Here is a 473,595-nt window from a genome sequence, read left to right on the forward strand (position 1 = left end):
GAGCTTTTAATTTTTCTGAACTTTTAGGCAAAAAACAGCGTTCTCACTGTATATGGTCAGGCTTGCTGCACTGAAAGCATTTTTGATTTGTAGAAATGGCAGCGGCTAGCAAGGTAGCTTTGTGCTCCTCAGTCCCTATGTTTTGGCATGCTTTTAAATATTGCCCTATGTTAGTAAAAGTAGATATTACTGGGATTAGCACCTTTTTACAATCATTATTGGGATTTTCATAAGCTAACTGAAGCAATAAGGTCTGAGCTGCCTCCTGGCTTTCTATCTGCCTCTGAATTTCTTGTTGTAATCTATCTATAAAATTCATATACGCTTCCATGGCCCCTTGGCGAATGTTAACAAATGAGCTGGGACTGCAGGCGTTGGATTCTGGGACTCACCTCCATGCCTTGAATGCGATTACCGGGCACTGGGCAAAAACCCAAGGATCTAAAGTGGCTTGTGCATTGGCTGTATTGTATGCACCAGTGCCGGTGAGCATTTCAAATGCAATAGGAATTTGGTGATCTGCGTTTACTGCTGCTTGCTGATGGCAGTGGTCGATATATTCAGTGAGCCAAATTGTGTATTGAGCTGAAGTGAGAATGGTTCTAACTAAGCTTTTCCCGTCACAGGGAGTCATAGTGTACCTTTCTGTTATTGCCTCAATTATTCCAGATGTAAAGGGGGACTGGAGCCCGTTCTCTTGAACACTCTTTCTTAGTTCTTTAAATATTTCAAAAGGCAAGGACTCATAAGTTACTTGTCTTCTCTGGCCTTGTCTCAGGATTACGGGGAAAGCTGAAATAGCTTTCCAATTCCCAGCTTTTGCCGCTTCCCAGAGACAGCTATGCATAGCTGTGGGGGTTTCATTAACTAGTGGCAGCGGGGGGCACTGGCGCTGGTGTGGGCCAGCTTTCAGGTTCTTTGTCCTAGGGCAGGAGAGGCTCCGTGGGCAGAGTGGTCCTACCTTCCACCACTCCAGTGGGTGGTGGATCTAATACTTTTTTGGCAAAGTTTTCATTATAGATACTTAATTTCTCCTTTTCCTTCTCCTGATTATTTGAGATGGTGGCATTATCCTCCAAACTGGAAATTTTCTCCCCGCTTACTTTGCTTTTAGTTTTTACTGAAGGAATATGCAGGGGAGTTAAAGCTGTACAAACTACACCCCAAGTAACTAAATTCTGATGACCTATGGGGATCCCGTTCTCCTGGAGACATTTAAGTTTCTGTCCTACTGTTTCCCAAACCTCTAAATCATATGACCCTTTATCTGGGAACCAGGGGCAGTGTAGTTTCACGGCTTGTAATAGACTGAGTAAATTCTTTTTTTTCACCTGACATCCTGCAGCTTTTAAAAACTGAAAGAGCTGACAGAAATAAACATCCTGTTCTTTAGAAAGACCCATTCCCATGATAGAAAGAAAATAGAAACAGAATTTTTATGAAAGAAAGTTATTTAGCGCTCTCTCTCTCTCTTTTATATACAAATCCTAAGTTGGGAAATGCCACAGGGATGGGGCTGTGATTGTTTTCACAATGTGCCTAGCATTGCACGGACTTTATCTTCCAGCTGGCGGGAAACCTAGTGTTTCTGTCCTGGTCCACGTTCCAGCTTATCCTGTCACGGGAGACTTGTTCATCATTTAGCACCCCTAGTAGGCATATCAACCACTTGTCCCATGCCCACAGTGTTGTGGCGATTTTTTTTGAGAGAAGAGAGAGAGTGAAAATAAATGTGCGTATGTAGACAGGAACAGAACAGCTGAGAAATTTTTAGAAGAGGAGAAATTTTAGAGAAGGAAAGGAAGCTCCCTTCCTTTAACTAAGAACACTGGCGGCCTTACCAAAGAAGTGGTGCCGCTATGTTACCTTAGTTGACATAGAAGAGGCGTAAAGGAGTTACACCTTAACACAGGGCCCACTTCCTAATACAGGGTGTCATTTCTGACTCATGGTTTGGCAGCAAAAGACAAAAGCAGTTGTCATGCTAAACCGAGTTGTGGAGAAAGAATCGGTTAAATGTGCACAGTACTGACTAACAAAAGACGACCAAGAGATGCTGTTTAAAGAAACAGGATTCATTGTGAAGTTCTTGTCAGAAGATGTGAAGTCATATTATACAGTATGTTACAGGTTACTTTTACTTGCTCACCCCAGCAGCCGTGTAGCCCCCTCTTCACTTGCTTACCCCAGCCGCTATCTTAACCCCCAGTAGCCCAAACGCACCGAGTGTTTATCAGCTAAAATCCCTCTAAAAAATAATAAAGAAAAAAATGTGTGTGTGTGTGCAGTTTTTCCCACCTGTCGCTGTTATCTGGCAGCTGCAGGAGCATGAGTACAATTTTTACCTTTGCAATTTTTTGCCTTTGAAAACCCTTTGGTTTGTGAGGTGGGGCGGTTCTCCCATCTTCTGTTTTTTTGTGTGTGGGAAAGAACCGTCCGTGACCAGGTAAATAAACGCCACAAGCTGCTTCTGAATTGCCTCGTTTCCTCTTTGCTCGCCAATGCACCATAACAAGTACATCTACTACAATTAGAAAATCAATAGTGGTGAAACCAGAACAATATCTCACTTTCATTATACTACCTGGCCAGATTTTGGAGTCCCTGAATTACCAGCTTTATTTCTCAATTTCTTATCTAAAGTGAGAGAATCTGGTTCCTTGAATCCTGAACACGGGCCTGCAGTGATCCACTGTAGACCAGGCATTCGGCGGTCCGACACTTTTGCTCTAGTAGATACCTGTCTTGTTCTGATGGAAAAAGGAGATGATATTAACATTAAACGACTGTTACTGAATATGAGAAAATATCAAATGGGACTTATTCAGACACCAGATCAACTCAGATTTTCATATATGACTATAATAGAAGGAACAAAGTTTATAAAGGGAGATTCAAGTATACAGAAACAGTGGAAAGAACTTTCTAAAGAAGACTTATGTCCTGCTTTTGATCATTCACCAACCAGAATAATGACTGAAAAATACAATGGGAACAGGATAGGGCTGTTATAGAACAGGGGTGTCCAAAAATCCCCAGAGCTGGCAGCTGGGGGATGGAGAGAAAGAAAGCAGCTTTCAGGATGCCTGCACATGCCTGAGGCTGGCGGCTAGTGTCTTTGTTATGCGAATGTATTGGATTCTTCCAAGGCCTCAAGAAGATGGGAGGGGTCTTGGACCGGGGAATGGTATGAAAAGAGCACAGAGCCTGCGTGAGGTTCTGTGAATGGTCAGAACTTGGGACCATGCTGACTGCATCACAGGATGTAGTCAGGGATTTAAAAAATAAGCGGTAGACGTTTTTTTAACAGGTTCTGACCATGCGGTTTTGAGGAGGGGACTACCATGCGGATTTAACTGGGGACACACTGACCATGTGGTTTTGGAAAGGAAAGGCTGGGAATTCACGCGGTTCTGGATTAAATGCTAGCGAGCCCCTTAACACAGACAAGACCTACCCCAATCAGAGTCAAATGATTGGCAGCTACCGGTAAAGCTGAACTGTGTCTAGGAAGTAGGGAAACGGTATCTCTAACTTTTCTAAAACTAGCCTGGTTTGGTAGGGAGAGGCAAGGATATGTGTTTGTGGGTGTTTTAAGGAACATAAGACTTAACTGCAGAAATCCGCAAATAATCTAAATCTATATAACTATTAAATAAACAATTCTTTTTCTTTTCACTAAACTCTGGTACTGAGAGTTATCATTCTGGCGGTGGGAAATCGGGCCCCTAACTAAACAGCCTGTGGGTTCTGTTTCAATTGGAGCAGCTCAGGGGTTCTGTAACAGGGCTAGAAGAAGAAAAACTGATAGGTGACAGATACAAAGGACTAGCCTCCAAAATGCAAGATACTGTGGAGGAGAACAGTGAGAGTGTTCTATGGAAATGAATTCGAGAAGACAGAAAAGCTAAGATGGCTCAGAAGGTGCAGCAGATGAAACAGAGGCTAAATGAGGCTGAACGAAAAAGAAAAAGGCCCAAATTGACAAACACCTAAATATTCATGACTTGAGAATATTCTGCAGCTATATATGTTGAACCATTGATGTGCAAAGCAAGACCTGAGGCCCACTCCAGAAACTAATGTGAGGCTTGATAAACCTGTAGATTGCCGCACATTTGTCTGTTTACAAAGTAAATTTTACATCCAGGGAAAGAAGAACACCACCAGCAGGAGACTGCAGAACCCTCTAATTTGATGTATTGTTAAGTTTTTTAATGTGTGTATGAAATGTGGAAAGATGTAAAAGAAATAAATTAGGAGACTGTATTGTACTGCCAAAAAACAAACAAAACAAAACAAAAAAACCCATACCATACCGTTTGGGAGGATTTGGCCAGCTTTTCCCCCTGTCTAGGCGTGCTGTCCACAGTCCTCGGCTCATAGCCAGTGGCACTTATGCGAGTCCTCTGCCCCATGTTGATGCGCCACTTGAGAGAGACTCTGGGTCCCTTGGAGTGGATGAAGAAACTACTCATACACTCACCATCTGAGGAAGGAAGGGAGGGGGTTTTCTCTGAGGAAAATCGCCCTCATTTCTTTATTAGCCAGGGTTTTTACCTACTTTCTACATGGGAAGTGCATAAGAAAAACATGCAGGCCTTCACCAAATGGTTGGGAGTAATAACAAAAGGAAATGCAGATCAATACAGGGTTGAGGTGCCCAGGTATTTTACACAAGTTCAGAACATTTACTCTTGCTCAGTCATTCTGTTTTTTCACATCCTACTAACAAGAATTCGAGGCTGTTTAGAGAAAAACAGAGCAGGTTCCCTTTTCCTTGAAAGTCCTTTTCCTTTGTATTTCTATTCTATCTTTAGATGGGATTCAGAGCAAGCCTGGAAGACAACCTGCTGGTTAAGGGCCCAGCGGAGGCTGCGGGGGTCGGGGGGGGGGCCTCTGCACAGTGGTCAAAGTCTTTTAAACCTAGTCTGTCTGTTTCCCACATATTCCCATTTTGCTGAGAGTTTTTTTTTTTATCATAAATAGGTGCTGGATTTCATCAAATGCTTTCCTGCATCTATTGATATGATTATATGATTTTTATCCTTTTATTTTTGTGGTGTATCACAATAATTGACTTGCAGGTGTTGAGCCAACCTTGCATTCCAGGAATAAATCTCACTTGATCATGGTGTACAATCTTTTTAATGTATTGCTGGATATGGTTTGCAAATATAATATTTTGTTGAGGATTTTAGCATCTATATTCATCAAGGATATTGACCTATAATTTTCATTTTTTGTAAATGTCTTTCCCTTGTTTTGGAATCAGGGTAATGCTGGCCTCATAAAATGTGACTGGGAGCTATCTCTCCTATTGAATTTTTTAAAGTAATTTGAGAGGATAGGAGTTCATTTTTCTTTGAATTTTTGGTAAAATTTATCTGTGAAGCAATCCAGTTCATGACTTCTGTTTCTTGGGAGTTTTTAGATTACTGACTTGATTTTGTTAGTAGTTATTGGTCTCTTCAGGTTTTTTTTTGTTACTTCTTGATTCAGTCTTGGAAAATTATATGTTTCTAGAAAATTGTTTTTTCCAGGTTGTCCAATTTGTTGACATGTACTTGTTTGTACAATTTTCTTATAATTATTTGTATTTATGTGCTTTTAATGTTCACTTCTTCTTTTCCACTTCTGTTTATTGCTTTATCAATTTTGTTTATGTTTTAAAGCTCTTGGTTTCATTGACCTTTTGTATTTTTTAGACTCTATTTCATTTAGTTTTTCTCTGGCCTTTATTATTTTTTCCTTCTACTCACTTTGTTCTTTGGTCTTATTTTTCTAATTCACTTAATAGATTTAAGGTTAGATTGTTTACTTAAAAGCTTTCTTCTTTCTTGATAGGCCTGTATTGCTAGGAATTTCCCTCTTAGAACTGCTTTGGCTGTGTGCCATAGATTTTTTGGGCCATTGTATTTGCAATATCATTTGTCCCAAGGTTTTTTATTGCTTGTTTGGTTTTTTTGGTTTTTTTAAAAAATCTCATTGTCAACCCATTTATTGATTAATAGCATAGTCTTCATGTGTTTATATGTTACTCAGGCTTTTTTGTAGTTGATTTCTAGTTTCATACCATGGTAATCCAAGAAGATGGTGGTAATATGATTTCAATCTTCCATTAAGTGATATTTTAAATTTATAATTATAGAAATTTTTAAGTTTAAAAAGGTAATTTTTAAATTTCTAATTATATTATCCATTTCTCCTACGTTAATCAGTTGGCATTTTATGGTATGAGGGGGGGGAACCTTTACCCTCTTTATAATTTATTTGTTTATATTAGTATGAACCCATGGTTTCTTTTTTATCAAGGGGTTAATCTGTAACTATAATTATTTTGATGTTTAAATTGTTACAGATTTAACCAGGGGAACCCCTACAGGCTGACTTCTGTGACCTCCCCCCCCTTTTTTTACATTTATTCTTCATTCTTTAAGATTTTTCTTGTTCTCTTGCAGAATAAGATGTTCCCAGCTCATTCTGTACTTTCCCTGCCCCATCCCTGGAATCTGCCAAATCTACAAGGATGCCTCGTCCTTTTCAGGGGACAATAATATTTGGAAACCAAAATCTGAGCACTCTGTGGGTTCATTGCTCCTAAAAGTTCCAATGCTTTCAGATCTTCTTCAAGGGTAGAGCTAGAAAATATTAGTATTTGTATATATACATGCACCTATATGTATAATTCCATCTGTGTAAATATATTGGAAACCATGAGTTCATACCAATATCTCCAGTTCCAATCCAACACTACTCAGGTGCTTGATAACGTGAAATAGAACATAACTCATAAGCAAGAATTCAATGGCTTAGGGACTCATTTTTTAAATCTTAACCCAAGGATATATTTATTGATTTTAGAGAGGAAGGAGGAGAGAGAAACATCGATGTCAGAAACATCAGTCAGTTGCTTCCTGTATGTGCCCTGACTGGGAATCAAACCCAGAGACTTTTGGTATACAGGACAATGCTCCAACCAAGTGATAAACCTGACCAGGGAACAGACTCATATTTAGGATAAGAGACATAACACCGTGGAAATAACCCCAGGGGATGGGGCAAACTCACTGCTTAAGGTGGCTCTTAAGAAGCTGGATAAGATGATGGCTAATCCTCAGTGAAGTGGAAAGGCCTGAGTACCCTGGCAGAAAGTAAGAGAAAAGAATGGAAAGGCTGAAGGAAGTGAACATGCTGGATTACATAATGTAAAGCCCAAAAAGCCCCTGTGTTCCACAGGAGGACCCTGAGGACATCACACCCATTAAGGACATTGAGACCACTCTGATGAGAGGGGAGAGCCAGTTGTAGCTCTTCTGCAGGCTGAGGAAACAGTGGTTAGAGGCAGGCACAGAGCTGAGCTCATGAACACCTATTGAAATAATGGAGCTCTGAAGTAAGAAAGGCCAGAAGGCTGCCACAGTGATGGGTAAAATCAGAAGAGTAATCAAGGGAGCTTGATCTGTAGAAGTTGTGGAGATAGTTAATAGAGATGATGTTCTTAGGGGCAAAAGGAATGACAGAACTATGTTAACTCTCCCAAACTCTGTCATGGTATAATCCAAAAAGTTATAGATGACTTCACATTATGCTCACCCAACAAGGGGGGAGGTTTTTTAATTTTTTTTAAAAATTAATAAATTGTTAGAATAGTTTTGGGTTAACAGAGAAATTGAACAAGGGTGATTTTAACTCTGTAATCAACAAAAAGCAAGAATGAGCAGGGTCCTCTGGGTAGTCACCCCTATACAATCCCTTGCTCAGTTCCCAGATCTGGGCCATTTTCAGATCTAAAACTCATTGACCAAAGAGGTATCTGAGTCTAGAAGGAAAGACCCAGCATTCCTTGGCCAGTACATACTATGATAAATCCCCCAGTTCTTCGCCCAAGAGACCTACAGCCACTTATTGAATGATTTTACACTGTGGAAAGGAAAATAACTGAAAATTTTTAGGACTTCTTGACACAGGACTGAGTTGACATTGACTAAATGCACCACCACAGCTCCTTATTAGAGTGGGGGCTATGATGACTAAGTATTTAAGTCCTGGCTAAGATCTGGCTCACAGCATACCCATTGGGTCTGTAGATCCACCCCAAGGTCATTTCCTCAGCCCCCAAGTACATAGTTGAAATCGATATACTTGGGATTTGGAGTATACCGCACATTGGGTACCTAGTATGTTGAATAAGAGCTAGTATAGTGAGGAAAGCCATATGAAAACTGCTGAAACTGCCTGGTTGGCTAAGATAGTTAATAAAAATTATGTATCATGAGGATGGCTGAGATTAGTATCACCATTAAAGACATAAAGAATTCAGCCACGACCAGGTGAGTCGGTTGCTTGGAGCATTGTCCTATGCAGGTTTGATCCCGATTTAGGGCACATACCTAGGTTGCAGGTTCAATCCCCAGTAGGGGTCTGTACAGGCAGCTACTGATCAATGTTTCTCTCACATTGATTTTTCTTTCTCCCTCTCTCCCCCTCTCTCTCCCTCCCCACGCCCGTCAAAACAGTAATATATCCTCAGGTGAGGCTTTGAAAAAAAAGACCTAATGGATTCTGATCCTTTTAGAAATAGGATGGATGCTGAAGAATGACTAGGGATTACTCAGACTTAACCCAATAGTAATTCCTATTCCATCTACTATTCCAGATGTATCATTGCTAGTGCACATTAATAAGACCTTAGGTATGTGGTACACAGCACTTGGTTTGGTAACTACATTCTTTACCATGCCAATTTTAGTCATTTACAGTGTTGTCATAGGCTATGTTAACTCTCTCACCTTTTATCAAAATATATCTGGACCACCTGGACAACATACTGATCCATTACATCCTGATTGGACAGGACAACTAAGAGGTAGCCAGGGTGCTGGTGCTGTTGGTAATATACATATGCTCCAGAGGGGTGGAAATAGTCCCTAAAACTATTCAGGGACCTACCACTTCAGCGAATTTTTTAAGGGTCCTGTTATTAGCGACATGCCAGCATATCACTTCCAAAGCAAAAGACAAATTACTGCATAATGCATTCCCTGCCAAATGAAAGAAGTATAGTGCCTGGTCAACTTCTTTGAGTTATGGAGATAATGCATCCCACACCCAGGAATTTTGTTCCAGCCCATATATTAAGTGACCAGCAAGGCTTAGGTGGGGCCAGAAATAACAAGTCCAGACCACGGTGCAATCAGCCCTGCTTCTTGAATCATACAGTCCTGTAGACCCTATGGTGTTGGAAAAGATATACTATGGAGCTTATGTAAGTTTCAGTGAGAGAATCAAGTGGCAGATCTCTGGGGTTCTACATTCATGCCATCAGTGCAGATAAGTGTGCTCTTTTTGAGAAACAGCTCTTAACATGTTATAAGGACTTGGTAGAAAGATAACAGTTGACCATTAAGTGACTGTGCATCTGGAACCTCTGATTGTGACCCACAAAGTCATAAAGTAAGACCCAACAGCAGTCCATCATAAGGTGGAAATGTACATCCAGGTTCAATTTGAGCAGGTCTAGAGAGCAAAAAGAAGCTGTCTAAGTAAGCAGTTAAGACCCTCATGTCATCTACTACAGTTGCACCAGTGCTCCTATCCCAGTTTTCACCTATAGGCATAACCAGCTGAAAAAGGAGAAAAATCTCAAACTTGATTTATAGATGAGTTAGCTTGTATGTGAAGCCCAACGGGAAAATACTGATTAGTGCATTGCAATCACATTCAGAAGACTGTGCCAAAGGAAGTTTTTCCTAATGGGCAGAACTGTGAGCAGTGCACCTGGTTGTCCCTTTGTGTAGAAGGAGATGTGGACTGAGTTGAGAACATACACAGGTTCTAACACAGCAGCAGCACCTTGGCTGTCTTAATTAAGGCCTAGAAGGCAAAAGACTAGAAGGTAGGAGACAAAGTTATCAGGGGTAGGGCCATTGAATGAACATCTCTGAGCAAGCACCAAGTTTGAAGATTCTGGTATCACATGTTAATACCCACTAGAAAACACCTCCTACAGAACAGGTACTGACAAAATTACTCAGCCAGTTGAAGTTAGAACTGTATGGAAGGCACCTCAGAGGAATAGCCTTGCTCTCAGAGACAGAAGCTCTTTATAGGCTCAATAGCAGGGACTTCCACTTCCCAAAACTGATCCAGTTACTGCTACCTGTGAATGTCCACTTTGTCATCACCAGAAGCCAACATTGAGCCCCTGTCCTTGAAAGAGACCAGCTGACCACTGGGTGGTAAACTGAATATGTGAGGCTTTGTCCACCTTGGAAGGGCTAGTGCTTCATCCTCCAAGGATTGACACCTATTCTAGGTAAGAGTTTGCCTTTCATGCCTTTAGAGCCTCAATCAGCACCACTATCTGGGTCTTATGCTTGATTCACATGCATGGACTTCCATACATATAACATCTGATCAGTGAAAGAAATTGGAGTGAACCTATGACCACAGATCCACTGATCACACTGTATACAAGACTATCCAGAGGCCTTCTAGAATTCTAGGACAGCTTTCTAAATGTGCAACTGAAACGCCAATTTACAAAAAACACTCAAAAGGGATAGGGCTGCTCCTTTAAGACATAACATATTTATTAAATCAGAGAGCTCTGTATGGAGCTGTGTCCCTAATAGGAAGGCTACATGGGAGTGGGAATCAAGGAGTAGAGGCAAATATTGCTCCTCTTGTCATCACTACCAGTGACCCACTGAGGATTTTGTGCTTTCCATCCCTCAGACTCTGCAAGGTTAGCAGTCTGTTCCCATAGTGGACACTTTCTTGCCAAGGGACACAGAAATAGTCCTGTTGAACTATTGGTTACAGCTGCCATCAGGACACTTTGGACACCTCGTGTTCAAGGAGCATCAGGGGGATAAAGGAGCATCATCATGGGAGGGACAAATGATTCAACTCAGCAGGAAGAGCTGGAGATCCTTATTCAAAATGGTAGCAGAATCGCTACTATGGAAAGCAATATGGAATGTCCTCAAAAAACTAAAAATGGAAATGCCTTTTGATCCAGAGATTCTATTGCTACAATTACACCTGAAGAATCCTAAAAAAAAAAAAAAAGTGGTAGCAGAATCAGGTGATTCCCTTGAGCAAGTCTTGATATGCATTCCCCCCCACCCCCCACCCCGTAACCGTGAATAAATCGTTCAGTTTTGGAGGGCAGCAACCCCAGAATGAGCAGGGAAATCACAATCACACATTCAGGCTCTTTGAGTATGAAGGTTTGAGTCATAGCACCACATAAGTCCAGGTGATAGTTGAGGATGAGGAGTTTCAAATGGACAGTGGAGATGGAAGAGAATGAGTACCAGTTATGGCCCTGAGAACAACCACAAATTCAGAGACTACGATTTTTACTACTAACTTCACCTGTGCATTCCTCAGGAAGAAATGTCCATGAGAACCACACAGGAGTTGCTCCCTGAACCTGTGTAAAGTAGATGTGTGTAGTGTGAGGACAACACCTGACAGCGTTTTTAAAGCTCAGACCACCCACCCTACTTTAGGGTCTGAGAGCTCTCCTAGCCTTCCTCAATTGCCTCGCTATTTCCTTTGACACAGCCTTTACCCTTAATAAAATTTTTGCTTGTTTAAGCCCATCTCAGCTTCTGCTTCTAGGACTAGGATTAACACAATTAAATAACGGAGATTCTTTATGATGTTGAGTCTCCCTGACAAAAATTATGGTATGTTCTATTTGTTGAAGTTTTCTGTTGTGTTTTTAGTTCTCTTCATAAAAGTCATGCCCTTTTTTTTCTGGCTATTTTTGCTGTTGTTGTTGTTATTGTAAATGGGTCTTTTCTTCTACTGTGCTTCTCTCTAGTTGTAATTTGTATAAATGAAAGATATTGACTTCTATATAATTATATAACTTGTAACTAATTTACAAATCCTTTATTATTCAGTAGTTTTGTTGTTAATGTTGAGTCTCTTGGGTTTTTGAGTTATGTAGTCACAATACCTGCAAATAGTAGTAGTTTATTTATACCTTCCCAATTGTTATACCTCCAATTTCCTTCTTTTGTCTAACTATATTGAACAGTAAATCAAATATAATATTAAGTGTTTGTGAGAGTGACCATCCCAATCTTGTTTCTAATTCTGGTAAAGATGCTTGCAGTATTTCCCCATTAGTCACAATGCCAGCTTTTGTGCTGAGTTAGATAGATCATCTTAAGAAAGTGTTGTTTTGTCTTAATTTATTGTTTTTATTTCTTAGTCATGATTGTTGGATTTTTCAAATGACGTTTAAGCATCTATGAGATTGAATGTATTATTCTCTCCTACTATTTTCATGTGATTGTTTCTCTAACATATAAACATCCTTGCATTCCTAAAATAAATCTTACTTGGTGATGATGTATTTCTTTCTTTTTTTTATGCTGCTGGATTCTGTATGATAATATTTTATTTAAGATTATATTTTTGTATTTATAGTCATAAGTGAGATTGGTGGTCTGATATCAGGTTTTGGTATCAATGCTACCATTTTGTAACCAAATAACCAATGCTGTTACAGAACAGCCAGTGGGGTTCTACCACTTGCCACCCATAGGTAAAAATTCTGGAGACAGAGTCTGGTGGAAAGGGAAGGGAATCCTTTATTTAAAGTATATACATCTAGAAATAATGGCACGTTTCTGCCTCAAAGCCCATTTCCTTTAAAATGCCTCAATGAAAATCACCCTGCCACCCTCTGCCATCTCAGTTCAAGGTTGCAGCAGAAACTTTTCCTCCCACCCAAAGTATTATCCTTTTTGTCCTCTGGAGTCTCTGGGTCCAGGAATCCTACTCATGGCATGCTGTCCTCTTCCTCCAGCTGCTACCCTCAAGCGGTCTGCTTGAATTTGATGGTGTCACAGATTCTCACCAAGCCAATTTCTCTTCCATAAACATGTTCTCTCCCCTCAGTCAGGAAGTGACCTAGCTGCAGGTACTAAGAGTTTAAATCAAAAATATATACAGGGTATTAAACATATACAAAGGTAACATTTAATTTGAATACCACATCGAAATTAGCACCAAATTCTAGAATCCAGCTTGTATCAGATAAAAGCTTCAAAGACAAATTTCTTCTTAAATGTTTATTCTAGTTTCCTGATTTAACTCATGCAGCATATGGTACTCATCTGCTCACAGTCAATTTAAAAGCATTTGCAGCCCTGGCTGGTGTGGCTCAGTGGATTGAATGCTGACCTGTGAACTTTAAGGTCACTGGTTAGATTCCCTGTCAGGGCGCATGCCTGGATTGTGAGCTGGGTCCCCAGTTGGAGGTGTGCAAGAGGCAACTGATTGATATTTCTGATGTTTCTTTCCTTCTCTTTCTTTTTTCTCCTCTCTCTGAAAATAAATAAGATCTTAAAAAAAAAAAAAGCATTTGCAATGGACAATGAAGGTGCCCAGCTTATCATTTCCTGCTTGCTGATCCACATCTGTTGGAAGGTGGACAACAAAGCTAGGATGAAGCCGCCAATTCACACTTAGTACTTGCATTCAGGAGGAGTGATGATCTTGACCTTCATTATGCTGAAGGTCAGGGTGGTGATCTCCTGCATGGTGTCAAACATGCCAGAGTACATGTTGGTCTCATCAGACAGCACTATGGTGGCATGGAAGTCCTTCCAGATGTCCACATCATGCTTCATGATCGAGTTAAAGATGGTCTTATGGATGTCACAGGACTCCATACCCTGGAACGAAGGCTGGATGAGTGCCTCTGGACACCAGAACCACTGGTTGCTGATGGTGATCACCTAATAGTTGGGCAACTGGTAGCTCTCAAGGAGGAGGAGTTGGTGGTGGCCATCTCCTGCTCCAAGTCCAAAGGAATGTAGCAGAGCTTCTTGTGGCATGCATGATTTTCCATTTGGCTGTGGTGATGCTGTAGGCATGCTCTATGAGACACTTCATGAGGTAGTCCATCGGGTCCTGGCCAGCCAAGTCCAGATACAGGATGTCATGAATCAGGATAGACCTTGTAGATGGCACCATGTGAATGACTCTATCCCTAGGGTCCATTATAGTACCAGTGATGCAGCCAGAGGCAGAAAGACAGCAAGGCCCAGATGGTCACATACATGGCCCAGGTGTTGAAGTTCTCAAACATAATCTGAGTTAATTTTCTCCCTGTTGGCATTGGGGAACCTCAATCAGCAGCACCAGGTGCTCCTCAGGGAGGGGCCATGTGGAGCTCATTATAGAAGGTGTGGTTCCAGATCTTCCCAAGATCATCGAGTTGATGACTATGAGGTACTCCATGAGGTACTTCAGGGTCAGGATGCCACACTTGCTCTGGACTTTTTGCATCCCCTGGCCCACCATGACACTCTGGGCACTCTGACAGCGGATGGGAACACAGCTTGGGGGGTCATCATTTCCAGCAAAGCCAGCTTTACACATACCATTGTCAGTGATGGGCCCAGCAATTTCTTCTTGCATTGTAATCAAGGAGAGTGGGAGCCGAGGAACAAGGAAGCTGAGCTACAGGAGCACATGGAGCACATGGACTCCATGAGTTTTTATATATTGTGTTTTTATTGTCTACAGTTTCAGTTAATGGTTTCTTCTTGTGTTACTGAGCGAAAGGGGTGTTCTTTCACATGGCACCTTGGTGTAAAACCCAACAATTAGTGTTGAGGAAAACAGGTCTTTATTTACAATAGTCCACCCTAGGGAGGGCTGTGAGCACTCCTGCTCAGAGCCCTGTTTTCCCATGGGACCCAGCACTTCCCTTGCTCCCCAAAAGGCTATAAACCAAAACCATGCCCAGAAGTTCCCCATCCCTTATCTGTGAGCTCTGTCTTTCAGGATCTGGGGTACGATGTCATCAGCCTCCGTAGAACAGTCCAGGAAAACATGTGCTGTGTTGTACTGGATCATGGAGAAGTCCAAGTTTTAACAGAGTTCTTTCTGCCTATTCCGAGTTCCAAAAGTCCAAAAATTCAGGCTTTGGAGTCTGCTGAAGCTGGCACAATTAAAGCAGCATCAGGCTGGCTTTCTTACTAGCCCAGGCTGCATGCGTCCCTTTCCTTCTTTCAGACTGCATGGCCCCGCGCCCTTCCAAAACCACATGGTTCTCTCTTTTCCTTTCAAAACCACAGGTTCTCCCCTGACTTTCAAAGCTGCATGGTTCTCCACTGGAAATAGCTGCCGCCGTATTTTTAAATCCCTGACCATGGCCTATGATGCAGTGGACGTGGTAACCGGTTCTGACCACTCACAGAACCTTGTGCAAGCCCTTATGCTCTTTCCTCACCATTCTATGGTCCAAACCCCTCCCATTTCCTTGGGGCCTTGGAAAAAACAAATCCATTTGCATAACTAAGACACTAGCTACCTGCCATAGATATGCAAAGACATCGTGAAAGCTGTCTCCTTTCCTCAATCCCAAACCACAGGCTCTGGGGACTTGGGGGGGCCCTGCTGTGTAACACTTGTTCTAAACTTTGTTTAAAATAGTTTTAAATTTCCACATAGAAAGAATTTTGTCCCCTAATTTTATTAATTTCTATTATATTTCACTACAATCAAAGAATGCAATCTTTACTCTTTACTGTTTGGATGTTGCTAAGGTTTCTCTTTACAGCTTAATAGTTTTTGTGACTGTTCATGTACTTAGGACATAAAATTTGATATATTAGTCAGATCTACCTTATCAATTACATTACTAAGGTCTCCATAACTTACTTATTTTTTACTTACTTGTTCTCTCATAGTCTGAGAAACAGACAAGTTAAGTAATTTTACTAAGTTATCAACAGTACATGGTGCAGTTCTTTAGGTTATGGCAAAACTGAATTCAGGCAGTCTGATTTCAGAACCTCAACTCTTAACTAGTATACATACTGACTTCCATGGGGGTTCATTAGATTTTTCTCTGTGTGGTATCACTTGGGTGTCCAACCATTCAGTAGGGAAAAGAGATCTCACAGGGAAACAACTTGAAGTCAATAAAAAGACTGTGAAGAAACAGGATTTCATATAGCAATTTTGGAAGATATCCAGGCAGTTAGGTGATTCTCTCAGGAACTGAGTACTTGCACAAAATTTAAAAAGACCAGAGAAAAAGGAACTGAAAACTGTGTGGAGAGTTGGTCAGTGAAGTTCCCAAGGGCGTGGTCTACTTAGCAAGGGTGCAGTGTGTTGGGGCAAGGAGGGTATGGTTCCATTTGGGATGATAAACGGCTAATGTCAAGCAACTAAGTAAGTGGAGGTCACGCTTCACCACCAATCTGTAAGATAATTGTGACAGTGGAATGGTTTATCCCTTGCAGACCTTCCAAGCTCTGACTGGGGAGGAAGATACCACTTCTGAAGCAGAAGACTCCATCAGCCAGATAATTGCAAGGGAATGCCCCTGAGTTGTTTTGCCCATGAAGGGAGATGGAGGGTAGGACAGTTGTGATGGAGAGTTGGGGTAATTTTGATGGAGGGTGGGACAATTTGTAGCTCTAACTGGCAGGTCTTTCAACTCCTAAGAAAGGAGAAATATGTCTGTACTAAAGAAGCTAGCCTGTCCACTAGCAGAAATGAGTCCACCTTAGGGAAGTCTTCGTGTATTATGTTTTAAAAACGATACAAGCCAGAGTAGTGTTCTGCATTAAAAAATTATTCCCTGCATATCTTTTGGCCTCACATGTAGAAAGAGTGTCTGTTCTCTACAGCTTAGAGAATAAACCAGTTGCCCTGGCCCTTAGGAGAAGACCCCTAGGTACTTCGCTCACAAGGATGGAGAATCCAAAACTTTACCGATATGCTGGGAGAGAAATGGAATAGTTGTAAAACCTATTACCTGGGTATCTGACAGCTTTGGAGTGGGAAAGCTTTGGAGTGGGAAAGATGAGGTATGTTAGAGAGAAAAGGAATTACAGATTTGCTCTCAAACTCTCATGCTTCACATCCTGGAAGAGGTGAAATAGCTGGTTACTTGAAATTGTCCATTCTCAGGTGAGCAAGGGAAGATGTCAAATTCAATCAGGCCAGAAATAAAACTGGCCATGGAGGTTGGGAAAGGCTGAAGTGGTTGGGACACTCAAGCAGGAAACCTCTGCTAGATAGTGGTGAGCAAGGAGTAGATACTGAAGGCACAGTCTACCAATGGTTGTTGGTGTCCATTCAGTACCAACAGGAATCCCTAATTTGGGGTGTGGTTGTAACAGAACCCTTGGGCTGCTTCGATTGAAACAGAACCCACGGGCTGTTTAGTTAGGGGCCCGATTGCCCGCCGCCAGAATTATAACTCTGAATACCAGAGTTTGGTGACAAGAAAAAGGATTGTTTATTTACACATAGTTCTGCCTCCCCCTCCCAGACCTGGCCAGTCTTAGGAAAGTCAGAAACACCATTTCCCTACTTCCTAGGCACAGTTCAGCTTTACCAGTAGCTGCCAATCACTCAGTTCTGATTGGGGAGGTCCTTTCTGTGCTGTGGTGCCCTCCAGCTCTCAATGCAGGACCGCCTGGATTCTCAGCCTCCTTGTAAACGGCCTTCCTCCTGCAAACCGCATGGATCTCCTCTCCTTCTCAAAGCAGTCTGGCAAGAGCCTCTTCTTAAAGCAGCCTGGAGATCCCTTCTCCAAGCCAGATGGAGGGAGCCCACAAGAGCCAGAGAGTGAGGGCGTGAGGGCCAGAGAGAGCCTGAGAGAGAGAGAGCCTCCTAGAGCCAGAGCCAGCCCAAAATATGTCTGCAGCTGCTTCTCTTCCTCCCTGCCTCCTCTCTCCCCCTGCGTCCTCTCATGCAGTGGGTGTTGCAAACAGTTCTGACCATTCACAGAACCCTCCCTAGGCTCTGTCTGCTTCTTCCATACCAGCCCACAGTCCAAGATCCCTCCCATCTTCCCGAGTCTCAGAAGTAAAGCGGATCTTTGCAACAATGTTTCCAGCCACTAGCTCTAGGCATGCAATGGGCATCCTGAAAGCTGCTTCCCGCTCCCTATCTCCCAGCCGCAAACTCTGGGGTTTGTTTTTGGACTCCCCTGTTTCTGTAACATGGTGAAGATGGAAAATTTATTCAGTGCAAAACAGATCAATTGTGGTACAGCAAGGTTGTGAGAAAAGCGTGGCAATGAGGTAGCCCTGGAGAGAGGCGGCTCTGGGGCCAAGCACCTCTTAGCTAGACACCTCTGCTCTGCTCCTCACTGTCTATTCTACTACATGCCAGTCTGCTTTGCCTTGCACCGGTCTGCTCTGCTCTGCTCTGCTCAATTCTTTGCCAGTCTGCTCTGGCCTGCATTGGTCTGCTCCACTCTGCTCTAGCTAGACATCTTCAGTGCCTAACCAAAGAAAAGGCCACCAAACCATACCTATAGAAAAAAGTTTATGAACTTGTAGTGAGGAATAACTGGTTGTGGGATGTCTCAGAAAGACAAAGCAGGTTTGGGCTCGTGCTGGTTGATACTAAGAATAGATGACCTGTTAGTCATTTTTGCAACTAGTGTCACCTTAATTATGTTTGGTGAGAAACATTGTTCTGTTGCTTGTCTGCATCCTGTTGAAAACATTGTTTATCACAGCCTGACTGCTAGCAGAGCTGCTTTGCACTTTCTCAGGCTGTAATTAGAGTTGAATTGGGGAAAGTAATTTGGCTGACTACAAAGCCACAGTAAGCCTCAGTGGCGCTGTCATTCTAGAGGAACATTGCAGGAAAAATTCACCTAAAGCAGAGGAAAGGGAAGAATATAGCTTGTGTAGAAGTAGGAAACTGCTCAGCAGTCATTGAAATATTTCATCTAAAGCGAATCTTTTCTCGGATACCCAGAATCTGTTCCCTGCACTTCCATGGATTATTCTGTGAGAAGACTGAGGCACATGCGGAGACAAACACTAAACTATACTGAATATAAGATACTATGCACTTCCTCTTCCTTTTGTGGTTGGTTCTGAGCTATACCACCCTGAGGAATTCGGCTTTAAGTTGCAAGCATTTTTTTCTTTTATACTAGCAAAGTTGGACACACAATTTAGTCTAAACTTCTCTTTGTTCTGAAAACGTAACAGAGTTGAAAAGACTTAGTTTTGCAGTGTAAAGCAAAAACGTTCTCCAAAATGGAAAGGATTGAGATACTGTGAATCTAAAAATCTAAAATGTTCATGGGACCTGTAAAGTACCGTGTGTGTGTATACGTGTGTGTGTGTGTACTGTGACTCTGCTCAACTTCTTTCTTCTTTTTTGAGAAGCCTTTTTTTTTAGGTTTAGTTCAGAGGAATAGGAGGAGGGACACACCCAACAGCTGTAGAAGCAGGAAATACCTACTCACAAACTGAAGAACCAAAACATGTACATTGAGACTATTTGTACATATTTGTTCCAGCTACCCTTCTTGGTGAAGTCCACATTTGATAGATGTATAATTGGGAATGTGGATACTTGGTTCACTTTGTGCAATGTATCCAGCATGATTTAGGCAGTTTTATCTCTGCAAACTTACTATTTCCTTTGGAGAGTATTTCTTTGCTAGATCACATTCCAGAAGTATTAGGAACTAAGTCCCATAGGACAGCAAGGGGGCAATTACAGGAGTGATGTTCCTCTCAAGCTGGATTAGGGTCAGTGAAGAAGGACTGGCCTGGGCTTGGAAAAGGTCAACTTAAATTGAACTATTGATTGGAGTAGTTGGAACTAAAAAATACAGACTTAGAGGAAAGTGAAAACTGAAAACTATCTTTGTTTTTCATAATTTATATGGTTATATAAAAGTAAAATTAGCTACTTGCTATAATATCTGTGTATCTCTTGTAGTGATGCTGCATTCTAAATTTATAACAGGCCAACCTCCCTGTAAGGGGAGGATTAGCAGTATCTAGTTTTCAGGGAAGGGCTTAGTTCTCTTTCAAGAAAGTGAAACCTATATAGGAAATTGAAACTTAGCCCATGGAGGAATTTGTGTTTCTCTCTAAGCTTTGTTTGGGGACTATCTCTGAAGTAAGGTAGACATGTTTGCCCAAATACTGATTGTTAGGGGAAGATAATCTCCACCCTTTTGAGGGTGAGAGCTATAAGCTGCAAATGACCCAGCTGTATTTTTGTAAATCAGACTATGTATTCTTTGATATTTCATCACACTTTTTTGTCCCCTTGGTCCAGTATTTCTTAAAATGTAGTTTTCGGACATCCTCTATTAAAATCACCTAGATATTGTTAAAAATAAAATTTCCTTATTCCGAAATTGACTGATTCAAAATATAGGCATGGAACCTAGAGGTCTGTATCTTAAACACTCCCTCAATCTGACCACCCTGGCAGGATCTGAATCGTGCTGCCAGGAATTAAGGAGGGGGCTGCTTTTCATGAAGGCAACAGTCTTAATGAGGGAGGTGGTGATGGCAATAACAGGGGTCCCAAGTGCAAGGCTGTAGCCTCAAGGTCTAGCTATTCTACAGAGCTTGTGTATAAATTCTCCTTCTACACCAATTGCAGAGGCTTTAACCTGTTATTGCAGGAAATGGTGATTTCCTGTAGGCTTTTACTCTCTGGAGAAGCCAAGAAAACCTTATCCATTACTTGCTACATGCTGAAGGCTGAGGCTTCTGAGCTGGGCTGCTGTTAAATCCTTAAGAAGGTGATCTCCTTTGAGCCAGGAAATATCTTTCTGTGAGTAGGGTCCTGCTTGGATGTTCAGTTTCATTTTCTTCAAATACAACAATGACTCCTTACCAATGTTTTATTTGGAGCCTAAGTCAGAGGTTAGAAACTACTGACCTGCCTGCTGTGTGGCTTCACAGGAGGCTTCCGATGCACTTTCATAACCACACAAGACTGACACGAGCTCCAATAATACTGAATACTTCCTTCTTCAGTACTTCCTCTTTGCCTCACATGCCTGCCATGTCCAACCCACCATGTGCTTACATACTGTCAATCCCATCTTTCCTGCCACCTTTCCTTCTGTATGCTTTATTCTGTTACTAATCTCCTATAGAAGCAAAACTGACACTTTGTTCTTCAGTATAATTAAGCACATCACATACTGTAGTTAAGAACAAAATTAATCTACTTTGCACTCTTAGATCCTGCACTTTTTATTGAGATATAATAGACTCATTCGACTGATTCTGCTTCCAGAATAATAAAGCCAGGAAAAGTCCCTGTAAACCCGAACTCTCTAAACAGTGTTATCCCTGATTTTTATTATACTGAGATCTGAAGACATGAGTAATCTTTGTAAATATGATAGTTGTATGAGAAGATAGTTTATTTTCTCAGAATGAACAGATTAGTAATTAACTTGGTATTATTCACAATAGTGCCTTTCCTCTCCTTTAAATATTTGTGTTTTGAATATGATGAGCCAGTCTTTCTGCCTTCTTCAGAAAGAAGTCTAAGACTTCCAGCCAAGATGGAGGCATAGGCAGTCCCACTGCATCTCCCTTCACAACTAAGAAATACAACTACCTCAGAACTGGAGATGACCAGACATTCCAGAAAATCGGGCTGCATGGAAGTCCAACAAACAAAGATATAAAGAAGAAATACTCATCCAGACAGGTAGGAGGAGCAGAGCTGGGATGGAGAGGATGCAGTGTGGTGGCAGTGGCGGCAGCAGCAGCTGTGGCTGGCTTGCAGAAAGTGCAGTCACACATTATAAAAGTAGGGAGGGACACCTGGGGAGCGCTCCCAGCACCAGACCAGACCATGTGGCTCAGGGTTCCAACTCCAGGGAAAATAAAGCCTTATTGCTTCTGACTGTGAAAACCAGTGGTGGTTGGGGCAGAGGAAGAAACTGCTGGTCCCTCAGCAGAGTCCACTTATTGAAAGGGCCCCCACAGTCCTAGAATGTCCATAGACCCACCCACTCAGAACCACAGCCAGAGCAACAGCTAGAGAGGCACCAGCCCCAAACGGGAAGTGGGAGAGGTGCCTGGAAAAGGTTCGAGTGTTCAGCAAGTGGCATTGTTCCTCTCAGACCACTCCCTCACGTACAGTGCCACAATGTGGTGAAACAGGTTGCCCATAATGACGAATACCTAAGGCTCTGCCCCTTGCAACATAACAGGTGTGACAGCTCTACCTAAGACACAGAGGCAAACATAGGAGGCTGTCAAGTTGAGGAGAAATGGAAGTATGGCCCAAAAGAGGAAACACATCAAGGTTCCAGTGGGAGAGCTAAGAAACAAGGAGAAAGCCAACCTAATAGACACAGACTTCAAAACATGAAAGATAAAGATGCTCACCGACTTGACAGATATGCTTCAGTATGGCAAACACAGAAGGCAATAAGTGAAGTCTATGATAAGTGAAATGAAGGAAAATCCACACAAAACCCATGGTGAAGGGAAGGAAACCAGGGTTCAAATCAATGACACTGGGGAACACAATTTACGTTGACTTAGAGCTAACACTTGTTTTTGACTAACTTTTGGCATCTGAATCCAAAAATGACTCCAGTTTTTCTCTATCATGTCAACTTTTTAAGGTACAGGATACCTTCCCTTTGTCCCAAAAATCATACAAAATGTACATACAAAGGAAAATAAAGAAAAAATTACCTGAATATACTATTTAGAGTTATTTTATTCCTATAAATGCTATATATTGTTACTGTAAGTCAAATTGTATACAAGTAGTAAAGTTCTGCTACCAAACATACATATTAAGGTATTTTATCTTTTCCAACAACAGGTCTGGAAATGCCAAAATGAGATACTTGAAACAGTCTCCCTCAGTTGGCAAAGCTTTAACAAATTGCTTCATGAGACTCAGTTTTATGTGCAAAGGTGGGAATATAATGTTCTTTCTGTCAACAAGTGGCTCATGTAGAATGTTTGTATCCCCAGGTTTGAGTTCAGATCTTGGAGGCCAATTTGACTCCACCAATGCTTCTCATGAGCTCTGCTGTCCCATATACACTGAAAACAGGGATACTTGGTGTATCTGCATCACTGACCAAGAAGGAAGCAGACCATTTGAAGGTCAACACAGATGATCCAATTGTGCTTGTGATATTGCAACAGATCAGTGACTTTATGTCTTCATATTCTTCACGAAAACAAACTGAATGGTCAATTGGGACTGCACCAAATAAATAGCCATTGTGGAGGAGGACACACTTCAAGCTCCGCTTGGAGCTATTGATGAACAGTCGCCATTCAATTGCATTATAGATTAGAATTCCCAATTCTTCCATTAAACCATGTATGTTGTAGCAATACACAAAGCCACCATCACTTCAGAAGTAGTGCAGAAATGCACTTTCTCTTGACTAAAACTAGGATACTTTTGCTCCTTTTTCAAGCAAGTTTTTCTTGTGCAGTCTTGATGCTAGGAGTTCTGACGCCTTTTGGGATAGTCCAAAATACATGCCAAATCATTCAACTCATGCTGATCAAATCCCTAACAAACTGAGTCATCTTCAATTTCAAAATCTTCATCATTCCTGTCACTTAGTTCTCCCCATACTCCTGTTTTTCGAAAGAGGGTAGTTCAATGAAAACGGGCACTGGGATTTCATCTGGATGAGGCACTGGGCATATAACTGATGGTAGACTAGGATACTCTATTTTACATTTATTTTTCTTGTTATATCCTGACGTTTTCACTATACAAAAGTAACAGTCACTTGAATGATCTCCAGGCTCTCGTCAAACCATAGGTTTACCAGATGGCAATTTATCATGTGTTCCCTTTGTCCACATCCATAAACTCTCGATGCACTGCTTGCACACCTTGTGAGGGGCCCAAGACTTATCTTGATCACCAAGTTTTACTTTAAAATATGCAAAACAGGCTTGCCAAATAAATGTGCTGATGTTTGTCCTTTGACTGGGAATGGTGAAACTGCCACAGATATAACAAAATGAATCAGGGTTGTTTAGGCACATACGACGAGAAATAGCAGAGGCAGACATGATCTGAAGGAAAGGAAATAAGTACATATGTAAATAAAAAAATAAATTCTGCTAACTAATTGTATACAGACAAGAAGTTGGACTATACTTCGGAATATGATTCAGTATATGGAGTGGCACACAACCTCTCACCATACTGTCTCATGTATAAACTGAATAGCCTAGACAAGTATGAACCTGTCGCTGGTCTCAAAGGTCATCCCCCACCCGTCCCCAGTCAAGGGAGGTTTGCTCTCAGCCAATAGGAGAGCGCTAGTGTTTCCTTTGATCCAGGCTCGATCCAGCCTAGAATGATCGCATTAAGATAAGTTATGCAGAAAAAAAAATGACATGATAGAAGAAAACTAACTGCAGTTTTGAAATCAGCATGCCTATTTAAGTCTAAAACAGCTTAAAAAATCAAACTCAACAGGAATTATGTTAAAAAATTGTTCCCCTGTCTGATTTGGAACATACAGAAGAAAAAAACAGCCAACCAGTACAGAATGAGGAAATAAGAATTGCAAAAAATTAGGAGAGGCTTAGGAACCTCTGGGACAACTTTAAACATACCAACATTCAAGTCATAGGGGTACCAGAAGGAGAAGAGGAAGAGCAAGACATTGAAAATTTATGTGAAAAAAAAAAATGAAGAAAAACTTCCCAGATACAGTGAAGGAAATAGAAATACAAGTCCAGGAAGCACAGGGAGTCCCAAACAAGCTAGACCCAAAGAGGACCACTCCAAGATACCTCATAGTTAAAATGCCAAAGGTTCAAGATAAAGAGAGACTCTTAAAAGCAGCAAGAGAAAAGCAGAGTTACCTACTAAGGGGTTCTTATTAGACTGTCAGCTGATTTCTCAAAAATAACTTTGCAGACTAGAAGGGACCAGCAAGAAGTATTCAACGTGATGAAAACAAGGACCTACAATCAAGATTACTCTATCCAGCAAAGCTATCATTTAGAATGGAAGGGCACATAAAATGCTTCCCAGACAAGGCAAAGCTAAAGGAATTCATCATCACCAATCCCTTATTATGTGAAATGTTAAAGAGACTTGTTTAGAAAAAGAAGGCTGATCAGAGGCCACTGCTCCCAGAAATGCGTGCATCCAATCACTCTCTCCCGAGGAGTTGGTGCCCCCACCCTGTAGGGTTATGACTCGTTGATTAAAAAGAACTTTCCCAAGTACTTTGCACTTTTGACTGCATAGTATGGATACCAATGAAGAGAAGAAGGAATGGAAACAAAGTTATTTTGCTCGTTGGAGGCCTAGACTGACACACTAGATCTCCCTCCACAACTAAGAAGGACTACAACTACCGCAAAACCAAAAATAACCAGAAGTTACAGAAAATAAAGCTACATGGAAGTCCAACATATGAAGTTATACACAAGTGGTGCTTGTCCAAACAGGTAGGAGGTGCGAAGCTGGGGTGGAGCAGTCAAGCTGTGCTGGCAGAGGCAGCTGCAGCAACGGGTGGTGGGACTGTGGTAAGCACAGATGCCCATATTTAAGGGAAGGCGAGAAGCACCTAGGAGCACCCCTAGCTGCAGATAAAAGCCGTCAGCTTATGATTCTAAAGCCAGAGAAAGCAGACCTCCATTTTCTTGGACTGTGAGGCCTAGAGGATGTGGGGATGGAGGAGGAGGCTCCCGGTCTCTCAGCAGAGAGAGAATGGCAGGAATCCATCTTGGACCCCCACCCCAACACAAAGTGCCACAGTGTGGTGAGAAGGGTCGCCTGGTAGTGACGAATGCATGGGGTTCCGCCCCCAATAGCACAGAAGGTGTGACAGCCCTGCCCAGGAAGCAAAAAACTGCCAAGATGGCAGGGATAATGATAGAGATCCCAATCACATAGCTGACCAGAAAGCAAATACATGAATTAACAAACAGAAAGATAACCTTTCTGAGGCTCAGTTCAGAGCTATAGTTATAAGACAGCTTACAGAAATAACAGTGGGACTTAATCAAGACAAGGAAGGAATGAAGACTCGTTCTGCTGAAATGAACGAAAACACATGAAACAAGTGGTGAGGGAAGGAAAACCAGGGATCGAATCAACAAATTGGAACATAGGGAAGGAACAGTCAACCAGTGCAGAAAGAGGAAACAAAGAGTGAGGAAATGAGGAAAATCTCAGAAAGCTCTGGGACAACTATAAGAGAGTGAACATCCGAATCATAGGGTTGCCACAGGTGAAGAAGAAGAACTAGGAATTGAAAAATTATGTGAAAAAATAATGAAGCAGAACTACCCTAACTTGGGGAAGGAAAAACTTACAGGTCTAGGTAGCACAGAGTTCCAAAACAACTGGACCCAGGGAGAAGCACACCAAGACACATTATAATCAAAATGTCAAAAATTAAAGATAAAGACAGAATCTTAAAAGCAGCAAGAGAGAAGAGAATTATGTACAAAGGGGTTCCAAGTAGACAGTCATCTGATTTCTCAAGGGAGACCCTGCAGGCAAGAAGGAACTGGCAAGAAATATTCAAAGTAATGAAAATCAGAAACCTACAGCCGTGAATACTCTATCCAGTGAAGCTTTCATTCAGAATAAAAGGGCAGATAAAGTGTTTCCAGGACAAAGTAAAACTGAAGGAGTTCATTAGATCCAAACAGCTGTTATATGAGATGTTAAAAGCACTTGTTTAGAAGAAGGAGGATCAAAACTATGAACATTAAAATGAAAACTTCATCACAACAACCAACAACAGAAATTAGGGAACCAAAACAAAGGCAAACTAAGTAGGCAACGAGAGTGGAAAAAGAATTATAGGTTTGGGGAACATATAGTGGGGAGATCAGCGGGGAGGGGGGTTGAGGGAGAGGAAGGGAGATGGTACAGGAATTAAGAAGCATAGTAGGAGGAAGTGGAGTAGACAGGAAGATGTTGAGAAGAACTATATGCCCAACCAATGGGCATGGACTAAGGGAGGGGGACAACTGGAGGGAGGGGGTGTCACTGGGTGGAGGGGAGCAGAGGGAAAAGAAATTGCGACAACTGTAACAGTATAATCAATAAAACATATTTAAAAAGAAAAAGAAGACCAAAACTATGAACATTAAAATCACAACAAACTCAGAACTATCAACAACTGAATCTAAAAAATAAAAACAAAATCCAACTAAGCAAACCACAATAGGAACAGAATCATAGGTATGGGGATCATTTGGAGGGTTATCAGCTGGGGAGGGGAAAGGGGAGAAATGCGGAAATAGTGCAGGGATAAAGAAGCATAATCGATTGATACAAAATAGACAGGGGGAAGTTAAGAATAATATAGGAAATGGTTAAGCCAAAGAACTTATATGCATGACCCATGGACATCAGCTAAGGGGGGTGGGATTCCTGGAGAAAGGGGATACTTGGCAGAGGGGAACAAAGGGAAAAGAAATTGGGACAACTGTAAGAGCATATTCAATAAATTATACTCTAAAAAAAAAAAAAGAAGCCTGACACCCTCGCCCTGATGACACATAAAGTTTGCCCATCCCTTCCTAAATGCAACAGTCTTGTGAGCATTTTTTTTTTGTGCTCCCTTTTAGCTCTTTCTATCATGCCTTGCAGAACTCCTTCCACTGCAGTAAGATCATGTATCTTTCCCCACCTCAGTAAAAGCATTATCATTTACCCAGTGGCCTAAACACAAAAAACCTGGGAGTCATCCTTGACTCATACCTCACCTTATTCCCTTCTCTTATCTCCTAAAAATCTTTCATATCAGTCCATAACACAACCATAACCTCTTTTATTCATTCATTCATTTATTTAGGTATGAGAGTTTTTATTTAATCTGTTGCTTTTTTCAAAACATCTTTATTGAGATATAACTCATATACCATAGAATTTACCTATGCAATGTATACCATTCAATGGTTTCATATATATTCACAGTTACGCAGCATCACCACAATCTAATTTTAGATATTTTTATCACCCCAAAAGACAGCACTTTTTCACAGTTAACCATAATCTCTTGATTGGGTTTCTGCAACATCCTCCAACTAGTTATTAGTTCAAGCTTTGTGATTCATTCTTCAGGCTACAGTCAGTCAGAGAGAACTTTCTAAAGTGTAAATAAATTTAAATGTGCCCCATCCTAGCTTAAAAACCTTCAATAGCTCCATATTCCCAATTGTTGGCCTCAGAGTACAAAATCTTTAAGGTGACTCCAGGCCCCATAGGTGCCTGACCTCTTTCTTAATTCAGGGATAAACAGGATTTTAGAATCACCTGGGGATGATAATGGACTTCAGAAAACCGATGAGCCCTATGAATGAGTATGCAAAGTTGAAATGTAGCTGGACATTGCTCCCTGGGAAGAGACGATTCTCAATTGCATTAGATTTTCCAAGGTCTAGAATATCAGAAAAGCAGTTTAATTATATATAGTTTTACCCATTTTATAGTTTTTGTGTTGCTTGTATATTCATTTTAACTGTGGAATGAGGAACACAATCATATTTTCAGAGTTTAAGATTTCTAAATCTCACTCTGGCTCAGGAACTGTGGGTTAGAGAGAAGCAGCCCATGACAGGAAAGTTTTATTTGGGAGAATAAGGTCTAAATTGAGCCCAGTTAGTTAAACTAAGGGTGTAGGGGGGAAACTGGTAAAGAAGAAAAGAAGGACCATGGAAAGAGCAGAGGGAAGTCTATTGGAGGGAGGAGTGCAATGTCAAGGCCACAGCAAGTCTGGTCTTTATTCCCTGGACCACTTGCTCCTTGCAAGGACAGGAGGTGGGTGGAAATTTTTCTTGTTCATATTTGAAAACCCAGCACCTTGCACACAATAGACATCTGACTGGCAACAAATGCTTAATGGATTAATAAATAAATGAATTAGTACTTCTAATAAAGCACCACAGTTACTTATGTTTCTGTGTCTCTTTTATTCATCTCTGCTTAATTCATCTTGTGCTCAGCACCTGTTGAATTGCCCTTAGCTGCATAGTGTAGATAGGGATTAGGTTTGGCACTTGGGAGCACAAGTTCGTACTCCTAGCTCAGTTTTCTTGTCCCTAACACCATGTTGCCTTTGTAATGCTGTACAAGTGCCATAATATGCTCCTGAGTGCTCTGAGTGTTTCTCAGAGACTGAAAACCACAAGTTTTTTTTCTGATTATCAGTTTCTTTTTTTTTTAGCCACACCTCTTTATTGGTAACATGTTTTTTCAAGCAGTGAGTTTAAAATATTCAAACCTATCACCCTTGTATTTCAGGTAACCATAGATGCTTTATCTTATTTGTTTAAAAGAGCACAAAGAGCGTGTATTTTTTAATCTGCTGTGGTACTTAATGTCTTCCATGGTACTATAATGTCTCAATGGTAATAGATTTCATCTGAAGTAGAGCCTAGTATATTTGTCAATACAGCACTTTGCCTCCAACTTCTAATTGATTGGAAGAAGGCCTATTAAAATGGAAACTTTCAGAAAAACAACTGACTTTGCTCAAATTTCAAACAGCACTAATATATATTAATTAGAATTTTCTTTACCCTCACCTGAGGACATTCTTTCATTGCTTATTCAGAGAGAGAGGAAGGGAAAGAGAGAAACATCGATGTGAGAGAAGCATCAATTGGTTGCCTCCCATCTGCACCCAAACTGGGGATCATACATACCTGGACTGGGAATCATACATTCCCTGGACCAGGGGCTGAACCCACAGAGAGGAAGGAAAGGAGGGAAAAAGAGAGGGAGAGAAACATCCATGTGTTGCAGACCTCCGACCAGCAGGGTCCAAGGTTGTGGATGAAATGAATAAATGCACATGGACTGCAAGAATCTTGTGGAGAAGAGGGGACAAAACTGGCCACTTTATAGAGGAGAAAGTCAGTTTGCCCCTGCCTCAACAGGCTTTTATTGATTATTTAGGTGGATAACATCCAAGGTAGTTATGAATCATTGTGCCAATTATTGCCTTATATGATTATTATGTTTATATAACAGAGAAAAGAATGTCACACATGCATGGATGATAAGGATAACTCATCTAGCCACATCCTGTTCTTGAAAATTAGTCCAAAATAAATCCTAAGAAACTGCTTCAAGGTTACACGCTGAACATCTGTTGCTCTCTGCCCAGGATGAGGGGGTCCTTTAGCAGAAAGCAAGCTTTTAAGCTGTTATAGAAACACAGGCCTGGTTCCCCACGGGAAAACTGGTGTGTGGAGTGGGTCCTGTGTGCCACCACGCTCCCAGTGGTTTTCCAAATCTGGGGCTGAGCTACATTTGCCACCAAGTACCCCGGCTTCCATGTGAGAAAAAAGTATGGATTGGTTGCTTTTTTGTGCAGTCCCAAAAGGCCTGACCAGGCCTGGACCAGGAACAAAACCCACAACCCAGGCATGTGCCCCGATGAGGAATCCAACCAGCGACCTTTCAGTTTGCGAGATGAAGCCCAATCAAGGAGCCACACCCACCAAGGATCACTTGGGGATTTTTAGATACAAGGAAAAGAAACTATCTCTAGCTCTTTTGAAAGCAGAAATAGTATATTTCACTAGGACACTGTGTAACTTTTGGATTTCCTGAGAGATTGGCAAACCCCACTTGAATTCTACTTAGCCAGAAGATAGCTAAAATTATAAACTGGTCCATGAGAACATTATTGTCAGCTGCCCCTTGCATAGTGGATACCACTTCACCCTGTACTAAGGGTGCTTCTGTTGCCTCCACTAGCTAGATGCTCTGGACATTGCCCTATTAATGTCTGATCGGTCACATGTGTGCATCTCAGTGGCCTGGGAGATCAGAACAAGAAGTTCCTGGCATTTGCAGCCACACCTTCAGTTGGAGATGTGATCTGTCTGGTGCCCAGATTTATATGACAGGGAATCATCCAAACACAAAAAAGGACTGAGAATCTTGGTAGTCAAAAATATGCAAATACATACTACACTTTCCAGTGAGCCACAAGCTTTGGAGATTAGCTTGACTCCTCTCTTTTTCACATACCCCACATCCAATCCATTAACAAATCTGCCAGCTTCTCCTTCAAAATATATCCAGAATCTGACTACTTCACCTCAGCTCCACCATTACCAGCCTATATCAATCCCTAATTAGGGCTCTTGCCTGGGTTATTAAATCAGCCTCCTGAATGATCTGATAACGTCTACATTAGGCCCCTTATGGGTTCATCTTCAACAAAACAGAGTAGTTCTCTTAAAAATGCCAGACCATATCATACCTCTGCTCAAAGTCTTCCAATACTTCCCATTTCATTCAGACAGAATGCCAAAGTTATCATAGTGACCTATGAGGCTCTTACCATAGTCCTTGTCTTCCTCATTTATCTCTCTGTTCTCATTCAAGAAAGTATAGGACTTGAACTTTTCAGTGTTTTACTGTTACTTATTTACATAGAAAAATATATCCTCATACAACTTTTGTAGAACTCTCAAATAAGTATATATGGCAAAGTTTCTAGAAACGAAGAGCTCCTAGACTTCTATGAATATATACACAGACTTAATTTTCAAACTACTATTTCTAATGTCAAAATTATTTCTATTATGTATCCATTATTGTTATAAAATATAATTCTTTAATAATTATATGTGATTTCAAAAAAAAACCCTGCATTCATCCAGGTTTCTCCAACTCCATATGGCAACTACTATTTCAAAATATGGCAAAATAACTAGTCAACATGCAACCATTATCCTTTGTTTCAAAATAACTGATCTGTATTTTAGCGTTTTCTCTAAAACTATTTCTTGAACTTGGAGAGTCACTAAAAATCTTTAGGGATTTTTTTAAAAATTGTGAATAGTTTGCATTAGACATTCTCTACTATTGCTTCAGAGATTACAAATCAGTTTTAACCTCCTTCAGTTTAGGTTTCTTGTTTGTCCGTTTCACAACTACATTAATTTTAACTCGCAAGACACCAGTGCACATAGCAGATGTACAATAATTATATGTTCAGCTAAATTAATAAATAGCCCCCTATATTTGTCACAGGCCTCACTTCTAATGGTTGATCTATAAATATTTGCTGAGGGAATGAAAATATCTGAAAGGAGCTTAGAAATATGGAATCATCACCTACATTCATTCGCTAACATGAAGATAAAGTGTTATATTCTCATTTGAGTTCACATATGCTAATTAAAATAGTAAATTTCCTGATAATCCAATTTTTTTCTACTGCAACTAGAAAAGACTTAAATAAAATGATCAACTTAACGAATACAAATCTTTGAGGTCTTTTCATTTCTTCCTGGTTTAGTGCACAAAATTGTGGCCTGGAAGACAGAAAGTGTCCATTTGGACATTAAAGAGTTTTAGTGCAAAGAACAGTTTGATATGTACTTAGCCTTTGCCTACAATTACAGCGTGAGTCAAAAGGAGGTTTCCAGTTTTGCATATGAAAAATAATACAATAATTAATAAGGAACAATACAAGAATAAACTCTGTTTTGCTTACTCAAAACTGTAAATCTACTTTTGCCAAACTCTGTATACCCAATTCATTATTAAACTTTAAATTTTGACATTATGGAAATTCAATGGACCACATCTCATGTATCTCTTTTTTTAAAGTATATTTTATTGATTATGTTGTTACGGTAGTTCCAATATTTTTCCCCTTTGCTCCCCTCCGCCCAGTACCCCACTTCCCTCCAGCAATCCCACACCCCCTAATTCGTGTCCATGGGTCGTGCATATAAGTTCTTTGGCTTCACCCTTTCCTATATTACTCGTAACTTTCCCCTGTCTATTTTGTACCGACTGATTATGCTTCTTAATCCCTGCACCATTTCCCCATTTCTCCCCCTCCACGCTCCCACCTGATAACCCTCTAAATGACCCCCATACCTATGATTCTGTTCCTATTGTGGTTTGCTTAGTTAGATTTTGTTTTTATTTTTTAGATTCAGTTGTCGATACTTGTAAGTTTGTTGTCATTTTAGTGTTCATAGTTTTGATCTTCTTTTTCTTAAGTAAGTCCCTTAGACATTTCATAAAACAATGGCTTGGTGCTGATGAACTCCTTTAGCTTCACCTTGTCTGGGAAGCACTTCATCTGCCCTTCCATTCTAAATGATAGCTTTGCTGGACAGAGTAATCCTGGTTGCCAGTTGCCTTTCATCGCATTGAATACTGCTTGCCAGTCCCTTCCTGCCTGCAAAGTGTCCTCTGAGAAATCAGCTGATAGTCCTATAGGCACCCCCCTGTAGGCAACTCTCTGCCTCTCTCTTGCTGCCCCAGGACTCTGTCTTTATCTTTCACCTTTGGCATCTCAGTCATGATGCATCCTGAGACCCTCTGGGTCCAGCTCGCCTGGGACCCTCCGTGTTTCCCAGACCTGTATGTCCATTTTCTTCGCAAAATTTGGGAAGTTTTCCTCATTTTTTTCAATTCTTGCTTCCTCATGCTGCACTGGTTAACTGTTTTTTTCCTCCTTATGTTCCAAATCATTGATTTGTACCCCAGTTTCCTTCCCTTCACCGTTGGTTTTGTGTAGATTTTCCTTCGTTTCACTTAGCATAGCTTTCACTTCTTCCCTTATGCGTCTGCCATACTCAAGCATATCTGTCAAGCCTGTGAGCATCTTTATCACCAGTGTTTTGAATTCTGCACCTGTTAGGTTGTCTATCTCCTCATCTGTGGGGTTGGCTAGCTCCTGGTCGCTTAGTTCTCCTACTGGAACCTTGATCTGTTCCCCCTTTTGGGCCATACTTCTCTGTCTCCTCATTCTGACAGGCTCCTATGTTTGTTTGCCTCTGGGTCCCAGGTAGAGCTGTTGCTCCTGTTATGTTGTAAGGGGCGGAGCCTTAGGGATTCATAAGTATAGAGCGACCCGTTTCACCATGTGGTGGCGCTGTATGTGGGGGACATGTCCGAGAGAGAACAATGCTGCCTGCCCAGCACTTGCCCCTTTTCCAGGCACTTCTCCCACTTCTGTATGGGACTGGCACCTCTCTAGCTGTTGCTCTGGCCGTCATTCCCAGAGTGTGTGGGTCTATGTATATTCTAGGACTATGGGGACCCTTTAAACAAGCGGACTCTGCTGAGAGACTGGCAGTTTCTTCCTCTGCCCCAACCCCCACTGGTCTGCACAGTCAGAAGCAATGAGGCTTGATTTTCCCCGGTGCTGGGACTGTGAGCTGTGAGGTCCGGTGAGGAGCTGGAAACGCTCCCCAGGTGTCCCTCCTGATTTTTAAAAATGTGTGACTGCACTTTCTGCCAGCCTGCCGCTGCCACCACTCTTGTCGCCACCACACCGCATCCTCTCCGCCCCAGCTCTGCCTCTCCTACCTGTCTGGATGAGTATTTTATTTTTATATCTTTGTTTGCTGGACTTCCCTGCAGTTTGATTTTCTGTAACTTCTGGTTGTTTCTAGTTTTGAGGTAGTTGTATTCCTTCTTAGTTGTCGAGGGAGATACAGCATGTCTGTCTACACCTCCATCTTGGCCAGAAGTCCTCATGTATCTCGTAAGGGAGAAAACACTGAGCAGAAAAAGAAGGAAGTCGTTGTTCTTGCAGTGACACTTAACAACCAACTACATTAAAATTTTTTTTAAAAAAACTAACTATGCTACACTCCTGAAGACTAAGGTGAGTTGGTTTGCTTCACAGAATATCAAGACAGAAAATAAAATTAGAATAAGGCAGTGTCATATTAGCAGAGAGAAAAAAATTAACCAATAGAACAGACTATAAAACCCATGAACAGAAGCATGCGTCTAAGAAGACAGCATGTCAAAAAAGTTACAAAAATCTTTTTGCAGGAAAAAAATGGATTGACTATTCAATTAATGTAACTCAGACAATTAATTGTTTATTTAATTTTGAAATTGGATTCCTTTTGAGCATCATACATAAAAATCAACTCCACACATATTGAAGACAAACTTTAAAAATAGAAAAAATAAACTTTAAGAATAAAATTTGAGAAAACATTGATAATAGAGAAATTTTTAAAAAGACAAACCATAATGGAAATGATTTAATAATTCAATTGTATTAATATAAAGTATTTCCTTTTATTAAAAGATCTCAGAAAGACAGGAAAAATACAAGCCACAGACTATGAAGACAATGTTAAGATACATGACTAGCCAATGTTTAGTAGCCATAACATATAGAGAACTCCTATGAATCAAATAAATAGGAAAAGTCAAATAAACCCATCAAAAAAAAAAAAAAAAAAAAGGGCATAGAGCATGAACAGGCATTTCACATAAAAGGGAACACAATTAAGAAATAAACATATAGAAAGATACTTGATCTCATTATAAGAAGCGAAATGCACGTTAAAATTACAATGAGACACTATTTCACATCCATCAGATTGACAAAATATTTTTAAAGGAAACTCCTAAGTGTGCATAAGGAAATGGAACAGGAGTAACTTTTCTATAATGGTCAGAAATAATTTGGCATTATCTGGTAAATACATACACTCTATGTTGCTTGACATATGTCTTGCACAATATATCCACTGCATAAGAACATCAAGACACAACACAAATATTCAGTGTGGTTTTAGGCAGAGGAAAAGGGTGCTGGGGGTCGGTGGAGGTGGGCAAAGGGTGGGGGGAAATGGAGATGGAAAAAGACTTTGCTTGGGGCAGTGGGTACACAATGCAATGTGCAGATGATGTTTTGTTGAGTTGTACACTTGAAACCTGTATGATTTTATGTACTAATGTCACCCCAATAAATTCAATTTAAAAAACAGAAAAAACAAACAAGAAATCCAAATCCTAGAAATAATTATATTGTCCCTTGATAGGAGAATAGAAAAATTGTGGTGTATTTGCATCAATAAATACTATGTATCAATTAAAAATAATGATATAGTTATATGCATCAACATAATTGAATCTCACAAATATTCTGAGCAAAAAAAAAATAATTGCAGAAGAATGCAGAAATGTATATGTGACATTTCAATTTATAATATAAAAAATATATTTGGTCTTCATCTACTCTTCTTGGCACATAGTCCCCTAATTCCTGGAATTTCTTAAGTGGTAAGATGCTCCTTTCAACCACATCTGAGTTTATGTTAATGAGGGAAGCTTCCAAGGATGGGGGCTGGTTGCCAGGATTAGAGTGCCGAAACCTTCATTCTGCTGTAGCCTGACCTTGTTGGAAAGAAGAGTTGCAGGTTGAATCAGGCACCAATAGCTAATGATACCATCATTTGTACCTACCTAATGAAGCCTCCATAAAAACCTGAAAGTTCAGTGTTCAGGGAGCTTCTGGGTTGGTAAATACATGGAGGTTCAGGGAAAGTGGAGAGCTCAGAGAGAGCATGGAAAGCTCCATGCTCCATTCCTGTGCATCTCTTTCATCTAACTGTTCCTGAGTTATATCCTTTTGTTAAAGAAAAACCACAGGCCTAACGTGGTGTCACTCATGCTAAAAGCCCATATTACCAAACCTAGATCTAGCACCTGTTATATTTGCAGTTTCAAACTCTCCCAGGAATACAATCTTAATCAACCAGTCTGGAATTTTTTGATCAACACCAATGAGGTATTCTGCTCTCTCCATCTCATGTCTTCCATCAAAGAAAGATGTCTGGACCGAAAATCATTTCTTGAACAAAATAAATGAACAAACAAAATTGAAGCAGACTTACAGATACAGAGGACAGAGTGAAGGTTGCCAGAGAAGAGGAGATTTGGGGACTGGGTGAAAAAGGTGAAAGGATTAAGAAGTACAAATTGATAGTTACAAAATAGTCATAGGGATGTAAAGGACGGCACAGAGAATATAGTCAATAATATTGTAATAACTACGTGTGGTGCCACGTGAATAATGGAAATATCAAGAGGAACAATTTTTAAAGTAAATGATTGTTTAACCATAATGTTGTACAACTGGAACTAATACATAATAATCTTGAATATAAACTATAATTTTAAAATAAATTTTAAAAATTTTAATAAAAATAAATAAAATAAATAATTATTTCTCTTCTCTTGTTAATAGGTCCCTTGCCCCACCCTTCTTTTGATAAAAGCCTTCCATTTTATTCAACCCTTTGGAACACCCTTCTAGTTGCTACATGGGATACTGTCCCATTCATGAATTACTTAATAAAATTAGAACTTCAATTTTACTTGGTTGAATTTTATTTTTTAACACTTTTGTAATAAACCTATAATCTAGTAAGTAAACTGTTTTCCTACAGAGTGGGTCATGAGAACTCTGATTTATAGCCATTTGGTCAGAAGCACAGGTAAAAACCTGGACTTGCAACTGGGCATCTGCAGTGGGGAAGAGGTACATGACACTTGCTCTAAGTAGAAAGGGTCAGAATTGAGTTAAACTCTAGGATGCCCAGTTGGTGTCACAGAATTGCTTGAGGTGTGAAAAACCCACACATCTGGTGTCAGAAGTGGTGTTGTAGCAGAATATTGAGAATACAGGAGACACACAGTAGAAGTATGTTGGTTTTCCTTTAAAGTATATAAATTCAAAAACTTTTAAAAGCCAAATAATCTATTGTAAACAGAAAGAAAAACATTCTTAAATATTTCAGAATAGAGATTACCTCAGTAATGGAAACATGGTATTTTGGGAGGGGCCTTCAAAGTTTTAGGAATGCTCTTTTTCTTAAGTTGGGTTGTGTCTACATGTGTTTGTCCCTTAACAGATATTTAGATCACATACCTGCTATATTCCTTTGTATGTGTAAAATATTTCATGATATAAATATATGAATATAAAAACAAACTGGCATGAAAATGTAAAGTCTTTGTAGAAGTGATACAGAGATCACTGGGGAGAAGTAGGAGGGGCCATAGGAGGAGTTTGCAGAGGCAATGGAAAGCAGTCTAGCACGGGATTGGCTGAGAAGCTGAATGCCTCCAGAGCCAATGGAAATAAAAAGAGGGCTGGCTCTTTGGCTCACAAGCTTTTCTAGCTCCTGAGCACTCTCTCTCTCTCTCTCTCTCTCTCTCTCTCTCTCTCTCTCTCTCTCTCTCTCTGTTTCTCTCCCTCCCTCCCTCTCTGTCTTTCCCCCTTCTCCCTCCTTCCCTCCCTTTCTCCCTGACCAATCACTCAATTTTAAAAAACCTTCACTTTTCTTGTCCTTTATTTTCTAGGTATTTTTATTTGGGGATAACTTAATCTCATCAGCATGTCCTAATAAAACAGCACTTTTCTCCCCTTCTTTCTGCCAACTATCCTATTTGTAATACTTTTTCAAGCTGGCATCATCACAATACATAGATATCAGCATTATCCTCCAAATCAGCAGGAAATTCTGTAGGGTTTATCTATTGTGGAAGGGGACCACTAAGAGGTTGGCCATGTAACTAGCTTTGACCAATGATATTAGCAAATATGATGCAAACAGGGATTTGATAGGCATTTGCACATTGGGCCTTTATTTTATTTATTTATTTATTTAATCTCTAATGGCCAAGTGTAAAACCAGGTTATCCTATTAGATATGTCTAATAGAAGAGAACTGAGCTTCAGTTCTCAACAGCCTCAGCTAACTGCCAGACACATAAGTGAGACCATTATGAATCAACCAGCCCTAGTCAAGCTGTCAGATGACTGCTGCAATATGTGATCTCAAGTGAGACCAGCAAAACTGCCCAGTTAAGCTCAGGTCAAATTACAGAATCATGAGCAAATAAATTGTCCCTATTTGGAGCTACTAAGTTTTTTTAAAGGTAAAACTATTTATTGACCACTTTTCACCAATTTACAATAAAGTAAGCAACATACAGTTGGATAACATTCTAATCACTACAAAGGTAGTTATTCTTTAAAAAAATATATTTGTTTGCTTATTTTATTTATTTATTTTTAGAGAGGGGAAAGGAGAAAGAGAGGGAGAGAAACATTACTGTGTGGTTGCCTCTCACTTGCCCCTCCAACTGGGGACCTGATGTGCAACTTAGTCATGTGCCCTGACTGAGAATCGAACCAGCGACACTTAAAGGTAGTTATTCTTGATGTCTCTGTTGAAACAGTAACACAAATACTGAAAAGATTGAGCCTACATGTAAGGAATGAGTTGGGTAAAATAAACGAAGCATGCACTTCCAGCCAAGATGCAGGCGTAGACAGACATGCTACATCTCCCTCCACAACTAAGAAGGAATACGACTACCTCAAAACTAGAAACAACCAGAAGTTCCAGAAAATCAAAGTACATGGAAGTCCAGCAAACAAAGATATAAAGAAGAAATACTCCTCCAGACAGGTAGGAGGGGCAAAGCCGGGGCGGAGAGGACGCGGTGTGGTGGTGCCAACAGCAGAGGCAGCGGCAGGCTGGCCAAAAAACGCAGTCACACGTTTTAAAAGTCAGGAGGGACACCTGGGGAGCTTTCCCAGCTCCTCACCAGATCTCGCAGCACCGGGGAAAATCAAGCCCCATTGCTTCTGACTGTGCAAACCAGTGGGAATTGGGCTGGAGGCAGAAACTGCCAGTCACCCTGCAGATTCTGCTTGTTTAAAGGGCCCCCACAATCCTAGAATGTCTGCAGACCCACCCACTCTAGGAACGACGGCCAGAGCAGCAGCTTGGGGATTCCAGTCCAGTGTGGAAGTAGGAAAGGTGCCTGGAAAAGGGGAGAGTGCTGGACAGGCAGCATTGTTCCCCACTCAGACCCTCCCCCACATACAGCACCACAACGTGGTGAAACGGGTCGCCCTGTACTGATGAATCCCTAAGGCTCCGCCCCTTACAACATAATAGGAGCAACAACTCTACCTGGGACCCAGAGGCAAACAAACATAGGAGCCTGTCAGAATGAGGAGACAGAGAAGTATGGCCCAAAAGGGGGAACAGATCAAAGTTTCAGTGGGAGAACTAAGCGACTAGGAGCTAGCCAACCTCACAGATGAGGAGATAGACAACCTAACAGATGCAGAGTTCAAAACACTGGTGATAAAGATGTTCACAGGCTTGACAGATATGCTTGAGTATGGCAAAAGCATAAGGGAAGAAATGAAGGCTATGCTAAGTGACATGAAGGAAAATCCACACAAAACCATTGGTGAAGAGAAGGAAACTGGGGTTCAAATCAATGATTTGGAACATAAGGAGGAAAAAAACAATTAACCAGTGCAGAATGAGAAAGCAAAAATTGAAAAAAATGAGGAAAATTTTCATAATTTTGTGAAGGAAATGGACGTACAGGTCCAGGAAACACGGAGGTTCCTGGGTGTGCTGGACCCAGAGGGTCTCAGGATGTATCATGACTGATATGCCAAAGGTGAAAGATAAAGAGAGAATCCTGGCGACAGCAAGAGAGAGGCAGGGAGTTGCCTACAGGGAGGTACCTATAGGACTATCAGCTGATTTCTCAGAGGACACTTTGCAGGCAGAAAGGGACTGGCAAGCGGTATTCAATGTGATGAAAGGCAACTGGCAACCAGGATTACTCTGTCCAGCAAAATTATCATTTGGAATGGAAGGGCAGATGAAGTGCTTCCCAGACAAGGTGAAGCTAAAGGAGTTCATCATATGAAATGTCAAAGGGACTTACTTAAAAAGAAGATCAAAACTATGAACACTAAAATGACAACAAACTTACAAGTATCGACAACTGAATCTAAAAAATAAAAAGAAAATCCAACTAAGCAAACCAGAATAAAAACAGAATCATAGGTATGGGGATCATTTGCAGGATTATCAGGTGGGAGGGTGGAGGGGGAGAAATGGGGATATGGTTCAGGGATTAAGAAGAATAATCGGTTGGCACAAAATAGACAGGGGGAAGTTAAGAATAATATAGGAAAGGGTGAAGCCAAAAAACTTATATGCACGACCTATGGACATGAACTAACGTGGGTGGGATTGCTGGAGGGAAGGGGGGTACTGGACAGAGGGGAGCAAAAGGGAACAACATTGAAACTACTGTAGCATAATCAATAAAATATACTGAAAAAAAGCATTAAAAATCAATAATTTATATTGGAAAAGTTTGTTCACTAATTCATGCTACTACATGCTAAATGGTAACACATTTAATCACCTGATAAATTTCAAGAACAAAGACATTACATGAAGCAAGGCCTTTCAGTCAATATAGTCGTCGTCGTCGTCGGCAGCCGTCCGTCTCGAGAGACGATGGCGTAGCTTCTTGAGAGTCTATCTGCACCGCCGAGAATGGCTGTGCAGTCCGACTCGGGAGTGACAATCCCTGCCACACTTGTTACAGGTGAAGGCAGATGGCCGTTGTTGCTGCTGTTGACGCTGCTTCCGCCTCGATCTTTTCTGGACCGCCTCCTCGTTGCGCGCAGCCTCTGCACGTGACGTACCTTGCCTGACCGCGAGCCTCCAGGCTAGGCGGTCGTCTGCTTGAACTTCCCATGTGTTGAGATTGATGGAGCATTGTGTCATGTCCTTTTTGCAGATGTCTTTGAACCGCAGTTTTGGGCACCCTGTCATCCTCTGGCCTTCTGCTAGCTCGCCGTAGAGGAGGTCTTTGGGGATACGGCCTGCATCCATTCTTTTGACATGGCCGAGCCACCTGAGGCGTCTCTCGCTAAGAACTGCATGCAAACTGCTCATATTGGCTCGCTTCAGCACCTCGGTGTTGGGGACCTTATCCTGCCAGGCGACATGCAGGACGCGTCGCAGGCACCTCATGTGGAAGCTGTTGAGTTTCCTTTCGTGCCTTGCATAGGTGGTCCACATCTCGCTGCCATAGAGGAGAGTGCTGAGTACGCAGGCTTGGTAGATGCGCAGTCTGGTTTTCTCAGTGAGGCTGGAATTGTTCCACGCTCACCGGTTCAGTCTGGCCATAACTGTGGCTGCCCTGGCGATTCTCCGGTTGACCTCCAAGTCGACTGACAGAGAGCTCGAGATGGTGGACCCAGGGTAAGTGAAGTCGTTGACAACCTCCAGGGTGTACCCGTCGATGGTGATGCATGGGGGAGTCCCCGTGCCTTGAGCCATAACATTCGTCTTCGTCAGGCTGATGGCTAGTCCGAACTCCTTGCATGCGTGGGAAAGGCAAGTGACTAGCTGCTGGAGTCCCTCTTCGGAGTGTGATGTCAAAGCTGCGTCGTCGGCGAAGAGCATCTCACGGATGAGCACCTCTTTGACTTTGTTCTTGGCTCGTAGACGGGCCAGGTTGTAGAGCTTGCCATCGGATCTGGTGTGAATGAAGACACCCTCGCTGCAGTCCTTAAAGGCGTATTGGAGGAGCATGGAGAAGAAGATTCCGAACAGCGTAGGCGCGAGGACGCAGCCCTGCTTTACTCCGCTGCTGACTGGGAAGGCCTCAGAGGTTGCGCCGTTGTAGGACACCGTGCTGTGCATGTTGTCGTGAAAGGACATGACCACAGCAAGCAGATGTGGTGGACAGCCAATCTTCCGTAGCAAGCTGAAGAGACCGCTTCGACTGACCAGATCAAACGCCTTCTTAAGGTCGATAAAGGCGAGGTAGAGTGGTTTATGCTGCTCGTGACACTTCTCCTGCAGCTGGCATAGGGAGAAGATCATGTCCACTGTTGATCGGCCAGCTCTGAAGCCACACTGGGACTCTGGGTAGACGCGGGAAGCAAGGGTCTGCAGGCGGGCAAGAGCGACCCGGGCGAATACTTTGCCGACGACGCTGAGGAGAGAGATGCCCCGGTAGTTGTTGCAGTCGCTGCAGTCTCCTTTGTTCTTGTACATAATGATAATGTTGGCGTCTCTCATATCCTGGGGGATGTAACCCTCCTTCCAGCAGCGACAGAGTAGATGGTGGAGCGGCTGTAGCAGGACTGGTTTCCCGCTCTTTAGGATTTCTGGAGGGATTCCGTCGCTTCCTGGTGCTTTCCCGCAAGCGAGGCGGTCGATGGCTTTGCCGAGCTCTGCCGCAGTAGGTGGGGTGTCTAGCTCCTCCATGACTGGTAGGTCTGGGATGGCGTTAAGAGCAGTGTCTGTTACGGTGTTCTTCGTTGCGTACAGCTCGAGGTAGTGCTCGGTCCACCGCCGCATTTGCTGTTCCCGGTCAGTGATGACCTCACCTGTCTTGGACTTAAGGGGGGCGATCTTGGAGGGGATTGGGCCTGTTGCCTTCTTGATACCCTCATACATTCCTCGTGCGTTGCCTATATCGGCGGCTTCCTGAATGCTTCTGCACAGGTTTAGCCAATAGGTGTTGGCACAGTGGCGGGTGGTCTTCTGGACTTTGTTCCTGGCAGCCCGTAGAGCTTGAAGTGTACTGGGAGTGGGCGTGACCTTGTAAGCCAGTAGGGCCTTCCTCTTAGCCTCGATCACGGGTTCCATTTCTTCCCAGTGAGCCTCGTACCAGTCAGCGTTCTTCCGCTCTTTCTTCCCGTAAGCAATAATGGCGGAGTTGTATATGGCGTCGCGGAGACGTGGCCAATTGGATTCGATAATGTCATCTGCCGCCATTCCCTCGCCGAGTGCATCTTCCATCCTGTTGATGAATTGCTGGGTCTTAACTGGGTTGCTGGCACAACTGGTGTTGATGCGTGGGCGACCCTTCATCTTGGAGTGGTGCAACCTCTTCGGCATTATGCGCACCTTGCTTACCACGAGGGCATGGTCCGTGTCGCAGTCTGCACTGTGGTAGCTGCGGGTGAGGAGGGTGCTGCCAATATCCGTTCTTCTGGTGATGACGAGGTCAAGCTGGTGCCAGTGGCGGGAGCGGGGGTGCCTCCATGACACCTGGTGGATCTCTTTGCACTTGAAGAATGTGTTTGTCACGCACAGGCCGTGGTGACACGAAAGTTCAAGCAGTCACTGACCATTCTCATTGATCTTTCCCCTCCCAAAGTTTCCAAGGCAGGTGGGCCAGGCCATGTGGTCGGCTCCTACTCTTGCGTTGAAGTCTCCAAGGAGATAGAGAGCGTTACTTCTGGGGATCTTGGATAACGCTTCATCCAGTGCATGGTAGAACTGTTCTTTCTCTTCGATGGTGGCGCAGAGGGTTGGGGCGTACATGCTAAGAATGCTGACTGGGCCGAAAGTTGTTGACAATCAGAGGGTAAGTAATCTCTCTGTGCCTCCTGTGGGTGGCTCTATGGAGTTAACAAGCGTGTTCTTCACAGCGAACCCAACACTGTGCTGTCTTGGTTGGTCCGGAGACTTCCCTTGCCAGTAGAAGGTGTAGTTGGTTTCTCTGATAGTTCCGTTGTCGGCCAACCGGGTCTCCTGTAGAGCCGCAATGTCGATGTTTAGTTGTGCCAGTTCCCTATCGATGACAGCGGTTTTCCTGGCACCCTTGATCCACGGAAGGTCTGCAGTAAGTCCGGGGCACATGGTCCTGATGTTCCAGCTAGCGAGGCGAAGAGCCGGAGGCTTCTTTCTTGTTGTTTGCTTGGAATTAACTGGTGTGGGTGTTTTGTGGCCCACTTTTCGAGAGGCGCCTCTCTGATCCCCACGCACCCAGTGGGGCAGGCGAGCCATGGCGAGACGGCACCTAATTGGCTGGGGCTGCCCAGCTTGAGGCGGGCGGTAGCTGTCCAGTGAGGTGCGATCACCTCTCCCACCATCAGAGGAGACCCCTGGCGCTCGTTTCCTTCGCCAATCGGATGAGCTTATAACCGGTATCTGTCTCCTCCCGTGTTGAGTCGACATCTTGCGATGACGCTGGAGTGTCCTCTCCAGTGAAACTGAAGCTACAGAGCCTGGGCAGGGTGATATGGAGGGTCTGCTGTTGCCCATGCAGCAGACCCCCCCTCTCTTCGCAGCTGAAGGGTCCAAGGGAAAGACAAAGTCAATACAGCTTGGCTTCAGGTGCGCCACAGGAGTTGCCGGTGTTGACTACAATGTCAAACCGCCTTAGGGACTCCGGCTCCGGATTTTCTGTCGGGGTTTACTCCCTTAGCCTTTCCCCTGAAGAGGTATGCCGCAAGGCAGCGGAGGTTTTTTGGAGTCAGAGTTTTCCTTCTCTGATTTTAGAGATGTCCTTCCTCTTTAAGAGCAATTTAAATCCCCAGAAAAATAATCAAAAGCTAATTTAATCCATAACATGGATCATTCTGTTTTGAATAATTTTTCAATATGAAAGAAAAGAAAGGGAAAATGCTATTGAAATATGAATATTGTATTCATATAATACTGTAGTTACAAAAATCAAAACGCCTTGTAATAAACTCATTATCATTCAATAGTCATTTAAAATTATCAAATACCTTATGAAAAGGTCCCAGAATTTTTTCCCCAGCATAGGATTTGTACAATATAGTACAAGATTAGAAAACCTACAATGTCAACAGATAGGTGGAAATTACATTTCCTTCCTCCCAGTAACTAAATTATAGAAAAATCAACCTGAATAACCAGTTGAAGTCTAGCTGAACAGGGAGTCTTATAACCAAGGATTTACAGAAGCCACATTAAGACTGGTAGAAAGAGTAGAGACATGAAAGGGTTGGGTCTGCAAACATGTGCAAGAATGAGAATCTCAGCTTCTAAGGTTCCCCTTGAGAAGTGTGGGGTCTCAACCCTATGGCAGGCTCCCCAGCCTACAGCACCAGAGTAGGGAGAGGAGCCCACACAATATCTGGCTGTAAAAATCAGCAGGGATTCTGTCCACCAGGAAGAGACAGGAGACTGGTAGAAACCCTGACATGCTCTTAAAGGGCCAGCACAAAAATCTCATTCATAGCCACTCACCTTGGGCTCTGGCAGAGGGTGGGTTGCTTGGAGCAGACTAGAGTTGTGTGAGGAGAGACTGCATTGTGTGGCTCTGGGGAGATAGCTGAAGGATCAGCCATCAGGATTCCTGTGCTGAGTTCTTCTCCCATTCTGTCCACAGACACCATCATTCTTAGGTCCCCTTCAAAGGGCATCCTGGGGGAATGCAATAGCCCATCTCCTGACTTCCAATTGCCCCACTCTGCCAAGCTCACACCCTCTGCAGGAGTCAGCTGTCTGGACCCATGATGCAGCGGTCAGAGCAGACTTGGGGTATAACAGAGACTGAGTTGTGTTGCTCTGGGGCAGGGACCATTCCCCACTTCCCGTGAGCCTGGGCCAGCACTGCCCCCACCAGAGGAGATCCACCAGCTCCACCTTCCCAACTGCTGCCAGAATTGGGACAGATTGAGAGTTGTGTGGTTCTAGGGCAGGGTTCATTTTTTCCTTGCACATTCTTGTGCATATCCCTCCTTTCACACAAGCAAGTCTTGGGCTGTTTGTGCCCGATGAACTCTGCTGGCCTCACTCTGATGACTCTCTGAGACCCTGCCCCACCACAAATGTTGGGGGGTCCAGAGTGCACCCAAGCAGTGGCGACTGGCCTTGGTGTACCCTTGGATTTTGCTGTGTGTTCTCAGACCAAGTACTGGCACTGATTTTGAATCTGTATCAGTCTGGTGAACACCAGTCACCCCTTACTTGGTGATACACTGAGAACCTACCACATGTAATTTGCATACAGCCAGAGGCTTTTATTTTTATCCTCACCTGAGAACATTTTTTGCTGTTGTTGCTTTTAGAGAAAGAGGAAGGGAGAGAGGGAGGGAGAGACAGAAACATTGACATGAGAGAGAAACTTCAATTGGTTGCCTCCTGTAAGCACCTGGATGAGGGACTATGCATGCCCAGACCAGGGATTGGACCCACACGTAGGTGTGTGCCCTGACTGGGAATTGAAACCACAAGCATTTGGTTACAGGACAGTGCTTCAGTCAACTGAGCCATACCAGCCAGGGCCAGAGGCTCTTTTAGTGACTGAGTCTAACAGGCAGCCAACAGGCAGAGGCAGGTGGAGTCGGATCTCACAGTGCCTTGGATTTTTTGCTGACCTGCCTCCAGGCTTGGTGCTGGAGGAATCCAGCCTTGGTGCACATTTTGGCCCCACCACACACTCTTGGGCCCAGCAGAAGTAGCCACAAACTGTGGCTTTGTAGTTTCAAACAGGTTGCCAGTCACAGGCAGCATCTGACATTGATCTGCAATAGAGTACAAGAGGAGCCCAAAACAACATTTCCAGTGGTGGTCTACAGGTCACATCTGAGAAGGACCCAATTAGCTCCTTAGGCAGCACATCCAAAGGGACAAGTCGGTAGGCACTAGACCCTGCTGGTGCAAATTCTGCATCATGTGGTCAGCACCTGCACAGTAGCTTGTACACTGTGGCTTATGGGTCAGCCAGCCTGAAGGTCAGCCCCACCTCAAAGGGGCCAACAGCAATCAAGGCTCAACTACTAAAGAAGGGCTTACATAACCCACACAAAAGACATTCCTGGAGCACCTTGTTTAGCTGATCAGGGAGACTGCACTACTGAGCCTCATAGAACACCTACCATATAATGCCTACATATCAGACTGGGAGGCATAGGAGATCTAGCTAATACACAAAAACAAATACAGAGAGGTAGCCAAAATAGGGAGACAAAGAAACATGCTCCAAGTAAAAGAACAGGAGAAATCCACAGAAAAAGAACTAAGTGAAACGGAGACAAGCAATCTACCAGATTTAGAGTTCAAAACATTGGTTATAAGGATATTCAAGAACTTATGGGAAGCATGGGTAAACTCAGTGAGATCTTAAACAAAGAGATAGTAAGCATAAAAGAGGATACAGAAACCATAAAAACAACCAGTTAGAAATAAATAATACAATATCTGAAATGAAGACTACACTAGAAGGAATCAACAATAGGTTAGGTGAAGCAGAGGATCATATCAGTGATTTGGGAGACAAGGTAGGAAAAATCACCCAATCAGAGCAGAAAAAAGAAAAAAGAATTTTTTAAAAATGAGGATAGTTTAAGGAATCTCAGGGACAACATGAAGTATAACAACATCCACATAATAGAGGAAACAAGGAGAGAAGAGAGTAATAGGCTGAGAACCTAATTTAAGATATAATGACTGAACACTTCCCTAACCTAGTGAAGGAAAAAGATACACAAACCCAGGAAGTGCAAAGAATCCCTAACAGGATGAACCCAAAGAGGCTCACAACAAGATAAATCATAATTAAAATGGCAAAAGTTAAAGGTAAAAAGAGAATCTTAAAGCAGCAAGAGAATGACAATTACCTACAACTTAAATACCTTAACTCCTCCTGACTGGTTTGGCTCAGTGGATTGAGCGTCGGCCTGCGAGCTAAGTGTCGCTGGTTCGATCTTCCAGTCAGGGCACATCAGAGAAGGAAAACTCTGACTCCAAAAAACCTCCGCTGCCTTGCGGCATACCTCTTCAGGGGAAAGGCTAAGGGAGTAAACCCCGACAGAAAATCCGGAGCCGGAGTCCCTAAGGCGGTTCGACGTTGTAGTCAACACCAGCAACTCCTGCGGCGCACCTGAAGCCAAGCTGTATTGACTCGTCTTTCCCTTGGACCCTTCAGCTGCGAAGAGAGGGGGGGTCTGCTGCATGGGCAACAGCAGACCCTCCATATCACCCTGCCCAGGCTCTGTAGCTTCAGCTTCACTGGAGAGGACATTCCAGCGTCATCGCAAGATGTCGATTCAACACGGGAGGAGACACTGTCACTCCCGAGTCGGACTGCACAGCCATTCTCGGCGGTGCAGATAAGACTCTTAAGAAGCTACACCATCGTCTCTCGAGATGGACGGCTGCCAACGAAATACCTTAACTGTCATCTGATTTCTCAACAGAAACACTTCAGGCCAGAAGGGACTGGCATGAAAGATTAAAGTAATGAAAAGCAAGGATCTACAAACTACTCTACCCAGCAAAGTTATCATTTAAAATTGAAGCAGAAATAAAGAACTTTCCAGACCAAAAGAAAAAAGAAGAACAAACAAAGAAGCAAACAAAAAAACACTAAAGGAGTTTATTACCAGCAAACCATCCCAGCATTACAGGAAATGTTAAAGGGACTTCTTTAAGGAGAAAAAAGGAAAAAAAAAAAAAAAAAAGAAATAGATATACAAACTTAAATTTCAGTAAATATGTACCTATCAATAATCCCTCTAAATGTAAATGGTTTAAGTGCTCCAATCAAAAGTGGCTGAATGCATAAAAAAACAAGACTCATATATTTGCTCTCTACAAGAGACTGGCCTAAGAATGAAAGATACATACACACAGACTGAAAGTAAAGGTATGAAAAATGATATTTCATGCAAATGGAAATTTAAAAAAAAGATGGGGTATCATTCCTTATATCAGACAAAATAAACTTTAAAAAAATACTATAATAAAAGACAAAGAAAGACAGTATGTAATAAAGGAATCAATCCAATATGAAGATATAACCCTTGTAAACATTTATGCACCCAAAATAGAAGCACTAAATATATAAAGCAAATCTTGATAGATATAAAGGAACAGGTTGACAGTAATACAGTCACAATATGGGATTTTAACATCCCATTGACATCAAATGGATAGATCTTCCAGACAGAAAATCAATATGAAAACAGTTGCTTAAATGATACACTAGACCAGATAGATTTATTGATATTTTTGGAGCATTTAATCCCAAAGTAGCAGAATATACATTTTTTTCAAATCGACATGGAACATCTTCTATGATAGGTCACATGTTATGACACAAAAGACTCAATAAATTTAAGAAGATTAAAATCATATCAAGCATATTCTCTGACCACAATGGTATGAAACTAGAAATCAGTTACAAGAAAAAAGCCTGAAAAACACACAAACACATGGCATATAAATAACATGTACTAAATAATGAATAGATTGACAATAAGATCAAGGAAGAAATCAAAAGATACCTTGAGACAAATGAAAATGAGAACACAATAACCCAAAATCTATGAGACACAGTGAAAGCAGTTCTACAAAGGAAATTGAGAGCAGGTATACCTCAAAAAAAAAAAAAAAGAAAAATCTCAAATAGACAGTCTAAACTTACACCTAAAGAAACTAGGAAAAGAACAACAAAAATCCCAAAGTGAGTAGAATGAATGAAATAATAGAGATCAGAGTGGAAATGATAAAATAGAGTATAAAAAAAAAAACAATAGAAAAGATCAATGAAACCAAGAGCTGGTTCTTTGAAAAGATAAACAAGACTGATAAATCTTTAAACAGATTCATGAAGAAAAAAAGAGAGAGGACCCAAATAAATAAAATCAAAAGTGAAAGAGAAATAATAACTGACACCACAGAAAAACAAAGGATTATAAGAGAATACTACAAATAACTCCATGCTAACAAATTGGACAACCTGGAAAAAACAGATAATTTCCTAAAAACATACCGCCTTTTAAAACTGAATCAAAAAGAAACAGAAAATCTGAACAAATTACAATTAATGAAATCAAAACAGTCAAAACAAAACAAAACAAAAAAAACCTCTCAACAAACAAAAGTACTGTACCAGATGGCTTCACAGGTGAATTTTCCCAAATATTCAAAAGATAGCTATCACCCTCCTTCTCAAACTATTTCAAAAAATTCAAGAAGACTCCTGAACTCATTTTACAAAGCCAGCATTATCATAATTTCACAACCAGATAAAGATGCTACAAAGAAAGAAAAGCATACAATATTCCTGATAAACATGCAAAAATCCTCAGCAAAATGTTAGCATACCAAGCCTTGGCCACATGGTTCAGTCGGATGGAACATTATTCCATGCATGAAATGATTGCTTGTTTGATTTCTGGTCAGGGCACTACCTAGGTTGCAGTTTAGATCCCCAGTTGGGGCACATATAGGAGGAAATCCATGAAAACATATCATTGGGTGAGGATAAAAAAAAAAAAAAAGTTAGCATATCAAATTCAGCAATATATTACAAAGGTCTTTCATCATGATCAAGTGAGATTTATTCTTGGGATACCAGGTTGGTATAATATCTGTAAATCAATTAACATGATACACACATGAACAAAATGAAAAATAAAAATCATGATCACATCGATAGATGCAGAAAAGCATTTGACAAAATCCAGCACCCATTTATGATAAAAACTCTCAGCAAAGTGGGAATAGAGGGAACATATCTTTTACCATATATGGTTAAAAGCCATATATGACAAACCCACAGCTAACATCATTACTCAAAGGAGAAAAATTGAATGTGTTTCCCTTAAGATCAGGAACAAGACATAGATGTCCGCTTTTACCATTCTTATTCAGCATAGTACTGGAAGTACTAGCTACAGCAATCAGACAAGAAGAAATAAAAAGCATCCAAATTAGAAAGGAGGAAGTAAAACTGTCATTATTTGCAGATGACATGATACTATATAGAGAGAACCCTTAAGATTTCACCCAAAAATCTACTAGAACTGATAAAGAAATTCGGTAAAGTGGTAGGTTAAAAAATAAATATCCAGAAGTTGGATTAATTTTTATACACCAATAATGAACAATCTGTGTAGCATGGTTGTTGGTTGTGATAAAAAAATTTTCCTTTCAAGGAGTTTTGCAATTAAACTGTTACATTGACTATAGATATAGATAGAAATTCTGATAAAGTTGCTTTAAATTGTCCAATTTAAATTGTTTTATTTAAAATGTCCAATTAATTACAGAGTCATCTATTTCACTTGAATGTTTATGGCTTCAGAAAATTTCCAATTTAACTTGTGGTGATTTATTTGTTGGGCTTCTCAAAATAGCAACCTCAAGACATCATAGATTTAGTCGTGGTTGTGAAATGCCATTTCTTTTTCTTTTTTTTCTGTGAATGTAAGAAATAAAAGAAAACAAAGCAAAACATGTGTACAGGGTATGGCAAAAGTAGGTTTACATTTTTTCAAAGTGAAAAATAATACAATCATTAATAAGTAATACTACAAGAAAAAATGCACTACTTTACAATGTAGTTTTATTGGAAGCCATTTTAAATTGTGGACTTGAGCTATTATTCACTGTCTCCCAGCACCTCTGATGTGGGTCTGTGGTATGCCAGATCTCAAGATGGGAGATAAGGAGCTGTGTAAGAGACTGTTAGGTTTTGGGGTAGGCTGTAATGCAGCAATTGATGACTTGACACTTAAATATTTATATTCTAGTCTATACAATAAGATGGCCAACGAAAATAAAAATTAAGTCAATTGAGCCCTGGCTGGGTTGCTCAGCTGGTTGGAGCATCATCCAGTATACCAAAGGGTTGCAGGTTCGAACCCTGGCCAGGGCACATACCTAGGTTGTGGGTACAATCCCTAGTCAGGTGCATACAGGAGGCAACTGATCGATGTTTCTCCTCCTCTCTCTCTTTCCCACCCTTTCCTCTCTGAAAAAAAACAAAACAAAACAAAACAAAACAAAACAAAAACATATCCTCAGATGAGAATTTAAAAAGTTAAGTCCGTTGAGAACTAATTGTGGGACTGAGTCATTTCAAACTCTTTGTGATGAAAATTAAAGAACTCATCTTTCTTTGCTGACAAATCTATTTGAGGGATTTCTTTCTGGCAACAAAAATGACAAATGATTTCGAACCTGTTTCGGACTGCCATACTGCCATATAAGATACTGATTCAGACTTAACCTCTCAACAAGTAGATGTCAATGTTTCCATCAACAGTTGCCCAATCATTGAACTACACTTCCCTAGTAGCATTTTTTAATCTCTCATCTCCTAACATTATAGTTAAAAGAATTTGTTTGTATTCAAGTATTTGTATAATTTGGTATTACAGAGATATGAGACTTTGCCTTGAGGGTGAAATTCCAGCCCTAGTCCCAATTTGATGAAATAGAAAGGTAGTTCACTTTACCCATTAAGTAAGATTTAGAAAAACAATTTTTATTTTTCTTGGGTCATTTAAATCAAACACCACTACATAATGGAACAGAAAGAAAAGTTCCCATGACTTTTAAAGGTAAAACATGAGATGTCAAGGAAATCCCATGGAAGTATAGGGTTATTTTTATCTCTGCCTCTCCCAACGTCTCCCTTCAGGAACACGAATGGCATTTGATCACAACTTCACTCTCCCAATTTTATCTTCCACCAACTGCAGCTCCATTCTTTCCCACTTCCAGCTCTATTATTTATGTTCCCCAACCTGGCTGGTTTGGCTCAGTGGATTGAGCGTCGGCCTGCGAGCTAAGTGTCGCTGGTTCGATCTTCCAGTCAGGGCACATCAGAGAAGGAAAACTCTGACTCCAAAAAACCTCCGCTGCCTTGCAGCATACCTCTTCAGGGGAAAGGCTAAGGGAGTAAACCCCGACAGAAAATCCGGAGCCGGAGTCCCTAAGGCGGTTCGACGTTGTAGTCAACACCGGCAACTCCTGCGGCGCACCTGAAGCCAAGCTGTATTGACTCGTCTTTCCCTTGGACCCTTCAGCTGCGAAGAGAGGGGGGGTCTGCTGCATGGGCAACAGCAGACCCTCCATATCACCCTGCCCAGGCTCTGTAGCTTCAGCTTCACTGGAGAGGACACTCCAGCGACATCGCAAGATGTCGATTTAACACGGGAGGAGACAGATACCGTGTCACTCCCGAGTCGGACTGCACAGCCATTCTTGGCGGTGCAGATAGACTCTTAAGAAGCTACACCATCGTCTCTCGAGACGGACGGGCATGGGCATTTATGTTCCCCCAAACACATCTCTTCACACTTTTGTTCCATCTGTGTGTTCCACCTGTAATCTTTTGTCTAGCCACACACACACACACACACACACACACACACACCTATGATTCTGGAATATCTCAATATGGACAAGCAAACCTAGGCGTCTAACATACTCTAGCGATATGACTCTACCCATATAATTAACCATGAAGATTTTGGCAAACCTAGTAAAACAGAAAATATACTAGTTATTACCCAAAAGTTTGGTTTGGAGAATTGAAAAATCCCCCATCCTATTTCTTGGGCTTAGTGAATATACATGTTCCTCTCAAGTACGAAATATTCATTAAATATTTTTAAGAATTGCATTGCAAAGAAGCCTACAACTTCAACAATGACAGTATTCTTTGTTTTTGAGTTAGAGCACTACACGCCCACAACACGGATATTTAATGAAACACAAAGGCTTTTCCTGAAAACGTACTATATGTTAAATATTTTGTTAATGTTGTCTAATTTAATCCTAATAACTCTTGGGCAGAGGTGTTCCCATTCATAATTTTCAGCAACACGACAGCTGCGGTGGAGGTGAAGCATGTAGGAGAAAGATTCGGATGCGGAGCTACTTCGGCGACCTGAACGCTGTCCATATTCCAGAACCCTCCGAGGACACCTGAAGAAGGCTTGCGCTAGTCAGAACCTTGGTTCAGACATTCTCAGGAACCACCACCTTTGTCCGGGTGGCCCACACTGGAGCCCACATAAAACCATTACGAAATGAGATGGACAAGGAGGCGCAGCATCTCTTGACACCGTTTTCCCTCCATGGGGATCCACGTGCTGGCTGCTGCGGAAGTTCCACCCAGTGAGGCCTGCGGGCCCGATGCTTCCCGCCGCTGCGTTAACGCGACCCGGCAGCGTAGGGCACAGCTTCGGGAAGCTCGAGGCGCGGCAGGCTCGGTCCGGTTCACAGCGAGGCGGGAAGATACCAGGATCCCCTCCACAGTGAGAAAATAGTCACTCGGAAGCCTCCCCCAGTCCTGTCCCGGGTCAGGCTCTCCAGTCTCAGCTAACAGGTCGCTCTCAACAGCTGAGGAGCCCAAGAACGGCCGGCGCTTCCCTCCAACTTCTCTGGGGCGAAAGGGGCGGGCGTAGGCGCCAAGCCCCGCCCCTGCCCGCAAAACCAGCCGGATTCGTCCCGCCTCCTCTTGGACTCTGGCGGCCCTTCTTCCTTCTGCGCTGCAGGCTTTGGGGAAGGCCCTGGTTTCAGGTCGCGCTGCGACGCTTGCGTGGGTGGCAGGGGGCGCGTGTCCTGGCCCTACGAAGAGTGCGCCGTACGCCCCCAGCGCCCCGCGAGCGGGGGCCGCGGAAGTGACGTGTGTACGGGCAGGAGCTTGTTTGAATCGGTTCCCGGGTGATCCTCACGTTTGCGCCGCTGTTCGGCCGCTGCCGCGGAGGGTGGGGCTGTAGCGCGCCCGGATCGAGGCCTCGCGCCGCCGGGGGTACTGGAGCTGTAGGCGCCGCCGGGAGCCTGTATTTGGGCCCTCTGAGCGCGGCGGCCGTAGGCTCCGGCGCGGCTGTTTTTTCCCCCTCTCCCCCAATATGGCAGCGGCAGGCAGCGGCGGGCCCTCTGTGGGGACTGTAGAGGGCGGCGGAGGCGACGGCGGCAAGAAGGTGTACTTGTTTGACCGGCGCGAGAAGGAGTCGGAGCTCGGCGACCGGATGGTGCAGGTCGCGGAGCGCTCGGACTACGCGGGGTTCCGTGCCTCCGTGTGTCAGGTACGCGAAGGGGCGAAGGAGGGATGCGCAGGAAGAGTTTGGGTTGGGAGAGTGACGAGAAACCCGTTTTCACTACGAGCAATAAAGCTGTCACCCAGCCCAGGTCCTGCGGCTCTGGCTTAGCTCTCCCGGGTGCCCGCCATCTGCGTGTCCGGGCGGCAGGAAGCCTAGGACCGACCCTGCTCTCGGTGAAGAGCCGGCCCCTCCGTGGCTCTCTCTCTGTCCCGGCATTTTACGGGGGATCTCGCTGCCCAGTGTTTGAGACCTCGGGTTTAATTGGCCTATGGCGACCTTAGTACTCCACTTGTGTCTCTTTAATGTGGAACTTTTATTTTTTAAAGAAGAGAGAATTAGTGATACCTGATGGCTCTGTTAGGAGTGTTGCGATGCTTAAAAGCTGTGAAATTCCTGGAGTCGATTTACTTCAGGTTCATTAAATGATGCTGTAATTTCCCGGGTCACCCTGTCAAGAACGTTTGCAGGCCCACGCTGGCAGGATCCTTCCGTAGTGGGAACACTTGTCCAAGTTGGTCTCGCAGGTGGAGCGAGATTTATGGTTTTCTGAATCCTAGTCCTTGGGAGTTGCTGAACTAACTCGGAGGATGTCCGTGGATAGCTGTAGAACATCAGAGAAGGCTGTATATTAGCTGGTTTTGAAAATTAATGACCGTGTGAGGAAACCAGCTTTGATCTGTGAAGCGTTTTGTAGATATGAGGTGTTGGTGTTGTCTGATATTGACATGCCCTGCATTAACCAAATGAGGTTCTTGTAATGCTATAAACAACTCTTAGCTACCGAGGAAAACGAAGTTTCTGTGAAAGTGTTTTTAACTTGAGTGGGCTGATAATTTAGGACTGTTTCAGAGACATAACTCTGTGTAGTGCTGAAATAATCGAAGTCAAGAACCATACAAACGACGTGAGAGCAAGGACTTTGATTTCTTCCCAGCTGTATTCCCAGTGTCTAGAACTGTGCCTGGTTCATAGTAAATGACCAAATTAGAACAAATATTTGACGACAAATGTATGAACTTGGAAGTTCATTCTGTGCCTTGATATAGCAGATTCCCGTGTGTTTGAAGAGTGAATGAAAGAATGCTTGTCTGATGAGTGTCTTGTATTTAAAACCATCCCACAAAAAGGAATAATTTTATTATTTTTATTGTAAAAGTATCAGCACAATAAAGAAAATATGGATTCAGGGAGGAAAAGTAAGTCAGTACTCACTGTAAAATTTTATAACCACTGTTAGCACGGGGTTATTTCTTTGTATCCTTACCTCCCATTTAAAAAAAAGTATTAAATGTATTGGGGTGACATTGAATAACATTATATAAGTTTCAAGTGTGCAATTCTATAATACGTCATCTGTATATTTCATTGTGTGCTCACCATTCAAAGACTAGACCCTCATTTTAAAAATAACTAATGCATGTTTATTTTTCACTTAATATTGTCAGTATTTTTCTATTTTAATGCAAGTCTTCATAATCAAAGTTTGAAATGGTCTGTTTAGTGCTACTGTTTACGTAACCAAATCTCCTTTTTGTCGACATTTACATGACTTTCAGTTTTAAGTAATGCCAAGATAAATATCTTTGAATGCATAATCTTTCATGTCTTTATTTATTTTTTTATTTAGAACAGTGATGTTCATCCATTTTCATAGTCATGGCACAAATAAACTCATTACTAAAATTCTGCAGGATACCAAAAAATATATATATTTTGCCTATCTGACAAAAAAATAGGTATAATTTTGATTCACTTTCACTGGACAGCTATTGTTGTGTTGGCTGTTATCATTTTTTAATTTGACAATCTAAGGGAAAAGAAGTCAGCGCCTCTGGCTAAATAGTCACATACTGCATATTTTAAAAATTCTTGTGGCACGCCAGTTGAAAATTGCTGGTTTAGAATCCTATAAGTGAAATTCCTGGATTAACAGTCAACAATATTTTTAAAGTTCATGATTTATATATATGTATTTAATTTATTGATTTTAGAAAGAGGAAGGTGGAGAGGGGAAGAAATATCGATTTGTTGTTTCACTTATTTATGCATTCATTGGTTGATTATTGTTTGTGCCCTGACCAGGGCATCGAACTGCATCGAACCACGATCGTGGTGTATGGGTTTGATCTCTAACCAACCGAACTACCCCGCCAAGGTTCTTGATTTTTATTTTTAAATTGCTTTTCACATAGGTTTTACAAATTTACCTTTTCTCTAGAAATAAATTCCCCCCTGTGAGAAGTCTCAGTAACTGTTGGATAGGAGAAATAATATTAAACTCTTATTACAGAAATGAAAACTCACTTTTGGAGATGGTGACACACTTAAGTCAAACAGACAGGACAATAAAATTAGGTTTCAAACCTAGAATTCATATTCTTTCTGTTGTATCACTCTGCTGCAAGTAAAGTCCTTTGTTTTAGAGAACAGATATATTTATTTCATTCCTTCAATATTTTAACTTGAAAATCAAGGAAAAGTTTTACTCTTTTGACTCTTTACCTCTTTTTTTCCTGCTTTTTCCTATTACAACAGAAGAAGGTTAAATTTGATTAGCAGTGAGAGGGGAAAGCTAGTAAGAAAAAAAAAAAGCCTATCTTTTATTTTTGAGAATTCACTTTTTAAAATATGACTGGATTATGCTAACTAATCTCATAACATTGTCTCCATTACATTACAAAAAAACTGAATTAAATTACTGCATTAAAGCCCAAGGTTGTTGTACAGTTAATAAACAGTGCAACTGGGATTGGAATCTAGATGTGTTTGATTCTAAAGCTTGTGTGTGTGTGTTTTGTTTTTTTTTAACCTCCACAATGCCCACACTATCTACTGAAGCCTTCATTTTCCATGTGAGGGGAGGAGGCAAAATAGTATACTAAATTAAAGTTTTTATTTAAAACTTAAACCAGTAACTGTAGTGCTAGAAATTATTGTGGATCCTAAACTGTTATTTGGGGAAAACTCACTTTGTAGAAAAAGGGAGCAATCAAGAGGAAGGAAGAGGAAAGGGTAGATCTGGAAGAAGCCCTTAGACCTGTAGTAAGCAGCTAAGCTATTGACTCACCTGAGACCTTGTGACCTTGCAGAATCAAAGATTAAAAAGTGACGCATTTGGCTAGTTCTTAAGTGTTCAGACATTAAATCCTATTTATGCAGACCCTCCTCTCCAACACCAGTTTTGAGGAAATGCCTACTTTTCCCTTTGTATGGTTCCACTGTATCTTGTTACCCTACTATGGCACTTATACCATCATACTTTTTTTTTTTTTAACTTGTATGCTCTTTGAGGGCAGGAGTCTTATGTAACTGCGTATAGCTGTTTAATTAATGACTCAATCTCTTCCAAAAAATTTGTACATAAGGTAAATTATGTTAAAAATTCCACAGATAAAAAGAATAATAGTAAAAGACAATAGATGTAGGAAAGAATAGAATAGTAACCTGAGGAGAGTTAATAAGTGGGTGTTCATTTGATAATATCTTACATCAGTGCTGAACCATAAAATCAGCTTTGAGTTTCTTAGAGGTCAAAACAAAGAAGGAAAGATAAATGATAGAAAATTCACAATATCCATAAAAATAAAAAAAAATTCCCACTACTAGGGTAGCAAAGCTTTGATTTAAGCAAATTTATCCCTACATTCCTCACAAATTCTGCACGATAAAATGGACAATATCCTTACAGATAGGCAAGGCTGCTTCTTATCTTGTCTTTTAATGCAAGATAAGGTGTATGTTATTTAGGGTAGTGCAAGCTGCTTTAACCAGTTACCACCCAAATTTTTGTAGAAATTTCTATGAGTGTTCCTGGTCTGTGGGTGACTCAGGGACAGTCATTGGAAGGGTATGATATCTTGAATAAAAGCATAATGTAAAAATATTTAATTTATGTTTGTCAGATATCAGCTATAAAATATTAAGAACAATGATAAATTTAAGAAATTTTTATACAGAATTATAGACAATATATACAAAAAGATAGCTTATGTGTCTTAATTGAATAATGGAATTATGGAAAGATTGTATGGAATAATTAGATAGAAACACTTTGCAGATGTACAGTGTAGATCTTAAAAATGCATTTTGGCACATAGTTTTTCAGTAACTATAAAAACATTTTGTTCTACAGGATACATAAGAACATAGTTTGACAGTTGGGACATTGTAGAAATAAAGTCCTAATGTAAGTCCTAATATAGTAAAATACAGAGATTACACAAAAACCTAATAAAGATCTGTAAAGACAATTTTTATTTCTGTTAAATAGAATCTTGACCCCATCAGTTTATGTCCATAGCTTCATTTCTCTATGGTGGAATTGCATAGGATATGAGTATCTTTAATTTTATTAAATTATGCCAATTGCTCTTAATATGGTTGTGCTAATTTTCAGTCCTTTCAGCAATATGTATGTATGGTCCAATTTTCCTTTCTGGAGGCCTATACTTTTATTATCAGGACTTAAAATTTTGACAGCTTCATGGGAACGGTGATTGAGTTGTTTTAATTTCTCTGTTAACTGCTGAGAATGAGCATATTTTCATGTTTTCTAGTTTTTTCCTTTATGGCTTGAACTTTTTGTATGTTTTCAGAAATCTTTTTCTTTGTCTTCTAAACATTATTTCCCTCAACAATTTTGGATTATAATATGCAACTACTTAATTCTCTTGGAATTTATTTTTGTGTATGTTGAGATGGGAGGTTTATTTTACCTATTTCTATGAAATTAACTAGTCTTTATTATTTATGGAATAGTTTATTCTTTCCCCACCAATTTCTAATGTCACCTTTCCTATTTGCCAGGCTTCCCATGCGTATATGTGTGGGTCTGTTTCAGAGTCCTCTATTCTCTTCCACTGTTCTATCATAGTATATTTTAGGTAGAAGCTTTAAACATATATAGAAATAATAGTATAATTAACCCAGATATACTCATCACTTAGATTCAGTAGTTACCAAGTAGTTACCATACTAGCATAATTTTTGTCTTTTGTGTCGCATTCCAGGTGTTAATTTCATTTCTATATATTTAAGCATCATATCTGTTATCATACCATCAAAATTAACATTTTAAATACAATCTAACAGCTAAGTTCATATTTCAGTTTCTCTCGGTGTCTCAAAAATGTCTCTATAGTTGGTTTGTTTAATTTGAGATCCCAACAAGGTTCTCACATTGAACTTGTTTTTTTTTTTTTTTTATGTTTCTTAATCTTCTAAAATTTAGAACATTTGAGCAAAACTCTCTTCCCCCAGTCTCTTTTTAGTTTTCCCTGAGATCTGTTGAAGCAGTCAAGTAGGTTTTTCTTTAATATTTCTCGTTCTGGGTTTGTCTGTGTCCTTTTATGGTGTAATTTAGCTTGTTCTATCTTCATATACCTATAAATTAGACGTTATTTTTTAAGGCTGTAATCAAGATTTAGGTTCAACTTCTTTGGGGTGGGGAAGCAAAGAATTCTTCATAGGTAGTTCTGGTACTTCGTATTATATCACATCAGGAGGCATGTAATATATGGATATTTCACTAACTGAAAAACAAATTGAATTAGTGGGAATCAGGTGGTTTTAGCTGAGTCCCTCCATAATAAAGTTTTGATCTGATGGTTCATCTATTGATGGTGATGTTATGATGGCCACTCCTCCTGTATTAGCTGGCATTCTCTAAATGACTTTGCCTCATCAACTAGAGCTCTTTGGTTAACCTGAACTACAATTGGTATAAGAAAGCAGGATAAATGCTTTATTCTTTACCTTTAATATGTCAGTATTCAGAACAAGGAGATTGGTGCCCTAGTTTCAGTAGTGACTAAGGGTTTTTGAAGACATCAGTATCATTAGTCTATATATTTTTAGTAGTTTTCTGTGGTAAGGTTGATCTAGATTGACTACTTCATTATAACCTGAAGCAGAAGTCAGCCTTTCCTCTGTACATTGTTGTGTTGTCTAATTTTATAGACAACACATTTTAAAGATAACGTAAAATTTTAATACAAACATTAACTCATTTTTTAATTCTTTTTTTTTTTGGTTGTGAAATGTTAGTTTTTAATGTGTTCCTTGGTCATTTATTTGTATTTTTCTGTTTTTGATTGTTTATGTTTTTTGTTCTTTGATGATTTTCATCTTGATTTATGAAAACTTTTTTTCTCCCAAGGATGCTAACTCTGTTTCCTCTTCTAATTTGCCTTAAGTTTTTAAACTTACTCGTTTGAAAAGGGTTATAATATAAAGAGTCTTTACTAACTGCATAGCATGGCTATTTTTACCTCAGTCTTATAAAGTATTAAAATCCATTTTATTTTAGTACTTTTGCTTTTACATACTTCAATATTTAATGTATGTGAGCATGTGTAACGTTAATAAATTTATCTATATATTGTCTTGAAATGGTGTCTTTTGTCTGGGAGGAGCCTGCTGATGTTAAAACCTCTTCAGAATGTCCTGCCTATTCACTTGTGGTTCTAGGTGGCATAATAGCAGAAAAAAAAAAAAAGTCTTGTTAAGCAAATAATTTCTAGATAGATTTATGCTTAATTATGAAAAGGCAAATTTAAAAATATTAAGACAGACAAATGTGGTAATTGTTACAAGATTATAATATACTATCAGTATTTTCATATTTTGTAAGCTTGATTCGTGCATTTATTTCCTTTGTTTAATAATTTATTTTATTTCTATTATTTTGGATAGACACTTGGCATTTCACCTGAGGAAAAATTTGTTATTACAACAACAAGTCGGAAAGAAATTACCTGTGATAATTTTGGTAAGCAATGTTAAGTTGAATCTTTTACATTTAGTATGTTCTAATACATTGTAAAGCAATAACTATTTTATTATATAGATAAACATTAAAAACTATTGATAATTTTGGTTACTTTGTTGGGATGGGGGAGGAAACTGTCTATAAGTTCACAGTTTGTGCAGAGGTTCTGTTTTTCAAGCAAGATCATAGAAAAATAGTTGACATCATTATAGCTACAGAAGAGACCTGTTCAACACTTAGCCACAGGCCTTCCATGTGGGCCCTCAAGAAGCTAATTCTCCTAACAAACTTGGATTCTTCCATTATCTTTTTTTTACCCAGCTGGATTTTAAGACCTGCCAGTTTTTCATGCCTGATTTCCTTTTGAACTTAAGCATTGTTGATACCACTCTAATGTAGTTCCTCATCTCATTTCCTGTGATAATGTAACTTACTAAGAATTGAAGGTTTCAGATGCCTGGAAGTATTTGAATCTATTCATCTGATATTCTTAACATATTTGAATTTATAGATCGAGTCATTATTTGGGGGTTTGCTTGTACCATCTCTAAAGCTATTTCATAGATACAATTGTGTATTTAAAATTATAAATTCATGTGTTTCTGATTTTAGCTTTGTATTTAAGATATTACCTTTTGATTACAGATGAAACTGTTAAAGATGGAGTTACTCTATACCTTCTACAGTCCGTCAATCAATTACTACTAACAGCTACAAAAGAACGAATTGAATTCCTGCCTCACTATGACACACTGGTTAAAAGTGGCATGTATGAATATTATGCAAGTGAAGGACAAAATCCTTTGCGTAAGTATCCATTTATACTAATTTTATCAAACTATTACTCTCTTATCCTCTGATCACCTGTCCCATTCCTTTACTCTAAAAAATTTTCTCATTTGCCTAGGCCTGGTGGCTCAGTTGGTTGGAACATCATTCTGTATACCAAAAGGTTGTAGGTTTGAGTCCTGGTCAGGTTACATAACCTAGGTTGCAGGTTGCAGTGTGTACGGAAGGCAACCAATTGATGTTTCTCTGTCACATTGATGTTTCTCTCTCTCTCTCTCTCTCTCTCTCTCTCTCTCTCTCTCTCTCTCTCTCTCTCTCTCTCTCTCTCTCTCTCCCCCTCCCCCCCCATCCCCTCCCCCTCTCTCAAATCAATAAAAACATATCCTTGGGTGAGGATTAAAAATCAATCGATAAATAATTCTGCTTTTTTTGAAGACTGTGCCAAGTCATTTTGAGCTTTCTTACTTTGGTCTATTTGTCACAACGTAATTCTTTTTCTACCTAAGTCATTTTACTTCAAAGTAAAGATGCCGCTCCTTCATTTTCAAAAATACTTTTTAAGGATTTTATTTATTGATTTTTATTTATTTTTTAAAATTTATTTTTATTTTTTTTCTATTACAGTAGTCCTACCTTTTACCCCGTTGCTCCCCCCAACCCAGCCCACCCCTTCTCCCACAGTCAATCCCCACCCCATTGTCCATGTCCATGGGTTATTTATACTAGTTCCTTTACTACCTTCCCCTACTTACCTCCTCCTCTCCCTCCCCTCCCCCCTGATAACTGTTACTCTGTTCCTTGTTTACATGTCGCTGGTTCAGTTTCGTTCATTTGTTTGTGTTGTTTATTAGTCTCCTGTATTAGGTGATACCACATGGTATTTTTCTTTTGTTGCCTGGCTTATTTTGCTAATCATAATTCTCTAGTTCCATCCATGTTATCGCAAATGGCAGGACTTCCTTTTCTTTCTTTCTGCTGCCTAGTATTCCATTGTGTAAATGTACCACAGTTTTTTAATCCTCTCATCTACAGATGGGCACTTAGGCTGCTTCCAGTACTTGGCTATTGTAAATAGTGCTGCTTTGAACAGAGAGGTGCATAGGTTCTTTTGAATTGGGGTTTCAGGATTTTTCAGGTATAATCCTAGCAGTGGAATTGCTGAAAAATTTTTGAAAAATTCCATACCGTTTTCCATAGTGGCTGCACCAGTCTGCATTCCCACCAACACTGCAGTAGGGTTCCCGTTTCTCCACATCCTCACCAGCACTTGTTGTTTGTTGAATGTTGATGATGGCCATTCTGACTGGTGTGAGGTGGTATCTCATTGTGGTTTTTATTTGCATCTCTCCGATGGCTGGTGATGTTGAGCAATCTTTCATGTGTCTATGGACCCTCTGTGTATCCTCCTTGGAGAAGTGTTTGTTCAGGTCCTTTGCCCATTTTTTAATTGGGCTGTCTGTCTTCTTGGTGTTGAAACGTGTAAGTTCTTCATATACTTTGGAGATCAATCCCTTGTCTGAGGTATCATTGGCAAATATGTTTTCCCATATGGTTGGTTGCCTTTTCATGTTGCTGATGTTTTCTTTTGCTGAGCAGAAACTCTAGTTTGATATAGTCCCATTTGTTTATTCTTTCCTTTATTTCCCTTGCCTTAGGAGATGTATTGGTGAAAATATTGCTACATGGGATATCTGAAATTTTCCTGCCTATGTTTTCCTCTAGGACTTTTAGGTGCCATGGCTTACATTTAAGTCTTTAATCCATCTTGAGATTATTCTGGTGTATGGTGTAAGTCGGTGGTCTAGTTTCATTTTTTTCTTTTTCTTTTATTGATTATGCTGTTATAGTTGTTCCAATTTCTTTTCCCCCTGCTCTCCCCCTCCGTCCAGTTATCCCCCCCTTTAGTCCATGCCCATTGGTTGTGCATATAGTTCTTCTCAACATCTTCCTGTCTACTCCACTCCCTCCTACTATGCTTCTTAATTCCTGCATCATCTTCCTCCCTTTTCCCCCTTCCCCCTCTTTGCTGGCCTCCCCCCTGTATGTTCCCCGTACCTATAATTCTTTTCCCCTTCTTGTTGCCTACTTAGTTTGCCTTTGTTTCGATTCCCTAGCTTATGCTGTTGGTTGTTGTGATACAGTTTTCATATTAATCTTAATAGTTTTGATCCTCCTTCTTGTAAACAAGTCCCTTTAACATCTCATATAACAGTGGTTTGGATCTAATGAACTCATTCAGTTTTACTTTGTCCTGGAAACACTTTCTCTGCCCTTCTCTCCTGAATGAAAGCTTCGCTGGATACAGTAATCGTGGTTGTAGGTTTTCGATTTTCATTACTTTGAATATTTCTTGCCAGTCCCTTCTTGCCTGTAAAGTTTCCTTTGAGAAATCCGCTGATAGTCTAATTGGGACCCCTTTGTACATAATTCTCTTCTTCTCTCTTGCTGCTTTTAAGATTCTCTATCTTTAATTTTTGACATTTTGATGATAATGTGTCTTGGTGTGGTCCTCCCTGGGTCCAGCCTATCCAGAACACTCTGTACTTCCTGGACCTGTAAATTCATTTCCTTCTCCAAGTTAGGGAAGTTCTGCTTCATTATTTTTTCACATAATTTTTCAGTTTCTAGTTCTTCTTCACCTTCTGGCAATCTGATAATTCGAATGTTCAATTGCTTATAGCTGTCCCAGAGGTTTCTGAGCCTCTCTTCATATTTCTCACTTCTTGTTTCCTCTTTCTGCACTGCTTGACTGTTCCCTCCCTATGTTTCGATTTGTTGATTTGATCCATGGCTTTCCCTTCCTCACCCCTTGTCTTGTATGTATTTTTGTTCATTTCAGCAGGACTAGCTTTCATTCCTTCTCTGTCTTGATTCATCCCCACTGTTAGGTCTGTAAGCTGTTTTATAACTATAGCTCTGAACTGAGCCTTGGAAAGATTCTTTATTTGTTCATTAGTCAAGGCCTTTATTTGTTTTTTCATTAGCTGTGTTATTGTTATTTCAATCATTGATTCTGCCATTCTGACCATTTTGTTTATGTTTCCTTCTTTAGCGGGGCGCTGTCACACCTCCTACGCTATATTGTGCGGAGCCCCGTGTGCTTGTCACAACCTGGCAACCTTTCTCACCACAATGTGGCGTTTTGCATGAGGGTGGGGGTCCAAGATGGATTCCTGCTGTTACTCTCCGTTGAGGAACCGGGAGCCTCCTCTGTCCTCACAGTCCGAGACAATGAGGTCTGCCTTCCCAGCGTTGGAATCGCAAGCCAACGGGTCTGGTCTTAGCCAGGGCCGGCTTCCAGGCACTTCTCTCCTCCCCCCAAATATGGTGTCTGCTTACCGGGTCCCGCTGTTTGCTGCTGCAGCTGCTGCCTCCAGCACAGTTCGATCTTTCTCAGCTGCGATTTTGCCCTTCCTACCCCTCAGGACGAGCACCACTTGTTTATGATTTCATACATTGGACTTCCATGTAACTTTATTTTCTGGAACTTATTATTTTTGGTTTTGTGGTAGTTGTAGTCCTTCTTAGTTGTGGAGGGAGACAGAACGTGTCAGTCTATGCCTCCATCTTGGCTGGAAGTCCCTTCAACAACTAGTTTCATTTTTTTTTGCATATCCCTGTCCAGTTTTCCCATAACCATTTGTTAAAGAGGCTCTTCTCACTCCATTTTATGTTCCTTCCTCCTTTGTCAAATATTAGTTGACCATATAGACCTGGTTTTATTTCTGGGCGCTCTATTCTGTCCCATTGATTGATATGTCTGTTCTTATGCCAATACCAGGCTGTTTTGATTATAATGACTTTGTAGTATGGTTTGATGTCAGGTATTGTCATTCCTCCTAATGTGTTCTTCTGTCTCGATTGCTGTGGGTCTTTGGGGTCTTTTTTGGTTCCATATAAAGTTTTGAAGTATTTGTTCTAGGTCTGTGAAATATGTCACTGGTATTTTAATAGGGATTACGTTGAATCTGTAAATTGCTTTGGGTAGTACGGACATTTTGATGATGTTGATTCTTCCCATCCATGAGCATGGTATATCTTTCCATTTATTTTTATCTTCCTTAATTTCTTTCTTCAGTGTTATGTAGTTTTCTGAGTACAGGTCTTTTATCTCTTTGTTTAAGTTTATTCCTAGGTACTTTTATTTTTCTTGTTGCTATAGTAAATGGGATTTTTTTTCTAGTTTCTCTCTGAGTTTTTATTGTTATTGTACAAAAATGCTTTCAATTTCTGATTATTAACTTTGTACCCTACTATTTTGCCAAGTTCACTTATTAGGTCAAGTAGTTTTTTCATGGAATATGTAGGGTTTTCTGTGTACACTATCATGTCATCTGCAAATGATGACAGTTTTACTTTCTTTTTTCCAATTTGGATGCTTTTTTTTTCCTTGTCTGATTGCTGTGGCTAGAACTTATAAGACTGTGTTGAATACGAGTGGAGATAGTGGATATCCTTGTCTTGTTTTTGATCTCAGGGTAATGTTTTCAGTTTTTGTCCATTGAGTTTGTTGTTGGCCTCTGGTTTCTCGTGTATGGCTTTATTATGTTGAGCTATTCTCCCTCTATTCCCAGTTTGCTGAATATTTTCATCATAAATGGGTGTTGTACTTTATCGAATGCTTTTTCAGCATCTGTTGATATGATCATGTGATTTTCATCTTTCATTTTGTTTCTGTGGTGTATTACGTTTATTGATTTGCAAATATTAAACCATCCTTGTGTCACTGGGATGAATTCCACTTGATGGTTGTGTATGATTTTTTTAATGTGTTGCTGAATCCAGTTTGCCAATATTTTGTTGAGGATTTTAGCATCTCTGTTCATCAGCGATATTGGCCTCTAGTTTTCTTTCTTTGTTGTGTCTTAGGGTAATATCAGCTTTATAGAAAGAGTTTGGGAGTCTTCCCTCTTTCTGGATTTTTTGGAATAGTTTGAGAAGAGTAGATGTTAGTTCTTCCCTAAATGTTTTGTAAAATTCACCTGTGAAGCCATCTGGTCCAGAGCTTTTGTGTGCCAGGAGTTTTTTGATTCCTGCTTCAATTTCACTCTTTGTTATCAGTCTTTTCAGGCTTTCTGCTTCTTCTTGATTCAGTTTTGGAAGACTAAATGTTTCTAGAAATTTATCTATTTCATCTAGGTTGTCAAGTTTCTTGCCATATAGTTGTTTGTAGTTATTTTTTACAATCCTTTGTATTTCTGCGATACAGTAGTCCCACTCTGTATCGCAGTTCACTTATCATGGCCTCATTGTATTGTGGGATTTTTAAAAATATTATATTTAATTATTTATCTCAGATTTATTCCTATAAGGTTAATAAGGGACTGGGAACAGTGTATAAGTGTGTGGAAAGGGTTTATAAAGCCTTAAAATATATATAAATACTAAAATAAATGTAGGGTTCCTACTCGCGGATTTTCACCTTTCACGGGGGCGGGGGGGTCTAGAATGTAAACCCGCGATAAGTGAGGGAATACTGTAACTGTTACAATTTCTCCTCTTTCATTTCTGATTTTGTTTATTTGGATCCTCTCTTTTTTTCTTGATGAGCCTGGCTAAAGGCTTGTCGATTTTGTTTATCTTTTCAAAGAACCAGCTTCTACTTTTGTTGATCTTCTGAATTGTTTGTTTAGTCTCTATGTCATTTAATTCTGCTCTGATCTTGATGATTTCCTTCCTTCTACTCGCTCTGGGCTTTGTTTGTTGTTGTTTTCCTAGTTCTTGTAGCTGTAGGGTTTGAATTTTTATTAGAGATTCTTCTATCCTTTTTAGGTTGGTCTGTATTGCTATGAACTTTCTTCTTAGAACTGCTTTTGCTCTGTCCAATAGGTTTTGGCCTGTTGTGTGTTCATTATCATTTGTTTCCAGAAACCTCTTGATTTCTTCTTTGATGTCATTGTTAATACATTTATTATTTAATATCATGTTATTTATTCTCCATGAGTTTGAATGTTTTTGAGTTTTTTCCTTGAGGTTGATTTCTAGTTTCAAGGCATTGTGATCTGAGAAGATGCTTGATATAATTCCAATTTTCTTGAATTTGTTGATTCTTTTTTTATGTCCTACCATGTGGTCTGTCTTTGAAAATGTTCCATGTGCACTTGAAAAGAATGTATATTTTGCTTCTTTGTGGTGAAAAGTTCTATATATATATCAACTAAGTCCATTCGATCTAGGGTGTTGTTCAGTGTCTCAATATGGTTGGTGTTTCTTTGCTTTGGAGTTCTGTCCATTATTGACAATGGGATGTTAAAGTCCCCTACTATTAGTGTGTTTCTGTTGATATCCTACTTGTAGTCTTCCAATTATTTTATTTATAGATTTGGGTGCTCCTATGTTGGGTGCATATATGTTTACCAGGGTGTTATCTTATTGATGAATTGGTCTCTTACGTATTATGAAATTTTCTTCTTTGTCTCTTTTTATGGCCTTTGCTGTGAAATCTGTTTTGTCTGAGTGTTGCTACCCCTGCTTTTTTTTGATGTCCATTAACTTGAAATACTTTTCATCCCTACACTTCTAGTCTGTGTAAATCTTTTGTTTTGAGGTGTGTCTCTTGTAGACAGCATGTATGTGGGTGTTTTTTTCGTATTCATTCTGCTACCCTATGTCTTTTGTTTGAAGCATTTAATCCATTTACATTTAAGGTTATTATTGACAGGTATTTATTCATTTCCCTATGTTCCTGTGTTTCTCTCCCTCTCTCTTTTTCTTCCTTTTCTTAAAGCATTCCCTTTAACATCTCTTGCAATGCTGGTTTGGTGGAGATGTATTCTTTTAATCTCCCTTTGGGAAACTCCTTATTTCACCTTCCATTATGAAAGAGAGCCTTGCTGGGTAGAGTAGTCTTGTTTGTAGGCCTTTGTTTTTCATTGTTATAAATACTTTTTGCCGTTCCCTTCTGGCTTTTAGTGTTTCTGTTGAGAAATCAGTTTATGGTCTTATCTGAGCTCCCTTGTATGTTATTTGCTGTTTTTCTCTTGCTGCTCTTAGGATTCTTTCCTTGTCTTTGAATGTTGCCATTTTAATTATGATGTGCTTTGGAGTGGGCCTTGGGTTCATCTTCATTGGGACCCTATGTGCTTCCTGGACTTGCATGACTTTTTCTCTCATAAAGTTAGGAAGATTTTCTGTCATTAAATTTTCAGTCAGGTTTTCTAGCCCATGCTCCTTTTCTTCTCCTTCTTGTATCCCTATGATACGGATATTGTTTCATTTCATGTTGTCCCGCTGTTCTTGTAAACCCTCTTAATTCTTTTTCATTCTTTTTTCATTTTGTTGTATTGTCTGGGAATTTTTTTCTATGTTGTCCTCTAACTCACAGATCCGATCCTCTGCTTCATTTAGCCTGCTTTTGATTGCTTCTGCTGTGTTCTTCAGTTCAGAAATTATATTCTTCATTTCTTCCTGGTTCTTATTGATAGTTTTTATGTCCCTTTTTATGCTGCTGTAGTTCTCAGTAAGTTCCTTGTAGCTTCCCTGGAGTTCTTTGTAGTTTCCCTGAAGTTCTTTGTAGTTCTCCTGGAATTCCTTATAATTTTCTTTGAGTTTGTTGAGTTCATTGAGCTTCCTCATTAGTATTGTTTTCAATTCCATTTCTGTTAAGTTGCTTGCCTCTATTTCCTCTACCCCTCCTTCTGGGAATTCCTCCTTTCCTTTTGGTGGGGTGTTGTTCCTGTTTGGTGGGGTGTTTTTCCACCTCTCTTATTTTGGGTGGTTGGTCTTGATTTTTTCTGTTCTTAGACTGACCTGTTTTTATTTCCTGCCTTTGTGATGTGACCTTCTTATATACAGTCGTTGAGCTGCTGCCTCTAGCTGACACCAGTTGGAGGGGAGTAGTCTGCTTAAGTTATATCTCCTGGAGCACTGGGGATGATTCTGTATACTGGGATCTAGTCCGCTGTTCTCCTAGCTCTTTTCTCAAGAGCCAGCACCCAAAACTTTTTACAAAGTGTCTCTAGTTCACTTCACCCTCCTTTGGCCTAAGTCAGGGGTGAGTGCACTCCCTTGCGCAGGCCAGGTGCGGGTTGACCGGTTGCACACCAGGGTGGGCGGGTCACAGGCACAGGCCCGGCAGTGGGCAGACTGCGCACCACTTCTGGCAGATGGGGGTGTCTCTGTACGCTGGCAGGCGGGTTGGTTGCGCGCCTTTTGGTGTGCATGGGCACGTCGGCAGGAGGGTTTGTTGCACGCTTGTTGGGGCAGGCTGGGGTGCCTGGTCAGGCTGAGCAGGCGGATTTGGTGCGTGCCTGTTGGTGCGGGCCAGGGGTGCCTGGGCGCTCTGGCAGGCGAGTTCGTTGTGCCCCTGGGTGGGCGGCCTGGGGCATTTCCGTGTGCATGCTCGTGTGACATGGGAGGGTTGGAGAATGGGCCAGTGTGTTTCTGCATCTGGGTTCCTGAGAATCTCGCCCCACCCTTAGCCTCTCCTCCCTTGCCTGTAAAAAACAATCAAAAGAGAAAAAGAAAAAAGAAAAACACATTCACACACACAAAAATACCTTGTTCCTTGCCTCCCAGAACCAGATGCCATGTGGCCCAGTCCTGGCTTTGTCAGCGGGCAGAGCCTCGCTCTCTTCCCGACTCCTCTCTGGTGAAACCTAGGGTCACTAGGGGAGCCAAGCCAGCCAGAATTTCCATCTTATCTCTTTCTCCTCCGCTATCCTCACCAGACAGGTCGCTCCCTGACGGCCTTCTCTGATCCAGCAGCGCCAAGCCTCAAGTCCTGCCATTATCCAGATGTTATTTGAGATGCTCTGTCCACAATTAGCCCAAACCACAGATAGGTCTCCAGAGCAAGCAAGCACAGCCTCCCCTCACTCCTCTGCTGTCTTCTGAACCTAAGATATTTATTGATTTTTTTAGAGACGAGAGAAGGGAGAGAGAGAAAAACATCAACATGAGAATGAAATATCTATCAGTGTTTCTCATACACTGCCTGACCAGGGACCCAACTCACAACCCAGGCATGTGCCCTGAACAGGAATCGAACTGGCAACCTTTCAGTTTGTGGGACGATGCCCAGCCAACTGAGCCACAGCAGTCAGGGCAACATATGTCTCCTTTAAAATTAACCAAGTATTAGAACTCATTCCCTTTCAACTTACAAGAGAGATCGTATCTACACATTTTTCTGTCTCATGTATACTCTCCTGATTACTTGTTTCTTGCTTCCTGTAGACCCCTCCGATTAGAAAATAATTACCTGGTAAATTTGTGTAGTTGAATTGCATGAGTCAGTGGTTTGTGTTGTCTCCATTTATTTATTTCCTTTACCACTTGCTAGTTTTTATCCTACCATTGAATTGTTTGCTAATGATCTTTACAAATCAGTTGGTTTAGAGAACTTAGACATTTGTTATTAACTTTCTTACTAAAATATTTTTTATTGTGTGTGCATCACAGTTTGTAGGAAATTAGAAAACATAGATAAGCAAAACTAACATAAAGAATATCCATATCTCAACCACCCATATATAACCACCACTAATGCTTTGGTGTTCATCACTTCCAATCCTTTCATATTGTTTGGTGTTTTTCTATTTTAGTGGTTTTAGATGATGCTTACTACTTTAACTTTTGTTTAAAATAAAATGAACATCTTTAATATATGTCAATATATATTTGTTTTTATGATTAAACAGTATTTAGATAACTATACTGAACAGTGTTCTTAGACATTTAGGTTATTTCAGTTTTTTCTAATTATTGCAAATGACTGAATGTTCTTGTGACGAAATTTTTGTGAATATTCTTATCTTAAGTACTACTAATACTATTACTGCTATCAGCTACAGTGCCAGGCATTGCAGTACTTTATGAACATTTTCTCTTTTAATCCTTGATTCTGTGTGGACGCTATCATTAGGTGATAACCCTATTTTGCAGAAGAACTGAGGCTAAAAGATTTTAGGTAACTTGCCAAAGGCCACTGTACTAGTAAGTGTTGTATTCCTGGGTGTTTCCCTGCTTCTTTCCTTTGCCATTGGTGTTACTTCTCGTTATTCTTGACTATATGCAGAACCAGTGATAAATCGAACATCAAGTTGGTTGTGTAGTAGGAAATCAATAGCAGTTCTGTGTCAGTTAACCAGACATGTCCTGCCATTTGATGAGTTACTGTTAGTCATATGATTTCTATCTCTAAATTAGCTCTTAATAGACACTTTTATAGTTGTTTCATATTTTCCTCCATATCTCTATATGTACTTACTTTTGACTTCCACATGATGTAATTACATACCACAGTACTGCTTGATTTTTATGGTTACTGTCTGTGTTCTTACGTCTGTATGTCTGTCTTTAGATTATACACTCCTTGAGGCCAGGAATTATGGCTGGCTGACTCATGCCATATAATGCTATAGAGGTACTGGTTGATGACTGCTTTTTTATGCTGGTGGTAATTGGTGATGATGCCTTTAATTATGTGTTGCATCATTAGGATCAGGATAATACTTTAATTCTAGTTCTTTGGAAAATAAAAGTGATGGCTTAAGGTACTTAAGAATTTTTCTACTTTGAACATTAATATGAAGTATTTGGAAGGGAAAATTTAATCAATAATATTTTCTCATTCTTTTCCAGCATTTGCTCTTGCAGAATTAATTGATAATTCATTGTCTGCTACTTCTTGTAACACTGAGATTAGAAGAATACAGATCAAATTGGTAAGAAAATAATACTATTAAGCAATTTAACTTTTTCTTTTATAAAAGTAGTTCAAGTTCATTGGAGAAAAATAGAAAATAAAGGTAAATTAAAACTAGAAGTAATTATTTGCTATCTCTTCATCCATTGTTAAAATTTTTTCATGTGCCCTTTTTTCTTTGTATATATTTATACATATGTGTGATCGTAGTGTACCTTTTGTTTTTTTCTGATCTTTTTCTTAACAGTAAGTACATTGCCATATCATTCATATTCTGCAATATAATATAACATTACCGCAGGTTGGTTTATTGACTATAATGTAATGTATTATAATGTAAAATATAATGTAAATCTGCCTACTATTGTTGGACATTTAGGTTTTATTCCCTATATTTTAGCCATTGTAAGCAATGCTGGCATGATGAGCATCCTTATATTTTTGTACACATATCTGGTTAATTCTTCAAGATAAACTGTGAGAAGTGAAATTTCTGGATTAAAGGACATGAAGAATTCTATGACTTTTAATTCATACAGTTTAAGTGCTTTTTAGAAAGTTGTATTAATTTATACTTCCACCAGAAATGTATGAGTGAGCCCATTGAATTACTTTTTCTATATTTAACTTTTCATGTTTTTAATACTCATGTGTGACTTCTCCTGCCTTTTTAAACTAATTTCATTTTATAGCATTTTGATGAAACACAAGGAAAACCTGCAATTTTTCTCTATTTAACTTTTCATGTTTTTAATACTCATGTGACTTCTCCTGTCTTTTTAAACTAATTTCATTTTATAGCATTTTGATGAAACACAAGGAAAACCTGCTGTTGCAGTGATAGATAATGGAAGAGGAATGACCTCTAAACAGCTTAACAACTGGGCCGTGTATAGGTTGTCCAAATTTACAAGACAAGGTGACTTTGAAAGGTTAGAAAACCTTACTCACTTTTTTTTTTATGGGCAATTGGGTATTTTAATAAGGATAAAAACTCATTATTTATACATTGGAGGTTTTGATATCAACATATTTATTTAGATTTTTATGTTACAGAATTATTATGATCAATGCTTAGTTTAGAAGTAGTCAAAAGTACATAAATTATGTTGTGCCCTTCCATTGAACAGTTGTTTTTGCATTTTCTGAGGTATGCAGAAGTTATGTTGATATGTTGAGTATTTGAGGCTTTTCACTCTTATTAAGTTTGATGAAAGCTGCATAGTCTCTAGAAAATAAAATGATTTTTAAAGTAGTCTTTAGAAATCACCAAATGCCACTTTAAAAATGTCTAATGCATATAGTTCTATTGAGCTCTCTATTGCTCTGCTTTTAGGGCTCTGCATTACAAAACATTCACAGCTGTTAGGGAATTGAAGCTATTCAGGAGTTTTCTTTCAGAATATGTTTGTAAAAAATATCCTCAACGAAAATGTCATAGAAGAAACAAAATATATTAGAAACTGTCAGAGATATAAAGATTCAGGTCCTTGAAATATTAACTCAATTCTAGAAAGCAATGATCCATAAATCTTGTGCTGTTTTAAGCTATGGTGTGTACTTTAGGAAACATACTTGGGAAGAGTCTGTTGGCATTCTTATTTAAGTAGTTAATATTTGTTCATGTCCTGTTTTGTTCTTTGCTTTCAAAGAAAGTCATCCAAATTAAGGATTAATCTAAAAAATGTGTTAAAAATGAATGCAGTAATACATTTGCCATCTCATTGCTGAAATTTTAGTACCCTTAGAATTTTCACCAAATTTGTAAAGACTTATAGTATTGTGGTGAAAAGCAATGTAGTAAAGAACAAGGGGTCCTTTAGCCAATTTTGAATTCTAGCTTTACTAGTGTATGATGTTGATCAAGGTACTTCACTTCTCTTTGTCTCAGTTTACCTATCTATAAAATGGAGATAATACCTCATAAGATTTTGTGGAGGACAAGTGAGTGCCTGGCATATGATAAGCAATTAATAAAAGCTATCATTTTAGTTATTTCTTATTCTTGACCTCAGACTTTTCTGCAGCCCTTCTTTTTCACTATTTTCATGAGTACATCTTCAAGGATTTATAAAATAGCTGTAGAGAAGGATAGACGTATTAGGTACGGAGAAAAGAGAACAGATAGTAGATTGGACTAAAAAGTCAGAAAAATGTTGGTTAAATCAAATGGAAGAGAAAGAAGTAGAGTCTATAGCGTATCAAAGTTAGATCTTAACTGGATTAATGGGATATTGACTGATTTTTTCTCTTGATTTTAGCACAGTACCAACTTTTAAACATAATCCAAATGTTGGGGAAATTTTGTTTAATTTTGGTAGAAATCTATTTGTTGTTGGGTTTTGTTCTAACTTTATAGGTTTTGTGTCAGTTGTTATAATTATTATGTACTCATACTGCCCTTGAGTCCAGTAACAGTCCCTTGACCCACCCTAATTTCTGTTAGTATCAGATGTATTCCCTTACTACCCTAGCTTCTACTCCTATGGAAAGGACTGTCGGTTGCTCTGCTACTTCCAATTTAGTTTCCACTGGATACAAAGGATGGATATCAGAGGATACAGACTATGGAAGAAAAGAAAGGACATCCTAAAAATACAGAACAGCTGTCTTGACCCATGGATTCTGTTGTAGTAGAGAGAAAATCAGAAGTAAACACACAAAAAAGTTATAATCATTTCAGTTATTGATTATTGCTGTTAAGAAATATTGAATAATATTTTAGAACCTGATGGCAATCTCCTTTAGGTAAGATAATTAGAGAAGATCGTTCTCTTTGAGGTTATATTTGACTTGAGGCTTGAAAGACAAAAATACTTGAAGGCCGCAGGCATTTCATCCTAGGACCATGGCCCAGTTTGTCTGTAACTTTGAGGAGAAGCCTCCTCCCCAACCCCCGCCCCATGCTAGTTAAGACTGCTGCGACTTACTCAGAGCCTTAATTGGCTACATTTTGGTACTATGCTTAGGTTGAGTGGGCTCTTCCAACTTCTGCTGAGATCTGTACAGGTGTTCAGAGCTTTAAAAAAAAGTCACTAGTGCTCAAACTGGTAGCTTCAAACAGCTCACAGTTAAGGAAGCTCTCTGAATCATTAGGTGGCCACTGAGATGTGGATGTGGTTTTATGTTTGCAAGATTATAGGCCAGTGTGGCATCATTGGCTATAATCTTTGAAGACCAATCTTTAACATCTATTTGCTTGTGGTTTATTATTTGAATGTTGGACCATGAGTGAGCGAAATGGTATTTGAATTAAAAAAAGATGTAAAAAATTAATGTTTTTTACACCAAACACTACATAGAAAGGTCACAATTTCTCTTGGTATTAGGTTAGATTGTCTTTGCTTTAATAACATTAATAGAGCTCTAAATGCATGTCTTCACTTTGCCTGAAAATGGAAAGCATATATGTGAATATACTGACCTCGTGTGTGTGTGTGTGTGTGTAGAATTTTAATTTGAAGGTTGGAAATAGGATATTTTATTTCTAGAAAAGTTGAGGAAAGGCCTTGAGAAAACTAGAACTTGCTACAGTAAAGAATAAAATTTGGGTCGTTTCTCTTTACTAAAACCAGAGAAAGACCTTTTTGACAACACGTCTATAAATGTTGGGATACTTGGTGGTATTCTAAATCTGAATCTTTGTGCCCTGACTGGTGTGGCTTAGTTGGTTGGGTGTTGTCTTGCAAAGTGGAGGGTGGCAGATTTAATTCTCTATCAGGTGACATGCCTGAGTTGTGGCCTAGTCCCTAGTTGGGGTGTGTGTGAGGGGCAACCAATTGATATTTCTCTCACACATTGATGTTTCTCTCCCTCTTTTTTTCCTCTCTTCTTCTCTAAAAATAAATAATAAATAGAATTTTAAAAAGAAAATATTTATGTGTCTTTGTAACATCTTTAATGCCAAGACAGTGAATGAGAGCTGGGACTACATTTTAATCTAATTTTGATATGTATTATTATTAATGTATCTGGTATTCTGATTTTTAGAACTTATCTTTGCTAAAGAGGGAGAAGAAAATATTCAAATGACCTGGGGGAAGAGTATTCCTAATAGAGGGAATATTAACAAACAGAGACTCTGAAATTGCAATCAGTTTGTTTTGTTTGAAAGGCAGAAAGGAGACCAGTGTTGTTAGAACATAGTGCATGAAAGGGAAAGTAGAGGGAGATGAGGTAAGACTTTTAATTTGATAGTATTCTTCATAATTCTCACTGACCTTGGTACTACACGCTTCCCTCTATCTTCTTTATTTTGAAAAATTTCAAGCCAACAAAGAAGTTGAAAGGACATACTAGGTATATCCTTCAAGCAGTTAAAATTTTGCCACATTTGTTATCTTCTTTTTATCTGCACATACACAAACACACACTCACACTGTCTTATACTTTCTCTTCCTAAATCATTTGAAAGTAAGTTGAAGTATCTCCTCCATAAATAACCATAGTTTTCATAAATAACCATAATACCATTATCACACCCAAGAAATTTATCACTGATTTAAAACATCTAATGTAATGTTTATATTTAGATTTTTTCCTTTCTCATGTCACTCTGGTTTCTTTTTATAATAATGCCCTGTATTTTGTCTTTCATAAACTTGTCTTATTTTTCCCTAGAATCCTGTATCTGAGTTTCTTGAACTCTGTTCCTTTCCTCGACACTTTATGAACATTTTAAAGCATATACAGAAGAGTTCAAATTCTACAGTGAATTTCCAGACACTCAGATTTAGTTTTTACCATTGACAGTTGCTTTACCACATATCTGTTTATCCCATTGACCTTCAGTTCATCTTAATTTTTGATTCAGTTCAATTAAATTATAAATATCAATAAATAAACTTTAGTTTAATGCTTTAAGCATTGATATCATTATCTACCATTAACTTTTTTTCTTTTGAAGAAAAATTTACATATAGTGAAATGCTCACATATGTTTTAAGTGTACCTTCCTTGAATTTATTTTTTATGGTCATTTTAATTTATATACCATAAAATTCACTATATTAAAGTATACAATTCTTGGTTTTGAGTATAGTCACAAACCATCATCACTAATTTCAGAACATTTTCATCACTCCAGAATAAATCTTGTACCCATTTGTAGTTATTCCTTGTCCATCTCCCTCTCTCCAGCTCCTGGCAATCGTTAATATACTTTCAATAGTTGTTAATCTATTTTTTAGTTGTTTTTCTAGGGATTACTAATCTAACACTTTATAACAATTTAGTTTGGATTAATGCCAACTTAATGTCAGTGATATTAAAAAACTTTTATGTATAGATTTATTCCTTTCTCCTTTGTATTATTATTTTTTGTAAATTACCTTTATACATTATAACCCTGTCAAAACAGTTTTATATTTACTACTATATGCAGCTATCTTTTAAATCAGAAGTGTTTTAAATATTAGATTTATACTATCTTTTTCTATTTATCAACATATAGTTACTTTTTATTTTTTCTTGTATTCAAGTTACTTTCTAGGGGCCTTTCATTTTAGCCCAAAGGACTCCATATAATAGCTACTGTAGGACATATCTAATAATAGAGTCCCTTGGCTTTTGTTTATCCAGGAATGTCTTAATCTCTTCTTCATTTTTGAAGGTTGTTATATTAGATAAAGACAGTGTAGCCCACTGTTTTCCTGCTCCATGATTTCTTTTTTTTTTTTTTTAATGTGTTTTATTGATTACAGTGTTACATTTGTTCCAATTTCCCTTCCCTCTGCTCCCCTCCACCCGGTGGCCCCCCTCCCTCCCCTTGTCCCCCCCTTTTAGTCCATGTCCATTGGTTGTACATATAGTTCTTCTCAACCTCTCTCTGTCTATTCCATTCCCTCCTACGATGTTTCTTAATTCCTATACCATCTCCCTCCCTCCCCCCCTTCCCCTTCCCTGCTGACCTCCCCCCTAATATGTTCCCCGTATCTATAGTTCTTTTTCCACTCTCATTGCCTATTTAGTTTGTCTTTGCTTCAATTCCCTAGCTTCTGTTGTTGTTTCTTGTGATGCAGTTTTCATTTTAGTGTTCATAGTTTTGATCCTCCTTTTTCTAAACCAGTCTTTTTAACATCTCATATAACAGTGGCTTGGATCTAATGAACTCTTTCAGTTTTATTTTGTCCTGGAAACACTTTCTCTGCCCTTCTATTCTGAATGACAGCTTCGCTGGATAAAGTATTCGTGGTTGTAGGTTTTGGATTTTCATTGCTTTGAATATTTCTTGCCAGTCCCTTCTTGCCTGCAGGGTCTCCCTTGAGAAATCAGCTGATAATCTAATTGAGACCCCTTTGTACATGATTCTTTTCTTCTCTCTTGCTGCTTTTAAGATTCTGTCTTTATCTTTAATTTTTGACAATTTGATTATAATGTGTCTTGGAGTGGTTCTCCCTGGGTCCAGTTGTTTTGGAACTCTGTGCTTCCTGGACCTGTAAGTTTTTCCTTCCCCAAGTTTGGGAAGTTCTGCTTTATTATATTTTCACTTAATTTTTCAATTTCTAGTTCTTCTTCTTCGCCCTCTGGCAATCCTATGATCCGTATATTCGATCTCTTATAGCTGTCCCAGAGGTTTCTGATCCTCTCATCCTTGCTTCCCGTTTCCTCTCTCTGCACTGGTTGACTGTTCCTTCTCTATGTTCTAGTTTGTTGATTTGAACTCTGGATTTTATTTCCTCACCATCTGTCTCGTATGAGGTTTTCTTCCTTTCAGTATGAGTGTTTTTCAATTCTTTCTCATCTTTTTCCAGATCTTTTGTTAATTCTGTAAGCCACCTGATAACAATGGCCCTGAACTGAGCCTCTGACAGGTTTCTTATTTGTTCATCTGTCAGGTTCTTCATCTGTTGCCTGGTGAGCTGCGCCACCGGGATTTCTATAGTTGTCTGCCTCATTTTGACAGATGCGTTTTGCTTTCTTGGGCCGGCTATAGGGGGCAGTGCCTGTGTACTCGTCACAACCCAGTGACCGGCGGTGGTCCAGCAACCTTTCTCGCTGCGCTGTGGCACTTTGTCGTCACTGCCCAGCAGCCAGTGGCTATCCGCAACCTATTTTGCAGCGCTGTGGCGCTTTGTGTGGGGGCGGGGGTCCAAGATGGATTCCCGCAGTTATTCTGCTAGGAGACTGGGATCCGTCCTCCCGCCCTCTGGGCCTCACTGTTCCGGGCGATGTGGTGGTTGCTTTTCCGAGCGTTGGGGTCGCGAGCTGCCGGGGTTAGACTGCAGCTGAGACTGCTCTCCCTGCCGCTGTCCCTGGTGCTACCGCAAACAGCTCCTCCCCCTTTCGCTCTTCTTACCTGCCCAAAGGGCGCTGCTGGTTTATAACTTTGTACGTTGGGCTTCCGTGTAGTTTTATTTTCTGGAATTTCTAGTTATCTTTTGTTTTGAAGTAGTTGTATTCCTCTCTAGTTGTAGAGGGAGACTGAGCGTGTCCGTCTAAGCCTCCATCTTGGCCGGAAGTCTGGCTGCATGATTTCTAATGAAGAATCAGCTGCCAATCTTAATTGAGCATTCCTTAATGTGACCATTCACTTTTCTCTCTCTGCTTTCAAGATTCTTCTTTCTCTGGCTTTTCACAGTTGGATTATGATGTGTTTAGGCCTGGGTCTTTTTCATTTAATCCTGTTTGGTGTTTCTTGAGCTTCTTGGATGTGTAGATTAATGTTTTCCTCGAATTTGGAAAATTTTTCGCCCTAATTTCTTCAAATATTCTCTCCTCTCTTTCTGTGGTTCTAATCCATATATTGATATGCTTGATGGTGTCCCATAAGCCTCTGTTCAGTTTTTATCATTCCTTTTTCTGTTTGATCTTCAAACTGAATAATCCCAGTTGACCTGCCTTTTTAAGTTCACTAATTATTCTGCCAATTCAGTTTGCTCATGAACCACGTAACTGAATTTTTCATTTCAATTATTGTTCTTTTAAATTTCTGAATTTCTACTTTGTTACTTTAAATTTCTCTATTGATAGTCTCTATTTGGTGAAACATTGTTCTTATACTTCATTAGACATGATTTCTGTTAGTTCCTTGAATGTATTTAAAATACCTGTGCTTTCCCTGCGATGGTTTCTACTGACTGCTTTTTTTCCTGTGCTGGGGCCATACTTTAATAATTCTTGGTGTGGCACTCATTTTTTGTTGAGAACCGGACCTTTGAAATAATATATTGTGGCAGCGCTGGAAATCAGACTTATTTCCTTCCGTAGAGCTTGTTACCTCCTTTTTTTAATCGTTGTTGTTTATATAGTGACTTCTCTAAACTAATATGTAAAATCTGAATTCTTTTCTTGCGTTGTCACTGAAGTCTCTGTTAGCTTAGTAGTTAGCTAATGATTTTCTTAAATGTGTGAAACCAGTAAGTCTACCAGCTTTGCCAAGGGGTTCTGTATGCATATCGGGCTATGTTTTCAGTGTTCCAACAGAGAGCTTACAACACCTTCTTAGTGTTTACTTCTTGCTTGCACAGAACTTCAAAGTCAGCCAGAAGTGAGAGTTAGGTCCTTCTCAGTTCTTTCTTGAGCATTCATGTATACAGCCCTGCTCAAGAGTGTGACCTTCTAAATTCTCATAAGTATGTTGGAGCTTTTAAAAACCACTATGAACCTCTATTTCCCAGCTTTTCGTTGTAAGTTTTGGGCTAGATTCTTGTTTGTTTTTTTTTTCCCCTACTGTTTTCATGCTTTGTCAGCTGTGATGATAAACTATTGCCACTGATTGTTTTTGACAAATGACGCAAGTAAAAAGCTCTTCACAGTGAGCAAGATCTTAAAATGTTTATCTTGGTCACAAAGACAAATCCTGAAGTGGATGTTTCTAGGGAACTGTCAGATCCAATGGCAGTTCTTTGAGGAAAGGGCTTTTGGGGAATTCCAAACTTATCCCATGACTCCTAAGCTGCTGGTTTTTACCATGATTGAAGGGTTATTGGTTTTCAAGACTTCTATAAAGCTGGTGAGAGGGAAATGGGATGGGACATGTTAAAACATCACAAAGCTACCTCTTCTTACCTAGATTCAGCCATGTATCTTGAATAAAAACACCTGGGATTGTTGCAAGATGTTGGCTAAATTTTAGAGTTCTGGAAAAGTTGATTTTGACAATTCTTTTGGGTTTACTCATTGCTTTTAGCAATGAATAGATTTTCATAGGCCCTTACTTTGCCATTTTGGAAGTGCTCACCCTAATAACTGAGTTTTGACAAACACACTTATATAATCCGAATCATTATTAAGATTTAGAACATTACATAAATCAAGAAAATTTTCTCATGACTTGGGGACGACCATAATCATTGCTTTGGAAGTTACATTAAATAGCTAGAATGTAGTTGTAATATTATGTGTTTATTTCATTATTTTTTGAAGAGAGAAGGGTGGCATTAGTTAGGTCTTTTGGGTGGCCATAATTCAGGTATGTGTTGGATCAGTGCTACTTCCTGCAGTTTGACCTTGCTCAGCAATTAATAAGCTCTCTATTCAGGGAACCATTTTTGGAAAAATGAAGATAGCATGCCACATGACCCATTTCCCATGCCACTCTTAAGTTGCAGAAATGATCTCCCAAAGGGATTTTCCCCTACCATTCCTAATGCAAAAGCTTCTTTGTTTTCAACATTTTTCTGCATATTAAGATGAGCTTTCATTTATTTTCTGATTTACATATATTTACTTGAATTTAAAGAGTGTGTAACATTCAGGTGTTCTAACTTTAATTTGGTTTTCAGTAGTGAGATATAATTATGCATGTATGTAGTCATTCTACCTTATATCGTGGAAGTCACTTCTGTTTTTAGTTTCCGTTACTGAATTTGATAATCTCTTTTGTACTTTATTACTTTTTTTATGCAGATTTTGCTTCTCTAAGTAAATCAAATACTCTTATTTCACAAAGATATAGTATCTACTTATGTTATATGAAGAATATTAATGAGCCCTGGCCAGTGTGGCTCTGTTAGAGCATCATCCCATAACCGAAAGGTTGCAGGTTCAATTCCCCGTCAGGGCACATATTTATGTTGCAGATTTGATTCCCATTCTGGGCAATGCCACAGGCATATGCAGACTCCTTGTATGGATGCCTATGATCCCTGGTCTGGGTGCATATGGGAGGCCAACCAATCAGTGCTTTTCTCTTGCATGGATGTTTCTCTCCCTTCCTTTCTCCCTTCTCTCAAGAAATATGAAAAAAAAAGAAAAACACCCTCGGGTAAGGATTAAAAGTAAAGAATATGAAGGAGATATTTTCTGAAATTTCTTTTGGACTCTGGTAAAAATTTATTCTTGAGGAAGGTGACTTTCTAAATTCTCCAAAGGACTGCTTCTGTGATGCAAAATGTTTCATAAGTTTTTAGATTATTTTTTTGCTTTTGCTTTATGATGGGATATTTATATAGCCCTTTAGTGTGGACATAGGAATTTTTCTTGATGCACACAATTCTGAAAACTACTGGAAGTTTTTGTTTTCAGCCTTATTTGCTGTGATACATTAATTTTCCTAGATTAGGTTTGCATGGATGGTTTGGGCTGAAAAAAAGAGACTTACTTAGTGGTGGGTGATTCCTAATCAGAGACCAGAATTCCTTAGTTTTAAATCAGATTAAGTATATATGTATTGTTCAGCCTATTCCTAGAAGTATTGCCATAATAACAAAAGTCTTAGAACCCATTTACTCTTTTCCTTTTTCTTTTTAAAAAGATTTTATTTATTTTTAGAGAGAGAGGAAGGGAGGGAAAAAGGGAGAGAGAGAAACATCGATGTGTGAGAGAAACATCAATTTCTTCCAGATTGTCCAGGTATTTCTCCTTTTTCATTTTGGATTTTATATATTCAGGTACTCTCAGTTTTTTCCTTTATGTGTCTAGTTAAAGATTTGTCAGTATTGTTAATCTTTTTAAAGAACTAGCTCCAGGTTTTATGTTTTACACTGTTTTTTTAGACTCTATTATTTATTTCTGCTCTGATCTTTATTATTCCTTCTATTTACTTTCTGCTTTGTTGTCCTTTTTCAAATTCCTTTAGATATAAAGTTAAATTGTTTATTTGAACTTTTTCTTGTTTCCTGAGGTAGGCCTGGAATGCTATGAATTCCCCTCTTAGGGCTGCTTTTGCAGTACCCATAGATTTTGAGTTGTTGTGTCCTCATTTTCATTTATTTCAAGGTTAACTTTTGATTTCTTCCTTGATCTCACCCATTCATTATCTAGTAACATGTTATTTAGCCTTTTGTGACTTTGTGTGTTTTTCAGTTTTTTTTTTCCCCTGTGGTTGATTTCTTGTTTCATACCAGTATGGTCTTCTCTAGATGCTTGATATGATTTCATCTTCTTAAACTTATTGAGACTTGTTTTGTGTCTTCGTATGTGGTCTGTTCTAGAAAACATTCACTTGAAAAGAATATATATTCTGCTTTTGGGTGAAATGATCTGAAGATATCAATTAAATTAATCTTATCCAGTTGTTGTTTGTCGTTATTTCTCCAAATATGTTCTTGACACCTTGCTTTCTTCTGCTTCTGGTACCACTATGATGCAGATGCTGTTATCTTTCATGTTGTTTCTAAGTTCCTTAAACTATACTCTTTAAAAAAAATTTTTTTTTCTTTGCTGCTCTGATTGGATGGATGCTTTTTTCCTGCCTTGTCTTCCAAATTGCTGATTTGATTCTCTGCTTCATTCAGCTGACTTTTTTTTTTTTCCAGTGTACTTTTGATGTTACATATGATATTACTCATTTCCAACTGGTTCTTTTTTCACAGTTTGTGTCCTTTTTAATGCTGTTGTAGTTCTCACTAAGTTCTCTTAGCATCCGTATAACCATTACTTTGAATTCTACATCTGATAGATTGCTTGCCTCCATTTCATTTAGCTCTTTCTGGAGATTTCTCCTGTTCTTTCATTTGGGGCCTGTCTCTTTGTCTCCTTATTTTGACTGTCCCTGTATTTGTTTCTGTGTAGTAGATAGATCTATTGTGACGCTCAGTGTTCTTGAGGTGGCCTTATGTAGTAGGTGTCTTGTGGGACCCAGTGGTGTTGTCTTTTTGATATCCTGAGCTGAGTGTTTTAGGAGTGTCTCTTGTGGGGGTTATGTGGGCCCTCCTGTTGTAATTGAGTCTTGATTGTTGTTCACTCATTTTCGCATGGGATCGACCGTCAGGGTGACTGACTATAAGGCTCAACCCTGACCATGGCATGTGAGCTGTGGCTTCTTCTGCAGATCCTTGCTTATAAGACTCCTCTTCAGCTAGCCTTTAGTTGGTTATTCAGGGTGATTGTTTTCCCAGTTTATAATTTTGGTCCTAGGAGGAGGTAGGTACAAGATGTATCTACTCCTGAAAACTCCATGCATTTTTTAAAACTACTGATGTCACTATATCATAATATTTGAAATGAGTATATTGTAGACAATGTATAGTTGGTTCGTTTTTTAAATTCACTGTGCCTATTTTATTTAATCTATTTGTACCATTACATTTTTTGCAATTATTGATACATTAGGACTTTAGTATGTGATGTGTCAATTTTTCTGTTTTTTATTTCTCTCTTTTCTGACCTTATGGTTTACTTGAACATGTTTTAGTATACTATTATCTTTACAGTGTTTTTGAGTGTGCCTTTTTTGTTTTATTTATTTTCTTTTTATTTTTAAAAGATTTTATTTATTTATTTTTAGAGAGAGTGGAAGGGAGGGAGAAAGGGAGAGAATCATCAATATGTGGTTGCCTCTCATGAGGCCCCCATCTGGGAACCTGATCTGCAGTCCAGGCATGTGCCCTGACTGGGAATTGAACCAGCGACCCTTTGGTTCTCAGGCTGGTGCTCAATCCACTGAGCCACACTAGCTAGGGCAGCCTTTTTTGTTTTAAATGGTTGCTCTAGGGAATACAGTAGACATATATTACTTATTACAGTTTACAAGTTTAGACATTATACCACTTAAAGTTTATTGCGGAAATTTCAGCCAAATTATTTAAATTCTTTAACTCTCCCCCATTTACAACTTAGTATTCTTAAATATTACCTCTACATACATTGAGAACCACATCACACAGTGTTATTTTGGTTATTTTGACTTCAACAGTCTAAAAGAATTTTTAAAAATGGAAGAGGAACAGTGGTATACTTTATTTGCCCATGCATTTGTTTCATTGTTTTTTTCTTTATTTCAGCTTTGTCTGATGTTAATAAAGCTACTCCAGCTCTCTTTTTATTAGTGTAAAAATGATACTTTTTCCAACCTTCTAACCTATTGTCTCTTTATATTTAAACAGTTTACTTTAGGTAGCATATAGTTGAGTATTTAAATTTGACAATCTCTGTCTTTTAATTGGGAATTTTAGACCAATTACATTTAATGTGATTGTTGATATTTTTGGATATGAACATACCATCTTTGTTATTTGTTTTTCTTTTTATCTGTCATTTTTATTCCTGTTTCCTTTTTTCTGCCTTATTTCAAATTGAGTATTTTGTGTGTGTATGTGATTCCATTTTATTTCCTTTGTTGTCTTATTAACTGTTACTCTGTTTTATTCTCTTACTGATAACTTTGGGATTCATAGTATATGATACATGTTTAATTTATAGTCTATGTCAAGTAGTAATATCATACTATTTATACATATAGTAAAAGTGTATCACAACAATGCCATCATTTCATTGTACAAGATGTTGATCTTTGTACTTCTGTTTTTATAGTTTGCATTGATATATATTGTAAATATCAAAGTATATTCTATTTATTTTGCTTTTAGTTAATTAACATCAGTCATCTCACATTTATTATTTTTTAGTGAGAACATTTAAGTTCTCTTTTAGCAGATTTCAGTTACAGTAGTCCCTCTATATCACGGTTCACTTATTGTGGCCTCACTGTATCACAGGATTTTTAAAAATATTATATTTAATTATTTATCGCGAATTTTTTGCTATATTGTGGGATTTGCGGTACCATATACGTATGTTGTTAAAGTCACGTAGGTTTAAGAGTGTAGAATAAATGTAAGGTTCCTACTTCACGGGGGGGGGGGGTCTAGAATGTAATACCCGCGATAAGTGAGGGAATACTGTACACAATATAGTGTCATTCACTGTACTCATTATGTTATATACATTAGATCCTCACACCTTATTGATCTTTAGCGTCTTTCTATTTCCTGCACTCCTCAGCCCCAGTCAACCAACCACTTTTCTACTCTTGTGTGTCTTTTCTATAGTCCTTTAAAAAAAATGTGGTAAAAAATATATAACATAAAATTTGCCTTTGTGACCACTTTAAAGTGTATAATTCATTGGCATTAATTTTATTCACAAAGTTTTATATCTATTAACATTATATATTACCAGAATTTTTTATCGTTGCCAAACTGAATCTCTGTACCCATTAAATAATAACTCTCCCTTCAGGTGGTAACCACTATTCTACTTTCTGTGTCAATGAATTTGCCTATTTAAGTTACCTGACTTACGAAGAATCATACACTTGTCGTTTTGCATCTGGTTTGTTTCACTTAGCACAATGTTTCACTTGTCCATGTTGTAGAATGTATCAGAACTTCATTCTTGTTTATGGCTGTACTACAGCTGTAGTACATTTTGTTTTCCATTTGTAGGTTAAAGAATACTTAGCTTACATCTGACTTTTGTCTATTGTTATTAATGCTGCTATGAACATGCACATACAAGTTTCTGTTTGAGTCCCTGAGTCAATTTATATTCTCCCTCATATTTACCATTTCTGGTGGTCTTCATTCCTTTGTATAAATCTAGTATCATTTTCATTCTTGTAGGTCTTTTAACAGTTTTTATATCTCAAGTTTGTTCTTGATGAATTTTTCAACTTTTGTATGTGTGATAAATTCTGGATCTCTCCCTCCTTCCCATTCTCCTATAAAGATATTTTTGCTGAGTATAGAATTTTAGGTTGAGTTTGTTAAAAATTTCAGTACATTAAAAATATCATCCCATCTTTTATGATGAGCAAGTTGTTTGTTTCTCAGTTTGTGCTGTGTCTTCTTTGTCTGACTGTCTAAAATGTTCTTTTTATTGTTGGTATGTGTACATTGTGTGGTATTAGGGTGTGTTAGGGGCAGTTTAAGTGTGCATGTATGGTGTATGGGGTGGTATGTTTTTATATTTTGTGGAGGTATTTGTATATGCATGCTTTTTTGTGTGGAGGCATTTTATGTGTATTTTGTGAGGACAAGTTTGTGTCTGCTGTGTAGAGATGGGTTTGCATGTGGTGGTGGCTTTGTATGTTCTGAAGGGGCAGTTTTTCTGTGTGCTTTGTTTTGTAGGTCTGGTATTACAATGTCTTACCTGGTCATTGTTGTCTTTATGTTTATTTTGATTATGAATATATGGGGTGTAGACTTTTTTAGTAATTAAAATATATTTTTTAATAATTTACTTATTTATTTATTTTTAGAGGGGAAAGGAGAAAGAGAGGGAGAGAAACATCACTGTATGGTTGCCTCTCACTCGTGCCCCCAACTGGGGACCTGACGTGCAACCTAGTTACGTGCCCTGACTGGGAATCGAACCAGTGACACTTGGTTCACAGGCCAATGCTCAATCCACTGAGCCACACCGGCCAGGGTTTAAAATATTTTTATCTATCCCATTATTTCTGTTTTTTTCTCTGTCTTTAAAAAAAATTTATTGCATCTTTTTGTTGATTCTTTTTAAAATCTTGTTTCACCTTTTTTCTCTTTAATATTTTAGTATATGTATGTTTATTTCTCTGGTTGTGCTCAAAATTTTAAAATGCAGTTTTACTTTAGACTTCAAAAATTAAAATATTTTCCTCCTCCCACATTAAAGAATTTAGAACACTTTAGCTCTGACCACTTCCCTCCCCAAATAGTACTTTTGTTTTCTAATATTTCAAGTCTGACTTTTTAGAAATCTCACAACTTATACACCCCATTTTTTCCTAAACAACACATTTAGAAAAAAACATTTAACACATTTTAAAAATTAACTATATTTACCATGTTATAACCTTCCATGTCAGATTGTGCTTGTAGAAATATTCCTTTAGAGTAAATTCTCACTGGTAAATTCTCTTGGTTTTTACCTGTAAACTATTTAGCTCTAGTTCACAATTCTAGGTTGACAGGTTTTTCTCTATGCACTTTGGAAATAATATTCCACCATACTGTTGCTTTCAAGGCCTGCTATCTTGGAGCTCTTCATTTTTCATGGTATGTGGAATTAAGAATCTGTCTGCTATAATTCCCATTATTCTTTAGACAGTATTTTAATGAGTTTTGAAGGGAGGCTTGTAGAGGTATTCAGTGTAGATATGTAACTAATTTATATGTATAGATATTTATTTAGTTCTGTTTACTGAGAAATGTTATGACTTACTAGGCCTAAGAATTTCACATCTTAGAGTATTCAGGTGATGCTAATGCTGCTGCTCTTGTGAATAAACTTTGAGAACTACTGGACTAGATGATGTCTTGATTTCTAGCTTTGAATCTTTTACCTTTGATAGGGAATTATCTGGCTTGGTGATCATTTTATTAATACTTAATATGATAAAAGTGCTATGACAGTTTTTTTTATTACCTAAGTAGCTGGTTTAAAGTCACTGCATTAATGTAATCTTTTATTTTAGTGATCATTCAGGATATGTTCGACCAGTACCAGTGCCACGCAGTTTAAATAGTGATATTTCCTATTTTGGTGTTGGGGGCAAGCAGGCTGTTTTCTTTGTTGGACAATCAGCCAGAGTGAGTAAAATTTCTTATAAATGAAAGTGGATCAAAATATTTTGAGGCTGATTCTGTCTAAATGTGTTAATCAGTGTAACTTTTAGGAATTTTTAAAGTATTCTCTTTAATATTTAACAGATGATAAGCAAACCTGCAGATTCCCAAGATGTTCATGAACTTGTGCTTTCTAAAGAAGATTTTGAGAAGAAGGAGAAAAATAAAGAATCAATATATAGTGGATATATTAGAAACAGAAAGGTATACTACATTTTAACTCATTAATTGTCAATGTATTTAGATGGATGATAGAAGAAGTTTTTTTTTTCCTAATTCTATCTAAGATATTAATGTTGCTTTAAAAAACGTAAAGGTATGGAATTTTCAGGTTAAATTATTTTATTCTTTTTTCTTTAATCATGTGAATAGCGAAAGTGGTCATCATATATATGGTTTCTCAGGCTGGAAGTCTGCGGACAATAAGTTTTTCATAAAGCTGAGTAAGTTTTTTAGAAATTTTGTTCATAAGATTGTAAACGTTTTTCCTTGCGCTGAGTTAGAGTTTTTAAATCTTTGTGGCATACTAAGCACAGAACTAGAGTAGAAAACAGTGATAGGATAATAGACTTTTAGGAAATCAAAGAAATGAGCTGTTTGTTTCTGTTCTACATTTGCTTTGATTCCCATTTTAATAAACAGAATGTCATTAATTTTGAATCTTGGTCATGTACATGGTATTTATTGGATTCATTAAATATTTCTCCATTTGTAATGCTTTAGAATTTTTAGTTTTAAAGTATTTTAAAGTGATTTTGAGATTTTTAAGAATTCTTTTCTGATTCTAAAACCAGTTGAAGAAATTTCATAGGGAAATATAAAGAAGTAAAAATAGTTTCAAATGCCAGGAAAAGGTACTTAATGTTTAGTTGAATTTTCTTCCAGTCTGTTTTTAATTATATAGTTATAGTTTGAGCCCACATTTTTAAAATTAACATTTTGAGTATTTCTCCGTGTTATAAATTACTTTGGTACACAACACTCTTTAACTGGCTTCATAGTATTTCTTGAGCTGAATGTGCTGTAACTTCACTATTCTGTTGAATATATATAATTATATGTACAGTAGTCCCTCTCTATATCACGGTTCGCTTATCGCGGCCTCACTGTATTGCAGGATTTTTAAAAATATTATATTTAATTATTTGTGGATTTTTCGCTATATCACGGGATTTTGCGGTACTATATACATATGTTGTTAAAGTTACGTAGGTGTAAGAGTGTAGAATATGTTTAAGAACATAAGTAGTGTTTATAAAAGTGTGGAAAAGGTTAATAAGGGAGTGAGGTTAGTTAAGGGACTGGGAACGGTTTTTAAGTGTATGGGAAGGGTTTATAAAGCCCTAAAATACATACAAATACTAAAATAAAAGTAAGGTTCCTACTTCGCAGATTTTCACCTATTGCGGGGACATCTAGAATGTACACAATAAGTGAGGGAATACTGTATATGTAACTTATGTTTAATTTATATAATTATAAAGACACCACTATGAATATCTTTGCATAACACTTTACCTGAATTATAACTTTTTTGGTATAGATTTATCAGAATTTTAATAGCTGTTACATATTGTGAACTTTATAAATGTTCACAGTATATATTACAAAACCACTTTTCTGAAAGGTTGAGCCTAAAGCAAATATACTCCCAACAATAGTACATGGAAGTGCCTATTTGATTATTTTCTTATTTTTAAAAAATTGGGGGAGGCAGCAAAATGTTGACAATTTGGTGGGTAAATATACCTTTTCTTTCATTGCTAGTGAGCTGAATTTTTTTTTGTTTATTAATTATTTTTTTTTCTATAACTTAACATTCTCCTCTGTCCAAGAAATTTCTTCATTTTGTTTATCTCACTTCTTTCTTTTTAAAATTGTTGCATTTATTTAACAATTTACATATCTTAATATATTTGCATAGCAGTATTTCATTTTATCTTTTCCATATTACCTTACCATCACAAAGTGCTTTGAAGTATATTAGTGGAACTATTATTTACCATGTTAAAACTGGTGGAAAATTAGGAATTGAGAATTTAAGTGATTTTTCAAAACTATATACATATAATAATGCTTGGTTTTAACTGAGGTCTCTTGGTTCATCCTTTCTGACAGCTTTTCCTGTATTTTGTGCTTAAGTTCATCCCCGCAAACATATATAGGTACTAATAGGATCTTTATTTCTTCCTGACCTGTCTTTTCCAGCCTACTCTTTTTTTTTTTTGACTCCTCCTATATTCCTGACTTATTGGCACTTACAACAATGTTTATGGGGTTGGCAGCTTGATATAACCAGCAGTCTTGCTTCTTCTCTCTCTGTGTATTTGTATGTACTGCATATATGTGTGTGTGCCACTTAATGTCAACAATTCTCAATCTGTTTCTTGCCAAGTGTTTTTTCTCTTAACATTGAGACACTGGTTTATTTCATTTGTTATAATGCTCTCCAGGTTCATCCAAGCTGTTGCAGAGGGTAAAATTTCTTTCTTCTTAAGGGAAATAAGCCAGTCAGAGAAAGACAAGTACCAGATGGTTTCACTCATATGGAGAATGTAATGAACAAAATGAACTAGCAAGCAAAATAAAGACATAATCATAAAGAGCAGGCTTAAAGCTATGGGAGCTTATGGGGGTGGGATTGAGCAAAAAAGGAAAAAAGAGAAAGAACTCATTTACAAGGACAGCAGTGGGGTGATTGCGGGGGGGCAGGGAGTGGTGGAGGAGTGTATGGGGGCATAAATGGTGATGGACAGAGACTTGACTTGGGATGGTAAACACACAATACAGTGTACAGATGGTGTGCTGTAGGATTACGCACCTGAAACCTGTTTAATTTTGCTAACCAGTATCACCACAATAAATTCAATAAAAAGGAAAAAATAAAAGTACATGAAAAGGAGAGACTACTTTTGAAAGCATTGTCAATAAAATTGTGTATTAAAAAAAAGATTGAGGCACTGAATCAGGCTAGACTCTCTCTAAAGGAAACATTGTTTTAGGTACTTTAAACAGAAGAGGATTTAATAAAGGAAATTAGTTGCTTATATGATTATTGGAAGGGCTGAAGGAATGAACTCTAGACTGAGCCTTTTAGAATGATACCAGAACACCCCAAACTGACCTTCAAGGGATACTGCAGTATATGCTATAATCACATAGGCTGAGGAACCACTCCATAATTTGGAATTCAGAAACACACTGCCTTATCTGTGATCCAGGAGTTGGAAAGGCCTTACTGTCAGTGTTGCATTAGCACTGGAATACAGAATTTCTAGACATAATCGGTGCTGTATTAATGTTGACACTTAAAGTTGGAACCAGGATAACAGTTGTTTCAGTACTTTTCATAACAGAAAACCTTCAAGGAACTTCAGGAAGTGACCACTGTTTCAAATATCCCTTGTAAATCTTTGGCTAGTGCTTTTAATTGCTGAAACATAATTTGTATCCACAACCCAAAATGTAAGGCAGTTGAGAAAATAGGCATTTTTGGCTTTCCATACTCTGGAGCCAGAAGGGGACAGTAAAAACTGGTGTAAATAAGTCGCTGAGTACCAACTGATCTTATCTAGCACACTCATTTCCAGTTTCAACTATTGGGTTGACCAAAAAGTAGGTTTTTTTTTCATAAAATAAAAGACACATTTTTCATTTTCACACACAAGTTTATTGATTTTGGTATTTTCAGTATGTCAGCTATCTCCCGTTATTGGCTTCTAGTGGGTAGATGCCAGGGGTGCTGCTAAACATCTTCTGGTGCATGAGGCAGCAAAGAATTATTTGGCCAGAATTGTCAATAACACCAAGACACTTTGCAAACCACTTAAAAAAAAAGATTTTTACATTTATTTTTTGAGAGAGGGGAAGGAAGGGAGAAAGAGAGAGAAACATCAATGTGTGAGAGAGACATCAATCCGTTGCGTCTTGCATGCCCTCAACTGGGGACTTGGCCTGCACCCTAGCCATGTACCCTGACTAGGAATTGAACCAGCGACCTTTCAGTTTGCAGGCCAGCACTCAATCCACCTACCTACACCAGCCAGGGCTGCAAACCACTTTTGATATGTTCAATCAGTCACAGCACCTTCTCCATACACTATACAAATCTTTTTTTGGATTTCAGTTATGTTTTTACCTTTCTTGAAATAAGAAAGCAAAGTATTAAAGAAGCTGCACAAATTTTTTTTTTTTTTTTTTTAAATGCACGCTGATATGACAGCTGTTACAATACAGTCTAACAGTTGTTTTGGGTCAAGATGGTGGGGTAGGCAGACGTGGCTCTCCTCTTTGCACAATCACATCAAAATTACAGCTAAAATATAGAAAAACCGTCAGCCAGAATTGTCAGAAATCGAGTTGAATGGAGGTCTAACACGGAATTAAAGAAACCACATTCATTGAGACAGAGCCAGCAAGATGGTGCCATATCTGAGACTCCATCAATCTGGCTAACACTGTATGACCCCTATTGGAGATCCCCAAGGACACCATCCCATTGAAATTTTGGGTCCACCCATACGGCTTTTTCATGTGAATGGTTGGTCTTGGCTCATACTTCACAACTTCCTAAATTCTATCAAATAAGCAACAGCTGGCCTTAGTAAGTTCCAGGCTTGGCATTAGCAGCAGCCAGCTTAGATTCACAGCTTGGCTTCACCTGGGAGCCTCCAAGCCCAGCTCAAGAAGCAGCTATCTTAGATTGCTTTAGAGCTCAGATAGGGTGACCCCAGGCAAAATACAGGTAGGGACTGACCTTGGCCTGCACCACCCAGAAAACTTCAGGGCCAGTGCACACAGTGGACAGTTACAGACCACGGCGGAACACCACCACCCTGCCCCTGCACAGCTGATCCTCCATGGAAGCCAGAGGTTGGTGGTCTGTGGTCATAGTCAGTTCTTGCAGCTGATTGGCCTAGGTAAATCCCTCCCATTGACCTGCCAATAACAACCAAGGTTCAACTACAAAAGGAGAGTGTACTCAGCCCACACAAAGAGTGCGCTTTGAGTACCCAGCTTGGGTGAGCAGGGAGGCTGTGCCACTACAGGACACCTATTACATTAGGCCACACTGCCAAGACACAGAGTCAAAGCAGCTCTATCCAGTACACAGAAACACAGGGAGGCTCCCAAATTGAGGAGGCAAAGAAACATGGCCCAAATGAAAGAACAGAACAACACTCCAGAAAAAGAGCTAAGCGAAATATAGATAGCAAACCTATCAGATGTAGAGTTCAAAACACTGGTGATAAGGATACTCAAAGAAATGATTGAGTATGGCCACAAAATGAAGTAGTGAAGGTTACACAAAGTGAAATAAAGAAAAATATACATGGAGCCAACAGTGATGGGAAGAAAGCCAGGATTCAAATCAACGATTTGGAACAAGAAGAAGAGGAAAACATTCACTCAGAACAGAAAGAAGAAACAGGAATTGAGAAAAACTAACTGAGCATTAGGAACCTCTTGGACAAGTTTAAACATGCCAACTTCCAAATCATAGGGGTGCCAAGAGAAGAGGAAGAGCAAGAAATTGAAAATTTATTTGAAAAAATAATGAAAGAAAACTTACCTAATTTGGTGAGGGAAATAAGCATACCAGTCCAGGAATCACAGAGAGTCCCAAATAAGTTGAACCCAAAGAGGACTACATCAGGACACATTATAATTAAAATGCAAAAGGTTCAAGATGAAGAGAGAATCTTAAAAGCAGCAAGACAAAAGAAGAGTTACCTACAAAGGAGTTCCCGTAGGACTGTCAGCTGATTTCTGAAAAGAAGCTTTGCAGGCAAGAAGGGGCTGGCAAGAAGTATTCAAAGTATTCAAAGCAAGGACCTACAACCAAAATTACTCTTTTTCCAGCAAAGCTATCATTGGAATGGAAGGGCAGATAAAGTGCTTCCCAGACAAGGTAAAGCTAAAGGAGTTCATCATCACCAGGCCATTATATGAAATGTTAAAGAGACTTATTTAAGAAAAAGAAGATGAAAACTATGAACATGACAGACACAACTATCAACTACAATCTAAAAAATAAAAACAAGAAAACTAAGCAAAGAACTGGAACAGGAACAGAATCATAGATACGGGGATCATTTGGAGAGTTATCAGCTGGGGGAGGGGAGAAATGGAGATATGTTGCAGGGCTTAAGAAGCATAATTGGTAGGTACAAAGTAGACGGGGCTTTTCAGAATAGTATAGGAAAGGGTGAAGCCAAAGAACTTACCTTCATGATGCTTGGACATGAATTAAGATGGGGAGAGATTGCTTGAGGGAAGGGGGTACTGGATGGAGGGGGGCAAAGGGGAAGAAATTGTGACAACTGTAACAGCATAATGAATAAAATGCACTTTAAAAATTGTTTCCGATGAAGTTAAAGACAACTAAGTGCTACTAGAGCTATCGTAGGGAAAAAATAACAGATTTTTTTGCCAACCCAATAGTTGAGTGTGTATCTTTATAAGTTTTTAGTATGTGGCAACATACCTAGTTTATGTATGCTTGCAATTTTTAACACATATCTAGACTAATAGTAAAAGTTGAGAAGTTTATAATATTTATCCTCCTACATTCCCCCTTCTCTTCTCCCCACTTCCCTTCTGCAAGCTGTAGGTGTATTCTGAAAGTGGGCTGGGGCCTGGGATAATTTTACCCTCTTTCATTAAACACAAATGCCTCTGTGCTAAGCCAGCCGAGTTCAGGCTTCATCCTAGTTTTCTTGAACAAGGAGGGCTGGGCATTGGTCTTGACCAAATTAAGTGGTAGGTATCCCAAGCCAGGATTCTTGCACCCTACGGTAAGTGTCTTTGATTTTTTCCAGCCTTATAAATTTTGTATTTATTTTTCTTTACTTTTTCTTCATGATTCTAAAATTGGGTTAGCATTATGGTAGGATACTCCTTTATGTTTGCCAGTTTAGCAATCTGTGTAAGTTTCTGTCCTCTCTGCATTGTTTGTCACACATTCAGCTGATATGTATTGGGCCATTTTTCTCCAAAAGGTTTTGGAAGCCTGTATTTGAAGCTATCCAAATCAGTCACAAGAGATGTTATTTCTATAATTACAGTTAAGGTGCATGTAATATGTTTTATTTATATTCATTCTTGCAGCCATCTGATTCTGTTCACATTACAAATGATGATGAAAGATTTCTACATTGTCTTATCTCAGAAGAGAAAGAAAAAGATAGCTTTACTGCTGTGGTTATCACAGGGGTACAGTCAGAACACATACAGTACTTGAAAAATTATTTCAATCTTTGGACCAGACAATTAGCGTAAGTAATTATTTTATACTTGATTCATAACATGTTTCTACTTTTTTAAAAACAAAAATATTACAGCTGTATTGAAGCTTTTTGGTTGTCTGCTTTGTTCCTGTCTCGTTTTCTTCCCTTCAGTACAGTAATCAGCACTCTGTCACCAATAAAGTGGTTCTCTAAACTGTAATATTTATTGGTCACCTGTAATGTATTGGTCAATACTTGAGGCACAGGCATTTTGACACCAATGATGAAATTTAAAATAAACCAGAATTTATCAAATTCAGTGCCATCATTTCCATAGCCTCCTTTTGTGCTTCTCTTAAAGGACCTTTTTCATAATCTTCCATGCCATATATTTTACTTTTTGTCTGCCTTCCCCCCAGTGAAATGTCATTTTTTATGTGCTGCTGTATACCCAGTGTGTCCTATTACATAGTAGAGATTCTATAAGTGTTTATCAAATGAATGCAGCAAGTCCGGTAATGTGAAAAAAAGTCTGTGTGCCTTTATGACATTAGTAATACTGAAAAGAAATCTTTGTTAATCTTTCTATTCCAGGAAGTCTTTTAGGGAGTATATATTCCATTATCTTCAATTAGAGGAACATTTATTTAACGCCTCTAACCCAGTAATTTCAACCAATGTGCTGCAAAAAATTTTAAAACATGCAATACGCAAGTAGTTAGGGGCACTGATCTCTTTTCCCTTAGATTGTCACATTTAAAAAAAAGACAGCCAACACAGCAATAGCTGTCTGGTGGGAATGAATCAGAATTTTACATATTTTTTTTTTTTTGTCAGATGAGCAAAAAATATACTTTAACTATAGTTTTTGGTGTGCTGCAGGATTTGAGTAATTAGTTATGTGTGCTGTGAGATGAAAAAGGTTGAAAATTGCTTCTGTAAGTCTCTTCTCTGTAGCTGTATAGTATAGAGCATTTGCTAGATTGTTTCCTTAATTTGTAGTAGTATGAATTACTGAGTCTTGCAAAAACGGGTACATCTGCAAAAACAAAATTCATGTTTTTGGAAAAAGTACCTTTTCACATTTACCCAAAAGGCTATCACACTTAATTTGGGAGTTTCTATTTTATACATAAATATATATTAATAGAGTTAGAATTTTTGGGGGGGGGGGAATTTTCCCTATGAATATTGATGCGTATTGGTCCTGTAACCCAAAAGTTTTAAATAGACAGGAATATATTTTTCTAAGTACATATTTTATAGGCTGTGTTATAATTATTTTTCTTAATGGAAGGAACTTAGAGTACATAACATATAATTAGGACATACTCCTTGTCTTACAATGAATAACATACAGATTTACCATTCTTTGAAAGTCACTAAGCTATTTATAGTACTCTCTTAATGTATAGTTGTAACTTTGATTATAATGTTAACACTTGAGGTGTCTGAATAAAGATTTCAAGATTTTAATGATTTCCTTTTTCAGTATTTTAAACAGTAGCTAGGATAATTAATTATTTTTTAAAATTAAAATTCATAAGGAAGGAATATTGCAAAGTCCTATGTGAGGAGTAACTACAGATCTGAAATGTTTTAGCCCTGAATATAGTGTCACCAAAATATAGTCACTTTTAACCTTTATTTAAAAATAAAGTAGTGGTTTAAAAATGAAATGGTGGTTTTCAGTGGGATAATATTGAATTCATTAGTTTTGTTTGGGCAATTTTAGGATAAGATTTTTTAGTGCTATAGGAGATGAGCAATGAGAGTTACAGAATGATATTCTCAGGTTGTGCAGATAGCTTAAAGATATCTGATTCTATATACTCCCTGATATTTGAGTGCTTGATATTCCTGACAAGTAGAATCATAGCCTCTTGCCTCTAATATTTTTTTGAATTATACTTCTTGGAAGTATAAAGTATGTGAGGTTTGAAGTAGGAAAGGCTTGGATTGAAGCCTCCCTTCTCCCAATTTCTTAAGTTCTGTGACCTTAGGTAAATTATATAATTGTCTTGTCCCCCAATTTCTATATGTATAAAATGTGTAGTAATACCTGCATCTCAGGATTGTTTTTACCTTTAAATAGAATATTATGTTTTAAAATACTGGATATAGTACCTAGTAGGTATTGTCAAATAGTAGTTAAATTTTGTTTGATAGAAGAATATATGATCTGTAATTAAATGGAAATTAAGATTATAAAGTTACTCTTCTATGTTTTAGGCATATTTATCATTACTATATTCATGGCCCCAAAGGAAATGAAAAATCTGCATCAAAAGAAGTCGGACCTTTCAACAACATTGATATAGAAGTAAGATAAAATTCCTTCTTCAAATTTTATGAATTGTTAGGTATATCTTCCAGTTCCAAGTGACTCTGGATAAGAAAATTCAGTCAATAAATAAACAACTTCTCCTTTTTACCAAAGTTCTTTTGTAGTTTGATGTCCAAGTAAAGAGATAATTTCTAGATGTGTTTTTCTGCCATCTTTGTTTACCGTAATTTCTTTTTTCTCTGTCTTTTATGGAGATATGAACTGTTGCTGCGTGTTATGTCTTAAAGCAGAGAGGAAAAGGGACATAAATAGTTTCCCTTTTGTTCTCAGAAGTCTTATGATGGCGAAGTAAGATTTAGAGTCATGAACCTTGGTTCCTGTGGCTTAGTGGATTGAGTGCTGGCCTGAGAAGCTGAAGGTCGCTGGTTCGATTCCTAGTCAGGGCACATACCTGAGTTGTGGGCCAGGTTCCCAGTTGGGTGTGTGTGAGAGGTGACCCATTGATGTGCCTCTCAGACATTGATGTTTCTCTCCCTCTCCTTCTCCATTCCCCTTTCTAAAAGTAAACAAATAAAATCTTTTGAAAAATTGATTTAGAACCACAAAAATTTGAGTGTTGGGTTCTCATCCTTGACCACATGTTAGAAAGAATTTCATGTACATCATTGTCCTACTTTCTACCTCTAGCAAGAAACCTTGAATTAAATGTACTCATGACTTTACTTTGCTCTTGCTTTGCTTACTTTCTTACTGAGATGCTACTTATAACTAACTCATAAAAAAATTTCATTTAGCTAGATGATTACTTGTATAAACAAAAATAGGTTTTGCCTATTCCTTTGTTGGGTCATAGCAGAGAATAAAAGTCACCATAGAATTTAATTATTTTTGTTTTATTTTATTTTAGATTTCTATGTTTGAAAAGGGGAAGGCACCTAAGATTGTCAACCTAAGGGACATACAAGATGACATGCAGACGTTGTATATAAACACAGCAACTGATAGTTTTGAGTTCAAAGCTCACGTTGAAGGAGACGGTGTAGTGGAAGGGATTATCCGATATCACCCTTTCTTGTACGATAGAGAAACGTACCCCGATGATCCATGCTTTCCAAGTATGTTACTTTGTTGTCTTAGCTACAAAATGTGAAGTTGTGATTTAGGGTAGTGATATGTTTCTTTTAATGATTATTATTAATTGGGCTATTACGGTTAGATAAATATTAAAACCTTTTTCCTTATACAGATCTTTTAAAGATATTAGGTATTTGTTACTTTTATAATTCTTGATTTTGTATATATTGCCTTATAGATTAGTAAAGCATCAGCTTTAAAAAATATTACATGTTCTTTTATCTTAGATTTTTTATTGAACTGAACTTTTAGCTATGTACTGCATATTAATCCTTTATATATATCCTATATTATTTTCCCCTTATCTTTGTAGGTGTTTATAAAGAAGTTTCAAATGTTTAAGTAGTCAGTTTTTTCTATGTGCTTCCTGATTTTGCCATAGTGTAGAAAATTGTAAGATTATAAGAGGATCCTGTAGTTTTTAAAAATTATTTTAGATCTTTAATACATCTGTAATCTCCTAATTTGTGTATAGGGTGACATAGGGCTTTAATATTTTCCATGTATTCATTTATTTCCTTAGCACTGAATTATATTGAATGTTATGATTTTTGAAATAGTTTGAAATACTACTTTTATAATAATATTTAGTTTTCATGTTTATGTAGATCTTGTTTCTTTACTATAGATCTAGTTTGTATTTTTATACATGAGTAATGATACTCTCTTATAGCTATATACTCTATATTGATATCTGCAGGCGAAGACACTAAGCATTTTTTTTTTTTTGAGAAAATTCTTATTTCTTAATCTTTTATTCTTCCAGATAAACTTTAGAATCACTTTGTACACTCAGAAAACTCCTGGTGGGATTATTGAGATTTCATAGATTAACAGTATTAAAATTTCTCATTCAGAATACTTCCTTAGTATATCCTTAGTGTTGCAGGTTCTGGAACCAGATTTCCTGATTGAATTACATCTCTGCCACTTTCTATTGTGTGAACTGTGACAGACTACTGCCTATTCCAGTTTTCCTTATCTTGTAAAATGGGATGAAGGGTAATAGTTCATGCCTCATAGTGGTGTCGTGAGGGTTAAATAAGAAACTGCTGTAAGTCATTATGGTCCAATGTTACTTATTCAGTGCTCATACATGTTACTGCTTGGTGGCTCTGCTTCCCATGATGTTTCTGGCCCATTTTTAATTTGCTGTTTCTAATACTTGTATGCTTGTTTAAAAAAAGATAAAGTTCTTCAAATGATTTCTTAAGAGCCAATAAATTGAGTGATTATTAGAGGGGTTCTCTAAGAGCAAAGCAGTTTGGTCTGATTGAAAGGAACTTTTACCTAGGATTCCTTGTGAGGGTTTTTTTGGGTAGAGAGCTTTATATGGGGGGAGGATGACTTAATGCCAGAATAACTGAGGTGTTGCTGTATCAATGATTATAATGTTTGATTCTATTTTATCTGGATATATGAAAAAGTATTGCTAAAATAATAAAAAGCTATGGAGAGTTGTGTTAATTATGCGTTTGATGCTTTGTAACATATTTTATAATTTTAGCTGTAACACCTGAATCTTATCTTCAAAAATTTAATAGTTTCTGTAAGATAAACTTAAATTTAGTATTATTGATTATTTGCCCAAACTAGGCAAACTTGCTGCTACTAGATAGCATAGGTTTCCCAGCTAATTTTTATGTGAGCATACACTGGTTCTGACAAAATTATGAAACCTGTTTTTCAGGTATAGGATTTATACTCCTATATTTTGGGGGAAGAGGGATTCTTCTAGGTCATAATCCCTTTGGATGTATGATTCTTTTGCTTTATAAACAGTTTTTAATGATTGCAAGCTAGTAGCTAGTGTAGCTCCTAACACAGATTGATTAGTATATAAGTAATTATTGACTTTCAAATGAGAAACACCATTGATAATGGGTAACCACTTTGGAAATCTTCCTTTGTGAGGCAAACTAAGAATAAAGCTACCTTTGGGTTTTATATAATACAGTGTTAATGATCATGAGTTTTCGTTATCATTTCTCTGAAGGAACTTTAATATTTTACTTACAGAAATTGATTTCTCAGTGATAAAAATTGCATATACTTTATAGCACTGAACATTTCATTTCACTTCCTCTTCTACTCTAGAATTAAAAGATGAAGATGATGATGATGATTGTTTTATACTTGAGAAAGCTGCAAGAGGGAAAAGGCCTATTTTTGAATGTTTTTGGAATGGACGACTAATACCATATACATCTGTTGAAGGGTAAGTTTTGATTTTTGCTGAGATGATATTGTTTTATAACCTAATCTTTTTACTAATATTTTCTTCTCTTTAAGCTTTGACTGGTGTACTCCTCCTAAGAAGAAAGGGCTTGCACCAATTGAGTGCTACAATAGAATATCTGGTGCATTATTCACTAATGACAGATTCCAGGTCAGCACAAATAAACTGACTTTTATGGATCTTGAGCTAAAATTGAAAGATAAGAACACCCTTTTTACAAGGATTTTAAATGGACAGGTATGATTTTAAATATCAAGTTTTGAATATTTCCAAATGTTCTTTTTTATGTACAAGTCACTATTTCTGTAGATTTACATGACATTTTACATACTTTTGGGTTTTTTTATTGATTGAGAGAGGGAGAGAAGAGAAACATTGCTTTGTTGTTCCACTTATTTATGCATTGATTGGTTTTTTATATGTGCCTTGACCAGGGATCAAACCCACACCTTGGTATATTGGGACAGTGCTCCAACTAACTGAGCTACCTCGCTGGGGCTACTTTTCATTTTATTTAATAAAAAGAATATGTATAAATTTTCCCTTTTGAGCATTTATGTGTTCACATTACGTACTCAAAAATTTCAAACTGGTTAGGCCATTTTGGATAAAATTTACGGTTCCTTATTAGATCTTGATATTAAGACTGTGACATGGTAAATAGAAGCTAAAGAATCATATACATTTGGTGAGGGCATGTAAGAACAATTTTATCTAACACAAGGGTTATGTTTGCATATTAATAACCAAACTGCAATTTAAATCTTAAGGGTGAAATTGAGATAAAACTGAAATACTGAGGGCTAAAAGGTGGTTTGAGACTGGTCAGTATTAAAATACATGCATTGATTGATAGAACAAGAATGATAGGTTTTTGTTTTTTGTTTTTTAGTTGAATGTAACTAGTGCAGTATTGTACCTTTATTCTATCCAAATGCTTCAGAAACTTACTTTTAGTAGTTCAGTGTTGAGTTGCCAAGAAATAGATGCATTTATTGTGAACCTAAAATTGCTGATCAGTAAATATTTAATACAATAGCATATGGTATTTATAGTTAGTTATTCCTATAAGATGTTGAAATTCATTTTGCTGTTAATAAAAGATTCCTAATGATAGATGATTAAGATACTTTTAAGAAATTATACCCTGAGAAAAGTCTTTCCTATTTAGATATAATGTACTTGGTATTAATTATCCAACATTTATTGAAGAATTTGGTTACTCCAAAAGTTATGCACAATAGATTATTTCTGTTTCTTTGTTACATTTTAAGAAATGTATTTTCTAATTTTGGAAAATTTTAAATACACAGAAAAGTTGAAAGAATATTAGAATGAGAACCCACACTCCTCACCTAGATTAACTGTCATTTGCCACACTTGTAACATGTCCTTTGACATATTACTGAATTTCTGGATTTAATTAATGCATCTGGTAATTTGGTTGATAATGAATCTTGAGACTTCTTTACATTTTAGCTTAGAAAAATTTTATCTAATGCATGGGCTCTACATTGAAGTGCAGTATAAAAATGTAGACAGATTGTCTCATTCCTAATTAATAACTGTAATATCCTGTCAAGATGACCAAGTGTCAACAGTGATTTGCTGATTCAGAAAGGAGTTGGTACCTGGGAAAAGGGTTGCGGGAAGTTTTGCCATTTTGAGCCTTTACCAAGTACATGTATTTCTCATTCAAAGCTGAAATCATTTTTAATTTTGCCCTGTTTTCATTTGGAAATAGTATAATATCAAGCAAGGTATGTAGAAAGAAATGAATTTTTGTAATTTTGTGCATTGTCTTCTGTGAAAGCATGTGATGTAGAGATTGTCTTCCCTGCTTATTCTCCTAAAGACAGGCACTAAACAATATATTTCAGCATATGTTTGAGTATAAATCTCTATACTATCTCCCAGAAGGATGAAGAATGATAAGCAATAACATTTTTAAAGTAGTATTAGAAAATACTTAGTTTTTATTTTATGATTTAATTTTTTGAATTGGTACTGTGTGTTCATTACATAATTAAAAGGAAATTTTTGTTTTGCATAGCAGGGTTTCTCGTCCTTTTTTTTCCTTATCATCTTATAAGGAACCTTTTTTCCTAATTGCTTCCAACCATGACATTTTAGTACCATAGATCTACTAGATATATGTTTATGTATTATATGTATATATACGTGTATTTTTGATACATACAAAGCTATTTTTGCTCTGTTGAGAATGTGCATGATTCATAGTGAAAAGGTCTCCACTTATACCCTTTTCTCATAGCCAGGTAGTTCTCCTCCTTTGCCACTACTGTTCATCATTTTTTGGTGTATCCTAGGATTTAAAGCAGGAAAGAAGTTTTATTGCTGGTATTGACTACTGAGACTTTGGTTCCAAGGATGATAATAAAGATTTGCTTTCTTTAGTAATGGTTTTGTTAGGAATCTAAATTTATATGGGAGAAATATCAGCAAAATATTTTAGGTTTTAGGTTTTCTAGGGTGGGTATAGGAAGGAAAAATGAAATGAATGACAAGTGTCAATGGTTGTATTTGTTTATTTCATAGAACATTTAAAAATTTTACAGGAGCAGCGCATGAAAATTGACAGAGAATTTGCTTTATGGCTCAAGGACTGTCATGAGAAGTATGACAAACAAATAAAATTTACACTTTTTAAAGGAATAATTACACGTTCTGATCTTCCTTCTAAAAAGCAGGGCCCCTGGGCCACATACTCAGCAATAGAATGGGATGGAAAAATATACAAAGCAGGACAGCTGGTAGGTTTAACTTATCTGTAGATTCAATTTTTAATAGAATTTGAAACTATATGTATTAGAAGTTTTTAAATATACTGAAATTTGGGTGACATTGGTTGGATGTATTAGAATAAAATAATAAATGTATTGATTGGCTGCTTAGGAGCCAGGGGAAAAAAAAGTTCAAACCGATTTTATTGACAATTTAACATGGTATTAAGAAACAAACAACAAACTTGTTTGTTGCCTAAGGCCTAATTAACAAGGTTTTTATTGTTTCTTGCAATAAACTTTACTTGAATGGACATTTTTTAATGTTATATTAAATTATGATTTTTAGCAAATTTTATTATCTGCCTCTTGTAAGTTATCATGCTTATTGACTGTACTGTGGAGAATGCAGAGATTTATTAGATATCCTTTGTCCTTGGGGATATTACAGCCTAAAAACAGAAATAACCTAAATATAAAAAAGTATAGGTCAGAAGGGGGTAACTGCTGAAAAGAGGATGAATAGTTCATTGTTTAGAAGGAGAGGAGAGAATTGTCTGACTTCGGATGGGTCTGGGCAACAGCAGACCCTCCATATCACCCTGCCCAGGCTCTGTAGCTTCAGCTTCACTGGAGAGGACACTCCAGAGTCATCACAAGATGTCGATTCAACACGGGAGGAGACAGATACCATGTCACTCCCGAGTCGGACTGCACAGCCATTCTCGGCGGTGCAGATAGACTCTTAAGAAGCTACACCATCGTCTCTCGAGACGGACGGCTGCCGACGACAACGACGATGGGTCTGGGAGAAGAAAGTTAGTCATGAAATTCTTTGGGCAGGAAATAGCATTTGTAAAGACCTTGAAAGAGGTAAGAGGCTCAGGTTTACACAAATTATTGCCAAGGTAGAAGGGCATCCATGCTCTTCATTAACATGAGAGTCATTGTCATATATTTAAAACCTTGGAATTGGATGCAGTCACCTAGAAGTACTGTGTGTAGCTACAGTCTTGCTTTTCTAACACTTAGGGATTAGAAAGATGCAACTGACAAAGGAGAATGCAAGGGATAAGCTGGTGAAATAGAAGTGAAGTAGGAGAATATGCTATACCTGAATCAAGTGAAGAATTATAAGGAGGGAATAATCAGCTCTGTCAGATTCTGTGTAGTGGTTGAATAAAACGCTTCCTCAAAGAGTAATCTAAACATAGATAAAGATATTAAATTCAGGGAAACAGCAAGCAGTAGAGTTGGATTCTGTATGTGTGAATAGAAATAGTTTGGAAATGAGGCTGGAAAGGTAGATTGGTGTAAAGTCTTGTAGTCCTTGTCGAGAATTTCTGAGTTGGATTAATGGAAATTATCCTTATATTTTTCAAGCTATAAGAATAAGAAATGTTATAGGCAAGTTTTGAACTAATTTATTTTAAGGAAATGATAACTTGTTGGAGTATGTAATTCACTGTTCACAGTCTGAAGCCAGATTTTATTGGGGAAAGGGTTTGAGATACTTTGGCATTTATAATAATTGGCTTTGGAGACCCTTGAAACATGCATAGCTATGCCATTTTTGTATGAAGAAGCTACTGTGTCTTTAAAAAAATATGTCATAAGTGGAGAACTTCACTGTTACAACTTTATTAGAATGCTTTTTTAGAATACATTTTTCTAATCATAGATACCTAGTTTTTTTTCCTTTGTATAAAGTGTTTCTGTGAAATAATTATATTAAACCTGTTCTTTTAGTAAATATTAAAACTAAATCCTTTTTTAAAAACTAAATATTAGGTCAAGACAGTGAAGACACTTCCTCTCTTCTATGGAAGCATAGAAAAATTTTTTCTTTATGGTGCTCACGATGGAGAAGTGTTTGCTACGGGAGGAGAGGTTCAAATTGCAATGGTAAGACAGTAAATAATACAAAATATTTATTGAAAGTCTGTTGGTACCACTTACTTTTGCTTAAATGTAAAAAGAAAGGTATACAGTATTTTGCTTGCATTTGGTTTTTCCATTGTATAAAATACTGTTAGTATAAATATTTATATTTCCTATATGGTGCTATTAATAATCTATAGAACTTAACATCTCTATGCCGAGTGTTTAACAAACATACATATATTATTGCTACTTACCACAATGATTTTGTAAAGTGCGCATTTCATCCAAGGCCCACAAATTATAAACACTAGAGACAGAATTCTATCTTAAGAGTGAATGATCTCAAACTAGAATGGGTTTTATCCCTGTACCATGCTCTTATTAATATTGGAATGGTATTTGACTAGGCCTAAGAAAGTAACATGAAAAATGGAAAGACATTGAGCTCTAATGTAATAATAATGCTATTATGATTTTTATATTTAATAAGTAAAATACATCTTTTTGGAAGAAATAAGTGAATGTTTTTCACTGAATTTGAATAGTTTTCTTTGAACGGCTGGTATAAATTTATTTAATTCAGGAACCTCGAGCACTGTATGATGAAACAAGAACTGTGCCAATTGCAAAGCTGGATAGGACAGTTGCTGAGAAAGCTGTTAAAAGATACGTAGAAGATGAAATGGCAAGGTAATTCTATTCTTAAAGAGCTTATTTTGTGTCCAAAGGGTAACTTATACTGTAAACAAATAGAAAAATCATAAGAATAGACCAATCCTGGCTCTTAATAGAAGACGTTTTGCCTGACTTTTAGTAACTACAGTGATGGTTATGGAGGTGAAAACTTTTAGATTATTAGTCATATAAAATTTCAGATTTAACCTTTCAAAATATATGATAAATATTAGTTTCTAGGTACTTTCATTTTTCTAATTAAGACCATAATTAACACAGTTTGTGAAACAATATCCTTTTTTTCCACTAGGCTCCCTGATAGCTTGGCAATAACTTGGCCTGAAGGAGATGAATTATCCCCAAATGACATTAGGTCTGCTGGAACCCCCATTGGTATGTGTTTGGTTTTTTCCTCTTTTTTTTTTTTCTCCATTTTTTTTTTCTTAATACTGAAAAGAAGGCTTTTCTTATGTTACATTTCCAATACATAAGACCATGAAAAATTAAAATACTTTTTTCTTAATATTGAGAAAAAGGCTTTTCTTATGTTACATTTGCAATACATAAGACCATGAAAAATTAAAATACAGTGTGAAGACCTAGCAGATTCATCAGATTCTTTGGGTGTAACTAAGACACTCTTACTTTAAATTTTGAACTAATAGGTGCATTAAGGATTGAAATACTGAATAAAAAGGGGGAAGCAATGCAAAAGCTTCCAGGATCAAGTCATGGAGGGTCAAAGAAACTCCTGGTTGAGCTCAAAGTTATATTACATTGTAAGTATACAAACTAATTTGGATCTTTAATATAGTCCTTAAATGTTTAATACAGTTTCTAATATCTTTTTACAATTATGGATGACCTAGCAATCTGATAGGCACATTGGATTTTAAAGTTAGAAAGTTCAAGTGTGTTATGAATAACTTCAGGTTTTTAATCAGTAATATTCTGAGGGTTTTTAAAAAACACTTGATTCTGAATTTTCCCATGTAGGTAACTGGGCTAAAATAAAAATATGGTGTATATATGTATAGAAATTTTTACTGAATAGAAATTTAGATAATCTTTAAGATGCTCCTCTTTAAGTCGAAAATACTGTGGATATGAACCTGTGGGCCAAAAGTACTTGGTTTACATAATAAGCCTGACGCACTCTTCGGTAAATAGAAAAAAACTGGGTATTATGCTCATCTTTTTTGTTTTTTAATATTTATTTTTAGAGAGAGGAGAAGGGAGGGAGAAAGAGAGGGTGAAAAATATCAATGTTTGGTTTCCTCCTGCGCGCCCCCAACTGGGGACCTGGCCTGCAACCCAGGAATGTGCCCTAACTGTGAATCGAACCAGTGACTCTTTGATTTGCCGGCTGGTGCTCAGTCTACTGAGTCATACCAGCAAGGGCTATGCTCATCTTGAATCACCTTATTTGTTAACTTTTTTGGCCATTATTGCCTTTTTTATTTTTGTATGTTTTATTGATTATGCTGTTACAGTTGTCCCAATTTCTTTTCCCTTTGCTCCCCTCCACCCAGCAACCCCTCCTTCCTTCAGCAGTTCCAACCCCCTTAGTTCATATCCAGGGTCATGTATATAAGTTCTTTGACTTTACCCTTTCCTGTACTATTCTTAACATTCCCCTGTCTATTCTGCACCCTTATGCTTCTTACTTCCTGCACCATTTTCCTCCTTCTCAGCCCTTCCGCATAACAGCTGACACCCCTCCAAATGCTCTCCATACCTATGGTTCTGTTCCCACTCTGGTTATCTGCCTAGTTTGTTTTTGTTTTTATTTTTTAGATTCTGTTGTTGATAGTTGTGAGTTTGTTGTCATTTTAATGTTCATAGTTTTGATTTTTTTTCTTAAATAAGTCCCTTTAACATTTCATATAATAATGGCTTGGTGACGATGAACTCACTTAGCTTTACCTTGTTTGAGAAGCACTTTACTGCCCTTCCATTCTAAATGTTAGCTTTGCTGGATAGAGTAATTAATCTTGGTTGTAGGTCTTTGCCTCTCATCACTTCGAATATTTCCAGCCAGTGCCTTCTAGCCTGCAAAGTTTCTTTTGAAATATCAGCTGATAGTCTTATAAGCACCCCGTTGTAGGTAACTTTCTGCTTTTTTCTTGCTACTTTTAAGATTCTCTCTTTATCCTTAACCTTTAGCATTTTAATTATGATGTGTCTTGGTGTGGTCCTCCCTGGGTCCAGTTTCTTTGGGACTCTGTGCTTCCTGGACTTGTATTATCTATTTCCTTTGCCAAATTTGGGAAGTTTTCCTTCATTATTTTTTCACATATTTCTTGCTCTTCTCCTTCTGGCACACCTATGATTCAGATGTTGGCACCTTTAAAGTTGTCCCAGAGGTTTCTAAGCCTCTCCTAATTTTTTTTCAATTCTTGTTTCCTCATGCTGTACTGGTTGACTGTTTTTTTCTTCCTTATGTTCCAAATCCTTGGTTTGAACCCTGGTTTCCTTTCCTTCAGCACTAGTTTCATGTGGATTTTCCTTCATTTCACTTAGTACAGCTTTAATTTCTTCCCTGTCATGCTTAATCTTTTCTCTCATGTCTATGAGCATCTTTATCACCAGTACTTTGAACTGTGCATCTGTTAATTTGGCTATCTCCTCATCACTCAGTTCTCCCACTGGAACCTTGATCTGCCCCCCCTTTTGGGCCATACTTCTCTGTCTCTTCATCTTAACAGGCTCCTGTGTTTCCCTCTGTGTCTTCGGTAGAGCTGTTGCACCTGTTACATTGTAAGGGGTGGAGCCTTAGGTATTTGTCAGTATAGGGTGACCCGTTTTACCATGTGGTGCTGTTTGTAGGGGAGCGGTCTGAGAGGAAACAATGCTGCTTTCTCAGCACTCATTCCTTTTCCAGGCACTTCTCCTACTTCTGTATGGGAGCCTTAGGTATTTGTCAATGCTGGTGACCTGTTTCACCCTGTTGTGGCACTGTATGTGGGGGAGGGGTCTGAGAGGGAACAGTAACATTTGCCCTGCACTCACCCCTTTTCCAGGAACTTCTCCCTGTTCCTGTACTAAACAAGCTGCCTCCATTGAGAGACCGTCAATTCCTTCCTCCACCCCTATCCCCCACTGGTTTTCACAGTCAGAAGCAATGTGGCTCTGTTTTCCCCAGTGGTGGACCCGTAAGCTGCCCGGTCTCATTTGGGGCTGGGGTAGCCTCACAGGTTTAAAATGTATGACTGTGCTTTTTGCTGAGGGTACAGTTCTTGTGCCACTGCCGCCAGCCATCAGCTGCTTAGCCGTGCTCTGGCAGCCACTGCCAACAGCCAACCCTGCAGCAGTGCCGTACCTGATTCTCTCCGTCCCGGCTCCGCGCCTCCTACCTGGCTGAATATTTCTTCTTTATTTCTTTGTTGAACTTTCATGTAATTTGGTTTTCTGCATCTTCTAGGTTATTTTAGTTTTGAAGTGGTTGTAAATTCCTTCTTATTTGTGAGGGAGATGCAAGCGAGTCTGCCTACACCTCCATCTTGGCCAGAAGTCTCCCATTGTTTTTATCTTGACTGCTTAAAACATATTTTCACTTTTATTTTATTTTTTTAATGTTTATTTATTGATTTTTAGAGTGAGGAAGGGAGAGAGAGAGAGACAGGCAGAAACAGACATCATGTGTTGTTCTACTTTTTCATGCATTCTTTGGTTGGTTCTTGTTTGTACCCTGATCAGGAATTGAACCTGTAACCTTGGCATATTGGACTGACACTCTAACCAACTGAGCTGTCCAGCCAAGGCAGATCACTTTATACTTTTAATACTTTTTTTTATCACTATATACTTATGTGTCTAGTTCATGGATCTTGGAGGTACAGTATTTTATTCAATGTGTTTATTTCCAGCTGTTTTTTAATTTTAAAAATATATTTAAAATTAATTTATTCTATTATAGTTGTTCCATTTTTCTCCATTGCTTTCCCCCACCCGCCCACCCCATCCATTTTCCTAAAAAATATATTTTTATGTGGTAAAATATATATAATGCAAATTTACCATCTTAGCCATTTTTAAATGTACAGTTTAGCAGCATTAAATTTATTCACATTGTTGTACAACCATTACCACTATCCATCTTCAGGACTTTATCATCATCCCAGCCTGAAACTCTAGTAAGAACTTCCCATTATTCCTTTCCCCATCAGTGTGTACTTTCTATCTCTGTAAATTTGACTGTTTTAGTTGTCTCACAGAAATAGAATCATGCAATATTTGTTCTTGTGTGTAGCATATTTCACTTAGTATAATCTCTTCAAATTCCATTCATGTTGTCACATGTGTCAGAATTTCCTTTTTAAGGTTAAATAATATTCCATTGTATTGTAAACGTGTTCTGTCCAGAAGGTATTCAGCCATGTAATATGAATAATAGAGACACTTATTGAAGGAGATACAAGAAACATTGTACATAGGAAAATGACGTCTCAGTCCTCTTCAAAGTAGAGACCTTGGGACCTCACACAGTTCTCCCAATCGCCATTAGCTCAAAATGGAGCAAATGTAGAGGTTAAAACTGCAAAACTCACAGAAATAAAGATTCAAGAGAAGCTTTGTGACATTGGGTTTGGCAATGACTTCTTGGACTTGACACCAAAAGTACAGACAGCAAAAGCAAAAATAGACAAATTGGATTATATCAGATTTAAACATTTTTCTGCATCTAAGGACATCATCAATAGGGTAAAACACCACAATTTTTTAGAATATATCTACAAATCATATGATTAATAAGGGATTATTATCCAGAACATAAAAACTGCAACTCAACAACAACAAGAACAAAATCTCATTTAAAAATGGGCAAAGGATTTGAATAGACATTTCTCAAAGAAGATGTAGAGATGGCTGATAAGCATATGAAAAGAAGCTCAAATTCACTGATCATTAGGAAACTGCCAATCAAGGACAGAATAAGATATCATTCAGAACAATTAGGATTACCTTAATCAAAATAAAACAGAAGGACTTCCGGCCCAGATGGAGTCGTAGACAGACATGCTTCATCTTCCTCCACAACTAAGAAGGAATACAACTACCTCAAAACTAGAAACAACCAGAAGTTCCAGAAAAATCAAACTGCATGTAAGTCCAACAAACAAAGATATAAAGAAGAAATACTCATTCTGACAGGTAGGAGGGCAGAGCCATGGCGGAGAAGATGCGGTATGGTGGTGGCAGCAGCAGGCTGGCGAAAGATGCAGTCACATGTTTTTAAAAGTTGGGAGGGACACCTTGGGAGCATTCTCAGCCCAGACCAGGCCACACAGCTCACAATCCCAGCGCCGGAGAAAATAGAGCCTCATTGCTTCTGACTGTGCAGACCAGTGGGGATTGGGGCAGAGGAGACTGCCAGTCTCTCAGCAGAGTCCACCTATTTAAAGGGTCCCCACGGTCCTAGAACATCCGCAGACACACCCACTGTGGGAACGATGGCAAGGGCAATAGCTAGAGAGGCGTCAGTCTTGAAGAGGGGTGAGTGCTGAGCAGGCAGCATTGTTCCCTCTCAGCCCCCTCCCCCACAAGCATTGCCACAGCGTGGTGAAACGGGGAGCCCTGTACTGAGGAGCACCTAAGGCTCTGCCCCTTACAACGTAACAGGAGCGACAGGTTACCTAAGACATAGAGGCATACAAACACAGGAGCCTGTCAAGATAAGAAGACAGAAGTATGACCCAAAAGAGGGAATGGATCAAGGTTCCAGTGGAAGAACTAAGTGATGAGAAGATAGTCAACCTAACAGACATGGAGATAGCCAACCTAACAGATGCAGAGTTTAAAACACTGGTCATAAAGATACTCACAGGCTTGACGGATATGCTTGAGTACCGCAGATGCTTAAGAGAAGTGAAGGCTATGCTAAGTGAAACAAAGGAAAACCCACACAAAACCAATGCTGAAGGGAAGGAAACCAGGGTTCAAATCAATGATTTGAAACATAAGGAAGAAAACAGTCAGCCAGTACAGAATGAGGAAACAAGAATTGAAAAACATGAGAAGCTTAGAAATCTCTGGGAAAACTTTAAATGTGCCAACATCCAAATCTTAGGTGTGCCAGGAGAAGAGGAGGAGCAAGAAACCAAAAGCTTTTGTGAAAAAATAAGGAAAACTTCCCAAACTTGGTGGAGGAAATAGACATACAAGTCCAGGAAGCACAGAGAGTCCCAAAGAAGCTAGACCCAAAGAGGACCACACCAAGACACAGCATAATCAAAATGCCAAAGGTTCAAGATAAAGAGAATCTTAAAAACAGCAAGAGAAAAGCAGAGAGTTACCTACAAAGGGGTGCCTATAAGACTATTAGTTGATTTCTCAAAAGAAATTTGGCAGGCAAGAAACGACTGGCAAGAAGTATTCGATGTGATGAAAAGCTAGGACCTACAACCAAGATTACTCTAGCCAGCAAAGCTATGATTTAGAATGGAAGGGGAAATGAAGTGCTTCCCAGACAAGGTAAAATTAAAAAGAGTTCATCATCACCAATCCATTATTATATGAAATGTTAAAGGGCCTTATTTAAGAAAAAGAAGATCAAAACTATGAACACTAAAATGACAACAAACTCAAAACTGTCAACAACTGAATCTAAAAAATCCAAACAAAATCCAACTAAGCAAACCCGAATAATAACAAAATCAAAGGCATGGGGATCAATTGGAGGGTTATCAGCTGGGAGGGGGAAGAAGGAGAAATGGGGAAATGGTGCAGCGATGAAGAAGCATAATTGGTTTGTACAAAATAGATGGGGGGAAGTTAAGAATAATATAGGAAAGGGTGAAGCCAAAGAACTTATATGCACGACCCATGGACATGAACTAAGGAAGGGTGGGATTGCTGGAAGTAAGGGGGATATTGGGAAGAGGGGAGCAAAAGGAAAAGAAATTGGGACTACTGTAACAACATAATCAATAAAATATACTTAAAAATAAGTAAAAAATAAAATAAAATAATATATTGAGCTTGATGCGGAGATATTGGAATCCTCTGTTGCTGAAGGAATGGTAAAACGATACAGTCACTGTGGAAAACAGTAGGGCAGCTCCTCAAAAGTTTGCACATAGAGTTACCACGTGATCCAGCAATTCTACGTCTGAGTATACATCAAAAATAATTGAAATCAAGGATTCAAATAAATATTTGTGCATCAGTATTCAAAGTAGCATTGTTCACATAGCTAAAACATGGAGGAAACCCAAGTGTCTATCCATGGATGAATGGACAGGCAAAATATGGTATACAAGGTCTTTTCGAAAAAAGTCAAGTTATTGTTAGTATGAGAACGGTTTGCATGACATCGATGTAACCTGGCAGCCAAGAAAGGTGGACTGAAATGTGCATATGTGAATAATGACAACTTCACTGTACTAGTCAGTGGAGGCAGTAGACCCGGCTGAGTGAGCATGTGTACTTTGTGGCTGTAGCATTAAAAGTGACTGAACAAGTAGAGCAGTGAATCTGCATCACATTTTGTGTTAAGCTTGAACATTCCTCTGCAATAACTACTCAGATGATTCAGAAGGCCGCAGCTATGGGCAACTGGTGATTGGCAGCTTCATCGCAACAACACACTTGCTCATGCCTCACATCTTGTGTAGTCTTTTTGATGAAATATCAAATCACCCAGGTGACTCAGCCCTCCTACATCCAGATTTGGCACCCTGTGACTTCTGGCTTTTCCCAAAACTAAAATCACCTTTGAAAGGGAAGAGATTCAGATTGTTGATGACATTCAGGAAAATACGACGGGCAGCTGGTGCTGATTGGGAGAACTGTGTGAGGTCCCAAGGTGCCTACTTTGAAAGGGACTGAGGCATCATTGTCCTGTGTACAATGTTTCTTGTACCTGTATCTTCTTTAATAAATGTCTCTTTTTCATATACATGGCTAGATACCTTCTGGATAGACCTCATATATTGATTAATACAACAGTTTTCTAGTATTTGGTTTCACTTGTTTCATGTGTTCTTTTTTTCTTGTGATTCTTGACCTTAAGTGTGTGCATCGCTAAAGACATTATTTCAAAGTAATTATGCAACATTGTAATTTCTTGGTATTATCTAATACCCAATCCAACTTAAATTTCCCTGATTTTCTAAAATGATAACCTTTTATGGTTTTTCTGGTGATCAGGCCATATGTATTATATTTAGTTATTATAGGTCTTTGTAAGTCTGTTTTTCCAGAGTAGAGCCCTCTTCTTTCCCATGCCAATGATTTGCTGACAGAACCTAGTTGCTTGTGCCGTAGTGTTTCAGGTATTGGTTTCTTGTGATGTCATTTAGCTTGTTCCACTCTTTTGTGAATTTGGAAAATGATAAGTTAGCCCTAAAAGTTTGCTTGGTTTTTGACTCACTGCTTTCTTTTTTTTCCTAAAGCAAGAACCAACACTTTCTAGCTGCCCTGACCTGTGTGGGTCATTGGGTTGGGTATCATCCGGCAAAATGCTGTGTTGCCAGTTTGATTCCTTGTCAGGGCACATGCCCGGGTTGCAGGCCAGGTCTTTGCTGGCACGTAAGAAGCAAGCAATCGCTGTTTTTGTCTCACATCGACGTTTCTTCCTCCTGCCCTTTCCTTTCTAAAAACAAATAAATGAAATCTTTTTAAAAATTAAAAAAAATACTTCATAGCTAATCTGTGTTTCTAATTTATTACATCAAGTGGTACATGTCTAATTGTTACATTTTTAGTGCTGATGGGTCTTTTAATTTGCTCGGCTAATATGATTATAAGGTTCCCCTATTACGCATCATGTAATGGTTTCATCCATTATTGGTTTTTGCTCAAATTAGTTATTTGGTATACGTAAATGTGATATTTTTTCTCTGATTCATTCCTTCCTAATTTATTATCCAGAATTCATCTGTGAAGAAATTTTCCTCTATCAGTTAGGGCCATTGGTTTACTCTGAAATGTAGCTTTTATGGAATAGGCAGCATAAAGGCTTAATTTCTTTTCTTTAATTGCAAATTACCAGTCAGGAATTGTGCTATACAGTAATGCAAGTGAATGATATTTATTTGTTGTTTTGTTTTTATGAGTTTATAGGGTTTTAGATAAGTAATATGCTTTTCATTCATTTTGATGTGCTTTCATGTTGACTACTCTGTCTTCTTAATATATCCCTTTTTTGTCTTTGATGCAACCTTTTTTTTTGTGGTTCAAGCTATCCTAGAATGTTGCACATATTCTACCCTACACCTATTCAGGTCCTTTGTCCGTTACAACATTAACAATTACTTATTGCTTGATCCTACAATATACTTAAATAGTTTCTCAATAATATTAATATAGTTACTTCAAATAAGATTATTGAATTGAATTTGACTTCCTTGCAGCTTTATTGTACTTAAAATAAATCTTTCTCTGTATAAATTGTAAATGAAATTTCTAACATCACTTGAAATAATCTTTTTAATGTGGTCATATCACCTACTTGACATACATTTTGGTTTATGAATTTATTTTAATTGTTTTTTAAAATATTTAAGTCATTAACATAATTCCAAAGTCAAAAATAATAAGGGATATTTCAGAGAAGTGATGTTATTCCTCTACTCTGTTTTTTCCTCCTTCTTTAGGTAGTAACTTTATTACTTTTTGGCATATCTTTCCTATTTTTCCTGTTATAATTCTAAGCAAGAACAAATTATTCATATTTCTTGCCTTTCCTTACAAAAAAGATAGCCTATTCTATTTATATAAATGTTTTTACACCTTGCTTTTTTTTCTCTTAATAGTGGATCTCTATATCTTAGAGATTGCTCAATATAAATAAACAGTGCTTTTTTAATATTGAAAAAACTTTTAAGGAAAATAAATTTTAATATCAAAATATATCTCTAGTCTTTTGAATGCACTGTTTAAGCTTATGTACAGATCATTTTTAAGAATAGAAATAAAGGGATTTAGTGAGCTGAGTAAAATTTTACTATGCTGTTCACTTGCATAGTACAGCTTTAGGTTTTTCAAAGTATCAAAATTATTTTTTAAAGTTACAGCATAAAAAATATTTGATGCTATTGTGACATTTTATATTTATGTTCTATATTCAATTTCACAGGTATAAATTTGTTTTCTTTTTTTTTTAAATTAAGCTTCAAGTGGAAATAAAGAAATCATTTCACATATTAGTCAACATGGAGGAAAATGGCCTTACTGGTTTAAAAAAATGGGTGAGTTATTCTGAATGTTAAAAATTATATCAATATTATGCTGACTTGATTTATAATTTCTTCTTAATTTTTCCAGAAAATATTCAAAAGTTGGGGAATTATACATTGAAATTACAAGTTGTATTGAATGAAAGTAATGCAGACACTTACGCTGGAAGACCGCTACCATCTAAAGCAATTAAATTTTCTGTTAAAGGTAAGCAAAACACTAATACATAACTATATGCTGAGGGTCACATTTTAAATTAAGGAGGAATAGATAATTTAGTAAAAGATGTTTAAGCAATTGTGTAACCATTTTGACCTTAAAATGACTTTGTAATTCTTCTTGACAAATTATATTTCTTCTAAATTTTGAAGACATCATTGTAGTCTAACTTTCATTGTTGCTAATAAAGTCTAAAGCTATTCTGATTTTTTACCTTTGTATGTGATCCCCTCTTTTCCAAGCCCCAGATATTTGGTGAATCTGACTTATTTGTCCCAATTTCTTAAATTCAAATTCTAACAATTTTCCTTGAATTACTTTGATTTCCTACTCTGTCTTTCTACATCTGATACTAAGATGTTACACCTCTTGACTGACGTATTGATATTCATTTTTTCTATTTTCTGTCTTGGTTTTAATTTTCTACTTAGTGGCAGATTCCTTTAACATGATGTTTTACACTTTGTATTGAGGTGTTGTTTTTATTCCTGCTATGATTTTTTTAGATTCCAAGAAATATTTTTTACTCTGTTTTTTAAATTATATTTTATTGATTGCACTATTATAATTGTCCTGATTTTGCCCCATTGCTCCCAGTCTACCTAATACCCTCCATTCCCTCAGGCAATTTCATTGTTCATGTCCATGGGTTATGCATGTAAGTTATTTGGCTACTCAGATTTCCTATACTTTACATCCCCATGGCTGTTCTGTAACTACCTACTTGTACTTAATTCCCTCTCACCTCGTCACTCATTCCTCACACCCCCTTCCCACCTGGCAACCATCAAAATGCTCTCTGTATCCATGATTCTGTTTCTGTTCTTGTTTGCTGTTTGTTTGTTATATTCCATTGTTCATAGATATATTTATTGCCATTTTATTGCTCATAGTTTTGATCTTCTTTTTCTTAAGTTCCTTTAACATTTCATATAATAATGGTTTGGTGATGATGATCTCCTTTAGTTTTTTCTTGTCTGGAAAACTTATCTGCCCTTCAATTCTAAATGATACCTTTGCTGGGTAGAGCAATCTTGACTGTGGGTCTCTGCTTTTCATGACTTGGAGTATTTCTTGCCAATTCCTTCTGGCCTGCAGTTTCTTTTGAGAAATCAGCTGACAGTATTATGGGAACTCCTCTGTAGATAACTTACTTTTCTCTTGCTGCTTTTAAGATTCTCTTAAAAGAAGAGAGAAAGGGGGAGGGAGTTGGGGAAAGAGTGTAAGAGAAACATCAATTTGTTGTTGTACTTATTTATGCATTCATTGGTTGATTCTTGTGTGTGCCCTGACTGGGGATCAAACTCACAATCATGGTGTATCTGAATGATTCTATAACTAACTGTAGTACCCAGCCAGGGCTTCTTGAAACTTTTAAACTTTATTCATCATTTGTTTCTTCCATGTTGATTTTTTTGTGTACATTTGCTCTGGGACTTTCATGTTACATGCCCTCTTATATGACTGGTGATTTGCTCACATTAGAGAATAGAACATTTGATAGCTTTTATATGGGGGGGCAGTTTATGGTATGAAAATTTTTAGGTTTTCCTATCTTTGTTCAGATTCCCCAGAGTAGAGCCTTCCAGTCTCCTGCTAGGAGGGTAAACACCTGGCTGCCAACATTTTGGGAGCCAAGCTGGGGAAGACTGTTGAAGGGTTTCACATTTAGTAAATAATCTTTCACTTGATTTTCCTATTTTCAGTAAACTGAGTGCTATTTCCCTCACTCCCTTAGGCCTACTTTTTCTGATCTCCCCTAGACAATGTCTTCCCCATCTATTGCTGGGGCTGAGGAAGGCAGTTAACTGGCTCTATGTATTGAGGGGTGAGGATCTGTGGAACTGTTTCTTAGACTTCAGCAGGTCTTCCTTTTTTATTTCACTTTCGCTCCAACTTGATACAACCATTCCTGAGACTTTTGAGTGTCCTGTAGAGTGAATTAGATTGATCTCTGCTTACTTTGTTGTGATTGAGGATTTGAGGTTCTTGGGTCTTTCTACAACAATAAGTCGGTAACACTTACCTATATATTCTCCAGCTTTCAAATTTGATAACTGTTGTATTTTTCTTTCTGTTGTTTTGGAGGTTTAAGCCTCTTTAAAGAAGAAATCTCTATAATGTCATTATTATGGGGTTTTTGGAAAGAGAGCTAATCTAAGTGCCTGTGATCACTTTGCCCTTTTTAATGAGATGGGCCACCAGAGATCTTTCCTTTTTGGACATATAAATCTTCCACATATTTTTAACAGCTGTGGAACACATTTCATGGTATGGATGTGCTATAGTGTAAACAGTTTTCTGTTGATAAACATTTTAATGTTTTCCAATTTTTTTGCTATTACAATAGTGGTATATAGGAGAAAAATTATGCTGCTCTTACTAGAATTTCTCTTGGGTAGATACCAAGAAGTAGAATTGCCAAACTGGAGTTTATGTACTTCAACATTTTAAATGCATCTACTGTCAGAATGCCTTCCCAAAAGGTTGTGGTACCCTCAGCAACAGATATGAGAGTTCCAGTTTCCTTATGATCATTCCTGGCCAACCTATATTTTTATTTAACTTAATGACAGCAAATTATTCCTTTAATTATTAGGTTGTGCATCTCTTCTAGCCATTATTGGACATTTTATGTCATCTATGAAAGCCCGTTCATTTGCTGGGGCCATTTCAATAGTTAAAGCTATGATTCTCAAATTGGAGCTCATATCTGAATCACCTGCAGGGCTTATTAGAACAGACTATAGGGCATCACTCCCAGTTTCTGACTTAGTGGGTTTCAGGTAAACCCTAAGATTTGCATTTCTTTCTTCCCCCTTTTAAAAAAATGTTTTATTGTTTATGCTATTACAGTTGTCCCAATTTTTCCCCCTTCGCCGTCCTCTGCCCGGCCTACCCCCCCAGTTCCATAGTCAGTCCCACACCATTGTCCATGTCCATGGGTCCTTCATATATGTTCTTCAACCAATTCCTTCACCTTCTTTCAAACAGTCCCTACCACCCTCCTCCCCTCTTACAGCTGTCAGTCTATTCCAGGGTTCTATGCCCCTGCTTTTATTTTGCTCATTAATTTATTTTGTGCATTAGACTTCTCTAAGTGGAATATACCAGTTGGTGAAAGATAAATACTGTATGATACAACTTATAATAGGATTTGCATATTTAATAATTTCCCGGGGATGGCTGTACTCTTTGAGAATAGCTGGTTTAGAAGAGATTTTAAGTATTCTGGATTTTAATACTGTGTTGCATGTGTTGCAAATACTTTCTCATATAGGACTTTTAACTTTGTTTATTGTGTCTAATGAGATATTTTAAACTTTATCATATAAATCTTTTTATACCTATTATGTGTTTAGTAATGTTTTGCCCTAATTTTTCTTATGATATGGTAATAAGCATATTCATTATTATTATGTCTATATCTAGAATTTTATTTTTATGTATGATATGAGATAGACGTCTAACTTTATTATTTTCTCAATTGGATTACAGGTATGATTTGTGTAATTTTTACACAGATTTAAAATGCCATCTTTATCATTGCTTAATTTCCCATATGTAAATGGATCTGTTTCTCGCCTATAATGAATTTTCTGACCAATCAATTTTATTTTTACCTTTCTTTCTTTCTTTTTCTTAAAAGAGGGTAAGCCAGAGAAATTTTCATGTGGCCTTCTGGATTCTCCTTTTCGTGTGGGAGTTCCATTCAATATCCCTCTGGAGTTTCAGGATGAATTTGGTCATACTACTCAACTAATAAATGATATTCAGCCAGTTCTTGAAGCAAGGTAATTTGAAGAATCAACTTGTATTTGACTTTCCATATTTACTAAGCATTTACTCTCTTTTCTTTTTGTGGCCTAAATATTTTGTATGTATTATGATTAAAATGCTTAGTGGTTTTTATGATATATAGGGGATATATTTAGCCCCAACTTATCATCTGTGACTATAGGGTCGTGTATAAATTGACCTGCTAAACTTTATGTTTTGCTGAATTTACTGTTAAAGTTGTTTAGGTAAGACTGATAGCTCTCTCTTTTTAACTCCCATTTCTTTTGGCAAGTATGATATGATGTCTCTTGGTAATTACTAATTATAACATTTTAATTTTGTTGTTTGCTTATATGTTATGGCCATTTAAACTGAAAGGTACTGCCTACTAGGTTTTAACCTAATGCAATTTATTTTGGTTTGTTTTAAAATCTGTAATAAAATATGTTCTTTCCATGCAAATTTGAGCCCTTCCTTAGAGTTTAACTTTAATAGTCCTTTAGAGTGATATGATTGGCTTATATTAAGAAATAGCTCTTAGAAACATAACAGTGTGTCCAGTGGTGTAATTGAGGAGGTTCATTATTTTCCATTACTTCTTTTTGTGATGCCTAGGAAGAAATTCTTCATCAGTTTAAAGAGCACGAGTGCTAGTATTTCTTTTTTACATTGGCTGCCAAATTTGCCTTTCTAGGCCCATTTTTTATGTATGCTTTTTTTTTTTTAATGTATTTTTTAAAGATTTTATTATTTTTACAGAGGGGAAGGGAGGGAGAAAGAGAAGGAGAGAAACATCATTTGTTGTTTCCTCGCACATGCCCCCAACTGGGGACCAGGCCCAACCCAGGCATGTGCCCTGACTGGGAATCAAACTGGTAATCTTGGGTTTGCAGGCCTGTGTGCTTTCTTTTGTTGTTTGGATCTGTTTTTTCCCATATGCTATAATTGTTTACTCTTTCATTCATTTTAACATGTACTGTATTCCAGGCGTTTGCTAACTGGAGATATAGAGGTGAACAAAGACATTGTATTTGCCTTCTAGAAGTTCAAAGATTAGTGAAATATAGATAGTTTAGTGTCTAGATTTTTACCATGGTTAAGTTCCTCAAAAGCAATACGTAGGCATAAAAAATATTGTAAATGAATTTTCAGTTTTGTGTTCTCTTAATTTGCAAAAGTGATTCTTGCCTTTTTTTTTATTGTTTTTCAATTACAGTTGTCCCATTTTTCCCCATTGCTCCCCCACACCCAGCCCACCCCTTCTCCCACAGTCATATCCCACCTCATTGTCCATGTCCATGAGTCATTTATACATGTTCTTTGACTAAACCCTTCCCTTACTTATTCCTTCTCTCCCCTCCCCTCTCCCGCCTAATAACTGTTTGATTCTTGCCTTTTGACATCTCGCCTTCATTTGAATAATAAATAGTAATGGAGTTGAATGCAATTAACCCTTGAATAGCAGGGATTAGGGTTTCGAACCCCTGCACTATCAAAAATTCACATTTAACTTCTGATTTTCCAGAAACTTAACTGATAGTCACCTGTTAACTGGAAGCCTCACCAATAACATAAACAGTCGATTAACACATATTATATCGTCGGCGGCGGCGGCGGCAGCCGTCCGTCTCGAGAGACAATGGTGTAGCTTCTTAAGAGTCTATCTGCACCGCCGAGAATGGCTCTGCAGTCTAACTCGGGAGTGACACGGTATCTGTCTCCTCCCGTGTTGAATCGACATCTTGTGATGACGCTGGAGTGTCCTCTCCAGTGAAGCTGAAGCTACAGAGCCTGGGCAGGGTGATATGGAGGGTCTGCTGTTGCCCATGCAGCAGACCCCCCCTCTCTTCGCAGCTGAAGGGTCCAAGGGAAAGACGGAGTCAATACAGCTTGGCTTCAGGTGCGCCGCAGGAGTTGCCGGTGTTGACTACAACGTCGAACCGCCTTAGGGACTCCGGCTCCGGATTTTCTGTCGGGGTTTACTCCCTTAGCCTTTCCCCTGAAGAGGTATGCCACAAGGCAGCGGAGGTTTTTTGGAGTCAGAGTTTTCCTTCTCTGATGTGCCCTGACTGGAAGATCGAACCAGCGACACTTAGCTCGCAGGCCGACGCTCAATCCACTGAGCCAAACCAGCCAGGGCCAAACACATATTATATATATCATATGTATTACATATTCTATTCTTTCAATAAAGTAAGCTAGAGAAAAGAAAATGTTAAGATCATAAGGAAGATACAATTAATTTACAATATTTATTTTTTAAAATCTGCACATAAGTGGACCTGTACAGTTGAAGCCCATGTTGTTCAAGAGTTAAGAATACTTAAACATGTTTGTTTAAAAATAAAACATTAAAAATCCCTTCTAGTCACAAATGGAAAATATTAGTGACACCTATAACTGTTAACCTGTTATCAGTTATAACTTCTGTCTTGTCCTTTAAAAAAATTTTTTTTGTTGATTGATTTTAGAAAGAGGAGGAAGAGGGTGGGGAAGATAGATTTATCATTCCACTTATTTATGTATTTACTGGTTGATTCTTCTATGTGCCCTGACCAGGGATTGAACCTGCAACCTTGGCATATCAAGATGACACTATAACCAAATGAGCTACCAAGCCAGGGATTCATCTTATCTTTGAGAAGATATTCTTACATATGAAGTCCTTGCCACCTATGTATTGATATTTAAGATTTTGGCCTTTAAAAGAAATCTTGGTGGCATGGCTCTGTGAACTTATCTTTAACAAAATATGACCGTTGTATGAGTGTTGTTTCTTGTGGGTTTGTGTGTGTGTGTATGTTACTTATATTTTCAAAAATTTTCCATATACATTGCCTAAAGAATCAAATTATTTGATAAAACTTGTTATAAAAAAAAGCACTTCCTCCTCCTTAGGCCCTCCCTACCCAACCAATAATCTACATCTCAGGAAGTGAACCACTTTCAACTTTTGCACTTAAATCTTTTAGTAACTAAAAAGACTTATTTCTAAGTAACTTTATATTGCTACTTCTTTTTTTTTTTTTTTTTTAGTTTTAAACATTATCTGTTGATTTATGGTTATAGGAGATGAGACCATAACTCTTGATGCCACTTCTGTTACAAATAAGCCTTTTTTCCTGTTTCCTCTTTCTTCAATTAAGTTATATTGTGGCTTGATCAGTATTTAGTTTTCATTTTATTACGGTATATGTAAATGCTAGTCACTTTCTTTATTGTGCAACTTTGTTGTTATACTTTTTCTTTGCTAAGTTTATTATAAAATAACCCTAAATTTTCTACCAATTGTCTTTTCTCTTCTTAAGATGTTTAGGTGCGTAGAAAATCGATCCATTTCATATTCTTGGAGACATATCTCTTGGAATTTGTGTTCCAATCTAGGCCAATTATTTTTGTGCTCATTGGCAGCTCTGATTCTGTAATCTTCCTTCACCTTCATCCTACAGATTTCCTTTGTCTACTGTATTGGGGAAATTTAATTAAAAGTAAAACGTATTCCCAACCTAGAAAACTTCTTCATAAATGTAGAAGGGAAAGAAAATAATTTGGTTATTGAATTAATATTTAAGGCAGAATGTGATGCTCATCATAGGCAATTCGATAAAGAGATTGCAAAGATTGTAAGAAATATTATTCTCAATATTGTTAAGTGGATACAACCCATTATATTCATGTTTTCAAGATAAACTACTAAGTATCTGTGTGTCTGGATGTAGGATTTGAAATTTGGAATCAGCTGACTATAACTTAGGCCCATGAAACTGGGAGACAGGGCTTTACCTTATTTAATGGTTAAACTTCAGAGAGATGGCTCTGAGGTGTCGGAGGAAATATTCCTGAATTGTGAATCTGTGAAGTGGCTTATTTTATTTACCGTTTAATCCTCCATGGGTCCCTCAATTTTAAAAAGAGAATCCCATATTCCTCTCCTTTTGCTGAAGTACATTCTTCACTGTTTTTCTAAGAAAGGGTAACTGGGGGATAAAATTTTATCTCTGAAAATGTCTTTGTTCTACCCTGACTCTAGATTTATTGAATGGAAAAGTAGACTGTATTTCCTGTCAGAATTATGGAAGCATTGTTCCATTTTTGCCTTTGATTTTTGTTACTGCTGATAAATTTGAACTTGGTTAATTTTCCTTTTTATGTTTCCTATGTATGCTCTCTGGACACTTACAGGATTTACTTTTTCTTCTTTTTTTTTTTTCAATTACAATTGTCCCATTTTTTCCCCCATTGCTCTCCCGCACCCAGCCCACCCCTTCTCCTACAGTCATATCCCGCCCCCCCACGCATTGTCCATGTCTATGAGTTACTTATACATGTTTTTTGACTAAATCCTTCTCTTATCCCTCTTCTCTCCCTCGCCCCTCCCCCCTGATAACTGTTATTCTGTTCCTTATTCTGTGTTGTTCTTAGTTTCCTGTATTAGGTGATATCACATGGTATTTTTCTTTCATTGCCTGGGTTATTTCAAAAGCATAAATCTCACTAGTTTTATCCATGTTGTTGCAAATGGCAGAAGTTGCTTCTTTCTCTCTACTGCATAGTATTCCATTGTGTAAATGTACCACAGTTTTTTAATCCACTCATCTACAGATGGGCACTTAGGCTGTTTCCAGCACTTAGCTATTGTAAACAGTGCTGCTATGAACATAGGGGTGCATAAGTTCTTTTGAATTGGGGTTTTGGGATTTTTAGGTATAATCCTAGCAGTGGGATCGCTGGTTCAAAAGGCAGTTCCATTTTTAGTTTTTTAAGGTAATTCCATACTGTTTTCCATAGTGGCTGCACCAGTCTGCATTCCCACCAACAGTGCAGTAGGGTTCCCGTTTCTCCATGTCCTCGCCAGCACTTGTTTGTTGATTTGTTGATGATGGCCATTCTGACAGGTGTAAAGTGGTATCTCATTGTGGTTTTTATTTGCATTTCTCTGATGATCAGTGATGTTGAGCAATCTTTCATGTGTCTATGGACCCTCTGTGTATCCTTCTTGCAGAAGTGTTTGTTCCGGTCTTTTGCCCATTTTTTAATTGGGCTATCTGTCTTCTTGGTGTTGAGATGTGTAAGTTCTTTATGTGTTTTGGAGAACAGTCCCTTGTCTGAGGTATCATTGGCAAATATGTTTTCTCATATGGTTGGTTTCCTTTACATCTTGCTAAGGTTTTCTTTTGTTGAGCAGAAACTCTTTAGTTTGATGCAGTCCCATTTGTTTATTCTTTCCTTTATTTCCCTTGCTTTAGTAGATGTATTGGTGAAGATATTGCTACATGGGATATCTGAAATTTTCCTGCCTATGTTTTCCTCTAGGACTTTCATGGTGTCACGGCTTACATTTAAGTCTTTGATCCACCTTGAGTTTATGCTGGTGTGTGGTGTAAGTGGGTGGCCTAGTTTCATTTTTTTGCACATCCCTGCCCAGTTCTCCCAGCACCATTTGTTGAAGAGGCTCTTCTCACTCCATTTTATGCTGCTTCCCCCTTTGTCAAATATTAGCTGACCATATATAGTCCTGGGTTTATTTCTGGACTCTATTCTGTTTCATTGATCTATATGTCTGTTCTTATGCTAGTTCCAGACTGTTTTGATCACAGTGGCTTTGTAGTATAGTTTGATGTCTGGTGTTGTGATTTCTCCTGCTCTGTTCTTCTGTCTCAAGATTGCTTTGGCTATTTGGGGTCTTTTTTGGTTCCATATAAATTTTTGAAGTATTTGTTCCAGGTCTGTGAAATATGTCACTGGTATTTTAATAGGGATTGCATTGAATCTGTAAATTGCTTTGGGTGGTATGGACATTTTCATGTTGTTGATTCTTCCCATCCATGAACATGGTATTTGCTCCCATTTATTTGTATTTTCCTTAATTTCTTTCTTTAGTGATACGTAGTTTTCCGAGTACAGGTCTTTTATGTCTTTGGTTAAGTTTCTTCCCAGGTACTTTATTTTTCTTGTTGCTATAGTAAATGGCTATTTTTTTTTTTTTTTTTTAGTTTCTATCTCTGATATTTTATTGTTGGTGTACAGAAATGCCTTAGATTTCTGTATATTTACTTTGTATCCTGTTATTTTGCCAAATTCGCTTATTATATCGAGTAGTTTTTTAGTGGAGTCTATAGGGTTTTCTATGTATACTATCATGTCATCTGCAAATAATGACAGTTTTACTTCCTCTTTCCCAATATGGATGCCTTTTATTTCTTTTTCTTATCTGATTGCTGTGGCTAGCACTTCCAAAACTATGTTGAATAGGAGTGCAGTTAGTGGACATCCTCATCTTGTTCCTGATCTCAGGAGGAATGCTTTCAGTTTTTGTCCATTGAGTATGATGTTGGCTTCAGGTTTCTCTTATATAGCCTCAATTATTTTAAGGTATGCTCCCTCTTTTCCCATTTTGCTGAGTGTTTTGACCATAAATGGGTGTTGTACTTTATCAAATGCTTTTTCTGCATCTATTGATATGATCATGTGATTTTTGTCTTTCACTTTGTTTATGTGGTGTATTACGTTTATTGATTTGTGAATATTAAATCATCCTTGCATCCCTGGGATGAATTCCACTTGATCGTGGTGTATGATCTTTTTGATGTATTGCTGGATCCAGTTCGTTAATATTTTTTTGAGGATTTTAGCATTTATGTTCACCAGTGATATTGGCCTGTAGTCTTCTTTCTTTGTTGTGTCTTAACCTAGTTTTGGAAATAGGATAATACTGGCTTCGTAGAAAGAGTTTGGGATTTTTCCCTTGTCTTGGATTTTTTGTAATAGTTTGAGGAGGGTAAAAGTTAGTTCTTCCCTAAATGTTTTGTAAAATTCACCCATGAAGCCGTCCAGTCCAGGGCTTTTGTGTGCCAAGAGATTTTTGATTACTGTTTCAATTTTATTCTTTGTTATTTGTCTGTTCAAGCTTTCTACTTCTTCTTGATTCAGTTTGGGAAAGTTATATGTTTCTAGAAATTTTTCCATTTTTCCAGGTTTTCAAATGTCTTGCCATACAGTCGTTTGTAGTAATTTCTTACAATACTTTGTATTTCTGTGATATCAGTCGTGATTTCTCCTCTTTTTTTTCTGATTTTGTTTATTTGAGTCTTCTCTCTTTTTTTCTTGATGATCCTGGCTAGAGGCTTGTCAGTTTTGTTTATTTTTTTCAAAGACCCAGCTCCTATTTTTGTTGATATTCTGAATTGTTTGTTTAGTCTCTATGTCATTTAGTTCTGCTCTGATCTTGATGATTTCCTTCCTTCTACTCGCCCTGGGCTTTGTTTGTTGTTGTTGTTGTTCTAGTTCTTGTAGCTTGTTGTTCTAGTTCTTGTAGCTGTAGGCTTAGATTTTTTATTTGAGATTCTTCTGTGTTTTTCAAGTAGGCCTGTATTGCTATGAACTTCCCTCTCAGGACTGCTTTTGCTGTATCCCATAGGTTTTGGGCTGTTGTGTGTCCATTATCATTAGTTTCCAGAAACTTTTTGATTTCTTCCTTGATGTCGTTGTTAACCCATTCATTATTTAATATCATGTTATTCATTCTCCCTGAGTTTGGTTGTCTTTGAGTTTTTTCCTTGAGGTTGATTTCTAGTTTCAAGGCATTGTGGTCTGAAAAGATACTTTATATTATTTCAGTTTTCTTGAATTAGTTGAGGCTTGTTTTGTGTCCTATCATGTGGTCTATCTTTGAAAATGTCCCATGTGCATTTGAAAAGAATGTGTATTTTGCTTTTTTGGGGTAAAAATTTTATGTATATCAGTTATATATATAGTATTTGGTTTAGTATGTTGTTCAGTGCCTCAGTATCCTTGGTGTTTCTTTGTTTAAAAGATCTGTCTATTGTTGATAATGGAGTGCTAAAGTCCCCTACTATGTGTGTGTTCCTGTTGATATCCTTCTTGTAGTCTTCTAGTATTTTCCTTATATAATTGGGTGCTCCTATGTTGGGTGCCTATATGTTTCCAGGGTTATATCTTCTTGATGGATTGTTCCCTGCAGTGTTATGAAATGTCCTTCTTTGTCTCTTTTTATGACCCTTGCTTTGAAATCTGATTTGTCCAATATAAGTATTGCTACCCCAGCTTTTTTTCTTGTCTGTTTGTTTAGAATACTTTTTTCCATCCTTACACTTTCAGTCTGTGTAAATCTTTTGTTTTGAGGTATGTTTCTTGTAGACAGCATATATGTGGGTCCTTTTTTCGTATCCATTCCACTACCCTGTGTCTTTTAATTGGAGCATTTAATCCATTTACATGTAAAGTTATTATTGACAGGTATTTATCCATTTCCCTTTGTTCCTGTGTTCCTCTCTGTTTTTCTTCTTTTTTCTTAAAGCATTCCTTTTAGCATCTCTTGCAATGCTGGTTTGGTGGATATGTATTCTTTTAGTCTTCCTTTGTCTGAGAAACTCCTTATTTCACCTTCCATTTTGAAGGAGAGCCTTGCTGGGTAGAGTAGTCTTGTTTGTAGGCCTTTGTTTTTCATTGTTTGAAATATTTTTGACCATTTCCTTCCGGCTTGTAGTGTTTCTGTTTAGAAATCAGTTGATAGCCTTATCAGAGCTCCCTTGTATGTTATTTGCTATTTTTCTCTTGCTGCTTTTAGGATTCTCTCTTTGTCTTTGAATGTTGCCATTTTAATTATGATGTGCGTTGGAGTTGACCTTTTGGGGTTCCTCTTCATTGGGACTCTCTGTGCTTCCTGGACTTGCATGACTTTTTCTCTCATCAAGTTAGGAAAATTTTTGTCATTACTTTTCCTATCAGGTTTTGTATTCATTGCTCCTCCTCTTCTCCTTGTATCCCTGTGATTCTAATGTTGTTTAGTCTCATGTTGTCCTGCATTTCTCTTAAACCCTCTTCATACTTTTTCAATCTTTTTTCATTTTGTTGTATTGTTTGGGAATTTTTTTCTACATTGTCCTCTAATTCACTGATCCGATCTTCTGCTTCATTTAGCCTGCTTTTGATCGAGTCTACTGTGTTCTTCAGTTCAGAAATTGCATTCTTCATTTCTTCCTGGTTCTTATTAATAGTTTCTATGTCCTTTTATATGCTGGTAGTTCTCTGTAAGTTCCCTGTAGCTTCCCTGCAATTCTTTGTAGTTTCCTTAAAGTTGCTGGTAATTTCCTTGGAGTTTGTCGTAGTTTTTTTTGAGATTGTCAAGTACATTGAGCTTCTTTATCACCATTATTTTGAATTCCATGTCTGATTGTTGGCTTATGTCTATTCCATCTACCTCTCTTTCTGGGAATTCCTCTTTTCCTTTCATTGGGAGGTTGTTTCTGTGTCTGCCCATGTTGGATTCTTCTTGTTTGTTTTTGTTTATTAGATTTGTCTGCTTTGATTTCCCGCCTTTGTGGTATGAGATTCTTTATAGGAGACCTGGGGGTTTCAGTGGTGCAGTCTCTTTGATCTCCTGAGCCTGGTGCTCTTGGGATACCCTTTATGCCATTTGTTTATGCTGTCTGGTTATTTTTCACTTACTCTTTGGTGGAATCTTCCCTCTGGCTAGTTGATAGAGAGTCACTCTGCCCACCTTGTCTTGAATTCTTTTGTGGAGATGCTGTTAAAACATAAACACACAACCCAGGCAAGAAACCCACACCCTCAAAAATATCCCCTGCCCTCTATCCCACTATCGGCAGCAGATGAGCCGGTATTAATATAAATGTAGAGAGGTTAAGACTATTACACTATAGGGGAAACAGATAAGGGTTGTTTTAAATTTAAAAAAAAGATGACTTTTGAGAGGGAAGATGATAGAATCATAATAGTAGCAAGTAGCGTCAAGGCTATGCAAGACAGTAAGTAATATTTACATTGTATGTTAAAAAAGAGAGGGAAGAATGCAGAATAAATTAAGAAAATGGAATTGTGTAGTGTTAAGTTTAAATACCAGTTATATGCTATATATTTAGTGTGAAAGGGAGGCTAAACAAAACAGACAAACAAACAGACAAAAATTAAAGAAGGAGGATGGGAGGGAGAGAAGGTAGGGAACATATTAAGGAAAGAGTTTTTTAAAAAAATGAAAAAAACTTTTTACTCAGTTCAACCTTTGTACGCAGTCTTCTTTTTCTGGATCCACACCTGCTCAAAATTCCACGGGTTTCAAATCTTTTCTGGCTGGCTGGCTGTGAGGAGATCTGGTTGGTTTCTGTGGCTGCTTTTCTCTCACTCGTGGGCCTGTTGCAACTTTCTGCTGTGAGCCGCATTGAGTTGGGTCTCTCCCCACTCTCCCCACTTGTCTTGCGGCGCCCTCCAGCAGTCCTCAGGCTTCTCTAGCAACGTTGTTCTGCTGGCAAGCCAGTGCTCCTGTTCCTAGTCCCCGCCCAGCCTTGGGTCCTGTCTTCACTCCTCCTCCCAAGAAGTCTGTGCTCCAGGCCTCCGCACCGGGCTGCTTCTGTCCCTGGCTGGCAGCATCTTACTGTTCACCTCTGCACACTGCCTGCCTGCCTGGGGTCCCCACTGAGTCTGTATTTCTGCTGCAGCTCTCCCGTATGGGTCCTTCTCCCCGGCTTAGTTTCGCTCCTTTTTGTTTAGTGCTGCCGTGATGCGCGCACCCGGGGTGGGAGATTGCCAGCCCAGATTTGCCAGCCCAAGGGGTTCCCACCGAGACTCAGTTCATATAGCTTCCCACTGTCCGGGCCGCTAGCTGTCCTCCCACACCTCCGGCTGTTTCAAGGAAACCTTCCTATTGTCTTCCTCTGGGACTCTGCTGATCCCAGCGCCTATGGCAAGTGGCAGTTTCTAAGCAGATCCCCGCCAGTGAGCCGATCTGCCGCCGCCCCTTTGGGGTACAATGCGGCAGCGGCGCCAGGCTCGATGGACCCAGCGACTGGGCCTAGGGGGCCCAGCGACTCCCCTTGAGAGCGCGGGTGAACCTTTTGCCCTTTTCCACTCTGCTCCCACACTTCTTTTCCTGCTCATGCTGTCTGAAATTCTCACTCATTCACTCATCTCCGTGTTTGTACTCTGAGCCTTTCCGTAATGGAAGCAAACAGACAACACTGCTACCTACTCCGTTGCCATCTCTACTCCTACTATTTATTCTTAATAGGGCAAAATTTTATAGCAATACATATCTGTATAGGTCTCTTCTGAAGTATTGTGTTGGCCAAAAGTCCATATGTTATTTTTCGTAAAATAAGACACATTTTTTCATTGTCACCAATAACTATTGATTTAGATATTTTGAGTATGTTAGCTATCTCTCATGTTGTATAGTGTTGATTGTTGTCAATTAACGTCTTGATTTGACCGCTATTAATTTCAACTGGTCTACCCTACTGTGGAGCATCATCCAGCACAAAACTTAGCAGACCACATTCTATCAGTCACAACACCTCCTCTATACATCGATTAGTCACAGCATCTCCTCCATACACTGCACAGATCTTTTTTTGCATTTTTACATTCTTGAAATAATAAAGCATAATATGCCAAAAATGTTACATATGTTTTTTCCATCTTCAATATTATAATGGCTACACAAAAAGTGACCAATTTTGGTAAGTTTTTTAAAAATGCATGCTAATATGACAACTGTCACAAATACAATCTAACAAAATTGTTTCGAGTTAAGTTAGACAGCTAAGCACTACTAGAGCCACCTTATGGGGAAAAAAAAAAAAAATGAAGTTTTTGGCCAACCCAATACATAGTCCTCTACCTTTCATTGTCACTGTTTTCTCTTTCTGGAACCTTTATTTATTTGATATTAAATCTTCTAGACTTAATTCTCTTAAGTTTTCTTTTTTTTTCTATTTTTCTTAATATTTTTGTGTGTTTTCTGAGCTTTATAACTTTTCCATTGAGTTTTTCCTTTCTGCAGTACTTGTAATTTCCAAGACTTCTTCCTGGTTTTCTGAATGGTCTTTTGTAGATCTTTTTGTTTTATAAATATAATACTTTTTTTCATTGATAAATAATTGTTTTTGTGTTTTTTTTTTTTAAAGGAAACTTTACCTACATAGATAATCTCTGTTTTCTCCTAGTTAGTTGTTTTATGTTGGTTTTTCATCTCTTTTCTTCAGATATCTGGTAAGTGGTCATCTGCTTATAATTGAGTGGAGAACTAAACTGTAGATAGGAGACTTAGCTTGGGGGAGATGATGTTGATCATGAACTCTACTATAGGATGATCTGTTCTAACTCTTGGGGGGAAATCTTATTGTCAGTATCTTTACGTCTTTTTTTCTTGGTGTGGACTGCTTTCTCAAAGAAAAATATTTAATTTATTGCCTGGAGGGGAATAGTTTGGCTCTCCAGGTTCTTAACTCATCCAATAACAAGCCTGGGATGAGAATGGGCATGGGAAAGTCTCAGCATCTATATGTATTTATTCTGGATTACTCCTTCTGTTCTTTCTAGTATTTTACCGTCTCTTTCAATTTATGTGCTTTCCCTTGGTTCAGAGAGTCTCTGCTTTAGGCTTTTTCAGATAATAATCTTTTAGTCATCTGCCAGAGAGGAGAGATCTGAGGATACAGAGTTTCACATTATTTATCTGTGTGTCTGTTTACTTATTTTGCCTCTTTTGACCTCACTTTTAGAGCCTGAGAGGTACCTGGGAATTCTGTGGTATAGATGGTTTCCAGCTTTTTTCATTACTGTTTCAAGGTTTAGGTTTTTTTGTTTTGTTTTGTTTAAGACTACTAGGTCATTTACTACTGTCAGTCCTGTGTTTTAGTAAGTTTTGTTGTCCTTTTCTTCGTTTCCTCTCTTTTCTTATCTGTCTTCAACAGTAAAGAACAGAACTTGCTGATGTCATACTTCTGAGGTTTTATGTGATAGTGCGATGTAGATGTGTACCTTGAATGTGCTGTTTTCCCCCAGGAGTCCATTTTGTCTTGTATGCTGCTTTACATCTCTTTTTCCCCCACAAAAGCATGTTGTTTAGTTTTTACATATTATTCATAAATACTTGTAAATATTTAAATTCCATTCCTCAGAAAAATTAGGCTTTTTCTTCATCATACTATACTTTTCCTTTTTTCCTCACGTTACCCCTTGACATCTGGCTGGTTTGGCTCAGTGGATTGAGCGTCGGCCTGCGAGCTAAGTGTCGCTGGTTCAATCTTCCAGTCAGGGCACATCAGAGAAGGAAAACTCTGATTCCAAAAAACCTCCGCTGCCTTGCGGCATACCTCTTCAGGGGAAAGGCTAAGGGAGTAAACCCTGACAGAAAATCCGGAGCCGGAGTCCCTAAGGCGGTTTGACGTTGTAGTCAACACCGGCAACTCTTGCGGCGCACCTGAAGACAAGCTGTATTGACTCCGTCTTTCCCTTGGATCCTTCAGCTGCGAAGAGAGGGGGGGTCTGCTGCATGGGCAACAGCAGACCCTCCATATCACCCTGCCCAGGCTCTGTAGCTTCAGCTCCACTGGAGAGGACACTCCAGCGTCATCGCAAGATGTCGATTCAACACGGGAGGAGACAGATACCGTGTCACTCCCGAGTCGGACTGCACAGCCATTCTCGGCGGTGCAGATAGACTCTTCAGAAGCTACACCATCGTCTCTCGAGACGGACGGCTGCCGACGACCCCTTGACATAGTAAAAATACTCTCTAAGAATCTACACATGTTCAAAAGTGATTTAGAAATCAAATCGCCCATGGTAGTAGATTAGGGATCTCAGTATATATCCTTACAAGGCTATACTTCATTTCTTGGACCTCAATTTAAAGGGCACCAAAAATTCTCTAAAATCCCATTGAGTGAAAGATTGGCAAGAATCCATGGCAAAGTCTGAAGAAATGCTTAAACCTGGCCTATTTGGATTTTTTTTTCTCCTTAGGCCTATATGTATGGTATACATTTGCTTATTTCCTACCTTGTATCTTTACTAATTCAATATATGAAGTTTCATATTTTACTATATACACATTATTAATTTGCAGTGTTTGGCTTACTGGTATCACTTACAAATGCTTGTTGGATCATTTTTCTATGGAAAAGAAATTCATATGAATTTGCTTTTCTGTTATTTCTTCATATTTTTAAAACTTATTTTTTAAAAAATTAATTAAACATGTTAATGGCATGTGAGAAAACAAATGACATCTGCAGCTTATTTCTAGGTAATGGAGGGGAAGTTAAAAAATAATTTATTTTTTTCCAGTGGTTTATCCTTACAATATGAAGAAATAACCAAGGGACCAAATTGTGTAATTCGAGGTGTTACAGCTAAGGGCCTTGTAAACTCTTGTCAAGGCAAGGTAAGCATTGTACATACATGTTATAGTACATATTTATTATGTGGTAGAAACAAAATTGTAAATTTAAAATTGAATAACCTATTTTTGTAACAAGATGATAGTAATGTTGGATTTTTAGGAACTAATCTCGATCATGTCACCTAGCTTACCATTTACATCTCTAAGAAAAATCAGCATGTTTGCTACTATTGTTTTTGTTAAGCATTTATTAATTACGTATTTTCAACAGTCTTTATTATCTTTGTTTCAGTCTTTTCATTCAAAGCCATTTTTTCAATACTTTTATCCAGTACTGTATTATTTCTTTAAAAAAATTTTTTTCAATTACTGTTTACTTTTAATATTATTTTGTATTGGTTTTAGGTGTACAGTATATTGGTTAAACAATCATAGACTTTACAGAGTATTCTCCTAATATTTCTAGTACCCACTTTTCTCTCTTTCCATCATTTTTTGAATTCTTAGAAACAAATATATGAGAAACTGGCTCACTTCTGTAAACATACTGGGCTAGGTATTTGGATAAAGGAAAGTGTCTTGGAAGGGATAAGGTTAGAGAAAGTAAAGCCATAAACTCCAGTGGGTAATTTTTCAATTAAGTGTGTAAAGCAGTTAATAGATTTACATGACTAAAGGAAGCTCTATGGTAATAGTTTTTCACTGTATAATTACCTTCAATATATTATTTAAGTTTTTTCCTCTCAAAATGATGTTTAAAATAGAATATGTGAAATTGAGTACTGTTTACTATACTGCAGTATAAAATCAAATCAAAGTAAAGATCAAGTTTTGTACATCTTTCTGAATTCAGATTACCTTTTCCTAAGAACTTGATTTAATGGGAAATTTGATTATTATGAGATAAACTTACCAAAAAGATTTCAAGATTAAAAAAAATACTTTTTATTTTGAAATAACTATCTTTATAGAAGAGTTAGAAAGATAGTATGCAGAGTTCATATATACTCTTCACCCAGCTTCTTTTGTGAACATCTTACATAACCATCCGATGTTTATCCACACTAAGCAATGAACACTTGATACAGTACTCTTTATAACACCATGGACTATATTCACCTTTTTTCCGTTTGTTTCACTAGTGGTTTGTTGGGTTTTTTTGTTTGTTTGTTTTTTTCCTTTTCCTCCATTCCCAGATCTCATCCAGAATACTAGGTTGTATTTGGAGATTTTTAGATTTTTATTTTTTTCACTTGATTATTCTCCCATGTTTTTTATAAAGTCCGTCCTGATTTTGGTCATTATTCAGAGGTTATGTCTTATAAATCTGAAGAAACTATTGTCTATAAACAAAAAACAATGTCAGTTTTTAAAAATAAATATTTATTTTTAGAGAGGGAAAGGTAAGGAGAAATATAGGAAGAGAACATCAATGTATGGTTGTCTCTCATACGCCCCCAACTGGGGACCTGGCCCACAACCCAGGCTTGTGACCTGATTGGGAATCGAACCAGTGACCCTTTGGTTTGCAGGCCTGCACTCAATCCACTGAGCCACACCAGCCAGGACTTGCAATGTCAATTTTTTTACCTGCATCCCTTACATACATATATATAATTTCAGTCATTATAAAATTGCTAAGTTGATTTCTATAATGGTATGAAAATAAAAAGCAAAGTAAATAAAAATTAAAGTGATAAAATACTTAAGTATTTATTTAAGACTTGGATTTGATTAAATTTTTTTCAACAGAACTTTAATCTGAAGGTTATTCTTCCGGGTTTCAAAGAAGACTCGCAGATTTTGAAAATTAGATTACTACCAGGTAATATTTTAAGAAATGTTCCTAATATTTACCTTTTAAATAACATTCTTATGATAACATATGATACAAATGTATAGGTGAAGTATCTTTGGGTTTGATTATGGTGTAAGTTTTGAAAATACCTATGAATGTCAAAGCATGACAGAAATGATCAATGAAGAACCAGGAAAACATTGAAGAAGTCTTTAGTGAAGATGTAAAAATAACCTTGGGAGAAAAAAGTGAATGTTGAAAACGTATTTGGGAACTATTAGTAGAGCTATACTTATTAGGCTTACATTAGGACTAAATAAGTCCTTTACCTTTTCTGATACAACTGTCATTATTTCATATTTTAAGAAGAAAAGTTTCTCTTGTATTTATGTTGTTAATTTGATAATGACTTACAAATTTGAAAATGAAGTTACATTAAAGTTACACTGGGTGGAAAATGCTGGCTAATTTGAGAGACAGTCTATTTTAGAGCTTCAAAGAGTATATTCTAGACTCAGCCCTTCTGCGTTTGAATCTTAAGCTGACATGAATGAGCTAGGTAAATTTGTTCTGTGTCAGTTTTTTCACATATAAAATAAGTATTTACTTTCAGAGTTGTGAGGATTAAAAGAATTAATATAGACAACCATTGCTTTTCACAGTTTTGTGGTAACTGAATGGAGGACACAGTTCCAATATACATGAGTTCTCATTAACACAGTACTGCTCAAAGGGAGAACTGCATGTGCTTGTAAAATGCCTAAAATGGTGCTTGGGATATAAGTTTTAGTTCTGATTTAATAATACTGTGCTTGTATCTTTACTCATATATGACCTTTTTACTGGTTTTAAATGAAAAAAAACTAATTAGCTATTTTATTTCCTTTCACAAATTTCATTAGTTTGAGATTTCCTCTCAAGCATGAATTGATAAAGATGTAAAGATTGGCACATTAGTAAAAGTATAATAAAAAATCATTACATTACACTTATAATGCTATTATTTTAGAAGTTGGCTAAAAATATGTATTGTAGTAGTGGAATCCTTAGTAACCAGATGGTTCTGAGCATTTTTTTTGGCATTCAAGAGGGAAAGTGGTAAAGTAGGAAGTAGCACAGTATAGTGATAATGATCAACAGATTTCAAATTACAAACCGGAACTTAAACCTGAGTCTGCTCTACTCACTGGCCATTTGACAAGATAGATAATCTCTCTGGGTCTCAGTTTCCTCATCTATAGAATGGGGACAATAATATTGCATTCTTTATTAAGATCATTGTGTGGATTATATGAGAATGGTACTTAATTAAAATTTAACATGTTGCCTGGCATATAGTAAAAAATAAATATCGACTAACAATATTATAAAGTAAGACAAGTATTTCTAGTAATTGTTCTTTGTAAACTTGCATTATCAGCATTTAGCATAAACTGAAATTTAAAAGATCAGTGTTTATAAAGCACATCAAGTCATCTTGTTACAGAAATGTAAACCCTCTTATTAATCACAGAGGAAGCTTATGTTGTAATTTGCTTATGATAGTAAAGTAATGGGCAGTCTTAACAAATTATCTGATTTTATCTTTACATGAACTGATCCTTTGAACATTAGTATCCAAAACAGGTGTCTATTTACATGAGCCTGAGAAAACGGTCATTGTATAAAGTTCGTAAATAAAAAAGTAGTTTAATAAGCTTTTACTGCTTCAATACTTTTTTTCCTGTATCTTTTAGAGAATTTACATGTATAGGTGATTTCTAGCATGAGTTACTGTGTCATAGCTTGTTGCATAAAACTAAATTTAGACATCAAACATTTTTATATAATTGAGACAATTCTGATCATATATAGAATTATGCATTTAGGGGATGGAAATGATAAAATATGGATATTGCTTAGTTTTTTTCTTTCTCAGCATTATTTATAAAATATTTCAGTCTTAGAAACTAGAATCTGTGTTTCATTATTTAATTTTCTTGTAGGTCCCCCTCGTCGATTGAAAGTGAAACCTGATTCTGAAATTTTAGTTATAGAAAATGGAACGGCTTTCCCATTTCAAGTAGAAGTTTTGGATGAATCAGACAACATAACAGCACAACCAAAATTGATTGTTCATTGTAAGGTAAGCTGTTGTAAGATAAAGAATATGTAGATTTTATTTTGAGTCCCATTGTAGTAAATGGAAATGATTATATCTTTCAGATGTTTAAAAAAAACCTCGTATATTATCTAGGTTTTAACAATTATTCCATGGAGAAATTTGTGGGATACCTCATTGCCAATAATTTTCAGAATCCCTAAACCAATAAAGATGCCGAGTTTCATAAAGAAATTTATGAACTAAAGATTCCTCCCCTCTCACCTCATTTCAGATGAAGTATTTAATTTATAGATAGAATGATAGAAATATCCTTCAGGATTGGGGATGGATGGGTAAATGAAGATGACTAAAAGACCACAAAAAGGAAAGGAAAACACAAATAGTTTGTAAAGTAGAAAAGAAAGAATAGTTGTTGAAGAAGTCAGATTGTCTTCCAAAACAGATAAATTTTACTTAGAAGTATAGAAAATTAACTCTTTATTCAAAAATTTGGTAAACTATTAGTGAATTCTACTTAGAATTTTGTAATTTATAGCCAGAAATAGTAGCTGTAGTAAAGTACTTGAAAATTTAAATAGCCATTACTTAATAATCGATTACATTAATGAGGTCTTAAATCATTTTTTATGCTTCTAATAGTTTTCAGGTGCTCCTAACCTTCCACTCTACACTGTGGATTGCAGTAGTTCTGGAACCAGTATTTTATCAGGATCTGCAATTCAAGTTCAGAATATTAAAAAAGACCAGACGCTTAAAGCTAAAATTGAAATACCTGTAAGTTGTTATTCATTGGAATTATTGAGTCTTCATACAAATATTTAAGAGGTTTATAATTTCTGTAAGTTGTTTGACTTAAAAATAAGGGAACAAAGGCAGTATGAAGTGGTATAGTGAATAATTTAACATATTATAGATATCAAATATTAGTAATTTTCTTGACCAAATATTTTATAATATCTGTAGCATTATTGATTTACATAGTCCTAAAATTGATTTTTCTTATGTAAAAATTTGACATTTATATGTCAGTTTTATTTTTTATAGTTTACACTTGTTTCTTAGAAAGTTTGGTAAATATTTCCATTTAAACTACCACTGAAGAACTATAAGCATTTAATTTGTATGTGTAGTTTAAAAAATAAAGAATGGTTTGTATTTAGTATACTCATATAAAGAGAATTCTATGTTAATGTGCCACTAGTATACTTTTTATTGGATATGTATCATGGCTGAAGGTGAAGCCAGCCTCATATTGATAGCCCCTAAGTTTGCTGAATGGATAACAACTACTTAAACAATTAAAATACTTAAATGTTAAGTGTGATTTCTTTGTATTTATAGTAGATGATGAATAACCTAATTCCAGTTGACTGATGTTTTCCTACTAATTATATGGTCAAATAACATCTTGATCCTCAAAAGGATAAAAGACAGTTTTTATTTTTTTAATTAGAATGAGATGATTTTATTCTGATTATTTCTTTTCAAACTGGTTGTATTTGACCATCTTCAGACATTTGTTATTCATTTCCCTTTTCAATAATACAGCCAACATATTTTGAGCATACTATTGTGCAAAAGATAAGGAAGATTCAGGAAGAAAAGATTTGGATTTAGGGTGGAATGTGGGCTTGGAAGCAAGAGTAACAAATTATTAGGTATTATGTAAATACTACAGGGCAGCAACAGAGAGAAGACCCAAGAATCCAGGTCGTTAAGACAAAGACCAAAGTATATCATATAATATGCAGTTAGAAAATGTTATCCAAAGGTATCGACTCTTGACTTTGAGTCAGGTAAATAATATATGTATATGATGGTGGGTGGGTTATTAATCTGGTATTCATTGAGGTAGGAGTTTTGAATATGTCATTCATGTGGATGGATTTTGACAGGAATTACTGTAACTGATGAGGAAAGAGGCTATGAACCAAGGAGGAGTGTAGAGGTATTTTAGGCTTAGGCTTCTTTTGAATTTGGTTTATTTTGTGGAATGCATTATTCCTAGATTATGAAATAATGATGTAATTTAATTTTGTTTGCCTAAAATCAATTTGTACAGCTTAATCAAGCTCAACTTTACTGGTCTGTGGAACATGGATGTGCCCATAATAAATTATAAAGATGCCAGCCCAGTCTTCAGGGACATCTAAAGTCTTTATCTAGCTATAAGCAAACATGTCCACTTACCTCAATGTATAATGAATTGAAAAAGAACTAGTAGCGTAATATCATTAAACAATATACTTTATGGCAATTATTTGTCCCCAATTTTATGGAAAGTTTTTATTATATCTTTATTCTTGTTAATGAATGTTAGTCACCCAGTTCATGTCATGTGATTAAAGCCAAAAACTATGTTTTCAAAAAGTACAGCTGTCACTCAATGTATATTGGTTTCTCTCTCTTCCTAGAGTTGTAAAGATGTGGCACCTGTGGAAAAAACTATTAAGTTGCTTCCCAGTAGCCATGTTGCAAGGTTACAGATACTCAGTGTGGAAGGACAAAAGGCAATCCAGATCAAACATCAGGATGAGGTTAATTGGATAGCAGGTGATGTCATGCATAATCTTATCTTTCAAATGTATGATGAAGGAGAAAGAGAAATCCATGTAACTTCAGCTTTAGCAGAGAAAATTAAAGTAAGTATCTCAAACAGATTGGTTATTTTTAAGGATTTTGTTTATGCTAAAAAAAAACTCTGAACAAGAAGTTTTATGGAGAGCCTCTAAGAAGAACTTTTATCAGCGAGAAATAATACTATTATTTAAAATTCCAAGCTAAATAATAATTTTTTTTCATGTACTATATTGAAACATGAATGATTCATGTGTGACAGACGATTTTGGCACTTAATCCAAATTCCAGTCTTTGACATGTTGTTTAGTTGTGTCACTACCTGATCACCAGTATTTCTGTATCCACAATGAAGACCTTACCAAAGCAGTCTATTTATAGCTATTTGAAGACAGTAAATAAAAAGTGTGGTAAATGTAAACAATGAAACAGAATTGTTAATTAGAGAGTCCTGGTTTGGCCATTGGAAATTGGTATACCACTTGTTAAAAACATGATCTTTAGAAAACAGTTTGGTTGGTTCTCAGTAGCTTTAGATGGTTCTCACCAATCTTCATTTGAATGTATCATTTGTACCTAGATAGAGTGAATCTATATGTTGAAACTTCTCACTTAACAACCATATCAGAATGGTTAGATTGTTTTCACATAAAGCACATTGCTCTCTCATTCTTCCTAATGGTTGATTGAAAGAATAGTGGACAATTTATGCTTACTTCTTTAAAAGTAGAGTCAATTCTGCTCTAATGAAACACGTAAATTCCTAAAAATCATTGTGCTATGTAAAATGGTGCAATAAAAATCACAGGACTTATGAGGGAAATGGGAATTAGAGGCACAATACTCTAACCTCATCAGTCACCCATTAAAAAAAAAGTTAGGAAATTAATGAAACAGTGCCAAAAACAGTAGCAGTAACACATATTAATTGATTAAGAAGTCCATGAACACTATAAATATGTCAGTTTACTTGTGGAAGGGGGTGCAGGAAGTGTTGCAATTTGTGAGCTACCACGAGGTGGTGGAAACTCCATTAGATGTGGACATGTGGCTCAATACACATAAATAGCTAGGTGCTAGGTGTTAGAGGTGTATTATTTTGTATATTCCTATGTGGCTGGGTTCAACTTGGTAGTTTTCTGTGTTCAACTATTGTAAAGTAAAATTCGTTTTATACTCAAAATTTTATGTATTTTAATTTCATTAGAATAAAATTGCATTTTCAAACCAAGCATTATGGCAGAACAAACTATACTTTTTCACTTGACATTCATAGAGAAAAACTCAAATTTTGTGTGAAAAATTGATTTTCTAGAACTCCAGGTTTCTTTAAGGCAATTAAGAGATAAACATCCCTCCATCTCTGGAAAATCAACAACTGCAGACCCCTATGTAATGGATTCCGATTAACTAAATATTAAGATACTTGCTAGTGTGGGACAACTTACTTTTTTGTACTGTCCTATCCTATTGAGTTTCCAAATAAGGATCTGATATTTAAAAGAATTGTTTAACCAGGGGTTAAGCTGACCTTATTTTTTAAATCTTATTTGGAATAACTCTTGTTCCAGTCAGTTTATGTTTTCTCTCATTAATGAGGGAAAGGAAGATTGAGAAAGAAATAATCCTGAAAGGGTTCACAAGTCATTTTATCTATTGTATGTCAGCACATTTGAAGGTAAGTGGTTTAAAAATGATGCCAAGAACCTGGCTTCTAAACTGGTTCCACATTCTATGTCTTCTTTTTCTTCTCCTACATTATTTTTATTGTTTATACTACTGCAGGTGACCTTATCCTTCCCCCAACCCCCTTCTTATTGAGGTTAAGCAGAAACATTGACTGAAGAGCCTCTTCCCGTATATAACCTTCTTTTTGCCATTCTCTGAACTTGTGGCCTGCATTTGACACATTTTGCCTCAGATCTAGTGGTTACATATTTCTTGTGTTACAAAGAGTTTTAAACATGCACCTCTTTATTGATAATAAAAGATGTTAAAAACCATTTTATTAAATGTATAGTCTTTGAAGTGTTTTTTTATGGTTTTTAGAGAATTCTCTAATATTTAGGAAGGTCAACCCAAACTGAACTAGGATTTCGTTGAAGGGATAGCACCATTTTAGTGTAACTCCTGCTTGCTTCTTCTAATATAAATTTTTTAAGTATGATAAAGAATAAGTAAGAATGCAAAATTGTGTAAAAAATGAAAAAGTGACTAAGAAGATTCGAACAGGCAAACTGGGATGAAAATATTAGAAAATTAGTCATTTAAGAATCGCAGCGATCAAAGGCTAAATGCAGAGAGAAAGTTGAACTAAAAAATCTGAAATAGAAAGAGTTGGAAGTTTAAATGTAGGATAGAGTGGGATAATCAATTTTAAAATATGGTTCCAGTAACAAAATATGGAATACAACAGATGCAAAATTTAAGAATGTCTTAAGGGGAGATCCAAGAAGGTGGAAGCTACACTAACCTCCTCCCAGGAACAAACTGGAATTACAACTAAATTGTAAAAAAATATTATTCTGAATAGCCGAGCACTAGAGAGAAATCTTATAACGAAGGACTTAGAGCAGTGGTTCTCAGCCTTCCTAATGCCGCGACTCTTTAATACAGTTCCTCATGTTGTGGTGACCCCCCAACCATAAAATTATTTTCGTTGCTACTTCATAACTGTAATTTTGCTACTGTTATGAATCATATTGTAAATATCTGATATGCAGGATGTATTTTCATTGTTATAAATTGAACATAAAGCATAATGATTAATCACAAAAACAATATGTAATCATATATGTGTTTTCCGATGGTCTTATGCGAGCCCTGTGAAAGGGTCATTTGACCCCCAAAAAGGTCACGACCCACAGGTTGAGAACCGCTGACTTAGAGAAAAAACCACATCTCTAGAACGAGACTGGTAAGACATGCAGCGGTATGAGAGGGCTGACTGGGCTCCCAAGGGTGGCAGCTGAAGTTCCAGAGGGATATTTCAGCGGCCTGGTGGGGTTTCCCCTGAGAAGTGTAGGGTCTAAATCCCAAGCTGGGCTCTGCAGTCTGGAGCACCAGAACCTGGAAACAAACTCAAATAATATCTGACTGTGAAAATCAGCAGTGTTTCTGTCTGTGAGGGAGAGATGGCTAGAGACACAGAGAGCCTCTTTAAGGGCAACGCAGAAAATATTGTTTGCAGCCACTTACCCTGGGCTCTGGAATAGGAAGGGCAGAGCAGTTTGTAGCCACATAAGGAGAGTCTGTGGTTGGTGGCTCTGAGGAGTGAGCTGAAGGAACAGCTACTAGGATCCTGTGCTCAGTCATTCCCCATACTGCAGAAGCCATCTTTCTCTGGCAGACCACTTTCCTCCTTGTGGCATCAGCCTGGGAAAAAACAAGAGCCCCACATTGTGGAGCTTAAGCTTGGCTTCTGAGAAGTACAGCTGGAGGCACTTTCATGATTGAGATTAACAGAAAGTCTGCTGATGGAGGTGGATCTCTAGGAGCTTTAGGACTTTAGCTGACCCTCCCTCAGGCCCAGTGCTGATAAATGCTGGCCTTAGTCCATAGCTTAGTTCTTTCTGCACAGAGTCAAGCCACAGCAGAGGGAGCCACAAGCTATGGATCACTGATAGCTCCAAAAAGGTTGCCCAGGACCAGTCACAGACAGCATCCAACATAAGACTACACCACAGTCTTTGCAGATCTACCTAGTACATAGGAACAAACACAAAGAGGCAGCTAAAATGAGAAGACAAAGAAACAGGCTCCAAATCAAAGGAAAAGAATTCTCCAGAAGAAGAGCTAAACGAAATGGAGGCAAGCAGTTTATCAGATATAGAATTCAAAGTAATGATTGTAAGGATGCTTAACAGCATGAAAAAAAAAAAGCATAACAAATTTTTAAAAATGACCAGTCAGAAATAAATGCAATATCCAAAATAAAAAATACACTGGAAGGAGTAAACAGTAGGTTAGATGAAGCAGAGGATCAAATCAATAATTTGAAAGACAAGGTAGGAAAAAACAGCCAAGCACAGCAGCAAAAAGAAATGAGTTTTTGTTTGTTTGTTTTTTAAAGAGGGGATGTTAAGGGACCTTCAGGGCAACATAAAGCGTAACATAATCCACAAGGGGATACCAGAAGGAGAATAGAGTGAGCAAGGGATCAAGAACCTATTTAAAGATATAATTACCAAAAACTTTCCTACCTGGTGAAGAAAAAAGACAAACAGATCCAGGAGGTGCAGAGTTTCAAACGATATGGATCCAAAGAAGCCCATATCAAAACAAATCATAATTAAAAAGGCAAAGCTTAAAGACAAGAAAAGAATCTTAAAAGCAGCAAGAGAAAAGCAGTTACAGTGTTGTTAATTCATTCTGGACTGATGATGAGTGCCGAAACCAACAAGTACCAAATGACAAAGCATTTTCTTCTAGAAGACAGCATCGTGACTCATGCACGTTTTAGCAAGTGTTACAAGTCCTGAGCAAATGCTGAGTGCTGAGACACTTTTTTTTGGTCAAAATCTGATGAGTTCTGAAGCCACTGAGTACCAAATTATGACTATAGTTTCCTATAAGGGAACTCATATCAGACTGTAACTTGATTTCTCAACAGAAACATTTCAGGCCAGAAGAGATTGGCATGAAATATTCCAAGTGATGAAAAGCAAGGACCTAGAGCCAAGGCTACTTAACCCAACAAGGCTATCATTTAAAATTGAAGGAGAAATAAAGAGCTTCCCAGACAAGAAAAAGCTAAAGGAGTTTGTTACCACTAAACCAATATTGCAACAAATGTAAAGGGTTTTCAGTAAAATGAAGAAAAAGGAAATAAGAGAGGAAAATAGTTAAATAACATGGCAATAAATACATATCTATCAATAATCACTTTAAAGATAAAGGCTTAAATGCTGCAATCAGAAGATATAGGATAGCTGAATGGATGTGAAAACAAGACCCATATGTATACTGTCTTCAAGGTACCCACCTCAGAACAAAAGATATACACAGACTCAAAGGGAAGGGATGGAAGAAGCTATCTCATGCAAATGGAAAGGAAAAAAAAAAAACTGGAGTAGCAATATTTGTATATGACAAAATAGACTTTAAAGCCAGGGCTATAATAAGAAACAGAGAAGGACACTGAATAATGGCAAAGGGAACTATCCAACAAGAAGATATAGCCCCAGTAAACATTTACACACCCAGCATAGGAGCACCTAAATATGTGAAGGAAATCTTGGACATTAAGGGAGAGATTGACAGAAATACAGTCATAGTTGGGGATTTTAACACCCCGTTGACTTAAGTGGATAGATGTTCCAGGAAGAAAATCAACAAGGAGACAGTGGCCTTAAATGACATACTAGATCAAATGGATTTAATTGATATCTTCAGAGCATTTCACCCCAAACCAGCAGAATATACATTCTTTTCAAGTGCACTTGGAACATTTTCTAGGACAGACCACAAGTTTGAACACAAAATAAGACTCAATAAATTTACAAAGATTGAAATTATATCAGGCATCTTCACTGGCATTAATACTATGACACAAGAAGAAAACTGAAAAATACACAAAGACTTAGAAGCTAAATAACATGTTATTAAACAATGAATGCGTTAACGAGGCCATTGATTAAATTAAAAATACCTTGAAACAAATGAAAATGAGAACACAACAACGCAAAATCTGTGGGACAGAGCAAAAGCAACCTTAAGAGGAAAATTCGTAGCGTTACAGGCTTCTCAAAAGAAAGAAGAAAAAGCTTAAATGAACAGTCTAACTGTATTTACACATAAAGGAACTTGTAAAAGAACAACAAACAAGGCCCAATGTGAGTAGGAATGAAATAATAGAGATCAGAGTGGCAGTGAATGAAATAGAGTCTGAAAGCAATACAAAAAATCAGTGTATCCAAGAGCTAGCTAGTTCTTTGAAAAGATAAACAGGATTGACAGACCTTTGACCAGACTCATCAAGAAAACAAAAAGAACCCAAATAAATTCAGAAATGAAAGAGGAGCAGTAACAACTGACACTAAAGAAATACAAAGGATTGTGAGAAAATATTGTGTACAACAATATGCCAACTACTTGGAAACCTGGACATACTGAGTAAATGCTAGAAACATACAAACTTCAAAAACTAAATCAGGAAGAATTAGAGAATCTGAATAGATTACATCTAGTGAAATTGCAGCAGTAATCAAAAAACTACCAACAAATAATCGCTCTGGACCAGATGACTTTACAAATTATTTTTGCCAATATTCACTTTCTAAAACTGTTCTAAAAAATTCAAGAGGTGGAAGACCCTCAAGCTCATTTATGAGGGCAGCATTATCGTAATTGAAACCAGATAGAGACACTATAAAAAAGGAAAATTATAGGCCAATATACCTGATGAACTTTATAGATGCTAAAATCCTCAACAAAATATTAGCAAACCAAATACATCAGTACATAAAAAATACCATGCACCATGATCAGGTGGGATTTATTCCGGAAATGCAAGGTTACTATAACATTTACAAGTCAATGAATATGATACACCACATAAAATGAAGAATAACACCCACATGAACTCATCAATAGATGCAGAAAAGGCGTTTGATAAAATCCAGCACCTATTTATGATCAAAACTCTTGGCAAAGTGGGAATAGAGGGCACATACCTAAACATAATAAAGGTATATATGACAAACTCACTACTAGCATCATACTCAACAGGCAAAAACTACAAGTGTTCCCCTTAAGATCGGGAACAAGACAGGGGTGTCTGCTTTTACCTCTCTTAAGGTAGTACTGAAAGTCCTAGCCACAGCAATCAGACAAGAAGAAATAAAAGGTATAATAGAAAAGGAAAAAGTAAAACTGTCATTATTTGCAGATTATATGATACTGTACATAGAGAACCCTAAAAATTCCACCAAGAAACTACCAGTACTGATAAATGAATTGAGAGAAGTAGCAGGATACAAAATTAGTATCCAGAAATCAGTTGCATTTTTATATGCCAATAACAAACTAACAGAAAGGGAAATTAAGAAAACAATCCTATTCGCAATTGCTACAGAAAGAATAAAATACCTAGGAATAAATTTAACCAAGGATCTAAAAGACATAAGTAACTGAAGAAAGAAATTGAAGAAGATACAAATAAGTGGAAGCACATACTGTATTTATAGACAGAAAGAATTAATGTCATTAAGATGTCCATGCTACCCAACGCAATCTATAGATTCAAATCAATTCCTATCAAGATACCAATGACATATTTCACAGAACAGGAATAAGTATTTCAAATTTTTATACGGAACCACAGAAGACCCTGAATAGCAACAGCAATCTTGAGAAAGATGAGCAAAGGTGGAGGAAACTACCTAATATCAAATCAAATTATAAGTCCATAGTAATCAAAGCAGCCTGGTACTGGCATAAAAACTGACACATAGGTCATTGGGACAGAATAGAGACCAGGAAAAACCTGCATCTTTATAGTCAATATTTGACAGAGTAAGCAAGCACATACAGTGGACTAAAGATTGTGTATTCAGTTAATGGTGTTGGGAAAATTGAACAGATACATGCAGAAAAATGAAACTAGACCACCTTTGTGCCACACACAAGAATAAATTCAAAATGGATTAAAGACTTAAACGTTAAGACTCAAAACCATAAAAATCCTAGAAGAAAATATAGGAAGTAAAATCACGGATATTGTATCTCCACAGGCAAAGGACTCAAAAAATAAACAAATGAGACTACATCAAACTAAAAAGTTTCTGCACAGCAAAGCAATCCATCAACAAAATAAGACAGCCCATTGAATTGTAGAACATATTCAAAATGATAATCTGATAAGGGGTTCATATTCCAAAATTTATAATGAACTTACAAAACTCAACATCAAAAAAAAATTAAACAATCAAATTAATAATTGGACAGAGGACCTGAATAAACACTTCTCCAAAGAGGACATACAGATGGCCAATAGACATATGAGAAGATGCTTCACATCACTAATCCTTAGAGAAAAGCAAATTAAAGCCATAATGAGATATCACCTCATGCCTGTCATCAATAAATGAAAAAAACAAGTGCTTGGGAGGATGTGAAGAAAGGGGAATCTTTTGCACTGTTGGTGGGACTGCAGATTGGTGCAGCCACTGTGGAAAGAAGTTTGGATTTACCTCAAAAAATAAAAAATGGAACTGCCTTTTAACCCAGTGATTCTGCTTCTGGGAATATATCCAGAAACAAAAACAAAAACAAAACACCTGGAACACTAATTTGAAAGAATATAAGCACCCCTATGATCATTGCAGCATTTTTTAGCATGGCCAAGATATGGAAGCAGCCCAAGGGTCCATCAGTATATGAGTGGGTAGAACAACTAGGGGATATTTACACAATGGAATACTACTTGGCTGTAACAAAAGTTTTTACCCTTTGCAATAGCATGGATGAACCTGCAGAACATTAATGCTAAGTGAAATAAGCCAGCAGAGGAGGACAAATACCATATGATTTCACTCATACGTGGAATCTAATGAACAAACTGAACTAAAAAGCAAAATAGAAACCAACTCAGAGACAAGGTTGACAACTCTGGCGTGGGGAGTTTGGAGGTGGAGGGATCGAGCAAAAAAGAAAAAGGACTCATGGATATGGACAACAAGGTTGTGATGGCAGGGGTCAGGTGTGGGTGAAGGTAGAAGAGGGTATATGGTGGATAAACAGTAATAGAAAAATATGCAATAAAAATGGAGCTAAAAATGAGAAATATTTGAAATAAACTTTAAAAAAAAAAGAATAGTTTAAGGCCAAAATGTAGCTACAGTGGTAATTACATCAGTGGGCATAATTTCTGTTTTCTCATCTTGGTGAATAAGGGTCCACCCAAAATCTCATTCAAAGCCTATGTTAATAAGATTCTTTAAAGAAAATTGAAAATTACCTCAGAATCAATCATGTGATTTGATCTACCCTTTATATTGTTTTAAACTGTAATTATCACAGTGCTAATCTTGTTGCAAAACTCAAAAGAAGTGATTTAAGAAATTTTATTGCATTAAAAGATACGGCAACGTTAATAGCAAAGACAGAGAAAGTACTTTTTTATCATAGTAATATGTGACCCACCATTATTCTGATCATAAAGGAACTTTTGCTTTTTCTTCAGAGGAAGGGAGAAGAGGTTATAATTTAACGTTTAGACTTCGTTCAATAAGATAAGTCTTAGTAGGTGTGTATTAGGCTAAGCTTTTTATTATTCTTAAGTATGTAATTTTTCTCTTAGGTTAATTGGACTCCTGAGGTTAACAAAGAACACTTGCTACAGGGACTGCTTCCTGATGTACAAGTACCAACATCTGTAAAAGATATGCGTTATTGCCAGGTTTCATTTCAAGATGATCATGTGTCTTTGGAAAGTGCATTCACAGTAAGGTTTGTGTGCATATAATAAATATGTGGAGGTATTTCAAAATTCAGCATATGACAACAAACATATTGTTCTCAAAAGCACACATGTTAAAGTGTTTTTATATGTAGAAAGTATCACAATTTCTGTGAAATACGGTCTTTGGAATAAAGCTTCACTGGAGATATGATTAGTTACTAATATCACTAGAACCCTGTGCTTAATTGGCTCTAGTATCTGTAAGAACTGGAACTTTCATTCAAGGAAAGTCCTCCTAGTGCAGGCAACAGTGAAAACACCTGCAAAATGATATGAAAAATATAAAATAAATAAATAAATATAAAATATACAGTGTAATCAATCAATGTGTTGCTCAGAAGGAAAAATTATTTTATTGTTCAGTGATGATTTTCAAAACTAAGTCTATCCAGACAGACCTAATGTATAGAACTGATAGAAAAAGGGGAAGGCAGGTAGGTGTATTAAAAAAATGTATCTTTTAGCCTAACCTGTCAAGTCCTTGGCCACCTTTTTTCCAATAACCTTCTTCACTTTAATTTCTTTGCCCATTTTCATACTATTTCCAACACTTAAAATAGCTCCGTGTTTGAGATAAAATTTTTAGATATACTGCTTTCCCAACATAGCCAGATCTCTTGATGAGTTATTCTTACCCGTCTTTTCTTATTCAATGCTCTTGTTATAATTTCTTTTTAACCCAGCGTAGATATTATGATTTAACACTTATATAATTTTTTTTCTGTCTGTATTCTCCACTATCTTTGCAAGCTTTTTTTTTCTCTTTATTCTTGCGTTAATAGTGATGTTCTGTAAAGGCATATATTGTATTTAAGTTTTAGAAAGTGAATAATATATATATATATCTTTAGCATATTGAAACTACTTTAAGTTTTTCTATAACAAATGGTGTGACTAAAACCTTTTAAATTGTTAACCAATTTCAGACCCCTGCCTGATGAACCTAAACATCTAAAGTGCGAGTTAAAAGGAGGAAAAACAGTACAGATGGGTCAAGAGCTTCAAGGGGAAATAGGTTTGTATGTCTTGCTTTTTTTCTTTAAAATACTTACATAACATGTACTTATGTTTATGCTTTGACATATGTAATTTGAAAGGAAAGCTTTGAGTTCATATACAGTTACTGGTTTAAAATCAGAAAATATTAAAGTGTTTTCACTATTTTTGCCTAGGCTGATGTAACTGAAATTAGTTTGGCAAAAATAGTTTGTTGATTTTTGCTCAAAGTAATAATAGCTAATATTAAAAGTGTAAAGTAAATACGTCAATGGTGCATATGTATCCTATATTTTTCATATATCTAGAACAGTGATTTTTAGCCTATTTCATCATGACACACATAAACTAATTACTAAAATTTTGTGACACATCAAAGAAGATACATTTTGCAAATCTGACCCAAAAATAGGTATAATTTTTACTGATTTACAAAAAAATAATAATAGTAATTATCCACCCTTTTTGCTCCAAAATGACTTTTTAAAAAATTTGGTGCCTGTACTGTATATTTTTAAAAATCAGGTGCCCATACTTGTATATAAGGATTTCTGATACCAATCAGACACAACCTTATCATGTGATGTGACCAGTAAGGTGCAACTTTAATATGACCTATATATTTATGGTTCAAAACAGGGCATTCACACTGAACAGCTGTTGTTGTGTTGGCTGTTGTCATTGTTTTTATTTGACAGTCCAAGGGAAAAGAGGTCAGTACCCCTGACTAAATAGTCAGGTGTTGGCATGTTTTAAAAATTCTTGTGGCACCCCAGTGTGTTATGGCAGACTGGTTGAAAATCATTGATCTAGAATATTACTAACTTATTTTCTTCAGATTTTTATGGTAAAAATCTGATTAACATCAGTATTATGTTAAATATATTAATACAAGAGTACTGATGTATATTCTTAATATTTTTATACTGATTATAATTTATAATTGAGTAATTAATTTTTACAAAAGTACAGAAGAGAACACAGTGAGTTTCTAAGCATAATTTTACTGACGTATATAAATGTGTTTAGATATTTGTATCTTTTAATAAAAGATAACATTTTAAAATTAAACTTTCCTTTTAGTTGTAATAGTTACAGATCAGTATGGAAATCAGATTCAAGCATTCTCACCAAGTTCTTTATCTTCCTTGGGAATTGCTGGTGTTGGACTTGATAGCTCACAGTTGAAAACTGCCTTTCAGGTATGGCTGCTTTTCATAACACTTAGCTTATGCCATTGGTTTATATATATAACAAAATTTTGGGAAAACTAAAATAACTAAAAGAAACTTGATTTTAATCTTTACAATGAAAAATCATAAAAAGTCATTACAAAAACTTGTTATAATTAAAAATTTTGAACAAATGCAAAAAATAGAATAGCATAATTCCTATGTTCCCCATCACTCAGCTTCAGTAGTCATTACTTCCCTCCTTATCGTATAATTTTTAAGAAAATTTCATACATCATTTGATTTCATTCATACTTTGATATGCAAATAAGGACAGTTTTTCATGCAGCTATTTAAATAACATTTCTTAGTGCTCACAGCCCACATTAAAGTAATTGTGAAAGTTTATAACTGTGTAGTTAATTGAGATTAGTTCGAAAAATAAGAATTGTGGTACAATTATTTTAGTTTAAAACGAACAGACATGATGTATTTTACTTGGAGAGATCAAAGACAGCTTTCAGGAAAAGGAGATGTCGGGAGTTGGACCTTCAAGGAATCTACTGGCCAGAGTAGGTAACAGAGGAGGAATTCTAAGGCCAAAGTAAAGTTGAAACTAGAGTTTCTGTTTCCACTAATCTGTTGTACTATTATTTTCTAGTTTTCAGAACTCAACTTTCACTATATCTTAGCATTGCTGAAGAACTTTTAATGATGTTTTGTTCACTATACAAAGACAAGGTTTGCTCTTTGACTTTCAGGTTCTTTAATTATCAGTCTTTACTGTGCATGTAAATGAAATAAAGGTAACTGTGCTCCTGTTTTTATGAATGAACAGTGTGCTTCCTACCACTTGATATACAACCCCCATACTCTTACTGATTGCTCCTAAATTGTAATGTTTTTCTATATTTTTAGTTATATACCCAACAGCATATAAACATGAGTATCTCTCATCTTAACCCCTGCCCCCCCAAAAAAAAATCCCCAAACTTTCCTTGGCTCTGAATCCTCGTCAGTCTACTACCCTACTTCTCTTTTTTTATAGTATAACCCCTTGGAAGAGTTGTACATATTCTCCATTTTCACATTCACAGGTAGGCCCCACTCAACGTGTTTGTTTTGCCCTATTCCACCTGACCTAATTCATTGTCAATTTTCATTTCTCATCCTATGCCATCTATCAGACCTGTCAGCATTTTCCATTATAAATTTAGACTCCATCACCGTAGCATGCCCTAAAATACCCAGCAGTATTTTACAACAACATAATCTCACATCTTTCTCCTCCTATAGCTAAAAAATTTGTTAGCCAAATATTTTCTTTCTTCCTACTGTCATTTTACAACTAATATACAGTATTCCCTCACTTATCGTGGGTATTACGTTCTAGACGCCCCACGGTAGGTGAAAATCTGTGAAGTAGGAACTTTACATTTATTTTAGTATTTATATATATTTTAAGGCTTTATAAACCCTTCCACACACTTATAAATCATTCCCAGTCCCTTATTAACCTTATAGTGAAAAATCCGAGATAAATAATTAAATATAATATTTTTAAAAATCCCGCGATACAGTGAGGCCGTAGTAAGTGAACCGCGATATAGAGAGGGACTACTGTACTATCTTGACTCACTTTCAGACAGTAGGAGTCTACCCCTAGTCTCTGCAAGGAGAAAAGAATTTTTTTTTAATAAAAATAGTTTTAATATTTCATTGATTCTTAAAATCATTCTCATTTCTGCATCTACATAAAATGTACTACTATGCTGAAGTACATTCCTTTGATAATTTCAACATTAGACCTTAGATAGTGCCTTTAAGAATTTTATATTTAATTCTATTTGTACTTATCTACATTTTTTAAAGACATATGCAGATTTCATTTTCAAGATTTGAAGTAAAATCAGTAATTTCCAAAATGACATAAAAAAGAAATCACCTCTTCAAAAGGGCTTTTGGTGTTTCACTGTTAAATGGTGAAATTCTAGATTATATTTTATATATTTTTGAACTTTCAGTATGTTTTACTAATGAATATTTAATTTGTTTTTCAAATATTGAAAATTCCCGCTGGTGCACTCATTGGGGTTTGGGGGAGATTAATGTTGATTTTTTTGCAATGTCTTTTTACAGAAAATATTCTGCAAACAATTTCTAAACATAAAACATAAAATTTTAGTTCTAATTTTTTAAATCTGATGGATTTGTACTTAGTGGATATTCAAGATGATGAAATCATTAAGGGTCAGTATTAAAATGCAAATACTACAGTGCTCGTGCCAGTATGGAATTGGTTTATATCATTCAATCACATGAAAAAATTACAAGCTAGTTTTATTGATTCCCATTAATATGATGTGTAAAGTACTCCAAGTACCAGAAATTGAGTAATGACAAATCAAAGCCCCTACCTTCTTAGAGATAACCTTGTAATGTGGAGCGCATGCCATAGATGAGACATGAGTGATAAAAACAAAACATGATAAGGGCATAGAATGCCATTATGTAGAGCAGTCAAGGAAGACCCCCTCTGACTAAGATATGCTATGTGCAAAAACCTAAAGAAAAAACATGTAGATATCTGGTGAAGAATTGTTAAAAACAGAGGGAAAGAGCAAGTAAGTGCAAAGGGTATTGGGCAAGCACCTGCGTGGTTATGTGGGAACAGAAAGAAGACATTATAAGTGTAAATATGAGGGAAATTAAAAACAGTAAGGTAAAAGGACATAGCCAGACTTTTTAGATCTCTTCCTCACAAATATGAAATTTAGTTTCTCCTCTGAAGGAAATGAAATTTATGGTATGCCAGTATTGACATGTGTGCAAGTTATTTGCTATTGTTTTACCCAGAAACACATCTCCCTGTTTTTTCTCAATATACTTGTTTTCCTCACTAGGAAGATACACAGAGTATAAGTGTAAGAGGCATCAAATTTATTCCGTGTCCTCCTGGAAATAAGGATCTTTGTTTTACTTGGCGTGAGTTTTCTGACTTTATTCGAGTGCACCTAATTTCTGGACCACCAGCTAAACTTCTCCTTGTAGACTGGCCAGAATTAAAGGAGGTAAGTAACTCTTTGCCTTGATCGAAAGAATTTAATATCACATGGCTTGTTTCTTTCAGCTTGCCAGTGGATCAAAATAGATGTATTTTGTTGTTGAAATAACAACAAATAATAGTAAAAACTAAAGGACAAAGTAATATAATTCTTAATACTTCATTATTTAGTTCATCATTGTGTCCTTATTTGTTAAAAGATAGTGTAGTAATTCAGATCCTGAAGATACAGATATTTTCAAACATGCATAAAAGTGGAAGTAGTATAATAAAACTCCAATTTCAACAGTTACTGATTTTTGCCACTTTTGTTTCACTGTTCTCTCATACTGAGTTAAAAAATGTTTTTGTTGGAGTTTTAAAATGAATACCAGATATCAAGTCATTATACCCATAAAAACTTAATTATGCCTTCCTGTACAAAGTAGTTAAATCTTAAATACTAATTCTGCAAATGCCTGTCAATTCTGTTACTTTCGCTGCATTTTTACTAAATTTTAGAAAAATTTTGAAATGTTTAGATTCTGGCATTTACTTATGGTCTAGCAGGGCACCTATAGGTATGATAGCTTACATTTCTTCTAAAGGAAAATAAACTCATATGACCGTGGTAATAGATGAAATTGTACTACTAAAGAGGCAGATCATCTAAGAAAAGTTTATATACCTATGCCCTAGTTTGAGATTATTGTTTTTGATTTGTAAGTTTAAAAAAAAAAGAAAAAAGGATGAACTACTATATGACAGGTTTTTTTTTAAGTATATTATATTGATTATGCTGTTACATTTGTCCCAATTTTTTTTCTTTTTGCTCCCCTCCACCCAGTACCTCCCTTCCCTGCACTAGTCCCACCCCCACTTAGTTCATGGCCATGGGTCGTACCTGTATGTTCTTTGGATTGTCCCTTCCTTATACTATTCTTAACATCCCCCTGTGTATTTTGTACCTACCAATTATGCTTCTTAATCCCTGCACCGTTTCCCCATTTCTCCCCCTGCCCCCTCCCAGCTGAAAACCCTCTTAATGATCCCCATACCTCTGATTCTATTGCTGTTCTGGTTGTTTGCTTAGTTTTTTTTATTTTTTTTTTATTTTTTAGATTCTGTTGTTGATAGTTGTGAGTTGTCATTTTAATTGTTCATAGTATTGATCTTCTTCTTCTTCTTAAATAAGTCCCTTCAATGGCTAAGGATGATGGACTCCTTTAGCTTTACCTTGTCTGGGAAGCACTTTATGTGCCCTTCCTTTCTATAGTTTACAGACCAGTGCTCAGCCTAGTGAGCCACAGCAGCTGGGTGTGCCCTTTTCTTTCTAAATGATAGCTTTGCTGGAGTGAGTAACCTTGATTGTAGGTCTTTGCTTTTCATCACTTTGAATACTTCTTGCCAGTCCCTTCTTGCCTGCAAAGTTTCTTTTGAGAAATCATCTGATAGTCCTATAGGTACCCCTTTGAAGGTAACTCTGCTTTTCTCTTGCTGCTTTTAAGATTCTCTCTTTCTCTTGAACCTTTGGCATTTTGATTATGATGTATCTTGGTGTGGTCCTCTTTGTGTCTAGCTTGTTTGGGATTCTCTGTGCTTCCTGGACTTGTATGTCTATTGCTTCGCCAATTTGGGAAGTTTTCCTTCATTATTTTTTCACATAAGCTTTCAATTTCTTGCTCTTCTTCTTCTTCTGGCACCCTTGTGATTTGGATGTTGGCACGTTTAAAGTTGTCCCAGAGGTTCCTAAGCCTCTCTTTATTTTTTTTTTTTCAATTCTTGTCTCCTACTTCTGTACTGGTTGACTTTTTTTCTTCTTGTTCCAAATCATTGATTTGAACCCCAGTTTTCTTCCCTTCACCATTGGTTTTGTGTGAATTTTCCTTCGTTTCATTTAGTATAGCCTTCACTTCTTCCCTTATGTGTTTGTTGTACTTAATCTTGTCTGTCAAGTCTGTGGGCATCGTTATCACCAGTGTTTTGAACTCTGGGTCTATTAGGTTGGCTATCTCCTCATCGCTTAGTTTTCCCACTGGAACCTTGATCTGCTCACTCTTTTGGGCCACACTTCTTTGCCTCCTCAACTTGACATGCTTCTGTGTTTGCCTGTGTCTTAGGTAGAGCTGTCACACCACTGTTAACATTGTAAGGGGTGTAGCCTTAGGTATTTGTCAGTGCAGGGCGACCCGTTTTACCATGTTGTGGTGCTGTTTGTAGGGGAGGGGTCTGAGAGGGAACAATGCCACTTGCTCAGCACTCATTCCTTTTCCAGGCACTTCTCCCACTTCTGTATGGGACTAGCACATCTCTAGCTGTTGCCTTGGCCATTGTTCACAGAGTAGGTGGGTCTGCGGATGTTCTAGGACCATGGGGGCCCTTTAAACAGGCGGACTCTGCTGAGGGACTAGCAGTTTCTTCCTCTGTCCCAACCCCCACTGGTTTGCACAGTCAGAAGCAATGAGACTTTATTTTCCTGTGTGTTGGAACCCTGAGCTGCCTGGTCAGGTCTCTGGAGCTCAGATCGCTCTCCAGGTGTCTTTCCCAACTTTTATAATGTGTAACTGCTCTTTCTGCTGGCCGGCCACAGTGCTGCCTTGCTGCCTTGCTACTCCTGCCGTCTTGTTGGACCAACATGCAGTTCAGTTTTCTGGTCATTCTGGTTGTTTCTAGTTTTGAGGTAGTCGTATTTCTTCTTATTGTTGTAGAAGGTGGTGAAGCATGTCTACCTATGCCTCCATGGTGGCCAGAAATCCTGTATGATAGGTCTCTTGCTTGACAGTGTTCCCTTTGATATATCCAGTATTAATAGGTCAGCAGGCAAATTCCCAGAATTATACAGGCCTTACATAAAGTAGGGGGGAAAGCAAAAGTGTTTTAAGCAAATAAGACAATGTAGTCCTGTTTAAGGGCTAAAAAGCTATATTACTGCTTCATGTAGAATGACAGAGGTCTGAGTATTTATAGAGGAGCTAAACTATAGATAACCAATGCTAAATCTCGAAACCTCAGATAAGCTTCTCTTTTCTTTGAAGTAATTCTGCTATATAACTTTTAGGAATATGTAGAAGCCAAGAATGTCAAATGCTATTTTTGCTTTTATCAAATTATTAATCATTCCTTTGAGGATCATTAGTGATAATATAATTGACTTTAAAAAGTTTATTTTAATTGATGAAAGAAGCGATTTGTGAATAGAATAGAGATTTTATGAACATTTTATAAGTATATAAATAGTATACAAATAGTTTGAGACATGTTTTAGTGCTTCTTAAACTATTTATATCTGTGTCAGTCTATTCCAGTGATTAATGGAAGAGAATTACAGAATCCTCTCATTGTTCAGCTTTGTGATCAGTGGGATAATCCAGCACATGTACCACAGGTTAAAATAAATGTCATAAAAGCTAACAATTTAAAGGTAGGTTTTAAATGTCCTTAACATAATTTTCACTTAAAATCTTGGGTTTTATTCTTATATTAATGTCTTTAGGTGTTACATTCTTTTAAATTTAGTCTTGTATAATGTTTATTATTGCTTTTAAGTAGTCATCCTAAAGATTTTTTCATAAATTTTTTGAAGAAGTAAAGTTTTTATCTTGCAAGTAGTGTAACAAGGGGCAACGTTCTTCGATTATGACTGTTTGAATGTTTACTGTGTAATACCAGTATTTGGATTTCAGATTAGGAATAGATAACACTGACAAGGTGTGACTGAAGGGCAGATATAATGACCTGCAGTATGGGTTAAGAAATGGGTATTCTTGGGGAAACTTGAGAGTAGTAAGCAAAAAATGGCATGTGAGTTACCTATCAGAGACTAGGCATAGCTGCGAGACCTATCCTGGGTTTTGTTTTAGGGTGTGGGCAAGCATAAACATGACCTTGTAATGTTTGGGGCTTAACATTATGCTGAACCTCAGGAAGTCCAAGATTAATAATATTTTTACATGAGTATTGACATAGTCATCTGCTTAGGATGTGGTAGGGATTTTGGATGGCTCTTCTGTTAGGGGGGAAAGCCAGAACTTGCCAGTTCCTTGCAAAGTTGTATTTTGACACAACCCCTCATATTGGTTGAAGGGAATTCATTTGTCCCAGCAAGGTTACCAAGCAATACACAGAGGGTTCCTGAGATAATATTTAGCCAGGCTTGAATTTTATAATTTTAGTGAATGAAAACAGTTAATAATATGTAAATATGCAGTTCTCTTGAATTAATCTATTAGTTCAATAAGAATCCCAACAGGGATTTACCAAGACCTGAAGAGTTGATCTTAAAAGACATATAGGAAATTAAAGTACAAAGATTGGCTTGTGATCCACATGGACTTGTTTTCATAGTGAAGTAGTCCGTGTTAGAGATCTTAAGGCTGTCAAAAAGATTACGATATTGCTGTTATGCAGCCTGTAATAGATTTGCTTCTCTGGCTTAGCAACAAGGATTTAGGACCCAGGTGGAATGATTTCAGAAAAATGGGTTGAGAGACAGTGGATTAGAGGGTAAATGTGACAGGTACAAATATAGGATTTTATTCTATCATTTCACTTAATCCTCATTTTTGCCTATTGCTTTTTTTTTTGTCTTCATGTACCATAGTTATCTAATTGTTAGGTTCTATTAAGCAGAAATAAGTATTGGGGTTTAGGAGATCTTTCTGCTACTAGTTTACAAATTCACTTCTGTTCAATTTTATTTTTTCCCTCATCCAAGGACATGCTTATTGCTCTTAGAGAGAGGGGAAGATAGGGAGAGAGATTAGGAGTTGCCTCTCCTATGCACCCTGACAGGGAAATGAACCTGAAGCCAGTTGAACCTGTGACCTTTTGGTTTATGGTGCCACACCCCAACCAACTGAGCCACCCAGCCAGGGCAAATTCACTATTCTTAATGTTTGTTTCTAGGAGAGTTAAATGGTGATTATTTTTCTACCCCAAATTAGAAGTATGATTCTAATCTCTGGAGAAGCATTTGCAAAATGCTGAAAGACTTTTCTATTCAATGATTAGGAACTGTGGCAACTGATTCTTAATCACTGGAAAGTGAAAGCTTGGTTATCACTCTGAAGGTAGTATTGCAACAAAGATTTAGGAGCACATTTGAGTAAATATAAAGAGAAAGAGGAAATAACAATGAACATAGTATTATGATACCTTGCATTGTGTGTGTGTATATATTTATATTTATTTCTTCATGCCATGCCGCAGAACCCCAGTTTTGGAATGTACAATGTTTATGAAATAAGAAAAACTGTAGGTTTCAGAAGTGTGTGCAACTATAACCTTTTAAATAGGAAAAAAAAAATAGAGGAAAAGAATTTGATCTCTAGAATTTTCTAATTACCATTTTATTTTGTTTTATTTTTAGCTCACTCCTTCAAACCAACAGCATAAAACAGATGAAAGGGGCATGGCTAATTTGGGAGTGTTCAGTGTTTATGCCCCTAGGTAAGAACCAAGAATTTAATAGTTATTAGTACAGTATTATAGAGACTGGTTTTCCTTATTACTTGCTGCAGTTAAGAGTAATAAACTAGCCTTCTGTTTAGTGTTAGGCAAGTGATAGAATGAGCAAGAGTAGTAAATGAGTTAAACTTTGTATAAATTCTCAGAATTTTTAGATTGTAACTAATGCAATTTGAACTCTTCCCCACTCCTCCCCCTCTTCCCTCTTTTTCTTTCTCGTTAGAGGAGAACATACTATTCAGGTGAAAGCCGTCTATAACAAGAATACCATAGAAGGACCTATAATTAAGTTAATGATTCTTCCAGACCCTGAGAAACCCATTCGTCTCAATGTTAAATATGACAAAGATGCTTCCTTTTTGGCAGGGGGTACTTTCACTGGTGAGTAATTCAGTTTTAAGATAAATTTGTAATTATAATTTGACTTTTATATTAGTGGAATAAATTATTCTTAGTGTTTAGCATGATAAAAATGCAAGTAGGTAATAGCATTTTAAATGACAAGGAAAGTATGTTTGACTTAGCTATGTCTTCTCTCACCCTTATATTCTGCATTTCTTTAATGGTACAGAATGACCTGAGAGTTCATACATCAACTGATAGCCTAAGATAATTCATTTTGCAAAAGAAATACGAACTGCTAAATGGCGTGAACTATGGGAGCTCTACTAAATGTATTGTAATATTATCTTAAACAAAAAAGAACCAAGATTAACTTAATTTGGATGGAAATAATATCACATCAGAATTTATGATTAAAGATATTTCAGAAAAACAGACATTTACTAAATAGGTGCTGTGTCCAGGCACTATACTGGGCTCTTAGTTGTGATATTGAATATAATATAGTCCTCAGTGAGTTCCATCTAATATATAGTTCAGTCTATTGGTTGGCCAAAAAGGCCGTTATGTTTTTTCCACAAAATAAAAGACACATTTTTCATTTTCACCAATAACTTCATTGATTTTGGTATTTTGAGTATGTTGAGTATTTCCTGCTATTGGCTTCTAGTGGATATAGGCCAGAGGGGCTGCTAAACATCTTCCAATGCATAAGACAGCCCCACAGCAAAGAATTATTTGGCCAAAATGTCAGTAGAATCAGGAAACTTCGCAAATCACTTCCAATACATTCGATCAGTCACAGCGCCCTCTCCATACATTGCATAAATCATTTTTTTGTGTTTCAGTTGCATTTTTACCTTTTTTGAAGTGATAAAGCATAAAGCATAATACACTGAAAATTTGTCAGTATTAAAATGGCTGCACACAATTTCACCAGTTTTGGTAAATTAAAAAAAAACACATGCTGATATGACAGCTGTCACAATACAGTCTTAACAAAATGGTTTCAAATGAAGTTAAAAACAGGTAAACACTACTAGAGCCATTGTACAGAAAAAACTAAACGAATTTTTTTCCCAACCCAATAGGAGACAATCAAGTTAGCAAATAATTTCAGCGTAGTGTAGCAGGTATCAATTCAATAGGAAATAGTATTTGCTTTATACAGGTAATTTTCTTGAAGACTTCTGTTTTCTTGAAGGGATGAATTCTTATACATAGATATAAATAGTTAAAAGAAGCAGACCAAAAAGTTTAGATTCAGAAGTTAACAGTAATTTTTAATAACTACAGTACATATATACATAACCTTTATACTCACGAGTTTGAAATCTGGGGAGATATGGCCTATTTCCTGTGATTAAAAAAACTAACAGATGCCAAATGAATATTACAGATGGTAAACTTAAGGAAACTATTATATGTAATAATACTTAACTACTATAAACTATTAAAAATCATAAAAGAAAAGAAACATTGTATTCTTGGAATATGTAAAGCATATGGATTTATGACCAGTTGCCCAAAATCTAGGTTTCTGAGTAACCACAGTCTAATCTTTTTGTTCTTGCATGGTAGAACTTACAGCATGGCAGACTATGAAAATAAGACAAGGGACTATTAATATCAAAGATGTATGTATAGATTTCTGGGAAAGATTTAGCATCAGAGTTGTCTGTCATGATTAGTAAGTTTTATAGACAAATTGTTAGAGAATGCTAATTAAAGAATAGTATTTTTTCATCAGAATTTTATTCATATTTAATCAGTTTTATGCTTTGACACACAGCCATACCTTGTTTTATTGACTCTCTCAGATACTGCTTTTTTACAAATTGAAGGTTTGCGACAACCCTGTGTTGAGCAAGTCTTTAGGTGCCATTTTTCCAACAGGCTAATAAAAAGTATAGACATTGTTTTTTTAGACATAATGCTATTGCACACTTACTAGACTACAGTATAGAGCAAACATAACTTTTATATGCTTGGGAAACAAAAAAATGTAGTAACTTGCTTTATTGTGGTTGTCTGGGACCAAACCTGCAGTATCTCTGAGGTATGCCTGTACAGTAAGTCCTCACTTAACATCATCATTTAGGCTCTGCAACTTTAAGAGAAATGACATATATCAAAACCACGTTTACTATAAGCTAATTTATATAAACAAGAACAAGAGTTAAAAGTTCCTGCGTATCTCGTCAACATTATAATAGACAATGTTAAACCAAATGATATTATTTGAGGGCCTGTTCTGCAATTATTTAGCCAAATTCATTAATTGAACTATAAAGAAAATAATTTTTTAATGTTTACCATGACAGATTTTATGATTACTGTTATTTCTGAAGATGATAGTATCATTAAAAATATTAATCCAGCACGTATTTCCATGAAAATGTGGAAGCTCTCTAACAATGGGAACCGACCACCAGTAAATGTGAGTTGTGGACAGCATTTTAGAAGTTAAAAATAGTTCTTATATTTAACTTAAAATTAAATGTAATTTAAGTAAAAATGCAATGTGTATATACTAAAAAACTAGAAATTAACCTACTCCATTACTTGGCATTTAAAAATATGTCAGAGTATGTTTCAAAGTTGTGTTGGTGCTATTGAAAAAAAAAAAAAGCAGCCTATATTGTAGTATTCCTAAAACTTTAAGATACTTTATATTATAAAATTATCTTGTCTAAAGGATAAGGGCACAAAGCAAAAAGCATTAAGTATCACTAAGAGATAATATAGAAAATACTATAGATAATACAGTAGAGAGATGTGATTGACAGACTTACATGATAGAGAAAGTCGATAGAGTGGTGAGAATAATTTGAGGGTCTAAAGTGGTGTAGTCCAATAGAAATATAAGTCATACATGATATTTAAACTTTTCTAATAGCCACATTAAAGTCTAAAAAGAGCTGGCCCATGTAGCTGAGTTGGTTGGAGGGTCATCCCATAGATCAAAAGGTCATGGGTTCAATTCCCAGTCAGGGCACATACCCAGGTTGCAGTTTCAATCCCCAGTCGAGACATCTATGAGAAGGCTACCAACTGATGTTTCTCTTTCACATCCATGTTTCTCTCCCTTTCTCTCTTTTCCCCTCTCCTCCTTCGCTCCTCTCCCTCTCCTTCCCTCCCTTCCTCCTTTCTTCCTAAAAGCAATGAAAAAACGTTCCTGGGTGAGGATAAATAAAATAAAACACAAAAATAAAGTGTAAAAAGAAATAGCAAAATTAATTTTAATGTAGTTTTAACCTAATATATCAGGAATTGCCATTTCACAATGAACTAAATAGTTTTTTTCTTGTATTATTATTATTATTATCATTATTATTATTATTATTTACATCTTCATCGAAGGACATGCATATTGATTTTAGAGGGGTGGGGGATGAGAAACATTGATGTAAGAGAAAAATCGATTGGTTGCCTCTCACATGTGCCCTGATGGGGAATCGAGCTCACAGTCTTTCGGTCTATAGGACAATGCTCCAACCAACTGAGCCACACCAGCCAGGGCTGAACTAAATATTTTAAAATTTATTTTGAGATTTTACATTTTTTTCTCTTACCAAGTCTTTGAAATTTGGTATGTATTTTACGCTTACACCACATCTCAAGTGGAGCAGCATATTTTAAATACTCAGTAGTCTGATGTAGCTGTTGACTACCATACTGGACAGTACGAATCTAAAATCTCAAATTGGAAACTAAACCTTAATCTATATCAGAAGGTGTTAATTTAACAATGCCTTTCAGGATTTATGGGTCATTTTAATTATCTCTTTAGGAAATTAGCTTTCTTAATTTATGCCATCAGTCCCATCAAACATCTGTTACCTTAAATTGTATCACCACCATAGAGATCCGTTATGTGCCCTTTAATAATGGTATGTGTTTCCACTGTGATAAATCTCATTATTATGTCTTACATACATTGTAAAGATATATACATATAGGTATGTGCTTGTGTATTTATAAATCCAGATGTGATTTGTATTCACATGTGGTAAAGGTGATAAAACTTTTCATTGTAAATATCTATGTTAAATGTTTGTGGTTTCTCCCTCCCCCACTTTTCTTCTACTTTCCTTTCTAGGCAGAAATATTTAGTTGTAATAAAATAAAAGATAATGACAAGGAAGATGGCTGCTTCTACTTCAGGTATTTCTCAAGTCGTTTCATATTGTTATGCATACTTTGTTACACTGAATCAGCCTTAATGATCTTTGCTTGCTCAGCTAGGGAAAAATAATTTATGATTAAATAGAAAATAGTAGTACCTTACAGTTTTTCTCAGGAAGTTTTTTTAGAATATGTGTGTTTTACCTGTTTGTAAGCTTTGTAAAATGGATTGGGGAAAGGTTGTTGTGATATATATATACTGGCTTTCAAAATCATCAAAGCAGTTGTCAGAGTACTTTATAATATCTTACTAAATAGGAAATCTCTGTAATCTGAAACTTAAGATCTTACTTTTTTACTTAATACAAAGTAAAAAAGAAGGCTAAAATAGTTTTTTACTATTTAACTATATGACTGAGATTTTTGTTTGTTTTATTTTTGGATTTTCAATTACAGTTGTCCCATTTTCCCCCCATTTCTCTCCCCCACCCAGCCCACCCCTTCTCCCACAGTCATATCCCTCCCTGTTGTCCATGTCCATGAGTCATTTATACACGTTCTTTGACTAAACCCTTCCCTTTCTTATCCCCCTTCTCTCCCCCCCTCCCCCCTATTGACTGCTATTCTGCTCTTTGTTCTATTTAGTTCGTTTGTGTTGTTCTTTAGTTTCCTGTATTAGGTGATATCATATGGTAGTTTTCTTTCTTTGCCTGGCTTATTTCACTAAGCATAATTCTCTCTAGTTCCATCCATGTTGTTGCAAATAGCAGGAGTTCCTTCTTTCTTTCTGCTGCATAGTATTCCATTGTGTAAATGTACCACAGTTTTTTGATCCACTCATCTACAGATGGGTATTTAGGCTGTTTCCAACACTTAGCTATTGTAAACAGTGCTGCTATGAGATGTTGCTTCTGCATTCTGGACTTTTACTTTGAAATCTGGTAAATAATTTTAGTAGACTATGTCGAGTAAAGTTTTGTTTGTTCATATAGTTATCTACTTTTAACACGAAATATTATTTTAGATTTTAGACTAATGATTGTCTTGTTTCTTTAAGTCTATTAGTCTTTTAACTCATGTAGAAAACAAAAAAAGAGTTACAAACCATTGTTAAAATAATATAATTGCTTGTATATTTACCTTTATTGAGATCTTTATTTCCCCATGTAGCTTTTGTTACTGTCTACTGTTTTTTTTAATCTTACCTAGCAGGACTCCCTTGATCACTTATTTCTTGCCAGTACTAGTGGTAATGCACTCCTTTAGCTTTTGTTTATCCATGAATGTCTTAATATCTCCTTCACTTTTGAAGGACAGTTTTGTTGGGTATAGGATTCTTGGTTGACAGGTTTTTTGTGTGTGTGTGTGTGTGTTTTTGTTTTTTTAGCACTTTGAATACATTGGCCCCATTGCTTCTGACCTCCAAAGTTTCTGATGAGAAATCTAATAATCTTATTGAGGATCCCCTGTATGTAATGATTTTCTACTCTCTTGCTATTCTTAATATTCTCTCTTTTGAAAGTCCGATAATAATGTGTTTTGGTGTGTGTCTTTTTGAGTTCATCTTTTTTGTAATTCTTTTAGCATCTCGGATATTTATATTCATGTCTTCCATCAAAATGAGAAGTTTTTGACCAAATACTCTCTCTGATCTTTTCTCCCTCTCTTCTCCTGGGACTCCCACAATGCAAAGTTGGTCTACTTTCTGATGCCCCAAAAGGTCACTTAGGCTTCATTCACTTTTCTGTGATTCTTTCCATTTCCCCAGACTCTAGAATATCTATTGTCTTCCAGTTTGCAGCTTCTTTCTTCTACCAGTTCAAATCTACATTTGAATACCTGAAGTGAAATTTTCAGCTCTAGAGTTTGTCTTTGTTTTTTTTTCTTGTTTTCTATCTCTATTGATATTTTCTTTTTTTTATACTTTTTTTTTTTTTTTTACTTTCTCCACAACATCTTTTGTTCTTTGAGCATCTGTGAGAGTTGTTTTATGAGTCCTATCTAGTATATTTGCCATCAGGTCTTTTTCAGGAACAGTTTCTGGTGACTTTTTTTTTTTTTTTCCCATTTAAATGACCTGTACTTTTCTGTTTGCATTGTGATTTTTTTCCTTCTTAAAAACTGGACATCTGAATCTAATACTATGGTAGCTCTATAATTCATATTCTCTGCCTTAACTAGGGTTTTATTGTTTTTGATTTTTTTGTTGTGGGCTATTTCTTGCCAAAACCATCCTTAAATATAAACTTAAGGCCTTCTGAGCCTTTCCTTAAACATGTGTGGTCACTTTTTAATATTCTCATGTATTCTGTTTTTTAATGTCTAGCTCCCCAAAAATGGGAAACAGAAAATGAGGGCTAAGGAATAGGTACTGGCCCTTTAAATATCCCCAGAAGTCACTTAAGTGGAGGATTAGGGGCTTGCAACAATAGGTGTTCCTGTAGTAACAGTGGCTTCCTGCATTTTTGTTTTGCACCTCTGTGATCACAGGCATCACTCAGTGTACATATACCTGATAAATGGGGGATAGGGTTCTTTCTTGAGGATGGGGATATGAATAGTTGCTACTGTATAAGACTGGAAATTGACTGAAATTAACCTCAGCTTGCTGGAATTTGTCAGCCTTCAATAACCTACACCGTTCCTAACTAATTATATCAGACAGATTCTGACAATACAGTTGTTTAGATTTCTGGTACTTTCTACTTCAACCATCTTCCCAGAATTCTCTCTAAGGTTTCTAGTTCTACTTTTAAAATTCTTTAAATCATCATTGGTAGAGTCAAAATGCTTATTTATATTAGTTCAGTGCTTTTTCATACTTAACTAAAGGACCAGTTTCTGTTTTTAAAAAAATTTACAGTCTGTCATAGACTGATGTTCTATGTTTCATTTTTTTAAAAAAGAAAGAAAGAAGAGAAAGGTCCTCTGAGCCCTGGCTGGGTGGCTCGGTTGGAGCGTTGTCCCGTACACCAAAAGGTGCAAGTTTAATCCCCAGTCAGGTCATGTATGGGAGGCAACCTGTTACTGATGTCCCTTTCTCACATCAATGTTTCTTTCTCTCTCTTTCTCTTCTCTCTCAAGTCAGTAAATACATATCCTTGGGTGAGGATAAAGAAAAAGATCCTCTGAATATGCACTGATTCTCAAAATTATGTCAGATTGCTATATATGTTTCTGAATACTCTTATTATCTTGTTACTGACAAGTAACAAAATGTTTATGCCAGCAACTGTCCTTGGTCTGCCTTAAGTCTTAGTTATTCTCATGGTATTGCATGGGACTGATATAGACATCCTGAGGAGGACACACTCCCTTCTCTTCAGTATATTAAATTATCTTTCAGTGTATGAGTCTATTTAATATGTGGTAATGAATCTTATTTTATCATTCTAGGGCATCAGTTTGAAGGAACATTTTAGTAAATCTTTTAAAAATAATCACGTTTTGAAACTACATAGAGGTAGTGGCTACACAACAATGTATGTATGCTAAATGCTGATGGGACTGTACAATCTAAAATTTTATGTTATGTGAATTTCACCTCAATAAAAAGAAATCTCATATACTGTCAGTTATACATATATACGAAATATATTTCACTTTATTGGGTGTATTTGAATGAATGAAAATATTTGTGTTCCTAATGTGTGTTAGTCACTATATTCGGTGTTCTGTGTATATCACTTAATTTTTTAACCTTTTAAAAACTGAAGTACAAAATTTATAAATTAAAAAAAAGATATGCAGCTTTATGATTTCTTCCAAAGTGAATATCTGTGCTACCACTACTGAAATCAAGTAGAAGATTTCCAGTACCATCGAAGCACCACCTGTGCCCCTTCCAATTATTGTATGCATACACACATTCATGTGAACACACACAAAAAATAACTCCTCTCCTGACTTAGTTTTCCTTAGAGTTCTATTATCCAAACATACACCCCCAAATTCTTTAATTGTACTCATGCCTTAACTTTAAATATACTATATATAGTCTTCTATATAAAGCTTTCTGTCACTCAACATTGTAAGGTTAATCTATTATGTGACTTGTAGCTATATATTTGTTCATTTTCATTGCTGTATAATTGCTGGGTCATAGATTATGTATATGTTTAACTTTTTGAGCTGCTGCCAAATAGTTATCCATAGTGTTTATATTAATTTATACTTTTACCCGCAGTGTATGAGAGTTCCCATTGCTCTGTATTTTCCCCAGCATTTGGATTTATCATTATTTTCAGTTTTAGTCTTCTGGTGGCTGTGTACTGGCATTACATTTAGTTTTAATTTGTATTTCTCTTTTTATCATATATTGCCATTTTAATAACCTTTTGTGAAGTGCCTGTTTGTGGCTTACCAATATTTCTGTTGAGTTTTTTTCATATTAATTTGTGGCAGTTCTTTATATATTACAAGTATAAGCCTTTTGTTAGACATCTTTGCCCATTCCATAACTTGCTTTTGCATTTTCTTTATGATCTCTTCAACAGAAGTCCATAATTTTTATTGATATATAATCAAATTTGTTGATCCTCTCCTTTATAGGTAGCCAGCCCTCTTTGTGTTCTTAAGAATTATTTCTTTACATTTAGATCATGAAGCAATTCTACTATATAATTGGGGGGTTCCCAAGTTCATCCTCATTAATTTAATGATTCACTAAGGGGATTCAGAGAGCTGGCATATATTTAGTTAACATTCATTCCCTCACAGAGCTATAAATTTTTTTTCTTGTGGTGAGGACTTTTAAGATTTACTGTCTTAGCAAATTTCAGACAGTCTGGTATTGTTAAGTATGGTTACTATGATGTATATTGCATCCCCAGGACTTATCTTATAACTGGAATTTGGACCTTTTGACAACTGTCAGTCATTTTGCCCACCCCCACCCCTCACCTCTGGCAACCACCAATCTGTTCTCTGTATCTATGAGTTTGGTGTTTTAGATTCAACATACAAAAGTGAGGTAATAGTATTTTTCTCTCTGTCTGACTTATTTCACTTAGCATGATGACTAGATAGTTGATATTTTTGATGCTATTGTAAATGGTGTCCTTTAAAATTTTTAAATTTTGTTGATTATAGAAATCCAGTTGATTTGTATATATTGTCTTTGTAGCTAGCATCTTTGTTAACCTCCTTTATTTCCAATTTTATTTTTAGATTCTTTGGGATTTTTAAATATTTGCACACTTAATGTCTGTAAGTAATGATAGGTTTATTACTTTCTTTTCCAGTCTTTATGCATTTTATTTTTCTTGCAGTATTGCACTGGCTTGGATTTGCAATGAAATGTTCAGTAGATGTGTGTTAAATAGAGTGATCGTCCTAATCTCATTCCCAATCCAAAGGGAATGTTTCAGCATTTTACCTATAAGTATGATGTTTGCTTTAAAGTGTTTCTTTTGTTAGGCATCTTTATGAGACTGTTTGTTTCTTATTACTAAAAGAATTTCTGTTTTGAATTGACATTAAATTTTATTATATATTGAGGTAATATGTGATACTTTTTCTTTTTTAATGTGGTGAATTATAGTACATTAGTTTTCTAAATGTTTGTTCAGCCAACCTTGCATTACTGGCGTAAACCTGATTTTATCATAATGTATTATCTCTTTTAGGTATTGGTGGATTTCTTTTCCTAACATTTTGTTTGTGATTTTTTTCATCTACATTAATGCGTGAAGGTTGTCTGCATTTTCTTTCTTACATATTCTTTCCAAGTTTGGTGTCTAAGGCATCATCATGTATGCCTCACAAAATTAACTGGAAGAAGTGGTCCCTAAGTCTTGGTTTATTCTCTGGGAAGATTTTATGTAATAGTTTCATTATTACTTTTTTAAATGTTTGGTAGATTTCATCAGTGAAGCCATCTGAGCCTGGAGTTTTGGGGAGGAAGATTGTAACTAAGATTCAGTTTCTTCAAATTCAGCAGTTACAGAAATATTCGTATTTCCTGTGTTGGCTTTTGTCAGTTTCGATAACTTGTAATTTTCTAAGAATTTGTCAATTTTATCTAAATTTTCAAAAATTACTATTCATAGTATCTTCTTTTTATTGTACTGCCCTTTTGTTGCTGATTAATGTTACCAAGATATTTCAATTTTGTAGGTCTTTTCAAAGAACCAACCTTAGCTTCTTAAAAATTTTCATTGTGATTTCACCTTCTACCCAGGTTTATTTAGACATACAGTGTTTAATTTCTAAATGTGGGATTTTCTTACTCTTTTTTGTTATTGATTTATAGCTTAATTCCATTGTGGTCAGAGAGCCTACCCCTTATAATTTCAATCTTTTGAAATTAATTGACAGTTGTTTTTGTACTATGTGCAATTCTTGTAAGTATTCCATCTGTACTATAAAATAATGTATACTGCATTTGAAGCAAAGTGTTTTTATGTTTATTAGTTCAAAATTTTCTAATCATTTTGTTTAAATTTTCTATATATATATATTTTTGGTCTGCTTTTTTGAGCAGTGGGTATAAATGTGGATTTGTCTGTTTCCCCTCTTAATTCTATCATTGTTTATATATTTTGAGGGTATCTTAATTATATACAGACTTAGATTATTATATTTTCCTGGCATATTTAATCAGGTATCATTACAAAGTATTTATCTTTTTCTCTAGTGACTTTTCTGTCTAAAAATCTGCTTTGATAACAGTATATGAACTCTACATATGAGTGACATGCAAAAGCATCTTAGGGATTGTGATAGTGTTTGCATAAAATCTTTTCTTCACTACTTTTGTATCTTTATACTTAAAGTGATTCTAAATGACATTACAGTTGTTTTTTTAAATAATCTATTTTTTAATTGAATAGTTTGGACCTTACATATAATTACCAGAACACATGCTTTTGTATCTATGGTCTTACTGTTTTTTATTTGATCCTACTATTCTTTCTTCCTTTTCTATTTAATTTATTAAGTGTTTTGAATTGTTATTTTCTACTTCTTCTTAAGTTGGTAGTTATACAGTCTTACTATTCTCTTAAGTGATTTTTTTCAGGGTACAACACAGATCTTTTACATACCAATTGGGTAATGACAGTTTGCATTTTATACCTTCTTGGGACAGTGTGTGAGTCTTAGAACACTTAAACTTCATTTTCCCTCTCCCACTTTACATGCTTTTGTGTGTATGTTAAACCTATCAAGGCATTATTATTTTATATAGTCAGTGATCACTTAGATTTATTAACTTATCCTTTCTGTTCATCTTCAGCTTGGCTCCTATCTGCAATCATTTTGTATCTGAGGAACTTCCTTTAGTATTTCCTCTAGTGTACATTTGTTAGTGATGAATTATCTCATTTTCACCTGGAAATATATTTTTTCACTCTCATTCTTGAAGGATATTTTGGGGGGATATGGTATTCTAGGTTGGCAGTTTTTTTCTTAAAACACCTTCAAGCCATCATTCACTACCCCATCATTTCCATTGAGAAGTTAGCTATCAGTTTTGTTATCTTGAAAAGTAATCATTTCCCCCCTTCTTTGGTTAGTTTGATTTTTGTTTCCAGCAGTTTTGCAATGATGTGACTGTTTGGATTTCTTCTTATTTATTCTGCTTGGTTTTTATAGGCTTTCATTTTGTGGTCTTTGTTCAATTTTTTAAAATTGTAAGCCACTGTTTCATCAAATATGCATATGCCTCTTTCCTCTTCTTTCCCGCTTTTCCTTCTACCAACTCTAAATTTAGTACATTTTTTTCTTAAGGTACCATGCTGTGTTGGGATTCTCAATTGTGTGGGTTTTTACCAAAGTTTGTCTAGAGTTTCTTTGAATTTGTTTTATTTGTTTTTGTTGGTTTCCATGTAGCCGGTTGTTTCTTTTTTTGTAGTTTGGTTTTTGTTTTTTACTGTACATTTTATTTATGAATATAGAAATAATTTGAAATCTCAGCTGTTATCTTTCTTCAATAGGGTTTCCATTTGCTTCTTTCTGTTCATTGTCTGGGCCACTGGCAGCCCGTTATCATTTCAGTCCAGTTTCAGAGATTGAGATGATTCAAAGCTGAGTTGCTTTTCCATTGGGAACCTGTCTGCTTTAGGTTCACCACAACTTGTATCTTACTGTATGCTCCCAAAAGTAAAGCATCCTTAAATGTGAAACTCACCTTCCAGGATTTTCATGCCTTTTTTTTTTTTTTTATCCTACTGAGTTATTTTTCACTTCTTGCTTATTATCTCTCAAAAATCTTTAAGCATATGTCTTTAAATATGATTGTCTTCATCAGGAAGGGTATGTCTGCCATTGGAAGCAGTATTCTGTTTTATTCCTTGGAGAAAACATGGCTTAGAGAAATGTTAAGTAATTTTCTCTAAGGTTACATATATGTTACAGTGCTGGGATTTCACTTCATATATGTATTCAAAGCCTTTGTTCTTTTTGCTACATTATGCCAGTATTGGTAGACTATAAATGACATGCAAAAGCCATTGTAGAGATCATGAGCTATTTTATTTTGCACATGTCAGGCAAAAGTTAATTGTTATCAAAACAGGCTAGTAAGTACACCTCTTATTAGGCAGTAAATTCTTGTTTTTTTTTGTTTTTTGTTTTTTTTAATTTATTTATTCTTAGAGGGTAAGGGAGGAAGAAAGAGAGGGAGAGAAGCATCCAGGTGCAAGAGATATATTTATTGGTTGCCTCTCACATGTCCCCATCTTGGGCCCTGGCCTGCAACCCAGGCATGTGCCCTGACCAGGAATCGAACCAGCGACCTTATGATTTGCAGGCCAGTGCTCAATCCACTGAGCCACACCAGCCAGGGCTAGGCACTAAGTTCTTGATTGATAATTAAACCACAGTAAATGTCTTGTAAAGTTGAATATTATAATATAAAAGCAACATAAAAAGATCACCAACATATCCTGTAATTTCAAAATACAAAACCGTGAGTTGGAAATTTATTATGTGAAGTTGAAGCAAAATTCACTTCACATCTTATTCAGCATTTTTTGTGTCTACTGTTTTGTGAATTTAATATTCCTATCCTTTCAGTTTTGCCACACCCAGTGCCTAGTTTCTTGATATTTTGTGGAATGTCCAGGGAAAAGGGAACTGCGATTAAGTCTAATATTGCAGGAAATATTTGCTAAACAAAAGCTAATGTAGTAGTAGTAATTCTCTTTTTATGCATTTTCTTTTTGTGGAAGGTACAAAAATTGTTGATGTTGTGATTTCCTTCCCCATTTATTTAAAAGTAGTGAATAATTTTATCTCTTTCTTTCTAATTTAGGGATAAAGCAATTCCTAATAAAGTGGGAATATATTGTATCCAGTTTGGCTTTATGATGGATAAAGCAAATATTCTTAACAGTGAACAGGTTTGCTTACACTTTTTATATACCACAGTTAGCTTTATATTTTCTTGCTTAATTTAGGAATGAAATGTTTTGTTTTAAAGTGAATTATTGGTTGCAAGTGAGTTAATGACTGAATGCAAAGTATAAATAATGCAATTTTCAGGACCAATAAAATAGAATATGTATGTTTAAATTATGTTAATATGATCTGATGCAGAAGTTACTTTTTCATCTCTTTATATCAAAGATTCAGTTAGTAAGCATTTTAGTGCTTATCATGGTAAGGTACTTCCTATCAACCATACGTGAACATTTTTTAGTTAATATTTCAGATATTAGAATTCTGGATAATGACGTATAAGGTAGTTTTAACATACATAACCATTCAATAAATGGCAGTGTACTAAATTTTTTTAGATTACGTGTCTAATACACCTTTTATCCTGAGCTTTTAGTAGTTCATTTACGAGATTAATGGAAGTAAATTTTTTAAAGTAACATTTCATTTAGTATATGCTATCATTTCTTCTTTTACTTTGGAATTAACAATACATATTGTTAATTGGAATGCTTCTTTTGTTTTGAAAGATTATAGTTGACATTCAACCTAATCAACCTGTGAAGTTAGTACCTAAAATTCAACCAGCTACACCCGCTGTTTCAAATGATCACTCAGTTGCCAATAGGACCCTCGTCAAAGATTTACATCTTATTATCACGGTAATGTTCATTTACTTCCAAAATTGCAAAAGGTAGCAAAAATTATTTCTGATTTTAGGGTGCAAAATAGTTATTACAGAATCAGATTTTGATTATTCATTGTAAGGTAATAGAGGAAATATAAACATCTTTGCATGCAAATAGAAAATGCATAAAATATATCTAGCTATACTAATACTAAATAGAACTGACTCAAAAATGCAAAAACCTGCCAACCTCTCCTAATATATCCCCTTTAAACCTCCTATTTCATGTATTTATTAAATATGTATCAAGTTAATGGATTCCTCCATGTACATTTTCACTAAGGGGACAGAAGGAGATAATTAAATAATTATTTTTAAGGGATCTGTTCTAATAACTGATTATAGTGAGCTCCTCCTTAGTGAGAGTTTCTGATTACCTGCAGAGTAAGCAGCAATAAAATTTCCATAAATATTAACAAAAACAGATAAAATACAGTAGTAGGACTTCACCTTTATGGAAAATTCTACTAGCGGGATAGTTAATTTCTTTCCATTTATTTTCCTGTTGTAGACAAGTGAGTCGTTCTGAACTTCTCTTCCCCAGATCAATAGATGCTAAAAGTACATAACAAGGTGAAATCTTTAAATGGGTGTTCTTTTAATACAGAACCTTAGGATCCATTGTATCAGCTGGAAGCTGCTGGTTCTTTCATGGTTTCTGGGATTATTTTCTGCCCGCAGGACACTTAATCTGAGAGTTGAATTCTGTGCTTGGAGTAAAGGATCATGATAATTTAATATTTGGGACTATGAATATGTCATATTTCTGATTTGTACATATCCTTCTCTGGGTTTAACCTTCTTATCCGTTCTTCTAATTAGTTATTTTCCATTGTTTACTTTAAGGATGACTTCAACAATCAGACTGGGATTGATTTGGTTGGCACTGTATTAGCTACCATCAAAGGTTCTAATGAGGAAGATACTGATACACCACTCTTCATTGGGAAAGTTAGAACACTTGAGTTTCCCTTTGTGAAAGGTTCAGCTGAAATCACGGTAATTTTTATGACTTTTGCTAGATAAGATTTCTATAATTTTAGCTTCAATGATAATATATTTGTGTTTCGTGGATAGAAACAGAATAACACATAGCCTGTAAAATATGTACATATCTTGGAAAAATTTAATGAATCAGCTTATCTTTGTTATTTTTTCCAAAATGGAAATAGTTTTATTTACTAAAAATATACAGTGCAAAACTCAAAAATAATCACTACATTATCATCCTTTAGGAATAATAATCATTAGCAATTTAGTGTATAATGTCCACACTTTGCTGTATAAGCACTGACACTGCATGGATACCATGTGTTTATATGATTTATATACATGGGGTGAGTGTGTATGTGTGTGTATGTATTTGTGAAATTTCATTGATATAATAGAACGTTGCTTTTATTTAAAATATTTTCCTATTTAACACATCTTTGATGTATTTCTTCATCAGTAAGTATAAACTTAAATCATTGTATTAATGATCATAATTTAGTTTTTTTCCAAAGCTTGTTTTATCAACAGTGCTTCCATCAGCTTTCTTCTATGTGTATCCTTGTGCATGTGTCTTATTATTTACTTAAGAAAGTGCTAGAAATAGATTAGAGACAGGGACTTAGATAGTTATGGCCAGTTGCTCTTCAGTTTATATTCCCACCAAAAGTATGTGCACATCCTTATAATATTACCAGCCCTGAATATGAAGTTTTTAAAAATTCTAACCAAGTTTCCTATATTTAAAAAAATACATTTTCTTTGTTACTTACTATTAGGTTGAACATATTGTATATTTGTGATCTTCGTAGAATTGTCTCTTGACTGTTTTTCTTTTGGAATATTCATCATTTTCTTAATTTTATATTACAGATATTAATGCTCCTTTATATACAAATATTTTTCTTGAGTTTTTCTTTTATTGGGGTTTTGTTTATATTAGGGCAGGAGGAAGGATTATATTCACAGTGCTAAATCCAGTATTCTTGTGCATTTAAGTTTTGATTTGTCTGAATTTTATTTTTATTTTTTTAAATTCATTGACTAAATTTCTTGTTATCATTTATTTAATAATTCTTGTACCAATAAATTTGAAGTGTCACCTTGTGTATTTTCTGCCAGGGTTCATATCTAACCCAGTGCTAATACCACTTTTTACAAAGTTATAGTTGACACATGATCTATTAGTTTCAGGTGTACAATATATCATCACATTGTTTTAAACATTAAGCTTTAAGTCAGGGAACCTGCAGCTTGTACCTGGCCTATAGCAGACAGATTGGTTGATTTGGCAATGACAGACCATTACAGCAGTTTCATTTTAATTAGTTTCTAACATTTACAATTTTGGAATGTTTACTTAAAGATAATACATTTCTGATTTATGTGGAGAATTCTAAAGACCTGGCAATACTGAGCCAAGATTCTCTTATGGCTGCAGGACTTTCCAGTCAGTTGTATCTATGCCACTTATTTTCATTTCTTGACATTGAGAGCAGGTGTCAGCTGATACTTTCATTTATACTTGTTCTTTGATTTTTATTATAATGGAGAGTAAAGTGAAATTTTCTTATACCTTAACAAAAATTAGGTAATGGTAACCACATGTTGAAAAACAAAGAAGGGACGAGATATGTTGAACTTCAAAGTAGGTTTGTTTTAGAAGAATACACTTAGCTCACTTTACCTAGTTCCTGTTTACATATAAATGTCCTGTTTCCTTGTCCACCCTGTAAGTTTTTCAAATTGCTAACCCCACTGCACAGTTTTGAGGCAGCTACTATGACTAATGCAGTTCCCTTACAGCTGGATACGGAATCTAAGCTTCTTGTCATACATATGAATTCCCACTAGAGGTTCCTAATATCACACTGGATAAGCAGAAACTCAAATGATGCGTGGCTCCTGACCCATTTGTTGATTTAGTAGGTCTGGGGCAGGGCTCTGCAGTCTGATTTGTAATAAACAAGTGATTCTTATTACTAGGGACACTTAGGACTAACACTGGCTCAGAACAAAACCAGTATTTATAAATGTTACATATTTGCATGAAAAGAGCCTGTATTGCTTTTTAAATTATAATCTGAATATATAATTTCTTAAGTTCATTAATTGTGTTATTCAAATTCCCTATGTTATTTGCCTACTTTAACTGGAAATTTCTGAAAGAGATGTCTGAGTTTTATTCTGCTATGCATTTGTCTATTTATTATATTCCAAATTCACATTTGTACATGGATTCAATTTGGGACTCTTCAGTACTCTTCATTTCTGTTATTCTTTGCTTTTTTCTTGATAAGTTGTACACCAGAGATTTACATACTGTAAAACTTTGAGATAGGAACGGTATCCATGAACAAGACATAAATGAAGAGATCTTTTTATTTTTAACTATGTTGAAAGTTAAAACTTTATATACTATAAACATATCTTGAACAGAATTGTAAGAATAGTGGTAAAGAAGGGGAATGGTCTAGTCAAGGAACTAGTATAAATGACCCATAGACATGGACAACAGGGTGGGGATTGACTAGGAGCGGGATGGGGGGGTGGGGGCAGTGGAGAGCAATGGGGAAAAATTGGGACCACTGTAATAGATCAAAAATAAAAGTAAAAAAATAAGAAAAAACAGTGGTGATGTGTTTATAATTGTTGACACTGAATGATGTTATATAGAGATTCATTACATGACTGTATAATAAAAATTTTTAGCTGATAAATTGGGTAGAAATATTCTATATATAATGTATGTATAACAATATTTCTGTATATAATACAGGATTAATATATTAAGCATATTTTTTAAAACTCCTAAAATAACTTCCTGCAAATCAAAGGAAAAAAATGACCCAAGAATATTAGCAGACAAATAGTGGAAAAGAAAGTATAAATGACCAATAAACAAGCATGACTTCAGTACCAATCAGAGAAATATGCTAGTTAAAGCCATAATGACTAGTTATTTTTAATCCATCTTCTTAGAAAAAAATACTTGATTGTTATTAAGTGTTGGCCGGCATCAGAGGAGCTAGATATTTTTAAACACTAAATGTGAGAGGATAAGTTGATAACTACCTATTAAACTGTTTTAATGAGTCATATTTCTTGTTATCTATTCTAGAGAACACACAAAGTATTAAAAGATATTTTCTTTGCGATGTTAGACATAATAGCTAAAAATTGTTTAAGCAAACTAAATGTTCATCATCCAGTGATAGATCATCATAGTGTAGTATATATATACTATGCATAAAATTTAAAAATTGGTATCTAGACATTCACTGGAATTGATCAACAAATCACATGCTGAAACCAAATTACTAAAGTATAAAGTGTATGCTATTTTTTTAAATGCAAGCAGCATTTTATTTTTATATGTATTTATATTCATGTAAACACACTGAAAATATCTTTCAGAAACTAAGTGGGATTAGGGATCAGTTTAATGGTGGGCTTGTATTCTACTATTGTAAGAAAGAATTGTTAGCTATAATTTGTAATTTTGTTATTTTGTGGATTGTTCTACAGTGGGCTCTGTTGATTTAAAATTTTTAAGTTCTAGTTCTCTGAATTGTATTCTTATAGTCTAAAAGAAGTAGCTAGCATCTGTTTACTGTAAGACTGGAAAAATAATTTAGGAATTAAATATTTATGTTTGCATTATTTACTAGTTTTATGTTATGGTTTTTAACTAAAGTATATCAAAAGTTTGTGTGTGTGTGTGTGTGTGTGCATTAATGAAGAAAATACAGTTTTTTCAAAAACCAGATCTTTAGAGCTTTTCAGGACTTCTTATTTGGTCACCTGGGATTTGTGGGTCTACTTCCCTGGTAACAGCTATAACTTAAACTCAGCACTGGGCTTTGGGCATTTCTTTGTGGTTGTTTTTATAATTTCACACCATCAACTGTTTCACACTGTTCAACTTACAAGTTGGAATCAAGAAGATTTTGCAGGTCAAGATGTAAATAGCCATTGTTATTGCTAGTCTAAAAGAAAGGTAGAATGTTTAATGAATCTTAAGGGTCAGTCATTGTTAAAATTTACCACTTACTTGGAAATAACACAATGAAAGTTAATAACATTTTTACATTTACAAATACCTTTTTAACTTTTTTTTTTTTTTTTTTTTTACTGTTTTTTTCTTTATTCAGAGTCTAGTGCTGGCAGAAAATAGTCCTGGAAAAGATAGCACTGAATATTTTATTATATTTGAGCCTCAGCTACCAGCTTTATCAAGAACATTAGAATCATATATTCTACCATTTATGTTTTCTGATGGTAAGTTCCTAGGAAAATAGAGGATTACTCTTATATGTTTGTGATACTTTAGGTAATCTTGATTTGATTTCCATTGCTATTGTTTTTATTAGTTATCTAGACATGTAATAATATATATTGGAAAAGTCAAAATTTAAAAATTGAAATGAATTATATGAATGTTTTTTTAGATGTTAAGAAGCAGCAGCAACTGCTAGCATTTGCGAAACAAAAGGATAAATTATCTCGATCTATTGAAATGTATAGAGGTGTATTTGAAACCAGCAGACAGCTTATTGATGAAATGAAATGTAAGTCATTTTGTATTCAAAGGTAATAAAAAATATGCTTTGGGGAAGAATGAAGCAGGAGACTGTGAGGCACAAACCCTGTCTGTTTTCCTAGACTACAAGTGAACTACAGAACATGGCAAAAAGATAGTAATTATATTTTACAGTATTCTTCATTCGATTTACTTAAGATTAAGTATTTCTTCATTTCAAATGAATTTATGTCCTCTTTCCCTAAAAAAAATTGTGAGATTTTTTTAATAATTAGAAATTATGGAAATTTAAGACTTTGACATAATAATGTTTATATCTAGCTCCAGCTTCTGGCAGAGATATTAGATGACAGTATCCCTGGGGGATTTGTAACATGATTTTTATTTTGTATACTGGAACTGTGTGTTTTACTTAAAATATTTTAGTATATCACACTATGTAGGTGTAGTAGGGTAGCGCACACTAATATAAAAATATGCAACTTATTTTTTAATCAACACATGGAATATTTGCTGCAATTTTTAATGTTTGTATACTGTCAAGGCAAGGCATTTTCTGAGTTGTGCTGTCATCTCTTTCCATTTCTCAAATTTTTTGGCTATGGTTTTTGGCTTTATGTTAATTACATATCTAAAATTTTGACCCATAACCAACAAATATGTACTGTCTGCGTCAAAGTATACTCATTTTCGTATTATGTATTCAGTCTCAAGGATATTTAGAAGATAACAGGAACTAAGTAGAGTAATGAGACAGTACATCATTTATACTACTAAAAATTATTTTTATAAAGTCTTATTTGTTTCTCAGAATAACCTTATGCTGTTATGTATGGTTATGTGGATTAAGATTAAATAATTTAGCCAAGATTACTTAAAGTTTTTGTATGATATAATATCTCTCTTAACCACATTACGTAATTTTGTTTCTTAAAATCTTATAGTTTTATTTTGAATTTCTAAAATAATCACTATTTTTCATTTTAGGTCAATCATTAAAAGGAAAACAACGAAATATACTGAAACTATTTTTAAAAACTATATTTTGTGGGTTATCACACATTGATGCAGGGGTTTATTAGGTTTTTGTTTGTTTATTTTTTATTTTTTAATTTTAGGCCAAGTTGAAGGAGCAAAATTAAAAGAGGCCCAGTTGCGAAATGAACTAAAAACACATAATATTGACATCCCTACAACACAACAGGTACAGGTTCCAACTATTTGTGAGCGATTTTTCAAAATTAATTCTAGTCTATAATTTTTTTTACCTTTATATTCTATTAGAAATGTCAAGGGCACTATTGTTTTTGGGTACTAAGATTGTAGTCTGGTCACTTACTAGACATTAAAAGAGGCTAACAAAATGATAGAGTGCTCTTCTCAAAGAAATTGCAATTTATATTTCTAATGTAATGACAACAGTAAGTGAAATTAATAACACACCAATGGAGAACTGCATTGAAAAGACTGTATCATTTATAATCAATATCAGCAGTGACAAAGGAAATGAGATAAAGTAATAAAAGACAATGGAATATTTTTAACTTACATTCATTCTTTCAGATACAGGGTGGGGCAAAAGTAGGTGTGCAGTTGTTCATATAGCAAATAAGACAATAATAAATAATTATATAAGAAAAGTATGTTCTGCATACTCTCAACTGTACACCTACTTTAGCCACACCCTGTATATAACTCCGTTTCAAAGAGAAGTTCTGTTATATGTTGTGTATTTCTTAACAAGAGATTGAAAATAATACCTGCTTAGTAACTTTGTTAGTGAGTTGTCCAAATTGTCAATTTTTCTTTGCTCTCATTATGGATTGCCTGTATAAGAGTAATTGGTCTTGTAATTAATTTTCCTTTATAATTACAGGTGCCACACATAGAAGCACTTTTAAAAAGAAAGCTATTAGAACAGGAAGAGCTAAAGAAAAAACCTAGAAGATCATGTACTCTTCCAAACTATACCAAAAGCAGTGGAAATGTTTTGGGAAAGGTTTGTGTTTAAGCCTTTAAAGAGGCAGTACATTTTATCATCTTGTTTTGTTCAAAATGTGTTTTAAAATGGCATTATAATAGGAGTATTAGTTTCTTTGTACTTTTTAATTTTTTTCCAACAACTTACTTGCCCTTACTACCATAATAGGGATTTAGCAGAATTTCAAACTGAAATGCATACTTAACCCCATAATTCTTACTACTGTTGAGGGCTGTGGCAGAAATTGTTAACATGCCTTTATTCAAGGCTTGTTGTCTACTTAGAGATGCTTTCATATCATATGGCTTTATGACTCAGTGAGAATTCAGTGAGAAAACAGAAGAGAAAGAAAAATCAGAATTTGTCTGAGTCTAATACTGTTAGAGAGTGAATTTTTAGATGCTCCTAGAACTTAAGAAAAAACAATAACAACAACAAAAACTTTATACATGTTTGCTGCCAAAAGAGTGCCATTCTTCCTTTTCTTCTATTCCCTTTTTGGTTCTACCTTATTCAGTCTTGAACATTCTATTTTATAGAAAGTGTTTTTTATAGAAGGTGTCCCTAATATCTTCAGTTTTTAATGGTGTTAAGGTTTATGGTATATGTTTGTGTGTTTTACTTGTTAACCTTTTCCATTTAATATACATCTTAGCTTTTTGCTTTAATCTCTGTTTTAAAATTGAAGAAACTGAAACTGAAGTACAGAGAGATTTAAAACTTGCTCAGCCAGACTGACTCCAAAGTCTCTGCTATTCATTGCTCACCTTTATTGCCTTTGTATATCATTCTTTTACAACCACTCTGAACTCTTTATAGTATTTGTCTTCTTACATGAGGAAATTGAAGTTCAAAGAACTTAAATAACTTGTCTATGTATAGTTAGTAAGAAGCAAAACTTAGACATAAACAAGTCTTTCTTACTCCAAAGTCCGTGCTAATTTCTTTATAAATGGTTTCACACATCACAAGCAAACTGAAAATAGGGAGTAATGGTTACTCTAAAAGTGTATAGCAGTGTTTACTACTGAAACTGTGTTACATTATTACCCAAACCCCAAATATAATTGGAAAATTAAGAATGTAAATTTGTAAACTAGAAAAGTTTATAATTTACAATGTTTTAAATTGTCATTCCTCAGAACCAATTTATAGAATTTATAGAAAGAAGCAGTCCTACGATTCTGAGCATATTAATATGTATAATAGCCTGGTTTCAGGTACTAACATTCCGCATTTAGCAGTTCCTTTGATAAAATTCTTAGTGTGTAAGATTCTTACCAAAATATAAATAAATTAAGTCTTCTATTCAGATATTTCTCATCACATCTTGAAATCAGGGGGAAACCTTTGAAATTTCATTTTATATAGCTTCTCCTCTGTTCTCTCGGAACTATACAAACCCTGTCCTAACTAGCAAGAGAAAATGTATTCAAATCACGCTTAATCTGTGCTCTTGATTTCTTTAAAAAAAACTTGGGGTGTATTTATCAAAAACTAGAATAAATAAGTGTGGAATATAGTAGGAAACAGAAGAGATTTACAGTGTATTTATTTTTAACTTGGCAACTACCTCCATTAACTTGGATATTTTAGTGTTGCACTCTTATTTGCAAATATCTTGAAATTCCATCTGTATTCCTTTTTTGAAATGCCATTCATCTCTCATCCCTGAGGAAGAATTATTAGCATCCATGAAAATAGCTAGGGTAGCCCTGGCCTGTGTGACTTGGTTGGAGCATTGTCCATAACCGAAAGGTTGTGGGTTCAATTCCTGGTCTGGGCACATACCTATAGTTTGATCCCCAGTCAGGAGGGCATACAGTCCCAAGTCTGGATGTGTACAGGAGGCAACCAGTCAATGCTCCTCTCACATCGATGTTTCTCTCTCTCTCCCTCTCTGTCCTTTCCTCTCTCTCTGAAAGCAGTGAGAAAATGTCTTTGGGTAAAGAGAAAAAAAGAGAAAAAGGGAGGGAGGAAGAAAGGAAGGAGGGAGGGAGGAAGAAAATAGCTACTAGACTCAAACTGAAAAAGTAGTTAAAGCTTAAATGAACAGAACATTGTATATGTTACACAGCTTTAAAAAAGTGTGAGTACATGTCTTAGAAAGGATTAGATATTTGAAAAATAAAAAATAATACTTTGTATTACCTGAAAGCTTAAGGAGAAAGTACAGTTGAGTCTACTGGGAGCTTCCAAACATATCTTCACTTAGAGTTAATTACCACAGTTAAAAGATTAGGGTGCTTGTGAACAGTCAAAAAATAGACACCTGTCTGACCTAGCACTTGTGGTCAAAAATAGAATGAAGACCCCTAATTTGATTTGCCACTACTAATCCTTTAGTTTGCTAGAACATTTTTTACATACATATGCTAGTTTTTTTGCATATCTGTTTTCTTACATTTTTTCCACTAACTTCAAGAGAATTGGAGTATAAGTGTAGACATTATGATGTTTCTAAGACTGAAGACAACTTTCTTTCTGCTAGGGCAGGTTTTTGCCACCAGATCAGGTAAGAAAAAAGGGTAGATGACCATACCAGTACAGTGAATGAGGTTTAAAATTGGCCACAAAATTCAACCCTATTGGACTTTGAGCAAGAATGCTGTGACTAAAGTATTTGTAAATAGGAAGGTGGCTGTTTAGCCTAGAGCTCCAAAGTGTTCTTGTAAGCAGAAATGATTCTTATTTGTTGCAGTTAATTTGTTTTCTGAAATACTATATGATTGAAGTAAAATATCTACTTAGGAAGGTTTGGTATGTAACTGTATGTTTAGTTGCATCTTAAAACTCCATTTATTGTATGTGTATATTATTTAAATATATTTTATGGTTACTTAATTAAAACACATTCCCAATAGTAGAGAGATTAAATGTGGAAAAATACATAATTAATTAGCTGATAATATTCCAAATATTTTTATTTGCTCATTTGTAAAATATATTGGAATTTAAATCTGTGGAACAGTTTTTCCAAAATTTAACAACAGAATAGACAGTTTAATGTTCAGGCCAGTAAGTTTTTACAGTTTGATAATTTTTTATTAATTCGTGTGAGTGTTCCAAAAAAGTGTTTTTACTCCTTAGACTTGGACTTTTAAAATATTTAATATCAAAGCTTTTTGTATTTACGAGTTTATACTTGATTTTTTAAATGGGTTATAGATTGCACACCTGGCACAAATTGAAGATGATAGAGCTGCAATGGTTATTTCTTGGCACCTGGCAAGTGATATGGATTGTGTTGTCACCCTGACTACTGATGCTGCACGTCGTATCTATGATGAAACCCAAGGCCGTCAGCAGGTGTTGCCCCTTGATTCTATTTATAGGAAGACTCTTCCAGATTGGAAAAGGTTAGAAAAAAAATAGAAGTAATGACTTTTTCTGAAATATCTTTTTTTAAATCAAAGCACAGAATTTAAAAATGATTTCTCTAAAAGAAGCCTAAAACAAACTGAGAAGTGACTCAAATCATAGACATTATTTTGTCTTCATCACAAAGGTACATACTTCATTAAGATGAGTATTACAGTATATTCAGTTATACTTGCTGACCATGTTTAAATTGCTGATTAAATGTTATTTGTATATCTGAAACACAAAAGCACATGCACACACAAACCAAAAGCAAATTTTTGGTTTTGAAAACAACAAGGATGGAAAGATTTCGTTGCCATTAACAGAATAAGAGATTACTTTGTTTGGAGTAAGGGTATAGATGCATGTCTTTTGTCCTATTTATGTAATGTGAAAATAAACACATCATTTAGATAGAGAGGGTCTCTATTGGAACTGCCAATAGCAAAGGTGAAATATAAGACTAGCCAGTTAGGATGTTTCATCCTTATTTCTATATAAACCTGGTTCCTTTAAGTAATTATTTCTTTATTTGCTTTTCAAAGTATGTTTTTATATAGTAACCATGCAAGTCAATTAGGTATGTTAACCTAAATTTTAAAATACTTTATGTGTACTCTGATTTTGACTATTTTCTAAAATCTCCCTTAAAAGACTATAATGAAATCGTAACAAACCAAAAAAATTAAAATGTATAACAGTATTGACCAATAATTTTCTGATTCGTAAACAAAGGTTTGAAAGGCCTACAATTCTATAGGAATAGGAACTTGAAGGAGAATGAGAGCTCATTAAGAGTCCACTGTGTTATTAAACTAACATCTCATTTTGTAATCTAAAAATAAATTAAAGAAACACCTGGAATTTGAACTCAAATCTACCTGCTTCTAAAGTTTGTCACTCTGCTGCTAATCAGTATGCATTTTAAACAACATAGAAAATCCCATGGGATCATAATTACTGTGTTTTGTAAGAATAATTCTCCCCCCAGGAGGGTTCTCATGACCAAATGAAGAATCCATGATTTTAGGAAAGTATGAATTTGCTATTTAGGGCTAATGTTTGCTCTAGCAACTAGTTTTCTTCTTTTCTTGATATTGCACCTCTAATCGTAATTGAATTAACTAGCTCCTAGAGTACCCCCTATCCCCCAGCACTTCTGCATTCAAGATCTGGAAAAAGCTACACTATTTGGAAAGGAAAGGCCCAGCAACACAACCAGCCTCCATCTCTTGAATCCCATTATTTACCTCTGGGCTTGAGTTGCTCACTCTGTGTGCTGTGGGGGAAGAACAGAGAGCTAGGGCTCTGAGCTGTCTCCCTCTCACATTGTCTCAGTCTTGGGCCTGCCCCTTCCCTCCATTCCAGGGCCCCTCTCCCCATGACACAGTTAATGTCATTGACGTTCTTACTTAGGTCCAGCTTTAGAAGCTGGTTTTCTAAACAGTTTATATTGATTTTACAAACTAATTGAGGGTAGTAGGACAGATAAAACTAAGTATTTTTATATGGTGTATATTGGTTTCATTTCTAAGGGCATACTAATCATTTAGTAGTTTTACTTGTGGTTGGGGAGTTGATTAAATGATTACAGCAATATGTAATATATTCATGTTTTTTCTATTTTATATTTTTTAATTAAAAAGTTGTATGAGTTTTGTTTAATACTTCAAAATTTTTCTTTTCATTCAGACCTCTGCCTCATTACCGAAATGGAAAATTATATTTTAAACCCATTGGAGATCCAGTCTTTGCCCGAGATTTGTTAACATTTCCAGATAATGTAGAACATTGTGAAACAGGTAAAGGAAATTCTGGTGACTTTATTTTATATAGATGTTACATTTGTGAACCAGAGAGATAAGTTACTTGTTATGGAATTTGTTTTTATTTAGTTTATAAGTAACAGTTTTATTACTATTTAATTCTCTTGTTTTTTTCCAGTTATAGGTAAGTGTTGAATAAAATGCTAATGTTAGCATTCTTTGTAAGAAAAATGTTCAGTGTGTTAATACTTTAATATAACCAAAGAAGATGTCATAATTTTTAATTTTTATCTATTGAATTTTTTAGTATTTGGTATGCTATTAGGAGACACCATTATTTTGGATAATTTGGATGCTGCCAATCATTATAGAAAAGAGGTATGTGTTTGAATTCTTTTTTAATTTGTAGCTCTAATTCTGTGTACTTTAAAAATTTAATATAGACCTATGTAAAAATAATTTTATTTTATGACACATATTCAAATGACTAAGTAATTTGTCAAAACCAATTTAAATCCCACATATCAATAAGCAATATAAAATTAGGCACAATATGAATGGGCCACCGTACAAGTTAAAATGAGACATATTTTTGGGCCATGGAATCATCTAAGATTCAAAACTGATATCTATTATTGATGATGGTATTGGAAAAAGAATACTGTCAGATAATGTTGGTGGAATGTAATTTTTTGTAGCCCTTATTTATTCATTGTTAGGGCTACTGTAACAAAGTACCACAGACTGGGTAACTTAAACAATAAAAATTTAATGTCTCTCAAAAAAAAAAATTTAATGTCTCTCAGTTTTGGAGGCTTGAAATCCATATTCAGGGAATGAGCAGGATTGATTTCTTTCTGAGGACTCTGAGGGAAGGATGTCTTTCAGGCCTCTATCCTTCATCTGTAGATGGTTCACCTTCTTCTGTTCACATCTGTGCATAGCTGTTTCCCCTTCTTATAAGGACACTACTACTGGATTAGGGCCTGACCCAATTACCTCATTTTAACTCGATTACTTCTGTAAAGACATTATTTTCAAAACAGGTCACATCCTGAGGAACTGGGGATTAAGACTTCATACAAATTTAGAGATACACCATTCAACGCATAACACCTTTAAAGGCACAGTTTGGCAATATAAATATTTCAGTCCTCTATTGCTACATAACAAACACTTCAAAACTTGCTTTAAACAGTAACAACGTATTAGTTCTCGTATCGCTATGGGTTTCTTCAAGTAGTGATATAAGACTGTTTCCCAATAAACTGGAATCCCCAAAGGGCTAAACCTTAGTATAAGGATAAACAAAGAATTATACCTGCCCATCTCAACTCTTAAGTGCCTCCGGCGACTGACTGCAAGAAAATTGCCTCTCTTGAACCTTCAGAACTAAGTAGACGAAAAGAAAAAATGTTAAATTGTTCTCCTAGAAAATTCAGTATGAACAAATTCGCCCTCGTGTCTGTTTGCAATCTGCATTCCTCATACATGGAATGTTCTGAAAAACCTGAAAGTAAACATTTGGTTTCATATGTTGCTGAACTGGTAGTGTCGTTAAGATATCTAATCAGAGGAAACACAGAATCTCTCTGGAGGAATCCACCTTTATCTTAGAACTGAAATAATTTTTGTATTGAATATCAGCAAATTTTTAAAAATACATTTATATAATTCAAGAAATGAAAGTGTTGAAAATTAGGAAAGAACAAGTCCACATAAAAACCAAGTAAAGCTTCTAAAAATAAAAAAATATAATAAATATTCACTGAACAGGGTTTGACAGCCTAAGAGAGAATAGTGCATTGGGAAATAGGTAAGAAAAATTATCCAATCTGCAGCTCAGAGAGAAGGAATATAAGAAAAAGAAGTTGAGACTCGTGGAGGATAGAATAAGAAAAATTTCATAAAAGAAGTCTAATCATAGTGCCAAGAAGAGGATCATGGCAATATTAGAATAACTAATGGATAAAAACTTTTTAGAACTGATGAAAGAGGCCGATTCATAGCTTCCAAAAAAAAAAGAAAAAGAACATATGTGACAAAAGCAGGTACAGTATGTGTTCCTCATAATTGGTATAGCATGTATTCATTCTTTGCTGCCAAAGTTCTGCATGAAGCAGTATGTAACTCCAATGGTTAAATATTGTTTTAAAGTTGTTCTTCTCAAACTATTCCAAAAAACTGAAGACGAGGGAAGGCTCCCCAACTCTTTCTATGAGGCCACTATTGCCATATTTCAAAAACCAGGTAAAGACACAACAAAGAAAGAAAACTAAAGACCAATACTGCTGATGAACTTAAATGCTAAAATCTTCAACAAAATATTGACAAACCGAATCCAGCAATACGTTAAAAAGATCATATACCACGATCAAATGGGATTTATATCAGGGATGCAAGGATAGTACAATATCCACAAATCAGTAAACATAATATATCACATAAATTGAAAGACAAATATCACATGATCATATCAATAGATGCTAAAAAAGCATTTGATAAAGTACAGCACCCATTTATGATAAAAACACTCAACAAAGTAGAGGTAGAGGGAGCATACCTCAATATAATAAAGACCATATATGAGAAACCTGCAGCCAATGTCATACTCAATGGGCAAAAACTAAACGATTTCCCCCTAAGTTCAGGACAAGACAAGGGTGTCCATGTTCACCACTTCTATTCAACGTAGTATTGGAATTTCTAGCCACAACTATCAGACAAAAAAAAAAGAAAGAAAAGGCATTCAAATTGGAAAGAAGGAAGTAAAACTATCATTGTTCACAGATGGCAGGATAGTGTACGTAGAAGACCCTATGGGCTCCATCAAAAAACTACTTGAACTAATAAGTGAATCTGGCAAAAGTAGCAGGATACAAAGTCAATATTCAGAAATCAAGGAATTTTTGTACACCAGCAATGAAATATCAGAAAGAGAAACTAGGGGAAAAGTCCCATTTACTATAGAAACAAGAATAATAAAGTACCTAGGAGTAAACTTAACCAAGGAGGTAAAAGACCTGTACTCAGAAAAGTACAGAATACGAAAGAAAGAAATTAAGGAAGACACAAATAAATATCTCTATGGTCAATTAATATTTGACAAGGTACAGGGTATAAAATGGAGTAAAAATAGCCTCTTCAATAAATGGTGTTGGGAGAACTGGACAGGTACATGCAAAAAAATGGAACTAGACCACCAACTTACACCACACACTAGAATAAACTCAAGATGGATAAAAGATTTAAATATGTCAGGCACTGTAAAAGTCCTAGGGGAAAACAGGCAGCATAATTTCAGATATCCTACACAGCAATATTTTTGCTACTATATCTCCAATGGCAAGGAAGTATAAAGGAAAGAATAAACAAATGCGACTACATCAAATTAAAAAGCTACTGCACAGCTAAAGAAAACATCAACAAAATGAAAAGGGAAACAACAGTATTGGAAAACATATTTGCCAGTGATGCCTCGGACAAGGGTTTGATCAAATATATATAAAGAGACTCATGTGACTCCACACCGGGAAGACAAACAATCCAATTAAAAAATGGGCAAAGAACCTGAACCAGACACTTCACCAAGGAAGACATACAGAGGGCCCATAGACATATGAAAGGATGCTAAACATCACTAGCCATCAGAGAGATGCAAATTAAAACCACATTGAGATACCACCTCACAGTGGTCAGAATGGCCATCATCAACAAATCAACAAACAACAAGTGCTGGGGAGGATGTAGAGAAAAGGGAATGCAGACTGGTGTAACCACTGTGGGAAACAGTATAGAATTTCCTCAAAAAAACAAACTGGAACTGCCTTTTGACCCAGTGATTCCACTGGTGGGATTATAACCAAAGAATCCCAAAACACCAATTCAAAAGGGCATATGCACCCCACTGTTTACAGCAGCATTATTTACAACAGCCAAGTGCTGGAAACAGCACAAGTGCCCTTCAGTGAATGAGTGGATCAAAAAACTGTGGTACATTTACACGATGGAATTCTGTGCAGCAGAAAGAAAGAAGGAACTTCTACTTTTTGCAACAGCATGGATGGAACTGGAGACTATTATGCTAAGTGAAATAAGCCAGGCAGTGAAAGACAAATACCGTATGATCTCACATATAAGTGGAAACTAATGAACAAAACCAACAAACAAGTAGAGCAGAATTAGAGACATGGAAATAAGGAAGGAACAGACAGCAACCTGAGGGGTGGGGGTGCGGATGGCGGGGGAAAGAAGGGGAAGGGTCTTGTCAAAGAACAAGTATGAAGGACCCATGGACATGGACAAAAAAGTGGGGATTGTGGGAGTGGAGGTGGGAGAGCGGGGCAGGGGAGACCTATGCGGGGAAAATGGGACAATTGTAATTGAAAAACAATAAAATATTAAAAAATAATAAAATAGATTAAAAAAAAAAAGTTCAAGGGAACTTCCAGCCAAGATGGAGGCCTAGACAGACACGATGCGTCTCCTTCCACAACTAAGAAGGAACACAGCTACCTCAAAACTAGAGACAACCAGAAGTTCCAGAAAACTGAGCTGCTTGAAAGTCCAACAAACAAAGATATAAAGAAAAATGCTCATCCATAAAGGTAGGAGGGGCAGAGCCAGGGCGCAGAGGACACAGTGTGGTGGTGGCAACAGAAAGCGCAGTCACATGATTAAAAAGTAGGGAAGGACACCTGGGGAGCGCTCCCAGCATCAGACCAGACTGCACAGCTCATGGTTTTTGTGCCAGGAAAAATAAAGCCTCATTGCTTCTGTGTAAACCAGTGGGTGTTGGGGCGGAGGATAAAAATACCAGTCTCAGCAGAATCTGCTTATTTAAAGGGCCCACACGGTCCTAGAACACCCACAGACCCACCCACTTTGGCAGACACAGCCAGGGCAACAGCTAGAGGGGCGCCAATCCCATATGGAAATGGGAGAAGTGCCTGCAAAAGGGACAAGTGCTGAGCAAGCAGCATTATTCCCTCTCAGAACCCTCCCCAACACACAGTGCCTCAACGTGGTGAAAAGGGTCACCCTGTATTGATGAATACCTAAGGCTCCACCCCTTACAATGTAACAGGAGCAACAACTCTACCTAAGACACAGAGGCAAACAAACACAAGAGCCTGTCAAGATGAGGAGACAGAGAAATATGCCCCATAAGAGGGAGCGGATCAAGGTTCCAGTGGGAGAACTAAGCGATGAGGAGATAGCCAACCTAACAGATGAGGAGATAGCCAATCTTACAGACGCAGAATTCAAAACACTGGTGATAAAGGTACTCAGAGGCTTGACAGATATGCTTGAGTATGGCAAACGCATAAGGGAAGAAGTGAAGACTATGCTAAATGAAACAAAGGAAAATTCACACAAAACCAATGGTGAAGGGAAGGAAACTGGGGTACAAATCAAGGATTTGGAACATAAGGAAGAAAACAACAGTCAACCAGTACGGAATGAGGAAACAAGAATTGAAAAAAAAGAGGAGAGGAACCTCTGGGACAACTTTAAACGTGCCAACATCCAAATCATAGGGGTGCCAGAAGGAGAAGAGGAATAGCAAGAAATTGAAAGCTTATGTGAAAAAATAATGAAGGAAAACTTCCCAAATTTGGCAAAAGAAATAGACATAAAGTCCAGGAAGCACAGAATCCCAAACTAGCTAGAGCCAAGGAGGACCACACCAAGACACATCGTAATCAAAATGCCAGTTTCAAGACGAAGAGAGAATCTTAAAAACAGCAAGAGAAAAGGAAAGCGTTACCTACAAAGGGTTGCCTATAAGACTATCAGCTGATTTCCCAAAAGAAACTTTGCAGACAAGAAGGGACTGACAAGAAGTATTCAAAGTGATGAAAAGCAAGGACCTACAACCAAGATTACTCTCTCCAGCAAAGCTATCATTTAGAATGGAAGGGCAGATGACGTTCTTCCTAGACAAGGAAAAGTTAAAAGATTAAGTTCATCACCACCAAGCCATTATTATATGGAACGTTAAAGGGCCTTATTTAAGAAAAAGAAGATCAAAACTATGAACACTAAAATGACAAACTCACAACTGTCAACAACTGAATCTAAAAAATCCAAACAAAATCCAACTAAGCAAACTAGAATAGGAACAGAATCATAGGTATGGGGATCATTTGTAGGGTTATCAGCTAGGAGGAGGAAGGGGGAGGAATAGGGAAATGGTGCAGGGATTAAGAAGCATAATTGGTTGGTACACAATAGGGGGAAGTTAAGAATAGTATAGGAAAGGGTGAAGCCAAAGAACTTACTTGCACGACCCATTAGTCTAATTTAGGCTAACATTTGGGAATTAATTAGTCATCCTAATTCATTGCCCTGCCTCTGTTTTTCCCCAGTTTATCTTACACATCACTGTCTATTAAATGGTACTCATAAAAATACTAGCATGAACATGTCATTTCAAACAATTGAGATAAATTTTATAGACTCAATAATTATTATATGTTTACTTAAAATAGGTTGTTAAAATTACACACTGTCCTACACTGCTCACCAGAGATGGAGATCGCATTCGAAGTAATGGAAAGTTTGGGGGCCTTCAGAATAAAGCTCCTCCAATGGACAAACTTCGGGGAATGGTATTTGGAGCTCCAGTACCAAAACATTGCCTGGTCTTAGGGGAACAAATAGGTAGGTTGAATAAGTACTTACATAACAGTTTCTAATTTGATTTTAATCTTGTATTTGAGGCTTGTGTATTGCTATCCTAACATGAAAGATTAACCAGGAACAAATATGAATATGATGTTTTTGTTCACCACATATGACCACCCTCCACCACTTTCCCTTCTACAGGCTATGTCAGCTTGATTTTAGTCAGCCAGTGTAATTGTTTTTACATCTGTGCTCTGCAGTGCATATACAGGTGGCCAGCCCTCAGGGATCACCTGTACTTTTACAGGAGGTTGTTCTAATATGCTTGCATACATACTTTTTCAGCAAAAAGAGTTTGTTATTATTGTTAACTATTTTATTTAAAAATGATAAATGTACAGTTGAGTGATATTAAGCACATTTACACTGTTGTACAACCAATCTCCAAAACTATTGTCATTTTTGCAAAACTGAAACTCTGTACCCGTTAAATGTCAACTTCTCATTCCCTGCCCCTCCCCCACCTCACCCCCCCCCCCAGCAACTACTAGGGTTTTTCTCTGAATTTGAGTATTTTAGGTACATTATGTAAGTGGAGTCATACAGTATTTGTCCTTTTGTGACTGGGTTATTTCACTTAGCATAATGTCTTCCAGGTGCTGCATCTATGTTATAGCATGTGTCAGAATACCCTTTCTTTTTAAGGCTGACTAATATTCTGTTACTATTTTGTTAACTTTTATTAAAGTATAATAAACATAGAAACATGTACATTTCAGACGCATACCAATTTATAAATTTTCACAAAATGAACACTGCCACTGTATTATGAAATAGAACATTATTAGCCCCACAGAAGGGTTCTCAGGCCCTTTTCTAGTCACTGTCCAACACCCTCTCCAAAGGAGCTTTTTAACACATTGCGTACAGGTGGGGAGAATTCTCATCATTTCTGAAGGGCATTTAAATTCCCCGGTACACAATGTGTTAAATTTAAAACAGCATAGATTAGCTGTGTCCTTTTTTGTACCTTATATGAATGGAATTGTGCAGTTCATACTCTTGTGTATCTGGCTTTGTTCATTCAATGCTATGTGTATAGTTGTAGTTCATTTACATTACAGGATTGTATTCCATTGTGTAAATATACCATAGTTTATTTCTTTATTCCACTTTTGAGGAATTTGGATAGTATCCAGTTTTCTGTTATTCAGCCCCCAGCAATGTTCAGAGTAGTAGCTGGGAAACACCGTGGGAAGAAGGTTGTTTATATTCCTTTAAGAGATGGTCAGTCAGGCGAAGCTGTAAGGAGACTGGAAAGGCCCAGGCAAAGAGTTTATTACACTCACAGGTCCTGGAGTCAGGAGGCCCCACACACCATGCAGGGCCACAGGGAAAACACCAACATGGTCAGGAGGCAGAAGACAGGAAGGAGAGTGCTTAAGCCACAGACTTTATTGGGGTTTCTGCAGGAAAGGAAAGGCTTGACAGGGGACATTTTGGGATTGACTAGTGTTAGTAATTCCAATGGACTTTGGGTTATAGGCGTGGTCTTAGTGAGTTGCCTGTTATCTGGCCCTGAGATGATAAGGCTGAAGAAGATTGCTTCTCAGTGTGCACAGGCCAGATAGAGAAGGTTTGGCTCTGGATTTGTTAGTTTGCATGCTTGGCCTTTTGCTATCTTCAAGAATTGACTAACTCTGGGAGGGGCAGTCTCTTTTCTCAGCCAGGAAGGTTTTTGTTATTGTTGTTGTTTTTTTAGGATATCAAAACATCATAATATACAGAAAATTAAAATTACATACAATACAAAGGTTCATACTTCAGTTTATGATGGCATTGAATGCTTGCAAAAATCTCTGTAGACAATAATTTATATAAACAAATTGTTAAGAAATCAGAAAGAAAAAAAAATTCAGTCAGGGCTCTAAATGAACATAAAAAAGCCTCAATCCTTATCACTCAAGCACTACTGTTTATGGCAGTGCTCCCAAAGACAATTACCGTACCTGTGGAACTTTAGAAATACACAGGTGCAATATTGACAGCATTTCTAGGTTCCCTGGGCATCTGGATGTCAATACAGTAATAAGGCATTATCTATAGATCTTAGGGAAGAAAATATTGTAAGTAAAGATTCCTGTGCCCTATTGTATTGTTTAGGTTTGTAAGGTTGACAAATAATACAAGGAATTCAAAAATATACGTTACTTATCCTTATTGATAAATATCTTGAAAGATACATTCTGTATACAGACTGAGTCAACAATAAGAACTCAAATATTAGACAGTTTTAAAAAATCAATGAGACAATTTTAAGATTACGGATATGTATAAAGTACTTTTGATTGTAAACAATATCAGCCAGCCCTGACCACATGAAGCAAAACAAAAATGTATTGGGAGGAAATTGGAAGGAATCACACATTCAGAAGAGATTGGAAGCAGCCAAGACAAAACGAAGAATGGCTCTGGGACATTCTGCAGCCTTGAGTTCCTTGCACCTTCACCCTGGAGTACATCTTCTAACAACTCAGATTCTACCACTCCTAGAAGAGAGATTTTCCCTCCTGAATCAGCCAGCCATAGTAAAGATCACAAAGAGCAGAGCTTTGAGGAACCTCCTTCTAGTGTATCATGGGATGTTTGCAGAGAAAAAACAATTTTCAACTAGACAACCACCACAAAAATTGTAATAGCAAAATTGAAAGCAAAGCATTTGTCTTCTAAATAATTTTACCTACACAGTATTTTGCATTCTAATATTTAATATGAGATAATAGCAAATCAGAACAAAAAGAAGGAAAAGTGAATATTTACATATTATAAAATAAGATGATTAGAAATAGGACCTTGAGTAACATGTAAATATATTAAGTTCTCTCATTAAGAAGCAAAGACACTTAGATCCTTAAAATATTATCCTCTGCAATATATATTTTCCACTTCTCAGTAAACAGTGTGTGTCACTTTTATAATCAGAAAATCTTACTAATTATTATTTAATACTCATGTTCTTTGAACGGCTAATTGATCTTCTAGGAAACATGCCTAAATAAACAATGCTAAGAACAGACACGACTTTTTTTTTTTTAATTCAGATTAATATTGCAGCCTTGTTTTCCAAGCAAAACATTAGAAATGTTAAATGCTTTCATTGAATTTATAATCTTGGAAATGCTTATTACAATGTTAAATGGAAAGTGGTTATAAAGTATAAATGCAAATATCACACATGTTAAAATTAAACTTGTCTAATGAAAAGACCAAAATTAAAAAAACAAAAAATAAGATGGTAGACCTACCAGTTTTTTCCTAACCTTTTTTTTCTATATTATCTGAGATTTTTTTTAAGTATATTTTATTGATTATGTTCTTACAGTAGTCCCAATTTCTTTTCCCTTTTGTCCCCTGCACCCAGTACGCCACTTTCCTCCAGCAATCCCACCCCCCTTAGTTCATGTTCATGGGTCATGCATATAAGTTCTTTGGCTTCACCCTTTCCTATACTATTCTTAACTTCCCCCTATTTTGTACCAAACAGTTATGCTTCTTAATCCCTGCACCATTTCCCCATTTCTCCCCCCCACCCCCCAGCTGATAACCCTCCACATCATCCCCTTACCTATGATTCTGTTCCTATTCTGGTTTGCTTAGTTGGATTTTGTTTTTATTTTTTAGATTCAGTTGTTGATAGTTGTGAGTTTGTTGTCATTTTAGTGTTCATAGTTTTGATCTTTTTCTTAAATAAGTCCCTTTAACATTTCATATAATAATGGTTCGGTGATGATGAACTCCTTTAGCTTTACCTTGTCTGGAAAGCACTTGATCTGCCTTTCCATTCTAAATGATAGCTTTGCTGCATAGAGTAATATTGATTGTAGGTCCTTGCTCTTCATCACTTTGAATACTTCTTGCCAGTCCCTTCTTGCCTGCAAAGTTTCTTTTGAGAAGTCAGCTGATAGTCTTATAGGCAACCCTTTGTAGGTTAACGCTTTCCTTTTCTCTTGCTGTTTTTAAGATTCTCTCTTCATCTTGAAACTTTGGCATTTTGATTACGATGTGTCTTGGTGTGGTCCTCTTTGGGTCGAGTTTGTTTGGGACTCTGTGCTTCCTGGACTTTTATGTCTATTTCTTTTGCCAAATTTGGGAAGTTTTCCTTCATTATTTTTTCACATAAGCTTTCAATTTCTTGCTATTCCTCTTCTCCTTCTGGCACCCCTATGATTTGGATGTTGGCACGTTTAAAGTTGTCCTAGAGGTTCCTAAGCCTCTCCTCATTTTTTTCAATTCTTGTTTCCTCATTCTGTACTGGTTGACTGTTGTTTTCTTCCTTATATTCCAATTCATTGATTTGAATCCTGGATTCCTTCCCTTCACCATTGGTTTTGTGTGAATTTTCCTTTGTTTCATTTAGCATAGTCTTCACTTCTTCCCTTATGCATTTGCCATACTCAAGCATATCTGTCAAGCCTGTGAGCATCTTTATCACCAGTGTTTTGAACTCTTTATCTGTTAGGTTGTCTATCTCCGTGTCTGTTAGGTTGACTATCTCCTTGTGTAGTTCTCCCACTGGAACCTTGATCTGTCCCCCTTTTGGGCCATACTTTTTTGTCTCCTCATCTTGACAGGCTCCTATGTTTGTTTGCCTCTGTGTCTTCAGTAGAGCTGTTCCATCTGTTACATTGTAAGGGGTAAAAAAAGCCTTAGGTATTCATCAGTATGGGGTAACCTGTTTCAGCACATTGTGGCACTGTGTGTTGGGGAAGGGTCAGAGAGGGAACAATGCTACTTGCTCAATACTCCTTTTCCAGGCACTTCTCCCACTTCTGTATGGGCCTGGCACCTCTAGCTGTTGCCCTGGCCTTCATCCCCATAGTGGATGGGTCTGCAGACATTCTAGGACCGTGGGGGCCCTTTAAACAAGTGAACTCTGTTGAGATACTGGCCTTTTTTTCCATCACCCCAGTCCTCACTGGCTTTCACAGTCAGAAGTAACGAGGCCTTATTTTCCCTGGTGCTGGAACCGTGAGCTGTGCGGTCTGATCTGGTGGTAGGAGTGCTCCCCAGATGTCCCTCCATACTTTTTAAAACGTGTGACTGCCACTGCTGCTGCCGCCACCACACTGGGTCCTCTCCGCCCCGGCTCCACCCCTCCTACCTGTCTGGATGAGTATTTCTTTGTATTTTTGTTTGTTGGACTTCCATGCAGCTCGATTTTCTGGAGCTTCTAGCTGTGTCTAATTTTGTGGTAGTTGTGTTTCTTCTTAGTTGTGGAGGGAGATGCATTGTGTCTGTCTAGGCCTCCATCTTCGCCGGAAGTCCCCAGATTTTCTATAGAGATCTTAAAAAATAAGTATGGACATTGTAGAAGCCAGGATAGGAACAGAAGAAAGAAAAGACAATCTTTTTAAATAACCAATAAGTAATCAATATATAGTTCGTAATCATTACTTCATCAAACTAATTAACACTTTTATGTTCATATATTCCCAATATGTAGGCCAGCTTAGACATTATTTATACTTTATGTCATGCTTAATTATTAATTCTAATATTTACCCTCTCAATTATTACAATCCTTTTATTTTTTTTAAGTTAAACATTCTTAATGTTTTTTAGAAATAATGACCAAGATTAGTAAGTGCTGTGGTTTTCAGGACAAAGATACTTTGTTTTGTTTTATTATGGAAATAAACCAAGTATATAATGAATTCCCATGGACCTATCACCTAGCTACTTTTATTTCAATTACACCTACCCCTCTTAGAACTTGGCTCTCTCCTCCTCTCCCTGGTAAGATTATTTTGGAACAAATCAAAGCAGAGATTCTAGTGTATTTTTTTCACATAATTTTTTCTCAGTCATCGGTGCTTACCAGGTTTTTTTTTTTGTTTTGGGTTTTTTTGTTTGTTTGTTTTTGGTGTTTTTGCCAGTAAGTTCTTAGGATCATATAGAACACAAAGTTTGAAGAGACCTAAATATTTTTAGTAAAGTCTACCTACTCTTCTAATTGCTTAAGTCTTCCAGTGGTAAGAAAGTAGCTTCTGCCTTCTAAGCAACCTTAACTTGCCTAATAGCCCTTTATATATACTTTCAATTCTTTGTATTATTTTTAGTAGCTTTGCTTATGTAGTCATTCCCTTAGATACATTGAAATAACATATCTTTCTTAATATATATCAAACAGAAATTAATACATTGTAATTTTAGTTTTCTTCCCTTTATATGAACTGATTTTTAAAAGTATTTTGCTGTTTTCATAGTAAAGCTTCAATAGTTTTATTTTTTTCCACAAAAAAATTTCAGACGGTAAATATTGTAAAAGCTCAAAAATCATTTATAAACAATTGAATATGAATTTTGAATTTTTATCTTTGGCAAAATTTTCATAAATTATGTCAGGAAATACGTTTAGAGACACTATGGTAAATAGAAGTTACATTTTATATGTAAAAATTAGGGGTTGATAAGACATTAAATTAAGCTGCTGTCTATTTTATGCATAAAATATCCTACTGTTGTTGCTACAGTTAATGGAAAATATTTAATATTATAAATAACAAGACTAATGTTCTATTAAAACATTTGACTATAAGTAGGATTTCAGTCCTTAATGATCTAAAGTTTTATGTTGTCTTCTGAAGTGCAGCATCACTGACATACAGGTCTGGATAATTTTGTAACTCATTCACATATAAAATAAGTATATTTTAGGCACATAGAAAGCTTTTTTTTTTTCCTATGAAACAAAAAGTACTACCATACCAGAAAACCAATCTTTTTTCTAGATACCTTTACCTTTAAGAGTTCCCAATAAGTCATAAAAAGTTAAGGAACATAAGGACCTTGTCATCACTCAGTTACACAAATAGAATTTGTATTTAAATACACGAGTGTGTGTGTGTGTGTGTGTGTGTGTGTGTGTATTTGCTCATTCACTCTTTAGTATAGATTCCCAGAATGCTGGGTAGTTTTCTTTTTGACTACTGTTATTGACCCTTAAAATACAGAATATGTCATTTTATATCTTATATCTAATGTACCCTGACTCTTAAATAATTTCTTTCACAGTGTTATGTGTAAACTCCTCTGTATTTGTTAAATGTTTGGGTGTTTCATTCTCATAAATATTGATAATCTTTGTGTGTTACTAGCATCTCAGAAAGACAAAGAGTAAATATTTTAGGCTTTGTAAGGCAAGAGGCAAAATCAAGAGTATTTTGAAGGTTTTTATATAACCATTTATAATATAACCATTTAAAATTATATAAACCATTCTTGGCCCATGGACTGTAGTTTGCTGACCCCTGGACTAGAGTATAGTCACTGTATTTAATATTTATTGTCTAGTAAATCATACAGACAGGTGATAAATAGTATAATGTAATACATTTTTAGATAAGTAATATTAAGTTAAATATTTTGAAAATTAGATGTTTTTATCAAAAGTGCATTTTTTAAAGTTGTGTAAAGTAATGGTCATGTTTGTTAGAAGCAGTGATTTTCTAACAGTACTACATTTAATGCATTTACACTCTCTACCCCCCAAATTTGTCTGTGGAATAAGATTGAATATTGAACATCAATCAGGATGTAAACATCGACTCAATGAGTGATCCCATTTACGGAGCACTTTTATGTAGAAAACTCCTTACACAGAATTAAACTTATTAAAGTCAAGCCATTGAAGAAAATTAAAATTTAACAAGACAGCAAGTCTTGTGCTGGAGTCTAAACTATATTTTTTTATTTCATTTCTTTACATTGAATGTTTTGTGATTTTAAAAGTAGTTTCCACATGATACTATAACATAGTACCCAGTGTTGCTAATTCTTTCCTAAAACCCTAATTTGATGTGATATCAGTAGTTTTCATCCAATGTCTTTGGTTTCTTCGCAGATCTTCTTCAACAGTATCGTAATGCTCTGGACAAGTTCAACAGTCTGACCAATGACCTTAACAGTCAATTAGAGTATCTCAAGTCTCCTGAAATGAAGAAGAAAAAACAAGAACTTGATGAACAGGAGAAAAATCTGAAACAAATAGAGCAACAACTAGGTATGTGCCTGCTTTTTGTTAACTTCTACTTTCTGTGTGAAGATCCTTATGATTAAAGAGGTTTAACCATAGGAAGAAAGAATGTGAATGAGCTAGAACTTAATCTTAACCTCTAAGTCATGTGATAAATGGTTCTCTCAGCAGGAGTAATAAGAATCATTCTCAGTGTTATTAATTCTTTTTCTATAAATGGAGATGTGTTTGCTTTTCTTGCTTATAATTCCAGTCTTTTAAAAGTTAATTTTCTATTTTTGTAGCTATAACTCTCACATCTAAATGCAATGATTCATTACGTCATCCAACAAAGGTTGAAATGACAGATTGTCCAATCCCTCCTAAAAGAATAAGAAGAGAAGTTATAAGACAAAATAGGTGAGTCTATTTATGACCTAAGAGTTGTTATCAGTTTATCAAAGCTATTGTCTCATTTTGCTTTAAAAAATAGCATGAGTTTATTTCTAATTTCCCCCTTGAGCCAGAGTTTTTTAAATTGAACTAAGTGATGGTTAATGAAGAAAGACATAATCATTATATTCTTCTAGGATACTCCAGTTCTCTAAATGATTTTTGCTAATTATTTGGAAAGTTTAGTAGCTTATTTTTATGTTATATTTAAAGTTAGTGTTAAAATTTTAATTGCTTTTCTGTTTGGCTTAACTTTCAAATACACTGCATTCTACTTCATAGGATGATAAATACAGAATATGCAAAGCCATTGGTATGTTACTTATTTAAAAATTGCTTATAATGTTTGGTTCAGAAAATCAGATATACCATTTAGATAACTGACCAAAATATCAAGAAAGCTTTCTGCAGTCTCTTTGGTAAAAAAACTATTCTTTTTAGATTAGATTTTAGTAAAACCATAACACAGAAATGTGTAGTGAGGTATTTATCAGTGGAATAATGTAATGCCTAGGATATGCTCTAAAATACTACAGGAGAAAATATATGTGACAAGATATCAAAAGACTGGACAAAATGTTATAATTATGCAGTTTCCCATAATTTTAAAATATGTTTTATTAAAGATGGGGAGCACTTTTTCAGTTTTCTAAGAAACCAGTGAAGAAACTCCTGCTGAGCAGTTCTAAAGTACATATACTTGAAGCTACATCATAGCCTCAGCACTGAATTAGGGCCAAGACCTTGCAGTTACAATAGCACTACTACAGATGTCACTGATTTGGATCTTGTTCATTAAGATATTTTAGCAGTTCAGATGTGGTATGGGCTAAAGTTTTTTAGTTTATTAGTATGTTGTTTGTAGTAGTATTATCATTTACAAAGTCATATATACAATAAATCAAATGGTAAAGATTGTGTTGTACTATAATGTGAGCCACATGTGCGATTTGAAATTTTCTAGGATCCATGTTAAAAAGTAACTGATAATTAATTTTAATAGTAAATTTTATTGAATCCATTATATAAAATATTATCATTGAAACATGTAAACAGCATGAAAAATTATTAATGAAGTATTTTAAAATATTTTTTTCGTACACAGTCTTCAGAATTCTGAAAACAACACATCTCTATTAGGACTAGTTACATTGCAAATGCTCTGGAACCACATATGGCTCATGGCTACCATATTGGACAGCACAGATATTGAAAGAGCTTATGATGATGAAATCTTGTATTCTGTGCCTCTTCATCTTATTCCATAACCTAGAGGCAATCTTTGTTTTAAGTATTTAGTTTTAGTTATTCTGTTGTTGCCTCCATTTTTAAAATATACTTAAGTCTGTCTTACCAGTTTTCAGACATTACAGCTCACCCAACCCCTTGGTGTGGAGATTTGTCTTACCTGGATCCCCTAATGACTTTTGGACCAAATTATTCTGAATTATTTTAGAATTTTTTCTCTATTGTGATTATTTTATTGCATTCTACCCTACAACCACAATCAAGTTCTCCATGCTTTTTTTAAAGGCAAAGAACAGTAGACCACATACATTTATATGACTATGTAAAAAATTAGTACTAGGCAAAATTGTGTGCTAGGATTAGGTTTTTTTCTCTCTAAAGTTCTGGGTCACCAGTCAGTGTTTTAAACATCAGGATACCTGGCTGGTGTGGCTCAGTGGATTGAGTGCTGGCCTGCAAATCAAAGGGTCACTGGTTCGATTCCCAGGCAGGGCACATGCCTGGGTTTCAGGCCAGGTCCCCAGTTGGCAGGCGTGTGAGAGGCAACGACTTATTGATGTTTCTCTCCCCCTCTTTCTTTCTCCCTACCTTCCCCTCTCTCTAAAAATAAATAAAATATTTTAAAAATAATTTTAAAAAGCAGGATCAAATAAATCTCTCATACTGTATCAGTTCTTAAAATCATGTTAAATTTTAATCCAGTTCTTATTTGGATTGTTTCTTGGATGTTATAAATTTTTCTGGAGTTTCTAATTTTCTTTCTTTTGTCTTTCACTATTTATCTTGATCACATACTCTTCCTCCTGCTCCAGTGACTAGTGCTAACTGTAGGCCTCCTGGGTCTTCCTTGGCTACTCTCTTGGGTTGAATCCACTGTGTCTTGGATTCCTTGCCTTTCTCTTACTACTTTCTTAGGAAAAGTGTATACAAAGAAAACTGGAGCTCTTGCATATCTGAAAATGTCTTCATTATTCTGCCTTTACATTTGATTGAAGTTTTCTGGTAATAACAGGATAGAAACAAAGCTAGAATATACTAAAGGAGGAGGAACTGGGAAATAGTCTAGAGACAATAGCAAGAGACAAAAGGGGGGATGAGAGCAAAATAGAAAAGGAGAGGAAACCATAGCCTAGAATATGTCAAATGTTCAAACATAAACTTTGAAAGTCTTGTTCTCTTGTTTCCAGGCATTACAGCTACACAGATAACAATGACCATTAATTAAATGTTGGTATATTGGCTTCAGGTATAGTTGGTAGCACCCTAGAGGCCTGTCTAATGCTGGCATCTAGGGAGCTAGCAGCCTGATAGTTGGCACTCCAGCCACACACTTAAAGCAAAGCTTGCTGACCCACTGACCCTGATCTGCCCTGTCTCACTGAAAATTTCCACTCAGAAAGGAGACTTGATGGGAAAATAGTTCTGTTTTTGTAACAGGAGAAGAAATCCAGGCCAGCAGCACAGTGCTGTTTTAAATATAATCATACAACCAAGAATCATCATGCATATGTGCATATGAGAGAATATCCAAGATAAATCGTAAAGCCAACCCTGAAAGATAATTCAGTCAAACACTTTTTAAAATTTGTAATTTTTAATGAGATTGAAGAAGTTATATTTACAAAACTCCAAGGGTATTAAGAGAAAGATACAGGTGGGACAAGGTTATAGATTACAAAGACTGTTGTTAAAATAAAAAATTCAAAGGACTGGAAAAGAAACTTCCTAGAAAAAATATGTGAAGACAAAAATGGAGACATAGAGAACCACTTAAGAAAACTAGGAATCTTAGAAAGAAGAAAAAATATGTAAAAGAAAATTTTCCAGGGATGAATGAAAGGGCACAATTACTGACAAAAGAGGCACCAATTTATAGTAAAATTTAGAATATTGAGGAAAGGTGGAAGAGTATGAATTTTTTCAGACAGAGAAAGGGAGAACCATATTGTCAATGCAGATTTTGACACACAGAACAAACAACAAAAAGTATTGCATTATTATTTAGCTTTGTGTTGGCAGTGTTAGAAGTTTTAGATTGAAACTTTAATATACTCTAGCCTATGGCTTCCTTTCCTTTTACATCTTGTTTATCTTTGGGAAATTTAAAATCACTTTTAAATTTTCATTTAAAATTTAAATTTCTTAAGTTTTATATGAAATATAACTTACTGTTTAATTAGTAATTTCCTCATACACAGCCTTGGTCTGTACTACATAAATTTTGGACTGATCTCACGTATCTCAAAAATACTACAGCATTTGAAATTAAAGTATCTTAGTGTTGAAATAGTGGTATTTTATCCCTACAGTCAGGAGCAAATTTAATAGTAGGAAGTAGCAACATAATGTGTGTGTATATTCACATGTTTTTATTTATATTTGTATAAGTATATTGCATACCTACATATTTATTATAAGCTTTTATAGAGATTATATGCCATATTTCATTAACTCTAAGATGTCATTAATTATAAGAGAAACAATTATTTCATGAACATTAAAGAAAAACAACCCTACAAATTAACTCACATTAAAAGGTAGATTTCAGAGATGTTAAATGGGGCAAAACACGTGGATCTTAGAATCAACAGAAAAGCCGACAATATATTCTACTACACAGTAGACGCATTTTCTTTAATAGAGAATTCAGTTTTCTAATTCATTTTCCACTCATAAAGACCACAAATTAGCTCTTCATCAAAAATGTGTATCTTCCATTTGGAGATTCCACTTTAGGGAACTGTCGTTAGAAAATAAGGTATTTGGATGAATCCCGGCATAGATATATATATACCAAGGTATTCACTGTGTTCATCTCTATGTGAATGGAACTATAGGCATTTTAAATGTCTTTTTTTCTTTTGCTTGTCTTTATTTTGTACCTTTTTTGTAACAAGCATTATAAGTGTTGTTAATTTTTTTAAATTGTAACTTCATTTAAGGAAAATTGGAGGGGGATTCGGTGAAAATTTCAGATTTGGGGTCTGAGACATACCATTGTAAGGAAGTGTGGTACAAATAAATTACCCCTTTTTTTATTTATGTTTACTGCCTTTACTTTTAGGACTTCTAACTTTTTTTTTTTCTTTTTGGCATACATGTCAAAGAAATGATTATGTGCAAGGATTTGATTAAATATATTTATACTGAGAATTATCATAATTAATAGAATATAGTTCCATTGCATATTTAACCATACAAGTCTTGACGTGGGAGTTTGGGAAAGGAAAACTTTGATACATATAATTTTATTTTTTCCCATTATGACCAGGACTGTAACCAAAACAAATGTGTGAAAGGTGACAGAGAAGAGGGGACCTTTGGTCTCAGTAAGAATGCCCTGCCTTCTGCAGCTCTGTTTCAGAAGACCAAGATGGTGACTTACCAAACTGTGTATTTCTGGGGACAGTACAAGCATCTGGGGCATTCATTCCCATGTCTGTCCAGATGAGACTGGAAGCAGCCATTCAATTATATGAATCTCACTGGATGATATGGATTTACTGTAATTATTCTAGTCAACATGACCTTTGGATGTCATTACCTTGCAGATGTGTCAGAGGAAAATGTGCAAAATGGCAGTGACTGTAAAACTGGCACACAACATTTATTAATCCTGAAGAAAAGTATATGTACTATTTTTCAATATGATTACTATAGATATGCTAGAACTATTTCTTGGAAAAAAATCTTTTTATTACTTTTGTGTGAATTTATTTAACAAAACTGTTCTGTCTGTTGTGTCTAAGGAAAGTTCCAGAGCTTAGATATTTAATTTTAAATATGGGAGGAAACTCTTAATGAAGAGGTCAAAATAAAATAGAAAAAGCACAGGTATCTGGGAATTCAAATGTTAAAATACATGAAAAAGTTTGTGAGTTAAATTTATGACAGCAGTAACATTTTAAATTTCTAAAGACTTATCCTGTATATATATAAAATTGCCGCAGCATTCATTTTTATAAGTATTGTTTGACTCTTAATATAATCTCAGCCTTAATTCTACATTTGCATTATTTTGTAATTTTTTATTACTATTTTTAAAGGGTTAAAGAACTTGTACACTTCCACATTAATGCAATAAGGGCCTGCCAGGAAGTTGCTTCAAACACCTTTGAATTACGTATTAAAAAATAACATGTCTATGTATATGTCTTTGTATAAGTTTAGTCGTATTGGTCTGTGAAGTTACTTTGTAAGGAAATACTTTTGGACAGTTTTGTGTCCCAGGAAATGTGTATGTTTTTAAATCCTTTCTAAATACACAGTGAGGTTAATAAAAGAGGATTGGGTTTTTTTTCCTATTTAATAGATTTTTTTTCATTGAAAGCTTCATAAAAGTTAATATCTTGGTAAAAACTATTACACTGCTAACCTGTCTTTATAATTGGAAGTCATTTAACTGTTTTTGATGAAGAAAGAAATAAAATGGCAATAATAGAGTTAGCTAAAGAAAAGATTAGATTCCTTTTAAGTAAAATTTATTTGTTCTTAAATATTAGTCTAAAAAGATAAAAGTCTCATCTTCTATAATTATTATACTTTTGACTCTCTGACATGGTTATTTACAATTATTTTAATGGATGGGATTAATTCAATTATATTTTTAGTATCTAATAATTTTTAGTAAAAAGTTTGAATTTGTATCATTTTTATATTGTTAAAATGACTTTTCAGTTATATCTGCTAAACATTTTCATGGAATCATCTCTTGTTCATGGTTATGGAATTATATTTATAAAATTACTTTATACATGTTAACTTAAGATGTTCTATTTTGCATGCCTGTTGAACACTTCGTACTTGTTTGACTTGCAAAAGAGGACACCATTTCTTGGTATATGGGAAATTGGTTACAGGACTCCCTGCTTGATACCATAATCCACAACCATTCAAGTTCTTTATATAGGATGGTGTAGTATTTACATATAACCTACACACATCCTTCCATATACTTTAAATCTGTAGATTACATACAGTAGTTAATACAATGTAAATGCTATGTAAATAGTTCTTATACTGTATTGTTTAGTGAATAATGGCAAGAAAAAATCTTGGTACATGTTCAATACAGATGCAACCATCATAGGACTAACTACATGTCAGTAACAAAGTAACTTTTAAATAGACTTTAAAAAGAAAATTATTAGAGATTAAAAAGGGAACATTTTAATGATAAAGGGGTCAATCTGTCAGGAAAATATAAACATTATAAGCACATGCACCTAATAACAGAGAACCAAAACACATGAAACACAAACTGACAGAAATGAAGAATATTCAATAGTAATAGAGACTATACATCACTTCCTTTTTATTTATTTTTTTATTTTTCAATTGCAGTTATTATACTATGTTTCACATGTCGTCGGCAGCCGTCCGTCTCGAGAGACGATGGTGTAGCTTCTTAAGAGTCTATCTGCACCGCCGAGAATGGCTGTGCAGTCCAACTCGGGAGTGACACGGTATCTGTCTCCTCCCGTGTTGAATCGACATCTTGCGATGACGCTGAAGCTACAAAGCCTGGGCAGGGTGATATGGAGGGTCTGCTGTTGCCCATGCAGCAGACCCCCCCTCTCTTCGCAGCTGAAGGGTCCAAGGGAAAGACGGAGTCAATACAGCTTGGCTTCAGGTGCGCCGCAGGAGTTGCCGGTGTTGACTACAACGTCAAACCGCCTTAGGGACTCCGGCTCCGGATTTTCTGTCAGGGTTTACTCCCTTAGCCTTTCCCCTGAAGAGGTATGCCGCAAGGCAGCGGAGGTTTTTTGGAGTCAGAGTTTTCCTTCTCTGATGTACCCTGACTGGAAGATCGAACCAGCGACACTTAGCTCGCAGGCCGACGCTCAATCCACTGAGCTAAACCAGCCAGGGCAGTTTCACATGTACAACATAGTTATTAGATATTTATTTAACTTACAAAGTGATCCATTTTTATTTCTTGCATGTATCTGTCTAGTTTTCCCAATACTATTTATTGAAGATACTGTCTTTATTCCATTTTATACTCTTTGCTTCTTTTGTCATAGATTAATTAACTACATAGGTATGGGTTTATTTTTTGACTCCCTATTCTGTTACATTGATCTATATATCAGTTTTTATGCCAGAACTGTGCTTTTTTGATTACTATAGCTTTGTAGTATAGGTTGATATCAGGTAGCAGATACTTCCAACTTTTTCTTTCTCAAGATTGCTATAGCTAGTCAGGGTTTTTTGGTTTTGTTTTGTTTTTGTTTTTTGCTTTCATGTAAATTTTAGGGTTATTTGTTCTAGTCCTGTGAAAAATATCATTGGTATTTTGATAGGGATTTCATTGAATCTGTAGATTGCTTTGGATAATTTGGACATTTTAATGATGTTAATTATTCCTGTCCATGAGCACTATATAGACTTCTACTTATTTGTATCTTCAGTTTCTTTCTTCAGTGTCTAATAGTTTTCTGAGTACAGGTCTTTTACTTTGTTGGTTAAATCTATCACTAAGTATTTTACTCTTTTTGATGCAGTTGTAAATGAGATTCTTTTTTTTTTAAATTTCTCTTTTTGATAGTTTGTTCTTGGTGTATAAAAATACAATTTCTGAATATTAATTTGGTATCCTGCTACTTTACTGCATCAATTTATTTTCATTGTTTTTTGGTGGAATCTTTAGGGTTTTCTTTATATAGTATGTCATCTGCAAATAACAGTTTGACTTCTTTTTCTATTAGAATGCCTTTTTTTCCTTGTCTGATTGCTGTGACTAGGATTTCCGATACTGTGTTGAATAAAAGTGGTAAAAGTAGACATCCTTGTCTTGTTTCTGATCTTAAAAAAATTTCAACTTTTCACTATTAAGTATGTATGATGTAAGCTTTGGGTCATATATGGCCTTCATTATGTTGAGGTATGTTCTGTCTATCACCATTTTGCTGAGAGTTATCAGAAATGGATGTTGGATTTTGTCAAATGCTTTTCTGCATCTATTGATATGATATTATGACTTTAATTCTTCATTTTGTTTATGTCGTATATCATGTTAATTGATTTGTGGACTTTGAACCAACTTTGCATAGGAGGAATAAGTTCCACTTGATCACGGTATATGATCTTCTTGATGTATTACTGAATTAATTTTGCTAATATTTTGTTGAGGATTTTTGCATCTGTGTTCATCAGGAATATTGGCCTATAATTTTCGTCTTTTGTAGTTTCTTTGTCTGGTTTTGGTATCGGGTATGCCTCATTCTCAATAATGGAACAACTAGACCAACTACTCAATAATACCAAGAACACAATGAAAGACTTAAAAGAACACTAAAAGCCAACTAGACTTCACAAACAGAAAAGATTTCACCCAACAAGATTATACATTCTATTTTTAAAAGAGTTTATTTTCAGAGAGAGGGGAAGGGAGGGACAAAGGGAGAGGAACATCGACGTATGAGAGAGAAACATTGATTGGTTTGCCTCTTGCATGCCCCAACTGGGGACCTGGCCCACAACCAAGGTGTGTGCCCTGACCTGGAATCAAACTGGCAGCCTTTCGGTTAGCAGGCCAGTGGTCAGTAGACTGAGCCATCCCAGCCAGGGCCAACATTATACATTCTTAAGCACATATGGAACATTCTCCAGGATAGACCACAGACTAGGCTATAAAACAAACCCAAAAATTTAAGAGGACAGAAATAATATAAAATACATTACCTGGTCAAAATGCAATCATTTTAAATAACGGAAACAAATATGTGGGAATTAAACAATAATACACTCCTAGATAACCAGTGGGTCATAGGAGAAATAAAAAGGAATTCAGAAAATACTTTGAGATGAGTGAAAATAACACCAGAAGTTATGGGATGCGTTGCTTAAAGCAGTGCTTAGTGGGAAACTTATAGCTATAAATATCCACATTAAGAAATAGGAAAGATCCCAAATCAGTAACCTCATCTTTGACCTTAAGACATTGGAAAACAAAACTAAACTAAGCAGAAGGAAGAAAATAAACTTTAATGTGGAAATGAATGCAATAAAATAAGAGACTAGAAAAATACAAGAGAGAAAAGCAATGAAACCAAAAATTTTTTTAAGACCAACAAAATTGAAAAACCTTTAGCTGGTTTGACCAAGAAAAAAAAAAAGAATATCTTAGAATGGAGAATATACTAGAATCAGAAATAAAAGAGATTATTTCATAAAATGATAAAAGATCGTTTCTGCTGATCTTACATAGGTAAAAAGGATTATAAAGGAATACAATGAATAATTATATGTGGACAAATTAGACAACCTAGTTGAAATGGACAAATTCCTAGAGAGACACAAATGCTGGAACTGACTATAAAGAAATCGTTTGTTCGTTCAGCAGCCGTCCGTCTCGAGAGACGATGGTGTAGCTTCTTAAGAGTCTATCTGCACCGCCGAGAATGGTTGTGCAGTCCGACTCGGGAGTGACACGGTATCTGTCTCCTCCCGTGTTGAGTCGACATCTTGCGATGACGCTGGAGTGTCCTCTCCAGTGAAGCTGAAGCTACAGAGCCTGGGCAGGGTGATATGGAGGGTCTGCTGTTGCCCATGCAGCAGACCCCCCCTCTCTTCGCAGCTGAAGGGTCCAAGGGAAAGACGGAGTCAATACAGCTTGGCTTCAGGTGCGCCGCAGGAGTTGCCGGTGTTGACTACAACGTCAAACCGCCTTAGGGACTCTGGCTCCGGATTTTCTGTCGGGGTTTACTCCCTTAGCCTTAAAGAAATAGACAACCAGAATAGACATAACAAGGGAAGGTTTTGAATCAGTGATTTTTAAAATAAAGGAAAACTGTCCCCAAAGAGAAGCCCAGACCTGGGAGGCTTTAGCACTGAATTCTACTAGATATTTAAAGAATTGATACCAATTCTTAACAAACTTCAAAAAGATTGAAGAGAATACTTCCCATCTCATTCTATGATGTCAATAGTACCCTGATAACCAAAACCAAAGACATCATAATGGAACTACAGACCAATATCTCTACCACCATGGATGCAAAAATTCTTAAAATATGCTAGGAAACAAATTAAGCAACATATAAAAGAATCACACACTCCGATCAAGTAGAATGTATCCCCAGAATGCAAGATTGGGTGGTTTAACATCTGAAAATTGGTTGGTGTAATATATCACGGCAATAGAATTAAAAAGAATTACATGATCTTGTGTATAGATGCAAAGAACACATAAAACAAAATCCAACCCATTTTTATGGTTTTAAATAAAACACTAAGTAGTAATAGAAGGGCACTTCTTCAACTTGGTAAATGTCATTATAAAAAAAACAGAGCTAATATAATACTTAATGGTGACACTGGTTGCTTTTTTCCTAAGATGAGGAACAAGACAAAAATACCTGCTCTTGACACTCTTACTCAACATTATACTGCAGGTTCTAGCCAGAGCAATTATGCAAGAAAAATAAAAATACAAAAAGAAGTGGAACTATCTCTGTTTGCATATGACATAATCTTGTACATAAAAATAAATAACCCATTAAAAAAACCACTAGAGCTAATAACTGAGTTCAGCAAGGTTGCATATTCAAGACCTATATAAAAAATCAGTTATATTTCTATATACCTGCAATGAGAAAAAAATAAAATTAAGAAATCTCATTTACAATAGCATCAAAAAGAACACAATATGATGAATAAATTGAACTAAAGAAGTACAAAACTTGTACTCTGAACATCACAAAACATTGCTGAAAGTAATTAAAGATCAAAATGAATGGGAAAAATCTCATTCATGATTTGGAAGACTTGACATTGTTAAATGGAAATGCTTTTTAATCTACAGATTCAACACAGCCCCTATCAGAATTCAGCTGAGTTTTTAATCCAAAGTAACATGTTGATTCTACAATTCATGTGGAATTCCAAGTAATACAGAATAGCTGAAATAATACTGGAAAATGAAGACTAAAGGAAGAGTTACACTTCACAGTTCCACAACTTTTAGAAAGCAATGATAATAAGGCGGTGTAATACTGGCACAAAAATAGGCACATCAATGAATGGAAGAGAATTGTGAATTCAGAAATAAATTCATGCTTCTATGGTCAGTTGATTTTCTTTTTTTTTTTTTAAATTTTATTTTTTGGTTATTCAATTACAGTTGTCCCATTTTTCCCCCATTGCTCCCACCTCCCAGCCCATCCCTTCTCCCACAATTATATCCCTCCCCGTTGTCCATGTCCATGAGTCATTCATATACGTTCCTTGACTAGACCCTTCCCTTACTTATCCCCCTTCTCTCCCTCCCCCCTCCCCCCTACTGACTACTATTCTAGTCTTTGCCTATTTAGTTCGTTTGTTTGTGTTGCTCTTTAGTTTCCTGTATTGGGTGATATCATATGGTATTTCGTTTTCTTTGCCTGGCTTATTTCACTAAGCATAATTCTCTCTAGTTCCATGCATGTTGTCGCAAATGGCAGGAGTTCTTTCTTTCTGCTACATAGTATTCCATTGTATAGATGTACCACAGTTTTTTGATCCACTCATCTACAGATGGGCACTTAGGCTGTTTCCAGCACTTAGCTATTGTAAATAGGGCTGCTATGAACATAGGGGTGCATAAGTTTTTTTGAATTAGGGTTTTAGGATTTTTCGGGTATAATCCTAGCAGTTGGAATCACTGGTTCAAATGGCAGTTCCATTTTTAGTTTTTTGAGGTAATTCCATACTGTTTTCCATAGTGGCTGCACCAGTCTGCATTCCCACCAACAGTGCAGTAGGGTTCCTGTTTCTCCACATCCTCGCCAGCATTTGTTGTTTGTTGATTTGTTGATGATGGCCATTCTGACAGGTGTAAGGTGGTATCTCATTGTGGTTTTTACTTGCATGTCTCTGATGGCCAATGATGTTGAGCATTTTTTCATGTGCGTATGGACCTTCTGTATGTCCTCTTCGGAGAAGTGTTTGTTCAGGTCCTTTGCCCATTTTTTAATTGGGTTGTTTGTTTTCTTGATGTTGAGTTGTATAAGCTCTTTATATATTTTGGAGATCAGTCCCCTGTCTGTGATATCATTGGCAAATATGTTTTCCCATGTGGTTGGTTTCCTTTTCATCTTGCTGATGTTTTCTTTTAATGAGCAGAAACTCTTCAGTTTGATGTAATCCCATTTATTTATTTTTTCCTTTATTTCTCTTGCCTTAGGAGATGTATCCGTGAAGATATTGTTACGTGTGATATCTGAAATTTTCCTGCCTATGTTTTCCTCTAGGACTTTTATGGTATCACGGCTTACATTTAAGTCTTTAATGCATCTTGAGTTTGTTCTCGTGTGTGGTGTAAGTTGGTGGTCTAGTTTCATTTTTTTGCACGTCCCTGTCGAGTTCTCCCAGCACCATTTGTTAAAGAGGCTCTTCTCACTCCATTTTATGTTCCTTCCTCCTTTATCAAATATTAGTTGACCATAGAGGCCTGGGTTTATTTCTGGGCTTTCAGTTCTGTTCCACTGATCTATATGTCTGTTTTTATGCCAGTACCAGACTGTTTTGATCACAGTGGCTTTGTAGTACTGTTTGATATCTGGTGTTGTGATTCCTCCTGCTGTGTTCTTCTGTCTCAAGATTGCTTTTGCTATTCTGGGTCTTTTTTGGTTCCATATGAATTTATGGAGTATTTGTTCTAGGTCTGTGAAATATGTCATTGGTATTTTAATAGGCATTGCATTGAATCTGTAAATTGCTTTGGGTAGTATGGCCATTTTGATGATGTTGATTCTTCCCATCCAAGAACATGGTATTTGCTTCCATTTATTTGTATCTTCCTTAATTTCTTTCTTCAATGTTATGTAATTTTCAGAGTACAGGTCTTTTATCTCTTTGGTTAAGTTTACTCCTAGGTACTTTATTTTTCTTGTTGCTATAGTAAATGGTATTTTCTTTTTTGTCTCTGTCTCTGATATTTTATTGTTGGTGTACAGAAATGCCTTAGATTTCTGTATATTTATTTTGTACCCTGCTATTTTACCAAATTCACTTATTATATCGAGTAGTCTTTTAGTGGATTTTATAGGGTTTTCTAGGTATACTATCATGTCGTCTGCAAATAATGATAGTTTTACTTCTTCTTTCCCAATTTGGATGCCTTTTATTTCTTTGTCTTGTCTGATTTCTGTGGCTAGGACTTCCAACACTATGTTGAATAGAAGTGGGGAGAGTGGACAGCCTTGTCTAGTTCCTGATTTCAGGGGGAATGCTTTCAGTTTTTGTCCATTGAGTATGATGTTGGCTTCAGGCTTCTCATATATAGCCTTAATTATGTTAAGATATGCTCCCTCTATTCCCATTTTGCTGAGTGTTTTCAACATAAATGGGTGTTGTACTTTATCAAATGCTTTTTCTGCATCTATAGATATGATCATGTGATTGTTGTCTTTCATTTTGTTTAGGTGATGTATTATATTTATTGATTGGCGAATATTAAACCATCCTTGCATCCCTGGAATGAAGCCCACTTGATCATGGTGTATGATCTTTTTGATGTATTGCTGGATCCTGTTTCCCAAAATTTTATTGAGGATTTTAGCATCTATGTTCATCAGTGATATTGGCCTGTAGTATTCTTTCTTTGCTGTGTCTTGACCTGGTTTTGGGATTAGGGTAATACTGGCTTCATAGAAAGAGTTTGGGATTTTTCCCTCTTCTTGGATTTTTTTGAATAGTTTGAGGAGGGTAGGAGTTAGTTCTTCCCTAAATGTTTTGTAAAATTCGCCTGTGAAGCCATCCGGTCCAGGGCTTTTGTGTGGAGGGAGATTTTTGATTACTGTTTCAATTTCCTTCTTTGTTATTGGTCTGTTGTGACTTTTCTACTTCTTCTTGATTCAGTTTTGGAAGGTTATATGTTTCTAGAAATCTGTCCATTTCTACTAGGTTGTCAAATTTCTTGTCATATAGTTGTTCGTAGTAATTTCTTATAATTGTATTTCTGAGGTATCAGTCGTGATTTCTCCTCTTTCATTTCTGATTTTGTTTATTTGGGTCTTCTCTCTTTTTTTCTTAATGAGCCTGGCTAGAGGCTTGTCAATTTTGTTTATTTTTTCAAAGAACCAGCTCCTAGTTTTGTTGATTTTTTGGATTGTTCGTTTCGTTTCTATGTCGTTTAATTCTGCTTTGATCTTAATGATTTCCTTTCTTCTTTTTGCTCTAGGCTTTGTTTGTTGTTGCTGTTCTAGTTCTTGTAGCTTTATGGTTAGGTTTTTTATTTGAGATTCTTCTAGCCTTTTCAGATATGCCTGTATTGCTATGAACTTCCCTCTTAGGACTGCTTTTGCTGTGTCCCATAGGTTTTGGGCTGTTGTGTGTTCATTGTCATTAGTTTCTAGAAATTTCTTGATTTCCTCTTTGATGTCATTGTTAACCCATTCGTTATTTAAGAGCGTGTTATTCATTCTCCTTGAGTTTGGGTGTCTTTGATTTTTTTTCCCTGAGGTTGATTTTTAGTTTCAAGGCATTGTGGTCTGAAAAGATGCTTGATATGATTTCAATTTTCTTGAATTTGTTGAGGCTTGTTTTGTGTCCTATTATGTGGTCTATCTTTGAAAATGTCCCATGTGCCTTTGAAAAGAATGTATATTTTGCTTCTTTGGGGTGAAAACTTGTGTATATATCAGTTAAGTCCATGTGGTTTAGTGTGTTGTTCAATGCCTGGTCAGTTGATTTTCAACAAGGGTGTCAAGATCAACCAAAGGAGAAACAATAGTCTTTGATAAATGGTGTAGAGACAACTACATAGCCACATGCAGAAAGTGTTAAGTAGCACCCTTACCTCACACCATGTACAAAAATAAAATCAAAATACATGGAAGGTCTAAATATGAGCAAAAACTATAAACTTCTAGAAGAAAACATAGGGGTAAATCTTAATGATCTTGAATATGACATCAAAAGCCAGAGCAATAAATCGGACCATCAAAATTACACACTTTTTTGCTTCAAAAGATCTATCAAAGTGAAATGACAATTGGAAGAAGGGGAGAAAATATTTACAAATCATATATCTGATAAGGGATTTATATCTAGGATATATAAAGAAGCCTTACAACTCAAGAGTAAAAATTCAAATCAACATATTGTTATTGGCATAAAAACAGTGACATAGATCAATGGAAAAAATAGACCGGAAATAAACCCACACAAATATGGTTAATTAGTTTATGACAAAGATGCCAAAAATATACAATGAGGAATAGACAGTCTTCAATAAATGGTATTAGGAAAAATGGACAGCCACTTGCAAAAGAATGAAACTGCATAACTACCTTACACAATATACAACAATTAACTCAAATGGTTTAAAACTTGAACCTAAGAACTAAAACCATAAAACTAGAAGAAAACAGGCATTAGTCTTGGTGATGATTTTTTGAATCTGACAACAAAAGCAAAGGCAACAAAACTAAAACAAGTGGGACTACATCAACTTAAAACAGCTGTCTAGCAAAGAATAACATCAACAATATGAAAAGACTAGATACCAAATGTGAGAAAATAATGGCGAATCATTTAGCTAATAAGGGGTTAATATCCAAAATATATAGAGAACTCATACTATTCAATAGAAGGAAAAATAAAATCTCATTTTAAAATGGGCAGAGACTTTTTTTCTTAAATACTCTCAAAGGTCTGCAGGCCTCAGGTGTGTGAACGTTGGCCTCACTGTGCCCTTTGCTTTTTGCTGTGTGGTCGGTCCTAGGCTCAACACTGGTTCCAAACTGGAATCTGCATTAACCTGGTGAGCATCACTTGCTCCACCCTGCCAACTTCCTGAGACCTTGCCTCACCCAATTTTTATACAACCCTAAGCTCTTCCAAGGGCTGAGCTTTACAAGCAGCCAGTAGGCAACAGTAGTCCTCAGGTGCCCTGTGTCTTTTGCTGAGCTGTCCCAGGTTCGGTATTGGTGGCAGCCAAGCTCACTTTATAGTGTGCTCTCTTCCACACACCTTCATATCTAGCACAGGCAACTACCAACCATCGATTGCTTCGTAGTGCTGAGCTGGCCACATGTAGCTGACCTCAGCCTGCACCAAAGCTTCCCCACCCCACCAAGAGGCCCCAGAACCAACACACCTGGTGGCCAGCTTCAGACCACAACAGAGCACCACCCAATTATCATCATGAGTGGCCTTTCCAAAGTGTGAGCCACTGAGGCAATTCCTACTTCATGGGTTCAGCCCCTGTGTAGCAGGTCATACTCTTTGGTCCTGGCCAATTCTCACAGCCAATCAGCATAAGGATCAAACCCATGCCAACAGCAATCAAGGCTCAACTACAACAGAAGGGCACACACAACTCACAAAAGGGATAATCCTGAAGCACCTGGCTCAGTTAATCAGAGAGACTGCACGACAGGGCACCACAGGACAACTATATAGGCTAATTTGCCAAGACTGGGGGACATAGCAGATCTACCTAATATATAGAAACAAATACAGAAAGGCAGCCAAAATGTGGAGACAAACATACATGTCCCAAATGAAAAGACAGAAGAAAACTCCAGAAGACAACTAAACAAAATGGAGAAAAGCAATTTGTCCGATACAGAGTTCAAAACACTGGCTATAATGATGCTCGAGGAACTTAGAACTTCAACAAAGAGATACTAAGCATAAAAAGGACATTGAAACCATATAAAAGAACCAGTCAGAAGTAAAGAATACAATAGCTAAAATGAAGAATGCACTAGAAGTAATATCAAATTAAATGAAGCAGAGCATGAAATCAGCAGTTTGGAAGACAGGCAGAAAACAATCAGAACAGCAAATAGAAAAAAAAATATGAAAAAATATTTTATGCAAATGGAAACAAAATGAAATCTGGGGTAGCAATACTTAGACAAAATAGACTTTAAAACTAAGGCTATAATAAGAGACAAAGTAGACTACCTTCTTACACCACACACAAGAATAAATCCAAAATTGATTGAAGACTTAAATATGCCTCAAAACCATAGAACTCCTAGAAGAAAACCTAGGCAGTAAACTCTCTGGGCCCTATTTCATGGGTATCTAGCAGTGGGGGGCGGTAGCAAGGGAAATCTTCCTACTGCTAATCCTGGATTCCTCGGGTTCAGGGCATTAAAAAGACTCATTTTCGTTTTCTTCCTATGTCTTACTGTCAGGGAGGGATTTTGCAGTCACTTCCTTTCTTTGCATCATTAGGTTCCCTTTCTTTGCCGAATCCTTATTGCATAAAGACATAAACACCTGGGCATAAGGGATTTTGTCCCATTTCCCTGACCATTGGCAAAACAATTTCAACTGTATGATGGTGTAGTAACTTAAAGAACCACTTAGGGGCCATTTTTCCCCAGACTAAAGTATATATAGGCCAAGGAATGTTACAACAGAAAACCAATTCCCGTCTTAGTCATGGGTCAATCTGCTAAACTTTGGCCCAATGGACTCCCTTTAGGAATCAAGACAGAACAACCCTTGGTGGCATGAAAGTACAGACCCCAAACCATACCCATAGCAAGACCCCAAAGTAGGAACATATGAACAAAACTTGGATCCATAATTTTATTAGTCCGAATGAACACTCACAAGCAAATCCTAGCATTTTACCTTCAGCCAGCCAGTATCACAAGTGGTCCTGACTGGACCTACTAAGCACCAAGTGCAAGTGGAACAAAGTCCAAGTGGTACAAACCCAAACAGTACAAAACCCCAGAAGCACAAAGCCCAAATGGCATAAAGCAAAGCCCAGGTCCTGGCCAGATAGCTCAATTGGTGAGAGCATTGTCCTGATATACCAAGGTTGGGAGTTCAATCCCTAGTCGGGGCACATATAAAAGTCAACCAATGAATGCAAAAATAAGTGGAACAAAAATCTCCCTCAAGTCAATAAATAAAATTTATTTTTTAAATTCTGTTTTTAAAAAAGCAAAGCCCAAATGACACAAAGCCCAAGTAGCATAAAGCCCAAATGGCAGGGTAAATGGCTGGCTAATCAAAACTTTGCTGGCATCTGTCCATGATCTCTCAGCTCTAGCAGTTTTCAAAAGTTAGCAGTGTCCTTCCCGTTAATTTCAGGTGACTGGTTCATTAAAACTTTGCCAGTAGTTGTCAGTGGCATAAAGCCCAAATGGCAGGGGTAGAGGAACCCTGGTTTGCACGCTGGTTCAACTCACTCTGTCTAAGTGTTCGTCTACTTCCTAGAAATCCATTTCCTTTCACTAGCCAAGCATTTCAGGTGGCTGATGCCTAGAAATCCATTTTGCTCTCACCAGCCTACTTTTGGGGTTGACCTGCAACAGCAGCTGAGACCCAAGCCTGCACTCTCGGGACTTATCGAGATCCATGGTCTCCTGCCTGGCTCACCAAACACTGAAACCAAACAAGTGAGTTTGGCTGCCTGTGCCAGTAAAAGCCAAACTTGTGAGTCAGGCTTGGATGCAAAAGGAAAGAGGTTCATTGCTGACCTGGAAGAATGGTGGACTCCTGTCTCAAAGACCATCTCACTATCCTACCCAAGCCCATGGTTCTTACAGGGATAGGAAGGGCTTTCCTTATCCAATCACCCTTCTAGCTTTTGGCATGCTCAGGCCCTATCCATTAGTCTCTCTAGCCTTTGGTGTGTTCAGTGTAAGAACCACTCCCTACGCTATCTTGGCTAATGTGGAGCACTCCCCAGTGTTCCGTGTCTACAGTAACAGGGTCAAAAGGGAGTAGAAGGCTGCAGGATCCACAGTTGGAAAGCCTAGAGATGCCGCAGCCCTCAGCCCACCTCCTGATGCTGGACATGGCACCCCCACATCCGGGGGAGCTGGTCGGAGTCCACAGGGCACCTCTGGATACTGGCATACCTACATCCTCTGCACTGCCCCCATGCCACCAACCCCCATGACTGACTATGATAACAATTGCCCTTAGTAATTTTTTTTTTTTGATATATTTCCTCAGGCAAGGGAAACAGAAGAAAAAATAGACAAATGGAACTACATCAAACTACAAGTTATTGCAAAGCAAAGGAAACCATCAATTAAAAAAAAAAAAAAAAAACCCTACCACCAGGGGAAGGTATTCACCAACAATACATTCGGTAAGGGGTTAATATCCAAAATGTGTAAAGAATTCATATAACTTAACACCAAAAAAAATCCTTTTAAAAGTAGGCAGAGACCTAACTAGACATTTCTTCAAAGAGGACATACAGATGGCCAAAGGCATATGAAAAGATGCTCAACATCACTAATGCTTAGAGAAATGCAAATTAAAAAGAGAGATCTCACCTCACACCTGTGAGAATGGCTATCATCAATAAATCAAACAAGTGCTGGCGAGAATGTGGAGAAAAGGGGACCCTTATGAACTGTTGGTTGGATTGCAAATTCATGCTGCCACTATGGATCCAGTCTGAAGGTTCCCTCCAAAAATTAAAAAATAGAACTACCTTGTGACCCAGCAATTCCACTTCTGGGTATCTCTCCAAAAAAAATCGAAAACATTAATTTAAAACGAAATATGCACACCTATGGTATTGCAGCGTTATTTACAATAGTGAAGATATGGTTGCATCATAAGTGCCCATCAGTAAGTAGACTATTGGATTAAGAAGTGGTACATATAGAGGGACTACGGGCCAAGATGGAGGCTGAGATAGACATGCTGCATCTCCCTCCAAAACTAAGAAGGAATACAACTACCTCAAAACTAGAGACAACCAGAAGTTCCAGAAAATCAAGCTGCTTGGAAGTCCAACAAACAAAGATATCAAGAAGAAATACTCATCCAGACAGGTAGGAGGGGCAGAGCTTGGGCAGAGAGGATGCAGTGTGGTGGTGGGGGCGGTGCCGGCAGGAGTGGTGGTGGCTAGTGGTGGAAAGCACAGTCACAGATTTTTTAAAGTGGGGTGGACACCTGGGGAGCGTTCCCAGCTCCTGACCAGACCACGCAGCTCATGGTTCCAGCGCCAGGGAAAATCAAGCCTCATTGCTTCTGACTGTGCAAACCAGTGGGGGTTGGGGTAGAAGAAGAAACTTCCAGTCTCTCAGCAGAGTCTGCTTGTTTAAAGGGCTCCCACAGTCCTAGAACATCCACAGACACACCTACTCTGGGAACGACAGCCAGGAAAACAGCTGAAGAGTCGCCAGTCCCATACAAAGCTGGGAGAGGTGCCTGGAAAAGGGGCAAGTGCTGAGCAAGTGGCATTGTTCCCTCTCTGACCCCTCCCCCACATACACACCACAACGTGGTGAAAGGAGTCGCCCATACTGACAAATACCTAAGGCTCCGCCCCTTACAAGATAACAGGAGCGACAGCTCTACCTAAGACAGAGGCAAACAAACACAGGAGCCTGTCAAGATGAGGAGACAGAGAAGTTTGGCCCAAAAGGGGGAACGGATCAAGGTTCCAGTGGGAGAATGAAGCGACGAGGAGATAGCCAACCTAACAGATAAAGAGTTCAAAACACTGGTGATAAGATGCTTACAGGCTTGACAGATATGCTTGAGTACAGCAAATGCATAAGGGAAGAAGTGAAGGCTATGCTAAGTGAAACGAAGGAAAATCCACACAAAACCAATGGTGAAGGGAAGAAAAGCGGGGTTCAAATCAGTGATTTGAAACATAAGGAAGAAAACAACAGTCAACCAGTACAGAATGAGGAAACAAGAATTGAAAAAAATGAGAAGAAGCTTAGGAACCTCTGGGACAACTTTAAACGTGCCGACATCAGAATCATAGGGGTGCCAGAAGGAGAAGAGGAAGAGCAAGAAATTGAAAGCTTATGTGAAAAAATAGTGAAGGAAAACTTCCCAAACTTGGTGAAGGATATAGACATACAAGTCCAGGAAGCACAGAGAGTCCCAAACAAGCTAGACCCAAGGAGGACCACACCAAGACACGTCATATTTAAAATGCCAAAGGTGAAAGTTAAAGAGAGAATATTAAAAGCAGCAAGAGAAAAGCAGAGAGTTACCTACCTACTAAGGGTTGCCTATAAGGCTATCAGCTGATTTCTCAAAAAAAACTATAGGCAAGGAGGAGCTGGCAAGAAGTAGTCAAGAGTAACCAAGATTACTCTATCCAGCAAAGCTATCATTTAGAATGGAAGGGCAGATGAAGTGCTTCCCAGGCAAGGTAAAGCTAAAGGAGTTCATCATCACCAAGCTATTATTATATGAAATGTCAAAGGGACTTACTTAAGAAAAAGAAGGACGCGCAGGAGACTTCTGGCCAGGATGGAGACCTAGCCTGACATGCTCTGTCTCCCTCCACAACTAAGAAGGAATACAACTACCGCAAAACCAGAAATAACCAGAAGTTCCAGAAAATAAAGCTACATGGAAGTCCAACATGTGAAGTTATAAAGAAGTGGTGCTTGCCTGGACAGGTAGTAGGGGCGAAGCCAGGGCGGAGATGTCAAGCTGTGCTGGCAGCGGCTGCGGTGGCGGCTGCTGCAGCAACAGCGGCAGGATGGCGGTAAGCACAGACATCTGTATTTAAGGGGAGGTGAGAAGCGCCTGGGGAGCACCCCTGGCTGCAGACCAGACCCGTCAGCTTGCAATTCCAATACCAGGGAAGGCAGACCCCCATTGCTTTGGACTATGAGACCAAGAGGGGGTGGGGAAGGAGGAGGAGGCTCCCAGTCTCTCAGGGGAGAGAGAACGACGTGAATCCATCTTGGACCCCCACCCCCACAGAAAATGCCACAGTGTCGTGAAAATGCTCGCTCACTTGTGACGAGTGCACGAGGCACTGCCCCCTATAACGTAGGAGGTATGACAGCCCCACCCAGGAAGCAAAGGTGAACACAGAATTTTCAGGATGGCACAGATAATGATAGAGATCCCAGTGATGCAGCTGACCAGACAGCAAATATCTAATCTAACAAAGCAGCAGATAGGAAATCTTTCTGAGGCACAGTTCAGAGCTTTGATTATAAGAATGCTTACACACTTAACAGCAGATCTTAAACAAGACGGGGAAGGAATGAAGGCTAATCCTGCTGAAATGAACAAAAACACATGCGAAACTAGTGGTGAGGGAAAGAAAACCAGGGATCAAATCAACAAATCGGAACATAGGGAAGGAACGGTCAACCAGTGCAGAAAAAGGAAATGAAAAGTGAGGAAAATGAGGAGAGGCTCAGAAACCTATGGGACAGCTATAAGCTGGCCAACATCCAAATCATAGGGTTCCCAGAGGGCGACGAAGAAGAACTAGAAATAGAAAAATTACGTGAAAAAATAATGAAGCAGAACTTCCCAAACGTGGGGAAGGAAATAGACTTACAGGTCCAGGAAGCACAGAGAGTTCCAAAACAACTGGACCCAGGGAGAACCACACCAAGACACTTTATAATCAAAATGTCAAAAATTAGAGATAGAGAATCTTAAAAGCAGCAAGAGAGAAGAGAATTATGTACAAAGGGGTCCCAATAAGACTATCAGCTGATTTCTCAAAAGAAACTCTGCAGGCAAGAAGGGACTGGCAAGAAATATTCAAAGTAATGAAAAGCAAAAACCTACAGCCATGAATACTCTATCCAGCAAAACTGTCATTCAGAATAGAAGGGCAGAGAAAGTGTTTCCAGGACAAAGTAAAACTGAAGAAGTTCATCAGATCCAAACCACTGTTATATGAAATGTTAAAGGGACTTGTTTAGAAGAAGGAGGATCAAAACTATGAACACTAAAATGAACACTATCACAAAAACCAACAACAGAAGCTAGGGAACTGAAACAAAGGCAAAATAAGTAGGCAACGAGAGTGGGAAAAGAATTATGGGTATGGGGGACATTATGGGCGGAGGTCAGCAGGGAGGAGGAGGGGGAAAGGGAGGGAGATGGTACAGGAATTAAGAAGCATAGTAGGAGGGAGTGGAGTAGACAGGAAGGGGTTGAGAAGAACTATATTCACAATCAATGGGCATGGACTAAGGGGGGGGGACAACTGGAGGGTGGGCCACCGGGTGGAGGGGAGCAAAGTGAAAAGAAACTGGGACAACTGTAACAGCATAATCAATAAAGCATATTTAAAAAAAGATCAAAATTATGAACATTAAAATGACAACAAGCACAACTATCAACAACTGAATCTAAAAAATAAAAACAAAATCCAACTAAGCAATCCACAATAGGAACAGAATCATAGGTATGGGGATCATTTGGAGGGTTATCAGCTGGGAGGGGGAAAGGGGAGAAATGGGTAAGTGGTGCAGGGATTAAGAAGCATAATTGTTTGTTACAAAATAGACATGAGGAAATTAAGAATAAGATAGGAAAGGATGAAGCCAAAGAACTTGTATGCACGATCCATGGACATGAACTAAGGGGGGTTGGATTGATGGAGGGAAGGGGAGTACTGGACAGAGGGAAGCAAAGGAAAAAAAATGGGACTACTGTAACAACATAATAAAATATTCTTAAAGAAAAGTGGTACATATATACAGTGGAATATTACTTGGCCAGAAAAATGAAATCTTAACATTTGCAGCAACATGGAGACATAGAGGGTATTGTGCTAAGTAAAATAAGTCAGACAAAAAAAGAGAACACCATATTATTTCACTTATATGTTAAATCTAAAGAACAAATAAATGAACAAAACAGGAACAGACTCAGATAGAGAACAGAGTGATGGTTGTCAGGTGAGAGGAGGTTTGGGGGACTGAGTAAAAAACGGGATTAAGAACTACAAATTGGTAGTTACAAAGTAGTCACAGGGATGTGAAGTACAGCATAAGAAATATAGTCAATAGGACTTCCGGCCAAGATGGAGGCTTAGACGGACACGCTAGGTCTCCCTCTACAACTAGAGAGGAATACAACTACTTCAAAACAAAGGATAACTAGAAATTCCAGAAAATAAAACTACACGGAAGCCCAACATATGAAGTTATAAACCAGCGGTGCCATTTGGGCAGGTAAGAGTTAAAGAGGGCAGTGCTGTTTGCGGTCGCACCTGGAGCGATGGGGCGGCGAGGAATCCCGGCTGCGGTCAAGCCCCTGGCGGTGCGCAACCCCGGCGCTGGGGAGAGCGGCCGCCGCATCGCCTTGAACAGTGAGGCCCAGGGGGGGCGGGAGGACGGATCCCAGTCTCCTAGCTGAATAACTGTGTGAATCCATCTTGGACCCCCGCCCCCAAAGAAAGCACCACAGGGCTGCGAAATAGGTCGCAGACAGGCGCCAGTCGCTGAATTGTGACGCGTACACAGGCACTGCCCCTTACAGCCGGCCCAAGAAAACAAAACGCACCTGTCAAAATGAGGTGGACAACTATAGAAATCCCGGTAGCACAGCTCACCAGGCAACAGATAGAGAACCTGACAGATGAACAGATAAGAAACCTGTCAGAGGCTCAGTTCTGGGCCATTGTTATCAGGTGGCTTACAGAATTCACAAAAGAGCAGGAAAAAGATAAGAAAGAAGCGAAAAACATTCATAACGAAAGGAACAAAACCACATACGAGACAGATGGTGAGGAAAAAAAATCCAGAGTTCATTTCAACAAACTGGAATATGGAGAAGGAACAAGCAGTCAACCAATGCAGGGAGAGGAAATGGGAAGCAACAATGAGAGGATCAGAAACCTCTGGGACAGCTATAAAAGGCCCAACATAAGAATCATTGGTTTGCCAGAGAGCGAGGAAGATGAACTAGAACTTGAAAAATTGAGTGAAAATATAATAAAGGAGAACTTCCCAGACTTGGGGAAGGGAATAGACTTGCAGGTCCAGGAAGCAAGGAGAGTTCCCAAGAGACTGGACCCAGGGAGAACCACTCCAAGACACATTATAATCAAAATGTCAAAAATTAAAGATAAAGAGAGAATCTTAAAAGCAGCAAGAGAGAAGAAAAGAATTATGTACAAAGGGGTCCCAATTAGACTATCAGCTGACTTCTCAAGAGAGACCCTACAGGCAAGAAGGGACTGGCAAGAAATATTCAAAGTAATGAAAATCCAAAACCTACAACCACGAATACTCTATCCAGCGAAATTGTCATTCAGAATAGAAGGACAGAGAAAGTGTTTCCAGGACAAAATAAAACTGAAAGAGTTCATTAGATCCAAACCACTGTTATATGAGATGTTAAAGGGACTGGTTTAAAAAACAGAAGCTAGGGAGATGAAACAAAGGCAAGCTAAACAGGCAACGAGAGTGGAAAAGGAACTGTGGGTACGGGAAGCATATTGGGGGGAGGTCAACAGGGAGGGGGAGTGGGGAGAGGGAGGGAGATGATATAGGAATTGGGGATCATGGTAGGAGGGAATGGAATAGACGGAGAGAGGTTGGGAGGAACTGTATGCACAACTAATGGACATAATCTAAAAGGGGGGGACAACTGGAGGGAGGGGGCCACCGGGTGGAGGGGAGCAGAGGGAAGGGAAATTGGCACAAATGTAATATTTTAATCAATAAAACACATTAAATCTGAAAAAAAAAAGAAATATAGTCAATAATATTGCAATAACTATAATATGTATGGGGTCAAGTGGTAGTAGGCTTATCAGGGAGATCACTTCAGAAATGATATCAATGTCTAATCATTATGCTATACACCTGCAACTAATATAAAATAATATTGAATGTCAACTATGACCGAAATTTTTTTTTAATGGGCAGAGGATCTGAAGAGAGATTTTTCCAAAGAAGACACTGTGGATGGCCAACGGGTACACAAAAAGGTTCTGAACATCTAATTATCGGGGTAATGCAAATCAAAAAGCACAATATGACATTACTTCACATCTGTTAGAATAGTTATTATCAAAAGACAAGAAATAGTAAGTGTTGGTGAGAATGTGGAAAAAAGGGATCTTTTATGCACTGTTGATGAGAATATAAATTGTTGCAGCCACTGTGGAAAACAGTTTGTAGGCTCCTCAAAAAATTACAAAATAGAACTACGATATGATCCAGCAATTTCATTTTGGGGTATTTTTCTGAAGAAAATTAAAACACTCAAAAAGATATATGCACCCCCATGTTCATTGCAGCATTATTTATAATAGCTAAGGTATACACGATGAAATACTCTTCAGCCAAAAAAGAAAAGAAAGAAAGAAAGAAGGAAGGAAGGGAGGAAGGAAGGAAGGAAGGAAGGAAGGAAGGAAGGAAGGAAGGAAGGAAGGAAGGAAGGAAGGAAAGAAAAGAAAGAAAGAAAGAGAAAGAAAGAAAAGAATGAAATCTTGCCATTTGCAGCAACATGGATGGGCCTTAAGGGCACTATGCTAAGCAAAATAAGTCAAACAGAGAAAGGCAAATGCTGTATGATTTCACATGTGGAATATAAAAAAACAACAACAACAACAAAAAAAAAAACCTAGCTTTTAGATACAGAGAAGAGATTGGTGGTTGCCAGAGGCAGGGAGTGGGAGGTGGGGGTACAGTGGGTGAAGGGTGCAGACTTACAATTATGAATCAGTCATAGGGATGTAATGTATGGCATGGTGACTATAGTTAATATTGTATTGCATACTTAAAATTTACTAAGATGGTAGATCTTAAAAATTCTCATTACAAAAAAAATCTTCATAACTATATACAATGATGGATGTCAACTAGACGTACCGCGGTGATCATTTTGCAATATGTATAAATATAAAATCATGTTGTACACCTGGAACTAGTATAATGCTATATGTCATTATACCTTTATTTAAAAAATGAATTTAAAATCTAATCCTAAAAAAAAAAAGAAATTTTAAAATATAATAGTTCTCAAAAAAGAAGTAGAAAATTTAACTTTTTGAGTAGTCCGAATAACTAATAGAAGGGGGAAAATGAAAAGAAAATTCCTAAGCAATAGAGAGGGAATAAGGTGGCCTAATGACATTTTGGTCAGGAAGCCTGAGGCAAAGAAGACCATGCCCTGCTCTCAGAGCTTAGCCCTCTCCAGAAAGCACTGTTGTTGTTGTTGTTGATTTGTTTTTTTTTTTTTTTGCTTTTTATTTTTTTGGCACTTTGACTTACACTCAAAAAATGATTCAAGCCTCAATATGAGTAAAGAATGGAGTTAGGACTTCTGGCCAAGATGGAGGCTTAGACTGACATGCTCTTTCTCCCTCCACAACTAAGTAGGAATACAACTACTTCAAAACCAAAGATAACCAGAAGTTCCAGAAAATAAAACTACACGGAAGCCCAACGTATGAAGTTATAAACCAGCGGTGCTCGTCTGGATGGGTAGGAGCGGCGACCGGAATGGAAAAGTCGGGCGGTGCTGTCTGTGCTAGCAGCAGGGATAGTGGCGGGACTGTGAGAAACGCCAGGGGAGCAATCCTGGCTGCAGTTGAGACCCGTCAGCTCGCAATTCCAACACTGGGGAAGGCAGACTTCCATTGCCTCCGACTGTGAGGGCCAGAGGGCGTGGGGACGGAGGAAAAGACTCCTGGTCTCTCAGCGAAGAGTAACGACATGAAGCCATCTTGGACCCCTGCCCCCACACAAAGTGCCACAGAGCGTTGAAAAAGGTTGCCAGCTACTGGGTAGTGATGAGTGCACGGGGCTCCACCCCCTACAGGCCTCCCAGGAAACACAGGTAAACAGAAAACTGTCAGAATGAAGCAGACCATGATTGAAATCCCGGTGACACAGCTCAGCAGGCAGCAGATGAGGGACCTAACCGATGAGCAAATAGGAAGTCTTTCTGAGGCTCCGTTCAGAGCTATAGTCATAAGGTGGCTTACAGAATTAACAAAAGATTTGGAACAAGACGGGGAAGGAATGAAAGCTAGTCATACTGAAACAAACGAAAACACATACGGGACAAGTGGTGAGGAAATGAAAACCAGAGATCAAACAACAAATCGGAATATAGGGAAGGAACAAATAGTCAACCAGTGCGGAAAGAGGAAACAAAAAGTGAGGAATACGAGGAGAGGCTCAGAAACCTCTGGGACAGCTATAAGTGAATGAACATTCGAATTATAGGATTGCCAGAGGGCGAAGAAGAAGAACTAGAAATAGAAAAATTATGTGAAAAAATAATGAAGCAGAACTTCCCAAACTTGGGGAAGGAAATAGACTTACAGGTCCAGGAAGCACAGAGAGTTCCAGAAAATGTGGACCCAGGGAGAACCACTCCAAGACGCACTATAATCAAATTGTCAAAAATTAAAGATAAAGAATCTTAAAAGCAGCAAGAGAGAAGAAAAGAATTATGTACAAAGGGGTCCCAATTAGACTGTCAGCTGATTTCTCAAAGGAGACCCTGTAGGCAAGAAGGGACTGGCAAGAAATATTCAAAGTAATGAAAATCAAAAACCTACAGCCATGAATACTCTATCCAGCAAAACTGTCATTCAGAATAGAAGGGCAGAGAAAGTGTTTCCAGGACAAAGTAAAACTGAAGGAGTTCATCAGATCGAAACCACTGTTATATGAAATGTTAAAGGGACTTGTTTAGAAGAAGGAGGATCAAAATTATGAACATTAAAATGAAAACTGCATCACAACAACCAACAACAGAAGCTAGGGAACTGAAACAAAGGCAAACTAAGTAAGCAACAAGAGTGGAAAAAGAATTATAGGTATGGGGAACATATTGGGGGGAGGTCAGCAGGGAAGGGGAAGAGGGAAAGGGAGGGAGATGGTACAGGAATTAAGAAGCATAGTAGGAAGGAGTGGAGTAGACAGGAAGGGGTTGAGAAGAACTATATGCACAACCAATGGACATGGACTAACAGAGGGGGACAACTGGAGGGAGGGGGGTCACTGGGTGGAGGGGAGCAGAGTGAAAAGAAATTGAGACAACTGTAACAGCATAATCAATAAAACATATTTTAAAAAAAAGAATGGAGTCAGGTTTATTGAGCTTTGTAGACACACACACAAACGCACCATAATTGTAATGTTTATTTCCCTGTTTCAAAGTAGCACCCAAAGCTTTTTTTAAAGAGAAGTTAAGGGGTGCAGATCCACATTTTGCCAAGAATGTTTTTTAAGGATTTTTCTTATTGTGAAATATATATTATTTATGTTAGTAATATATGTAAAACTATGAAACAAACATCCACTTAATAACTAAATAACTTCAAGGTCAAGAACAAGAATACTGCACTAGAGGCACCCAGGTGCCTTCTGATCTCTTGCCCGTCCTTCTCTGGAGGTAACCACTATCCTGCCTTGTTGCTCTCTTGCTCATCTCTACAGTTTTATCACCTAGTATGCATCCCTAAACAACATAGTTTAGTTTTGGCATTTCTGAACTTAAATTTAGAAATTATACTTTTAACAAGAAGTCTTTTCTAACTCATTTCTTGCACACTTAACACGCTTGTAAGATTCATCCACGTTTATGTTATCTGTAGTTCATCCATGTTTATTGTGGCATAAGATTTTATTATGTGGATATGCTACAATATATCCCTTTTACTTTAATGAACATTTATTTGCCTGTTAGAAACAATGCTGCTGGAACATTGTAATAGAGGTCTCCTGGAACATTTATTTGTTCAGTAATCAAGTTGGGGGGAAGAGGGCTTAAATGCATACTTACTATAAATTAATTTTTATTATGAATAAGAAGTGGTTTTGCATCACACAATAAAAAGGTCTCCTGGTGCACATGTGCAAGACCTTCTCTAGGTTACATCTCTAGCGGTGCAATTGATGGGCTTAGGGTATGTGACTGTTTAAATGTAAAAGTAATGCAGAACTGTTTTCCAAAGCAGTTGTGCCAATATAAACTCTCTCTGGCCATGCCTGAGAGTTTTTCCACATTCACACTAACACTTGGTGTTGCCAGATTTAAAATTTTTTGTCAGTCTGGTAGTATGGAGTAGTATCTGTTTGTCATAGTTATTAATTAGTCTGCACTTCCATGATTAATGGGAGTATGCATGTTTTTTTACTGGCCATTTTAAGTTTCTTCTTCTGTGGAGTGCAGATTTCAGTCTTTTGTTGATTTTTCTATTGCATTGTCTTTTTCTCTTTGATGTATTAAGTTCGTCTATCAATTCTTTGTCAGTTGTATGTTGAAGGCACCAGGAAAAGTTTTAGAGAATAAGGACTGCCAGGGTCTGTAGGGTGGAGTTGAAGTTCCCCAGGCATGAGGAAAAGTTCACACAGAGGGAATAGTTTATGCAAAGATTGTATTTGCTTGAGGGCCTTCATTCAAACATAACTGGAAAAAGGTGAAAAGAGGAAAGAACCCCCTCTCCTTCCTCTGCACTCCTCGGGTAAATTAATTTGTTTCTGGATTTAACATTCTTATTTTTGAAGACTAGTTTTAATGTGGATGAAACGGAGGATTTGCGAGTTTCTCCAGGATGGGCTTTAGCTCTACCCTGCACCTTTGAAGACTTACCTGGAATAAGGTACTCCACAGCTCTAGGCAAGGGAGGACAAACTGGAGGAAACCATCCTCTAAGAAAAACTGTTTTCATTGTCCAGACTTGCTCCCTTTCAAATTTTGAAATATCTTAAAGAAGGTTTTAAATCCCCAACCTGATAAGTTTATTCATAATGAATTTATCCTTCAGAAGACAGAATTTATTTTTATTTCCCTGGCAATCATTTAGAAACAGCAGTTCAAAGCTGAAAATGGATTTTCCTTTTGTTATCTCTACAGCTGACAGATCTTTCTGGCTAAGCAGTGGTTTGGCAATGGGTGGTTTTTAATTCCAGCTTTTTTAAAGTACAATTAAGGAAAACTGCAATTCTAAGGCAACATAGATTTGAAACCTTATTTGGCCCCTCATTACCTCATTCATGAGGGTGGGAGCACTCTGGCTGGACATCACATGCTCTGGCCTAGGGAGAGGGTGACTCATTTTGCTTGGACTGATGGGCCTCAGAGTCGGGTGGAGAAGGGCTGCATCTGTCAGATGGGAGGGCCTCTCTCATATGGGTCCATTTACAAGTGAGAAAGAAATAAGCCTGTGGACGTTGGCCTCGAAGGTTACAGTGAATATGATGTGAACAGTTGATAAAGGCCCAAGGAAAACTTAACAGAGGTTTAAATTTATTCAAGTTGTTTACATTTGTTAAAAGATAAAACTGAAGTATACTCTTCTGTTCAAAGGTTGAGTTTTCAGTTTTCAACTTGTTTCAAAGTTAGTGTCCCCAGATACCAGTTCTCACCCAAATTTAATGCCACTTTTCCATCTATATATGTATTAGGTATGTTAATTTGGTCAACTGTCTTATAAAAGTCAGACACCTATCTGCTTTCTTACACTCATTTAACCAATGTTATTAAGCAAATAATATATGCCAGACACTGTGCCAGGTACAGGGTTTTTTGTTTTTGTTTTTAAATTTTTTATTGTTTTTCTATTACAGTTGTCCCAATTTTTCCCCTGTTGCTCTCTACTGCCCTGTCCCCCCTCCAACAGTCAAGCCCCACCCTGGTGTCCATGTTCATAGGTCATTCATACATGTTCCTTGACTAGACACTTCTCCTTCTTTCCGCCCTTCTCTCCCTCCCCCTGTCCCCTCTGGTCACTGTCAGTCTGTTCTTTGTTGCCATGCCTTTGGTTCTATTTTGCTCTTTTGTTCATTAGGTTCCTGCATTAGGTGAGATCATATGGTAATTGTCTTTTGCCACCTAGCTTATTTCACTAAGCATAATGCTCTCCAGTTCCGTCCATGCTGTCGTGAAGGATAGGAGTCCCTTCTTTCTTTCAAAAACATGGAACCGTTCTTGAATCTATGTGTTATCCTTGTACAGGGGCCATGCTAACTTCTCTGTATCATGCCAATTTTAGTGTATGTGCTGCCAAGCAAGCACAAATATAGGGGTAAAGTATGAATAAGGTGAATAAGAAATAGTTTTTCTTCAACAAACCTTCATTCAAAAACTAAACGATGGTGTTACAAGTCGGAATCAATGTGACTTTTGGAAAGGATTAATGATTGAAACCCTGGAGTGCTGGTCATGACTTGCTGGTTATGTGTCCACTTTGTGAAAATTCATTCATAAATCACTAATGATTTATGCACTTTTTTGTAAAAATTCTGTATGTTGATAAAAATTTTCCATAATCTACAATGACTTATTTTTTTTTTTTAAATTTTATGAGCCTTGGCAGATGGCTTAGTTGGTTGGAGAGTCACCCCATTTACCAAAAGGTTGCGGGTTCGATCCCCAGTGAGGGTGTCACACTCCTTTCCTCTCTCTGTAAATAATCAATAAAACATGTCCTTAGGTGAGGATTTTTAAAAGACCCTTTATGAAATTGGAATGCCTAGTACTAAAGGAAAAAATTGTTTGGGGGCTGAAACACATTGGAACTGAATTCTGATACATTTTTTTTTCTATTGTTCTTTCAATTTCTCTCAGAATCCTGGCACCACTGCCCTCAAACAACCATTTGGAAAGCATAACCTCAGAATATCCAAGGAATAAAATATTTTGTTTTTATATTTTAAAATTAGTGAAAAACATGTAAGAGTGTAATAGAAAACTAAGGCACTTTCCTTCTTGACCCGTCAACATTCTGAATATGAAACTCTTGTATCACTTTGTATCTTCCATTAGTCTTTGATATTAGCAACTTTTATCGGCCTTATTGTATCTAAATGTCTAAAGGTGTCAATGGGGCTTAGATCATGAAGGGCATTTAAGCAGGCTCTATGCTGCTCTACACTATTTAAATGTGCTATTATCAGGCCAGAGTATTTAAATATAGTAATATCACACCATGGTGCTGTGTTCTTTCTTAGCGCCTCTGGATGAGTTTAAAAGTGAGTTAGGTCTGAAAACACTGAGCCAAGGAAAGCTCATGCAAATATCCCGCTTCATTGACAACTACCTAAACAACCAAGTTTCCAGTGCTCAATGAAATATTTTTTATAATAACAACTTCAAAAAGTTACCAAAATACATGAGGCAATAGAAGAACAGGAGAACTTTTCCCAAGTTATGATTTATAGCAGTTCAATTCTTTCTCACTTTCTGATTTTTAATATTTGCATTGACATTTACTAATGTTTTAGCCTTTAAAAAACACCACGTTTGTGTTAAATAAACATAGTGTGGCTTTCAGTTCATTTTAGGTCCCTTAGAGCGACCATATAATTTATTGTCCAAACCCAGGTCACTTTTGAAGTTGAAAGGAGACACTAAAAATATTTAACAGTGTTAACTGATCCACAACAGGAGTAACCTGGGACTGGCCCGATCGCATCAGCATATCTCATCACCTTACCTATCTTTAGATAAGAGGAAAAAACAAAAACAAGAACAAACTACAGTTTGTTTTTCTCCACCAGCATATACTAAATCCTTCAACAGTGATTTAGTCCTGCAACCTTTCCTCACGTTCAGTACTCCTTAGTCCGACCTTGGATGTCTGCCTCACCTACCTCCTGGGGTGAGGGAGGGAGAGAGAGAGGGAGAGAAATGTTGTATAAGAGACTGGTTATCTCTCACATGACCCCAAATGGGGACCCAGCCTGCAACCCAGGCATGTGCCCTGACTGGGAATTGAACCAGTGACCTTCGTTTCACTGCCTGGCGCTCAGTGCACTGAGCCACACCAGCCAGGGCCTAGGTACTTCTAAGACCACATACCTTATTCCAGCTAATCTACCAGCTAGCTCCTGCCCTTATTAAGAACATACAGTGCACAGGTCACATTAATTACAATCACTTCCTCTCCTACAATCACATTCATTTTTCATATCAGCTGATTTTAAGTAAAACAAAACAACAATAAAATACTTCTCCACATGCCCTGGCTGGTGTACTAGGTTGCTTGGAGTGTTGTTCTAGAAACCAAAAGGTTGTGAGTTTGATTCCAATCAGGGCACATACCTAGGTTGCAGAGTCAGTCCCCAAGCAGGGCAAGTACAGGAGGAGGCAACCAATCGATGCTTCTCTCACATTGATGTTTCACTCTCTCCCTTTCTCTCTGTCCCTCTCTCTCTGGAATCAGTTTTTTTAAAAAGTCTCCATGGCCATCACCAAGGTACATTGTTTTTACAATGCTATACATATTCTATTTACTAAATGTAACTTTGTTCATGTTCTGAAGTCATTTCATTCATGTGTGTCTTGCTCCCGATCAATTAAGATGATAAAGAGCTAAATCTGTTTTTCTCTGGCTTCCATATTGCCTGGTATTGTGTTCAATACGCAAAACTTCCTCAACATGATTCCTGACAAAGCAAAGCTTCGGATGTCCACAAAAACCCCAAGAACTTCTTATGTCCCCAAATATAACATTTTCTTATTGTTCCCAGAATTAAGTTGAAATACAATTGATCCTCATTATTCATACACTCTGTATTTGTAGGTCAGCCTGCTCATTGATTTTTTTGTAACTCCAAGAACAGTACTGGTAGCCTTGTCCTGATCATGGTGGGCTTGGCAGAGCATGAAGCTGTGGAAACCTGACCAGGCCAATGCACAAGTTCCCAGCTGAGGTCCAGCAAAGCGAGGCTCTACCTTTTTGTTTTAGTTCCCATGCTATAAACAAATGTTCTTTTCATGATAAATATAGTGCTACTATTTTTTTTTTTTTTTTGCATTTTTGTGCTTTTTGTGAAACATTTTGCTGTTTAAAATGGCCTTCAGGCATAGTACTAAAATGCTGTCTGGTGTTCCTGCACACAAGAAGGCTGTAACGTGTCTTAGGGAGAAAATGTTTGTTAGTTAAGGCATGAGTTACAGTGGTGTTAGCCATGAGTTCAATGTTAATAAACCAATAATATATATTCAATAAGGTGTCTTTGATAGAAACATATATAAAACAGGGTTGTGTGTTGATTAGTTGACAAAAACACTGTGACCAGATGTTTGTAGGGACCTACCCTGTATTTCTGCTAGAAGCAATTTCTAATATTTACTAATTCAGTGTTTGCAGAAACTTTATAGAACATAATATGCTAAATAATGAAAATTGACTATATTCAAATACTAAACCATTGTTTAAAACTGCACAGCTTGAAATACTGTAGAGTTAGTTTGCTCATAAATACTATTCTAATGAGTATCAACCAAGATTGTGCTAAAATTGAACACCTTATAATCATCAAACTCATTCTGCCTATATAAAACACTGTTGATTCCAGAACAATTAACCCTCATTCTATAAATAAATGATGAACTACAACATAGTTTAATGTGTCTGATAATAATGAAGACATTATTGCCTAAGCTATTATAGCTCTCTTAGAAAGAAACAAACAGATTCTGAGAGCCTATTTTTGTCAGTTATTTTTTATAAAGAAAAAAAATCGTGTTCAAAACCATACCATAAATGTGACAGCAATAAATGCTCAAATACAATATTTGGCCTATAGTTGGCTATAGGGAGCATTCTTAGAACCAAAAAATATCTGAAAAAAATTAAGGGATATGGAATTGGTAACTAATTCATCTTTTTAAATTTTTATTAATTTATTTACTTTTAGAGGGAGGGGAAGGAAGGGAGAAAGAGAGGGAGAGAAACATTGATGTGTGAGAGGCACATCAATCGGTTGCCTCTCACTTGCCCCCAACTAGGGACCTGGCCTAAAACCCAGGCATGGGCCCTAACCAGGAATTGAACCAGTGACTTTTGGTTCGCAGGCCAGCACTAAATCCACTGAGCCACACCAGCCAGGCTAATTTCATCTTTTTGAGGAAGAAGAGATTCATGAATGAATTGCCTGATGAGCTGCATTTGTGTGTGTGTGTGTGTGTGTGTGTGTGTGTGTGTGGAATTATTAACCTTGCCAAAGATGTCATAGAATTGTCCTAAAATAAGTCCATACTGTAGAGGAGAAAATCTCCTAAACAATGAGCTGAGCTACATGTTTTCTCTTAGGGAGTAGAAGAGAGAAAACTGGGCTAGAAGTCAAGAGCTCAGTAGTCTTCCCCACTATCACATCTAGAGTCATTTCTGGTTACATCATACATATGTCTCTTAATAGCCACTTCTTTATATTTCTTACTTGGGAAGAATAACTGCAATAGATGGTCAGGTTCCCGTGTTAGTTGGCACAACAAAAGAATGACAAAGCTCCAGAATCTGATTGCAGATGTGTTGCAATGCTGAAATAGTAACAATAACAATTGTAAATATTTGTCCTCTGTTTATTGTATGCCAGGCACTGTGCTAAGGAATTTACATGTGGTAACTGAACTAATCCTCCCAACAGCCACATGGGGCAGTCCCATTTTCAGAGAAGAAAACAAAGGATAGGAAGGTGTATCAACTTGTCCAAGATCATTCAGTGAGGGAGGCGAGGGTCCCAGTTTTGAATAGTACATGACTGTTGCATGAGCTCTTAAACACTTTTTAAAATATATATATAAATGTTTATTCTTCATGCATAATTTTTTAAAATTTTTATTGCTTTTCTATTAAAATTGTCCCACTTTTTCCCACATTGCTATCCCCCACCCAGCCCACCCCTTCTCCCACAGTCAATGCCCCACCCCGTTGTCTGAGTTCATGGGTTATTTATATTAGTTCCTTTACTAAAACCCTTTCACTACTTACCCCCTTCCCTCCCACCCCCCTCCTCCTCTGATAACTGTTACTCTGTTCCTTGTTCAATTTTGTTCATTTGTTTGTGTTGTTCTTTAGTCTCCTGTATTAGGTGATATAATATGGTATTTTTCTTTCATTGCCTGGCTTATTTCACTAAGCATAATTCTCTCTAGTTCCATTCATGTTGTCGCAAATGGCAGGAGTTCCTTCTTTCTTTCTACTGCATAGTATTCCATTGTGTAAATGTACCAGTTTTTTAATCCACTCATCTACAATGGGCACTAAGGTTGTTTCCAGCACTTGGCTATTTTAAGTAGTGCTGCTATGAACATAGGAGTGCATAGGTTCTTTAGAATTGGTGTTTCAGGATTCTTCAGGTATAATTCTAGCAGTGGAATCGCTGGATCAAAAGGCAGTTCCATTTTTAGTTTTTTGAGGTAATTCCATACTGTTCTCCATAGTGGCTGCACCAGTCTGCATTCCCACCGACAGTGCAGTAGGGTTCCTGTTTCTCCACATCCTCGCCAGCACTTGTTGTTTGTTGATTTGTTGATGATGGCCATTCTGACTGGTGTAAAGTGGTATCTCATTGTGGTTTTTATTTGCATCTCTCTGATGGCTAGTGATGTTGAGCATTCTTTCATATGCCTATGGACCCTCTGTATATCCTCCTTAGAGATGTGTTTGTTCAGGTTCATTGCCCATTTTTTAATTGGGCTGTCTGTCTTCTTTGTGTTGAGATATGTGAGTTCTTAGTATATTTTGGAGATCAATACCTTATCCGATGTATCATTGGCAAATATGTTTTTCCATATGGTTGGTTCCCTTTTCATCTTGCTGATGTTTTCTTTTGCTCAGCAGAAGCTCTTTAGTTTGATGCAGTCCCATTTGTTTATTTTTTCCTTTATTTTCCTTACCTTAGGAGATGTGTCAGTGAAAATATTGTTACATGGGATATCTGAAATTTTCCTGCCTATGTTTTCCTCTAGGACTTTTATGGTGTCACGTCTTATATTTAAGTGTTTGATCCATCTTGAGTTTATTCTGGTGTGTGGTGTAAGTTGGTGGTCTAGTTTCATTTTTTTGCACATCCCTACCCAGTTCTCCCAGCACCATTTGTTGAAGAGGCTCTTCTCATTCCATTTTATGTTCCTTCCACCTTTGTTTAATATTAGTTGACCACAGAGGCCTGGGTTTATTTCTGGGCTCTCTATTCTGTTCTATTGATCTATATGTCTGTTCTTATGCCAGTACCAGGCTGTTTTGATTACAGTGGCCTTGTAGTATAGTTTGATGTCAGGTATTGTGATTCCTCCTATTGCATTCTTCTGTCTCAAGATTGCTGTGGCTATTTGGGGTTTTTTTTTTTTTTTTTGAGTCCATATAAATTTTTGAAGTCTTTATTCTAGGTTTGTGAAATATGTGGTCAGTATTTTAAGAGGGATTGCATTAAATCTATAAATTGCTTTGGGTAGTATGGACATTTTAATGATGTTGATTCTTCCCATCCATGAACATGGTATCTGCTTCCATTTATTTGTATCTTCCTTAATTTCTTTCTTCATTGTTATGTAGTTTTCCAAGTACAGGTCTTTTACCTCCTTGGTTAAGTTTATTCCTAGGTACTTTATTTTTCTTGTTGCTATAGTAAGTGGGATTTTTTTCTAGTTTCTATACCTGATATTTTATTGTTGGTGTACAAAAATGCCTTTGATTTCTGAATATTTACTTTGTACCCTGCTATTTTGCCAAATTCACTTATTAGGTCAAATAGTTTTTTCATGGAGTTTATAGGGTTTTCTAATATACTATCATGTCATCTGCAAATAATGACAGTTTTACTTCTTCTTTTCCAATTTGGATGCCTTTTATTTCTTTTTCTTGTCTGATTGCTGTGGCTAGAACTTCCAATACTATGTTGACTAGGAGTGGAGAGAGTGGACATCCTTGTCTTGTTCCTGATCTCAGGGGGAATGCTTTCAGTTTTTGTCCATTGAGTATGATGTTGGCTTTGGGTTTCTCATATATGGCCTTTATTACGTTGAGGTATGCTCCCTCTATTCCCATTTTGCTGAGTGTTTTCATCATAAATGGGTGTTGTACATTATCAAATGCTTTTTCAGCATCTATTGATATGATCGTGTGATTTTTGTCTTTCATTTTGTTTAGGTGATGTATTATATTTATTGATTTGAGAATATTAAACCATCCTTGCATCCCTGTGATGAATCCCACTTGATCATGCTGTATGATCTTTTTAATGTGTTCCTGGATCCAGTTTGCCAATATTCTGTTGAGGATTTTAGCATCTATGTTCATCAGTGATATTGGCCTGTAGTTTTCTTTCTTTGTTGTGTCTTGACCTGGTTTTGGAATTAGGGTAATACCTGCTTCATAGAAAGAGTTTGGAGTCTTCCCTCTTCTTGGATTTTTTGGAATAGTTTGAGAAGGGTAGGTGTTAGTTCTTCACTAAATGTTTTGTAAAATTTGCCTGTGAAGCCATCCAGTCCAGAGCTTTTGTGTGCTGGGAGTTTTTTTATTACTATTTCAATTTCACTCTTTGTTATTGGTCTGTTCAGGCTTTCTGCTTCTTGATTTAGTTTTGGAAGATTATATGTTTCTAGAAATGTGTCCATTTCATCTAGGTTGTCAAGTTTCTTGCCATATAGTTGTTTGTAACAATGTCTTACAATCCTTTGTATTTCTGTGATATCAGTTGTGATTTCTCCTCTTTCATTTCTGATTTTGTTTATTTGGGTCCTCTCTCTTTTTTTCTTGATTAATCTGGCTAAAGGCTTGTAGATTTTGTTTATCTTTTCAAAGAACTAGCTTCTACTTTTGTTGATCTTTTGGATTGTTTTTTTAGTCTCTATGTCATTTAATTCTGCTCTGATCTTCTTTCTACTTGCTCTGGGCTTTGTTTGTTGTTGTTCTAGTTCTTGTAGCTGTAGGGTTAGAGTTTTTATTTGAATTCATCTATCCTTTTTAGGTAAGCCTGTATTGCTATGAACTTCCCTCTCAGCTTCTGCTGTGTCCCATAGGTTTTGGGCTGTTGTGTGTTCATTATCATTTGTTTCCAGAAACGTCTTGATTCCTTCCTTGATTTCATTTTTAACCCATTCATTATTAAATAGCCTGTTATTCATTCTCCATGAGTTTGAATGTCTTTGAGTTTTTTCCTTAGGTTCAGAAAATAATGAGATTTTGAATCTCTAGCTATGTATAGTGTTAAAGAAAAAGCTTTCATGGCTGAAAGGTATTTTTAAAGAAAGGGTTTATTAGGCCATTGCTATTGTCAACATAAGAAAAGTCCAAACCTGTAGGGAATTTTTATGAGTTAATGTGAGCCAAACTGATGACAATTACTAGACAGCAAAATCTCCAAGAACTGATAAAATGCTCTGGAGAATAGCAGTTTTGCAGTTCATTTTATACATTAAAATCAAAGGAGGAGACACAAGGGGGTTACATGAAATGCACTGGTGGTAGGTAGATTAGGGAGGCAGGAGGAAGCATGGGGGATCTCTGAGTTTAAATAAAGAGTAAAATTAACACACACATACTTCCTTCACCTTGGTGGGTACAGGATAGTTAACAGTTAGCCTTTACAGCACACATTTATGGTATTTGGGGAACAAAATAACAATGAAGCGTTTTGAGTAAGTGTCCCCTGAGGGTGCTGAAAAAGGAGATTATGCTGACATTTCAGAGGTATATTAGTGCAGATGGAAAAAGCCAATAGACAGGCTTACTTAAGGTACAGATAGACCTTTTTCAAGGAAGCTACAGGCCTCGGATGGACTACCCACCATGACCAGCTTTTAGTTAGTAATTTTTATATCCAGACCATCCTGTGTGGTTATTTTTGGTCTCTAAATTGGTCAGACCCACCATGCAGGCCTCCCCTGAGCATGTCAGATTTAGTATGTGGTCCTTTTTTCATCCACACTAGCAAGAAAATGATCAGGTCCTAGGACATGCAGCCTGAACCACCTGGAGTGTATATGCTCTTGTATGGAAACAGGTTGGGAAAGAATGATGTAAATTATTTTTGAAAGAATTTACACTGGCCATAGATAAAGGGGTGGGAGAAGGTGAGCAGAGTTAGTTCAGGGATAAGCACAGAGTCCCTAAGTAAGAAGTGTCCACTCCTGTGCATTTATGGTGAGCAACAGTGTGAAAGTTCATGCGTAAGCAAGAAGTGGAGGCTCCAGAGTGCCATGGTGCTGGGCTATTCTCTTTAGATAATCCTAGAAATAGTCATCTGGGAGTTAATTCAAAATTCCAACATATATTCAGGTATGCAAGCAGTCTTGTTGGTTTTGCCCTGCAGTTGTTAACTGATTAACCTCTCTTGTCTCTTCCTTCTAATTTCTGGTCTGCTGTAATTTAATTTAGGACATCTCAGAATTTTTTCCCTGTCAATAGTAATTGGATCTTTTCAAATGCACATGGAACATTTTTGAAGATAAACCACATGGTAGGACATAAATAAGTCTCAACAAATTCAAGAAAATTGAAATAATATGTGATCTTGGATCACAATTGCTTGAAACTAGAAACCAACCTCAAGGAAAAAACTCAAAAACATTCAAATACATGGAGACTAAATAACATGCTATTAATGAATGAATGGGTTAACAATGAAATCAAGGAAGAATTCAAAAAGTTTCTGGAAACACGTGAAAATGAACACACAACAGCTCCAAACCTGTGGGACACAACACAGGCAGTCCTGAGAGGGAAGTTTATAGCAACACAGGCCTACCTAAAAAGAGTAGAAAAATCTCAAGTAAACATCCTAACCCTATACCTACAAAGACTAGAAGAACAACAACAATACAGCCCAGAGTGAGTAGAAGGAAGGAAATATTCAAGATCAGAGCAGAATTAAATGACATAGAGACTAAAAGAACAATTCAAAGGATCAATAAATCCAGGAGCTGGTTCTTTAAAAAGATAAACAAAATTGACAAGCCTTTAACCAGACTCATCAAGAAAAAAAAGTAGGACCCAAATAAAATCAGAAATGAAAGAGGAGAATTACAACTGATACTACAGAAATACAAAGGATTGTAAGAAATTACTATGAACATGTATAGGACAAGATATTTAACAACCTGAGTGAAATGGACAAATTTTTGAAACATATAATCTTCCAAACTGAATGAAGAAGCAGAAAGCCTGAAGAGACCGATAACAATTAGTAAAATTGAAGCAGTAATCAGAAAACTCCTGGCGCACAAAAGCCCTGGACTGGATGGCTTCACAGACAAATTTTACCAAACAGGAAGAACTAACTCCTGTCCTTCTCAAACTGTTCCCCAAAACCCAAGAAGAGGGAATACTCCCAAACTCTTTCTATGAAGCCAGTATCATCCTCATTCCAAAACCAGGTCAAGACACAACAAAGAAAGAAAACTACAGGCCAATATCGCTGATGAACTTAGATGCTAAAATCCTCAACAAAATATTGGCAAAGTGGATCCAGCAATACATTGAAAAGATCATACACCATGATCAAGTGGTATTCATCCCAGGGATGCAGGGAAAGTATAATATTTGCAAATCAATAAACATAATACATCATATAAACAAAATGAAAGACAAAAAACACATAATCATATCAATAGATGCTGAAAAAGCATCGAAAAAGTACAGCACCCATGTATGATAAAAACGCTCAGCAAAGTGGGAATAGAGGGAGCATACCTCAACATAGTAAAGGCCATATAATAGAAACCTACATCCGACATCATACTCAACAGGCAAAATCTAAAAGCTTTCCCCCTAAGATCAGGAATAAGACAAGGATGTCCACTCTCTCCACTCCTAGTCAACATAATATTAGAAGTTCTAGCCACAGCAATCAGACAAGAAAAAGAAATAAAAGGCATCCAAATTGGAAAGGAGGAAGTAAAACTGTCATTATTTGCAGATGACATGATAGTATATTAGAAAACCCTATAAACTCCATGAAAAAACTATTTGACCTAATAAGTGAATTTGGCAAAATAGCAGGGTACAAAGTAAATATTCAGAAATCAAAGGCATTTTTGTACACCAAGACTGAAATATTAGAAACTGAAACTAGGGAAAAATCCATTTTACAATAGCAGCAAGAAAAATAAAGTACCTAGGAATAAACTTAACCAAAGAGGTAAAAGACCTATACTCAGAAAACTACATAACCTGAAGAAGGAAATTAAGGAAGACACAAATAAATGGAAACATATACCGTTCATGGGTTGGAAGAATTAACGTCATTAAAATGTCCATACTACCCAAAGAAATTTATAGATTCAATGCAATTCCTATTAAAATACCAATGACATATTTCACAGATTTACAACAAATATTTCAAAAATGTATATGGAACCAAAAATGACCCCAAATAGCCTCAGCAATCTTGAGAAAAAAAGAACAAAGTAGAAGGGACCACAATACCTGACATCAAACTATATTACAAGGTCACTGTAATCAAAACAGTCTGGTACTAGCATAAGAATAGACATAGAAACAGAATAGAAAGCTCAGAAATAAACCATGTCTCTATGTTCAATTAATATTTGACAAAGGGGGCAGGAGCATAAAATGGAGTAAAAATGGCCTTTTCAATAAATGGTGTTGGGAGATCTGGACAGGTACATGCAAAAAAATGAAACTAGACCACCAACTTACACGGTATACCAGAATAAACTCGAAATGTATAAAAGACTTAAATATAAGCCATAACACCATAAAAGTCCTAGAGAAAACATAGCATAATTTCAGATATCCCACACAGCAATATTTTCACCAACATATCTCCTAGGGCAAGAGAAATAAATGAAAGAATAAACAAATGGGACTACATCAAATTAAAAAGTTTACGTATGGCTAAAGAAAACATCATCAAAATGAAAAGGGATCCAATCGTATGGGAAAACAAAATTGCCAGTAATACCTCGGACAAGGACTTGATCTCCAAAATATATAAGGAACTCATACGTCTCAATACCAGGAAGGAAGACAAAAAAATCCAATAAAAAAATGTCCAAAGGACAGAAACAGACACTTCTCTAAGGAGGACATATAGAGGCCCATAGACATGAAAGAATGCTCAACATCACTAGCCATCAGAGATGCAAATTAAAACCACAATGAGATACCACCTCATACCAGTCAGAATAGCCATCATTAACAAATCAACAAACACAAATGCTGGTGAGGATGTGGAGAAAAGGGAACCCCAGTGCACTGTTGGTGGGAATGCAGCCTGGTGCAGCCACTGTGGAAAACAGGAATTTCCTCAAAAAACTAAAAATGGAACTGTATTTTTATCCAGTAATTCCACTGCTGGGATTATACCTGAAGAATCCTGAAACACCAATTCAAAAGAACCTATGCACCCCTAGGTTCATAGTAGCCTTATTTACAATAGCCAAGTGCTGGAAAGAGCCTAAATGCCCATCAGTAAACAAGTGAATCAAAAATTTACACAATGGAATACTATGCAGCGGGAAAAAAGAAGGAACTCCTACCTTTTGTGACAGCATGGATGGAACTGAAGAGTATTATGCTTAGTGAAATAAGCCAGGCTGCGAAAGACAAATACCACATGATATCACCTAATACAGGAACCTAATGAACAAAACAAACAAATAAGCAAAATAGAACCAGAGGCATGGAAACAAGGAAGAGACTGACAATGACAAAGGGGGGTGGAGGAGAGGGAGAAGGAGGAGGAAGAGAGGGAAGGGTTTATGAACATGTATAAATGATCCATGGAGATGGACAACAGGGTGGGGATTGACTGTGGGAGTTGGGGTGCATGGATAGGGAAGTGGAGAGCAATGGGGGAAAAATGGGACAACTATAATGGAACAACAATTTAAAAAAAGGAAAAAATCATAAATGGGATATTTACAAATAAGTAAGTTAAGAACAATTGAAAAGATCTATTGTTCTTTGCTCTGTTTCAGTCTGTCTGAGAAAATTCTTCATTTAACAGGACAGGAAAGTAGCTGTTGCTTATAAATTTTAAATTTTGAAGCCTGGGGATTCACTGAATTTATTTTGAAGGTGCCTTGTCCAATGCAATGCCTCTGGCAAATGGAGCTATGTAAAATTGCATCAGTGGAACTGGGGCATTCCAAAACAGTGATCAAGCTAGATAGTGCAGCCAGTTAATTTTCTCAGAGACATTTCTGTCTCTTTCCCTATCAAAATGCATTAAAAAAAAAAAAAGGGAGAGAGCATCTTATCACTAACTTATGAATATGTAAAATGTTTACTTAGGATGTATTGCTTGCAATCAAAATTTATTCAAGGTGTTCAGCCTACAAGGAATTTCTTTTTCCATCATTAGATATGCAACACAGAAACAGCAGTAAAAATACCTAAAAGTACATCTAGAAATCAGGGAGAAATTTTTTTGAGTTCTAGAAAGCTTTGGAGAAAAGGGGGGCACATACTAAGTGTGACAAACTTAGGAAAGGCCAGCATGGTGGGCGTACAAACTCATAGATGGAAAGTAATCACATAAAATGATCTGAATATAAAAATTCCTAACTAAAAGTGAGTCATGGTGGGTAGTCCACCCTAGGCCTGTAGCTTCCTTGACTAAGGTCAGGCTTTACCTTAAGCAAACCTATTTTTGTCCTTTTGCATCTGAGATAACATACCTTTGAAATATCAGTGTAATCTTTCGCAGACCTCTCTGGGCACATCCACTGCACCAGAACTGGAGAGCAGAGAACTCCTTATTCTTGTTCCCTGAATATCATCTGTCTGTGCTGTAAATGTTAGTTAAATGTCCTGTACCCACCAATGTAAAAGAAGCATGCATCTCTCCATTTTACCTTTTATCAAATCCCAGAGATTTTTCTGCTTTGCTTCCTCCCACCCCCTTAATCTACCACCAATGGATTTCATATAACCCTCCTTATGCCTCCTCCTTTGATTGTAATGTATAAAATGAACTACAAACTGCTATTCTCCAGAGCACTTTCTCTATCCATTGAGATTTTGCTTCCCAGCAATTGTCCTCAATGTGGCTCAAATAAACTCATAAAAATTCTTGACAGGTTTGGACATTTCTTTTGTTGACAAAGCTAAGATGAGGAAAGAGAAGGGTGGGACTCCCAGGCAGGTCTCATGACTCTTGACCACATCCTATATGTGAAATCAATTGATCTTGATCAAATGTCTTGTGCCTAGATGACTGAGCACAGTGATGAGGGAAATGGACCCACCTGCTGTCTCTGTAGTGATCATGCACCCTTCCGTCTGGGTGTCCTGGGACCCAGCAGGCTCACTGCTTCAAGAGAAGGACCCTCAAGTACAGAGCCTGATGAGCATCTTTTATCTTGACCAACAGTGAAGGAACAGATATTATGAAGTAGTTCTCTGCATTTTTGCTTTAGGTGAGTTGGTCATACAGTTAAGAATGTAAGTGACTATGGGGCACTTTTTATTTAACAGCAGAAATTCCTTTAGATTGTTTCAGAAAACTGAGTTTTCAAGTGCTTAAGGTAGTTGGCAGCTTATAAAGAATTCACACTTGAAGCATTCTGCCAATTATGTCCACATTATTGCTTATGGCTGGAACAAGATGACCTGCCCAATTAGTCTGTTTCCTAATGTGCTTAAGCTTTGTCTTCAGGAAGCTCTTGGAGGGCTCTCTGGTTGGTGAGTTTGATGTGTCTCTTCCTCTGGTTAGAGACCAGGAAAAGAAGAGAGACTGTAGGGTCTTGGCCTCAATTCTTACTAAGAGTCAAGAGCCTTCTTCCATCTTCCCAGAGCTGTCCCCACACTCGATACAGGTGGGCTTGTGTCTAGAGAAACACATATGATAAATATTATCTCACTTAATTGACTGCACATCAGAATCTTTACACCCTTCATTGCATGGGAGAGCCCATGTCAGTTTTGGCGAATCCTCAGTATTTTTTCACAATACCTAGCATTGAACAGGTGCTCAGAATAAAATTTATTTACTGATGGATGCCATTTATAGCTGATTAAGTATAGTATTGCAGTCATCTCAATGAGAAATTGGTCCTCAAACTCTGGCACTAGAATGCAGCTTCCTAGTATAACTTCGATACAATGGGAAAATAGATTTGGCTCAGTCAGTTTAACTTCACTCTCAAATTTGAGAATTAGCTATATCAAAGAGAAGTTGTGGTTGTTAGCTGTTAGTTTTAGATACACACACACCTGTGTGTTCCCTTCATTTTTCCTTTCTGTCACTCCCCTTCATTCCTGTGCTCTGTTTTTTCCCTAAGACATTTCCCGAACAAAAAGTGGTGTTAGGACGTGGAGGTTACTAGAGCCACACAGACAGATACAGATTGGTTACACAAGTCAGCTTTTTACCTTTTTTTGTTATTTTCCCCTCTGGGTGGCTCTTTTGAAGGCTGAGATGACTTCAGTCCATTATTTGCATGATATGCCATTTAGAGTTCATGGACAGACTATGTCCTTACATGGTTTAATTTTCTGCTTGGATCTTGCAAAATTTCTACTTAGGGAACTTTCTTCCATTTGAAAATCAAAAGACCCAACACCTGCCATCAAAACATAGAAATAAAATCGAACAATGGCTTCATTTAGTAGAGTAGGGAACACAGCAAAGCCTTATTATAGTCTACATAATTCTCAGGCAAGTGTCCTGTTAGCTCACAGATATTACAGTTAATCTATGCAAATAACCTCACTCTAGTGTTCATTAAATGCAGCAGGTAAACGCAAATACATAGTTCTCTTCAATACGTACTGGAGAACACAACTCTTTGGTCTGGATTTTATGTAACATTATTCTGTGGAGTTGCTTTATCCACGAAAGAAATTGGTAGAGATGAGTGTAACTCACGAACAGGCAGAAAATACACAAGCAAATGAAAAGACAGATGGCTATCAGTGTCTGAACTGTTAAGAAGCAAAGGCGACTTGTGGAATAAATGGCTTTCAATGTTGATAGAAAAAGTTCAGAGGAGGACATCAGCAGAGACTGAAACGGCCTTTCAAAAATGTGTGTAGTGTATATTAGAACCTGGGGCTGCGCTTCAGAAGCTTTTAGGCAGTGTTGGGGTTGTCCTCCCTACTGTGCCTTGCTGCCCCGCTAGTTGACTTGGAAACTGTTAAATGAATGGATAAAGCAGAGGCGGGTGAAGAAAAAGAGGATCTGCGTTCATTTCCCCCTAAACTCTGCTAAATCCAAATGTGGAGGAATGGCCGTGTCTTGCCATTAGAGGAAATCCGAGCCGCCTCTGATAAAGGACAGATAAAGATGTCCCTCTTTCACCCTGGGAAGTCGGCACCCATGCACGACGTGAGGACTGCGACTCACCGACTCACCGGCTGCGGCCACTTCCCGAGGGGCCGGGGGCGCGCCTGTTGGAAGGTGGTAGGCGGAGTTGCCCGTTTTCTGGGAAGAGACCAAAGGAATGAATAATTGGAACTTCTGTAATATAGACCCTTCTCCCGAACCCTTTAGCCCTTTCACCCCAAACCCCTGCTGAGAGGCAAGGGGACTGGAGACAGGGAGTCGTGGTGGAGGGAGAGTCACGTTTCCAAGAGGGAAGTGAAATAAAGAGGGCGGCACCCGGGGGGACCTGTGCGTCATTGAGGGACCGAGGAGAAACGCGGGCGCACTGGGGTGGAAAAGAAGTGGGATCGAGAAACTGGAGGGGGCAGCCGCGGAGCGCGGTGGGGTCGTCGCGAAGCGCCCGAACCTTTACCTTCTCCCGCAGCGCTCCGGCCGGCCACGCTCAGGATCCCGCAGGCGGGTAGCCCGCCGCTCGCAGAATGTGCCCTCGGACACGGCCGCGGCCCCGCGTGGCCTGGTGCTGGGCGCTGGCCCTGCTGGCCCTAGGCAGCGCGGGGCTGTGCCAAGCCGGCCCGCAGTCCAGGCACCCCGCGCGGCCCAGTGCCAGGAACAAGTAAGTGTGGGGCCCCTCCCCTCGACCCCAGGACGGCGAGGCTCATTCCCAGAGTCCTGGGCCCTCGCCTCCTCCTCCCCGACCTCCGGCCGAGCCCCGAAACTGCTCTGCCAGCGGTGACGAGCAGCAGCCGGGAGTCCCCCTGTAGGGCACCTCCTCCCGGGTGGCAATGCACTCCTTGGTCGGTGCAGGGTCCCGGGGGGCCTCGCCAGCGCCTCAACCAGTGCTGTCTCCGGGGCGGTGTGCGCTGTGGTGTACCGCAGAGCAGAGCGAACAGAAAACTCCCAGGAGTTGCTGGAGTCTCTGGAACCGGGGTGCTTTTCCCAGTCTCTCGTTGGCTCTCCAAAGGCGCACTGGCGCACCTTCCAGAGCTCGGCTTTGCTGAGCTCCTGCCTCAGCGGACACCACGACCTCCCTGACCCTTGCTTCATCTGCTGGTGTATTAGCTTGTCTCCTCTCCCCCAGCTTCATTGTTCTCGAGGGTTTACACTGAGCTCCTCTCCCCCTCTTTCCTTCAACCCAGGAACTGGTGCGCCTACATCGTCAACAAGAATGTGAGCTGCTCTGTGCAGGAGGGAAGTGAGAGTTTTATTCAGGCGCAGTACAACTGTGCCTGGAACCAGATGCCCTGCCCGTCCACGCTAGTGTAAGTCCTGGAGTTGAGGAGCGGCCGGGGGCGGTGGGGTGGGGTCGGAGCGTTGCGCTCCAGCGGGTCGGTAAATCTCTTCCAGAACTGGTGAAAACCCCGCAGCTGAAAAGTTTGAGTGCTGAGCGGGGTCCCGGGCGCGCCGGGTTATTTACGAAGCATGTGTTACCCTGAGTGAGCGTTGAGGATGCGCACGATTTGTCTGTGATCACCAGGGAAGAGGGGATGAGCAAAGCCCCCCCCCCCCCCCCGTCTCTCCAATTTTATGACTAACATAAGGCAGCTGGACCTAATTAGATCCATATTGTGTGTTGTGGGGCATACAGATACTCCAAGATGTATACTGCTAAAAATATTTAAATGTAGGGTTAGCTGAGTGTCCTGAAACAGACGACTTTTGTCACGTTTCCGCATGGAACTGAGCTCTTCCAGTGTTGTACATCTCTAAAGTCCCAGGAATAACTTGCTTAAAGGTGTAACGTCGTAGTTTTTTTCAAGTTAGATTTCGGGATTGGCTAAGAGGTTGTCATGAGAAAATGATTCTTAAAGACAAGGAGAAGAATTAATCATCCTTATGCTTAAAAAGATTTCACCATCTTTAAAAAATAGAGTACAGATTCCGTTAGATACATCCCACTCATTCAGTGGTCATCCAGAAAGTCTTTGTGTTTTTGTGTAAATCAGATATCAGAGGATGAGCCCCTGTGAATAAATGGCTGTTGGGGAACACATGTGATGGTTGAAATTAATTGTTTTCCCCTAAGAATAAGTTGTTTGTCTTAGAGCACAGTTGTCGTTACAGCAAAGAATAATAGCCAGTAGGCGGATCTGTCTTTGGCAAAGGGACAGACTAAAATTTGTATTCCAGAAAATCTCATTCCAGAAGACAGATGAACCTTCAGGCATATGAGGTACAAGTGGTCCCTAAATACCAAACCCCCTCCCATGGGCTGCTGTGAGAACTGCAAACAGGAAAGGGATAATTCCTCTCAGTTTAACAACTTAGAAGAGATTCCCACTTTTTAGTACATAGAAAAACAGGCTGAAGTGGAAGCGCTGGCTGTCCCATTGAGTTGGGTAGATTGTCAGAGGGGTGCAGTAGCCTCGTGCTGTCTGCATCACTATTGGGTAGGAAGCAGACGTCATGGTCGATGGTTAGCAGTCAATGACTGGTAGAGACATGTAAGTATTCAGTACAGTTTGAATTAATTTCTATAAGATTTTATCTTTTAATCAGGATTATTTCATTTGTTTTACACCAGAATAGACTTTTGTGGTTTATTCTAACCTTAATATTTACTTCTGACAACTTAGAAAGAAATAACATTTTCATTTGAGGAGGTAATACTTTTTATTTAAATGATTTTTTTGTTAATTTTCTGAAGTTATTTTAGTGCTTGGAAAATCCAGCAATGATTTAATTGTTGTATTTGACCAAAACTCAGTGAAACAAATTCTCTGTCTTCAGTGGGGAGTGATTCACCACCAGGTCAACAGGTTACTGAAAGGCATTTGGAGCGTATTTTTGCCACCCAATGGGAAAGGCAACAAAAATTGCTGTAAAAAAATGTCAGATGCTTCTATTAATGTATTAAACAAAACCAAAATAAGTGATCTTGGTATTTTTCTTCAATCACCATATAAACATTCAAGTGTGTTTTTTAAAAAAAAATACTGTATTGAAGGTGAAATTAAAAAAATAAAAACTGTTTTAGCTGATCAAGCTGAAACATTTGAAATTAACTTAGGCAGTTAATTCAGTCTTGACCTTTTTCTTACTGTTTCTTTAGAGACAGGAAAAGAATAGTTTACCTTATTTTTCAACTACTAAATGTTTTCTAAATTGGGAGGATTGGATGAATGAAAACAAAGGGAGGAACATTTTTTGCATTTAAAAGAGGAGGAATGGCTGTTTGACACAGGATTTCCCAGATTTTCTGATGAGTGCAGAAGCCTGAGTAATTTCTCTCAGTTCACAGGTACTGTTAGGTGAGGTCTTCATTATTTGAGCCTTAGACCCTGAGTCCTGTGGAAGTGAGTGTTCTTGAGGGCAACTTTCCAGGTGGTTTTAGAAGCATAGGCATGCCTTGTTTCATTGCACTTCACAGGTGTTGCATTTTTTATAAACTGAGGGCAAGACCATCAACCAGCAAAAAAATTATGTCTCACCCTTTTGCAATGCTCACTTTATTATGGTGGTCTGAAATTGAACCCACTGTCTCCAAGGTTTGCCCGTATAGGACTGAAGGTTGGCCAAGATGCTGGAGCTAGAAATGCAGTTTAGCACCTGGTGACAGTTGAGTGTCTGGGAGTGGCAGGTGTGAGCTAGCGAGGCCATGATACAGTTGACAGAGAGCAGGGTTGTTAGGGGCAATGGAGGGAAGGGAGGAAGAGAAGCCAGGCCAGGACAGAGAGCAAAGCCAAGATTTGGGAGGAGGAAACTGCATCTTAGAGATCCCAGGAGGAGAGGTCCAGGAGGCTGAGGGGTCCAGAGGGGCCAGAGGTGTTAGCTAGCAGGAAGATTTACTTATGCAGAAAGAGACAGGTTCAGGTCAGTTTCAGGGGCACAGGGATTGTAGCTACTGTGAGATTAAAGGAGATATGTGGACATCCAGTTAACCAAGAATCAAAAATGTTTCAAAGGCTTTGGTGGAGAAAGGGAGTTGATGGTAGCCAAGCAGGTGAAAAATTCCTGAGAGAGAGAGAGAGAGAGAACTCTGCATGCTTTAGGAGAGAAGTGAAGAAGCCAAAGGGAGAAATTGGGTATACTCTGAGACAGAGGTAGGAATTGGCTAGGAAACAAGGGGTTTTATGGGGAAGTTCACACAAATAAGGTGAGAACGTCTGTGCCTGGCCATATTATTGGGTACTAAGCCTCCGTATAGACAATGGTCTGCATGCATGTATGAAGGGCCTTAGATTCCGTCGGCAGCCGTCCGTCTCGAGAGACGATGGTGTAGCTTCTTAAGTGTCTATCTGCACCGCCGAGAATGGCTGTGCAGTCCGACACGGGAGTGACACGGCATCTGTCTCCTCCCGTGTTGAATTGACATCTTGCGATGACGCTGGAGTGTCCTCTCCGGTGGAGCTGAAGCTACAGAGCCTGGGCAGGGTGATATGGAGGGTCCGCTGTTGCCCATGCAGCAGACCCCCCCTCTCTTCGCAGCTGAAGGATCCAAGGGAAAGACGGAGTCGATACAGCTTGGCTTCAGGTGCGCCGCAGGAGTTGCCGGTGTTGACTACAACGTCAAACCGCCTTAGGGACTCCGGCTCCGGATTTTCTGTCGGGGTTTACTCCCTTAGCCTTTCCCCAGAAGAGGTATGCCGCAAGGCAGCGGAGGTTTTTTGGAGTCAGAGTTTTCCTTCTCTGAAAGGGCCTTAGATTACAGATTGCAAATTGCATATCAATATGTGAAACTAGGAGCAGAGAGGGTTTGTACATGATATATGGGCATTTTGAGCAATTACTTCTGAAACTGTAGAGAACCTTCTGAGTGTCAGGCACTGTGTTAGGACTTTTTATTCTACATACTGGTTTAATTCTTGTGACAACCATTCAAAATGAATACCATTGTCTCCATTTTATCAGTGAGGACACAGATGGGAGATATTCTCTGACTTGCTTGTGGTCACATAACAGTAAGTGGCTGAGCTGCCTCCAAAACCAGGGCTGCTGGCCTTTGGGGACTGGCCTCTGTCCCTATGGCAATGGAGAATGCATTTGTTTTCAGGTGAGCCTTCAGTAGATTGCACAGTCTCAACTCTAAAGAACGTTTACATCCTCTTTCATGCAAGGCGATTCCCACATACAAGTGATTGAGAACTGTCTGAAAGGCTTAATATAGCACTCCAGGCCTGACTTGGGGAGAACGTCTTTCTGGAGTGTATCATTAGAACATGATGAGCCCTTTTGTCTTCATTGCCTTCCATCTTTACAGCACCCCCTGGGGGTGTTATCCCCCTTTTGCAGGAGGGCATGTAGTTAGGAAGTAGCAGAGCTTGGATTCAAATCTAGGTCTGTTATTTCCAAGCCTTAGGCTCTTCCCACTGCACACCGCAGTCCCTTGCTGTCTAAACCCACACCCTGGGATGAGCACCCCAAGGGTGTGTGTGTGTGTGTGAGAGAGAGAGAGAGAGACGCCTGCCCCAGGGCTGTGACGCCACTGGCACTTCTGGAGATGTGGAAAGGGAGGGGTACGGGTCTGAGGCTTCACTGGTGTTTGGGTGTACCAGTGGTAGAAACAGCACTATCTTTCTTCTCCTTCTTGGACTAGGCATTGTTTCCTTTCAGGCATCATTCATGCCTTGTGGCAGTCGTTCCAGATGTTATATAACCTCCCACTCAGCGAGCAGTGAGTGGTCTTGCCGGTGGAGACATTTGGGGGCGTCCTGTGTGTAAAGCAGCTGCCTTGCTGGTGCCTTGTTGTTGGGTCTGAGGATCCTAGATGTAACGAAGGACTATTCCCCTACAGTGGCTTCCCTTCCAACTCAGGGCTGAGGCTCTGCAGATCTGGCCACCAGCTCTCTGACACCACAAACTGACTGGGGCTTATCACCATCTACCCAATCCTCCTGCCCCCCATATCTCCCCCTTCTTGGGTATGTTGCATCGTGGAGAAGTTTTTCCTATTAGCTCTTAAAAAAACAACTCATCAGTGGGGGCAGAGGGAGGGATCTGGTGGCGTCAACGGAAGGAACCTGTGCTGCTGTGATAACAGACCAAGAATTTGCCAATTTGCAGCAGGTGTGAGTTCTAAGTGCTTCGTTTCCAGAACTCCTATAATCCTCTGATTCCAATGGGAGTAGATGGTCATTCAGCTGGAAGAAAAGCTGTCTATTAGGGAGTAATCTCAGCCAGGAAAAGCTTTTTTTTTTAAACTAAGAACACTTAAGACTCGGGGAAAACATAAGAGCTTATGGTTTCTGGATACAATTCTACATTTTCTGCATCTCCAGGAACAGAATTCTGTTCAATTCTACACGTGCCTCTTGTGTGTATAGCTTTAGGGGATTTTTTCCCCTTTAGCTTTTAGACAAACAGCTTGCAGTCAATGGGCTGTTTTGAGTCTTTCTCCTGGGAACTGAGGGAAACTTGAATGAATTGAGGAGGCGTGAGGGAGCGTGGGAGAACACCTGCCATTCGTCGTGCACAGAGGAACCTTGATCCCAGAACCCGGTGCGCCCCGGGTGCGTTTCCTTCCTTGGGTTTTCCATCCTTACCTGCCTTTGGGGGCTGTATTTCTTGAGCTTCCTTAGATCCCTCAGAACTCCCTTTCAAGCTTCTTTGACTTTTTGCTCTTCCCCTTCCTAGCTTCCCAGTAGATCAGATGTAGAGCCTTTTGGCATTTCCAGAACACTTCCACGTGCACTGTTTTATTTTTTTCTCATCACAAGCTCAGCCAGAAGATTAGATACGGCAGAGACAGCGGTGTTGGAAAAAGAACTTTTATGCTTATGCGCTACATTTTCAACCTTATCTTGGAGAAAAATTAATGGGATTCATATAGAGGTTATGACCTTAAAGAAAAACCGTTTGCTTCTTGTTAAACCCTATTTTAGTCTTATTAATTGTTCATCTTCCATTGATCCATTCTACCATGTTGGCATTTGGTAAATAAATTAAAATTCTGAGGTAGGCAGAAGAGTCGAGGTGAGTGGGGCAGGCATCCCCTGAGGTAGTGTTACAGAACCCCTGGGCTGCTCCAATTGAAACAAACCCACGGGTTGTTTAGTAAGGGGCCTGATTGCCCGCCGCTGCCAAAATTATAACTCTCAATACCAGAGTTTAGTGAAAAGAAAAAGAATTGTTTACTTACAGTTATATAGATCTAATTATTTGCGGATTTCTGCTGTTAAGTCTTATGTTCTTTAAATCACCCATAAACACATGTCCTTGCCTCCCCCTACCAAACTAGGCTAGTTTTAGAAAAGTTAGAGATACCGTTTCCCTACTTTCTAAACACAGTTCAGCTTTACCAGTAGCTGCCAATCATTCAATTCTGATTGGGGAGACCTCGTCTGTGTTATGGTGTCCACCAGCTTTTAATCCAGAACCTCGTGGATTCTCAGCCTCCTTGTAAACTGCATGGTTAGTCCTTTGTAATACATATGGAGAGCCTTCCTTTTCAAAGCAGCAAGGTACGTCCCTTCCCCTTCCTTAAAACTGCATCGTCAGTCCCTGTTAAATCCACATGGTCAGCCTGGTTAAAATGTCTGCCACTTATTTTTAAATCCCGGACTGCGTCCTGTGATGCAGTGGGCATGGTCCCCGGTTCTGACCATTCACAGAACCTCACGCAGGCTCTGTGTGCTTTTTCCATACTATCCCACAGTCCAGGGCCCCTCCCATCTACCTGAGGCCTTGGATGCATTAAAGCCATTTTGCATAACAAAGACGCTAGACACTAGCTTCAGGCATGTGAAGGCATCCTGAAGCTGCTTCCTGCTCCCCATCCCCCAGCCACAAGCTCTGGGGTTTTTTTAGACACCCCTGTTTCTGTAACAGTTGTCCCCTGAGGCTGCTGGTGTGGCCATCGTGTTCTGAATGGCTTCCTGACTGAGCTCTACCACCACCAAGCTGTGTGACTTCAGGCAAGTTCCTCAATCTCTCCTAGGCACAGTTTCCTGGTTTACATCTCTCTGCATCATTGGAGAGGTGACATAGCCAATACAACTTGGAAAGTGCCCTAGCGCTGGCTGGTGTGGCTCAGTGGAATGAATGCTGACCTGTGAACTGGAAAGTCGCTGGTTCAATTCCCAGTCAGGCTACATGCCTAGGTTGTGGGCCAGGTCCCCAGTTAGGGGCCTGCGAGAGGCAACTGATCAGTGTTTCTCTTGCACATAGATGTTTCTCTCCCTCCCTTTCTACCCCCTGCAAAAAATGTAATAAATAAGATCTTTTTCTTTTCAGTTTTTATTTTATTTTTCTTTAGTAAGTAAAAAAAAAATTAGGTTGTACATAATTTTTTGTCAATTACAGTTGACATTCAATATTATTTTGGATTAGTTTTAGGTGTACAGCATAGTGAATAGACATATATACATACAATTTATGAAGTGATACGCCCAGCAATTCTAGTACCCACCTGGCACTATACATGGTTATTACAATATTATTGACTATATTTCCTATGCTGTATTTTACATCCCTGTGACTATTTTGTAACTTCCAATTTGCGCCTATTAATCCTTTCACCTTTTTCTTTTTAAAAAAATTTATTTATTGTTTCTTCTATTACAGTTGTCCCACTTTTTCCTCATTGTTCCACCCCACCCTGCCCACCCCTTTTCTCACAGTCAATCCCCACCCTGTTGTCATGTCCATGGGTCATTTATACTAGTTCCTTTATTAAACCCTTCCCCTTCTTATCCCTCCCCCCTCCCCCCTCCCCTCTTGTCACTGTTAGTCTGCTCCTTATTTACTTGCCTCTGGTTCAGTTTTGCTTGTTTGTTTGTGTTGTTCTTTAGTGTCCTGTATTGGGTGATATCATATGGTATTTGTCTTTCATTGCCTGGCTTATTTCGCTAAATATAATTCTCTGTAGTTCCATCCATGTCGTTGCAAATGGCAGGAGTTCCTTTTTTCTTTCTGCTGCATAGTATTCCATTGTGTAAATGTACCACAGTTTTTTTATCCACTCATCTACAGATGGGCACTTAGGCTGTTAAAAAAATTTTCTTTCCTTTAAGAAAAAGCACTCTATTACACTCATGTAAGGTACACTTAGTATGACTGTCTAATGAATACGTATGTTCTCATTGCTTTGTTTGAAGTGTTGTTGCCTCTCAGGTGGCTTTACCATCCAGGGCTTTGAATTTGAAGTTTCATGCTTCCTGACGTGTTAGAGAAAGACTGAAGTGTTAAAGAATGAAATAAACTCAGTGAACTAAGATAATAATTATGAAATTAAAATGACTCAAATTGACTTTTAAACATGAGGTTAACCTCTTAGAGACTGCTTTGTAAGCAGAGCCGGCAGTCGAGTTTCTTCAGGAATACACGTGAGCAGGTCCAGCCGCACTGGGCAGGGGCTGAGTGCCTGTTGCAGATCAGTAAAGAGAGGTGAGCTGCCTATTCCAGGCTGGTGTGAGTGGTGTTGAGCTGCTGGTCCCAGGCCATCTTCCACCCAGACACTAACACTCGGCTTTAGTTCTTTACTTTTACAACAAATCCACTTCCTCAGGTTGATACTATTAAGATGTTACTTACAAATGTTTACTGAGTGTGAATAATGTGGTAGGCACTGCATACGACAGTTAGAGGGTTCTACATACTGTTTTTTAAAACCTAAAACTGAGAAGCTGTGCCAGTGTTCAGATTACTTTCAGACTGTCACCCAAATCTTTTGATTTATTGGTTACAAGACCTTTTTACTATTCAGAAGTAATTGCTCCTGTCCTTAATGAAGCAGGTTTCTGGACTTTAAAAAACAATGAACTGCTTGATAAAATGATGTGAAATATATATAATAGTTTTAATGTGATAGGAGTTCACGTTGGAGGAGAAATAGTGAAATGATTAAAGTGAAACTCACCAGAAGCTTTCTTCTTTCCTTCCTGTTTTAAAGCAGTGATGGGTGTTGAAAACCCCAGGGAGGGTTCACACCACCAAACCCTGGTTTGAAAATGCTGTAGAAGCAAACTACTGGGTGTGTCAGGGCCCAGCTGTACTTTTCGGGTTTTTTTCCACCTAAAAAAATATTAGATGATTAGGGAATACGCCTAAAAATTATTCTTTGCAGTGTCAGCCTTTCAGGACAGTGTACTTTACTATGCATTTGGTTAAAAGAAATTTGGTTAAGAGAGAGATGGTTTAGATGAAGCCTTCTCAAACTAGTCATTTTTTAAAAATTATATTTTACTGTTTATGGTACTATAGTTGTCTCAATATTTCCTCCTTTAGTTTCCTTACCCAGCGCCCCCCTACTCCCTCAGGCAATCCCCATACCATTGTCCATGTCCATGAGTCTTGAATATGTGTTCTTCGGCCACTATATTCCCTATGATATACTTCACATCCCTGTGATTATTCTGTAACAACCACCCCCTTGATGCCCCTCCCATCTAACAAACATCAAAACATTCTCTGTATCTATGATTCTCTTTTTGTTTTGCTTGTTAATTTATTTTGTTCTTTTAGATTCAATTGTTGATAGATATATATATTTATTGCCATTTTATTGTTCATATTTTAAGTCTTTTTTTCCTTCTTAAAGTAGACCTTTTAAACATTTTGTACAATACTGGTTTGGTGGTGATGAACTCCCTTAGCTTTTTCTTGTCTGGGAAGCTCTTTATCTGTCCTTCAATTCTAAATGATAATTTGCTAGGTAGTATGCTCTTGGTTGTAGGTTCTTGCTTTTCATCACTTTGAATACTTCTTGCCAGTCCTTTCTTGCCTGCAAAGTTTCTTTTGAGAAATCCGCTGATAGTCTTATGGGTGGTGCCTTGTAGGTACCTGCTTTTCTTTTGGTGCTTTTAAGATTCTCTCTTTGTCTTTAAGTTTTGGCATTTTAATTATGATGTGTCTTGGTGTGGACCTCTTTGGGTTCATCTTGTTTGGGACTCTCTGCCCTTCCTGAACTTATATGTCTATTTTCTTCACCAAATTAGGAAGTTTTCTTTCATTATCTTTTCAAATAAGTTTTCAATTCCTTGCTCTCTCTTCTCCTTCCAGCATCCCCATGATGTGAATATTGGACTGCCTGAAGTTGTCCCAGAGGCTCCTTACACTAGCCTCCTTTCTTTGGAGTTTTTTTTTTTTTTTTCTTCTTGCTGTTCTGATTGGGTGTTTTTTGCTTCCTTATATTCCAAATTGCCTATTTGATTTTCAGCTTCATCTACTCTACTGTTGATTCCTTGCAAATTATTCTTCATTTCAGTTAGTGTATCCATTTCTACTGGATATTTTTTATGCTGTTGAGGTCCTCACTAAGTTCATTGAACATCCTTATAACCAGTGTTTTGAACTTAGCCTCTAGTAGATTGCTTATCTCCATTTTATTTAGTACTTTTTCTGGAATTTTGTTCTGTTCTTTCATTTGGGTCATGTTTCTTTGTCTCCTCATTTTGGCAGCCTCCCTGTGTTTGTTCCTATATATTAGGTAGATGTGCTACATCTCTCAGGCTTGGTAGCGTGGCCTAATGTAGTAGGTGTCCTGTAGGGTCCAGTGGCACAGTCTCCCCTATAACCCAAGCTGGGTACTTGAGATGTGCCCTTTGTGTGGGCTGTATATATTCTTCTCTTGTAGTTGAGCCTTGATTGTTGTTGACACATCTAAGGTCAGCTACTGCCTGTGTTCTGTCCAGGGCCACCTGGCATGAGCTACAAAGTGATCTGCAGATGGCTGCTACTTGTGCTGGGCTTGGAGGTGCCCAGGAGAGGCAGAGCTGTGACCCAAGGCTGGCTGCTGCTAGTGCCGGGACTGGGGCAACATAGTGAAAGGTATGGGTCTCACTGACACCAGATGCTGCTTGTTTGAGAGAAATTAGGAAAATCTGAAGCAAGCCATTTGTATCAAAAAGCCACTGGAAACAGCTTAGGTGGCCTGGAAATTTGGATGGAGTAGGGTCTCAGGGAATGACCAGGGTGGGGCAGTGTGAGCCAGGTTGAGGGAGTCTCAGATATGGCACCAGCCTACCAGCTCTGTGGGGGGAGGGCTCAGAAAAGGAAGAGTGGCCTCTCCCAGACATTCTATGTGGGAGGAAGCTGCCACTTCGCTCTCACTCTGGGAGCTTCAATCCCCACTGGATTTTACAGTCGAAAGTTATGGGGACTTATCTTCCTGTCCCTGGAACCCTGGGCTGGGGCACATAGTGTGGGGCTTGGACCCCTTGCTCCTGACATATTTCTCCCTATTTTTATCCACCACACATGGGGATGGAATCAGCCCATTCCACACCTTCACCTCTCCTCCAGTCTTGATGTGGCTTCCTCTTCAATCCTGTGGTTATAGGAATTCCACTTAGCTCAATTTCTGGAGATTCTGAATAATGGTTGTCCTCTAGTTTAGTTGTAATTTTGATGTGGTTGTGTGAGGAGGTGAGCCGTGTTTACCTACAACACCATCTTGAGTACTTTCCTTCACACTGGTCATTTTGATGAAAAGAAATTTACTATGAGTCTTCTCAATTTTTTCCTAACTTTTCCCATCTTCACATATTTTTGTGATTGTATAATATATGCCAATTGCATGGGTGTAATTCAGTGATCTTGTACAGAGATTTGCTCATAATCCATTATAAAATAAGATACTAGAAATTTCCCTTTTCCCTTGCCAGTATGACTCAGTTGAAACATCGTCCCATAACCAAAAGGTTGTGGGTTTAATTCCCATTCAGGGCACATACCGAGATTGTGGGTTCTATCCCTGGTCTGGGAGCCTGGGATTCTCAGTATGGGTGTGTACAGGAGGCAGCCAGTCGATACTTCTCTCTGGCATCAATGGTTATCTCTCTTCCTCTCTCTCTAAAAGCAATAAGAAAATGTCCTTGGGTGAGAATTAAAAACAAAAAACTTCCTTCTTGCTTCAAGTTTCCAACACCTCAACAGGGATGCTATTAAAGGATTATGAGATAAGGGCCTAAGTTTTTACTAAAATGTAGTGCTGAAAATGCCACTTTTTTTTTTTGTTGAGGTTTTTCCACACATCTTGAAAATGTAGCCCCAAAGCTGTGGCAGTGATTGCGACAGAACAAAGGGAGGGAGAGTTTCACAATCCAGCCCTTCACCAGGAGATCTTTTCACCATTAAAGCATTTCTCTGGCTCAGTCCATTTCAACCCAAAGAGCTCTCACATGCTGTTGGAATGAGGGCCTTGGCTGGGAGGTATACAGAGGCTTTCTGAGTATTCTGAGTGTTCCAGAATCTTAAATCTGGCCTGCTGTTCTAACAGTGTTCAGGCCTGGTTTGTGTGTCCGGCGGCCTACGCTGGAGAGCCTTCAACTGCTTTCAGCTGGGCAGTGACTTCCAGGACAACACCAAGCTGGGCCCCCAGCTTGGTTGTGGTAAACGATGCACCCTTTTCCCACCCCAACATGTTGCATCATCTTCTGGCCACTTGAGATATTTGGGAGTCATTTTGTTCTGTCATTGCACAAAACAGCTAGAAAGTTGTAACACAGATTCCCTGCTCACCAATGGTGCAGGAGGGGAAGCACAAATAAATACCTTTCATGGCTTGTTTCCCGAACCAAACGAAAAGCATCCCCTAAACACTCCTTGCCAGAAGTGTCACTGGGAAAAGAATAATCCCAATGAATAGGCTGTCTGATTCTCAAAATGCTAATTTATGTCTTTGATACTTTGTGCTATTTTACACAAAATGGCAATTGAAGGTGGTTATGCAAATTTCTGTTTTGACTATCTTTCTTTAACCATTGATTTGTATCTTTAAAAGTACAAAAATAAATATAAGCCTGAGTTCCCAACAGACAAAACAATTGGTTATGTGTCTAAAGAGTAATTTCAGTACATTAAAAAACAAACAATAAAAAACTTTAGTTAAATTCTCATTTGAAATTCTGCAAAAGACTCAATAATGCTGGTTTTGGTTTCTACTTAATAGAGATGTATTTTGGGTAGTCAAGATGAGACTACACAGCCCTAAAGAGATTTTTCAAGACACCCTCATGCAAAAATAGTTGTTTTAAAAAAGAACAGCTTTATTGAGATATAATTTAGAGAAACTCTACATATTTAAAGTTGAATAATTTAATATTTTGACCCTTGAAATCGACACCACAATTGAGATATTGAACACTTCCATCACCCAAAAGTTTCCTCACATCCCTTGATAATCCCCCCACCCCCCAGTTTCTCTCACACACTCCCTCCCCAGGCTGATATGCTTTCCGTCATTGTAGATGAGTTTGCAATTTCTAGAGTTTTATGTGGAGTTATGCAGTATGTACTGTTTTTATGTTAAGCTTTTTTTTATTCAGCAGAACTGTTTTGAGGTACATCCATTTTGTACTATGTATCAATAGTTGATTGCTTCTTATTGTTGACTAGTATTCCTTTATATGTTTACATCACAATTTCTGTAGAATAGTTGTTTTGTAACCAAGGACTTGTGAAATACTGAGTGTAGAAAATCATTTATAATGTTAGTAAGGTAATTTCTCTGATTTTTCTGACGGCCAGTTGAGGTGGTAAATACATATAAACACATAACAAATGTAGAACGCTACATAAACCCACGATGAAGCAAAAAAAATCACATTTCACATTTATAGCCCTAGAAAGTGTTGGACTGAGGCTGTGTAATTAGGATAAGCCATTGTGAAGTAGCAGAGAGCTCAATAGGGTAAAAGAAGACTTATTCTTTGAAGACTGTGGGTTACTCGGTTTCATTAAACAAATATTTTTGTGCAGGGCCTATGCCTGGCACAGGACTAGCAAGGAACTTGACCTCTCTCTCGCCCTCCAGAAGTTCACATCCTGAGGGTGAACTGAGACATAAACAGAAATCATTACAAAATAAAAGGTAGAAATGAGAATGGCTGCAAGAGAAGCACAGATAGCTGAGGACGTTCAGAGGTGGAGGAAATTGTTTCCAGCCAGGAAGAATGTGAGAACTGGTTTGTGGGTGGTAACATCTTGGCAGGACTTTGAGGGGAGGTTCTAGTTGCATATATGCAGATGAGAGAGGATCTAGCTTAAGCCAGGAAAGAACATGGGCAAGCGATGGCCTAGGGGTGGGAAGTGAAGGGACGTCCAAAGTGAAGAGTAAGTCAAGGTGTTGGCACAGCTGGCTCTTCTGAGGGCTATGAGGGAGAGATCTGTTCCAGACCTCTGTCTTCAGTGTGTAAATGACCATCTTCTCCTCTCTTTACAATGTCTTCCCTCTATATGTGTCTCTGTCCATATTTCCTACTTACATAAGGATGCCAATCATTCTGGATTTAGAGCCAATCCTAATGCTTTCATTTTAACTTAATTACCTCTGTAAAGACCCTATTTCCAAATAAGGTCACATTCTGAGGCACGGGGTGAAGATTCCAACATATCTATTTGGAGGGAGGGAATATAATTCAACCCATAACAGCTAAGGTTGGGAGTTCAGGCTTTATCGTTTGGGCAAAGGGGAGTCATAGAAGGTTTTGATCTGGAACACCATCAGAGGTATGCTTCCAAATGTTGATCTGGCAATGTGTGCAAAATGAATTTGAGAAAGGAGAGAACAGGGCAGGCATGAGAGGTGGTGGGAGGGGTCCTATTGGGAGATGGGCCACAGTCCATGCCAGACCTGAGGTGGGTGAGATCTGGCTGTGGAGAAGATGAGAAGCAGTGACCCAGTTCGAGTGTTTGGGTGACCACCTCTGTGCTTAATGCATGATTGGCACTGCATGGGTTTTGAGGAGATGTGAAGATCTTGAATATCTGTCATTTGTGTAGCCTGCTGTCAAGAGTACTGAGAAAAAGGACCACACATTGCAAAGGAAGGCAAATTAGTTCATGGACCATCATTTGGAGATTATGGCAGGATTGCTTTTAGCCATGGGACAATTGGGACCTCATTATTCATCACTTTTGGTGCTCAGGAATCAACTGTCATCTGTGAAAATAGTTGACAGGTCCATTATTATAGGATAAACACATATTTTTAGTCTTACTGCAAGTTTTGCCTTATGGTGTGTGTATATATACACATACAGTTTGAAAACCTCATTCATATAAAATTTTATAGTTTCACAGTTTTTACAGCTATTGTCTAATTTTATTCTTTCACTATCTGGGAGGTAAAAAAGGGGCACATATTATAAATCCCAACTTATATTTAGGGAAACTGAGTAGTGGAGAAGTTCTTGGGTCTTGTCTAATCTGGTCTTTGTCTGAGTTGGGACTTTAATGTTGACTCTTGTTATGGATAATAGAATTAGATGTTATTCCCCATATGGTCTCCATATTAAGTATGATTGATCCGCGTTGGATACTGGTAGCTCAAGGAAAGCCATAGTGTGGTGCCTGGTACCACCTAGGAGGCACCCAGAGGATGCTTACTGAATAAATGGATGAAAGGGAGAGCATGTGGGTTATTTCTTTATTTTTCTATTGAGATTGTTTTTTTTAAAGTTTAAGGTTCACAGCAAAATTGAGGAAAAGGTACAGAGATTTTCCATACGCCCTCTTCCTCCACACACGCATAGCCTCTCCCATTGTCAACGTCCTGCACCAGAGTGGTACATTTGTCACAACTGCTGAACCTACATTGACACATCATACTCACCCAATGTTTATAGTTTACATCAGGGTTTGTTTTTGGGAGATGAAGTGTTTGTAGCTTATCTTTCCTCCCATTGTTAAGAATCATATACTGAGTTTGGTTTTCAGTTTTCAGTCATGGAGACCATAAGTTAGAACAGCTGTCCATGGCTTGTGTTTTTAAAATGCAAAGTGTAACATACATATACAGTCTTTGAAAATAATTGTTGATAATGAATGAAAATGCAACAGCTTGCAGCTAAAACAAGGTTTTCAGATATGGTGTATTCCAGTTAAATAAACCAAAATAATGGTATAAGTTATAATTTAGATTTCTGAATTAGCTATCTTGGTGTAACTTTTAAACATTTTTTGGCCAAGATGTAAGTGTACATTAACTCTCTATGATGTGAGACAGCTTTATTTTACAAGGGGTTCATATTATACAACTATACAGAATGGTTTGGTGTTATTGGGAGGATACTGTGACCAAAGATAAAACTGCATTTTGAAAAAGTTAAATACTAAAAATATAGGAAATAATTTTAAAGATTAATTTTGTGGCTTCTTTGAAAAATGATGCTTGCAAAAACTGAATGAAGGCAATTTTAGTGAAATCTTTGGGTAGTAGGCATGAGAACTACTACTTACACCACAGGTTTAATTGGCTCAGTTGGTTGGGCATTGCCCCACAAAGTGAGAGGTCGCTGGTTTGATTTTCCAGTCACGGCACATGCTGGGATGCAGGTTCGGTCCCTGGTTGGGGCGCATGTGAGAGTCACCTGATTGATGTATTTCTCTCACATTGATGTTTCTCTCCCACTCTTTCTGTTTCCCTTCCCCCTCTCTAAAAACAAAACAAAAGAAAACAAAATAATACAATCTATAAAATTTTTCTTAAAACAAAACAAAACATGATTTTAAACAAATAGAAAGCAAGCCACATATTTTCAACTTGTTAACAGGGGTCTGTTGGTCCCGTCTTCATTCAGTGTCCATATATTTGTCTCATTCCCCTCTAATTATACAAGTTAGTAACAAATCTGTCCTTTATTCAAGGGAAAACAACCCACAGATTGGGCGAGTACAGTGCTTCACAAGCAATGGAGCACTATTCCTGAGGGGTTTGGGGCATGTCTGACCTTAAACAAATAGAGGGCCAGGTATTCCTCCAGCAAAATGGGTTAATTTGTGAAGAAAATTGAATGGCAGGTCCAGAAACCAAGCAGAGGGACACTCTTTTATGGACTTGGGAAGGGCTATTGTAAACGAAGAGTCCATTGGAGAAACTGAAAGCTGGAAGTACAGTGACTTTTCGTTGGCCGAGTCATGGCAGTCTCCCATTTGCTGAGCTGGTACTGGGCAAGGTGGAAGTGTCCTCCTACTGAGTAAAGGAGTATGACTTACTGTCAGAGATGTAAGGTGCATCTCTTCCTTTTGGGGTCAGTAGTGTGTGTTGAGTGACAACAGATGTGAGTGTCCCCTCTTCTGGCCTCCTGACTCCATTTTAAATGAGGTTTCTGTTTATTCGTTTTCACAGGCAAGAGTGAGTTTTATAAAGCATTAGAGGAGGCAACATGGAAACAGGGCATGATTGGCTGGGGTTAATATCTGAGCTAATATAGAAAGATCAAGGAGCAAGAAAATAAGTGTAGAGCCCAGAGCTGGCTTGGCATTTGGGGATTGTCTGACTGGCGATACTGTGTTTCTGATCGAGTGGAGTATTTACATGAACACGAAAGTTCAGTCTGCTGATGTGACACCCTGGGCAGGAGCAGCGCCATCTGGGTCTAGAAATTTCTCGACTTACAGGAACTGTGGATGCCCCAAAGCTTCCATCTAACATGGGAGAATTCCCAAGGCTTACTGTCCCATAGTCCTTGCATACCTGGGTTCTACAGTAATTCTCTTAAAACCACATGGGATTGGCCAAGGTAGGGAATGCCATACCTTCAAGTTCTCTAAGAAAAATCCAGTCCCACAAGTCTGCATGTGGGGCCTGTGCTGAAGAGTGTTAGCAACACAGATGGCTTTAAGGACATCCCAGGTACCACCAACCTTGAAAATCCATTAGTCACCCAAGTCTTCTTGGAGGAACGCTTCTCCTCTTTGGCCTACTGCTACATTACCATCTCCCATTTAAAAGCAAATAAGCAGTCCTGGCTGGGTAGCTCAGTTGGTTACAGCATCATCTCAATATGCCAACGTTCCAGGTTTGATCCCTGGTCAAGGTATATACCAAAATTAACTACTGAATGCATAAATAAGGGGAACAACAAATTGATGCCCCCCCCACTTCCTCTCTCTCTAAAATTAATAAAAATATATAAAAGCAAATAAGAAAAATTCTTCTTTTTGTCTTGCTAAATAACCCTCCACTCCCTACTTGTCCACACCTTAAGGTCTTGGGGTGTGGTGGATTGTGGCAGCATCTTTCAAACAAAACAATGCTCCTCCTAAGAAGGCGAATGAAATGTCTCCATGTCATTGTGCTAAGTGTGAATTTAAAAACATAAAGTAATACTGGGTTAGCCTGGGTAATGTAAGAAATATGAAACTATGTTATAGCATTTTGGTCCTTTTCCTCCCAATGTGGTCATAAATTAGAAGAGAAATACAAGTGTTCCTGTGTTTCCAATTCCCAGATTATAATTTTTTAACTGAGAATGAATTGGCCTAAAGAAATATAATGTTTTTACATCTGCAGAGAAACTCACACTGTCTCAGGATTTTCTAAGCTTCCAAGTGACTTCCACTAACTTAACAGGTGTGGCCTGTGTAAGAACTTGCCAGCATCCGTAGTCTTTACCCAAAGATCTGATATACATACAGATGGATGGCATAGCTAATTCCTTTTCAGTATCAAAAAGCAATACTAAGAACAATGGATGAGTGGCTGCAAGTTGAAGAGTGGATGGAGGATACGAAATTGAGGAAGGAGAGAAAGCAGAAGGGTGACTGGGATCCTTATGAGAGAGGGATGGATGTTGCAAACCAAACCAAGAGAAACACAGGAAACTGGCTTTCAAAATTATTGTGACTTTGTAGGAGCTTTTGAGAAAGTAATTTTTATGCATAAAAAAGAGGAAATAATCAAAATAGTTATTTGGTGTCTCTGAAAAGAAAGCTTGGATCCCCAAACCATGGGAAGTTGTATTTGTGGTGAGCATTACACAAAAGATGCAAAAGGCTGAGACCAGCAGATGTTCTCCAAGCCCGCACTGTGGAAACACTGAGAGTGAGTACCCGGAATGACGGGGAAGAGCCTTCTGTGTTCTCACTCCAGGAATGAGGAAACGTGACGTGAGTTGGAGAAACGGAATAGTGTAGGATTTATTGGGGGGAAAAGGTCTGCAGCAGCGATGGCCTTTCCCAAAAGAGTTCTTCAGGAGAATGTGGTCCATCATTAATCTTGGATTATTCAGCCCTCCAGAAAGCCCTCACGGTTAGCTGGGGCCCCGGGGTGCCCCACACTTGCTGACGCACCTCCCCACTGTATGGCATAGATGTGAGTTTTATAATGTTATCTCCCAAAGTGAGGAAGTTAAAACTAAGAATGTGGGCTTATTGGAACTCATGCATATGCTGTATTTTATGGCCTGGGCACGCCCTGCGCTTGGAGATGATATCATTTTTAGCAATGCTAGTTTGTCAGAAGATCCCAATTGCTCTTATAGCAGAATTGGACTGAGCCTGGCAGCTGAGCTACTGAGGTTTTATTTAATCACCTTTCTTCAGGACTTTAGAATTGCTCTGTCCTCAGGGTTGGAGGGTGGTGATAAATTGTGGAGAATTGTGGAGGAAAATTTCTACTTATTACACTGTATAATCAGGGCAAACTACTGAGAAGTAAAGAGAATTTTAGGTTTTGAAATCTAACTTGCTACTCTAAATACATAAGGAAATGAATTCAAGAGGAAATGGAAAAATAAGCAGCTTACAATTGTGGTTTCTCCAGCAAATATCTCCTTTGTACTGGAAAACAGACAGTCTCCTATACACACATTTTCATTATGAACACATTGCTTTGGTGTTGGATCTATTATTTTAAAAATGTGTACAAAGCTCTATGTATATGTACTCTGATTTTAATCAGTGCTTACGAATCTGACTTTTGGCTTTATTAGGGACATTTTGTATTTCAGAAATATATTTACCCAAGCATTCTGGCTTTTAAAACTTAGGTAGATTTTCCTAAAAAGTCAAGAAAAATATTTTACGTTTTTTACCATGTTATTATTTCCTCCATTCAGAGATGTAATTTAAAATGTGTAATGTAGCAGAAAAAGATAAGATGAAAATTCTGATTTTGGTGTTTGGTGGGCTTTAACCTGGAAGAGGCCCTTTGGTTCCTTCATGTTCTCTCTTTGAGGGGACTCTTTTAGTCTGTGGAAAGTTAGCATTGGAAGGGTCTTTGTGGATCAGAATCACATCTTCATATCGCAGAAATCATCTTTGTGGATGCACATGGTTCAAATGGCCAAATTATAATTGGATTCAAATGGCAAGTGACTTCTGCAAGTGCAGAGCCACTTTTCTTTCAGCACAGTTCTGAAATCACTTCTAATTTCAAACTGTATAGCCTCTACTGCCTGACCACATTTACTTTTGATAAATGGTTACTTCAATAAAAAAAAACTCATTATTTACTCATTGGTTGATAGAAAAACAAAAATATAGAAAAAAAATTTGTCACACATTGTTCCTGGAAACCCAGTCCACTGTTTGATCTATTCTAAACTGAAATATGGACACCAAACTTTGTAAAAAGTAAATTACCATACAAAAAGGAAGAAAATTTGGACACATGCTACAACATGGTTGAACCCTAAGGACAAAGGGGATCAGGATATGCCATCCCATATTGATTATTTTAAGCTGAAGGTATTGAGAAACAGCAGACACAAGGAAGAACTCTCTGCTCTGCTCCCTTCTGCCTCGAAGCAGTGTATAAATTTCCCACCTTCTCTGTAGCACGTTGAGGAGAGGGATCCTTGTCACTGAAGACAAAGAGCTGGCACTGAACAAGTCTGCATACGCAAACCTTGCTGAAATAGCCCCTTTCTTCCCTTAGTTCCTCCATTTATTTCCTAGTCACCTTCCCACAATTTATTACCCCTCGAAGCCCAGAGCCCCTTTGCTTTGTCCAATCACTTCTCCACAACTTATCACCCTTTGTTAAATGGCATATAAGCCCTGAGTCTAACCACTTCTTTTATGGACTTTTTTACTTCTTTTCTGTGAAGCCCCTGTACATGTAAAAATATTAACATCAATAAAATTTGTATGTCTTTCACTTGTTAACCTGTCTTTTGTCAGTTTCATTCCTAGGCTCCAGAACAAACCTAAGAGAGTAGAGGAAAAGTTTTTTCCTCCCCTGCAAGGACATTATGCCAATTGAAATAAGCCAGTCACTCAAAGACAAATACTATATCATTCTACTTGTATGAGGTACTTAGAGTGGTCGAATTCATAGAGACAGAAAGTAGAGTGATGGTTGCCAGGGGCTGGGGGCACGGGGAGTGGGAGTCAGTGTTTAATGGGTACATAGTTTTAGGTGGGACAATGAAAAAGTTCTGGAGGTGGATGATGGTGACAGTTCCACAATGGTGAATGTACTTACTGCCACTGCACTCTTAAAAATGGTTAAGTGGCAAATTTAATGTACTGTGTATTTTACTACAATTAAAAAAAATTGAATTACTGTGGTGGAGTGAACTGCTGCTCCGTGGAAAACTTGGACTAGTGGCTGAATGCCAGATAACCAGCTCTGCCCTAGTGAGCATTCTGAAACTCTATGAAATGGCTTCGCACCCTTAGGTGCTAATTTTCCTTGTCCCAGGCAGGCAACTAGTTCTGCAGGCCCAGGGTGCTGCCTACCAGAGAGAGGGAAGCACCTCTTCTTTCTGGATTCCTTTTCGATCCTCTCAGTGCTGTTCCAGTTGATATTGCGCAGAACCACATGTGCAGAATGAAGCAAGCCGAGCAGGCTCCAGATTTTTGGGGTCAAGCCAGTGGCTGGGAGAAGGAGAAGAGTTTACTAGAAAGTCTGTTCTTGGGAGAAATCCTGTTCAAGCGAGTGTCCCTAGTGGGGCACTGGGCTTTTGATTTGTGCAGTTTTAGTGGCTTGTGTTAAAATAAAGTTCATATAAATCCTAAACAGGGCAAAAATCCTTACCTGTGGAACAGCTGTCTAGGTGATGCTGTGCTAGTGATGTGTGATTATTTTTCAGAGAAGTTTTCTACCAGCGATTCTAGGATGTGGGAGGAGAAAACCAGCCAGCAGATGTGAGATAGAAACCCACAGATGAACAGATAGACGTGTGCCCATTGGTGTTCTCGTGATAATCTTGTGACTCTCTAGGATCGTCCTGTCCAATGAAACTCTGCAATGTACTAGCCACATGTGGCTGTTGACAGTTTGAAATGTGGCTAGTGTGACTGAGGAACTAAGTGTTTAATTTTCATTAATTTAAATGTAAATAGCCGCACATGGTTCATGGTTACTTATTGGACAGCGCAGCTCTATGTCACCAGGTGTGTGACTCTTACTCAGTTCATCATGACATGAGACCCTGAAGCTTGGTTTGGTTTTGGGAAGACTCAGGAATTCATGGCTGCTTGGGGTTAGACCTGAGGATAATTCTGGAGTTTTAATTAGGATGTTGAATACCCAAAACCTTGTCAAAAACAGACCTACTATCATTAATTACTTATTGTTTGTTTATTTAGCACCTACTGTGTTTTTAGTGGGGATGTTGTAGAGAACAAAATTCACAGATATTCTTGCCCTAATGGGGCTTATGGTCTGCAGGAAAAACAAACATTGACAAGCAAGTGCAAGTGTGAATTAAAGCTTGTTTGCGGAGAGATCTCACCTCAAGTCAGTGGGAAGGAGTCTTTTGGGTACTCAGGTCAAATGAAGATGCAGTCATTTTGTCACATTCTGTTTTAACAGGGACATTTCCACTCATGTGATCCAACTTTTTCAGTTTTTTTCTTGCTACTTTGCTTCTCATTAGTATTTCCTTGGGCCAGCCTGGTGCCTTTAACACAGTGGCTGATCTCACAAAAATGGCGAACCCTTGTCTCCCCCCCGCCCCCCGCCCCAAAAGAGTTTCAGAGGGAGAAGAGAGTTGGGGTGAATGGCCATGGCTGAGGCAGGGGTTAGGGCAGGTTCAGGCCGTGGGGCAGCTCATTGCCACAGCCCCCAGGATGCTGAGGCAGTTGGGGACAGCGCTTCCCAAGGGTCAGGATGCTGTTACAGTCCCAACCCGAGGCTGGGATGGGGGCCAAGGCTGCAGCCTGAGTCAGCCCTCCAGCTCTCCCTGCACCCTTTGGCTGTCAGTCCCTCGTTTTGGTGTCCCAGCTGCGTGCAGTGAGTTAGCTGGTTCAGTGGTACATACTGAGCACCTCTGTGTGCTCATAGCCCTGGGGCCCCTGTAGCTCTTGGGCTGCTTTGGAGTTGTTCACTTCCTTCCCTGGCTGTCCAGCCTTGGCTGCCGCAGAGGGTGGTGGGTTCCCTGGATCTGGGCTGCTTCTCAACTCAGGCTGCAATTGACAACCTACTGGGGAAGTTTTGAAAGGTACAGAGACCTGGGTACCCCCTGACCTCAAATCAATTGAAATTAGAATCTTGAGGGGTAAAGGCCTAGGTGCTTTTGTAAAAGCTTCCTGCCCTGCTTTGGCTGATGATGGGGCGGGGGCCTGGAAATCCTGATGGGTGCTTTACCATTATCTGTGGAAGCTCCCAGCTGACTACAGTGGAAGCAGGAACCCTGTTTCTGTGAGGAAAATCCCAGTGTGGCCGTGGGGCTGGACAATCCCTACCTCCTTCCCTCACAGCCCCCACGTTGAGGTCTGAGGACCCAAAGCCGCCTCTGGGATCCATGCCGTCATGCACAGAGAAGTGGGAATGTGAACTTTCCCACGGTTAGAGATGGCTGCCTGATCATTTCCAGCTGTCACCGGGAAGGCCTCTTCCACATGCTAGACCTGAAAACTTTGTTAGAGATGCTGTCAACTTGAGCCCCATTGCCTGAGCTGGGAAACCCTACAGCAAGCCAGTGAGGGGAACAGTGGGAGTGGGGCGTGCGTGTGAGGGTGGAAGGAAGGTGGGAACTCAGGGAGCTTTCCTAAGTTATGAGCTGGCTCCAAAATAATAACTGCCTTTACAAAAAAGAATGAAGTGTCAGAAAACCCAGAACTTTCTTACACCTGGCTCAGCGGTGAGGGTTGAAGGCTCCCGGGTGGGGTGAGAGGGCGTCCCTCTTCCCAGGGTACCCAAGCCTCAGTTTTGCTCTCCTGTTCCGGCTCAGCTGCATTCAAAAGGGTGTAATATGGGCTGTCATCTGCTGGCACATGAACAAAACCCAAGCACAAACACATTTTCGCATTCAGTCTTAAATGCTCAGAGGAACCAAGTTTTTCTGAGATTACACATTTTTCCAGAATTATACCATACTTGGGAATACAGAAAAATTGAGTGGAATTTTTCTTTTTTTATAGTTTCTAGGACCACACAGAGGATTCTTCTGATAGGGAGGTAGTAGAGCCAAGGGCTTGTGTGTACCTGGACGGAGTAGACACTCAGGCAAATGTTTGCTGATGGAGACAGTGGCGACCTTCTTACCGATGTCCTTTGTAACATCTCTGGGTGGATGCGGCCGTTTTGAATTTAGGGCGTGTGCCAGAGAGACTTGCTGCTACTGCATGCTGGGAGGCTGTGTGGGGTGTGGAAGAGAACGTGGGTTTAAATCCCAGCCCTGCCCTTCCTGACCATTGGAACGTGGACAAGTCACTGGGCCTCTATGAGCCCCTGTCCTCTCATTTGTGAAAAGAGGAAAATGAATTGTGGGGACTTCATGGGGATGTGGTGGAAGTGGGACAGAATGAAGAGCCAAGGAGGGAGGTCTTACCCCCCTCCTAACCCCTTATTCCTCGAGCAGCCTTTTTCTGTCTATTTGGTTTTCTCTTCAGTCTTCCTTGAAAAAGGCTCCCACCAGACCTTCTCGAAATCCACACGCCAGATCCCACCACTGACCAATGAAATCAGAACATGTGAGGGTGAGGCCTAGGCATCTGTAGGTTTTTACAGTTCCCTGGTGATTCTTATGGCCAAGGTGAGAACCACTGCCATAAACGCCAGGTGCGACAGGGACAGGGAAAAGTGCTGGGACCCTCATGCTTGGGGCAGTGCTGTCAGCCAGGCCCACTAGGGATGCTGAAAGGACACCAGTCCTGTCCTGATGGTGGAGTAGATCCTTGCATTTGAGGTTTTAGGTGGTGTGGTTTTGACCCTGGAAGATGTTGAAGTCCATTACACACAGTACTCTATACTTCTCTCAGGAACATAGCTTTGAACAACACCTGCCACAAGGCTGGTGCCCGAGATGGAGCCGCTTGGCTGCATGAGGGCCATGGGCCACCTGGCAGCTGGTCCACCTGAATCTCCCTCCTGAGCAGCACCCTGGGGAAATGATACAAAGATTCTTTCTTTCTGGAAATTGGCGCTAAAAAGACGACCAGCTGCTATGCTGGTGTTCAAAATGAAGAGAAAGAGATGAGGCCCAAGAGAGTCGTGGTTCTGCTCCAGAAATAGGATTGGAGTAGATAAAGGAGCCAGCTTGTCTCAGAGCTGCAAGCCGGGATGCAGGTGCTGTGGTCCTGTGGCCGGGCCTCTGAGCCCAGAGGCTGCGGGAGGCCACTGTCTGGTCTGGGCCCAGGCCTGGGTACGGAGACTTTACATCGTCACAACTGTCTGTGTGATGTGCGAGTGCATCAGGGACATGCACTTTTAAAGGGGACTCTTGAATGGTTCCACTTCTGCTTCCTTATTTCTCTCATTAGCTATATGAATCAAGGCATCTTTTAAAAAGATCTGAACACAAATTGCACGAGGTGCCATCTCCATAGGCTTGTGGCCTGCCACCTGGTACTGAGCAAAGTGGGGCTCATTCACGTGGCACTTGGTGTAAGACCCAACAGTTAGTGTGGAGAAAAACAGGTCTTTATTTACAATGTTCCAACCTTGGGGGGCTGGGAGCACTCTGGCTTACAGCCCTGTTTTCCCAGAGACCCAGCACTTCTCTTGCTCCCCAAAAGACAATAACCGCATGGCTGAATCATCCCTACAAACTGCATGGCTGCTACATCATGGCTCCTACATCATGACCCTCTCTCTTATGCACCAGACCCTGTAGCCAACTCCTGTCTAACCCTTCCAGACCGAATGACTTCTTTCACACCAGACTTCATGGCGGATAGGGGGGGGCCTTCATTCTTTCAAATAGCATGGCCCATTTCCTTAGGGCCTGCTCCTTTCCTTATCATTGATATGCAAAGTATCTTAAACAGTATCATCTGCCCTATTATCTGCCCTAGCTACCAGCCCCCGCCCCCATAGATCCATAGATATGCAAAGTACCTTGAAAGCGGTATTAACTCCTCTCATCTCCAAAACCATGGGCTGTGGGGAATTTGGAGGTCTCTCCCCCACTGTTACAACCATTGTTAGTGTTAGGGAGAGAAGGTGCTAAGATAAAGAACTTGAATGTTATAGGAGACCAGAGTGCTCTATGGATGCTTCTTTAAAACACAAAACAAATGACTCTGACCTACACCTGGAAAATTGTCTACAAAGCAGCAAACTGTAGGAGAGAAATTTCGTGGTGAAACAAAAGCTCGGTTTGTAAAAAAACGGAGGTATCCAATGGGAACCCTGGGGCCAAGTTTTTCTTAGCTGTCTGTTTCCCCAGCCTTCAGTGGAAGGGGAGCTGGGTGCTGTGGTGGGATGGGTGGAAGTAAAAGATGGAAAAAGGGGGCTGAACCCCAAGGCGTCACTGCTGGATTGAGGAGACCTGGGGAAAGCAGGCAGGGCCCCGAGTGATCCTCTTTATTTGAAGGCCAACTCTGGGAGGGCCAGAGTGCTGGTAGCAGCAGCCAGTAAAGAGAGAGGCCACCCTTTTCTCCTGCAGGTACCGCGTGAACATCAGACCCAGATATGTCACCAGGTACAAGATGGTGACACAGTTAGAATGGAGGTGCTGCCCTGGCTTTAGAGGAGCAGACTGCCAAGAAAGTCCTGGAGACCCCATGAAGACTTTGCGTCCCACACCTGCTCGGCCTCGAAATAGCTTGAAGAAACCCACAAGTAAGTTCTCATCTGGGCTTTGCTGTGCAGGGGTACCACCAACACTGCCAGTGCTACTTCAAACAGCAGAACCTATGATTTGCAGTGTTGAGCTTTCCAAGGGCTTCAAAGAACGCAAAGATATGCCTGCAGCAGGCTCATGTGGCACACTAATTTATTTACAGTAGCAGTAGCATTAGAAGGCGAGCTTTTTGCAAGTAAATGGTTTTGTTAGGGCCAACTTGTGAAAAGTAAGGCCTTGGAAATCAGTGTAGGAGATACTGATAGCTTCAGACTTTTGTATAGCCTGAGGCAGAGGTGAGAGGCAATTCAAAAGCTATAATGCTTTGTTTTTACTTTGCTTACATCTGCAAGCTCCCATAAACCTGAATTTAAGAGAGTTAAAGTTGTTTTTTAAAGAATAGATAAGTAGAACTATTCTCTTTCTGTGTGAGGTGAGATACTTGCAAAGCTAAGTCCCATGTTACAAGCATCCAGTGAGGTTGTTCTTAAATTTATTTCTGAGTTTTCTTTTTGAAGTGAAGTAGCAGAAACTCAACAAATCGCTGAGGAAGAAATGATCATTTTCACCAAAGTACACCTTTGCTTTTAAGTATAAAATTAAGAGTGACTTCTATGGATATGTTTTTTTAACTTAGATTTCCTTATGAATTAAATGCTGTTTACTTTGTAGTAACTATGTGGATAATGTGTGCTATAAATCTGTTGCCTTTCCTACACAGCTTTTTGATTTCTGTAGAGTTAGTAATGATCTTACATATTTTTTTTGCCTGGTTTTCTATGTTTTTATCCCTATTTCAACCCAAACTCTCCTCTGGTTATTCAAATGTCCTTTTATTATAATCAATACATCAGTTTCCCATCTTCCTTAAGAAATCTCTCCTCGGCCCTCTTGCCTGCCCCACCTGGACGGGCCATCCTCTTTTCCTGGCTCACAGCTGCAGCCCTGCGCTCTTAGCTGGTCTCTCTCCTGTTGGGTCCCTGTTTCCTGTACCCACTGCTTGCTCTTTCTCAATTCACTCCCTTGTTTTGGTAGAGCACATTTTATGGTAGTGTCATGAGAAGATGGTATGAGAAATAAACTTTTTGATATTTTATAGTATAAGAATATTTTTACTCTAGTTTCAGTTTCTAGGTTGGAAATAATTTTTCTTTAGAATTTGAAAATGTTCAGTTTTCTTCTAGCTTCCAAAAGTAGCTGTTAAAAAGTCCAAAACCATTTTGATTCCCATTTTTTATGTGTGACTTGGTTGTTTTTCTTTTGTGTGTCTGTATGTGTTTTCATTATAATGGGGCTTCAAAAGGGAATGAAAGGAAATGCTTGCCCTCAACCCACTGTCATTATAAAGAACAGACTATTTTTGGAACTTATTGTTTAACTTAACGTATAATGAACAACCTTCATGTCATTAAATATTCTACAATATCATTTAATGGCTTTAGAGTGTGATTATTTGAACACAATTCCCTACTGATGGTCACTTGGGTTGTTTGCAAGTTTTCATTATTATAGATAGTACTTGAAAAGTACTATTTTTCTTGTTAAAATTTTGGATTTATTCCTGATTACTAGAATACATTTCTAGAAGTGTAATTTCGGGGTCAAAAGGATTCTGAATATTTTGATACATATTGCCAAATTATTCTTCCAAAAAGTTGTAGCCATTTCCATAGTCACCAGCAGAATATAAAAGAAGTATTTCTTTCCATTCTGATCTTCCCCAGTCTCCTGCCCTTTGTTTTTATTTCCTTTGTTCAGAATAGCATTTCATTTGTACGTTATTCAATAACGTGCTTTCTTCTTCTAGTGTCTTGAGATAAAATACATTTTCAGTACAGAAAATGAGATGTTCTTTACAGTTCTCCACTTGAGAGTTTGGCCATTTGAACTCCAATCTTGGTTTTACCACTGAATTTATCTTAATAAATAATAGCTGTTGTTATGATTGTATGCAAAAGTTCAGAGGAGATAAAAACAATGAACATTAAACTCAATATCTGCAACATTCTACGTTTGTTTCTAATATTTGTCAGTGTACATTAATGCATTTTACTTCATTATAAATGCTTCTTGTTTTCTTTGTATCCTACCATGCATTCAAAGGCATGGTTTATTCTACTGCCCCAGGTTTCAATAATCTCCTTTTAGTTGAGTTTATCTTTCTCTATATCTATCAGTTTATTTCTACTTTATGACTCATTACAATCTTCTTTATAATATTTTTTCTTTCTCTTGGACTGTTTCCTTGGGGTTATATTTTTCAAAATAGAATTATCAAAAATTCAATGTTTATATTTTTTGATTTAGTGAACTTCATTACATATGGTCATATGGCTCCATTGTTAGGAGATGCCAGTAGAATTGGTTACTTTATCTCTTGCCTTTAGTTTCCCCAACTTCATAACGGTGTTCCACAATGTCTCTGTGACTCTTTTAGCATAAGAATGCTACTAAAAGTAAGAGTATTTAAGGGTAACCTGCTGTTCGTATGATATTATACCACCCAACAACTGATGGGTGGATCTTGCTAAAGTGGCTTCTTGTGGTTTCATATTGTAGTATTCAGTCAGCCGCTGGGGTGTGGGTGCAGTTCACTCATGTGGGGGATGATATCTTCATATGATAAAGTAGATAAAGAGTGTTTCCCTTTAGCCTGAAAGACACCATTGAGTGTCATGTACCATGAATATATTCTCTTAACAATCCCTAGGAGGGAAGATAGTACCTCTGCTCCATAGACAAGGGGATTATAGTTCACAGAGGTTAATTAATTTGCTCAAGGGCAGACAGTAACTGCAGAGGCAGAATGCAAGTGGACTCTGTTTGACTCAAAGCCCATAGTCTTTTCTACTCTACCACAATAATGACCTGTGGTGAGAGTGGATCTGGAAGTGAAAGTTTAAATATATTCTGTAAGTACCCTGTTTATTGTCTTTGCAGAAACAAGGGAAAGGTAGAAAATGTTAAGTCATATCCAACTCTTTCTTTGCAACAGATAATGAACCAAGTCAAATTTCAGAGCCCAAGAAGACATTGTCACCAACTCATGCAACGGAACCAAGTCAGACAGTAGATCCAAAACAGGGACCCCAAGAACTTCAGGATAAGAAAATCCAGGTGCTTGAGGAGAAGGTTCTCCGACTCACAAGGACGGTTCTTGATCTCCAGTCTTCCATTGCTGGTGTGAATAAAAACCTCAAACGTACCATTCAGGATGATGCCAGCAAAATGCTGGCATCATGGCTCAGTAACCTGCACCCTCAGCCAGTGCCTGGCAGTGCTGTCGGTGCAGATACTGAAACGGTTCAGCTTCCTGGTGTCCTCAATAAAAAGGAATCTGGCATGAAGGACATCAAATCTGAATTGGCTGAAGTCAAGGATACTCTGAAGACCAAGAGTGACAAGCTGGAAGAGCTGGATGGGAAAGTGAAGGGTTATGAAGGGCAGCTCAGACAGCTCCAGGAGGCTGCCCAGGGCCCTACAGTGACCATGACGACCAACGAACTTTACCAAGCCTATGTTGATAGTAAAATTGACACCCTGAGAGAGGAACTCATGGAGGGAATGGACAGAAAGCTGGCCGATCTCAAGAATACATGTGAGTACAAGCTGATTGGTCTCCAACAGCAGTGTGATGACTATGGGAGCAGCTACCTGGGAGTGATTGAGCTTATAGGAGAGAAGGAAACAAACTTGAGAAAAGAAATAAATGACCTCCGAGCCCAGCTGCAAGTTCCCTCAGCCCCGTCAAATTGCTGTCGTGGTGAAAAGACTGGTGACTTTGGGCAACAGATCAAAGTGTTAGACCAGAAGATTGAAAGAGTTGCTGAAGCCACCAGAATGCTTAATGGGCGACTGGACAATGAGTTTGACCAACTCATAGTTCCAGAGCCAGATGTGGACTTTGATGCAAGATGGAATGAACTAGATGCAAGGATTAATGTGACAGAGAAGAATGCAGAAGAACATTGCTTTTACATTGAGGAGACCCTTCGGGGGACCATTAATGGAGAGGTAGATGACTTGAAACAACTTCTGGATGAGAAAATACAGTCTCTGGAAGAGCGTCTCAGGAGCATTCTCCAAGAGATGGCCAATAATACTGATGCAGAACTCGCTCCCCCAGCATCAGCCCTACCAGGTGTGCCAGGGGCTGGGCATGAACAGGTCATCATGGAATTAAACCACCTGAAGAACAAAGTCCAAGATGTTGAGGATATTTGCCTGCAGAACTCCCAGGGAGAGCTTCATGATATAAAAGGTAGTTTGCCAAATGGAGAAGACCACACAGTGAGTAACAGTTTGAACCTTTTGAAATCTCTAAATGACACAATGCATAGGAAATTTCAAGAAACAGAACGTAGCATCCAGAAACTTCAACAAGATTTTAGTTTTCTTTATTCTAAATTAAACCACACAGAAGATGATATGCATCATCTTCTGAATGAGCTGAGCAAGTGTAGAGAAGGTACAAACACTGGAGTGGGTGGGTTTTCTAAGGGGGGTGAGCAAAAAAGGACAGTGGGGCCATCTGCCCAGGACACCATGGCTCCTTGCTGTGTCCAGCTGGAGGAGAGGCTGCAGAGGCTGCAGAGCCAGGTTCTCTCTGAGCTAGACACTTGTAAGGAAAGTACGCATGGGGTCCAGAGGGAGGTCTCCGTGGTTGAGGACAGGGTGTCTCAGATGGAGAAAACTTGCAGCAAACTGGACTCTATCTCAGGAAGTCTTCAGAGGATCAAGGAAGGGCTCAACAAGCATGTCAGCAGCCTATGGAGTTGTGTCAGGCAGATGAATGGGACGCTCCGATCACATTCCAGAGACATTTCTGGCCTGAAGAATTCTGTCCAGCAGTTCTATAGCCACGTTTTCCAGATATCTACTGACTTACAAGATCTGATCAAATTTCAGCCATCAGCAAGTAAGTTGACCTTTACAATGTAATTCTTGGATGTGTTTACAACATGTATTGTGCTAGATTTTGGACAGTTTGTGGGATTAATTACATCAGTGCTACTCAAAGTGTGCTTTATGGATTGGTGCCAGTTTGTGAATTGTTTGGTGCTGGGTAAGTAAGGACATAATTACCAACAGTGAGAATAAGTATTTATAAACTTTTAAAATAATTTGACATCACTGTAGCATTCAAGTACATGCATGTGGGCTGCATCCAAGAACTACTGACTTCAGGTCCTATGCACATCTCCTTTGTGTCTCCCAGAGCTCAATGCCGACTTATTGGGCCCCTAAGGACTTGTTTAGGGCCAACTGTGTGCCCATAGGGACCCCCCCCCCCCCACCTCCTGATCAGTCTTCTCTGTTTTCTTTTTTTCTCTCCTCCTCTTTGGGCCTTTATCACCTTTTTCACCTTGTTCACCTCCAGGTGACAGAGTCCCTTATGTCTTGAGCTGAGATTTCATGGCCTGGTGTGAGCCTTTAGGATTTTATGAGCAAGCCCAGTTGAGACATAAAACCCAAGGAGGGTAGGCTGGAGCATGAGAGGTGGATTGCGCCCTGGACTGACTGGGGAGAGCCAGGGCTAGGTCCTCAGGAGGCACTGGCGGGGAGTGGGGGTGTGTGTGGTCTGAGGTACTCAGAGATAAGGGGTTTGTAGATAAGAACTTACCCCTGTCAACAAGGAACAGGAAGCTGGCCTCTGCCTGGTTTGGGGCCCCCCACCCTACACTGTTTATAACCCTCCCCCTTGTCCCCAGGCCCACGAAGATTCTGTATCTCCGGAATGTTCAGTAATGGTCACAAGACCATGTGTATGTTCATAGAATGATTGTCTGTCTTGGTGACAGTGTTGTCTGGACAGTGCTTTATAATAACAGATTGAACCAGATATTTCCAGTTGATTTCCAATTCCCTGGCAGTGTGGGAAGCTGTGTGAACTCTTTCACGCTTGTCTATTAAAGTAGGAGTTGGAGGTATGTGGCTTCCAAAAGATTATCCTTTTGCAGTGAACTCAATGTTGTGAATGTAGAATGCATGGACTTTGGGGAATTTCAGAGAGCCAAAAATAACCTCACAGAGCTTTATCCGTCCTTGTAAAGCATCCAGGGCTCAGAGATCTGTGACCTGCGTATCAGAGGTCCATGGGTGAATTAGGAGTTAAGATCACAGTGAGAGTCACACATTGACCACTGAAAAGTCAACAGAACACTTATGGAGCACCTACTATGTGCAAAGCTCCATGAGGGATAAAGATGAGTAGCACAACCTTCACCCTCAAGGCATCTTTAGTCAGTAGCAGACACACATTGGTCCCACAGGGGGAATGAATGAGACCGTATGTAAAGGCCCAGTGAGTAGTGCAGGGGCTATTCGTGTAGCTCATAGAATTTTATTGAACCCTTATTGTGTGGTGGGTAATGAGGTATTTTTGTGGAGTATGTGGATGACTATGTATGTGACAATGACAGTCTGAGGGGAAACAAGAAGGCAGAGATGGTCACGGGCTAGGGGTGTTCATGGATGCACTGGGTGTGTGGAGTAGCACCCGTGGCTGCTGCGGAAGTCGAGGAGGGTTTCTCAGATGAGAGAGCCCCTGAGCTGAGCATTTAAAGTTGAGTAGGTTGCACATTCAGAGGCTGGTGGGGTGAGGTACAGTGATAAGAGAAGCTTGTGGAAGGTGGTGTTAGTGGAGCTAGTAAGTGAGGGGTGGGTAGGGTCCAGAAAAGTAGGAGGGTGTAGGGCATTCCTGGTGATGGGTTCGTGTGAATGAATCAGTTAGCACTGGGTAACAACCTACGCCAAATCTTGCTGGCTTAAGACAACAAATATCTGTTACTTTCCATTATTCTATGGGTCAGAAACTCAGGCAGGGCTTGGCTTGACAGGTCTTCTGCTTTATTTAGTGTATACTTGAGTCACCCACTTGGGTGCAATCAGCTGACCTTGGGCCTGGCTGTGCTGAAGGTCCAGGATGACTTCAGTCAATTGTCTGTGCCTCAGGATTCCTCCATTGGCTATTCCCGCTCTCTATGTGCCTAACCTGGGCTTTGTCACAGCATGGTGGTCTCGGGGTGGTCAGATTTATTCCACGGTAATTGGCAATAAGGGAAGGTAGAAGCTGCTGGTGTCACCTTCGCCACATACTGTTGATCAAAGCAAGTTAGCTCTTGAAGGGTATGTGGCTTATATGTGTCGGGAGGGAGGGCATATTAATGACAGTGCTCATATCTCCCACTGGGATCAAAGGACCAGGGGTGAGGATGCATGATGTAGTAGTGTATGCAGTAGCCAGTGACCAGACTGCTGGATCAGGGACACAGACTGTTCCCATTCAGTCCACTGCCCTGTTCATAGATCTCATCCTTTTCTTCAGAAGCATCCCTAATGGGGCTGAATTAGCCAGGAGGCAGCCATTGGGGGATGGGGGGAAGGGCAGACAGAAGGGCTTCAGCTGATGTTCAAATAGATCCAAGTTACTTTCTTGTCTCTCCTGTCAGTGCAGATGTTTGGTTATTTTTGGGGACAAAAAGTCCATGACTTTCATCTAGTACTGGGAAAGGTGCCTAATTTTCAAAAGGTAAAGAATCACTGTATTTTCATCACTGTCTTGCCTTCAGCTCAGTTCAGTGGTCTCTGTACTCCCACACATTCATTCATTCATTCATTCAACAAATATTTACTGAACTGTGTCCTAGCACTGAAGTTTCAGCCCTCATGGATCTTACACTGTATTTGGGAAGACAGGCCTTGCAGCCTAGGAAATAAATATCTGATTTCAGATAGCAATCATTATGTGAGGAAAGATACAACAGAGTAAGGCGATAGAGATTAGGGGGCAACATGCATTGAGTGAGTGCAAGAGGGTTGCTTAGTGAAGATGACATTTGAGCAGATTATGAATAAAATGAAGGGCAAGACCTGCAGAGATCTGTGGGGCAAGTGTTCCCAGGATAGGGGACAGCATGTTCAAAGATCCTGAGGCAAGAATGAGTTTGCCCTATCTGAAAGCTCAGAATGCCAGTTTGATCACGTCTGTGAGCAAGGGGGAAGGTCCTAAACAGTGAGGTCAAAGAGGAGGTAGAAATGAGACCATGTAGGATTTTATAGGGTGTGGTAAAGGATTTGGATTTTAAGTAATGAGAAACTACCAGAGGATTTTGAGCTAGCAAGTGATTAGTATTTCCTGGATTTGCAATCCCATCTAAACCCATATTTTCTCTGTAACTTTGGGCAAGTTATTTATCTACCTAATGCCTCACTTTCTGCATCTATTAATTGTAAATAATAATAATACCTCAGAAAGTTTTGTGAGGATTAATACTCCTTAGTAGTGGAGTATTAAATATTCCTTGGTAATCACTCAATAAATATTAGCTTTTATTTTAACTCTCTGTGCTCGCTAATGGAGGTTTGGTCTGCTTCTGGCTGAATGTTTCTCCCAGCCTCTTTCTACAAAGCCCAGGCCCACAGCCTCAGGGGAGTGAGCAGGCCTGTCTGCATAGTGGATCAGGGTGTCAAGCTCTGGGCTGCTCTGCAGAATGCTCTAGACAGCCAAAGGACATTTTCTTCCTCTCCCCCTTTTGTTTTCTTCTTTTATAAATTGCGGGTCAGGTAGACAGTGTAGTAAGCCTAGAAAGCTTCCCTACCTAGCATTCAGGATTCACATTCAAGTATTTTTATTGCTGAGAAGCTTGACACTCAGGGATGCGTTAGGATTGAAAGGACAAGGAGGCTCCTTCATCCTTTGTTCTTCTGTCTGCCATGGCTGTAGGGGTTTGGCCCTCTGCCTGAACACAGTCACTCCTGTTTCCACAGATGGGCCTGAGCACTGTTCCTTCTCCCCTTCTCCCCAGCACCCCTTTCCTTCCCTTTAGTGGCACCTTGTCCCCAAACTGCCCAGTTTCACCTTCACTGTGGTCGGTCAGGTAGGGAGTCTCCCTACTGCCAGTAGCTCCGGAGTCTGTCCCCAGAGGAGCATGAAAAGCAGCGCCTACTTTCTCCCTGGGCCCAGGACCATCCCAACCTGCACTGCAAACATCTGCCACCGACTGGCTGCAGCCTTTGCCAGCACATCCTGCCTTCTCCTGGTCTGATGGGGGCTTTGAACCTGGCCGACTCCAGCATTTGTGCTGTTCCTCTTACAGTTGGGAGAGAAGGGGGAGTTCCTGGCCTTAAGAAACCTGGGACTCCACCAAGCAGAGCTGCTGGGCAGACGAGTATGTCTGCGAATCAGGGAAGTTCTCATTCCCTGTGTCACAGTTCCAAGAAGGGACAGGCCTGCCTAGATGCCACAATATTGTTTCAACATCCTCTAGTGACATTACTTCCTTTTCCAATCGCCCACCTCTTCCTTTTGCTCGTGTCTTAGGGTAACTTCTCATACTACTTCAATTACTTTAATAATGTTTCATTTAGTAGAGTTTCAGATTTAAGAATCCCATCAACTTACTTAACTCAAGATGTGCTGTAGTAATGAAAAGGCACAGATTTTTCAAAAAAGTATCTAACCCTGAAGCCTGGCTAGGGGAGAGTGGCCTGATGCCTGTTATGGTGATTTTTTACCTAAACTTGAAATTGGCCGAGTTTGGGGCCAGTTTAGGTCTAAGACATCGTGATGGACTTGGAGTGTTATGACCATATAAAGGCTAAATAAATTGCATATACTCAGACCATACTGATCCCAGACAACACTCAAACTTTGACCCTGTGGGCATCTGGTTTTTTGTTTGCCTGTTAGATTTTATCCTCACCCAAGGACATTTTCTTTCATTGCTGTTAGAATGAGAGGAACAAAGAAAGGAAGGGAGACGGGGAGAGAGAAACATTGATGCCAGAGAGAAGCATTAATTGGTTGCCTTCTGTATGTGCTGTGAATGGGAATCATATGCACCCGGACCAGGGCTAGAATCTGCAACAATACCGGCCAGGGCTTCTTTTTTTTTTTTTAATCCTCACCCAAGGATATGTTTATTGATTATAGAGAGAGAGGAAAGGAGAGAGAGAGAGAGAGAAAGAAACATCGATGTGATAGACAAACATCAATCAGTTGCCTCCCGTACGCGCCCCAACCAGGAATCAAACCCACAGCCTATTTGGTGCAAGAATGACGCTCTAACCAACTGATCCACCTGGCCAGGGCGACATCTGGTTTCTGTAATGCTTTTCGTTGGTATAAATAGCAGCTGCTTTTCTCCACCCTTACCTAGAATTTAGAAGGGCAGTGTTCTGAGGACTGAGCTCTTGCATAGCTGCAGCAGGCACACTCCTCAGGGAGCTTAAACTCACAACTCCTGGGCTCACTCAGGAGATTCCTGTTCAAAAGGGATGAGGCAAGACCCAGGAATTTGTAATAAATTTGTAATTAAAACAATAAATCGCTAGCTCTGGTTTTGGAAGTGGAAGGAAGGCCTCCTCAGAGGCAGCGGGCAACTGCCCAGGACAAACTGTGCCCAGAAAGAAGGGCAGGCATCGGGGCAGGAAGGAGGTAAGGAGAAAGAGTAAACCACCAACTTTGTCACCTGCCACCAACAAAAGGGTCACCGTGCATGGGTGAGTCCACTTACGGGCTCTGTTCTGTTCCTTATCACCCTGTCTCTCCTTCTGTCTAGATTGTTGCAGCTTTATAGTAGGTCTGAAACTGTGTAGCATAGATCCTCTGCCTTTTCATGTAAATTTTAGAATCAGTTTGTGAACTTCTGCCAAAAAAGAAATTCCCAAGTGACGCCGGTGCTCAGACAGGTAAGACCCCTTCTCTGAGATTCAAATAGTGAAATATTTTCCATTTTAAACTTTTTGCCACAGATTTTAACACACGCAACTAAACCTGTGTCTCTGTTTCAGTGTTGTACTTCTTAAAAATGTAGTCCCATTTTCCCTCTTTAGCCCAGTTCCTTGGGCTTTCCATGTGGTCACATCTGGACTCACTTTCCTGCTCAGCCCACTTGTGGGAGAGTAGGTGTGGGCCTTTCTGTGACATAACCAATTACAGCACCACCTTGTACAGGCAGGAGGGCTTTTCTGCTCTTTGTTCCAACCAAAGCCAGAAGCAACATTCAGACTGCCATTTGCTGAGAGCAGGACCATTTCAGGGAATACACGCTTTCCCTCCCTGAGCTGTCAGGGGAACAATTTAGGTTTTCTGTCAATTGTCTCTTTCATGAACCTACATGTCCTCCATTTTGGGGGCATGGCATCTGGCCTGTTCCCTCCTCAGCCTTGCTGCAGGGAAGACAAGTGACTGCTTCCCAGAAGCCGTTTTCTCGTAGCCCCTTTGCTGGTCCGGGAGAGAAGCTACGGTCCCTCTGAGCTTCTGGACGCACAGGCACTTGTCAAACCTCAGTGGGTGGTGGCGTGGGCCTGTGCCCAGGAACCGAGCTTTGGCTGTGTAGTGTGGTAATCAACTCTGAGAGCATCTTACATCCATCCAGTTAGCTGCCTTGTGTTGGCATTTTGATGGTTTTTTTTTTTTTTTTTTTCAGCCAGAGGTCTTGATTGACATCTTTAAATACTTCTATAGTTGCAGCATTTGGTCTGCAGACACATCCTCTGGATGGCGGTAAATCAAATCTCACCTGGTCAGACTTCTGATGACTTGCACTTCACTCTTGCACAGCGTTTTACAGTCAGGGATGGGCACTCACACCCATTGCTTCATCTGATGGGCACTGAATTCTGCCTGGGTGAGAGGAGGCATTGCAGGGACAGCCTGGGTAATGCAGGAGGCTCCTGTGGCTACCCCACAGCCAGGCCTCCAACACAGATGCGAACATCTAAGGCCAGTGTCTGCCCCGCAGCATCTTGTTCTGTGCTGAGACACCACTAGGGTGCCAGGAACATGCTAAGGAGCCTTAATTTTTGCCACTTAGATTCACATTGCAGCTGGCCTGCCTCCAGGGTTCCCTAGTGGCTGTGAGAGGAGACAGACAACCTAGGCTCCTGTCACCGGAATGAGGCATTAATCAGCTGGACCAGACATGTCTTCTTAGCACATCGCCTCATGGATTTTGGGGGATTTTTAAAGACAGGTCTTTATTTTAGTAATGTTGAAATTGTCTTTTAATAAGAACTTTAAAGGAGAGGGAGTGGCTTTTATTATATGAGTGTTAAGTCCAGCCCGTGGTCTTTCCTGACCTGCTCCCGGTGGCATGAGGCCACACATTGGCCTCAGAACAATGCCATGGGATCAGGTTCCTAGACCAAGAGCCAGGACACAGTCCATTCCTTACCGCTCCTCACGCAGTAACGCACAGGCAGCAACACTTGGCTCTTATGAGTTCATTTCAAATGGTCACTTTCTGAATTAGAAACATATGTTCAGTTCAGAAAGCTATTGACTGCCAGAGTTCTCTTTCCAGAATGAGCAAAATGCTGTCTAGTCTTTGTTTCAACTTTGTAGTAAATGGATGCCTCAGGAGCACCGTGTGATGCTGCAGAGGGAGTGTGAGCTAGAGGCCAGGACTGCGGCTGTCTGTTCCAGGGCAGCGTTCTCGTGACCACCTTTGCTGTGATGGGACAGGGGGCTTGGAGTGTTCCACTCTCACAGCAGTGGTGCACGGACTCCCCGAGGAGCTTAGTGGAGGATACTTGGCTCAAACAGTATATTTGTTCATTCTTTTCCCTTTGCCTTCCACTTGGCCTGATGGGCCTGGGTGCTGCGGAGTGATGACTAAAAGGAGAAGACTGTCACTGTCTCTGCATACCAGATCTGCCCTAATAGGACCCCAGAGTGGTAGTTATTGGAAAAATTAGGGTGCTAATCTAATGACTGGCAGGAGTTTGAGGGTGGCCCATAGGACGTGCCATACTTCCAGCCTCCTTTCACTCACCAAACATGTGTGCCAGGCCCTGTGCCTAGCTCTGGGGGTGAAAAATCATTAAAAGGTGTCCTCAAGCCCTCATCACCCAGCAAGAGAGGAAAGATAAGAAATTGAAAGAAACCCTAGAGGCGCAAAGAGCTTCATGGTGCAGAGACAGGATTGTTCAAGCCCTACTGGGCAGATCTAGATGGCTTCATGGAGGAGGTGGTATCTGAGCTGCGTCTTCAGGGATGGATGTGCTTCTCTTGGCAAGGGCACCAGGAGAGACCTTTAGGGAGTATGAACAACAAAAGCAAAGGTACAAAGAAATGAAGCTCAGATGAGACTCAGGCACCACTGAGGTACTGAAGCCTGCAGGAGAAGATGGGGCAGGGAGTCAGGACTCAGATGACAGACAGAAAATTGGTTTGATTTGATGAGCAGTGGAAAACAACGGAAGATTTTTGAGCAAGGAAAAGATGACTAGAGTGCTCTCTAAAGACCATTGTGCAAAGGTGTGGAAGAAGGAGCCAAAAATATTTCAGAATTAGAATCAGCTGGACTTAGTAACAGATGTGTGTGTGTTTGTGTGTGTGTGAGAGAGAGAGAGAGAGAGGCAGAGACAGAGAGAGAGGAGGGAAATGGCTCTGAGTGCCTGGATGCAGTGACCAGGAGAATCACAGTGGATTTCAGAGAGAGACAGTTGGTTTAAGGTTTGCTGGGAGAGGTAAGAGAAGAAGGACCAGTTTGAGGGGCCGGAGTTTGCTATTTTAAGGTACTTTGCTGACTATAACTCATTGAGGGTTGTAGGACTGAGGAAAAAATATTTTTATTTGAATTTTGGATGGATACACGTAAACTTGGGCTTAAAGGACAAACTTGGGGGGAGGAAGGAAAGAGGGCTGAGCAGAAAGGAGTGGTGTTGGATGGAGCAGCCACTGGAAGAACAGGGAGGTGGGTGCTGGGGGCCTGGGCAGAGCTGTGCCCTGGGAGGAAGGTCACTCCCGAACCTGGGGAAGAGAGTGAGGAGGACAGAGAGGACGGGAAAGAAACAGGCTTAAGCATGCCGGGAAGGGACAGGGTAGAAATATGCCCTTGGTGAGTGTCTTGTACAGTTAGATTTTTTTTTAAGTTCTTTTTTTTAAATTATTAATTTATTTTTAGAGAGAGGGCAAGGAAGGGAGAGAGAGAAGGAGAGAAACATCAATGTGTGAGACATACATCGATCAGTTGCCTCTCACACGCCCCCAACCAGGGGCCTGGCCTGCAACCGAGGAATATGCCCTGACTGGGAATCAAACTGGTGACCTTTCTGTTTGCAGGCCAACACTCAATCCACTGAGCCACACCAACCAGTGCTACAGTTAGATTTTATAAAAATGAGGTAAATAGTCCTGAGAAGCTTATAATGAAAATCAGCATCACTGCCCCCACATGTCCCATCACCCTTCTCAATCTCTGGGGGGCGGGGGCAGTTTTTTGGTATTTGCCTCCATGTTTCTACGTTGATTTATAAGCTTTAGACATCTCTCTACATAGATACTATAGGTAGTATTTAGACATTATATAGATTATATTTTTTATCAGCTACAGACGGCCTATGTATGAGGCCCTGTCATGTCTCTCCCTGCTTCCCCTCCTCCCACTCCCAACAGTTACATCCCATGTGAGCCAAACAACTGAATAATAGCGAAAGATGACTATGTTGCTTCTTGTTTTGCTTTTCACTGGATTAGTAGTAGTGTTGCATATTATTTACTAGATGTTATGTATCTGTTTTGGATTCTTCTTACCATTCAACACTCTTAATACAATTTTCCACAGCATGAAATGTGTCATATTCATAGGCTCCGTTTTTTAAAACAGAGTGACCTCCCTCCTGGAGCACGCTCTCTTTCTGATCCAGTCAGGAAGAGACTGCTTATCTAGACTTGCTCTAAGGCTTTCAATCGGAAACTTCCTTCACTACCATCCTAGAAATTTCTTGAACCTCTTTCCTGTCTGAAACCCTTCAAGTTTCTTTCTTTCATGGTGTACTCCCTCTGTTCTTGTGGAGTGCATTTTCCAGTAGTTTTTTAAGAAACAGTGCTTCAGAGAGAGTTTTTTGTTTGTTTGTTTAGAAACATTGCATGTCTGAAAAATGTCTTCATTCTAGTCTCATTATTGGCAGACTTTTTTTTGACAGGCCATGGAAATCAAGGTTAACAAAAATATTCCCTCAAAATTACAAGGCCTTGTTCTCTTACCTTCTAGTTTCTAATGTTGCTGAGAAGCCTGATGATCCCCTCAGTTGAAGTCACTTTTGTTTTTTAGATTTTATTTATGTATTTTTAAAGAGAGGGGAAGGGAGGGAGAAGGAGAGGGAGAGACACCAATGTGTGGTTGCCTTTCGCGGACCCCCAACTGGAGACCTGGCAACCCAGGCATTTGCCCTGACTGTGCATCAATCTGGCAACCCTTTGGTTCACAGGCTAACACTCAATCTGCTGAGCCACAGCAGCCAGGGCTGAAGTCACTTTTAAAAATGTATTTCTCTTGAAAGCTAGTAGGATATCTTCTTTTTATCCTCAGTGTTCTGAATATGCCTTGGTTTCGGTCTTTTATTCAATAATCTGTGCTGGGATGTTTCATCTTCAGTTCTGAGAAATTGTGTGTGTATTTGATCGTTGTCTCCTTACCACCTCATCACCCTACATCCCAGTTTTTCTTGGGAATGACGTTTGGGTTGAACCTCCAATATTCTTTTTCTTAAAGTTTTATTTATTGATTTGAGAGAGAGAGAAAAAAAACATCAATTTGTTGTTTCACTTATTTATGCATTCATTGGTTGCTTCTTGTATGTGCCCTGACCGGGGATTGAATCCACAGTCTTGGTGTATTTGGATGATGCTCTAACCAACTGAGCTACATGGCTAGAACTGACCCTCTAATTTTCTGATTTCCTCCTATTGTCCATCATTTTTGGCTTCTTGTCCTACCTTCTGAAAATCTCCTTGATTTTATCTACCAACTCTTTCATTGGATTTTTTTTCTTTTTCTTTTTTTTGGCAAGCATGTTTTTAATCAATGAAGGCTCATCCTTATTCTCTAAGAAGGTCCTTTTACACCAATCTTTTCTTGCATCTTGGATGGTAACTTCTGTTTCTCTGAGGGATAACGTGTTGATTTGCTTGCATTGTCTGTTTCTTCAGAGTTTCTTTTCACTAGTTGGTTGGATGATTTGTTTTAGTCTTTCTTTCATATTGAACGCTTTCCTTGTGCTGCAGGTGATCTTGACTGTGGCTCATGTTTAAAGGTGAAGTAGAGATAGGGTTTCATACCCGTGGGCTTCACTATGGAGTAAGTTTTTTAAAAATTCTCACCAAGTAACATGTTTAGCAACTTTAGAGAGAGTAAGAGAGAAACATCAATATGAGAAGCATCGATTGGCTACCTCCCTTATACGGGACTGATCCCACAACCTAGGTACGTGCCTTGACTAGGAATCGAACCCACAAACTTTTGGTGTATGGGATGATGCTGTACCAACTAAGCTACCCAGCTAGGGCTATGGACTCAATTTGAAGGTATTTTCTATCACCGACCTGAGGTAATAAATAAGTATCCTGGAAGCTGAGCTGGGAGCAGGGGCTGGAAGCCTCCTCATTCAGTGTGCAGACGTGGATTTAGCGTTTTCAGACTGTTCTCTTGTCCTCCACTGTGACTGATGTTCCTATCTGGAATCCCTCTGCCTGTTTCTCTGTCTAACCCAACCCTTCTCAGCCAGGGTCCTAAAGAGAAATAGGCCTGATGCATTCCACTGATTGGCATGAATTAACTTCTCTGCATTTAGAATGACGCGAGCTCTGTATTAACCTTGGGAGAATCGAGAAAGTGATTATTCCACCAGTTCTCTGATGGGCCTAATTCTCTCATGGAGCACTGGTCAGGAAAGGCTATTTGAGAAATCACCTCCCTTTGGGATGGAGGTGGATGAGCAGCCTGGCTCTGTGGGTGGATGGGAGTATGTGTTTGATATGCTGTAATCACCTTAGAGAGTTTTAAAATCAAACTAGACAGTGGGTCAAAATGCAGTCACTGATTTAGCCAGGATATGATTTTATAGCCTGGAACCCGGGCATTGCAGGCACCAGGAGGGGGGTTGGCTTTGGGGTGGGTTATCCGGCCAGTTCCAGTTATTTTTAGATGTCTTGTGGGTCTCTAAAGGAAGGCTGGTTTCAGGAACGCAGTCACAGAGGACAGGGCGGCAGCTTCCTGGCTAGGTCACAGGGCCATCCCAGGAGGGCAGGAAAGTGTGAATCAGAAGGTACCCCCTGGTGGAAAGCCCCTTGGTTGGTGGTTAAGACTGTGGTGAGAGGCGAGGGGTGTTGCTGCTCCATGGGGCCTGCTCTTGCTGCAGAGGTAGTCTGAGCTCCCTGATGCCTGCGTGGGTCGCCTCAGCATCTGTACTCAGGCCCTCAGCTTGGAGGCCAGCCATAGTGACCCCAAGACTAGTTTGTTTGAATGTAAGTTCATCTGTGGCGGCAGGTTCCTTCCAGCAGTTTGTGGTTACATCTCTGCTATCATTTCGCTGTGGGCTGGGGAAGTTCTGGGTGCTGGAGCCAAGAGTGATGCTGTTTTGCAGAGTGTAGCCATCATGTAGAAAGGCTGAAAATCCCCTCCCTGGGCAGGGGGCCTTCCACTTGCCTCCTCAGTGGCTTCCAGGACACCTGAGGGCAGCTTGACAGGCAGCCCCTTCCAAAGCTGCAAGGCAGGCTGTCCCCATACTATGGTGGCCGCTCTTCTGTTCCTGGTGCCATGCCCCTGACTTTGTTGATGCAAGTACAGGGACGGCTCCCAGGCACACACCTTGGCTCGCAGAGGGGCTGCAGCTGAGCAGTCAAGCCTGGGGTTTCTAACTGTATTTCTTTCCACTTTTCAAATGCTCAGCAGAGGAGCCCTCAGAAACGTCCCCACCGCCACCCCGCGTGAAGGCCCCACAAGCCCCCGAGAAGCCCCCACAGCTGGCAGAGGTCCCCACGGAGCCATCTCATCCAGAACTGACCCCTCTGCCACCGCCAAGGCCCAGTGCTCCGCCACCTCCTGAGGACCCTGGACAACAGCTGCACACAGGCCAGCGGCCTGTTCTGCCCAAGAGACCCCAGCAGCCACTGCCCCCGCCATTGTGGCCTGGCTGGACAGGGCTGCCCTTCTTGCCTGGCTCCACTGGGGTCATGATGGAGACTGGAGAGGCTGGGCCTCCAGGAAGGATGGGTGTGTCAGGGAGGGGCCTGCCCCAGGGGGTGGTGAATGGCCAGACGGGGCAGGTGCCCATCCTCAGCACAGAAGGCTTTGCAGGAGCACCAGGTGAGACTACAGGGAGGAGCAGTCTTAGCCTCCAGGATCTGCTGCAGGGGCTTTGTAGGTTCAGGGTTCAGCCTTCAGGGTACGAGGTCCAAAACTTAGCTCTCCAAAGGTGCTGAGATCCTGAGGGACCAGTTCCTGCTAATCAAAGCCCCAGAGCCTGGGGCACCCCAGAGTCAGTACAATAAATCATACTCAGAACTGCCCCGCGGGCTGGAATACCTAGGGCCACGTGGGAAGCTCACTGATCTTCCCAGCAGGAGTGTACCTTGGAAACTATACGTGTACTGGGAGCTTGTGCAACAGCAAAGGCAGCCACACGTCCGAGTGCAGAAGCTGGAAGGTTCTGGCTCAAATCCCAGTGGTGTCATTACAAGTGATGGGACTTGGGCCAGCCTCCTAACCTGAGGTTCAGCTCCTTCACCTTCAGAGAGGGCAGTAGTGGCACCCCAGGGCGTTTCTGTGAGGATGAGGGAAGGAAGCCTAGTTCAGTGCTTGGCTGGGAAGTAAGTGCTCCATGCAAGTTGTGTCAGCACCACTGGGGAGCAGGTGGAGGTTGGGGGATGCTGGCGGGAAAGGGCAGGAGGGAGAAGGAAAAAGGAGCATCTGTGGGATCCCCACCACATGCAGGTACTGCCAGAACCAGGTTCTCGGTTTCTCTTGATGGCGCTGTGGAGTTATTGGTTCTATTTACAGATGAGGAAACTGAGGCTCAGGGCTACAACATGTAAACAAACACTTTTCTAAGCAGTTTGTTTTCTATTAGTCATGTATCATGGATGATTATACACTGTCTGTCCATCCATGCGTCCATCCATCCACACATCCACCCCCTGCCCACCCATGCATCCCTGTCACAAGCACTGCATCCAGCCCACTGGAGGTGAAGCCTGTGAACAGATGATGCTCCTGGAGGGCAGGCATGGTAGTTGGCCTATGTGAGTCTATTCGGTCTGTGGACTTCTCCTCCCTGGCTTGATTGAGAAGCCGCAGTGCCTTATTTTCTTTCCTCACATCCCCTCGTCCAGCTCACCCTCAGGACATTCTTCCGTGTCCAGGGATAAGTGGGCTAGTAAGGAACCAGGTACTGGCAGGTGCAACTGTTTCGGGGAACGATGCTTGGAGTGGGTGCCCTTGCTCTGCTTCTATTTAAAGAAATAGTGTGAGGAGGAGTAGGCAGAGAAAGAGGGGCTCTGAAAAATGAGGTACTACTTAGGATTTTGTTTGATATTCCATTCCCATTTTGTTTTTCAGGATATCCCAAGTCACCTCCCATAGCCTCCCCAGGTACGTCTGCCAGGAGACAAGCAGGAGGCCGGGTGTCCTTCCTCCCGCCTCAGGCTGTCAGTGCGGGTGGACACCGGGCCCAGCCCCTCCCCGCCACCAGCTGCAACAGCAGCCTGTGCTGACTGCAGTGGGTGAACCCCGCCAGTTTCACTCCCCAGGGAGGGTCAGTTACGCTGAAGACGGAATTTTCCCTTGAGTGTGATCCCAGCTCGCGGAGTTCCCTGAGAGGACTGCTGGGTGGCCCTGACCAGCTTCCTGGTGGTCTAAGTTGTACTGGTTCTTCAGTAAGCAAGCAGCTCCCAAGATTATTCCCATTATCCACTCCCTGCACCCCCTGCCCCCGCACACAGGGTCACACATGTGGCATCACACACGTCTACCCACAGCAAGCGCCTGTCCAGCCACCCCGCTCAGCTGTTCTCACTGCTGCTCTGACAAGGCGGACTGTGTAGCTCTCGGATGGTTTGTGTCCCTGGGTGCTTTTTATTTTTTAAATGGTAAGGCTGCCTCTCAGGACAGGCACACAGGCCTCAGCTTCTGAGGCCGCGCACCCCACATGCCCGTGAACACTCTCTTCCTCCCTGTTCCAGGGGCTCCAGTGCCTTCTCTGGTGTCTTTCTCTGCGGGACTCACCCAGAAGCCTTTCCCCAGTGATGGGGGTGTCGTCCTCTTTAACAAAGTGCTGGTCAATGATGGGGACGTGTATGACCCCAGCACCGGTAAGCCTTGAGTGACGTGCTACCTGGGGCCCTGGGGCCTGGGGTTGGGGAGCCGTACTTGAGGAGATGCCCCAGCAGCTGTGGGCACTCGAGATGGCGTTGTCGCTATTCCCCATTGTGGGTGTTTGTGAAGAGTTTCCAGCTTGCAGGCTGCAGGCGGCTGGGTGTGCAGTGACATTTCCTGTCAGCAGACCAGCCCTCGCCATGGGAATTGTCCACGTGAATGTAGGTGGTTAGAAAGGCTCCCAGCCGAGGCCACGAAGAGGCTCCCTTTCTCAGTATGTCACCCTCACACCCTGGGACAGCACAGGCCGGAGACGCCCTGCCGCCATCAGGAAGAAGCTGTGGTTTATGATGAACAGAGCCAAAAAGGGGACAGAGTTCCCTCTAGCAGCGTGGCCCTGTGTATAGGGCCTCCTGCTCTGAAACAGAACCTTTGGCTGCCTGGATCTGCTGGTGGCACTGGTGCTATCCCCTAGCCCCAGAGAACAGTGGGGACAGAGGTCACCCTGGGATATGTTGCTCAGGCTTCCTTCCTCCTGCCAGCCTACAGCTGAGCCTTGGCTTCTGTCCCTCGGGACTGGAGGCGGAGCCTCTTCACCAGGCCAGACATGGCATCTGGTCCCCCGTGTACAGGGAAGGCAAGTCAGGGCACCACCTGGCCCACCGATGCTGCCCACTGGCAGCCCTGGGGGAAGAACAGCTCCAGGTGTGCCTGGGGCAGGTGCCGAGGGCGCAGGCAGCCTGGGTGGCGGTGGAGGTGTTTCTTCTCTGAGGAGCTCAGACACCTCTGACAAGAGGCCGGTCTGTCAAGTGCCAGAAGGCTGAGGTGCCCATGTGGGTCCTCCCGGGGGCTGCATGCATGTAATGGCCGGCGGATTTCTGGGAGACTACTGGGAGATGGAATAGAGTTCCTTCTGGGCACTTTTTAGACATCACCCTCATGTGTGCCCTGCCATCAGGCTAAATCCTGTTCTTCGAACAGTGTTAGGGAGCATGAAAAATCACGTGTGGAACCTGGAAAAACAGAACTTGGGGTCCTCCAGGCTGGCTGGAGAGCTCAGGACCCTGTGTTCCTAAGCCACTCCTGAGGCTCGCAGGCAGGAAGGCAGGCCGGCCAGCTGTTGGTGCCCCTTTGCTTTCAACTCAAGCACAGCTTCCTCCAGGGCCCTCAGTCCATGCTGCCGGGACGGTGGGGATAGCTTGTCTACTCCGACAGGTCAAGGGATCCAGGGACCTTTGCAAGCAGGAGTGGTGACCCACACTTCTCCCATGATGTCCAGCTCAAAACATCTCTTGTTGATCAGGCTTCAGTAAAGGAAATTCTGGGTGACCCTGAGCAAAGCCTTACCCTAGGTAGTCTCTGAGGGAACATGAAGGCCAGGTGCCCAGAGCACTGGGGCCAGGTCTGTCCTCAAGGCCCAGGTACCTCGGGAGAGACTCAGGTAGCTTTAGCTTACTATCAAAAGCTGGGGAAGGGAGCCGGCTGGCCTGGCATTTTTCAGAGCAGAGTGAAGACCCACCCCCAAGATTCCTTTTCAGCTCTGGGGCCTCCATTCTGTTAGCTCTTGGCCTGTGGTCCATGTGTCCCATCTTCTCCCCAGAGCGGCTGCTGTCGGCAGCATGTGGTGTGTGTGGGGCCACCTAACAGCTGTTCTGCAATGGGTTCGTCTACAAACCTTATTTCCTCTTCCTCACGCCACCCCCATGCCTCTGACTACCACTTCCTCTACTCTCCCCGGGCCCAGAACCTGTGGATCTTCAGCTAAGTGAATATCAGCTGCTTTCTAACATGAATGGATGGCACCTGCATAATGGTCCAGTGTAGGGAAGCTGGCTCCTCCATGGGAGGAGAGCTGTTTGTGGTTTTCCACTCGGTTGTGACAAGCTTTGTGGGGTTTTGGGGGTCCTGCCTCCTCAGGAGGCAACTCAGGCGTTTGTGGATATTGTGCCCAATAGCCAAGCCTTGAAGCCTCTTCTAAATTGGCTTTGGGCTACTTTCAGTAAGACAATTCCCAAGAGGCAACCAGGACCTGGGTGGCTGCTGCTTCCCACTGTACCTTAGGGAAGGGGCCTGCGTCTTCACCGAGCACAGGTGGTGCACGTGGCACTGCAAAGGCTGGTGGACCCAGTGGCCAGAAACGTTAGAGGGACTGAGCTCTTCCAACAAGGCCAGGTGGTTCTCTCCCTGCACCGTGCACAGCACTGAAGGGCAAGTTTCTCCTAGGGCTGCTCTGAGTGTAAGCGAGTTATATTAATTATACCAAATGTGGGGGGTTTGCAGTATTTGTCCTCTTCCAGATGTGAAAAGCATTAGGTGGGCTCTTGTAATGAGGACTGGGTCAGTGGCAAAGAGTGGTGCGTGCTAAGGGGGGTGCATCATTGGGTGAGTGTAGGTGTGCTACCTCTCCCATGAGAATTAACGGGTAACCTGTTGCAAAGGGCTGTGATGGTGTCACACGAGCACAGGTGTCTGCCTTCTTCTTCCCAGGGATCTTCACAGCTCCATACGACGGGCGCTACCTGATCACAGCCACCCTCACTCCTGAGAGGGACGCGTATGTGGAGGCCGTCCTGTCGGTGTCCAATGCCAGTGTGGCCCAGCTGCACACAGCCGGCTACAGGAGAGAATTCCTGGAATACCACCGGCCCCCAGGGGCTTTGCACACTTGCGGGGGCCCGGGAGCGTTCCACCTTATTGTGCACTTGAAGGCAGGAGATGGCGTCAACATCGTGGTGACTGGGGGCAGGTTGGCTCACACGGACTTTGACGAAATGTACTCCACATTTAGTGGGGTTTTCTTATATCCTTTCCTTTCCCACCTCTAGGGCTCTGGGAAAAAGTAAGGGGGAAGAGAGTTGTGAGAACTGGAAAGCTTTAATATATTCACTTTATGTATGTAGCTGGAGCACTGGTCTAGTTTCCGTTGACATCCCACCAGCTCTCTCTGGCTCTGGAGGCCACCGATTCCCAGCAGGTAGCAAGGAGTGAACCACGTGGCCACCGACTTCTGTCACTCCCATAGGCCAGCTGAAGAGTTGGACACATCCCTACGTCCCTACGTATACGCGAGGTCCTCTCCTGTGTTTTCCAACTCCCATCTCCAGCTTTTCCCTAAGAGGCTGAGCTGGGCCTACAAGGTGCTGCCCTGGAGGACTAGGCCGTAGGGTCACGTCCTGCTGACAGAGAAGGAAGAGCTGCTGGATGTAGGTCTATGGCGGTGGACTGGCTGAAACGGGTGCCTGTGGCTAGTCTTTACCAGAGAGCGAAGCAGCACCAACTGTCCTTGTGTTTATTTATACTGCAAGCAGGAGAAAAGTTTAAACACTGAAGTGGCATGTGCCACCACACCGAGACCTGGAGTTTACAGTCTGGGCTGTCCCAGGTTTGGTTCACCACGGCTCACCCCAGACCTCGGCCCAGCTGTGAAAAGATCCGTGAGAGAGTGTCTGTGTAGCCTGTTGGGCTCCTTGAATGACATGTACAATTTAAGTGCAAAGACAGGGAGTGTCAATAAAGATGTAAAACCACTAAAACACTTCATGCTACTTGAATCTGGTGCCTTATGGATTGAGAGTTGTTTGACTTTTTGATGGCTATAGAGTAAGCTTGAATAAAGTAATCTCAACCATTTAACTTATCCCTCAGCATCCAAGATGTACCCTTGGTTCTTTTTTGCTTATAAAGACAGACCAGAAGTGCTTGGAGGTCAGGGTCCCCATGTGAGCCCTGCAGCTGAAGAGGGGCTCCTCCAGGGGATGCTGAGAATTCACATTTAATTAGCAGCTGCCCAAGCTAATGAGATTGCTCGCTGCCCAGATCACACAGATGCGGCTTTAAGAACTCGCAGGTTCCCAGGCAACAAGAGGCCCAACATAACGCTGAGCACACACTGAAAGCTGAGATCATCTGAGAAAGGCGGGCATCTTCCCGTGGAGAGCACGTTCTGTTCACGGGAAGCCCAGGCTGGCCATGCCCTTACCAGCAGCCGCAAAAGCCTCTAGGCACACAAGACCTCACTCCAAGGGGTCTCTGCTCATCAGGTTAGTGAAATCTGTTGGTCAATAAAGTGCTACTGGGGGAGGCACGTCCCCTAGAGCCCCAGAGAAAGATGTGAACCATAGACAAGTTTCCTTGGCCTGAATCAAGCCACCAAATACTCTTATGCTGTAAAAATTGCTTTGAGTTTCCAGGGCTGCTCGCCAGAGAGATTAGAGGGTGGCCCCTGGACACTGCAGAGAGGAGCCTTTTCCTCACCCCCACCCCCAGGCAGGGGAGAAGTGACCAAGAACCCGAGGGTTTGCCATTTTAGTATTTTAAAGTCTGGCTTCTGTCCAGGAGTGCGGGGGAGAAGGGTACTCACATCCCCTCTCTCCAGCTGGGGAAGTGGCTAAAGGTGGCTGTCAGAGTATTACTGGCTTCCTAGAAATGAGTCATGGAAAAGCCCCAGTGAAATGGAGCATGTTCAGGAAAACCGAGTTGGCACACACATGCTTTTGCCCTCTCTCCCTCACACCCCCTGTAAAGACCTTAACTCTGTGCCAAAGGGGATAAATGTGCAATAGTCGAAAAGGCAGAGTTCTTTGCAGCAATAGGTAGCATTCTCAGTGCATTCTGACTCATTTACTGACAGAAGGTGAATTTCAGCTCTGTGCCTCCAACATACCAAAGCAGGCTAAGTCTGATCACAGCAGGTGCCGTGTTCACTTCAAGATGAAACAGGAAGAAAGCCGAATCATGGCCCATTTAGGAGAGAGTATCTTCAAAAGGGGAAGACTGAGAGAGAATGCAAGGCTGCCTGGGCTGGAGGCTGCAGGAGCTCTGGAGCAACTGCCTGTGAGTGAGACTCATGAGCCAGGCCCTAGGGCTCACTCAGGCACAGGGTTACTACTTCTGAAATAAAGCAGTTGTCGCTGAGAAAACGGTCAGAGTACTTCTTAAGGTAAGCAGAGACAGGACTGGGACATTTTTTTCCTACCACACGAAACATTACAAATGGCCAATTTTAAATGGTAAAACAAAAACAAAAAAACCCCTCAAAACCAAACAACAACAAACACCCCCAAAATGATCCCAGCAATAAAGAATGCAAGTCAATCAATGCAAATGGCATTTGAAATTATTTCCATGTTAGCATATTAATCTAGCTTCTCTGTGACCAACTGATTCTCACAGCTGATTTGTAGTTTGAAAGGATAGGGGTATTTGTGATCAGAGAGACACCAAAGTCCATGCTTGTATATTTGAAACGCCTCTGCATATATCCAAATCCATTTTCTAAACACATATATGCGTCTTCCTCTGTTGTCCTATCAAAGGGAAGTAAAGAAGGACACGTGCAAACTCCGACAGATGCAGAGTGCGGCGGGGGAGGCTGCCGTTGAGACAGGCCTTCTGAGTGCAGGGACAGCGCCCACGCTGCTCCTCCCTGAAGTGCACGAAGCCATGTGGGGTAAAAGCCATTTCCTTTACAATCAGCCTCCCTGTCTGGGCTCTTCCGTTGTCTTCCCCAAAGTACACCCCCCACACACACGAAGAGCCCCGACTCCCGTTCTCCGACCTCTCACCCAGCCATGGCACGGCAAAGAAGCATGAAATGAGAGCTCTCCATACGTAAAGGCACACTCTCAAGGAGGAATTTTGGGATTGAACATGTTCAGCATATGCTGCATCTGGCAGGGCCAGCGATCTAAGGGGATAAAAAGATGCTCATTTAAATATGTGGGACGTGGTTTTTTGATCCAAGTTCACTTTGACTCTCCTAAGCTGATGAAAACATCAGGATTCCTAAGCAGTACTCACCCTATGGAAGGGTTTCATGAAAGGTGGGATGGCTGTGAGCAGGGTGCTTGGGAACCCCTGAAGGGCTGAGGGGCGGGATGTAAACAGCCTAGAGGACTCCAGTGAGCACACACCAGAAATCACACATGCATGAATGAATCATTCCCTGGCATAACCTACAAAGCACGAGGTTAGTCCCTGAGGGTGTAGCCTCACTTTTGGAGTCAGGTTTTATAAAAATAAGCACCAAAAAGAAGTCCTTTCTGTAGACAAATTTAAGTGTCAGCAAAGATCAAAATGCTAATTTATGGAAATTAACAATTTCTGGCAAGAGTACAGAGAAGACGGTTTAAATATCCTCTGAAGGAAAGAGTCAAATGCATTCAGTTTACGTTTGTTTATTGTTGTAACATTTTGTTTTGAACATCAAACACTGCACCAAAATATGAGCCATTTATCTTAAGACAATGGTCTTTGCCATAACTAAGAGTACTGGATTGATGTTTACAATTAATTTATGACAACTTAAAACTTATTAGTGGCACTGTTGTCTAAAAATCAAATACTTTATCATAGTGTAATTATTAAATTAAGAGAAAGTTTTCCCCTCCCTTTCTTACCTTCAAACTAAAAACATAGTTTTCACCTGGAAAGTGCACTTACTTAAAACAAAACCTCAATTTTTAACTAGTTTCATTAAACCCAGCATGCTCTAAAACAGGAAAATAAGGCTTCTTAGAGTAAATATGAGGATATTGAAAAGATGTTAAAATTCCCTGGAAAAGCCTGTTTTCACCAACTTGCAAAAAGAGAAAGAGTTGACCTCTTGACCTCTTACCTATCTTTAAAAGGTCTTGCCTGCACTTTCATGAACACATTGTGTGTGGTCTTACGGGCACAAGTATTGGACTTCCAATCATTTACTAGCTGTTCTTCAGATGTTCTCCTTGTGACTGACAGCAGCTTTCATTTTAGGACATCACAGTAGTAAGTTTTTAAGTTTTCCAGTAGAAAACTGCAGACATGTTTAAGTGCAGTGAACACAGGACTCACACACACAGCCGCGTGGTGTGCTGTGGGCCCGCACATGCACTTCTAACGCCTCAGAAGATGCAGGTGCTGACGCCCCCGCTACATGAGCCTTAACGCGTGCACACTGAGGCAGGTACTAAAGTCGGGCTGAGCTGGAAAGCAGGCAAGGGGCCAAGCCATGGCGATTTCACCAGTGAAGCAACTGAGAAAATGACTTAGAAGAGCCCACTCTGCCTGCAATCTGCCCATGATACCATCCACCACTGAAAGCAGTGTGAGGCTAACACTTCTTCACTCACTCACCATCATGAGGGTCTGTGTGCAAACACATTCAGGGCATCTCTCTTTCACAGAAAGAACACGTCATTTGTACCAAATGGCAATGGGTTTTCAGCACAAATACTTTCGTAACACTATAGTAAGAGTAATCGCCTACTTTAGGGGCTCCTTTAAATGAGGAAAAAGACTCATTAGTTAGTGTATGCATCCACTGGATCACTGCAGTGAAGTGACAAAGTTGTGCTTATGGACTCTGGGCCACAGGAATCAGCCACCCCCAACAGGGGGCTGGGAGACCCGGGCTCCCAGGCTGAACCTTCTAAGGCCGACATGTCCAGAGAAAGAAACTGTCTGGTCAAAAACTCTTTAAAGGACAATCTCAAAGGACTACAGATAGTGTACATTAACTTTTTCATACCGCACACGTGCAATGAGGCCCTACTAAGCTCAGATTAAGTGCATAAAGCTCATATTCTAAAGCAAACAAGGCGAGGACACACTGACGGCACCTATGAGATCAGGTAACTGCACGGCCACACTACTAGGAACTTAGTTCAGTAACTGGGCAGAACTTCACACAAACAGAACCCAGTTTCCCTAACCTACTGTACATAAACTCTCCGAACAATAAGAACTCAACCTATTTAAGGTGGGAAGGTCTGCACTGGAGGAAGCGCGTGCCTTCAGGTTCTGCCGGAGAACCGCATTCAAGGGCCTTCACCAGGGACTCTGCGTCCAACTGCACCCAGAGAAACGGCTGAGCTACGTCAGGGACTTTCAACCCTCCAAGCTGGACAAATAACCACCCCTCTTTCTCCATCTTTACATCAGTGTTATTTTGGGTAAATTGAAACAAGGAGAGCCCCAGTACAAGCACAGGGGATGCAGAGATGGAAATGAAAACCACCCTGGGTGGGGTGGTGCCTGTACATGCAGCTCCCCGTCGGCTCTGGAACTTGGCTCACTGCTCTCTTACCAACAGAGGGCTATGGTCATTCTTGGTCCCCTAAAAGCCTCCTCTCTAACAGTTCTGATTTTAGTACTGAGTTAATTGTCAACACCCAACCTGATCTCTCCAGGCTCTCCCAGCTCACAGGACAAAGCCTTCCCAGGCGCTATCTGCTCAGACTCTGACAGCTGATTACAACCAGCCTGAGACACTGAGGGGCAGGCAGGACAGAGAAAAGGACCCTTCCCAGGAGCCATCACAAGTGCACATCTCCATTTCCAAGGCCTTCCTGAAAACAGAGTTCTTTGCTGTTTAACCAACTCCCACTGTTAGTCCTGTTCTTACACACATTAAATATATCCCTCAAAACTATTTTTCTGGGTAGGTTCAAGAAAGAAGGTGATGAACTAAGGGGCTTTTCCTCCCCAGGAGCCCGTATCTGGAGGGTGTGATGCGTGGCCCTGGGCCACTGCCCCAGCAGCCATCCCATTTCAGTGCAGCAGAGAAGGAGGAGCCCACTGAAAAGTGAGCGGGCAGTTTGAGTCAACATCATTAATGGGACCTGCAGCAATTCGGTGGTGCCTGATCCCTTAATAAAGCCCTGGTTTTAGAGAGAAACACCTTCAATTGCCCGTGGAAATGATAACACTTGACTTTGTGCAATATTTTGGTCCACTCTTACTTAGCTTCTTTTTTTTTCCTTTAAATTTTGCAATTAAAGGAACACCCAGTACACAACTTGACACAGAGTGTGTGTGAGAACCAACCAGTGACAGGAGCCCAGGCCTCCGACCTCAGGTCCGAGCTCCCTCACTTCTTCCTTCCCACGGGGACACAAAGCTGCAGCCCTGCCAGGCTGGGAGGGTGAAGGAGATGGCAGTTTCTGCTCCAGGAGCTCTCCTGGTCCCTGCTGGTGCCTAGCTGTCAACACAGGTCTTGCCACACGCCTGAAGCTGGAAGGGGAGCCCAGTGTCCTCTGTCCAGCAGAAGCGCTGCTCACCTTCCCCAGCTGCAAAGTGAGAGACTGAGGACCTCCCGGAGGAGCTGCCTCAGGCCAGGTCATCCAGGTCCACCTTGGGGATTGGATCTCGCCAGTAGCAGAAGGAGCTGAACTCTGGGCATGGGAAGGCAGAATTCTGTTCCTTACTGAGGAGTGGGAACACGTGCTCCACAAGTTCACTCAGTCTGTGATACCTGGGAGAAGGGATCAGGGAAGAAAAGCACAAACTGTTACTGTGATGTTGATCTAAGAGCACAAGATGGCAGGCTGTAAAGCTAGTTATTCAGATTTCTCAGATCGGTAGGATCCGTGACAGGTCTTCGTCTCTTTCCTAGGCACAGATTTCCTCTTCAAAGTCTAGGAAAATCAATGATCCCATAAATAGAGGAGAAAATACCCAGGCAGAGAGGAAAGCCTCCAAAGGCAGGTGGAGTTTTGATACTTTGAGTGAGGCCTGACCTTTAGTATCTGTCTGTCCCCAGTGTCACCCTGTCTGCAGGACACTAGGCTGAGAAATGGAAACACACTTACGATGACTTATTTCCTTTGGTCCTTTCTTGTATTAATTCACCCTTGGGGTTCACGGTGAATATTCTGCAGTCTGGAACTCCAACTTGTGTGTAAGCGTAGACATCCTGGAGAACAAAACATCAAGCAGGGTGATTATAGGAAGAAGAAATTAGGAGCTGCTTCTCCAGTCCCTTGTGAGCCAGAATTGCACAAACAGAAGACAGTCTACGGAAACATGCAGAGCTGGGCACTGTGTATCTCTGCCACTGAAACAAAGCTTTAGACAAACCCAAACAAGAAGGGGAGCCAAGTCCAGAGTGTGCAGGGGTATTCAGGAAACATGAGCACCAAGGAGATGCCAGAAGTGCTCCAGAGCAAGAGGGGCCCCAGTGCCTGCCAGATGGACGCCTGGCGTCTGAGGGCATATCCAAGGGGAGGCGTCAGGGAAGTGCTCGTTAAGGGTGAGCCATGGTTCTGGGGCTGATCCAAGGTCATGGCTTAGAGCCACTTTGAACATGAATCAGAATCATCTGAGGAAACAGGAATTGAAGACATAGAAACAAAGAGGAAATGTCCATCTACTAAGATTCTGGGGCAGATCTCCATCAACAATTACTGCAAAAAATTTGGAATAGAGAAAGTGAAAACCTGTCTTGCAGAACATTCATTTTGCCTATAAAATTCACTTAAGAATCATGACATGGCTACACCCTAGAAGTATTATATTCCTCTCAATTTCACCCACCGCATCAGTATGTGTAGCCTGAAGGAGACACTTACATTTGGACGGTTCCCAAAGGCAGCATAGAAGGGCTGCTTACATGGGGCAAACAGATTCTTGATATCATTTAGACATTCAATTTTGAACTTCTCCGGTTTCTTTTCTATCACTTCCCTGGTGGAGGGGGAAATCAAATACAGTCACCAAATTCAAAATGGCAGTTTTCCCTGGTGTATAGTCCTGAAAAATTTTAGTGTTCACAACCACCCAATTTTTAAAATCCTTTGTAACTGGTATCTTTCTTTCTCCTTCTCCCCTAGACAGTCTGCTGACTAAGAAAATTTGATTCGGTTTGGAGAAAGAGAAAATGACCACTCCTAGAGCTTGACTTTCCTTGACCACACCTGACACAGACCAGGTGAGCTGTGACTTAGAATGCTATGGGGGAGCCAGAGATAAGAGACAGAAGCTCTGAAACAGATATAAGCCCTTTCAGTGAGCCTGGCACCCATTCTCACAAACAGTCCATTTAGGCCATAGCACCCCCCCCTCCATAAACTCAGAGGGGCTGCCTGTGGGGAGGTACCTGTGGAAGGCAGAGAACAAGCTGCTGGGCGACAGCATCAGAGGGCCCCGGGGCAAGATCGTGCCCTGGTCATTGACCCAATGTAGATAGCCACGGGTCATGTCGGCCATGCCAATGGCACGAGCAGAGCAGTATAGAAACTTGTAGCCATTCCTGAAAGAGAACGTGTCCTATTAGCCCACTGTGCTTTGACTAAAGGTGAAAAACAAAACATTTTTCTTGTAAAAGATCCAAGTAAAGACGGTCTTATTTACTGTGAAAATCAAATTCTTAAATTTAACAGGAAAATAGGATTATAAGATTTCAGCTTTCCGTGGAAAACACCATGGGGAAAAATTATGCAACTAGGGATTATGCTAAATTTGTTAGTATTGCTGTACTTTCAGCAACGTAGTCTACAGAAGGCAAATTACAGAACAGACAAAAATCTTGAACTATCTTTAAATTGTCTTCTATAAAGGAAAAATACAAAAGATCTTATTTATAAAGATGATTTGCAGAAGGCAAACCATTCTGTAAACCAAGGAGCAAAATTATACCTGGGTAAATGACATAATTTTCATATTTGGGTATTTTCAGATAATATTTAAGACACTGTGACTTTTCAAATCAATTTAACTCCTATGTATTAGGGTCCCACAAAGGCCATGTGCTGTGTTCTCTGCTGCACTAGCACAGAAGACCCCATGGGTGAAATGGTTCCCCGAGCATGCAAGCATTACCTCCTCAAAGAAATAACCAATGTAAAAGTACCTAACTACCCACAAGTACCCAATTTTATACACCAAAAATGAAAATCGGCTCTTGTTAAGTTATAGCTAAAAACCCAATTACAGCTAAAACTATAAATACAGATAGCACTTAAAATTCAGTGTTGTGAGAATGGGATGATATACGTTGGCTGCCAGTTTTCTTTGTGTGAGACTATAGGAAAGAGGTGGGAAAGAAGAATGGGAATAGCTAAATCGTGAACATCCATGATTGCTATTTTTTGATAGATGTTAATCAAAGCAAAACTCTAGCTCACTAGAGCACATTAGCAGATGGGACAGGCGACCTACTCGTTGATGGCGTGGTAGAGCCTTGCAATACCCTGATGAGTCCAGTCTTTACCTAGCTGTGGAAGAATCTGTCCCAAAGCATCAGACCTAGGAGGGTAGAAGTAGGAAAAGACATTAGGAATCAAGCACTCAACAGCCAAGTGTTTTCTTTTTTAGTTATATACCAGCTGCCGAAAAACACCGGGTGGAGGGGTGGGACAATCTACAGGGCAATTTGCAGTGAGGCAGTCTCCTGCAAATATACCCACTGAGAAACTTCTGAAAGCAGAATCAGACACGAGAGCTAGCTCTTCATTTTCAGAGAAAATTTACAACTACACATTAATCTCCTCATTAATCTCAAGAACTTCTTAGGGTTTTTTTTTTGTTTTTGTTTTTTAATGCCAGTATTTGGAGACCAAATAACTAAATCTTTCCAAAAGTTATTTTCAACATTACATTCGTATGGCTCCACCTATCTCCTCCATCCACAAAATGACCCTGTGTGGACTGCACTCAGAATGTCTCAGTGCACATAGTTTGCAAAACACTCCTGACAATGGCCGAGGGCTGGGTGCCTGCTGAGGGAACCCCCCGTTCCCCCACCCCACCACACCACACACGGATCTGCACTTCCTCTCCCTGCCGCCCACCACAAGCTCCTGCTTACTTGGTTATTGTTCCATCTATATCGGAAATGATAATCTTGTCATTCCAGTTCCATAAATAAATGGTTCCTGCACAACGGCAGGTACCTTGATACTGGGTTGTAATACTAAACACAACATCATTTGGGCCATCTTGGAGCTTCAGTTTTGCCTTTTATAAAAAGTAAAAGAAAACCATAGAGGCAGAGTTTTAAAAATTGATGGAATTACTTGCAAGAATCAAAGTTACATTTTCCAATAACATGTAGTCACTAAGAGATTGCCTAAGACATAACAGTAAGTGAAAAGGAACCTAACCTCCAAAATATATAAACATACATAGGTGTGTATGAATACACAAAGGAGGAGAATACATTAATATGATAACTGAAATATAGAAAAAAATTAGCTAAAAACAGTTTGGAAAAGAGTCTAAATGTTTAAAAAACAGAATGGTGTCTGTCATATCACCACACGCCTGGCCCAGGGCTGTGCACATGGCTCACCCAATGGCCTGGGCCTGGGGAGCCACTGCCTAAACAGTTTTAGGATTCCCGAAGACTTTTCTGATCCCCCAAACAAAAATCCTCTCTGCTCCTCCTTCATACCTAAGACTGGGGGCACAGAAAAACCATTCCACAATGAAAAAAGGTGAAAAGCCAGGGAGTGAAAACAAACACAAAACAGGGAATTGTGTCTAAATAAGAAAACATTATTTCTCTATTATTGTGGCTCTCAAAGAGATAGTGGGTGAGCCAGTGATGAACTAGCTGTTTAAGATTCACAGGGGAACAGTTAAAAATACAGATTCCTCAGCTCAATCCCACAAACTGAGGTGGGAGGTTAGGGGTGGTGGAGGAAGTTATGTCCTGAGTTCCCCACATGATCCTGGTGGTCCCTGGAGGTGGACATTTATGTGAACATTTATATGACCACACACTGTGTTGTGTGTGTGAAGCTTGAGATCGAGTGGACATAGGTTAACTTACACAGTTACTAAGATAATCTTACTGGATCCATATGGATCACACACTACTCACAATCTGGTCTGAGGAGAGGCGGAGAGACTTCTTATAAGAGGTTGTGCTGCTGTGGCTTGGGGGCTCTGTGGGGACAGGGTCCATTTTGATTGATTCTTCAAACTCCTGGGACCCCTCATCACTGGATGAGTCATCCTCTGCTGACCTATTCAACATCAACCCAGTTACTGAAGAGGCAGTAGGCTGTCTTACTGAGAAGAGCTTTTCATTTAGGACCAAGAGAAGAAAGAGATCCTCAATCCTTTCTAGAAATGGGGACAGCGTTCCCTCTGCTGCTCTCCCACATCCTGCTCCCATGCCTACATATTCATTTCATGAAGTGATTACGCCACCTTCCTCCTACCTCTAATGACTGCTTGGGTTACTTTCTGGCTGTGACTGGGTGTTTTCTGCTGTGACCAGTTAAGTGCTAATGGTTGCAGTAGATATGTATGTTTCAAAAAGTACTAATTGAAGAAAATTGTTTATATTTATTTTAAAAAACTAACAAGAAAGATTTCCTGCACCCTGGTTAAGAGAAGATGGTAGAGTAGTAAGACTATACTGTCGCAGAGACTACTGAACTAAAGGGTCGGGGAAGGGTGGAAGAAGAATTTGGGGAAAGTACACACTGTCAGAATGAATGGGATATACTGTGGCACCTCCTCTAAGGGCCAGCACATCTGAATGTCTAAAGGGGTGCTACTTCTTCCCAGAAATGAGTCAGACCCACCCCAATCTCTGTGAGCTTCTCCTTTATATCTCCCTCTGAGCCTTACAGGAAGCCAGGAGCAGGGGCACCAAGGACAGCACATCTTGAGGCTCCTCGATATTCCCCCTTCCCAAAGGCCTACATCTATTTCACAGGCATCTGATTTCATGGCTCCATGATGGGAGGAGCAGTAATAAGTATATTTATTCTTCTAAGCAAATAATATTTTTTAGAAAAGCAGAAGTTATCATTTGCTAGCTGAGTGGCACAAATAAGCCCCTTATTCATGTATGGCCATCGGAGAAGATGTTTCTAAGAATTAAACAAAATTGCCAAAATCAACTTGAATGCAATCACAAAAGCAGGGGTGGCCTAAGTGTTCTGAGCCTGGAAGGACAGGGTGCCCCCACCTGCCACTGGCTGACTCCTTTGTGCTTGATGGAAGGTCACTGGTGGGTGGTACCTCAGATTTCCCTTCCTTGGCCTCTGGCAACTAAAAAGGCAAGATAATAATGGTAAAGTGCAGTTTTTCCCCCTACCAACAACAAAAAAATTATCAGTGGTCCTCGCCAGGAATGAGCAAAACTGCTTTCTGAATCCACGACTTTAAAATGCTCAAGAAAACAGATGTTCTCTAGTTTGAGCCAAAGGACAGAAACCTGAGATAAAAATCACATGCTGCTGCTACACAAAAGCTGTTACTACAAAGGCAGAAGAAAAATATTTTAAAAGACCACCATCTCAGATCACAAAATATAATACAAGCAGTCCACACTCATTAGGTCCATGGCAGAGACACTGGGATTACAGAACAGAAGTGACTGGTGTTGCCGCCCCCTGTGTAGGAGGGCAGCAAGCTCTTGCTGCATTTGGAAGGTGATGCAGCAAAGTGGAAAGAGAACAGGTGTTGGAGCTGGACTCAAGGTCAAACACTAGCTCCATCTCTTATCAGTCAAGGCACTTCACCTCTTTGTGCCCCAGTTTCCTCACCTGTATACAATGGGAACTCAAACACCTATACTTTTGGGCCACTGTAAAGGAAAGGGGTAACATGTAAAGTACCTAGCATGGTACCTGCACATAGCAACTATTCAAAAATGGTGACTGTTATTGCAAAAGAGTATTATCTAGCCCAAATGGAGTTTTTTTGTGCTTGGCAAAGAATTTCTTTGAATAAATAAGAGACTCACTTCTCTTCACCTCATGGAAAGGATATCCCCAGTTTAGTTACCTGTTTGGTCATGCTTTCTTTCTTACGCCAAAACCACCAGCGGCCGGATTTCTTTGGCATCTTATCTTTGACCCAGGACTCGACTGTGGCCTAGAAACAATCAACTTGGGTTGGTCTAGCAATTTGTCTGTCACAGAGTACCCAACTACTTTCTACCATTAGCCTGCAGAACAGTGCCTTATCATGAAGTATGAGCAACAATCTCCCAAACTCCTCCAGGGTTCCTGACACCTGAAAGATGGACAGTGTCCTCTTTCACAGTAGCCTGGCTCCATGGCAGTTCTCATGTCTCTACCCTTGGAAAATGTGGCTCTCCTGAGTTTTGAGGACCAATTAGGCCAATGATGTCTTCTTGCAGGACAGATTCAAAGCAAACTTCGGGTCCTATTAAGTAAGTTTATCAGCTACACTTTGACCTAACACACTGATGTCATGCTTCTGGTATCTACTTCTTTCCATATTAATGAGAGGAAATTTTTTCATTCACTCTATATTTAACAATTAGTAAAATCTCTCAACTTTTACACATAATCAGAAACTGATATAAATATCTAGTAAAAATGACAAAGATATGGCAGCCCAGCTAATTTCCTAGATTTTGGACATAAGAACATTTGAGTGGGCATACAGAACACTTTGAATCTTTTATAATATTAAATAAAACTTGGAAAAGTACCCAGTTCAGAAATATGCACATAAGGCATTTTCTAAGTACTATATGCTACAGATAACTTTTGAAAAGGCAACAAATGTCAGATCATCTCACCTTAGGCAAACTCTTCTGGAACACTTGCAAGCTAAGGATCATGGGAGCAGCCAAAGCCCAGTTATAGTAACTGTCAGAAATAAAAATTGTGTAAAACTATTACACAGAATGAGGAGTGAGGGAGGAGGAAGGATGGGAGGAAGAAAAAAGGGAGATAGGGAGGGAGGAGAGAGAGAAATAAATAATATAAAATTCCTTGTTCTTTTCAGTAAAAGGATGATCAGCTTAATTTTTTGTCACATACATAGTCTTTGCTTCAGACCAAACTTCTCTGAACAGATAAGGAGTAAAATCTACCAAACAAAATAACATTTTAATACCTCACTTAAAAATGAAGCTGAAGCTTCACTTTCATTGTGAAGTCATTGCCCATTAGCTCATTTATACAAAATGACATATTTTGTAGCAAGAAAAACTGTAATAGATAAAAGGAGCACTTGGGAAAAAACCCTGCAAGAGTATTTAAAAATTACAAAAACAGGAATATTTACCGGTTATATATCCGTATTACAAGGTTAGGATTATCTATAAGTCCAGGGTTTTCTGCAAATTCATGATAAGTAATGATATGCTCCATGAATTTTTCTGCAATGTAAAATAATTAATTTTATTAGAGATTATATAAATTCCCAAATAAGATCATAATACTCTGCATTGAAAGGACTAAGGAATAAAATATGTCCTTAAAAAAAAAAACTTTAAAAAATAAAATAAAAATACTTTTTTTTTGTATTCATTAAAAGTTTTTCCCTAGGGCAAGAAAGAATACTTTTATCCCTTCCCTCTCCCACTAGTTAAAGACTACAAAACAGAAGAAAGAGATATGCCAGAGACTTTTAGAAAAATAGATTTACAGGTATGACCAGAGAGAGAGGAAAACACAGACACAAACACACTCTATAATTAATGAAAATTTTAAGTTTCATTCTTATCAAAGGGAGAAAGTCTTTACTGGCAGGCAACTGCATAACTGAGGAACATTCATAGGGGTCTTACAGATTGAAGTGCATGCTACATTAGAAAAAAAAAACAAAACATTTAACACTGCTTGGAGAAAAAAAACACACACCAAAATTTGACTTTGGGTCTGTGAAGAAATAAATCCCAAGTTCTTGCAGGAAAAATGAGGTTTTTACATGCATTTTTGTACCCTGTTCCTAAACCTGCACTCTAGCAGATCTATGCCAACAGAGAAATTTTCCTCCTGGTGATTTACATATTACTTACTTTTACTTGCCATTTCTGCCTCCTCCAATAACAAAATCTACCTTTTAAAAAGTGTAAATTTTATAGTATTTAAATTGTAAATTTCCCATTCCCCACTCCCTATATTTTTTTAAATGAAGGCTTATGAGGATTGTAAGAATGTGACCTATTTAATTTTATCCCTGGAAAAAAGCCATTGGCTATAACACACTCTTAATTTCTGGCAAAAAAAAAAAAAAAAAAAAAGAATAGAATTAAGAGATGGAGAAGAAAGAGGTATAATGAACACCCCATGGCCCTAAAAAGAAAAATATTTAGGCTACATAGTTGTAAGGCTCATGGGTACCCAGTCTGCCACATGCAAGCCTTCAGTTTCTCTGAGGGCAAGAGAAGACAAAAGATGATGCTAATCATGGAAAGAAAATCTTTCCTTAGAGGAAAATCAATCAAAGGCCACCAGTCCAACTGAGAAAATACTAAGAGCTTAGTTTACAAAGGAAGAACAGAAAGGCTGAAGAACTCGGGACAGATGCACACATGGTACTCAACCCACAGCAGAGATGCCTAAACTACCTGCGCTGAGCTTCTTCCTTTCGCTTAAGCAACTTTACTCTCCTGGGCCAACTCTCAAGACAGAGAAAGAAAGTAATCCCTTCTACTTTTTGCCAAAAAGACCATTTACTCAGTGAACCACCAATTTTTGACAATGTCAAGCCCCACTTTCATATTCAAGGTTCAGTGCTTTCCAGAAGGGAACCTGGGCCCCAGTCCCACAGACACTTCAACAACTCTACAGACGAGAGAGCTAACTAATTCAGCCTGAGCTGCCCCTGGCCACTGAGCAAACAGGGGGGCTCAGGACCTCTCGACCTGTTAATGTGAACTGAGAGCCTTCAAGGCACACTTCCTCACTCATGCCACTTATATGTAATGTCATCCCACATGAGGTACCTTAAGTGAGGGGCTAAGGGTCTCACATTAAAAAGAGACACCTGTTACCTGCACAAGATCATTAAAGAATTTAATTCCTGAAATGTCTCAACAGCAGGTTTTCAATCAAATGATGACTGGGCTGCCTTTTTCAAGGTGAAGACATGGCATGATTGCCTAGCATACCTTTAGAAATTTCTCCGTTCTCACTGAGGCCCCCACAAAGGGAGAGGGTGACGTCAGGCAAGTCCATGGCAGAATCTGAGAGGCACTCAGTGCCGCTATCGGCAGCCGCGCTTCCCACAGACTGTGGGGACTGGGAGCCAGAGAGCGTGTCAGACTCAGGCCACTGCCTGGAGCCAGGATCTGTCTCACTGCAGACAAGGGACAGAGAAAAAAGGATTTTGCTTTATTGCAACTTCTTGTATTCCTAGCTTACTACATGGTTCTCTGAAGGCTCAAATCAAATAACAAATCCCCTTTAAAAGCAACAGGTTGTTCTACCATCAGACACAGCTTTTCTTGGGTAGTGTATGGAATCATGTCATAATGAATGACATTAAAAATAACCTATTTAGCACTACTGAGGAATTAACTATGAATACAGTAAATGTCACAAAAATCAATCTAAGTTATTCACAATAACACAAACATTTCAACTACAACCTTTCTGATTTTAATTAAAGGGGTAAAAGAATTTTAAGCACTTATTTATATTTACATGATAAAAATGACAGGATAATTTTTAAAAGTCTGATTTTAGAAACCTTTTGATCCTAACTTCCTAGAAAAAGCTGTGGTACTATATATATCCTGTAGAAAATTACTGTAGTCCAAGGCTGTATTATTTTTAAAAACAAAGCTTTTTAAATTCATCTGTTACTCCATGAAATAAAACACAGAAATCAAGCAAGAGAAAATTATGAGTCTAGACCCACCACAAAAATAAATGTATTAAGAAATAAACTAAAAACAGACTGTTCTTTCACTAGAGTAAGGGCCAGAAATAAATATGAGGCTATTCAATATTTTCATTTTTCCAGATGATAAGGCGCAGAAGCCAGGTTTTAGAAGGGAATTCTAAGGGAAACTGTAATGGAACAAAAATTTGAGAAAAAAAAAAACAAGGAAATGACACCTTAAGTTTCTTAGTCATGAATGTTTAATTGCCCTTTGAATGGCTAATGTCACATTTATTATTTGACAATTTTCAAATTCTTTTCTTTTATTCAAAAATCTAGTAAATTGTAAGAATCTTCAAAAAAATCTCAATTTTGAGCAGTAGATGGCAGCAGAATACAGGTGTATCATTAACTAGAGAGTATCAAAAGCTATAGTTTTATATTTGAACCAACAAAAGACTTAGGTTTTTGGAAATGTTCTGTCTTAACAGCAATGCACAGCCATATCATAATATGTACTGAAGTTAACTCAGAATGTTCTTTTCATCGCAAATGGTGAAAAAGCCAAAGCCAGTATAAGGCAGCAAAGCCTACTGCTATGCTGGGGCTAAGGTAAAACGCAAACAGCCGTTTCCTCTTTATCATGGGCACACAGCTAGGTCCCATCAGTTAGGCGTAGCCACGTGACCAGATGACTGAGTTGTTGATGTGAACAGAAGGCGTGGGCTCTGCCCTTCCCAAGCCTGGCTCCTGAAAACTACTCAGGTGATCCTCTCTCCCTGTTGAGGTCCTAAGGGGATGGTAGGGCATGGTGGAACCTCAAGATGGAAGGAGTTTGTGCTCCTGAATTACTGTGTGTAAGGCCTCGCACCAAACAACAGCACTGGAATACAGTTGACCCTTGAACAACATGGGTTTGAACTGTGCAGATACATTTATACATGGATTTTTTTCCCAATAGACAGTCAGTCCTCCATATCCCTGGGTTTCACATCATGGATTCAACCAACCAAGGACCAAAAACAGTATTTTCTGGGGATGTGGAGGGCTGCCTGTATGCATTGTTCTATATCATATCTTATATAAGGGACTTGCACATCTGTGGCAAGTCTTGGAACCAACTCCATGTGGAGGGATGACTGCATGCATTGTTCTACACCATCTTACAAGAGGGACTTGAGCATCTGAAGATTTTGGTATCTGCAGTAAGTCTTGGAACCAACTCCCTATGGAGGGATGACTGTTGTTAAGTTCTGGAGGAGTCAAAAGTTATATGTGGATTTTCAACTGAATGCTGGGAGGATTGGTGCCTCTAACCACCCCCGCATTGTTCAAGAGTCAACTGTTATTATCACACATGGGTAAGTCACTGAGGTCTTGAGTTCTGTCAGAGCAACTAGTGTCGCTCTAACCAGTATAGGGAAGACACCATCTGATTCAACCTGTCACCAGGTCCACAAGGGTGATGTGATTTAAAGTTTAATTATAAATATTTGATAGTCAAGATAACAATGAACACAATCATAAAACACGTTATAAGCATGACAACAATTTCACTCTAAGTATGTATAAAATGTCTCAAGAAATAATCTGTTCATGAGGTAAGAAGTTCACCTGGTGAATGGCAATGATCCTAAACAGTCAAATTATAATAGTGCACAGTAGGGTCCCATTGCTTTAGCCACTTTCCCCAGTTTTTAAAAGGGAAAGTAAGAAATCTATCTTAGGATTCCCGATGCAAGTAATGACTAAGGACTGAGAAATCTGAAAGAAAGTGGTAATTCTAAGACAGCTTACATTTTAACTTTCTTATTTGGAGAAAACAATGGATCAGTTTCAGTTCTCTCATCTTTAAAAACTCAACTATTACTTTAAATAAAGTAAGTATTTGAGACAAATTTAGGGAGGTAGTAGGAAGGAGTTTAGGGGACTTCTAAAAATATCTATAAAAAATTAAAAAACTTCATATCAATCCCATCTTTCTATTTTTAATAAAAACTTAATAAAATGTTTTCCAATAATTTATTTAAATGTATTTAATTATGTATGCCTATGATTCAGTATATTCAAGTCATACTTTCCATGGGGAAAATTTTTTTCTCGTAATCATAGAATATATTGAAATGGAATTCCCTGAAGAATGAAAATGAACTTGGGAAAATAGTACAAGTGTATCCTATCTGAGGTTTAGAGTTATTTAAGGGGAAAACCACGAGGGACAGGGAAAAAGGGGAACAAGAGGTGAGAGTTCTAGGGAATGCAGGGTGTACAGGCCAGCTGGGATGGTGCCTCCCCACACCCAGGCTTGACTTCAGAAAAAGCCTAGGAGCTTGGAAGTGAAGGCATTCTTTGTAAAACATTTTTCAGATAAAGATATACTACCTTTAAAACACATAAAAAATGAGACAAATGCTAATAAATTTTCTTAAGCTTGCTGAGTTTGCATTAATGACTGTAATAGTGCTAATCTGAAGTCATATCCATTGGTATACACCTCTGTAGACTTAACTAGTGTACCTCTTCCTTTTTTTTTTCTTTAAGATAGAGAGGGGAAGGGGGGGGGGCATCAATGTGCGAGAGATACATGGTTGCCTCTCACATGTGCCCTGACTGGGAATTGAATTGGTGACCTTTCAGATCGCAGGCTGGTGCTCAATCCACTGAGCCACACCAGCCAGCTAGTGTACCTCTTCTTGTTGCATTAAAAATTTCTTCATAAATAAGTAAGTTATTAGTTTCATATTACTACAGTCAAAACAACATGCACAATTTCTGAATCTTCTAAATCTGAAGAAATCATCTAATTTAGCTAAAGGACATCATCATCTTGCTCCTTAGAGAAAATGTTTTGCTCTAGAAATAGCTAGACTATTGTAGAGCTATTCACTCTTCAATATAAAAGGAATATACTACCTTTTAGGGAAATAGAGAGCTGCAACTTCAGGTTCTAGAGCCTTTAAGTCATCTAGGTAAATATCATCAGGTCCCTGGTGTTGGCTTCTCTTGTGGACACCTGTTTGTTAATAAGAAAAACACATCAGAGATAAGAACTTAGTTATTCTTCATTTACAACTCTGAAAGAAAATAAAGGTTTGCAAAAACCGACCATGATTTGAATTGGGCTTTATTTTTAAAAGTGTCAAATAACCTTTTCACTTGCATTGGTTCTCGACCACTAACACCAATGGTAGTGAAAATCAGTGTTACACACAGACCAGCTGCTCAATAAACATAAGTTAATTATTCATTTTTTCTTTTGCTGTTACATGAATAATCCTAGCCCCTAAAAATGGAAGTGAAAATCAGTGTTACACACAGACCAGCTGCTCAATAAACATAAGTTAATTATTCATTTTTTCTTTTGCTGTTACATGAATAATCCTAGCCCCTAAAAATAATTTATATTTGGTAATATTTTTTAATATTTATAGTACAATCAAGCATGACCAAATTTGATGAAATCACTGTCATCAAGAAAGAAGCCATTATTCTAAAACATGAAGAAAAGGTTTTTGGGAACTAGGATGCCAAAGTATTACCTTCTTTATCTTTATTTTTATTTTTATTTTTTATTTATTTATTTTTTAAATTTATTTATTTATTTTTTTTTTTTATTTTTGGTTTTTCAATTACAGTTGTCCCCTTTTCCCCCAATTTCTCTCCCCCACCCAACCCACCCCCTCTCCCACAATCATATCCCTCCCCGTTGTCCATGTCCATGAGTCATTTATACGGGTTCTTTGACTAAACCCTTCCCTTACTTATCCCCCTTCTCTCCCTCTCCCCTCCCCCCTATTGACTGCTATTCTGCTCTTTGTTCTATTTAGTTCCTTTGTTTGTGTTGTTCTTTAGTTTCCTGTGTTAGGTGATATCATATGGTATTTTTCTTTCTTTGCCTGGCTTATTTCACTAAGCATAATTCTCTCTAGTTCCATCCATGTTGTTGCAAATGACAGGCGTTCCTTCTTCCTTTCTGCTAGATAGTATTCCATTGTGTAAATGTACCACAGTTTTTTGATCCACTCATCTACAGATGGGCACTTAGGTTGTTTCCAGCACTTAGCTATTGTAAACAGTGCTGCAATGAACATAGGGGTGCATAGTTCTTTTGAATTGGTGTTTCAAGATTCTTCGGGTATAATCCTAGTAGTGGAGTCGCTGGTTCAAAAGGCAGTTCCATTTTTAATCTTTTGCAGTAATTCCATACTGTTCTCCATAGTGGCTGCACCAATCTGCATTCCCACCAACAGTGCAGTAGGGTTCCCGTTTCTCCACATCCTCGCCAGCACTTGTTGTTTGTTGATTTGTTGATGATGGCCATTCTGACTGGTGTAAAATGGTATCTCATTGTGGTTTTTATTTGCATCTCCCTGATGGCTAATGATGTTGAGCATTTTTTCATGTGTCTATGGACCTTCTGTATGTCCTCTTCGGAGAAGTGTTTGTTCAGGTCCTTTGCCCATTTTTTAATTGGGTTGTTTGTTTTCTTGATGTTGAGTCGTATAAGCTCTTTATATATTTTGGAAATCAGTCCCCTGTCTGTGATGTCATTGACAAATATGTTTTCCCATATGGTTGGTTTCCTTTTCATCTTGCTGATGTTTTCTTTTGCTGAGCAGAAACTCTTTAGTTCAATGTAATCCCATTTATTTATTTTTATCTTTATTTCTCTTGCTTTAGGAGATGTATCCGTGAAGAAATTGTTACGTGAGAGATCTGATATTTTCTTGCCTATGTTTTCCTCTAGGACTTTTATGGTGTCACGGCTTACATTTAAGTCTTTGATCCATCTTGAGTTTATTCTCGTGTGTGGTGTAAAGTTGGTGGTCTAGTTTCATTTTTTTGCAGGTCCCTATCCAGTTCTCCCAGCACCATTTGTTAAAGAGACTCTTCTCACTCCATTTTATGTTCCTTCCTCCTTTATCAAATATTAGTTGACCATAGAGGCCTGGGTTTATTTCTGGACTCTCTATTCTGTTCCACTGATCTATATGTCTGTTCTTATGCCAGTACCAGACTGTTTTGATTACAGTGGCTTTGTAGTATTGTTTGTTATCTGGTGTTGTGATTCCTCCTGCTGTGTTTAATATTCACAAATCAATAAATATAATACATCACCTAAACAAAATGAAAGACAAAAATCACATGATCATATCAATGGATGCAGAAAAAGCATTTGATAAAGTACAACGCCCATTTATGATGAAAACACTCAGCAAAATGGGAATAGAAGGAGCATACCTTAACATCATTAAGGCTATATATGAGAAGCCTGAAGCCAACATCATACTCAATGGACAAAAATTGAAAGCATTCCCCCTGAACTCAGGAACTAGACAAGGTTGTCCACTCTCTCCACTCCTTTTCAACATAGTGTTGGAAGTCCTAGCCACAGCAATCAGACAAGAAAAGGAAATAAAAGGCATCCAAATTGGGAAAGAGGAAGTAAAACTTTCATTATATGTGGATGACATGATAGTATACCTAGAAAATCCTATAAACTCCACTAAAAGACTACTCGATATAATAAGTGAATTTGGCAAAATAGCAGGGTACAAAATAAATATACAGAAATCTAAGGCATTTCTGTACACCAACAATAAAATAGCAGAGACAGAGACAAAAAAGAAAATACCACTTACTATAGCAACAAGAAAAATAAAGTACCTAGGAGTAAACTTAACCAAAGAGATAAAAGACCTGTACTCTGAAAATTACATAACATTGAAGAAAGAAATTAAGGAAGATACAAATAAATGGAAGCAAATACCATGTTCTTGGATGGGAAGAATCAACATCATCAAAATGGCCATACTACCCAAAGCAATTTACAGATTCAATGCAATCCCTATTAAAATACCAATGACATATTTCACAGACCTAGAACAAATACTCCATAAATTCATATGGAACCAAAAAAGACCCCGAATAGCAAAAGCAATCCTGAGACAGAAGAACACAGCCAAAGTATTACCTTCTAAGTGCAAAAGGACAAATATCCTTTACAACAAATAGATTTGGCCAACAATATCTTAAATAAGTGACCAAATTTAACATCACTCACAGTGAGACATTATGAGATGCACTATTATGGACTCAATATATCCCATAAAGTAACCTTCAACTCAAAAATAAAAACTATGTTAACCCAAACCTAATTAAGCCTCTAGGTCTACACTGCTCACTACAGTAGCCACCAGCCCCATGTGGCCACTGAGAACTTGAATTGTCCTACTTTGGTGTGAGATATGTAAAGTGTGTTGAAAAATGCATAAAACACACCAGATGTCCAAGGCTTACTTTATAAAAATGCAAAATCTCAATAATTTGTATATTGATTACATGTTAAAACTATAATAATTTGGCTTTACTGGTTTAAATATAATATATTACTAAATTCAATTTCACTTGTTTTTTTTTCACTCTAAATTTGTGAGAAGACAATATTATATATGCAACTCACATTACATTTCTAATGGATAGAGCTAACTTCCAGTTGAAGGAAATATGAGGATGTCACCTTGAAAAAAAAAAAATCAGATACACATCCAGAACGTAAGAAAGGTATACCAGACAATTGGCTGGGCTCTTCACAAGGTTAGTATCGTGAGTGTAGAGAAGAAAAACTGCGTAGAAGTGTGTGTGCGCGCGCGCGCGCGTGTGTGTGTGTAGGAGCTATTCTAAATAAAAAATGCAACATGAACTTTGATGAGATCTTTGGTTGGGGAAATAAAAAACAACTAAAAAGCTCTTCTTGGTATGTTTAGGAAAATATGAATATGGATTCCTCAACATGACAATCGTACTACAGTTAGGTAGAGAACATTCTTATTCTTAGAGAGTGCACCTTCTTGGGGTGGTGAACACACAATACAATATACAGTTGATGTATTATAGAACTGTACCCCTGAAACCTATATAACTTCATTAACCAATGTCATCCCAATAAATTTAATTAAAAAAAAGAAAGTGTATATTTGAGTATTTAAAGGTGAAGTGATATAATACCTGTAATTGGTTTCCAAAACAGCTTAAAATGATAAAAAAAACTTTATATGAGGGGGTGAAGGGACAGACAGAGTGAAAGCGTGCCAATGTGCATAGAACTTCTCAGAATAAAAGGTTGTGGGTGGGGAAGAATGAGGCCAAGTGAAGGGTGGAAACCACTCCGTGTTCTTAACTCTAGTCAGTTCCTACACTATGTGCTAAGAATGAGGAGGGGTTCCTATCTATCTATCCTTTGGTGTTAAAATTTTTAACAATTGAAGTAGGTATTTGGCTATATGTGACAATGAGTATTTTTAGGTAAGATTTTTACTTCCCTAAAAATAGTGTCCAAGGGTAGTTTTCAGATAGTAAGAGTGTTTTGGCTCGTACTATATGTACCAAGCATAAATAAATAACTTTATATTTTTAAATAGGAAGAATATTCTGATTTATTAAACCTGTATTCTGAAAGTGAGATACAGTTGTTAAGCCAAGATCTGAACCCTATCTTCTGTTTTAGAGAGAAATAATCAATGAAAGAGAGCACATGCTAATAATTAGTGCACATTTATCTATACACCTCATATTATTGAAAAAAAGTATTTAATTTGGCCTCAACTAATCAAGTGTTTTAGGTGAAAATATTTTTCTCTAGTCTAATTATTTTGTTTGAACATAATTTTTTAGAATTTCACTTCACTTTATTGACATATCTAGTCAATAAAGTAGTTAATTTTACTCATTAACTTATTTAAATATAATAACTTTTTTTTTCAGTAAATTCTTCTCAGGGGCCTACTGAGCAGCAACAGTTGAGGGGAGAGCAGGGAGGAAGTCAGAGTCGTGTTTCAGTGGATCCTGTAATGCGATGGGGAAGCCACATAAAACAAGTAATCCTACTAGTGTGTGACAGGTTCTGATCAGGGAATACAAATATAAAGGTAACCATCACATATTACTTGAAACACTGAAAAAATTTTACATCTAAATTTAGAGTACTGGATGGCAAATAGCTTACCTTTCTTCTTTGATGGCGAGTCTACTTTAGCTGCTGGTTTTGATTCTGAGGGAGCCTCCACTAACAATGGATTAGGAAGGTGGTCTGCATCGAACACAGATGAAATCTGAGGTTCAGGGGGAGGCTCGAGAAGTTCCGCAGCACAAGTTGCATCGCTCATCTGCTTAAACGGGGCTCTGGGTTTCGGTTTCACTACAGTACAGACCGTTTCTTCCATGGATGCATCGTTCTCAACTTCACTTATGAGGTGGTCCTCACTAGGAATTACCCGAAAATGGGTCTTTTCTGATGGTGTAATTGTAGCTGTCCTAGGATGATGGTCAGATCTCTCTCTTTTGTTGACCTAAAAAAGTTGAATTGTTTAAAAATTAAACTACTTTCAAAGATGTCTGTTATAGTTGATTTCTTAAGCTGGATGCAGGTAAATGTGCTCATTTTATTTAAACAACACATTCAGTAAATACATTATTTTCTATGTGCAGAAAAATATTTCATATTTTTATTTCATAAAGTGGGAAAAACTAATAACTGCATTTTGTTCAATATCATATTTATAAAAGTTATATGTATAATTGTTCTATGAAGAGTTCAACACTGGAGAATAATACTAAGGAAACAGATTACAATTTTTAGATACTAAGGGTCAGAATATTCATTTTCAGGGAGAAAACTTGAGTCCTACAGGAAAATTAAGCCCTGCTTTGACTATCTCCAGGCTCCGTTAAAACAATGTAAGATGTTGAATTATAATGTTGCACATGTGAAACTCATGTTATAAATCAATGTTACCTCAATTTTTTAAAAAAGTTAAAGCCACCAGTGAAGTCTCAAATGTAATCACACATAAAGGCAAAATGTCTATTTAAAAAAAATAGAGGTCTCAAATATTTTCTCTCAGAGAGAGAAACACAAATAGCATATGATTTCACTTACAATGTGTAACCTAGAAAATAAAATGAACAAAGAAAATGAAACAGAAACAAACTCATAGATACAAAAAACAAACTGATGGTTGCCAAAGGGGAGGAGGTTGGGGGCTTGGGCAGAAAAGGGGAAGGGAATTAAGAAGTACAAAATGCCACTTACAAAGAAGTCACAGGGATATATTGTACAGCATAAGAATAAGAGTCAATAATATCATAATAACTAGGTATGGTGACAGATGGTTACTAGAGTTACAGATGGTTACAGATGGTCACTTTGTACAATACATAAATGTTAAATGACTATGTTGTATACCTAAAACTAATATAATATTGTATACCAACAATAAAGTAAATTAAAAAAAACTTGAAGTCGGGTTAATTCATACACACAAAATAAAATAAAAACAGTCTCTCTCAATATATGAATAAATAAATAAGAAATATATCTTTCCAATTCTTCTTTCCATGAGTTGGCAAAAAAAGCTTTCACAATGAATTTCTTGTTTAAAATTTCAGTGTGAAATTTTTTAGTTTCCTTTAGGTACCTTTAAATTTTTCTTTACTATAATGTTAATTAACAATCAACATTACTTACTAAATAGAAACACAGATAATGCTAGATTCCTTTTGTTGTAAACACAGTGCAAACATGAAGTGTTAATTTAGAATTGACTTATGTGACCACATGAGGGCACTACCATCATTTATGTTCATATAAGCTCAGTCAGATCATCACCCCTGGACTCATGGACGATGAACACACTCTGTAGGCAAGTAAACCCTAGTACCTTGGTGGACTCTGGGAACCCACCCCACGTCCACTCCATGTGTGACTCGGATCTGAGCAGGCTCTCGGTGGGTTTCACCTCCAGCTCTGAATCGCTCTTTGGACATGCTGCTGGGGAATACGGGCTGCAAACACAGTACAAAGAAATGTAATGACTTTAAAGTCAGGAACTTCACTGTTGCTAAACTCGACAGATTAAAAGAAATATTAAGTTTGAACAGATCAACTGCATCCTGCAGATACAAAGATTCTATTGAAGAAAATGTTATTTCTTCCTCTTGAGTTTGTAGTAATAATAAAAACAATGCCAACTAGTATCTTATGGTGGACTTGCAGGGTCCTCTATAAACATTTTCTATGCATCGTCCCATTGATTCTCACAAGAAATTAATAAGAAAGGTAATATTACAGGAGAGGAAATGCATGGAAAGATGGATTAAATTAACATTACTGCATGAGGGAAACTGGATATGAACACAGAACAAAGTGTGACTGCACGTTTCTTCATAATGTTATCCACAGTACAGTTAACAGTTGACACTAAAAGATTAGAACTTAAGAACTGATGTACAATGGCCAACACAGTGAGAGTAAGTTAGATCAAGGTTAGGAACAAAATAATTATTGAAAGAAAAAGTCCACATTCATGCTAAAAGGACACATTCAGTGTCTCACTGTATGAGAGAAAAGGGAAACATCATTTACTGTCCAATGACAGAAAAAGTTATTTAATACATCTTTCCTTTAAGAAACTGAGAAATCTTGGAAATACTTACTTGTCCAAAGGGGACCAATCTCCATCAGACAAGGGGTAGTGATCTCCAGAATGGAAGAGCAGAGGCTCCTTATATTCTTCTTCCTTTAAGGAAGCATTTGAAGATCCTCTGTGAAAGGGGAAAAACAAAGTTAGGAACAATGACACTATGTTAGCTTAAAAAATCCCCCAAATCTACTGACATAGCATCATCTAAATGATACAGATGAAAAAGGCCAAATGATTAATAACTAACCCTATTAAAAGGAAAATGTGAAGGAAAGAGGAATTCACTGATGTCACCCACCACATCCTACTATTTAAATATGGGATAAACAGGAGGAAAGAAAAGAAGATGCAATTAAAAATTCATTTTTACCTCTTTTAGGGATAACTGATTCAAAGGCTAGAAAATAACAGGTTTTATGTATATTTCATCCAATCTTTACACATCTAAGGTAATAATATCCTATTTTGGATATTAGGTAATGAAGAATCCAGGGTTTAGTAACTTGCCCGAAGTTAAAAAAGCTAGTAAACCACTGAATTCAAAACAAGTAAGCCCTTGTGTACTCCACTCCTCTGTGTATTACAAAAAATATAAGAATATCAGCTGAAGAGCTATGGCTCAAAAATTTTAAAATACCCTAAAAACTTAAAAACCAGAACTTATATTTTCTTTGTTTGGTCTAAGCATTACCTGAGAACTTTCTCTTTACTGATAATTTACATGATATGAGGATATGAGGAAGATGATATAAAAATACAATAGGCATTTTTAAAATTCCTACACAGACCCTGAAATTGTAGGTGGCTGAACTAATGTTAATAAAGATTTAATTAATTTACCCATTGGGTTTCTTAAAACTGCAGAGTGAACACAACTAACTTGCCATATAACCTTAAAACATGCCTCAGAAGCACTGTGGGCCCCTGTTTTTCCTCTTTAGTTGGGAATTCATCACTTGTCCTATTTCACAAAGTCAGTGTGAAATTTACGTGGTATGTCACATTGAAAACTGAAAAGTATGAAGAAAAGTAGAAAGAAAAACTGAGTAGTGTAAAGCACTACAGTGTACAAGTTTAAGAGCATCTTACAGAAAATTAATGTTGTACCAGAACAGTATTAAAGATAAAACATCATTTAATTCACCTGACTAAAAATGGATCTATAAACCAGTTCATTAATTTTAATGTTACTGTTCTTCCTTTATATCTTAATTTAAGATGCTCTGCTTTACCATTAACTCTGACATATAACAGTTTTCCCACATAGCAATACCTTCTAATTCAAGGTTCTCCAACTCTCATCTTCTTTTGTTCAGAGAAATTAAATTCTGGCATACAGCCTCATTCAAGGGGAGAAAAACATATATAGTGGTACTCGGTACTCATTGTTAATTCATTCTGGAACTCATGACAAGTGCCAGAACTGAAGAGTACTGAACAGTGAAGCATTTTCTGTTGTGGGGCCGTGTCTGACTCATACATGTTCTAGCAAGTGCAACGAGTCCCAGCCAAGCACAGAGTGCTGAAACGTTTGTGTCTCATCAAAATGCGACGAAGACACATGATTTGAAGAGTTCTGAAGCCAACGAGTACCAAGATATGACTACTTGAAAAAGTCAGACATCTATGTAAAAATACTTTATTTCTTAAGAAATAAAATGGTAAAAGCTGAAAGGGAAAATCAGATGCTTACAGTCCTTAGTTCCCAAATTTAAAAGGATAGTACATTCTGATTTATCAACATTCATATATGCATATGTGAAAATGGTTTGAAAAGAACAATGTAAAAAGCCACATGTTTTAATGAAAAATATTTTTGGAACATATTTCACTTCAGCATAAGAGGTGATCCAAGAAGAGTTCAGCAAAGCAAACTGGATCTAGTAAAATACTGAAAGGGAGAAAGGGAGATCAGGCACCATTAAGAATTTACAACCCTAGGAAGACATGAAATGATCTTCTCTGGGCATATCCTGACAAAAATAGAGCCCATTAGTTTAGACCCATCAGTGTAATGAAAAGGTTGTTAATGTTGAGGGCCCTTTCAGCTCTATGATTCCTTAACTAATTAGGACTTCTAAAAACCTACTATAGCACTTTCAAAATGGCACATATGCCTGAGAACCCGTGACCAGGTGGGCAAACTATGACAGAGTAACTTAAACTAAGTACATGACAGAGGCTATAGAGAGTATACATGTTAGAATGTGAAGAAAAAATAGTATGAACATTCATTTTACCTATGTTGAAACACAGGACAAATACATGCATTAATGCTGAACAGCAGATGACTTGCAGTAGGGTAAATAGTTTAACATCGAATCAACGTTGGTAGGGTGAGAGCTTTAATTGTTGAAGTTCATAATAAGTGTATATAGGGCACTTCAGCCTTCACAGATGCACCTCAACATGTCATCAAATTCAACACCATTTTGCAAACTAATTATCTTTCCTATTCAAAAGCCAACAAGAGATTACATGATGTATATAATTGTCAAAATCCACTGAATTTGCATACTTAATATCTATGAATATTATTGTGTGTAAATAATACATCAATTTTCTAAGAGTTGGGAGAAAAATCAATATAAATAGCTTAAATTATTTATGTGGGATAAATTAGAGGGACTAAATGAGTTTTAAGTCTGTTTAAATGGTAGTATGTAAGAGAGAAATGGGGTTGTGCTAACTACCATGACCAACGATTACTAACTGTTAACAATGTCTAGTCTCAACCTTTGCACAGTATTGATCAATAAATTTGTGTGACTAATGATATAAATTGCATTTGGATACTTCCCATAAAAGATACCTCATAACAGAACTGAAAGGACCCTGCAATGTTTCTCTGTCTACTGTGACAGAAATGGAGAGGAGAAAGAGCAAGGAGCAAGCTGTAAGATTCATGTCATCAAGAACATAGAGGGTACTCTAGAAGCCAGTAACTAATAAGGAGATGAAGTATGAAGTCTCAGGGCCATAGATGCTGTCTGGGAAAAGCCTTAGGTTGCAATGAACACAGGGGTACATATATCTTTACAAATATGTGTTTTCATATTTTCAAAGTATATACCCAGAAGAGGAATTGCTGGATCATACGAGGTCTGTCCAGAAAAGTCCAGCCATTATTAATAAAATGAGAACAGTTTGCATGACATGGATGTAACCTGGCAGCCAAGGTGAATGGACAGGAATGCACATGTGTAAACAGTGACCATTTCACTGTACTAGTCAGTGGGGGCAGTAGATACCACTGAGTGAGCACGTGTACTGTGTGGCCACTGCATTCAAAATGACTGAGTAGAGCAACAAATCTGCATCAAATTTCGCATTAAGCTTGAACATTCCTCTGCGGAAACTATTTGGATGATTCAGAAGGCCGCAGCTATGGGCAGCTGGTGATTGGCAGCTTCATTGCGACAACGTGCTGCTCATGCATCACGTCTCATGCAGTTTTTTGAGAAACATCAGATCACTCAGGTGACTCAGCCCCACTACAGCCCAGATTTGCTGCCCTGCAACTTCTGGCTTTTCCCCAAATTAAAATCAATTTTGAAAGGGAAGAGATTTCAGACCATCAATGAGATTCAAGAAAATACAACAGGGCAGTTGTGTGAGGTCCCAAGGTGCCTACTTTGAAGGGGACTGAGGCGTCATTGTTTCATGTACAGTGTTTCTTGTATCTTGTATCTTCTTCAATATATGTCTCTTTTTCATATTACATGGTTGGATACTTTCTGGACAGATGTCATAGAGTAGTGCTAGGCCTTGTTTTTTTTACAAATCTCCATACTGTTTTCCATAGTGGCTGCACTAATTTACATTTCCATAGTGTACAAGGGTTCCCTTTTCTCTACATCCTCTCCAAAAATCATTATTTTGTATCTTCTTGATAACAGCCATTCTAACAGGGGTGAAGTGGTATCTCACTATGGTTTTGGTTTTCTATTTTCCTACTAACTAGTTATGTTGAACATCTTTTTATATATTTGTATGTTCACTGTAGCATTATTACAACAGCCAAGGCATGCAAACAAATGTGTCCATCAAAAGATAACTGAATAAATACGATGTGATATATATGCATGCACATACCATGGAATACTACTCAGCCATAAAAAAAGATGGGATACTACCATTTAACAACATGGATGGATCTTACGACTATTATGCTAAGTGAATTAAGTCAGATGGAAAAGGACAAAAACTATAATTTCACTCATATGTAGAATATAAAACAAAAAGTAACAACAAACTAATGAAACAAACTCATAGATACAGACAACAGAATGGTGGGTACCAGAGGGGAAAGGGGGTCTGGGAAGAGTAAGTAGATAAAGGGGACCAAATACATTGTAACAGAAGGAAACTAAACTTTGTGTGGCAAGCATGCAATAAAATACACAGTTAATGAATTATAATCTTGTACACCAGAAAATTATATAAAGTTATTAACTGCAATAAATTTAATTTAAAAAACCTTAGGGTCTCTGCACTTAGCTCCCAGATATAACTTGTAAAGCAAGTCTGCTTTTGTGGACTAGAAGTAGAGATTCCTTGTTTTTATGGCTGGGTATTTTATGCATTTCTATCAGTACCAGGTTTTATGTATTTGCACTCAAGATTGTGCTATAGCATTATGCAATCGGAAAAGTCTTTTCCTACCTATAGGCTATTTATGCTTAGGTCTGTGTTGTGACTACATGCTGTCTACACATTCTCTAGAAAGACGGACAAGGCTTTTCACTACATTTAAGCCCAAAGTCCAAATTTAGGAAGAGACAGATTCACTAGGTAAAGCTTACATAAAGCCCTATGTAGTTTAAAGCTCTCCAATGTTCACCGATTGAGTTTCTTCTAGCTTGTGAAAACAGTAACCTTCTTTAAAGAATGATGCTGTCTTTCATCTGCCTCCTTCAAAAAACCTTAGTCTTAATTCTGCTATGAATGAAGTTCTAGAAAAGAGTTTTAAATAGAAGGGTATCTATCAAAATAAAATAAAAATTTATTTTAGGTATCTTTTCTGGAAACAGAATTGCTTTCCTAAGTGGTAGGACCTGAGAAGGGTAAGGTATTTAAAGGTTACAAATTCCGATACCATGTAACTCTAGATCTCACAACCACAAAAGCAGTAGACTTTCTATTCTTTTGCCCTCAGGTTCTTTAACATGCCATTTAATATGATGCTAATACTTTTGACCCTAAGTATCTTCACCCAAATTATTTTAGAATCTAAATGCTGAGCTGGAAAGGGCCTTGCAAACCATGTAGTTTAATTCCCTTATTTCATAGATCAATAAACAAAGCCCTAGCCCTGGCTGGAGTGGCTCCATTGGTTGGAGCGTCATCCAGTACACCGAAAGGTTTGATTCCTGGTCAGGGTACATACCTGGGTTGTGAGTTTGATCCCCAGTCAGAGCACATACAAGAAGGCAACCAATCTATGTTTTTCTCTCTCTCTCTCCCTTCCCCTCTCTCTAAAAGCAATGAAAAAATGTCCTCAGGTAAGGTTTAAAAAAATGAGAGAGAAATGAAACAACGGCCTGGAGTGATCAGGAAACTCCTATTCCACAATCAGAAGTATAACTAGTTCAGTCTTCTACCTTTGATTGGTTCAGCACTTATTTCAGTATATGACCTGAACTTTCACAACTGTTACTATATCTTGTTTTTCTAAGTTCTAATTCCTTTCGGTTCCATTATTAAGCAGATCCTGTTTTAAGGAAATTTCAGGAAAAAGTTCCTTCAAGTAGTAGAATCAATGATTCACTGGTACCTCATGAAAATTATTATAAAGTCCTAGTTTACAAGCATTCTGATATGCCCGCTTACCAAGCAAGCAATATTCTGGCTTAAAGAGAGAAGCTGGCCACCATGTCACTGTAGAACAAAGCAGTATACCAGCAGATTTGGTTGATGCAGCCTTTCACACAATCTGGAAAATAAAGGCATGCACTAATATTTCTGCCATGCGTTCACTAGCATCACTCATTTACAAAATTCCTCTCGAAATGATTCTTTTGCATCTAATAGGTGACTCACATATGTTTCAGAAATGTTTTAACTTTCTAACGTAAAACTGCAGTTTGTTACTACACTGTATACCTGAAATTAATATAATATTAAATGTCAACTGTAATTAAAAAATAGAAATAAAATGAAAATAAAGCCGCAGGTTGTTCAGGAGATCTAAACTTAGTTTTATTATGTTTTAAAAAAGGACTCTGTTGAACATTTGTCAACAAAACTTTGGAGGCAAAAGTTTTACTTCAGGGTCCTTTCTGTGGATCTTCGAAGAATTTTAGTTGGCAAAAATATGTCCAGGGATTAAGTCACTTAAAGCAGTATTACAGTGTTACTCCAAATAAAATTTTGATGCACGTGTATTTCAAGTTTTTCTCAAAAGAATATGTTTCTTGCCCACCACACATTTTAATATAAATAAGCCAAAGTTTTTAAAGGAACTGTTTACACTCTCCTTAATAGCATCAAATCAAATCAAAGATCTCAGAGGGTCTCCTGGTATATTCTCCTAGGAAAGGGAAAGGTAAATAACCCTTAAGAAACTAAAAACAGAAAGAAAAGGATAGTATCTCTTTTTGTGTGTGTGTGTGTGTGTGGATTAAATCATCAAGTTTATTGAAAATTTATGAAAACCAAGTATTTTATTAAGGAAAGCAGGGTAAGGGCGAAGGGCCCCAGAATCAAACAGTCCACAGAGACGTGAGATCCCCTCCTGGGATGAACCCCGTGTGGAGAGCGCTGCGGCAGCTCGCACACCTTCCTCGTCCACTGGACCAGGTCCTGTCACCTCCACGCACAGGTGTACTTGTAGCCCCGCTCTCACCGGCAGCTGTGTCCACATCTGCTTGCTGTGGGCTGTCCACAACTTCAAAAATTACTTCAGTGTGACTCTTGATCTTTCGCGACGCAGCTTGTGGGCGGACGGCCCATAGCACACACATTTTAATAGGACTCTGAAGGCTCTGCGACCTGCACCCCGCCAGCCCTGACCATGGGCAGAGAGAGAGCCAGGGGTCCCACCTTCAGGCTGTGCAGCCTGGACACGGTTGTCATCTGGGGGTCCTTGTGGGGCTCCCGAAGCATTGCTGGTTCTGCTGCGGCTGGGGGTGGTGGGGGAGCCACTAGTTTACACTGGAGGGCTGGGCTGGTGATGACCGTCCTGGGCTGGGGATGACTGTCCTGGACTGGGGACTGGGTAGAGAAGTGCTGGCCCTGGATGCCAGGCTGGCTTCTGGTGGGGGAATGGTCGTCCTCAACCCCAGGTGGCTTGAGGGAAGGGCAGGGTCTTTTGTCCTCTCCCCGATGTTGGAGACAGGGGAGGGACGGGGCCTTACCCGCATCGTACGTCCCTTCATCTTTGCTGTTGAGGTTTTAAGGATAAGGTATGGTCCCATGACCCTATTGTACTTTTGTTGTTCCAAAGAGTCCTTAATATGGCTCTTCGTAAACCCCATGTTCTTCATTCTGTGAGTCACCTGGGGGTCAAGGTCCCGCCAGGGCAGCTCGTTGTATGGCCTCAATTCCTCCCCAGGCCCATGGTGACCCATGGGTCTTGCAGTATGTCTTCCAGGGTTGGCCTTTCCTGGGCGTTGAGTTTCAACAGTTTTTTTATAAGATTTTGACCATCTTTGGAGAGGAAGTCTGGTATGATGAACTGCCCAAGTATGATCTTCTCCTTTGTTTGCCCAGCGATGTCCTGCCTAAATGGCAAATGCCCCACCAGCATCCTATACAAAATTACCCCCAGGCTCCAGACATCGACACTTGGGCCATTATACATTGTACCTCTGAAGTACTCTGGGGCCATATAGGGTACAGTGCCACAAATGGTCCTCATTTTGTGTTGGGTACATTCCCTACTGCAGCCAAAACCCACAAGTTTCAGATTCCTCTCACCATCCAGCAAGATGTTACCTGGCTTCAGGTCCCCATAAATGATCTTCTGGTGACAGTACTGAACCGCCAAGACTAGCTGTTGAAATATGGGTCTGGCTGCCTCCTCGGTACTGGGGCCGCAGTTTTGTAGGTGTTCTTGTAAGCTGCCTCCAGGCACATGCTCCATGAAGAGGTAACACATGTCTTCAGTGGAAATGACCTCAAATAGCTGGGTGATATTTAGGTGGTGTAAACACTTATGGTAAAGGACTTCTTTGAAATATCTAGATGCCTTGCACTTGCTGATGGCTTTGACAGCCACCTCAGTCCCCGTTGGCAAGTGCAGGACCAACCACACCTGGGCGAAAGCCCCACTGCCAATGATGCGCAGGAGCACATAATCAAAGCAAAAACAAAAAAGAAAAGAAATGAAAAAATGAAAACAAAATCAAAAACAAAAGAAAAGAAAAACTAAAATAAAAAGGAAAATAATAAAGGAAAAGAAAATGCAAAAAAATGGCAAAACAAAACAAAACAAAAAGCAACACAGAAAAGATCACCAAATGGTGTTCAACAGCAACAATGAAGCTCACAAGTCCAAGCACTACAGGTCACTGCAGTCAGCTTCCTGGGCTCTAACAGACTGAACCTCAGCCCCGCCAGGGCGGGATAATCAGGATGGGCTTGCAGTTGTGTCACACTGGTGACGGCTAAAGGTCAGAGCAGGGCGTGGACCAGGTGTGGCTGGGGATAAACTACAGGGGTTTTCTTTTTGGTCTCACTACCTTTTGCTCTGGAATAAAAATAAAGGACCCCCTTCCACCAATGAGCTTTTAGTTTATGTGGGATATTAAAGATTGATATTTATTTTATTAGAAATAAAAATCTGTAAGTGGCGAAAATAAAATAAAATAAATAAAAGGTCTTACTTAGTCTCATACTCCAGGTCATAGTTCAAATGTCACCTGCTTAGAGAAAAACTTCCCTGACCCACCCACTCCTACCCACCTCGCCCAGACCACCACGTTTCTGCTCTTCACAGCAGGGACCACAGCCACTTGGTTCTTGTTCACTGTCCGCCCTTCCCATCAAGGTGGGAGCATGACTGTAGTCTTCCCTGTGTCTAGCATGGTGAGTAGCAATAAGATAAGTGTTTAGTAAATAGAAGAGTTTGGGGTAACAAGGACTATATGGCCAACTACTTATTTAATCAAAGTGATTCATTTAAAAAATCTCTTAAAAATTCATGTTCTGTCTTCACTCAGCTTTTGGAACAGATAAGATAGGAAAGAGGCTGAAGTCTGGGTTTCCAGGTATGTGGGCGCTTGGGGAGCCTGAGGAAAGGCCAACTGGAAGGAGCCTTGCTGTCAAGATTCAGGAAGATGATCCATTCCTCCCTCCTGTGGTATGTGCTAAGGGTATGATGGGTTTGGATCTGCAGTGAGGCTGCAATGGAACTTTTCACTTTGAACATCCATTTCCACATTACACAAAGGACATCTCAGTTGGCCCTGAGTAGGCCACTGAGATAAATTTCTGTGTTACTTAAATGAACCATCTCTGTGGAGAGACGTATGATAAGGCTGGTTAATTTACATTTGTAAAAACACTTGGAAACCTCTGGATAGGACTTCTGCAGAGGAAAAAGGGTGAGGTGGCACGTTGGGTCCAATTCTACCCTTTTATGGCGGCACAGAGGGAGCAGAGAGGCTTGAGGACACTTGGGAGCCTCTGGCACGTTATATTAGACTAAACCTCGAAGAAATCTCCCTACTTTCAGTACATGGAGTGTTTTAATCACATGTGTAAGTTATTCTAGGACTATTTTTCTTTAACACTTCCCTGTGAAAGTCTCAGCTTTGTGGTAAAGGGACTCCTTGGAGGGATCTGCCTGTGAGCTTTTTCCCTCCCCAGCACTTCAGTTTGTTACTTTGTACCTTACACCAGTGCTACTTGGCTCCTAAGCATGACCATCTCTGTTGCTGAGCTGACTGGGACCCCAAGGATGGGATAGTATCTCTTCTTTAAGCAACTACATAGTTTCCCAAAATTCTTATGCAATCAGTTGATATAAAAGGAGAGTTTAGAACATTTATAATTAAGTTCTTCCTAGCTAGTATTTTGATACTGACAAAAAAATTACCTCAATTCATTAATTTATTCAGGATTTAAAATTTTTATAGGCATAGTTTACACTGGTCTGTAGAATCTAAAGTACTTTTCACTTTCTGTCTTTTGTTGCTTAACTCTAACAGAGGAACTCTGAATTCTAGGAGAATTGAAATCAAAGTCTGTATTTAGTGTAGGAGGAGTGAGAAAGAACATCACAAATATGACAGTTGATGAGTAATAAAAGATGGTAGGAAAAGAGTTCATATATTAAAAATTACTATCAAATGTAGACATTTGTTGCAGAATTTAAAAGCCAGATTTTAAAGTTTTGGAAAATAAGTTAATGGTTTTGCTAAAAATGAATTATTATACTGTGTTATTCATTAACAGAGTACTGGATTGGCCAAAAAGTCCGTATAGCTTTTTCCTGTAAAATAAAAGACACATTTTTCATTTTCACCAATAACTTTATTGACTTGGATATTGTGAGTATGTCGGTTATCTCCCGTGTGGTATAATACTGATTGTTCTCAATTACTGTCTGGATTTGATCGCTATTAACTTCAACTGGTCTACCCGACCATGCAGCATAATCCAGAGAGAAATCTCCCACACAAAACTTCACAAACCACTTTGACATGTTCCATCAGTCACAGCACCTTATCCATACACTGCACAAATCTTTTTTTGTTTCAGTTGCATTTTTACCTTCCTTGAAATAATAAAGCATAATATGCCAAAAATGCTGCATATTTTCTTCCATCTTCAATATTAAAATGGCTACACAAAAATTCACCAATTCTGATAAGTTTTTAAAAAATGCATGCTGACATGACACTATCACAAATACAGTCTAACAAAATTGTTTTGAATGAAGTTAAAGACAACTAAGTGCTACTAGAGCCACTGTACAGAAAAAACAGAATGAATTTTTGGCCAACCCAATATAATTATAATATAATAATAGCACAGGTTTTTTTCCTGACTTGACCATTTAACAAAATGATAAATCAAGCAAATATTAGTTCAAGACAGAGTTTACAATTGATATATATTTGGTTTCCATAACTAGAGAAAGAAATTATTTTCCTTCTTTTCTGTGATGAAGAGAATTTTAAAGCACTAATTTCCCAGGAAGTAAGACATGATCTCTTTTTTCAGCAGCTAAGGTGTTGAAAGCATACAAGTGGACCAGCACACATGTCATAATGCCATCCTTCCCTACCCTGAGTCAAATAAAGAGTTTGGAAATTTAGGGACAATTGTGGGCAGCAGCTTCGTGTTCAGTCATCAACCAATGAAGATAAGCACCCCACCGACATACCTATGGTTCTTCCTGTGCCAGTGCAACCACTGAGTGGGCAGAATGAAGAAAATCTTCTTAAAATCAAATCTTAAATGAAAAGTATATGTTCTACCCCAAACCTTTCAACACCAGAAAGTGTTGTCTTGAAAACTGATATCTATTTTGAGCTCTTTTACTGAGTTGGTAAATAAGTAGTAATCAAGATTTCTCACTTCAAAAACAAACAAACCAAACCCTCCTTTCCTCATTAACTTACTAGAATGTTTTGGTTGCTCCATTGGTTGCCTCTCATACACATCCTGACCAGAGAATCAAACCAGCAACTTTTTGGTGTACAACCAACTGTGCCACCTGGCCAGGGCATATACTGTCCTTGTTTTTTTTGTTTTTTTTGATTTAGATCATTTTTACTTTTTAATTATTGTATAATTGACATATAATATTATATTAGTTTCAGGTGTATACACCAGTGATCAGATATTATATAAGCTAATGATCATCCTGATCCCAGAGAAGGAAAACTCTGATTCCAAAAAACCTCCGCTGCCTTGCGGCATACCTCTTCAGGGGAAAGGCTAAGGGAGTAAACCCCGACAGAAAATCTAGAGCCGGAGTCCCTAAGGCGGTTTGACGTTGTAGTCAACACCGGCAACTCCTGCGGCGCACCTGAAGCCAAGCTGTATTGACTCTGTCTTTCCCCTTGGATCCTTCAGCTGCGAAGAGAGGGGGGGTCTGCTGCATGGGCAACAGCTGGCCCTCCATATCACCCTGCCCAGGCTTTGTAGCTTCACTGGAGAGGACACTCCAGCGTCATCGCAAGATGTCGACTCAACACGGGAGGAGACAGATACCGGTTATAAGCTCATCCGATTGGCGAAGGAAATGAGCGCCAGGGGTCTCCTCTGACGGTGGGAGAGGTCATCGCACCTCACTGGACAGCTACCGCCCACCTCAAGCTGGGCAGCCCCCAGCCAATTAGGTGCCATCTCGCCATGGCTCGCCTGCCCCACTGGGTGTGTGGGGATCAGAGAGGTGTCTCTCGAAAAGTGGGCCACAAAACACTCGCATCAGGCAATTCCAAGCAAAAAACAAGAAAGAAGCCTCCAGCTCCTCGCCTCGCTAGCTGGAACATCAGGACCATGTGTCCCGGACTTACTGCAGACCTTCCGTGGATCAATGGTGCCAGGAAAACCGCCGTCATCGACAGGGAACTGGCACGACTAAACATCGACATTGCGGCTCTACAGGAGACCCGGTTGGCCGACAACGGAACTATCAGAGAAACCAACTACACCTTCTACTGGCAAGGGAAGTCTCCGGACCAACCAAGACAGCACGGTGTTGGGTTCGCTGTGAAGAACACGCTTGTTAACTCCATAGAGCCACCCACAGGAGGCACAGAGAGATTACTTACCCTCCGATTGTCAACAACTTTCGGCCCAGTCAGCATTCTTAGCACGTACGCCCCAACCCTCTGCGCCACCACCGAAGAGAAAGAACAGTTCTACCATGCACTGGACGAAGCGTTATCCAAGATCCCCAGAAGTAACGCTCTTTATCTCCTTGGAGACTTCAACGCAAGAGTAGGAGCCGACCACATGGCCTGGCCCACCGCCTCGGAAACTTTGGGAGAGGAAAGATCAATGAGAATGGTCAGCGACTGCTTGAGCTTTCGTGTCACCACGGCCTGTGCGTGACAAACACATTCTTCAAGTGCAAAGAGATCCACCAGGTGTCATGGAGGCACCCCCGCTCCCGCCACTGGCACCAGCTTGACCTCGTCATCACCAGAAGAACGGATATTGGCAGCACCCTCCTCACCCACAGCTACCACAGTGCAGACTGCGACACGGACCATGCCCTCGTGGTAAGCAAGGTGCACATAACGTCGAAGAGGTTGCACCACTCCAAGATGAAGGGTCGCCCACGCATCAACACCAGTTGTGCCAGCAACCCAGTTAAGACCCAGCAATTCATCAACAGGATGGAAGATGCACTCGGCGAGGGAATGGCAGCAGATGACATTATCGAATCCAATTGGCCACGTCTCCGCGATGCCATATACAACTCCGCCATTATTGCTTACGGGAAGAAAGAGCGGAAGAACGCTGACTGGTACGAGGCTCACTGGGAAGAAATGGAACCCGTGATCGAGGCTAAGAGGAAGGCCCTACTGGCTTACAAGGCCACGCCCACTCCCAGTACACTTCAAGCTCTACGGGCTGCCAGGAACAAAGTCCAGAAGACCGCCCGCCACTGTGCCAACACCTATTGGCTAAACCTGTGCAGAAGCATTCAGGAAGCCGCCGATATAGGCAACGCACGAGGAATGTATGAGGGTATCAAGAAGGCAACAGGCCCAATCCCCTTCAAGATCGCCCCCCTTAAGTCCAAGACAGGTGAGGTCATCACTGACCAGGAACAGCAAATGCGGCGGTGGACCGAGCACTACCTCGAGCTGTACGCAACGAGGAACACCGTAACAGACACTGCTCTTAACGCCATCCCAGACCTACCAGTCATGGAGGAGCTAGACACCCCACCTACTGCGGCAGAGCTCGGCAAAGCCATCGACCGCCTCGCTTGCGGGAAAGCACCAGGAAGCGACGGAATCCCTCCAGAAATCCTAAAGAGCGGGAAACCAGTCCTGCTACAGCCGCTCCACCATCTACTCTGTCTCTGCTGGAAGGAGGGTTACATCCCCCAGGATATGAGAGACGCCAACATTATCACCATGTACAAGAACAAAGGAGACCGCAGCGACTGCAACAACTACCGGGGCATCTCTCTCCTCAGCGTCGTCGGCAAAGTATTCGCCCGGGTCGCTCTTGCCCGCCTGCAGACCCTTGCTTCCCGCGTCTACCCAGAGTCCCAGTGTGGCTTCAGAGCTGGCCGATCAACAGTGGACATGATCTTCTCCCTACGCCAGCTGCAGGAGAAGTGTCACGAGCAGCATAAACCACTCTACCTCGCCTTTATCGACCTCACGAAGGCGTTTGATCTGGTCAGTCGAAGCGGACTCTTCAGCTTGCTACGGAAGATTGGCTGTCCACCACATCTGCTTGCTGTGGTCATGTCCTTTCACGACAACATGCACAGCACGGTGTCCTACAACGGCGCAACCTCTGAGGCCTTCCCAGTCAGCAGTGGAGTAAAGCAAGGCTGCGTCCTCGCGCCTACGCTGTTCGGAATCTTCTTCTCCATGCTCCTCCAATACGCCTTTAAGGACTGCAGCAAGGGTGTCTTCATTCACACCAGATCCGATGGCAAGCTCTACAACCTGGCCCGTCTACGAGCCAAGACCAAAGTCAAAGAGGTGCTCATCCGTGAGATGCTCTTCGCCGACGATGCAGCCTTGACATCACACTCCGAAGAGGGACTCCAGCAGTTAGTCACTTGCCTTTCCCACGCATGCAAGGAGTTCGGACTAGCCTTCAGCCTGACGAAGACGAACATTATGGCTCAAGGCACGGGGACTCCCCCATGCATCACCATCGACGGATACACCCTGGAGGTTGTCAACGATTTCACTTACCTCGGGTCCACCATCTCGAGCTCTCTGTCAGTCGACTTGGAGGTCAATCGGAGAATCGCCAGGGCAGCCACAGTTATGGTCAAACTGAACCGGCGAGCGTGGAACAATTCCAGCCTCACTGAGAAAACCAGACTGCGCATCTACCAAGCCTGCGTACTCAGCACTCTCCTCTATGGCAGCGAGACGTGGACCACCTACGCAAGGCACGAAAGGAAACTCAACAGCTTCCACATGAGGTGCCTGCGACGCGTCCTGCATGTCGCCTGGCAGGATAAGGTCCCCAACACCGAGGTGCTGAAGCGAGCCAACATGAGCAGTTCGCATGCAGTTCTTAGTGAGAGACGCCTCAGGTGGCTCGGCCATGTCAAAAGAATGGATGCAGGCCGTATTCCCAAAGACCTCCTCTACGGCGAGCTAGCAGAAGGCCAGAGGATGACAGGGCGCCCAAAACTGCGGTTCAAAGACATCTGCAAAAAGGACATGACACAATGCTCCATCAATCTCAACACATGGGAAGTTCAAGCAGACGACCGCCTAGCCTGGAGGCTCGCGGTCAGGCAAGGTACGTCACGCGCAGAGGCTGCGCACAACGAGGAGGCGGTCCAGAAAAGATCGAGGCGGAAGCAGCGTCAACAGCAGCAACAACAGCCATCTGCCTTCACCTGTAACAAGTGCGGCAGGGATTGTCACTCCCGAGTCAGACTGCACAGCCATTCTCGGCGGTGCAGATAGACTCTCAAGAAGCTATGCCATCGTCTCTCGAGACGGACGGCTGCTGACAACGACGACGACGGGGATCATCCTGATAAATCTAGTACCCATCTGACACCACGCATAGTTATTAGAATATTATTGACTATATTCCTTATGCTGTACTTTACACCCCTATGACTACTTGGTAACAACCAATCTGTACTTCTTAATCCCTTCATCTTTTTCACCCATCCCCTCAACTCCCACCTGGCAACTGTCAAAATGTTCTCTGCATTTATGAGTCTGTTTCTGTTTTACTTCTTTGTTTTTCAGTTTTTTAGATTCATTTGTGAATAGATATGTATTTACTGCCATTTTATTGTTCATATTTTTTATTTATTTATTTTTCTTCTTCTTTGCAATTCTCAGGAATAGGTGATATACCAAGACCACTGGGTTGGGCAGTGGTCCTGATGTTTATATCTGCTTATCCAGGGGCAAGTCACTAGTTCAGATCATCCTTGAGACTTAAAATTTCTTTGGCTTTTGGAAATTTACTAGCTGAAAAGACACACATTGCCAGTCTGTTTCAAATGATGTTTGAGCAACACAACAGGGTGTCTCATGGCAAATTTTGTAGAGCTACGGAAAAGAAAAAGAAAAAGAAAAGAAAATGCCTCTCCTGCTTGATTCCATAATAAACTGTCAAGGGGAAAAACAAGTCCAAACCTCACACTGTAGACCCATTAAAAAACAAACAAACAAACAAACAAAAAAGCTTCTTACTTTACCTGAACTCTATGCACGGACACTTGGCACCTGTACAAAGAGTCCTCTCGAGCAAGAGCCCTACCTTGCTGACTGGGCCCCCTTGTCATCATCGGAGCTCAGATCCATGTCCAGAGTGTCTTCTGCAGCAGGGGAAGCTACCTGCTCTTCTTTCTTACTGTCCTGTTTGCATTTCTTTCTCCTTCGTTTTTTCTTTTTCACAGAACTTGAAGTAAAAACTGTCTCTGTTTCCAAGATATGTGAGATGTCAGGACTCTGAGGTGATATTTCATTTACACCTGATTTTACCAAAGGGGAGTCAATATCTTTGAAGAATTGATCTTCAGTAGGAATTGGTGAAGTGGCAAGGTAAGCAGGAAGTTTTTCCTTAAAGAGAACATGAGGAAAGAAAAGTTGTCCATGGCAAACTGGATGGTCAATCAAAATAATAATGAATTCTTTGCATACCTAAATTTTCACAGTGGTGGAAAGAACATAGTTCCTGTAGGTAAGACAGTCATACTGAACTAGGGCACAACCTGCTCTGCTCTAAATAGGTCTTCACTCTGTTACACACAGCTCAGTGTTAGCTCATTTTGATCCAAGTAACTAAAAATGTTTTAAGGAACCGTTATGCCAAGTCAGCATGGAGCACATGAAAGCTATACTTAAGGCAGAGCCAATTAAATTATCTGTAAAAAGAAGTTCGAAACAGCAACAGCAGCATTCCAAAGAAGTATTACAAAGCATTCTGTCAAGAACTTGGCAAAGCAGAAGACAAACATCAGAAACATTTCATCAGACAAAGGGCAGCAGGACAGGTTAAGTGAAGTAAGGAACTATGGTAAAAGTTATAGTTAATACTTGTGTTTGTCAAATTAATTGAGGGTCGAGGAAGGTGATTGTAACAGAAAGAATACTCCGTAACAAATGAAATTAGTGGACTTTTAAATCATAAAGTATTTAAGATATCCTTTTAGGAATTCCAAAGAAGAAAATAAATCCCAACAGTTAGAAATAATTAAACTCTTATGTTAATATTAAATAAATGACCAAGTCTGGTGTTCAGGAAATTAACTTCTTAACCATTTGCTTCATTCCTTCTTATAATGGGGGAAATGGAAGAGAAGTAATAGAGATAGAAATTAACCTCAGATAATTCAGAACACTCAAGTTTTTACCTAACAGTCCTGAAAATAAGTGGGTTTCCATAATTATTTTAAATCAAGCTTTTGAATTTGACTTTGGTAAACATTATTAACCCAAAGCCAAAATTTTGTTTACCTAAGCAAAATCTGTGTTCACCAGCAATACATACTTAGAAACCATGTGATAGGATATTATTCTGCAAGCCCACAAAGCACTGAGGTCACAGGCCATGGTCTGAGATCCAGGGCTTTTTAATTTAATGGTCTTTGTTGTAAAGTTTACTTGTACTTCTTAAGAGTTTTTTGTCTCTGACAGTGTTTCCTAGTTCTATTTTAGCAGTTTGTAGTGGCGGAGTGGGGGGTGGGCAGGAGAAGTAGTGGAAATAACTTGAATGTCTATTATACCAGAATGGTTAAACAAACTGGTGTATCTATACTATAAAATGTTGTGCAGCTATTAAAAGGACAGAGTTAGATTTAGAACTACTGATTTAAAAGGGATGCTGACGACATACAGTTAAATGAGAAAAGTTTGAGAGAACCAACAACAACAAAAACAAAAAACGAATGGAAGCCAGATGGGCTCTGGTAATGTTTATTCCCCCTTCAAATCATGAACTCCTGAAGAGCAGGGGCATGCTTCATTTGTAGTATGAGATATAGAGTAGTAATTACAATGTTGCTGGATGAATTAACAATTTTTTTTTTTAAATTTTAAAGAGAAACACACTATTATACTGAAGAAAATCTGGCAAATTTAGTTACACATGGAATAGAAAAAAATGGCTGTAAAGTTAATACTCTCCAAGTAAACCTTGCTAAGAATAATTTTAAATGGAATCATCAGAACTGACCATGAAAACCAGGTAATAAACTATCAATAACCTAGTCCTTTCATTTGTTGATTTATATTAAGCCCAATCAGTGTTATGAATTACACGTGATTTTAAGAACTACATCAAAAATATTTTATTCTTGTAATAAGTCATTCATTGCTTCATTCTGCCTTGGCCTTTCTAATGAAGAAAAAATTTATTTAGGCCAAGTAAATGAAAATAAGATATTAAAAACAAGTCATTAAAGTACTAGGAAAACACTGGTCTGATGAGGTTCCCTTTCATAATCATACTGTGTCAATGCTGCTTTACATATTGGTAACTGAAGTGTTAGTCTCTCTAAATTAAAAAATGATAACAATCTCATTCTGCTAAAGTTTTTCTTTTTGGTAACTTTTTTTCTTTGTAAATTTATGGTATCAAACTGGCAATTAGTCTTCAAAACCCAAAAAAATAGTCCTGTATCCTTAATAACTTTAAGCTTATCATTTTTATTATCTAAGATTTTCTTTATGATAAAAGATATAACAATGCTAAGAATTTGTAAAAAGATTCACATTCAATCCATCAAGAACAGTTTACCATTCAAATCAGTGGACACAAGGGAGTGGAGGACAAGGGAAAAGAGGGAGAGGAGGAGGGGAGAAGGAGGGAGGAGAGGGCAAGAGAATGTGTGTTGGTAATGACAAATTGTGCGCTCTCTTGCTTAAAGAAGTCAAACATGCAGTAATTGTTTATACAGGATATAGGCCAATTAACTTAAACCCCTCGAGACCATAATGAACCACTTCACTGTGATTACTCCCAAGTCAAAATTATAAACTTGTTTTTCAAGTTTAAAGGTCACATGTATACAAACACACAAAGCCTGAAGAGATACAGCTTCATTACTTAAGCAGAAGTCAAATGGATTCAAGTCAAGTGTGAACTGTAACAGACACTAAGTAAGAAAACTCATTAAAGTTAGAGAGAAAGATGTGCCTTTCCTTACAAAAAGAGCAAGTACAAAGGCCTTCTGCATTCTCTGCACCCTTAAGTGTGGCATGGAAAAAAGGTCCTTCTCACTCCTCTAGCTTCTTTCTGACAGCTTGGTTCTTCAACCTAAAACTAAAGCTTACCTAAAGGACTAGCAACAATCATCTGTACAACTAAACATTAAAATGGAGTACTTCTAGTCTGGTATATGCACCAGGGGCCTGAATACAATGCATAAAGTGGATATGACCCACTAGGACTTACATATTCCTCTTCAGTCTCCTCCACAAAGAAAGCTTCTCCATTGTCACCCAATTTCATATGAAGATCCACTGCATCACCATTGATTTCTATATCAATCTAAGTGGAGAAACAAAGTGAGGTTCAGCATTAAGAGTCTTTCATTCAAGCTAAACTAAGCCTAAATTCTGAGTTCTCAAGCCAAACTTAGTATTGAGGTTCCTAGAGTGACAGTCCCAGAGAAATACTGCTACCTTCCCCATATCCCACCCCTAAAAAAACAAACAAACCTTGGGGGGGTGGGTGAGGAGGGGATGGCCATCAGGGTTTGAAAGAAAATATTTTATCACCTATTTTTATAACATATAAACATATAAAATTATTTAATTCCCAAATGTTATAAAACAGAGGAAACCTCACTGTCAAACATCAGAACACTTTCAGAGTTAGAGCACAGGTAGGTCTCACCTTGCATGGTTCAGATCAACACCAATTTTGGTTGCCACAGAATGTTAAATGTGAATAACTGCAGAAAGTAAAAACTTCACTGCCAGCTCTTCTATTCATCAATTACTACATAAATAACAGATGTCCATCATGATCAATAACCCATATTGTCACTTTTTCAAAGTCTGTAAGTGACTGGTCCCAGCACTATTGTTACTCAGTTCAGACAGCAAAGCACATAGTTATGTTGCCTCCTTGTCTCCCAGTGATAAACCCATGTAACATTTTATAAAAAGATAACTGAGAGAGGAAATTGGCCAAGATCAAAGTGCAGTACAGAAACAAAAAGGAATAGTATTGGGAGTAAAATTAAAGTGCAATGTCAACAGTTATAGAAGAAATAGCTGATGGTTAGAACAGTGACCCTGCTGCCATCTGAGAGACTCAAGATGTGCACTTGGAGGAACTTGGTGATGGGTGAGCTTTACCCACACAAAAAAGAAAAATGGTTGTGATGAATGACGACAGTCCAGAGGAAAGTGACATAGGCAAAAAATTTCATGTTAAGGGAACTTTCAGAGATACTCATAACATTGAAAATTCAAAGGATGAAATTTTGGAAGCTGATCTGAACTTACAAAGTATGAAAATTTGCCAAGACAAAGACGCTTATTCCACAGCATGAGTTTTACATCAAGAAGGCAAGCACTGTTAAAATCACCCCTGTTAAGTTTTTACAAAGAATAACACTTTATTTCTCAATGTTTCTAATGCTTTAATTTGTAGTAAATATTATTTTTCACTTTTCTATATATTTATAACTGACAGTAAAAATTTTTACAGTCGTGACAAACATTTGTAAAGGACATGGAAGAATCCTAATTTTTTAATTGATTATAAAAAGTTTGGCCCTGGCTGCTGTGGCTCAGTGGATTAAGTGTCGGCCTGTGAGCCCAGTGTCACTGGTTCGATTCCCAGCTAGGGCACATTACTAGGTTGCACGTCAGGTCCCTAGTTGGGGGTGCGAGTGAGAGGCAACCACACAGAGATGTTTCTCTCCCTCTCTTTCTCCTTTCCCTTCTCTCTAAAAATAAAAAATAAGTAAACAAACAAACAAATTATTAAAATATATATATATCCAAAGTTTAAAAAAAAAAAAAAAAAAGCTTGCTTTACACAGTTTCAGCTTGCCCATTTTCACAGGTCTGCACTATGAGGCAAAGTGAGGACAGTTTATACATAATGCTAACTGCTATTATATTACTTAAAAATAATGTAGCTGTTTATCTCTAGGCTGTGTATATATTTTTTGAGTACCATGCAATAATAAATAAATGCCAACTTCTGAAACTTGTATGAATAACCTTGTAAACGCCAGTTTTATTTGATTCTCACATACATATTTCAGAGGGAAAGAGAGAGAGGGAGAAAAGGAACATCAATTGGTTGCCTCCTTACATGCCCCAGATCAAACCGTAACCTAGTATGTGCTCTTACCAGGAATTGAACCTGCAACCTTTTAGTGTATGGGTTGACACTCCAACCAACTGTGCCACCAGGCCAGACACAGATAAATTTTTAAAATTTTTTCATAATAAACTGGTCAAAGTCATAGAAGCATCTAGAGTCACCTATTTTCTAAAGCAGCTGTCATAATAGCTTCTACAATCATAGGAAGACTCTTTTCTAACTTAAAAAGTTATGTAAAAACTAAAAAAAGTAAAGAAATATGTAATTTTTTCTAGACTATAAGCAAAAGGATAGGGAGAAACTAAATTTGTTCCATAATGCCAAATTTTAGGTTTCTCAAGATTACTTAAATGAAATATTTAACTAAATTTATTTAATTAGAAGTTGAACATATAGGACTTCTGGCCAAGATGGAAGCATAGACAGACACGCTGTGTCTCCCTCCACAACTAAGAAGGAATAAAACTACCTCAAAGCTAGAAACAACCAGAAGTTCCGGAAAATCAAACTGCATAGAAGTCCAGCAAACAAAGATATAAAGAAGAAATACTCATCCAGACAGGTAGGAGGGGCAGAGCTGGGGCAGAGAGGACGCGGAGTGGTGGTGGCAGCAGCGGTGGCATCAGTGGCGCCATCAGTGGCACCAGTGGCAGGCCGGCAGAAAGAGCAGTCACATGTTTTAAAAAGTCAGGAGGGACACCTGGGGAGCATTTCCAGCTCCTCACCAGACCTCGCAACCCACGGTCCCAGCACAGGGGAAAATCAAGCCTCATTGCTTCTGACTGTGCAAACCAGTCCGGGTTGGGGCGGAGGCAGAAAATGCCGGTCTCAGCAGAGTCCGCTTGTTTAAAGGGCCCCCACAGTCCTAGAACATCCGAAGACGCACGCACTCTGGGAACGATGGCCAGGTCAGCCGCTAGAGGGGTGCCAGTCTGGTGAGGAAATGGGAGAGGTGCCTGGAAAAGGGGCGAGTGCTGGGCAGGCAGCATTGTTCCCTCTCGGACCCCTCCCCCACATACAGCGCCACAACGTGGTGAAACAGGTCGCCCTGTACTGACGAATCCCTAAGGCTCTGCCCCTTAAAACGTAACAGGAGTGACATCTCTATCTGGGATGCGGAGGCAAACAAACACAGGAGCCTGTTAGAATGAGGAGAGAGAAGTATGGCCCAAAAGGGGAAATGGATCAAGGTTCCAGTGGGAGAACTAAGCGACAAGGGGATAGCCAACCTAACAGATGAGGAGATAGACAACCTAACAGATGCAGAACTCAAAACACTGGTGATAAAGATGCTCACAGGCTTGACAGATATGCTTGAGTACCGAAAACGCATAAGAGAAGAAGTAAAGGCTATGCTAAGTGAAACGAAGGAAAGTCCACACAAAACCAATGGTGAAGGGAAGGAAACCAGGGTTCAAATCAATGATGTGGAACACTAGGAAGAAAAAAAGTCAACCAGTACAGAATGGGGAAGCAAAAATTGAAAAAAGTGAGAGAAACTTCCCAAATTTTGCGAAGGAGATGGACATACAGATCTAGGAAGCACGGAGGGTCCTGGGCGAGCTGGACCCAGAGGGGCCACACCAGGACGCATCATGACTGAGATACCAAAGGTGAAAGATAAAGAGAGTCCTGGGGGCAGCAAGAGAGAGGGGGTGCCTATAGGACTATTAGCTGATTTCTCAGAAGACACTTTGCAGGCAGGAAGGGACTGGAAAGCAATATTCAATGTGATGAAAAGCACCCTGCAACCAAGATTACTCTATCTAGCAAAGCTGTCATTTGGAATGGAAGGGCAAATGAAGTGCTTCCCAGACAAGGTAAAGCTAAAGGAGTTCATCATCACCAAGCCATTATTATATGAAATGTCAAAGTGACTTAAGAAAAAGAAGATCAAAACTATGAACATTAAAATGACAACAAACTCACAACTATCAACAACTGGATCTAAAAACTAAAACCAAAATCTAACTAAGCAAACCAGAATAGGAACAGAATCATAGGTTTAGGGATCATTTGGAGGGTTATCAACTGGGAGGGGGGAGGGGGAGAAATGGGTAAATGGTGCAGGGACTAAGAAGCATAATTGGTTGGTACAAAATAGACGGGGATGTTAGGAATACTATAGGAAAAGGTGAAGCCAAAGAACTTATATGCATGATCAATGGACATGAACTAAGGGGGGTGGGATTGCTGGAGGGAAGGGGGATACTGGGCAGAGGGGAGCAAAGGGGAAAAAATTGGAACTACTGTAACAACATAATCAATAAAATATACTTAAAAAAAAAAGAAGTTGGACATATAAAATAATCCTTCGTTGACTTGTATAAATTCTTTTAAGTTAAAATAGAGAAATGAAATATTTAAAGCTATTTTATTTTAAATAAAAAATTTAACAGGTTCAAATTAATACCATCTTTCAAAATTTTCATCTTTGGAGGTTATCCGTTTACCCAATGTAGCTGAGAAAATAAAATAATGCTTCCTTAGACACAAAATGAACTGTGTTTATACTACCTTAGAAAAATTAACCCACTATTTTATAACTGTTACTTTTAATGATCGAGTATGACATTTCTGAATATGACTCTTGATTTGACTTGAAATGAAGTTTGATTCTTTACAAAAATTAAATCTAACATCACACTCTGCCAGCACTGAGGACAATTAGAAGAGTATGCCAATAAGCTCTTTAGGCAACAAAGAAAAAAATATTTAAAATGTTTTGAAAGATGGCACAAGATGAACAAGTGCTTTCCCAAGGTGATTATTTTCAAAAGGACTCATCTTGATGTAGTACTTCTGGCAAACTGGTTGCCAAAATAGCACTCATTTCCATACCTCCTACACTGTGGCTTAATCTCACTCACCTTATATGACTGAGATGTTGAAACAGACCCAATTTACTTTTGAGAAATACTGGCTGTAGCAGACGCTTTTGTTTTTGTTAAGAATACCCCTGATGTCCTGTGGGATCTGTTCATCCTCTATTTCAGACCATCTATTTCAGGTGTGGCTTCAGAAAGTGGAGGTGGGGCTGTTATCTAACCCAGGCCAATCAGTATATTCCACCCCCAGCTAGTGACTGGTCCCCAAGATATATGTGACCAAACTGTTGGGGAGACTAAACACTGACATTTCTGTAGGAAGGGAAAGCTCCCTTTCCACTGGGGTTGCTGAGGTAATGGGAACTAAGCCTGGAGGTATCAGTGGCGATCTTGTATTAGAACATGCACAAAGGGAAGCAGAGCTGAGAGTTAGAGTTCTGATAATACTTTTTTAGAAACTTGATTGATTATGCTCTTACAGTTGTCCCAATTTTTAGCCCTTTGCCCCCCTCCACCGTGCACCCCCCAAACTCCCTCCAGCAATACCCCCTCCTTTGTTATGTCCATGGGTCATGCATTTAAGTTCTTTGGCAACTCCATTTCCTATACTTGCTCTTAACATCCCCCTCCTATTCTGGAACTACCAATTTGTACTTCTTAATCCCTTCACCTTTTTCACCATTCCCCCAAATGTCCCCCCTCAACTGGCCACCCTCTTTATGCTCTCCATACCTGTGATTTTGTTTCTGTTCTGCTTGTTTGCTTAGTTTGTTTTTTGTATTCAATATTTGATAATTATGTATTTATTGCCATTTTAATGTTCACAGTTTTGATCTTCTTTTTCTTAAATAAGTCCCTAACATTCATATAATAATATTTTGGTGATGACCAACTCCTTTAGCTTTACCTTGTCTGGGACATACTTTATCTGCCCTTTGATTCTAAATAATAGCTTTGCTGGACAGAGTAATCTTGGTTGTAGGTCATTGCTTTTCATCACTTTGAATAATTCTTTCAAGCAAAATTTCTTTTGAGAAATCAGCTGACAGTCCTATGGGAACTCCTTTGTAGGTAATTATCTACTTTTCTCTTGTTGCTTTTAAGATTCTCTCTTTATCTTTAAACTTTGGCATTTTAATTATGTGTCTTAATGTGGTCTTCTTTGCTTCCACCTTGTTTGGGACCTATATGTCTCTTTCTTTCATCAAATTAGGGAACTTTTCTTTTATTATTTTCTGAAATAAGTTTCCAGTTTCTTGCTCTTTCTATTCTCCTTCTGGCAACCCTATGATGCAAATGTTGGAATTCTTGAAGTTGTCCCAGAGGCTCCTTACACTATCCTTGATTTTTTTGGTCTCTTTTTTTCCTTCTTGCTCTACTGATTATTCAAACCACTGATTTCTCAGCTTTATTCACTCTGCTACTGAAATTGCTTTTTATTTCAATTAATGTCTACTTATTTATGATTGGATCATTTTTATGTCGTTGAAGTACCCATTAAGTTCCTTGAGCATCCTTATAACCATTTGTTTAATTCTTTTTCTGGAGTTTTGTTCTGTTCTTTCATTTGGGCCATATTTCTTTGTCTCCTCAGTTTGGCAGCCTCCCTGTGTTTGTTTCTATGTATTAGGTAGAGCTGCTTTGACTCCATATCTTGGTAGCGTGGCCTAATGTAGTAGGTGTGCTGTAGGGTCCAGTGGCACAGCCTCCCTTATACCCCAAGCTGGGTACTCAAGGTACACCTTCCATTTGGGCTGAGTATTCCCTCCTCTTGATTGCTGTAGGCAGGTCAATGGGAGGGATTCACCCAGGTCAGACAGCCTGTAGGACTGGCTGTGACCACTGGCCAGCAACCGCCTCCCTCCATGGCTCGTTATAGTGGTTGGGTGGTGGTGCTCTGACCTGGTCTGTAACTGTCTTTTGCGTACACAGGCTCTGGGGTTTTCAGGTGGTACAAGCCAAGGTCAGCCTCTAGCTGTGTTCTGTCTGCAAATGGCTGCTGCTAGTGCTAGGCCTCGGGCCATGCAGTGTGTGTGTGGGGCGGGGGTGTACAGGGCTGCACTCAGCTGTTGCCTGTTTGAGTAGATTTGGGAAAGATGGAAGCCTGAGCCTAGCCCAGTCATTCATATGGAAAAACCACCATTACCTGCTTGGGTGGGTCCATAATTTGAATGGGGTGGAGCCACTGCGCTGTGGTTCTATGTTGGGGAGGGCTCAGAAAAGAAATGATGGCTGCTGCCTGCAATTCTGGGAGGAAGCTGTCCCCCAGCTCTTGTCTTGATGGTAGATTCTTCAGTTACTCCCCATATGCCACTGGTGCAGCACAGAGGGAATGAGTCTGAGTAAGTCTGTGTGCGGGGCCCTCCATAGGAGATGCCTGAGAATCCCGCAGTTTCTTCCACCGACCCAACCCCCACTGGTTTTTACAGCCAGAAGTTATAAGGACTGATCTTCCTACCACTGGAGCCCTGGACTGGGTGGTCTGCTGTGGGGCTGGGATCCTCACTCCTGAGATATCCCTCCATTTTCTATCTACCACATGTGGCTTTGGAACAAGTTGGTTCAGTGTCTCCACCCCTCCTACCCATTTGGATGAATGTGGTTTCTTTAATGCCTTAGTTGCCAGACTTCCATACAACTTGATTTTCTGACATTTCTGAATGATAGTTGTTCTGTAGTTTAGCTATAATTTTTTTGTGGTTGTGTGAGGAGGTGAGCAATGTTTACCTGCACCTCCATCTTGATAGGAAGTCTTCTGATAATACTTTCAGAGACCCTAAATAAAGTCCTGATTAATTCAAATGCCCCTGGATGTTAGTTATGCAAACCAGTAAATTCCCTTTTTTCTTAAGCTAGTATGAAATGAATTTGTCATCCACAATAAAAACTCTTTTCTTATACACTGGGTTATTTAACTTTGATAAGTAATAAAATAATCAATTTTTGTGTGAAATCAATGCAGTTAATATTTAAAACTATCGAGTGCAGGTTTACCTTCTGAAATTAAATCCCCGAGTTATAAAACATACTGAGAGTATTGGTGTTCTGTCAAACAAGAAGATACCAATGGCAGTGGGAAAATTATTATACTGCATCTCTCTAACCATAGGTTTTAAGGTGATTAAGACTTCAAGTTCACTTCATAGGTGGTACCATATCTGAAAACTGGGTCTTAGTTTAAATCGATGAATTGCTTTCTCTAATCCAAACTGACCTAAAATAAGACAAACAGTTAACTGAAATTGCTAGGTAATCTCAAGGCAGAAACATGGTTTCAGTGTTATAGGGAAGCTGTGTTTTGGTCAAATAGCCAAATTTCCTCCCAAACATTATCTTTTGAGTTTCTGGGATACCAAGGAAAGGAATGGAAAAGAAGAAATTTTCTCTTGTCCTGTGTCTCATGGATAGCCTTTTATTAAAATTCAAGGGTTTGGCAATATATTTAACACAATGACTTGTGTAACGTTGTACAAAAACTGTACTACTTTCTTAGAGGCATACTGCATACAAAAAGAGGCATCTGTTCAGTCACTATATGCAGATGCACAAATGCTTATGTACATCAGTTACATATTGAAAGGCCAGACACTTACTCAATTTGATCAAAAACCTTGATCACAGCAAAAACAAATAAATAAATTATGCCTTATAAGCTGTTTTAAAAACAGATCCTTGCACAACTAACAGCAAGTTTCAGTGGATAAATAGTTTGTTGCTGATTCTCCCAGTGCAGATATAATTGGGAAGTACTGCAGCTTAGTGGTACTGGAAAGATAAAATTCCAGAAGTTAACTGTGGCTTAACACTGTTTTGCAATGGAAAGTTTCAAAGTCACTAAGTAAACTGCAACTGCTTTTGGTTTCCAAAGGGTGACTCTGAACAGAGGCCAGACCATGCAAACCCTGCCCCCCTGAAACGTGGCTCTCCAGTGGAACACTGATTTTGTTAACACTAGAAAAACAGAATATTTTTCTTGAGTGGGGAGAGTATCTCTTTTGTGAAACCCATAAACCTTATCTTTCACTTTCAAAATAACCTAAATTTAATTAAAATAGAGAAAAAATTCTATTTTAAAGAATAAAATCAGTTATGTGAAACAGTCCAAATCTGAAAGTAGATGTTTTCAATTTATACCAGTGGTCCTCTAACACATACTCCTGTTTCAGAAAATGGTGTGGATTTTTCATTGTGCTTTAAAATCCTGGCAAGTATCCCTATATTGTTTAGGTAGATACTGTAGGGTAAGAGTAGAAAGGTAAATACTATGTACCTGCAAAGTTTTATTACTAGCCCAGTTTTGTGACTAGATTGACATCAGACGTACTAACAAACCTTCCAGTTGCTCTATTACCTGAAGGAAAGAGAATGTAAGAGAAAGAAAAGCCAATACAAATACCTCCTTTTAAAATGAATCTTCCCTAAAATAAATAAAAGTCAGTAAGCCTATGGCCTGCGGGTTTACATTTCACTTGGATTTGGAAACAAATCCTAAATAACCAATTTAGAGTACAAATAAGATTTACAGCTTTGTCAAAACAAAGTAATTTCACATTAATTATTTAAACAAATGAAACACATTCTCGATTATGTCAGTCTATTCCATTCAGAATTGTTATGAAGATATTACCCTAAGTATTTTTAAATGCTATCTAAGGTAAAGGAACTTTTTCTAAATACATCTAATATCCCCACTTATAACTCTAGTTTCTCTGTTTTGTTCTTCTGAGCTGCAACAAATAGAATTATCAAAATAATTTTCACTCTAAACAATATAAGGAGATTTCCCTTGGAGATGCTTTCTGTAATAGGGCTTTCTGAATTCAGAAGCAACTTCAAAAAGCAATGAAGGTTGACTTCTCATACCACTGTCTTTAGCATCACACAGATTTAAATAAAAGGTCCAGAGAGCTCACAGTAACTATATATTGGTGCCATTTAACCTTTTACCCTCCTAGAGAACATGCTGTGTTCTACACTCACCACTTTCTCTTTGGATCTCAGGACTCCCAGCTTCCCAAACCGAACGTGAAAAGGCGAACACTGATAGGTGCCATCCTGCTGCCGCACCACAATGACATCGATGCACCCTGACAGAGTAGCCTGGTTAATACCCTTGTAGAGCTCCTTCACAGTGACAATCACCTGCCCGGCCAGCTGTCCCACATAATTCATGGTTTGAGACTACAAAAGACAAGAAAAATAATTAGATGCAATGTTAATGCTGAACCTGTGGATCTAATGACAGTAACAAAGAAAAAACTAAAGTGACTAAAATTACATTACTCATTTGTGTACTAGATTATGTACTATTAGTAACCTTGATGATTATAACCCCATTAGTCTCATTGCTAGCGCTGTTTCTACACATTTCCACACATGAACATTCCTAAACTGTCCTCCTTTGTATCTGAAGCATGAGCAAATTCCCTTTCCTTTCCCATTACTAAATATAGTGCCAGATGCCATTAGAGACTTTTCTGCAAAGAAAAGAACCTGCACAAAACCAACAAAGAACCCAGACCACCACCACTGCCCTTATGCCCAAGACTCTTGGGTGCTCATGGCTATTGTATCCACTCTAGCCATAGCAGAAAAACAGAAAAAAAAAATGACCAAAGATCATCTCCAGGAGAAACCTGCTGAAAGATAAGTGAGGGTTGTGTTTTCTACAGGACTATTAATAGAATATTATGGTTCAGATAGATGCTAGATTAAATAAATTCTAGTGAGCTAGACTGGGTCTAAACTAATTTATAACATTACTTCTAGGGAGAACCCCCCTTCAATACTACAGCACAACTCACTGGAACATGCATTCATGTTCCACAAAATTCAAAGCTAAAAACAGGGTTTTACTCTTGTTCTTCAACTGCAGCTCACTATTCAAATCAGGATTATCAGACTGTAAAGGATCCTCCAAAAAGGGTCAAAGGGCCTTTAGGAAATGCTTTCTGTCTCTGTGCTCCATACCTGCTGTGACTGCAGATAGAGCTGGCCTTAATCTAACCACAGGATGGGGCACCCACAATAAGGTATGCTGTGAGGGCAAGTGGGGAAGTCTCCCTGGTACCCCCTCATCAACTAGTCCACTAATTAGGAAAAAATACCCTCTTCTAGTCCTAAGATTGTCAAATTTTATTTCCAGTTATTGAGTATCACATTTCTTTTTGTTAGACACTGACACCTCTAGTACTGTGTCAAAGCACAATTCAGCAAATATCATTCTCTTGGGGATGGGAAGGTTGCATATCAAACAAGAGAGCCTTGCACAGCTCTGGCTAATCCAGAGGCTGACTTTCACCGAACCAGGGAACTGAGAGATGATTCTCCAGGTTATTAATCATAAGCACATTTGTCGCTCTCAACCCAGCTTTTGAGGTGCCTAGAACTCAAAGTTACATGCTCAGAAAAGTTCCCAGATCACATTCTATGTTGTAAGATAAGTCCAAAGCTGAATTGTGAGAAAAAAATGTTATCCCTTGGGAAAAGGTAGGGGCCCACTCTTTAAAGGTGACCAAGTGCCTGCTGGCAGTGACTGGATTATTTTTTTCTGCTCTTGTACACAGATGAATGTGTAATCAAGGCCCACCCATTTTACACCATGAAGGACAGCCACAGTACTTTTACCCTGGAAAATTTTAAAAATATTTTAGAGCTAATGTTAGTAAGGCCCCCAAATGCACCTACAGAAGGTACATTTGGGAGATGTAAACTAGCTGCAGAACTTACTACCAAATAACCAAACAAGGCAGTGTCTTCTATGTGATAATGCTAAAACAGTGACAAGTTGGTGATGATAATGGTTTTAGAATAGTTATTTCTTGAATGAATAAAATAATGATCAAATGAACCATCAATAAATGAAACTAAAAAATAAGAAACACATATGGGGAGGAAATAGTGTTTCATCAGAATATTCATATTACAAACCATTATATTTAATTTATTTTGAGATAATTGTAAATTCACATTCATGTAGTTGTAACAAATAATACAAAGCCATCCCATGTACCCTTACCAGTTTCCCCCAATGCTAACATCCTGCAAAATTCTAGTGCAGTATCACAATTGGGATATCAACACTGAGTCAGTTAAGATTCAGAACATTTCCATCATCACAAAGATCCATCCTCTTGGCCTTTTAAAGCCACACACACCTATTTCCCTCCCATCCTCACTGTCTCCTTAATCTCTGCCAACAACTAATTTGTTCATTTCTGTGATTTTTGTAATTTTTAAGACAGTTATATAAATGGAATTATATAGTATATACACTTTGGAGATTGCCTTTTTCCACACACATTTCTACGGAGATTCATTCAGGTGGCTGCACATGTATGAACAGTTTGTTCCTTTTTATTGTGAAGCAGTATTCCATGGTATAGATGTATTATATTCACCTGTTGAGCAACAGCTAAAATGTTAAGTTTTTGGCTATTACAAAAACTGCTATAAACATTCCTATGTAGATTTTTGTGTGAAAATAAATTTTCAATTGACTGAGGTAAACACACAGAAATACGGTTGTTGGGTTGAATAGGAACTGCATGCTTAGTTTTTAAAGACACTTCCATCAGAATTGCTATACCATTTTATATTCCCACCAGCAATGTCTGACAGATGCAGTTTCTCCACATCCTTGGCCAACACTTGGCATTGTTACTATTTTTATTTTAGTCACAATAACAGATATGTAGTGGTAGTGATATTGATTTTAATTTGCATTTCTCTAATGGCTAATAATGCTGAATATCTTTTCAGGTGATTTACCATATAAATATATCTCATTAAATTTTGTTTCATAGAAGAGCACAATTGATTTAGAGGAAAATGGAATAAACATCTTGCTTGTGATTTATTTTGGGGGGTCATGGTATACAATTTTCTATATGTTAAGAATGTCTCCAAAAACACATGTGAAATAAAATTTTGTCTTTTCTAGTTCATTTTTTCACTCTTTTACCAAAAGTATTTTTCAGCAACCTAAAACAGTCCATCATAATTTTCATACTCTGTAAGTAACACAAGGTCTGTTCAGAAGGTATTCAGCCACGTAATATAAATAATAGAGACATTTATTGAAGAAGATACAAGATATAAGAAATACTGTACATAAGACAATGACGCCTCAGTCCTGTTCAAAGTAGGCACCTTGGGACCTCAGACAGTTCTCCCAATCTCCATCAGCTGCCCCATTGTATTTTCCTGAATCTCACTGACGATCTGAAATCTATTCCCTTTCAAAGGTGATTTTAGTTTTGGAGAAAAGCCAGAAGTCACAGGGTGCCAAATCTGGGCTGTAGGAGGGCTGAGTCACCTGGGTAATTTGATGTTTCATCAAAAAACTCTGCATGAGACATGATGCATGAGCAGGTGGGTTGTTGTGATGAAGCTGCCAATCACCAGTTGCCCACAGCTGCAGCTTCCAAATCATCTAGATAGTTTCCATGGAGAAATGTTCATGCTTAACACAAAATTGATGCAGATTTGTTGTTTTACTCACTCATTTTGTATGCAACAGCCACACAGTACACATGCTCACTCAGTGGAGTCTACTACCCTCACTGACTAGTACAGTGAAGTTGTCATTGTTCACATACGCGCTTTCCAGTCCACTCTCCTTAGCTGCCCATTAACCAAACAAACAGCACCCAAGCAGGCAATCTCTGTATTACTGCTTGATGGCAGTAGCAATTTTAAAATGAATTTTGCTAATTTTATTGTTCATAACTAAATAAATAGGCCTTTTTTTAAAAAAAGAAACTGAAAATAACTTTTATGCCTCTTCATTCAGCCATAAACAAGTCTTATAAACTAAATCCATAATAAGCTTACATCAATTACAGCACAGACTCCATAATTAACTATATCTATTTAAGATGATTCTAATTACTATGGTTAAAGGATGCACTGTTACACAAGAAAGTCTATTGTGTAAATGCCAGTTGCTAAATGTAGAAAAATAGTCTGTCAAATGACTAATTTTCTCTTAGCAGATATAAAACAATTCTTTATTCCATGAAGGCTGGAAAAACAAATGTAAAGGGAGACCTGATGTCTTAACATTCACTACACCCTAGGAATAAGAGACACATCTCAAGGAGGGGATCTCCAACCAGGCTGAGGGAGGGAGACTTCCTCATGGTTCTGTCAGGGGAAATGCAGTTGGTCATTGTATGCATGACACCTTAAACAGCTTGCTCTTTAAACAGAACCTAGTACCATAAAACATTTAGTCTTACATGCCCAGCCCAGCACTAGCCATAATAAAACCCAGTGAGGACAAAGTCAGGTCTGACATTAGTCTGTCCTGGTCATTGTCTGGGAAAGCGGGATTCTGTGCAGGGGTGTAAAAGATAGATGATTAGGTAACCAGTAAGATACTAGCTTTTGAAGTAAAACTAACATTAAAAAAATAGCAAAATAATATAGATTATAAACTATTTATATTTTATAGTGAATAATGAGAAAGAGAAGTGGGAGATAAGAGAAAATAAATTCAAAAACAGAGAATGACAGAGACCAAGGGAGAAGGATGCAGAAAGAGACTGATGAAAATTCAAAGAAAAAGCAAAGATATCACATAATCAGAAAGCAGACTGACATAAACATGGCCACACAAAAAGAACAGTATAGAATTGAAGGAGATTTTGAAGATGGCAAAGGAGTGAGGGGACACTGTGTTTTCAGGCTCCCGAGACCCGTCTGCAGTTTGGGCTAATTGCAGACAGAACATCTCAGTGAGCAGCTGGACACTGGCAGGAGTCGAGCCTTGGCACTGCTGGATTAGAGAAAATCCATCTGGGAACAACCTGTTTAGTGAGGATAGCGGAGAAAAATGGGACGAAACGGGATTCCTGACTGGGGCAGCTGCCCGAGCTGCTGCTGGAAGTACACAACGGCTTTTTGGCGACCACAGGCTTCCCCAGAGAGGAGTTGGGAGGAGAGCGGAACTCTGCTCGCTGGCAGAGACGGGACTCGACCAAGTGGTATTGGCGCTGAAGGACAGGAGACAGCGTGCTGCCGGGCAAGTGAGAACATAATTCTCCTTTATATTTTTCTCTAGTGGACGGTGGAGAGGGGAGGAAAGTTTGGGGGTGGTAGGCCGTTCTTGAGGAGCGCAGGCACAGAGGAGCACTCATCCACTCCCCAACCCTACCCCTGGGTTGCGGGGCGCGCATAGGGAAGTGCTCTCATTCAATGGCCCAGATGCGCGGGGCCATGAGTCCGGGTGCCCCTTGGACACTCCCCAACGGACATAAGTCCCCCAACGGGCACAGGGAGGGCCCACTGAACACGCAGAGGACCGTGCACAGACACCCCTAGCCAGCTCCAGTGGGCGCCGGGCCCCAGGCGGAAAGCAGACCACTAGCGCAGGCTCTATTCCTGCCCACCCAGACGGGTGAGGGAAGGCGGGCAGCTGCAGCACCGGACCAGCGGGAGGCACCGACTCACAGATGCTCACTTCCACTGAGCACAAGTGTCCACGGCCCCGCCCTAAGAGGCGAGAGACCAACTCCCAGAGCTCGGCTCAGCGGGACTAAGGGCACGGGCGCACGAGCGTGAAAACACCTCAGCCCAGGGACAATAGGCGCCAATCGCGGGACAAGCTCTCGGGCCACCTGCGCGTGCAGGGACGCGCGTGCAAGGACACCTCAGCTGGCTCCAGCAGGCAGCAAGGGAGCGCGCCGTGCCGGCAACCACGGGTGCACACCATTGCTGCAAGAAACAAGAACCTCTGAACCGCCACACTAGACCAGCTGCAGACGCAGAAAAAGAAGATGACACACCAAGGCTGAACTGAGTAAAAACATTCCTTTTTTTTTTTCTCTTTTTTTCTCTTTCTTTCTTCTCTTTCTTTCTTTCTTTCTTTCTTTTCTTTCTTCTCTTTTCTTGTTTTTTTTCTTTTTTCTTTCTTCTTTCTTTTCTCTCTTCTTTTTTCTTGTTTTTTTTCCCCTTCCAAAAAAAAAAAAAAAAAAAAAAAAAAAAAGGAGAGAGGAGGAGAGGAGAGGAAGAAAAAGGAAAAGAAAAAAAGCTATATCTCTACTGTGTTGCATATAACCTCTCCTTCTCATCCTTTCTCTTTAATCGTTGTTTATTTGTTTGTGTGTCTAGTTTAGCCCCCCTATCACTCTAAATAATAGAATATAATTACTATATAAACCCAATATAATACAATCCCACTTTCCTACTATATTATGCATTTTTCCATCCTTTTCTTCTATTTTTATTAACATACAATGTAAATGTTACCTATTGGCTTGCATAATCTCAACTATTATTAATCTATCACCCCCTCTATTAAAAATTATATTTTTCCTCCCTAAAAACAACTCATCTATTCTTCTTATAGTATAAAAGCTCTAATCTCTTTACATTTATATTAACACGGGCTCGTTGGCTGACGATAGCGGGATAGAGGGTGGGGGATATTTTTTGAGGGTGTGAGTCTCCTGCCTGGACTGTGTGTTTATGTTTTTAACAGCATCTCCACAAAAGAACTCAAGACAAAGTGGATAGAGTGACTCTCAATCAACTAGCCAGAAGGAAGATCCTACCAAAGAACATCTGAAATATAACCAGACAGCATAAACAAACGACATAAAGGGTAACCCAAGAACATCAGGCTCAGGATATCAGAGACTGCACCACTGAAACCCCCAGATCTCCATAAAGAATCTCACACCACAAAGGAGGGAAGTCAAAGCATACCACCCCCCCCAAAAAAACAAACAAATAAATAAATAAATAAAAACAGGAAGAATCCAACATGGTAAGATGCAAAAATAACCCCTCAATGAAAAGAGGAATCCCCAGAAAGAGAGGTAGATGGAATAGACATAGCCCAAATGTCAGACATGGAATTCAGAATAGTGGTGGTAAAGAAGCTCAATATACTCGACATCCTTAAAATCAACTATGACAACCTCCAAGGAAGTTACCAGCAGCTCCAAGAAAATTACAGGGAACTTGCGGAGAACTACACCAACATAAAAAAAGACATAGAAACTATTAACAAGAACCAGGAAGAATTGAAGAACTCAATCTCTGAACTGAAAAACACAGTAGAATCAGTCAAAAGCAGACTAAACGAAGCAGAGGATCAGATTAGTGAGTGCGAAGATAATGTAGAGAAAAACTCCCAGACAATACAGCAAAATGAGAAAAGATTGAAAAAATATGACCAAGATGTAAGAGAATTACAGGACAGCATGATAAGGAATAATATCAGGATCATTGGAATTAGAGAGAGAGAAGAAAAGGAGCATGAAATTGAAAAACTGATAGGAGAAATAGTGACAGAAAATTTTCCGAACCTGATGAGAGAAAGAGTTATACAAGTTCAGGAAGCACAGAGAATTCCAGTGAAGAAGAACCCCTAAAAACCCACTCCAAGGCACATCATAATTAAAATGGCAACATTTCAAGACAAAGAGAGAATCCTAAAAGCAGCAAGAGAAAAACAGTAAATAACATACAAGGGAGCTCCGATAAGGCTATCAACTGATTTCTCAACAGAAACATTACAAGCCAGAAGGGAATGGTCAAAAATATTTCAAGCAATGAAAAACAAAGGTCTACAACCAAAAATACTCTACCCAGCAAGGCTCTCATTCAAAATAGAAGGTGAAATAAGGAGTTCTCAGACAAAGGAAGACTAAAAGAATACATCTCCACCAAACCAGCATTGCAAGAGATGCTAAAGGGAGTGTTCTAAGAAAAAAGAAGAAAAAAAACAAAAGAGAGGAGAGGAACAGAAGTACAAAGGGAAATGAATAAATACACGTCAATAATAACCTTAAATGTAAATGAATTAAGTGCTCCAATTAAAAGACATAGGGTAACGGAATGGATAAGAAAACAGGACCCACATATTTGCTGTCTACAAGAAACACACCTCAAAACAAAAGATTTACACAGACTGAAAGTAAAGGGATATAAAAAAATATTCCAAGCAAACAGACCAGAAAAAAAAGCCAGGATAGCAGTCCTCATATCAGACAAAATGGATTTCAAAGCAAGGGCAATAAAAAGAGACAAAGAAGGACATTTCATAATACTTAAAGGAACAATCCATCAAGAAGATATAACACTGATAAACATATATGCACCCAACATAGGAGCACCCAAATACATAAAGCAAATACTAGAAGACCACAAGAAGGATATCAACAACAACACACTCATAGTAGGGGACTTCAACACTCCATTATCAACAATAGACAGATCATCAAAGCAAAGAAACACCAAGGATATACAGGCATTGAACAACGCACTAAACCACATGGACCTAACTGATATATATAGAACATTCCACTCCAAAGAAGCAAAATATACATTCTTTTCAAATGCACATGGGACATTTTCAAAGATAGACCACATGATAGGACACAAAACAAGCCTCAACAAATTCAAGAAAATTGAAATTATATCAAGTATCTTTTCAGATCACAATGCCTTGAAACTAGAAATCAACCTCAGAGAAAAAAATTAAAGACACTCAAACTCATGGAGACTGAATAACATGCTATTAAATAATGAATGGATTAACAATGACATCAAAAAAGAAATCAAGAAATGTCTAGAAACTAATGATAATGAGCACACAACAGCCCAAAACCTGTGGGACACAGCAAAAGCAGTCCTGAGAGGGAAGTTCATAGCAATACAGGCCTATCTGAAAAGGATAGAAGAATCTCAAATAAAAAAACCTAACCATAAAGCTACCAGAACTAGAACAACAACAACAAACAAAGCCTAGGGCAAGCAGAAGGAACGAAATCATCAAGATCAGGGCAGAACTAAATGACATAGAGACTAAACAAACAATCCAAAAGATCAACAAAACTAGGAGCTGGTTTTTCGAAAAAATAAACAAAATCGACATGCCTCTAGCCAGTCTAATCAAGAAAAAAAGAGAGAAGACTCAAATAAACAAAATCAGAAATGAAAGAGGAGAAATCACGACTGATATCACAGAAATACAAATGATAGTTAGAAATTACTACAGACAATTGTATGGCAAGAAATCTGACAATCTAGAACAAATGGACAAATTTCTAGAAACATACAACCTTCCAAAACTGAATCAAGAAGAAGTAGAAAGTCTCAACAGACCAATAACAAAGAAGGAAATTGAAACAGTAATCCAAAATCTCCCTGCACACAAAAGCCCTGAACCGGATGGCTTCACAGGCGAATTCTACAAAACATTCAGGGAAGAACTAACTCTTATCCTCCTCAAACTGTTACGAAAAATCCAAGAAGAGGGGAAAATCCCAAACTCTTTCTATGAAGCCAGTATTATCCTAATCCTCAAACCAGGTCAAGACAAAACAAAGAAAGAAAACTACAGGCCAATATCACTGATGAACACTATTCTAAAATCCTCAATAAAATATTGGCAAACAGGATCCAGCAATACATCAAAAAGATCATACATCATGATCAAGTGGGCTTCATTCCAGGGATGCAAGGATGGTTTAATATTCTCAAATCAATAAATATAATACATCACCTAAACAAAATGAAAGACAACAATCACATGATCATATCAATAGATGCAGAAAAAGCATTTGATAAAGTACAACACCCATTTATGATGAAAACACTCAGCAAAATGGGAATAGAGGGAACATACCTTAACATAATTAAGGCTATATATGAGAAGCCAGAGGCCAACATCATACTCAATGGACTAAAACTAAAAGCATTCCCCCTGAATTCAGGAACTAGACAAGGTTGTCCACTCTCTCCACTCCTTTTCAACATAGTGTTGGAAGTCCTAGCCACAGCAGTCAGACAAGAAAAGGAAATAAAAGGCATCCAAATTGGGAAAGAGGAAGTAAAACTTTCATTATATGCAGATGACATGATAGTATACCTAGAAAATCGTATAAACTCCACTAAAAGACTACTTGATATAATAAGTGAATTTGGCAAAATAGCAGGGTACAAAATAATATACAGAAATCTAAGGCATTTCTGTACACCAACAATAAAATAGCAGAGACAGAGACAAAAAAGAAAATACCACTTACTATAGCAACAAGAAAAATAAAGTACCTAGGAGTAAACTTAACCAAAGAGATAAAAGACCTGTACTCTGAAAATTACATAACATTGAAGAAACAAATTAAGGAAGATACAAATAAATGGAAGCAAATAACATGTTCTTGGATGGGAAGGATCAACATCATCAAAATGGCCATACTACCCAAAGCAATTTACAGATTCAATGCAATCCCTATTAAAATACCAATGACATATTTCACAGACCTAGAACAAATACTCCATAAATTCATATGGAACCAAAAAAGACCCCGAATAGCAAAAGCAATCTTGAGACAGAAGAACACAGCAGGAGGAATCACAACACCAGATATCAAACAATACTACAAAGCCACTGTAATCAAAACAGTCTGGTACTGGCATAAGAACAGACATATAGATCAGTGGAACAAAATAGAGAGTCCAGAAATAAACTCAGGCCTCTATGGTCAACTAATATTTGATAAAGGAGGAAGGAACATAAAATGGAGTGAGAAGAGCCTCTTTAACAAACGGTGCTGGGAGAACTGGATAGGGACCTGCTAAAAAATGAAACTAGACCACCAACTTACACCACACACCAGAATAAAATCAAGATGGATCAAAGACTTAAATGTAAGCTGTGACACCATAAAAGTCCTAGAGGAAAACATAGGCAAGAAAATATCAGATATCTCACGTAATAATTTCTTCACGGATACATCTCCTAAAGCAAGAGAAATAAAGGAAATAATAAATTCATGGGATTACATCAAACTAAAGAGTTTCTGCTCAGCAAAAGAAAACATCAGCAAGATGAAAAGGAAACCAACCATATGGGAAAACATATTTGCCAATGACATCACAGACACGGGACTGATTTCCAAAATATATAAAGAACTTATACGACTCAACATCAAGAAAACAAACAACCCAATTAAAAAATGGGCAAAGGACCTGAACAAACACTTCTCCGAAGAGGACATACAGAAGGTCCATAGACACATGAAAAAATGCTCAACATCATTAGCCATCAGGGAGATGCAAATAAAAACCACAATGAGATACCATTTTACACCAGTCAGAATGGCCATCATCAACAAATCAACAAACAACAAGTGCTGGCGAGGATGTGGAGAAACGGGAACCCTATTGCACTGTTGGTGGGAATGCAGACTGGTGCAGCCACTATGGAGAACAGTATGGAATTACTGCAAAAGATTAAAAATGGAACTGCCTTTTGAACCAGCGACTCCACTACTAGGATTATACCCGAAGAATCTTGAAACATCAATTCAAAAGAACTATGCACCCCTATGTTCATTGCAGCACTGTTTACAATAGCTAAGTGCTGGAAACAACCTAAGTGCCCATCTGTAGATGAGTGGATCAAAAAACTGTGGTACATTTACACAATGGAATACTATCTAGCAGAAAGGAAGAAGGAACTCCTGCCATTTGCAACAACATGGATGGAACTAGAGAGAATTATGCTTAGTGAAATAAGCCAGGCAAAGAAAGAAAAATACCATATGATATCACCTAATACAGGAAACTAAAGAACAACACAAACAAAGGAACTAAATAGAACAAAGAGCAGAATAGCAGTCAATAGGGGGGAGGGGAGAGGGAGAGAAGGGGGATAATAAGGGAAGGGTTTAGTCAAAGAACCTGTATAAATGACTCATGGACATGGACAATGGGTAGGGACATGATTGCGGGAAAGGGGGTGGGTTGGGTGGGGGAGAGAAATGGGGGAAAAGGGGACAACTGTAATTGAAAAACCAAAAATAAAAATAAATAAAAAATAAAAATTAAAAAAAAAATAAAAGAATTGAAGGATATGTCACAGAACAGCACCCTTATATTCAGGCTCATAAGCACAAATAAAAAACATTAAAATGCACTTACTGTTTCTTTGAACTGGAAGAATTTATCCAGCCCAGTCTTGCAACAAATTCCAAAAATGCCTCTAGCACATCTCTGAAATATGGTGAAGTTAATAATCATCACAGCAGCGGCAGTTACTTTTTTCAAGAGCTTACTGTGTACCTAATTCTTAAGCTTACACAAGTATTATCATCTCAGAACCACCTTTTGGCAAGTATAATTTCTATTTTTAAAGATAATAAAATTGAGGCTTAGAAAGGTTAAGTACTATGGACTGAATGTTTCTCCCCCCAGCTCCCAAATTCAAATGTTGAAGACCTAACCCTGGAGGTGGGGTCTTTGGGAGATAATTAGATTTATATGAAGTCATGAGGACATTGACTTCCCCATGGTGGGATAAATGTCTTTACAAGGAGAAGATGATACCAGAGGGTGCTCTCTCTCTTTCCACTATGTAAGGACAGTGAGAAAGTAGTTGTCTACAGCCATGAAGAGGGCCCTCAATAGGTACTGAAGACTTTGGACTTTCCAGCCTCCAAAACTGTGAAAAATAAATGTCTGTTGTTTAAACCACACAGTCTACGGTATTTTGTCATAGCATCCTGAGCTAAGACAAATATCTTCTTTAACAACACTGCTTTTCAATTTGGGAATACTTCCAGCTGACAGAGAGACACTCCTTTCACCAAGAAATTCACATTATCAGATATCCCTAGTTATTATGTCCACTAGAAAGCACACTGAATTATGTACCAGACTCTTCTGGATGATATTTCTATACACCAGTTTACTGTACAACCACAATTAGGTCTAATCTATTCTGGGCTAAGCACTCTTATTCCTTAAAACATCTGAAATGATTGTGTTTACTTTCATTTTAATGACGAACTAGAGAATTATCCATGTCTTTTCTTTAAATGCGAAATCCAAAGCTAAATAAAATGGCACAGATAGACATGAGAATCACTTATTGATCATTAACCTAAAAATGAAAAACATCAGTAGGTGGTCATCAACTAAAATATTTTAGAGGGCAAATGGCCCTTCATATGTGAAACTGAATGGTACCCACTATCAGATTTTTCTTATCAAATACTTTTAAACATATACTACTGCCTGGAATAAATGGGTAGCTTTCAAGATTCAATCTTTTACCTAAAGTAAAGGAAAAGGGTAGCTATAAAATCAAAGGTAGGTTTTTAAATATTACAATTTTTAAATTGTTATCAATACAAAATGGATATATTCTAAACTGTTTTTATACATATCATCAAAAATCTGTTTCCTAAGTTTTATCTTCATATATCTATTCTATACTAGTATTACTAGTAAGCAGTACTACTAACAAATACAACTACAGCTGTTAAATGTCCATCACTTGTTCAAGTGCTATGTTAATCTGAACATTATCTCATGTAATCTTCACAACTATCCATAAGTTTGGTATCAGTATTCCCATTTATATGAGGAAACTGAGGTTCAGAAGTGTCCAAAGCCACCACACTAAGCGGTAAGGCTGATATTCGAATATAAGCCTGACTCTAGAGCTTATGTTCTTCCCTGCATCTCTGATAGAAATGATTCAAACAATGATGAAATCCCCAAATTCCTTGCTGCAAGTGAAATCTCTGAGAAAAAGCAAAGACACAATACATAATCAGAAAGTAGACTGGCATAAAGATGCCCACACAGAGAGAGCCCTGTGAAACTGAAGGATGTTCATGGAGCATCGTCTCTCCCTACCTTCAGGCTCACAAGCATAATTCACAAAACAAAACAAAATGAAACAAAAGACCCCAGATTTCTTTAGGAACTGGAATATTATTTTTATTTAATACTATCTGGCCACATAAATATTATAATAAGAGAGTTCAAAGAAGCCATACTTGTCCTCCAAGTATCCTCCACATACCACTTCGAGCATTAGCACTGACTACTAACCATTCAACCTTGGTTCAATGTTAGGAGGTGAACTTTCTGAGAGATACGATGTGATCAGGACTTGTGGACAGCTTTCATCCAAGAACTTGCCCTTAACATTCCATTTAACTTTCTGCTTACAGATATGAGGAAATGTGCTATAAGGGTGTAGGAAACAAGGAAATAGTGACTCCCAAACCAGTAGTAAATTAGTAATAACAAACGGCAAGTGTAATTAAAGGGTCTCGGAGAAGGGAGTTGACAGCATTAGCATATTTACAAATCACAATAGCGGCATTTAGATGATCGAGTTAAATTGTAACTCCAGAGTAAACAGTAATAGAGAAACAGGGAAGAAGGAGAGGGGTGGGGGAGCTAATCGCCTAAGGGTGGGGAAGCTAATCACTTTCATTTTAGAGGGAGGAAGCTAATCAATTTCACTTTAGGGTGAGGATGCTAATCAATTTCACTTTGGAGTGGGGCACTTTACTATAAAACCAGCTTTCTTTGTCTATTTCGTGCGCACATTCTCCTGGCTGAGGGTGCCCCCGACTCTGCAGACTCGTGAATAAATGCCTCACTTTGCTGCTCAAGTCCTATGCCCCAGTTTTTTTGTTTGTTTTGTTTTTTTATATACTATGCCCCAGTTTTTATTGTGAGCGTTTCTCACAGTTTGGGGGCTCATCCGGGATCCTCTGCCAGTGTGAGGGAAGGGGCTCTGAGCCAAGGTGGGGAGACACGTCCTACCCGCTTTTGCGTGGCTGGCTTGACCCAGGGCCCACCTGCCTCAGTGTCCGGAAACGACCCGAGACTTCTTGTTGGGACAGCAGTAGATCCACGCAGGGGGAAACAAGAGCAAACACTGCGGCAACCAGGCAACCTTGTGCACTGGCCAAGGTAAGAAAATTGGACTTAAGTACTGCCTTGGTGGTTGGGCATCCTCGATAAAGCTGATTGTGTGTGTGGCTGGGACGTGTCTCTAGACATGAATCGAGTGTGAAGTGCCCCTCTGCTGAGTCCATTCTCCCGTGAGGGAAACAGCTGGAGATGGATGAAGCATCTCAGGCTTTGTGCAAAGTCTCTGTAAGAGGGTTGAGCACACAGGACTGTATATAAGAAACTTCCAGGAAGGGAGGTTGAGTATACAGGGCATGGGTAGAAATTCTCCGGTATAGGGGGACTCAGCTCACGGGGTCTGTGTTCAATAAATCTCTGGTAAAGGAGGTTGAGAACACAACCAGATTCAGCCAAAGGAATCAGCTGAGGATGGGAAATAGAAATTCTAGGCCTAGGGAAATTCAAAGGGGTGGGGCCAAGGAAGGCCCCACAGACATTCCACCCAACAGTCCATTAGGGAGAATGTTAGAGCACTGGGGAAAGGATCCCTGGACCAAAATAAGGAAAAACAGACAATGGTAAATTATTGTTGTTTCCTTTGTCCGAAGGAACCCATTTAGGGGAAATCTGTCTTCTGGCCCCTATTTGGGTTTGATGAATGTTGGGTTTGTCAAGCCCTGGTCTTATATGTGAGTGATCAGGCATCAGCTTTTTTTTTTGGATTATTTGTTTGTTTGTTTGTTTGTTTTTGGAGAGGGGAAGGGAGGAAGAGAGGGAGAGAGGCATCGCTGTGTGATTACCTCTCACTTGTGCCCCCAGTTGGGGACCTGGCATGCGGCTTGGTCGTGTGCCCTGACTGGGAGTCGAACCAGCGACACTTGTCCTGTCTCCCACTGCCTTATAGCCCTGGCCAGCCGGCGGCCAACTGGGCGGAGGCACCACGGACAGACAGTACAGACGGAAGAGGCCAGGCCAGGTACACCTAGCAGATACCCCACCAGTATCCTCCCCCATGACACCTACGGCACCGGTGGGAACTTATTCTAGATTAAGAAAGGAATTAGAACAATGTAAGCAAGACCTAAAGAACTTCCCCATTCCCTCAGAGCAGCCGATGTTTCCCCTTAGGGAGGTCTCCATGGGTCCAGGACATACTGGATAAGTCAAATGTTCCTTCAACAAGCACTGAAGTTAGAAACTTCAAGCACAATATGAAGCGCTTGGTGGAGGACCCCTTTGGATTGGCAAAACAATTAGATCAGTTCCCTGGACCCAGCATATACATGTGGACAGAATTAATGTCTATACTATACATCTTCAGTGGGGAAGAGAAGGGAGTGATCAGACGGGCTATGAGGATATGGGAAAGGGAACATCCTCCCGGCCAGGGAATTGTCCCGGCCTAACAAAAGTTTCCCGGTATAGACCCTGAATGAGATAATAGGCCGGAGGATAGGGCTCAGATGAGAGACCTTAGGAACCTCATCATCAGGGAAATCAAGGAGTCCGTTCCCCAAGCACAGAATGTCTCCAAGGCATTTGAGATATAGCTCCATCAGCATTCCTACAGAAGCTCAGGGACCAGATGAGGAAGTATTCTGGTCTAAATACAGAGAATGCTTGTAGGACAGGGACTCTTAAAAGTCACCGTTGTAACAGAAACTGGCTAAGTATTTGTAAGAAATTGCAGAAGGTAGATGAATGGGCCAAATAGAGCAACTGAAAAACCCCTCAGGAAAACTCAGAACATGTATGTTAGAAGAGTGGAGGAGAAGCAGGAACTTCAAAAAGCTGCAGGATATCTCTGCAAATCTAGGAACTTTTTAGCTGCCAGATACTGAGTTTGAGTACAGTCCTTCACCGTGTGGAAAAGAACAAGGATTGGAAGCATGTTATGGTTAAATCTAAAGAAGTAAGGGTATTTAGAAAGTTTGTGAATGTTGCAGAAGGTCTGTGGAAAAGTTGTAATAATAAAAAGGAAAGTTATGGAAGTTTTAAACCTGGGAAAAGGAAATCTCAGCTGCTTGTGTTCTGATTTTATAAGTGTACCTTCGTCTGTTCTGCTGTGGAATTTTCTGTATATTTTTGACCAATGAGACCTAGGAAAGGTTGTCTGTAAACCAGCTGGCAAAAATTCCTTTTGCCACCCAGAATCCAGGAAGGGTCATTCAGGGCTGCCGAGTTCTCCAGCCTGGACAAGTGAGCATGTCTCTGCCAAGGGCACGTCTCTCTAGGAGGCCAGTGGACATACTGCAGAGAGAGGGCCCAGCTATCTGTGTTTTGAATTATTGCTCTGTTTATACTCTGAAAGGAAAACCTGAGGTTTCCCAGGGAAATTTAAAATTTCACATGAAAGAAAGGGAACCAGGGAAAGTGTAAGGCATGTAAATGAAAAGGTTTGTTAGTTTATAAAGGTTTTGAGAAGAAATTGTATGGTTTTAGTAATGGAAGGTATAATGCATGGAAATGCAGTTTTGAAGGACAGGATTTTCCTTCACGCCTTTATATTTTTCTCCCTACCGGAACCCTCCAGTATTTGGCATTGTAAAGAAGAAGTGACATAAGGTTCCTTTGCATAAAACTAATAAGACCAGTTGCTAATGGTGGTTTTGTCATCCGAGGCTTTGACTGGAATGTCATGCCTGAAGGAGGCATGCCTAGGCTGATGAAAGCCGATGAGGGAAAGGCCTAGCACCTTGGTTGGTTGTGCGATCCATGGCAATCTTTCTAGGGAAGGAACGAAGGTTGCTTAATTTACAGGCAAGAAGAATGGCAAATGCCTTGCAACTGGATGTCTTCCCAATAAGACAGTCTTGCAAATTTAGAGACTGGTTTGTGAATTGTGTTGTGTAAATTAACATGTGTGTTCTTTCTGTTTTCAAAGGGCATAAGCCTATGATCTCATTACCTGAGTGATTGTCTGTACATACAAGCCTCACTTAAGAAGCCCATCTGCATTGCTGCCTCCTGACACTCAACAGTTTGGCTGAACTAAGTGGCTGGGTTGGTCAGTGGGCTTCACTTTAAAACTGATCTTTTGCTTAAAATAACTTTAAGCAAAGGAGCTCCTCCCCCAAACTGCCAGCCTCTCCAGTGCAACCCTCTTCTTCTGACACTGAACCAGCCACAGGCCTTAAGTCAGGAACCCCATGTGGCTACCAGAGTTTATGGCCTAGGAGCTGATGTATCTGGCATAGATCCAGTAGGGTGGGTAGGTCTTCACTTCGTGACAACTCCTCCTTCCCTAGAAAATATAACTACCCCCACCCAGACCTCAGAAACACCTCAGAAAAGACCCCAGAATGATCCAGCCAAGGTAAAAGTTTTTGAGGTATTAGTTCTCAGACAAACCTTAGAGATAGAGACTGGGTATGGACACGCAAATGCTTGGGTAGAATGGGTCAAATTTACCATTAAATCCCTGAATAAAAGCCATGTTATGCTTATACCACAGGGAGACCCCAGGCACAGTTGTACCATTTCCACTAGGCTGGGACTCTGACCCCTCGGGAATGGCCTGTGTGCTCGCTCTCTACCAGGATGAGAATGCATGGGGAAATGAGACTTGCAGAAGCTTGTCTCTCCTCTTCCCTCTATAAGGAGTAATGGGACTCAATCCCTCCCTTCATACTCAGTGGGGCCCATGAATTACTCTTCTTGCCTCTCTAGGTGGGAAGCGAATTCCAGTACCCCTGTGGGAGAACTCCGAACATGTACTCATACCAGAAATGCGAGCCACCTTCACAGTGGGGCTGGCGACTATATTCCCCTCCGAATCCCCAGAGCAGATGTCTGGTGGTATTGTGAGCAGAGGAGTCTCTGGAAAAATTTCCCTGACAGGTGGAGTGGAACCTGTGCCCTGTTTCAACTGGCTATCCCATTTACCCTAGCATTTCCAAAACTGGTCCAGACTGCCCCTGCTAGGAAAAAAGAAGTCAATGGCGCCTGGTGGATCCTTTGATCCTCATATCTATATTGACACCGTTGGGGTCCCCAGAGGAGTTCCAAATGAGTTTAAAGCTAGAAATAAGATAGAAGCAGGGTTTGAGTCAGTGCTCTTCTGGTGGTTGACCATTAATAAAAATGTTGATTGGATAAACTATATTTATTATAACCAGCAGAGGTTTATCAATTATAGTAGGAATGCTATAGAAGGAATTGCTCAACAATTAGATGCCACCAGTCGAGTGGCTTGGGAGAACAGGATGGCACTGGATATGATGCTGGCAGAAAGGGGAGGTGTATGTATAATGCTCAGGGGACAGTGTTGCACCTTTATCCCTAATAATACAGCCCCTGATGGATCTATCATTAAGGCTCTGCAGGGACTAACTACCTTAGCAAATGAACTAGTGGAAAACTCAGGTATTGACAATCCCATAACAGGATGGGTAGAAAATTGGTTTGGCAACTGGAAAGGAATGATCTCATCAGCTCTTGTAGCAGGCGTCCTCATAGCTTTAGGATGTTGTACTATTCAGAGGTTTAGTTCAGAGACTAATTGAGACTGCACTAACTAAACGAATGCCAGCAACTTTTCATAATCTCCCCCTCCTAGAGGCCAAAGGGAATCCTAACTATCAGGAAGAAAGTCGAGAAATCCTCCTTAGATTCGAAGGGATAAATAGAATGGTTTAAGTAGTCAATTTTCCAAAAGAGACAGGGTGGAATTGTAGAAAACAAGGAAACAGTGACTCCCAAACCAGTAGAAAATCAGTAATAACAAAGGGCAAGTGTAATTAAAGGGTCTCGGAGAAGGGAGTTGACAACATTAGCATATTTACAAATCACAATAGGGGCATTTAGATGTTTGCCTTAGATTGTAACTCCAGAGTAACCAGTAATGGAGAAATGGGGAAGAAGGAGAGGGGTAGGGGAAGCTAATCTCGTTAGGGTGGGGAAGCTAATCAATTTCACTTTAGGATGAGGAAGCTAATCAATTTCACTTTGGGGTGGGGCACTTTACTATAAAACCAGCTTTCTTTGTCTATTTCGTGCGCACATTCTCCTGGCTGAGGGTGCCCCTGACTCTGCAGACTTGTGAATAAATGCCTCGCTTTGCTGCTCAAGTCCTGTGTCCCGGTTTTTATTGTTGAGCGTTTCTCCCAAAGGGACAGAAAGTTCTAAATACTTCAGGAAACAAACAAAAGGACACCATTACCTCATTCACATTACAGCGTACATCTATGCTTTTGGAGCTAATTCCTCCAGGCACCCAAGCCTAATTCTGTGTTTGAGTAGCACTTACTTTTTTTTTTTTTTTTAAGATTTATATTTTAGAGAGAGAAGAAGGGAGGGAGAAATAGAGCGGGAGAAACATTGATGTGTGAGAGAAACATCTAACAGTTGCCTGCATGTGCCCTGACTGAGAATGGAACTGGCGATCCCTTGGTTTGCAAGACAGTGCCCAACTAACTCACTGAGCCACACCAGTCAGAGCCATTTACTCTTTTTTAAGAACTTTCTCACACATACCTCATTTGATCTTCAAAAAATGGATTTACCTTATGCAAGGCAGGCATTAATCATTTCACTTTACATTGAGACTGAGACAAGTTGTTTACTTCCCACTACTGTTTTCTAGAATACAGCTCCACTGTGACGTAGCAGCAACCTTGCTGCTACAGGAGGATACCACTCAGCCTGGCTGAGAACTTCACCTCCTTAAGAGTGGATGATGAAAGGCAGCAATGACACACACAGCAGCACCTGCTGGAAGCTTCTCCCTGGTTTGGAAAGGCAGGGGTTCAATGACCCCCAGGGAAATTGGCCACTTACTGTGGGGGCTGTCTTTAGTCAAGACATTTGATACACGGAACAGAGAACTACTCGAAACAGGTGAAGTCTTTGAATGAGCAGCAAGCATCAACCCAGGCAACTGATGGTAAACCTGACAAAGAATCCATCCTTCCTGGAGAAGCCACTCTTGGCCACTTAAATTCAATTAAATGACTTACTGTGTACCTCTCAGTTTTTTTCTTTTCCCATCACAGCAGATGCTAACTTGTTACTTTAGTTTTTATTTTATTTTAGCAGCCTTTAAAAAGAAATTGATTTGAGAGAGAAACATCAATTTTTGCTGTTTTACTTATTTATGCATTCATTGGTTGATACTTACATGTGCCATTGTTACAGAGTGGGGTCCCCAAAACTCCCCAGAGCCTGCAGTTGAGGGATGGGGGAAGGGAGCAGCCTTCAGGATGCCTTTGCATATCTATGGCTGGTAACTAGTGTCTCAGTTATGCAAATAGATTTGGTTCTTCCAAGGCCGCAAGGAGATGGGAGGGGTTTTATCCCTAGAATGGTAAGGAAAGCATACAGGGCTTGTGCAAGGTTCTGTGAAGGGTCAGAACAGGTTACCCTGCCCACTGTGGCACAGGCGATGGTCAGGGATTTTAAAAAAAGGTGGTAGCCATTTAGCCATTTGCAGAAAGAACACCATGCAGTTTTAGAAGGAAGGAGAGAGCACCATGCGGTTTACAAGGAGGCATGGGAGCACCATGCAGTTTTAGAAGGGAAGAGAGAACTATGCGGCTTTGAAAGGGAAAAGAGAACGATGCATGATCCAGTGCAACACAATACATGTTTTCCTGGACTGTTATACGGAGGCTGATGACATCGTACCCCAGATCCTGAAGGAAACAGCTGACAGATAAGAAATAGGGAACTATTGTGCATGGCATTGGTTTATAGCCTTTTGGGGAGCAAGGGAAGTGCTGGGTCCTGTGGGAGAACAGGGCTCTGAGCTGAAGTGCTCACTGCCCTCCCCAGGTTGGAATATTATAAATAAAGAACTGTTTTCCTCAACACTAAGTGTTGGGTTTTACACCAAGGTGCCATGTGAAAGAATCCCCTTTCGCTTATTAACACCCTGACCAAGGATTGAACCCACAATCCTGGTATATCAAGACTGGGAGACCAGTATGTATGGTACTGAGGGCTGTAGCCACTGTGTAGAACCAGGACCAAAATATGGGCCCATAAGTCTTAACCGGCTGGCAAATGCACCCCACATACCATACTGCCAGTCTCACACTCCAAGGGGTTTAGAAGTAGAATAGGAATGCAATGTACTCTTTGAAGCTGATGAAACTTGCTTGCTCTGTGTAGCTTCAAATTCTTATCAGTAGAATGTGAAAACAAAATGTTTAAGTGAAAAGAAGCATCTGGACTTCTATGATATGCCTTGGTGCTTCGCAGTCTTCCTACCTATCTCCCTATGCTGATTTATGTTTCCTTTTGTTGTTACTCCCTACCATTTGGTGGAGGTCTGCATGCTTACCCCATGCATTTCTGCATGTAGCAAACTCAATAAAAACCCAGACCGAGAAAAGAGTGATCAGTGATCTCCTATGAGAGACACTCACCCTTCTCTCTTCTCACACAATTTATTTCTGAGTCAGTTCTTTCATCCGCACCGAGGGAGCTGCAGGACAGGGAACCTCGTACGAGACGACACAATAACAAACTGAACTACCCGGCCAGGGCCTAACTGCCTTTTAATATTTGCTTTATAAAATTAGAAAAAGGCAATAGTAGCACAAAAAACAGCCCTTGTCCTCAATCAGGGACAGAGTCCCCAATCCCAGGAGCTTCACAAAGTAGATGGTCCATTAAGTCCCATTTGATTTCCTTTTAGCCGAAAATCCTTGAGGAAATGCTGACAGCTGCACATCTAAAATGCACTGCCCCAAACATCTGCCCAAGAACATAGTCTCTTTCTGCCCCACAGCACAGGGAAGATGCTGCGACAGGGCTCCTGTTCATTTCTAGGACCGTTTAATCCCCCATCTATGAAATCTGTAAACCAAAACTCTGGGCAAACTTTCTGAATACACCAAGTTTTCCAGACAGCCTTTTTCTAACAGGGAAGGTCCTTCAATGTAATAGCTCTGCATATTTAATTTAGAAACAATCACATAACAAGACTGTAATTCTTTCAAGACACACAACAGAGATCTGTAATCCATCTATCAAAATGCCCATTATACTGGCCTGTGTCTGACAGGATTTTCATATAGTCAAGCACAATTGAGCACCTGCCTTATGCCAGGTACCACCGTAAGTCCTTAAAACATAAAGATAAATAAAACTCTGCCATCTTTCTCTCACAGGTCACTGGGTCTAACAAGAAAAAGAGACATAAATACTGTCTTAATTTACACAATGCCTGTGGCAATGCTATTTTGGTGATTTACAGAAGGACTAGAAACAGGAAGAAAAAAACTGCATGGAAGAAGAGTAAAGGAAGGCTTCTGGAAGCAGCCAAGATTTGTTCTAGCAGTGTAAGTGTATGTGTTGTTGATGTACAAAAATGCCTTCAATTTCTGAATACTGACTTTTTATCCTGCTATTTTGCCAAATTCACTTATTAGGTCGAGTAGATTTTTGTTGGAGTCTACAGGATTTTCTATGTACGCTATCATGTCATTTGCAAATATTGACAGTTCTACTTCCTCCTTTCCAATTTGGATGCCCTGGGACAAATCCCACTTGATCATGGTGTAAGATCTTTTTAATAATGTTGCTGGATCCAGTATGCCAATATTTTGTTAAGGATTTTAGCATCTATGTTCATCAGATATATTGGCCTATAGTTTTCTTTGTTGTGTCTTTACCTGGTTTTGGAATTAGGATAATACTGGCCTCACAGAAAGAGTTTGGGAGTCTTCCCTCTTGGATTTTTTTGGGAATAGTTGGAGAGAGAGAGGAGTTAGTTCTTCCCTAAATGTTAGGTAAAATTTGCCTGTGGAGCCATCTGTTCCAGGGCTTTTGTGTGCTGGGAATGTTTTGATTACTGCTTCAATTTCACTAGTTCTTATTAGTTTATTCAGGCATTCTGCTTCTTCTTGGTTCAGTTTGGGAAGATCATATATTTCCAGAAATTTGTCCATTTCACCCAGGTTGTCAGATTTCTTAGTATATAGTTGTTCATAGTAATTCCTTACAATCCTTTGTACTTATGTGGTATTGGTTGTGAAGTCTTTTTTGTTTCTGATTTTACATTTGAGTCTCATAGGTGCTTATTTTCATTTGATTCCAGAAACCTTGATTTCTTCCTTGATCGCATTGTTAACCTATTCATTATTTAATAGCATGCATTCAGTCTCCATGAATTTGAATGTTTTTCAGTTTTTTCCTTGAGGTTAGTTTCTAGTTTCAAGCCATTGTGATCTGAGATGATGCTTGATATAATTTCAATTTTCTTGAATTTGTTGAGGCTTGATTTCTGTCCTAGCAGTGGTCTACCTTTGAAATCATTCCATAAGTATTTCAAAAGAATGTATATTTTGCTTCTTTGGTGTGAAAGGTTCTGTATATATCAGTGAAATTTCATCTGCTCTGGAGTGTTGTTCAGTGCTACAATATCCTTGTTGTTTCTTTGCTTGGAAGACCTCTCCATTGTTGACAATGGGTTAAAACCCCCTACTATGAGTGTGTTGCTGTTGATATCTTTCTTGAAGTCCTTCAAGATTTTCTTTATATATTTGGGTGCTCCTATGTTGGGTGCATATGTTTACAAGATATGTTATATCTTCTGGATGGATTATTCCCTTAAGTATTATGAAATGTCCTTCTTTCTTTTTATGGCCTTTGTTTTGAAATCTATTTTGTCTGATATAAGTATTGTTACCCCATATTTTTTTCCCTGTTTGCTCGAAATATTTTTTCCATCTCTTCACTTTCAGTCTGTGAACATCTTTTGTTCTGAGGTGGGTCTATTGTACACAGCATATATGTGGGTCATGTTTTCTTATCCATTCAACTACCCTGTGTGTTTTGATTGGAGCATTTAATCCATTTACATTTAAGGTTATTATCGATAGGTACTTATTCATTGTCATTTTTTCCCCTTTGTACCTGTTTTCCCCTCTCTCTTTCTTCATCTTCTTAAGTCAGTCCCTTTAGCATCTCTTATGATACTGGTTTGGTAGAGATATATTCTTTCGGCCTTCTTTTGTCTGGGAAAATCCTACTTCTTCCATTTTGAATGAGAGCCTTGCTGGGTAGAGTAGTCATGGTTGTAGGCCTTTGCTTTTCATTGCTTAAAATATTTTTTGCCGTTCCTTTATGGCTTGTGTTTCTGTTGAGAAATCAGCTGATAACTTATCAGAGCTCCCTTGTATGTTATTAGCTGTTCCTCTCTTGCTGCCTTTAGGATTCTCTTTGTCTTTGAATGTTGCCATTTTAATTATGATGTGTCTTGGAGTGGGTCTTTTTGGGTTCAGCTTCATTGGGACCCTCTGTGCTTCCTAGACTTGCGTGACTTTTTCTCTCATAAGTTAGGGAAGTTTTCTGTCACTTTTTCAAACAGGTTTTCTATCCCTTGCTCCTCTTCTTCTCCTTCTGGTATCCCTATGATTCAGATATTATTGTTACGTTTCATGTTGTCCTGCTGCTCTCCTAAACCTTCTTCATTATTTTTCAGTCTTTTTTTCATTTTGTTGCTCTGCCTGGAATTTTTTTCTACTTTGTCCTCCATGTTGCTGATCTAATCCTCTGCTTCATCTAGTCTGCTTTTAATTCCTTCTACTGTGTTCTTCAATTCAGAAATTGTATTCTTCATTCCCTCCTGGCTCTTATTGATAGTGTCTATGTCCTTTTTAATACTGGTGTAGTTCACAGTAAGTTCCTTGTAGCTTCCCTGGAGTTCTTTGTAGTTCTCTCTGAATTCACTGAGCTTCCTCATAACCATTATTTTGAATTCAATGTCTGATAATTTGTTTGCCTCTAGTTCATTTAGCACTCTTTCTGGGGATTCCTCCTTTCCTTTCAATTGGGGGTTGTTTCTTTGTCTCCCCATTTTAGGTGATTCTTGTTTGTTTCTACTTCTTAGATTGATTTGCTTTGATTCCCTGTCTTCGTGGTGTGACCTTCTGTGGTAGGAGACCTGCGGCATTCAGTGGTGCAGTGTCCTTGATCTCCTGAACTTGATGCTCTTGGGATGTCCATTATGCCATTTATATGGGCTGTCTGGTTGTAACTGGGTTTTGGTTGTCGCTGTTTCACTCCTTGGTGGGTCCTTCCTTCTGGGTAGCTGACTGAGAGTCACTCCATCCTCCATGTCTTGTATACTGTAGTAGAGGTGCTGTAATTTTGTGACTACTGGCCCGATTTCGAACTGCTTCCTCCTGTAATTTTTGCCCGACAATTTTTCCCCCTGGAACCAGTTCTGTCTATAGTTAGGACAGCTTATCTGATCATTTTTATATGATGAATTGGAGGACTGGCAGTGGTTCTGTCAAAAACTCATTTATAAAAATTCTGGTCTGGAAAGATGGCTTTCCTAGGGGTTCCTTCCCTAACTACAACCCAATACTATTCAAAAATCTACCTTTAGAATACATAATTAAGAAGAAGAGATTTTTTGACCCAATATTCAGTTTTAGAATTTATACAGCTATATGTTGCAATAGTTAGCCCAGAGGGTATTAATAGGCCTCCCTAGATCACAATGATTTCCTTGCTGAGACCCCCAAACACAGGGGTAAGCCCCAGTAGCCATGTCTATAATATGGGACAGAGGCCTTCATATCCACTGGCTAATGAGGTGGGGAGACATTGACCCAAACTGGGCGAAATAGATACTCTTGAAGTGCGTTTGGGGAGTCAAAGTAATCAGAATCAGGTGAGGCTGAGTCACGTAGGTGGTAATACAGAAGGCTCACCAGCTCAGGACATTGAGATGTCAAGCAGCCCTAGCTCTCTCTCATCCTCTTATCATTTCTCTGAATAATGAACAGTTATAAGCTTGTTTGCCTGGCTTGTTCAGAGTCCATTTCTGATGTTTGCCAACAAAGGAATTAAATACAAACATGCTGATAATGACTCTGACTTGATAAAGTCCTCAAAAAAACACCCTGGGAAAATTAGCAAGAAAATAACCCAAACATAACCCAGTAAAAGGTGCCTTCTACTGAACTCAGATATTTACTTATTTACTTATTTATTTTTTAATGAGGGGACATGAGGCTGACCTTAAGCTTATCTGTCAAGGCTAGTACGCTGATAAATTCAGATTTCAAATCTGTCAAAATATACTTTCTTTTAGAAATTTAGAATCACAGATTTCTACTCACTGGGCTCACTTCTCTATAATTTTACCATACTCACTAACTACAAAGTAGACACACGATTAGTTTGAGCTGAGTAAGGTTCAAAAGTGGGGAAGATGTTTTGCCTCTACAATAAGAAACATTCTTTCGCGAGCAGTGGTCCCAAGTTTTACTCAACTATTTGCTCAGCTTTTCAGCAGGTACAACTAGGATAATACTATGTCACCTATTTTCATCTTAAAACACCATCAATTCCCCACCCTACACCCTAGTCACTGGCCTAGTAATTTTCAAGACAATCCTTCAAAATACAACACTAGTTTTCTTCTCAATCTATCACTTAGTGCTGACTGTTGATCTAAGAGCAGCAAGGATGTTCCAGGCTTCCTGGATGAGGAAATGGGAACAAATAAAGTATGTCTACAAAAGATTGTGAACACACACAGCATAATGGAAAAGAAGATCAGAAAGAGATGGGGTGAGGAAGTGTGGGCTCAATGGTGTAAAGAAAGCAGAAGGCAGTGAAAAAGGGTTTGTGTTTGTGTGTATTCACAGCATCCTGCCCCCTCTCTACCACAGTATGTAAGCACTCACCACATTGCAGTAGTTTGTTCAGCCAACCTCCAAACTCTAACATCTGACAAAGAAAGGAGAAGTGCTGTATGCTTCACCGTTTTCCCAAAGGCTGCCTGGAACAATGACTAGCAATAGTAGGTTCCTCATGAGTATTTCTGGATCAATGAATGTATGAATTAACAAATGGATGAATGCAAGACCTAGTGAACAGAATCAGAAAGTAGAGGTAGGAATATATACAATGTTTTGCATTGTAATCTGAATGAGAGAGAAATTCAAGAGGTAGATAAAGATATATCTGTATACGCACCCACACATATAGCACCACACATTAAAAAAAAGTCAACAACAGTGGAGGCCAACCCAATATTCTAATAAAAGCAATGCTCGGATATTCAGAACCAATGCTTTTCTCCTGATGCTGGTGAAAACCCCACAGAAAAGACTTGCATAAATCTAGTCTATGTGAGTATCAATTAAAATGACACCCACCTCACATGGGCTAAAAATATCCATGAGAACAAATGACATCCGTTTAGATTGCTGTGAAGAGCACAGAGCAGCCAGCCCCACAGTGACTTGTGGCAGAAGAGAGACGTTGGTTTGTTAAGGGTAGTCAGTGTGGGTAAGTGACAGAGGGAAGGCTAAATGTGACAATGATCATATCATAACCAAAGACTATTACAGAAAACAGTAAAACAACAAATTTAAGTTATCATTTCCTACTAGTCAATCTACTTACATGAAAGTGCCCAATGTTATAATTCTATACAGTACAGTCTTCAACATAAATGGCAGGTAACAATAGTTTCATTTTCCTAATACTCAGCAAGTACCAAAATATTTATTTTCTTCAGCAACAGAATTAGTACAGAACAAGGGAAATTAAATGTTCAGTTTTACACATATCTTTAGGTTTCATTACACATAATAAAATTTATTTTTCCTTGAGTAAATCCTAAATTAGAAAGCAGCACACCAGGGGCCCTAACTAGTTTCCATAACCCTCAAATGGTTCCTGTGACCAAACATGTTTTGAACTATCACAGCTCTACAAAATTAAGTGGGTCTCATTCCTTCAATTTTCTTCACTGCTTCTCCCTTCATTATTTCAAATTGCAGAATAATGCCTTGTAATGAAGCTTTCTGATATCTTTTCCCATCATGACTACAATATGCCCAGTTCTAATCTATTTGTGAGGTGACAGATCATAAATGTTACAGGAAACATTTAACCTGACTGGACTCTAGAAAAAAACACAGAAGTAAAATCATTTAAAAATGCAATTAATCATGAAAAATAGTAAGCAAGTACTTAGTCAACCTTTGTGTAATGGTTATACCTATCAGCATCTAAAAATTCTAGCTCAATGTTCATGCCAACTCTGCTGTGAAATTCAATAAAATTTTCAAGTAACTAGTAACTGTACCTTGAACTATTCAAAACAGATAATCTTTTTTCGAAAAAAATTAAGGTACACTTTATATACTGTAAACCCTTTTGTATTGCACAGTTTTAACCATGAAATGATGTAACCACCACCAGAACTAGATCACCTGCCAAAACACCACTATAACCCCTTTGTGGTCAATACTTTTCCCCCATCCCCTGCCAACTGCTAATCTGCTTTCTGTCCCTTAGACTTGCCTTCTCCAGAATGTAATATAAATAGAAGTATACAGCATGTAGCTTTTTGAATACGGCTTTTTTCACCTAGTATAATGCATTTGAGATTAATCAATATCACTGCAGCACACTGTGAGACTTGCAACAAGGCACTGGGCAGCTCAACCCTTAATCCTATCTCCAAGAACCCATGTCCTAACCTCTTTTTCTCTACCTGAATAAATCTTGTTTTCGCTCTCAAAAAAAAAAAAAAAAAAAAAAGAGAGAGAGAAAAATCAATATTGTTGCAGGTATCAGTAATTTATTCCTTAGTGTTAAGTAGTATACCACTGTACAGATGTACCAAAGCCTGTTAATCCATCTGTCAGTTGAAAAATACCTGGGTTATTTCTAGTCTGGGGCAATTACAAATAAAGATACTAAAAAGATCTGTGTACAGAATTTTGTGTGAACAAAATTTCATTAAATATTTAGGAGTGGGATTTCTTTTTGCCTTTTCTTTTTATTGTTGTTCTATGACAGTTGTCCCATTTTTCCCCCATGCTCTCCCCTGCTCTGCCCACCTCCCCCCTCTCCCACAGTCAATCCCCATTTAGTTGTCCATGTCCATGGGTCATTTATTCTAGTCAAGGGTCCTTGACTAGACCCTGCCCCTTCTTTCCCCTGCTTTTCAGGAGTGGGATTTCTTAGAAGTATTTTTGCAAGGTTAATTTTGCAGCTTTTGTTTTTAAGATATCGTCAGTGCACTAGGAGTTTGCTATTAAAAATAAATCCTTCCTTAAGTTATTTTACAAAGTGGTGATAATTTAACTCTTTCATAAATTTGAATCTTCATATACAGGAGTTATATGTACTTACACTGGTGAAAATTCAAACTCCTCATTTATTCACATCATAACATTTTAAACTGTGTACATTCTTGATAAATCACATATAACCTAAATTACAATTCTGATGTTTTACTCAGTATTCCTCCTAGAGTTAGCCATGCGGAAGTGATGGGGAAAAAAGGGAGGGCAGTAAGATTTAATTTTATATATCTCATTTAATCCTCACAATTAGGTGAGGTAGATGGCATTGTACTGGCAAGTAAACTGGGACTCAGAGAAGATAAGCAACTTACCTAAAGAGTTTGAGTGACAGGCACAGACAAAAGCTCATGTCTGTCTCACATGCCCAGGCTCTTTTTACTCTATTTTGGGCCCACAATTCCAAAAAACACTAATGCTGAGTTTATGTAATATTCAGGACTATGTAAGTAGCAATTCATAAGTGCATGTAGAAGGTAATGATGATTCTTCCACATGCTACCATACATGAAGGTAATTAAGCTTTTTATTATGATTAGCCTTAAAGATATGATTACATTATGATCATAAATAGGTTTTAAGAACATGTTCTTATCCTAAATTTTCTAGGATAACAGAATTGTGTAGGTAACCTATTTTGGTGGTGATCATTGCTAACCATACAACTAACTCTAAAATAAAACAGAAAATCTGATTGTTTAGCTCAATTTCACATATGAAAGGCACACGCGCTTAACAGATTTCCATAAAAACTGTATGTAGTATTTGCAGTGATGACTTTCACTTTAGTCCAGACACCAGAATATAATTTCCTTTGAAATATTCTGACTTTATTTGGTGTTCTATGCATTCACTGACCTAAAAGTCAGGAATTGATATCATGACTCCTACAGTCAAAATTACAGCTGTGAGACTGGGAACAAATGAACATATTCCTGTGGTTTGGAGATCTAGGGAAAGACATGTTAAATTCCACTCATCTTCCTCTCATCCCCCCAAAAGAATGTCAGTTTGTATCACAGATGAATTAAGTTGAAATTTTAAATATGTACCAATTGTGTTAATTCCCTGGGTTGAAAGTCCTTCAACCTGCATCACATTACCTAGTTAAGTTCAGGTATGAACAAGCCAGATGAATTACCGTAGCAGGATTTGAAGGTCACTGCATTTAATTTAATTTAGCAGCTAATAACTTAATGAGGACCAGTAGGCCTAACATTCACTGCCCAAGCACCCTCGAAAACCCAAAACTAAAGGGTTTATTATGAAGAAGTCTGATAAACAAAGTACCTGCTTTAAAAAAGCAAGCTACACTTTAGAAAAGAGAATGCAGACTGCCTTACCAAAAACAAGATAACTCAAAGGTTAAAATAAACTTGATTTTAGTGAAATTCTGTGACTTCTGTCATTTGTTTGAGTGGGTTGTGCTTATATTAATAAACAGGATAGGGGAGAAGTTGTTCATCCAGAATACAATTAATAAATAATACAGTAATAAACTGTTTTGTGTACTTAAAACTGTAAACCTACTATTGACCCACCCTGTATCACAGCCTCCCAGTACATCCAAATCACTAAACATTCCCTCAAGTGTACTCAATTTCTCTTCACAAACTTTTGTAAGAATGCTGGCCATGACACTGAATCAGTTTCCACTGCACTGCAAGAAACAGGACATTTTTTTTCCTAGAAGGTAGAGTTCCCTTATTTACATAAAAATTCTTTTCTGTGTCAGAAGAAATGGAAAATGATGATTCACTAAGGAAGAGACAGTTCATCAATGATGAGTACTTAACAAAGCCACAAGAGCCTTTGCCTTTGGGTCCACAATGTACCTAACAGGTATATATCCAAAAGACTTTGTTCCCCAAGTATGAGTAATTATAAGTACTCGGGAAGTGTCTAAAAATACAATTTCCTACAGTAAAGGCTTAATCAGCAGCTCTCAACCTGTGGGTCACGACCCCTTTGGGGGTCGAACGACCCTTTCACAGGGGTCGCCTAAGACCATCAGAAAACCCGTGTATAATTACATATTGTTTTTGTGATTAATCACTATGCTTTAGTTATAGTTGGGGGTCACCACAACATGAGGAACTGTATTAAAGGGTCATGGCATTAGGAAGGTTGAGAACCACAGGCTTAAATGAACCCTGTGGTATTGGCCTGGAATTGAAAGTCTCCATGAACAGATACACAAATATAGGTGTGCTTATACCTAAGCTAGAATACATATTTAATATCTGGGCTCTCTCTACTAAGAAGATAAAGAATCAAGAATACCCTAGAAACAATAATTACACCTAGAAACCAGATCTTAGTTTCTAAATACCATTCTTCAATAAAAAGAGCCAGGACTACTTGGAGAAGTTATTGATCCCAGGGCCAGGGGTGGGGGCAGAGTGAAATAGGGGTTGGAAGGAGAATATAAGATGATGCTGGAGTATCTTATTGGTGCCAGAAAGTAGGAAAGTACCCCAAACCAAAAAGAATAGGAGCATGTTAAATAAACACAGGAGTCAAAGTGAAGACAAAATGAGGACAACCTACATACTAAAATGTCATGAGTCCACACTGATACAAATTAAATTAATAAATAAGTAGAGATAAGAGAGAGCTTTCTCTTAAAAGATGAATTCTAATTATTAAGTAAAGAATGAGGGACACAGAACATCACAGTAATAATTGTGGCAGACAATGGATGTTAAAAAAAAAAGATGATTAAAGTTTGAGAAGGAATGGGATGGTTGCATATTCTCAAAGTATCTTTTCCAAGGTAGACTATATTCATTACAAAAGGACAAATAATTACTTCACAGCAGGGAAACCTCACCAGTAATAAGACACATCGACATCAGGAACCCACTTCCTGATGACTCACTGAAAAGGGCACATCATAGCTATGATTTTCTTGCCCAAACACATGACCTCCACCTAATTAGGAGTCATCAAACTCAAACTAGGGGAAATTCTACAAAATAACTGACCAGTACTCATTGAAAATATTAAGATCACGAAAGACTGAGGAACCGTCACAGACTGGAAGACTACAATAATATGACAACTAAATGCAAGGTGGGATTCTGGATTGGATCCTGAATCGGAAAAAGGACCTCTGCAGAAAATATCTGAATATACCTAAATAAAGTCTGTAATTTAGTTTTTAAAACAAACCAATTCCTGGGCTCCACTATCCCCTTCAATTCTGATTCAGTTTGTCTAGGACATCTGTTTTATATTTAAAGCTCAGCAAGGGTTCCAGCGATCAGAGCTGAAAACCAATGTCTTGGAAATCACCATCCTTGGCTGCCACTAGAATCACTGAGGAGCTCTGAGGAATCCCAATGCCCAGGCCACCCCCTCCCCCCAGATTACAGACACAAATACTTCTTAAAGCCCCCAAGTGGCCCCAAAATAGCAGCTTATCAAACTATGTCTAATGATCCAAGGAAGTAGATCAATTCCCAGTCCCCTCTGGAAAACCTCAGTGGCAGGGGAGTGATGAGAATTGGAAAGTATACTTCGGCTTCTCTCCTGCCTCACATCCCCTGAATGAATTCCTTTTTCAATTTGAATCTTATGACTAAATATAAATCTGTAATTGTTATGACTTCATGCTTTATTAGAATATATGTGACATGACAACTAACTTTTATAATCTCAGCTATTGACCCTTGACCTAACTGAAGACAGCCTCTCTATTTGCATTTAAGTGAAAGTTTCACAGATAAGTCTCAAAGAATGCAGCAACATTCTAGAAATTACACAGCTTTCCCTACAGGTTTTCCTAGGATTTAGGCAAATACAGAAATTATCTATTCTAGAATTTTTTCAGTAGAACTGGGTTGTTTTGACTCTTCAATACCTAAGGTATGACTATAAAACAAACTATATAAAAAGTATTTTTCCTAAAGAGGTAATATTTTTATTTAGATCCTTTCTGATAGCTATGTTCACCTCCTCTAGCCTAGACTTACATCTGACTTTTTGAGACTTCTAAGGACAGTGATGAGACTACGACTTTTATTTTCTGTGTGCTAAACTGACTGACAAGCACCTGGATCAGATCTGTAATACTGGGCTTTTCCTAATCAACTGAGTGAAATTGTTCAACTGACTGAGAGTATATAATTAATATCTGGGAAACTAAAAGAGGTATCGAATAGTATTTATTTAGCTATCTGTTGGATATCTGTCCAGTTATGTTACTCACAAAATCAGAGCAGCAAACAATTCAGACATTGCATCTAACCAGCCTTAGTGTGGCAAAAAAAAAAAAAAAATACTTGCTGAATGAAGAGAATTTTTTAAAAAAATTGTTTAGTGTATATACGCTACAGTATTGTGGAGTAGTTGTATATGCATGTATGTTAGTCGTAAAGCTGTCTCCAAGTCTTTCTTTCTGAAAACAGATGAGGGCATAAATATAAAAATGCATAATAATTTTCAGTGTACACATAATTCTGGCCACAGCCTCTCAGTTACTCTTCTCCGAGTACCTGAGCTCATCTGTGGCATCAGGATAAAAGAGGCAAACAATTTGTGAAAACAAAAAGATTCTAACAGAATTTACTCCCCCAAACTGCCTAACTAGTAACTACCACTTTTCTGTGAGGAAATAAAACTCTATGCAAGATAAATATTTAATCAGTTAATCGGTTTTGTGAACATTGTCCACGCTGGGCTGAAAGAAAGTGTTTGGTTTTGGACCCATTCACCCAGTACTGTTCTAAGATTTCAGACAGTAGAGTAATGGCCAATGTGTTGGGAAAGGGGAGGGTTTCCTAACTCAGTATAAAGCACAGTGCCCCAAGCTACACACTCCACCTCCAGGGTGACCTGCTATCTTCTACCACTGTTTATGTTACTAAATCTTGCTGTAAATAATATAACAACACAAAATTCTCTCTGAAAAAAAGTGAGTTTTTGATACTCGACCATAGAGATGCCCAGGTCCTTTGATAATGAAAGCAGAGGGGTAAGGATGGAGAAACACCACCCTCAGGGCTTCCTCGATCCCCTGCAGAAGGTGAAAATGTGAAGATTCAACCAAGGTCAAGTTTCACTTCTGCCTCATGAACAGGGGTTCTCATCTCTAATAAGAATGACCTTTCTACCTCTAAGTCACAAAAGATTCAATTCTAGGAGTATTTATTAGGAATACAAGTTTGGGTAAGAACTCCTATAGTTCATTCAGCCCTAATTTTAAAAAATGCAATCAAAGGTAATTTAAAATAAGTGAGGGTAGGTAAGGCCAGTAGATTATTTTGGAACTTCGGGGTATTTGAATATGAAACAATTTGGCCTTTTCCTTGCCAAATAAAGGAATCATCTTCACTTGTTTAGAAATTATGGAAACATAATTTGTATTTTATTTTTTTAATCTTCACTCAAGGATATATTTTTGTTGATTTTAGAGAGAGAGGAAGGGTGGAGGGGAGAGAGAGAAACATCAATCAGTTGCCTCCCTCCCTACTGGAGATCCAACGATCTAACTGGCAACCATTTTGGTATACAGGGACATCACTCCAACAAATTGAGCCACCTGGCCAGGACTGGATACATTTTTTTTTTTTTTAATTCCCAGTTTCTAAGAAAGCACAAAAAGCTTTCTGTGTTTTGTTTTTGTTTTTAATACATACATTACATTCCAAACACATAAAATCATCTTTACGATGAAAACTTTCACCTTCCAGCAAGAGGTTTGCCCAGACAGCACATGACTAGTGAGGTCACTGAGGGCCTGGACCCTGAGAACCAGGATTTGTCGTCTCCTCCTCGCCATGCACACACCCAGGTTATAAAATCTAACTCCTATATAATCAGTACAGCTTATTAAGCAGATATCAAATCCAGTGTCCTGAACACTAGCCACTCAGAAAACCCAAGTTTCTCTTGGGGCAGGGAGGTAACCTGTGGAACTTTAAGGTTCTAACATTACCATAAAAGGGAACTGATAATAAAATGCAACCTAATCAAACACCCATTGCCCTCCCTTTAGAAAGCAGGAAACGTTAAGAACTCCTTTCTATGATGAGTGGTTTGTGCTAGTGCTGCTCACTAAATGAATTTTTAAAATACTTCATCAGCTATGTTCACTATTCTCCTTTCTAACCTTTGTAACAAAGATGCATGAATCCACATATACATACAGTTTATACTATTAAAATGGAAATCTCAAAAGTAAATTGCCTCTCAGTAGCACTTGACTTCTATTCATATTCCTGAGAACCCTGAAAAAGTACTTTTACCAACAGATACAAAAGCAAAAACACACAAAATGTGATGTTTCTAAAAGGTGATGAAGAATTTTTTAACTAAAATCAACCTGATTATGTTACATTTTAAAAACAAATTTTTGTCCTGTTTTATATGTTTTCCTAAAAACATATTTAATTTTCTAAAACAAAAAACTTTACCTCATTGCATTTACTTTAGATTATTTTTAAAGGAAAAGGTTCCATAGGTAGAGTTAAATAATATTGTCCTTAATTCATCTGGTTTTGTTTCCTCAATGCAGACCTCTTAGAACTTAACACTAAGTTTATATGACTTGTTTTATATCTTGTATGACAGAAAACTCTAAATTAAAAAAAAACAACCACCACCACCTCAGGCATCAAAATAAAATCACATATATAAAAAAACTCAGACAATATGCATTTTCCCCACATACTTCAAGCTTAAAAAAAATTATTTTTGTTTGCAGTCATAGGAGAAAAAAAGACTGCAGTCACACTTCTCTATTATGTAGCAGAATAAAATGCCAGTTTCCAAGTACTGGTTTAGTTTTCAAAAATGTTTGGCCAAAATAATAAAAACTGTAAACCTTTTAGATGTTTTTTATTCCTCAACTACTGTGCCTAGATGCAAAGAGAATATGAAACCAGATACATTTAGTCTGAAACCCAGTTTTAAGAAAAATTCTCAGTTTAACTCACTTTTTTTTTTCCAGGCAGAAGGTTAACTAATAAATGGAAAAAGGTAGAAGGACGGAGTAGTGTGAATGAAGGAGACCAGGTAGGCAAAGATTTCTGTTGAACCTAACATTTAAAAATTAATAAAATCCCTTACAACACTATATTTCCAAGAAAAGGCATTAGCCATTTTCTTTTGGTGGGTTTCCTTCCCTCTTTTTTCAGTATTACCCAGACTGAGCAAGCAAAGAAGTGCTCAGAACATTGGTGGATGTAACTCACCAGGATACCAGAAGGGGCCTTTCCATGGTAAACATCTTCGGTTTTCCTTAATGAGTCTTCGTGAACCTTCTCCTCATCTTCACTATCATCTTCTAAGTAAAACATCTTAAAATTGAACTAGCTTATCAAGCATGTCTTTTTTCAAAGACGAAAGTACAATTCTAAAGTACCAAAACGGAAAGCTGCTCTGCTGACAGACTGTTTGCAAACATAGTAATATGGTTAAAACTGAAAGGAAATGGTCTTTAAAAAAAAAAAAGCAATACATACGTGACTTTACCAATAAGATTTGCTCAAAATGCCTCAACCCCTTCTCTCTGAAGGAGATAAGAAAGGGCATGGAACAGGCTGTGCCATGTGTTTACACTGATAGGTACCAAGTCCTGCCCAATCACATGACGGTCACTGCAGCTTCCATCACACAGGACAGGGATTGAGTTAATGATTCTCTAAATCAATCACATCCTCGTTTTCAGAAATAAAAACAACTATACATATGGAGATGTAAAATTAATCATGGAAGGGAAAAAAGTTTATGTATATTTGTAAGCATCAATGAGCTTCCCAAAGAGAGCCTGGTTATATATGCTTTATAGAACTCAATTACCAAAATTTTTTTATTTGTCATATTGGCGTGACCCAACATATTTTCACAAGTCTGGAAGAGTGACTGCTCATCACTATAAATAATGGACAAATAATAGTGTTAACATATTATTACATTAATGTTATTATAATTATATTATGTAGTAATATAATTAACAATTTATTTAACTTCAAGAATATGACAGTGCAACACTGTAAAATTCAAATATTCTTGGAATTTCCTTTACAGCCATCATTAAGTCAACATATAGTAACATCTAGTGAATTGTTTAAGAAAAAAAAAATACACAACACATGGACAAAATTATTAATTTTTAAATTGAAACATACTATTTTATTCATCATCTAAGACAGTGCTGTTCATTACAAATAGCCACTAGCCACATGTGGTTGTATTTCCAATGAGGCTAGTACCAATTATGATGTGCTGTCAGTGTAAAATACACACACTTAGAATAAAAAAGAACTGAAATAATCTCATAATTTTTTATATATCATGTTGGTTACACATTAAAATAATATTTTAGATATATTCAGTTAAATAAGGTATTCTTAAATAAATTTCACTTTTTTTTTACTTTTTAATATTACTAGAAAATTTAAAATTACCTATGTGGCTCCCACTATATTCCATTGGACAATGCTACTTCAGAGTCACAAGACAATCTTAAGAGCAAAGGGGGTAAAAAAGGCTACTCAGCCGAAGTTTTACCAATGAATACCTGAAGACAGGGTTTGTCATCATTCCATAAAAATATTTAGTTAATTCATCAACAATATACTAACTGGTCCTCATACATTTAATGATGTTCACATTATTAAATCTTTTTTTCTACCACCAAATATCACAAAAAGACAAAATTCCCAAATGTCTGACCAAATAAATGGGGTCCAGTTATGTTTACTGCAGAAATATACCACAAAGATACACATAATAAAAATGTTAAATGGCAGAGTTAAAAACAAATTTCACCAAAACCAGAAATGGGAAAATTCAATTTTACACTGCATGCTGCCCAGCCTACCAGATATTAATGTGAACCTGGAGTACATGAAGTGCCTACAGGACCTTGTAATCTAATTCAATATGTATCATGTACACGAATTCTTCCCTTCAAAAGAAGTGATTTTTTTGAGGGGTCTAAATATGATGCATCCCTCACTGGTGTGGCTCAGTGGCTCAGTGGGTTTGCCAGTCTGTGAACCAAAAGGTCACTGGGTTCAATTCCCATTCGGGGCACATGCCTGGATTGTAGGCAGGGTCCCCAGTTGGGGGCATGTGAGAGGTGGCCGACAGACGTTTCTCTTGCACATCAATGTTTCTCTCCCTCTCTCTCTAAAAAAATAATCTTTTTAAAAAGATATTATGATGCAATGTAAAAAATTTTAAACATCTTCCTCCATGTCCTACTGCAGTTCCAGATTCCTGGCATCAGATGGTAGTAAGAAAAAACTGATACTGGGGTACTAACAAGGAGATAAGGAGAAAAACATAAGAAGGTGAAGAAGAGGCAAGAGAAGGAAAGCAGAAGAAATAAAACTTGGAAGAGATAAGAAAATGCAGGGGGGAAACTGTAAGTAGAGAAGATGGAGAGATGAAGATACAGGGAAAGAGAAAAATGAAGGAAAAAATTTTTTAAATTAATTTATTGTTATTCTATTACAGTTGTCCCATTTTACCCCTATTGCTCTCCCCTGCCCAGCCCACCCCACCCCTTCTCCCTCAGTCAATCCCCACACTGTGGTCCATGTTCATGGGTCATTCATATTAGTTCCTTGACTAATCCATTCCCCTTCTTTCTGCCCCTTCCCTTCCCCCCTCCCCTCTGGTCACTGTCGGTCTGTCTCATCTATTTTAAATGTGAGGAAACTCAGGCACAGAGAGAGGTCAGGCAATTAGCCCCAGGTCACCCACTTAGATGACACCAGATTTCTAGTTCAGTCCTCTCCCCCCATGCCCACCCTGCCAGGTTAAGACAAGAGAAAGTGCTAGGGTGTAGGGGGATGGAGATTGACAGGAAAGGGTTAGAAAGGCCTAACAAGAGAGGTGAGATCCAGGAGGGCAGAGATTGACGGGTATGACCTCTGCTCTGGCAACCTTTGCCTCAAATGCTCTTTACACAACAAGCAGGCCCCAGGCCAGCCACTTCAGTTTCCTGCTAGTACTGGAATTGTTTCAGTGTTTCGATTAATGACTCAGAATGTTCTGACTGCAAGGGAGCATGTACCATGGACCAAATGGAGCATGAGCTCATCTTCCAGACATCTTTTTAGTCAAGAAGCACACGCCTTCAGCTTCCTCCTGCAGTGACCTGTCAATCACCTCGCCGCCAGGCTGGTACCGAACATTCTGGTTCCAGCCTGTCACTTGAGAGATGGCTTTTTGGGCATGATAAATAAGAGTTTAAAATAAAACCAACAATTCTTAATCATCACGTGATTTTTCAAAGAAAAGTGCTACTATATATTGTCAAACTTTTTCTCTATAGGTTAAGATAAAAATAATGATTGAATATCAAGAAAAATAACTTTTTACTTTTCATAGCATTTTCATTATCTTTTTTTTTAAGTGGGTAGAAGCTAGATGCTTTTTCCCAAGACTTAAATCTTTCCAAACAAGGTCCAGTTTAGGAAAACAAAGCTAAAATGCTAGTCAGAAGAGTCATAATCTTATTTAGATTCCATAGCTAATGACATTAGTAAAATATATATCGTGTTTGTTTTTTTTTCTACTACTAATTCCATTAGTATATGAGACTAGGTATAAAACACTTTTCAAGAAGATGTAAGGATTTATTTAAAACTCCCTAACCTGAAATCTGCTTCAGTAGGAATTTGGTTCACTAGAAATACCTTTATGCCACAAATTACAGTCTCATTTTAATGCAAAACATGAAAATAAGCTCCCCCCAGTGGTCATGATTTGGAATAGCTATTTATTTCTACTGAATTACCAATGAAGAGGTGAGAACGTTTTGAGTAGTTAAAAAAATATATAGCACAATGAAAACATTTTTAAATCCTCAAAGAATTCATAATCACCATAATTACTCTATAGTGAAGAAATTAACTGAAGCACCTTTCTGCATTTTCAAGGCCACTCACATATGAAAGAGACCCCCCCAACAAAAAGACCAAAGCCCACCTGAAGCAGGGTTCCTTGAGCCAGATGGCTCCCATCATTTATAATACACTAGAGCATATGAAGTTTCTCTTCCAATATCTGGAACTACTTAAAATACACCGTTAACCTACGAAAATAATCCAAAGGTGGCCAATATGCTTTCTTCAAAACCAAGAGAAAATTCCTCTTGATGCCACTCTGAATTTCTTAAACATTTGTAATTTAACTGTTTATTGGCAAATGACTATCTAGTTTACTGAAGTTCCAGTGTTTCATAATATCCTCACACAATCCCAAAATGCTAGAGAATTGCTAGTGACTATCTGAGCTGTGAATGAATGAATAATCAAATACAAACATATCAAAGAAGGAAAAAAAGGGTCTCCTGAGGCCAGGAGGCCCAGCTTAAAGTGACACTCCCAAAGATAATCTTGAAGATTTATATTTTATCTTCAAATCAACATATTCTGCATTTTGCTTTGATGTATCCATTTCTTTGAAAATAAATGACTAACTGGCCAAAGTTCAAGGGTTAATGCACAACATTTACTGTATGGCCTAGAATATCCTCAGTGTACATATATCCCAGTTTAAGAAGTTTGGGACTAAACATCCTGTGAGATCTAATACTTCTGACACTAATGTTCCAGTTAAACTTTCACTCAGATATTTTGAGATTGTGAGGAAAAAATATGAGAACTGTCTGGCTGTAGCAGTCAAGCCCATCTGTTTGATTATTAGGGTAAAGCTAAGGAGCCCAATCAAGGATCAGAAGATTCGTGGTTTGATTTGTCATAAATTCTGGACAGTCCCAATAAAATAAATCAAAGTAAATGGGAAACCTTCTGCCCTGCTCAGAACCTCCACAGCAGCTGCCTCACTGTGTGTGTGTGTGTGTGTATTTCTGTGTCCTGTTAATAACATGTTTCTTTTTAAATGTTTGTCTCTTCCCTCAATCATTTCAACCCCTGAACAGCAGTTTGCAATGGCCCTGTTCCCACAACACCACTCAGGAGTGACATCCTAAGCATATAAGCAATTTTATGTACTAGGGTTTTGTCACCCCATTTTGTTCACGCTCAAGAAATCCTGTTAAAATGCAAGTCATACTGTCAAATTTGAAAATAGTAAACAGAAACAGATGTTTTGCTATACAGGAATGTACCAGTATTTCACAACACTGATAGAGTAAAGGTCCTTCAGGAAACACAATGTTGGGTTTCTCCACTCCAGGTCAGAAGTAAGATAGCTTAAAATAGCCAAAGAAAACCACAACAAATGAAGTGAGCAAGAATTGATGACATCATCAACACAACCCAAAGAAAAATATGTGAAAATTACCACAAACTATGAGATCACATTCTTTGACTCTTAAGAGGAACTTCCCGATTCTACAGTTGGTTCTGCATAACATTCCTAACTAAAAATTTTCGGGACCATTTGAAAAACTGGTGATGGTTAATTATTTTGTTGCTGTGATTTTACCCCTTTCAAATAATTATATACAATAATTTTTATTTTCAAAATATTGGCAATTAGCTGATATTCTCCTTCCATCTATACAAATAAACTGTGACTACAGTGTTGATTCAGTACTTAGAAACCAGGGAATCACCATTCCCTTGGATGTAGTTTCTTGGGGATGTAAACATTTTATCATATAAAATTCATACAAATAATAATAGAGCAAGATATCAAGAAATAGGTGTACAAAGATATACACAATTGACATCCCATATATATAACTGTCATCAACAGTGAGGACCTACTCATGTCTCAGAGCTACTACATGAAGAAGCCAGGATATAAACCAAGGCCTGTCTGAGTACAGAGCCTTTGCTTTCAATTGTATTATTGATGTTTAATTTACAGTTTGCTTACTATCATATTAATAGGCTTAAAGAAAATACTGCCCAAGAAGTTGGGATTATCATTGTAATTAAGAATCATCATGAGTGCTAAGAATCATCCAGATAAAACAGACAGGTGAGAGTGTAAGTTACTGATCTGTAGCCTTAAATGGACCAATGGAGCCTGGCAACTCTGCAATGTTTCTGTAGTCAGCTTGCTCTCGCAATTGTTTCTTTTTCAAACCTCCACATTTCTCAACCTGACTACCTCTCCATCAACCTTCCTTCCCCATCAGAATATACAGCATTTCATGTTCTTGTATGCAGATTCATTTGCATTCTTCCTGAAATGAACAGCAAAAATGGCTAAAATATGTTGCTATGAGAATAAGTTAAGAAATTTACTTTTTCAATATTTAGAAAATTCTATTGTTACATCTGTCTGATACCCGATATAACTGGTAAATTTAACTTAAAGCAAAAATAATAAGAATTCTTAGATTACTGTCTTTCAGAAATTGAATCTGTCTACATCTAAAGTTCTTTCTGATATATAAGGAAACGAAAAAAACTGTAGCATTGGTACACAAATATACACATGACAATAGTTAAATTACACACATATAGATGAACACAATTCCAAGATGACTGGAGTAGTTACATTTCTCCATTGATGGTAGGGCCTTAAATCAGCTTTGCTACTCTTAGATGTTAAATGTGGGTAATGTCTAAAATTTAACCTTGCAAGGCCAGGACATAATGTAGGATCCAAGAAGGCAAAGAAGCATCTGAAAGCAGCAGCATTAGAAGAAAGGTTCTTCTCTTCTCAGGACACAACACCAATGAAACAACGAGCAGGTGTGTTATAATTTATTATTACAATTTATTTTTCTTCCAAAGTAACATACCTTATAAAGCTCTCTGAAGAACAGGATATTTATTTTATGTAAAAATCATAAGCCTTTGTAACAAATTAATTTTATTCAAGTCTTTAATATGTATGTACTTTAATCACAGAACTTCTGCATATGAAAAGAAAAAAGCAAACAAAGGCAATTTAAGCTAAACCTTGGTGAGAAATTGTATGGTAAACCAGAATTTATACTGAACCATACAAGAAAACAATGCTTGCAGCCTAGTATTATTTATCTAATATTTAACTCTGAGTCACACTTTGGAGCTAGTCCTTTGCATATATTATCTCTGATCTATGCAACTTCTGGGAATGGCAGATTTGCTTTATCTCTATATTTTACATATGAATAGAGGCACAGAGAGATTATATGCTATAATCCAAGGTTACCAGTTAATTTTTAAAAGTGCCAAAACCAAGTTCAAAAGCTAATCTACCTAGTTTCCAACCTCTAGCTATTTTCCATAGACCTTGTAGGACTTATTAAGGTTGGAACTCAGATTTAATATGCTTAGGTATTTTTAAAATCTCAAATACAATAAATCTAAAAGGACAAAATATCCAGGAATAAATTTAAGCAAGGAGGCCAAAACTTGCATATTAAAAATTACAAAACATTGCTGAAAAAAAACAGAAAATGACTTAAAAGAAAGACGTCTCCTGTTCAACGACAAAAAGACTTAATATTGTTAAGATGTCAATACTACCAAAACAAGCTACAGATTCAATGCAAATTGCTATCAACATCCCAACACACATTTTTTGCAGACATAGAAAGTTAATTCTAGAGCGTCGGCCTGCAAGCCAAGTGTTGCTGGTTTGATTCCCAGTCAGGGCACATGACTAGGTTGCACGTCAGGTCCCCAGTTGGGGGTGCGAGTGAGAGGCAACCACACAGTGATGTTTCTCTCCCTCTCTTTCTCCTTTCCCCTCTCTCTAAAAATAAAATAAATAAACAAATAAATAAATTATTTTTTTAAAAAAAGAAAGTTAATTCTAATATATTGATATGTAACTGAGAGGGGCCAAACCATCTTGAAAGTTTCTGATTTCAAAACTTATTACAAAGCTACAGAAAACAATACAGTGTGGTACACAGACCAATGGAATAGAATTGAGAGTCCAGAAATAAACCCAAACATTTATGGCCAATTGATTTTTGACAACAATATCAAGTCCATTCAATGGGGAATGTGCTGAGACAGCTGGATTTCCACATATATAAGAATGAAGTTGGATCTCTTATCTCACATCATATAGAAAAATTAACTGAAAATGGATCAATGACCTAAATATAGAGCTAAACCCATAAAACTTTTTGAAGAAAACATGAGAGTAAATATTCATGCCTTTTGATTTGGCAAATGATTTTTAGTATGAAACCAAAAGCATGAGTAACACAGAAAAAGCAAATAAACTGAATTCCATCAAAATTTAAAACTTATTTTTTTTGCATCAAAGGACATTATCAAGAAAGTAAAAAGACAATGTACAGAATGGGAGAAAATGTTTCTAAATCATATATCTAATTAGAGTTTAATATCTAGAATATTAAAAGAACTTCTACAACTCAACAATAAAAAGACAAACAACTCAAATATAACATGGACAACAGGCTTAAATAAATTGTGACAACCAAAAATGTCTTCAGTCATTTCTGAGTGTCCCTGGGGGCAAAACTTCTTTCAGTTGAGAACTACTCGTATGTATGTGGCCCTGTATTTGCATGTCTGTTCTGGCTGTACTCTCACAAATGTTAGGAGTGGGCAAGTCAGGCACATAGCTTGACTTTTAATTTAGACAGATCAAGTTTTAAAATACAGCTCTACCACCTTTCTGAGCTTCAATTTGACCTGAGCTTCCATGACCACTCCATAGAGCCTAGGTCATAATACCTACCAGGGAATACTTCTTTCAGGAATCAATGAAATAGCACCTGTAAATTACTAAGTACTTAATAAATATTAATTTCCTTCCTTCTTTTCATTAAAAAACAATGTGTTGAATAGCTTTAAGGCCTATGCCACATAGGTGTCTAACAGATGATTGTTAGGCTGGATCTCTGCCACCAAGGAGCTCACTATTTAGTGAAGCACACAAGAAAGTAAACAAATGACTTCCAGTCTAATTCCCAAGTCCACCAACAGCTCTTTTTATCTGTTTTAGCCTCTCAAACCATTTCTCTATTCCCTAAGGCCCATCCAACTGAGGTCTACCCTTCAGCCTACTTGTATAAACAGTATGAATCTAATTCACATTCCTGTCACCAAATAGCCAAAACAAGACTAACATGGGTCAGAAAAACACTAGGGGTGTATATAACGGTCTTAAGGTAAAAACTATTGGATCTAGCTGCCCAGAGACCTACATCCTATACTGGGCCCAAATCAGACTGGCCACCCCAAGAGGCAGGTAAGGGACCTTCCCCAATGTTTTTCTTTCTTCCAACTTTTGGTATAAAACTGCTAAGTCACACTGTGTTGTCTTTTTAATTAATCACCTCTGAAGGTTACAATAAACTGATCACATTGATATGCCACTGTTCAGCATATTATTAGTACTCCTCTTTTTCTGGAAGAATAAAAATCAGTATCATTACTATATGGTCACAACTCTCAAGCAATACAAAAGTAGATGTGATTCTTCTCTCTGACATGGAAGATCCATTACTCTGAACAACTTCTGGACATTTCCAAAAACCTAAACTACCTTGAAAGGCAAAGATCTTCAACCACTGAGCACAAAAGGATATACAGGGTAAAAGTAGGTTTATAGTTGTTTGTATGAAAAATAATACAGTAATTAATAATAATATAAAAATAAACTCTGTTTTGCATACTCACTACTATAAACAGAGTTCTCCCCACTGTGTATTTTGAGACTCCGAAAGCAATTTTAAAAGTGGTATTTCAAAATGTTTTTGAGAATGACTGCATCATTGAAATGAATATATCGCCACTAAAGTGGGCAATGTGCGTTGACTACATAATTTTTTCTCATATTCTTTTACAATTACTTTTTTTAAATGATTAAGATTTACTCAATGGTTTTAGTCTGCAAACTAGGAACACAGGCAAAAATCCAGATGTGTTCCAAAGAAAGAAGAGTTAAGAGTTCTCTTAACTCTTCTTGAGAATTACCAGTCCTGCATTATTAACCCTAGGATTGCCCCAGGAGTTGTGATGATGAAAATGTTGGTCCACAAGATGGGGGCCAAGTGGTCTGGATAATAAATGTTAGGTGGATGTCAAGAAGTCTGGATACATGAGGTAATCAGAGGGTTATCTGGAGTTTGGTATCTGTCCATGTATATACCAAGACATTGACGCAGGACTCAAAAGTTCAAAAAATTTTAAGTTTCAGGGGTAGTTAGAATAAGTATAAAGTCTTTCCTCATACCTCAACCTTGAAGATGTTAAAAATTTTAGCAGCTTGGTTAAAGTGACTCCACTTTATGTATTTCCTGCTTTCACTTTTTCCTCAATATCATGGGTGAGCATAAGTGACACCATTTGGCCCTGCAGTTTTCTCTTTAATATTGTGTATAAATCTTGAAATAAAAAAAATACCACAACTAAAGTGAAAAAAATAATAATCAAATCTCTGTCACTCTTATGTCTTTTATCCCTCTTTTTCCTTATAATCTTTCCTCCTGAAAGTTACTTTGGTGGAAATGTGGTTTTACGGATGAACTGTACAGCAAAATAGTTTGAAACTGAACTTATTGAGGGTAACATAGGTTAATAACATTATTTTCAGGTATACAAAAATATAATATGACATCTGTGTTTCCTCCCATTACCATATATCTGACTCCCTTTACCCACTTCGCCCTCCCCACTCTTTTTCCCCTCTGGTAACTACCATTCTGTTGTCTATCATCTGTGAGTTTGATTTGTTACTTTTTGTTTTAAAATCCATATATGTGAGTGAAATCATACTTTTTGTCCTTTTTCATCTGATTTATTTCACTTAGTATAATAATCTCAAGATCCTTCTATGCTGTCAAAAACAGCAGTATTTCATCTTTTTAAAAAAAAATATTTTATTATTTTTAGAGAGAGAGGAAGGGAGGGAGAAAGAGAGGGAGAGACAGATCAATATGTGGCTGCCTCTCGTGCGCCCCCAACAAGGCAACCGGCCCGCAACCCAGGCATATGCCCCGACTGGAAATTGAACCAGTGACCCTTTGGTCTGCAGGCAAGCACTCAATTCACTAAGCCACACCAGCCAGGGCCAGTATTTCATATTTTTATGGCTGAGTAGTATTCCATGGCACAGTATTGTTTTTTAAAAGAACTACCAGAAGCTTTCTTATCATCCATTTGTAATGGAGCACAAAACTAAAAAACTTGAGGTAATTAGAACCTAGGGGTAAACTTTAGATTTATTAACATGTTGCACTTGTTATTTAAATAATATCCTTCATCAAGACAGTGCCATAATTCTACAAAAACAATCAGACCAACTACATAATGCATCAATCATTTTATGATTCCTGTAGGTGAAGAGGAGGATCTTCCCTGATTACTAGTACCACACTAATTCAAGACAAGAAAAAAACAAGTACCAATCCATCAGCTTACTTAACTTATGTCATAAAAAGTGACCGAGAGAATTCCTCAGTTCCCGTAACACACACTTGGTTTCTTCAAAGACCTCCCATCTCTCTTGCATTTTACTCTCAGGAATACATTCCCCTAGATCCCCAGAGTGCAGTTTTTAGATCAGGAAGCATAAATGCACCACTTCTCCACTCCTCTTTGGAACTGTTGGGTCCTTCTGTCTCAGTTAAGTAGAACATGACAACCATGAGGCCAAGAAGTAGGGATGTGAACTCCTGTACAGCCATGCAGAGATACTACTCACAACTACAGGCATCCCATCCAGGTGTCTGCAGAGGGTCCTCAGGAAACAGGCTGTGGAGATGGATGAGTTTTCTACCAGTGCCAATTAAAATACAGCTCAAATTTCACACCCTGCTTTATTCTGTACAGTGCCTACTGGGCCCCAGTAAAACTTTTCAGAAATATAAGAATTCCTGGCTCTGGGAGGGCATTTATTTGGGTGAATAAAGGGAGAGGCCGTGGAGATGGAGGCCAACTTAACCACTGCTGTCAGCGTCACCCATCATTCTAATTTGAGCTGTGTCCTAGATGTATGCAGCTTTGCAAAACAAACGCCAGGTAAGGGTACACTTGTGTATTTTCGCAAGCCAACTTGCACATTGAACTACTTCAACAAGGGAGAAGGGCTTCCAAGATCAATAACAGGTCAGTGAAACAACATTTGGAATTCTAGAAAACAAAGCCTGTTTCACTCACTGATCTATTTAAAAACAGCGTCTACTTTTACATGCCAGGCACTATTATATTCTGAGCTAGGATCGGGCAATGAACTTGCCTGACAAGGTACTTGCTCTGGAAGCACTTAGATGCTAATAGAGAAAGAAAACAAAAAATAAAATTCTAGCCTAGGATAACTATTATAAAGAAAATTAAAAAGGCTGATGCCATCAGAAAGTAAGGAAAGAAAGGCAGGAGGAGACTACTCTAGGTAAAGGGCTTAGGGAGTTGAAAACAAGGAAGTGTATGAAAAATTTTTTTAAACCAATGAATAAACTACAGGAAGACTCACACATCTGAAAAAGAAATAGGGTATAATTAATATGAAAGATAGAGCATCAGAACCTGTCCAATAATGTTCACATATATACTTAGGATTTACTTTCTCACAAGACATTGTGGCTATTCTTTCATCATTTTTACAGCCTTCAAATTACTTCAGAAACAAAGCAAGAGTAGAAAATGAGATGAATCAGATACTAAGTTAAACACTCAGGAAACCAGAAGAATTTTTACAGTAACACAAAAGTCTGAACAAAAATCTCCACTTGTCATTTAAAAATTACTTCCCAAGAGTTGCTTTCTGATCTTCAATGTAGATGTGACTATAGCATCTTTGAAAACACTTTATAACTAGACATTCTTTTAAATACAGAGGCTGTCACACACTTCTCTTAAAACTCACTATGAACTGAACTGTATCCCCAAAAGTATAAGTTTAAGTTCTAACCCTCAATACCTCAAAATGTAACCTTACTTAGAACAAGATCTTTACAGAGATAACGAAGTTAAAATAAGGTCATTAGGATGGGCCCTACACCAATGACTAGCTACCTTATAAAAGAGAAATTTGGACAGAGACAGACACACATACACACAGAGAGAAAGCCATGTGAACATGAAGATAAGAGATCAGGATATTGCATCTACAAGCCAAGATGTACTGAAGACTGTCAGCTAACAGTCAGAAGCTAGGAGAGAGGCATGAAATGACTGTCCCTTACAGCCCTCAGAAGGAAGCAATACTTCTGGCACCTTGATCTCAAACTTCCAGCCACCAGAACTGTGACAATTTCAGTTGTTTAAGCCAACCTGTGGTATTTTGTTACAGCAGCTCTAGCAAACTAATACACTCACTAACATAAGAGCAAAGAAGTATAAAAGGGGTAGGTAATCCACAAGTACAAAGAGAATGGTACAGAGAGGAAATGAAAGATGTCAAGTTTTTGAAATGCAAAAAATGGAAGGAAAAATAAAGAAAGAAGACCAGAAAGTAAGGAAATGCTCAAACGAAAGCCCACATTAATGGAAAAAAAGAGATAGAACTACAAGAAAAGTTCTCAAAGTCAAAAACATGATTTTCCAAATTGAAAGCTCCCATTAAGTCCCCAGCACAAAGGATGGAAAGATACTGCACTTTTGTGGGCAGTCAGGACAGAAAGATGCCAAAAGACAATGGTAAAGCCTCCACGGTTTCTTTAAGGGCAAAGGATTAAGAAACCTTCATGTGGGCAGGGCTACACAAAGCACATCATGATCTCAATCAGAGGTACTGTACAGTATCCCAGTGCTGGCTACTTCACAAACTGTTCACCAGAACACACAGCTGCAGATGATTCTGCTTCTGGGGTAAAGATTCACCAGGCCTGAGAAGCACCTATATACTATTGAGTTGGCCAAAAAGTCATTACATTTTTTCCATAAAACAATGGACCAATTTTTCACTTTCACCAACAATTTTACTGATTTGGATATTTTGAATATGCTGGCTATCTCCCACTATTGGCTTCTAGTTGGTAGAGACCAGGGGTGCTGCTAAACATATTACAATGTGTAAGGCAGCTCCACAGCAAAGAATTATTTGGCCAAAATGTCAATAGTACCAAGAAACTTTGCAGACCACTTTTGACACATTCAATCAGTCACAGCACCTTCTCCGTATATACACTGCACAAATCTTTTTTGGTGTTTCAGTTGCATTTTTACCTTTTTTGAAATAAAGCATAATATGCTGAGAATACTGAGTTATCTTCTATCTTCAATGTTAAAATAGCTACACAAAAATTTACTAATTTTGATAGGTGTTTTTAAAAATGCACACTGAAAGATGGAGGCTTAGAGAGACACGCGGGGTCTCTCTCCCTCCACAACTAAAAAGAAATACAACTATCTCCAAACTAGAGACAACCAGAAGTTCCAGAAAATCAAGCTGCATGGAAGTCCAACAAACAAAGATATAAAGAAGAAATACACATCCAGACAGGTAGGAGGGGTGGAACCATGGCAGTCCCAGGGAGGGACACCTGGGAGGTGTTCCCAGCTCCTGACCAGACTCGCAGCTCATGATCCCAGCACCAAGGAAAATCAAGCCTCATTGCTTCTGACTGTGCAAACCTGTAGGGGTTGGGGCAGAGGACAAAACTGCTGGTCTCTCAGCAGAGTCCGCTTATTTAAAGAACCCCGATGGTCCTAGAACGTCTGCAGACACACCCACCCTGGTAATGATGATCAGATCAACAGCTAGAGAGGCGCCAGTCCCGTATGAAAGTGGGAGAAGTGCCTGAAAAAGGGGCAAGAGCTGAGCAAGCGGCATTGTTCCCTCTCTGACCCCTCCCCCACATACAGCACCATAATGTGGTGAAATGGGTCGCCGGTACTGATGAATACCTAAGGCTTCGCCCCTTAAAACATAACAGGAGCGACAGCTCTACCTAAGACACAGAGGCAAACAAACACCAGAACCTGTCAAGATGAGGAGACAGAGAAGTATGACCCAAAAGGGGGAACAGATCAAGGTTCCAGTGGGAGCACTAAGCGACAAAGGGATAGCCAACCTAACAGATGAGGAGACAAGACAACCTAACAGATGTAGAATTCAAAACACAGGTGATGAAGATGCTCAAAGGCTTGACAGATATTCTTCAGTATGGCAAATGCATAAGAGAAGTGGAGGCTATGCTAAGTGAAACGAAGGAAAGTCTACACAAAACCAATGGTGAAGGGAAGGAAACCAGGGTTCAAACCAATGATTTGGAAAACAAGGAAAAAAACAACAGTCAACCAGTACAGAATAAGGAAACAAGAACTGAAAAAACTGAGGAGAGGCTTAGGAATCTTTGGGACAACTATAAACATGCCAACATCCGAATCATAGGAGTGCCAGAAGGAGGAGAGGAAGAGCAAGTAATTGAAAGCTTATGTGAAAAAATAACGAAGAAAAACTTCCCAAATTTGGCGAAGGAAATAAACATACAAGTCCAGGAAGCACAGAGAGTCCCAAACAAGCTAGATCCAAGGAGGACCACACCAAGACACATCATAATTAAAATGCCAAAGATGAAAAATAAAGAGAGAATCCTAAAATCAGCAAAAGAAAAGCAGAGTTACCTACAAAGGGGTGCCTATAAGACTGTCAGCTGATTTCTTAAAATAAAATTTGCAGACAAGTAGGGACTAGCAAGAAGTATTCAAAGTGATGAAAAGCAAGAACCTACAACCAAGATTACTCTATCCAGCAAAGCTATCATTTAGAATGGAAGGGCAGATGAAGTGCTTCCCAGACAAGTTAAAGCTAAAAGAGTTCATTATTATGATGCCATTATTGTATGAAATGTTAAAGGGACTTATTTAAGAAAAAGAAGATCAAAACTATGAACACTAAAATGACAACAAACTCACAACTATCAATAACTGAATCTAAAAAGTAAAAACAAAATCCAACTAAGCAAACTAGAATAGGAACAGAATCATAGGTATGGGGATCATTTGCAAGGTTATCAGCTGGAAGGGGGAAGGGGGAGAAATGGGGAAATGGTGCAGGAATTAAGAAATATAATTGGTTGGTACAAAATAGACAGGGGGATGTTAAGAATAATATAGGAAAGAGTGAAGCCAACGAACTTATATGCACGACCCATGGACATGAACTAAGGGGGGTGGAATTCCTGGGGTAAGCGGAATACTGGGCAGAGGAGAGCAAAGGGGATAAAACTGGGACTACTGTAACAACATAATCAATAAAATATACTTAAAATATGCACACTGATATGACAGCTGTCACAATACAATCTAGCAAAACTGTTTCAAGTAAAGTTAGAAACAACTAAGCACTATTAGAACCATTTTTTGAAAAAAAACCTAAACAAACTTTTTGGCTAACCCAATACATTCTCTGTGTGCTTTTATACCCTTCTGATTTTTTTATACTGGTGACATACCTGCCTCCTAGCCAGGAGGAAGTGTACAAAACAGGCCCAGAACTTCAGGTTCACCATGAAGCCAGGTGAGGAGTTGTAGTTCCCGGATGTTCCAGTCACTCCCCGACCATGAATGGTCCAGGGACAGATACTGCAAATCACAAATGAGGGCAACTCATCAGGTGATGAGAAAGTAAGGGAAGACTTTTAAAAAGATAACAGTAAAGTTGCTAAAAAAAAAGTTGAGAGAATGAGAAAGGATAGAAAGAGAGGGAAGTAGAGGGAGAGAGAAACAGAAATTTAAAAGTTTGGAACTTCTCAAAAAAAGCAATTTCTCAAAAGTAACAATTCAAAAATTTAAAGGAAAACTATTTCATTCTATAGCCACCCTATTAATCAAGTATTAGAATCAACTTTCAGACATGTAAGTTTTCTCACAGTAATAACCCCATGTGATCCCATTCTCAAAAAGCTACAGGAATATGTGCCCACCAGAATGAGGAAGCATGCTGGGAGGACTATGTAGAAAACAGGACCAAACACCAGAGAAATTAACAGAATTCTGGTGAGGTGTTGATTGCACTGAGGAGTTCTGTAGTTCTGTCAGAAACTGGGGGTCTGAATTAGTGATTGGTACTGAGAAACACAAGTCAACAAAACAAGTCCAGAGAAAACAAAAATTTGAACTGGTAAAGAAATAAAATCAGCTTGTTTTGAACAGTGAATACTGAGAAAATAAAAAATTATGTTACAATGTATTGGGAAGATAGAAGGAAACATCAGTAAGGAGGATTATATAAGAGATGAATCTTCATCTTGCATAGTAGGAAATCCATAGACAATGCCTAAAATTAAAAAACCAAGCTATAATAGTATAAGCATACAAACATGGACTTAAATCCCACAAGAAACACGTAAGAGTTGAAAGAAGTCACTTCTAATAAGCATAATCGGCAGTGAGGAAGAGACTGGTATTCATCATATACCTCAAGGTACTGTTCGAGTTTTTAAACTATATATAAAAGTAATACACTTAAACATTTTAAAGATAAATAGAACTACTATGTGATGCAGCCTTAGGAAAAAAATCAAATTTACAGGAATGAAAACTACTAAGGAAAAGAAAAAATAAACACCAAGCAAATATGAGCACTGTGGGTTTGGTTTGGTTTTGCTTCTAATTCTAGGAAAGCTGTTTTCCAACTTTTGGCATCAGCACCTGTGGTCCATTGGCGCTTTCGGTTATGTCTCATTAACAAGACAAAACCAATGAACCAGGAAATTTAAATACAGCAAAGTTCCTACAAAATCACCTAGCTTATTCACTTGGGGTAAGAAAATGTCTAACGTAAAAGCCCCTTTACGTTCTACGGTGAGAATACCAGCAAAAGATTTAGCGAGCATCCAAAATCTTTAAAAAAAAAAAAATCGCCCACCATAATATAGGTATATTAGTGCTTGTCAAATTTCATGTAGTTTTATAATCTAAGTGAATTTTTTTTAAATCAATTATTAGATTTTATACAAAAACATTAATTACTTAGCGACTTTATGAAGTAGTGAGCGACAGAATTTTTCTTCCAGTTAGGCATTCACTTGCACTATACAGGATGAGACAACAGTAGGTTTACAGTTGTTTGTATAGAAGGTAATGCAATAATTAGTAAGTAATAATACAAGAATAAACTGATATACTCTCAACTGTAACCTACTTTGCCCTACCCTGTATATAGTAAGTACAGAAAACAGTTCTGCTTTCTAAACAAAGGCTCCATCTACAAGCCTTGACAACAAAATTCATAAAGATGAATTTTGATAGCAAAGTTCACAAGGCTTAAATTTATAAAAATGTAGTACATAAAATTTATACACAATATTACTAACTTATAAAAGCATATTTTCTATTTTTAAACTATAGAAATAAAAATTCTGGGTGTCAAGATAGCAATTTCAAGCAAACACATGAAGCAATCATATTTTTATATGAGACATACGGTAAATACCTTTCAACATATTCTCACACTAAAAATATAAGTACAGAAGCTTTCTTCAAAATATTTCCTGTGACTAACGTTCAATCACTCATGCAGTATTCCCTTCTCAATCCTTTCCTACTCCAGTTTTATTATAAGAGTCTGCTTTACATAGAAGTAGACTTAATTCACCCTATAAAACTTTAAGCTGTTTCAGGACAAGAGGATGTTCTATTCATCTTTTTTTTTTTTTTCCTCTATTCATCTTTTTATCTTTTGCCCCTGTGCCTCTCCATACTGCCTCATCTGATTAAAGCTCCTAGCCAGCTGCCCTGTGTCTGAATCTCTGGTTTAATACACACCCTCATCTAATCCTAAGAATCAGCCTATCGGTAGCTATTGTTATTTCCATATTACAGATGATACAACTGAGTAAACTATATAACAAAAGCGTACTCATGAATTTGGGAATTCCTAAAGCTATCTATGAATGTATTTCTGTTTAAGTGAGAAGTCCTGCTGTATTGAAGAGTCAGTAAACACCAAATCATTCATCTTTTCAATTACAGTAAGTAAAACACAATTAAAACTTTATTAGAGAGAATGCTATCTACCCATGCAGTTACCAAGTGAGTCAATGATATAGCGAAGAAAGCACCAGTTCAAAAAATAAATCTGTTCAAAAACTAAAACTCAGATACTAAACAATGTTAGCAGTTTCTGCTGGCTACCCATAATGCGATGGGAGAAAGGTTCCTGAATGGAGTAAGGAGCTAGAAGCTCCCTCCGACTCCAAAATGTTTTAACTCTGTTTCTACACACAGTCCAGTCCCAAGTAACCCAGGCATTATTGGAGTACAGTTTTCAAATCAGGTATAGTTAAAAATACCTGGGAAAATCCTTGAAGAAGGTATCATGTTGGATACTGACATACCAGCAGGTCACAAAAAGTTCAACTGTGTCCATTTCTCCTTCTAATCACTGAACAGAATCACTTTCCTCTCAGGCTGAGCCCAACAGCAATACTTAAGAGTTTTTGACACTCAGTCCCAACTTAGCAGTGATGTTCTTACATCATGGAAGGCAGACAGAGGAAACTCGCTTCACTCTTTCCACAGCAAGCACCAAGTAGGCCAGGTGGGGCTATTTTCTTGGCTGGCATTTTCCTCCCTGACACAGTTGGATTTACATATACAAATGGTTCAGAGAAATCGAAGGCCCCTATACAGCTGGTGCTTTCCTATTTAGCAGTTTATAGATGTTGGCATTAAGAGGAAGTTCTCCAGTTCTACCTAATGAAGTCAAAACAAAACCCTAAAATTGATTTAAGCATGTCAAATAGATGCATGAGAATTCTTACAGTCCTTGGGCAGTGTAGTGGTACAGGAGCAGGGGCACTGGTATGAGGTCAATGCCACCACACAGTTGTGTGCCTCTGGCAAATCTCTTAGCTTCTGTGTCTTCACCTAGAAAATGTAGATATTATCTCTACCCTGCAGGGTTGTTGTAACTCTAAAGAGATAATTTATGTAAAGCATAATGCCTCACCCAAAGAAGATATTCAATCATGTAACTGTAATAATGACAATCTTTAGCAAACATTAAACACCTTCTAGAAACATTCAATGTTCCTAAAAAGTAGGGATCAGTACCATTTTAAAGACTAAGAGTCTCTAAAATAATTACACATAGCATCCCAAAGGAAACAAAAAATATATTCCTTATAGCTCTTCAGTAAACCCAAACATTCCTTGACTTATGTTGGCTCAGAAGAAAGGCACATCATTTTACAAGGATCAAAATTTACAAACTCTCCCTGTCTGGTGTGGCTCAGTGGACTGAGCACTGGCCTGCAGACCAAAAGGTTGCCAGTTCAATTCCCAGTCAGGGTACATGCCTGGGTTGTGGGCCAGGTCCCCAGTTGAGGGCATGAGAGAGGCAGCCAATTGCTGTTTCTCTAGCAAATCATGTTTCTCTTCCTTTTTCCCTGCTTTGCCCTCTTTCTAAAATTAAATAAATAAAATCTTTAAAAAGAATTTACAGACTCAACTGCTGGGGAAAGTACCATACCAAAATTCAAAGAGCACCAATTCAGAATTCTTAATTCATATTAACTATCTGATGGTTTTACTGTCTCATAACAGTATAGAATCATATAATCAAATTATCAGATGTCTTTATACTGAACAGATTATGCCCAAGTACCCTTTAAGGGCTATTCACATTGAGATACCTCTTTTTTAGAATGAGTTAAAGCCCCTGGATGGTGTGGCTAAGTTGGCTGGAGCGGCATTCCATAACTGAAAGGTTGCAAGTTTGATTCTGGTCTGGGCATGTATGATTCTGGTCAGGACACATATGGAAAGGCAACCAATTGATGCTTCTCTTTCACATTGCTGTTTCTCTCTCTCTCCCTTCCGCTTTCTTTAAAAGCAACGTAGGACTTCCAGCCAAGATGGAGGCATAGACAGACACGCTGTGTCTCCCTCCACAACAAAGAAGGAATACAGTTACATCAAAACTAGAAAAAACCAGAAGTTCCAGAAAATCAAACTGCAGGGAAATTCAGCAAACAAAGATCTAAAGGAGAAATACTCATCTAGACAGGTAGGAGGGGCAGAGCCGGGGTGGGGAGGACACAGTATGGTGGTAGCGGCAGCGGCAGGCTGGCAGAAAATGCAGTCACATGTTTTAAATTCAGGAGGAACACCTGACACCTGGGGAGCGTTCCCAGCTCCTCACCAAACCTAGCAGCTCACAGTCCCAGCACCGGGGAAAATCAAGCCTCACTGCTTCTGGCTGTGCAGGCCAGTGGCGGCTGGGGTGGAGGCAGAAACTGCCGGTCTCTCAGCAGAGTCCACCTGTTTAAAGGGCCCCCACAGTCCTAGAAATTCCACAGACACACACCCTCTGGGAACAACGGCGAGGGCAGCAGCTAGAGGGGCGCCAGTCCTGTGCGGAAGTGGGAGAGGTGCCTGGAAAAGGGGCGAGTGCTGTGCAGGCGGCCATTGTTCCCTCTCTGATGCCTCCCCCACACACAGCGCAAAAACGTGGTGAAACAGGTCGTTCTGTACTGACGAACCCCTAAGGCTCCGCTCCTTACAATGTAACAGTAGCGACAGCTCTATCTGGGAAGCGGAGGCAAACAAACACAGGAGCCTGTCAGAATGAGGAGGCAGAGAAGTATGGCCCAAAAGGGGGAACGGATCAAGGTTTCAGTGGGAGAACTAAGCGATGAGGAGATAGACAACCTAACAGATGCAGAATTCAAAACACTGGTGATGAAGATGCTCACAGGCTTGACAGATACGCATAATAGAAGAAGTGAAGGCTATGCTAAGTGAAATGAAGGAAAATCCACACAAAACCAATGGTGAAGGGAAGGAAACCAGGGTTCAAATCAATGATTTGGAACATAAGGAAGAAAAAAAGTCAACCAGTACAGAATGAGGAAGCAAGAATTGAAAAAAATGAGGGAAACTTCCCAAATTTTGTGAAGGAGATGGACATATAGGCCTGGGAAGAACAAAGGGTCCTGGGCGAGCTGGACCCAGAAGAGACCACACCAGGATGCATCATGATTGAGATACCAAAGGTGAAAGATAAAGACAGAGTCCTGGGGGCAGCAAGAGAGAGGCAGAGAGTTGCCTACAGGGGGGTACCTATAGGACTACCAGCTGATTTCTCAGAGGACACTTTGCAGGCAGGAAGGGACTGGCAAGCAGTATTCAATGTGATGAAAGGCAACCTGCAACCAGGACTACTCTATCCAGCAAAGCTATCATTCAGAATGAAAGGGCAGATGAAGTGCTTTCCAGACAAGGTAAAGCTAAGGGAGGAGTTCATCATCACCAAGCCATTATTATATGAAATGTCAAAGGGACTTACTTAAGAAATAGAAGATCAAAACTATGAACACTAAAATGAAAACAAACTCACAACCATCAAAAACTGAATCTATAAAATAAAAACAAAATCCAACTAAGCAAACCATAATAGGAACAGAATCATAGGTATGGGGATCATTTGGAGGGTTATCAGCTGGGAGGGGAGAGGGGGAGAATGGGGATATGGTGCAGGAATTAAGAAGCATAATTGATTGGTACAAAATAGACAGGGGGAAGTTAAGAATAATATAGAAAGAGTGAAGCCAAAGAACTTATATGCACGACACATGGACATGAACTAAGAGGGGTCGGATTGCTGGAGAGAAGGCGGGTATTGGTCAGAGGGGAGCAAAGGGGAAAAAGTTGGAACTACTGTAACAACATAATCAATAAAATATACTTTAAAAAAAGGCAAATAAAAACGTTCTCGGGTGAGGATTAAAAAAATGTAGAATGAGTTAAACACCAAGTCTCTAGAACACCTGGACACACCCATCGCTAGGAGCAATAAGTGCCACATAATAATGCACTGAATGGATCAGAACCATCCCAGGCCATTGTAAGTTAATTCTACTGTTTATTCAGAACTATAAAAAAATTTTTAGGTACATTTCAATTCCAGGTTACCAATGAATTTTTTGTTTATAATTATACCTTCTATTTAAAAGAAAGCATCTTACTATTGATTTAAAAACATGTTTAAATCAATTATCTTTCCCATCATATTTCAGAAATAGGTAAATTCAGAAAGTTAGTTATTAAATAAGTTATTTGGTACCATATGCCTACCTTTTTTCTTGCAGTAAAATCATTAGTTTTAACTTTAGAATTTCTGAAGTATGCTTTTCCACAACCTCAGCTTCCCCTCTTTGCTTAATAATTACTTTGTTAGAGCCATCAAAACTAAATAATTTTTAAATCTAGATCCTGGTACCCCTTTCTCTTTGAAATATTAGTTTTTAATAATCATGTTTCTTAATCTTTTCAAATCCATGTCCCTTTTTATACCCCCTATATTGTTACTTAAAATATCAGCTAAATTAGCAAGTGAGCACAAAAATTAAAAATCAAAACAATGGGAGAGAGCACACCACACCTTTGGAAAGTTTCCAATGCACCAAAAAGAACAAGTCTTACAGCTCAGCTGTTCCACCTTAATCTATTTGAGCTCTTTCTGCACAACCTATGAAGATCCACTTTTAAAATCAACAGATCCTCTGTCCTCATAACCATACTCCAAAGGTGCTCATGTTTAAACATTCTTTCCTCCCCTCCTCAAATCCTATTTTTTCTACTAGAATCTGATCAACGTTCAAGGCTAGCTTCTCACATACTTCCATTTGACACTCACCATCTTTCCCCTACTCCTCAGTTCAACATTTACAGAAAGCAAAGGAGGCAAACTGACAGGGGTGTGCCTGAAAATTAAGAAGACAATAGTTATTTACTCTAATACTGATTAACAGCTAAAGCCACAAATAACTGGAGAGCAAACACAAGGTAATACACAGGCACTAAGTAACATAATATCAACACAAATAAGGAGATGTGATTCCTATATCTGAAGGTAACCAAGGAAAACTGAGTAGTGAAGACAATGATTACGTAAATGTTTGGGGCAAGTGGACATGGTAGGGAAAAAACTGAATTGAGGGAACTAAGAGGAGAAATTTAGAGTTGCTAAAACAGGTGAGAACAAATCATTGTAGATTCTTGAACAGGAAGATAAAAAAGATGCTAGGAATTGAAAACAACTTAGTTTTTATAAATAACTTTAAATTTTTTTTGTAATTTACCTGGTTGAAAAAATAATTTGAGGTACCTCAGACAAGTGTACACACGACTAAACAATAAAGATAAGGGAATTGGACAAAAATAAGGATAGGAAATGAAATAAAAGCAATATAGACTCAGATACTGTTCATAAGATTAACTAGAGAAGTAAAGACTTTCTAAACTGTTCAAATATGCCAAAAAGTCAGATAAAGGCAATACACCAGCTACCTGAACATCACAAGGTGTTTTTCTGTGAGCCAATGTTTCTCCTCCAAAGTAGTAGAAAAGCCTGTTCATGTTGAAAGTATATGATACTAGAAGTAGATATAAACATCACGTAATAAAGTCCTGTATTCAAAGATTACAAAAATAGGTACCATATTCTAAACAGATCATTTTCTATGAGCTCCCCTCCCCTTTTCTAATATGCTTATGTAGCCTCTCAAATTATATAGCTGATCTAAATAATCTAAAAGATCCCACTTTTAACAATCATATATACCTCCTTGCCTTTCAGCCATACCGTCTTTGTACAGAGGTGAAATGGAAGTAGGAAATGGAGCTGATGCTATAGTAGTTTTGTTATGCATTACAAATAAAATGATTTCTGGCTCCTTTCTTCCTCATTCCTTAGTCACAATTTTAACACCAATCTAAACTGACAAATAAGATCACTGCAATTTAGCACTGAAAGGCATTAGAATAAAAAGAAACTAAACTGTAGTCGGTGAATCAAAAAAGAAAAAATGTATACTTCATCATCATTTTACTCCTAAAAGTCACATTAAGGGCTTTATCTTGCATTGCAAATTTTTGTTCTTCCCTTTACTTTTTTTTCTCCTTAATTTATTGATTTTAGAAAGGGCGGGATGTGGAATACCAACTCATTGTTCCACCCTCTCATTTATTCACTGGTTGCTTCTTGTGTATGCCCTGACTAGAGTTCAAACCCACAACCTCACGGTATCTGGAATGTCGCTCTAACCAACTGCGCTATCCAGGCTCCTTCACTTTCGATAGACTGAAAACTTAGAGCAGAATCATCCAGTCGCAGGATTTCTGAGCAGGGGCAGACTCCTGGGTCAAGGGTTTCCTGTTGGTGGTCAGGAGCAGGGCTGCTGGAGGTGAGGACTGCAGAGCTGGAGTGCCCCCACCACACACAGGTTGGCACTGACTTTGGAAGAATAACTTTCGACTTCATCTAAACCCCAGGATGAGTTAACGTCCCCTTATATGTTTGTCTTTTGAAAAGCACAGGACTGTATACATTTAAACTGTTTAGTGTTAGTAACAGTATGTTATCAAAATAAAGAATTAAGTCTCCGGCAGGAAAGGTAGGTTCAAGAAAGCACAACTAATTGCTAGCAAAGCCACAAAAACTTCTTACTCAAATGCCTTCTTATCAAGATGTAGCTAAAAAGCTTATCTAGCCTGTAATAAATACCTTTAAAGTTTTTATAAGACAAGTTATAAAGGATTCTGCCTAACAACTAGTGAGTTGTTTCATCATGAAGCAAATGATAGAAGACTCTGAGGCTCAGCTAGAAGTACCTACCATGACTTATTTTTAAATGAAGGGGATAAAACTGATAAAATCAGTCTTTCAAAATAAAGGTCCCAAGACACTGCCTAGTGATTAGGCAAGTCAACTTGCACGTGCACATGCACACGGACAAAAGGAAAGGATTTAAATGAAAGGTGGGCTGACAAGTCAGACTTAAAGAAAAACTTCCTGATTAGGTTGCTAAGCACCTTAGGGAGGTAGCTGAATCTACCTCCCAACAAGACAAAGTTTCAGGCTAAGTGTTACTGTGCTGCTATATATGAGGAAATATGCATACAAAAGCATAACCCAGAGGAAACAGTTGTTGACAAAGAGAAAAAGGTATATTTAAACTAATATCAATATTTTAAACATTGCAAAATATTCACTGTAATGATCATCAGCTTAATTTAACCTTTTACCACCACTAATGCTTGGCCCTGCCAGGATTATTCATCCAAAGCTCACAATTCAGGAAAGTTGAGTAAACTCATTCAGGGAAGCGCCACCGGCTTTCGGGTCACTGGTAAGGACACTGTCTACTGATTCCTACTTTTACTCAACAGACCCTTACCAAGGCTCTTCTAGAAGCCGGTTCTGCCTTTGGTACTAGGCAGCAACCAGAGTCTGTCTGGCCTTGGAGGACTCCTGGTCTAGTGCAGAGGACAGTACAGTCCGTAAGCCAAAAATTACAATACAGGGAGGGTCAAGTAGCAATAAAGGACACAAAGCCCCAGCTGAAACTATTTGCTTCTTAACTGAGGCTTTACTATAGTGTTCAACAGTTTCCACACGTTCCCATTTCCAGGTCCTCTTACACACTGAGCTTTGCTTGGTTCTCAACAGAGCCATCAAATGCTAAAACAAAACCTGTATGGCATCTGTAGCATTCTATGGCCATCTCTGCCAACCTTGGAATCGAGATACTTCAGTCTGATACACCACAATCAACTGCGCATTTAACTGGAGAAAAAAAGTCATCCATACTACCCAACACTCTTTCCTGCATGGTCTGGGGCCACGCTTTTCACACTGCGGCTGACTGCCATCAGGCAAAGTGAGGCTGCTGAACTAGAGGCCCAGCCCACGAAGGTTAAGTGCTAACCCACCCGTCCTTCCCCAGCACCTTGCTGTGGACTCAGCCACTCCTCATCTCAACAGCACCTGCTCCAACGCTGCACCTCTCATTTTTAAGCCACTAAGGAAAATTATCAGACCACCAGCAAAGAAAAATCATGGGCTACTCAATAATTCGCAAATATTTCAAATTATATTTCAAAGTTGACTGTGTATTGTCAAAGTATTATGTACTAGTCAGGTCAGACTTAATACAGTAACATCTACTGAGCATCTCTACTGAGCAAAGAGCTTCAACGGGGCCTGGCTTGACCTTTTCAATTAAAAAAATAAACAGGTTTGGAATAAAAATCCCCAAATGTGTATTTTAAATTGTCTACCGGCTTGTTTAAAGAAAACTTTAAGGGCATGTCAAAATATTTAAGAGTTCCAGCACTTTCTGAAAGGAAGGGTGGTGATCTTTCTGGTCCTGGGTTTCTTAACTATGCCTTTAAAATGTTACCCTAGATTTTTAGTGAGAACAGTCTTAAATTGTCCAAAAGAAAACGGTGATCCGCCGGGTTCAAAGTTGCAAGAAAAGCCCTTAGTATAGAGTCTCTTAACAAGTTACATTCAAATTAACTGGCCGATGGGAGGGGGTTTGAGAACAGAAAAACTCCTCCCACCTCCGACCCAGTCCACAACTAGGAGGCACAGCCGCCCGGAGGGCGCCGGGCCCCAAAGATAACAGCAACTTCCCAGCCCCAGCCCTCCCGCTGTCACGTGCTGCCGGCGCCCCCTCCCCCAGGGCCCGGGGCGCGCTGCAAACGCGGCCTACAGCAGCGCTTTCCTCGCTGTGACCGGCAGGGCCAACCCTCACTTCAGCCTCAGGTCGAGCCTCCACGCCAGAAACCCGCGCAAACGAGGGGGTCTGAAATGACCATCACCTTGGGCAGCGGCGGAAGCACCCGAATTTTTCAGAGTCTTCCTGTCCCCCTTCATGTTCGTTCACCCACCGGCTCACCCTCTAGCCCATCCCGCGAGCCAGTTCCTCCGTGGTGCCGGCGGGACCCGCCTACGTGACGGCGGCAGCAAGGCGCGGGCTGCGAGGGGCGCGGACAGGGGCGGCTCAGCCCGCTCTGTCCCCGATGCTCTCGGCACCCCTACGAGAGTTGGAACCCCCAGCCTCCTCTGAGCGCAGGGACACAGTGCCACCGCGGAGGCCAACCGAGCGGCGCGAGAACGCGGCCCCGCACCCGCTTACCTGCGGCGGCTGGGCTCCCGGCCCGCGTAGTCACCCGCGGGCAGCGGCAGCTAGGCGATGACTGGACAGGGACAGCGAGGACCAGCTGGGCAGGACGGCCTCGAGGGCAGCTGAGGGGGCGGGGCCAGCCAGGGGCGCGCGAGAAGCTCCAGCGCCTGCTGTCACTGCTACCTCGGGTGCCGCCTGGGCCGCTGGCGAGCTGGATGCCCCTCATGAATGGGACCAAGAGGCAGTGGTGGCAGCAGCGGCAGCCAGGCGGCGCGCAGACCCCGCCCCAATCACGTGACGCTGCGATGCACCGCCCTCTCTCGGCTTTTCTGCCTGTCTGGCTGTCTAACGCGCCCACGCCCCTGCCCACCTCCTGTGCTGCTGGACTGGCCCTCGACCTCACCAGTGCTTGCAGCAACCCGAGCGTTACTTTTCTAAAAATAAGTTTGTTCTGGTCTCCATGGCAACCCTGCGGCGTCACGTGGAACTTAAAGCCCAGTTGCCAAGAAAGGATAAATATTATGAAAGTGCAAGAAAGTATAGGGCACGAATGTTTTCCACTTTTGATCATCAGTAGAGCATCTAACCAGCTATTTTCTCCTACCCCTTTCCCCCTCCCAAATGCTATTACATCCTCTTTTTAATATATACTTTTTAAGGAAATGGATTACCAGTACTATATATTATTGTTGCACACTTTTTTTTGTCTTTTTGCAGCCTATTCTATTATTGAAAGTTATGAATGAAAGTGCATGTATATTCCAAATATCATTTTATTTCTCACTATGCATCTTGTAGATGATAAGTTATACTGGGTTGGCCAGAAAGTCCATTATGTTTTATATGTATGATAGCTCGCTTAGCTGTCTTTAACTTCATTTGAAACAATTTGTTAGATTGTATTGTGACAGCTGTTACATCAGTGTGCAATTATAAAAAACATCAAAATTAGTGAATTTTTATGCTGTCATGTTAATATTGAAGATGGAAGAAAATAGGTAACATTTTTGGCATATTATGCTTTATTATTTCAAAAAAGTCAAAAATGCAACTGAAACACAAAAAGAAAAAGAAAAAGATCTGCGCAGTGTATGGAGAAGGCGCTGTGACTGATTGAGCATGTCAAACGTTGTTTGTGAAGTCTCTTGGTACTGTTGACATTTTGGCCAAATAATTCTTTGCTGTGGGGCTGTCTTTTGCATTGGAATATGTTTAGCAGCACCCCTGGCCTCTACCCACTGGCAGCCAGTAGCAGGAGATAGCCAATGTACTCAAAATATTTGAATCTAAAGTTATAGGTGAAAATGAGAAATATATCTTTTATTTTGTGGAAAAAATATAACAGATTTTTTGGCCAACACAGTAGCTTTGAGGATATTCAAAAAAAGTCATTTATATACAGCTCCTGTGTGATGAGCCCACAGATGGAGTGTTGTATGACTGGGCTGTGCTAGGAGGAGGGAACCTACCCCCTGTCACAATGCTCCCCTTGGCTGGTTCTGCGGAAGGAACCTTTGGCCTTTAACATTTAGCTAAGCTTTGCCTCATCCTTACCCAAAGCCCAACAGATACAGGTGGTTTTGTTGACCTAAGCACACTAGGAATTTTCCTCTTTTGTGCCTTTCACCTGACTTCATCAGTGAAATAAAACTTTAAAAAGACAAGGACTGGAATTTTCCCTCCATATTTCAAAGTAATTTACTCAGCTGTGGACAAGTGGAATTAAAGAGAGAAAAAGCTGAACCCTCAGTTTCTGCATCAATAAAATGGAAACAGTAATGCCTTTCTCATAAGATTTATTTGTGGATTCTACACAATTGCCTATAAAATGCCTAATTTAGCTTAGTGTCTGGAACCTACCACATGCTGTTAGTGTTCCATTTCTTTCTTCTATTTTTACAACTTAGACTTTTATGTTTCTCTCAGACTGTTTTCACTACCTCCTGCCTTGGGAGAGAGGTGTTCTGTCAAGCTTCCTTTCTTCCATTTATCATTCAGGAAGCTATATGCATCCCTCCCTTCCTCCAGCTTTAGATTCGATACCTCACCCTGAATGATTCGTTCACATTTCTAGGATTTCCTCATTCTCTGGTGTCTACCTATTTTACGCCACCACTTAAGCAAACTAGATACTCGTTAAATATCTTTTGCATGATATTCCTCCACTTTCTGCCTCTGACATCCAAGCAGTGTGTTGGGAGCCACCAAATTCCCACCTATCTACTGGAAAGTCAGAGAAAGGAAGCTCTTTCTTCACCTGTCCTCTGGCCCTGCCACCCTCCAGCTCCAGTACTTTGGAAGAAGGAGGGTGGGGAGGAAAAAGTGAAGAGGAAAAGGAGGGAAGAGAAGTAGACCTTTTATCCCTTTATTCCCCCCGAAGTCATCAACTTATCTCACAACTTTCTCCCTGGAGAGAAGAGTCTCAAAAATTTTAATTTCTCCACAGTAGTGCTTCTGCTCCTCTTCCACCTGTGAAACAGATTAAAGTCACCCAAAACCTTCTGACTGCCAAATACAGTGGATCCATTTCAGGCCCTCTTTCTCACAATCTCTATAAGGAAAGACAATATTGACCACAATTTATGTCTTGAAATGCCTTCCTCTCATCAGCCAGAACACCTCTGAGAGCCACACATGCCTGTGCTCAGTGACTTTAGACATCTCCACCAGCATGCCACAGTGACATACAATTCAGGTACATCATGTTTGCTTTCAAACCTGCTCCTCCTGAATTTCCTATCTTGGCTAATCACACCATCATCCCATTTAGTCATCCTAGCCAGAAACCCAGGAGGGATTCTCATTGCCCTCCGATTCCATTCCATGTCCATCAAGTCCTATCATTTCCACTCTCTTAAGCTCTCCACCGAATTACCATGTTGGTCACCTTCAGGTACCTCAACAGTTGCACAACTGTGCAGCTTCACCCCTCCAGCAATCAGGCCCTTCCTTGCTGTGTCTCTTGTCATCCATTGCAGACATATTCAAGCTGGTCTCCCTGCCCTCCATTCTTCTACAGTTCTAAGTATCCTCCACTCTGAATTGCAGATCTGACCATATAGCACAAATTATTGAAAATCCACTGCCTAGAGGAAAAAGTTCAATTTCCCTAGCATGATATACAGAGTGCTCCTTTTCTCTCACATCTCTCCTGCTCCTTATAGCCAATATGCTTTAGCCATTCCTTTTGCAACAGGACAATTATTTAAATATTAACTTCTGTATTTCTCCATGCATTTCCTCTTTCTTTTCTCCCTTGTAAGATTGCTTGTCTCAAGGAACTTCTGGAAAGCAGAAGTTGCCTGCAAGATATTTCCTTCCTGTCTTTAATTTCCAACACTTTTTCTCACACTACTAATCTACCTTGTAGAGGGAAATTTATAGACCTAAAAGTTTATATTAGAAGAGAAAATGGTTGGAACTAAAAAGAGCCAGAGTTAGAAAAAGAACAGCAAAATAATGTCCAATAAAATGTAAGAAAGATAAAATAATAAAATAATAAAACTGAAAACAAACAGACAATAGGAAGGACCAATTGAACTAAACACTGGGTTTGTGAAAGACTAATAAATTTTATAAGCCTGTGATAAAAAAATGATCAAGGAAAAAAGGGAATGTAAAACAACAACATGAGGAATAAGGAAAAGGTTATAATCACACATGATGTAGAAATTGCAGAGATAATTTTGTGAACATTTTTAAGCCAATTAATTTGAAAACTTAAACATTAAGAGGAAAAGTTCCAAGAAAAAATATGTAATAAAACTGAAGTAGAAAACAAGAATAGATTCATAATCACTCAAGAACTTGAATCTATTATTGAATATTTTCTGCAAAGAAGAATCTGGGCTGAAACACTTTTACCAGTGACTTCTAGCAAATATTCAAGGAATAAATAATTGTAATCTTACACAAGCTATTTTAGGGTAAAGAAAGAAGAGATTATTCTTCAGCTTATTTTATGAGGGTAGCATAACCTTACACCAAAATCTGACTAGGAGAGTATGAGAAACAAAAATTTCAGGCCAATCTCACTTCCAAATATAGATGCAAGTCATAAGCAAAATTTCGGGAATTTGAATCCAGCAAAATGATACATCATAATCAAATCTATCTACCTAAGAATGCAACATTAGTTCAGATGAGAAAAATATTAATGTAATTTACCACAATAAAAGATTAAAGGAGAAAATGATGGTCTCAGTAGATACAAAAAGGAACAAACAAACAAACTAAAACCTTTGATAAACTTCAATAGTCATCCAGAAGAAATTCATAGTAAACTAGGAAAATGGTTTTGATAAAAGTATTTCCAAAAATCTATAGCAAACAATGTAAGTAACTATTTTATTTTATTTTATTGATTGATTGATTTATGTGAGAGAGAGAGAGGAAGAGGGAAAGAGAGAAAGAGAGAAACATCAGTTTGTTGTTTCACTTATTTATGCATTCATTGGTTTCTTCTTGTATGTGCCCTCCTGGAGATCAAATCTACAACCTTTGCATATCAAGATGATGCTCTAACCAACTGTGCTATCCAGCCAAGGCTAAGTAACCATTTCTTTTAAAAAAGGGAACAAGGTAGATCCAGGAAGTGCAGATCAATCTAAGAAGCAGCATCAAACAAGAAGAGTCACAAAAATGGGAACACAGAGAAACAACCCCCCCCATCAAAAGGAGAGGAGAAATCCCCAGAAAGAGTGCTAAATGAAAGCAAACTATCAGACATGGAATTCAAAACATGGATTATAGGGAAGCTTAATGAGCTCAGCGAACTCAAAGAAAACTACAAAGAACTCTAGGGAAACTACAAGGAACTCACTGAGAATTACACCAGCATGGAACAGGACATAGAAGCTATCAATAAGAGCCAGGAGGAAATAAAGAATACAATTTCTGAATTGAAGAACACAGTAGAAGGAATGAAAAGCAAGCTAGAGGAAACAGAAGATTGTATCAGTGAGCTGGAGAACAACGTAGAAAAAAATTCCCAGACAGTGCAACAAAACGAAAAAATAATGAAAAAGAATGAAGAGGTTTTAAGAGAGCTGCAGGACAACATAAAACGTAATAATATCTGTATCTTAGGAATACCAGAAGGAGAAGAAGAGAGCAAGAAATAAAAAACCTGTTGCAAAAAGTAATTTAAAAAACTTCCCTACCTTGATAACAGAAAAAGTCACGCAAGTCCAGGAAGCACAGAGGGTTCCAATGAAGATGAACCCCAACAGGCCCACACCAAGACACAACATAATTAAACTGGCAACATTGAAAGACAAAGAGAGAATCCTAAAAGCAGCAAGAGAGAAACAACTAATAACATACAAGGGAGCTCTGATAAGGCTATCATCAGATTTCTCAGCAGAAACACTACAAGCCAGAAGGGAATGGCAAAAAATATTCCAAGCAATGGAAAACAAAGGCCTACAACCAAGAACACTCTACCCAGGAAGGCTCTCATTCAAAATGGAAGGATAAATAAGAAGTTTCCAAGACAAAAGAAGGCTAAAAAATTACATCTCCACCAAACCAGCATTGCAAGAGATGCTAAAGGGTCTGTTTTAAGAAGATGAAGAAACAGAGAGAGACAGAGAGGAACACGAGTACAAAGGGGGAAAATGACAATGAATAAGTACTTATTGGTTATAACCTTAAATGTAAATGGATTAAATGTTTTAATCAAAAGACATAGGGTAGCTGAATGGATTAGACAGCATGACCCACATATATGCTGTCTACAAGAGACCCACCTTAGAGCAAAAGATCTACACAAACTGAAAGTGAAGGGATGGAAAAAAGTATTCCAAGCAAATGGACATGAAAAAAAAGCTGGGTAGCAATACTTATATCAGACAAAACAGATTTCACAGCAAAGCCTATTAAAAAAGAGACAAAGAAGGACATTTCATAATACATAAGGGAAAAATCCATCAAGAAGATATAACCCTTATAAATATATATGCACCAAACTTAGGAGCACCCAAATATGTAAGGAAAATTTTGAAAGACTCCAAGAAAGATATAGACAGCAACACACTCATAGTAGGGGACTTTAACACCCCATTGTCAACAATGGACAGATCTTCGAAGCAAAGAAACACCAAAGATATTGAGGCACTGAACAACACTCTAGATCAAATGGACTTAGTCGATATATATAGAACTTTTCACCCCAAAGAAGCAAAATATACATTCTTCTCAAGTGCACATGGAACATTTTCAAAGATAGACCACATGGTGGGAAGCAAAACAAGCCTTAACAAATTCAAAAAAAATTGAAATTATATCAAGCATCTTCTCAGATCACGATGACTTAAAATTGGAAATCAACCTCAAGGAAAAAAACTCAAAAACATTCAAACTCATGGAGAATGAATAACATGCTATTAAATAATGAATGGGTTAACAATGACATCAAGGAAGAAAACAAAAAATTTCTGGAAACTAATGGTAATGAACACACAACAACCCAAAATCTATGGGACTCAGCAAAAGCAGTCCTGAGAGGAAAGTTCATAGCAATATAGGCCTACCTAAAAAAGCTAGAAGAATCTCTGATAAAAAATTTAACCCTACAGTTACAAGAACTAGAGGAAGAACAACAAGCAAAGCCCAGATCAAGTAGAAGGAAGGAAATAATCAAGATCAGAGCAGAATTAAATGATGTAGAGACTAAACTAACAATGCAAAAGATCAACATTAGTAGGAGCTGGTTCTTTGAAAAGATAAACAAAATTCACAAGCCTTTAACCAGGCTCATCAAGAAAAAAAGGAGAGGGACCCAAATAAATAAAATCAGAAATGAAAGAGGAGAAATAACAACCGATACCACAGAAATACAAAGCATTGTAAGAAATTATTACGAAAAACTGTATGGCAAGAAATTTGACAACCTAGAGGAAATGGACAAATTCCTAGAAACATATAGTCTTCCCAAACTGAATCAAGAAGAAGCAGAAAGCCTGAATAGACCAATAATAGCTAGTGAAATTGAAGCAGTAATCAAAAACCTCCTGGCAAACAAAAGCCCTGGACCGGATGGCTTCACAGGTGAATTCTACAAAACATTTAGGAAAGAACTAACTCCTATTCTCCTCAGACTATTCCAAAAGATCCAAGAAGAGGGAAGACTCCCAAACTCGTTCTATGAAGCCAGTATTACCCTAATTCCAAAACCAGGTCAAGACACAACAAGGAAAGAAAACTACAGGCCAATATCGCTGATGAAGATAGATGCTAAAATCCTCAACAAAATATTGGCAAACTGGATCCAGCAACACATTAGAAAGATCATACACCACGATCACGTGGGATTCATCCCAGGGATGCAAGGATAGTTTAATATTCACAAATCAATAAACATAATAAACTACATAAACAAAATGAAAGACAAAAACCATATGATCATATCAATAGATATAGAAAGCATCTGATAAAGTACAACACCCATTTATGATGAAAACACTCAGCAAAATGGGAATGGAGGGGGCATACTGCAACATAATAAAGGCCATATATGAGAAACCTGAAGCCAACATCATACTCAATGGACAAAAACTGAAAGCATTCCCCCTGAGGTCAGTAACAAGACAAGGATGTCCACTCTCTCCACTCCTATTCAACATAGTCTTGGAAGTTCCAGCCACAGCAATCAGACAAGAAAGAGAAATAAAAGGCATCCAAATTGGAAAAGAGGAAGTAAAACTGTCATTAGTTGCAGATGACATGATAGACTCCACTAAAAAACTACTCGACCTAATAAGTGAATTTGGTAAAATAGCAGGGTACAAAGTCAATATTCAGAAATCAAAGGCATTTCTGTACAACAACAATAAAACCTCAGAGACAGAAACTAAAAGAAAAATTCCATTTACCATAGCAACAAGAAAAATAAAGTACCTAGGAATAAACTTGACCAAGGAGGTAAAAGACCTGTACTCAGAAAACTACATAACACTGAAGAAAGAAATTAAGGAAGATACAAATAAATGGAAGCATATACCATGCTCATGGATGGGAAGAATCAACATCATCAAAATGGCCATACTACCCAAAGCAATTTATAGATTCAATGTGATCCCTATTAAAATACCAATGACATTTTTCACAGACCTAGAACAAATACTTCAAAACTTTATTTTGAACCAAAAAAGAGCCCAAATAGCTACAGAAATTTTGAGGAAGAAGAACACAGTAGGAGGAATCACAATATCTGACATCAAACTATATTACAAAGCCACTGTGATCAAAACAGTCTGGTACTGGCATAAAAACAGACATGTAGATCAATGGAACAGAATAGAGAGCCCAGAAATAAACCCAGATTATTATGGCCAACTAATATTTGACAAAGGCAGAAGGAGCATAAAATGGAGTGAGAAGAGCCTCTTCAACAAATGGTGCTGGGAGAACTGGGCAGGGATGTGCAAAAAAAAAAATGAAACTAGACCACCAACTTACACCACACACCAGAAGAAACTCTATATTGATCAAAGACTTAAATGTAAGCCGTGACACCATAAAAAATAGGCAGAAAAATTTCAGATATCCCACATAGCAACATTTTCACTGATATATCTCCTATGGCAAGGGAAATAAAGGAAAGAATAAACAAATGGGACTACATCAAACTAAAAAGCTTCTGCTCATCTAAAGAAAACATCAGCAAGATGAAAAGGAAACCAACTATATAGGAAAATATATTTGCCAATGATATCTCAGACAAGGGATTGATCTCCAAAATATATAAAGAACTCATACAACTCAACACGAAGAAGACAGACAACCCAATTAAAAAATGGGCAAAGGAGCTGAACAAACACTTCTCTAAAGAGGACATACAGAGAGTCCATAGACATATGAAAGAATGCTCAACATCACTAGCCATCAGAGAGATGCAAATAAAAACCACAATGAGATACCTCTTCACACTAGTCAGAATGGCCATCTTCAACAAATCAACAAACAAATTGTGCTGGAGAAGATACGGAGAAATGGGAACCCTGGTGCATTGGTGGTGGGAATGCAGACTGATGCAGCCACTAAGGAAAACAGTTTGGAATTTCCTCAAAAAACTGAAAATGAAATTGCCTTTTGAACCAGCAATCCCATTGCTTGGATTATATCTGAAAAACCCAGAAACACCAATTCAAAAGAACCTATGCACCCCTATGTTCATAGCACCACTATTTACAGTAGCCAAATGCTGGAAACAACCTAAGTGCCCATCTGTAGATGAGTGGATCAAAAAACTGTGGTTCATTTACGCAATGGAGTACTATGTAGCAGAATGAAAGAAGGAACTTGTACTATTTGCAACAATATGGATGGAACTAGAGAGAATTATGCTTAGCGAAATAAGCCAGGCAACGAAAGAAAAATACCTTATGCTGTCACCTATTACAGGAAACTAATGAACAACACAAACAAATGAGCAAAATTGAACCAGAGGTATGTAAACAAGGAATAGACTAACAGTAACAAGGGGGGAGGCGGGAGGGAGAGAAGGGGGTAAGAAGCGGAAGGGTCTAGTCAAAGAACATGTATAAATGACCCACGGACATGGACAACTGAGTGGGGACTGAATGTGGGAGAAGGTGGGGGCAGGTTGCAGGGAAGCAAGAGGGGGAAAAAAGAGGGACAACTGTAATGGAAAAACAAAAAAATTTTTAGTGGGGGAAAAATGAAAATATGAAGAATGGAAATGCCAGTTCAGTGAATATTAGAAGGACAAGGATTTTCCTTCACACTGTATATTTTTTTCCCTATCTGATCCCTCCAGAGTTTGGCATTCTAAAGAAGTAAGTAATGACTTAAGTTCATTTGCATAAAACTAATAAGACCAGTTGTTAATAGAGGTTTTCTTTTTTTGACCAAGACTTTGACTGGATTGTCATGCCTAAAGGAGACATGCTTGGGCTCTGGTTGTTATCAAAAAGCCCTGAGGAACTGGGAGTGACTTTCAAAGGTAATAAAAGCCCACGAGATAAAAGTCCTGGTACCATGGTTGGTTGTGCGGTCTACAGCAATCTTTCCAGGGAAGGAATGAAGGGACCTTGAGGCACAATGGAAAACCAGAAGGACTTGGAAAAGTCAGGTGTGTACAGGCAAGGCTGAATGCCAAGTATGTGGCTCAGCTTCTGTGCCCTGAAGGGCAGACTGAAGGTCACCCTAAATGTTCCTTGCGTAAGTTCCAGCAAAGCAGAACTAAAGATCATAAGTGATCATTTGCTGCTCTTGTTGTGTTTATGCAAATGAACAGGATAAATTAAAAATGGACTTAATGCAGTCCCTTTAATGACAAGGAAGGTAATCTTAGGGAGAAAAATCGTTATTCAAGGAAAATCACAATGATCAGTGGCAGACTATAAAGTAGTGCAGCTAACCGTCTTTAAAGTTTCTTTTTATTTAAAATATGTTTTCATTTGAAAGTTAAACTATGTCTGTGATATCATCAAAGATGTTTAATTTACAGGCAAGAAGAATATCAAATGCCTTGCAACTGGATGTCTTTCCAATAAGACAGTCTTACAGATTTAGAGACTTGTTTGTGGGTTATGTTACATAAATTAACATGTGTTTTCTGTTTTCAAAGGGCATAAGCCTATGATCTCATTACCTGAGTGATTGTCTGTACGTGTAGGCCTCACTTAATCCTGTCTGCATTGCTGCCTCCTGAGACTCAACGGTTTGTCTGAACTAAGTGGCTGTGTTGTTGAAGTATGCGGTGGTCTGTGGGCTTCACTTTAAAACTGGTTTCTCTTTTCTATCCTAATGGCTTGGACAGAAAGGGCCCAGAGGTCTGAGAAGGGGGAAACCTAAAATATTTCCCTCAGCCCAAACTAAGCATAGTGGGCAAAAGGGTTTTGGACGGGTTCATGTGCCTTGCACATCTTTCTCTGAAGAAGCCTTTTTTTTCCTAATGTGGGACATTGAAAAATTAATCTCTGCTTTTTGTCATCTAGTGGTTATGGTTTTAATGATGCCTTTTAACACTGTTGCCAAATCTGTTGCCCCCAGAATACAACAAGGATGCCAGCTTGTTAAACGGAGCATGCCATTGCCCGGGGACAGCCGACTGACTTGGAGTCTGCAAGATCCTTCCCCCTGTGGGAAGGCCACCTTCTCCTCCACACCCCCACACTTATTAGGGATTTCTGGACCCATGGGTAGGTAGGATGACGCCCATGTCCAGCTTGAAGCAGCTAGAGGAGCACAAGACTTTCACCCATTGTCCTTTATCTGAGAGGGGTGAATTGTTACAGAGTGGGGATCCCCCCCAAAAATTGTTTTTAAAAAGGGAACAAGGTAAGAGTGCTACCATCTCCCTTTTTATTCATTATTGTGCCAGAGGCCCTTAATCATGGAGTAAGACAAGAGAAAGAAAATATATAGATTGAAAAGAAAGAAATGATGACATAACAGTATTTGTAAGAAATTCAAAAATCTATGCATAACATAGAGATAAATTATGAGTGTTTAACAATATAAACTCATTAACATTTACATATGAGGTCTGTCCAGAAGGTATCAACCATGAAATAAGAAGGATAGAGACATATATTGAAGAGGAAACAAGATACAGGGAACATTGTACATAGGAAAATGACACCTCAGCCCCCTTCAAAGTAGGCACTTTGTGACCTCACAGAGTTCTCCCAATCACCATCAGCTGCCCCGTCATATTTTCCTGAATCTCATTGATGACCTGAAATTTCTACCCTTTCAATGGTGATTTTAGTTTTGGGAAAAGTCAGAGTCACGGGGTGCCATATCTGGGCTATACGGGAACTGACTCACCAGGGGATTTGATGTTTTGCCAAAAAGACTGGAGGAGATCCACAATAAGGGAACTTCTGGCCAAGAGGGAGGCATAGGTAGACACACTGCATCTTTCTCCACAACTAAAAAGGAATACAACTACCTCAAAACTGGAGACAACCAGAAGTTCCAGAAAATCGAGCTGCATGGAAGTTCAACAAACAAAGATATAAAGAAGAAATACTCATCCATACTGGTAGGAGGGGTAGAACCAGGGTTGGGAAGACGTGGTGTGGAGGTGGCAGTGGTGGTGGTGACAACAGTTTTGGCTGGAGGAAAGCTCAGTCACACATTTAAAAAAGGAGGGAGGGATACCTGGGGAGTGCTCCCAGTATCAGACCTGACCGTGCAGCTCACAGTTCCAGTGCTGGGGTAAATCAAGCCTCGTTGCTTCTGACTGTGCAAACCAGTGGGGGTTGAGGCGGAGGAAGAAACTGCCAGTCTCTCAGCAGAGTCGGCTATTTTAGAGGCCCCCACGGTCATAGAACATCCACAAATCCACCCACTCTGGAATCCACAGCCAGGGCAATAGCTAGAGGGTCACCAGTCCAATACAGGAAGTGGGAGAAGTGCCTGGAAAAAGGACAAGTGCTGAGCAAGTGACATCGTTCCCTGTATGACCCCTCCCCCACATACAGTGCCACAACCTGGTGAAACAGTCTCACCCTGCACTGATGAACACCTAAGGCTTGGCCCCTTACAATGTAAAAGGTGTTACAGCTCTACCTAAGACACAGAGGCAAACACAGGAGCCTGTCAAGTTGAGGAGACAGAGAAGTGCGGAACAGATCAAAGTTCCAGTGGGAGAACTAAGGGATGAGGAGATAGCCAACCTAATAGACAAGGAGATAGCCAACCTAACAGACACAGAGTTCAAAACACTGGTGATAAAGATGCTCACAGGCTTGACAGATATGCTTGAGTACAGCAAACACAGAAGGGAGGAAGTGAAGGCTATTTTAAGTGAAATGAAGAAAAATCCACATGAAACCAATGGTGAAGGGGAGGAAACCAGGGTTCAAATCAATGATTTGGAACATAAGAAAGAAATAATCAACCAGTACAGAATGAAAAAAAGAATTAAAAAATTAAAAAAGGAGAGACTTAGGAACCTCTGGGACAATTTTAAACATGCCAACATCCGAATCACAGGGATGCCAGAAAAAGAAGAGGAAGGCAAGAAATTGAAAGCTTATGTGAAAAAATAATGAAGGAAAACTTCCCAGATTTGGTGAAGGAAATACAAATACAAGTCCAGGAACCAAAGAGAGTCCCAAACTAACTAGACCCAAAGAGGACTATACCAAGACACATCTTAATTAAAATGCCAAAGCTTAAAGATAAAAAGAGACTCTAAAAGCACCAAGAGAAAAGAAGAGGGTTATCCACAAAGAGGTTCCTGTAAGATTGTCAACTGATTTCACACACACACACACACACACACACACACACACACAAAAGAACTTTGCAGGCAAGAAGAGACTGGCAAGAAGTATTCAAAGTGATGAGAAACAAGGACCTGCAACCAAGACTACTTTATCCTGCAAAGCTATCATTTAGAATGGAAGGGCAGATAAAGTCCTTCCCAGACAAAATAAAGATAAGAGTTCATCATAACCAAGCCTTTGCTATATGAAATGTTAAAGGAACTTATTTAAGAAAAAGATTAAAACTATGAACACTAAAATGACAACAAAACACATCTATCAACAACAGAAACTAAAAAAAACAAACTAAGCAAACAACCAGAATAGGAACAGAATCATAGGTATGGGGATCATTTGGAGGGTTATCAGCTGGAAGGGGGAAGGGGGAGCAATAGGGAAATGGTGTAAGGATTAAGAAGCATACTGGTAGGTATAAAATAGGGGGGAAGTTAAGAATAACATAGGAAAGAGTGAAACCAAAGAACTTATATGCATGACCCATGGACATGAACTAAGGGAGAGGGGTGGGATTCCTGGAGGGAAGGGTGATACTGGGTGGAGGGGAGCAAAGGGAAAAAAATTGGGACAATTGTAACAGCATAATCAATAAAATATACTTTACAAAAAGACTGCATGAGACACGATGTTTGAGTGGTTGCACTGTTGTCATAAACCTGTCAATCACCAATTGCCCATAGCTGCACCTTCTGAATTATCTGAATCATTTTTGTGGGAGAATGGTCAAGCTTAATGCAAAATATGATGCAGAGTCATTGCTCTACTTACTCACTCATTTTGAATTCGACAACTACACAGTACACATGCTCACTCAGTGGAGTCTACCACACCCATTGACCAGTACAGCGAGGTTATCATTGTTCACACATGTGCATTCTAGTCCACTCTTCTTGGCTTCCAGGTTACATTGATGTCGTCCAAACTGTTCTCATTTTATTAACAACGGGTGGATTTTTTCTAGTCAGATGCTGTATGTAAGAAATAAGTTTTGGAAAGATGCCATGTAATGTTTACTCTAGTTACCTCAAACTCCTTAATGTATCATATTTCCATATGACTGCCCATTCTTCATCACACCTAGCGTTAAAATACACAGGTCTAACTGTTTCCTTAGGTTTTCATTTCCTTACAAAGGCTTCTGTGTCCTGTAAAACTTATATGAAATAAATGTGTATGCTTTTCCCCTGTTAATCTTCATTGGTTTAATTAGACCCAGCCATGGATCCTATGAGAGCGGAGGAAAATTTTTCCTCCCCTATGGTATAAAAAAAAAACCAAGGTACTTAGAAAGTAGTCTAACAGAATACAGTATGTGCAAGACTTTTATATAGTTGTATAAAACTTCATTGAAAGATTATGAAGAAGGCTTACTTAGAGAAATATGATATTCATTGGTAGAAAAGACCCAATCTCTTAAAAAATATTCAGTCTCCACAAATTGATCTATAGGTTTAATGCATTTCCATTCAAAATCCCAACAGAGGTCTTGAAATAAAGAGCCCAGAAACAGACCCAGCTTATATATAGACACTTGATGTACAGTAGAGGTAGCAATTCAGATCATTGGGGAAAAGATGAACTTTTCAATAAATGATGAAGAGGCACATAGACAACTGAATTTAGATCCCACTCTAAACCATATCTCAAAATCATCTTTAGTCAGATTAAAGGCCTATAATAAGAAAAACAAATTTGCATTCTTGTCATCATTTTAAGAATACACTATCCTTTTCACATTTTCCTATTTCTGAAATTGTAAGGTTTCTTACAATCAATGGCAACTTATATTTAATGATACACTATATGTAACTTTTAGGAAACAATATAGAAGAATGAATTAAAGTAACAAATTCTGGGTAGGGAAGTACCGGGTATTTCTTAAACAGGACACAAAAAGTACTAACTATAAAGGAAAAGATTGATACATTTAACTACTTTAAAGTTAGAACTTCTTTAAAAGACACAATAAAGAGAGTAAAACAAAATGAAACCAAAATAAACATCATCCTTTGCAACATACATAATCAACAAAATATCAGAATCCAGAATATATAAAGAACTCATATGAAATCAGTAAGTCTAGCAGACAGTAGAAAAATGAGCAAAAGAAAAAAATAAAGGATTTTCACAAAACAACAACCACAAAGGCTTCATAATCTTATGAACAGACATTTAGTTTCATTAGTAATCAGGGGAATGTAAGTTAAACTTCAGTGAGATATCATCACACACTTATCAAAATGGCTACAATTTAAAAAGCTATTCAACCCCAAGTGTTTACTGGGGTGTGGAGTGACCAACTGGAATTTAGATACGCTACTGGTTGGAATTCAAATGTGTAACAATTTTAGAAAACTGGTTGATATTATCTAGAGTTGAAATGCATATATATGAAAGCCAGAAATTCCAATGTTAGGGATATGCCCTTGAAAAATTCTCACACAAGTTTCAAAGATATAGACAAGAATCTTTATGGTAGCATTGCTCATAATTGCAAAAAACAAGAAAAATCCAAATGTTCACCAAAAGTGGGGGAGATGATTAAATTATGTAATAATCATACAATGAAATACTACACAATTATATCAATGTGATGAATTAAAAAAATAAAATGTTGAATAAGGAAGAAAAACAAAAGATTCAAGTATGATTCTACTTATTCTATAGCATAAATGGGCAACTTAAACAATATCTTGTTTAAAGATAAAAGCATAAGTGATTTTTAAAAAACTATAAAGAAAAGCAGAAAAATGAGTAACAGAAATTTCAAGATAGCACTGACTTTGATAGGGAGACTGGTGCATCTGAGAGGCCTACAGAGGGTCTTGGATAGGGTAATGTGTTATTTGCTATTTGGATGGGTATGTAGGTGTTCGTATGTATCTTATTTCACAATACAAATTAAAATAAATGAAAGATAAGTGAAAATGAATTTGTAACTGAGTACATCTGTGCATTTTTTAAATGTTATTGTGTGCCTACCAGCTTGTAAATTTACCTTAATCTCTTTTAAGACAAAATTTTACATCTTACAACTTCCCTAATAAGCTGCAAGGAACTATTTCTTTTCAACAGTGAGTTGTAATGTTCTTTGTAATGTCCTTCTAAATGATGAAGAAGAAAAAGTAATATAAAATGGACCAGAAGTATAAAAGGAAATAGCAGAAGCAGGAACACTGTTCTAAGTCATTCATAATATACCGATCTCCAAATCACTCCACTTAGTTTTGTTTGCATTTTTCTATATCAGTGGTTATAATTCTTATTCCTAGGAACAAAGACTTTTCCAGTCATTCCATGGACTTCTTGATTTTCACTGGTCATGTGTTGACAAGTTAACAAAACTAGGGAAGTAGGAGGCCGACATGTCCAAACTGCTGCTGGAGCAGAAATCTCAGCAGTGAATTTTGTCTTGTCTCTGCTGGATTCTCTCCAGTCCTGGGCAGTTCATCATGCTTGGGGCAACTCAGTAACACGATAATGCAGTTAGGACTGCTGCCCTACTGAAGTCAATCGATGTCATCGATTGACTTCACTCTCCCTAAAATGCTACTCACTGCAGTACCCAACATTTTTCATAGTTTTCAGTTGGACAGTTTAGACAAAATGTGTTCTGTAAATTTTGTAGAAGGATTTTATTATCAACACCTTGAGACTTTTTTGCCCTTCTGTAATGCTAAGTTTCATCAGTGTGTATTTTACATTATAACCGATCGAATGCTGTTAACAATAAAATAATAATAATTTTAGAAAGGGAAGGGAGGAGAGATTTTAACTTGCCTAACAAGGGCTTTGCCCCCAGCTTGCTGGAAAGCCTCAGCATTTCACTGTTACAGCAACGCTGCAGAGACCAGCCTGGAAAACTTTCCATATGTGAATATTAACTTCCTTGTGCTTCCAGATTGCTTGTTTCAGCAGCTACTGTCTATTTCTTTCCAAAATAGCCACTAATTTGAATGGAATGTCTGGACTGCCACTAACTGTTCTTAAGGAATGCTTTTGCAGAGTGTGTCTGCTCTCCTGACTCCCTTCCAAAAGACTTCAAAAACCAACCTTTGTTCCTTATCAGTTTTGGGGGATTAGTTCTGAGTAGTGATTCTTGATGATGTATGCACCCTTTCCCGTTTTCTCCTTCACAAAAGCTCTTCACTAAATTAATTTTCTTGGCAACACAAAATATTTTTTTTCTATCTTTCCTTCACATTTCTCTAAACAGCTTACTAAAGATAGACGAATTTTTTCTAATGTTAGAAAAATCAGGGGAAAGTGTATAGCTTTCCAGGTTATGTTCTTATTAGAACTCAAGTTTCAGTTTCACTAGAGGAGTCTTTTGTCACTAAGTAATTATCCCCAGAATTTATTAAATAAATGCTAAGCATGTTTAGAGTACTATGTAGTTATTAATTAGCTAATCTTGAGCTGGTTATTTACTAAGTACCCTCCACAAACTTTTATGAGGAAACAGATTACTTTTGAACTCAGGGATGTCCCAGTTTGTGCCTATCAATTTGTGGGTGGAGAAGAATACAGCACTTGTCTCAAAGAGTACAGGAAGAAAGAATGTGTACAGTTGGAAAGGGGAATCTCAAATGTTTCCTTGTTGGAACAACTTCTGTTCCCAACCGTCCTTCACTCTCAGCCAACACATCCCACTCCCTTCCAAAACACGCCACAGGCCACCAAGACTTTCTGTTTTATCCAGAAGGGAAAACATAAAGACAAGGTACAAACAGAGGAGGAGTGTGGAACAAACTTTCCTCTACCTTCAAGTTTCTTCTAGCTGGTCTAATCAAATAGGCATGAGACAGATTAACAAGAGAAAATAACCAAATTTAATACACACATAAGTATGGAAACGCCACATAACACGAGAGAGTCAAAGCCCACGTACAGGAGAGGGTCAGAGAACATGGGTATATAAGACACCCTGAGATAAGGATGAGGTAAGGTGCCTTGGGGGCCTCAAAGGGTCATTGCAGGATGATGAAAAGAGCAGATGCTCAGTAAGTAGAAGTTTGTTCTGTCCTGCCCTTAGATAGGTCAAAAGAGGTTATCTCTGATAATGGCTAAATATGGGCAAAGCCCTTGATTCAAGTTTTTCTAGGTAGTTAAGGGAGAGGCAGAAATTTCCCTTGAGACTGCAGCTAAAGTTGTCCAATCTGCATATCACAGAGGAACATCTCGGGGCAACTTGTTTTGAATGAACCCCCACTGTAGTAAGGAGGAAGACAATAAAAGAAAACCCCATCCTTCTGCACACAATCAGAAATCAGCTTTATTAAATGAGAAACAGGAGTCATTTGGAGGTGGGGGAAATGTTGCTGTGGAGAAAAATCTTTTCCAGAGCTGTTGTTATCACCACCCAATAGTCACCTTTCTTTCTGGATTTCATGTCTCCGCACACTTTCTGGAATATTCTAATGATTCTGTACCAGAAAATATAACTCTGTGTTATGATCTGGAAGAAGATGCAGCCTGGGATTGGGAGGAATCATGGTGGGTGGCGTGGGGGTGCTTCTACAAGATAGTAAAGGAAATTCAGACTGGGAATATGGAATTTACAATAGAAACAGTCTGTCCTCTTGTTTCAGATTTGAGTCTAAATGTAGACCACTGTACAGAAGGGCATGGAAAGCTCTTCTATTTCAGTGTCTGGGAGGAAGTTTTACATTGTTATTGTTTTGGAGATACAAAGCTCCTGGAAAGCTAGCTCCCTTGGCTTCAGAGAGTCTTTCCAACACTTGTGAGCAAGGGCTGCCTCTTCAAGAGCCTTTCCAAATCTCATCCACTGGGTGTCATTTTTCCTTTCATTTTATTGAATGGCAAAGCAATTTATTTGTATTCTCACTTAAAGCCCCTAATGTGATTATTTGTATATAAATTCAATCTCCCTTTTCAGATTATGTGATACTTGACTGTCTAATACCTGGTTAGTTTGGCTAGTTTGTTATCATTGCTCCAATACTATCTAACACTGTGTAGAACACACTGCAGGAGGAAAGTTAATAAATATTTGATGCACAAATGTAACAGTGGAAAATTGTAACAGTGGGGAATTCTAAACCAGCCCACTATTTTGACATTCTTTCTGTAAATGTTGACTCTAATACAGCATGTTTGTATAAGAATCCTAGGAGTTAACTTCAAAAGGTAGAGACTCCCACCTTCAGGCATTTCAGCTCCGAGAGGTTTGCTGAACTTCATCCAAGGAGTCAGGATGACGTGAAGCTGGGATGACAGGAAGTCAGGGTGACTAGATACACTCCCTGGATGATGCACACTGGACCATCACTTGCCTTATTGGAATGGATTGTGCTAGTCTGCACGTAGAGAACTTTTCTACCCTCTTCCTTTTCTCTTTGTTCTGTTCCCCCTCTCCCTCCTTATAAAAACCACTGCCTCCACTGAGAGGTGGAAATAGACTTTGAGATGTGAGTCCCCCATCTTCCCAGGAAATAAACTTTGAGACATGAGTACCCCATCTTCCAGGTTGCCGGCACCTGCAAACAAACCGCTTGCCTTTACAGCAGCACCTACCTCCTGAGTATTGGCTTTTGTAGTGGCAGGCAGCTGGACCTGCTTTTGGTTACACAAATACATGAATGTGGCCTCAGGTAAAAAGCAAAGATGATCTACTCAGTGCGTAGGTCAATACAGCTGTTTTGCCATACAGCTATTGTACCATACATCTATGGGAAGAAATTTGTATGACAGTGAGAAGTGTCTCTAGCCCTGTCCCCAGTTAGAACCAAGCCCCCTGTATTTGCCTCCAACTTTGTTGCCCTCTTCCCCTTCTGCATACCAGTCAGACTTATCTCATCACTGCTGGAAAACGTTATACTCCTGTGTCTGCAGCCTTTAGCATGACATTCTTCTTACCTGAAATGTCCTCCATTCCAGGCTCAGTTTAAAGTCCACCTCCTCCAGGAAGCCTTCATTGGTATTCATTGGTAGCAATGTGTTATAAAGAAAGGGCAGCAGATTAAGATTCACTATCCCTAGATTCCAGTTTCTGCTCAGCTAAACAATTTGCTTTGCAGGGCTTCAGAAAGAGCCACCCCTAGACGTGCCTCTGTAGTATGCAGGTTGTTTTGAGCTAAAGGTCATTTTAGCTGTAGGCTCAAGAGAAATTTCTGCCACTCCCTTTAATGCCTAGAAGAACTTGAATTGAGAGCCTTGCGGGTAGTAAGAGATTATCTGAGATTACATTCTTTTATCTATCTATAGAGGGGCGCAAACTACTAATTACTAAACATGTGCTCTCCCTGCAATGACCCTTTGAAGCCCCCAAAACATCTTATCTCATCCTTAGCTCAGAATGTCATATATGCCCATTTTTCCTTTCCGTCTTTGAACCTCTCATGTAGGTGGAGTCTGTGACTCATGTATGCGGGGTTACCATACCTATGTATTAAATCTGGTTATTTTCTCTTGTTAATCTGTCTCATGTATATTTGATTATTAGATCAGCCAAAAGAACTTTGACAGTAGAGGAGATTTTCTTCCTCCCCCACAGCCTCATGGTCTCTAAAGCTCTTGCTGGGTTAATACATTCTATAATACTAATCTCTCCAATCTTGGAAATTTTAGCACATATATTGTTGCAGCCATTCATTTGGTACCAAACCTACAGTAATCTGCATTGTTACTGCTCTTCTTATATTCAACTCTAGTTCATTGAACTCATCTGTAACTCCATCAAGGACCAAAAATGTGTCCTTTAATTACTTGCAGTCTTGTCATTTAGGATAGAAGTTTCGGTGGTAAATATGAGGTCTGCTGGAAAAAGTCCAATCACTGTTAATATAACAAGAACAGTTTGCCCGACATCGATGTAACCTGGCAGCCAAGGAGAGGGGACTGGAATGCACATGCTTGAATAATGACAACTTCAGTGTACTAGTCAGTGGGAGCGGTAGATGCCATTGAGTGGGCATGTGTACTGTGTGGCCATCGCATTCAAAATACCTGAGGGAGGGGAGCAATGAATCTGCCTCAAATTTTGCACTAAGCTTGAAGATTCTTCCATGGAAACTATTCAGATGATTCAGAAGGCCACAGCTATGTGCCACGGATGACTGGCAACTTCATCACAACAACATACCCACTCATGAAGATTTTTTTTGGCAAAACTCTAATCATCCAGGTGACTCATTCTCATTACAGCCCAGATTTGGTGCCCTGTGACTTCTGGCTTTTCCCAAAACTAAAGTCACCTTTGAAAGGGAAGAGATTTCAGACCATTGATGAGATTCAGGAAAATATGATGGGGAAGCTGATGATGAAGATCAGGAGAACTGTGTAAGGTCACAGGCTGCCTACTTTGAAGGGGACTGAGGTGTCATTGTCTTTTGTGCAATGTTTCTTGTACCTTGTATCTTCTTCAATACATGTCTATCTTTCATAGTATACAGCTGGATACTTTCTGGACAGACTTTGTATTTTCGGTAATAATGACAATAACAGATAGCTACCAATGTCTGTACACCTTTTTCTGATGCTTCTGGTCTTACAGCTACAACTGGAAATGGTTCACAGTTTTCACCAGTAAACAGAAATATAGAGAGGTTCTGGGTCCTTGACAGCATCATTGGGCAGTTCTCCTAGCCTGGGACTGTACACCTTAGAACTTCTTGTTATACAAGTGGGGACCCAAAAAACCCTGAAACTTATTTATTAAAAATTGTGTATTTATTCCTACATGTTCAAAGTCCAGTCACCTTCAAAGTATTTCCATTTGATGTACTACACCTATTGAGACATTTTTTCTACTGCTTAGAACAGTTTTTGAACTCACTAATTTTTATGCCATTTAGCACTTCTGCTGTTTTTTTTTTTTTTTCCACCTCTTCCACATTGACAAAATGTTTATCTTTTAGGACTTTTTCATATGGGGAAACAAACAAAAAAATCATTTGGAGTGAGATCAGGTGGATAGGGAGGGTGGGGCATGGCGATCATGCTGTTGTTTTTGGTCGATAACTGCTGAACAATCAGAGCAGCATTGGCAGGTGTGCTTGTAAATCACCCATCATGAAATGGACAAATGTGCTGAAAGAGTCCTGAGAAAGAATTCACTGAAGCTGAACGCAGCCTCTCACAACATCTCCAAATGGTACACTGATGCAGATGGCTTCCTAGAACATTCACCTAGCAGGGGAAGCCTATGCTACAATGGGCCTACACTCCAGAAGATATTTCTCTTTTTGGAGGTCCCCCCTCATATGAGAAAAATGTTCACCTTGTTTATCTATTTAATCCACTGTCTTTGAGGTTTTTCTATTACTTGCAGCTAAGCAGGTCTCTAATGGATATACCTGTTCACTGGTTTATTATAAAAGTAAATGAGATCATGTAAATTCCTTAAAAATCTCCCATAGTAAGCCCTCAACAGATGGTTGCTTTTATTATTATTATTTTAAAGTATGCTTCTATTACCACTTCCTTTCCCCCAGCCTCCCCTCTATGGTATCTGAACTTCATAAGGAAAGAAATAATCGTGTTAATCATCTTTTATTTTTAATTGACATAATATGTCTTTCTGAAGACATATCATGTTAGTCTGCTCAGGCTGCCATAATAGTACCATAGACTAGGTGGCTTATAATCAACAAAATTTATTTCTCACAGTTCTGGAGGCTGGAAGTCCGAGATCAGGTTGGGTTCTAGGGAGGACCCTCTTCTGGGTTGCACATGCTGACTTATCATATCCTCACATTGTGGAAAAAAAGAGCTCTGGGTCTCTTTTTTAAAAGCACTAATCCTATTCATGAGGGCTCTACCCTCTTGACCTAATTACCTGCCAAAGGCCCCAACTCCTAGTACCATCACTGTGGAAGTTAGGGCTTTAATGTATGGATTTTGGGGGGAACACAACATTCAGTCCATACAATCATAATATTTCAAAGGTGCCATCATAAGCAACATTTTTTTTAAAAAGCAAGAGAACTAGAACATCAAGCTGAGACATTGGCTTTCACCTATCTCCAATTTTCTCCTTTAAGGGGACCAGACAAACCCGGGTCCTACTAAAGGCCCTCCTTGAGGCCTAACTTTGCTCCTGTGCTTACAGAATCTTGCCCTAAGTCATACTTAAATATCCCTCCCCCACTCTTCACATGCTGGTCATTCCCAGCCTTCCAGCCTTAGCTCAAAGGGCCCCTCCTTTGAGACTTGAACTGATAACCTTTTCTGACTTTGCTTATCTTCTTCTATAATTGCCTGTGTGTTTGCTTGTTATTTCTCTTCCCTGCTGGGCTGTACACTTCATTAGAGCAGGACCTTGTTTATTTGGTTATCATTGTGCCCTAAGCAGATAGCATTGTACTTGGCACTTAGTAGGTGTTTATTGTGGACTGGATGGAGTGAGCTTCCTCTCTCTCTGCCATGTGTGGACCCAGCAAGAAGGCAGCTGTCTGAAAACTAGGATGAGGGTACTCACCAGAAGCCAACCATGCTGGCACCCTGATCTTGGACTCCCAGCATTTAAAACTGTGACAAATAAATTTCTGTTGTTTAAGCCACCCAGTCTATGGTATTCTATAATAGCAGCCTAGTGCTCAATAAATATTTGTTAATTCAATAAGCAAATTTCTAAAAGCTCAATGCAGTTTTTGTTCTAGGTTAAAGTCTATGCTGATAAGAGAAGATAACACAGTAGCTTGTTGCTCAAATGTCAGAAAGATCCTTTGTTTCATAAAAAGAGTCAAGACAGATTTTAAGAGAATTAAAATTCACTTTCAAAAATTCTTTTAATGTTCAAATATTCAAGAGCATGACAATATTAGATGAAGTAAGGTACATCTACATCTCTCTCACACACGCAGTAGTTAATTTGAAAAGATTGCTAAAGGCTGTAATGTATTTTAAACTTAGTACACCTCTAATGAAATGTTTTTCTCTTCATTTTATTGGTAAAAGCCATAGAATGGCGGGCAGATCAATGAACAGCAGTGATATTTCTTTTGAATTTAGCACCATAAGTCACCTTGGCTTTAGAGAGGCACACATACAGTGTTTGGGAAATTTGGTCTGTTGTACTTAGTGGCTATTGTTTACCTTTTACAAAAACCTCAGAAGTGGATGAAAGTGGGAGAGAAAGTATACGGCAGAGAGGTGCTTGTATGGGTGTGTGTGTTCTGAATGTGATATATGTGTGCAAACGTGTTAAAAGATAGAATTGGCTTATTCAACCTTGCATTAAATATTTTAGAAGAGCTGGGTTGAAACATTTGAAGGAGACTGAAATACAGTAGTTCCTCCTTATCCAGTTTCACTTTCTGTGATTTCAGAAAATATTATATGGAAAACCCCAGAAATAAACAATTCATAAGGTTTAAATTGCCTCTCTGAGTACCTCTCTTCATCTCATCCCATAGGCAATGCATCACCTCACACTGTTACAGAGTGGGGGTCCCCCAAAATTTCCAGAGCCTGTGGGTTGGGGGATTGGGAAGGGTGTTAGCTTTCAAGATGCCTTTGCATATCTATGGCTGGTAGCTAGTGTCTTAGTTATGCAAATGCTTTTGGTTCTTCTAAGGCCCCAAGGAGATGGGAGGGATTTTGACTATAGAATGGTGAGGAAAGAGCATACGGGGCCTGCACAAGGTTCTGTGAATGGTCAGAACCAGTTACCATGCCCACTGCGTCACAGGCCAGGGTCAGGGATTTAAAAATAAGGCAGCAGCAATTTTGGAGAAGAGACCACGCAGTTTGCAAGGAGGTAGATGGAGAAGAGAACTATGCAACTTTAGAAGGAGAACTCCATGTGGTTTACAAGAGGAAAGAAAGAGAGAATCATGGGGTTTGCAGAGAGGAGTGTTTCACACAGTTTGCAAGGAGGAAAGAGATTCATGCAGCTTTGAAAGGGCAGAGAGAGAACCATGTGTGATCCAGTGCAACATGGCACATGTTTTACTGGACTGTTATATGGAGGCTGATAATATCGTACCCCAAATCCTGAAAGAAACAGCTGACAGATAAGGGATGGCGAACTTCTGGGCATGTTTTTGGCTTATGGCCTTTTGGGGAGCCAGGGAAGTGCTGGGCCCCGTGGGAGAACAGGGCTCTGAGCAGGAGTGCTCACAGCCCTCCCCAGGTTGGAGTATTGTAAATAAAGACCTGTTTTTCCCAATGCTAGTTGTTGGGTTTTATACCAAGGTGCCACGTGAAAGAACCCCCTTTCTCTCTGTAACAACGCCACCACCCGAAGAAGGGTGAGGATAGTACGAAAGGTATTTTGAGTGAGAGAAAGAGATCACATTCACATAACTTTTATTATAGTATGATATATTGTTTTAATTGTTCTATTATTGTTGATACTCTCTTATTGTGCTTGATTTATAAATTAAACTTTATCATAGGAAAAAACATATACTTATGCAGGGTTAAGTACTATCTGTGGACTCAGGCATCCACTGAGAGTCTTGGAATATATCCCCTGGCAATAAGTAGGAACTACTGTAATAATTACAGGAGTCATGGGAAATTTCTAATTCACATTTCTTAAGAGGGTAAGCAAGTGGGCAGTGCTGTTTGCGGTCGCACCCAGAGCGGCGGGCGGCGAGGAATCCGGGCTGCGCAAGCCCCTGGCGGTGTGCGACCCCGGCGAGGAGTCCCAGCGGCCAAGCCCCTGGCGGTGCGCGACTCCGGAGCTGGGGAGAGCGGCCGCCGCATCGCCTTGAACAGTGAGGCCCAGGGGGGCGGGAGGACGGATCCCGGTCTCCTAGCTGAATAACTGTGTGAATCCATCTTGGACCCCCACCCCCAAAGAAAGCACCACAGAGCTGCGAAATAGGTCGCGGACAGGCAGGCGCCGGCCGGTCGCTGATTTGTGACGCGTACACAGGCACTGCCCCCGAAAGCCAGCCCAAGAAAACAAAACGCATCTGTCAAAATGAGGCAGGCAACTTTAGAAATACCGGTAACACAACTCACCAGGCAGCAGATAGAGAACCTGACAGATGAACAGATAAGAAACCTGTCAGAGGCTCAGTTCTGGGCCATTGTTATCAGGTGGCTTACAGAATTCACAAAAGAGCAGGAAAAAGATATGAAAGAAGCGAAAAACTTTCATAACGAAAGGAACAAAACAGCATACGAGACAGAAGGAAAGGAAATAAAATCCAGAGTTCATTTCAACAAACTGGAATATGGAGAAGGAACAAGCAGTCAACCAATGCAGTGAGAAGAAATGGGAAGCAACAATGAAAGGATCAGAAACCTCTGGGACAGCTATAAAAGGCCCAACATAAGAATCATTGGTTTGCCAGAGAATGAGGAAGATGAACTAGAACTTGAAAAATTGAGTGAAAATATAATAAAGGAGAACTTCCCAGACTTGGGGAAGGGAATAGACCTGCAGGTCCAGGAAGCAAGGAGAGTTCCCAAGAGACTGGACCCAGGGAGAACCACTCCAAGACACATTATAATCAAAATGTCAAAAATTAAAGATAAAGAGAGAATCTTAAAAGCAGCAAGAGAGAAGAAAAGAATTATGTACAAAGGGGTCCCAATTAGACTATCAGCTGACTTCTCAAGGGAAACCCTACAGGCAAGAAGAGACTGGCAAGAAATATTCAAAGTAATGAAAATCCAAAACCTACAACCACGAATACTCTATCCAGCGAAATTGTCATTCAGAATAGAAGGACAGAGAAAGTGTTTCCAGGACAAAATAAAACTGAAAGAGTTCATTAGATCCAAACCACTGTTATATGAGATGTTAAAGGGACTGGTTTAAAAAAAAAAACAGAAGCTAGGGAGATGAAACAAAGGCAAACTAAATAGGCAACGAGAGTGGAAGAGGAACTGTGGGTACGGGAAGCATATTGGGGGGAGGTCAACAGGGAGGGGGAATGGGGAAAGGGAGGGAGATGATATAGGAATTGGGGATCAAGGTAGGAGGGAATGGAATAGACGGAGAGAGGTTGGGAGGAACTGTATGCACAACTAATGGACATAATCTAAAAGGGGGGGACAACTGGAGGGAGGGGGGCCACCGGGTGGAGGGGAGCAGAGGGAAGGGAAATTGGCACAAATGTAATAATTTAATCAATAAAACACATTAAATCTGAAAAAAAAAAAAGAGGGTAAGCAATTCATCTCTTTAAGAAAAAAAAAAGGGGGGGGAGCTGAATTTATAGAAGCACCTTAAAAGAAATAAGAACAAAGAATATGGAATATAATACAGTAGGAAATAGACAATTTAATTAAAGCTAAAAACATGGTAACTATTAAATAGATTCTCAAATATAAGGGAAGATTGAGGAAGAAAAATTTCTTAAATATCCAGAAACTGGAATTACAGAATTTGGACACATAATAGAAAACTTATTATATTTCTATAATTGTATGAAGAATAGAATAAATTAATGTTTATAATACTATATAGGGGAAAAATTTCTAGAAGTTTTAACTAAAAAATTAAAAAATAGCTGTAATAGGATAAGTATGTATGAGTTAAACATATTTTATCTCACAATTTTATATGGAGAGCTCCAGTTAATTTTCATTCATTGATTAATCCTTACATCATTCCAGTGAGGTTGGTGGGTTTATGTGCATTTGATATATACTGATGTAGAAACTAGTAACTAACTAAGCAAGTTGTGTGACTGCCTAAAGACACTTAATTACAGGGGAGCTAGCTGGGAAGGAAGCATCAACTCCTTACTCACAGTGTATCCTCTCCTTAGTTGTAAGTTTTTTTTTCTTCTGGTTTACATTTTCAGTTTAACCAATATGAAGTGTATACCTGGAAGGGATCTAAACAGGACAGAAAGAAATAAGGCAAATTCAATCCTGAACTAAACTCTTTATTAGAGTTGGTGTTAAATATATGTTAGCTTTAGATACCAACTAAGCTAAATAGGGTATCTGTCTCAACCATGTGGTTTACCATTTCATGTTTTAACTTTTTGCAAGAAACTTTCAAAGGAGATTTATTTTTTTAAACAGTAATAAAGATCATTTAAATAAATATTAAATCACATTTTTGCTCAAAATATTTATTGTAAGTACTCAAATGGACATTGCCTCTAACTCCTGTGGCTTCTCTGAATAAGGCTATAATTTATTGGCTAAGAATAAGAACACAGACTTAATAAGTGCTTTATATGTATATTAACCCCATTCTCATAACAACTCTAACAGGTAGGCATGATTATTATCTCCAAGTTACAGATGAAAAGCTGATGCCCAAAACATCAAGTACAATAACTTGCAAGGTCACACAGTAAACAAGGAGCAACTGGCCCCAGGTTGGCAGGTTCCAGATCCTGTATCATTAACCACCACAATGTTTAAGCCAAATTAGCATATGTGAGAAAGTGATCATCATCGGTGTTCAACATTATGTTATGCCCTGAGAAAATTTAGTTTTTCCCATATATTGTTTTCTGCCCTGCTCCACTAAAATGTTATAAACCAGGGAAAGAGTGTCATCTTAATCATTAGGAGTACAGATATTGGAAACATTTAATATCTGTATGAATCAGTATAAACAGAAGAAATCATGAAAAAGGCATGAGAGAGAAAAAAATGTCTTTAAAAATTTCTTAAGGCAGCCCTGTCCAGTTAGCTCAGTTGGTTGGAGCATTGTTTTCCTACACCAAGGTTGTGGTTCCAATCCGCAATAAGCACATATATAAAAAACAACTAATGAGTGCATGGATAAGTGGAACAACAAATCAGTGTTTCTCGTCATCTCTCTCCCTAAAAATCAGTCGATAAAAAATCTTCTTAAGGGCATTGTTAAGTCAGCCAATGTCCTTCACCTTTCAACCATAAAGGTTATTTTAAATTTTTTGAGAGACAGTGGTCTTTGCTGTTTTTAACATCTCACAATACTATAGAGAAACAAACAAAAATGAAAGAACAAACCAAGTCTGAATTTAAAGTAAGACAAAAAAGCATAGGGTTTTTCAAGGGTAAATGTTAAACAGTTCTCTGCTGAGCATCTATACTTTATGTAAATGAGAAACTTTAGAGAATCTAATCAAGTTAAATTATGCTCATCACACCATAGAGAAACCATTCAGAAGAATCTTGTTTTCTATCTTTCTTGCTCCTAATCTCACCTGACACTATTTGTCCAACGTTTCCTCCAGTGAAGTATATTTCTGCACACATTTCCAGGTAGTGTCCTTTTGTTACCTGTCCTTACAGATCTCTTCTTATTCTCAATCTTGTGCTTCATTCCCCTTCAGACCTTTGCTACTCAGTTCTTGCTTCACTGAATTTCAGTTGTTTGTGTTACGCAGGTTTGGTGGTGTTGATTTTCCTTGAAGATTCTAGTGGAGTCCTATGAAAAAATGCTCTCTATTGACAAATAGCCAAGTGAAGTGATTTCTGTGTCAGGAGATTATTGTGGCAGGGTCCTCACCATTGCTTATCAGCAATCAGTTGGCACTGCAGGGGCAGCAGGACTGGAATCCTGAGCTCCCCTAAAACCTGTTTTCTACCATGGGCCCCAGATTTAGACTTGGGGACCTGTGTTAAAATAAAATGTATTTTTCAAAAAACACATTTTTGAAAAACACATTTTAGTATTTTTCACTACGAGTCCCATCACTCACCTTGAAGGACACTGAGGGAATAGAGCTCAGGACAGGGGAGTCACGAAGGGGTTGGGCTGGTTCTTGGGACAGAAGGGCTGTCATGGCAGGTAAGCTTGATGTGAGCATCAAAGCCCAAGGGGCTGAAAGTTTGATCAGTCAAAAGCTAGCATCAGGTGAGTGGGTTCCAGGCAGAATGTTCAAATGGAAGGTATGTAATACAAAATGGAAGAATATGAAGATAAGTTACCAGCTTGATTAACTCTTCAGGCTAACTCTGATTAGTTATATTATACCAGGAATTATTATTATTGGAGAAGTGGATAGTAACATTCTCCCCCTGCGTCCCCATCAAACCCGAGAAGTATAGAGAAAACTCGTTTCACAGAAATAAGTTTTCTTATGTAAAGTGACTGGAGAAATTTGTTAGGCATCCCATTGCTTTAATTATTTCAGTACATGAAATGAAAATATGATCCTATATATTTATTTGCCTAAAACATAACTCTAGTAATCACAACAAACGAAAATAAGGAAAGTGGGACTTGGAAGCATATTTTGTACACAGAGGATCTAGGAAATCCTCTTCAAGAAAAAGACTCGCCCAATTCTATTATCTTCTGTTTCACCCTCCCATTTTTCCTCTTCCTTTCAGAGTCAAAGCTTTCACTCACCTCACATGATACAGAAATAGTACAAGACTCTCTAGGGAGGGTCATGGGAAGTTGGATTTTTCCATGGCAGCATAATAGAGGAAATTAATTGGTGTTTGAGGCAGCTGATGTTTCCACTCATCATCCTAGTCAAAGACATTGTTCTCTTCATACTCTAGCAGCATGTCACAAATTCCTCTCAGAAGGCTGGAGAGAAAAAGTAACTGGCACGAGTCGTTGACAGGCCTGAGTTCCACTCTTCCCTCACTTACTTGACATATGTCCTGAGCAAAGCACTTCACCTCCCTGAGAGCTAGTTTGCTCACCTACAAAGTAGGGACCATAACCTGAGCCTGAACTGCCTCATAGACTGCATGTATTGCCTTATGGACATCGAAGTGACATCCCAACTAGGCAGCACTCAAAAATATATTTCACACAAAAATAAAATAGTTTCAGTAAAATTTTTATGCAACCTAAGTAAGAAAAATATAAATTCCTAATTACATACGGCTCAGATGATTTATGTTCTACAGAGGGGAACAGAGGTCTTCCTCACTTCCATAACATATTATTTTCCCTTTGATAAGTTACCCTCAGGAAAACAAGGCAGGGAGTAATGAAGGGAAATGGGAAGGGAAGCCCCTTACTATACACCTACTGTGTGTTAGACACTTGCCTGGGCACTTCTTAAATGAATTAACTCATTAAATCCTCACAAAATCTCCATATAGTAGACTCTGCAATATCCCCGTTTTCCAGGGGCTGAGGTGAGGGGGCTTAACTTTCACATGGTTGGAAACTGGAGGGTTTGAACTTAATCTCTGTAGCTCCTTGATTCTTCCACTGGACTGTGCTCAACTTGCTTGCTGATCTTCAATAGGTGATAACACTCACCAGGGGACCCAATTTACATGCACACAGAGAAATGTATTTTTGTGCCAAATGGCCTTTGATCAGTCAAACTTTAGCACAAGACAAAGAACTTTTTATTGTGAGCAGCAAGAGTCATTTGAAAAGATTCAGCTTAGTAAAGTAAGACCCTACCTCCATTGCAATATTTAATAAAACAAGGTAGAATCGCCTAAGAAATCCCTAGGTCACCTTCTGTTCCAGTCAGGAGTGGCAGGTCCAGACTTTTTGGTCCAGCCTGGTGACTTACTGTATAAAGTATTTTCAGTACTAACTTTCCTCAATTGTAATAGCATGGACTTCTACCTAGGAAAGAAAGGAAGTTATGACACTATTTAGCCTTCAGGGATAAAGATTTAGTGAAAAGTTTTCAAATCTATCCATCCATCTATCTATCTGATATATAAACAGAAGCCAAATGCTTCTGTTCTGACTTCCCTTGCATGGTTGTCATAGTACCAGTAACTTCACCTAGACTGTCTCATGCCATTAAACACCTCTTAAAAGGGCCTCCACTGTGGAAAAGTAGTCCATGAATTCCAGAATAAGATATTTAAAAGGTTTAAGAATTATCAAATAAAAGAACAATTAAAAAAGAAATTATAAAAGATAGAATAAAATTAATAATAAATAAAATCTTAAAGAAAAAAGAATTATCAAAAGGTCTGGTCTAGTTCTTGCTTGCTGAAATGGGTGAACTGTACCAATGGGCTACCCACAGATGGCCCAGGGTTGGGCTCAACAGAAAGTATTTACTCAAGACCATCTGAACAGAAAGCAAATCCTGGTGGAAGGCAGCCAAGATCTAGTAAGATGGTGCTGAGCATCCTGGGAAGGAGTCCAGAGAAGCCAGAGGCTCTGTCCCTGAGAAGGCAGGTAGGAAAGGCCACTCAGGGTGGAGGCTGGGCTGTGCAAGGGTGGTGTGCTCTTAGGGATGCTTATTTCAACGCCAGCCGAGGATGGAAGGGGTAGAAGCTAAAAGAGACTGTACCGAGGCTGCCTAGGCAGCTGCAAAATGAACAAGACAGATTGGGTGATGAGGCTAAGGGGCAGTCAGCAACAGGAACAGAAACAGCAATTCCTCTATTCAGTAGGCTTTATGTTCCTAGTGGACAAATGATCAAACAATAGCAACAAAATACCAATTACGGCTTGGTTTGCATTCAATTCTGTAAACATGCATGGAATGTCTACACTGTGCAAGACCCAGCACTAAATGCAAGGCGGAGGAATTAACTCCAATAAAGCTGTAAAAGAAAGGACAGAAGGGCAAAACACTAGTGGGGGCAAAAGAAAAAACAAGAGGAAGTCTCTGTATAGAGTTCTCTCAACTGTCTGACCACCTTGGCCTGAAGTGACCTCTCTTTCTCTGAATATGTCTGTATTACCCAGTAGGCACTTTCTTGAAGCTTTCTGTCTTATACTCAGTTCATTCATTTATAATGTAATATATATGGAGAAGCTACTATGTGTCAGGAGTTGGGAGATATAATGAGGGATTGGACTCAATTTCTGCTCTCAAGGAACTTTGCTTCCCTGCCTGGCTCCATTGGTTTGAGGTCCACAGTCTTTCTTCTTAGCTAAGCTTTACTATCACCCAGACCCCTGAGCCCTTTGTTCCCATGTTAGGGTACACACAACACTGCATTCCCAGTGCTCTGTGCCTCAACTGCCACACAGTTGGCAAAGCTGCAGACCACAAGCCCCATTGTGTTCCCCTCTCTTCCTGCCCCCGACCCCCCAACCCCATGGTTCACCTCTTCACCTTCACCTGACGATCCTTTACGCATCCTGTTCCATACTCTCGCACCCTGCTTTGTACTTCTATTCCATCTACCTCAAATTTTTGGTACCTCACCCAAGTACTTCAAAAGTGCAATTGCCAGCCTGGCCAGTGTGGCTCAGTTGGTTGGATTGTCATCCTGAAACTGAAAGGTTGCAGGTTTGATTCTTGATCAGGGCACAAATGTAGGTTGAGGTTCAATCTCTGGATGGGGAGCCTACCAGAGGCAACCAATCAATGTTTATCTCTCACATCAATGAGTCTCTCTTTCCCTCTTCCTCTCTCTCTGAAGAGCAATGAAAAATGTCCTTGGGTGAGGATAAAAAATGCATTTTCCCTTCACAATTTCTCTCACCTTTCCCTTTGGCCTCCTTTTCTGCTCTTCTGTCCTGGAGGAAAAACGATCTTTCTTTGTTGTCCTGTAGCTTCTCCACAAGGTCTTCCTCTCTGTTCACAAACAGACCAACCTTACATCTCCTATTCTGCTTTCATCCCTAGTTCTTCCTTCTTCCCAGTTATCATTCTCAACAGAAGAGTGCATTTGAGCTCTGCTCTCTCCTAGCCATTCCTACCTCACACCACTCCACATTCTGCAAAGGTCACTGCTCCTGAAGAGGTCACTGGTGACCCTCTTATTGTGAGACAATCATCACTCACCTGCCCGTGAGCCTTGGGTCTGTCACCTTCCACAGTTTCTGTGGCACAGAGCATTCCTATCACTCCTTTTGTGTTCTGACAGCCCTCTTCCAGGTCCCATCCTGGCCCCTCAGAAATATGAGTGTTAACTAACATTCTGAGTCTGGTACTTGTTTTTTTCTTAACTATGTCCCTTCTTCTTGGGAGATCTCACAAACTTTGCACTACTGCCATCACACCTGTGTCTGTATGTACTAAATATGTGTATAGGGACTTGATGTTTTCCTCAGTCAGACCCAAGTTTATAATTGCTTGCTAGATGTCAATTGTAACTCAACACAGCCAAAATCAAATGCATTTTTTGTTTCCCAAATATTATTTCTTTTGACTTGTGGATCTCAGATAAACATATTATTGTCTTTCCAAAGCTCAAGCATGAGGCTTCAGTTATTTTTGATTCCTCCCCTTTCTCTCCTTCCCAACCCATACCACTTAATCACTCACCAAATTCAGCTCTTCCAGAATATTCTCACATCTCTGTTCTCTTTCCTATTCCTTCTGCTACTTGTGTAGTTGAGGACTTGGAGACATGTGGTGTGGTTGAAAGTATGGAGGCTTTGGAGGCCAGCAGAACAGTTTGAAATTCAGATTCCACTGTGACCTAGGAATGGAGCCCAGGTAAGTCACTCTCTAGTACAACATGTGGCACAATGTAGACATCAAATATGTTAATTACCTCTTTATTTGGGTTGTTTTTGAAATTCACTTTTATCTTCCTGAAACCCTGTTTAATATTACTTTATTTCCCTGATCAACGACTTCTAGTAAGTCCCTGTTGCCTGAATAAATTTCATATCTCAAGACACGGATAATGCAGGCCTTCAATGATTTGCTCCTCTTTATTGCCATTAAACTGTGAGCACCTCTGCAGGACTGTAAGCACCTACAGTGGAACACAGTGGAAGTTTAATACATGTGTATCCCATGTTACATTTCCACCAACTTCACCAAATGTTTATTTCCTTTAATGTATTACTCCCTGGGACATACCTACTATGTCATAATTTCCTTGGGGCCATTGCATTTTAATCATTTCTGTATTCTTAGTTGAAAATCTACTTTATAAATGTTTGTTGATAATTTAAAAATATTGATAGTTCTTAAAATTGTTGATGAGCACTAGTGGTTCATTATGGTATTCTCTCTATATGTATGTATGACTTAAAGGTTCCATAATAAACATTTCTTAAAAAAAATAAACACAGAAATGAAATAATGAGTGGATATATACTTTCCCACCTCTATACATTTGTTCATTTTCTTCACCCATCTGTTATGTCCTCTTCATTTAAAAACCGGTCCAAACAATACAACTTTGAAGACTCATCTTTCTTCCATAAAATGATCTCCAATTCTCCTAATTTTAAGTTGATCTTTATCTACTCTTTATTCTTAAAATATTTTTGCTATTTGTGGATGAGGAGCTTGTTCTACAATATCTATTCTCTCCTTCTTCCATAGAAAGACACTTAATTTTTAGCTGAGCTTATAGTCATTCAGAGAAGATTCTAAGTAACCTGGCAATGAAGTTCTCACCATAAGATGTAAGTGGGATTGTACTATGGTGACTTCTGGGACCCTTCCTCAAAAGACAGCTGACCTGTATCCCTTGTCTCTTCTTTCTTCTATGACCTCTATCATACTGCCTGGTATAAGGATATGATAGCAGGAGATCCAGCTACTATATTGGAGACCATGGCTACATCCTTGAGATGATAGAGCAATGAGTTGGAAAGAGCTGGATCCCTGGGAAATTTACAAAAGAGACCCTGGACTGGGACACCTACCTGTAGAATTTTATGCAATGGAAAATATGCCTCTATCTTGTTTAAATCACTGTTATTTTGGGTTTTTATTTCTCAGAGTCGAAGTTGTTCCTAACAAATACATATTTTTCAATAACATTTCTGAGTTGTGAATATGCTGCAGGACAGGATTTCTCTTCTCCTTGGCCCTCCCCTCCCTTCATACCTTGCTCGCAGATTACAGAGATGTGTCAGTATTAGCAAGAGAAAGGTTTGCTTGCTTTGTGGACCAAATGTGAAAGACTGAGGCCCAGTAGGGACTTATGGCTGCCCCGGCACCATGGAACCTGAGACAATGTGCAGTATCTATGGATTCTGCAGGAGGAGGGCTATAGATTACTTCACAGTCACTGAAGGACAAACTGAAATCTGTCCTAATGGTGTGTTTATTAGTCAGTATTTACCACTTGTCAATTTCTGTGTTAATTAGTGTGAGGAATGCACAATACCCATCTTACAAACTGAGTAGGAAATATACACAAATAGAAAATAATTTCATTCTGACTTGTAAATATAATACACATTATAAATGAAATAGGAATTCAAAGAAGAAATATTCACATGGCCTGGGTGGACAAGTTAAGGAATACTTCATGGAACAGATGAGTAGCTAAGAACAATTAGGATTTTGCCAGGCACCATGGAGGAAAAAGTGATTCCAGAGGCTGGAAAATGATGAGCCAATCTTATGGAGCAAGGTTATGAGCCAAGGTCTTGAGTTTTTTGAGGAGAGGGATAACAAAAAGTACATTCTAGAGCACTGGTCTGCTTGTGTTCACCAAGATGGGAAGATGCTTTTCTTCCTTGTCATAACATAGGTCCTGGGCTATTGAGGGGGCCTAATTTATGTTGAGAGAATAAATGAATAAATGAATGTCTTATTTATAATAAATACAATCATCCTCCCTTCTTCATTCCAATAGGGATATAATATGTGACATGGTTCTCTCTCTTCTAGTTCCCATTTTTCTTTTTAAATCTTCTCTGCTTTTTTACCTTCAGACTCATTGGCCACCTTGCTCTCCTCCTTTCCTTCCTTGGTCTGTTTGGAGTCTAAAGTAGAAGCACAAGAAATGGAATAGAAGTCATCACAGCACAGGGCAGCTTAATGATACCTGTGTCCAGCAATGCAATGGACAGTGGTCACTGCAATCATCACCTGTCATTTCCTCCCCACAATGTTCCTACTCTGACTCCAAGAAGACGCCAGAACTATGTTTGCCAATTTTACAATACAAAATGTCTTCAAGCTCAAGCTACTGCATTAACTGCATTTTCCAAAATAAAATAATTTAGTTATTTTAAAAATCATATAGTGTCAGAGAAAGATTGCCATACCTTCTTGTTATTCATGGGCATTGTTATTTTCTGACGAGAATCATTTCTTTTTTACAATCAAGTAACTTATTTTGAGTCAATTGCTACTTTATGATAGATGCTGTCAGAATAAATACTGTAAATTAAAAGCTTTTTTTGTTAAAGTTAATGAAGTCTTATGGTAGAATAGTGAGGCTGGTTTATATATATTTTTTGCACAGCTAAGAAATGCAATTAAGTTGGATATTTTCTTTCTTTAAGTATTTTATTAATTGTGCTGTTACAGTTGTCCCAATTTCCTCCCCCCCAAACTCCCTCCGCCCATTATCCCTCTTCACTCAGCAATCCCACCCCCCTTAGTTCATGTCCAAAGGTCATGTATATAAGTTCTTTGGCTACTCCATTTCCTATACTGTTCTTAACATTTCCCTGTCTATTTTGTTCCTACCAATTATTCTTCTTAATCCCTGCACCTTTTCCCCATTCTTCCCCTTCCCCCTCTCATCTGATCTTCACACCTATGATTCTGTTCCAGTTCTGGTTGTTTGCTTAGTTTGTTTTCATTTTTGTTTTTCAGATTCAGTTGTTGATAGTTGTGAATTTTTTGCCCTTTTATGTTCAAGTTTTTATCTTCTTTTTCTTAAATAAGTCCCTGTAATATTTCATACAATAATGGCTTGGTGGTGGTGAATTCCTTTAGCTTTACCGTGTCTGGGAAGCACTTTATCTGCCCTTCCATTCTAAACAACAGCTTTGCTGGATAAAGTAAGCTAGGTTGTAGGTCCTTGCTTTTCATCACATTGAATACTTCTTGCCAGTTCCCTCTTTCCTGTAAAGTTCCTTTTGAGAAATCAGCTGACAGTCTTATGGGAACTCTTTTGTAGGTAACTCTCTGCTTTCTCTTGCTGCTTTTAAGATTCTCTCTTTATCTTTAACTTTTGGCATTTTTAATTATGATGTGTCTTGGTTTGATCCTCTTTGGGTCCAACTTGTTTGGGACTCTCTGTGCTTCCTGGACTTGTATGTCCATTTCTTTTGCCAGTTAAGTAAGTTTCCTTTCATTATTTTTTCAAATAAGTTGTCAATTTCTTGCTCTTTCTCTTTTCCTTCGGGTAGATGTTGGTACATTTAAAGTTATCCCAGAGGTTCCTACGCCTCTCTTCAATTTTTTGCATTCTTGTTTATTCTTTCTGTTCTGATTGAATGTTTATTTGTTCCTTTTGTTCCAAATAGTTTATTTGAATCCCAGCTTTCTCCTCATCACTGTTGGTTCCCTGTGTATTTTTCTTTATTTCACTTTGTGTAACATTTATTTATTCCTTTATTTTTTTTGCCATAGTCTATGAGTTCTCTGAGCATCCTGATCACCAGCGTTTTGAACTTTGCATCTGATAGGTTGTCTATCTCAATTTCATTTAGTTCTTTTTCTGGGTTTTTTGTTTTGTTCTTTCAATTGGGACATATTTATTTGCCTCCTCAATTTGTCAGCCTCCCTGTGTTTGTTTCTGTGTATTTGGTAGAGCTGTTTTTACTCTCTGTCTTAGTAGCATGTCCTATGTAGCAAAGGCACCTATAAGTTGTGTGGAGCAGAGCCTTAGGAAATTGCCAGAGCAGGGCAACCTGCTTCACTGTTCTGTGCTCTGTGTGTGGCAGGGGGCTCAGAGAGGGGACAATGTCACCGCCTAGCTTCTAACAATTTGCCCAGCACTCACCCCATTTCCAGTTACTTCACCCACTACCTGTACACAATTGCCACCCTTCCAGCTGTTGCCCTGGGGTTTACATACATTCTAAGACCATGTGAACACTTTAAGTGGTGAAATCCAGCAGTTTCTTCTGCTGTCCCAACCCCCACTGGTTTTTACAGCCAGAGTTAATGGGGGTTTGTTTTCCCGGTGCTGAAATCCTGGGCTGTACAGTCTGGTCTGGAGCTAGGATCACTCATTCCCAGGGTATCCCTCCTGATTTTTATCCGCCACATGTGAATGTGTGACGGTCAGGTCCACTGCCTCTGCTGTTTCTCCACACCACACCATCTCTCAATCCTGTCTCCATGACTCTGTCCCTCCTACCCATCTGGTCGAATGTGGCTTCTTTAAATCCTTGGTTGTCTATTTAGCTCGATTTTCTGTTGGTTCTGGTTAATATTTGTTTTTGAGGTCTGATTGTAATTCTTTCTATGGTTGTGCAAGGAGGCAAAGCATGTCTATCTATGCCTCCATCTTGACTGGAAGTGTTTTGTTTGAATATTTTCTTTGATGACTAAATATACTCATATTTGGTTTTACTTTCATATAAATTTAGTATAGCACGAAGACAGAAAAAAATAACAACAAAGAATTACCCATAATCCCACTCTCTTCAGTTTTTAACAGTTTCATACATGGCCCCTTTATCTTTTCCCCCTGCACTTATTTACATGATTAAGTTTTTAAAAAGAAAATGTACTTTCTTTTTCAATTAGACAATATATCAAATTACTCAATATTGTTGCATAGCATTCCCACAGTTAATTTTCTAAACTAATCTTCTATATTTTGGCATTACAACTGTTTTTCACATTTTGATATTATAAATAATATCTTGATAAATATTTTTATTCAAACATCTTACTATATCACCTCTATTTCTTTATGATAGGTTGTTTAATACAGAATTTCTGTTTCTAAGGGTAAACAGTTAAAGTATTTTCAATCCATATTTCTGCTTTTTATTCTCTTTTACAAAACTTTTAGTTATGCTCTAACTTTAGGGAAACAATATGCCAGGCCCAGGTAACTTGTGAAGCTTAAACCTTCTGTTTCAGATGTTTTATATGTCTGCTATTTCCTACATCAAAACCTGTTCTCTAGAAATACATTTGTTCCTTGGAAGCCTGAGGGAATTGGTTCCAGGATCCTCCACCTGCAGGTAATCAAATACCTGGATGCTCAATCCCTTTATAAAATAGTAAAGTATTTGCATATAACCTAAACACATCCTCTTCTCAACCTTTTTGCCCAGCCTTAGACACCATAGTTTCACCTCTATAATCACTTCCTTGCAAATTGCCCTTAACTCTGTTTCTCCATTCTCTATTTACTCACCTGGCTATGCCCCAGGTCTCCACCATAACTATACTTGTGCAACTAAATATTGAAGAGTTACACAACTGTGCTGATGAGTCTCATCTGAAATGCATGACACAGATTTCAAATAGGCCCTTGACACTTCCTGAAAACTGCTCTCTAGAATATAAGGTCTGTCCAGAAATAGTCCAGCCATTGTTAATATAATGAGAACAGTTTGCACAACATTGATGTAACATGGCAGCCAAGGAGAGCGAACTGGAATGTGCATGTGTGAACAATGATGAACTTCACTTACTAGTCAGAGAGCATGTGTATCGTGTGGCTGTCACATTCAAAATGACTGAGTGAGCCATGGCTGGTGTGGCTCAGTGAATTCAGTGCCAGCCTGTGAACCAAAGGGTCACTGGTTCAATTCAAGTCAGAGCACATGCCTGGGTTGCGGGCCAGGTCCCCAGTTGAGGGCATGTGAGAGGCAACCACACACTGATGTTTCTCTCCCTGTCCCTCCCTTCCCCTCCCTCTAAAAGTAAATAAATAAATAAAATATTTAAAAACAAAACAAAAAATGACTGAGTGATTAGAGCAACAAATCTGCATCAAATTTTGCATTAAGCTTGAATATTCCTCCACAGAAACTATTTAGATGATTCAGAAGGCCTTCGGGGATGATGCAATGAGGGCAGCACAAATAAAAGCGTGGCACAAATTCTTCAAAGATGGTCAAGAATCTGTTGAAAATGACCCATGTTCTGGAAGGCCTGCATTAAGCAGAACACCTGAGAATGTTGAACGTGTACAGGCTGTGATCAACAAAGATTGGCGACTGACAGTGCAAGAAATAGAAGCTGATCTGGGGATTCCGAAAACTACTGTGTCCTGGATTTTGATGCAGGATCTTGGCATGAAATGTGTTGTGGCAAAATTTGTTTTGTGGCTTCTGCTACCAGAGCAGGAAGAACATTGTGCTGCAGTTACTAATGACTTGAGTCAAACCGCTACCAATGAACCATATTTCCTCAAGAAGGTCATAACTGAAGATGAATTGTGGGTCTTTTTGGCTATGATCCAGAAACAAAGGCCCAGTCATGAAGAAGTCATGGCAAAGTACCAGCAAGATCAAGACAGTGTTAACTGTTTTTTGATCGGAAAGGTGTTGTACATCATGAGCATGGCCCTCAAGGCCAAACAATTAATACGGAGAACTACCTCAGTGTTCTTCATTGGTTAAGGGATGCAGTACAATGAAAACAGCTGCAGCTGTGGGCAACTGGTGTTGGCAGCAGCATCTTCACAACGTCTTGCTCATGCATCATGTCTTGTGCACAGTTTTTTGGCAAAACATCAAATCACCCAGGTGACTCAGACCCCCTGCAGCCCAGATTTGGCACACTGTGACTTAAGGCTTTTCCTAAAACTAAAATCATCTTTAAGAGGGAAGAGATTTCAGACCGTTAATGAGATTCAGAAAAATACTACGGGGCAGCTGATGGCGATTCCACAAAGGATTTTTCTGAGTGTTTTGAACAGTAGAAGAGATGCTGGGAGAACCGTGTGAGGTCCCAAGGTGCCTACTTTAAAGAGTTCTGAGGCATCATTGTCCCATGTACAGTGTTTCTTGTATCTTGTATCTTCTTCAATACATGCCTCTATTTTTCATAGTACATGGCTGGATCCTTTTTGGACAGACCTCTGTATTTATGTTATTATACCTTTTTCTTTTCTCTCTTTAATAAGTAATCCAGTCTTCCATCTTTCTCCTGCATCATCATTTTCTACTGATGACTGAGCCTCATAAGCCATATCAAAAATGGAAACAATTAGATAGGAAATTGCTCATTGTCTCATCGTTAACTACCTACTCTGTGCTCATATCCTCGGCCTTCTGTCCTGTTAAGGCAAGGGGAAGGGTCCCTCTCAAACAAAGCCAAATCTCTACCTGTGCTCTGGATGTCATCTCTTCCTGTCTATTTAAGGGCTTCAATCTGCATTTTTACTTTCTTCCTCTCTACTCAGTCAGTTTCATCAGCATCTTTTAACCTCTTATATATCATCCTAAAGAACTCCCCATTTCTCTCCAAGTTTCCTTCAGCTACCATCTCATTTCTTTACTCCTCATCCAGAAAAACTACCTGAAGTAATTATCTATACTTTCAAAATTAAAGATGGTTTTAATCTGTAATTTCAAAAAGGTAAATAAACCTAAATTTAAAATATTTCAAAAAACAAATATTAGAAAAGAAATGTACCTAATTCTCTATTCCATTTTCTTTCAAACCTACTCCTAGGCTTCTGTCACTAAAGGTAAACTCAATGTCAACTTCTTTTTTATCTGCTACAGTTGACTACTGCACTTTGGTTGGCAAACATTCTTCTCTTTTGCCTCCCTGAAAGTCCCTGGTCCTCCTCTTACTTTCCAAATCACTCTTACCCAGTTGCATTTGCTAGCTGCTCCTCCTTTCTGGAACTAAATCTAAATGCTGGTGTGTGTCAGTGTTCTCTTTTCCTTGCGTCCTTTTTTCCAGAGGTGGTTCTCTCTTGGAAACCCATAGCTCTTGTTAGTGTCTGTAGCCCAATGACTGTTAAATATACCTACCTCTCTGCTGTGATCTAACCCCTGAGCCACAGACCTTGTCTGATTTACCTGTCATAGCTATTGGTGGGTCAAGTAGGTGTTTCAAAGTGGGATGTTTGATTTTTCTGCTTTTCCCTGTTTTTCCCTGTCTCAGATAGTGGTAAATACCACCCTTCCAGTGAGCAGATCAAAAGTCTTCAGGTTATCCCAAATTATATCTCAAATCTCCTCACCTCTCTCCAACTCTACTGCTAACTTTAGTCAAAGCTTTCATCATCAATTACCTCCTGAATCACTGGAAGAAAAACTTAACTCCTTTCCCTTTTTTCATTTTCATCCCTTCTCAATCCATACACTACTAAGCACCCAGACTATTCTTTTTTTAAAAATTAACGAACTCATATTATTCCTCTGCTTAAAATCCTCCACTGTGTTTCCAGTGGATTTAGAATAAATTCCAAACTCCTCACCTCATTCTATATGGCCCTATGTGATCTGACACCTGCACTTTATTTTTTTTTTTTTTACCTGAACCATACTTATACTCAATCACTGTGATCCAGGTACACTTACCTACTTTCTGTTATTCAAATAGAATAAAAGGGAATAGATAAATGCAGACCTGCCCCAGGGCCTTTGCACTTGCCAAATCCTCTGCCTGAATCATCCTTTCTAAACCACTTCAAACTCACTATTCATTATCTTGTTGTATGTCTCCATAGCTCTTAACTTTAAACTTCTTAATAAAGTATCTTACTCTTAGTAGATATGTAACAAAACCCCTGGGTTGCTCCAATTGAAAAAGAACCCAGGAGCTGTTTAGTTAGGGGCCCGATTGCCCGCCACCAGAATTATAACTCTCAAAGCCAGAGTTTAGTGAAAAGAAAAAGAATTGTTTATTTGCACATAGTTCTGCCTCCCCCTCCCAGACCTGGCCAGTCTTAGAAAAGTCAGAAACACCGTTTCCCTACTTCCTAGTCACAGTTCAGCTTTACCAGTAGCTGCCAATCACTCAATTCTGATTGGGGAGGTCCTTTCTGTGCTGTGGTGCCCTCCAGCTCTCAACGCAGAACCGCCTGGATTCTCAGCCTCCTTGTAAACTGCCTTCTTCCTGCAAACCGTGTGGTGAGAGCCTCTTCTTAAAGCAGCCTGGAGACCCCCTCCTCCAAGCCACCTGGAGGGAGCGCACCAGCTAAAATGTTCGCAGCTGCTTATATATCCCTGACTGTCCCCTGACGCAGTGGGTGTTGCAAGCAGTTCTGACCATTCACAGAACCCTAGGCAGGCTCTGTAGGCTCCTTCTGTACCATCCCACAGTCCAAGACCCCTCCCATTTTCCTGAGCCTTGGAAGTTTCAAAGCAGATCTTTGTGCAACAAAGTTTCCAGCCACTAGCCCCAGGCATTCAAAGGCATCCTGAAAGCTGCTTCTTTTTCCCCATCTCCCAGCCGCAAACTGTGGGGTTTGTTTTTGGACTCCCCTGTTTCTGTAACAGATATGCAATAAATATTTTGAATGAATGAATGATACTGCTCGGTGAAACTTTTTCACTGATTAATTCATTCTTTCATTATCTTCGATAAAAAATATGCCTGGACATATATCCATGCAGAGTAAAATTGAGAGAATTATGAATAGAATTATAATTAATTTATTGGCATCACTTCAGTAAGTTCTTTTAAATGGTGTATTTGAGATAGTTCCTGAGACTGTAATAAATAATAATCTAGTCATGCCCCCCCCCCCCAATCTATCTACCTCTCACTGTTGATAAGGCAGAACTCTGACTACCCTGACAAAGCCGTGTTCTTTCTGTCTATTGAGGAATGGGCAAGAATGAAGCACACACTGGCCATATACCTGCTAGCTACACCTACTGCAGTTTTCTCAATAGTCCAGTATTACTTACAATGTAATACAACGTTCCCTTTGTCTTTGATATTCTGCATTTTATTCTGAGCAGTGTCATATTGGATTAGGGCCCACCCTAATGGCTTCATTTTAATTTAATTGCATCTTTAAAGGCCCTATTTTCAAATACACATGCAGTCACATTCTGAGGCATTGGGGCTTAGGAGTTCAACAAGTTAATTTTGGGGGATACAATTCAGCACATGACAAGGACATAAGAAATTCTGATGGACACCTTCTTTGTTCAGAGGCATTTATTCCAGCTCACTCCTGGGATGGCTTCATGGTGCCGAGTGATTTCTAACTGAAATATCCCTCCCTTCAATCTTAAAATAGCTAAAATTCACATGCCCATCAAAGTTCATAAAATGCTTCTATTTCTACTAGCCTTTTCTGAATCCTGTATTTCACCTTATTCTTTATTTTCCCCCCAACTATAGAGCAAGTATTGCATCCCTCCTCTGAGCTCAGCTAATAGCATGTTGTTTATACTTTCCTCATGCACTTATTACTTGTGTTATGGTACCTCATATTCCAGTAATTGCATCTGTTAGATGTAGCATCCTGAGGGAAAATCTCCATCTGATTCATCTTTGTATCCTCACAGTCTTTGCTCAATAAATATTTGTTGAAGGAATAAATGTATGATAACAAAACAGCCAGACTCACCTATATTTCCCACCTAAAGTCAAATGTTGAGAAGTTACAAAAATCTCTGATCAATAATTGACTCATCTTAAGACATTACATGTTTAGCAAAGTTTTTGCCAGCTACTCAAGGTGAGCACTTTGAAAGCTTCGATGGAACAGGCATGAAATGAATGTGTACCTTTATACAGACAGATGGATACCTCTAGTAAGAGAGAATGTCATGCTGTAACCATGTGAAATTCTCAGCGACTCATACAAGAGGTCCACAGCAGAGGTGAATTGGATTAGAATTTTTTCCCTAGTGACTTGCCTAATTTCTACATAAAATACTTTCAAGGCTAGAGAAGTAAACACTTTCTGATTTTTTTCATTTAATTTTAAAGGAAGTTCCCAGAGTTTGACTCTTATTTTGAATGATGTCTTTGTAATAAACTTTCTGAGTTGGCATTTCTGTAACTATGGCTACCATAGAAATGAGGAGCAGTTCCAAATGTTCTACTATTTTCAGGTCCTTATGTAATTTTTTTTGAGAGCTCAATTCTTCTAATCTTTATCATGTGTGTATCTCTATAATATACAACTATAATATAATATAATATGACTATAATACAATAATAACATACTATATGTCTATATAATATATCTATATAATATATACATAACACAATAATATAATAAACAACTATATATCTATAACATACCACTATAGTAAACATTTACAGTAATGTGTGTTTGGGTTGTTTTTAACATTTATTTTCTTGGCTTATTTTGCTTTAAATTATTTATCAACAAAGGTCTGAAAACTTACTGAATATCTTCACCCTTCATTTTAGTTTTGCTTTATCAAAGAAGGGTGGAAATAGGACAAATTAGCTCTGCATATGTGTCATTAACTCAGATTCTAGCAGAACGTGGGACATCAAAATGTCCCCATTTTATAAGATAAGTGTGATTTTAGCATGACCATATTTTAAAACACAAATAAAAATTTTTACTATTCTAGCTAAAATGGTTTATCATATTTTTACTTACAGATTTTATATTTCTTTTGTGCCTTATATTTTAAGCCAACAACCTTCTTTAATAAAGCATTAGAAGTACAGAGCAATTTTGTGAAATGTCAACAACCATAAGGTAGCCTAAATAAGAAAAATATTGCTAACTAAAAGCCTGAAGCAATATAAAATTGATAAAAAGTCCAATTAAAAGTCTTTACAGAAAACAGTCTAATTCATTATAGATAAGCAGTGCATGCATTGAAGCCAATAAATGTTCTCTCCCCTTCTTCCTTTTCTCCCCTCCCTCCCTCTTAGGCACCAACCCACTGAGCAACTCTCATCTTGCTTCACTCTTTGCCAGTGAGATGGAAAAAAACAATTCTGTCCCCAGTTCAATTTCATGACTTCTGAGAATGCCTGTCTAGAGGTCAAAGCTTCTTGTGATTTTCCACTTAGACCAGACGTAAACCTTGCTGGAAGGCAGAATTTTAGAGACTGACTGTGCTCTACCATTGTGGGTCAGCCTTTTGTACTGAGGGACCTGACCCAGCAGAAAGGAGTAGAAAAAGTGATATATTATATTTTTATTAATATAAGATATAGGTAATTACTGTGTATTTCAGTTTTGAGAAGAAAACCACCTTTTTTTTTCTTTTCATTATTTCTTCATCTTTATCTCAACACTACTGAAACTTTCTCCTGAGAGGAAGATTTCAGGTTTCTTGGTTCTGTCACAGTAATGAGTTGTTCTTTCTCTGTCTGCACAGTTTTTTTTTTTTTCCAGTGAAACAGAAAGCTCTGCTTGGCAATGTGGTTTCTGGTTTTGGATGTGTGAGAAAGAGATACTTCTCATGTGACATTCTGGTGAAAGGGGACTGGACCGTGAGGGAAGTTCATGAACTGGATGCCTGTTTGAAATAAATCTGAGAGCAAAGAGGGTTCTGAGGCTGGGTTAGAACTTTTCAGCTGGTAAAATTAAACTGTAAAGAACAGAAGGGAATAGAGGGGGAGGTTGTTCATATATGTACTACATTTGGCATGGACATCTACTTGGAGAGGCTTTCTTTAGGCAGCTACTGGGCATACTCAGTAGGGAGGTATATTTAGAAAACTAAGATCAACTTGGTTGATCAAAATAAAATCTACATAATAAACACTCTCATTCTGGTGGTCTCTGTGGAAACTCTTCACTTTGAGCAGTCCCAGTAATGTGGCTTCAGTGGTGGTATCTTCTCTCTCATTTAGAACCAGCTTATGGCAAGTGGAGTAGGTTGTGCTATCATGGGCACTAGTAACAGCAGGTTGAAGTCCTGCTCCTATGGGTTGTGTTCCTCATCCTTTTTAAAATAGAGAGGAGAGGAAAGGGAGACCAAGAAACAAGATCAGTGAGGGGAACACTCCTGTCATAATTAATTCAAGGCAGGGTGTATTTTGTTGCCAATGTGTTCGAAAAAAAACTGAGTTGCATGTTGTTCTCTCCCTATTTCAGAATGAAGACATTTGTCCTTAAATGGAGACAGCATGTGTGTGAGCTTTGTGACAAGTATTGTATTTGTATCCCTCCTGGACACTAGACTACAATAAAGTATGTAAAAAATATAGTATGAAAAGTCACTTTCATAGGGGCTGTAGCTAGATATTATTATTTGTGCATTATAGCATCTCTGCATATTTGATTTTTATGTACTTATAATAGTTTCATAAAATTTATTTTAGTAATAGTTCAGCTTTATGATCCTAAGTTAAAATGTTTAATGATTTTGATTTTATGTTGAGGTCTTACTAAATTTAGATATAAATAGGTACATTTAAGAGAATCAAAATTTTCCATATGTATGTACTAAATTTTAAAGGCAATTAAAGTTATTTAAGTTCTTGTAAAGTTGTTTTTGGTAAGTCAGACAATAGTAGTATATAAAATGGCAAGCAAATATATTAATTAATAAATACAGTTTAAAAAGTTAAAGGGAATTTAGTTATACTGTAAAGTGCCCTTAAAATAATTTTTTTCAATAGCTAGATTTTTAAATGGAAAAATGAGATTTTAAAGCTAAACTTTGAGAATTTAGGAAGATCTAGATTTTTTAAATGTATTACTTTAATATATTGAATATTAATTTTATAATACTAAACTCTGAGGAGTCTTTCCTGTGCTCCAATATGATGCTCTTCATACCAATAAATCACATTTAGCAAGTCATAGATTCTTATAAGTTAAAAGGAGCTTTAGCATCATCAAATTGATAGATATACAGTTTCAGTCCTTTTTCCCCTGTATAAATAGCAGTTTTTTACCTAAGCCATCAAATCATAGCTGATTTAGTTTGGTCATTATAATGGCAGAAATAATTCTTATAGCCATTTTATTGAGCAGTGTTAGCTTACAGAGCTATGAATATGAAAACAATTTTTCTTCCTCACTGCCACCATGTTTCATCAAGTCTCTGCTGGATGGCAGGAATCTTAGTGATAAGCTGCTTTCATTTCCTAAATTTTGACACAGTTTCAGAATTTAGAACACATTGTTTTAAAATTGTGCTTTCAAAAGGATCCAAAATCCTTCTGTTTCCTCCTGGATTTGGGCTCCAGTGGCATGGAATTGAGGGGTGGGTAGCAGGTTCTGCTAGCACACAACTCCCTCCTTCCCCTCTCCCAACACTGGGACTCTGCTGTTGGTCTTGTGAGAGGTGCATTTGGGGTTCTATGTAGAGTCTTACGGGCCTCTCACCTGCACAGTTCCTTGACTCACAGATCTGCCCCTGCTTCACCCCTTCTCCTTTCT

General features: G+C 38.8%; 3 protein-coding genes, 1 long non-coding RNA gene, 1 other non-coding gene and 2 pseudogenes across 8 annotated transcripts; 3 read left to right on the top strand and 4 right to left on the bottom strand.

Annotated features, from left to right (window-relative positions):
* Positions 1-13,374: 13,374 nt before the first annotated feature.
* LOC150002822 (actin, cytoplasmic 2 pseudogene) lies at positions 13,375-14,454 on the bottom strand (annotated as a pseudogene).
* A 40,004-nt stretch (positions 14,455-54,458) lies between these two features.
* SMCHD1 (structural maintenance of chromosomes flexible hinge domain containing 1) lies at positions 54,459-211,449 on the top strand. Its single transcript, XM_090285762.1, has 48 exons — positions 54,459-55,012; positions 61,721-61,796; positions 62,442-62,603; positions 73,170-73,252; positions 74,035-74,165; positions 89,855-89,969; positions 90,090-90,209; positions 97,116-97,282; positions 99,467-99,557; positions 100,429-100,636; positions 102,753-102,873; positions 102,948-103,131; positions 105,474-105,668; positions 107,430-107,543; positions 108,106-108,212; positions 108,508-108,590; positions 108,863-108,976; positions 118,313-118,390; positions 118,467-118,586; positions 122,248-122,392; positions 136,488-136,584; positions 138,295-138,367; positions 140,326-140,465; positions 141,084-141,218; positions 142,859-143,086; positions 152,323-152,471; positions 153,411-153,499; positions 154,564-154,682; positions 157,556-157,723; positions 160,991-161,116; positions 163,064-163,143; positions 163,385-163,542; positions 165,828-165,943; positions 167,606-167,670; positions 176,888-176,975; positions 177,543-177,674; positions 178,547-178,699; positions 182,845-182,971; positions 183,142-183,261; positions 184,352-184,437; positions 185,110-185,232; positions 188,383-188,573; positions 190,270-190,379; positions 190,651-190,721; positions 196,838-197,009; positions 204,877-205,035; positions 205,293-205,407; positions 209,960-211,449. The coding sequence occupies exons 1-48, from the start codon at positions 54,836-54,838 to the stop codon at positions 209,982-209,984; spliced, it is 6,006 nt and encodes a 2,001-aa protein (XP_090141888.1). The 5' UTR covers positions 54,459-54,835; the 3' UTR covers positions 209,985-211,449.
* LOC150002824 (ATP synthase F(0) complex subunit g, mitochondrial pseudogene) lies at positions 76,082-76,407 on the top strand (annotated as a pseudogene).
* LOC150002825 (uncharacterized) lies at positions 204,746-253,732 on the bottom strand. Its single transcript, XR_016512726.1, has 3 exons — positions 253,416-253,732; positions 252,443-252,633; positions 204,746-204,963 (listed from the first exon to the last, which is right to left on the bottom strand). It is a non-coding gene; the product is annotated as an uncharacterized LOC150002825 (long non-coding RNA).
* On the bottom strand, positions 237,283-237,387 carry LOC150002826 (U6 spliceosomal RNA). Its single transcript, XR_016512812.1, has one exon. It is a non-coding gene; the product is annotated as a U6 spliceosomal RNA (small nuclear RNA).
* EMILIN2 (elastin microfibril interfacer 2) lies at positions 253,675-304,760 on the top strand. Of its 2 annotated transcripts, none has more exons than XM_090285764.1 (8): positions 253,675-254,007; positions 254,531-254,653; positions 280,835-281,010; positions 284,007-285,929; positions 298,693-299,106; positions 300,358-300,390; positions 300,981-301,109; positions 303,601-304,760. In XM_090285764.1, the coding sequence occupies exons 1-8, from the start codon at positions 253,874-253,876 to the stop codon at positions 303,936-303,938; spliced, it is 3,270 nt and encodes a 1,089-aa protein (XP_090141890.1). In that variant the 5' UTR covers positions 253,675-253,873; the 3' UTR covers positions 303,939-304,760. The 2 variants fall into 2 exon arrangements, with proteins under 2 accessions (XP_090141890.1, XP_090141889.1); XM_090285763.1 differs by having other exon boundaries at positions 253,676-254,007; positions 298,690-299,106.
* Positions 304,761-309,814: 5,054 nt separating this feature from the next.
* On the bottom strand, positions 309,815-424,687 carry LPIN2 (lipin 2). 3 transcript variants are annotated; one of them, XM_090285766.1, is made up of 21 exons: positions 424,637-424,681; positions 413,159-413,288; positions 360,140-360,340; positions 350,439-350,534; positions 347,301-347,602; positions 330,916-331,023; positions 330,141-330,264; positions 328,427-328,769; positions 323,335-323,434; positions 319,706-319,893; positions 317,875-317,968; positions 317,384-317,453; positions 316,618-316,707; positions 315,797-315,879; positions 314,696-314,840; positions 313,679-313,827; positions 313,030-313,116; positions 311,969-312,121; positions 311,442-311,556; positions 310,683-310,786; positions 309,815-310,345 (listed from the first exon to the last, which is right to left on the bottom strand). In XM_090285766.1, exons 2-21 carry the CDS (start codon positions 413,213-413,215, stop codon positions 310,201-310,203), a joined length of 2,754 nt encoding a protein of 917 aa, XP_090141892.1. In that variant the 5' UTR covers positions 413,216-413,288; positions 424,637-424,681; the 3' UTR covers positions 309,815-310,200. The 3 variants fall into 3 exon arrangements, with proteins under 3 accessions (XP_090141892.1, XP_090141893.1, XP_090141891.1); XM_090285767.1 differs by lacking the exon at positions 413,159-413,288 and having other exon boundaries at positions 424,637-424,687; XM_090285765.1 differs by lacking the exons at positions 413,159-413,288; positions 424,637-424,681 and adding an exon at positions 397,104-397,323.
* Positions 424,688-473,595: the final 48,908 nt, after the last annotated feature.

Source organism: Furipterus horrens, unplaced genomic scaffold (genome assembly GCF_987537825.1).
Source record: "Furipterus horrens unplaced genomic scaffold, mFurHor1.1.pri manual_scaffold_8, whole genome shotgun sequence".
Lineage (NCBI taxonomy): Eukaryota > Metazoa > Chordata > Mammalia > Chiroptera > Furipteridae > Furipterus > Furipterus horrens.

Bases quoted from the DNA above. Each gene is read 5' to 3' on its own strand.
- SMCHD1 (XM_090285762.1), top strand. From the start codon at position 54,836: ATGGCAGCGGCAGGCAGCGGCGGGCCCTCTGTGGGGACTGTAGAGGGC. The intron at 74,166-89,854 runs GTTAGAAAACCT...CTTTTATTTTAG, and splicing joins AGACAAGGTGACTTTGAAAG to TGATCATTCAGGATATGTTC. The intron at 197,010-204,876 runs GTAGGTTGAATA...GTTTCTTCGCAG, and splicing joins GGTCTTAGGGGAACAAATAG to ATCTTCTTCAACAGTATCGT.
- EMILIN2 (XM_090285763.1), top strand. From the start codon at position 253,874: ATGTGCCCTCGGACACGGCCGCGGCCCCGCGTGGCCTGGTGCTGGGCG. The intron at 299,107-300,357 runs GTGAGACTACAG...TTTGTTTTTCAG, and splicing joins AGGCTTTGCAGGAGCACCAG to GATATCCCAAGTCACCTCCC. The intron at 300,391-300,980 runs GTACGTCTGCCA...TCCCTGTTCCAG, and splicing joins ACCTCCCATAGCCTCCCCAG to GGGCTCCAGTGCCTTCTCTG.
- LPIN2 (XM_090285765.1), bottom strand. From the start codon at position 397,208: ATGTTTTACTTAGAAGATGATAGTGAAGATGAGGAGAAGGTTCACGAA. The intron at 360,341-397,103 runs GTGAGTTACATC...TGTCTTTTGTAG, and splicing joins AGGCCCCTTCTGGTATCCTG to TCTCAAACCATGAATTATGT. The intron at 317,969-319,705 runs GTATGCTAGGCA...TTTACATTGCAG, and splicing joins GAACGGAGAAATTTCTAAAG to AAAAATTCATGGAGCATATC.